Source organism: Pseudorca crassidens, chromosome 4 (genome assembly GCF_039906515.1).
Source record: "Pseudorca crassidens isolate mPseCra1 chromosome 4, mPseCra1.hap1, whole genome shotgun sequence".
NCBI classification, from domain to species: Eukaryota; Metazoa; Chordata; class Mammalia; order Artiodactyla; family Delphinidae; genus Pseudorca; species Pseudorca crassidens.
Window position 1 is genome coordinate 116,572,851 of NC_090299.1, and position 576,716 is coordinate 117,149,566.

The 576,716-nt window shown below is 38.1% G+C and overlaps 2 protein-coding genes, 1 long non-coding RNA gene and 1 pseudogene across 11 annotated transcripts; 2 read left to right on the top strand and 2 right to left on the bottom strand.

The window, feature by feature from the left end:
• The first annotated feature begins 89,472 nt into the window (after nucleotides 1–89,472).
• On the top strand, nucleotides 89,473–158,550 carry CDS1 (CDP-diacylglycerol synthase 1). Of its 3 annotated transcripts, XM_067736498.1 has the most exons (14): nucleotides 89,473–90,144; nucleotides 110,216–110,280; nucleotides 113,507–113,634; nucleotides 119,396–119,492; nucleotides 124,390–124,487; nucleotides 126,910–127,049; nucleotides 136,816–136,874; nucleotides 138,587–138,669; nucleotides 140,425–140,512; nucleotides 143,123–143,191; nucleotides 145,968–146,120; nucleotides 147,700–147,819; nucleotides 149,891–149,994; nucleotides 155,484–158,550. In XM_067736498.1, exons 2-14 carry the CDS (start codon nucleotides 110,248–110,250, stop codon nucleotides 155,611–155,613), a joined length of 1,302 nt encoding a protein of 433 aa, XP_067592599.1. In that variant the 5' UTR covers nucleotides 89,473–90,144; nucleotides 110,216–110,247; the 3' UTR covers nucleotides 155,614–158,550. The 3 variants fall into 3 exon arrangements, with proteins under 3 accessions (XP_067592599.1, XP_067592597.1, XP_067592600.1); XM_067736496.1 differs by lacking the exon at nucleotides 110,216–110,280; XM_067736499.1 differs by lacking the exons at nucleotides 110,216–110,280; nucleotides 145,968–146,120.
• A 13,312-nt stretch (nucleotides 158,551–171,862) lies between these two features.
• Nucleotides 171,863–435,871, bottom strand: WDFY3 (WD repeat and FYVE domain containing 3). 7 transcript variants are annotated; one of them, XM_067736490.1, is made up of 69 exons: nucleotides 435,735–435,871; nucleotides 404,433–404,526; nucleotides 354,946–355,033; nucleotides 348,778–348,988; nucleotides 337,590–337,713; nucleotides 330,255–330,308; nucleotides 326,256–326,365; nucleotides 322,286–322,447; nucleotides 318,225–318,417; nucleotides 316,724–316,910; nucleotides 314,849–315,015; nucleotides 306,282–306,749; nucleotides 305,274–305,375; nucleotides 301,550–301,743; nucleotides 297,657–298,114; nucleotides 295,728–295,811; nucleotides 291,080–291,257; nucleotides 290,057–290,271; nucleotides 287,868–287,980; nucleotides 284,888–285,119; nucleotides 283,298–283,398; nucleotides 282,929–283,147; nucleotides 278,580–278,761; nucleotides 276,495–276,726; nucleotides 274,983–275,143; nucleotides 272,963–273,074; nucleotides 270,282–270,472; nucleotides 269,005–269,157; nucleotides 264,863–264,936; nucleotides 264,618–264,779; nucleotides 263,161–263,255; nucleotides 260,057–260,177; nucleotides 259,622–259,839; nucleotides 255,195–255,430; nucleotides 253,870–254,004; nucleotides 251,247–251,426; nucleotides 249,637–249,870; nucleotides 242,579–242,678; nucleotides 240,834–240,994; nucleotides 239,593–239,822; nucleotides 238,379–238,488; nucleotides 236,588–236,770; nucleotides 235,080–235,237; nucleotides 233,906–233,983; nucleotides 231,969–232,196; nucleotides 225,831–225,884; nucleotides 223,441–223,609; nucleotides 220,893–221,056; nucleotides 218,204–218,352; nucleotides 216,373–216,493; nucleotides 215,773–215,858; nucleotides 214,181–214,261; nucleotides 206,450–206,504; nucleotides 206,072–206,191; nucleotides 204,108–204,225; nucleotides 202,946–203,052; nucleotides 201,261–201,414; nucleotides 195,731–195,822; nucleotides 195,294–195,506; nucleotides 192,518–192,665; nucleotides 190,651–190,805; nucleotides 189,563–189,721; nucleotides 187,111–187,290; nucleotides 184,138–184,320; nucleotides 182,881–182,977; nucleotides 180,292–180,615; nucleotides 179,565–179,676; nucleotides 178,917–179,114; nucleotides 171,863–175,204 (listed from the first exon to the last, which is right to left on the bottom strand). In XM_067736490.1, exons 4-69 carry the CDS (start codon nucleotides 348,955–348,957, stop codon nucleotides 175,081–175,083), a joined length of 10,638 nt encoding a protein of 3,545 aa, XP_067592591.1. In that variant the 5' UTR covers nucleotides 348,958–348,988; nucleotides 354,946–355,033; nucleotides 404,433–404,526; nucleotides 435,735–435,871; the 3' UTR covers nucleotides 171,863–175,080. The 7 variants fall into 7 exon arrangements, with proteins under 7 accessions (XP_067592591.1, XP_067592592.1, XP_067592590.1 ...); XM_067736491.1 differs by lacking the exon at nucleotides 354,946–355,033 and having other exon boundaries at nucleotides 255,240–255,430; nucleotides 435,735–435,865; XM_067736489.1 differs by lacking the exon at nucleotides 354,946–355,033 and having other exon boundaries at nucleotides 435,735–435,865.
• On the top strand, nucleotides 435,229–437,839 carry LOC137223886 (uncharacterized). The gene is made up of 2 exons (XR_010943111.1): nucleotides 435,229–435,395; nucleotides 437,177–437,839. It is a non-coding gene; the product is annotated as an uncharacterized lncRNA (long non-coding RNA).
• A 22,130-nt stretch (nucleotides 437,840–459,969) lies between these two features.
• Nucleotides 459,970–460,419, bottom strand: LOC137223233 (tumor suppressor candidate 2 pseudogene; annotated as a pseudogene).
• Between the last annotated feature and the right edge of the window lie 116,297 nt (nucleotides 460,420–576,716).

Below are 576,716 nucleotides of genomic sequence, written 5' to 3' on the forward strand. Positions count from 1 at the left end.
TTTAGCTCTTCTGCCCATTTTTGGATTGCGTTGTTTGTTTTTTTGCTATTGAGCTGCATGAGCTGCTTGTAAATTTTGCAGATGAATCCTTTGTCAGTTGCTTCATTTGCAAATATTTTCTCCCATTCTGAGGGTTGTCTTTTGGTCTTATTTATTGTTTCCTTTGCTCTGCAAAGCTTTGAAGTTTCATTAGGTCCCATTTGTTTATTTTTGTTTTTATTTCCATTATTCTAGGAGGTGGGTCACAAAGGATCTTGCTGTGATTTATGTCATAGAGTGTTCTGCCTATGTTTTCCTCTGCGACTTTGATATTGTCTGGCCTTACATTTAGGTCTTTCATCCATTTTGAGTTTATTTTTGTGTATGGTGTTCGGGAGTGTTCTAATTTCATACTTTTACATGTACCTGTCCAGTTTTCCCAGCACCAATTATTGAAGAGGATGTCCTTTCTCCACTGTATATTCTTGCCTCCTTTATCAAAGGTAAGGTGACCATATGTGTGTGGCTTTATCTCTGGGCTTTCTATCCTGTTCCATTGATCTATATTTCTGTTTTTGTGCCAGTACCATAGTGTCTTGATTACTGTGGCTTTGTAATATAGTCTGAAGTCAGGAAGCCTGATTCCTCAAGCCTCATTTTTCATTCTCAAGATTGCTTTGGCTATTTTGGGTCTTTTGTATTTCCATACAAATTGTGAAATTTTTTGTTCTAGTTCTGTGAAAAATGCCAGTGGTAGTTGAACAGGGATTGCATTGAATCTGTAGATTGCTTTGGGTAGTAGAGTCATTTTCACAATGTTGATTCTTCCAATCCACGAACATGGTATATCTCTCCATCTAACTGTATCATCTTTAACTTCTTTCATCAGTGTCTTATAATTTTCTGCATACAGGTCTTTTGTCTCCTTAGGTAGGTTTATTCCTAGATATTTTATTCTTTTTGTTGCAATGGTAAGTGAGAGTGTTTTCTTAATTTCACTTTCAGATTTCTCATCACTAGTGTATATGAATTCCAGAGATTTCTGTGCATTAATTTTGTATCCTACTACTTCACCAAATTCATTGATTAGCTTTAGTAGTTTTCTGGTAGCATCTTTAGGATCCTCTATGTATAGTATCATGTCATCTGCAAACAGTGACAGCTTTAATTCTTTTTTTCCGATTTGGATTCCTTTTATTTCTTTTCCTTCTCTGATTGCTGTGGCTAAAACTTCCAAAACTATGTTGAATAAGAGTGGTGAGAGTGAGCAACCTTGTCTTGTTCCTGATCTTAGTGGGAATGGTTTCACTTTTTCACCATTGAGGATGATGTTGCCTGTGGGTCTGTCATATATGGCCTTTATTATGTTGAGGAAAGTTCCTCTATGCCTACTTTCTGCAGGGTTTTTATCATAAATGGGTGTTGAACTTAGTCAAAAGCTTTCTCTGCATCTATTGAGATGATCATATGGTTTTTCTCCTTCAATTTGTTAATATGGTATATCATGTTGATTGATTTGCGTATATGGAAGAATCCTTGCATTCCTGGAACCCCACTTGATCATGGTGTATGATCGTTTTAATGTGCTGTTGGATTCTGTTTGCTACTATTTTGTTGAGGATGTTTGCATCTATGTTCATCAGTGATATTGGCCTGTAGTTTTTTCTTTGTGACATCTTTGTCTGCTTTTGGTATCAGGGTGATGGTGGCTTCGTAGAATGAGTTTGGGAGTGTTCCTCCCTCTGCTATATTTTGGAAGAGTTTGAGAAGGATAGGTGTTAGCTCTTCTCTAAATGTTTGATAGAATTCGCCTGTGAAGCCATCTGGTCCTGGGCTTTTGTTTCTTGGAAGATTTTTTTTTTTTGCAGTACGCAGGCCTCTCACTGCTGTGGCCTCTCTCGTTGCACAGCATAGGCTCCAGTGGCCATGGCTCACGGACCCAGCCGCTCCACGGCATGCAGGATCCTCCCGGACAGGGACAAGAACCCTTGTCCCCTGCATCGGCAGGTGGACTCTCAACCACTGCGCCACCAGGGAAGCCCTGTTGGAAGATTTTTAATCACACTTTCAATTTCAGCGTTTGTGATTGGTCTGTTCATATTTTCTATTTCTTCCTGGTTCAGTCTCAGCAGGTTGTGCATTTCTAAGAATTTGTCCATTTCTTCCAGGTTGTCCATTTTATTGGCAAAGAGTTGCTTGTAGTAATCTCTCATGATCCTTTGTATTTCTGCAGTGTCAGTTGTTACTTCTCCTTTTTCATTTCTAATTCTGTTGATTTGAGTCTTCTCCCTTTTTTTCTTGATGAGTCTGGCTAATGGTTTATCAATTTTGTTTATCTTCTCAAAGAACCAGCTTTTAGTTTTATTCATCTTTGCTATCATTTCCTTCATTTCTTTTCATTTATTTCTGATCTGATCTTTATGATTTCTTTCCTTCTGCTAACTTCGGGGTTTTTTGTTCTTCTTTCTCTAATTGCTTTAGGTGCAACGTTAGGTTGTTTATTTGAGATGCTTCCTGAACCTTCAGGTAGGATTGTACTGCTATAAACTTCCCTCTTAGAACTGCTTTTGCTGCATCCCATAGGTTTTGGGTCATTGTGTCTCCATTGTCATTTGTTTCTAGGTATTTTTTGATTTCCTCTTTGATTTCTTCAGTGATCACTTCGTTATTAAGTAGTGTATTGTTTAGCCTCCATGTGTTTGTATTTTTTACAGATCTTTTCCTGTAATTGATATCTAGTCTCATGGCATTGTGGTCGGAAAAGATACTTGATACAATTTCAATTTTCTTAAATTTACCAAGGCTAGATTTGTAACCCAAGATATGATCTATTCAGGAGAATGTTCCATCAGCACTTGAGAAAAATGTGTATTCTGTTGGTTTTGGATGGAATGTCCTATAAATTTCAATTAAGTCCATCTTGTTTAATGTATCATTTAACCCTTGTATTTCCTTATTTATTTCATTTTGGATGATCTGTCCATTGGTGAAAGTGGGGTGTTAAAGTCCCCTACTATGATTGTGTTACTGTTGATCTCCTCTTTTATGGCTGTTAGTATTTGCCTTATGTATTGAGGTGCTCCTATGTTGGGTGCATAAATATTTACAATTGTTGTATCTTCTACCTGGATTGATCCCTTGATCATTATGTAGTGTCCTTCTTTTCTCTTGTAATAGTTTTTATTTTAAAGTCTATTCTGTCTGATATGAGAATTGCTACACTAACTTTCTTCTGATTTCAATTTGCATGGAATATCTTTTTCTATCCCCTCACTTTCAGTCTGTATGTGTCGCTAGGTCTGAAATGGGTCTTTTGTAGGCAGGATATATACGGGTCTTGTTTTTGTATACATTCAGCCAGTCTGTGTCTTTTGGTGGGAGCATTTAATCCATTTAAGGTAATTATCGATATGTATGTTCCTATTCCCATTTTCTTAATTGTTTTGGGTTTGTTATTGTAGGTCTTTCCCTTCTCTTGTGTTTCTTGCCTAGAGAAGTTCCTTTAGCATTTGTTGTAAAGCAGGTTTAGTGGTGCTGAACTCTCTCAGCTTTTTTTTTTTTGTCGCTGCTTGCTTCTAGGGGCTCCGCTGAACCACCTCCCCCTGAGGTAGGTAACTGAGAATGAAAGGAAGAGCGCTTAACATGCCAAAGGGAAGTAGCTTCCTTTCTGAAGCAGAGAGCCTACCTGCAGTGCCAGGGGAAGGGCCTTGTGCTCCAGGGGCGTGAAAAATGGTGATGTTGCAGAAGGAAAAACTTGCACTTTGCGTGGAAGCCTGGCAGTGCTCAGGGGAGTGTTTACGAGGGCAGCTCTCAGGGCGAACGTTGACCGTTTACTGGAAGCGTTTGGAAGGCGGAGGCTTTAGTGTTACCTGTTTAGACCGGTTCCTCTTCCATGAGGAGTAGCGCTTGCTTCCTGGGTACTGCAGGCAGAGTCTAGTGGCAGAGCCCTTTCCTTAAGGTGGAGGATCAAGTGGAAGTCAAGTGCGTGGTGAGCCCTGTTAAAGCGAACGCCGTGCAAATTAAGAAGAGGCATGCCCTTGAAACATGCCCTCGTGTCAGCGCACATGGTGGATTCATCTAGAGTGAAGGCTGTGTGAAACATGTGTCGCCCTAGCTTCTCTCTGTAGACCATGGGTGAGTCCCATGTGTGCCAGACCTCAGAAATGTCACCCATTGTATCGATTCGGCTTTTCAAACTCCTTGGTCTCTTTTGGAATAAGACTACAGTCCCTCTGGAAGGCCTACGCCGCAACAGTTTCCGCACGTTAATTTACAGCTGCCTTCAGGTAAGGGAGCCAACGGTGAGTTGCCTAGAAAGCGTTGCCACTGCCTAAACTGATCCGTATTCCGGCCAGAAACACTTTCGTCTTGTCAAACTGAGGCAAAAGGAATTCCGCCTATGTTGTACTCTCTGGCCAAGAGTACACACCAGAGAGCGCAGTGTGTTAGAATGGTTGCAGAGCTCTGCCTTAATCCTCTTCCTCTTCAGCCGAATGATGAGAAGCGCTCAGCTTAGTATCCTAGTGTGACTAGAGTCGATTGCCTTTAAGTTTGTTTGAGAGGCTGGTGTCCTACTGCTACAACATACATGCGTTTTCCCAGGCTGGTGTCCTACTGCTACAACATACATGCGTTTTCCCAGGCACAAGGAGGCTGGTTTAGAGGACATCGACCTCCGTGGAGATGGACGTTCGCACTTGGATCACGCGAGGAGTGTTTTCAGCATAGGGCTTTGGTCGCTGCTGCTTCTAGGGCCTGAAGTGAACACCCTCCGCCTCGTGGTATTGAACTGAGAAAAATGAGGAAATAGCCTTCAACCTGCCCAAAGGGAAGCAGCTTAGTTTTTGCAGCAGATAGCCTTTCTTCGATGACATGTGAAGGGCTTTCTGTACCTGCCAGCTGAGAAAAAGGTATTATTATTACAGAAGGAGAAATTCGCACTCTTCCTGGATCCCTGGGGTTGCTCAGAGTAGTTTTGCCAAGGGCAGCTTTAATTGCAAACGTGGACCGCTGAGTATAAGAGTATGGAAGCAAGAGACTTTAGTGTTACCTGCTGATACCCGTCTGTCCTACCCGACACTACGGCTTGCATATACTCTATTGCAGAGAAGGTCTAGGGAGCAGCACTCTATCCTTTGGGGGATGACCATGTGGAAGTCAAGTACCGGGGGCGCTCTGTTAACTCGACAGTCCAAGCAAGATGTGAAGAGCCACTTGAAAACTGCACTCATCTCCGTGTACCAGGTAGAAGCAACCGCTCTGTGAAATTTGTATCCTGCGAGCTGCTCTCCTTAGGTCATGGGTGATTCGGAGGCGTGCTCGCTTTTAGAAATTTCACACACTGTATTGATTCGGCATGTGAGACTCCTCAGTCACAACAACACAGGCTACTATTCGCCCGGCAAGCCGGCACTACGACGGTCTCCTCTCATTAGTTTATAGCTGCCTTCAGGTAGGAGGTGCAAGCCTGAGTTTGCTAGACAGTGTTTCCTCTATGTAAAAAGGCCCGTTTCTGGAGCAGTAAACATTGTTGTCCTGTCACGTGGAGACGAACAGGATTTCGCTCACGGTGTACTGTCTCTGTCATGGAGTCCCCACCAGAGGAAGCTGGGTGGGTGGGTGAAAAGTTGCAGAGCTCTGAAATACACTTCGCCTTCAGCCGAAAGACGAGAAGCGCTCAGTTTACTTTCCTAGGGTGAGTAGAGGCGAATTCCTTTAGTTTGCATGAAAGGCTGGTATCCAACTGGTAAAATATATGTGAGATTTCCTAGCCAGAAGGAGGACGGTTGAGAAGACCACGGCCTCAGTGGAGAGGGACTTTGTGCTTGGCCTCAAGCAAGGAGAGCTTCAAGTATAGGGCTTTGGTAGCTGCTGGTTTTATAGCTTAAGCTGAACACCCTCCTCCCTGTGGAAGTTAACTGAGAAGGACAGGAAAAAGCATTCCAGCTGCCAAGGAGAAGGAATTTTCTTCCTGAGGCAGAAAGCCTGTTTGCAATGCCATGGGAGGGGCCTTGCTTCCTGGTGGGTGAGAAGAAGGTAATGTTACAGAAGGAGAAATTGCCACTCTCTGTGGAGCCCTGGCGTTGCTCAGAGTTTTGCTGAGGGCAGCTTTCATTGGGAACGGTGACCACTGGTGGAATCATTTGAAAGGCCGAGTCTTTAGTGTTACCTGGAGAGACCTGTCTCTCTTACACAGAGAGTAGGGCTTGCTTCCTGGGGACTGCAGGGAATTCTACGTGCCGAGCCCTCTCCTTAGGTGGATGATCTAATGGAAGTCAAGTGCGCCGGGCGCCCTTAAGGGCACAACCAAGCATATTAACAAGAGGCACTTGAAACCTGCACTCACCTCAGTGAGCACAGTTAGCATGGCCGACAGTGAAGGATGTGTAAAATGTGTATCCTACGAGCTGCTCTCTGAAGGCCATGGGGGAGTCTGACGCATGCTACGTCTCAGAATCTTCACACATTGGGTTGAATCGGCTTTGGAATCTCTTCATTCACTTTGAATAAGGCTAAAATTCCACTGGCAATGCTACATTACAACGGTTTCCTCACGTTACTTTATACCTGCCTTCAAGAAGGTGAGGCAAAGGTGAGTGGGCTAGTTTGGACCCATGGAATGGGTAGCACGCATATTGCTTTAAAGGGTCTGCATTTGCTCATCCATCCTCACCAATCCCCTCAGCCCCAAGTGTCCAGCTTTATGTCTCATCCAGCTGTGGGTGTAGATGTGGTCAATCCAGGGTGCATCACAGCCCCTGAATGAATGTTGTAAGAATTTCTCTCTCTTTCACTCTGTTTGTGTTTTGTTTTTGAAATTTATTTTTATAATGGGGTTTAGCTGATTTTCACTTCTGTGTTTATGCTGCTCTACACACACTTGATTCACTTACAATGAGATATCAATCCATAGCCTTCAAGATTCTTTGTAGTCAGTTATATTCTTCTGCGGTGAAGAGGGGGTGTTGAGTCCAGTTAATTGAGCAGGGCGTACGTCTTGTCTATCAAGTATTTGGTTTATGGAACGGTATTCGTGCTAATTTCAAACTCTGGTTTTATGCATCACCCCACCTCACCTTTCCCCTTAAGCAGGCATAAGTGTGTTTTCTAAATGTGTGACTCTCTTCTGCTTTGTAATTTAGTTCATGTGTAGCCATGTTTACATTCCCTCTATAAGTGATATGATATGTTTCCTTTTCTGTGTGACTTATTTCACTTAGAATCATCGTACCAAAATCCACTCATTATGCTGCTACTAGCCTTATGACTGATTTCATGTGTGAGTGATATTCCATTGTACATATGTACCATAACCTCTTTATTCATTTTTCTCTTTCCTGGGATATTTAAGGTGTACCGAAGTCGGGGTTCTTGTAAACAGAGCAGCCCTAAACTTTAGGGTGGCTTTGTCTTGTTGATTTTTACTTTTCCCAGGATATACACCCATGAGTGGAAGGGCCTTATGCTCTAGCTGTATTATTTAGATATTTTAGGAAATACCATACACTTCTCCAGAGTGGCTGTTGGCAATTTACATCCCGTGCATCAGCGTAACAAGACTCCCTGTTCTCTGTGGCCTGTCCTGCCTTTCTGGTTTTTACACTTTTTTCGGACGGCCCTTTTCACCAAGGGAAGTGAGACTTCTTTGTAGTGCGGATTTGTGTTGCCAGCTTGCTTGGTTGGCCAAAAAGGGCCTATGCTTTAGGATAAAACGCATACGCCCTTTTTGGCCAACTGCATCATTGTCGAAGTTCTGCCGCTTTTCATGTGCTTTAAAGGCGACTCCAATCTACCTCTTGAAATCTGTTTTCTGCAATTCTGCCTTGCTTTCAAATCCTCTTTGTTGCCTTACCTCAATATATTTTTGGAAGATTGTTGTTCTTTATAACTCTGCAGGTTTGTGAATTGCAGTGCCCCTGAGCTCCATTTTTCATCTCTTTTTTGTGAGCTGGCCGCAAACCCGCAGGATTGCTTCAGGCCCTATTGTGGTTCCGGGGTTGGGGGTAGGCTGAGATTTTGGTTAATTCTTCTTCTTGATGGGAAATTAGAGTGACATGTTCCTGTCCAAACACCTACAGATAGTCTCTCATTGGTTACCCCTCTTCCCTTTCATCCTCCGCACAAATTGCAAACTGTGCGAAACAAGAGGTTAAAGGCTCTGACTCTCTAAGTGGGGAGATTGTTAGTAAAGCAGCTGGAATTCCGAACCCGAGCACCAGGAGATGAAAAATGAGGTGTGCTTTAGAAACCTTTCCCGATCACACGATGTCCCATCCTTTGGGTTTCCCATGCATGTTTTAGCTGTAGGAAGATTTCCTTAAACCTGGAGAGTTGGGACCCATGGAATGGGTAGCATGCAGTATTGCTTCAAAAGGTCTGCATTTGCTCACCCAACCTCACCAATCCTCTCAGCCCCAGTGTCCGACCGTATGTCTCATCCAGCTGTGGGTGTACATGTGGTCAATCCAGGTTGCCTCACAGCCCCTGAACGAATTTTGTAAGAATTTCTCTCTCTTTCACTGTCTTTGTGTTTTGTTTTTGAAATTTATTTTTATAATGGGATTCAGCTGACTTTCACTGCTGTGTTTATGCTGCTTTACACACACTTGATTCACTTACAGAGACATATCAATACATGTTTTATGCATCACCCCACCTCACCTTTCCCCTTAAGCAGGCATAAGTATGTTTTCTATATGTGTGACTCTGTTCTATTTTGTAATTCAGTTCATGTGTAGCTATGTTTACATGCCACAACTACTGAAGCCACAATTACTGAGCCTGCGTGCGGTAACTGCTGAAGCCCACGTGCCTAGAGCCCGTGTTCCGCAACAAGAGAAGCCACCACAAGGAGAAGCCCGCGCACTGCAACGAAGAGTAACCCCCACTCGTCTCAACTAGAGAAAGCCCACATGCAGCAGTGAAGAACCCCCTCAAAAAAATAAATAAATAAAAATAATAAAAAGAGTATATATATGTATATGTATAACTGATTCACTTTGCTGTACACCTGAAACTAATACAATATTGTAAATTAATTATACTCCAATAAAAATTAATTTAAAAAAAGACATTTCAATTTCAATCTGGTGTCGCATTACCCAACCACAGTCTTTATAGGATCTACATTAATATTTTAAATACATCTCATAATTATCCTATGAATAGTAACAATGCATATGTTAAAAGTACTTAATTGTTAAACAGACCAGAATTTTTGTTATCCTATCTATCCTATCCTAATTTATGTATCCTTTAATATACCAGGAACTTCAAAAAAATTGAAGTAGCTTGGGTTACTCTGCACCTTTGAGAGACTCTGATTCTTGGAAATGGCATGGGCAGTGGCAGCTGCTAAGAAGAGAAGCAAGTAAACTAATTTCTGGGGCCTGCCATAATGGAAAAAGGTAACAAAGGACTTCCATGGTCTGAGAAGGGACCCTGGGACTCGTCAGTAAAAAAATCCTTATGAAGGTCCCTGGTATTATTTAAACACTACATGACAAATGTACTTCTGCTTGAATTATCATAATATTTAAAAAAATTTTTTTCCTTGATATGTCCAGATAATCAGAACATCAATTCTCCCTTGACATTAGGACATAGAATATAGTCTTGATCTCAGATCAGCTGGGTGCTGAGAGGTATAACAAAAAGTACTAAGTCCCTCTTATAGGAGCCTACCTATAACTTGGTTCTTACATGTAAAAATACTGGCAATACAAAGCAGAGACTAACTGATAAGTACCACATGTCACCTGGTCAGCAAGAACTGAGGGCTGGAGTTCATGGAGAAGAGAGCCTCTGGTCAGAAAGAAAGCTGCAGATGAGGCAGAATCTAATCTAAGCTGGACCTTTTCACTTTTGAGTGTGTGTTTGTTCTTCCCTGGACCAGATATTCTTGTGCATTTTTGGAAAAAGCCAAAAGGAAGAATTGCAATGGAAAAGACTGAAGAGTCTAAAGAAGGAGGGGATAATTGAATAAGAATTGTCCAAGAGGCTGAAAATAGGTAGAAATATAAGCCTTTCTTTGAGGTTGAAGGAGGCGAGACTAGATATAAAGAAACATAGATGTTTAGGGTAGGAGAGTAGAGTGGATAAGGAAACCTCTATCAGGTAAGCAGGAAATGTCCCCTTGATGGAAAGATTCAGGGAAGAGTAGGCAATGTGAGAAGAAAGAAAATTCATGCAAGTTTCCAAGATAAATGCGTGAATGGATCAAGAAGAGGTGAATAAAGGACTACTTAGTCATAGGGTGGAGCTACCCAATGAGCTGCGTGAACTTTTCAGTTTGGATGGCTCTGCTCCATCAGCTCCTCCAGCATCACTCATCCCCCACTAGAACCTGGGCAGTGAGTGATTTGTAGATGGTGAGCAATGCCACTGACGCTGTGAGAGAAAGAGGCTGGCCTTCAAATTATTTTCCTTTGCCTTCACTACTTGGTTCTTATATTTTTAGGGTGGAGACATGGGCTTGCGAGAGGGCTTGCCTTCTCTGTGCCAGCCTGGCCATATCTAGGCTTTGCAGAACCTAGAGAGGGCTCAGTAAGTGTGATCATTTTTATCTGCACTTATTTTATAAGAGATATTTTGTAAGTAGCTTATGGCTATGATCATCTCTTCCACCAGGTAAAATACAATTCGTCTTTCTCACTTCCATTATGTCAGTATGGTTTAAAAAGTAAAACTGTGCCCTAAATTCAGAACTGCTGACAAAGGAGTTACATTTAAATCTATTACTCAGGGAAAATACCTATTGGTTCCTCGTAGAGAGCGTATTATAGTGCTGAATTAAGATAGAAATCCCTAATATTCTCTCTGACTCTTAATCAAGATTCAATTAACAGGAAAAAAGTTGAAACGTAAAGCAACAGCACTATAGCGGACACGCATTGCCTTCCCCTCCAGACTTAATTGACACGTCACATAATTTACCCTTATTTACCCTTTAAGATGGCCCTTAATAATTCACCTGCAGGAGAGCGCCCCTGGTGCTATGTTTATGCACTGCATGATCTAGATGCACAGAATTTTTTAGCAGAAGAGAAACAGATTTATCCGTTCTCTGTGACTCAGGCAACCTACTCTGAGTTGTCCGTTTACATCTCAGACTTTTGCGTCCTGACCTTTGCATCTGAGGCCTGACTACCAAAGTAGCCCCCACCAATGGGCATTCCTTTCTGCAGTTAGAAGAATCTGCAATTATATAAAAAGACATATTTTCCTGTCAATTGACTCAAATGCATAAAAAATACAGTCACCCAGATGACTACAGATGCCAAGTCACAAATCTGATTACATTCTGAGTGAAGTGGAGCATTATTTAGGCATAAAATCCAAACAACCAAGACCAGTCCTATCTCTTCCGTCAATAAGTAGAGAACCGTCGCTGGAAATTTCACCTGGAGCACTTGCTAGCATCCTCGAGCAAAGAGTGATGTGATTTATATGTTCAGTCCTAACTAATGCCACAATTACTTGAAATATGGTATGCTTCCACACAGCTATATGTTTATAACTAGTATTTTCCCTTAACAAAGATATATCGTTCATCCTACGTAACTCAGTTGAAAGTTAGGCTTAGAATAAATTCGTTCTACAAATGGAATTTTAAGTAAGAGTAAAAGCATTGTGAAACAAAAACGAAGCACAAGGAGATTCCTGTACCAATGGAATAAAATTTAATAAAGGCAAGTGTGCACAACACACAGGAAAAGAAAAGCAGACAGTAAAAACACAGACCAGAATGGCTCGGCAAGGCCCGCACAGAGCCTACACAGACCTGCAGACGTGAACTGCTCAGATAACTCTGGGACCCACCTTATGCACACAGAGCGATGGCCCTTGAGTAGCAGAGAGCAAGGCAGAGTTGCTCAGATTCATTTCTCCCACTTCTGAGGAGGTAGGGGAAGGGAAACTGCTCTAAAATCCTCCTTTGAACTTTCCCTCAATCTAAAGTCCAAATTCTCAGCTTTAGAAACTTTAACTGTGATATTTTACATGACAACCCAGGACACATGCACATACACGTAGAGATGATGTCTTCTATTCTATTCTATGCTATTTCATTCTTTCTAAATTTTGATGAAGAGACCTGTTATGGGTTTAATTGTGTCCCCTTGACAACCCAATTTCATGTGTTGAAGTTCTAAACACTATACCTCAGAGGGTGACCATATTTGGAGATGGTGTCTTTACAGAGGTAACCAAGTTAAAATAAGGTCATTAGGATGAGCTCTAACCCAATATGACTGGTGTCCTTATAAAAATGGGAAATTTGGACACAGAGACATGCACAGAGGGAAGATGATATGAAGAGACATAGGGAGAAGATGGGCCAAGGAGAAAGGCCTGGAACAGATTCTCCCCTCACAGCCCTCAGAAGGAACCAACCCTGCCAACACCTTGATTTGGGGCTTCTAGCCTGCAGAACTGTGAAACAATTTCTGCTGCTTAAGCAGCCCAGTCTATGGTGTTTTGTTATATGATAGCCAGCAAATTAATACAACACACTAAATTGATTTCATGACCCGTTAATGGGCCTTGAAGAGCAGTTTGGGAAAAATGAATTTGGTCCTACTGCCCTCTCCAGCATCTTCTGTCCATCTTGAACACTTGCAGTGACAGAGAACTCACTACCTCCCAAGGTGGGGCTTTTTATCTCTGATTGTCTCTGGCACAGCTAAAGTATAACTCCTGTAACTTTGCCCTACAGCTCAACTGCCGTCCTTTGGAATCATATAGAGAAGTCAAATTCCTCCTCAACGTGACAGTTTTTCAACCCAACACTTGTATTCTGGGGCTATTATATTTGTCCCAACTGTCTCCTATAAACTCTCTGTTTTCTTTCAAATTATTTTCTCTCAGTCCCTTGAATAGATATAGCCTTTTTGCTGACATGTCCTGCAAAGTGGGATTGTCTGCCCTTCCTCTGTAGATGACTAAACCCAGCTTGTGCTAAAGGCCCAGATCATCCTCACTTATACAAACCATTTTCTGATCCAAACAATGCAGAGCAATCTCTTCCTTCTCAAAACATGTAACACATTGTGCTAAATAGTAATTAAGACTGGCCCATAATTATTAGTGCTTAGGAAAACTTTTCATGTAATATAGAAAGCTTGATGAAGTGGCTGCTTCAAGTATCAGATCCTGGTTGACAAGCCTGAATCAGCATCTTGGCAACTACCTTCTAACCTCTTTCCTTTGTTCAAACCAGTTTTTCCAAGGGTCTCTTCTAGCCAGCCTCCTCTTGAGGTAAGCAGAAGTTCTGAATCAACAGGCTAGGAAAGAATCCAGAGATTCGGGGGAATTCCCTGGCGGTCCAGTGGTAAGGACTCGGAGCTTTCACTGTGGGCCTGGGTTCAATCCCTTGTCAGAGGAAATAAGATCCTGCAAGCCACGCAGCCACAACCAAACAAACAGGCAAAAATAACAAATAAATAAAGAATCCACAGATTCTTGTAAATTGGAAAGTAGGCTGCTGACTATTTTGTAGTTCCTCAAAAACTTCTCATCTCTTATCCCCTCTCTGTCTTTATTCCACATACTACCTCGTATGATCTCTGCCACTTTTGTGGTTTAAACACCCGGAGACTCTGGTGATTCTCTCATAGACTTCTCTAGCTCAGATCTCTTATTTGAGCTGTAATTCACCTGTCCAATAACTGATCTCACAGATTCCTCAAACCCCATGGTCCAAAGCAGAACCCATCACCTTCCTTCTCTTTCCAATATTTCCCACCTCAAGGAATGCTCTCATCCATTTGCCCACGCTAGAAACATGGATATCACTATAACTCCTCCCCCACAGCCCATCAGGCACAACTATTGGGGATTCCACCTTCTTAACATTTCTCAGATTAACCCTTTTTCATTTGAAACTCTGGCCACTGCCTACATTCAACCTCTCAGCCTGTCACCAAGGTTACTGTATCAACCTCAGTTGGTCTCCCTGCTTCCACCTCCCTCTGTGCAATTCATTCTTCCCCTGCAGTTTGAGTGATATTTTCCAAATGTCAGTTAATTACATCATTTTTCTACCAGTCAGGGACCAGCCAGGAAACCAGCTACCCTGAAAAGCAGATGTAATTTCATACGGAAAACTGATTACACAGGTGACGAAATAGCTTAGAAATCAAAGAAATGATGGAGAGGCAATCCAGAGTAGTAACGGCAGAAGAAAGATCCACTGCCACCAAAAGTAGGGAGGGACAAAGGGAAATAGTGTTTTACTGGACCCCAGAGTCTGGGGTCACCCAGCGGAAGTGGGAACTACATCCACCCTGTGCAAAGAGAGAAGAGGCCACGGGGCAGATAGAGTTGCAGCCGGAAATGCTGCCTGAGGTGGAAAGAGTCGGGGAGAAACACCCTAATTTCTGCCTTCCCACCACCATCCAGTTTCCTAACAGTACCGCCCTTTCACTAAACCCAGCCAGAAGCCAGCAGATACTGGGGTCTGGGAAATGCAGCCTGCAGAGACCAGACAGGGCAGTGCGAGGGAAGGGCCATGTGAGGATCTGGGGCACTCAGGACCAGCCCTGGATGACCTCCCTTCTAGAAACGTAACAGTTCCTCCCTAAATCCTCAGCACAAAGTGCAACTCCTTGCTGTGGAAGGCAAGGTCGTGTACTCTTGCTCTGGCTCCAGCTTATCTCTCTAAGGCTGCCTTTTACCAGGTGCCTACATGCCTGCCTGTTTTACCAACCCTGCCTTACACTCACACTCAACTCAGTGCTCCCAGCTGTCTACCCGCAGCTTTCTGAATGTGCTAAACCCACTCACCACCAAGCCTTTACACATGCTACTCCCTAGAACAAGAACCCACTCCTTCCTTACCTTCTCAGGCCCAGCTCCTGTTCCAACACCTGGAAGCCTCCCAGAGCCTCCCATCTCACACTCTCTCTGTCTGGCTGGTGCCCTTTCTTTGTTTCTGTGGCACCCTGGGCTCAGCTCGCACAGCATTGTCCTTTGGTTACTGAAAGTGTCAGCTTTCTGGGCTTCTTAATTAGAATGTAACTTCCTTAAAGGTAGAGAAAATACCTCCCTCTCTTCCTTCTCAATGCAAAGCATAGTGCCTAGTATATTTAGTAAATACTTGGTGAGTAAATAAATAAATTTGGTCTTAAGAGATGTTATACTTCACTTAGGATAGGAGGGCCAGTTCTACTCAAAAGTTATGATTTCATTTTTCAACCACAAGGTTTATTTTTAAAATTCACTCCAGGTATTTTTGATGCTGGGAAAGATTTCCTTTCTGGAGACCAGGGACTCCCTCCAGAAATTTTTGAAATATGACTTTAAAACGGAAAAATCACCTGAAAATAGGAGAGACGAAAGCTAAAATGTAAGCAGCATTTCAATGTCTTCCAAACTATTTAAGGGTATCTTTTTTCAACAAATAATACTTTATGTAACAAATAATAGTTTTGTTACAAAGTGTAGTAGAGCAGTAGTTCTCAAAGAAAACAATTTTTACTTGAAAGAACAGTTGATAAACAAACAGACGGGTATTTGGCAGGCATTTCCTCAAATATAAATAAGGTAAGCTGCTCACTACAAGGAAAATGTTGGATAGTACTTGTCGCCAATGATAAAATGTAAGGTTTCAAGCAAAACTTTTGAAAACTAGTATTTGCCACTAGGAGCTTGACCACTTCCCATTTAAAAACTTTTCTGATGACATTCATGGTCAGAAAAATGATTTCAGAACAAATTACCACAAACTTAGTGGCTTAAAACAACACAATTTTTTTTATCTTACTATAGTCACGTTGGCTAGAAATTTGATACAATTCTCTCTAGGCTAAAGTCAATGTGTCAGCAGGGCTGTCTGAAGGCTCTAGGGGAAAATCAGTTTCCTTGCTTTTTCTAGCTTCTAGAGACTGCCCATTTTCCTTGGTTCTTGGCCTATTTCTCCATTTTCAACACCAGCAACATAGCATCTCTCTGACCTCTGCTTCTGTCATCACATCTTTTTCCTGTGACCCTCTCAGCTTCTCACTTTTAAAGACCCTTACGATTACATTGCATCCGCCTGGATTATCCCAGTTGATTCCCTATGTTAAGCTCCACCAATATGCAAACTTCATTTCTTCTGCCACCTTAATTCCCCTTTGCCATGTAACCTATCATATTCAGCCGCTCTGGGGATTAGGATGTGGACATCTTTGTGGGACCATTAAACTGCCTGCAACAGGTGGTGATATTAACAAATGTGATTTTTAAAAATATCTTTTTAAGTGATTGTGTCAACATTTGGAAGATATGCATAATTTGGTGAACCTACATTTTCAAAATGACAAGTGTTTAATGTTCAAAATCATGCATGGGCAGAAGAGCCATTCAAAGTTTATGATGAATGGATTTAATGTTACATACTGCAACAATTTCAGATTCCAGATTGCAACTAACCTTTTAGAAACTACTATTTGTTGAATTTTGAAGTACTATCAAGGAAGAATACACAATTATCTGAAAAAGCTATTAAAATACTCCTCCTTTCCAATCATGTATCCATGTAAACCCATACTTTCTTCATATAATTCAACCAAACAACAATGTATTGCAACAGATTGAATGCAGAAGCACATAAGAGAATCTAGCTGTCTTTTTTTTTTTTCAATTTTTGGCAGCGTTGGGTCTTCATTGCTGCGTGCAGGCTTTCTCTAGTTGCAGCAAGTGGAGTCTCCTTCTCACTGCAGTGGCTTCTCTTGTTGTGGAGCATGGGCTCTAGGTGCACAGGCTTCAGCAGTTGTGGCACATGGGCTCAGTAGTTGTGGCTCGCAGGCTCAGTAATTGTGGCACACAGGCTTAGTTGCTCCACAGCATGGGGGATATTCCTGAACCAGGAATCGAACCCATGTCCCCTGCACTGGCTGGTGGATTCTTAACCACTGTGCCACCAGGGAAGTCCCCAGAATCTAGCTGTTTACAAAGCCAAACTTCAAAGCAGTTTACAAGGCAGCCAAAAATAAAAATAAATCAATGAAAGCAGTTTACAAAAATGTAGAAGAGTGACATTCTTCTCACTAATTTTTTAGTTTTTTTCATGAAAATATGCTATCCATGTTAACAGGTAATAGGTGTATTACTGTTACTTTTGAATGGATTAATAAGTTTAAATGTTTTTCAGTTTAATATCTTAGATGATTTATTTTGATAGACATAACTCACATAAACAAAAGCTTTTTGAGGTTCTCAAAATTTTTAAGAATGGAGAGGAGTTCTGAGAGGAAAATGTCTGAGGACTGATGCACTAGAGTAACAATTCTTCCAATGAGACAGATGTGATTTTAAATGTGATCTTTAAATGTGTACTGTTTATTGGAGAGTTTGCCCATCCCTCAGCCTGGGCATATATCTGGAAAAAACTGTAATTTGAAAAGATACATACACTCCAATGTTCATAGCAGCACTATTTACAAGACATGGAAGTGACGAAAGACATGGAAGTGACCAAAATGTCCATCAAAAAATGAATGAATAAAGAAGATGTGGTATATATATACACAATGGAATACTACTCAGCCATAAAAAAAGAATGAAATAATGCCATTTGCAGCAACTGGATGGACTTGGAAGATGTTATGTTAAGTGAAATAAGTCAGAAAAAGACAAGTACCATATTATATCACTTATATGTGGAATCTAAAATATGACACAAATGAACTTATCTATGGAACAGAAACAGACTCACAGACATAGAGAACAGATTTGTGGTTGCCAAGGTGGAAGAGAGATGGATTGGGAGTTTAGGGTTAGCAGATACAAACTATTATATATAAGATGGATAAACAACAAGGTCCTACTGTATTGCACAGGGAACTGTATTTAATATCCTGTGATAAACCATAATGGAAAAAACATGAAAAAGAATATTTATATGTATAACTGAATCACTTTGCTGTACAGCAGAAATTGACACAACATTGTAAATCAACTATACTTCGATAAAATAAAAATTTTTTAAAGAAGTCCCACTTTTAAATGGTGATCATGTATGCAAGTGACACACTCATCAACCACAGCTTCATATATACTTTTTATTGAGTGCCAATCTTGTGCCAGGGAATCTGATAGGTACTTTATATTTCTCATCTGTTAAGTAGAAGATCAACCACAGAGAGCATTATTAAACACCAAAACAGGTCACCAAGGAAGAATTTGTGGAATTTCCTCTCATTCTGGAGGCCTCCAAATATAGACTAGTTTCCCATTCTTCTCTGATGGCCCAGTGTGCTTTTACGATGAGGATGCTTAGTAATCTTAGTTGTTACTGTTTTTTTTGCAGATCTGTCAGAAAAAAAAATGTCCAGGGTAAACTAAACGATGACTCAAGTGCCCCTGCAACAATATGATTGAAAACTCTACGGCTGTCTCCACATCATAATAACATAATGGATCAGTACAGTGAAACTATCAAGATGTAGTACAGACAATATTTTAGCAGGATTTTTCATTTTCAATAGGTTTCTTAATATCAGATATGTAAACCCTAAGTGACTTTACCAAGACCCTATGGTATTTTAGTAATACATTTGCACAGATAAGGAGGTAGAACTCAATTCCTTGTCCTCCATAGCAAACACTGGGCTCCTCTCTTATTGTCTATGTCACCAAGTAGCTACACAGTCTTGGGACAGTTCCTTAACCTCTCACAGCCCCAGATTTGTGTGACTTCTGAGGAGCTCTGCTGGAAAGGGAAACAGAAACATAGAGGAAGAAGGAGAATATGGGGTTGGGAAGTTTTGCTTTCTGAGGCTGTTTTGCTTTTCTTATGGAGATGTTTATAAGATATTTATAGACACTCACTGTGATGCTATCTATTTACAGGCAAATATACAAAGAGCCAAGGCAGGACATGGGTGTGTTTTACTCTTGATTTCTCTTTTTGAGAGCATGATGAGCTACTGTACAATAAAAGGAAAAAGACCAAGTCTTACAAAGAAACTGATGCCCTGTCCCCAGTACACAGCCAAGAAGCAGATCTTAATTGGCGTCAGACTTTGTGCACAAATGAACCCAAATGGATTCAACTTTACCGAACTATGTATCGTTTATTTTGTTACTGAAATAAGTGTATCAGGCAACTGGAAATCCATGAATTGATTTAAATATTATGCAAAAGATGGAGCTATTACTATGGGCACATTTTTATGATTTGAAAATCACATTTCAGCATTTTCCTTATGTCAGGGGCTATGACAGGGCAGTGTTGATGAACACATTCAGACCCAATCATCGAGAAAAAGACTTGGAACTGCAAATTTCTCTTGTAAAAGATGTATTCTTAGGTCCACACTAAGTTCAAAGTTATTAAATAATGGCAGTTGGGTTTGGGAGTTTTTTGGCCTACGATTTGTTTTTAACGTTTTACTATGAAAAATTTCATAATATGCAAAAGTAGAATAGATAATGACCCTCCCCACCATATACTCAGGACCCAGCTTCAAAATTACTAATGGCTAAGCTTATTTCATCTATATCCTAACTCACCTTTCTCTCCTCAAGCACTGGACTGTTTTGAAGCAAATCCCAGACATCATATTACATCTATAATTACTTCAGTGTGAGTGTCTAAAAGAGGAGAAGGACTCTTTAAAAAAAACCCCATATAACTATATTATCATTTTCACACCTAAAACTTAGTTTCTTAACTCCCATCAAATATTATTCAGCGTTCATATTTCCTCAAATGTACCATAAATGTCTTTTTACGTGTAGATTGTTTGAATCAAGATCCCAACAAGGTCTACAAATGGACACATCATTTTTGAAAGGGACCAATACACAGTTTTGCAAATTACCAGAAGCTCTTTAGTGTTATGGTATACAGTATAAAATCACTATTGAATGAAATGGGAACAGTGTATTTTTAAATATAATTCTATAAGGTGTAAGGAATCTTTCCAAATACTGAAAGGCATTTTCTCAAGCAAAATTAGAACTAGAACTATTATTTGGGTCTGCCAATTACAAATACATTCACAATTGATATGAAGTTTTCCATTGAAAATACAAAATCTTATTTAAATAAATATATACTTCTGTTGGTTGATTTGGCTTTGTGCAGTGAACTATAGCCCATCTATTCTTCCAACCGTACTAACATAGCCAGTTTAAACATTCTTCAGCTCAGTCCAGTCCTCAGAAACTAGTATTCTCTTACCCTCCAAAAAGAACCAAAACAAAGCAAAAACAATAGTAGTAATTACATGTTAGACATTTTTACATATATAAATTATGACTGATTCTGGTGTTGGGGGAATTTGGCTGGAGTAAAATATGGACCATGTGACTACAACACATAAAATATTAAAAGTTAAGCAAATAACTACCTTGAACAAAATTACACTAACTTTCTGCTTTTAATGTCACCATCATAGAGTGTGAGAACCAAAAGGAACCTTGGAGCTCCAGCCCTCTTCCGTTAGAGGTGAGGCAACTGAGGCTGAATGACTCGCCTGGGGTCCAACAGCAGGAAAGTTAGGTCACTCGACTACCAGACCGATCCTTTGCCCTGCTGCTGTGTCACACTACGTCCCAAATTGCCAGATTATTTCTGATTCAGAGCTACTTCTTTTCTGTTAAAAGTCTGCCCTCACTCCTTGTTGGAGCAAGACTCAGGAGAACTGCTTTGAAATTGTCATTTGTGTTTATTTTCCTTTCCACAGTCATTTCAGAGAATGTTGGCAACTGTTTTAATGGTTTGATTTTGTTTCACTATTTAATGTGAACTTTATTTAACTATATAATCCCATTCATTATTTAGCTCTTACAATTTTTATGAGATCCTTCTGTCCAAGATGGAATAGGATCCTAGTGTAGTTTTCAAAGCTTGGTAAATATTTATTCTCTAAAAATTACATTAATGTTTATCTTTTAAAACAGTCAGCTGTCATATTTATAGTCTGCACAAAGGTACAGCATAATACTTATAATTTTCACTTCACGGCAAAGATTCATTACCAACAAAGTACAAAAAATATTTTGAAAAGGAACACCACATAACCTGTTATAATAGCTCCCCCTAGCGAACGTTCCCACGATTATTTTCTGAACACCCTTGAGGGCTATTTTAACACTTGTTACATAGTTTCTTAGAAATTTTCTTTCTATCATACGTAAAACAAAAGTTTTTTCAAATGATTTTTTCATTTCCACATACACTCAAAAGAATTAACCCTATTAGCAGATGGCTTTCAACTAGAAAAGAGTAGTGTTATTTTTTCATTCAACTTGAAACAGGAAAAATGAAAAAGAAGAATGCACAGAATATAATTGATGATAACAACTGTGATTTACTGATGATTCACTATGTGCTATGGATTTTGCTCATCACTTACATGAGTTATTTAATGCAGTCTTTGTATTACTTTATGCTGTGAATAGTATTACTACTCTCATTTTACAGATGAAGAAACTTAAGTCTTTGGCCAAAGAACATAGAGCCAGCACATGAGAGCTGAAATTGGAATTCAAGTAGACTAACATCATGGTCCATGGGCCAAGCAACTACTCTATTCTGCTGACACAGTCACAGAGTAATTTATGTGTCAAATGTGGTCTTTCTCACAATAGCAAACGTGTTCACCAGATTACTTCATTATTTATCCATTCTACTTTGCTTATATCACAGAAGGCTCAAAGTCTTCCTGCCCCAGGGTTGTAATTCCCCTCTAGATGTTATGCATCGGAGTCTACAACTGCCACCTAGATAAGAAGTAGTATTAATTAATTCCAGGGCTGGGGCAGAAAAGATACAAGATGATCCCAAAACAGCTTGTTATGTCAGAAAGTAAGGAAGTCCTCCAAATAAAAACAAAAAGGATAGGATAGGACAGGAGCATGTCACAAGGACCCAGGTGCTACCTTGAGACTTCTTGCCAAACCTGGGACAATTTGAGCACCAAAATGATTCATTTTAAACCATTGAAAAATTAAGAATTCATGAGTTCATACTAAGAGACAGGTAAATAGATAGGCAGGCAGATAGAAAAAGGAAGGGCTCTGGTTGACAGGGGAATGTGAGGGCAGACTGGTACATGTGGAGGGAGTGCAGGAGTTTAAAATGATCATTTTGCCATCATGGTAGTAAGATTAAATAAGGCAAGAAACATCAATAGATTCCAAATCTAAGGAGAAATTTTGATGAGGAACATGATACTTGCATGATTTTAAAGTATCTTCTCACTTATCTTTATTAGTTGCAAGGAAGGAAAATTAAAATAGTAATTATACAATGGAAAAATAAGATAACGCCATGATCTGGTGATCAAATGTACAGCACTAATGGACGAAAGTTTCACATATTGAGGTACGGGGAAGTCATTCTGGCTTATACATGATTTAACTTGAATTTTATCCTAACTAAAACCTCCTGTTTGTAGCCTATCAAACATATATTGTACATCTGCTTTAATCATTAAAGAAAAGTGTGCACTGACCAGAAGTAAAGGATGTCCATGCTAAAAATAAAGATTAAATGCCTCCCTTCGCAGGATGCCAATGCTAGTACTCCTTCAATGATGACACTCCCTTCCCAGGTACCAAAGCCACACTAACTTGCTGTGTACATGCTGATCTGTTTTTATTTGTTTGTTTGTTTTTTGTTGTTTGAAACTTGAAGGAATGTATCCCTGAGCTGTTTAATGTTCTTTGTTCTGACAAGATGTAAAACAGAGCAGAAAACCATATTTCTCTGGAGCAGTTCCTCAGAGAGGCTGTTTCCCAGGCTATAGTCCTCGGTTTGGCTCAAATAATACTCTTTTCTATTCCTATTATAGATTGTTTATTGATTATTTTCATTGACATCGCAGTGGGGAACAGCTGGGCATCATGTGCCTCCAGATAGGAGACCCTCAGAAGAACATATCAAGTGTGTAGGATTCCAGTCAGGAATGCATAACCTGAGTTCAACCACAGGGAAGAAAAAGACAAAATGATGAATGTTCTGCTCTTGTAAATGGGGAGAGTATATTCTTTCAAACAGTCAAAATCACAAAAGACAAAGAAAGGCTGTGGAAACAACTGGATTAAAGAGGCTTGAGAGACATGACAACTAAATGCAATACCTGTTTCTAGACTTCATTCTGGGGGGGGGCAGGGCACGAATGCTGTACAGCAGTGGTCCCCAACTTTTTGGGCACCAGGGACCCATTTCATGGAAGACAATTTTTCCACTGACCAGGGGATGGACTGCACTAATGCAACCAATAGGGAGCAGCAGATGAAGCTTTGCTTGCTGGGCTACTGCTGGTCTCCTGCTGTGCAGCCTGGTTTCTAACAGGCCCCAGGCCGCTACCGGTCTGCAGCCAGGGGGATGGGGACCCCTGCTCTAAAGGGCATGAAAGGGTCAATACCAAAAATGGAAAATGGAGTTATGCCCAGAGGAAGAGGAATGGGCAACAAGTTAGAAGAAAATATTATAAATACTTTGACCATCCAGGAGAGGGCAGACAGCAGAAGCAAGAAGAACTACAATCCTGCAGCTTGTGGAACAAAAACCACATTCACAGAAAGATAGACAAGATGAAAAGGCAGAGGACTATGTGCCAGATGAAGGAACAAGATAAAGCCCCAGAAAAACAACTAAATGAAGTGGAGATAGGCAACCTTCCAGAAAAAGAATTCGGAATAATGATAGTGAAGATGATCCAGGACCTTGGAAAAAGGATGGAGGCAAAGATCGAGAAGATGCAGGAAATATTTAACAGACCTAGAAGAATTAAAGAACAAACAGAGATGAACAATACAATAACTGAAATGAAAACTACACTAGAAGGAATCAATAGCAGACTAACTGAGGCAGAAGAACGGATAAGTGACCTGGAAGACAGAATGGTGGAATTCACTGCTGCAGAAAAGAAGAAAAAAGAATGAAAAGAAATGGAGACAACCTAAGATACCTCTGGTACAACATTAAACGCAACAACATTTGCATTATAGGGGTCCCAGAAGGAGAAGAGAGAGAGAAAGGGCCAGAGAAAATATTTGCAGAGATTACAGTCAAAAACTTCCATAACATGGGAAAGGAAATAGCCACCCAAGTCCAGGAAGCTCAGTGAGTCCCACACAGGAAAAGCCCAAGGAGAAACACACCAAGGCACATAGTAATCAAATTGGCAAAAATTAAAGACAGAGAAAAATTATTGAAAGCAGTAAGGGAAAAATGAAAAATAACACACAAGGGAACTCCCATAAGGTTAACAGCTGATTTCTCAGCAGAAACTCTAGAAGCCAGAAGCGGGGTGGAATGATATACTTAAAGTGATGAAAGGGAAGAGCCTACAACCAAGATTAGCTGGCAAGGATCTCATTCAGATTCGATGGAGAAATCAAAAGCTTTACAGACAAGCAAAAGCTAAGAGAATTCAGCACCGCCAAACCAGGTCTACAACAAATGCTAAAGGAACTTCTCTAAGTGGGAAACACAAGAGAAGAAAAGGACCTACAAAAACAAACCCAAAACACTTAAGAAAATGGTCAAAGGAACATACATATCGATAATTACCTTAAACGTGAATGGATTAAATGCTCCAACCAAAAGACACAGGCTTGTTGAATGGATAAAAAAAACAAGACCCATCTATATGCTGTCTACAAGAGACCCACTTCAGACCTAGGGACACATACAGACTGAAAGTGAGGGGATGGAAAAAGATATTCCATGCAAATGGAAAACAAAAGAAAGCTGGAGTAGCTATACTCATATCAGATAAAATAGACTTTAAAATAAGGAATGTTACAAGAGACGAGGAAGGACACTACATAATGATCAAAGGATCAATCCAAGAAGAAGATATAACAATTATCAATATATATGCACCCAACATAGGAGCACCGCAATATATAAGGCAACTGCTAACAGCTGTAAAAGAATAAATCGACAGTAACACAATAATAGTGGAGGACTTTAACACCCCACTTACACCAATGGACAGATCATCCAAAATTAAAATAAATAAGGAAAAAGAAGCTTTAAATGACACAATAGACCAGATAGATTTAATTGATATTTATAGGACATTCCATCCAAAAACAGCAGTTTACACTTTCTTCTCAAGTGCGCACGGAACATTCTCCAGGATAGATCAAATCTTGGGTCACAAATCAAGCCTCAGTAAATTTAAGAAAATTGAAAACATATCAAACATCTTTTCTGACCACAACTCTATGAGATTAGAAATGACTTCCCAGGAAAAAACGTAAAAAACACAAACACATGGAGGCTAAACACTACATTACTAAATAACCAAGAGATCAATTAAGAAATCAAAGGGAAATGAAAAATACCTAGAGACAAATGACAATGAAAACACAACAATCCAAAACCTATGGGATGCAGCAAAAGCAGTTCTAAGAGGGAAGTTTATAGCAATACAATCCTACCTCAAGAAACAATAAAAATCTCAAATAAACAATCTAAACTTACACCTAAAGGAACAAGAGAAAGAAGAACAAACAAAACCTAAAGTTAGCAGAAGGAAAGAAATCATAAAGATCAGACCAGAAATAAATGAAATAGAAACAAAGAAAACAATAACAAAAATCAATAAAGCTAAAAGCTGGTTTTTTGAGAAGATAAAGAAAATTGATAAACCATTAGCAAGACTCATCAAGAAAAAGAGGGAGAGGACTCAAATCAATAAAATTAGAAATGAAAAAGGAGAAGTTACAACAGACACTGCAGAAATACAAAGCATCTTAAGAGACTACTACCAGCAACTCTACGCCAATAAAATGGACAACCTGGAAGAAATGGACTAATTCTTAGAAAGGTATAATGTTCCAAGACTGAACCAGGAGGAAATAGAAAATATGAACAGATCAATCACAGGTAATGAAATTGAAACTGTGATTTAAAATCTTCCAACAAACAAAAGTCCAGGACCAGATGGCTTCACAGGTGAATTCTATCAAACATTTAGAGAAGAGATAACATCCATCCTTCTCAAACTCTTCCAAAAAATTGCAGAGAAAGAAACACTCCCAAACTCATTCTATGAGGCCACCATCACCCTGATACCAAAACCAGACAAAGATACTACAAAAAAAGAAAATTACAGACTAATATCACTGATGAATATAGATGCAAAAATCCTCAACAAAATACTAGCAAACAGAATCTGACAACACATTAAAAGGATCATACACCATGATCAATTGGGATTTATCCCAGGGATGCAAGGATTCTTCAGTATACACAAATCAATCAATGTGATACACCATATTAACAAATTTAAGAATAAAAACCATATGATCATCTCAATAGATGCAGAAAAAGCTTTTGACAAAATTTAACACCCATTTATGATAAAACCTCTCCAGAAAGTGGGCATAGAGGGAACCTACCTCAATGTAACAAAGGCCATATACGACAAACCCACAGCAAACATCATTCTCAATGGTGAAAAACTGAAAGCATTTCCTCTAAGATCAGGAACAAGACAAGGATGTCCACTCTCACCACTATTATTCAACATGGTTTTGGAAGTCCTAGCCATGGCAATCAGAGAAGAAAAAGAAAAGGAATATAAATTGGAAAAGAAGAAGTAAAGCTGTCACTTTTTGCAGATGACATGATACTATACATAAAGAATCCTAAAGATACCACAAGAAAGCTACTAGAGCTAATCAATGAATTTGGTAAAGTTGCAGGATACAAAATTAATGCACAGAAATCTCTCATTCCTATACATTAATGATGAAAAATCTGAAAGAGAAATTAAGAAACACTCCCATTTACCATTGCAACAAAAAGAATAAAATACCTAGGAATGGGGCTTCCCTGGTGGCACAGTGGTTGAGAGTCTGCCTGCTGATGCAGGGGAAACAGATTTGTGTCCCGGTCCGGGAAGATCCCACATGCCGCGGAGTGGCTGGGCCCGTGAGCCATGGCCGCTGAGCCTGCACATCCGGAGCCTGTGCTCCACAACGGGAGAGGCCACAACAGTGAGAGGCCCACGTACTGCAAAAAAAATAAAAAATAAAAATAACCTAGGAATAAACCTTCCTAGGGAGACAAAAGACCTGTATGCAGAAAACTATAAGACACTGATGAAAGAAATTGAAGATGATACCAACAGATGGAGAGATATACCATGTTCTTGGATTGGAAGAGTCAATATTGTGAAGATGACTGTACTACCCAAAGCAATCTACAGATTCAATGCAATCCCTATCAAATTACCAATGGCACTTTTTATGGAACTAGAACAAAAAAATCTTAATATTTGTATGGAGACACAAAAGACCCCGAATAGCCAAAGCAGTCTTTATGGCAAGAAACAGAGCTGGAGGAATCCAACTCCCTGACTTCAGACTATACTACAAAGCTACAGTAATCAAGACAATATGGTACTGGCACAAAAACAGAAACATAGATCAATGGAACAAGATAGAAAGCCCAGAGGTAAACCCACGCACCTATGGTCAACTAATCTATGACAAAGGAGGCAAGGATATACAATGAAGAAAAGACAGTCTCTTCAATAAGTGGTGCTGGGAAAACTGGACAGCTACATGTAAAAGAATGAAATTAGAACACTCCCTAACACCATACACAAAAATAAAAAAATGGATTAGAGACCTAAATGTAAGACCGGACACTATAAAACTCTTAGAGGAAAACATAGGAAGAACTCTTAGACATAAATCACAGAACGATCTTTTTTGATCCACCTCCTAGAGTAATGGAAATAAAAACAAAATAAACAAATGGGACCTAATGAAACTTCAAAGCTTTTGCACAGCAAAGGAAACCATAAACAAGACAAAAAGACAATCCTCAGAATGGGAGAAAATATTTGCAAACGAATTAACAGACAAAGAATTAATCTCCAAAATATATAAACAGCTCATGCAGCTCAATATTTAAAAAGACAAACAACCCAATCCAAAAATGGGCAGAAGACCTAAATAGACATTTCTCCAAAGAAGACATACAGATGGCCAAGAAGCACATGAAAAGCTGCTCAACATCACTAATTATTAGAGAAATGCAAATCAAAACTACAATGAGGTATCACCTCACACCAGTTACAATGGGCTTCATCAGAAAAATCTACAAAAAATAGATGCCAGAGAGGGTGTGGAGAAAAGGGAACCCTCTTGCACTGTTGGTGGGAATGTAAACTGATACAGCCACTATGGAGAACAGTATGGAGGTTCCTTAAGAAACTAAAAATAGAAGTACAATAGGATCCAGCAATCCCACTACTGGGTATATACCCAGAGAAAACCACGATTCAAAAAGACACATGCACCCCAATGTTCATTGAAGCACTATTTACAATAGCCAGGTCATGGAAGCAACCTAAATGCCCATCAACAGACGAATGGATAAAGAAAATGTGGTACATATATACAATGGAATATTACTCAGCCATAAAAAGGAATGAAATTGGGTCATTTGTTGAGATGTGGATAGATCTAGAGACTGTCATATAGAGTGAAGTAAGTCAGAAAGAGAAAAACAAATATCGTATATTAACGCATATATGTGGAACCTAGAAAAATGGTACAGATGAACTGGTTTGCAGGGCAGAAATTGAGACACAGATGTAAAGAATAAACATATGGGCACCAAGTGGGGAAAGCCGTGGGGGTGGGGGGGGATGGTGTGATGAATTGGGCTATTGGGATTGACATGTATACACTGATGTGTATAAAATTGATGACTAATAAGAACCTGCTGTATAAAAAAATTAATAAAATATAAAAAAAAAAGAACTTTTCCCACTACTGGGCATATATCCTGAGAAAACCATAATTCAAAAAGAGTCATGTACCAAAATGTTCATTGCAGCTCTATTTACAATAGCCCAGAGATGGAAACAACCTAAGTGCCCATCATCAGATGAATGGATAAAGAAGATGTGGCACATATATACAATGGAATATTACTCAGCCATAAAAAGAAACGAAATTGAGCTATTTGTAATGAGGTGGTTGGACCTAGAGTCTGTCATACAGAGTGAAGTAAGTCAGAAAGAGAAAGACAAATACCATATGCTAACACATATATATGGAATTTAAGAAAAAAAATGTCATGAAGAACCTAGGGGTAAGACAGGAATAAAGACACAGACCTACTAGAGAATGGACTTTAGGATATGGGGAGGGGGAAGGGTAAGCTGTGACAAAGTGAGAGAGTGGCATGGACATATATACACTACCAAACGTAAAATAGATAGCTAGTGGGAAGCAGCTGCATAGCACAGGGAGATCAGCTCGGTGCTTTGTGACCACCTAGAGGGGTGGGATAGGGAGGGTGGGAGGGAGGGAGACGCAAGAGGGAAGAGATATGGGAACATATGTATATGTATAACTGATTCACTTTGTTATAAAGCAGAAACTAACACACCATTGTAAAGCAATTATACTCCAATAAAGATGTGAAAATAATAATAATAATAAAATAAAAAAAACCTTTGACCAGAAAATGGTGTATGTTCACAGACGTATGTCAGATTGGAAGGAAATATCCTATACATGTACAGGACCAACTGTGATCTCTTGTGCCTAGTACTTACCAGTGAGCTCAAAGATAGGTGCCCTGATTTGAAGTAATGCTTGGAGAAGGCCTATTTTGGCAGGTGCTATTTTACATGAGAAAGTGAAACATGAATAATGAGTCAAATCCATTTCACCTTCCTTCACAAATCAAGGTTTTTTTAAACTTGTATGTCCTCCAAGCGTCATGTAGCCTAAACAATAAGATGTTTTCCTGAGTTGTTGTCCAGGAAATTGAAGTCAGCTAAGTCTAGTTCAAGCTGACCTGGCTAAGACTGAGTAGGACCACTGATCCTACACTGGGCATGCACCAGTGTCCACTTGGTGACTTTTTGACATCAGAGGGTTGAAAACTCCACCCTTAGATTGTGCTAAGCACCTCCATTTTGAACATGCTGAGGCCTGTAGCTTATCTACAGCTGTGCAAAACTACGATTACCACACCTTTTTCCAATCACCTTACCCCATGCTTCCCATGCTCCCCACACCTCAGACCACCCTGCTTCTTTATTATTCATACTATAAATACCCCGAGCCCCTTGCCTAAGGGAGATAGATCTCACACTAGTTCTATCATCTCCTCTCATGGCTGCCTTGTAAATAAACCCTCTCTTTGCTGCAAATCTCAGTGTCTCAGAGTTTTGGTTTGTTGCGTGCCAGGTAAAACGAACCCGGTAACAAGGATTTACTCAACGGTCACGGCTGTGTTAGACATTGTCAGTTTCCAGATAGCATCTACTCTCCAGGAGCTGATTGTCTAGGCGGGAGAGAAAGACACAAAGATATACCCTAAAGTAATTTTTGACAGTGGTGTGTCCCAAGACAGAAATGGGATGAGGCCCTCTACTCTGCAGAGTTGTACAGTTAGGCCACATGGAGGTGAAGCCTCTGTATTGAGATGAGTATTGAAGGATGAATGAAGACTTCACCGCCCAGGAACAGAGGAGTATGATCAACTCAGCCTTCTGCACCCGAGATTCATAAAGGTAAGAATATATATATATTCTTGGGGTTGTCATGTGGGAAGCTGGTGGCAGATGTGAAGGGTATGACAAGCAGAGGGAAAAGTTCATTCTATGTAGCAGTTTGAAGCAGCAGGGCACCATGCTTCTCAAAGGAGTGTCTGGGAGTATACCAAGAGGTCTGAGAAGCCCCTGATAAAATGGCATATCTTCAAGGACACTTTAATACATTTTTATATTCAAACAAATATATGTAATAGGTTAGCAAGTACATAAGGAGTTTTTAAGATAAACCACAGAAATATTTAAAAATCTCACTACTTTAGGTACTTCAAAGTTGGTCTGCCACCATCCCTGGTAGATGGCATTTCTTTCCTTTGCCCTTACAGGCAAGTCCCTGATCATTAGCAAAGCCAGGGGAGATATGTCATTAGGTGGGCGTGGTTGGTACTTGGGTAATTTGTGCCCGTCTTTTTTTTAAATATCAACACAGCATTTTAATATTATGTTGCATATATTTCTATTGCATTTCTTCCATTTCTTTTATGCTTATAAGGCCTTTCATGCAGCTATCAGAGATGTAGCTGCTACCAACCCTCCCAAATCAGTCCCCAGCAAGATTTTTCCTGCCCAGTGTCATTCAAACCAATAGAACGAGACTGAGTTTGCTTCAGAAGCAAAGGAAAGCTTTACGCTTTGATCAGAGAATGGAGAGGTACGAGCTCTGGCTCTAGAGCACTGGCTCTCCCAGACAGGCTGTGGGCGGGGTTGCTTTATAGGATCTCATCTGCAGGGAGACGGCAGAGTTCTCATGGGGCTGGCCCAGCTGCACAGCTCACACTCCAGATCATGCAGTGCTGGGGACAGCATCTCTGCACACAACCTACTGCCACCATCTTGAACTGAGGGTAGCGCACAGTGAGCTTCTGCTTGGGACCCACCAAGAGCACCTGTTTCACACGAGGAACTCTCATCTGAAGTGCTGGGTGCAAGCCTTCTGCATGTGGCCCCCTGTGAGCCAGGGAAACTAGACTAAGCACACACACAAAAAGGTCCGACTTTATTACCCAGATTCTATTCTTATTTCTTGGGAATTGTCAGTGGGCTTTGCCGATGACAAACTCCTCCTCTGTCCTTTGTCCTGCTCCTCATTCTTGAGAGGCGCCGAGGGGTACAGATTCTGTAACTGCTTCCTGCTGACTTGGGGCGTTGTCATAACCCTGGGCGAAGAAGCAGAGCAGCTCCCCAGTTGCCTGTAGATGTGCCTCAGCCCTGACTCTTTGCATCCCCGAGCAACCACTGTTTGGAGTTTTATAAACTCTAATCTTTTCGAGACAAAGGACATCAGACAATTTAGCATGCATGGCCCAAATATTAGCAAGAGAGCAATGGTCACATGTCAAATTTTTCCTAAAAATGAAGATATCTAGGTCTTTTGCCTGTAAGCACAAGTGTGCCCTAATGTTGAGGTTCATTGCCGGGCCCTGAGTATCCCTGGTCACACTTCTGTTGTTTTTCAGTAGAGAAGCTTCAGGCTAGAGAGAGGTTCAGAGTAGTAGAGTAGTCAGGGGTGTCCGTTGACCCAGGTTGTCTCTCCGGAGGTTGAGGCTCAGGAGCCCTCTTCATTCGAGTGTGTTGTCCCCACAGAGTGATCCCTGCAACTTCAGGGAGGAATGGGTGGTTAAGCTCACTGAGTTGCATTCCCCACCTGGTCTCTTGGCCAGAAGAGGTGAAGGGCCAGGTGCGAGAAGCTCCTGGTCACCGTATTTCCTGAGAGCTTTTATGGTTTCTCCAACTGGAGAGCACACTTGAGTTGTTCCATTTCAAGGGGATATGAGATCCTTCTTTCAGGCCTGGGGAATGGGTTTACATACAAAAGGTCAAATGCACCTAACTTTAACTTATCCCTTGGGGCTAATTGCATGCGGGAGCAAGGGAATCAGAAGCAGCTTAATCCAATTTTCTTGCGAGTTTCCTGACAAACTTTAAAGGCCTGGTTGGATTTCTCTACTTTTCCTGATGATTGGGGTCTCCAGGCTGAGTGCAAGATCCGTTTTAATTCTCAACAGTAAGCTACCTCTTTCCTTCCAAATAGCCCCTGTGCCTGTAGGCTGGCATATGCCTACCGGGATTAGGCTTCGTGCCTCTATGACTTGGGTCTGGGAGGTCACTGCATATCTCACTAGCCTTTTTCCTTCTCTCATTAAACTGTTCCCGTCCTTGAACCCTTCCTCGTCTGCATTTGAGACTTCCTAGGTAGGGGTGATTGGTCTAGATCGTGTCTATGGTTTCTATACAATCACACTCTGGGGGCCCCATTTCAGCAGGTAGCAGGGTGGACAGATTTAGCGTGTGACAGTTTTTTATTGTAGCCAGTGGGTTGTCTAAAAGCATAGCCTGAACTTTAATCAACCTTCTGGGGGATAGCCACTCTGTTTCCTTAGAACTTACTAAAGCCTGAACCTGGTGTGGAGTCCATATAGTGATTGGCTGACCAAACGTTAACTTTACAGCCTCCTTTAGCAGGGTTGTAGTAGATATTTCTGCCATAGGCAGGGAGGCCATCCCTTAGTAGTTTGATCTAATTGTTTAGAGAAACAAGCAACCACCTGAGTAAAGGGTCCCAGTTTTTGAGTTAATACCCTAAGGATGAGTCCCCTTCCTTCGTGAATATAAAAGTTAAAGGGTTTAGCTAAATTTAGGAGGTCCAGAGCAGGGGACTGAAATAATTGCTCTTTCAATTCTTGAAAGGCCCCTCCGCATTCTGAATTCCATTCAAAACAATCATCATCCTTTCCTTTCAACTTTTCATATAGAGGCCTTGTTATTAAACCATAGTTCAGGATCTAGACATAGCGAAACCCAGCCATCCCCAGGAAACTCCTAAGCTGGCTTCTAGTTTTAGGAGGGACAAGCCCCAAAATGACTTCTTTCCTTTCCTGGGGTAGGTTTCTCTGACCTTCTGTGAGAATGAAACCTAGGTAGGTCACCCTAGTTTGTGATATTTGAGCCTTTTTCTTGGACACCGTATATTCTTTATCAGCTAGGTGGTTCAGAGTGGTTACAGTGTTTTTTCAGAGGACTCCTTAGTAGGGCTGGTGATCAGAATGTTGTCTACATACTGGAGGAGGGTTTTCTCCTCCAGATGTAGATCTTTCAGATCCTTAGCTAAAGTTTCCCTGAAGATGGTGGGGGAATTTTTGAACTCTTAGGGCAGGACTGTCCAGCAGTATTGTTTTTTTTTGTTTGTTTGGGTCCTGCCACTCAAAAGCAAAATTTTTTGTGACTCTGGGGCTAATAGAATACAGAAGAAGACAGCTTTTAAATCTGATACAGAATACCAAGTCCTGGTAGATGGTAGAGTGGCCAGAACAGTATAGGGATTAGGGACCGCTGGATGAATATCCTCAATGGCTTCATTGACTGCCCTCAGGTCCTGTACCATCCAGTATTCCCCATTGGGTTTCTTTACAGGAAGAATGGGGGGATACAGTAAGTCCCCTATATACGAACCTTCAAGTTGCGAACTTTCAAAGATGCGAACTTGCCCCTGTATGCCAGCTGCTGTACTGTACTACTGTACTTTTCAAGGTACTTTACTGTAAGATTAAAAATATTTCTTTACTTTTTTGTGTTTGTTTTTATGTATTATTTGTGTGAAAAGTATTATAAACCTATTACTGTACAGTACTATATAGCCAATTATTTTAGTTGTGTACGTAGGCTAAACTTCGTTGGACTTACGAACAAATTGGACTTACGAATGCACTCTCATATGGAACTCGTTCGTTCATAGGGGACTTACTGTATTCCAGGCTAACTGGCATAGTCTAACAAGGCCCTGGTCAGTTAGGTCCTGTATAATAGGGGCAATGCCCAACAGGGCCTCCTGATGAAGAGGGTAATGTTTTCTACTGGCCAAGTATGTCTGGGTTTTAGATGGACTATCACAGGACTGGTTCCTACAGCTCGTCCCACCCGTCCCTGGGCCCAGCCCTCAGGATTTACTCCAGGGAGATCAACTTGCTCTGTCCTGGGAGGTGTGTCCTCAGACATTAACATTATCATCTTTGGTCTTTGTCTAAGGGGACTCCAATCTCCAGTTTGTCTCCCATTAAGTAGATAGTAGCCCCCAATTTATGTAAGATATCTCTTCCTAGGGGTACAGGGCATTCAGGGACATGCAAGAAGGGGTGGGTGAGTGTGTGCTTGTCGAATTTACATTCTAGTGGCTCTGTAAGTGCCCAATCTTGGGCCTTCTCTGATACCCCCATAACTTTACAACTCTTATGACCAAGGTTTGCCTGATCTGGTGTTCAGAACCAAGTAAATGACACTGGTGTTGACTAAAAATTCAATAGGCTTTCCCCCTATGTCCAATGTCATCTGAGACTCGGAGTTCAATTGAAGTGGCAGCTTAGGAGCTCCCTGGCCCCATTATTCTTCATCTATTTGGACCATCTGCCTTCAAGGATAGTGGCCAGGATCTGCCATTTCCACCCCTCTTGGGGGACAGCAAGGGCATTCTCTCTTCTAGTGTCCCTCGTGTTTATATATGGCGCACTGATTGGGTCCTAGTTTCCTTGGCTTACTATCCTATACTGTGTCACTTGACAAGTGCCCCACATAAACTGCCTGCACTCAAGCTCTGCATCTGGCAGGAGCCAGTCTGAGACTCCTTTCAACACTCGATGTTACAGAGAAGAAGACTGAGACCTGCCTGATGTTTTCATTTATTTGTGAAGAGCTACTCTTTCTGAGTACTCATAGAATTTCTTCCTCATTGTTTAAAAATTCTATCAGAATACATTCAGGTATTCTTTTTTCTAATAATTTGCCCAGGGCTTCCCTGGTGGTGCAGTGGTTGAGAGTCTGCCTGCCGATGCAGGGGCCGCGGGTTCTTGCCCTGGTCCGGGAAGATCCCACGTGCCGCGGAGCGGCTGGGCGCGTGAGCAGTGGCCGCTGAGCCTGTGCGTCCAGAGCCTGTGCTCTGCCGCAGGAGAGGCCACAGCAGTGAGAGGCCCGCGTACCGCAAAAAAAAAAAATAATAATAATAATAATTTGCCCAGTACATGGTACTTGCCCTTAATTTTCAGATTGAAATCTTTCTTTGGATCAAGAAGCTCATCTTCTATAATAACTATAAATGCAGTATAGCCTTTTTTCATCTTCTTTGATTACTGTTCTGCCATGATTCTGTCACCCCTTTCCGAAATTCTTCTTACGAACAAATTGGATCTCTTCCACTTGCGCCACATGTAGCTTTCATAATTTTCATCATTTTGCCCTTTTCTTCTGAGTTCTGGACAACCTCTCAAGTTTGCCTTCTGCTTAACTAACTAGATTTTCAGAAGTTGTTAGCCCCACAACTAACTAGCCCTTTGGGGTGACTATACTGCTCAGGTACTCTGCTCACTCCCATAAGTGGATATAGATAACATGCCATACACTTTTGTACTTAGCGACTTGCTTTGCCCAAGTGGAATTCTCTTCAGTGCCCAGGTCTTTGCTTGGTGTAGTCAAGCACCCTGTGAGCCTCTGGTCCTACCGGAAGGGTTCAAATACTACTGTTAGAAAAGAGTGAGTGGCAGGGAGATCAGCTCAGTGCTTTGTGACTGCCTGGAGGGGTGAGATAGGGAGGGTGGGAGGGAGGGAGATGCAAGAGGGAAGAGATATGGGAACATATGTATATGTATAACTGATTCACTTTGTTATAAAGCAGAAACTAACACACCATTGTAAAGCAATTATACTCCAATAAAGATGTAAAAAAAAAAAAGAAAGAAAAGAGTGAGTGGTAAGTCCAAGCTGAGCGCCTACCCCTCAAGTTCCCACGGGTGCCTCTCATTTCCAGGCCTTGGGGCTAACGGTACTTAACTCACAATATTGTGAACGTTATAAAAATAATGTACATAAAAATGCTTTCGGGGCTTCCCTGGTGGCGCAGTGGTTGGGAGTCCGCCTGCCGATGCAGGGGACGCGGGTTCGTGCCCCGGTCCGGGAGGATCCCACGTGCCGCGGAGCGGCTGGGCACCGTGAGCCATGGCCGCTGGGCCTGCGCGTCTGGAGCCTGTGCTCCGCGGCAGGAGAGGCCACAGCAGTGAGAGGCCCGCGTACCGCAAAAAAAAAAAAAAAAAAAAAAGCGTTGTAAACATGAAAATGCCCTTCAATCTAGAACCGTCCAGTGGTGAAACCATGAAGGCATTCCAGTTATGGAGCTTTATGTAAAAACATCGTCATCTCCCCTTATTGATTTGGGGAGTGGGCAGATTGATTAGCTGAGAGAACTGGGAGCATCAGCCCCTTTTCCACATATTTTTCTGAATGTCTTGCTCCTTTGTAAGGACTTGTCCTGAGGATACCTGCTGCTTTTAATCTACCCAGCACTCTTTTTCCCTTTTTACTAGTACTGGCACTCAAATGTCCCTTTCTAGATGCAGGTTCTCCTCATTATTAGTGGGCATGGTACATTACTAGTGGGGCTAATATCATAGCCATTCCAAGAGTAGGCATTTGACTCAACTGAAGCCAATAAATGTGAATCTCTTTTTGCTGGGGTTGGTGACCAGTAGAATGTTAGCCTGGAGCTATTCATGGCCAACTTTGCCACCAATGGAAGGAACCTATCAGAGAATGGGATCAAAGCAAAAAAGAGCAGAATTAAGACATATCAAGAGACAGATTTCTGTCTGAGCACCTGGATCCTGCAGCATCTGAGCATGGCCTACCCTGCACCTTTAATTCCTAAACCTCCCCTTTTTGGCTAAGCTTATTTGAGTTGATATTCTCTCATTTACAACAAAAGACCACTAAAAATAAAAGCTACATATAAATTTGGTCCTTCATTGAGATTACATTTGCAGTGTGCCATGTAAAGAAAAGAGGGACTGAAAGTTTAAGTTTCAAGCTCTTCCACTTATCAGTTGAGTTGACATTGTGCTACGGTCTGAATGTCCTTATTTCCCCCAAATTCATATGTTGAAACCTAACCCCCAAGGAGAGATATATTGCCTGTTCTTCTGTCATGAAAATTGATGTCAGTTGACTATTCTCTTATTTTTTAATTTTTATTTTATATTGGAGTATAGTTGATTAACAATGTTGTGTTTTAGGTGTACACCAGTTATACATATACATATTCTTTTTCAAATTCTTTTCCATTTAGGTTTTTACAGAATATTGAGCAGAGTTCCCTGTGCTACACAGTAAATCCTTGTTGGTTATCTATTTTAAACATAGCAGTATGTACACATCAATCCCAACTTCCCAATCTATCCCTTCCCCCACCCTTCCCCCCTGGTAACCATAAGTTCATTCTCTAAGTCTGTGAGTCTGTTTCTGTTTTGTAAGTAAGTTCGTCTGTATCAATTTTTTTAGATTCCACATATAAGTGATATCATGTGATATTTGTCTTTCTCTGACTGGCTTACTTCACTTAGTATGATAATTTCCAGGTCCATCCATGTTGCTGCAAATCGCATTATTTCATTCGTTTTATGGCTAATATTCCATTGTATATATGTACCACATCTTCTTTATCCATTCATCTGTTGATGGACATTTAGGTTGCTTACATGTTCTGGCTACTGTAAATAGTGCTGCAATGAACATTGGGTTGCATATGTCTTTTCAAATGATGGTTTTCTCTGGATATATTCCCAGGAGTGGGATTGCTGGATCATATGGCAGCTCTATTTTTAGTTTTTTAAGGAACCTCCATACTGTACTCCATCATGGCTGTGCCAATTTACATTCCCACCAACAGTGCAAGAGGGTTCCCTTCCTCCACACCCTCTTCAGCATTTATTGTTTGTAAACTTTTTTTGATGGCCACTCTGACTGCTGTGAGGTGGTATCTCATTGTAGTTTTGGTTTGCATTTCTCTAATTATTAGTGATATTGAGCATCTTTTCATGTGTTTGTTGGCCATCTGTATGTCTTCTTTGGAGAAATGTCTGTTTAGGTCTTCTGCCCATTTTTTGGTTGGGTTGTTTGTTTTTTTGATATTGAGCCCCATGAACTGTTTGTAAATTTTGGAGATTAATCCCTTGTCGGTCACATCATTTGCACATATTTTCTCCCATTTTGTGGGTTGTCTTTTTGTATAGTTTATTGTTTTGTTAGTTTTTTTTCTGTGAAAAAAATTTTTGAGTTTAATTAGGTCCCATTTGTTTATTTTTGTTTTTATTTCCATTACTGTAGGAGACAGATCGAAAAAGATATTGCAGGATTTCCTTGGTGGTGAAATGGTTAAGAATCTGTTTATCAATGCAGAGGACATGGGTTCGATCCCTGGTCCAGGAAGATCCCACATGCCATGGAGCAACTAAGCCCAGGCAAAACTACTGAGCCTGTGCTCTAGAGCCTGTGTGCTGCAACTACTGAAGCTTGTGTGTCACAACTACTGAAGCCCGTGCACCTACAGCCCATGCTCCACAACAAGAGAAGCCATCACAATGAGAAGCTCGCGCACTGCAATGAAAAGTAGCCCCCGTTTGCTTGCCGCAGCTAGAGGAAGCCATTGTGCAGCAATGAAGACCCAATGCAGCCAAAAAATTAATTAATTAATTAACAAATAAATAAATTAATAAATAAAAAGTATTTTAAAAAATAAAATAAAATAAATTTTAAACAAAAGAAAAAGATATTGCTTCAATTTATGTCAAAGAGTGCTCTTCCTACATTTTCCTCTAAGAGTTTTACAGTATCCAGTTTTACATTAAGGTCTTAAATCAATTTTGAGTTTATTTTTGTGTATGGTGTTAAAGAATGTTCTAATTTCTTTTTTTTTTTTTACATGTAGCTGTCCAGTTTTCCCAGCACCATTTATTGAGGAGACTGTCTTTTCTCCATTGTACTTGCCTCCTTTGTTGTAGATTAATTGACCATACGTGTATGGGTTTATTTCTGAGCTTTCTATCCTGTTCTATTGATCTATATTCATTTTTGTGCCAGTACCATACTGTTTTGTGCCAGTACCATACTGTTTTGTGCCAGTACCATACTGCTTTGTAGTATAGTCTGAAGCCAGGGAGCCTGATTCCTCCAGCTCTGTTTTTCTTTCTCAAGATTGCTTTGGCTATTTGGGGTCTTTTTTGTCTCCATACAAATTTTAAGATTTTTTGTTCTAGTTCTGTGAAAAATGCCATTGGTAATTTGATAGTGATTGCATTGAATCTGTAGATTGCCTTGGGTGGTATAGACATTTTGACCATATTAATTCTTCCAATCCAAGAACATGGTATATCTTTCCATCTGTTTGTGTCATCTTCAATTTCATTCATCAGCATCTTATAGTTTTTGGAGTACAGGTCTTTTGCCTCCTTAGGTAGGTTTATTACTAGATATTTTATTCTTTTTAATGTGATGGTAAATGAGATTGTTTCTTTAATTTCTCTTTCTGATCTTTCATCATTAGTGTATAGAAATGCAACAGATCTCTGTATTTATTTGCATCCTGCAACTTTACCATATTCATTGATGAGCTCTAGTATTTTTCTGGTAGCATCGTTATGATTTTCTATGTATAGTATCATGTCATCTGCAAACAGTGACAGTTTTACTTCTTCTTTTCCAGTTTATATTCCTTTTACTTCTCTGATTGCCATGGCTAGGACTTCCAAAACTATGTTGAATAATAGTGGTGAGAGTGGACATCCTTGTCTTGTTCCTGATCTTAGAGGAAATGCTTTCAGCTTTTCACCATTGAGTATGATGTTAGCTGTAGGTTTGTCATATATGGCCTTTATTATGTTGAGGTATGTTCCCTCTATGCCCACTTTCTGGAGAGTTCTTGTTATAAATGGGTTTTGAATTTTGTCAAAAGATTTTTCTGCATCTATTGAGAGGATGATATGGTTTTTATTCTTCAATTTGTTGATGTGGTATATCACACTTATTTGTGGAAATTGAAAACTCCTTGCATCCCTGGGATAAATCCCAATTGATCATGGTGTATGAGCCTTTTAATGTATTGTTGGGTTCAGTTTGCTAGTATTTTGTTGAGGAATTTTGCATCTACGTTCATCAGTGGTATTGGCCTGTAATTTTTGTTTTTGTGGTATCTTTGTCTGGTTTCGATATCAGGGTGATGTTGGTCTCACAAAATGAGTTTGGGAGTGTTCCTTCCTCTGCAATTTTTTGGAATAGTTTCAGAAGGACAGGTGTTAACTCTTCTCTAAATGTCTGATAGAATTCGCCTGTGAAGCCAACTGGTCCTAGACTTTTGTTTGTTGGGAGTTTCTTTTTTTTTTTTTTTTTGCAGTACGCGGGTCTCTCACTGTTGTGGCCTCTCCCATTGCGGAGCACAGGCTCCGCACGCGCAGGCTTGGCAGCCATAGTGCACGGGCCCAGCCACTCCGCGGCATGTGGGATCTTCCCGGACCGGGGCATGAACCCGTGTCCCCTGCATTGGCAGGCGGCCTCTCAACCACTGCGCCACCAGGGAAGCCCTGTTGGGAGTTTCTTAATCACAGTTTCAATTTCGGTACTTGTGATTGGTCTGTTCATATTTTCTATTTCTTCCTGGTTCTGTGTTGGGAGGTTGTACCTTTCTAAGAATTTATCCATTTCTTCTAGGTTGTCCATTTTATTGGCATATAGTAATTCATAGTAGTCTCTTATGATCTTTTGTATTTCTGTTGTACTGGTTGTTACTTCTCCTTTTTCATTTCTAATTTTATTGATTTGCCTTCTCGCTTTTTTTCTTGACAAGTATGGCTAAAAGTTTATCAATTTTGTTTATATTTTTGAAGAAACAGCTTTTAGTTTCATTGATCTTTTCTGTTGCTTTTTAAATCTCTATTTCATTTATTTCTGCTCTGATCATTATAATTTCTTTCCTTCTACTAACTTTGGATTTTGTTTGTTCTTCTTTATCTAGTTGCTGTAGGTGTAAAGTTAGGTTGTTTATTTGAGATTTTTCTTGTTTCCTGAGGTAATATTGTATTGCTATAAACTTCCCTCTTAGAACCACTTTTGCTGTGTCCCGTAGGTTTTGGATCATTGTGCTTTTGCTTTCATTTGTCTCTAGGTATCTTTTCTAAAATAAATTTATTTATTTATGGCAGTGTTGGGTCTTCACTGCTGCGCGTGGACTTTCTCTAGTTGCGGCGAGCGGGGACTACTCTTCATTGAGGTGCACGGGCTTCTCACTGCAGTGGCTTCTCTTGTTGAGGAGCACAGGCTCTAGGTGTGTGGGCTTCAGTAGTTGTGGCATATGGGCTCAGTAGTTGTGGCTTTTAGGGCTCTAGAGCACAGGCTTAGTTGTTGTGGTGCACAGGCTTAGTTGCTCCATGGCATGTGAGATCTTCCCAGACCAGGGATCGAACCCGTGTCCCCTGCTTTGGCAGGCAGATTCTTAACCACTGTGCCACCTGGGAAGTCTCTCTAGGTTTTTTTTAATTTCCTCTTTGACTTCTTCAGTGATCAATTGTTTGTTTAGCAGCATATTGTTTGTATGTTTTTTTCTTGTATTTGATTTCTAATCTCATAGCATTGTGGTCAGAAAAGATGCTTGATATGATTTCAATTTTCTTAAATTTACTGAAGCTCGCTTTGTGGTCCAGCATGTGATCCTGGAGAATGTTCCTTGTGTACTTTAGAAAAATGTGTATTCTGCTGCTTTTGGATGGAATACTCTATAAATATCAATTAAGTCCTTATGATCTAATGTGTCACTTAAAGCCTGTGTTTCCTTATTGATTGGATGATCTGTCCACTGATGAAATGGGGTGTTAAAGTCCCCCACTATTATTGTATTGCTGTTGATTTCCCTTTTTATGGATGTTAGCATTTGCCTTATATACTGAGGTGCCCCTATGTTGGGTGTATATATGTTTACAATTGTTATATATTCTTCTTGGGTCAGTACTTTATGTACTGTCCTTTGTCTCTTGTAACAGTCTTTATTTTAAAGTTTATTTTATCTGATATGAGTATTGCTACTCCAGCTTTCTTTTGATTTCCATTTGCATGGAATACATTTTTCTATCCCCTTACTTTCTTTTTTTTTTTTTTGTGGTACACAGGTCTCTCACTATTGTGGCCTCTCCCGTTATGGAGCAACAGGCTCCGGATGGGCAGGCTCAGTGGCTATGGCTCACGGGTGCAGCTGCACCACCGCATGTGGGATCTTTCTGGACCAGGGCACAAACCCATGTCCCCTGCATCGGCAGGCAGACTCTCAACTACTGCGTCACCAGGAAAGCCCTATCCCCTCACTTTCAGTCTTGTGTGTGTCCCTAGGTCTGAAGTGGGTTTCTTGTAGACAACATATATATGTTTTTGTATCCATTCAGCCAGTCTATGTCTTTTGGTTGGAGCAGTTAATCCATTTTTGTTTAAGTTAATTATCAATATGTATGTTCTTATTGCCATTTTGTTAATTATTTTGGATTTGTTTTTGTAGGTGTTTTTCTTCCCTTCCTCTTTTGTTCTCTTCTCTTGTGATTTGGTAACTAACTTTAGTGTTCTGTTTGGATTTCTTTTTTTGTGTGTGTATCTATTGTAGGTTTTCGGTTTTCGGTTACCATGAAGTTTTGATATAGCAGTCTATATATAAACAAGATTGTTTTAAGATGCTGGTCTTTTAATTTCAAATGCATTTCCCATATCCTACAATTGTGCTCTCCTCTTCTCACAATTTGCTGGTTTTGATATCATATTGATGATCAGATGATTTCCTACCTTTACTTTATGTTTGCTTTTACTGATGAGCTCTTCCATTTGTAATTTTTTTGTTTATAGTTGTGACCTTTTCTTTTCCCCCTAGAGAAGCTTCTCTAGCATTTGTTGCAAAGCTGGTCTGGTGGTCTTGAATTCCCTTAGCTTTTTCTTGTTTGTAAAACTTTTGATTTCTCCGAATTTGAATGAGAGCCTTGCTTATGGGAGTTCCCTGTATGTTATTTGTTGCTTTTCCCTTGTTGCTTTTAATATTTTTTCTTTGTCTTTAATTTTTGTCAATTTGATTACTACATGTCTCGGCATGTTCCTCCTTGGGTTTATTCTTCCTGGGACTATCTGCTTCCTGGACTTGGGTGGCTGTTTCCTTTCCCATATTAGGGAAGTTTTCAGCTATTATCTCTTCAAATATTTTCTCAGGTTCTTTCTCTCTTCTCCTTCTGGGACCCCTATAATGCAAATGTTGGTGCATTTAATCTTGTCCCCAGAGATCTCTTAAACTGTCCTAATTTCTTTTCATTCTTTTTTCTTCTGTTCTGTGCAGTGATTTCCACAATTCTGTCTTCCAGGTCACTTATCCATTCGTCTGCCTCATTTATTCTGCTATTGATTCCTCCTAGTATATTTTTCATTTCAGTTATTGTATTGTTCATCTCTGTTTCTTTGTTCTTTACTTCTTCTAGGTCTTTGTTAAAACATTTCTTGTATCTTCTCCACCTGTGCCTCTATTCTTTTTCTGAGATCTTCTTTACTATCATTACTCTGATTCTTTTTCAGGTAGATTGCCTATCTCCACTTCACTTAGTTGTTCTTCTGGGGTTTTATCTTGTTTCTTCATCTGGGACATATTCCTCTGCCTCATTTTTTCTAAATTCCTGTGATTGTGGTTTCCATTCCACAGGCTGCAGGATTGTAGTTCTTCTTGCTTCTGCAGTCTGCCCCCTGGTGGATTGGGCTATCTGAGAGGTTTGTGCAGGCTTCCTGGTGGGAGGGACTAGTACCTGCTCACTGGTGGGTGGAGCTGGGTCTTGTCCCTCTGGTGGACAAGGCCATGTCAGGAGGTGTTTATTGGGCAGCTGTTGACTCGGGAAGACTTTAAGCAGCCTGTCTGCTGGTGGGTGGGGCTGTTTCTTTGTTTTATACCAGCCTGAATGAACAAAGACACTCTGCATAAGTCACGTCTGAGCCTTATTCATTATCTTTAAAATAGAATAAGATCCTACTTACTTCACAGGTCTGTTTTATATATCAAATGTGAAATCTATATGCAAGTCCTCTGGGAGTTATAAAGCATTCTGGAAAAGTAAGTTATAATGTCCAATTGTGTTATTTTGGCTTATTCCAAGGAGAGATATATTGGCTATTCTTTTGTCATGATAATTGGTGTCCATTTACTGTTCTTCAAAATAATTTTATTTTACCCTTTTAGCTAAAAAAATTTAGGTAATCTTTAATTCTTCTTCATTCCCCCCCTGATGTTTCTAACTAAAATATCAGGAAAGCTTTATCAAAAAGTGTCCTGAAAAAATGGTACAATATCTGGGGAGTGGCAGGGTAGTGGGTAGGGGTATAGATGCAAGAAAATTGGCTGTGACTTGATAATTATTAAAGCTGGATAACTACATGGATGTTCATTTATTCTATTTTCTCCACCTTCATATATGCTGGAAATTTTCCATATAAAAATGGAAAAGTTCCCTGTAACTCTAAGGTAACAAACACCTGTCTGAGAAGACTTGTTAATTGCAGCTCTTTAATTCTATAATATATATTCAAATGTCAGGTCTAGTTTTAATAGATAAAATCACATGACTCAACTTACAGAAATATAATGGTGATAGATAATCCAGAAAAATACCCTAGCTAGAGCTAACAAAGAGAAAAGCAGGGCTTAACAATGGTGATGATGATGATAAGAATTTATCACAAATATAAACAGCATCATCACCATTATCACTACAGCTAAAATCCCAACAACTTAGTAGACACTGCTCTTTGAATTGCTTTATGCTCTTTACAGTGTTTAATGTACCTATGTCCTTACTGGGGAAAAAAAAAAAGAAACCTGTGGAAAATAAAAGGTGAAAAAAAGTGAAAGAACATTCTTAAAAACTATCAGGACTTCCCTGAAACCAAAAGATCATACCCCGCATTCCAAAAGGTCTACATTCGAACTCTGCCACGTGGATGACCATCTAGCCTGATTAGTAGGGTGCAAGTCACTATGTAAACTAAAGGTCATGTGAGGAAATGTGAAAGCTCTGGGATTTGGAGCTAAAAGTAATGGATTGAAATAGCTCAACTATTTACTGGCTCTTGTTTTTGGGCAATTCATCTAACCTCACTGAAACTTATTCATCTTTAAAATGGAAATGATAGTAATCTCCACCTATGGGGATGCCAAATATGGCATGTGGAGGTGAAAGAGCTTTGTAAACTGTAGCAGTCTGACTTTTTATTGACAGTTGTTGTTGCTATTATTATAAGAATATTTTCATGGTAAAATGTTTCAAAGTCATGTAATACTTATATTCAGAACGTTTTTCTTAAAACTTACACAAATTCCTCCTGTTAATATTAAAGTCCACTCTTCTTAGTGACAATAAATGTGTCCATTCAACATCACTCATAGAGCATCCTATCCAAAACCATAGATCCAGTCATGCTTATGCTGGAAGGGAACCTGCCAATCAGTCCAGCCTTCTCATTTCACACATGAGGAAACTAATGTCCATAGTGATGAATCATTGGTCGAGATGATACAGCTGGTAGGGTGAGAGCCTGAACTGAAATCTAAGTCTCTGGACTCAAGATCAAGGTCCACAACATTCTACTATCTTAAAAAGAAGAAAAAAATACTGGAATCAAGAATAATCAAGACACCCTATCTCTGTTATTGTTTATCAGAGTGCAATAATCTTGTGCATTCCTTGGAATACAAGTTCTTCAAGATGCTAATATATGTTATAAATAAAAGGGTTCCAGAGTTAAATTTATAAAATATTAGACAATTTGATATTAAGCAGGATTGTTTACAGAGACTTCTCAAAGATTTGTACCAATATACTATTAGATTATAATCTGAGAGACAGCAGAATTTCCCCAAAATATCTGATCATAGAACCCTTATTTTAGTACACAGACTCCAGAGCCAGATAGCCTTTGTTCAAACTATGTCTCTGGTAACTGTGCCACCTTCGACAAATTACTTAATCATTTTGTGCCTTAGTTTCTGAATGTGAAAATTTGAAATAATAAAGGCAGCTATTTCATGGGTTTTTTGGAAGATTCAAAGAGTTAACAAATGTGAAATATTTGGAACAGTACTTGGCTCCTAGTAAACACTAGAAAAGTGTTTGCTATTGTTATATTATTGCTGTTGTTGTATTGCTAGTGGTATTCCAATGATTATTTTAGACAACTACACATTAACATCTGATCTAGGTCAGATGCAGCAACTTGAGAAACTGCTTTAGGTCAGTGGTTACCAAACATGATGGGTCTTCAGAGGACAGATTCCCAGCCTTCCCACCTGAGATTCCAATGCAATTGATTGTGATGGGGTCAAAGAATTTGCACTAATTTTATAAGCACCTCAGATGATTCTGATGCTCAATCAGGTTTGGGGTCCACTAATCATAACAATGCTTTCTTTACACTCCTCTCTTAAGGCCTGTATTTCAAAACTCTAGGAAATGTTTTCCCCTCAGCTTGTGTGAACTTTGGAGATTTAAGGGGAGACAAAAGAGACAGACTATAAACCCAGCATGTCTAGTGGATTTGTCTGTCATGCCACTGAGCCAACCTCTCTCTTAACAAGCCACTTAGGTGTTGTAGTGGTTTAAAGCAGCTAATGCAGAAATGTGGGTGAGGCCTTCCAAAAGGGTTAGCCTCTCATGGTACAGAGCAGCAAAGAGAAGGGGAAAAAATAGATAGATGCCTTTCACTGTTTGAGGATATGAGCAATTTCCCTGCAGTGCCTGTTATGACATTTTGCAATTCCAACAGCAACAAGTGATAGTGACTGTTTCCCCAGACCTTCACCCACAGAATGAACTGTCAAACCTTTGTATTTTTGCCTATCAATGTGAAATGTGGTATGTCAGTATAGTTTTAATTTGCATGTTCTCTTCATAGGTTTAGGGACCTTTGTATTTATTTTTCTGTAAAATATACAGCTTTTCATTACAGGTATGCCCCGCTTTCCAAAAGTTGGCTTTAGGCCTCTTCAGTTTATGGAAAGGCCTACATTAATACCTGTTTTCACTAACTGAAAGAAATCTGAAGAGGATTTTCCCTTTCACACACACACACAAAGGCAGAAAGCAAAACTAATGTTCAGCATTTGATTTGCAGCCAGTGATTATAGAGGCAGAGCACACCCCTAGCAGCGAGAGCAGCACCACCATGCTCTTTCCCTGGTAACGACACTCAGCATCAGCCGCCATAGCTTTGAACTGTGTCCGAGAGTATCTGTGCTTTATCTCAATTTATTTTATGCATCTGTTAGCAAGATGTGTCCTAAGGTAATTGCTTCTTTGCTTTACATTATTTTGGTTTACTTATAAAAGATTTCATTGAAAAAAAGTTTCATAGGAATGCTCTACTTTTGGATATCGGGGTGTATTTCCTTTGTCAAGAGTGTAAGCTGTTCCACCTAAGTTCATAAACCACTGAAAGAGTTACAGAAATAAAACAAAGGGCACCCATTTCCAGGATCAGGTGTCCTTATTGTTGCTAAAGAAGCCACAAGGCACCAAGGAGACCATGTAGCCATTCCTAACTGAAGTAGACCAGGCTGTTACCTGATTCACTCTGAGAACAACAACAAGCTTCTCCTCATCAGTTACACCAAAACATCGTGTTAAATCCCCTTGTGTGGAGAACTAGGAGATTTGGTCTCCACTTTTAGGGAGTTTATGTTATCTTTCTCCATGTGTCCACAAAGCAAAATGTCTAGATGCTTCAAGAAAATTGCTTTCACACCTTTATGCTATTCTAATATAAACCAAATATGGCTATTTAACATGTTGTAAAAATTAAATTGATTGTGGTCTTTAGATACTGAATTGATTAAAATTACTCTAATTCAAAAATATTATGTATCTGCTAACCATAATATAGTTATATAAGGTTTGAAAAGAATTACTCTTTTTTAAATTCTATTTTGTCATTATTTTGCTAATTACATTGCCCCCCAAAATTAGTACTTAGTGGTTAAATGTTATGGAGGAGTATATGTCACTTAAAGCGTAACTGGAATTGAACCCGCTATGGGAGAAGACACTGGCTTCAGGTAATATGAAATTACTCTATTGTCTTTGGAGCTTACTAACTAGAAGGTACTTGAAAGTTATTATACTGATTATAATGCCATAAATAACTGTAAAATAATGGAGTTTTTCCCTGAGTAAAAGCATATTTTTTCTCTTTTATTCCTAATGCACGGGTAAGCAGAAAGGACACTTTCATCCAGCTACTCCGTGTGGGCTCTCATCCAATAAAAGGGACACAGACACTAAATAATAATCATACAAAACACTAAATATATCATTTCCCATTAGCACAGCACACATCCTATTCCTGGTAGTGGAAATTAGGCCATGCTTATGTGAGAGCTCTATAATGAGAGCATAAAAATTAATACACAGCTCTAAGATGAGTTTCAAGTTTCCAAGAATCAATCTAATTCTCTTTTTAATATGATAACTGGTAGAAAAAGCTAGACTTTTGGTAAAAGAAGAAGAAAGAATAGTGTGATGTTAATTTTATGTGTCAACTTGGCTAGTCCACGGTACCCAGATATTCTAGATGTTTCTGTGAAGGTATTTTTTAGATTACATTAACATTTAAATCAGACTTTGATTAAAGCAGATTATTCTCCTGTAATGCAGGTGGGCCTCATCCAGTTAGTTGAAGGCCTTAATGAAAAAGACTGACCTTCCCCAAATAAGGAATTCTACCAGCAAACTACTTTGGGACTTGAACTACTGCATCAATTCTTCCCCAGGGCTCCAGCCTGCTGGCCAAGCCTGCAAATTTTGAACTTGCTAACTCCCACAATTACATGAGCCAACTCTTTAGTTAATCTCTCTCTCTTTTCCTCTCTCTGTATCTGCACATCTATATCTGTCTTACTGGCTCTCTTTCTCTGGAGAACCCTGACTAATACAAATAGTAGGGGGTTGCAAGTAACATTTGGAAGTAGGAATGTGGGAGAGAGTAAAGAAGGAGCCTAAGAAGGAAGAGATGACTCACTAAGCAGCTTAAGTATCTGTAATGAGTTGGGCAACCACACAGACCAGCTGAGGCACCTCCTGGCTGTGACACATGCTTTATACTCAGAACAAACCACTCACTTACCATACAGCCAGCACACTTTAAGAGGGAGCTCAGGGTGACTCAGCCCTGTTTACAACAGAGGTTTGAACCCTCCCATATTGTTCCTGCTTTATTTCTTGCATGTATTCAATTTCAGGGGAGGAAAAATAATTTTCCCTCTACCCTTCTAGGTTCTTGGCTGAGACCTTTCTCTAGTAAAAAGATTAATAGAAGAAAAACTAATGACTATGTATGGCAGCTCCACAAAGGTATGAAATTCAAAGGAGTGACCAGGGCAGGAAGCTTTTACGCCTTTTAGACAAAGAAACAATACATTTGTGAAGAATTAACAAGACAAAGGAGTTTGAGCTGGGGTAGTAAAATGGTGAAGAGGTAACAAAATTTGTTATATAAGCCTTCTTGGCCCTGAATTTCCTATCTGTTTCACCCTCTTGGTACCTTTCATGTGGAAGATTTATTTCCTTCTTTTAGGGAGACCAAGAAGACTCAGAGGGTCCTTCCTGCACTGGCTGTTTCTCAGCACTTTTTAATTCAAAATAATCAATATATCATAGTGGCATGTTTTGGGGTGACATTCTGAACCCCTACACAAGTCAGATCTGGTTCCATCCCTGCCTGTCACTTCATCTCTCATCATCACCAACATCCTTACTACCTGATGATAGAATTGGTTTCTTCAGCTTCACCCTTGGCGATCTTCCATGGATGTGATGTGACATGTCTCCTCTAGCTTTATCCATTTGTGACATTTCTCCAAACAGGTCCCAATCTCTAGCCCCATCCCTAGGATGTTGACCATTTATTAAGGAGAGACTCATACCTGCTCACTTAATCTTAGCAGCAGAGTCTTTCTTCATTTTAGGCTGGTGAGGCCCTCTCAGTCCTGGGCTCTCATTTTTTTTTTTTTTAAATAATATGTGTAGAGGGACTTCCCTGGAGGTCCAGTGGTTAAGACTCCGTGTTTCCAATGCAGGGTGTGTGGGTTCAATCCCTGGTCAGGGAACAAAGATCCTCCCACATGCCATGCAGTGTGGCCAAAAGATAAAAATAAATAAATAAAAATATGTGTAGAGACTTTTATAAAGGAAATAAAGATATTACTTGTAGACAGCTAAACCAACAAGAGGATATTAATAAAATACAACTTACTAGATAGTTCACTAAAGTATTTATATGTGTATAAAACTAACAGTATAACAGAGATGACTATAGTTTATCCCCATTTTATGGATGATAATACTGAGGCTCAGAGTTTTCTCCAAGAGATTTGCTCACAGCTGGGTCTAATTCTGTACTGGGGATCATATTCCAGAGCTGAGATTCTTAACCACTACTGAAAACTGTTTCCTAAGACTCTATGGAAGGATAGGATACAAAAACAAACAACTCCAGTTGAGTTGAAGGGAATTTGACATTCCTATGAATCTTTATGAATGATTCATGGAAGATGTGTTTCATTGTTCAGAATGTATAAGATATTTATGAGTAACTGAGAAGACCAGAAAAGCAAAAGTGAGCACTTCCCTACGAGGAACTGTAATGGTTAAGTCTGATAAATGTGCTCAGAGTCATGTGATGGTTACATGATTCACATGATTTAGTGCAATTACTTCCCAAAGTAGGTTCTCAGGAACAGTAATCCTGAGAGATTCCCCTTTCCAACAGGATTTTCTGGCTAAATACAGTTCGAAAATGTTTAATATTCTTGGATATTCACCATGCACTTCAGCATGCAACTGATTTTAAGAAGTGATAAGGATAGATATGTCTCTGTTAGCCCAACATATCCCAAATTTATGTAATCATGGAACACTTTTATAACATTTGTTAACAACCTTTAGGATTCATGTCCTTGAAACACATTTTGGAAAATGTTATTTTATAATAATGAAGGAAACAAAAGTAACACTTATTGAGCACTGTTACGTAACATGTGCTTATTGAGCACATGTTATGTAATCCTCATAACAACCCCATGGCTGGTATTACTGGACTTTGGCCACTCATTTCTGTTTGAGATTTCATTAAACAATCCTAAAATTCTCAACTCAGGTAATACCTTCACCACTTGAGTGTTACACATAGCACTATAAATAGCTGTTTATGAAAATATTTAACTACAGTTCTGGTCATTGAATTATCAAAAGGTTTGGAGACTCAAGGCAATTCAAATAAATTTTACAATGTCTTCAAACAAAGCTAAAGAACAACAAGTGGAAGACTCAGCCTTGAGGCTGATGTTGATGACTTTTCTGGGTCATAACAAGTAGATATTTTTTCTTTATTTTATAGAGAACCTTTGGCTCTCTCATTCTAACAACCCCACATTAACATTTTCTCCCCTTGAAGCTTCTGCTCTCTCTCCTTTCCTTCAAAATCAAATTTCTGAAAAAAATAATCTCCACTCCCTGTCCTCATTTGTTATCTTTTCTTCTCAACTCACTGTAGCCTGGCTTCTGCTCTGAAACTCTAATAAATTCACCCTGATGAAAGTCACCCATAATCTCCTAAAGCAATTTTATAGACATTTTAAAACTTTTTAATGTGAGAAATTTCAAACATAAATAAAACAGACCAACTACTACAATATACTATTTGTCCCATGTACCCATCCCCCAGTTTCAACAATTATCAGTTCATGGTCAAGCATGCTTCATCTATACTACCGTTTCCTATCCTCTTATAGTATTTTGAAGCAAATCCCAGAAATTGTCATATCATCCTTTAACTATGTCAGTATCTATTTCTAAACTATTTTAAAAATACTTTCAGAAAGGCATAACCAAACATTAATGGCCCTTTTCTGTTTCTTCTCTCACTCAGCCTCACTGCATCATTTGATAATACTGACATTCGCTTTCTTCTTGAAACTTCCTCCTTTATTTTCTTTGTCAGTTCTTTCTCCTGATGTTGTTTAATTTCTCCTGATGTCCCTCCTCCCTTGCTAGCAACTCCTCCTCTGCCACTGTCACTTCTTTTTCTCTGCCCAACTTTTAACCCTCCCCCCCCTCCCATACTTACTGTCCTGGGCTATCTTATCTTTTTTTAACTCTGTACTAGGACTTCTCAAACTTAACGTGCATACAAATCACCAGGGGCTCTGTTAAAATGCATATTCTAGTCCAATAGGTCCTGTGTAGAGACTGAGATCCTGCATTTCAACAAGCTTTCAGGTTACAGCTTTGATGCTGATTGTATTAGTTATCTATTGCTGTATATAAATTATTCCAAAATGTAGGAGCTTAACACAGCAAATGTATTATTTCACATAATTTCTTAAAGGTCAGGAAACCTGGGAGCTGGATTGTTCTGGCTCAGGATCTCTTGTGAGGCTGTAGACAAAATGCTGGCAAGGGCTGTAGTCATCTGAAGTTCAAGTGGGGGATCATCTGATTCAAGTATAGCTCACCCATGTGACTGTTGGAAGGAGTTCCTAATTATTGGGTTATTTCATTGTCCTCAGGACTTGGCAGTTGACTTCCCACAGAGCCAGTGATTCAGGAGAGCAAAAGAAAACCACAGTGTCCTTTATGACCCAGCCTCAGAAGTCGCACTGTCATTTATACGACATCCTGCTAGTTATACAAGTCAGCCTTTTTCAATGTGGGAGGAGACCACAAAAGGTCATGAATACCTGGAGGTGGGGACCATCTTGGATGCTGGCTTTCACACTGGTCCATGGGCCATGCTCAGAAGAGCAAGACTTTACACAATATCCTTGGAGGATTTTGTTGTTGTTACTCCCATAGCATCAGATTTCACTTATATATGAATAAGCCCTAAATGTTTTTATCACCCTCATTTTTATTCCTGAGTTCCATACCTATATATCTAACTGCCAAATGGAACATATACTGCCATCTGAGAAGTATCTCAAAACTCAGCATGCTACAAAATGAACTAATTTCTGCTGTCACATATGCTCTTCCTTCTAAGTTCTCATCCTCTCAGAATGGGATATAGTATCAGTACCTACACAGGTGTTCAAGGAAAGAATGTGAGAATCAATGACTCCTTCTGTGTCACTTTCATATATCTAATCTGTTCCCAAGTCCTGCATTTTTGCCTTCTAAATATCACCCTTCCTCACCAACCTTATTGTTCTTGCCTTTGAAACAGACCAATTGACCTTAAAACAACTTCCCTTAATCTAATTCAACAAATATTCAAATTCTTGACATAGTCACCTAAAATTTATTTGAAGCATACCATATGTGATAGGCAAACATCAACCCCTTTTAAGTATTTTCCCATACTTTCTGTGGTCTTACTTTCTATTTCACCTACTATTTAACCTTAAGAATTTTTTAAAAATATGTTTGCCTAAGGACATTTCCAATGAATGACATTCTTCTACTATGATTTTATATCATATTAATGCATTTTATATGCAATATGATGTTAATCTCATTCTGAATATGAAACCAAGTCCCCCTAAAACTGAGTTACTCTGCAGAGTTTATGATTAACCTCTCTATCCAAAACATTATTCCCTTTCTTGTACGACACCTGTTCCCCTTAAGATTGAGATGCATCAAAGAAAAGGGGGGATTGAATCCACATACAAGCCCCTGTGTACCTGTCTTTTGAAGTAAAAGACTTTTGCTTTAGCCTCCCAGGCCTCTGAATCTCAGAAGTCTGCTGCAAGAGTTAATGATTAGGAAATGTGAAGATGGAAAAAGAAAGAATACTTGTTGGGCCAGGAAACTGGTGATAATTTAGACTATAAACCAGCCACATAGCAGAGTCACTAAACTCCCAGTTCCCTGAAATATATATATATAATATATATATATTACATATACATAAATATAATATATATAATATATATAAAGGTCTGACTCACATTCCTAAGTCATTTTTACAGGAACCAGACTACTACCAGATTAAAACTGCTGACCATAAACATGTAGACCACAGATAGTTTGAAACCAGAAGATTGGTGGTGCTTGGAACTTCACCTTGATGCCAACCAATCCAAGAATTGGTTGTGTGAGCATGAGCTGCTCACACACCCTGCAGCTCCCCTCCCTCACACTGCCAATCAGGAAATACTGGTATGATAAACAGTTCACAGTTGCTTGCTTCTTAGTTTTTGCTACGGATTAAGCTGTTTTAAGGGTTAAGAATTATAATATACATGTAATTAAAAGCTACTAGAAATAATAAGGGAAATATTTCAATGTTCAAGGAAAGCAGGATGTATGTTTTTAGAAGAATGGAAATGCATTTGTTGTGGAAAAAAAGGGTGATTTTATCCTAGAGTTGGTTGTTTCTTCATAGAAAAATAAGGGACAAACTAATATGGATATAGAAATTGATGGTAGGTTTGTGGAAAAGAAACCTTGAGAAAAGGGTTTTGCGCATGATGAAGACTGACTAAGATTAGATTGAATTTAAGTAAATTCTGTTATTAAAAGTAAACCGGGGGCTTCCCTGGTGGCGCAGTGGTTGAGAGTCCGCCTGCCGATGCAGGGGACACAGGTTCGTGCCCCGGTCCGGGAAGATCCCACATGCCGCGGAGCGGCTGGGCCCGTGAGCCATGGCCGCTGAGCCTGTGCGTCCGGAGCCTGTGCTCCGCAACGGGAGAGGCAACAACAGTGAGAGGCCCACATACCGCCAAAAAAAAAAAAAAAAAAAAAAAGTAAACCGGGACTTCCCTGGCAGTCCAATGATTAAGACTCCACCCTTCCACTGCAGGGGGTGTGGGTTCGATCCCTGGTTGGGGAACTCAGATCCTACATGCCACAGGAGGCGCGGCCAAAAAAAAAAAAAGTAAACTCCTACAAGACTGGAGTTTGGTTTTCTCTCTCTCTGCTGGGAAAACAAAGTATTCTTGGAATGCCCCTTCTGATAACAGAATATGTGAGTTCCTTTACCTTTAAGTGATCTGTATTTGCTTTTGCCATTTTTTTCTGATTGTGCCTATTTGTGCTCACAAAATGGATTTATTTCATAAATTAGCACATGCTCAATGTGCATTCCTAATTATTTCAGCCTAATATTCTGAAAGTAAGAGTAAAAAATTATTATGGATATATCCAATGCAAGTTCACTGTACTCTACTTCATTTTTCATACTATGTAAATCGTAAAGTGATAATGCTAGATTTTAAAATATTTATCAATATAAACAACATCTTTTAACCTAGCTTTTAAACAAAGATCTTTAAAAAATAAAAGTAATAGAGCTCATTTTTTAAAATAAATTTATTTATTTATTTATTTATTTTTGGCTGCGTTGGGTCTTCATTGCTGCACATGGGCTTTTTCTAATTGCAGCAAGTGGGGACCTACTCTTTGTTGCAGTGCGTGGGCTTCTCATTGCAGTGGCTTCTCTTGTTGTGGAGCACGGGCTCTAGGTGCATGGGCTTCAGTAGTTGTGGCATGCAGGCTCAGCAGTTGCAGCTTGCAGGCTCCAGAGAGCAGGCTCAGTAGTTGTGGCACACAGGCTTAGGTGCTCCATGGCATGTGGGATCTTCCCAGACCAGGGCTCGAACCCGTGTCCCCTGCATTGGCAGGCAGATTCTTAACCCCTGTGCCACTAAGGAAGTCTACAGCTCATTTTTTAATTTGAAAAATACTTATAAGTTTTTAAAAATCAGCTGTAATTAGAGCCAGATTATGAACATTAGAAGCTCTAATGTCGAAAAAATTGCTTGTCAACTCTCAGCATAATTCTTTTTTAATCACAAAACTCAAAACTTACATATATGTTGGTATTGAATAGGTTATTTCTAGATTTTTCTGAAACTCTAATTTGAAGCTGAACTTTTCTCTCTCCTTCTCTGTCTCTCTGTTTTTGTTTATGTGTTCTCTTTTGCTGCTTAGTTGCAGTTTTCATTTACGTATTGCAAAATCTATCATTTTCCTGGCCCCACTCTTTTACTTAACAAATACATATTGAGCATGTGATATGAGCCAGGTGTTGTATTAGGTGTTAAGAATACAATGGTGAGCAGAAGAAAAACAGTACCTGTGCTCCTGAAGTTTATAGTCAGGCATGGGGGTTAGTTGTTTAAAAAAATGATCTGTAAATAGAGAATTTCATACTGTGATCAGTGCCTTGAAGAGGCAAGCTAGGGTGGAGTGAGAGTTGATCTCCCTAATTTAACTGGCCAGAAGTCTGTTCTCTCGTGAGAAGGAGACATTTTTGAGCAGAGATCTTAATCCTATGAAGGAGTTAACCAGGCAAAGGGAGGAACTGAGAGCAGTGCAGCCAAAAGGAACCATATTTGGGAAAGCCCGAAGGCATGAAGGAGCTTGCTGTACTAAATGATAAGAAAGGAGGCTGGTGTGGTTGGAGAACGATGAGGAAGGAGAGCTGGAAAGGCAGGTGAGACAGGATCATGCACAGCTTTTATGTCTCCAGAAGCATCTTGGTCTTTAACTTCAATTAACCATTGAGAAACCACTGAAAGAGTTTAAGTAAGGGAATGACAATATTTGTGTTTTTAAAATATGTATGGGGCTTCAGTGTCATACATGAGTTCGACAGGAGCAAGAAAGAAGCAGAGGGACTGTTGAAGCCAAAGTCGACCAGATGAAGTTAGCACAGGCTAGGATGGTAGCCCTGAAAGGAAGGTGTGGGACACTTGCTGCATTTTCAGGAGGTATAGAAACACTGGAGGGTGACTGACTGCATATGGAGGTAATGAGGAGGAGGGAGGTGTCAAAGCATAGAGTCATAGTGTGGTCAACTGGAGAACAGAATCTGGCAAAGAGTCTATGTATGTAAATATAGCAATTATTTGAGTGTCAAATATTTGTGAAGCATTTTCTCAAATTTTTTACAACTTTGAAATGTAGGTATCTTCTCTATTTCTTAAGAGAAGAAACTAAGGCTTAGGAATTTTTGTGCTGTCTAGTATGGTAGCCACTAGCCACATGTGGCTATTTGTTTTTAAATTAAATAGGACTAAAAATCAAGTTCTTCATTCATACTAGTCCCACTGCAAGTGCTCAATAAGCATATGTGATTAGTAGCTACTCTATTTGACAGTGCCAAATTATAGAACATTTCTGTTATTGCAGAAGTGCCATTGGACAACCTAATCTAAGTTACCCTACCTGATCCCACTGCTGGTAAGTCATGGAGTGGTGTTTGAGAGCAGATTTGTTTGACTGCAAATCCTGCTCTTTCTACCAGCAGGAGAATGGACAACAAGAATCTGCTTGATTCTGAGTTAAATGTGTCCTAGACAAGGACTCACTGAGGATGGCCTGACCTGGCCAGAATCGACCCAAGAATGCAGATGGATGAGCCTTAAGGGGCCAAGCAGGTTGCTCTGGTTGAAATAGAAACTGATGTTGTAGGAGACAAGCAATGACTAATTCATTGACTTAGTCATCATATAGTTCATAGTCCACTTTTGAGTGTGAAAGGGAGCACTACTAATAATTACACCAGACAACAGGCAAAAAGCAGGATTGTGCTGAGCATACTGGGTCACCCTGCTAATCAAGCCCCATGTGTGGTATAAGTACACAAAATTCATTTTAAATTTACCTTAATGTTTTGCAGTTTTTATGTAATTATTCTTTTAGAATAAAGGCTGTAAGAAAATTGAAAACATATCAGTCCTTCATTGTTCAACAAACAATGTAACTTTATAAGTTAAAGGTATAACAAGTCTTTTTTATACCATTTTTATATCATATACCCCAAAAAAGTTCCTTCATAAAGTGACCAAGAAAATGTGCCCCTGATAAATGATGTTAAAATGAGAAGGAAACACAATTATGAACTTTACTCAGCAATACCACTTGCTGGCTGAGTGTTTTTGGATAACACACTCAACTTTTCAGTGCATCAGTTTCCTCATCTGTAAAATTAATTTCCTATTGCTGCATAACAAATTACCCTAAAACTTAGATGCAGTTTAACTGGGCAGACCTGAGGCTCAGGGTCTCTCATGAGGTTGCAGTCAAGGTGTTAGCTGCTGCAGTCATCTCAAGCTTGGCTGGGCTGGAGGATCTCCTTCAACCAGGAGCCTTCAGTTCTTCCCTCCCTGAGCCTCTCAGTACAGTTACTCCTGACATGGCAGCTGGCTTCCCCCAGAACAAATGATCCAAGAGAAAAACAGAGGGAGCCACCAAGATAGAAGCCACTGTGGCTTTTATAATCCAATCTTGGAAGTGATAAATACGACTTCTGCCATCTACCTTTGGTCACACAGACCAACTGGCACAATGTGGAAAGGAACCATATGTGTGTGAATACCAAGAGGCAAGGATGGGGGCCACCTTGGTGGATGGCTACCACAGGTGCAAATTGTTTTGTTTGGGCTTTTGTTTCACCTCAAAAGTATAACAAAAGCAGGGGAATTACCAAATAGTTGACAAGAGGATTCTAGGTAAAGATTTGCATTAAGAACAAAGAGTCCTGGGGACTTCCCTGGTGGCACAGTGGATAAGACTCCATGCTCCCAATGCAGGGGGCCTGGGTTTGATCGCTGGTCAGGGAACTAGATCCCACATGTATGCTGCAACTAAGAGTTTGCAACCGCAACTAAGGAGCAGGTGAGCCGCAGCTAAGGATCCCTGGAGCCACAAATAAGGAGCCCACGTGCTGCAACTAAGGAGCCCGCAAGCCACAACTAAGACCCGATGCAAACAAATAAATAAATAAATATTAAAAAAAGAAAAAGAGAAGAAGAACAAAGAGTCCTAATGAATTACATTGAGCTTTTGAAATCCTAGAGAAAGAAGACATTACATGAGAACAAACTGCCCATGCCACTCAATTATGAATCATACTTTGAGGAACCATTTGGGGATGCAAGAATGAAAGAAGAGGTAAAGCAATATGTACTACTTGGACACATTCCATTTAGCTGAAAAGTTGACAAAACTCAATACTCCAGAAGAGATTTATTGAAGGCTGGACATGTCTCCTTTTGAGGTGCCTCCTTTTGTGTGAACATCACACAGAGAATCACAAATCTGAACAGGATCCAGAAGATAATCTAGTGCTAGTCCAACCCCATGCCTACAGACCGAGTTTATGAGGCTATTTCAAGTTACATAACTGGTTTATAGCAGAGGCAGGAGGAGAACATCATCTCCTAATTCCCAGCCCAGAGTTTACACACCTCTTACCAACAGGGCAAACTTGATCCACTTACTTTCTGTTGCATCACTGTCTGTATCTATAAAATGGAGATAATATTAAAACCTATCTTGTTAAGGCTGTTCTGAGGATAAAAATAGTCAAGTCATATAAGTTAACATTTTAAAAAATGATACTTCTTATTATATTATCCACCATTGCAAATGCAAAAAAAGAGCAAACAAGGTCCTTCTTTAACAAGGAAGTATATGACCTGGCTTCTTTCTTTACTTTTTTTTAAAATTTTATAGTTGATTTAGAATGTTGTATTAGTTTCAGATGTACAGCAAAGCGATTCAGTTATACATATACATATGTTAATTCTTTTTCAGATTCTTTACCCATATAGGCTATTGCAGATTATTGAGTAGAGTTCCCTGTGCTATACAGTAGGTCCTTGTTGGTCATCTATTTTATATATAGTGGTGTGTGTATGTTAATCCCAAGCTCCTAATTTATTCCTCCCTGCCCAAGTTTCTCCTTTGGTAACCGTGCATTTGTTTTCGAAATCTGTGAGTTTGTTTCTGTTTTGTAAATAAGTTTATTTGTATTATCTTTTAAAATTAGATTCCACAAATGAGTGATATTATATGACATTTGTTTTTCTCTATCTGACTTCTTCCCTTAGTATGATAATCTCTAGGTCCATCCATGTTGCTGCAAATGGCATTATTTCATTCTTTTTTATGGCTGAGTGATATTCCATTGTATATGTGTACCACACCTTCTTTATCCATTCCTCTGTCAATGGACATTTAGGTTGCTTCCATGTCTTGGCTATTGTAGTAGAGCTGCAATGAATATTGGAGTTGCATGTATCTTTATGAACTATGGTTTTCTCCCAATATATGCCCAGTAGTGGGATTGCTGGGTAATATGGTAGTTCTATTTTTAGTTTTTTAAGGAACCTCCATAGTGGTTGTACCAATTTACATTCCCACCAACAGTGTAGGAGGGTTCCCTTTTCTCCACACCCTCTCCAGCATTTATTTTTTGTGGCCTGGCTTATTTCTAAGCCTGGTATTTGCTCCTCTGTAGGGACAGCTGAGCAAGGACCTTACCTGGGTCAGTCACGTCGAGTGGAGGCTTAAGAAGAGGGTTAGGTCAAGCCAGAAAAGCAAGTCCAATGCAAGTCTCCAGTTGAAAGGAGACAAAGAGAATATCAGGGGGCATCCTGGGAGATGAAGAGAAGAGAAGCAGATTCAAGTGGGCAAATACAAGATCGATTTTTATTTGTCCCTGAGGTGGGGTATTACTCTCTGGGATGGTTGTTGCATGTTCCTCATTCATGCTTTTGTGGGAAAGCCAGGTTTTAAAATTTTTTTAATGTTTATTCTATTTGAATTCTTTTTATTTTTACATAAATAAATGTTATGTGGCAAGATATTGATTTTAATTTTGAGTCATGATTTGAAAAAGTGATTTCTGATTTTGCCTATATGACTTTCTGGAAACAGCAAAAGTACAAAGATGGTAAAAGTGATTGTCAGAGGTTAGTGGAGAGAGAGGCATGAATTGTCAGAGCACAGAGGATTTTTAGAACAGTGAAATTATTCTGTATGTTATAATTGTGGGTATGTGGTGTTATACATTTGTTCAAATTTGTAGAATGTACATCAAGAGTGAACCCTAATCTAAGCTATGAACTTTGGACGATAATGATCTGTCAATGTGGGTTCATTGATTGCAACCACTCTGATGTGGGATGTTGATTGTGGGGGAGGCTGAGGGAGGGGTGGACAAGGGGTATATGAAAACTCTCTGTACTTTCTGCTCAATTTTATTGTGCTTCAAAGATGCTCTAAAAAATTAGGTTTATTTTTAAGTGATTTTTCTCCTTTTAAGGTTTTATAAATTTTTTCAAAAATACAAAAGTAGAAAGAATAGAATGAACGCATCAAGCCAGCTTCAGTAATTACCAACACACAGCCAATCTTGTTTAATCTATACACCCATTCATTTCCCTCCACTCACTCCACTGGGTTATTTTGAAACAAATCCCAGACATCAAACCATCTCATCAAGCCAGGTTAATTACAAGGAGCTGAGAAAGACTTAACCAAACATAGCAGAGACTCACTGTAACATAAAATTTCAAAAGTCCTCACCATTTTCCTCATTATGCAATAATAGCTAAAAATGGAAATTTCAGAATAACTTCATATTCAGTCATGTAAGCTAATCATGTGAATTAGTTTGACATGAATTATTTTCTTATATTTTGCCTTTTTAAAAATTAAAGTATACAGTTGATTTACAATATTATATTATTTTCAAGTATACAGCATAGTGACTCAATATTTTTATAGATTATACTCCATTATAACTTATTACAAAACAATGGCTATAATTCCCTGTGCTATACAGTGTATTCTTGTTGTTTATCTATGTTAGATAGTAATTTGTATATGTTAATCCCAAAGTCTGAATTTGTCCCTCCTTTCTTCCCTTTCTGCTTTGGTAACCACAAGTTTGTTTTCTGTATCTGTGAGTGTTCTTCTGTTTTGCATATACATTCATTTGTATTATTATTTATTATTATATTTTATTATTATTTTTTAGATTCCACATATAAGTGTTACCATACAGTATTTGACTTATTTCACTAAGCATAATATTCCTTAGGTCCATCGACATCACTGCAAACGGCAGAATTTTACTCTTTTTTTTTTTTTTACAGCTGAGTACTATTCCATTATATATATATATATACACACCACATCTTCTTTATCCATTCACCTGTTGATGGGCACTTGGGTTGCTTCCATGTCTTGGCTATTACAAAGAGTGTCACTATGAACATTGGGGTGCATGTATCTTTTTGAATTAGTGTTTTTGTTTTCTTCCAGTATATATCCAGGAGTGGAATTGCTGAATCATATGGTAGTTCTACTCTTAGTTTGAAACCTCCATACTGTTTCCACAGTGGCTGTACCAATTAACATTCCCACCAACAGTGTACAAGGGTTCCCTTTTCTCCACACCATCACCAACATTTGTTATTTTGTAGGCTTTTTGACAATAGCCATTCTGACATGTATGAGGTGATATCTCATTTTTTTGATTTGCATTTTTCTAATAATTAGTGATGTTGAACTGAGCATCATGTGCCTATTAGCCATCCATATGTCTTCTTCAGAAAAATGTCTATACAGGTCTTCTGCCCATTTTTTGATTGAGTTTGATTTTTTTGGTTTTGGTTGTTTTTTTTTATATTGAGTTGTATGAGCTATTTATAGATTTTGGATATTAATCCCTTATTGGTCATATCATTTGCAAATATTTTCTCTCATCCAGTAGGTTTTTTTTTTTTGTCAATCATTTCCTTCGCTGTGCAAAATATTTTAAGTTTAATTAAGTCCTTTTTGTTTATTTTTGCTTTATTTATTTCTTTTGCCTTAGGAGACAGATCCAAAAAAAAATATTGATACAACTTATGTCAAGGAGTGTTCTACCTATATTCTCTTCTAGGAGTTTTATGGTTTCAGGTCTTACATTTAGGTCTTTAAACCATTTTGAGTTTATTTTTGTTTATGATGTGAGGGAGTGTTCTAATTTCATTCTTTTACATGTAGCTATCCAGTTTTCCCAGCAGTACTTGTTGAAGAAACTCTTTTCTCCATTGTATATTCTTGCCTTCTTTGTCATAGATTAATTGACCGTAAGTGCGTGGGTTTACTTCTGGTCTCTCTATTATGTTTCATTTATCTACTTGACTGTTTTTCTGCCAGTGCTTTATTTATTTATTTTTTTATTTAACACCTTTACTGGAGTATAACTGCTTTACAATATTGTGTTAGTTTCTGCTGTATAACAAAGTGAATCAGCTATATGTATACATATATCCCCATATCCCCTCCCTCTTGCATCTCCCTCCAACCCTCCCTATCCCACCCCACTAGGTGGCCACAAAGCACTGAGCTGATCTCCCTGTGCTATGCAGCTGCTTCCCACTAGCTATCTGTTTTACATTTGGTAGTGTATATATGTAATGCTACTCTCTCTCACTTCGTCCCAGCTTACCCTTCCCTCTCCCTATGTCCTCAAGTCCATTCTCTATGTCTGTGTCTTTATTCCCGTCCTGCCCGTAGGTTTATCAGAACCATTTTTTTCTTTTTCTTTTTTTTTTTTTAGATTCCATATATATGTGTTAGCATATGGTATTTGTTTTTATTTGTTTTTCTCTTTCTGACTTACTTCACTCTGTATGACAGATTCTGGGTCCATCCACCTCACTACAAATAACTCAATTTCATTTCTTTTTATGGCTGAGTAATATTCCATTGTATATATGTGCCACATCTTCTTTATACATTCATCTAATGATGGACACCTAGGTTGGTTCCATGTCCTGGTTATTGTAAATAGTGCTTCAATGAACATTGTGGGACATGACTCTTTTTGAATTATGGCTTTCTCAGGGTATATGCCCAGTAGTGGAATTTCTGGGTCATATGGTAGTTCTATTTTTAGTTTTTTAAGGAATCTCCGTACTGTTCTCCATAGTGGCTGTATCAATTTACATTCCCACCAACAGTGCAAGAGGGTTCCCTTTTCTCCACACCCTCTCCAGCATTTATTGTTTATAGATTTTTTAATGATGGCCATTCTGACCGGTGTGAGGTGATACTTCATTGTAGTTTTGATTTGCATTTCTCTAATGATTAGTGATGTTGAGCATCCTTTCATGTGTTTGTTGGCAGTCTATATATCTTCTTTGGAGAAATGTGTATTTGGGTCTTCTGCCCATTTTTGGATTGGGTTGTTTATTTTTTTGATATTGAGCTGCATGAGCTGCTTGCATATTTTGGAGATTAGTCTTTGTCAGTTGTTTTGTTTGCAAGTCTTTTCTCCCATTCTGAGGGTTGTCTTTTCATCTTGTTTATGGTTTCCTTTGCTGTGCAAAAGCTTTTAAGTTTCATTAGGTATCATTTGTTTATTTTTTTTATTTCCATTTCTCTAGGAGGTGGGTCAAAAAAGGATCTTTCTGTGATTTATGTCAAAGAGTGTTCTTCCTATGTTTCCCTCTAAGAGTTTTATAGTGTTTGGCCTTACATTTAGGTCTTTAATCCATTTTGAGTTTATTTTTGTATATGATGTGAGGGAGTGTTCTAATTTCATTCTTTTACATGTAGCTATCCGGTTTTCCCAGCAGTACTTGTTGAAGAAACTCTTTTCTCCATTGTATATTCTTGCCTTCTTTGTCATAGATTAGCTGACCATAAGTGCATGGGTTTATTTCTGGGCTCTCTATTATGTTTCATTTATCTACTTGTCTGTTTTTGTTTCAGTACTTTAGATTTCTTTCTTTTATGTCTAAAATTTTTGGATAGTTCTTCCCAAATCCACAGTATCTCCATCTTTCCCAACCTCCAAATTTAATTTTTTCTATACTCTCAAAACAAAATCTCTCTGTAAAAATTGGGAAATGTCATGACCATAGTAATGACAAAGTGAATAATTTACAAAAATTCTAAAAAAGAAAAAAACTCTATAAAATAGTGTCTTCTTATGACCCTTAAATATGTTTTAAGAAGTAAGTAAAACCCATGCTTTTATTATCATATTTTCTTTGGTACCAGGATGTCTCTTTATGGGCAGGGTTCTCATTTATCACTTAAGTAAGCTATTATGAAGCACAGCTTGGCCAAAAGTCCTAGAATGCTGAAGTCAGTGACCCGAGCTTCCTGAGGGACTAGTTAAGTAACTTCATATGATATGCCTAGAAACGCTAACAACAATATTACTTGATAAATCAGGGCAGGGCTGGAGATCCTCTTTTTGATAAGTATTACTGTAGGTCATATTGCAATAAGGATCTCCATTTAAATATGGTGTATTTAATACCATGTTTATCTCTACTATCTACCAAGACTCACTAAAGCTAGAGTAAGGAAATTTAAAAGATATGAAGCCAGAAGAATAAAGAAAAATGAAGATAAGAAAAAGAAAAGAAAGAGGAAATGAGAAAAAAGCAGGTAAAATGTCAACATTTTGGAAACTAGAAAGTAGACAGATGAGTAATAACTGATGTATAAAGCTGAACTTGAATTGTTACCAGGAGAAAAGCAAATAAAAAGTAAGGTATTTCCAACTACAGTGCACCTCCTCCTCTTACTGCTGCCACTGAAAAGTTGTGGAAGCACCAGCTCCACCTGCAGGTGGATGTTAGGAGCAGGGCTAAAAACTGGAGGATTGACTGAAATTTGATATAAGGAACAAATATACTAATTATAAAGAGTTCAAGATACCCATGCACACCCTATGTAGCCAGGCTAGTTCCTCACTCTGGCAGAAGACAGTTGATTCGCTTGGGACCATGCAGTCCATGGAGCTAGAGACATTGTAACAGAGAAGAGCAAACCTGACTCCATATTGAATCTATTCCTTTAGCTCTAACCTTTGTGCTCTGTTGCCTATGCTTAGTCAGCTAGCTCTGCACCTCTGTAAAAGAGTGTTGCCTGTAGCCTGAAATGTACATAATAGCCCTTTCTCAAGGCTCTGCCTCCCATGCTTGACCCTTAAAAGTATAACACTTTAAAGCTAAAAAGTTGCAGAATAGAAAATTTGAGGTTTACAGGAACACGGTGACCAGACCTACCTGGGCAGCTGCAAGAATAAAGGATTATCACATCTGCTCTGTGCAACAACCAGCCACACCCCCTTACCTTTTAGTATAAAAGGAGGCTGAATTCTAACATGGATAAGATTGTTCTTTGGGACACTAGTCAACCATCTTCGCAGTCTACTCGCTTTTCAAATAAAGTTGCTCTTCCTTGCCCCAACATTTGTGTTTCAATTTATTGACCTGTCATGCAGCGAGCAGTATGAGCTGGGATTCAGTAACAACATTACATACAGCTGAAAGTGGTGGTACGGGACTGAATTGAAGGCAAGTATAGAAATCTACATTCTCAAAAGTGAGACTTCTAAATCTACACCTGTCCACCACTAACTTCCATACGGCTTCCAAAACATGAGTGATAAATCCATAGGCAGAAGACCGGAGAATTTCTCTCTGAGGAAACTGACTAAATCAAGAAAAAAAGAGAAAAATAATATTGATATTCAGGGGCCTCCACTTGATCATGAAGAGATGAAGACCACCAGTTGGCAAGGCCTACAATACACAGGAATTCCTAGCAGCTTTTTAGGGGTCCTGTTGCTGGCTGCAGAGCTCCAGACAATTGCTCTCTGATTGTCCCTGAGATTTCTTAAACTGCTCTCGTCTGTTTAAATCATCCAGAGGAAATTCTGGTGTGCACGACTAAGAATCATGAAAATTACCATACAATGAAAAATAGAATGCTACCCAGACATTAAAATTATGAAGTTCACTGATGTGTCCTCATATACAAAGAGTTCCAAGGTATATTGTTAAACAACAAAAAAGAAAAGATGCAGAACAATGTGCAGTATTCAAAATAAATAAATATAAGAAGGGCCCTTAGGGTCACTGAAATATATTAACTTGATAGAATGCTGAAATATCGCCATATATGGGTAGTCAGATCGTCATTGTGGAAAGAACAAAACCTTAATATAAAGCAGACCTATGTTCAAACCCTAGTTTTGGCAGTGAATGACCATTAGGTCTTTGACAAATCTCTATCCTTACCTTCTCTGAACCTCAGTTTAGAAACATGTAAAATAATGGCAATATCTGGTGCCATCATTGTAAAAATTTAAAAAGATTGTGGTAAAGCTCTGAGTATAGTGCCTGGCCACTTTCAGGCTCTTAATAAGTGGTACCCACTTACCTAGTGATGCTCCCCCCTAGCTTACCACGTGGATGGGAAACCCTAAACCCTGCTTTGGTTCACATCGTGGGGTGTCCGAGGGAAGTGGAGGAAGGCTGGAACAGACAACGGACTGGTTGTCTATCCTGCATTAAAGCAGAGTGTGGATCATTGGCAATTACACTTTGGGCTGAGGAATCTTAGCATTATGAGAAAAGAAACTTGGCTGGCATCCCTTTTCTCCCATTTCCCTCATCCCCAAGGTCTGGCTCTAGAAATGGACACCCTAACCAGTGGAGTGGGTAGGCATGTGTGACTGGGAGAATGAGGACTGAATAGCTAAGCCATCAAGGCTTGAGGTTGTGAGAGGCTAGGTGTCACTTAGGATGGCAATGTAGTGGATACGCTGGGAAACCAGCAAGGAGTAGGCACCACCAAACCCCTCCCAGCCCCGTCACAGGTGTAGCACTGCCACATCAAGCCAACTGTTTGAGGCTCTACTTCACAGAGAGGTAGAATTAGGAGGAAAAATTCCTGTGAAATCTAGGCCTTAAAAGTTGTGCTTGGGAAAATGCTTTATACTATTAAGCGAAGGGGAAAAAAAAAAAAAGACTAAAATGCAGCGTGTGGAGATGCTTGTGTGTGTGTATGTGTGTATATGGCCATCCCTCAGTATCCCTGGGGGATGGATTCCAAGACCCTCTGTGGATACCAAAGTCCACAGAAGCTCAAATTCCTTCTATAGGATGATGTAGTATTTGCGTATAACCTATGCACATCCTCCTGTATACTTTAAATCATCTCTAGATTTCTTATAATATGTAGTATGATGTAAATGCTATATAAATAGTTGTCAGGCATGCAGCAAATTCAAGTTTTGCTTTTTGGAACTTTCTGGAATTTTAAAAAATATTTTCAATCGACGGTTGTTGGAATCTGTGTATATAAAACCTGCAGATAAGGAGAACTGACTGTGTGTGTGTGTTTGTGTCTGTAACTAAAGAAGACTAGAAGGGACTATACCAAAACGTCAGCAATAATTTACAGTTTAAAGGAAGATTTCAGAGAAATCCAAATCCTGGAAAAACAATATAACCATTTTAAAGGGTAAGAGTTAATAAACAAACCAACCCAAACCTCATATAATTCACTTCAGTTTTGGCCAGAAAAAAAAAAAAATCAAAGTGATCATCCTATCAACATGAAATAAATAATCCTAGGCTGTTAGTGTTCTTTTCATCTCCTTGCTCTAGAGGCATGCTGATTTGTGGGCTTTGGTTCTTTGTTTAGATAATGATCTTTAAGATTGTTTCTGGGTGTGGCTGAAGAAGCCAGCAGGGTAGTGAAAGCTGGAACTCCACAGCCCTGCAATTCTTATTTTAGTTTCTCCTTTGCACAGAAACCTGATACTCTGGGTTCAGTCTTTTCCTTTGAGTTGCAGGGCTCAAGTAGAAGAAAACAAAGAAATCTTTTCCTGATTAACATATTGAAATACACTTGGAGAAGTTAGGCTGTCATTATCTGCTTTTAACTTCCTCCTGGAAAGAGATACTGTTTGTGCTTAAGGATATTTCAGAGCAGCAAATAATTTTCAGTGTTATAAGCAGCATGTGGAAACAGGAATAACATCTTTAAGCGGTAACATCCTACTAGCTATAATTAAAATAACACTCCTTGAGCAAAATATAAAATAAAACGACACTCTTTTTGTGGGAGTTCCCTGGTGGTCCAGTGGTTAGGACTCAGTGCTTTCACTGCTGTGGTTCCGGGTTCAATCCCTGGTAGGGGAACTAAAATCCCACAAGTTATGCTGCATGGCCAAACAAAAACAAAAACAACCTCTTTTTTCCTTGCCCAGCTGAGCCAATGGTTTTCCATAACTGGAATGCCTGAATAAAACTGCTAATTAGAATGATAACAAGTCTTAAAAACTAATGTAAGTAGAAAGTATTTCTTGTTTTATAAATTTCACGTCAACCCTATGAGGTTTATAGTATCATTTGTTCAGTTTTACAGATGAGGAAACAGGCTTATGGAGATTAAATAGCTTGCCTAAAGCTATTCACATGTCAGGAAGTAAAAGAGCCAGAATGACAAATTAGGGCAGCCTGCCTGGGAAGCCCAGGCTCTTACCCAATGGATGACATGGCCTTGCTACAGCCAACCACCCAAAACGGCTTAAAGTGTCAGGTCACCTCTCCTTCCCAACTCTCAGTCTCCCAATCCCCTCCCTCCACTGTCTCCACTACTGCCTACTACACACTGACACTGATTTGCCAGGGCAAATCTAGAACTATTGAAAAGTTTGACTCTCCTGAGGTCAGAAGGACTGAGGTCAGAAAGAATGTGTACTTTAGAACAAGATTTTAAACAAGCCAGGAAGAACTTGCTCTTTAAAGTAATACCATAAATAAATCATTTCCAAGGCAATAGTTGTGTTTGTGTGTTTTTTTGTGTGTGTGCATGCATGCATATGCATGTTTATTTGGGCAAATTTGGATTTCTTTTTTTTTAAATTAATTATTTTTCTCTGTGTTGGGTCTTCTTTGCTGCCCGTGGGCTTTGTCTAGTTGCAGTAAGTGGGGGCTACTCTTTGTTGAAGTGCGCAGGCTCTAGAGCATAGGCTCAGTAGTTGTGGCACCTGGACTTAGCTGCTCTGTGGTATGGGGGATCTTCGTGGACCAGGGATCAAACCCATGTCCCCTGCATTGGCAGGTGGATTCTTAACCACTGCGCCACCAGGGAAGTCCCAAATTTGGATTTCTTTTTTTTTTTTTTTTGTGCTGTACGCAGGCCTCTCACTGTTGTGGCCTCTCCCGTTGCGGAGCACAGGCTCCGGACGCGCAGGCTCAGCGGCCATGGCTCATGGGCCCAGCCGCTCCGTGGCATGTGGGATCCTCCCGGACCGGGGCACGAACCCGTGTCCCCTGTGGACTCTCAACCACTGCGCCACCAGGGAAACCCCAAATTTGGATTTCTTGATATTCAGTTCGGATGTGTAGGTAGAACACACTCCTACAAAATACATTTCAGAATTGAGCAGTCAGGAAACATAGAATGAAAACAAGATTAAAGAACCATATTGGATTTATTATGAAATAGAGGTCATTTTATTTAAAAAGAGTAAGTAGATACTGAGGAACCCAACTGCGTATATGGAGGGCCAACTATAAATTATGCTTGGATTTTGACTCTGTGGAGGGTGGGCGTCCCTAACTCCTGCGTTGTTCAAGGAGCAACTACATTTGCCTTTTATTAATCAGTGTTGGGGTTTGCACATATTTTATATATTAAAGGAAATAGCATCTGAGAGTATTTTCAGCTCCATCAGGGCAGACATCAATGCAGGTCTGTTTCACAGACAAAACTATAATTCAAAACATTCATTCACCCCTATGATGATGAGCATCTTTTCATGTGCCTATTGGCCATCTGTATGTCTTCTTTGGGGAAATATCTATTTAGATCATCTGCCCATTTTTTGATTGGGTTGTTTGGTTTTTTTTTCTATTGAGTTGAATGAGCTGTATTTTGGAAATTAAGTCCTGTCCGTTGCATCATTTGCAAATATTTTCTCCCAGTCTGTAGGTTGTCTTTTCATTTTGTTTATGGTTTCCTTTGCTATACAGAAGCTTGTAAGTGTGATTAGGTCCCCTTTGTTTATTTTTGCTTTTATTTGTATTTCCTTGGGAGACTGACCTAATAAAACATTCGTTCAATTTATGTCAGAGAATGTTTTGCCTATGTTCTCTTCTAGGAGCTTTATGGTGTTATGTCTTATATTTAAGTCTTTAAGCCATTTTGAGTTTATTTTTGTGTATGGTGTGAGGGTGTGCTCTAACTTCATTGGTTTACATGTGGCTGTTCAACTTTTCCAACACCACTTGTTGAAGAGACTGTCTTTTCCCTTTTTTTGAAGATTAATTGTCCATAGGTGTGTGGGTTTAATTCTGGGCTCTCTATTCTGTTCCATTGATCCATGTCTGTTTTTGTGCTGATATATGCTGTTTTGATTACTGTAGCTTTGTAGTATTATCTGAAGTCTGGGAGGGTTATTCCTCCTGCTTTCTTCCTTCTTTTTCCTAAGGATTGCTTTGGCAATTCTGAGTCTTTTATGGTTCCATATAAATTTTAGGATTATTTGTTCTAGTTCTGTGAAAAATGCCATGGGTAATTTGATAAGGATCACATTAAATCTGTAGATTGCTTTGGGTAGTATGGCCATTCTAACAATATTAATTCTTCCAATCCAAGAGCATGGGAATATATCTTTTTACATTAATGTTTTTATTTTCTTCAGATATATACCCAGGAGTGGAATTGCTGGATCTTATGGTAGTTCTATTTTTAGTTTTTTGAGGACACTCCATACTGTTTCCACAGTGCCTACACCAATTTATATTCCTACCAACAGTTACAAGGGTTCCCTCTTCTCCACATCCTTGTCAACATTTGTTATTTGAGGTCTTTTTGATGATAGCCATCTGACAGGTGTGAAGTGATATATCACTGTAGTTTTGATTTGCATTTCTGTGATAATTACTGATGTTGAGCACATTTTCATGTGTCTGCTGGCCATTTATATGTCTTCTTTGGAAAAATGTCTACTCAGGTCTTCTGCCCATTTTTTAATCAGGTTTTCTTTTATATATATTGAGCTGTATGAGCTGTTTATATATTTTGGGTATGAATCCCTTATTGGTCATAACATTTGCAAATATTTTCTCCCATTCAGTAAGTTGTCTTTTCATTTTGTCAGTGGTTTCCATTGCTGTGCAAAAGCTTTTAAGTTTAATTAGGTCCCATTTGTTTATTTTTGCTTTTGTTTCTTTTGCCTTAGGAAACAGATCGAAAAAATATCGCTATGGTTTATGGCAAAGAGTGCTCTGCCAATGTTTTCTTCTAGGATTATGATTTCCAGTCTCACATTTAGATTTTTAATCCATCTTGAGTTTATTTTTGTGTATAGTGTGAGAAAATGTTCTAACATTACATGTAGCTGTCCAGTTTTCACAGCACCACTTATTGAAGAGACTGTCTTTTCTCCATTGTATATTCTTGCCTCCTTTGTCATAGATTAATTGACCATGAGTGTATGGGTGTATTTCTGGGCTCTCTATTATGTTCCATTAATCTATGTGCCTGTTTCTGTGCTAGTACCATACTGTTTTGATGACTGTAGTGTTGTAGTATAGTCTGAAGTCTGGGAGCATTACACCTCCAGCTCTGTTCTTTTTCTCAAGGTTGTTTTGGCTATTTGGGTTTTTTTTTTTTTTCAGTTTCCATAAAAAATTTTAAATTATTTGTTCTAGTTCTGTGAAAAATGCTATTGGTATTTTAATAGGGATTGCATTGACTGTAGATTGCCTTGGATAGTATGACCACTTTAACAATATTAATCAATATTAATTCTTCCAATCAATGAACATGGTATATTTTTCCATTTGCTTATGTCATCTTCAATTTCTTTCATCAGTGCCTTATAGTTTCTCAGGTACAGGTCTTTTACCTCCTTAGGAAAGTTTATTCCTAGGTATTTTATTCTATTTGATGCAGTTGTAAATGGGATAATTTTCTTAATTTCTCTTTCTGGTAGTTCATTGCAAATGTGTAGACATGTAACGGATTCCTCTTTATTAATTTTGTATCCTGCAACTTTACCGAATTCATTGATAAGCTCAAGTAGCTTTTATTAGCATCTTCAGAATTGTCTATGTAAAATATCAGGTCATCTGCAAACAGTGACAGTTTTACTTCTGCCTTTCCAATTTGGATTCCTTTTATTTATTTATTTCTTTTCTGATGTCTATGGCTAGGACTTCCAATACTGTGTTGAATAAAAGTGGCAAGGAAGGACATCTTGTCTTATTCCTGATCTTAGATGAAATGCTTTCAGCTTTTCACTGTTGAGTATGTTGTTAGCTGCAGCTTATCATATATGGCCTGTATTGTGTTGAGATATATTCTCTCTATATTCACTTTGTGGAGAATTTTTATCATATATGGATGTTGAATGTTGTCAGAAGCTTTTTCTGCATCTATTGAGATGATCATATGATTGTTATTCTTTAATTTGTTAATGTGATGTATCACATTGATTGATTTGTGGATATTTAATCATCCTTGAATCCCTGGGATAAATCCCACTTGATCATGGTGTATGATCCTTTTAATGTATGGTTGAATTCAGTTTGCTGATACTTTATTGAGGATTTTTGCATCTATGTTCATCACTGATATTGGCCTATGATTTTCTTTTTTGTGTGATATCTTTGTCTGATTTTGGTATCCCAGTGATGCTGGCCTTGTGAAATGAGTTTGGAAGTGTTCCTTCCTCTGCAATTTTTTGGAATAGTTTGGGAAGGATAAGTGTTAATTCTTCTCCAATTGTTTGGTAGAAATCACCTGTGACACCATCTGGTCCTGGAATTTGGTTCATCAGGAGTTTTTTAAAACTACTGATTCAATTTCATTACTGGTAACTGGGCTGTTCATATTTTATATTTCTTCCTGGTTCAGTCTTGGGAGTTTGTACACTTTTAGGAATTTGTCCATTTCTAAGTTGTCCACTTTATTGGCATAGAGTAGTTCATAGTAGTCTCTTATGATCTTTTGTATTTCTGTGGTATCGGTGTAACTTCTTTTTCATGTCTGATTTTATTGACTTGGATCCTCTCTCTTTTGTTTCTTGATGAGTTTGGCTAAAGGTTTATCAATTTTGTTTATCTTTTCAAAGAACCAGCTCTTAGTTTCATTGATCTTTTCTGTTGATTTTTTAGTCTCTATTTCATTTGTTTCTGCTCTGACCTTTATGATTTCTTTCCTTCTACTAACTTTGGGCTTTGTTCTCCTTTTTCTAGTTCCTTTAGGTGTAAAGTTAGGTTGTTTATTTGAGATTTTTCTTGTTTCCTGAAGTCAGCTTGTACTGCTCTAAACTTCCCTCTTAGAATTGCTTTTTCTGTGTCACGTAGCTTTTGCATCATTGTGTTTTCAGTTTCATTTGTCTCCAGGTATTTATTTACTTCCTTTTTGATTTTTTCAGTGATCCATTGGTTGTTTAGTGGCATATTGTTTAGCTTTCATGTGTTTGTATTTTCTGAATTTTTTCTTCTAATTGATTTCTGGTCTCATAGTGTTGTGGTTGGAAAAAATGCTTGATATGATTTCAAGTTTCTTAAATTTACTGAGGTTTGTTTTGTGGCATAGCATGTATAGCATGTGATCTATCCTGGTGAATGATTCATGTGCACTTGAGAAGAATGTATATTCTGCTGCTTTTGGATGGAATGTTCTATATATATATATCTATCTATTAATCCATTTGGCCTAATGTGTCATTTAAGACCAGTGTATTCTTATTGATTTTCTGTCTGGGTGATCTGTCCATTGATGTAAGTTGGGTTATTGTTATTAACACACTACTATTATTGTGTTACTGTCAGTTTCTCCCTTTATGTCTGTTAATATTTGCTTTGTGTATTTAGGTGTTTCTATGTTGGGTGCATATGTATTTACAATTGTTATATCTTCTTCTTGGATTGATCCCTTGATTATATCATTATGTAATGTCACACTTTTTCTCTTGTAATGGTCTTAAAGTCTATTTTGTCTGATTCAAGTATTGCTACCCTGGCTTTCTTTTGATTTCCATTTGCATTGAATACCTTTTTCCATCCCTTCACTTTCAGTCTGTGTGTGTCTTTAGATTTAAAGTGAGTCTCTTATAAGCAGCATATATACAGGCCTTGTTTTTGTATCCATTCAGTCACTCTATGTCTTTTGGTTGGAACATTTAGTCTATTTACACTGAAAGTACCTATTGATACATATGTTCTTATTGCTATTTTGTTAATTGTTTGGGGGTTGTTTTTGTAGTTCGTTTTTGTTCCTTTTTCTTCTGTTCTTGTATGATTTGATGACTATCTTTAGTGTTATGCCTGGATTCTTTTCTTGTTTTTGTGTGTGTATCTATTATTGATTTTTGGCTTGTGTTTACCATGAGATTTATACACAGATATAAAAAAATCACAGATATTTATATCTATCTGTCTATCCATCTAGCTATCTATCTACATATGTATGATTGTTATAACAATCATATCTATATATAGCTCTGTGATTTTTTTAAGTTGATAAACTTTTAATTTCAAACGCATTTTATGAAAACTGTGTTTATACTCTCCTCTCCTCACAATTACTGTTTTTGACAATATATTTTACATCTAATTGTTTTGTGTATCCCTTATCTGCTTATCCTGGATATAGATGATTTTACTACTTTTGTCTGCTAACCTTCCTACTACCTTTGTATGTGGTTGATTTTCTAACTTTACTGTATATTTGCCTTTACTGATGAGCTTTTTCATTTGTAATTTTCATGTTTCTCATGGCCTTTACTTTTTGCTTAGAGAAATCCCTTTAACATTGCTCATAAACTCATTTGGTGGTGCCAAACTCTTTTAGATTTCATTTGTTTGTTGCTCTCTCCATGAAATCTGAACAAGAGACTTGCTGTGTAGAATATTCTTTGTTGTAGGTTTTTCTCTTCCATCACTTTATGTATATTGTGACACTCCTTTCTGCACTTCAGAGTTTCTGCTGAAAAGTCAGCTAATAGCCTTGTGGGAATTCCTTTTTATACAACTTACTGCTTCTCTTTGTTGTTTTTAATAGTCTCTCTTCATCTTTAATTTTTGCCATTTTAGTTGCTATGTATCTTGGCATGTTCCTCTTTGGGTTGATCCTGTATGGGACTCTGTACTTTCTGAACTTGGAAATCTGTTTCCTTTCCCAGGTTTGGGAAGTTTTCAGCCCTTATGTCTAATATGTTCTCTGCCCCTTTCTCTCTTTCTTCTGGGACTCTTATAATGTGAATGTTAGTATGCTTGATGTTGTCGCAGAGTTCTCTTAAACTGTCCTCATTTGTTTTTATTCTTTTTTCGTTTTTCTGTTCACCTTCAGTGATTTCCACTGTCTTCCAGCTTGCGGATCCATTCCTCTGTATCATTTAATCTACTGTTGATTGCTTCTAGTGTATTTTTCATTTCAATTACTGTATTCTTCATCTCTGTTTGGTTCTTCTTTATATTTTCCAACTATTTGTTTAAAACTTCTAACTTCTTGCTCTGTGTATCCTCTGGAGTTCTTTGATCATCTTTACCCTGAACTCTTTCTTGGGTAGATTGTCTATCTCCACTTCACTTAGTTCCCTTCATTTGGAATATTCCTTTGTTGACTCATTTTGCCTAACTTACTGTTATTTTCTTTTCTATATATGCAGTAGGTTGGTTACATTGTCCTGCCTTGGAGAAGTGGCCTTTTGTAGGAGATGTCCTGTGCATCTCAGCAGTGCACTGCCCTCTGGTCATCAGAGTTATATGTTATAGGTGCCCCCTCTTTGGGCTGTGTGGATCCTTCTGTTGTGGTGGACTGACAATTGTGTTTGGTTTGGTAGGCTTGGTTGGCCCCTGGTCTGGTTGGTTGCCAGGGCATGCCTCATGTGGAGCCTTCCAGCTGCTGGCTGATGTGCCAATTTGGGGTCCAGGAGATCCCAGGGCTGGTGTCTGCCCACCAGAATGTAAAATCAGACCTGCGTCTAGTGCCAGCCCACTGGCAGAGCCAGGTCCTGGGGTCTGGTTGCAGGGCCCAGGGGTCCTAGAGCTGGTGTTGGACCACTGATGGGGGGTGTCAGCTCCTGATGCAGCTGGCTGTAGGGTCCAGGGTATCCTGAAACTTGTTTTGGCCTTCTTGTAGGTGGGGTCAGGGCCCAGCCAGTCCCGGGGCAGGTGTTGGCCTGCTGACTGGTGGGCTGGGTCTGTGGGCTGTGGAGCTGTTGTTGTCCTGGAGCTGGTGTCTGCCTGCTGGTGGGTTAGGCTGGTCCCAAGGCTAGGCATGCTTCATGGTGGTTGGGGCTTGGTATTTTGGGGTTGATACCTGCCCACTGGTGGATGGAGCTGGGTCATAGGGTTTCTGGCTGCAGGGCCCTAGGGGTCCGGAGTCTAGTGCCTGCACACTAGTGTGTGGGACCAGGTCCTGGACTCTCTGGTGGGCAGGGCTGTGCCCAGGGGAAGCTGTGGGCTGAGGGAGTTTTAAGGCAGGCTCTCTTCTGGTGGATGGGGCTGTGTGCCTGCCCAGTTAGTTGCTTGGCCTGAGGTGCCCCAGTACTGGTGCCTACAGGTGGTAGGCAGGGGAGTGGGGCTGGGTCCCAAGGTCAGTACGCTAAAGGGAGAATTCCAGAATGGTGCTTGCCAGCCCCAGTGTCCATGTGGTAGAACAAACTCCCAATAATGGCTTCTACCAGTGTCTGTGTCCCCAGGTTAAGCTCCAGTTGCCTCCTGCTGCTCTTAGAGACTCACCAAGATTAGCATGTAGGTCTGACCCAGGCTGTTATCAAATTACTGCTTCTGCCCTGGGTCCCAGAGCATGAGATTTTGTGCGTGCCCTTAAGAGTGGAGTTTCTATGTCCCACAGCCCTCTGGGTCTTTCAAAAGTAAGCCCCGCTGGCCTTCAAAGCCAAGCGTTCTGAGGTTCATCTACTTGGCGCAGGACCCTTGGGCTCGGTAACCTGATGTGGAGTTAGACCCATCACTCCTTAGAAGGAACCTCTGCAGTTGTAGTCATTCTCCTGTTTGTGGGTCACCCACCTGGCAGTATGGGACTTGACTATACCTCAACTCTGCTCTGCCCATCCCACTTGTCTTGGGGTTCCTTCTTTTTTTTTTTTTTTTTTTTTTGCAGTACGCGGGCCTCTCACTGCTGTGGCCTCTCCCGTTGCGGAGCACAGGCTCCGGATGCGCAGGCTCAGCGGCCATGGCTCACGGGCCCTGCCACTCCGCGGCATGTGGGATCTTCCCGGACCGGGGCACGAACCCGTGTCCCCTGCATCGGCAGGCGGACTCTCAACCACTGCGCCACCAGGGAAGCCCTGGGGTTCCTTCTTTATATCTTTAGTTGTAGACAGTCTTTTCTGGCAGGTTCCAATCTTCTTCACTGATGATTGTTCTGTGAATAGTTGTAATTTTGCTGTGCCCATGAGAAGAGGTGCACTTAGGGTCTTTCTATGCTGCCATCTTGGCTGATCCTCTGCAATCACATTTCTTTCTGATTAGATTTTTAAAATAGTTTTATAGATAAGGAAAAGGGTCTGAAATTAGTATAGTATATAGAGAGTGAGAAAGTGGGTAACCCAGTAGACAATTAGGTTACCTCAAGACTTAAACCGGATGCTTAAAACTAAAAACGAAAGGCTCTGGAGGGACTTCAAATAGTTATTTACTTGATTTAAATAAATTCGAAAATGTCAGAAATGACCGTAATTTTCAATTAGATAGATTTAGCCAGTGAATACTCAAATTCACTATGAAACCAGACAGCTGCAAGTCACCCAGATTCAAATTACAGCACAAATAAAATTTCATTCTATGTTAGCTGCATCTCCATGCTCCTTTGCCTGGGGAATGTGGGCATCCTTGCACATAGCATCAGAGTACTCAGGAAATGTGGTTTATAAATATCTCTAGGTGAGTTCAAATGGAACAGCCTTTCAGATGCACCATTTTGCACCATTTCTCATTTTGTACCATGAATTACTGGGTTGTATTAATTTGAATTGCCAACTCCAAAAAAAATGACCTGAATTCATAGTCTGGTATAGTTGCCAGATAAAATACAGGATGCCTAGTTAAATTTCAATTTCAGATAAACAGTGAATATTTATTTTTAGTATAAGTATGTTCCAAATACTGCATGGGACATACTTATACTAAAAAAAATTATTTTTTAACTGAAATTCAAATGGGCATCCTTTATTTTTATTTGCTAAATCTGGCCACCCTACCTTCTGCTCATAATAAAAACATAAAATTTCCCTTTAACCACTGCTCCCGTATCCATTCATGGGTGAGGGGAGGAGAGAATACTAGTTTAAGAGGTGATGGAAAATATTTACTATTTGTCCTGGCTTTGAGCAGAGAGAAAAGAAATAGAGAAGGAAAAAAGTAAAGAATACCTACATGACTGACAGTTTTGCCACATTAGGACAGTCAGCTATTTTCTAATATTAACTAAAATCTGCTCAACGAAGACTATTGGGCCCTTCAGAAACTTCAACTTCCCTGCAATGGTTGAGAAGAACAAAAATGAGAAAAGGCAGCAGGAGACCATGGAATGGATAAGATGTTAGGATTTTCTGAGAGGCTGAGCCTGCAAGGTGGACACAGTGTAAGGAGACAGCTGACACAGGTTAAGACGTTGGCTTTCAAAGTTTCATCCCGTGGAATATATTGCAGAGTGAGAAAGGGCTTGATGTTTCTTAACTGCTGAAATGGAATAATGGCTTCCCCCCACCCCCTTAACCTTTTTTTATATAAACTCTGGAACAGACTGACAGAGTTCAAATCTCAGCTCCATTACTTAACCATGTAGTTTTGGGTGAGTTACATAACACTTCTCTATATTTTATTTGGGGATAGTAGACCTTCAGAGTGTGGAAAATTCAGTAAGTATATAAAAGACACGTAACAGAGCCTGGTATGCAATGAGGATTAAATAATTGCACAGAAACTCTGGATTTTCAAATGCATCCTGTAGAGTAGTGTGAAGGAACTTGGATTTTTAGGGTCCTAGTAGTCTTGATTTGACTACCAGCTCTATGACTTCAGACAAAATTATGTAAGCTTCCTAAGTCAGTTTCCTCATTAGTGAGAAGAGGTATAATAACAGTACTTCAATCATATAGTTATTGAGAATTTCAACTGAAATAATGCATGCTATTATTAAAAGCTCATAAATGTTAGCTACTGTTTTTGTTGAATGTTTTTCTTGTTTGGCTTCCATATTGCTGTAACATTCTGATTCTCTTCTTACCTCTCCGTCCTTTCTTTGCTTGTTGTTGTCTTGGATTCTTTCTCTTTGCCCTGCCTCACTCAATCAACATTTTGCATGTATTCTCTGAGGGAGTCTTTCCAGTCTCTCTGCTCCAGCCCACACCTATATGCTGTCAATTCCTAAGTCTTTTATCTTCAATCTTTTTCCCTCCACTTATACCACACTCATATACAATTTCTACTACCCTAATGTTTTACTTCAGAGTATTACTATCATCTCAAAATGTGCATGTCCAAAATAAAATTCTCAGTTCCCACCCACCACTAATTTCCATTGGGATTAGGGAGGAAGTAGCAGCTTTTTCCAATTTCCCTGTTTTTGGTGAACATGACCATTCTCTTGTCGTCCCCAATGTCAAGACCTTGTAGTCATCCTTGACACATCTATTCCTATCATCCTTCATATCCAGTCAATCACCAAAGCACTAAGCAACCTCCCAAATACCAGGAAAAGAGAAGTAAAAATCCTTGAAAAACAAAAACAAAACTAACTTACAAAGACACATCTTATAGGAAAACAAAATTAGTTATTATTTAAAATTACCCTCCTGCTCCATACACACACTTCCAACCACCCTTCCCAGGAGGATGAATATTGGTTGGTAATTGAAATATCTTTTGCTTGTCATCTTCAGGATAAATGCTTTTGCATATTTGAAATAGTAGGAGTAGGAAGGACAACTGAGACAGCTGGGACAGAGCTAAGTTGTACTGTATGAAAAGGAGGAGAGATGAGGGGGTCAAGAAGGTGATGATGGGGAGGTAGAGACGCTGCAAGGGAAGGCTAAGGAGACCACTTCAGCAGCACGTAGCTGAAGATGAACTGCAGGAGAAAACAGAAGTAGTGCTGACAAACTCTTCCATTAAGCGTGGGACCTGGTTTGGTCCCGGCTGTACCACTGTGATGGTTAATTTTATGTGTCAGCTTGACTGGGATAAGGAATGCCCAGACAGCTGGTAAAACATTATTTCTTGGTGTGTTTGTGAGGGTGTTTCCAGAAGAGATTAGCATTTGAATCTGTAGACTGAGTAAAGGTTGCCCTCACCAATGTGGGTAGCATCATTCAATCCTTTGAAGGCCTAATAGAAAGAAGTAGTGGAGGACGAGTGAATTTGTTCTCTTGCTTGAGCTAGGGCATCCATCTTCTCCTACCCTTGGACATCCACACTCCTGGTTCTTGGGCCTTCAGACTCAGATGGGGATTTACACCATTGGCTTCCCTGGTTCTCAGGCCTTTGGGTTTGTACTGGAACTACATCACCCAGCTTCCCTAAGCTTCCAGCTTGCAGACAGCAAATAGACAGTAGGACTTCTCTATCAGACAAAATTCACTTACATTGCCATGAACAAGAACCATATGCATGGTTATCAGTTTTCCACAGATTAACTTTCATCCCTACAGAGTTGTAAAATAGCCTAATTAGATCAAAGGCAATTGCTATAGACTGAATGTTTGTGTCCCCCACCACCACCCAACAAATTCAAATACTGAACCCCTACCTCCCATGTGATGGTATTAGGCAGTGGGGCCTTTGGGAGGTAATTAGGATGAGATGAGGGTGGAGTCTTTATGAATTGGATTAGTGACATTACAAGAGTCATGTGAGAGCTGGTTTTCTCTCTCTGCTCTCTATTATGTGAGAATACAAGGAGAAGTCAGCAGTCTACAACATGAAAGAGGGCCCTCACAAGAACTCAACCATGCTGGCACCCTGATCTTGGATGTCCAGCCTCCAAAACTACAAGAAGTAAACTTCTGTTTATAAGTCACCTGGTCTATGGTATTTTTGTCATGGCGGCCTGATCTAAGACAACAAAGGTGCATCCCTCTTTAGTATCAGATAATCCTCAGCAGGACTGCTAGGTAATGCCTAACGCCTACTGCAAGGACAGCCAGGGACCCTTTTGCTCATTACTGAAGCTTTGTCAATTTTTCCTGACATTGCTATATTAACAATTTTCTTGGTGTTTTGAAGCACTTATAAACCTCTTTTCTAGTATATGTCAATGATTGCATAGTTTTGAGTAATTTCTTTAATCTATATTTATGCAGAGTGATACTATTCATGCATTCTCTTGACTGGATTGCCAAATGACAAGGTTGTCTAAATTTGCTCCGCAAGTAAGCTAATTGAAAGTCTTGCCTTATAAAAAACTCAGTGTCCTTGCACTGGATTTTTAAATCAATAAAATGTTTTCATTGCACCACTAATTCCTCCTCAAACATACTGGAAATAACTTGGCAGAACCAGTTAGTAAGTCATTTTGGCATTTGTTCCCTGAACACAGCAGTACAGTATTTACCGTCTGAGTGGTATGTTGCTGAAGCCAGGTTTGTTGAGAAAAAAACACACACTGCAGTATTAGGTCCTTCTTAAGCATATTAGGTTAACAACCTCTTCTGGTCCACCCAAAGATACTCTAATCGATTTCCTGCTTTAGGCTCTTCCCAACTTCCTGGGGGGCACAGTGAAGGCCACAGCCCCTTCCCACTCCCATACATCAACCCATACCAGTTAAATGCAGAAAATGCATCAGATACTAAATGATCAAGGCACAAATTATTGTTGTTAAGAAGATGGATGAGATTGATTTATGTCCATGATAATTTAGGATATTAATATTAATTCGGGGAGCAAATCAATTAAATCTCTTAATATATGATAAATATATTTTTTCTAAATCAAACTGTGAGAAAAGAGGAGCAACAGACAATAGGCATTACTAGAAATACATCTAATTTTAAAAGCCTTTTGTAATATGCGGGAATAAAATAGATTCACTACTGAAATAATCTTTTTTTTTTTTTTTTTTTGGGGTGGGGTACGCGGGCCTCTCACTGTTGTGGCCTCTCCCGTCGCAGAGCACAGGCTCTGGACGCGCAGGCTCAGCAGCCATGGCTCACAGGCCTAGCCGCTCTGAGGCATGTGGGATCTTCCCGGACCGGGGCACGAACCTGTGTCCTCTGCATCGGCAGGCGGACTCTCAACCCCTGCGCCACCAGGGAAGCCCTGAAATAATCTTTTAAGCATGCTTGCTGACGATATTTTCCAAACCAAAAATTAGGCTTCATAAAGTCTAGCAAAATGTATCTTTTGTTTTTGTTTTTTGCTATGAGAATATAAAGACATGGGAAAGTTTTGTAGATTTTTAAAAACCATTGTCATACATGGTTATATATTTAATAAATACACTTACTGAAAAAAATACATATAATTGGGACGATCTGGAAAAATCCAAGATGTGTAATCTTCCTGACCAACAATAGTCAATCTTTAAAGTGCTGTATTTCATTGACTCAATTAAACCATCATCTAAAAATCTCACCATTATTTTATGTACTGCTAAGAAAAATAAAATGGCCAATTAAAATATAAAACAATGTTTTCTTATTACTTATTATTCTTATCAACTGTAAGACACACTATGATTTCAGAGAGGTTAAAATGTAAATTAAAAAGGGTGTCTTAGAAAAGATATGGTATTTGATATGGCTTCAACAGACATGAATCGTTTAGCTTTTATTTCTCTGATCAGTAAGGCTTTTTTCACAAAGAGATCTTATGGCTATTATTGCGTCTTATAAGGAAATGATTCCATTGTAAAAGTATAAGTATACAAGAGTTTGTAAAATAAAACATAAGTGGGAAAGGTGAGCTATGGCAACGGTGGCACCCAGTGGCTGGCGCCCTCACAGTGATGGTGCAAGCTGTGGTGGTCTGTGCCAGTGGGTCTAGCAATGTGGGCCCTAGTTGGCTGGTATGGGTATGGCTTTGAGTATGGTCCTTGCTGCTGCTGGGCATCCTTTGTTTCTGCCAGTTTTCTATGCTGGGTCCTCCAGCTTTCCAAAGAGTTCTGTGAGCTTCTTATTAACCTTTCAATAAATTCTTTGCCTAAGTCAGCCAGACTTGCATCTAAGGACCTTGACTGATACTTCTGGATTTCAGCCATTTGTTGAACAGAGATAATTGATATAATTTGAAGCAAATCAGTGATTTACTCTTCTAAGGACAGTTACCAATCTCTTCCACTTCTCTAAATGACCATCTCCAAAAAAGATATAAATCCAGCTATATTCAACATTTAAAAAATAGTTGAATCATGCAGTATCAAAAGCACACATACACCCATTCTTTTAGAATATAACTTACAAAGTCCTAAAAGGAATAGGGACTTCCCTGGTGGTGCAGTGGTTAAGAAACCACCTGCCAATGCAGGGGACACGGGTTCAAGCCCTGGTCTGGGAAGATCCCACATGCCGCAGAGCAGCTAAGCCCAACTAAGTCCACAACTACTGAGCCTGTGCTCTAGAGCCCAGAAGCCACAACTACTGAGTCTGCATGCCTAGAGACTGTGCTCTGCAACAAGAGAAGCCACCACAATGAGAAGCCCACACACCGCAACGAAGAGTAGCCCCCACTCACCGCAACTAGAGAAAGCCCGCACGCAGCAACAGAGACCCAATGCAGCCAAAAATAAATAAATAAATAAATAAGGAATATACTACCTATTTTACAAAGGAATTAAATCACCAAAATATAATTTGCTCAGATTTACTATGATTCAGTGGAGAAGCTAGAAATGGAAGGAATTCTGTAGTCATCATAAATATGCAAACTACATGGTAGTAAATTGATTCTAGTTCTTACTACTGCTGAAGGATAAAGCAAATATTAATTAATTTGATAGGCTGATGATTTCTTTGCAATTATTTGCAGAGTTTCCCTACCTCATTTCATAATTTCTATGCACTTTACCAAAGCAATGTCAGCATGTCCCTTTTTCTTCAAAGTCTTCTGGGGTGTTGCAGCTTTAGTGAGTTTAGAAGCTGAATATTGCTCTCCTTGAGACATGCAGCTTTTAATAATATATTGATAAATGGTAATAATAGGTAACACCTGTATAGTGCTTCATTAGGCCCAAGCATTGTTCTAAGTACTTTACGTATATTAACCAATTCAATCTTCATAAGAATTCTGGGAGGAAAATAGTATCTCCCTTATCCTCATTTTTTTTTTTTTTTTTTTTTTTTTTGCGGTACGCGGGCCTCCCACTGCCACGGCCCCTCCTGCCGCTCCGCGGCATGCGGGACCCTCCCGCACCGGGGCACGAACCCACATCCCTCCCCCGCATCGGCAGGCAGACCCGCAACCACTGCGCCACCAGGGAAGCCCACATTTATCCTCATTTTATGCATGAGGACACTGAGGCACAGAGGGGTTAAGTTACCTGACTGGTGACACGGGCCAGTAGGTGGCAGAGCTGGGACTTGAATTCAGGCAGGTTTGCTGATGAATTCCTGTGCTTAATTGTTATAACAAGTTGTCTTCTCTTAGAATTTACTTGTTTTTGCTACTACTTACTTGCAGTACATAGTGAACCTGACAGAATTTAAAATACAAAAAACCTGGGTTTCAATTCCAAATTTCCTTGGCAAACCTGGGTAGTTTACAGGCTGAACCTCATATTTTTTTCCATGTAAAATAAGAATAGGGCTTCCCTGGTGGCGCAGTGGTTGAGAGTCCGCCTTCCGATGCAGGGGACACGGGTTCGTGCCCCGGTCCGGGAGGATCCCACATGCCGCGGAGCGGCTGGGCCCGTGAGCCATGGCCGCTGAGCCTGTGTGTCCGGAGCCTGTGCTCTGCAATGGGAGAGGCCACAGCAGTGAGAGGCCCACGTACCGCAAAAAAAAAAAAAAAAAAAAAAAAGAATAATAATATTTGTCTTGCCTACTTCATAGGTTGTTGACTAGAATAAATAAAATCATGTGAAAATGCTTTTTAAAGTGTTACATAAAGAGTTATTACTTAAACTTTGGGCACTTCAGTTAGGATGTACCTTCAGCTGTGTGTGATCAAATGTTCTATAAATTTAATTGGGTCACACCTAGAAGATGGCGGAGCTATGACTTGAAACCAGGGTCGCCCGTATATAAAACCGTGCTTCTTACTATATCACTGTACTTGCTCCTCTGATAGTCAGATGTAATTGATGGTACACTGTTGTTTTCCTGTGCAGTTTCATTGAAAATAAGAATGTAAACATAAATTGTCCTTCAATAATTTACCACAAAATGTTTCTCTGGTTGGCCTAAATCATAAATTTCTATCTCTGACTTACAGATGGAACTGGATGGAGGGCAACAGAGGAAGATAGGTCAAGCGACAAAAACTATAATGCGGGTGTCCAAGCAACCAGAAACGCTTGGCTGAGGAAGATTTCTTCTTTCCCTGGCAGGCTGGGGACATTCCAGTTGAGCGCCTTTGAGCCTCTGATGTGGAAAGCAGCTCAAATCCCCACACAAGAGGGGAATGTTTATCACTCTGGGAACATTTTGAGGGTACTCAGGGAAGAGGGTGATAAGGGGTCTCTCCATCTCATAAGCTTACTACTTCGGGCAAGGTCCCTCCATCTTTGGGCAAAAGCGGAGGTAAAAAAAAAAATCTAATAAAAATCATATAAATAGTTAGGACTTTCTCTTTCCTCTTTAGCAAATGCCTTGCTAAGAGTTACAAATCATTTCAATATCACTAAAGTAGAAAATCTATAAATCAACCAAGAAATGTTGGCCGAGTGTCTCCTGTGATTAGCCTATGCATGTGCTTTGAGTTTACATGGTGCCCTTTAGCAGATTAAATTCTTTTTTTTTTTTTTTTATTTATTTATTTATGGCTGTGTTGGCTCTTCATTTCTGTGCGAGGCTTTCTCCAGTTGCGGCAAGTGGGGGCCACTTCTCATCGCGGTGCGCGGGCCTCTCACTATCGCGGCCTCTCTTGTTGCGGAGCACAGGCTCCAGACGCGCAGGCTCAGTAATTATGGCTCACGGGGCTAGTTGCTGCACGGTATGTGGGATCTTCCCAGACCAGGGCTCGAACCCGTGTCCCCTGCATTGGCAGGCAGATTCTCAACCACTGCGCCACCAGGGAAGCCCTAGCAGATTAAATTCTTATAAACCTAACAGGTGAGGCCTTAGAAACCATTACGTGCCAGATTTTGTGTCATCGAACATAAATGTAATAAACTTTGAGAACGTAAGCTCTCTGAATGAAGAAAAATGAAAGATAAAAATGAAAAAGAAAAGAAGACGTTAAAAAAGTTTGAGACTATAGGGCTCAGTAAGGCCAGTTCTGGTTGACTATATCATAATATACCTTAAGTAAACTGCACCAGTCATTACTGTAACCCTGTTTTAATACATCTTAAAATCAATCTTTCTCCTTTTCACATAAAGTGAAAACAAAGACACGTGAGTACCTTTCTAAGACTAATATAGACCTTTTTAGTTAAAAAAAATACAAATACTATATATCTTTCCCTGGTTATGCTATACCTCTGCCATTCATTCATTCCTTCGTTCATTTTTTCAACAAAAGTGTTGACTGTATGAGAGTGGGGACCAGCCCTGTGGCAAGGGATTGGGCTGTGAAGATGAATAAACAGTGGTTCCGTCTGTCTGGGTTCAGTGTAATCACTCAACGAGTGGCAATAACTATAATGAAGGCAGAAAGAAATGACCATTTCCACTGAAATACAGAGCTTAAAGAAGGGTGAGATAAAGTAGTAAACCACTCTAGTCTGGCAGTCTCTGCCCTGGTCCCACATTTCCTGGGTCAGGGAATACTATTTCGCGTGGCGTGCATTCCTGTCCTCTGTTGTTCCCTCCTGCCACTTTTCTCATTACCACTTTTTCTCCTGCAGCAAAGGGCGGAGAAAGTCAATGGAGCTATTGGGTTTACTAGGGGAAGGGGAAGGAGGAAATCATTCAGGTGCAATGCTAGGTCCCCTTTTCTTGAGGCATGGGAGAAAGGAAGGTCTGGGTTCTGATAGAGAGAGGCTTTAGTTGCAGAATCGTGTGTAAGCTGGAAGGGACCACAGAGGCCATCCTCCTTACTATCCACTTCATAGTTGGGGACATTGAGGCTTAATGACTTATCCAAGGCCACACCCAGTTAGTGGCATTGGTGGAACTAGGACTCAGGTGGGAAACTCCACCACTGCCTTCAGCAGTTTCTTCAACCTTATGTTCCTGACCATCAGGCAGTGTTTCATCTCTGGTCCTCCAAAGAAATGAAGAACAATTGATTAAACTAGTCACCCCATAGTCTTCTGTTCCTTAAGGAAAACCGCACCATGACTGTGACTCAAAGGACTTATTTGCATATCTTTTGTCATTTTTGTTACTCTTCCCATAAGACTGACTGATTCTTCTCTCTATCCCTTTGATAATATGGTGACCTAATCTGAGCTCAGAGCTTTAAAGATTTGTTTGATGAAGTAAAATAATGTCTTTGTGCTCTGCTTTTCAATGCCTCCTACTTTGACTTTCTGTTTTTGCTTGTTATTCAATTTTCGGAACAACCTTACTTATTTTCAGGGTGTCAGTAATGACCTGAAGAAATTTCTATTGTTGATTTATTTCTATAAGGGTGCTTTCCTGAACGTTGTCCTGTTTGTATGACGGCCTGTCTCCTCCCCCCGCCTCCCATTTGTCAGCTTGTCAGTAATGACCAGGTGGTACATACATGTCAAGAAAACTAATCACCTTCTAACAGGATTTGGAACGGAATTAATGCGGATCTTGTGCCCTTCCTGTTCCAACTTTAGCAGCCCAAGGTCTATGACTGCTTAGAGATTAGCTGGTTGGCAACTGCATCCCCTGGCACCTCAGGGTCTTGGTTCTCTCTTCAGGCCCTAGGCAGTGAATTTTGAGAGATTCAATACTCGAGTTCCTTGGAGACAGAGTTTGGGTATGTGGTTGAAACTGGCCAACCCGGGACGCCCAGTGAGGCAAAGGCATCTCCTATTTTGCAAGCGATGCCACTGGGTCACAATGCCGCGAAGTCATCGAGTTCCTCCTGCCAGACAAGTTTCTGCTTCTGGTCGCCTCTGAACCTCCGACACTCCGCGGTGTATCAAGCTGCGGCGGCCGCGGAGCCGTTCGAAGGGGTAGTGCTGAGTGCTGTCAGTATTGACCAGGCGTCTTCGAGTAGTTCTTTCAGCCCAGTTGCTCCGTGACGAGTCCACAAGTTCTCACGCCTCACTTCTAAGCAAGCTGCTCATCCCTCCTCCACCTCCCTGCTCCTCACCTTTGTTCCAGCCCGCACATTTTCTCAGCGCCGCCACCTGTGTGCTCGCAGAGACCCGGGCGGAGCCTCGGTCCGGACCCATGACGTCACCCCTCCGCGATGGAGGCGGGGCTGTGGGAACCGCAGTGCAGCGCAGAGGGGCGGGGTGGGGCGGGGCTTGCGGCGCGTGACCTGGCTGCGAGAGGCAGCAACCCAGAGAAAGGTGTAGGGGGGCCGGGACCTGCCGACTCCTGAGTCTGGGGGCGGGGCGGGAAGTGGCAGGGCCCGGGCGGCCGGAGCCCGGTGAAGCGCTAAAACGGGTCACGCTTCCTCCTTCCCTCCCCGTCCTTTCTTCTCCTCCCACCTGGGCCTCTGCGTGGGGACGCGCACCTGGCAACCAGCGGCCGCGCTCCGCCGCGCCCCCACCTTCTCCGCTCGGGCCGGGCGCCCCGAGCCTGCCCCGCACTCCGAGCTCGCCCCCGGCTCCCGCCCCTCTTCTCTCTACCGGCCCCGCGCTCGCAGGGGGCGGCCTCGAGCGCTCGCTCGTTGATGCCGTTTTGGGGGTGACCCGGCGCGGCAGGAGGCGGCGGCGGCGCCTCCACGGTGGGGGCGTGTTAGTGGCCGTGGCTTTGCGGGACGTCGGTTGTGTAGCTGCGGGGTGGCAGGGCGGCCAGCCGGCGAGTCCGCGCGTGCAGCTCGGGTTTCGGGACGCTGGAGGAGAGCGCCACGGCCGCGCGGGAGCGGGACATGTGGGAGCTCAGGCACCGGGGAGGCTGCCCCGGCCCCGTGGGAGCGGTGGCGCCGCCACCCCGCGAGGGAGAGGCGGCCGGCGGCGACCACGAAACCGAGAGCACCAGTGACAAAGTAAGTAGAGCCGCGAGAGGCGCACACCCGCGCCCCGGCTGGGTCCTGGCTGGGGCCGGGACACCTGGGAGGGAGGGTGGGGCCCCACTGAATGTCAGGTGAAGTTGCGGGCTGCGCCGCCCTCCCGGCCTGGCTTTGTTTCCTTCTCCCTCAAGTGGGACCGGGACCCTAGCGATGGTGCGTTTCCCAGTACGACCTCGACCGCTGCCAGGGTAGCTGGATGATTCAACTTGACTCTAATTTAGTTTCTGCCCGTTCCAGTCCCCCTTCCCGGGATCTGGGGCCGACGCTAGAATCGGGATGGAGCCTGCCACCCTGAGAGCTGCAGCTTTCTAGTAGCTGCCACTTCACACCTCTTCTCGGGAGAGGAGCACAGTTAGTAAGAACTAAACTTAAGTCATGCACCTTCGCTTCTAACATGTCATTGGATCCTGACGCTGGAGGCTTGGCTTCTCGCGCTCCCCCATCAGCACTTTAGTTTCCTCTATCCTTTTTCAGTATAATAGATTTTGGACGTTTGAGAGGCTCCTACACGTGACCCAGTTGTGACCCTCCACGGCCGACAGTGCAGCAGTAGATTTCATTTTACCTGACACGTTAATTCATGAGGACTTTTAAAATTCCCATTTCTGTAGATTGCCTTTGTAAGCAGATGTAATGCCACTATTCTTTTTAAAGGTAGAAGAAAGTCAAAGTGCAGCTTATTTGGTAATAAGTTTAGGAAATTGGGCCAGGCAATAGATTGTTTTATGAAATCTTCTGTTTATAAAATTCCATTTTATCTTAGAAACTCAAAGCACTTAAGCTATTCCTAGAAGCATTCTTTTTTGGAAGCAGGTATTGCAGTTTGAATTACAGAAGTGAAGTAGATTGCTCAAGGTCAAGTCGGTGGCCTTTTGGAACTAGAAACTGTTTCCTGATTCCCTTTTTTCTGGTTTGCACTGTTGCTGAGACTCACTCACTCATCAGAACTCAGAAGTTCTGATTTGGGGGAGGTTCCACCTGGAACTTGCTGTTGATGAACTTGAGGTCACCCCTTATAAAGCTCTGGCAGGAACATATCCCACAATATCATGAAATAATAAATTTAACAGTGATTTTAGGCATGAAACTTTAGAATCAATGGGAAGACAGATCCTATTTTTCCCCCTACCCTTGATAGGCAGGTGGAATACAATGAGTCTGTGATAGAACATATGTATCAAGGAATTATACAAAGTGTAACAGTTTCTAGCTTCTGAAGGTTGATGTTACAAAGCTAAAAAGAGTGGGCAAAGAATAGTTTTTGTGAAAACTGCCTTGGAAACTAGAACAAAAATAGAATTAATTAGGTTGGGGTTTGTTTTGTTTTAGCACTGATACAGTTTAGAATCAAGGAAATACCAGCTTCCCCATGTTCACTTCCTTAACTGGAACAAGCTTTTAATAAGAAAAAACATGTTCAAGGAAGCCATCCATAAAATAACTTTTGAATTAATTAGTTTCTTAACACCCTAATATATTTAAAATGGAAACTACTTCTCTGGTTTGATTTGACTCATTAGAACTGTTGTCTCTAGCTATCTGTGAGTGGGTTACCTCACTGCATATTTATTTATTTATTTATAGATGCCACACTATTGGTTTTCATTAATACATACCCAGCGGGATTTTTTTCCTGAGAGTAGGTGTTGCCATGTGTAACCTGTTCTGTTAAGATTTCTTAGACAAGGATGAGCATTTTCTAAACCATATCTAAAATATTGCATACTTTTAGAGTTTATTGCAAGGAACTTTTGACTTGGCAAGCTTTGTGTCACTGAACTCTATCCTCTGTATGTCCTTTCTTATCAGGGTGTATATTTGAATGCACCTGTATTTCCAGGTCAAGGACCATTATAAAATCAGTTTGCACATCGGAGGCTGGTTAATATTTGGTCCATTGAAATTCTTTTAAGTGCCTTCTCTATTCAAGTTGCAGTAAAGGCAAAACTCTTATGGAATTAATGAAAGAAGTGCAGGAAGTGTGTTATATTCTGCTGTTATGGTATACTCCTGTGCCATTTTGTAGTCTTTTCTTATAACGGCATTATTAACATGACCTTCTCATTGTTTAGGACCTGGAGACATATTGAGAGAAAGTTCTGTGGTCCAGAGAATTGCTTAGAGGATATTCTCACTAGTATTTAGAAATGAGGAAGGGGAAGAGAACATGGAATTTAGCAAAAGATCTTTTATATTTTTATAATACTCATTCATTTAATTTCCCTCTCAATTTCTTTCTTTATTTTTATTTATGGCTGCATTGGGTCTTCGTTGCTGTGCACAGGCTTTCTCTAGTTGCGGCAAGTGGGGGCTACTCTTCGTTGTGGTGCACGAGGTTCTCATTGCAGTGGCTTCTTTTGTTGCGGAGCACGGGCTCTAGGCGCGTGGGCTTCAGTAGTTGCAGCACACGGGCTCAGTAGTTGTGGTACACGGGCTTAGTTGCTCTGTGGCATGTGGGGTCTTCCCGGACCAGGGCTCGAACCCGTGTCCCCTGCATTGGCAGACGGATTCTTAACCACTGTGCCATCAGGGAAGTCCCAGCAAAAGATCTTAAGAGAAGCCACGTTTTAGGCCGAGGAGCGTGAGATGTAAAATATTGGTAGTAATTGTAGGAAGTGCCGGTGGAAGGGAGTACAGGATAGCAGCTAGAGAGGACTTGGAGGATCAAGTGAAAATATCCTTTTTCAAAGAAGGGAAGATAGGTATTCATATAAAGAAGTCAGTGGACTTCTGGTGGTGCAGTGGTTAAGAATCCGCCTGCCGATGCAGGGGATACGGGTTCAAGCCCTGGTCCGGGAAGAACCCACATGCCCCAGAGCATCTAAGCCCGCACGCCACAACTACTGAGCCTGCGCTCTAGAGCCTGCAAGCCACAACTACTGAAGCCTGCGTGCTGCAACTACTGAAGCCCACGTGTCTAGAGCCTGTGCCCCACAACATAGGCAAGCCACCGCAATGAGAAGCTCGTGCACCTCAACTAGATAAGGCCCGTGTGCAGCAAAGAAGACCCAACGCAGCCAAAGATAAAGAAAGAAAGAAAGAGAGAGAGGGAGGGAGGGAGAAAGAAAGAGAGGAAGGGAGGGAGAGAGGGAGGAAGAAAGGAGGAAGGAAGGAAGGAAGGAAGGAAGGAAGGAGGAAAGAAGTGGGAGTGCAGATGCTGATATGAGGGTGGGCAGTCCCTAGGAAAAAGAAAGTAGACATGGTGTGGAGAGTACAGGTGGTTGGAGTATTCAAGGAAAGGAAAGAAGGAATCGAGGTTAGATACAGAAACATTTTGAAAAGCAGAAGAGGAGAGATCAGTGTTTGATGCTTTAAATTTTCCCAGTAAAGTAGGGTCTGAGAAACACAGAGCGTCAAGAGATCTTAGAAACAATTTAGTTCAACCATACATATATACATATATATGTGTGTGAGTGTGTATATATATGTGTGTGTGTGTGTGTGTGTATTTTTAAATAATAAACTTGCCCTAGACTGCGTTTGTTATTGCCCGAAATGACCTTAAATGGGTAGCAGAGCTGGAACTAGAGCTCATCTCTGACTGGGACACCTTTGGAATGTCATTTTAGAGAGTGTGATGTAAGATGACCAAGAGGCAACTGGCAGAATTGTCAAACTCAGTGAAGCTTCAGTTGAACTAAAATAACACAAATTTGTTATGTATTGAATTAGCATGGTTCTTAACTCAGTAGCAGTAGTAGTCATAATAGTTGATGCTTGTAGAGTGATTTAGAGAAAACAGTAATATCACATCTTTCTTTTTTTGTTCCTCAGCTATATGGGTTAGGAATATTTCCCATTTAATAACTGAGAATAAGAAAGGCACTGGGAGTGATTGTGGTCGGGAATGCCAGGACAAGGATGCCAGAGAGGAGTGAGTGAGCCAGGGGGGCCAGGATTGAACACAGTTAGGGTAGGCAAGAAAGTGGACGGAAGCTCAAAGAGGGCTGTTGAAGCCCTGGATGGATTGAGAGAGATTGAGCAATTGAAGTGAAGCTAAGACCTAACTGAGTGGACCGGAAGTGGGAGAGAAGGGGGTGCACAGGGAATCCGTGGCCAGTACAGGGAGCACAGGTGGAATAGTGCACTGGTCAGACGAGGACCCCATGTACTCATATGTGGGGATGCTACTCTGATACAGATTTGGGTTTGCAAAGTTGAGGGTGAAACAGTCTGGAGGTCAATTAACTTCTGTCCTTCCTCATTTGAGATGGGTGTAGTTTCTTTCAAAAATATTCTAATATTTAAAAAATAAATTTTTAATTTTGGAACTTGTATTTCCATAAATTCTTCACTTTGGTACACTTCACTGTGAGTTGTCTTGGTGTCACTTGAAGGTGTACTAAACATTTTCTATATTTTTTCCATCTAAATATAGGCCATTAATAAAATATGAATATGTAGATCTAGATGTCCAGAATAAAATGTAAGTTGGTATTCCCCAATTGTTCATCAATTGTTAGTCACTGTTATCACCCAAATAAGTTTCCATGTTGTCATTTGCAGCATATTCATTTTATTTAACAACAGTTTTTGAATGCTGGCTCCCCAGATATCACCAACCCACCAGCTGATAAGACAAAGTTGAGTTTATTGCTTCCTGTGGTGAGGAAAAACACCACCTCAATACTAAGCTTTGGCAGAGCTTGGAGGGGGAAAGGCAAGGTTGGATTTTATTGAGAATTGGAAGTTTGGTTTAAGGCAGGTCTTTCAATGCAGGGTCTTGATCAGGACTGGGTAAGGATCACAATGTAACAGTTTGGGATTGGTGGCAATTGCCAGGCAAGGATTTTGAGGCAAGGGATCAAAGAGTTTTAGGAGGAAACTTGTTCGTTGGTGCTTCCTATTAAAGGATTGATGTTTTTCAGAAGTTCTTGTGATGAACAGTTAGCTCCAGAGCAAGCATCTGGGAATAGTAAAGCTATGGTAATGAAGATGATTGGATTCTAAAGTCATGTTCATGGAGGCAGTAAGCTTTGTGGGGTGAAGGCATGTAGTTTCTTTCTCACATCTTTAAAATACATGGAAACAATGAAGAGACTGAGAGAAAATGCTGAAATGAGTAGTATAACCTACCATTCTTTCAAGTAAGACCTGTTTAGCTTCAAGATTTTTAAAAGGCCCCCTCCTTTTAGGCACAGAGCTCTGTGTCATTTGAGGGTTTCCTTTTGCTTGTTTGCAATTTTAATGCTGTACTAGGTACAGCATGGGATCAGTGTGAACCTCAAGGGATCTATAGTGGAGAAGCTGACCCTGATTGACTCACTTTTTATGGGACCAGGTGTAAAAGGGGTGGAAATTGTGATTGATTTAGTACGTTATCCTTTGTTTCATTCTAAACTGCTGCTTACCTTCATTAGTTTAGAGACTTTGGAGCCATCATCTTGAATGGTCTGGAATCCCATGCCCTTGTTCTTCCTGCTTTCCATTCTCCAGTATTGAGAAGCACCTCAGTCCTCTTTCCTTGTCCGCTGGCTCCTGCGCACTCTTCAGGAGTCACCATAGCTACAAGTGACAAACACTAAAGTGACCATACTTACACTGTGCAGTTGGACATGTGCAACACTGATGAGTTCATCACTGCAGTAAAGATGATGAACAAACCCTGTCACCACTAAAAGTCTGCTCCTGCCCTTCTGTAATTCCCCTTCTACACCTTGATAACCACTGATCTGCTTTTTGGCACTATAGATGAGTATGTATTTTCTAGAATGTTATATAAGTGGAATTCTAAACATACGTGTATGCATATACGCATATGCATATGTATGTATACATATACGTACTATATGTACATTTTGTCTGGCTTCTTTTATTTGTTTATTTTTAATTTATTTTTTGGCTGCATTGGGTCTTCATTGCTGTGCGCAGGCTTTCTCTAGTTGCAGTGAGCAGGGGCTACTCTTCATTGCAGTGCGGGGGCTTCTCATCGCGGTGGCTTCTCTTGTTGCGGAGCACGAGCTCTAGGCACATGGGCTTCAGTAGTTGTGGCTTGTGGGCTCAGTAGTTGTGACTCGTGAGCTCTAGAGCACAGGCTCAGTAGTTGTGGTGCACGGGCTTTGCTGCTCCGTGGCATGTGGGATCTTCCCGGACCAGGGCTCGAACCTGTGTCCCCCGCATTGGCAGGCGGATTCTTAACCACTGCCCCACCAGGTAAGTCCATGTCTGGCTTCTTTTTACTGAGCATAATTTTGAAATTCATCCATATTGTTGCATACTTCAATAGTTCATTTTTGTTGCCGAGTAGTATTCCACTGTATGGATGTAGCCCAATTCGTTTTTTTCAACATTTGAGTTGTTTCTAGTTTGGAGCTATTACAAATATAGCTGTCATGAACATTGTGTACAGTCTTTGTGTGGATATATACTTTCATTTATTTGGGGCAGATACCTAGGAATGAAATGACTATGTCATAGGATGGATGTATTACTTAACTTTTTAAGAAACTGCCAAACTGCTTTCCAAAGTGGTTGTACCATTTCACACTTCCACCAGCAGTGTGTGAGAGGTCCAGTTTCAACACATCTTCTCTGAGACTTGGTATGTTCAGTTTTAAATTTTAGCTATGCTAGAAGATGTGTCATAGTATCTTACTGCGGTTTTGATTTGCATTTCCCTAGTAACTAAGATGTTGAACATTTCTTCATATGCTAATTTGCCATCTGTGTATTGCCTTTGGTGAGATGTCTGTTCAAATATTTTGCCCATGTATTTTAATTGAGTTGATTGTTTCCTTATTGAATTTTGAGAATTCTTTATGTGTTGTGGACACAAGACCTTTATTTGACATGTGATTTGCAAATATCTTTTCCCAGTCTATAGCTGTTTTTTCATTCTCTTAACACTGTCTTTTTTTTTTTTAATAATGATTTTGGAAATCTTCTAGGATTTACTATTTATTTATTTTTAAAATTTTATTTACTTATTTTTGGCTGTGTTGGGTCTTCATTGCTGCATGCGGGCTTTCTCTAGTTGCAGAGAGCGGGGGGCTACTCTTCGTTGCAGTGCACGGGCTTCTCATTGCGGTGGCTTCTCTTGTTGTGGAGCACGGGCTCTAGGCGTGCAGGCTTCAATAGTTGTGGCTCGCGGGCTCTAGAGCACAGGCTCAGTAGTTGTGGCACACGGGCCTAGTTGGTCTGCAGCATGTGGGATCTTCCCGGACCAGGGCTTGAACCCGTGTCCCCCGTGTTGGCAGGTGGATTCTTAACCACTGTGCCACCAGGGAAGCCCAACACTTTCTTTTGAAAAGCAGAAAATTTTAATTTTGAAGTACTTTTATTTATCAGTTTTTCTTATATAAATCATACTTGTTGTCATATTTAAGAAATCTTTGCCTAACCCTAGGTCCCAAAGATTTTATGGAATTTTTATATCTTTATGTAAATGTCTATGATTTGTTTTGAATTAATTTTTGTAAATGGTGTGAAGTACAGATCAAAGTTTTTTCTTCTTCCTTCCTTCCTTTCACATATGGATATTTAATTATTCCAGCATCATGTATTGAATTTACCTTTCAACTTTGTTGAAATCAGTTGGCCATAGAAATGTGGATTCATTTCTGGACTCTGTCTTCTGTTCCATTGACATTTTTTTTTCTTTTATGCCAGTACCGCAGTAACAACTTTATAATAACTTTTGAAAACAGGTAGTGTAAGTCCTTCAGTTTTAGTTCTTTTCCCCAGGTGGTTTTCGCTCTTCTAGGTCCTTTGCATTTTCATATAAATTTTAGAATCAGTCTGTACATTTCCACACACAAAAAAAGCCTAATGAGATGATTGCGGTTGCATTGAATTTGTAGATCACTTTGGAGGAAAATTGTCATTTTAATTTCCTTTCTGCATCCTGGCTACATTGCTTAGAGCTGTGTAAACTTGGGCACTTTACTTAACCTTTCTGAGCCTAAATTTTTTCAGTTACAAAAAGGATGTGATTACTTATCTGTAAGGTAATGTGAGGTATAAATAAATCAATATTTGTAAAGTACTTTTGCTCTTATTTTCTAAGTACATTTCACTGTAGGAATTAGATTTACAGGGTAATAAAGAAAATTTAGTTTTTTCAACTTTCATCCACCATTTACCAGAAATACTTTCATTATCATTTTACATTTGGAAAAGAGTAGTCTTTCATAGTCAGAAGCCCTCATTTTATGTAAGTGCTACTGAGCTCCCAAGCAAGGTGACTTGGCCAAAATTACTCACCTAGCAAGAACAGTTGAGAACTATTTTAATCTTAAATGTTAGCATGAGCTGACAGACTCAGTTCATTCAACACATATTTACATAGTGCCTAATAAATGCCAGCCACTGCGCAAGGTCGTCTGCCAGCCTCTTGTGAGTCAAAAGTGAGGCCAATAGTATTTCTTCTTCTCACAAAGCTTATGAACTACTGGGGAGGGTTGTGGCACATCACCATTATTGCCAAGTGGACTTTGAGGTGGTGTGCTGAAAGTCCAATGGCTTTATTTTTTAAGGAAACCAAGGGCTGAGTTTCTTTAGGGTTAAGTGTTTTGCCTTTTGTCATAGTGCTAGTTAGAGGTGGAATCAGTACCGTCAGCCCTCATATCCATGGGTTGCAAATCCGTGGATTCAACCAACTGTGGATCAAGATATTTGAAAAAAAAAAAAAAATCCTAGACGGTTCCAACAAGCAAAACTTGAATTTTCTGCATACTCACAACTGTTTACATTGTACTTACAACTATTTACATTGTATTGGGTTTTATAAGTAATCTAGAGATGATTTAAAGTGTATGAGAGGATTGTGTAGGTTATATTCTCTGATTTTTGTATCTGAGGGTGTCCAGGAACTATTCCCCACCCCCCTTCCCCTACTCCCACCAGGTACTGAGTGATCACTGTACTTGCAACTCCTGACTCCTAGTCTGGTGCTCTTTCTGCAACCTGGTCATGTGCCCTTATGGAGCCATTTCCATTAGTCACTGTCTCGACTACCACTCACACTAAGTCTGCAACGCTCTGGGTTACTGAAGGTGAAAAAAAAGAGAGCAAAGCAAAGAAAAAAATGTGATGTGTTCCATCATTCTAGATGTCAAAAACCTGCTGGCACATCCGACTAACAGCAGGTTCCCTGATGTTTTCAGGAGATGTCCTGTCCGGTGGTTTACTAGTCAACATCTCTCTTTGTTTAAGTTGCTGTGGGGCCAACTGACTCAGTGTCACAGTGGAAATGTGACATTTGTTTCATTTGTCATTTTTGGTATAATGTCACATTTAATTTTATAATTGTTTAGTAAGAAAGTTGTAGTTAGTAAACAAAAGTTTATTATTGCTTTATGAAAACTGATAATACAGCCTCAAGGCTAACATTTTATTTGTTAAGCCACTTAATGAGGAATTGGATTCGATAGTAATAATAGCTTACTATTTCATTGACTTAACTGAGTCCTTGGCATTATATTAAATGTTTCCATTTTATGGATAAAGGATCAGTTAGAAGGGGTGATGAAATTTGCCAAAACCTTGGTGCTAATAAAGCCTGAGTTTGGTTTGAGATTCCTAAACGTTTTGAATCCCTAGGCGCTTTCATTCCTAGTATCACTTCTGGCCCAAGATTCTGCTCAATGCTCCTTCTGCCTGTATTCACCTCCTGTGAATATTCTCTTCCCTCTGACCCAGTTCAGTCCCCTTCCCCCAATTCCCCCCTCAGTAAACCACTCTCCCAAAGCATTTGTGTGTGTAGCACTCTTTAATGAAGGTTGCTGCTAGGGGTGGGTATAGGAGACGGGAGGACATAGGAGTGGAGGCTGTTCCTTACAGCAGAATGAACAACTTCAAAACTGAGCATGAGGCAACTCTTTTCTTAAAATTCCTTAGCCACTCTATCCCTGGAGGTTCTACAGTGACCATCTGTGTGTAACGGCCCCAGCATACACACATAGTTCTTGTCCATGTACTCTTAGAAGTCAGTTTGGGTTTTAAATAACTTTATAAAAAATCACACCACCAGAGCAAATGCTTTTGATCATAGTTTACCTATAAGTAAAACAGCAATGATAGTGTCTGTTTGACCTGTTTCATTAGGATTGTCTCCTTTTTTGAAAAAACATATTTTTTTTTCTGTACCTTATATCCTTGTAGTTATTTACTTTATACACAGTAATTGGTACCTTTTATCCCCTACCCCTATCACGCCTGTCTCCCCTTCCCTCTCCCCCCTGGTAACCAGTAGTCTGTTCTCTATATCTGTGAGTCTGTTTCTGTTTTGTTAGCTTCGTGTTTTTTGTTTTGTTTTTGTTTGTTTGTTTTAGAGTCCGCAGGTAATTGATAAGATGCACTGTTTGTCTTTCTCTGTTTGACTTATTTCACTAAGCATAATACACTCCAGGTCCATCCACGTTGTTACAAATGGCAAAATTTATTCTTTTTATGGTTGAGTAGCATTCCATTGTATATATATATATATACACCACATCTTCTTTATCCATTCATTGGTTGATGACACCTAGCTTGCTTCCATATGTTGGCTATTGTAAATAATGCTGCTTTGAACATTGGGGTGCATGTATCTTTTTTAATTAGTGTTTTTGATTTTTTCAGATATATACCCAGAAGTGGAATTGCTGGATCATATGGTAGTTCTGTTTTTAGTTCTTTCAGAAACCTCTGTACTGTTTCCACAGTGCCTACACCGATTTACAATCCCACCAACAGTGCACAGAGTTCCTTTTTCTCCATATCCTTGACAACATTTGTTATTTGTGGTCTTTTTGACGATAGTCATTCTGACAGGTGTGAGATGATATATCATTGTGGTTTTGATTTGCATTTCTATGATAATTAGTAATGTTGAGCACCTTTTCATGTGCCTTTTGGCCATTCCTATCTCTTCTTTGGAAAAATGTCTATACAGGTCTTCTGCCTATTTTTTGATTGAGTTGTTTAGATTTTTTGATATTGAGTTGTATGAGCTGTTTATATATTTTGGATATTAATCCCTTATCAGTCACAACATTTGCATATATTTTCTCTCATTCAGTAGGTTGTCTTTTTGTTTTGTTGATGGTTTTCACTGCTGTGCAAAAGTCTTTAAGTTTAATTAGGTCTCATTTATTTATTTTTGCTTTTATTTCCTTGCTTTAGGAAACTGATCCAAAAAAATACTGCTACAATTTATGTCAAAGAGTGTTCTGCCAGTGTTTTCTTATAGGATTTTTATGATTTCCAGTCTTACATTTAGGTCTTTAATCCATTTTGAGTTTATTTTTGTATATGGTATGAGAAAACGTTATAATTGCACTCTTTCACATGTAGCTGCCCAGTTTCCAGCACCAGTTATTGAAGAGACTGTTTTTTCTCCATTGTATATTCTTGCCTCCTTTGTCATAGATTAATTGACCATAAGTGCCTGGGTTTACTTCTAGGCTCTCTATTCTGTTCCATTGATCTATGTGTCTGTTCTTGTGCCAGTACTATACTGTTTTGATGACTGTGGCTTTGTAGTATAGTATGAAGTCAGGGAATGTGATGCTTCCAGCTCCATTCTTCTTTCTCAAGATTGTTTTGACTATTTGGGGTCTTTTGTGATTCCATACAAATTTTAAAATTATTTGTTGTACTTTTGTGAAAAATGCCATTGGTATTTTGTTAGGGATTGCATTGAATCTGTAGATTGCCTTGGGTAGTATGGTCATTTTAACAATATTAGTCTTCCAAATTCATGAACATGGTATATCTTTCCATCTGTTTGTGTCGTCTTCAATTTCTTTCATCAGTGTCTTATGGTTTCCTGAGTACAGGTCTTTTATTTCCTTAGGAAAGTTTATTCCTAGGTATTTTATTCTTTTTGATGTGATTGTAAATGGGATAGTTTCCTCAATTTCTCTTTCTGGTAGTTCACTGTTAGTGTACAGAAATGCAATAGGTTTTTGTATATTAATTTTGTATTCTCCAACTTTATCATCATTGATGAGCCCTAGTAGTTTTTTAGTGGCATCCTTAGGGTTTTCTGTGTATAATATGTCAACTGCAAACAGTAACAGTTTTACTTCTTCCTTTCCAGTTTGGATTCCTTTTATTTCTTTTTCTTGTTTGATTGCTATGGCTAGGACTTTCAATACTGTGTTGAATAAAAGTGGCAAGAGTGGGCATCCTCACCCTGTTCCTGATCTTAGAGGAAACGCTTTCAGCTTTTCACTGTTAGGTATGATGTTAGCTGTGGGCTTATCATATATGGCCTGTATTATGTTGAGGTATGCTCCCTGTATACTTACTTTGTTGACAGTTTTTGTCATAAATGGGTGTTTTACATAAAAATTTTTGTCAAAAACTTTCTCTGCATCTATTGAGACAATCATATGATTTTTATTATTCAGTCTATTAATTTGTTGTTGTATCATGTTGATTGATTTGTGGATATTGAAAAATCCTTGCATCTGAGACAGATCCCACTTGATCATGGTGTATGATCTTTTAAATATATTGTTGGATTCAGTTTGCTAATATTTTGTTGAGGATTTCTGCATCTATGTTTATCAGTGATATTGACCTGTAATTTTCATTTTTTGTGATATCTTTCTCTGGATTTGGTATCAGGGTGATGCTGGTACCATAGAACGAGTTTGGAAGCATTCCTTCCTCTGCAAATTTTTGGAATAGTTTGAGAAAAATAGATGGTAACTCTTCCCTAAATGTTTGGTTAGAATTCACTTGTGAAGCCATCTGGTCCTGGACATTTTTGTTGGAGTTTTTTTCAAATAAATTTATTTATTTATTTATTTATTTTTGGCTGCATTGATTTCTTCAGTGAGCCATTGGTTGTTTAGTAGCATATTGTTTAGCCTTTTGTGTTTAGCCACGTGTTTGTGGTTTTTTGCATTTTTTTCTTGTAATTGAAATAGTGGTGTAGTCAGAAATGATGCTTGATATGATTTCAGTTTCCTTAAATTTATCAAGGCTTGTTTTGTGCCCTAACACGTGCAGCTTGTGATCTATCCTGGAGAATGTATTCTACGTGCACTTGAAAAGAATGTGTATTCTGCTGCTTTTGGATGGTATGTTCTATATATATCTATTAAATTCATTTGGCTTAATGTGTCATTTAAGGCCAGTGTTTCCTTATTGACTTTCTGTCTGAATGATCTGTCCATTAATATAAGTGGGGTGTTAAGGTCCCCTACTATTTTTGTGTTACTGTCAATTTCTCCCTTTATGTCTGGTAATATTTGCCTTATTTATTTAGGTGTTCCTATGTTGGGTGCATATGTATTTGCAATTGTTATATCTTCTTGAATTGATCACTTGATAATATCATTATGTAATATTCTTTGTCTCTTATAACAGTCTTTGTCTTAAAGTCTATTTTTGTCTGATATAATTATTACTTCCCTGGCTTTCTTTTGATTTCCATTTGCATGGAATACCTTTTTCCATCTCCTCACTTTTAGTCTTGTGTGTGTCTTTAGATCTGAAGTGAGTCTCTTATAGGCAGCATATATACAGGCCTTGTTTTTATATGCATTCTGTCACTTTGTGACTTTTGATTGGAGCATTTGGTCCATTTACATTGAAAGTAGTTATTGATATGTATGTTCTTGGTGCCATTTTTTAAATTGTTTTTGCAGTTCTTTTTTGTTCCTTTCTTCTTTTGTTGTCTCTTATGATTTGATGATTATCTTTAGTGTTATGTTTGGATTATTTCCTCTTTTTTTTGTGTGTGTCTATTTTTGATTTTTGGTTTCTAGTTATCATCAGGTTTATACATAGCAATCTGTATACATACATGATTGTCTTAAGTTGCGGATTTCTTAATTTCAAATACATTTTAACAACAGTGCATTTGTTCTCACCAACCCTTACAATGACTGTTTTCAACATTATATTTTACATCTTTTTGTTTTGTGTATTCCTTGACTCCTTATTACAGACATAGATGATTTTACTAGTTTTGTCTTTTAGCCTTCCTACTAGCTTTGTATGTAGTTGATTTACTACCTTTACTATATATTTGCCTTTACCAGTGAGCTTTTTCCTTTGTAGTTTTCATGTTTCTAGTTGTGGCCTTTTCTTTTTCTCTTAGAGAAGTCCTTGTGACTTTTCTTGTAAAGATGATTTGGTGGTGTTGAACTCTTCTAGCTTTTGCTTGTCTGCAAAACTTTTCATCTCTTCATCAAATCTGAATGAAAGCCTTCCCAGGTAGAGTATTCCTGGTGCTAGGTTTTCCCCTTTCAACACTTTAAGTATATCGTGCCACTCCCTTCTGGCCTGCAGAGTTTGTGCTGAAAAGTCAGTTGATGAACTTATGGGAGTTCCTTTTTATATAACTTGTTGATTTTTACCTTGCTGCTTTTAATATTCTCTCTTTATCTTTAATTTTTGCCATTTTAATTATGATGTGTCTTGGTGTGTTCCTCTTTGGGTTGATCCTGTATGGGATGCCCTGTGCTTCCTGGACCTATATGTTTGCTTCCTATTCCAGGTTAGGGAACTTTTCAGCTATTATGTCTGCCAATATGTTCTCTGCCCCTTTCTATTTCTCTTCTCCTTCTGGGACCTCTGTGATGCAAATATTAGTATGCCTGATGTTGAAGTGGAGCTCTCTTAAACTATTCTCATTTCTTTTTGTTTGTTTTTCTTTTTTCTGTTCAGCTTCAGTGGTATCCACTATTCTGTCTTCCAGTTCACTGATCTGTTCCCTTGTATCATTTAATCTCCTGTTGATTCCTTCTAGTGTATTTTTCATTACAGTTATTGTGTTCTTCATCTCTTTTTGGTTCTCCTTTGTATCTTCTAACTCTTTGTTATGAACTTCTAACTTCTCACTCATCCATTCTTCTTCCAAGTTCTTTGATAGTCTTATGATCATTACCCTGAACTCTTTCTTGGGTAGATTGCCTATCTCCACTTCACTTAGCCTTCTTCCAGGGTTTTATCTTGTTTCTTCATTTGGAACATGTTCCTCTGTTGCCTCATTTTGCCTAATTTGCTGTTATTATTTCTATGTATCTGGTAGACTGGTTACATTTGACCTTGGAGAAGTGGCTCTTTGTAGGAGATGTCCTATCAGCACATTCCCCTCTGATCATCAGAGCTATATACTATAAGCATGCCCCCTATGTGGACTGCATGGCACCTTCTCTCATGGAGGGCTGTCTAATGGGGGTGGTCTGGTTGGCATGGCTGGCCCCTCGTCCAGTTGGTTGCTGGACCCTGCCATGTGCACAGGCTGCCAGCTGCTGTTTGGCAGGGCTGGGTCACAAGGTCACTGGGTGCAGAACCCCAGGGGGTCCCAGGGCTAGTGCTGGCTCGCTGATGAGCAGAGTGAGATTCTGGGGTGGGAGGTTGTGGGCCTAGGCATCAGAACTGGTGTCAGACTGCTATTGGGTGGGACTGGTTCCTGACATAGCTGGTGTGGAACCCAGGGTGTCCAGAAGCTTGTGTCAGCCCCCTGGTTAGTGGGGCCAGATCCAGGAGTGACTGGCTGAGGGGTGTCTCAGAGCTGGTGTTGTCCTGCTGGTGGGTGTGGCTGGCTTGTCCTGAGGCTAGAGGTGGCTCACTGGTGGGCAGGGCCTAAACCCATAGCATTTGGGGGCCAGTGCCTGCTCACTGGTGTGTGGAGCTGGGTTCCAGGGTCTCTGGCTGTAGGGCCATGGGGGTTCTGAGTCTAGTGCCTGGGCACCGGTGTATGGCGCCAGGTCCTGGGCCCTCTGGTGGACAGGGATGTGTCCAGGGGTGGCTGTGGGCTCAGAGGGGCTGCAAGTAACATGCTCAGCTACTTACTAGGCTTGACGTATCCCAGTACTGGTGCCTGTAGCCTGGTGGGTGGGGGTGGGGTGGGGTGGCAGACGGGGTCCCAAGGCTAGTAAGCTAGAAGGAGAATTCCAGATGGACATTTGCCAGCATCCAGCATCACTCGACAGCATCAGAATTCTAGATGGACACTTCTACATGGTAGAAGGAGCTCCCCAAGATGGCTGCCACCAGTGTCTGCTTCCCTGGGGCAAACTCCAGTTGTCTCCTGCCTCTACTTGAGACTTGCCAACATTAGCAGATGGATCTGATCCAGGCTCCCTTCAAATTACTGCCTCTGTCCTGGGTCCCAGAGTGTGAGAAGTTTTCTGTGCACTCTTTAAGAATGGAGTTTCTATTTCCCACAGCCTCTGGGTCTCCCAAAAGTAAGTCCACCGGCCTTCAAAGCCAAGTGTTCTGAGGGCTCGTTTTCCCCGTGTAAAACCCCCAGGCTGGGGAGCCTAATGTGTGGGGCTCAGACCCTTCACTCCTAGGGGAGAACCTCTGCAATTGTAATTATTCTTCTGTTTGTGGGTTGCCCACCTAGTGGTATGGCTCTTGACTATACCACAACACTGCCCCTCCTACCCATCTCCTGTGGTTCCTTCTTTGGATCTTTAGTTGTAGAAGATCTTTTCTGGTAGATTCTATCACTCTCATCAGTAGTTGTTCTGTTAATAGTTGTAAAGTTGGTGTGCCCATGAAAGGAGGTGAGCTCAAGGTTTTTGTACTCCACCGTCTTGGCCGTGATTGTCTCTTGAGGGTCTAATAAAATGATGGAAGTTTAAACACTTAAAAAAACTATATATGTGTGTGTGTGTATATATATATATATATATATATTCATACATATATATATATGTGTGTATATCTATATATCTACATATCTATACCTATCTATCGATTGATACAGAGCAGGGCCCTGTGGGGCTCTTGGGCACAAAGACTTTCTGAGTCCCCCATTTCTTTGATTACAGGAAATAGCCTTCATTCAGCCTCCATGACTTTCCCTGAGTTCCAGTGAGCAGATTCAAGCAGTTGTTAATTAGGGAAGGGAAGGGATGTGAGACAAGAGAGAAACAGTCAAGAGACACAATAGTGCAGGCTTGGGGCAAGGTCCTGGTTCCCCATCAACGGATACACACAACCATACCTTTGAGCTGTTTTGCAGATACTGAAATCCCCTCCAGGTGGGAAGTGCTAACAAGTAATGATGGTATGCTTCCCACAAGCATGTAGACCCCAGACCAGTTGGAACCTGAAGGTTGATGATGCTGACTCCTACTTAGCTCACTGCCAACCAACCAATCAGAAGAATGTCCACAAGCTGATCACACCCCATTACTGTAAAACTTCTCACTACCCTCTCCAAGTTGGGACACACGGTTTTGAGGGCATTAGCCTGCTGTGGCCCCCTTTGCCTGGCAAAGCAATAAAGCTATTCTTTTCTACTTCACCCAAAACTCTGTCTCCAAGATTTAACTCGGTGTCGGGGTACAGAGGGCGGATTTGGCTTCAATTTTGGTGTGCAGCGTGGGACTGACTTAGGGACAGTCCCAGGTCGGAGTGGGGGGTCCCTTGGCTTGATTGGACGCTCCGAGGTTTTCTCCATGCCAGCCTCTTTCAAGAGAGCAGAAGGTTGGAGAATTCCTTTAGAGGCCAGATCGCCTGGGACTCTTGCCTGGAAAGGCCAAGCCCCAGTTTATCCTGTCCGCCATCCTGGCAGCTGGAACTCCAAGGCGGGAGTAGGGCAGAAGAGGGACCACCCTAGCAGCTGCCAAGGCCATCTCTGCCTTGAGGACATTCCTCTCTTCCTCCCCCCTCACTGCCCTGGACTTCCTACTCCAAGGAATTGTTTTGGGGAAGCAGAAAAGTAGCGTTTGGGATGTTACGACACCTCTGCCAGTGTTTTGGTAAGCCCCCTCAGCTTGCATTGCTGAGGCCACTTGGTTTGGTCTGTTTGGCGAACCTCTGGTTCCCATTTGGGGATTTTTCCATTAGGAAGATCCAAGGCCACCGGGTTAGTGGGAGTTGGAAGCCAGTTTGAGCCTTGGGCTGTTTGTTTCTTTTTGTGTGTGTGTGGCTTCTGTTTGGCGGCGAGGATTCTGGTTTTGCTTTCCATTTTGTGTGCGAGGCTGTTTAATTTGACTCAACATGGGAAGCGCTTCTTCTTGTATTCCATCTGATAGCCCCCCGGGAAAATGTTGGCAGATTGGTCGACCTATAACTATGAATCTATGACTAAAAAGAATAAGGTTCTATTGTAATTCTGTTTGGCCAAAGTATATTCTTAAAAGTGAGGAGAGGTGGCCTTTGCATGGTGGCCTAAATTATTATACTATTCTTCAGGTAGAATTGTTTTGTCACAGGAATGGAAAGGCTGGGAATTCTCTCCACTCCATCTGGGCTAGCCACTCTGGGCTCCCTGAGAGCCACCTCCGGGTTTGTTCTCTTTCAAGAACTGACCCAATCTATTTGCAAGCCTTTCTCTGGGAATGGAAGTGGAATTTTTAAACTATACCTCCTCTGATATTCTGTCTGTGTGGCCGTAGTTTATCTGTTGTTTGTGTTTTTGTGGATATTGTTTTGGGGTAAGCCACTCAGGCTTGCACAGGATGGGAAAATTCTACCCAATCATTGCAAGCCATTTTGAGTTCTCAGTCTGGGAGTGGAAATGGAATCTTTGGGCTACACCTTGTCTGATCTTTTGTTTGTGGGACCGTGTTTGTTGTTTGTATGTATGTGTGTCAGTACTTATATTGACTGGTCGAGATGTCTTTGCTAAATAACAGGGCTCACATGAGACAATACCAGGGAATCCTTCCCTGTAGTGTCAGGCTTTGCCTGTGGCAGAATGCTGGTTGGGATTTTCCCTTTGGGACAAGCCTTGTTATGGGTAACCAGAGTTCTGTTCCATCTTGTAACCGCCCCCCGCCCCCCAGGGTATTGTTACAAAACTTCGAGAGACCACTGTGCCCAGACCCTCAGGAATACTTATCTTATCTAGACTATCTGTAGAAAAAAAAAAAAAAAAGATGGGGGGCAGAGGGGGGAAGCCTTTTTAAAATCAAGTGGAAAAACTGAGATTCTGGTTGTCTTTATGTAAAAGTTAACTTGTAAATGAGCTCTATTTAATTCACTTAAAATTGAGCACTTACAAATTAAATCTAAATGTGTAGAAAATGGCCAAGATAAATTTTGGGACCACATGATCTGGGGATTATTCAGTACTGAACTGATATTTGCTATTGAAGGTGGCTTAAGCTTGTTGGTTTGATTAATATAGACATTTCTTTAGAGTTATCAATGTTAAGTAATGCAAGTGAGATAAGAGCTTTTGGGTAAAACTCTTTAGGAATAATTGTTTTAGGAATGTGTACTTAAGAATAATCTTTTCAGCTGCTTGGTAGCTTAATAATTTAGAGTTAAGTTAAATGATGGAAGTTTATTGAATAGGTAGATCATTTCCAAATAAAATATTAAGATACTGAAACATTAATTAGTGAATGTTGGCTTCCCTTGGCAGAGAGGAGACTAAAGGTATTTAGGAATCTAAAGGTATTTGGTGCCACCCTGGGATATTCTCCATAAGAAAGCACATGTTTTGAGAATTGTGCGCGGTCAGGATTTTCTAAGATTGGATTATTAAATCTAGTTAGGTAGATGGATTTTGTTGGGAGTGGGCTAGAGCAAGACCAGATTCAGATTCGGTTTCTCCCTTCAAAGTTTTCTTAGAATACTGCTTTTGACGACAGCTCGTGAGTTTCTTTGCCTTTAAGCGATCTATATTTGCTTTTGAAGTCTCTTCACTTTGGTTAAATGAAATAAGTATTGTGTGACAGATTCTAAAAGTTCTTTCAACCTCCAACTAACGTTAAGATGCTTTAGAAGGCCGAGGCATCTCAGAGAGAAATATTTAATTAGTATGTTAAATTACATGGCATTCCTAAAAATCTAGTATGTCCTTGTAAAATGTTATCAGTCGTAATTCTAGTTATTTAAAAATGTTGCACGTTACAGCAATAACTAAGTTTCTTTTTGTCAATCCCATTGTGATCAAATGTTTAACCATGACTTTTTAAGTCTATGATTTGTAGACAGTTATTATTTTGTATTTTGATAAATCTCAGGTTGTACTGGGAAACTGGGTAAGAAATTAAAAAAAAAAATCCTAAGGGAAAGCTTGATGGTTTCATAAAAAGTTAACAAGAGGATTGGTTACTAAATGAACTGGTGAATATGGTTATAATTTTTATGGGTTTTGTCTGAAATGTTACTGGCTTTGATCTGTGTTTTCCAGATATAGGAAAAAAACTTCCCCTCAAGTTGGTTATGATTTGCAACAATTTGGTAAATTACACCTCTGTGAGTAAAATTGAGATATTTTTCTTTTCCCTCTGCCTGTTCCCTTCAAAAATTGGAGACTCTTGGGTTCTGAGCAGCCTTATCAGGCGAATGAGAAAAACTGTCTCCTGGCATGTGCAGAAATCTTGATATTTTGGGGACCTCTAAAAGAGAGAAATCAACCTAGGCAAAATCTGATGGCAGGCCTTTGATATGGCTTTCTTGGCCTTGAGAGGCCTTTTGGAAATTCAGTCTGAGACTTCTTCTGAGGAATTACACCAGAGTCAATGTGGAAGAACCTATGTGGTCAATGGACCAATCTTATTTTAGAAACAAATTAGTCTTGGCTATACTTGATGAACATGGGGGCAATTTTAGAAAAAAATTATGTTTCACTGAATATTAAATTCTAGTTTTGTTAATTAATGTCTGTGCTTACCAAGACTTACTTCCCAGATAGTTCCTTGTGGTTATGTTATATTGTTCCAAAATTTAATTAAATTGTCAGAAGAACACTCTAAGTTTGTTTCTGAAGCCTAACTTTGTAATCAATCTTTGGATAAAGATCAGATGCTCCATGATCTAGGAGATTAACACCAGGAGATTAACACCAGGTTATGTTCATTCAAATTTAAAGGGTCACTTATGTTGGGGACAATTAAACCCATACTAGGGATAACCAGACTAGTAACACTAGGAAACTGGGCTGGGTGCCTTATGGATAATGCCAATATATAATTTCCCTTAAAGATGAGGATTGGTACAGAACAGACTAAGTCAGAAGACCTGGGATATACTGGGCTGCACCTAATGGAAGTTCTTAACTTATATTCTGAATTATGACCTTACTAATCTGCTAGCTATATTGTTTTTTATATTGCCTGTTTTGCAAAATTGTTGTTTCTTGCATTACCAAATGTGTGATGAGCCTCTGATAAAATGATGATGTATAGTTCCATATGAGATCAATGATTGTAATAGTGTAACTAGATATGGGAAGAAGCAACAAGAGGGAATAGTTTCCTGGACCATAAGAGACTAGTAAGACAGGTGGCCCAGAGACTTTTGGTTACTAGTAAGGCCTAGTCCAGTAAGTAAGAGCACATTGAGTGGCCTATCAGCAAAATCTTTGCCAGACCTGGGAATGAGCATTCCTAGCACTGTGGGACAAAATGGTCATGAAATGCCCCCCAAACCATGGTCAAGTTTATGATCCTGAAGGGGCTCTGCCAACTGCAAATTGCCATCTGCCTCTGCAAGGATTAGGCCAATGGCCACTGTGGCCACTGACCTTCAACACCCCCTGAAAGGAATTCAGGGTGGAGATCAGGAATGAGTCACTCTGCTCTGAGAAAAACTGGCAGAACAGGGCTTTAGATAGTTAGATATTTTCAGAAGATTTTATGAGCCCAAATTCTTGCATCTTCTCATATCTAGAAAAGCACTGAAATCATTAACGGTGACATCTGCTTTGGCCATTAAGAAGAGAAATGCAATTGGAAGTCAAAATGGAGGAGCTGTTGGTTCAGACATATGGATGTGATTTCAGACATGTTCCTGTATTGCTGAGAGCTTGAATTTTCTGAGCTGTGTCAGACCTAGGGGATGGCACCAGCCAATCTCAAAACAGTGTCCACTGGTAACTGCAACCTTATGGTTTCAAGGTATCCCCTTGTAACTATTAAACTTTTTAGACAATAAAATTGCTTTAGATCAGATATTAACAACAAAAGAGGAGACATATTTAATGGCCAATGGCTCCTGTTATATATATCTGAATACCATATCAGAAGTTAAAACCTAGTTAGATAAAATTAGACAACTGGCTACCTGGCTACAAGTCTCCCTTAAAGAGCCAGGTCCAGACTGGGTTTCAGGCTTAAATTCCCAGGGGATTGAGACCTTAATCATACTAAACTCAGATCCAGGACTTGGAACTCAGTAATATTTCCAACTCGGTGTCCCAAATTGAGGCAGGACTATGCCCCATTTCAGCTGGAAGTAGTCAGAGCGGTTGTCACCCTATTCCCTAAAAGATTCAGGGAAAGTTAAAAAAGGGAGATTAAAACCAAGTCCCCTGAAACCAAGTTCCTCTGCTGAGTTTATGATTGATGTCTCTATCCAAAACAGTTATTCCCTTCCTTGTCCAACATCTGTTCTCAAGATTGAGGAATATCAAAGAAAAGGGGGGATTGATACTGAGCAGGGCCCTGTGGGGCTCTTGGGCACAAAGACTTTCTGTGTCCCCCCATTTCTCTGATTGCAGAAAATAGCCTTCATTCAGCCTCCATGACCTTCTCTGAGTTCCAATGGGCAGATTCAAGCAGTTGTTAATTAGGGAATGGAGGGGATGTGAGACAAGGGAGAAACAGTCAAGAGAAACAATAGTGCAGCCTTGGGGCAGGGTCCTGGTTCCCCATCAATGGATACACACAACAGTATCTTGAGCTGTTTTGCAGATACTGAAACCCCCTCCAGGTGGGAAGAGTTAACAATTAATGATGGTATGCTTCCCACAAGCACGTAGACCCCAGACCAGTTGGAACCTTAAGGTTGATGATGCTGACTTCTACTTACCACATCAACCAACCAATCAGAAGAATGTCCACAAGCTGATCACACCCCATTACTGTAAAACTTCTCACTACCCTCTCCACGTTGGGACACATGGGTTTTGAGGGCATTAGCCCACTGTGGCCCCCTTTGCCTGGCAAAGCAATAAAGCTATTCTTTTCTACTTCACCCAGAACTGTCTGAGGTTTAACTCAGGGTCGGGGTACAGAGGCTGGATTCGGCTTCTCTATCTATCTATCTATCTAAAATGCTATGCCAGTGTAAGACATTTCTCTTGTTGTTGATGCTTTGATTGTAATCAAATAAAAAAAGAGACTATGTACAGTTGATCAGAATCTATGTGGCATTAACACCATATTCTTTGTTAAGTAGAAAAACAATGAATGTTTGATTCTGTGGAAAATTTCTGATTTAGATAATATAAGAGTTTCTTTTTGTGTCTTTTGTTTAAATTAATCCTTTATATTGATAGACTTTAGCAAAGATAATCAAACTTTCCTAACTAGGATGTACAACAGTGCTTGGATATTCAAGGTAAGTTAATAGTTATTTTTTTGTTTTAAGTTATGTAAATGAGAGTTGGCACACTGAGCAATAAATAAATGCATTGGCAAGCATGTGCTTTTTCTTCCTTTTATTTTGCAAAGTGATTTTCTTTTTTCTTTAATTTCAGGAAACAGATATTGATGACAGATATGGAGATTTGGATTCCAGAACAGATTCTGATATTCCAGAAATTCCACCATCCTCAGATAGAACCCCTGAGATCCTCAAGAAAGCTCTATCTGGTTTGTCTTCAAGGTATGGTTGGTTGAAGATGAATCTAATGGGTACACAAGATAAACTGTGAGGTTATCCTGGACCATGTCCAATGTAATAAATTTCACTTTTGGTGAGTTTTAGAGCTATGAGAGGAGGCTTTACACTTTTTCACCATATATGAGCACAGTATTAGAGGCTTGATGTACATCCTTTCGTTCATCCTTAAAATCTTGTTAAGTGTGAGAAAACCAAGTCTGAGAGGTTAACTGGTGAAGGTTACAGAGCTAGCAAGTTGTGGACCTGGCATTTCTGCCCTTGTCTGACAGGTTTCTGAAGCCAGTGACCCATTTACCAAATCAGGTTGCCTTTTCTGGTATTGGAACATCTAAAAAAGAAAATTCTATATTCTCTGTTCCCTGTTTTTCAAATGCCAGATGGAAATAGGTATTTTTTTTCCTTTTAACAGAGTTTAAAATCATTGTCCAAAACTCTACAACCCTTTACCACTTTATATTTGTGCTATACTTTTAAATGTTTAATAACCACCCAATTTCAGCTAATTTTATATTGCCCTTCATTGTAGTCTTTGTAATATGAATTATAAAATTTATAAAAGCAAAATAAATACAATATCCAGATTAACATATGAAACCTGAAATATTGGTACAGAACACTCTTTTTTCAAGTTTTTAATACTGTTACACACGGTAAGAGGTCCATTTTACACCATGCCCCAAGAGACACACAAATATATATTTTAACTGCTGTAAAAATGTTATAAAGCAATTCTTGCCATTGCTATGTGTGATGCTCTCTGATTTCTTTTATTTTTGATAGCTGTTCTATGTTATTGAACAAAAATACGCTGGATTACTAAATTGATTTTACTACCCATGGGTCATAAATTGGAGTTTGAAAAATACTGATTTAGTCATATCTAGTGAATATAATGTGAGCTTTTCTGATTTTTAATTTCCTAGAGGATGATCATAGTAGAATAAATTGGTTCAAAACAAAGTTTTCATATTTTTTAGCCAATAGATATATAGTTTTTTGCTGTGCATTATTAAAAGCATGGTTATCATTTTAGTAGTTCTTGTTCCCAGTTGTTTTCATGACCTAGTTCACAGATGTACCTTTTTTTAAAAATCTCACCTGGTCTTTCTCAGATCTGGATTTTTTTTCATATTGATGTTATATAAGAATAATGCTGGATTCCTTTGTGTCACTCATAACAAGATTTTCCTTAATAATTTTTTTTTCCTGGCATAAAGCAACAATGGCAAGTAGTAGTAGCTGGTATTTATTGAGCATGTATATTTGCTAGGTGCTGCTCCAAGCACTTTATATGTGTTGACTAATTTATTCTCACAACAACCCTGTAACTGTATAAATGGAGAAACTGAAGCACAGAAATGTTTTATATCAAGGGTCGTGTAGCTAGCAAGTGATAGAGCCACATTCTGAACCTAGGCATTGTGCTTTATTTATGAAAGAATTGGTTTTAACAGCAGATAATATATGACTAGTTTCAATCTTTTCGAGAAACTTCTCTGTAAAGATTAAATAAATGTTTTAAAATCTACATTTTACACATTTTAGCCTCTTTTTAATACCCCAAATAGTCTGCCTTACAAAGATTTAGAAATTGTAGATGCATAGGATTAAAAATACTAATTATATAAGGAATGTACATGGTTTGTCGAAGAAAACCCTATAATCCTCCTACCAAGACATTAATATTTAAAATACTGTGATGTTTATCTTTGAAACTTTTTTGTTTTTTACATTGTGTGCATGTGTGTGCCTGTGTGTGTAATGTAAAAATAGCACTGTACTGTTTTCTGCCTTGTTATTTTCATTTTCATTCCATGGTATTAGGAACAACATCCTGAAATATGTGTAAATATTTTAATGACTGTATGATATATTTCTTTGTAGAGCTATAGTTCAACTTACTTAACTTAAACAGCAACTGCTAGACATTTAGCCAATTTCTAAATTTTCACAAAACCAACTCTGCTTTAAATATATTTCTTTATAGCTAACTTTTATTTAGAATCAATAATTATTTTCTTAGTATAAAACTTTAAAAGTGAAATTCCTTGGTCAAAATTTATGTTCATTTTTTAAGGCTCTAATATATAATGCCAGAAAGAGCATAAGCCATTGAAATTGGAAAGAGCGTGAAAGGTCTTCAGTCACTTGGCAGTTGTCCCAGTCTGTTTCTTGACCCGTGTATGGGTCTGTGGAAATGAATATTCATTAGCTAGTGAAGTCTGGCTGTCTCCTTTAGTAAAGAGCTTCTTCAGCAATGAGTCTAACTTAGTAGTTCTCTCTGGAAGGGGCAATGCCTTGGATTTTGTACCTTCCCCCAACCAGTGAACATTTGGCAGTGTCTGGAGACATTTTAGGTTGTCACAATAAGAGATGGTGCTGCTGGGGCTTCCCTGGTAGCGCAGTGGTTGAGAGTCCGCCTGCCGATGCAGGGGACACGGGTTCGTGCCCCAGTCCGGGAAGATCCCACATGCCGTGGAGCGGCTGGGCCCATGAGCCATGGCCGCTGAGCCTGTGCGTCCGGAGCCTGTGCTCCACAACGGGAGAGGCCACAGCAGTGAGAGGCCCGCATACTGCAAAAAAAAAAAAAAAAAAAGAGATGGTGCTGCTGGCACTTAGTAGGTAGAGGCCAGGGAAGATCCTACAGTACACAGAACAACTCTTCACAACAAAGAATGATCTGGCTCAAATGTTACTATTGAAGGTTGAGAAACCGTGGAAATACCCAGGCATAGTCTTGCTGGTGCTCTTGTACTCTATAATGCCATCTTCTTTGTCCCTGGGAACCTGCACACATCCCGTTAACTTCCTTCTAAGGCTGGTAGATAGACTTTCTCAAAACCCCTGCTCTTTGCTAGATGGCCCACCAAGTTCTTGTTTGTTCTTGAAGAGTGCTTCTGTGCCCTAATTCTTGGCTCAGGTGAACTGCCTTGCCAACCTAGGTCTTTCTCATTATGCTTGTACCACTAGGAAAATTTTTTAAAAAATTTTATTACTTTTGGGACTTCCCCAGCGGTCCAGTGGTTAAAACTCCGCATTTCCACTGCAAGGAGCATGGGTTCGATCCCTGGTCGAGGAACTAGGATCCCACATGCTGTGTGGCATGGCCAAAAAAAAAAAGCCAATAAATTTTTATTACTTTTTTTGTTTTTGCGGTACGCAGGCCTCTCACTGTTGTGGCCTCTCCTGTCGCGGAGCACAGGCTCCGGAGGCGCAGGCTCAGCGGCCAGGGCTCACGGGCCCAGCCGCTCCGCGGCATGTGGGATCTTCCCGGACCAGGGCACGAACCCGTGTCCCCTGCATCGGCAGGCGGACTATCAACCACTGCGCCACCAGGGAAGCCCAAATTTTTATTACTTTTGAAATAAAAACCCCTTAAGAGTTGTAGTAACAGTAAGACATTGTGCATCACATAACTGATTTGAGCAATAAATGTGTAACCACTTTAGATAATCACTTTAAAGGACGCTGCTTAATTATATACTTTTTAGAAATTTCATTTCTAGCTCATATAGGTCCTGGAAACATGAGACTTGAATGGATTTCTCTACTGATTCTGAGTTCCTTTACCTAAAACAATCTGTGAGGTGATGACTTGGACTCAAAATTAAGGCTTACTCTAATGTGATCATGGTGGCATGGTAAAGGAAATCAAGAATTTTGAATTCGGAACCAGACTTTCCTCTGGATTTTAGTTACAATGGTACATATTCTTTTACATATCAGTGCTCTGTTTTGAACTCAGTGCTTCTCCCCTGAGAGATAACTTTGGGTTTCTGTATCAATGGATATATATATTAAGTTTAAGTGTGTGCTTTTATGTGCTTAACTTTGTGTTAGGTATTCTTGGGAGATTTGGGGAGTCATTTAAATTAAAATAAGGCAATTAAGTCTTGTTGGGGAGGGGAATTTTTCTGCCTGGAGTAACATCTGTATAATAAAAGAGAGTAGGTCTTTGTTTAAATCTCTGGTTCTCAGAAGCTACCGTTCTCTGCTGGTCAGAGCCACCCCTTTAACATTAGAGGTACACTTGGCCCTTTCAACTCCCACCAGAGTCTGATTTCTGACACTTGGGTAGTGTCCTCTTCTCTAGAAGAGGTTCTCAGTAATTCTGAGTCTGAGAATCAGTTATGAAGGAGGGCTAAGTACATTTCTGAGGTTCGTGCAAGGAAGACAGGATTATTATCAGGAGACTGGCTTATGGTCTTTTATTTACCTCTGACTAGCTGTGCGACCTAGCCCAGTTTCCTAATCCATTCATTCATCCTCAAAGAGTTCGTTCTATTAAGTCAAATAGAACCTTTCAGCTGTAGCATTTTTGATTCTGCATTCATTTCAGTTCAGCCCCAAAGCTTACAGTCTCATGAAAAATGTATGAGTCTACATACTTATAACAGTAGAGGGAAATAAAGTTGGGTAAGTACAATTTGACCACCATGTGAAAAACCTTGGAAACTATATAAAAGAGTTTGGACTTACTGTTGGCATTTTAGGTCTTGTGTGGACATGATCAAAGGGATATTTGAGGAAGAGTAGTTAGGGGTATCTAGGCTATATAGGAGAGTGATTGAAAGCAGGGAGTGTAATCAGTATTCGATAAATGGATGAAATCAGCTAATATTTCTGTTACAGAGAGGAGAACGAGGGCTTGTGCTTAGAATACAGTGCATATATGCTACTATACGTTGGGTCAAAATCTCTTGTGATATAATTTAAATGTTAGCATTTGAATTAGTAGAAATCAGAAAATTATTTAAAAACTTTACTGTGAGTATAATGTAAAATGAGTGTAGAATGAATAAACTCAGAGGGCAGCAGTTTTAGATTCAGAAAGCATCATGCTTCTATAGGTGTTGTTAGAACGATCTGAGGTGTTTCATACAGTGGCTGCTGACATTTCTTATGACGTAGCCACATAAAGAGTGAAAATATTTGTAAGGTACACTGGGGGTGAAGTGTGAGGCTCCTGCGGTGATGGAGGGCAGGCAGATGGGCTCCCCAGGCTCTTACTGACAGCAGAGGGTCGAGGAGGTCAATTCTCAGTCTACCGGGGACCAGCCAGGTGTGCCTCAGGGAAGCTGTGCTCTAAGCACCAGCAGAGGCCCAAGGAGAAGAGAATACTTTTCTGCGAAAGGCTCTGTCCTTGCAGGAAAGCAGGCAGCACACGCTGAGCAACAGAAAGAACTGACCTTCAGTCTGGCCTTACCCTCAATGACGGACCTCCCCACACCTTCCTCATTTCCTTGAAATCATGGTGCTTTCCAGTTTCAGTTCCGCATTTTCCTTTCTTTACTTTTTCTCACTGCAAGGCCGTGCTCTCTGTTCTACACCACCTTAAAATCCGTACTCTTTTTATCCACCACACAGAAGGACAGACACCCTTTGGGAGGGCTGTGCACCTGGCCCCTCCTTCCCACCTGAGTGGCCCCGGGCGGACACGTGCGCACACCTGCGTTGGCCACCTCACCTCCCAGCCTCGCGATTCATCCTGTTCACATGGAGCAAAAACTAGTTCTTTTCTTCGGCTAACAGGATTTTTACATTTCCTTTAGCTCTCAGTGAGTGAGCGAATGCTATTGGTTTGTTTGGTTGGTTTGCGTTGTTGTTATTGTATAAGGTAAAGTATAGGGGATTCCTAAAATATAGTTAAGGGAAACCTGTAAGTCTGGCAACTCATTACTGTAACAACACACAGAAATTTAAGAACACGTTAATGCTAACTCTACAAATATTTCCTTTTTAGGTGGAAAAACTGGTGGATTCGTGGAATCCTTACTCTAACTATGATTTCATTGTTTTTCCTGATCATCTATATGGGATCCTTTATGCTGATGCTTCTTGTAAGTGTTTGCCCAAGTGTCTCTTGCTTTGTTTTTCAGCACTGATATTGAAGTAAATTTGAGCATGTCATGAAAAAGAAGGTGGTTCAAGACTTGACAGCAACAAATTTAGTTCCTTTAAGCATCTTCTGGTTCATGAAATGACCTGGACTAATCTTTTCCATTTGCAAATTGGCCATTCAGTGTGTATCAAGTATACGTGATATTCAGTAGATACACAACTTTGTGTCAGACATTGCACCAAGCATTAGGTAGAACAGAAACACACGACTTCAACGTATATGACTGTTAGCTAGATCCCTGACTTCAGGGGACTCATTCTAATGGCAGAGACATGTAAGTAACCATATGAATAAATGGTGTAGTAAATGAGTGGAATAAACCCCATGATAGATCTTGTTGGAAGAGCACAGCAAAAAAATGACCTCATCCAGTGTGAGAGAGAGATGAGGGAAGACTTCCAGAGGAGGTGATGTGAAAGCTGAGTCATAAAGAAGCACTGGATGGGGGAGGGCATTCCAAGTTGGGGATATCAGGGGCAGGGGTGTAGTAAGGAGAGATTGTGGTCCGTTGGGGGGTTTGTGAGTTATACATGTGGAGAGTGTCTAGGGATGAGACTAGAGAGGCAAGCAAAAGCCATTCTGGGAGTTGGATTTTGTTGTATATGGGAAGCCCAACAAGTTATGAAGTCAGACACATTTTTTCAGCTTTGTAATTCATTCATTTAACACATGCTTCAGGATGCCTGCTACATGCCAGGCAGTTCTGGGGAATGATGCAGTCATGCTGAGAAAAATGCACCTGTGTCTGCCCTCATGGAGCTTACTGTCTACATATTAAAGAACTGATCAGATATGTAATCATAAACTGCAGTAAGCATTTGAAAACAAGAATTGGATGCTATGAGAGCAAAGGGGGGGAGCCAGGAGACTTTCCAGACTTTATCCAGTGCCCAGCATCTGCACTGCGGTCTTGAAAGTTGAGTAGGATTCACTGGGGTGAAGGGAGACCTTGGAGGAAGGATTTTGCTTTTTGCGGTACGCGGGCCTCTCACTGTTGTGGCCTCTCCCGTTGCGGAGCACAGGCTCCGGATGCGCAGGCTCAGCGGCCATGGCTCATGGGCCCAGCCACTCCGCGGCATGTGGGATCTTCCCGGACCGGGGCACGAACCCATGTCCCCTGCATTGGCAGGCGGACTCTCAACCACTGCGCCACCAGGGAAGCCCCTGGAGGAAGGATTTTCACAGCAAACGATTCCCTGTGTATAAAAGCCTTTATATCTAAAGAAGTATGAAACACTTGAAACCCAAAGTGATAGAAGTAAGAAGGAGAAATACATTCATGACAAACATCACGCATTTCCTGGGTGCTGAACATGGTTTAGCAGTGAACAGCGAGGGCCTGCTCTCGGGGATATGTACAGTGTCCCTCCTTTTTATTATTTGTCTTCATCCATCGCAATTGTATTTATGATGTTTATGTTAAGGGAACATGAATGGATATACACACACTTGGTGCTCAATTGATACTACCTTTATGTGTTTTAAGGTATTATTTACATTCACAACCCTGACTAGGTCATTTATATTTTGAGAAGTACATTTTGTACCTAGCTTGCATTTGCCTTATAATATCAGCACTCAAAAATGACGAATTCAAGAGAGTTTTATTAAAAACTTACTTCTAGCAAATGATAGTTACTATTTTAAGATGGAACTCATACTCATATTCCTTAAAATAAAAGGAGTTTTTTCCCTCCAACCTTCTATTTATAGTGCTTTAATTGTTGCAGTCACAGCTTGGAATCACGCTTTCTAAGTGATGGAGTTGCTAAAGCGTATTTTGATTTAAAGGTAGATGTGAACATATAAAAGATATGAGGTTCCCCCACCCCTTCCTGGAACTCCTATAATAACTGTTTTAATTCACATTATTTAACTTATTTTTAAATAGTGCATTAGTTTTTTTCCCATTATGAGAGTTATAAAAGTATATTGAAATTACTTTGGAAAAGAGATAATTAAAAAAAAAATCACCCCAACCCTATCATCAACCACCACAACTCAATTAATACTGCCATTTGATGTATTTCCTTTCATCTTTTTTTTCTTTTAAAAACCATGATTGTAATTATAGTGTGACTAAAATTTTGTATCCTTTTTAAACTAAATATTGAATGTTTTGTGTTGCTCCACGGTCTTTATAGCCATCAACTTTAATACCTTCATCTACTCAATGAAATGTAGTACATCATAAGTTATTTAGAGCAGCGTGTTATTTTTAGACATTCAGGTTATAGTCTGGTTTTTATTTATTGTGAATAACATTATCCTAAACATATTAGAATATAAAGCTTTTTCATATGCAGGATTATTTTCTTCAAATAGATTCCTAGAGTGAAAATAGGCACTTTTATTTGGATAACACATAGTTCCAGCTCAACATATCTAAATCTGAACTTCTGTTCTATCGCCAGCCATTCTGCATAACTCTGTCTACTTTTCCAAGCCTTCCCTGGTGTTGTCCTGCGTTTCCCTCTCTCCCTTAGCTCCCCAGTTTCCTCAAGCACCAAATCCAGTCAGTTCTACCTCCTTGATGTCTCTCATTCCTTATACTCCACCCTCTTCTGGCACTTATCCATACTCATCTGGATGGTGGTATCTTGCCTGCCTTACTGTCTCTTCTCTTGCTGCTTCTCCAGTCAGTTCTTTCTACCTCTGTTATCCCCAGAAATTCACGTCTGATCACGTCCTTTCATGATCGGCACCAACTCCTTTGTGCAGCCTTTCATGCTGTTTCCTGTGGTGCTGTGACCAGACTCATCTCTCTCTACTTCTCACCCCAGCTTTGTGTTCCAGCAGCTCTGGACTACTTGTAGTTCCCTTAACATCCTCCTCCTCTCCTATGTACATGACTCTGTACATCCTTCTCCTTCACCCCAACTGAGCCCATCCCCACCCTTACCGCAGGTTTTTTGTCTGCCTGTGCTTATATCCATGTGGCTGTTTCCATGTAGCTGGTAAGCTATAAGTGACAACCATATACATGGATGTGTGTGATATTAAAAATTCTTTTTTTCTTCTTTCAGTGAAACACCATATATAGTGCTAATGGTTGCTCTTGAACAAATGTATTCATAGAAGTAGCATCAGTTCATTTGATATTCTAAAAGCCCTTGGTTCTATAAATAACATGACTTTGCCATTTTATCTTAACATCTAGCATTGTCCCCATTCTCGGATTATTATTGTTAAAAAAATGACTTGATGTTACACACAAAGGCTATTTGAAGGACAGTATTTAAATTTCCTCTTGTGTTTATAATATAACACATTTATGAGTTTTTCTTAAAAGAACTATTTGTAATAGTTAGGCATAATATTTTCTTACTGTATGGCTGAGGGGACACAACTACTTCTTTTAAGTATGTCATTGGACATGTACTAGGTATAGTGGGAAAAAATAGCTTAAGAATATCCTGGGTAGTAGGATTGGGAAAGCTGGTTTGTGGCGATCTCAAAAAGAAATCCCAAAGTATATTCTTTGGCAGACTTTGGTTAGCTCTTTCTGTAAAGGACCAGATTGTTGTATTTTAGGCTTTAAGGAGCCACATATGTGTCTGTCATATAATCTTTGTTTTTTATTTTTAACTCTTTAAAAATACAAAATCCAGGGTCTTCCCTGGTGGCGCAGTGGTTGAGAGTCCGCCTGCCGATGCAGGGGACACGGGTTCGTGCCCCGGTCCGGGAAGATCCCACATGCCGCAGAGTGGCTGGGCCCATGAGCCATGGCCGTTGAGCCTGTGCGTCCGGAGCCTGTGCTCCGCAACGGAAGAGGTCACAACAGTGAGAGGCCCGCGTACCGCAAAAAAAAAAAAAAAAAAAAAAAAAAAAAATATATATATATATATATATATATATAAAATCCATTCTTAACTCCAGGGTTGTACAAAAACAAGCCCTTGGGTATATTCTCTAGAGGTTGAAAAAGTCTGCTATATTCACAAAGCTGTTAGTTTACGGTGATGAGTGTTCAGCTTGCCATTTGCTCTTTGAGTCTTGGAATTGTCTTAAGCCAAACACTGGATATGATGCTACAGTCTCAGAAATTACCTTTACCCAGATTGGTGGATTTAGCAGTTTGAAGGACAGCTACATAGACCATCAAAAAGGGATTCTTGAATATAAACCCATTTACTAGGCATGTGTATTGGACACTATTCAGAGAGAACCGCATGGACTCACTTGACTGGCCAGTGGGGCTGCAGATGTAGAAGGCTGCTTATAATTTGTCAAGGAAGCACTGCTTGGGTTGATCAGAGATGTGTGTAGCTGGCTATGGGAGAGTTGGCATGGAGGGAAGAATGAAAAGCTCATGCCCAAACCCCTGGGTGACTGGGTAAAGATATTTTAGCCATTTGTCCTGATAGTATCTTTATCCTTGGCAAGAATACCAGGTTGAACGGTTAAAAATATATACAAGCAAACTTTCACTTATGATCATTTTCCTAGGATAACTCAAGAAACAAATGGACAGAAAGACCATCCATCTTGAGATGGACAACCACAAGAAATGAAGCAATAATTAGGGATAAAGCCTAGTCAGCTGTGATCCCAATCAGACTACACCCCTCAAACTCTAAACTACAATGCCACCTCCTACCCCGGGAAGGATCTCTCAAACTTTTTGAATAAAACATTGTTTTGCTTGCCTCTTTGGGATATCACTTGATTATAGAGAAGTTGAATATTGAATTTTTGCTGCTGATATTTAGACTAACTAAAAGTGGGTAGGCTGAAGATTTTTAAAATACATGTGACAACAAGCTACTTATTAAATAACTAACCATAAATGTAAATATTGAGAAATGTATGTTAATGTTTTCTCTTGGTTTCAGGTTCTAGGCATCCAAGTGAAATGCTTCCATGAAATTATCACTATAGGTTACAGAGTCTATCGTTCTTATGACCTACCTTGGTTTAGAACACTAAGCTGGTAAGTGACTTAAAACTGTTTCAGATATGAAAATCTGATTCTTTTCTGAAGTTTGTAAGGAAGCATCCTGATCAATCAGTATCTACATGGTTGACCTTATAGATTGATTTTAAATAAATATAAAAAAGAATGAAATTGAATTTTGAAAGAAGGAAATTACCTTTAACTCTCCCATTTCAACACAACTATTTTCATATCTCATCTTTCACTCTTTGTAGAGATACCTGATTTAAATTGAATATAAACATTATTCTTGTGCCCTTTTTAAAAACCTCAGCATTATATTCGACACATTTTTATATCCTTTATAATTACAATTTTAACAGAAAGTTTCATTTTGTAAAATGTTATGAATATGTGTAATCTTTTGCCTTATTTCCCCTCAGTTGATATGAGACCACACACAAAATTTGATATTTCTACAAAGACTTGAAGATGAGATATGAAAATAGTTTGGGGTTTTTTTGTTTTGTTTTGTCTTTTTTTTTTTTTTTTTTGAGTGATCAGTGGTTTATTCAGAACGGGAAAGCCCAAGCTGAATGTCTGTCTCCCTCCTCCCCTCCCATCCACCCCTGCAGGCTGGCCCACCTTCTCCAAAGCCCCCATAGGCCCCAGGATGCCGTTGGGGGGTGGGGGGCAGGGCAGTGAGAGGAGGGATGACCTCACCTTTGCTGCTTCTGGTTTGGTCTCCTCCAGGCCCTGGGCCCTGTGACATGCAACAAGGAGGGTAGTCAGAGGGATGAGGAAGACTCTGGGGTCAGTGCGTAAGGCACCCTGCTAAATATTTCAGGGCAGTTACCAGCCTCTGAAATATTGTATATGTACAGATGCATGTAAAATTAGTAAATAAAAATCACCAAATAATTTTAATATTTAAAGCTTTATATATTTTTAAAACTTTCTAGGTTTCTTAGTTATCAGGACCTTGACCATGAAACATGATAATATGATAGTTCATAATTAACCTAACAGGCCATGTCTTTGAATATAGTTGTTTGATTAGTATCAGCCAGAGGGGCCAGTGTCTTATTATAACAAACGTATCACTTTTTGGGTTTACAGTAGTCAAAAACAGTTTCTTGGTTTTGTTAACACTTAATTTTTCCTTCTGGAAAGTTTCTTCATGAGTGGCAGTGTGTACAGGGAGTGTTAGGTAGATTAAGTAGTCGGAGAGTAATTAAAAGCTAAACTGTGCAGGATTGATTTTAAGTGTAGGGGGAAGAAAAAGGTAGGTCAAGATGGGCTCCAGTGATTGTAGAGGCTTCTTGGAGAAGGTGAGAGAGAAACTGTTACTTGAAATAAAGACAGGCTTTGGCTAGAGAAGAGTGTTCTGGGTTGGGGAAGCAGCATCCATCAGGTTTCAGATGCGGGACAGAGGAGGCATGTGCCACAGATGGTGAGATCTTCCTGGCCCTCCTGAGCAGAAGGTGTATATTTATTAGGAAGTAGTGGCCAAAAAGTTGGATTGGTGGCTGGAGTAGGCTTTGACAGCCTTACAGAGGCGACACAGACAGTTTCCATTGTAGGAGAGAGAAAAATGGTAATACAGCTGATAAAAATTAAAATACTTCCCTTTGGGAACAGTAGGGTCTAATTCCATTCATGAGAACCAGAGGGAAACCACCCCTTTCGTCTTCTACTGCCCTCCTGGCTGCCTAGGACTCTGCCCTTCTAAGGAGGATTCCGGGAGGAACCCTAAGGCAGTGTTTCTCAGCCTTTTTTTCTGGCTCACACATGCTCCCATCAGCAAAATCTCATGGGTTCAACTTCTCCCTGGGGACAAAGATATACCAGAACTGGGAGAAGGGATAGGCCATTTATCAAGTTTTTAAAGTTTTTCCAGAGATTTTTACCTGCTGCTAGCTCCGTTCCCCACAGCTACCCTTTTTGAGTCACTGCTCAACTAGAGTGCATCTGGAGCATTGAGAAGAGGGGGCAAGACCCCAGTATGTGCAGGGCAGGAGGGTGAGGTTAGAGGTCAAATTACCTCTACCTTCTTTTCCTGTTGATCTTCCCTAGGGCAGGTGGGAATTTGGCTTAGGATCTTTACAAAGCATTAGACCTGTGAGTAGCTGGGAGTGAATTTTCATTATAAACTTAATGCTGTGTGTGTGTGTGTCTGAGAGTGTATGAGAGTGAGTGTATGTCTAGTATTTTCTACAATGTTTCCTAATTATCTGTTTCTGGCATTTAGATATTGAGCTAAATAAAGGCATGAACTATTCAGTAAGTTTTTATTGACTGATAAGTTTGAAATTAAGTTTAAAACAGGAAAAAAAGCATTTGGTGGAATATATCATGAACTGGTCTTCTCGACTTGGTTCTGAACTTTTTGTCATCATCAAACTGTAGAAAATAGTTTTGTTGAGTTTGAGGAGGAAAAAATTCAAATCTAAAGAAGCTAATTGTTTTAAAATTATAGGTACTTTCTACTGTGTGTAAACTACTTTTTCTATGGAGAGACTGTAGCTGATTATTTTGCTACATTTGTTCAAAGAGAAGAGCAACTTCAGTTCCTCATTCGCTACCACAGATTTATATCATTTGCCCTCTATCTGGCAGGTAAGTTAAGGAAAAGTCTTTATTGATATGTAGCCAATATATGTTACATGCTTATTTTTATTTAAATTTATAACATCCTTTATTTGTTACATTTTAATCCAGCTTCTCTTTGTAAAAAGTCTCATATATAAAGCTATTTCTTTCATCACAGTCTTAAGCAGTAGTCACTCCCTAATGGTGGTTTAAAAAAAAGTACTTGCTTAATAGTCACTCCATATATTTGAAAATTTTCTTCACAAATTATAGTAAAGGCACTTTTAAATATATGGGTTATTTACCAAGTATAATTTACAAAGAAACTTTCACATATGTATTGCTTTATTTGTTCCTAGGAAATAGAGTTTTCATATAGAATTATTCGGGGTACTTAGTTTTCCTGACATGGTTTATTATATGTTCATTTATATATATATATATATATAAAATATACATATTTGTTTATAGTAGGCTATGCCACATGTTTTTATGATTTTAGATTAAGAATCAGATAGTTAGGATAACATTAGAATTAATAGATTTGTTTTCCATTAAAGTTTACCAATCATAAAAGAAATTTCTAAGAAATTGATTTAGATATGTACCGTTTAAAAATCAGATTGCCAGTATGAATCCTGGTTCCACCCTTTACTAGCTGAATAAACCTTGGGAAATTTAATTAATTTACCTGTGCCTCAGTTTCTTTGTCAAGCACTTAGAACAGTACCTGGTACTATTTAAGTATTTATCATTATCATTATTTCCACTTTTAAAGGAGGAAATGAAATTTATTTGTGAGTTTTCACTTTAGCTTTTAATAGTTACTGTTTTAGCTCTTAGGAGTTTCTCATAAATAAATTCTTCTCCAGTTAATACAATTCTGGAAACTGAATACAATATGGATGACTTCCATTTCTCATTAAACAAAAAATATACAGAATATGTGGGGAAGAATGTCCAGTCCTTTAAAAGTATGTCATTTATATTCAGTAATTATGATCTTTTTCATGGTGTTCAATTTTAATAAACATCCCTGCAGATCTTGGTCTCTATTTTATTTCTGATTCTAGGAAGCCAGAGAATGAAATACAATCTGAAATGATAATGGTAATTTTCAGAGAATCATTTTTGGGGCAGGGGAACCTACATTTTCCAAAGAAATTGCCTGTTTTACATTCAGGTTTTTTGTTAAGTCCAGTTTTCTCAGTCCATTACTTAATTTTTTAAAATTATAAATGATATGTCTAACATACATTCTTGGAAATAGATATTGAATGTAGGTATCTTCATTCTTGGAAATAGATATTGAAAAGTATTTTTGTTCTTTCAAGGGCAAAAGAAGTTATTCATTCTAAGGTAGCTATTTCATTTTAAATTCTAATCAGTTTAGAAGAATCATGATTATTAGAGAGATTAATTATGACTGCTAACAGCTAAAATTTTGGAGAATAATATGCTTGACTCTGATTTTACGTTCATTAAACATCATCTGTGACATTTTTTTTCATGGTAGAAAGAAATTTTGCATAGTTTCTCTTATCAAACAAACACGTTTGATTCATTTTGTTAAATGTAAGGTAAATTCTGGGATGGATTCTTTACTATTACAGGAGAGAAGCATACTGTACCTTCTTAGTCTATATTTTTACAGGCAAGACTTCTTATTAGCAAGAAAAGTGTCTGTAATAACAATAACTTTATTTCATATATAATTCTTATAATTACTTAATAGTAAAATTGTGATTAATTAAAATATAAATCATTAACATATGTGCATTAGTTAAAAAATCTGATATGTCAAAAGAATCTGATAATGTTATTGTTAATGTAAACAATAACCCTGCACCCCAACACTTGCAGATTGTTTTCATTTTTCTAAGTAATACGCCTATTTCTTAATTTATTTAGGCATTATCTATTGACTTCCTGTAATAACCTCTGTCTCTTCTCCATACTCAGTTTTTTATTGTCATTATTTATATTATTAAATAGGTACCTAAAATATCACTTTCTATAGAGCCAGATAGTATCTTTGATTACATTTCCATTCTTTTACGATTTTTTGCTTTTCCTGCCCTTAATAGCTGCTCTTTACCTTTTCTTTTCCACCTTCATAAATTTCTGTGTAGGAATCCTTAATTTTCCTTTTGAGTCTGTCCCACGTCTGTTGGTCATTTTTTCAGATGTTCACAGAAATCAGAGAGTTCATTAGTTCCCGTTTTTCCTGGTGACCTTTATCCCAGGGACGTCTGGGCTCCTGTTCCTGTTTGGACTGGCTGCTTGTAGGCCTGCTGTCAGCTGTCCCCTCATGATTTGGCTTTTCCTGTGTCTTCCAATTTCTAGGATAACACCCTCATTCTGCTGCAGCATAGCCTCTAATAGTTTCCTATGAAATGTGCTTAGAAGGTAAATATTTTATGTTCATACATTTCTAATAATATCTTTGTTCTGTTCTCACAATTGACTGCTTTGGCTAGGGTTCCACTTACTAGTAGTAGACTTGTACTTAGTCCTCTAGTTTAGAAGCCCAAGCCTTAACCTTGCCTTCCAGTGAGCCTTTCCTGTTCAGTTTTCTCTAGAAAATACTTCTACTTGTCCCTGATTTCTCAGATCTGCTGAAAGTCATCCAGTCGGTTTTCCAGCTTCCAAACTTTGTAGCCATTTTTCTTCTTTTTTCCTTGACATTTCTTCAATTCTCTTTGCTCTGTAGGTTTTTGCCTTAATTTCTTTTAACATGATTTAGTGGGCTACCAGGATGGAAGAGAAAGAAATGTAATACATGAACAATCAACCATTTAAAAACAGAAATCCTTGATTAGTATTTTATTTTTCCCTTGGCTTGAAACAACAACTAATTTTTTTCTCCTGGTCCTGTGGATTGACTGGGCTTCACTGGGCAGTTCTAACTTAAGACCTCCCCTACAGTTGCAGTCAGATGGCGGTAGTGCTGGTCATGTGTGTCCTAAGTGGGCTAGACGTCCAAGGTGGCTCACTCTCACGGGCACGGTTAGTTCTGGCTGGTGACCCGTAGTGCTGGCTAGTGGCCCGTAGTGCTGGCTGGTGACCCGGGCACCCGAGTGTGGGCTCTCCATGGGGCTTGGCTCTCTCAGCACCACGCCTGAGTTCTGAATAGGGAGGGCACCAAAAGCCAAGCATCTCAAGAGTCCTTACCTAGGATGTTTTGTTTTGTTTTGTTTTGTTTTTGCGGTACACGGGCCTCTCACTGTTGTGGCCTCTCCCATTGCGGAGCACAGGCTCCGGACGCGCAGGCTCAGCGGCCATGGCTTATGGGCCCAGCCGCTCCACGGTATGTGGGATCTTCCCGGACCGGGGCACGAATCCGTGTCCCCTGCATCGGCAGGTGGACTCTCAACCACTGCGCCACCAGGGAAGCCCCCTAGGATGGTTTTTTAAAACTAGTTTTTAAAAATGAAAACATAATACGTTCCCACAGTAAAAATTCGGGCTGAAAAGGAGTATTCCATGATATCTCCCTCCCCGCTCAGAGCCTTACTTACTCTTTCCAGGGGCTTCCTACCACTATTCAGACATTATCTGAGTATTCAAGCTTATATGTTTATATCCTCCTTCCCTCATTTTTGTACACAAATGAGAGCAGACCATCCTGTACCTGTTTTTTCCCACTTAATGTAGCTTATTTGTGGTTTTATATTGGCACATCTAAACTTATCTCACTTTTTCCGTATCTGCAGTTACATCTGATGTGCATACAGCAAAATTTGATGGGTAGCATGTCAGAAAATAAGGCAACTACTATTTCCTTGCTTTGCATTTGCTCTAACTTATACTTGAAAATAACTTCTCAATTGAGAGGGTAAAGACAATATAATTTATTTTCTTTCTTGTTTCTTTTTATAACATTGTATACATGATAGCCTCCCAACCAACCCTTTTCAGTCATTGTTTCTTCATTCCCTAAAATTTCTGACTCTACTTTTATAAAACAAAATCAGTATTTCTTCTTTTTTCTAACTGATTTCCACCATGGACATAGCTTACCACTTGCTCTTTTATAGAATCATGGAAGCTTATTGAAAATCATCAGTGTTGTTCCTTCAACAAACATTTGAGTGCCTTCCAAGTGCCAGTACTGTACATGGTGTTGAGGATACCAAGGGGAATAGGCTGGTAGCGTGCCTTCCAGGGTATTGCAACTGCTGAGACACATGTCCCCTAGTTCATTGCTGGAATGTGAACAAGGACCTCTAAGAGCATAAAGAAGGGGAAGGAGGGCCTTGCTTTGCGGGGGTGGGAAGGCCATAGAACACCTTGAAGAAGAGATGACAGGTGTCGTGAGAAGCAAAGAACAATCAGGTGTTTGCCAGGTGGACAGAAGGAAAGGGCATTCCAGGAGGAGGGAACAGCTGTACAGTCTTGAGAACGAGAGAGGGTGGCGTGTTCAGGACCAGTGAGAGGCAGTGCAGGTTGCAGAGGTAAGCAGGAGCCCCGTCTTGAGAAGCTTTGTGTATTCTGGGAAGAGTTTGGGCTTTATCCCAGGAAAACTACTGGAGGATTTTAAGCTAAGAGATGATATAACCAGATCTGTAATTAAATGAAGGATGAGTTGGATAACGTTAATAGAGTGACAAGATAGGAACCTGTTGCTCTAATTCATACTAAATATAATGTAGGCTTGGCCTGAGGTTTATATTTAATAGTAAGAGGGTTATAAATTTTAAAAAATTATGGGACTTCCCTGGCGGTCCAGTGGTTAAGACTCCGAGCTCCCACTGCAGGGCGCGGGTGTTCATTCCCTGGTTGGGGAACTAAGATCCCACATGCTGCGTGGCACAGCCAAAAAATTAAAAAAAAAAAAAACCTAAAATACTGTGGGCTGATCTTAGAAACCAACTGCTATTTATGATAGTCTATGAAAAATTGCTTTTGTATCCCAAATTATTGGCTTGAAATGTACTTTTTGTTGAGATAATTATGTATTTCCATGTAGTTTTAAGAAATAATAGAGAGTCATTTATGCACTTTGCCTAGTTTCCACTAATGGTAATATTTTGAAAAATTACAGTGTAAGATAACACCAGGATATTGACATTATTACAGTCTTACAGAAGTATTTTTAAAGCAAAACTTTTTTTTGTTTTAAAGTGTAGTTGATTTACAATGTTGTGTTAGTTTCTGGTGTACATCAAAGTGATTCATATATAAATTCTTTTTCATGTTCTTTTCCATTTTGGTTTGTTATAGGGTATTGAATATAGTTCCCTGTGTTATACAGTTGGCCCTTGTTGTTTATCTATTTTATATATATTTTATAGATTGCATCTGCTAACCCCCAAATCCTAATTTATCCCTTCCCCACCCCTTTTCCTCTTTGGTAACTGTAAGTTTGTTTTTTATGTCTGTGAGTCTGTTTCTGTAAAACACAACTTTGTAGTAAGCTAGGAGCTACTGGGATAAGAGATGAAACTTCCAATATAAATTATTCATAGTATTCTATATCTGTTATCATTTTACACGTGTCCTAAATATGGTCCTATTAAATGACCATAAGCACTCACTTTATGTTTCTCTTGTTTTTTTAATTTCCAGTGCCTAGCACAGGGTCTGGCATTTAGGTTCCCAATACACATTTACTAGATGAATGATCAGAGGCTGAGAACATGCACATCCACACACAGTGCTTTTTAGAGAGATTTTTTTTCAGCATCAGTGTTTTGGTTGCTGGGTCTTGAGGCCTTACTGGTGATTCTTGAAGTGATTAGCAACATTCATGAGCTTAGTCTAGCAAATGAAGGTAGACTTTAAAACAGGAGTAAGGAAATAGAAAGTGTGCTCTGTTGAGAGATTTGTACCTTTCTCTCAAATTATGCTGATAAAAATCTCTGGAATTCTTCTCGTTAAACAGCATTCCAAGGGTCCTGCCCAAATTTTAGTTCTGCAGTGGTCAAATGACTTTTATAGGTCTTAGCAGATTTAAAAACCAGAGACAACACAAGCTCTTTCATTGACGTTGAATTTTATTAAAATAAAATGTATGTATATCCAGGTCTGACCCACTCACCAAGGCCCACCACATTAAATGACATGTTTAATATTATACCAGATGACTCACTGACTAGGACCTGGAAATCATCCTGACACTTAGATAATTTTGTTGTAAAATGAATTTGAGTGATAGCAAAAAGAAAATTATAGGAACAACATTTTCTCTAGAGTCTGGATATATTTTAAAAAGATCTTGGGGCCTTGGATTTGGGGCTCTTTAGAAACCAGAGCAACTGTGTGATTACATGTCTAGTAATGATGGGTGAATAAGCTTAAGATGTTGGACCCTTAATATCATCACCTTAAGATATCTTTATCCAACCAGTGATAGGCATATTAAAGGCGTATTAAGTTTAGTGGTTTGCTTGTTTTGTTTTGTTTTGTTTTTGCTTGTATTTGTGCATGGCTAACTGTTTTGACTTCTTTTTAAAAACCCTTAAGGGTAAGTTATAACTTGAATATAATACTTTGAATTCAAGAAAAATCAATGGACTTATAAGATTAAATTATAGCTAAAATTAATGCATGATTAAGAATGTTTTTCCAAATATCCTGAATATGTTTTATCTCAAAGGATGGTGATGAAATCTTTGAAAGATGTCACAAACAACTGTTCATAAAGGACTGTATCTTCAAAACCACTTACAGTTTTTAAATTCAGATGATTAGAATCTATACACATATCAGTCTTGTTCTATACCTTAAACTCACTGTGCAGATTAAGAGAAAACTTTTCTCTATCTTAGCCAATATAATGGTTGGTTTGTGTGAATTTCTACAGTGCACGTTCAAACTTTTTTAAAACAACTCAGTTGTATTCTAGTGGCTGAATATGGGCACACATAATGCAGTGTGCTTCTGAATTTGTTGAACATGATGTTTGAAATGTTTTGGAGTTAGATTAGTTAGGGAAGTGTAATGAAAAATACAGCCATGTGAAAGTAAAGGATGAGTCAGTAAGCTCCAGTATTTAATCCTGGGTCCATCTTTGTTTTTTGAGTTAAGGACTGCATGTGTTTACTGAATTGGTTAATCACCAATAAGAAATTTTAAAAATAACTTGATTATTTCTTTATATTTTCCTGTCTCTTCAACTAGATTATGAGCTCCTTGAGTGGAATGACTATCTTATCCATTTTTTTGTATCTTGTGTCTAGTGCGCCATAAATATTTTTTGATTGTCCATTTTTTCGGAAATTTCCTCTATCCCATCTTTTGGACTTTTCAGTGTCTTTTTTTTTCCCTTCACTTCTCCTGACTGCTTTAGAAATCTCATTCTTTTTTGTTCTTTTTGAATATAATTGTCTGTAATCTGTTGGGTAACTGGCTCTCCCTAACCACCTGGGAACTCCTTGATACTGGGCAACAGGATATACACATCTTTGCATGGACAGCACAGTGCTGTTTATATAAATGGTGATCAGTAAGTGTAACTAAACATAATTATATATCAAGAACTGTATGTTAGGAAACTTTTTCAATGAATACTTTTGTTTACAATACTGTAACAAATCCTATGATTTTAATTGGAAATATAACCGTACAAATGTTCTTTGTTAATTGGGGAAAAAGTAAAACTATGGATCTAAATGTATAAAGTTATGCTTTCCATAGATTTATTGAAATATAGCATGTATGTATTTTTACACGGTTAAACATAAAATATACACATAGCTAGATGGTTGTGAATGAAAAAGTAAACTTATGTTTCTTTTTTGGATTCTTTTTCTTTGAAAATAATATTTAACCTTAGATATGCTAGGAAAACACTTTACATCCTCCTCTTCCACATTAAGAGAACTGTATTATTTTAATGTATCTAGGAGTCAGATAATTATATCCTTTATTAGAGCACCCTAAACAGCTGCATTGCTACTGGTTGATTTAACAGTGAAATTGGATCAGGTAAAAGTGAGTTGCCAAGACTGTCCTGGATAAAAATCATCATTAGGAAAGTACTGAATAAGTCTGCTGGTAATTTTATTTGAAGAAGTGCTTAAGGGTGAATGGTATTATATAATTTCAAGAAAGAGACCAACCAAACGTGTTGTACTAGTATTTGTGAAGAGGTAATTCATAGTTAATGATGTTGAGAGGTTCCCGAGGCTGTGCAGGGAGAGCCAGAGAGGTCCGTTTGGACAGAAGGGGAGGGTCCAGAGGCATCTGTCTTGCCTCTGCTTTGCTTTTACCCTATTAGCCTCTGAACCAAGTCCAATCTACCTTTAACCATGGACCAATGGCATAAAGCAGCATAGAAATTTCATTATTCCTTAAGCAAAAAAATAAATCTACCTGCTATTGAAGAGAAATTTAAAAGCAATGATTTTTAAAGAGGTCTTTTATGCTACTGGTGATTTCAGTGCCATGAATTCCATGTTTTAATCTCCCCCTGCCCCACCTTGCTTTCTTTTTCTCAAGAAAGTGACATATGGCTGTCAGTTTGCCTCTACTCAGAGAATGTTTCCATATTTCTTTTGCAGTTCAATCAGTTAGATTCTATAGGTGACAAATAGGAGGTGAGGTAGGATCTGGGAGCCAGTGTGCATTCTCTTCCTTTATCATTATCCTTTACACTGACATTACAAATCGGTCATCAAAAAATAGCTGCCGGCAGCTGCTGTTTGATTCTTTGCTCTGGTCAGAGTAGTATCAACCTTGCTTACTCCAGTGGGTAGAATTGCCTTGGTAAGTATAACTTAGATATACAAAGTCTAGTACTTTATTTCATATGGGATAGATTAGGTGACAGTTCGTTTTCTATCTTAGAGAACTCTCTAAAGATATTGCAGAATAGAATGCATGAGTAGCTGTTTAGCTGAAATTAAACTTGGCTTATGCATTTCCAGTATCTACTTCTGTAAAAAAAAAATTATCTTTAAAACTTCACAGATATATTGGGCAAAAAGTGCTTCATATTGCCTCCCATTACTTAGTATATAACTATTAGATTTCATTTCATTAGGTAGAATTTTTATTTAGTAAAATTTTATGGTAATAAATTTGTAAGATATAAACAGAAACACAAATACTGTTTGTACATCATGAAATTATTAAGAGTATTATGTTTTACTGTAATTATTATAACATGGGTCTGAGAAATTTCAAGTCACTCTTAACCTGAATCTTGCTGATGATAGTTTATGGAACCACAAGACTCTTGAGAGTCATTAGGATCTAAGGGTTTAACTCTTTTCTAGCGCTGTGATCCCCAGTAAATTAATGAAGTCCTTTGTGTATTTTTCTTCATCTGTAAATTGGAGATGATAATGGGTACTTACATCATAGGAAGGTTGGAAGGGTTAAATGAGTTAATGCTTCTCAAATGCTTATACAAGAGCCTGGAACATAGTAAGTGTTCAGTAGATGTCAGCTGCCATAATAATTATTATTAATTTTTATATTATATAGAGATTGAACATTCTACACAGACATTTGATGGATTGACTAGCAAATAAATTTTAGTGAACTGAAATTCAGGATCTGTTTTTCCATGTCCACACATTAGCAAGGGACTAATTCACTTAATTAATGTAGAAGATGTTTATTGAATTTATGCCATGGACTATATTAGGCATTTTGAAGAATACAGGGTCATTTCCCTCTAGAAGCTTTTACTTAAAATGCTTAATAGAAGAGCAGGAGAGCGTATGAGTGAGTAGCTAAAGCATAGCTAGATGTGGTATAGAAATTTGGCTTATATGAGCTCAGTGAATCTTAAACTTTGTAACAAATTATACAATAAGCCATGTTTTTTGTTCTTGAACAGGTTTCTGCATGTTTGTGCTGAGCTTGGTGAAGAAACATTATCGTCTGCAGTTTTATATGGTGTGTATTAACCATTATTCTGTAGTCACTGTATGTAATAAAAACCTTTACCTTTATTTTTTTCTGTGGTGAGAAGATATAATCTAATCTTCTAGTTGCCTAAATGTGAGGGATATTTGAATTTTGGATTACTATTATATATAAAAAGTTGAAGTTGAAAATTTTTTGAGGATTTAAAAATTTTAACTGTTTCCAAAGTTTTCCTAAAAACTTTTTCTTTGAATATTTTCAAAGGCTATAAAATTAAATTCAAGTATTTGGGTTCCCTAAATTTGTAGAAATTTGAGGTGTTTCCACAGTCTCCTGGACAGTTAGTAAGTCTTGGAAACATCTACCATCTTTTTGTATGGAAAGTAGCTATGTTTACTTGCCCTTAGCCTGGGCATAAGGGGAACAGAGCTTACATTTTCTTGGCAGCTATAGTTAGTTATACAGTCACATGATTCTTCGTGGCCAAAGATACTTCATTCAGTGTATCATTGAACAGTGTTCAGTGTTTTATGAAGTTTATCATTGTACATGATGACCTTCTCTTATTTCCTTAAAAGGTAGCTAATTATAAGACTGTAAAACGCAAAATGTAGTATTTAGATCTGTGAATTCATGTATTAGTAAGGCTTGTTTTGGATTTGGGGTATATTTCCTATTTTTCATGCTGTGCTTTTTCCCATTAAGACATCCTGCTGAGCACCATAGCTGGGAAATTGTAGTATTTCTTACATTTCTAATTTCTGGGGGTCTTGAGAGGAAAGAGTAGAATTCTCAGTGAAAATCTAGAAACCATCAAGACAATTAGAAATACTAGAATCTGCTATGAAAATATAAATGGTTCCTACTGGAAAAAATCATTTATGCATTTGGAAGCAATCAGGGTAGAAGAGAATTGGATTGTATAAGCAGATGAAAATTAAAAAAAAAACCCAACCAATATAATATATTTTTTGCTGAAATGGAAAATAGGTTTATTTTGAATAAATCAAAATCCTAAGAATTTTGAAAAGTCATAACTTCCAATAAAAATTATGAGACTAGTACATAGAAATGTTAGCGCTTTTTGTTCACAATTTGCTTATACTAATGATGCTAAAAGTGGTTAAAGTGGCCATCTCTCAGGCTAGATGGAATTGATGAAACACAGAGGACTTTGAAATTTGAAATGGAGTACTGTCATTGCACAGAGCTGTGAAGATCAGCTTTCAAGTATGAAAAGATTGAGTTTAAGGGCAATTGATCCCTGCTGGTTTGAATCATTTGAAGTTAGAAATAACTCTTTATTGGAAAATGGTACCATAGTGAACTCAGAGAAAAATCGTTTTTAGCAATTCTAATAACTAGAGAATGCAGCCAGAGTAGAGTTTTAGCTCCTATCTAAATGCCATAGCAACAGCATAAACTTCTCATTATCATTTTAATCTCATGATTCAAGATTATGTTTTTTTTAATATGTCTTTTTTAAACTTAGTAGTGTATCTCAGTATTATTAGCATTCGATTTGTGTATAAATTAAGGTTACTTTGTTAAATGTGTTCATGGTTTTCAGATCTCAGTAGGCACTAAAATTAATATAATTTACTAACGGCATTTATTTTGTATGACCTTATCTTATGAAATGTGACCAACAGTCATGCTAGAAATTTGTGATTCAGAATTGCTTCGTGGGCTGCACTGATCCGTTGTGTTCACTAATTGTTGTATTGTTGTGCTATTAACAGTTCGCATGGACTCATGTCACTTTACTGATAACAGTTACTCAGTCACATCTTGTCATCCAAAATCTGTTTGAAGGCATGATATGGTAAGGGGACAGTATTATGCTGCTTTATATTTAAGTCATAGCACTTTTAAAGCTCTTTTACATTCGACAATGTCTTACAGATTTCTACTAAAATGTACTATTTGTTGTTGCTCTATTCCATTAAAATAGCTTACTGAGTTTTGCTTACTGTTTGACAACTGAAGACAAATGCTTTGTTAACAACTGGAAAGCTTCCTTATTCAGGTTTCAAATAAAATGCAGGAAGTCCTCATAAAAGCACCAAACAATTAATTACATTTTCAGGTGTTACTACACCTTAATATGACTTTTTTTAAAAAAACAAAGAATTGTGTTTAAAAAGAGTGTATTGTTTATGTGGGATGCAAAAAAGAAAAAAGGGAAAGTTTGCTTTTCGGCAAACAATGTGAAAGTTGGGTAAGTTCTACTCTGCCTTTATAATAGGAGTTGGTGTCCAGATTTCGGGTATTTGGAGTTACTTGCTATATAAGCAGTGGGTTGCAGATTCAGAAAGCATTTTTATCAGTTAAAAATTAACTTAAATTATAACAATTATTATAAATTAAAAATAAGAGTGGAGAAAAACTTAAGATTTTAAGAAATCTGACTATATTTTCTCCACATTCTTTTAAAATACAGTAATTAAAATCTTCTATAATTGATGGGTTTATTCAAGATAAATTTGTTCCCTTGACAGGTTTGTGTTTTTTTAACCAAGATATGTATGTGTGTGTAAACAATTGGAATCATTTTAAGATTGTCTTCCATATACAAACTTTTAGTTGATGGGAGGCAGTTACTGAAATTAGTAGGGTCTGTACAGTTAGTAGGGTTTTAATGCAACTACAGGCTAAGATAGTATTAAAATAATTTTTCCTGAAGGAGTTTGTATTAAGAGCTTGGTGTAAGTTTATCAGATTATACTGTCTGAACAATTGACTCATTTCTCTTTTGAAAGGCTGTTTTTAAAAAATTATACCATTGTAACTTGTTCCTGTCAGCTGAAAAAAATGCACAACGTGAACGTTGTGAGTTAAGTTTTATTTGGAGCCAAATGAGGACTATAGCCTGGGAGAACAGCCTCTCAGATAGCTCTGAGGACCTGCTGCGAAGAGGTCGGAGGGGAGGTCAGTAATACTTGGTTTTAGTGAAGGGGGCACGTGCCAGCAAGCACACATTTTGGCAGAAGGTTGCTGCTGGTCATGGGGAGCAGATGCCTCCGTTAATGATTTTAGTGCTTTTCTAGATATGAGAAGATGTAAGAAATGGGGCTCATAAAATCTTCTCCTAAAAAATATCTAACTCTCTGAAGGACTGTTCTGCCAGTGTTTCCCAGAGCACACAAGTGCCTCATTCCTGATCTCAGTGCTGAACTCCTTTCAGGGTGTGTTGGAGGTCAGCGACTGCAGTGGCTAGTGACCTAATCCTTGTAGAGCCAGATGGCGAGTGACAGTTTTTAGTTGGCATTCCTCATAAAACTGAAATTTGAAAGTCCATAGCTATAGAAATTGATTGTTTAATTTTAAAGTTAAGTTGATTATTTAATATTTTCATTAGCAATATTCTTCTCGTATGTTTATAGATTTTGCTCTGCTTAATTGCTAAATGGGCAAATTTGGTTGGTATTTATTGTGTCTGTTAATTAATCTTTTAGTACGTGCTGTGTTCTGGGCTAGGCTGCAATGTAATCCAAAGGATTATTGCATTGGTTCATTATGAGTCATAAGCTGTAGAAATAGTTGCCACTTAATCATACGGACTTTTTTTTTTTTTAAGGTTCCTTGTTCCAATATCAAGTGTTATTTGCAATGACATAACTGCTTACCTTTTTGGATTTTTTTTTGGAAGAACTCCATTAATTAAGGTAATGGAAAAATACCACAAGCAAACCCTGACCATAACTTAAAAGATTAGCCACTGGAGAAATTCCCAGCCATTTGGTGCTGTTGCACATTTTTGATTTCTGAGGTGCTTTGATTTTCCTTAGTTGCCCTCAGCAGCCACAGTGCAGAGGCAGTGATCTGTATTTCCCAATGATTCCGTCTGGTTCTTCATCAGATACTCTCTTGGCTCCTTGGTCATTTCCCCTCTCGCGTGAAGACTCATGTCATCTTTTTGCTGGTTTCTTTCCCTTGGCTGTTGTGCGGTTCTTTATTCTGCTTCCCAACAACCCTCTAAACAGGCCTGTCCTTGACTCTGCTTTCCTCTCAAGCCATCTCGTTTGTCTCCTCCTTCACCAGATTGTTTGAAAGTGTATATTATACCATTGTCACATACTCATGTCCATTTGAAAGACTTTTATACCCAAATTTGTTTTAAGAAAAAATTTGAGGTCCTACAATAAAACACTGATGAATGATGCAAGTGATAAGGAAAAGTGAAGATAAGGGACAGGAAAGTACACATGAGGAGACCATGTAGTTTTGCCTTAGATTTGGTTCTGTTTACAGTCAGTGGAGGCAAAGAAGAAAATGAAGTAATTTATACAGTTCCCATCTTGGGAAAGAAAGAAAGAAACCAACTCCTCATGGAAAAACAGACCTTTTTCTAGAACTGATTTCTTTTAAAAATAAAAATAAAAAAGCTTTTCACGCTGGGGCTACATAGAGGATTCACTCAGTTCAGATATTGGGCAAAGTCTTTTATAACATTCTGACAAATGCATTAATTGGCTATTTTGATGTAATCACATGAAGGCATTTATGGAGGGACTGAGACAATTGTTGAGATAGAAAACCTGTTTTGTTCAGAGTGATGTAAGGATAGTTTATCATTCCTAGAGGAGTGCGTGGACGGCCTGTCCTTCAAAAACACCTTCCTTAAATTCTTCCCCACATAGGAGTCCAGCACACAGCATTAAGCTGAGCTGTGGGGATACTGGCCAGTAAGCTATATACATTTTTAAAGTCTCTAAAGCTTATTTCAGCACAAGAGCAAGTGGTGAAGTAGTCAAGGATTTTATACCAGCTGAGAAGTTGTTGGCTTAGGAGCCCTCAGAGGCTGTAGAAGAATCTCACTGTCTGATTTTGAACATCAATTTCTAGTGAATTACCAGGCTGGATTAGTTGTATAATATACGCAGATGTAATTAAGCAAGTTAACCCCTAAATCAGTATGATATGGGGGGCTTCCCTGGTGGCGCAGTGGTTGAGAGTCCGCCTGCCGATGCAGGGGACACGGGTTCGTGCCCTGGTCCGGGAAGATCCCACATGCCGCGGAGTGGCTAGGCCCATGAGCCATGGCCGCTGAGCCTGTGCATCCAGAGCCTGTGCTCCGCAACGGGAGAGGCCACAACAGTGAGAGGCCCACGTACCACAAAAAGAAAAAAATTAAAATAAAAAAAATATATATATATGATATGGGTCAATTTAATTCGATGAGCTATCTTTAAAATAATCAGCAGGCACTTCTGAATTTGAGTCAACTCCTACTTCATGACAATAATATTGAATTATCCTAGGAGACATTGTATATCAGTCACTTCTCTATGGCGGAATTGTTGTCAGATTGGTCAAGAAAGCCTTGGTACTTTATAAACTTCAGGACAAGCGCTCATGTAGTTTAGCATATCACCCATTTCTATCTCAGAAACTTCCCTCCGATATTTATTTGGCTTCTGTTCCCATTGATCCACTGAAAGGAACATCACAGAGGCCGTCAGTGATCTCCTGACGATCATAGCCCTGTACTGAGTCCTTATCTTACAGAGCACCTCAGCCAGTTAGCACTGTCTACTCCTAAATCTTTTTCTCCTGCCCCTGCTTCACCAAGTTCTAGACTTTCCTCCAGATTTCTCTCCCTGAATGCTCCATGGACTAATAAACAATAGCCGGAATTTGAAACAAACAGTATTCTCAGAAGCCCAATATGTTTCTTCATGGAGAAAGACATATATAGTGACTAAAGGAGGGAGGATATGTGCATACTTGTGAGGCAAATACTGTACCTAGGGCTGTGGAGCTTTTTGCCATTTCAGAAAGAGGACTGTTGTAAGCTTGGCATTTGGGAATATATGAAAATCTGGGGTGCTGCAGAATCCATGTTTTGTTATACTCATTCTATTTTTGATCAGTAGTAGGTCAACACAGACCGTGTATACTTAGAATGAATGAATATGTCTCATCCTTATTACATTATTCTGGGGGTTTATATAAGCATGAACATTATGGGACAATTATTTCAGCATAGAGTTTATAGTCCTTTGAGTGAAAAAAGCAAATTGAGGCTATTTACAGAAACAAACATATTCACAGTATGTAGGATGTCTGAAGGCCTAATATGTGTTCGACTCTACTAGAGAGATTTGCACAAATAAATCACCATCATGGACTGAAGGAAAAAGGGTTGCAAAGCCTTTCCAATATGAAAAAAAGAAGGAGAGAGGTACAAGGTATTATGGGAATTTATTGAACATATGTATCTGTGTGTTTTGTGAGTGCAGTAACTCTTTCTAATTCTATTTGGCCTTTTTCAGTTGTCTCCTAAAAAGACTTGGGAAGGATTCATTGGCGGTTTCTTTTCCACAGTCATCTTTGGATTCATTGTGAGTTTCACTAGGATTTTTATTTTATTTATATTTTGAAAAGTGGTAGCAAGTTTATTAGTCTAGTCTGAACCTAAAAGAATTAAATCAGAAAATGCTAATAATGTATTAACTGAAGCCCACTAGACGGAATCCACAGGCATACCTCAGAGATATTGCAGCTTCAGTTCCAGGCCACCACAATAAAGCGAGTATTGCTATAACGCAAGTCACGTGAATGTTTTGGTTTCCCAATGCATATAAAAGTTACAGTTACATTATACTGTAGTCTATTAAGTGTGTACTAGATTAAGTCTAAAAAAAACAGTGTATATGCCTTAATTTTAAATACTTTATGGCTAAAAAATGCTAAGCATCATCTGTGCCTTCGTTGAGTCATAATCTTTTTGCTGGCGGGGGGTCTTGCCCGGATGTTGATGCTGCTGACTGATCAGGGTGGTGGTTGCTGAAGGTGGGTGGCTGAGGCAGTCTCTTGAATAAGACAGCAAGGAGGTCTGCCACATCGATCGTCTCTTCTTTCATGAAGGATTTCTCTGTAGCATGCAAGGCTGTTTGATAGCACTTTACCCTGCTCAGTAGAACTTCTTTCAGAATTGGAGTCAACCCTCTCAAACTCTGCAACTGCTTTACCAACTACGTTTATGTAATATTCTAAATCCTTTGTTGTCATTTCAACAGTCTTCACAGCATCTTCACCAGGAATAGAGTTCATCTCAAGAAACCACTTTGTTTACTCATTCATAAGTAATTCCTCATCCGTGAACGTTTTATAATGAGATTGCAGCAATTCATTCCCCTCTTCAGGCTCCACTTCTAATTCTCTTGCTATTTTACCACATCTGTAGTTACTTCCTCCACTGAAGTCTTGCAGTTGGAAGAATGGTGCCATTAGACTTGTTTGAGGCAGGGTTGCCATAGACCTTCAATTTGTGAAAAACACAGTACCTGTGAAGCACAATAAAGTGAGTGCAATAAAATGAGGTATGCCTGCATTGTATAGCCCAGTAACTCTCATCCTGGCCTCATAACAGAACCACCTGGGGAGCTTACACAACACCTATGTCCCAGCCCTCTTCCAGGTCAATTAACTCCCTCAGCTGATTCTCATATAAAGCTAGGTTTGAGACCTGCCGTTGTGTTTTGGTAGTTTCTAACAGCTGTTCTGCCTTGTGGGTGCACAGGTGCTGGGACGGGTGGTGGCTTTGAATAAAAGCAGAGAATGCAAATGATATTGAAGAGTTCTGTCTCTTTAACACGTGCCAGCTGCTTGGCCTAGTGGGTGCTTACTGCTGTGAGTCCAGTTTACAGAAAAAGCTTGTTAAAAATAATTGATGTTTACTTTTAGCTATGAATAATGGATATTGTTAATGTTTTAAAAATTAGTGTACAGTTATGGAATTTATGTTTTTATTCAAAGGTGTCTTGTGAGAAATCAAAAAAGGTACAGAAAAATGGCTGGATATAAGATAAATATACCAAAAAAAATTACTGTCAGGAAGTTTAATTTTTTAAGAGTCTTGTCCCTAACAGTTCTAGAATATATTCTATAGCCAAATATAGAGTGACTAATAAAAACATGGAGCTTTGAGAGGGAGGAAATATACGAATAAATGGAAATGGGCCAGGCTGGAGGGGAAAACCACCATAATTCCTGTTTATCAGTGTAGTTCATTCTCAGTGAAAATTGCGATAGAATTAAAAAAATTATTCCAGTGTTTATTTGTTAGAATATCAATGAGGTAATAACTGATGAACAGAATAATGAAAAGGGATCTGGTCCTGTCCAATGATTATACATTACGAAGAAGGGATTATTAAGTTAAATACTACTACAAGAATCTAGTATCATTAAAGACAATTTAGAAATACTACAGGAACAGCCATATCATTGGAAGAAAATAAAGAGCTATCCTATAAGAATGTAATGCATGATGAAATAAGGAGGAGGGAGCTTATATATTTTTTAATAAGTAATTTTGAGGAAACTGGTTGTTTGGAAGCAAAATCAACTTATATCCATTTCTAGTGTCATATTTGCACTTCTATCAACCATTTTTGAGCAGTATAATGGTGTGAATGTCTGTAAAAGAAAGAAAATGAACTATTGTATAGCAATTTAAATTTGTAATAAGATATTTTGTTTTTATGTATCTTCTTCCATGGCTGAGGACAGATAGTTTTAAAAATTGCAGTGATGTGTCCAGGGAAAGAATAATTTAGTCAACATTGTCTAGGTTGGTTAAGAACAATGGTGTTTTTCACCTGTGCTATTTTCTTAGTAATTTTGAATCACTGTTTATTTTTTTAATTGATGAAATTAATATAACCTTTATGCAAGAAACTTTAGTCCTGTACTCTCCCATACCTTTATAATTGTTAGCTTCTGCTGACATTAAATGTGTTCTTAAAAAAAGTAAAACCTTGCTGTAATTCTTGTCTAAATGTTCAAATTGGCTTCTTTTTCTAACTTTCCCCTTCCCTCTTTCCCTATACTGAGATTATAATCATACGGATTTCCAAAAAGTTTTGTTTTCTAATGGCTTTTTAAAGTTTTTTATTCCATCAGTTATGGTCAGTTAACTTTGAAAATACATGGCAGGATGTGAATGCGAGGAAAATTTGGCATTCTGTTTCTGGCCTTTCTGACACATAACATATATACGTTTAAAAAATTTTATATATATACACACACGCACACACACACACACACACACACACACATACACATACATATATTTTCATGCAATGTTTTACAAACGCTTGCTTTGTTATTTAGGCCGCTTACGTGTTATCCAAATACCAGTACTTTGTCTGCCCAGTGGAATACCGAAGTGATGTAAACTCCTTCGTTACAGAATGTGAACCCTCAGAACTTTTCCAGCTTCAGAGTTATTCACTTCCTCCCTTTTTGAAGGCATTGTTGAGACGGGTAAGATAAACATGGTGGGGATCCTCCCTCCCAAAAATTAAGCTTCATTTATTGCAAGAGATCGATTTCTGCAGAATTTTTAACTCTGTAATACAGATCATTGTCTGCTTGACATCAATCATATATTCTATCCCCTTGTGATTTCCCTTTTTTGTATATAAAGTGAATATTACTGTCACAAACCAGTTGTCTGTTAGAAACTTACTTGCCTAATGGTTTGAATACTGGTGGTAATTTATCCTGAAAACATTTTTAAATGTCTCTTAGATTTCTACAAATCAAATGAGTTATAATGAGTTTCACGTGTAACTGGTATAAATTGACTCAATTTAAAACTTAATTAAAATTCACCAGCTCAAAAATTACTTGATTTTTAGGGGACTTTTACTAGTACAGAAAGCTGCTGTTTCTAAAAATCACTTTCCCTTCCAAAAACACTGCTGCCATTTAAAGGTAACCTTGAAGGATGTTGACATGCTGTCCAGTAGATCCCTGCTGATCTATGCTACCAGGACTAGTGGGTGGTTGGTTAAAGTGGGGAATCAAATAATTGTGTGTGTGTACACATGAATGCATCTGAAACATTTATTATTTATTTATTTATTTGGCCGTGCTACACAGCTTGCGGGATCTTAGTTCCCTGACCAGGAATTGAACCCTGGGCTCTGGCAGTGAAAGCACCAAGTCCTAATCACTGGACCTCCAGGGAATTCCCTGAAATATTTAACTTTTAACTAAAGTTACTTTTTAAGAAGAAGGTTAACCAACAAATTATTTCTCTACTTGAGGGCTCAATACATTGATTCCAAGAATTTTTTCAGTGTCCAAGCCATCTATTATCTGCTGTAAAACTCTTTGATACTGCTCATCTTTGATTGGGGCAAGGCCGTTCCTTTGCGAACAGGTCCAAAGATTGGAGTTCTTAGTGATCTTTCTTAAACCACACCCATTATGCACTCTCTACAATTTGTAGTTTCAGTTTATTTAAAGTGGAATAAGAACTAAGAATTTACAAAATAATTTGGCTGCAGAATTCTTCTCAACTTTTCATAATTGTCTTGCTGATGTTAATTTTGGTAGAAAATAAAGCATTTTATTTTCAGGTGTTTCCACAGCATTTAACTTAATTTTAAGAGAAAGACCAACTTTCCCATCATTTGTCATATAAAATTAAAGTGAAATAAAATACAAGTACAAAATACATTATATAATTACAAAAACAAAGTGCTACTGGTAAAAAACAATGTCAGAAATTAACTGATTCTTGGTAAGCCTATGACCCAAGTGTTGTAGAAGTTTCTAGACAAATTAGAAAAGTAGCCTATCAGATTTTAGCACACCAGGCGCTTTCAGTACGCTTACACAGGGAATAGGGAGTGCTGGCTGAATAAGCAGAGTGGTAACGAGAGCTTACACATTTATTTTTTCCTATGATCTTGAAAGTTTGTGAAATTAACAAAAATATGGCATGTGCTTTGACTTAGTGTTTATATATAATGGCTCTGAGTTTAGGTGGCGTGCTCGAATACATTTTTCATGCAGTTAGCCCCAACCCCTCTCCTTTTTCTTCCCTCTTTAGGAAACAATAAGCTTGTATCCTTTCCAGATACACAGCATTGCTCTTTCCACATTTGCATCTTTGATTGGCCCATTCGGAGGATTCTTTGCCAGCGGATTCAAAAGAGCTTTCAAAATCAAGGTGTGTGTTTTAGATTCTTTGTTACAGTGTTACAGAATATAATTAGAGAATGTAATATAGTTGGAATTTGGTTCTCTTTTGGTCTCCCGCATTAAGCCGCTGGGCAAAAACTTTTCCACCCTATTTGTGTCAGCCTCACAGAGTATATATTCTTTCTTGTTAGGTTTTGGTCATGCCGTGTTAATACATTTTAAAGTGGTATATCACCCTTTTTTCTAGAAATGGCATGTGTCACTTGATGCTGGGACAGACACAGAATCTTGGTCCTTCAAGTGTTCATCCAAGAATCCAGCTATGAATTGTCTAAGTTTAGTGTCCTGTCACAGTCTCAAGTGAAGGGAAGTGCAAGAGTGCCTTTGGATATGTAACTCTCCATTCTGCTGGACCAGGGGTCAGCAAACTCTTTCTGTAAAGGGCCAAATCATACGCTAATAGCAACAATATCGCAAACTACTCAGTTCTGAAGTCTTCCACCATAGTGTGAGAGCCCCGTGGACAATACATCAATGAGTGAGTGTGGCTGGGTTCTAATAAAACTTTACTTACAAGAAACAGGCAGCGGGCTGGAATTGGTCTGTGGGACATAGTTTGCTGATCCCTGTTCCAGATACTTAAAATTAGCCCTATGTTTTGTTTACCTTAAATTCTCGTAAAGTGAGATATATTTGGCCTATTATCTCAACTCTCCTCACATGGCTTCACTAAGTTAAGACTGAATGTGTGCCATTGGGAGTTAGAGAGTGTCTACTGAAGGTGGGGTGCTCAGGGCAAGCTTCTCTGAGGAGGTGGCGTTTAAGCAGGGATACCAGGAAAGGAAGAGAATGAGTCCTGCAGAGAAATTGAAGGAAGGGAGTTCCAGCAAGTGCAAAGGAGTAGAGGAGATCAGCTGCTGGAAGGGGAAGAGGAACACTGTGGCCATGGTAGGGAGTAGGTGGTCAGACTACAGAGAGTGGTGGCCAGATCCCAGAGGCCAGGGAAATAAATACGCGAACTCAGCGAGCACTTGCAATGGGGAAGATACTACCTTAGGTGGAATGCAATATGCAAAAGTGTACAAGATGTTGTCCCTGTTCTCATGATGCTCACCACCGACTAGGGGAGATAATACACATCCACAAAGAATCGTAGCAATAGCTATGCAAGACGAGAAGCCTGTAAAGGCTGCAAACAGCAAAGTGGGATGGAGTTACCACGGCTCTATTGTGCTTGGGTTAGTAGGGAAGAGAAGGAAGGAAATGTGTTGGCAAAAATTAACCAAAGAGTTTTTCAATAGTTGTTTTAAACAGAGAAATGTTATGTTTAGAATGGTCTTTAATGGTCTCCAATCCAAGGTTTCTTGGTGAATGGTGAGGTTTCTTTTCATGTCTGAAATGAAGGTAGAATCGCTGTTGCATTTTAGAGGTTTTTAGGCTGCTTGAGTAAACGAGAAGGACAATTAGTCATTTACATTTCCTGGGCCCTGACACGTGTAGATGGATCTATACAGGGTCAATCTGCAGAGGCTTACTAACCATTCCCTTAATCTGGCCATTTAATGGACTAACATGTCCCAAATGAACTATCTATTTTGATTTCCTTTTTACCCCAACACATAAAAAAAAAGAAATATTTATCACAGTAGTAAAATATTTATTTCAGAGTAAGAACCATTAGGATAAACATGAGCTAGAACCAGTTGTATATCTGTCAACAACACTAAAATAGCTCCCCAAATAGTTTCTGATTAAACAGAAGAGCCAGCTATAAGATTAGATTAGTAATAGCTGATAGCATTTTTGATTTAGAAAAAGTTTTATTAACTAAAAAAAGTTAGTGCTAGATTTAATTAATATTTAATTAGTGTTATTTGAAAGCTGTGTGTCAATTCAATAGTCATTCTAACATAGGCACATATTCCAACATGCAGTTTTAATCTGTTGGACATGTTCTAATAAGTTTGTATTTAGTGGGAAAATCCAATAGTAAAGTATTTTCCTTCAAGTCCATGATGTCAAGGAGACATTTACAGGTAGGAATTTTAGAGCAGGTGATTTTTTTGAAAAGTTACTAATATGTTTGTTTTTTTCTGAAGGATTTTGCAAACACCATTCCTGGACATGGAGGGATAATGGACAGATTTGATTGCCAGTATTTGATGGCAACTTTTGTGCATGTGTACATCACAAGTTTTATAAGGTACTTCTAGATTTTTAAAAAATGTTTTATTAGATGATTTCTTGGAGTTCTCATTTCGATAGGCATTAGTTTGAATTCGTTACTTTTTTTGTCATTGGTAATCTATAATAGCGAAGGGAACGGTGGCTCCTGGAACCGTGTCATACTGTAGCCTTGGGCAGTATGATTAAATTATAATTATTTCCCTTACATTTGAACAAGTTAAAAAAATAGTATATGTCATAGTCTAATAGGGCTGAGTTAAGATTCAGTTAGAGTGGGTGAATGGTACTAGATTTGGAACAGCAGGAGATTTAATTTCTCAACTGTGGACATTGTGGTGACAGTGAACCCTAAGAGTTACTTAAAAAGGAGGAGGACATAATGATTCATCCAGTCCACCAGTTATTGCTTGAGTGCCTGTTATGTGTTGGGGCATGTTCTGGGCATGGATATAGCAGAGAACAAAACAAACCAAGTTCCTGTCCTCAGGGCTTATTTTCTTCCTGGGGAGTTGGAGGGAGAAGGGGCAGAAGTGGAGAACAAACAAATGTAGCTTGTCTGGTGGTTATAAGAGCCATGGAGAAAAACAGAGCAGTCCGCAGGATTATGGGTGTGTATGTGGTGGGGGTGGGGGGTGGAGAGGCGGGGAGGGGTAGGTGGAGGGTGTTGCTGTTTTATATGGGGTGCTTTATTCTCATTACTAAACTTTAATGTTTTGGATCTGCCCTGAAATGCCAGTTTGAGGTGTGAAAGCTAACCACATCAACCACATGTTTACTTTATATGCCATGGCCTCTACTGGTGTCTGAGCCTAGAAAACCTGTATTTCCTTTAGAGTTATGTGGATTGAAACTCATATTTATAGGTCTCTAAATATGCATTTTAAATATATACCCATAGTAGTGTGAGCATTTTTGTATTAACTTTTATTTTCCTTGAGCCGTCTTGTTAGGAGTTTATCTATTTCATTAATCTTTTCAAAGAATCAAATTCTGACTTCACCTTTCTCTGTTGTGTATTTGTTTTCTATTTCATTGATGTCTACTCTCATCTTTCATTCCTTTATCTTTTTTAAAAACTGTATTGCCGTATAGCTGATTTACAATGCTGTGCTAGTTTCAGGTGTAGAGCAAAGTGATTCAGTTTTACAAATATTCATTCTTTTTCAGACTATTTACCCATATAGGTTATTATAGAATATTGAGTAGAGTTCCCTGTGCTATACAGTAGGTCCTTGTTGGTTATCTATTTTATATATAGTAGTGTGTGTATGTTAATCACAAGCTCCTAATTTATCGGCCCCCCCGCCATGTTTCGCCTTTGGTAACCATAAGTTTGTTTTCGAAATCTGTGAGTCTGTTTCTGTTTTGTAAATAAGTTCATTTGTAAAAATTAGATTCCATATATGAGTGATATCATATGGTATTTGTCCTTGTCTGACTTACTTCACTTACTTTACTTAGTATGATAATCTCTAGGTCCATCCGTGTTGCTGCAAATGGCATTATTTTGTTCTTTTTTATGGCTGAGTAATATTCCATTGTATATATGTACATCTTCTTTATCTACTCCTCTGTCAATGAACATGTAGGTTACTTCCATGTCTTGGCTATTGTACCATAGTGCTGCAGTGAATATTGGGGTTGCATGTATCTTTTTGAATTATGGTTTTCTCTGAATATATGCCCAGGAGTTGGATTGCTGGATCATATGGTAGTTCTATTTTTAATTTTTTAAGGAACCTCTGTAGTGTTCTCCACAGTGGGTTTACCAATTTACATTCCCACCAACAGTGTAGGAGGGTTCCCTTTTCTCCACACCCTCTTTAGCATTTATTGTTTGTGGACTTCTTGATGATGGGCATTCTGACTGGTGTGAGGTGATACTTCATTGTAGTTTTTTAATTTTTTAATTTTATTTTTTTATACAGGAGGTTCTTATTAGTTATCCATTTTATACATATTAGTGTATACATGTCAATCCCAATCTCTCCATTCATCGCACCACCACCACCACCACCCCACCAGTTTCCCCCCTTGGTGTCCATACGTTTGTTCTCTACATCTGTGTCTCTGTTTCTGCCCTGCAAACCGGTTCATCTGTACCATTTTTCTAGGTTCCACATATATGCATTAATATACGGTATTTGCTTTTCTCTTTCTGACTTACTTCACTCTGTATGACAGTCTCTAGATCCATCCACGTCTCTACAAATGACCCAGTTTTGTTCCTTTTTCTGGCTGTACCTCACTGTAGTTTTGATTTGCATTTCTCTGATAATTAATGATGTTGAGCATCTTTCCATGTGCTTCTTGGCCATCTGTATGTCTTCTTTGGAGAAATGTCTATTTAGATCTTCTGCCCATTTTTTGACTGGGTTGTGTTTTTTTGACATAGAGCTGCATGAGTTGTTTGTATATTTTGGAGATTAATCCCTTGTTAGTCTCTTCATTTGCAAATATTTTCTCCCATTCTGTGGGATGTCTTTTCGTTTTGTTTGTGGTTTCCTTTTTCTGTGGAAAAGCTTTTAAGTTTAATTAGGTCTCATTTGTTTATTTATTTTTGTTTTTATTTTCATTACTCTAGGAGGTGGATCCCAAAAGATATTGCTGCAATTTATGTCAAAGAGTGTTCTCCCTATGTTTTCCGCTCAGAGTTTTATAGTGTTCGGCCTTATATTTAGGTCTTTGATCCATTTTGAGTTTATTTTTGTGTATGTATAGTGTTAGAGAATGTTCTAATTTCATTCTTTTACATGTAGCTGTCCAGTTTTCCCAGCACCACTTATTGAAGAGACTGTCTTTTCTCCATTGTATATTCTTGCCTCCTTTGTCACAGATTAATTGACCATAGGTGTGTGGGTTTACTTCTGGGCTTTCTATCCTGTTCCATTGATCTATATTTCTGGTTTTGCATCCTTTATCTTTCTTTAGGTTCAATTTTCTGTTCCTTCTCAAGCTTCTTGAGCTAAAGCTTAGATTACTGATTTTCAGCTTTCTTGTGTAATATATTTATCTAACATTATATATTTCCTCTTAACTACTGCTTTTTGAGTGCTTTTTTTAAGTACTTTCAAGTATTCTCATCCCACATGTTATATGTGTAGTTTCATTTTTCAGATACAAATATTTTCTGATTTCCAGTTCTATATCTTCTTTGACATGGGATTATTTAGAAGTATATTAGAAGTATATTGATTTGCTTCCAAAGAAATGGAGATTTTCTCATTCTCCTTCCTTTTTTGATTTTTGCTTTAATTCCACTGTGGTCAGAAAACATACTCTTTATTACTTCAGTATTAATATTTGTCATGACTTCCTTTGTGCCCAGGCACATTGTCTACTCAGATATACATTGTATGTACACATGAATCAAATATGCATTGTGCAGTTTCAGGATTAGTGTTGTAAGTCAACTGGGTGAAGTTTAGCTAAATCTTCTGTACTGAATTTTTTGGTTTGTTTTTCCATCTGCTTGTTCTGTATCAGTTACGAAGAGAGCTTTGTCAGAATCTCCCAGTTTTTGCTTTATATACGTTGAGGTTGTATTAGGTGTCCACACATTTAGAACTCGTGTCTCACTGTTGAATCACTCTTAGTATCATTCTATAATGCCCATCTTTATATACTACTTGTTTAAAGCTTATTTTGTTGAATATAAGTATAGCTACATCAGCCTTCTTCTTAATTGTGTTTGCATAATATTTCTTTGTCTATCCTTTTATTTTTTGTGTGCCTTTTTCCTTATATTTAAAGTGTGTTTCACTCTTTTCTTCTCACAAGGATTTTCTTTTTTTTATAACCCAGCTGACAATCTTTGTCTTTTTAATTGGAGTATTTAATCCATTTGCATATGATTTATTTACTGATATATTTGAGTATTAGTAATAAGTGGCTTTAAATCCTTAGAACTCTTTATCTGCAGAAGATGGCAGCTTTTAGAGCATTAACTCATACTTTTTTTTTTTTTTTGATCTGCTGTTCTCTCAGTAGGGAAAAGTTGTGCTGAGCCATGTTGTCCTCCATTTGAAAGTACACATTTAGATGATTAGAAATACAGTGCTAGAGCCAGTGTGCAACTAGCTGGAAGCCCCTGCTGACAATTTTGCATTTAGCTGAAGTTGCTAGAATAGCATTCCTTTTCTCTGTGGGCCCTACTCTGGGTTTATGTTAGGAAGTTGCTGAATCTTTTGAAGAAACGTAAGGCAAGTTGTGTCCTGACTTGAGTAGACTGTAGCTGCGAGAGACATATGGCTTCAGTTTCTGGCAAATGAGTTGAGCCACGTGTACAAAGGTGACCCATGGGACAGCTAATCCATGCTATTGTGCAATAAGTCATAAATTTAATTACCCATGTAGATGTCTTTCTCAGAATTCTGTGCCATTCTCCATCTTGCTTTTTCTCATTGGATTTCCCTAATCCCTCTCCACAAAAAGTAAGCCCACTCTGCTTTTCCTATTCAAGTGGATTGTAGAAATTGCAAAGAACAATACATCTACATCACAGTCTGAATTAGGTTCATTCTGAATTTAACAAAATAGCACTTTAGCAGTGTAAGTGCAGAAACACAAGTGATCTCCAGCTTATAAATGGGTTGAGTTCTAGTGTGCAAAGGTAGGAAATTGCAATCCCCTTACTGTCATGGTGTCTCTGGAGGGTGGGAATCCTGGTTGGGGTCTTTTCTGACCCAGAGTGCACCATCAGAAGGTGCAGAGAGAAGGGCTGGCATGGGGATGTTGGAGGAGCTTCCCCAGAAGGAGCCGCCCAGGGAGAGGCCCCTGCACAGGCTGGTATGATACCTGTTGGAGAGCAGTGTCACTGCCCAGTGGATACTTTACTTAACACTGCCTGGGCTTATTTCCTCCCCAGTGGGGATGCTGGGCAAGACGGGCAGGGCTCTCCACCTGCTAAAGGAGATCCGCTTTTATTTTGTTTCCTATATTGGGGTTTACCTAAGACCTTCTTTGAAAAAAGGCTGTTGTTCCCATTGTAGATCCCAGGTGGGGGCTTCAGGGCTGGGCTCGGGAAGTGTTCCCCGATGGTATTTCTTCAACAGGGTACCTTCCCTGTCTGACGTTTCTTTGAAGCTAAAGACTTAAATTATGTCTTCATGTTCTCTTTTGGTTTATCCTCATCAGGAATGGTCCTTTTTTTTACAGAATGGTTTCCGTGTCTTGTCCAATCTCAGGATTTGCCTTTTTGCAGATTTTTGTGAAACTTAGATCTGCACTCCCTAAATTGCCTCGTGTTCCTGTCTTCTGTGTTTGCACATTCTTCCCACATCTAGACTGTATGCCTCTCAATGCAGATAGTTCTAGGGTTTTTTTTTTCTCCCTTTGACACTAACGTTGGGCATTAAAGTGGGCTCTGATCAAGAGCTGTTCCGATTCTGTAAAGATTGATCCTCTGCACTTAAATGCATGGTTTATTTTAAATTACAAGTATATGCTTCCTTTAGCTCTCTTAAAATAATAGTGTGAACTTTGTCTTTTCTGCTCTGTTATCAGGGGTCCAAATCCCAGCAAAGTGCTACAGCAGTTGTTGGTGCTTCAACCAGAACAGCAGTTAAATATATACAAAACGCTGAAGACTCATCTCATTGAGAAGGGAATCCTACAGCCCACCTTGAAGGTATAACTGGATCTGGAGAGGGAAGGACTGACAGTAAAGAATTCTACAGGAAAGCACCGACAGATGACATTTTGTAATTGTACAGAAAAGTGTCGAAAATGCAATAGATTGAAGTTTTACAGACATGAATGTTTCTTCTCTGAAATTACTGTGAATATTTAACACTTACTTGATCTAAGTTATGAAATAAGTAGCAAATGCCAGGCAAAATATCCTGTACTTTTTCTAAGTGTATTTTCTGATGTTAACTTCCTTCCCATTACTTGCTAGGTTTCATCACTTAAAAGACTTGTGTTTTAAAAAGTCACAACACTATGAGTAAATTGAGGATGTCTTGAGATTGCACCTGGCAAAGTGCCCTTTGCACAAATATTTACTTTTGTAGTCGGAGTGGCTCTTCATTTCAGCAAAATGTTTTATGTAAGGCACGATAGGAAGTTAGTTCTCCTCTACTTCCTCCTCTTTCAGTCTGAAGTATTTTCTGAAGGGCTGAGTTGGATCCAAAAAAGAAAGACTGTCCACTTTTCAAAGAAGTAAGTAATCATTTGCCAGCGAAAAACATTCCACTTTTAGGTGAGTTTGAAATTCAAGAGAGAGGCTGAAATTTCTACCATTATTGGTTTGCCAGAAAGAGCAGACATCAGACTCTACTTTGATCGAATTGTCTGGAAAAACATAACCTTCTCAAAAACTTTCAAGAGAAACACAGGAGAATTCTGCTATGAAGAACATATGTTCCCATCCTCCACCCATGATCACAACAGACAGTAGCTCGGGAGGCAGCACTGGATGATGACACATGCATAGCCCACCTCTTGGTTGAGTTCTCCACTTTTGTTTCCCTGTGAACTGGTTTCCATAAGTTCTGTAGCCACGAGCATCAGTACATAGGGTAGTGAGTAGGGGTGGTGAATGAGGCAGAGAAGGGGGTGCTCAGCTGAGCCAGAGTGACCCGTCCCTGGATGCAGCTCAGCACACCTGGGTCCTAGGCACCTACCTCTTGGTTCCCGTGAAGCCCACTGGACCCTCACCTGGGAAGAAGCGAGATCTGCCTGGAAACCCATTCCCAGACTAACTCCATGGTAGCAGCTAATTTTTATCACATTCTTCTTTCACATCATGTCAGAAAATCTGAGGCTGTCAGCTGATTTTTTTTTTTCTTTCAACAATGAAAATCAAGCAGAAGTGATTCCCACCAAGAACAAAAAGCACACGAATGCCAAACCTTTCCTTTGGGGGACTGGACACTGTAACCAGATGAGAATAAATTTCTTCTCAGTGGATGTAAATAAGCTATTGTTGCTGTGTGCTCTCTACAGCTGTATTTATTGTATTGTACAGTCAGCACTGAAACCTTCAAAAATTGCCTAGTGCTCCTTGGCTAAATGTTCAGAGGAAAAATAGATATATTTTAAAGAATGTTTTGCTAATGAAAAGAGTAAATATTTTTGTTTAAATCAGAAACAAATTTTAATTCTTTTATATTTCTGTTCTATTACTCAAAAAAAAAAATTGCAGATATGCCTGGGTTCCACAGATGTCATCTTTAACTAGCAGCCTCATCATGTGTACTACAGGATTATGGTGGATATAGTTAAAGTCAGTCCCAAGAGTCTCATTTCTTGGCGTGGCATGCACTCAGTCAATTCATCGCCACTGGATGTGTGCAGTCAGCATTATTTCACACTATTCCATAAAAATTTAGAATTGGCATTGGAGGTATTATTACAGAAGGAAGTGATTATTTTTAAAATCAGGCTACCTTTAAGTTAATTTTCAACATTGCTCATTTTTACTTGCTGCATTAAAAGCTCCAAATGTAGATCATAAAAGAATTTACTTACCAAAATTTAAAAAATAAAATTAAAATTTTGTAATAGGAACTTATATTGAAAACATGGTGAATTGCACCGTAAGAACTTGGAGATATGCAGTTCCCTCTGCATTTTTCTTTAAAGTGATGAGTGAGGCACTGCAAAACAGAATTATGAGCACATTACTGAATACGTATTATAAAATCAATATTACGGTAAACAAAATATGAAGCTAGAAATATTTGGGGTCACAGTAATAGCTATCCTCAAATACATTTAGAGTTGGATGTATATTATTCTATATGTAAAAAAGTAAATTCTTAATTTTAACAACACTCTAAAGGTTGACGTTTTTAGTGTACTTTTATAGCATGTATATTAAAATAGAATATATTTTATCAAGAATATACTTTAGGGCTTCCCTGGTGGCGCAGTGGTTGAGAGTCCGCCTGCCGATGCAGGGGACACGGGTTCGTGCCCCGGTCCGGGAAGATCCCACATGCCGCGGAGCGGCTGGGCCCGTGAGCCATGGCCGCTGAGCCTGCGCGTCTGGAGCCTGTGCTCCGCAACGGAAGAGGCCACAACAGTGAGAGGCCCGTGTACCGCAAAAAAAAAAAAAGAAAAAAAGGAAATAAAAAAATATACTTTAGCTAAGATTGCCATAAAACCCTGACTTTGATCATTTTTATATTTGCACTCTGAAGAGGGTTTATATTCCAGTGTAGCAATGTGATGGCAGAAAAATGAAAGACTAGGAACTTCCTTTACAGTAATGGCTAATTGTTCCAAATTTGCTGTTTGGAGAGGTACTCTAATGGTACTAACTGCTTAGTACAAATGTTTCCTCAGTGCTTTTCCCCTTGTGGTGGTGGGTATACATTTTACTGTCTGAGAATAAAAAGACCACACCCACACACACGCACACACCACCGTTTTATTCTCTTTTATAGTATCTCTTCATTTGTAATTTGGTTTGAACAAAGATAGTACCACCTTGTTCAGGGGAAAAGAAAAAGTGGAAACAGTGTATACTGTATATGGGTGGGAGATAGCTTTTGATATGTGTCAATCAGTTCGCTGAACCTTTTACTGAAACTGAGATAGGAAAATAAAACTGAAACAAATCACATTTTGACTCTGTTGTGCCATTTTCTCTTTGGAGAGGAAACATTCATTCAACTAGTGTTTACAAAATGACAAATACAGAAATACTGTATGCTGTGTATATTTCATCACCGATACCTACAGTGACATCTTCAGGGCTGGGAATAAATAAGTAAGTTCTGGTGATCACTGAACATGTGTGTTTGTCTAGAGGTGATGTCCTCTTAATTGAAAGAGCACCGAATTTCTAGGGTACTTTTTAGTTTATAATTACGTATTTATTTTTGTGAATCTTTGATCCAGTCACCACTAGAGCTTTAAGCTACTTGGACAGTGAGAGGCGTCTGTTTTGATGGCCACTGTGTTCTGGCTCAATGCTGGCAACTCCCTAGGCCCTCAAGCTTCTGAACAAATGAAAGGTTTGGGGTCTGAAGACCCAACTGTGTACATTCCCATTTGTGTCTCTTGGACAGGCCCTCCACACTCATCCCAGTTTTCAATTTTGTGTGGTTCTAAGACAGGCTTCATTATTCTTAGTTCCTAGGGTTGTTTTAAGGGTTAAGTGAAAACTCATATGAATGTGCCTTTGTGTTCAACATAGAGGAGTTGATCCTGAGTTCCTTCCTTCTTCCTATCTGCTCCTTTCCTGTTGTCCGTCTCCACTGGGAAGAGACAGTTTGATAGGACCGAACAGAAAGGTAAGCACGTCTCTGGTCACATCTGATTTAGGTAGTGTTAATGTAAGTGTTCCTTGAATGGACACCATCATTCTGACCTCCATGGAGGAGCTGTCTGTCCTGCAGAAAGTCCACAGCCAGATCTTGCCACTGGCTCCTGAAACTTAAGAGCTTACAATTCACTCCTTGGGCGGAGGGGGGCTCTATTTGGGAATCTGCATGTAGTGGCTGCAAATAAAAGCAGATCTAGACAATTTAACCAAAATCAAAAGCCTGTCCTACCTTAATTCCATTGTCTTCCTGCACAGAAGGGGAGAAGGTTTTAGAATCATCAGATAACAAGGAGAGTCATTTAGTAAGGGCCGATAAACGGAATGTTATCTGTTGATGGCAAATTGAGTTTCCAAAATGAGCTGAGAGAATACAGTCTGGTCCTCTAATGTGTACAACGGACATGGGCGGTAAAGCAGCCTTGTTTCCCAGAGAGAGAAAATCATTGAGGGACAGCCTGCCCAAAGATGTCCTCTTGGGGAGAGAATGAAATGTCAAACTGCTCTGTCAAACTTATAGGACGACAGGTTATGGATTGGGGGTTTAAGCTCTTAGACTCTCCTTTTCCACTGTGTGTCCAGCTTGAGTTTAATGGATCCAGGTGGTTTTCAAGAAGGTTCATTGTCAAACTTCAGACAGGACCTAGAAAAGTGATAAGTTTGGAGAACATTCTTGAGTAATAAGTATATTTTTGATCAGTTTTAATAAATCTCAAAACTTTGTGAAGGAACCAGAAGCTTCAGCTAGTACAGGTAAGATAGACACATTTGAATCATTAGCAATTCTGTTTTTTTTCAATAGCTTTATTGAGATATAGTTTATGTACCATAACACTGTGCAACTATTACCACCTCTGATTTGAGAATATTTCCATCACTCCAAAAAATTCCCTGATGCCCATTTGCAGTTAATCGTCACTCCAACCCCCAGCTTTAGGCAACCACTGATTTGCTTTCTGTCTCTATAAATTTGCCTTTTCTGGACATTGCGTGTAAATAGAATCATACACTATGTAGTGTTCTGTGTCTGGCATAATATTTTTGCATGTATCAGTACTTTGTTCTTTTTTATTAATACCGTATTTTGATGACCCATTTTCCTGTTGATTATTTGGGTTATTTCCAATTTTTGGTTCTTATGAGAAATGCTGCTGTAAATACTTGTGGACATGTCGTGTGGGCATGTCTGCATTTCTGTCAGATTTCTAGGGTGGAATTCCTGGGTCGTATAGTAAGTTTATGTTTAACTTTTAAAGAAATGGCCAAACTGTCCAAAGTGGCTATACAATCTTACATTCCTACTGCAGTGTACAAGGTTCCAGTTTCCTTACATCCTCACCAAAACTCAGCTTTGTCTTTTTAAAGATAGCCTTTCTAGCTGGTGTCCAAGGTGGTTTTAGTTTGCATTTCCCCAATGGCTATTGGTATTGAGCATCTTTTCATGTGCCACTTGTATACCTTCTTTGATAAAATGTTCATATCTTTGCACATTTTTACATTTGATGTTTTTTCTTAAGTTGTAAGACATTGTTATATATCCTGGATATAAATCCCTTATCAGATATATGACAACAAATATTTTCTCCAAGGCTGTGGCTTTTTTCTTTTTTCCTTCATTCTTAAGACAATTTAGAACAGTTTAAGGTTCATGGGGAAACTGGGGGGAAGGTACAGAGATTGCCCATATACCCTCTGCTCTGCCCCACCCTCCAGCCCTGCCTACCACATGCAGAGCCTCTCCCACTGTCAGTATCCCCAACCAGAATGGTACGTTTGTTACAACTGATAAACCTACAGTGACACATCAAAGTCACCCAAAGTGCATAGTTCACATTATGGCTCATTCTTGGTAGTGTACATTCTTTGGATTTGGAGAAATGTATGACATGTACCCATCACTATCGTTCCATACAGAGGATTTTCACTGCCCTAAAAATCCTCTGTGCTTCCCCTATTCATTCCTCCTACACATCCCCAACCCCTGATCTTTTTACCGTCTCCATTGTTTTGCCTTTTCCAGAATGTCATACAGTTAGAACCATACAGTATGCAGCCTTTTCAGATTGGCTTCTTTCACTTAGTAATATGCATTTAAGATTCTTCCATGTCTTTTCATGGCTTTAACTCATTTCTTTTTAGTGCTAAATGATACTCCATTGTCTGGATGTACCATAGTTATTTACCCATTCACCTACTGAAGGAATCTTGCTTGCTTCCAAGTTTTGGCAAAAATGAATAACGCTGCTGTCAACATCAGTGTGCAGGTTTTATTTATTTATTTATTTATTTTTGCGGTACGCGTGTTTCTCACTGTTTTGGCCTCTCCCGTTGCGGAGCACAGGCTCCGGACGCGCAGGCTCAGCGGCCATGGCTCACGGCCCAGCCGCTCCGCGGCATGTGGGATCTTCCCGGACCAGGGCACGAACCCGTGTCCCCTGCATCGGCAGGCAGACTCTTGACCACTGCGCCACCAGGGAAGATCAGTGTGCAGGTTTTTTGACGGACACAATTTTTCAACTCCTTTGGGTAAATACCAAGAATTGTGGTTGCTTGATCACATGGTAAGAATATGTTCAGTTTTGTCAGAAACCACCAAACTGTCTTCCAAAGTGGCTGTACCATTTTGCATTCTCACCATCAATGAATGAGGGTTCCTATTGTTCCACACCCTTGTCAGCATTTGGTTCTGTCAGTGTTCTGGATTTTGGTCATTTTATACATAATGTACTATTTTAACTTGCATTTCCCTGATGACATATGGTGTGGAGCATCTTTTCATATGCTTATTTGCTATCCGTATATCTTCTTTGGTGAGGTGTCTGTTAATGTCTTCAGCCCATTTTAAAATCAGGTTATTTTCTTACTGTTGAGTTTTAAGTGTTCATGGTATATTTTAGATAATAGTCCTTCATCACATTTGTCTTTTGCAAATATTTTCTACTAATCTGTGGCTTGTCTTCTCCTTCTCTTGACAGTATGTTTTGCAGGACAAAAGTTTTTACTTTTAATGAAGTCTGCTTTACCAATTCTTTCTTTCATGGATTGTGCCTTTGATGTTGTAACCATGATGTACCAACAATTTTAATGTTGTAAATCACTGCCATACCCAAGGTTATCTAGGTTTTCTGTTAAATTCTAGTTTTATAATTTTGCATTTTACATTTAGGTTTATGAACCATCTTGAGTTAATTTTTCTAAAAGGTGTAAGGTCTGTGACTAGATTCATTTTTTTGCATGTGGATGACCAGTTGTTCCAGTACCATTTGTTAAAAGACTATCTTTGCTCCATTGTGTAGGCTTTGTTCCTTTGTCAAAGATCTGTTGACTGTATTTATGTGCTTCCATTTCTGGGCTCTGTATTCTGTTCCATCGATCTATTTCTCTGTTCTTTCACCAATACCACACTGTCTTGATGATTGTAGCTTTATGGTAAGTCTTGAGGTCAGGTAGTGTCGGTCCTCTAAGTTAGTTTTCCTACAGTATTGTCCTGGTATTCTAGGTCTTTTGCCTCTCCATATGAACTTTAGAATCAGTTCACTGATAGCCACAAAATAACTTGGGATTTTGATTGGGATTGCATTGAATCTACAGATCAAGTAGGGAAGAAGTGATAACTTGACAATATTGAGTTTTCCTATCCATGAACATGGAATATCTCTCTCCATTTATTTATTCTTTGATTTCATATACAGACACACCTCATTTTATTGCACTTTGCAGATTTTGTGTTTTTTTTTTTTTTTTTACAGATTGAGGTTTAGTGACAGCCCTGCATTGAGCAAGGGTTGGAGCTATTGGAGCTATTTTTCCAACAGCATTTGTTCACTTGGAGTCTCTGTATCACAAATTGGTAATTCTCGTGATATTTTAAACTTTTTCATTATTATATTTGTTATAAATATCAAACTAATGGATGAGGAGTTGCTTCTTATGGATGAGAAGTGGTTCCTTGAGATAGAATCTACTCCCGGTGAAGATGTGAAGACACAAAGGATTTAGAATGTTACATAAAGCGATTCATAAAGCAGCAGCAGGGTTTGAGAGGACTGACTCTAATTTTGAAAGAAATTCTACTAAGGGTAAAGTGCTATCAAACAGCATTGCATGCTACAGAGAAATCGATTATGAAAGGAAAAGTCAATCAATGGGGCAAAATCATCATTATTTTAAGAAATTGCCTCAGCCACCCCAACCTCAGCAACCACCACCCTGATCAGTCAGCAGCATCAACACTGAGGCAAGATCCTCCAGCAGCAAAAAGATTGCAGCTCACTGAAGGCTCAGGTGATGGTTAGCATTTTTAGCAATAAACTAGTTTTCTTTTGGCTGCACAGCATGCAGGATCTTAGTTCCCCAAACAGGGATCAAACCCCCTGTGGTGGAAGTGCAGTCTTAAGCACTGGACTGCCAGAGAAGTCCCTATACCTAAGTATTTTATTTTGGGGGTTGCTAATGTAAATGGAATTGTGTTTTTAATTTCAAATTTCACTTGTTCATTGCTGGTATATAGGAAAGTGATTGACTGTTTTATACTACCCTTATAATCTGCAAACTTCCTATAATTGCTTATTAGTTCTAGGAGTTTTTGATCAATTTTTTGGGGGGTTTTCTACATACGATCCTGTCATCTGCCAACAAAAACAGTCATGTTCCCTGCTGTATACTTATTTCTTTTTTGTGTCTTATTGCATTAGGTAGAACTTCCAGTATGATGTTGAGGAGCAGTGAAAGGAGACATCCTTGCTTTGTAGCTGATTTTAGTGATAAAGCTTTGAGTTTCTCACCATTGAGTACAATGTTAGCTGTAGTATTTTTAAAGACAGCCTTTATCAAGTTGAGGTGGTTCTCCTTCTATTCCTATTTTACTGAGTTTTTTTTATCATGAATGAGTTGGATTTTGTCAAATGCTTTTTTATTTTTGCATATGATATGATCATGTGATTTTTCTTTTTCAGCTAAATGATGTGATGGATTACATTAATTGATTTTCAAATGGTGAACCAGTCTTGAACACTTGAAATAAATCTCACTTGGTTATGGTACATAATTCTTTTTATACATTGTTGGATTTGATTTGCTAATATTTTGTTGAGGATTTTGCACCTATGTTCATGAGAGATTGGTCTGTAGTTTTCTTATAATGTCTTTGTCTGGTTTTGGTACTAGGGTAATGCTAGCCTCATAGAATGAGTTAGGAAGTATTCCCTCTGCTTCTGTCCTCTGAATAAGATTGTAGAGAATTGGTGTAATTTCTCCTTGTTTGGTAGAATTCACCAGTGAACCCACCTGGGCCTGTTGTTTTCTGTTTTAGAAGGTTATTATTTCTTTGATAGATATACGCCTATTCAGACAATTTCTTCTTGTGTGAGCTTTGGCAATTTGTGCCTTTCAAGGAATTGGTCCATTTCATCTAGGTTATCAAATTTGTGGGCATAGAGTTGTTCACAGTGTTGCTTTATTATCTTTTTAATTCACAGGATCTGCAGTGATGGCCTCTATTTCTTTTCTAATATCAGTAATTGGTGTCTTCCCTCCTTCTTCCTTTCTCCTTTTTTTCTTTTAAGGTAGACTGGCTAGAGGCTTATTGATTTTTATTGGTATTTTCAAAGAGCCAGATTTTGGTTTCACTGATTTTTTGGTATTGATTTCCTATTTTCAATTTCACTAATTTCTGATCTAATTCATATCATTTCTCTTCTTCTGCTTACTTTGGATTTAATTTGCTCTTCTTTTCCTGGTTTCCTAAGGTGAAACCTTAGGTTATTGATTTTTTGTCTTTTCTAATACATGCATTCAATGGTATAAATCTCCCTCTATGCACTACTTTCACTTACAAGTTTTGGTAAGTTGCGTTTTCATTTAGCTCAAAATATTTTAAAATTTCTTTTGAGATTTCTTCTTTGGCTGATGTGTTATTTAGAAGTGTGGTGTTTAATCTCCATATATTTGGGGATTTCTAGTTTAATTCCTTTGTGGTCTGAGAGCGGACATTATATGATTTCATTCCTTTTAAATTAAGATGTATTTTATGGCCCAGAATGTGGTCTATTTTGGTGAATTGCATGGGAGCTTGAGAAGAATGTGTATTCTGCTGTTGTTGGGTGTATATGGGTGTCAATTTTATCCAGTTGATTGACGGTGCTGTTGAGTTCAACTATGTCTGTACTGAATTTCTGTCTGCTGCCTCTGTCCATTTCTGATAGTGAGGTGTTGAGGTCTCCAACTATGATAGTGTATCCATCTGTTTCTCCTTGAAGTTCTATCTCATCATTCCCAGGGTGCTAGTGCAGGCTGTTGCTGTCAGCTACTTTCTTAACAGATACCTTCTTGAGAGTATATTCAAAAGTGGCCTGTCTCTAAATCAAAGAAACATTTTAAAGAGGGCTTGTAGGTGACCGAGAAAGGAGTGAGGGTTGGTTGGTGCTGTTCCCTGAGAATAAAAACCAGTTGGACGCATTGCTGGAGTGAATGTAAAACAGTTTGATGGTTCCTCAACATGCTAAAGATTTACCACATGATCCAGCAATTCCAGTCTTTGGTATATACCCAAGAGAAATGAAAATGCCCATCCACACAAAAACCTGTACATGAATGTTTACAACAGCATTACCTACAATAGTAAGAAAGTAGAAGCAAACTAAATGTCCATCAAGTGGGAAATGGATAAATAAAATGTGGTATATCCACACAACGGACTAAAGTACTTGGCAATACAAAGGAAGGAAGTTCTGATACATGCTACAATATGAATGAATCTCCAAAATACTATGTTCACTGAAATGAGATAGTTCCTAAAGACCACATATTACACAATTCCATTATACAAAATGTCCAGAATAGGCAAATCTATAGACAGAGGGTAGATTAGTGGCTGCCAGGGGGTGGGGAAAGAGAGAATGGGGAGTGACGGCAAAAGGTGTGAGGTTTCCTTTGGTGTGATGAAAATGTTCTGAAATTAGACGATGGTGATAGTTGCACAACTGTAAAGATACTAAACCCATTAAGTTGCATACTTTGATGAATTTTACAGTATGTTAACTATATCTCAATATAGTTGTTTAAAAATCTGACTAGAGAATCTGTAATGGTAGGATCTACAGAGGAAGGTGTTTCGGGTCTGGGGAGGGGTGGGAAAGGGATGCCAGTTGACTCTGCCACTGGGGACCCCACAGCTTGTTCAGTCTCCCATCCTTGCTATCTGATGGGCAGCGCTGAGGGATGGGTGGCTCAATACTGCAGGGTGGTCAGGGAAGGCTTCCCTTAGAAGGTGACCATTGAGACATGACTGAAACGGGTGAGGGGTTGGGGGAGCAGAGCACAGCTGGGTTAGGAGCCACAAGGCAGAGGTTACGGTGGGGCGGGGGGGGGGGGGGGGGCGGGTGCGGGCGCAGGCGTGGCAAGTATTCGAGCAGACTAGCAGAGTGAAAGAGGGGAGGAGGTGAGGAGACCTGCAGGGTTTTAAGCAGGGACTGACAGGATCAGGTATCTTAGTGGGCTTGCCTGGCTGCTGAGTTGAGAATGGACCATAGCGGCAAAGGCAGAGGTAGAAAAATATTCACTTTGCTGTACAGCAGAAACTAACACAACATTGTCAATCAACTATACTCCAATAAAGACTAATAAAAAAAAGAAGCCCACAGCCAGCCCCAAACTAAGGATGAATTCACTCACACTTTATGTCAGCAAATGCAAAGTCTGGGTTGGAGTATCCACATTTAAAAGGAGGAAGATGCAAATTAATGCTATGACACCAACACAAAACAAAGGCAGGCAGGTAAGAAGGCAGGAAAGTATTCACACATGACCAAGAACCCAGTCTGGAGGGAAAACAACCCTAAAAGAAGAGAATTTTCTGGAAAGCCTTTGTATTATGTAACTTACTGAAAACATATATGAATTCAATAAAGGATCAAAGATGAGATGATATAAAAATACAATGATATGAAAATGAAGATCACAGAGCTAAGAAAACCAGTTGTGATGACAGTGTCCTTCTTACTGAATTAGACACGGTGAGAAATGTAATAGACTTGCTGAAAATTCAGTTACAGATACTATACCTACATGAAGGCAAGCCCCTGGTTTATAGGCTAGACAGTTCTTGAACAGGGTAGTTATGTCATTTTTATATTATCCTCAAGGCTCAGTGTAATATGTATCATCAAGGACATGTAAATTGCTACCTTAAGAGAAGGGAAAATAAATCTACGTGGGTGGATCCAAACTTGAGCCACAAGCATACTCGATAACATTGCTGGAGTATGTCTGTGTTCCTTCCTCTTAGCAGAATCAGCCCGCAGGGCCAGACTGTAATGATCCTTAAGTTTACAGCCAGGCTCCTTAGGTTGACCTTTGCTCCCTGGTTTATTTCTGTCTAAATCAGTTTGCAAAGGAGTGTCTGGCTTTTATGAACAGAAAGTGTTTTTAGGATATAACTTTTGTTTGAAATGGACAGCAGTGCTTCAGAGCAAGATCAAGAAGGATTTGTTTTCCTTTAATGGTCCTCTGTTCTGGAATGCAGCTTGCAACTTTCCTTTGTCTTTGTTGAGCAGGAAGTGTAATACTGCAGTTGAAGGCCAAGGTTGAAGTTCCAACCCTTTATCTTCATGATAAAGCAGGGCAGGATGGTAGGGAAATGATATCCTAAGTACATTTTCATTGTAGTCCCCACTCCTACAAAAAAAAAAAAAAAAGACCTGGAAGCTGTTTCTAAAGATCATTGGCCTGAGAGTCGGAAGTTTAGGGGTAGAGCAGGGAGTTAAACTTAACAAGCAACAGGGCTTTGGGAATGTCAAAACATCTGAGTCCCTTTCCTCTTGTGCTAAATGAAGGTTTGGGCGGCATGATTTCCCAGGGCTCTTTCCAGGCTAACATTCTGCCTGCTGTGTACCTGACTGAAGACAAACTCCCCATCAGTGGATTTAAATATTTAGGCTTTAGGAAATGTTCTAGTGCACCACTTCATGTTCATATTTCTAAATTAATGCTACAATATATTGAGAACATCTGGTCAAGCACTACATGTCCTACATATATTACCTGATTTAATCTTTGTAACAATTGTCTGGAGGCAGGTATCATAATACAAAATTTACTTATGAGGAAGTTCAGATGTGGAGAAGTGGCCTAATATCACACAGTAAGTGGTAGAACGAGAACTTAAAACCCAGACTGACTCTTGGTCATCAATCTCCTGATCAGTGCACCATATTAGGTAGAACAGTATCCAATATCAAAGGATTACAGTTTTTTTTTTTTACATTATCAAAAATTTGGAGTCTTGACTAGAAGAATGTTACTATAAAAAGACCTTCTTAGAAACTCCAGCACTTCAGAGATGCACTCTTGGTCCCTGTGTGCTTTGGGCTGGGGAGGCAGTATTCCAGCAGATGGCCATGGCCCCAGTGGCGAGCCCAGTGAGGCAGGGCCTGGTCTTGCACTTGGCAGGTTTCAACAGGAGCCCCGCTGAAAGCCCTGGGTCTATGATTAGGAACACTGTTCCCAGATGAGATTCAGACCTGCCGCTTTACAATTTAGGGATCACCTCACGTATCTTCTCCTTGGACCACTGCTTCTCAAAGTCTGGGAGTCCCAGACCCCTGGGAGTCCTGAAGACCCTTTCATGGGGTCTACAAGATGAAGACTATTTTCATAATAATATTGAAATGTTGTTTGCCTTTTTCACTGCATTGATATTTGTACAGAACTCAGGTGCAACAGCAACAGTGAGTAAAACTGCTGGAATCCAAGCATGAAATCAGGCAGTGGCACCAAACTACTACTAGTCATCATCAAGCACTCCCAGTAGAAAGAAGGCTCTGTTTCGCTTAAGCATGTCCTTGGAGAAGCAGTAAAATTACTACTTTTATTAAACCTTGAACCTTAAGTTATGTGACACAAAATGAGAGGTACCCACAAGGCGTCTGCATCCTTAAGTACAATGTTTGTCTCGAAGTACTTGTGCAATTGAGTTGCGGCTGGCCTGCTGCTTTTCTCACAGCACATCTTTTCGCCCTGAAAGAACAGCTGACAAACCACGGTTCTTTGACAGAAATATTCTTGAAATTAACAGAGTGAGACTATTGCTTCAAAGAAAACAGCAAACAGTGACTGGTGCCAATGAAAAAATGTTAGGTTTTAAGCAAAAATTCTAATTTTGAAAAACCTGTGATATCCACAACTGTTTGACTTAGAATTTTCTGAGACTGCTGGAGATATTCTGATATTATGTATGATGTGATTTTTTTGATGTATTACAGAATAAAACGTCTTGGAAGATGTACACACACTGTAGTAGTAGTAATGATGTAGTGCTAAATGGCCAATGGGTGCTATAAAATTACATATTGGTGGGGCTTCCCTGGTGGCGCAGTGGTTGAGAGTCCGCCTGCCGATGCAGGGGACGCGGGTTCGTGCCCCGGTCCGGGAAGATCCCACATGCCGCGGAGCGGCTGGGCCCGTGAGCCATGGCCGCTGAGCCTGCGCGTCCGGAGCCTGTGCTCCGCAACGGGAGAGGCCACAACAGTGAGAGGCCCGCGTACCGCAAAAAAAAAAAAAAAAAATTACATATTGGTAAAAGATAGATTCAATGTACCAGACAGACTAATGGAGTTTAAAGTAGTAGAGTATAAAAAGTTCACTGATGTAGTTTCAAATGCCACATAGTGATCAATCTTTAAGAAACTGAAAGCTATTCAGAAACAATGACCTGCATAAGGTATTAAAATATCCTTCTCCCCGCCCCCTTTTAACCACATACCTGTGTGAGACTGGATTTTCCTCATATGCTTCAACCAAAACGAAGAATCACAAGAGACTGAATGTAGGAGCAGATATGAGAATCCACCTGTGTTCAATTAAGCCAGACATAAAAGAGATTTGCAAAATCGTAAAACCATTCCACTCTCTTCACTAATATTTTTTGTTTATTTGGAAAAGTTTTTTTTCATATAAACACGTAATTGATGTTATTGCATAATAGTTTCATCATTGCTACTTCTAAGTAAATTATTTTTAAGATCTCAGTTTTGATCTCTAATACAATGACTACTTATAGATGCAGCCCCTATAAACAAAAATGGTTGGAGGCCTCAAGTTTTTAAGGATCAAAAGGTCTTAAGACCAGAAAGTTGAAAAAGCATTACTTTAGTCTCATCCCATTCTCAGGGTCAGTGTTGACACAGGAAACCTGGTGCACCAAGAGGGATCACATGAGGGGCTTCGGAAGTCCACAAGCTGGGGAGAGCTGCAGGCTCCATCTCTGAATTACTGTGCCAGGGCTCTCCCAACACCATGCTATCTCTGAGTGTGGTAGCTTGGTTTGGTGCCATTTCTAGCAAAAGTCAACAGGAACAATAAATAAATAAAAAGGAGCTTTGCAATGGGTGGGAGAAAATGAGAATATTGATAAGACAAAAAAGACTAAGCTAGTGCTAAGCCAATTCCATTGGACTGCTTCTTCAACACTCCAAAAGGGCCAAAATGAGGGCTGAAGAGGAAATTTTATTAAAGATGAGAAGCAAATGGCAGAAAAGGGACTCACTGAAGATCATTTGCACATTTAAACCCTGAAAAGAATTTTTGCAAGCCCGTATTTGATAGCAACTCTTCTTGAGGTCATTAGAATTATGAGTAGTATTGCATTAAAACAATGAGAACTGCCCTAGGTTTTCTCTCTTACCACTGAGTTATTTTTGAAGAAATATCTACTGTCATAGAAGTTGTTAGCATTCTCTATCTTCTGCCTCTAAAGTGGAGTTGCACTGGGGTGGAATTTGTAATAAGCACAATATCCTCAAATGTGGAACTCTGCTGATCATACTAAAAATGAACTGGGAATTTTGTTAGTATCTTTAGAAAGAAGAAAAATCACTAAAGCACCCTAAATAAACTTAAAAATTGTTTTCTACATTCTCCTGTTCTGGGAAGTCAATTTTCAAACCAAATAAGTGAGTAACTATAAAAACGGATGTAAGTTGCTAACACTCTCAAAGACTGAAATGGCAAATTATCTAGCTAATGACAGTGGGGCACTGTGCTTCCAGAAAGGGGGGGCAGGACACCAGAGTATTCCTGATGTGAATATGGCAGGGGCGGGAAATAGACAGTTAGATGTATAATTTATTACTGCTTACTTTCCACAATATGATGGGTAGAGAATAGGCTCAGGGAAAAGGAGCCCAAACCATGCGATGCAGTCCTTTTCCACAGGTCCATTCAAGTCTGAGGGTCGTGTCTCCCAGAAGCCACTTGCCTCTCCCTGCGGCTGTGCACACAGCCCCAGGAGTCCAGCACAACTGGGAAGCTCAGGATGCAGAAAGCCTGGTTTTTAAAGATGGATCGCACTAGAACTGGAACCAGACCCTAGCAGCCAACAACTCTGCAAGCAGAGACTTTAAGCAGGCACTTCTGAAAGATATATTCACAACTAGAAAAGAACTACACAAAGTTTTATTAGACCTCAGTTTTGTTTTGTTTGTTTTTCCTCCCCTGAAGAGCTGGCTTAAAAACTTTCCTTTTTCTTTTCTTTTTTTTTTGGGAGGGGGGTGAGAAGGGGTGGTGGTAGATAGTAGGTATTTATTTGAAATGAAAAAAAAAAGTATCTGGACTATTGCATTTAATCATGTATTGTAATTGTGTTACTCTACCTTTTTGCATCAGAGACAGATATACAATGAACATTCAGTTATCACAGATTGCACACTAGATAGTAATTCTTCAGGCCTTTTACATAACCACCAAAGAACAGATATTGGATTCTGCAATATAGTACAAAAGTCCACAATCAATCCAGTCTTAGCCAGTATCTTCAATTTACTTCTGTTGCTGTACAAATAATTGGCCATTACTAGGGCTTACAAGTTAATAACAGGACAAAAAAATATACATTGCACTGACACAAAAAGTCAGCTGTGTTAATAGTCATGCAACAAGTAACCAAACTTGCTGAAATTAAAAATACTTTCTAAAAACAGTTTTAATGGCATAAATATTTTATACACAGTTCATTTACCAAAACAAAATGTATTTAAATGATACAAAGGAAAAATAAGTTTCTACCAACTTTATACATAAGAAAGTGCAAAATAACTTATCTAGAGTGTTTTGCTATCATTCAGATGGATGGCTGCTAGGGGCAGCTATTCTTCTCTTCAAAAGCATGACATTACAGTTGCACAATACACACGAATGTTAGAGGACATGGATGGATGGATGGATGGACAAACTACAAAGATCAGGCAGAAGCCCTGTGAGGTACTCTCAGAGAAAGAATATGGACCACACAAAGGTGGATGTACATGCTGAGAATATATGTTGGTAAACAAATTTACATGGAACAAAGAAGGACATTCAGAGGAACGATTAGTTTACGTGAGTGTACTTGTATGTGTGAGTGATTTGTGATTTCTACATTAAAAGCAAAAAGAAAAGAAACCCACTGAACAAATCAGTTGCCCACAGCACCAGCTGCCAGAGGAAATACTATCATGAGGGTTTTGGTTTCCACCTTCTAGTTATGGAAGTTGTGTTGGAAAGTTTAAAAGTGTTCATCCCATATAACTTCATATCACATAGAGGAATAACCTTTAAATAGCTACATACAGACATTCATATATTCAAGTCTTTAAAGAACATCTCTGCCATTGGGTTTGGGGTAAACATGGTTTGTGGACACAAGGAGGACGCCTCTTTTAAAAAGTGTAGAATAACACTGCTACAACTCATCTCTAGGGCCGGACAGGGGCAAAGCCCATGATTATGTGAGAGCACAAGTCCTGCAACTGTTGAACATCCAGCATTATTTATTAGAATTGAAGAAAGAAGGTGAGGGGGGAAGAGGAAGGTGGGGAGGAGTGAGACACAGAAAGGAAAACAGAACACAACTTTTCTTCAAGTTAAAGTATTAATGCCAATAATCCTTTTATTAACAAGTATATTTGAACTTTTAGAAATGGAAGTGTTTTAATCAATTTTGATATGTAATCATAAATAGACTGTAGGCTCAAACCTAGGTAAATAAAGGTTTAAATTTAGTAAGCATAAGGCACTAAAGCAGCCTTTATATTTTCTCTTGGAGACCTAGTTATCAGGAAGAACAAATTTGTTCTTAAGCTGGTTTCAGCCCATTAGGTACAAGATTACTATTGTACCAATGCCTATTTTTGAATGCATGTGCATATATGTGCATTTTAGTGCATAAGTGTGCCTGTCACCAGGGCCTAAAGATGAAAAATCGGGAAAGCCAAAGCCGCTGTCCTTCATATGATAACTCCATGAGGTGTGAAGGCCTCTCCTTCCTTTCTTGGGCCATAAATGCTTCTACATTTTCCAAATCACAGGGCTTTTAGAATTGTTCATAATATTATCACTAAATACCTGAAAATGTTAAAATCTAGATTAATTGTTTCATTTGTTTTATATATATATATTTATATATGTACATAACACACATTTAAAAAAATCCCACCACCAAAGCTTTTTTTCTGTAAACTAATCTCTTAGCCCCCACCAGCTTTAGTCTCCCTGGATTTGTGTGTTCTGTATCCAACTAGAACAAATTAAATAACTAAATATTAAAATACTGTAATTATATTCATAGCAAAAACAAAAAAATAGACATTGATACAGTATAAATCTCACTGTTTTCAGGTAGATGGCATTAAATGGTAAAGGTTAATTATAAGCAGTTCTGACATGATTCAGTTTTACAACAAGGTTTATATGTTAATTCTGTACACTTCTTTTTTTAACCCTTTTTTGAAAATAAGCTATAGTAGAACATTAGTGTCACCAAAGACACATACCTCTTATCTTCTATGCAGGAGAAGTTAAAGTGGGTTACATGCAAATATGTTTCCATTAGCTGAGGCAGGGCTGTTTCCTGCACTGCGTCGATTGCCCGACCACCGCTATGTAGTGTTAAGAGGGGACGCTATGACCAAAGGGCAGTCCAAAGAGAAGTTTACAAGGGGCCTTATGACATTAGAACAACACTGAGGTGGTGCGTAGCCACGTGTGAGATGTAGCCACGTATGACATGCCCAAAGATTTCCAGGGTATCTCATGACCAGACTCTTATTCTCCCACACTGTTTCCTAAAGAAGGTCCACATGACACTGTTTTGGTTACTAGCTTAGGTTAAGTGGAGATACTGCGGGCAACTTGAAAGAAATGACATCAGGCACATGGGCTGGGTTTGAAAGGGGGGGGGGCGGAAAGACCACAGATAACGTCTTTGAGGATTAAAAAATAAAACATATTTATAATTAATTGGTAAGCAATGTCAGACAAACCATACGTATTTCATTGAGTTAGTGGTTTAGTTTGAAGTCTCATGTTACAGGCAGTTAAGTCCTCATTTAGAAAAAAGGCCTTTGTACCTATTTACAATATACACAGTTACTTGCAAAGAAGTCAGATTTACAACTATTTTCTAAAAGCCTTTTTTTTTTTTTTTTTTTTGTAGTCGTTGGTTTTTCCAAATAAGGATGAGGAGCTCTACAAAAATGAGACGCAAGAAAAGGGCAGTTAATACATGAGGATTTTCTCTTGGAGACAGCTATTGTTAAGGGAGAATCGGATATTGAAATGTTGCTCCTAGGAACCACCTTGTATTCTTCTTGTGCTGTTCACCTGAATAGTGTCTGCCCCATGACTGTACTCTACACCCGTTTATTCAATGTTCCCTTTGAATCCCACACTTCAAACACGTGGTATGAAGAGATGTGTAAACGGAGACTGTTTTGATGCCTTCCGAGCTGCGAGTTGTGACAGGGGAATAGGGAAGGGGGTCTACAGACCGTGGTCTCCAATCGGCTTGTTGAATCTTCAGCAATTTCGAGGCCCATCTTCTGAACCTCTCTCATGCTGTAAATTGTAATAACAGTTCTGACAAACACGTACCGGGGATGAGATTTTCAAGCGTTTGATTTCTGACTGAAATCGGCTGCACCTAAAGGAAAGGCAAAATGAGGTAGTTATGGGTCTTCTCCATGTTTGATCACTGGGCTCAGAAACACGAATTTAAAATCTGAATGGACAGCTTGCGGTATAACACCCAAGACTGTACGGGGCCAGAAGAATACCCAGAGCCATACTGGTTTGGGTCATGTGGTTTGACCAAGGACCAAAATGAGTGCTGTATTATTTGTGTCATTCTATGAAAAAAAGTAACATTAAACCAAGGCAAGCCATTTATTTGACTGCAGAGAATTTAAAAAAAAAAAAAAAGATTTTTCTACAGGATGAAGCCAAGGAAGTGAACATCTATGAGGCTACTCTTCCTGTGCAGGATGGAAATGCATTCTTCCTCATGCCCTATAAACTTGGGCAGTATGCCAATGTCTTTACTTGGAGCCTTTTTTCTCTTGGCAAGAGAGGACTTACCACCCATTTCAAAAGACACTTTGGTCACTATCAACTTCCTTTGGGCTTTTAAACACTTTGGTTCACTCCTCAGTCATTTCTTAAACAGGTAGTTTGGCTTTTCTGTCTGGCCCAAATTTTCTCATTTTCTGTTTATCTTGACAGAATTCCCTGAAGTGGACTATACTTAGCGATGTCAGAGTCCTTCATAGAAAGCACTCCTATTCCCAGCCTAAGGCAGGGTATGACCTTGGGTGTGGCACTTCATCACTTTGACCTTGGCTCTTCATAAGACTGAAACAGTTTTATTTCTTCCATTAGACCAGTAAAAGTAGCCAGAGAATACATGAAGTGCAAGCAGCCTAGGGGGTTTAAAGAACTGGACTTTGAGGAGACCCTCAAGAATGAAGGCTGGCAAGCTCCCTCAGCAACAGAAGGGCACAAAGATCACGGTAGAGCTACGCCCTCCCGGACAGCATTCCTTCTGTGCCTGCTCTGTCATAATCAATCACTTGTTTGGTTTGTTTTTCAAATAAAGCCTCCCTCCCACATTTGAGAGCAATAGCTAATTTAAAGAATTACCTACATTTAAACAGTACTTTACAAATTAAACTCTATAAAGAACAGATGTGTGCCAGCATGCAAATGGAGGTGCTGACTATCAGAAATTATTAGATTGGGGACTTCCCTGGTGGCACAGTGGTTAAGACTCTGTGCTCCCGAAGCAGGGGGCCCTGGTTCAATCCCTGGTCAGGGAACTAGATCCCATATGCATGCTGCAACTAGGAGCTTGCATGCCACAACTAAGGAGGTGGTGAGCTGCAACTAAGGAGCCCACGTGCTGCAACTAAGGAGCCTGCCTGCCACAATTAAGACCCGGTGCAATCAAATAACTAACTAACTAAATAAACATTAAAAAAAAAAAGAAATTATCAGATCACTAGGCTTTACAGAGTGGGTGTCTCAAAGCACAGGACCGCAAGACAGATTCCTCTGCCAGCCTCATAGAAATTCCTATAAGAAACGGCTGGCAGCAACATTCTGCTGCTTCATCTTGAATAAGACTTCCCAGGAGAAAAGGAAGACATTAGTCTGAAAAAAATTAATAATTATAATAACACTTCTTACTGAACACCTATATCACCAGACTTTGCACCTGGTGCTTTACAAAACTCATACACGATTTCATTTAATTCTCTCAACACCTCTGTTGGGCAGGTGTAATTATCCACATTTTACAGATGAAGAAACTGAAGCTCAGAGAGGTTAGTAATGTGCCTGAGATGGCACAATGGACAGCAGCCCAGGGAGCATTTGTCAGTGTAAACCCAAGGCCACCCCCTTTCCAATAAGCCAATGCCCCTCAATAACTAACTCAGAAGCAATGATATAATTTGCGTTTTCTGTGAAAGCATCTCTCTAGTAAGGCAATATAAGCATTAGAGGGTACTGCCCATGGGATCTTTTCTGTTGTCTGCCATGGAAAGGACTGTACATGCATATGTGGGACCCCAGGGTATAACAGAGAAGGTATCCAAATCAATGGTGATGGGACAGCTAACTCTTCATACTGGGGAAATATAAGTGATCCCCACCCCATGTCATACTCTCAAATAAATTCCAAATGGATTTGGACCTAAAGACCTCAACATGAAAAACAAAACTTTGAGGACTTCCCTGGTGGCGCAGTGGTTAAGGATCTGCCTGCCAATGCGGGGGACATGGGTTCGAGCCCTGGTCCGGGAAGATCCCACATGCTGTAGGGCAACTAAGCCAGTGTGCGCCACAACTACTGAGCCTGTGCTCTAGCGCCCGAGAGCCACAACTACTGAGCAGCCCGAGTGGCACAACTACTGAACCCTGCGTGCCTCGAGCCGGTGCTCTGCAACAAAAGAAGCCACCGCAATTAGAAGCCCGCGAACCGCAACAAAGAGTAGCCCCAGCTTGCCACAACTACAGAAAGCCCGTGCATAGCAACGAAGACCCAATGCAGCCAAGAATAAATTAAAAAAATAAGAATAAAAAAATAAAAATAAATACCAGGTGCTTTGCACATATTAGCCAAAAAAAAAGAAAAAAGAAAAACAAAACTTTGAAACTTTTAAAAGAAAATAAATAAGGCTATCTTTATGACCACAGGACAGGGAAAGATTTTTTAAGACCAAAAAACAGCAAAAGTCATAAAAAGCAATACATGCTACTACATCAAAATTAAAAACTTGTGTGACAGAAAAAACATACATAAAGTTAAAACACAAGCCACAGACTGGCAGAAGGTATCTGCAAGACATGTGAAAGACAAAGGATTAGAGCCCAGAATACATAAAACAACTCCTCAAGTAGGGGGAAAAAAATCGAAGAGCAAACGCAAAAGGAAACTGGGCCAAGTTACCCAAGAGGAAACTCAAACTGGCAATAAGCATATGAAAAGATGTTCAACCTCAGAAGCACTGCAAGTTAAAACAACAAAGCACTACTGGCTATCAGATTGGCAAAAGTGGAAAAGTTTGGCAATACCAGGTGTGAATAAGAACAGGGAGAATTTGCATATCCTGCTGGCGGTGGAGTAAACTAGCACTACTGTTCTGGAGAGTATTTTGAATAACTAGTTAAGCTCACGAGTATGTCTACCATCTTCAAGTCCGTTCTGTGGTATCTCCTCTAGGGAAACTCTGGCTTGTGTATTAAGAGGGCATTTATACGGGTGTGCATTGCAGCATTGTTTGTAGTACTGATAAAATGAAAGAAAATCCTTTAACAGTCCATCAAAAGGGAAGGAGATAAATACTGATATATTCATACAAAAAAATATGACAGCAGTTAAGATGAAATTATTAGAATAATAGTTATTTATGTGAATGAATTTCAAAAACAATGTTGAGTAAAAAAAAAAAATAAGTTACGGAGGGGTACAGACAGTATGCTACATTTATGTAAAACTGAAAACACAATAAACAATAATATAGTGTTATCTATGAACACAACGTATGCACTCAAAGTAAAAACACATGGAGAAGAGGGTGTGATGGGTGAGGGTGAAGAGAGGACCTAAAATGAATCTGTACTGTTTTATATGCAAATGTGATCAAATGTTAGCACCTTCCCAGCCTGAGTCACGGGTGGCCATGTGTTTGTGATGATTACCTCTGTATTTTCCAATGTGACAAATATTTCACAATGGCAGTAAAAAAGAACAAGGAGGAAGTGAAGGCTGGTTTAGACAGACACAGCGTATGGGCATAACGCACATCCTCAGAGCTTAACCCACAGACACTCAGGAAGCTTGTATCTCATCTTACTTCTGGCAGAAGAGCTGACCGCAGTTCCTGCAATGGTGCCGTCTTTCCGTGAGAGAAAACCGCACGGAGCAGCCCGAACAGCTGTCCCCTCCTTCGTCCTTCACCCAGTGGTCAGCGGCGGAACGGCCCGGCTGGTCACTCACAGACCAGCTGAAAACCCGGCCTCGACTATCGCCCACGAGGATCCTACTGTGGTCCCTGCAGGAGACACGACGCAGAGTCACCGCATGGAAGGCCCCGGCCCCCGGCCCCGCCATGCGGCCGGAGAGCTTCCGGTGACGCCAGTTCCCAGGGGGCGTGTGCGCTGGGGAGGGGGTCGTGCGTGCAAAGGGACAAAAATGGGACTGAGCCCGAATGTACGCTTCCGTTTCAGCTCCCCTGGAATCGAACCGTGCCGTACCTTTGAAGAACACAGAAGGTGAAGTTTTCGTTTTTGTTTTATTTTTTTTTGAAGGCAAAGCTTTTTGGTTTTTGACATTCGGAAGTGAAATCCACACACCGGCAGGTTTCTTCTTCTGATTCGTCTGTTGGAGCCACACATGATGATGCAGATGAAACCTGTGCTCCCAGAGACTGCCTGAGTGTGTGCGCCCAGGCTGAGCAAATGGCCCCGTGGGGAAGAGTGGCCGAAAGAGCTTGGACACTTACTTGGAGACGCCCAGGGCAGTGATCTCGGCCGGGTGTGCGTTGTCCTTCCGGTCAAAGGCCGTGTGCATAGTCAGCTTACTCCTGAACACCAGCTGCCGTTCCCACCGGTACCCTGGGGTGGAAAAGTGCGACGTGTGACTGACAAAGTGAGGGGAGCCAGCGTTTGTTAGGTGCACCCTAACCCGCTGCCCTCAAACGTCAGGGTGCTGCAACACACAGCTCCGGCAGCCTCTCTGTTCTTGGCAGCTGCTGCCTCAGTTAGAGGCACAGAAGTCTGGCTTGACACTGACCATGGACCAGTTCAGGCCTTCACAAAGACACACACGGAGAAGGGGAAATCCTCAGTGCAAGAAGACACAATTTCTCCGGTTGAGGACCCTGCCCCAACTCTATCATAGGCAAAGTTACCCGTGAATACAATTTTATCTATTTATCTATAATCAACAGCTTGCCCATTTTCAAAGGCTTTCATAATCTGTGAATGAACTAAGTTTTGGTCTGAGGTGTTATTCTTTAAAAAATGCCCAACGTATTGCAAACACCATGGTAGGAGAGAATGCCCAAGGGCCTTTAAGTCTGCCTTACACAAGAAGAAACTTGAGGCCCTCTTTGTGGGGGGTCTTTGTCACAGGAATGGGGCAAGGGAGAGCTACAGCTCACTGCCTCCGTCCACCAACCCTCACGCCACCCACAAGAGGTGAGAAACAGACACCAGGCTTCAAGTTACCGGGCTTCAATCTGCTGAAATTCCGCGCTTCAGCGGGATTGGGGTGGGGGTGATTAAGGGGAGCCTGCAGGTGAGGTCTGGTCTGGCCCTCTGAATAGTTCACAAATACGAAGCCGTCTTTCTCATCGAGGCTGAGCTGGTCGGACCAGCGCCTGGAGTCATCGGAGCCACTGTCATTACACCAGGTGGCTGTGGCTCGGCAGGAGGCCGCCCGGGGCCTGTGGCTGGTGCTGCTGGGCTGGCTGGGAGTGTCCCCGGGGTCCTGGATGACGCTCTGCTCATCTGCTTCGGAGTCGCTGCTGTCCTCTTCCTGGGCTTCTGGCCCTGGGTATTGCGGTGGGAGAATTAGAGAACACACACACATTAGAGTTAGACCCAGCGTTGTCCCGTTGGTATTTTTCCTCTACTAGTTAAGACACAAGAGACATACTATTTTAAGCTCAATATTACAGTAAGAGAAAATAAATTGCCAGAATTTCCAGCTAGGTACAGATATCAAAACGGTAGAATTCCGGAGTTCACAGAATGCTTCTGGCCAAAATCCTTAGCTTGGCATTCATTCTTTCACAATCTGGCCCAAACCTGCCTTTGTGGATTCTCACTACCTGCCTCACATTTCTACCACAGTTCAGCTGGATGGTGCCAACTCTGCTCTCCACGCAGCCTGGCTGCTCCTCTGTAGAGCTAATTTTGCACACTCGGGTTGGCCCTACCTAGACTCACCTTCCCAATCTCTGTGTTCCGATGTTACCTATCTTTGAAAGCACAGCTTAAATACTTCTTTCTCTAAAATCTTACCTGGTTCCTGCAACAGAAAGTAACTCTCTCTTCTGGACTCCTTTAACAGCTGTATGGCTCTCACATATTTAAAATTTTCACCCCAAACTATTACTTTCCGTCATTCTTTCTACAACACAGTGGTCAGTTGGAGAGAAGGGGTCCCAAGCACAGTGCCTTCCATACAGCAGTCAATATAAATGACAACATAGATGAACGAACTGTGGATGTAAGCTTTAATTTAGAGTTTTGTTCTTCCTCCTCTTTCCATTGTTACTGTGCATTTCTTCATCTCAATTCCCTTGCAGTAAAGTCTACTGCAGGGAAAATTTATGGGAAATAAATATATGTAACTGGAAAAAAGGAGAGCAAGAACAAGTGAGCAAGCACCAGCCCACTACAAATATTTTTTAGCAAGACAAATACTTAATTTGGCTTATGATCATGAAAGTCTTCAAACAGCAGTCTTTGAAGCAGCTTTGATTTCCAGAGAACCATTAGCTTATCTTCCCTTTCACCCAGGCCACTGTCCTCAAGTCCCACCACTTCGACACCGTCCCAAGTCATTCCTTCCTGTGGGCTGCTCTCCCCTCTGCCGCTTCTGCCAAACTTCGTCCACAGTGTGAAACATAAGGAAGACGAAGACATACAAATGTCTCTCCTCCCCAAATCCAACCCTTTCTTCTATCTCTCTTATTCATCTTTCGCTGTTATCTACTTAACACGCTTTGTTAAAAGGAAGGGAAGGGACCCACTTCTCACTGGACCACACAATCCAATGTCTGACACACAATAGCTATTAACCCCCAAATACTAACTGAATTGAACTGAATTTTTAGGTCCCCAAATGCCCAGATGACTTTCTCAGTGGAGCTACATTTGACTATGGAAATTTACATGCATTAAAGTAATACAAGCTTTAAAATGTTCTGTCCACCGGTTCTGGCAAAGAAAGTAAAGACTACTTTCAGCTTACAAGGGCAGGGGATTTGTGTCTCTCTGATAATGAGCCTTTTTCCTTAACAACTCCCTCACATCGTCAAATTCACGCTGAATTCCCAGTGTACAAAAATTAACCATGGAGAGACAATTTAGAGGTTGAACTTAAAAAAAAAAAACCCTGTTCCTTTCTATGAAGTGTCTTACACCAACTGTTCTAAATTGATGAGGGGTAACTTCTCTGGAATTCAGTAACCCAAAGCACATCTTAGCCTGATTCTCTGGCATTGTTTCCAAACATTCTGCATAAATATAATCTATCTTTATATTTCACGGGAAAATTTTAAAGTGCTTCACAAATAACAGATAGCAGAATACAGATCACCAAGCTTCTGTTTGATGAATGTTCTTCTTGAGCAGGTCCAGGGCGTGGACCCTGGTCTGCCTCTGTGAATAGTTTACAAACACGATACTGCCCTGTCACTCATAGGGAGCTGTTCAAGTGAAGGGTGAGACAGATGTGGGACTGAGGTGTGGCCCTCTGACTCATCCAACACTGTGCCCTCTGGATCTGCTTTGTATTTTTCAGAACTGAAAGCCCAAGCCTCTGGTATTCCAGGAAGCTTGTAACTGTATTTATTATGGGATGTGGAAGCCGACCACAAAGACACTACCACAAGGGTTGCTGCCTGGTGAACCACACAGAACTTTGCATGCCTGCTCAGCTGGCTTACTAGGCAGTGATCCTGCTTCTGACAGCAACGCCCAGCCTCAGGCTCTTGCTTATCTTGGTTGATGTAAGTTTACGCATAATGACTTAAAAAAAAAGAAACATGAAAACTATTGAAAAACTTTTTAGAAAGTATTAAATACCTATTTGTGCTTCTGGACAGTCTTCCTGCATTTCTAGGACTTCAACAGTCTCAGGAGCTGGTGTTTCAGGAACTTGCAAAAATTCCATTCTCCAAAACTGAATTTAAGTAAGTATGGAAATGAAAAACAGTTGAACTGATTACAGAAACAATTTACCAGTTACTGGATGAAGATTGGTTCGCAGGGTTAAACAGATAACTTAATTCCTATTATTGTGTATAGTTAATTTCCCTGTATCTTGAAAAATGTGGCAGGGACTGCTTACAAATAAACAGTTCTCCCCAAACCGTGTTCCATGAGATAAGAGTGGGTGTTTCATGGTCGACAGAAAAGGACTGGGGTCAAAGAGATTTCAAAAACATAGTTCAACTAAGTACACGTCTTTGGTTCTGACAAAGAACCTTGCATATACTAACATATACTCTAGATCTCCAAGAAGGCGTACAGGAAGCAGGATCCCCAGACATATTTGGCTACGGAGCTCTTCACGATGCCCCACAGATGGGGTAATGTGGAATGCTGCTCTGCAGACTTTAGGGTGTGCCTGCTGTCTGAGGTGCAGGGTGTGGCGTGGGATTGGCCGATGGCCTCATCGTTGCTCAGCATGTGACTGTGATTACAAGGGCAGCAGCCAGCTGCTCTCTGCTTTTATAGAGTGCAATTAATGAAGAAAGACACAAAGAAAAATCTCCCGAGAGAAAAACCCAAATATTAGAACAGGCTACAAAGGTAAATACTCTGTGGATTTCATTTTCGGTAGAGGCCCAAGGCATGAAAACTAAGAAAAGGATAAAGTATCTAGGATTCAGGTGAAATCATACAGGATCCTAGACAGGGAATGAATGGATGACCTGAGGCCCCTGGAAGCATTTTCTAGCTCAGTGATTCTCTGTAGAGGAGACACAGTCCCCGTTTTCCCTAAGAAGCCGTTTGACAAGCTAAACAGCCAATACTTATGCAAGTGACATTTTTAGCAATCCCGAGGTGACATGGAAATCGTGTTTAAGTGATCTGCTTGTGTCAAGCTGTCAAGTGGTTAGCGGCACTAATAGATCTACTTAATGGGAAGAAAAGAAGCTGAGTCACTGATGTTCTCTGCGTCTGATAACCCAATGGACAATGTTTCTTTGCATCTGAGTGAGAGTTTGCTGAGCAATACGACAACCTCCAGGTGTCCTTCAACTGTGGACAGCTTCAGAAGTTTCAGGTGAACCACGGCAGCAAATACTCTAATGCGTTTCCTCACGGCCGACTTACCCGGACCACACCGTCTGAGTGTCCTGTGACTATGACATTCTGTGTGTCCCACTCGTTCATCTCCGACACGCAGCAGCAGATGATCTGCTGGCTCCTGCCTGTGAATGTGTTCACACTCACGACAGGGTTCCCATTGATGCTCCACACATGGATGTACGTGCCAGCGCAGGACACAATGTCCCCCTGAGAAGGTGAAGAGAAACTTCACTCACTCCAGATTACATTCTAATTTCAGAAGCAAACTGAATCCTTGGCTTTGCTCTTTGGAACCCTCTCAGTCCTCTGACTAGTGACTGGGGAATTTCTGAGGTAGACAGGAATCCAGTGCTTGCTGACTTAAAAAACAGAGGCCTCTTTAAGAATCTAAGGTTGCATGGAGGCTGCGGCTGAGGTGATCTCGCGTGGAGATGGGGCAGGAGCCCTTCCACGCTCCCAGCCTATGCCCCGACGCAGTGCTGAGCCCCGCTTCATTCCAAGTCAAAGCTACCTGTAATCTGAGGGTTGATGAACTGCTCTTTTTCCTCCCAGTATTTACAAAATCTATTTATACCTTCCACTGAGAGGTAGGAATCCACTTAGTTTTATCAAGTGAGCCAAATCACCAAAACCATAGGGTAGAAGAGAAATCTGTCAGTCCATGTACAGCTGTAACTCTCTCCAATAAGTGCAAAGATGAAATCCTGGTAACACCGTAACACCCTATTAAAAAATTTGTTATTCACAATAAGAGTGGGGGAATGAGGAAAAAAAAGAAGAAAACTAGTATATAGGTCATTTCTTGGCAAACTGAATAAACCCTAAGAACTCTCTCAGCTGATAGCTCAGGTTTTCATGAGTTCTAAAGACGGGAAAAAAACTAACCTTTTCCTTCAAATTCTACCAGGTTGGGGGGAATACAACCTGGTGAGAATACTATCCACTACTGTTAAAGGAAATAAGACACTTCCTGAAGCATCTACTCTGTGTCAGTTAGTGTGGTGGACCCTTTAGACATCCCAAAACTTATTCACCATCTCATGCGGCCTCCCTTACCCCTGAGACAGCCTGACTGGCCTGATGCTAGGTAGTGACTTCAGAAATGATTCGGTGAGTTTCAGTACATGTAGTAGGCACATGAGAACCTACAGAAATTGGCAGATGGTCATCAAAAGCAGAGGGAAGTTAGACACTGAACAGCAGTGCTAACACAAGAAAGAAGGTAAAGGGGAGGCAGGGGTGGCATGATAAGGCGGCCTGGGGCTTTTCCAAACCACTGTCTGTGCTGGTCTTGCTACTGTTTTCTCCCCCCGCCCCCACCCCACCCCCCTCCTCCCTCTGCCCTTAGTCTACCAAGGTGGCAAGAAGCAAACCAAAACCCAAACAAAAATAATACTTAGCAAAGCACTGCTGTGTCTACCTCTGTATCAGCCCTGAACCACCTCTGACAATGCGTGTCAGCAGCTGAATTTTAATCAATGGCCTCAGTCTCTGCAGGAGACAGGAGAGAGCCACTCCACGGTGCACTATGCAAGACCTTCTGCAATTACTCCAGGGTGCCTCCATTAGAGCAAACCCTGTGCTTATGAGGGCTGAGAGTAAGAAGAAGAATCAAGGGCAGCTGCAATATAGCTTACGCCCAAAGTGCAGAATGAAGTAAAGTAGGCTTGACAATGGCTGAAAAAACATAACAAACAGAAATCTTTTCATGAGTTATGAAGAGATTACAAAAGCATCTTAAAAGGGAAAAATCAAACACATCCATAGTGTCCGCAGCAACTACTGCAATCCAATGGGTGTATGCTGGCTCAAATAACAACTTACGATAAATAAAATTGTCAGCATTTGAGTTAAGAACAACCCCAAAACAGAGTGCTTGAAATAGTACAATTAAGCATTTGACTCAGAGCAACACAGCGGGGATCAGAGTGGTTCCGTTGCACTGACATTTCCATAAACCTCTTACGTGCACTCGTAGGACCAACCCAAGGTGCTGTTCTAAAGACATTTTAAGCCTTTCAAATATACCAGAAGCAAATTTGACTCTTTTTCCCCACATGCTCCCACTCATTCCCAACTCTGATTACTCTTATTATTATGAGACATTCCAAGTGCCATTAACTAGAACTGAGTTAACTTCCCTTTTCCTTTGAATGACTACAAGGTATCTGACTAAAAGCATAGTACTTAGCATCTTCTGGTAGAAATTAAAGATGTAGCCTCCCTCAAAAGGAAACTTGCCTGTGGGTGATGATACGACATGGCTAGAACTACTCTGCGTCATGTAGGATGATCCCAGGCAGGGCTAAGGGGAAGAGTTGGAATGGATATTTAGAGCTAAGAAGTGATGAGGCTGTGGGGGAGCTGGTTGATTTGCAAGACTGATCTGCCTATGTGATCATCTGTCCCTTGGACACAGAGACCTCAGTCTCTCAAAACCTATCATTAGCATCCCCTGTTTACCAATACGACTTGCAATGACTATCCTCCCCTCCCTGCTCAGTCTGCATGGGGGGTTTCTACACCAGTGCATTTATTTTCTTCTGATTCACTGTATTTTTGAAAAAAGATAATTTCTTTGATAACTTTGGAATCTGTTTAGAAAACAGTTTTACAAGAATTTTTCTCTTGTTTGGGTACCCAAATGTTACACTTTTCACTTTATATAATAATTACTTTGAGTATACTTCATAAAACTTCAACAATTTTGACAAATCCCACAAATTCCTCACCTTAAAAAAAAGCGTATTCTAGAATGTTTAATTTTGTAATAAATCTTGCTCTTTAAAGTATGTTGCAGTGACTGGATTTGAAGACAAAATTGCTCTCTGGGGTACAAACTTTAATATCCATTCGCTTTTGCAAACAACATCTAAAACAAGTGGCTTTTATAAAATGCATGCCTATCAACTTAGAATACAGAGTCATTTTTTATTTATGTAGGCCAGAGCTATTTGTCTTCCTACATATAAACCAAGTGGCCAATTTACTACTTACTGTTAATTCATTGATACAGAGAGCAGAAACGGGAGCCCGATGGCCTCGGAGCTGGGTTAGGAACGACAGTTTGTTCAGATCCCAAATGATGCAGGTTCGGTCACGGGACCCGCTGACGATGATGTGATAGGCTAATGATGCGGTGGCACAGGTGACAGTATCAGTGTGGCCAAGTAAGGCCTAAAAGGAGAACAGACAAAACCAGGCTGACCACAGTGGCAGTGCTCCTCACGGGACTCCAGGAGAGCCGGACGCACTGGGAGCTGACAGGTGCACGTACTGGGAGGGGGTGCCTTGCATAGCAGTATCTGGAAGGTCTTCATTCTCTTCTTGCCACTGTCCCTGCCTCATCCCACCAGGGGGAAGGGAGAAGTCTGGAGGACTCTGGAGGCTCTAATCTCCATTTTTATATTACTTCTCTCCTGGACTCGGGCCAGTACCTTAGAAGGAAAGGAGAATGGCAACTGCAACCCAGCTGGGGTTTCTTCATACCTTTTACACATGGAGATGTATCGATTATGGCCCCCAAATTCAGAATTTAAACTCAGAATCTATTCTTTTGTGCCATCAACTCCTCTAAGTCCATTCTAAGGAACTACAATTGGATGGATTTTTAAAAATCCTAGTGCATGGGTGTAGTACGTGGTCCCAGAAAGATACAGGAAAATGCAGTCCTGATGTGTCTGCTGAGCGTCTGTTACTGAACTGGAGACACCTGGACATCTCCTGTGCCTGAGAGGGACCCCTTCTTCAAACTAGAATAAAAGCTTCTCTTTTGCTGGAATATGAAGAGAAACAGGATCCAGGGAAATGGCAACGTGGGAAAATAAACATTTTGAAGGAAAAGATTCAGATTACTGTTACGAATTCCTGAGTATTTACTATTTACTTAATGAGCTGGCTTAAAATTTTGGTGATGCAGACACCCTTACTGTATACTTAGCAAACGCCAGAAGGCTGTTTTAAGTAAGAAGTACTTTCTACTGAGGGGTTACAGGCACACTAGCTTTGAAGTCCACTTTCTAAACTGAAAACACTGGAAGCAGGAGCGTTTGGATCAGCAAACTGCACTGTCAGCCTTTTACCTGTTCACGTCGAGACCGTGTCTCTTATGGGCTTCCCTTTTTTTTTTTTTAAATCTTTTTTGTCTTTTTTTGCGGTACGCGGGCCTCTCACTGTTGTGGCCTCTCCCGCTGCGGAGCACAGGCTCCAGATGCACAGGCCCACGTACCGCAAAAAAAAAAAAAGAAAGCTTGGGGCTTCCCTGGTGGCAGAGTGGTTGGGAATCCGCCTGTCAATGCAGGGCACACGGGTTCGGGCCCTGGCCTGGGAAGATCCCACATGCCGCAGAGCTGCTAAGCCCGTGTGCCACAACTACTGAGCCTGCGCTCTAGAGCCCACGTGCCACAACTACTGAGCCCACGTGCCACAACTACTGAGCCCTCGCACCACAACTACTGAGGCCCGCGCACCACAACTACTGAGGCCCGCGCACCTAGGGCCCGTGCTACACAACAAGAGAGGCCACCGCAGTGAAAGGCCCACACACCGCAACAAAGAGTAGCCCCCGCTCAATGCAACTAGAGAAAGCCTGAGTGCAGTGGCAAAGACCCAATGCAGCCATACATACATACATACATACGTACATACATACATAAGTAGAAACCTTTATGGTAAATTCACATATCAAATATTAAAAGATGATGGCTTAATTATAAAAGGATTCTTGCTTTGATTAAAAATTTATAATAGTACATAACAAGTGATCAAAAATATTTGTTAATAATATCATCAGTGTTTCTTCTGAATACATTCATGAGTTTGTCAGGTTCTTAAGCATTACGATAAATGAAGAAACAGAAAAACAAAAGAATCAAAGATTGAATGGTCTAGATGAATGAAAATCATCCAAAAGAAGTTATTATGAATCAATAGCAAATATAACTTGGTTTGCAAAAATTTAACCTACATATAACTTCTGAGAAACATTTATATTACTTAAATATATTAAAAAAATATCACCTAAAGACAACTTACTTCAGATTTTTAAAAAGGACAGCTTGGATCATTTTCAGAAATAGTATCTTCTGATTTCATTTCCTTTTAAAATTATTTATTTATTTATGCAGTATGCGGGCCTCTCACCATTGTGGCCTCTCCCGTTGCGGAGCACAGGCTCCGGACGCGCAGGCTCAGTGGCCATGGCTCACGGGCCCAGCCTCTCCGCGGCATGCGGGATCCTCCCGGACCGGGGCACGAACCCGCGTCCCCTGCATCGGCAGGCAGACTCAACTACTGCACCACTAGGGAAGCCCCATTTCCTTTTTTTAAGACCCACTTCTAGCAAAAGAACATACAGTGTTTGCTTTTGTCCATTTATGTCTAAATCACCTTGGAATTAACGACAGTTTTCAGTTTCTCTAGAGTGTGGGCAGCTGGGATGGACTGTTACCTGTTTGAGAGTGAGGGTCTTAGCCTTTTCTTTTGAGGCACCCATCTCCCACACACACACGACCGTGCTTGTTCCACCTGTGATGACCAGCTTGGGGTTGGGGCAGATTGCACAGAGAATCTGGGCCCACTCTGACAAACATTCATAAACTGTCACTACCTGTGAAATAGAACAGATGTGAGACACGCATGCCATTAAGCACTACAAACTCCTGGGACAGAACGAGCATACCAAGCAAAGGAGAACCTCTATGTAGGTCCCCCCCAGGCAAATAGCTGCGCATGTGCTGGGCTGGCTTCAGCTTAGCAACACTTTACTGAAACTCTACTCTGAACTCCTCCCTACAGCCTCCCAACTATAGTTGCTGTTAAAAACCATAATAAGAATTTTGCTCATAATGGGGGTCTCCAGTTTCTCCAGTCTGGGAAAATGACGTTCAGATTGTGTGATGCTCTGTGAGATGCAGGGGGTGATCTGGTGAAAGGATGCGTCTGCTGGAGCCAGGTAGAATGTAAAAGGAAAGCATGAGTGCTGCTGTTCATGAGAGCGTGACTAAATAGAACTGTTACTGACTTGCACAGACTATGCCCCTCGTGCGTTCAGGAGAGGACTGTCAAGGGCAAACAGAGGGCACCAAAGAATCACTACGTGCTGCCTCTCCAAGAGATGCTTATGGGACTCAAAACAGTAGCTGCTGCTTCTTGGGGGAAGGGGGGCAGGTATTCTGCCAGCCATTTAAGAGTAGTGAAATGATTAGAGGGCCGGATGGTGACTCAAAAGGAAGCTCTTCTGGTTGGCAGAAATATTAAATACCTGGTTGGCTAGGACCTCCTGGAGGAATTCTTTGAGTGGGGGGAAATTGCTAGCCCCTAGTACACAACCTTCCAAGAGAGGCTTTTCTGCAGGAAACATGACTTGTCCACTAGCTCCTTTATCCTGATCTGATGCAGTGAAGCTCTCCTTTCCTCTGGGCTGTGGAGAAACAGCTGAGAAGCCCTTGGCCTGAGCTCTCCCCATCCCCATTTAAGCAGGATATCCAGACCACGGAAGAGCAACATTAAATGAGCGAGCCAAGAAACAATGCAAACCTTGTCTGACTCATAGGTTCCTAGCCTGCAGCTGAGGTCTGCGTAGCCCCATGCAAAAGTTTTGTTCCAGGTTGGTGGGATGAGAACCTTATTCTGTTCTACTGCAAGAATGCCTTTGTCTGTGCAGACGATTTGTCCCACAGGCTCTTTGAGTTCTATAAAAAACAATCAACACATTAGAACAAGGACAGGGAAAACTAACTTCATTATCCCATAGGGGATGGTAAAGGGATCTCAAATATTCATACAAATGAAGCATCTTGACACCTACATTAATAAAAAATGACCTTAGAAGTAAGTAGGGCTTGCGTTTTGAGTCTTCTGCAGACCTGCTGGGCGGACATCGACCCTGACTGGTGTCTCCAGTCTGCCTGTTTCTGGACACTTGCTTGGGTTTGGTTCCCAGCCATCAGGCCCGCCTTCTTGATCTTCAGGACTGCCAGAGTGATGTGGGATGCTCCCCAGAATGCTGTACAGACCGTCAATCAACCTAGGCCTTCAGGACCTCCCAGCCTGAAGCTTCTTGAAGGAAGGCTGTGACGTTCCCCAAGAAGCCCAACTCTGCCAGAGGACTCTGCCGACTGACCACACCAGTGTTCCACAACCATCTCTGGGCAGTGGCTGGAGCTGGCATGGGGCAGAGTCTCTGGAATGAGACAAATGGCAGAGAGCTTGTAGCCAATCCAATTAACCAGACTTTGATGCTCCAAGTTTTGGATTTAAGTGACAACTTCAAGACTCTGTAAACCAGTTTTTCATTCTAAGTGAAACGGAGAAGAACCCTGTGGTCCTTGCCCCCCATGTCCTCTGCCTGCCTTTTGTCTGTGGAAAAACTTTAGCCAAAGAATAAGTTTAATCAGAGAAGTGAGAAAATACAGAAGCAAAGGAAAACAGTCAAAGGAAACCAAATAATAATAGTCTAGTCATTAAGCATAGTCAAGGACCTTTAGTTCCTCCTCAAGGGCTCTAGATAATGTTCTGAGCCGTGTCCTGTGAGCTGTCTTGTAGATACTGAAACCCACACCCAGTGGAAGAAGTTAACTACACGATGACCAGACTGTAGCCATGACGTAAGCTGCCAAAATTCTGAGAACTGGACCCAAGGAAACGGGAACAAACCAACCTTGGAACTGAACTCATTAACTGTACTTAAAACAATCAAGATGATGCTGGTCAGACCACTGCACAAGCAATTTCAAGATGACTGTCAGAGCTGACTGTGCTATTTCTGCATGTAGTCCCCTCCCTCCATCTACAAAAGCTCTTGCCCACTGGTTGTCAGTGCCGGGGTTGGGGGGTTGCCTTTGGACAGGAGTCCCCCCCGGGTCCCCACAGTTGCTGGCATCCAAAATAAAGTAAACTTCCCTTTCCACCAACCTTGCCTCTTTATTGGCTTTTGAGAGGCGAGCAGCTGGACCCCACTTTCGGTTACACAAGGGAAAAAAAATCTACTTGGAAAAGTAATTTAAGATAACTTAAGATAACGTTAGATAAAAGACAGAGGCTTTTAGTTGGCATATTAAAAGCGTAGTCTTCTTACTGCTCTAAATTGGTGGAACGTGTGTAAATGAAGATGACAGAAGTTTTTCTACATGTAGAATATAAAGTTGAACTATAAGGTTTGGTATATTAGAGTTTTTACTATCCTACCAGAGAGGAGAAACTTGTTGGGTTCTTTTTGATGCAAAATCCAATAGGCCCAAAGAAGAAAACAGAAAAGGAAAAAGAGAATCTAACAAGTATTTGGTGATTTACCACTTATTACAAATTATGCTATTGTTGAGAAGCAAATTTATTATTCCTAAACTAGGATTATTAAATATTCCCACAGAATCATGAATCAAAAGCTTATTTCCTGCCATTTTACCTTTTACAGGTGTTAGAGAAGGCCTCAAGTTGTCTAGATGATGAAAAAAGATCTTGTCACTGGTAGATCCTGGTGGGACCAAGATCCCTGCATTGTCTCCGTTGAGTCGACTCCTGACTCGCTTCGGTGGATGAGGTTTTTTAAATAACTGGTATGAGAGATAATGACACATTTTATACCGAAGCTAACATTTATTAAGCCCTTTTATATGCCAAGTATTTTGTTGTTATTTCACTTAAGCTTCACAACAATCATTAGGTATCACATTATCGCATTTGACACTGGAGGAAAGAAATTTAAAAAGGCTCAGAAGGTTGCCAGAGACCTCATGCCGCAGTCAGTGGGGACAGGACTCCTACACAAAACCTTGGGTTACCAGCATGCTCTATGCTACACTGAGCTCATAAGAATTTTTCAAAAGGAAATTAATCTCCTCAAATGATAGTAGGTTGACAACTATTTTCCAGTGATGTTTAAAAATTAACCAATTTCTTAGAACGCGATACCATTCTGTGCCACTGAGGGCAGGCAGCCATTCTCTCTAACCGGGTTACTTCTGGCTCCAACATGGGCTTTCTGTATGTGACATCATTTCTGTATCGTTTAGGTGCTACTAATTTGCTGACAGTGTGAGCATTGTTGTCTTCTTTTTACTTTGCAATGTTGTAAAGGAAAAAAAGAAAAGAAGATCTTTGGCATTTCTGTTCAGTATTTCTAAAGAACTGAAAAGTCTTAATATACATTTAAGATAACTGTTCTTAAAATACCATAGATCGGGCTTCCCTGGTGGCGCAGTGGTTGAGAGTCCGCCTGCCGATGCAGGGGACAGGGGTTCGTGCCCCGGTCTGGGAAGATCCCACACGCCGCGGAGCGGCTAGGCCCATGAGCCATGGCCTGCTGGGCCTGCGTGCCTGGAGCCTGTGCTCTGCAATGGGAGAGGCCGCAGCAGTGAGAGGCCCGCGTACCGCAAAAAAAAAAAAAAGAAAAAAAAATACCATAGATCATCAAAATAGGCAGACTCTTTTTTGATGGACAACTGATATTTGAAGAAGTTATCTGTAAAACCTTAGATGAAATGAGATTTAAGATGACTACAACACCATCACACTCTGTGAATTTGACATTCTGGATTTCCAGGAGAAGTAATAGAAAAAAATGCTTTGTATAGAGAAAGATATACATTTTAGGCTCCCAAAACTTTAAACACATAACTCCCATTTTATCTACATACAGGGCTTAGGATCAGGGTTCTGCTATTTCTCATAAATGATAATAATGAGATAAGACTCTGAAGTTCTATAAAAAGACTCACATACTTTAAAGCATGTTCATGAAAGAACATTTACCGAAGAACTTTACAAGGACCTGAGGACAGAGCAGGCCAGGCTAGCGTATATAAGGATATATCAATATGGTGATCACAAAGCTTAGCTGTTTCTAGGATGGTTACACTTGGAAGTACTCTCTATTAGTTCCTGTAATGTCCTACAAATATGTTAGTATCCTAACTCTTCTATCTCCCAGACTATTTGTCTCTTAAACTCAAAAGTGGAACAAAAATCCTGCAACAGTGCATGTGTCTAGATTTTTTTGTTCAGAGTATTTGTTTCCCAGAAGGTATGAAACACGGTTCCCGCAGTTGTAACCCTCAAAAAATGGCTAAGGTTCTTCTGCTATGATTAGAGTTTATCAACAAGCATTTCACTTTAAAAGTAAACATGGTTCCTGCATTGGGGAATCAGATTACACTGTAAGTGGTGCAGTTACAGGGTGTCCCGCTGTCTATCATGGCTTTTCCACGAACAAAGACTTGCCATTGTTCTGTGTTTCCAACTGTCAACCCCGGAAACCTCAAAGTTGGTTAACCTAAGAAAAGGGATTCCAGGAGAGATGTCTGAAGCAGGAACAAAGAAGGGTAGCCAGGGCCAAAATGCAGAGGCCAGGGCACTAGGGAAAAGGTGGTGGTCTAAACGGGCGGCAGAGCTAGCCTTCGCCACTGTGCTGCAGTTTCTTCTGGTGCACCCTGCCCTCCTGGTGTGCCTGAGACAATGAGGATGGAGGAAGGGACGAACTCCCTTAACAGAGGTTCGCTCGTTGCCCAAGGTGAGAGATCTACAGCATCTGGGTGCTGAGAGGGTCTGGGTCTTCCTCGCCAGGTTCCAGATAGTGGTTGGAGCAGCTGGTGCAGGGCCGGGCCTAGGCGTTACCATGGTGTGCACTCTCACACCCCAGCACCTGTCAGACCTACACCAATAATCAAATCCAAACCACTCCTATCTGTCTGTTCCCTGAACCACTGTGAGAGCTTCCTGCTCCTCATTTGGCTCCCCTACAGCATGTGCATGTGTAAGATTGTGACCAGAGGGATCTCTAAAGTCTAAATATGACTTTATATGACAATGCTTAAAGTCAGTATTGGTTTTTTACTGGCCGTGGGATGAAACCCCATCTCTGTGTATCCTGTGGCCTCCAAGGCCACATCTGCTTCCCTGACCATGCTCTTCCCGTCTTCCTGCCAGGAATTGTGTGGGTAAGCACTAGCCTGTGAGGAAAACTGCTCTTTGACCAGCAAAGCTTCTGTTTATCTAGACTGTAAAAGGGAGGAGAAAGTAATAATCTAGGGACCTACTGAACCTATTGGGTGATATTTATGGTTCTTAATTAAAAACTCTGTCTAAACTTAATTATTATATGGTCATCTACCATCTATAGAAATATTACAGAGCTTAAAAAAATGTAACAGAAAATATCAGTGATAAGGAAAAAACATCCATACCTGTTTAGGGATCTGACCAAAGTTATTAATGAACCCTATGGTGGCTGTCTCCTTTAGTGGGTCATTTATGTTGTAGATATCCACTTGACCCTCGTAAAAAAGATGATGGAAGACATTTACAGCTTCTACTGCAGCAGGACCTTGCTGTTTATAGCCGAAGATTAAGTCAATCCACTCATGCAGATGGGCACTCACATAGTCACATTCCAAAGCCTGTAATTTCAAAACACAGGTTCAGTCGCTGGCTGGCTTTTATTACTTCCTTAGAAAATAAAAGAATTCATCAGTGGTCTATAGGAACCAGAATAACTAAAATTCATACGAACAACATTAGTAACTTAAACACATGGGGGATACATTGCTCAAGGTCTTCTCTTTGTACTGTGGTCAGTGACCCAGTGAGATCTCAGTTCAACTGTAGAGCGTACTGCCATTACCTCACGGTGTACTCGGATGAATTCTCGTGGGTCCCCTTTTGCCCAGGGTGGAAGGATAACATCTCCAAGCTTGGTGCCATTTTGTTTACAACCTGTGTAATTGGATATATTAAACAGAAAATAAAAGAATGAGAAAAATAGTAAAGTAACAGAGAAATAGTGGGTTAGTTTCATTACCAGGACTATAAAATTTTACCACAGAAAGGACCCTCAGAGATATCTACTCTGGTATTTCCCCAAGACGACTCCTCCGAGCACTCCCTCAGAGAAATTAACTGAGTGTCAGCAAAACTGAGGGGCTCCCGCTGTCAAATGACTTCAGGGAATGCTGAGCTATGCAAGCTTAAACATGTTTCTTTCCTGCAAGACTCCTTGGAGGCACTGCTCTTCTCTAGGAAGGACATTAGATACAACATTTCTGAAACTTAATTGAGGACAGGAATGAAACATTTTATGGGTCTACTGTTTTGAGTTTGGAAAAACTGCTCAAATCAATTTTTAAGCCCCTTAAGACCACTCATTTGTAAGACCATTAGCAATTTCTCAAAAACTGTTCATTTAGGCTTTTCCAGAATGCTTTAAGCTTGGTGAGTCAATAGCAGTTACCTAGTACTGAATTTCTTGTCTGGTCTGCCATTCACATGGAAGAGGTTATTGAAAGGATATCTAACTCCTCAGCCATTTTCAGTCTGAATGCTCTCTTGGCTTAAGGGAAAATAAAAGTACCACAGTCTCCTAGAAATATTTGCAATACATGTGTTCACTCATATTTCTGATTCTTAAATTCTTGAGAGAGCTCTGTAGAACCCACATGTATTTTGCTGTAAGGATCCTCATTAATAAAATAAAATAAAATCTGAAACAATATAACTTTTGGCTGTTATATCATTTAACAGAAAAAAAATTGGGGGAAGACTATGTGGCTACGGGGGGAGTTTTAATAATTTATAACAAAGTAATATTTATTCCACGTAAACTGTTATTTTAAGTCATAGCCAGATAATCTCTAAAATATTAAAGAAACCGTTTGCTATGAAATCTATTGACAACAAAACACATTAAATGGGACTGGCATCTGAGGAAATAGGTTTTTTTCTTCTTTTCGAAATAACATCAAAAAGTTAATTTTAGCTTACAGAGTTTTCCTAGGCACAAATCAGACGGTCACTGTAAAAAAATGACTATAAATAATGTTGACTCATTAGCTTAATGGCAGATGGTTAGATAAAAAGCTGAATTATAAATTTTCATAGGGAAGTATAATTGTTCACATTTTAGAACACAAAAGGCAGTTTCCAAGTAAGGGCCAGTAAAAATATTTCCTTTAGAAATAATCTTGTTTTCATCATTGCAATTTGATGGCTTCTTTACAATGTGATATAAGTGAGAGATACAAAAATCAGTTTATTGTTTAAAGGAATGTCTTGACTTAGTTGGAAAAATTACCATATAACTTAAAAAAAAATAAAACAATCAAGTTATTACAGCCCCTCCCCTCTCTCTCAGGCCCTTACCCCACCTTCCTTGAAATGCCCTCTAGGCCTACAAGAATAAGAAGCAAGTAATAATTTTTTTTGATAAAAAGAAGCAAGTAATAATCCCCAGGCTACCTGAGATATAATCTACTTTTCAAAATTTTGCTCATAATCCCTAAATACTGTGTGATATAAGTTTATTTTACCAGCACTATCTATAATTTAAAAATGTCATTTAAAGGGAACAGTCTGTAGAAAAGTCTTGGTCTGATTCTGCTACTCTGCAGTTCCCCTCCATGTATATCCAAGGGTACAAAGATAAGAAGACCAGACAAAAAAACCTAATTGCTCCAGAGCCAGGGGAAAAAACCTAAGTGCTTTCTTTTATATCATTTACCATCTTTTCTGGGTGGAGAGATCAACAGTGTTTTGTTTGATTTTCTTTATATTGAGGTAAAGTTCACATAACATAAAATCAACCTTTTTTTTTTTTTTTCCTGTATGCGGGCCTCTCACTGTTGTGGCCTCTCCCGTTGTGGAGCACAGGCTCCGGATGCGCAAGCTCAGCGGCCATGGCTCACGGCCCCAGCCGCTCTGCGGCATGTGGGATCTTCCCGGAACGGGGCACGAACCTGTGTCGCCTGCATCGGCAGGCGGACTCTCAACCACTGCGCCACCAGGGAAGCCCCAAATCAACCATTTTAAAGTGAACAATTCAGTGGCATTTCGTACGTTCACAATATTGTGCAACTACCATTTCTATCTAGTCCTAAAACATTTTCATCACATCAAAAAGAAATCTTAGGGCTTCCCTGGTGGCGCAGTGGTTGAGGGTCCGCCTGCCGATGCAGGCGACAGGGGCTTGTGCCCCGGTCCGGGAAGATCCCACATGCCGCGGAGCAGCTGGGCCCGTGAGCCATGGCCGCTGGGCCTGTGCGTCCGGAGCCTGTGCTCCGCAATGGGAGAGGCCGCAACAGTGAGAGGCCCGCGTACCACACACACACAAAAAAAGAAATCTTAAAAGAATCAAACAGTTGTTCCCCATTCCTCCCCACCCCTGCTCCCATTCCCTGGTAACCACCAATCTGTGTTCTGTCTCTCTAGATTTACCTATTCTGGACATTCCATGTAAGTGGAAATCATACATTATGTGACCTTTTGTGTCTGGCTTCTTTTACTTGGTGCAATGTTTTTGAGGTTCATCCATGTTGTAGCATTTATCATTATTTCATACCATTTTATGGCTGAATAATATTCCATTATATGTATATTCCACAATTTGTTTATCCATTGATAGGTATGTGGGCTGTTTCTGCCATCTGGCTATTGTGAATAATGCTGCAATGAATGTGCATGTACAGGTCTTTGTTTAAGTCCCTGTTTTCAGTTCTTCTGGACAGTTCTTGGAGTGGATTTGCTTGGTCATATGGCAATTCAACATTTCCTACCAAACTGCTTCCCACAGTGCCAAACCATTTTACATTCTGACAAGAAACATACAAAGGTTCTACTTTCTCCATATCCTCACTAGCCCTTGTCATCTTCTGTTTGTGTGCTTTTTTTTCATCACAGCCACCCTAGTGAATGTGAAGTGGTACCTCACTGTGGTTTTGACATGCATTTCCTTAATGACTAATGATCTTTTCGTATGCTTATTGGCCATTTGTATAACTTCTTTGGAGAAATGGCTATTCAGGTCTTTTGCCCTTTTGCTTAACCTATTGCTGTTAAGTTGTAAGAGTTCTTTATATTCTGAATATTAGACCCTTATAAGATACATCATTTGCAAATATTTTCTCGCATTCTGTAGGTTTTCTTCATAATGCCCTTGGATGCAGAAGTTTTAAATTTTGATAAAGTCCAATTTATCTTTTTTTGTTGCTTTTGCTTATGCTGTTGATCCAAATCCAAGATCATGAGGATTTACCCCTATGTTTTCTTTTGAGTTTTATAGCTTTAGCTCTTACATGCAAATAGTGTTTTTTAACGTGTGTGATTTCAAGGAGGGAAGATGAAGGTGAGCATGACAAACATACATGACCTTTCTTTTATTTACTTATTTAAAAATAGATGATTTGGTTGGGTTTGTAAGTAGTCTGGCTAGAACATTTCTGCGACATAGATTATTATAACGGACTGTTTCTGGAATATTGAGGGTATCTCTTTCTTTCTGCACCTCTCCGTTATCTGTCTCTTTGAAAGTGATGTCCTTAGGGAAGAAAGTAGCATTCTCCAAAGGTGAATTATAAGTGAACATAATAAAACACTAACGTGCATTCATATTCAAATGCTGTGCACACATTTGTTGTTTTTCCCTGTTCACCATCTACTCTATTTCTTTGAGGAACTGCCACTCCCTTCGACTCTAAGTGTTAGAACTTGATGTCTTTAGCTGCTCAAGGGTGAGCTCCAGGCCCAATCAGAGGTAATGAGACTCAGTTTCAGGCCTTTTGCTGGGGTTATTGAGAGTCTTACTGCCTTTCCTATTGCATCTAGACCTACAATTTCACAAGGTTCAAGCTGCTGATGAACAATTAAATAAATAAAAATTATATTACAAAGAAAAAACACTCAAATATATTGGATATGAATATTCCTTGAATTTTCCATTAATGAATTTTATGAGGTAGTATAGTAATGGTTTATATGTTGAACTCTTAAATACAGTATGATACAGAGCATGAAAAAAGTATGAAAACAGAACAATATCTGGCACTAATATTCTAAAGTGAAACAACGGAATTTTGATATGTCGTAAAAATAAATATTCAGAAACATAGATCAGCAAACTGTCTTCCAAGAAACTGTAGCCAAGGTCAAATCTACTTCCTGAAACTGCTGGACAATATAAAGAGAGAAGAGTACCGAGGAAATTTCTCTCCTTTTTATAAGTGTTGATTTGGTTCTGTTTTTCTAGAAAATAGTACCCTAACAGGATGAAGAAAGGGATTTACCTAAAGTTATTCTGAAATTCTAACTTTAAATTTTATTAGCATGTAAGCTGAGAATGCTTCAGGCAATACAAAAGATTTAAACAATACATGAAAAATATGGATATGCCACTCTTGGCTGTGAGTTTCAATCATATTAATTTTCAAACAAAATTTCACCTCACCTTTGTTTTCACTGAAATAAATAATGATATTCTGACCATTAGATGTAATTTGTTAATTCTTAATTTTTCCCCAAACTATAGGTTTGAAACAGCTTATTTGGGGGCATAAATCTATTTTCCTTTGTTATATTTACTCTCATACACCCAGTTGTAATTAGCAGCAGCTAAACTCACAAGGAAATAGAAACCAAGCAGGAACCTGCAAGGCCTTCCCAAGAACAATACTCCCTTGCCCCCCAACATGTCCCCTGCCTCTTGTTTGCAGAAAAGCTTTAGCCTCCTAGGCCTACCCCAAGTTCCAAAGAGTAAATTTAATCAGAGAAGTAAGAAAATGCAGAAACAAAGGAAAACACTCAAGCAAGACAAAATAATATTAGTTTAGCCATAGAGCAAAGTCAAGGATCTTTAGTTCCTCCTCAAGGACTACAGACAATATCCTGAGCCATGTCCTTGAGCTGTTTTGCAGATACTAAAACCCCTACCAGGTGGACAAAGTTAACTACACCAGCACACAGACCCCAGACCAGTTGGAACCAGAAGGTTGATGACTGATATTCCCGAAACATCACCCTGTTACCCTCACTGTCAACCAATCGTAGACTTGTGCACAAGCTGAATGCATATCATGTGACCCTCTCCCTCACACTTTTTAAAAACCCTCCTCTGAAAGCCATCACTGGGAAGTTCAGGCCTTTTCAGCATGAGCTGCCCATTCTCCTTGCTTGGCCCTGCAATAAGTGCTGTCCTTTCCCTTCACCATGACCAACCCAGTGTCAGTAGATTGGCTTTGCTGCATGTTGGGTGAGTGGATCCAAGTTTGGTCTGGAAACAAAATCTTTTCTTGTCAGTGTGTACTACAGACAATCGTCAGAAAACTGACTTATTTCTGTTGGTCTTTTCCTGGCTAACGATCCTAAGATAGTGCCATAGTGCTACATACCTAGATCAAAGTTGTTGGAATTGAACAGGAATTCTGGTAAGTAAAAAAATTCTGGGATAAGTTCCTTTACATCTGCCATGTTGTGCTTTGATGCTGAATACCAGGCCTCGCGTACACTGTGAAACATCCGGTCAGCCAGGTCAAAATGGCCTCCCTGTGGGCAGAACGAGAAGGCACCTTTCTGTTAGAGAACCACTCCCACCTCACAGCTTCCAAGTTCAAGGGCTTGAAACCCAAGTAAATATGTTTGATGACAACTCAATTTCCCATCATCCTATGTTAAATACACAAAATTTTAAATAATCACAGAAAGAAAATTAATCTAATTCTTTTCGGGGTACTCCTTACCAAGGGTGCTCTTGCTCTGTATCAAAGTGAAATCCAAGTACAAAGACTTTAAAAAGTCATTAAAAAAAAAGATCAGTTTTTAGAGAGGGCAAGACTATAAGGAAATTGAGGAGTTCCTCCATTGTTTGATAATGCTCTCCTAAAAAAAAAAGATTCTAATGTAGCCATCTACAGTTGGAAATATTCAGTTTATATATGAATTTGACTAATTTTATAAATTAACATGACATTCAGGTTCTCACACCAATGAGAATTAAGTGGAGAACTCGGAAGGTGATCAAAAAGTTATAGATTGATAAAACAAATTTAAATAGAAAAGGGATTTCTTTTGCTTACACAGCCTCACAGATAACACCACTCCCTTCCTCAGTCCAACTCCCTATGCTGCGTTTGAGTGAATACAGTGTGTTTGTCTTTACAATGACGTTCACTGTGTAAAAATGCTGAAGTCCATACAATGGCCACCAAGGCCTACCACCATCTGGCCCCTGCTACCTCTCTGACCTCATCCCCTATTGCTTTCCCCTGCAGTCACTCTGCTCCAGACATACTGGCTTCCTTGCTGTTCCTCAAGCATCTCAGGGATATGCCTGACTCAGGGCCCCTCATAGGCCGTTCTCTCTGCCTGGAACATACTTTCTCCAGATATCTGCACCAGTAACTCCCTCACCTCCTTCAAGTTTCTGTTCAGATATCACCTTTTCAAGGAGACCTACTCTGACCATCATGTCCTCCTCCACCTCCCATTCCTGTACTTCCCATTCCGTTTCCCTGACCTACATTTTTCTGATAGCACTTATCACATTCTGAAACATTTTACAATATACTTATTTTGTTTGTCTGTCTCCCTCAACTAAAATATATAAATTCCATAAGGCAGGACTTTTGTCTTTATTCACTGATATCTCTAAGCACCTGGACCAGTGCCTGGAATACAGTAAGTATTCAACAAATATTTGCTGAATAAATGAAAGAGAATGTGGAGAAAGGCAATTATAATACAGAAGACAGCAAATGAGCTAGACAGTATTACTCTTTTTTAAATGTTTGTTGAATTCAACCAGTTAAGGCTGAATTCCATATACCTGGCTGGAAAGCATATGTTACTTGCTTATTTGACTAAAGGACCCTGGCACTTGTTTAGTGTAAACAAATTCTAGTTTATTTATCAATTTTGGTCCAGTGAAATTCCACTTTCACTATGTTTTGACTACTTTTGTGACTAAAAACTTCACAGGGCTTCTTGTCAGGCAAGGTAACAACATTAAAGAAAAAAGCAACAATCTTAAATAAAAGGCTTGAATAAAATGCAAAAATTCTAAACTTAAGAGTTTTACCTGTAGCCTTAGGAATATCTGTGTGAAGGGCTCCATCCTTACTAGGTACGAAGCCACAATCATTGCAGATGAATAGTGTGTCCCATAGTGGTAGGCTGGAGTTTCTCCTTGCCAAGAAAATTAAAGCATAATTGAAAATGAAAGAGTAATATGAAAAATAAAATTTGCATTCATCAATAGACTTGAAAATGCTAACGTATGTGATAACTGTGACACTAAGTGCAATTAGCACTGGCATTTGCAGCATGAAAACTTTATGATGACACTGCAACCTCTCACTTATATGTTTGGCAGTTATCCAGTTTAGTATAATTCTGTGCCTTTCCCCCAAACTGAGCACATCTAGCAATTCATGTTTTGAGGCTAACTGTAACAGGTAATCCTTAATAGCAAACCATCTTTGACTAAAGCAAGATAATGAGCAACTTTTTATTAGGTTCTAGCTTTGCAACAGTATAAATTTCTCTAAATTGTTGTCTTCGAATATTATGCAATTTTTATTACATAGTCTCCTTGCAGGAAAAAGAAAGGATTCCACACAGGGAATATAGTTAGGCTTAGTTTTTTTCTCTTTTGTTTGTTTTGCCTGTTTGAAGGGGATACATGATAAACATTAAACATAAAAAAACGTAAGTAGGTAAACTGTAGTATATTAGAAGGTAATCAACTATAATTTTTTAATGCAAAAGGTTTCTAAAAAGTGCCTCAATAAAATTAAAAGAACCTATAATGGAAAACAATCTGAAAAACTGAATGACTGAATCACTTTGCTGTACACCTGAAACACTGTAAATCAACTATACTTCAATAAAAAAAATTAAAAGAGTCAATAAAGGAAAGTTTAGTTTCTGGCCTAAATACGATTAGAGATAATGGCATATTATGATGGGAAATTTCTACCCTAGACAAAGCAGACATACTTTGCTTTCTGCCAGTACCTGACAAGCTACCTAAAAAATGCCTTCTAAGCATGGCCATCAGTTGGCATGCAAAACCTCATTCTTCTACTCTGATAGTTGTGTATTAAGTGTGCATATGCAACATATATAGATATAATGATATATAAGCAATCTGGGGAAAGATGGAAGGGCATCAGACCGCTAAATAATGGCTTACTTTTGAAACTTGGGTACAAAGTCCCATGACAGGAAAAGTTACTTACCATTAGGATCTTCCCAGTCTTTATATCGCTTCTTATACTGAGCTAATCGTTCATCTGTCTGTGCTCCCATTGGCTTAGCCAGGTTTCTAAATGTCTTGGGATTAGTAAGATCTACCTCCTAAAATACAAAACGAAACCCAATTCCAAATTACTATACATCCTCTATTCTCACCAATGTAGACACAGTGGCTATAGCAATGATGATCTGTAAATGTGCTAGTATCTATGGGGTCACACCAGCAGAACTGGACTCCAAGACAATGCCATGCACCTACTGGTTATCCATATTTTATGGACAGGCACATGGCAGTTTGTTAATTGGTTTGGCTTGAAGACAACTGTTTTGGAAATTAAGTGTTCACAGAGGAAGGCACTCAGGATCCAGGTTTGGAGATGAGGAATAAGAGGGAAAACTGTTCCCAGTCTTGGCAAGGGCACAGCAGGAGACTGTGGACACAAAAGCTCCAATTCATCTTTATCCTCTGTCACCCACATAACTGGAGGATCAAATCTCCTTTTTGTTCTCTTCCCCTCTCCCCCATTTCACTCCAACTTCACTTCTGAGCATTTTCTTCCTAGAGGTGAAAGGGAAGTGAAATAAACTAGAGCACTCAGTAATTTGTTCACCTCCAAAAGACAACATCATACCAGATCAAGTGACTCCAAATGAGATGGTTTCTTTCAGTCTACCAGAGATTATTTTAAAAGCTCATTTCTAGCTGACCTAATTCATGTATTTAAAAGGAAACCAAAATTTACCTCCTGAGGGCTTTAAGAGTAGAAATTTGAAGTACATACCCATGGGATACGTAATTTGTGTCATTTCTATAGGGCATCATGGCCCACCAATTTTGCCAGCTTATATTTTAAAAGTCTTGAACAGGAGAAACTGATCCACATTACCAATATAAGTCAAGTTAGTATTTGTCCTCTGAAAATCTACATGTAAAATACCTCATTCATACTTTTTTTGGTTATTTCAACAAAGATTAAAAGTATTTACTAAGAACCGGGCATTGCTCTAGAGCAGCGGTCCCCAACCTTTTTGGCACCAGGGACCGTTTTCATGGAAGACAATTTTTCCAAGGCCCGGTCGGGGGGAGGATGGTTTTGGGATGATTCAAGCGCATTACATTTATTGTGCACTTTACTTCTATTATTATTACATCAGCTCCACCTCAGATCATCAGGCATCAGATCCTGGGGGCTGGGGACCCCTTCTCTAGAGGTTGGAACTTAAGAGCTACATAAGATAGTCTTTGTTTTTAAGGACCTCATAGTTGAGTACGGTCAGACAAAAATCATGACTACAACATGCTGTAAAAGAAAGCAGCATGATACAGCTACAAGGCAGTGTGGGAACAGAGGAAGAAGGAAGAGGACAGAAGGCTCCCCGGAGGTATACTGGAGTGTGTCCTGCAGGATGAAATACAGCTAGCCAGAGGAACCTGTCAGCGGGAGAGAAGATGGGCATGGGCATGGGGAGAAGTGCAGGCAGGGAGAGCAGCACAGGCAGAGCTGCTGAGAGAGAACGGGGTAGCCCAGGACAGCGGTTCTCGAAGCACAGGAGGGAGATCTACGTATCAGCTACTTTGTGAAGGGTGCTATACCGACGTTTTAAAATTCTCTCCAAATTGTGATGATGATTTATGCAATAATTTAAAACTGAGGAATGACTCAATTAGATTTGTTCCTGCTGGCTGCAGTGTAGAGGACAGTGACATCCTCCAGTGGATACAAATTTATTAGCACTTTAGGAAATTCAATAGATATCATGAATCCAAGAAGTTCATCAAGTATCCAAACTTTGTACAAGTCTAAGCTAAAGCTCTTCTCATCTTCTTGGGAGTAAGTCCCCTTTGAGAACTTAAACTATAAAGCATATAAATCATTTCAGCCACTGCATTATCTTTTAATTACTTTCGAGAATGTGTTCCACTTTCACAAAATGATTTGAAATTTACCTCTGAGTCGTAATCTGCAAGGATCCAGGGGAAGACAGGATACTGCATGAGGTCATTATATGATCTGCCAGCCAAAGTGTTCAAGTGCATCAAATACTGAAAGTTGCTGATTTCACCTCTCTTGGGAAAGATAAATAGATTCATTTTAAAGCAATCAAATATTTCTGCTACATTCAATTTTAAAAATTTATATGCAAAATGAGGTAAAGGATAATTTCTTGCAGATTTCAGAATAAAGCATTTTTTTCCCTTAAAAACAAAAACAAAACTTTTTTTCTATGGTATATATTTTATAAATTATTAAAGTACTTTTAACTGTATGACTTATACTTTCTAGCTACAAATTACGAAGGAAGCTTACATTTTCATTGAACTTACCTCCCATCTCTGAGTCACAGACTTCTCTCCAACCAGAGTGCTAAGCAACCCAGATCTAAAAATGATAAATAATAAATTGTAGGCAACATAACTTTAAAAATATGTGTAATTACAAAGCTGAAAATTTTAAGTCAATGGTCCACGAATTTTTCAAACTATGGAGGACAACCTATTAGTGGGTCATGAAATCAGTTTAGGGGGTTGTGAACAGCATTTTGAATTATGAAATAACAGAATCAAATTGAAGAAAATAGAAAACATTGGAAGGCACTACATGCAGGAAGGAAAAATCTCTTCTGTGAATTTTATTGTACTATTTGTAACTAAGTTTGTGTGAGTTGGGATGCAATGTAGTATTTTTTTTTTTTTTTTTTTGCGTTACGCGGGCCTCTCACTGTTGTGGCCCCTCCCATCGCAGAGCACAGGCTCCAGACGCGCAGGCCCAGTGGCCATGGCCCACGGGCCCAGCCGCTCCGTGGCACGTGGGATCCTCCCGGACCGGGGCACGAACCCATGTCCCCTGCATTGGCAGGCGGATTCTCAACCACTGCACCACCAGGGAAGCCCACAATGTAGTATTTTTTACCGTGGGTTACAGAAAATGAGTTTGAAAAACATTGATCTAGTTCAACTTTCTAACCTTTACAATAGTTTCTATATAAACTGATCTAAAGACATTAAATTGGAATAACTGATAAGAGTATACAATATTTTGTACATAGTAGGTGCACAGTACATTTCCTAAAAGAGGTGTTGAAAAAGTGAATGAAAATATAAATATTTTATGACAGGAAAGTCACTGCTGTTTAGAAAATTATAGAACATTTTCTATAGCAGATTTTCTAGAATGCTATAAAACCTTAAGGTTATAATATTGATAATTATTAATCTGAAGATTGTGAGTTGACCACTGAACAAGTAGGAAAGCACTTAACTATATATTTTATTGTCTGAAAGGAAATTAAGAGATTTGTAAACCTTAGTTCATAAACATATCTAGGTCAAAGGTACAGATACCACTTTTCACTTCCAGATAAATTCTTCCCTTCAGGCAAATTGAATGCATAGGGTACTCTCCCTGGAAAAAGAGCTATGATCATTCCTCAACATTGTAGGAAAGGGAACAATTGAAAAGAAGATTAAAGTTGGGAATGAATTTCTGCTTCTTGTCTTTGAGTTTTCAATAGTTCTTCAAGAACTGCCAACTCAGCACAGACAGTAGTAAGAACAATGAAATAGCAAGCTGAAGATTATCTAGGCAAGCAAAAGTACTAGCAATTTGCTTACAACTAGAAAAAAGGCTTAGTATGCTTTAAGGGAGCCTTTCACTTCCTATATTTATCTTAACAGCAACACAAACGATTAGGAATAGAACAGGTTTCTAAGGTTAACAAAAGCATATAAGCAGCATTTGTAAATCTCAGCTAAAGAAAAATAAAAACAGTAAGTTAAAGAGAAATACACAAATTAATATATTTAGACACATATAGATTGAAATAAAATTTTATTTACAAATTACAGAATCCCCAGAAGTTTTAAGTTATTTTCTTGCATGTTGTAATAATTAATTTGTAGCCCCAAAGCACTGCTTCTTTTTCTTTTGAATTTTATTTATTTTTTTATACAGCAGGTTCTTATTAGTTATCTATTTTATACATATTAGAGTATATATGTCCATCCCAATCTCCCAATTCATCCCACCCACCCCGGCTCTGCCCTCTTGGTGTCCATACATTTGTTCTCTACATCTGTGTCTCTATTTCTGCTTTGCAAACTGGTTCATCTGTACCATTTTTCTAGATTCTACATATATGCGTTAATATACAATATTTGTTTTTCACTTTAGTTTGCTTCCATGTCTTGGCTATTGAAAACAGTGTGGCAATGAACACTGGGTGCATGTGTCTTTTTGAATTAAGGTTTCCTCTAGGTATATGCCCAGTAGTGGGACTGCTGGGTCATATGGTAGTTCTATTTTCAGGAACCTCCATAGTGGCTGTATCAATTTACATTCCCACCAACAGTGCAAGAGGGTTCCCTTTTCTCCACACCCTCTGCAGTTTTTCTTGTTTGTAGATTTTCTGATGATGCCCATTCTAACTGGTGTGAGGTGATATCTCACTGTAGTTTTCATTTGCATTTCTTTAATAATTAGTGATGTTGAGCAGCTTTTCATTTGTCTGTTAGCCATCTGTATGTCTTCTTTGGAGAAATGTCTATTTAGGTCTTCTGCCCAATTTTTTGATTAGGTTGTTTGTTTTTTTAATATTGAGCTGCATGAGCGGCTTATATATTTTGGAGATTAATCTTTTGTCTGCTGATTTGTTTGCAAATATTTTCTCCCATTCTAAGCGTTGTCTTTTCATCTTGTTTACAGTTTCCGTTACAAGCTTTCTGTACAAAAGCTTTTAAGTTTCACTAGGTCCCATTTGTTTATTTTTATTTCCATTACTCTAGGAGGTGGGTCAAAAAAGATCTTGCTGTGTTTTATGTCAAAGAGTGTTGTTATTCCTATGCTTTCCTCTATGAGTTTAATAGTGTCTGGTCTTACATTTAGGTCTTTAATCCACTTTGAGTTTATTTTTGTGTATGGTGATAGGGACTGTTCTAATTTCATTCTTTTACATGTAGTCCAGTTTCCCCAGCACCACTTATTGAAGAGGCTGTCTTTTCTCCATTATATATTCTTGCCTCTTTTATCAAAGATAAGGTGACTGTATGTGCATGGTTTTATCTCTGGGCTTTCTATCCTGTTCCATTGATCTATATTTCTGTTTTTGTGCCAGTACCGTACTGTCTTGATTACTGTGGCTTTGTAGTATCCTCTGAGGTCAGGGAGCCTGATTCCTCCAGCTCCATTTTGCTTTCTCAAGATTGCTTTGGCTATTCGGGGCCTTTGTGTTTCCATACAACTTGTGAATTTTTTTGTTCTAGTTCTGTGAAAAATGCCATTGGTAGCTTGATAGGGATTGCATTGAATTTGCACATTGCTTTGGGTAGTATAGTTATTTTCACAATGTTGATTCTTCCAATCCAAGAACATGGTATATCTCTACATCTGTTGGTGTCATCTTTGATTTCTTTCATCAGTGTCTTACAGTTTTCTGAGTACAGGTCTTTTACCTCCTTAGGTAGGTTTATTCCTAGGTATTTTATTCTTTTTGTTGCAGTGGTGAATGGGATTGTTTCCTTAATTTCCCCTTCTGATCTTTTGTTGTTAAGTGTATAGGAATGCAAGAGATTTCTGTGTATTAATTTTGTATCCTGCAACTTTTACCAAATTCATTGATTAGCTCTAGCAATTTTCTGGTGGCATCTTTAGGATTCTCTATGTATAGTATCATGTCATCTGCAAACAGTGACAGTTTTACTTCTTCTTTTCCAATTTGTATTCCTCTAATTTCTTTTTCTTCTCTTATTGCCATGGCTAGGACTTCCAAAACAATGTTGAATAACAGTGGTGAGAGTGGACATCCTTGTCTTGTTCCTGATCTTAGAGGAAATGCTTTCAGTTTTTCACCATTGAGAATGATGTTTGCTGTGGGTTTGTCGTATATGGCCTTTGTTACGTTGAGGTAGGTTCCCTCTATGCCCACTTTCTGGAGAGGTTTTATCATAAATGAGTGTTGAATTTTGTCAAAAGCTTTTTCTATGTCTATTGAGATGATTATATGGTTTTTATTCTTCAATTTGTTAATACAGTGTATCAAATTGATTGATTCGCATATATTGAAGAATTCTCGCATCCCTGGGATAAATCCCACTTGATCATGGTGTATGATCCTTTTAATGTGCTGATGGATTCTGTTTGCTAGAATTCTGTTAAGGATTTTTGCATCTATATTCATCAGGGATATTGGTCTATAATTTTTTTTTTTTTTGTAGTATCTTTGTCTGGTTTTGGTATCAGGGTGATGGTGGCCTTGTAGAATGAGTTTGGGAGTGTTCCTTCCTCTGCAATTTTTTTGAAGAGTTTAAGAAGGATGAGTGTTAGCTCTTCTCTAAATATTTGACAGAATTCACCTGTGAAGCCATCTGGTCCTGGACTTTTGTTTGTTGGAAGATTTTAAATCACAGTTTCAATTTCATTACTTGTGATTGGTCTGTTCATATTTTCTATTTCTTCCTGGTTCAGTCTCGGAAGGTATACCTTTCTAAGAATTTGTCCATTTCTTCCAGGTTGTCCATTTTATTGGCATAGAGCTGCTTGCAGTAGTCTCTTATGATTCTTTGTATTTCTGTGGTGTCCATTGTAACTTTTCCTTTTTCATTTCTAAGTTTATTGATTTGAGTCCTCTCCCTCTTTTTCCTGATGAGTCTGGCTAAAGGTTTATCAATTTTGTTTATCTTCACCAAGGACCAGCTTTTAGTTTTATTGATCTTTGCTACTGTTTTCTTTGTTTCTACTTCATTTATTTCTGCTCTGATCTTTATGATTTCTTTCCTTCTCCTAACTTTGGGTTTAATTTGTTCTTCTTTCTCTAGTTGCTTCAGGTGTAAGGTTAGATTGTTTATTTGAGATATTTCTTGTTTCTTGAGGTAGGACTGTATTGCTATAAACTTCTGTCTTAGAACTGATTTTGCTGCATCCCATAGCTTTTGGATCATCGTGTTTTTGTTGTCAGTGGACTCCAGGTATTTTTTGATTTCCTCTTTGATTTCTTCAGTGATCTCTTGGTTATTTAGTAATGTATTGTTTAGCCTCCATGTGTCTGTGTTATGTTTTTTCCCTGTAATTTATTTCTAATCTCATAGCATTGTGGTCGGAAAAAATGCTTGATATGATTTCAATTTTCTTAAATTTACCAAGGCTTGATTTGTGACCCAAGATTTGATCTATCCTGGAGAATGTTCCATGTGCACTTGAGAAGAAAGTGTAATCTGCTGTTTTTGGATGGAATGTCCTATAAATATCAATTAAATCCATCTGGTCTCTTGTGTCTTTTAAAGCTTGTGTTTCCTTATTAATCTTCTGTCTGGATGATCTGTCCATTGGTGTAGTTGAGGTGTTAAAGTCCCCCACTATTATTGTGTTACTGTCAATTTCCTCTTTTATAGCTTTTAGCATTTGCCTTATGTATTGAGGTACTCCTATGCTGGGTGCATATATATTTATAATTGTTACATCTTCTTCATGGATTTATCCCTTGATCATTATGTAGTATCCTTCCTTGTCTCTTGTAACATTATTTTAAAGTGTATTTTATCTGATATGAGTATTGCTACTCCAGCTTTCTTTTGATTTCCATTTGCATGGAATATCTTTTTCCATTCCCTCACTTTCAGTCTGTATGTGTCCCTAGGTCTGAAGTGGGTCTCTTGTAGACAGCATATATATGGGTCTTGCTTTTGTATCCATTCAGCGAGCCTGTGTCTTTTGGTTGGAGCATTTAATCCATTCACATTTAAGGTTATTATCAATATGTATGTTCCTATTATCATTTTCTTAATTGTTTTGGGTTTGTTTGTAGGTCCTTTTCTTCTCTTGTTTTTCCCACTTAGAGAAGTCCCTTTAGCATTTGTTGTAGAGCTGGTTTGGTGGTGCTGAATTCTCTTAGCTTTGCTTGTCTGTAAAGCTTTTGATTTCTCCATTGAATCAGAATGAGTTCCTTGCTGGGTAGAGTAATCTTGGTTGTAGGTTCTTCCCTTTCATCACTTTAAATATATTGTGCCACTCCCTTGTGGCTTGTAGAGTTTCTGCTGAGAAATCAGCTGTTAACCTTATGGGAGTTCCCTTGTATGTTACTTGTCATTTTTCCCTTGTTGCTTTTAATAATTTTTGTCTTTAATTTTTGTCAATTTGATTACTATGTGTCTTGGTGTTCTCCTTGGGTTTATCCTGCCTGGGACTCTCTGTGCTTCCTAGATTTGCTATTTTCTTGCCCAAGTTTGGGAAGTTTTTGACTATAACCTCTTCAAATATTTTCTTGGTTCCTTTCTCTCTCTCTTCTTCTGGGACACCTATAATGCAAATGTTGATGCATTTAATGTTGTCCCAGAGGTCTCTTAGGCTGTCTTTATTTCTTTTCATTCTTTTCCCTTTATTCTGTTCCCCGGCAGTGAATTCCACCATTCTGTCTTCCAGGTCACTTACCCATTCTTCTGCCTCAGTTATTCTGCTATTGATTCCTTCTAGTATATTTTTCATTTCAGTTATTGTATTGTTCATCTCTGTTTGTCTGTTCTTTAATTCTTTTAGGTGTTTGTTCTTCAATTCTTCTAGGTCTTTGTTAAACATTTCTTGCGTCTTCTCGATCTTTGCTGCCATTCTTTTTCCGAGGTCCTGGATCATCTTCACTATCATTATTCTGAATTCTTTTCCTGGAAGGTTGCCTAGGTCCACTTCATTTAGTTGTTTTTCTGGGGTTTTGTCTTGTTCCTTCATGTGGCACATAGTCCTTTGCCTTTTCATTTTGTCTGTCTTTCTGTGAATGTGGCTTTCTTTCCACAGGCTGCAGGATTGTAGTTCTTCTTGCTTCTGCTGTCTACTGCTTCTTTTCTAATGGATTATAAAGGGCTACCAGTTCCTGAGTACCCGAAAATGAAGCTAGGTATACAGATTCTTGAAATGGCTTTATCATCCAAAAGACTTCCTAAGATTAAAAGCAGCTGAAAAGAGCACAAAGGAACCACTGATAGGTTTGAACACACAAAAACAGAAGTTTATTTTTAAATGTAAGAAAAAAAAATTAAGAGAAAATTTGGCAATTTGTAACAAATATGACAAGCAAAGGGATAATATGCTATTACCAAAAAAATCTCATGCACATTGATAATAAGGATTCAGAGGAAATGTTAACTAGACTTACTGAGGTGGTCATTTCACAATATATACAAAATTGAATTATTATATTGTTCACCTAAAACTAATGTAATGTCAATTATATCTGGAAAAAAAAAAAAAACTACAAAAAAACCCAAACTGCCACCACCACCAATAAAGAACTCAGTGGAAAAAAATGGGCAAAAGTTACAGATAACTCATAAATGATAATTTTAAATGGCTAACAAATATATACAGAGCTCAAGATTTCTAATATGAAAAGAAATGCACATTTAAAAACAAAGCATCTTTAAACATCGGTAAAAGTGAAAAAGTAAATATAAAAAGCTGGTATCTATTGAGATAAGCTAACTTATCCACTATTGGTGGAATATAGATATGTATAATTTTTATAGAAATCTAGTTGGTTTTGCATATTAAGAGTCTTAAAATTCATACTATTTTACTACGGGAATTTTATCCTAAAAAAATAATGAGGTATCACATTTCCATTATTAAACAGGGAAACCTGATAAAGATGAAATATCCAAGAACAAGAGAATGCTTTATACATATGATGAAGGGCTAGTAAATAAAGGCAAAGTTTCTAAAGAATTTTTTTAAAACCAGGAGGCAATATTTACATATAAGACTGAATAAAAGACACAGAATAAAAATCTGTGTTTTTAGTATGGACTCAATTGTGCACATAGGAATATATGCATGCTTAAAAGATTAAAGGGAATTGATCAAAATGTGATCAATTTGACACTGATCTGACATGAGCCATCATGCATACATTTTCTTTTTTTTTTTTTCTAGTTTTCAGTAGTTAAAATTTTTTGCAAACCCCTGGGGGTTGGGGTGGGGTGGCAGAACACTCATTAAAAATATTAAATAGTACTGTCCAGATAGAAATGATCCAACTGCAGTATTAAACTATAATGTGCAAGAAGCAAGCAACCTACCCCTGCTCCACGCTTGTGTTTGGTCGTTGCCCAGACACAGACTCTGAACTGTCAGTTAGAGATGGCACTACAGCCAAAAACCTGGAAAATTTAAAAACAGTATAAAATTGGAAATGATGTTTCAGTCAGGATCTAATGGGAACTTACAAAAGCATGATTCATTTAGATCTTAATTGCTGCATTTACCCCACCACTACTCAGTAAATGGCAGGCAAAGGGAATATACAATAATTAGAACATTCTTTAACAAAAAAGGGTAGGATGATGGCTTCCAAAGCCAAATATAAAGATCCATAGCAAAATCTGTCATTTTGGATTTTTACATATGCTGCCACATTACTTGAAGAAAAGCCCTGACACACTGAATCACAGGAATTAACTCAACTTAATGATGTCCTAAAGAGTGATTAAAAGCTAAATATTCACATGACAGTCAGTAGTGCTAACAGCTAAACAAATGATAGGACAGAGACATCTCTAACAAATGAAAATATATACATGATAAGAACCTTTATGTGACACTACTATAATTATTTTCAGAGTTGCTCATAATGTCAACATACATTTTTTAAGAGCAAAAAAGAATTGTGGGAAAATTCTTGGAATGAATGTGGACCTTGAACTTGGCATATACACAGACATTTCTCATATAAAGACAATCTCATCTCCTTGCCACAGGTTCTAGTTGGGAAGAGCAGATAATTTATTAACACCGAAAGCAATATCACCTTTAGAAATTCATAAGATAGGTAACTAAAATTTCAGTCATTTACTTAGCTCTTCCCAATCAACATCCACAGGCACTTTATTTGAAGAAACTCCCTCATTTCCCTCGTGCTCACAGGTAGTATTACTGTACTGCAATGATAAGCAATGTTGCTTGGTATTAGTTATTCCTCACTTGAAATACAAAACTTCTCTAATAGAGGGATTGCCAGGATCTACACCACTCTTCAAAGAATAAGAGGGCTCTCCTATTATATTATAAGTTCATAAAAGCCTTACTATTCACATGCCAACGGAAGTATTTTGAAGCACACGGAAATATACTATTTTTCTAAGATAAAATTTAAACACAGTTTACCAAAAATGAAATATGGTTAGATTACATCATCTGCTTTACTTGGCTATGCTACTTTTTCAAGGATGAAGGTATCCAACTTCTCTTCCAAAGTCAGAAAAGTTTCATATGAATACAAATTCTAAGGAAACTCAGGCTCTGCATTCAATAGCAAGGTATGACACTGTCTTCATTTTGGTAAATATGAAAGAAGCCTATTTTGAATCTGAAGTATTATTTTTTTAAGCTCCAGTTTCATCATCCTTTTACACTGAGAGACATGGGACTTTATCACTAAGGTGGCTTTTGATGATATCTACTACAAGTTACCAGAAAGAAAAATGTGATTTCAAAATAGAATAGCATCAGAAGAATCACATTTCAAGAGGCTGGCAAAAATGAAACAAACATTTTCTTCAAAGAAGTTAATTCATGGATTTAACAGATTTTTAAAAAACTAGCTGAACTGGCAATGCTTTACCTCCCATTTCTTCCCATGACAGCATTATGAAGTATTTCTAATAAACAATACCTTTGATAGACTTTGTTTCTAATTCCTTTTTGAAAAGCAAGGAGGTAATTCCGTCCATCTCCAGAGAAAACTTCCACAGCAATAGGCTGAAATGATCAGAGAGAAAAACATTAAGAAAAAACACAAATAGGGTTATATATTAACTTTTCCACTATGAATTTCTATAATGCTGAAGAAATTAACTTGTTGACTGAAGAACATTTTTAGAGTCATGAATTCCCAGCAAATTAAATTACACAATAAACAGTGCCAATTTATTCTGCTCAATTTGTTTCTAAAAACGTTAACAGAATAATGGTAAAATAATTATAAAATTTTGTAAATTTATAGTGAGAATGCAATTTTTATATACAAAGAAAATTATAATATAAATTTGGATAGCTATAGGGAAAGATGGATAACAACATATCACTCAAAGTTTTAGGTTTTTTTTTTTATTAAGAAGGGGGATGTATTGTAAAGTTATGCACCCATGTGACATGAGCTTGTCTATCATACAACCAAATCTAATACTCTAAGGAATAATGTGGATCCTATCATGTATACATCCTCTAAGTAAAGGAACCTGACAAAACATTTATTACTACTAAATCAACCCACCTGTAGGAGATACCTCCTTTTATGAACTTCCTTGATATCTTCATAGGCAAAAATGCTGCATGTTCTCTTGAGTTGACTGGGGCCTTGCCTGGCTCCTCTAGGGATAATTGGCTCATGCATACTATAGGCAGCCCAGAGAAAGGAGATAATAAAAACACAGCAAGAGATAAATTCACTGTTCAATAAAGAGTGTGTTATTTTCAACATGTGAAGAGAAGCAGGAATCGATATATCTGAATATTTAGTTCAAAAAAGACATACCTTTAAGAGAATAATTTGGTAGCTATTCAGTATACCAGAAACCCCCTTTGATGAATATAACTTTAAAAAAATACTATTCATGCTGTCAGGGCTTATTTTTCAGGCACAGCTGGCAAGTGCCAAGGCCTGTATTCTTTTAGGCGGGCCAAGAAAATGTTTTAATTTCTTTTAAAATCAAGAGAAAAAACAACTTTTTGTTGTTGTTGTTGTGGTACGCGGGCCTCTCACTGCTGTGGCCTCTCCCGCTGCGGAGCAACAGGCTCCGGACGTGCAGGCTCAGCGGCCATGGCTCACGGGCGCAGCTGCTCCGCGGCACATGGGATCCTCCCGGACCGGGGCACGAACCCACATCCCCTGAATCGGCAGGCGGACTCTCAACCACTGCGCCACCAGGGAAGCCCAAAAAACTGAATTTTTAGGTAGAAGAAAATGTTTAAATATATAATATGAATATATTCATCTTTAAACCAACACAGTCAGAAAAACATCATTTTAGGTATCTTTATATGTAGGAAGAGGACCGTAAAAGTCATAATGTGGCCCTGACTGCTACTGAAAGTAATTATTTGAAATATCTCCTAGCAATGAAGATGACCATGTCCACATTCACAGTGCATGTTAGGTGTTCAAAATGTTAAAGGAAGAGAAGAGCATGTTGATTTTCTAAGCTTTAAGCTTTTTCATCTTCCTTTGGGCTTTGTCTGTCTCTGGGTTTTCCATTACCCACTATCACGTCCATCATAGGGCTGGCAGAAGAAAAGGAAGATGGATAAACTCAGTTAATTCCTGCCTGTGCTTCAGTCACACTGCTTCTAGGGTACTCAGAGGACATGGATACTTTTACATTTGTTAGAGTATTATATAACTGCCTGTATGTTCTCTACAACTGTGTTCGCACTGAAATTTGAAAAAAAGAACAATTTACAAATTCATAATAACTTTATAAATATATAGATTATAATACAAGGAACTTGTATTATATCTAGTGCTATTAATGCATAGCAATAAATTTTATTTAGTTTTCGTTTTGATAAATAAGGTAAATTTGTCTCTTATAGCCTTGAAATAACTATTACTCTGGTGAATATTTAATGATGGATGCACAAAAACTGAGAGATAACATTACTTGAAACACAATTTTTGCATTAAAAAAAACTATGTAGGACTTTCCTCGTGGCACAGTGGTTAAGAATCCGTGTGCCAAGCAGGGGACGCAGTTTTGAGCCCTGGTCTGGGAAGATCCCACATGCTGCAGAGCAACTAAGCCCGTGTGCTACAACTACTGAGCCTGCGCTCTAGAGCCTGTGAGCCACAACTACTGAGCCTGCGTGCCACAACTACTGAAGCCTGTGCACCTAGAGCCCATGCTCCGCAACAAGAGAAGCCACTGCAGTGAGAAGCCTGCGCACCACAACGAAGAGTAGCCCCCGCTCGCCGCAACTAGAGAAAGCCTGCGCGCAGCAATGAAGACCCAATGCAGCCAAAAAAAAAAAGAAAAAAAGCAAACAAACCCATGTAGATGTATTGCTTTCTAAAGATAGCTGTACTTTGTATCTCTTCATTCACTTACTTTGGAGGTAAGGTTTCAATATCTCTTATTTCCCTGGTTGCTGTCATTGTAAATCCGTCAATCACATAAAAATGCTCTTTACCAAAAAGAAGTAGCCCTTCACTGGTATCTAGGCCCTGGACTCGAGCACAGCGGTACATGTGTTGGATCTAAAAAGAAAACCATAAACATTCATTAATATAGTTTTTAAAAATCAGGTAATTTCTGTTTTTGATATAAATGAAGCAAAATGTCTTTAAACATGGATTTAATGGGCAAACAAGATTTTATGAAGATGTCACTCTGTGATGGCATCCCCTGAGCTAAGCATATTAACCAGAGTTTAAGCACATTAAAAAGAATAGCTAAGATTGCAGTCTGAGTTGCAGCTGACTTTAGTAAAAGGAAACAACCATTACTCATATCCATTCACCCAATCCACTTATCCTAATATTCACTGAGTACTAACTCCGTGCTAGGCACATGTGTACTAGGCTCTACAGTCAATGAACAAGTTAGAAAAGGAAGGAGACAGACACAAACTTTGCAGGAAAGAGAATTGAGGCATACATGCGAGGAGATTAGGATTGTGCCCTGGGCCAGGCAGGATGATACAGAGTGAAAAAGGTATGCAGAGCCTGACAATCCTGAGTGAATTCCCAGTTCTGTTGTTTAACTATAGATTTGGTCAAATTTCTTAATGTTTCTGGGCTTCTGTGTCTTCATATAAGTTTCAAATATACTTCATTGGTTTGTCATGAGAGTTAGTGAGACAATGTACATAATCATGTTAGGAATTGTTGGCTGTCTTCTCTTCCACATAGCTTACTTTCCTCTTTTTCCATAACAACCCCTGGAACTGGAGTTGTGGAATTTGTCTCTATTTGCTCTCCACTGGAGTCTGCCTGCCTGGCAGCCTGTTGTGCCATTGTAAAAAGCCAAACTTGGCAGAAGTTGCATTTTCCTCATAGAAGGAAGGACTTGCTAAATCTCTCAACGTTAGCAGTGTTTTCTTTCCAACTGGCAGGATCTAGTCCTTAGTAAAAATTCTTTCTTGCACTCAGTTCAACACGAATCAAGGAAAAAAAATCAGCAATTAAATCAGAGTCAAACAAATGTCAAATAAATGTCAGTCTAAATACACCTCCTTCACTATTCAAACTTAAAGCAATTAGAGCAAAAACTGTACTCATGAGTTTAAAAAGTTAAAAAAATGACAGCATCAGAAAATAGATTTTCTAAAATATGCAAATATAAGTTAATTTTCATCACCACATCTGAACTACTTCAATAATAAAAACTTAGAATGTTACAGGAGAAAAACTGACATACTTTTAAAATAACTCTATTGTAATAATACACACAGAAAAAAGTGTTTATTTCATAAGTGCATAGCTTGATGAATTTTCAAATGCTTAAAATATGATGCAACCAGCATCCAGATCAAGAAACAGAACATTCCCAAGACCCTAGAAGCCTCTCTTGTACTTCCTTCAGATCTAATGGACTTTTATAGTTACATACTTTTTTCTTTTTATGTTTTCATTTAAGATTAATCAGGCAATATATTTGAACAGAATTTAAAAAATTAAACCCTAATTTCTAGTTACTATTTCTTAGTGGATAAGATTTCAAGTGTTATACCAAGATCTAATATAATAGGCAAAACAACCTTTAAAAAGGTGATACTCACTATACATTCAATTCATTCATTCCTTTACTCATTTATCCCTTTATTTATTCAACCAATCACTCCTTCATTCAAGGTTTACTGAGTTTCTATCAGGTGAGTGAAACTGTGTAAAGCACTGGGACAGAAATAAGAAACAGTGCCTGCCTCAAAAGAGCTCACTATCTAGGTGAAGAGACAGACACAGGAACAAATAATAATAACATGATAAAATGAGTGATATATATAAGGTGCTATAAAAGCATAGAGGAGGGTGTCTAACTAAGCCTGAGCTGGCAAGACAGTGAAGGAAAGCTTCCTCTGTGTGAGCATTAAAGACATCCAGATAAATGATGTTGCATCAAATGGGAGTTACTAGGACAGAGGTTATGCAAGTGATGGAAAGAGGGGCATTTAGGCAGAGAACACAATGAGTAAAGCGCAGAGTAAAGAAATATCATGGATGTACCGAACTGCAAGGACAAAATGCAAGGGACAAAATGCAGGGGGCTCAGGCTACATGGCAGAGTCAGTAAAGTGAGCCTGGAGGAGTCGCAGGGTATAAGAGGCTGAGAGAAACAGGGAGGCAAAGCAGTCTTTTGTGAATGAAGCAAAGCAGGGGTTAAGTACAAGGCTGGGGATGATGGGCTAGTTGAAGTTGCTTGTGTGGTTACTGGAATTACAGAGGTATAGGAAAAAATACAGGGCCAAATTACCGAATGGGTTGTGTACATGGGTTTGAAACGAGAATTATGGCAAGAGTTGCAGCCTAATGAAGGGTTTAGAGGAAGACAGTGAACTAGGTGTCAACTGTTAATACTATATCTGATGCAACTTCTTGCTGTTCAGCGTGTTCAGAGAGGTCAGAAAACCCTACAGATGAAAGACGCAGAGTGTTGAACCCAAAAGGGCACCTAATACTGATTTCACTGCAGAGGCTAAAATACTTACCTTTGGCTGCCAGATAAATACCCTTCAACTAGTCTTGTAAAATGGAAACTAACCACTTAATACAATCCCTCCTTTTCAGAAGTAAGGTACCTTTTCTCCCTCTTCTAATAGGCGCAGCAGGGTGGCGTTGTCCGTCTTCTCCTCCTCTTCTATAGAGCTACCCTCAGCAATCTGGTCTTGTAGCTGCTCCTGGGTCTCCTCATCTCCTCCATCAGGTGCAGATCGAGACCGTTTTAGAGGCGGCTTGACCAGTCCTGCAGGGTAAGAGCCAAGAGGGTCATGTGGTCTTGCTGGGGTCATTTGAGAGCCGTTTAGTCTCATGTAGTCCCTCCTCTACATTTCCAATTTGAGATAGTTCTGAAAGGCATGGGGAGGCAGCACAGTTCAGTGGTCAACAGCACAGGCTCTGGAGTTAAACAGCTGCATGACCCTGGAGTATTATTTGTCCCCTCTGAACCTCAGTTTCTCATCTATAAAACCGGGACAAGAATACTATCTATCATGGATACCAGGAGGATTGTTGGAGAACTAAATGAGGTAATTCATGTCAAGTGTTTAGTATCATGCATAATAAATAGTAAATTCTCAGTAAGTGTCAGATGATGATGATAAACAGAGGTCTTATCATAATTAATGGTAAAAGTGGTGGTGCTAATGGGCAGGTGTCATTGAGGGGATATCCTCAATAAATGATCAGTCATTATCAGAAACAAAAATTAGGACAGCAAGTTATAAACATGATTATAAGAGATTCCACCTACTTGGAGGGCCCATGAGGACTACTTCAAGACTCATATTACAAGTGGCAGTATGGTCATTCATACATGAATGAATTTGATTAAATCATCAGGTCATAAAGAATAAGAAAACAATTCTTTTAAAAATATAGGGCCAGACAATTTAATGTGCCATATAAGTTATTTTACTGCCTACATTTTGATAATTTTATTGATAATCACAGATGAAATTAAAATCAGCTGATGAAAGTAACCACTGATAACCCAGAGTATGGGAAGCACTCAAAATAAACTCTAAATCTCACATTTAATTTCATATTCTTTAGTTCTGTACCAAAAAAAGTAATGTTGTATCTACCAACGATAGTTACACTAAGAATTCTGGATAAACGTAAATCAGCCTGTTAGAATCCTAGCCTTTGAACACAAGTTATCAGAGGTTCTGCTCTGCCTTGGGAAGAACCTCATTTTCACATGTGAAAGAGTATAATAAATAAACAATAAAGATCAAGTCTTGCTGAGAATATCCACAAGGCGAAAAGCTTCCAGCTGCTTTATTTTTAGTTTGACGAATCAAAACCTCCAACTCTATGTCTAGCATAGCATCTTGCATATCATAGTAGTGACACCAAAATTTGTGGTTTTAGCTCAATTAGACATTAGGAAAATGAGGCCAAGAGAAGTTAAATGCCAATGACCCAAACACAAGACATCACAAACTTTGTGAATTATACACCTTGGTTATAGCCAGGAAATACAACTTTGGACCCATCTCAATAACTTTGCTGATGCAGTGTCAAGAAATGATAAGGCTGAAAACTTTGTTCAACTAATAAAAGTTTCAGTGATTCTATGAAAATGTTAGATGGATTATGAAATCTTTAGTAATTCATAGTTATCACAGGAGAGAACAGGTATAATGTAATAGGAGAAACCGATCACAACAGCAGATAAATTTTTTTGTTGACATGGTCATATACTGTTAGTTTTTTATCAATGAGATCTGAAAATAATTTTTAATTTAGAGTTCTTAATTTATATTCTAGGGTTTTATCTATAGACTACGCCAAGACTTTTGAATTTATGATAAATCAGAGGCTTAAAAAATTAAAACAATGTACTGATTTACTTATTGAATATTGACTGAATTCCCATTTTGTGCCAGGCATGTGCCAAAATCTATAGAGTAAGAGGAGAAATAATCTCTGCCTCTGAGAAACTTATAATTTAGGAAAACATAAATCAGTGAAAGAAATCACTGAAACTGCTATAAAAGATATGAGCAAAGTGCTACCGGAGGACAGCGGAGTTGGAAAAGCCTTCAGAGGAGGACAGTTTGACCAGTATCTTCAAGACTGGGTAGGTCCAGATCACAAAGAAGCTGTAGCAAGAGGGCAGGGGGCACACATATGCAGAAGTACAAATCAAAAAGTCCATGGCCATTTTAGTCCAATTCATCACCATATGCATGTCTTTCTAGGCTCATAAAGTATAGCTTTGGAATAATCTGTCTTAGCTCATTAGAAGAAAGACCATTATTTCTTACTGTTAGCCAACATGCACTAATGACACATTTAGTGGTTGTTTTAGTTTTATATATATTTATTTAGTTTTCAGGGCCTTAACTTAAATATCAGGCACCACTGAGAATTCTGCCAGATACAGTGAAAAAAAATTATCAAGCCAACAGGCACATTACATTCATCTGTAGGCAATAAAGAAGAGACAGTCTCTTTAGTTCTGATATAGAAATCAATCTTTAAGAAGGATGTGATAGTAAAATATGTACGGATACTTTTAGGTTGACCCTACTGTTTATAGTTGCTAATATTTTCATATAGATTCAAGTAAAAGGAATGCTCCCAAATGGTTTTTAATTAAAATCAGAGAGGAAGGCTGACCTTTGACTTTAGCAATAGTGTCTTCACCATGCTCTGGTTCTTGTTGAGTAGCTTCACCTTCCGAACTCTCTACGATGGCATCTTGGACAATGGCTGGGTTGCCAGAGGCTAGTCGCTTGTAGTATTCTTTACTGTCATAACTTACAGCTCTTCTGTATCGAGCAGGTTTCTAAGAAACAACAAAAGGAAAGGACTCAGATAATTTATCTTCAAGAATTAATAGACTGTATTTATACAGGGTAAATCCACAGTCTTTTGGGTTAAGTTTCTCTATTTTTAAATTGCACTGATTTAAAAAAATATATATAAAACAACAATATTAGAAGTTTTGTTCCTCCCGAAAAAAGAAACACATCATCTTTAGCCAAATGTTTCCATGTTAGTATAGTACAGCCTTACTGATGCATCAGTACAGTAGAGAGAATGCCCAGTGTCGGAGAGTATCAAGTTGCAAGGGGATGTCTAGTTTCTGAGGAGCCTGAAACCTTGCTTCCACCCCAAGTAAATAGGCCTAAAGGGCCATCCATTCAGTTGGAATTACCTGTGTGAGTGTTTACTTCAGATATTTGGAGGTAGGGACCCAGAACTGCCCTGTTCTCATATTCCCATGTCTCTCTGGAACTCTGGAAATGGCCCAAACCTTCAGAGAGTCCTGACCCAATATGGAATCGACCGACTTCAGGCCAGATGACACTGTTTGGTTGGCCTGCCACTCCGAGCTGGTATGTCTAATTTGCTAAAACATCCTGTTGTTTGTGTGTAAAAGAATGTGATCCATAAACTTACTAACTAAATGAGTATATCAAGAACATATAAGTCCATTTTGAAGAAGAAATTAATTATGTAAAAACATTAGAAAAGATTTACCTTTTTGGTGTATGATACAAGAGCATTTCCTTTTCAGAATAATTTTTATCCTAAAAACAGGTTCTCCAATTGACCCAAAGTTTTTTTTTTCTTAAAACAATAGTTAATGAAAAATTAAGGTCTAAAATTTCCTACAAAAATGTAAAACCATAGGGAAAAATTTATATGTATACACGTTGATCATAATGAGACCCAGACTTTAAATTAACAATTAAGAAAACGATAGGGTTTGAAACATGCTTAAAGACCTTCCCTTTCTAAACATTATCTTACCTTTCTTTTCCTATGAATGTCTAATTGAAAGTATTCTATCAGCCTAACTCTTCGACTCAGGTAGTTATATGTATTGTCTACAATAATGCTTATTTTAAGCAAGACCTTTTTAAAAAAATGATTTTCAACTAAAGTAGAAAACAAGTGTCCAACAGGAATATTTAGACTAAAATACTGAACCAATTTTGAGATGAAAAGATGCCTAACTCAAGCCACCATTACCCTTCTTTTAACTTCAGGTATAAAGTTAGAGAATGAAGAGAGCTGCAAGCTACCTTGATGAATGATATGCAGCAAATGGAAACTGAAATACATAACACAGGAAAGTACTGAAATGCTATTTAAAAAAATTACAGTTATGGAAGGAAGGATCTGATGAACCAACTAATAATACTGCAATATTTTTGAAATGAAAGCAGGGTAGTAAATTTTGTACTATAACAATTCTCTACATGAGATCTAACAATTATCTTCAACTCATAACTGTTCATTTTTAAAAAGATGAAAGCATAGTTAGTGATGGGCAAGACAATGAATTAACAGATGTGGGACAACATCTTGGTTACTGACTTCATACCTGACTTAAACTTGGAACTATAAGCATTTTCCCTTAAATATTTTGAGGTATATTTCTGTGACATTTCTGAACTGCATTTTTTTTTTTTTTTTACTTTATTATGTACTGAATCCTTCTGGAAAAAGAAAACAATTATATAAATTTAAATTAATTAAAATAAATTAAAATTGTATTTTAAAAAGTGGTCATATATGCTTAGTTTCCATTTAGTTCCTTCTGATTGAAAAAGTAATTTTAAAAGAGAATACACCTGCATTCTCAAAATATATACTGTTTAATATCTAGAAGAATAAATTGAGTAATTGAAAAAAAAAGTTGGTAGTGTCAGGCTGCCCATTACTAACATGCCTTGGGACTTGTTAGTTTAAGTGTGAAGCAGTACACATTTCATGGTGAGAGCAGTGAATACTCAGCCTGTTAGTGAGCAACATACAGACCCTACAAAGCTAATCAGAACAAAGCAAGAGAGACGAGGACATCTCTCAGCATGAATGAAATTCACTTTTCAACTCTAAGGAACTTATAGAAACAACAAATCGAAAGTCAACCCTTTAGGTTAGTCTAGTCTACCATGCACTAAAATAAAACAAAATAAAACAAAACAAAATAACACAAAGGAAAAAAAACAAAACTGCAAGTATTTTGCATTCTTTTATGGTATTTTGTGTTTTACCTTTTGAGGAATGATATCATCGGGTGTCTCAGGCTGTTTACTTGGGATCTCAGACTGAAAACAGGGTATTAAGTATAGACACATCAGAAAAAAATAACAAAGAACAACACAAAAATAAAATATTCTTGAGGACTGTATGGAATATGGAAGATACACTCACACAAAATTAATATGATATCCTAAGCTGCTTGAAATAATCACTTAGCATCTTGTGATTATTTTCTCACTTATCCAAAGTAGTTTTAAAGTAAAAGAAACTACACTAAAATTCTCAAGGCTACTGAACAGGACAAACTTAAAAATCACAGAGACAAAACTTCACCACAGGCTGCCAGTGTCATGGATGATTTACAGGCAACTCTTTATATGGCTTCAAAGGAAAAAACAGAAAACCAGATAATAGAACCTAGTGCTAGCTATCACCTTCCACCTACCTTTTACTGTGTTTATCCCTAGATCTGTTTTGTAACAGAAGCAACTGGTTTAAACTATTATCTGCAATATCCCATACCACAGAAATCACTAAGTGCTTGTTAGTGAAAAAACACCTTCCCCTAAAAGCCCAAGGACCTATTTCCTTTGCTACCTTCACAGCTATGACCTCAGAAAGGCTGAAAGCAGAAGGAAGCCTGGATCATCACCTTCCAAACCAAAAGTTTTTGTAAAAATTACTTTCTAAAGAATTAGGTAGTTACTCTATATTTTATTCTCAATAAAATCTCGACTAACAAGAAGGCAGTATCTGTTGAGCTGGAGTGTGTGACTTGTGCGTGTAAACACACAGACAGCTACAGACAGACAGTAACACATCCAAGAATCATTCCAATTTTTCTTCCTTTTCACAGTTTGTACCTGGAGATGACTTCTAGTACCTTTCCCTAGAGTAAATATGAGCAAGCAAAATGCTTTTACAGATGTTTGCTTCCCCTGGCAAAACAAACATTGAACTACTGGGCATACTTTCAAATACTTAATATGGTTTTAATAAACCTCTCTCCTTAAAAGCAAACTTTTAAAAGCATACCTTATGTTGAAGGATAATCTTGAAAATATACATCTATGTTCTCAATCTTGGTAAAGATTTGGGTTACATGAGTATTACTACACATTTGTTAAAACTCACTGAACGGTACACTTAGAATTTATATATTTCAATATATTAAAATTTATGTCAATAAAAAAGAATTATGAACAAATGTTGAACTCTATTGATATGCATGGGGAAGTATTTAGGGGTGAAGGGTACTGACTCTGCAACTCATTTTGAAATTAATAAAAAAACAAGGTGGATCACTGGATAGATATGTGATAAACCAATATAGCAAAATGACCAATTACTATTGTCAAACCCAATTCTGATGTCCACTATATATCCCCAACCAGAATGTGGGCAGGGTCTGACATGTACACAATTGTATTTTCCCTGCAGCACAGGGCACAGTGCTAGTTTAATACATATTTGCTCACTGAACCACTTACTGACTGAGGATCTTATTTTACTAAAAGGTACAACATTCATTAGCGAAGATATATGTTATACTAATAATTTTAGTATTATCATAGTGCTCTTTAAACTTTTATAACTGAATTATTATTATAATTATGTTTATATAGAAACCTAAATTTTTCAAAGTCAGAATTTGTAGAAAATAATTTTATATTCCCTTTACTTCCAATTTTTCTATATTGCTGGCAATGGAATTTCTTGAATGAGTTGCTTAGTTCCTATGAGTCCTGTGATATCTATATATTATATAAAAATATATGTGGAGGCACCCACATGAGACTCCCTTAATTAGAAAAGGAACTTCAGGTAAGTCATTTACCCTTCTGCCCCAAGCAGTCCAACCCAACATTAACAGGAAACGGTGAGGTCTTTGCCCCAATGATATTTGCAAAGAATAGTCAATTTGTTTGAGATTATTATTCTGTGATTATTATTCTGTGAAAATAAGGGGATTACAGAACTAAAACCTGGTTTTAGTACTTAAATATAACTTCTTAAATGGCAAGATATGGAATTTTAGTCTCATTCCTTAGGATTCAGAGTAATTAGACAACTGCTTAAAAACAACCATATTTTGTATTTTCATCATATCCCAGGCTCACATCTTAATATTTATAACTAATACTACCACTTAAAATACAGAATTACAGTGCAATTCAGTATAGCTATTTTAGTTTTGAAAATGGTCCCCTAAGGAAAGTCCCTGTGCAAAGGGGATAAATTATTTTTTTGTGAGATAGGAGAATTTTCCACATGTACATAACTTTTCTCAGGACAAAAAAAATATTGTTGTTCTCATTAAAACAATTTTAGTTGATAAACTTTCAAGGCTTTTAAGTCGGTGGCAAATGAAACACTCACATATGTTCTACATTCTATAAATAAACAACTAATTTAAAAATAAAATTCAAAACTAATAATAAAGGGTAAGCTATTTTTTAATACAGTATGTAGCATTATCCAGGTTTAAGAAATAAAACTTTAATAACTAAAGAAATAATCACTTGATTCTAACACATCAAAGATTTTAAAACAAGAAATAACTTTTAAATCATCACTCTATTTCTTAGTTCAATTAAGAGGCCTAAAGATTTAAATTTTACTTAAAACAATAATTGTTCTTCATAAATAAAGCAAAGATCAAATCATTTGTCCTTACTCCTGGCAAAGCCTGTTTTACCTATCAAAAGGCCTTAAAAGCAATTTTCAGTTTGTACCTGTTATACCTGAAATACCTGTAACGTCGCAAAAAGTACTGCCTATATATTTTATAAACATGGGTGCAAGGAGGGCAACACGTTTATGGGAGCTGAAAGGGAAGACGTGACTGATCTCTAACTCTGGGAGGCAATATTTAATACAGCTCAGACCACAGGAGGATTTATGGTGAAATTAATGAAGCATATACCTCAACAGCCGTCACTTCCCATGGGCTCCTTTCAAAGTCCTGGAAGTGGGGCCCTAGTAATTTTGTATTCATAATTTTGTACTCTTTTTCTTATAGTGCCTCCCCAAGTTATATAAACTTCACACCCCATAAAATTTGACTCTAGCCCTTTTTAGTGGAAAAATAATTAGGAAAATTCTATAAGCATGCTGAATGGGAAGCAATGGATAAACTCTAACTTAGGAAGAAAGAGTGCTGGTAAGTCCATTCACTCAACATTAAGTTCTAGATATTCTTTAGCATTAGAGAGACAAAACCTAGTATTGGGTTGGCCAAAAAGTTCGTGTAGGTTTTTCCGTAAGACATTACGGAAAAACCCACACGAGCTTTTTGGCCAACCCAATATGTGGTTCTGTCTGGAAGAAATTCACTGTCCACTGACAACTTCTCAAAACCACCAAAGATTGGAATCCTTTTTCAAGAGTGAGGAACGTCTGAGGAACTGTCAATCTATAGTCATTATATCTTGCTCCAGTACTTAGCATGACCTAGAAGGTGTTCCTTAATTTTCTAGGCTTCTATTTATCATCTGTGGAATTGGGATAATAATATAATTATACTTCAGAGGGCTGTCATGAGACATACAGGAAACTGCAAGTGACCGCTCTGCAGACTATCAAGGCTCACTGTGCTTCGTTAAATATCTGCTCTCCTTTTTTGATTTCACAACAGAAGTTAGTGGGATAGCAGCTGCTCTACTTTTTGGAATTTTCTTTGCTGTTGATATTGCCAGACTGCATATTCCATAAGAAAAAAACTGGACATTTAATGGGGTTTCAAATTTACAAAAGAGTTTGAACGAGCAACACCAAAATCATTATTCATTCAGAAAACTTCATCATAGCAGATTAACCTTGACTTGTTCATGAACTTAAGCAGCAGCATGAATTCTACAATCTGTAATCATCTCCCCTTCCCACCTGCTTTTTCCTTTTTTGTAAACGTATCTCTAACATTTCTTGACTGCCTTGTATTTCCCAATATGTAACCCATCTGGTTTAAAAAAAAAAAAAGTTCCGTATGGTTCATACTTATTTCTGAGACTGTCTGTTTAGATTTCACAGACTGATGAACTCCTTGGCTTAGGTAAAATGCTAATGATATTAAGGTTGTAAGTGTGGACTCTGAATAGGTTATTTTGTTTTTATCTGATACAGAACTTCAAATATACTTTTGTAAAACAAATGACACTGTTATAAAGAAGGAAAGGTGTAGACACAATAAAAAAAAATACTATGGTTATGTAACTCAAAAAGTATATGCCTCAGTTATATAGAAATAGTGAATGGTCACGTATTTAGGAGAGCACATCTTCTATTTTCCTATCCCTGAATGGATTCAATTTGAATGAGTGTTGACTCAGTAAGAAATATTTTATCAAATTGCTACAGGCTTAAACTCTTATTCAATTATTTATTTGGGAAAAATGGATGAAGAATAGAGATTATATTGCTAGTCTGATCTGACAAATGTAGGTGCTATTAAAAGGCTGCAAAAATATGGGTGGATTTTTTTTTCTACATAGTGTGCTAGTATTAGAAATTACAGTGCTTTAAATTAAAATTTATCAAGTATGGCATTCTTTTTTTATTTTATTTTTATCATTTTTTAATAGTCTTTATTGAATTTGTTCTTCTGTTTTAAAATTTTACTTTATTTTTTATTTATTTATTTTTGGTTGCATTGGGTGTTTGTTGCTGCACATGGGCTTTCTCTAGTTGTGGCGAGCGGGGGCTACTCTTCGTTGTGGTGCATGGGCTTCTCATTGCGGTGGCTTCTCTTGCTGAGGAGCACGGGCTCTAGGCACACAGGCTTCAGTAGTTGTGGCTCGCAAGCTCTAGGGCCCAGGCTCAGTAGTTGTGGCACACGGGCTTAGCTGCTCTGCGGCATGTGGGATCTTTCCGGACCAAGGATTGAACACATGTCCCCTGCATTGGCAGGCAGGTTCTTAACCACTGTGCCATCAGGGAAGTCCCGATATGTTTTGGGTTTTTGGCCACAAGGCATGTGTGATCTTAGCTCTTTGACCAGGGAGCCAACCCACGCCCCCTGCATTGGAAAGCGAAGTCTTAACCAGGGAAGTCCCCCAAGTACGGCATTCTTGACAGAACGGAATAATTTTGAGAAAAGTAAACTTCAGGGAGCTATCTTAAAAAAAAAAAAACTTAAATAACTATATATTAGCAGGTCTAAGGCCTATATTCTAAGTAGCATCAGGACAAATGTATAGTCAATTAGCACAAGATAAATGGAGCCAGGGTTTTGGTTGGGAAAAAAAGAGACACTGGAACAATGCAAGTTGTCTCATGTTATATGATCTGAACTACTTACTAGAAGACACATGTGTCAAGTCTTCTTTATAAATCTTAGTTTCTTCAATTGTTGAGAGAATCATATTAAAGTCAAGTATGTGAAAGTACTTAAACCATGAAGGGTTTCTCTTCCAAATTTGCAGTGACTTTATTGGGGAAGACTGTATTTTCCCGAACACAAAAACATGATTCCTAGATCATGATTATTTCAGACAAAATTTTTATGGTCAGTGCAAAAATCTGAATGAAGGCTTTAGGAAGGGCAACCTGTCTGAATAAAAAGGAACTTGAGGGGCAAATGTTGTTCGTTTTATACCCGTGGAGCCAGTGATGAAGCTTCTCAATATAAATGGGAAGATCTATACACTCAGGCTATCATTATTCTTTAACTGTGCTCTGTATTTCTTCAAAGAATATTGCTTAGTGGCAATGTTTATTTTATTAACACTCACTTATATAGTGCTTATTCTGTGCCAGACACTATTCTAAGTACTTTATTAATTTTAATTAATTTAATCCTCCCAATAGCTTCTAAGATGGAACTGTTATTTTCTCCATTTTAGGCATAAAGAAAGCAGAAGCTGAAGAGGTTAACGTGGCCAGTACAAGGTCACCAGCTAGTGAAGGGGCAGAGGCAGGTTTCAAACCTGGCAGCTGGCTCCAGGGTCTAAGATCCAAACCACTGCACTGTGAAGGCTCCCTGCTGCACCTTTTCATTCCACCGCCAGCACCCTGGCATTATCAACTTATTATAGTTCATCAAATCTTCTAAATTAGGTGTTTTTCGTAATTAACCAAATAAGGGAAAACGCTTACAAAAAAGAAGAAAGACATGGAAGCGTCACTACAAACGCTGAATTCTGCGCACTCACCGCCACATTTGTCTCTTGTTCCGTTTCCGGCACGTAAGGGTAATGGGTGTAAAACATATCATTCCGCACCATTTTCTTCCTCATTCTGCAGGGCCCTTCCGTCATCTCCAACATCCATTTGTCGAGATGGGAACCAATAGGGGGGCCCCAGAGCCCCCGCTCCCGCAGCAGCTCGTACTCGATTTGGCACCACTCCTCCGTCACGTACTTCAGGGCATTCTGCTGACGCTAACAAGAGGGAGTCCAGGTTGGTTTTCAAGCAAAAGCACAAGCAACAATGAACAGTCTACAAGTACCTTGAAACCAAGTTATTCTTTGGAAACAAAAACCAATCCAGGTAATTTCAGGCAATATTATAAAAGTAAAGTTACATTTATTTATGGTTAAAGTAAGCTGCCGATCTTGTGAGAAGGTGGGGTTTTAGTGATGGCCCGATTATTTTAGCACCAAGTATACAATACATGGAAGATCCCTACAGGGTAGCGTGTGCAGTACACCTGACCAGAGTGCTGAAGGAACTTGTAGCTCAGGGACAGGGACGATGGTAATATTACTTATGAAAATACATGGAAATGGTTTGTCCAGTGTGAGTTAATAAAGACAGTAATTTAAGGATGAAACCCCTTCCCCACCCCCAATTGTAAAACAGTTACTAGAACATGAATAAAAGAAAATCTAGAAAGCCACATCAAGAAATATTGCCAACACACTAGATTCCTGGTAATCACCGTAACATTTCCAATAATTTTAGGTAAAGAATATACACATGCATCTCTGATAGGGAACTTAACATTCATATAAAAATTAAAGGAAAACCATTGTTACTTGGCCCTGGTATAGATCCAAACCACCTTACTTAAATGGAAATTTATGACTTGGAATAACTTCTTTCTATTTGTCAAATGTCAAAATGTGTAACATTTCAACAGTAGATGCTTAAAACTAAGCACCTAATGATTAGATGCTTATCTAATAATTCATGGAATATAAGTATACAATTTAAGAATAAAGATCCCTTTATACTGTACAACTAACACTAATGATTATTGAAGGAGTAATCTTGATATTATAATGATACCATCATAGTACTTATGTGTTCCTGGCAGGAGGAAATCCCCTGTAACAACTAAGTATCTAGTATCATGCCCATAAAATATTAGCAGCTTATCATTCAGAAATCTTTAATAAGATATAACTCAGCTGCCATGGAAATAAAATATTTCGAATAAGTTGTTGAGTAACTATGAATTCATCAAGAGGATTTCACTGAAAATATTTCTTACTGACAAAATCACCAAGCACTTGTAATAAAAAATACCTTTATCTTTTAATTTTTTAGAATTTTAGAGACTTCTTAGAGATTTTGATGCACATTTTCATGGTCTCCTTGTTAAGTATGAAAGAAAGGGATCTTTCCAATATTTTAATTTTTATTAAGAACAGACACATGCAATATGTTGGTAGTGAATGTCATTAGGATTCAGCTGTGCTGATCTCCAGTCTGTCACTTTTTAATGCAGTTTGCCTGTAGGAAGTTCCAGTCTTTCTATGTTAAAACCAATGGCCAAAGTAGCTGCTGGCAGGGATAATCAAAAACATTATCTGGGCTTCCCTGTGGCGCAGTGGTTGAGAGTCCGCCTGCCGATGCAGGGGACACGGGTTCGTGCCCCAGTCCGGGAAGATCCCACATGCTGCGGAGTGGCTACACCCGTGAGCCATGGCCATTGAGCCTGCGCGTCCGGAGCCTGTGCTCCGCAACGGGAGAGGCCATAACATGAGAGGCATGCGTACCGCAAAAAAAACAAAACAAAACATTATCTCATGATAAATTCAGTTCAGCAACTTATTCTTAAAAGCAGGAGGAAGATACCAAGGGAAACAATCTTTTCTCACTCAAAGAATGCAAAACAAACCATTATTATGATTATGATTCTTACCTCCTGATATTCCTTATATTGTGTGTCTACTAAGTCACGAACAACCGCGATGTGTGTAAACATCCACTGAGAAATCTCCTAACAATGAGTGGAAAAAGTCTTAATATTTCATGATTTCCTGAAAAAAAATGTTAACTAGCCTTGAAATAATGCCCCCAAGTTAGTTAAAATTCTATTAAAGGCATCACAACAACACCCAAAAAACCCCACAGAAAACTCTGAAAGATTAATTATATAATGAATCTGATAGAGGCTTATGTGATGGACACAGATCCATATACCCCCCATCCCCCAGTGCCCCTTTCAAGGAAGGGCTCACTGCCACAACTTCTGGGAGCGCTGTCAGTATTTCAGGGATCTCCTCAGCTGCAGAGAGCTGTGGGCACCCCACAATCACTGGCTGATTTGGAGGCAAGCAGGCTCAGCCATTTCAGCTCAGTAAAGGTCAACTCTGACAGGTCATTTTGGTACCAAAGCTCCACCTGGGTCACAGCTGGGTCTGTCGCCAGACCTGCATTGTAGCCTGACATTTCCCTGTGACCAATCCTGCTTCCTTCTTCTCCCATCCACAAATATCAAGGGCACCCCTAATAAACATCCTGCACACTAAACTCCCTCTCAGAGTGTGCTTCCTGGGGAACCCAACCTGACACATGGAATGACTCATACACATGGTTTCTCCCAGGCCCTTTTCACAGCTGCCACTAATATTCTGCGATGGCAAAGACAGTATGATGAGGAAGAAATTAATGCTGGAGGTAGATGAGTTAAAAAAAAAAATCAATCTCAGGCATGTACAACAAAATTATAAAAAATAAAAAGCTATTTTGTCTGCTGTTGCTTTAAAATTTATATAACTATTAATAAAATGGAAGGTTTGGGAGAGCTGAGAAAAAATTATCCATAGTCTATCATATATCAATATCTGAATCTCATTTTATGTCCAGTTATGCAATGGATGTAAATACACAACACTCATAGTGCAATTTTATAATAAAATGGGAGAAGGCTCCACAACCTGAGTTATTTCTCTCTTCTGTCTAAAGCAAAAATGCAGAAAAGTTCCATTTCAAATCATATGCTTGCATGTATTAAGTGTATTATATAAAACACTACAACTAAACCTTGAATTACAAATTTCTAATCATATCATTAATAAAACGAAACAATGTACCTGGGTGGAAAGACTGTGTTTATGAAGCCCACTTTCCTTTCGATTCCTTCTCGATCCCGTTAACTTGGAAAGACCAAAACCACTGCTGACACGGGACAATTTGGATTGTGTGGTGGGCACTAAAGCTTCTCCTCGACTTATGCATTTCTTTTCATGGGCTACAAAATTAAAATTAGAGTATTTTACAGTTTCTCCATGTATTTATTAGCCTTACTTTTAATACTTTGGCATAATAGTTACAAACCACAATTCTGTAGTTATCAAAAGCAGCTTATGTTACAGATGCAGACACTCTCAGATATTATATTTACTTATCTTGTATAAGGATAGCTGCATGACATTTATTGTACTAGTTGAACTCACATTTGCTTGAAACCTCATAGCTCTGCAGTAATATGCAAATTTATTTTAACTGTAATCAGTTTCTATGTTAATAACAATTCCCAGTCCCCTACCTAAAATCTTTGGTGTTGTGTATACTTTGGAATTTAGAATTTTAAGAAAGTGATACACTGGCTTCCCTGGTGGCGCAGTGGTTGATAGTCTGCCTGCCGATGCAGGGGACATGGGTTCGTGCCCCGGTCCGGGAAGATCCCACATGCTGCGGAGCGGCTGGGCCCGTGAGCCATGGCCACTGAGCCTGCACGTCCGGAGCCTGTGCTCCGCAACGGGAGAGGCCACAACGGTGAGAGGCCCACATACCGCAAAATAAAAAAAAAAAAAAAAAAAAAAAAAGGTGATACAGTACATGTACTGTATCACCCTAGACCACCAGAAGGTCTAAGGTAACAAACAATAATTAATAATATAATAATTAATATTTCTGCAGCAAAATGTATTAATATTAATGCCTAGTAGGATAAACAAAGATAGGTTAGGTTTTGCTACCAAGTGAGTTTTGGCATCAAATTAATAATAACACCTTGGGTTTTCAGGGCTTTTTGAATTTCAGAATTATAGATAAGGGATGTAGACTCATAACCAAGATGGTGACCATACTAAAGTTGTGAGCAATGTATTATTTACCAAGCTCATAGATGCCTGATGTATAACACATATAAAAAAAAAAATTTTTTTTTTAAATTAAAAGAGGGCTTCCCTGGTGGCGCAGTGGTTGAGCCTGCTGATGCGGGGGACATGAGTTCGTGCCCCGGTCTGGGAAGATCCCACATACTGCGGAGTGGCTGGGCCCATGAGCCATGGCTGCTGAGCATGCGCGTCCAGAGCCTGTGCTCCACAACGGGAGAGGCCACAACAGTGAGAGGCCCGTGTACCGCAAAAAAAAAAAAAAAACAAACAAAAACAAAATAAAATTAAAAGAAAAATCTAAGAAGAAAAGCCTAATCTCAGCATAATCATTCTAGAATGGGCTATACTGTATTGATTTTCATTTCTATTGTCATCATAATATCTTTCGGGGAAAGTTTTAATTTCATATCCAAAGTGCACCCATATATGATAGTTGTATGTAAGTCCCTTTGTCACATGATATCTGTAAACTGTCTTACCTAGATGATTCTGCCAACATTTCAAACCGGCTTCTTCAATGAGCGGCTTTGCTATAGCTATGTCCACATGGCCTCTTTCATTCACTGGTAGAGTGACTTTGAAAAGCTCCTCCAAGGTTTGTTTCTTACTATGAATCAATTCAGTCCAAACTCTGTTGACAGCTTTTATGAGAAGCTGACGCCCTAGGAAATAAAAAACAGCAACTGATCAAAAAGAATATAAAGGTAGTTAGTATTTTTTTTCTTTTTTATTGAAGAATTTCAACTTAGATGTATAGTACTTAATTGTCCAAAAAATGCTTCATATCATAGCCAGTTCAGTAAAAAAGGATTATTCAGGGCTTCCCTGGTGGCGCAGTGGTTGAGAGTCCGCCTGCCGATGCAGGGGACATGGGTTCGTGCCCCGGTCCGGGAAGATCCCACATGCCGCGGAGCGGCTGGGCCCGTGAGCCATGGCTGCTGAGCCTGCGCGTCCGGAGCCTGTGCTTCGCAACGTGAGAGGCCCGCGTACCGCAAAAACAAACAAACAAACCAAAAAAAAAAAACAAAACAACAAAAAAAGGATTATTCAGATAACCAAAAATGCGATTGGCTACTTGGAAAACTTAAAAAAAAAACCAAAAAACTTTATATCAAGCAAAAAGACTACATATTTATAAAACTGGAAATTACATATATATTTCATTGTCTAGCTTCTTCTATAAAAGAAAAGAACTTATTCTCCACTTAAAAGTAAATTTTAGATCTAAATATTTAAGGTATATTCACAAATAAGTTAATTGTTCTTGATGATTTTGCAAAAGGAAAGAAATAGTAAACAAATATTTTTAGAGCTTTTACTATTAAATTCCATCTTGCTTTGGACTCCTTGCTAATTTGTCCGACTCCTGCTCTAGGCCAGTCCATCTTTAGCAAGCATCAAAATCACCTGGGAGGTTGTTCAAACAGATTGCTGGTCTTCATCCCCCAGAGTATCTGAGTACTGAGTACTCAGTAGATCTGAATGGGGCCAGAGAATCTGCTTTTCTAACTAGTTCCCAAATGATGTCAATGTTACTAGTCTGAGCACCTCACTTTGAGAACCAGTGTTCTAGACTGTTAGTTCCTTGGGGGGTGAAAACAATCACTGTGTCCTTAGTGTCTGGGGTTTAAGAAATTTTAGTGAAAGAACAGAGAACAAATTAATGCTTAAATGAATGAAAGAATGAGTGCTGGACCTACAAAGGATAAAATCATATGCAAAACTACCACACTAAATATTGCTGGAGAGACAAACACTTCTGTAATTATCTAATCTTTTCAACTGAACAACGTTGGAAATTAGAAATCAATCCACCCAAAGACTCTCATATGCACGATAATTACAAAATCAGTGGGAAAACTAGATTTAAAAAAGGGAGAAAGAATAAAAATGGTAGTACTGACAATCTGTCTCAAGCAATATTTGCCTCTACTGTGATTGGCCTAATACTATCAATAGCCAGCTCTCTTAATAGTAAGCGCCAAGTTAGTATCATATTTGCACTACTGCTTGTGCAAATGTAAGTATCACCAAGTTTCCTGGTGTTACTATAAAATGTGGAGGGCGAGCAATATCAGGGGTTTACTCATCCTGGCATAAGGAGATGTACAGCTAGCACGTTGGTATATGCTGGCGGGCATATTGGTATATGTTCAGGTATGCCCTATGGAGAGATTGGTTGTCAATGTTGGCGGTTTCTGAAGTCCGATTTTTTGGTTATATCTTAGAAATGAGTGGAGAGAAAAGGGGGAAAAAATTGAGATAACTACCTTCACTAATATCTTGGCTGTAACCACCATCTGGTTCAATGTCCGAGGGGATCATAATGTGCCATGTAGTCATGCGGGCTTCTGCTTCCAGTCCAAACCCATCCACATTGCTGAAAAATTCCAGTCAGTTTAAACTATATGAAGGAAATTACTGCAGCTGTAAACTGTGATGCCTAAGTACTACTCTGCAGACACAAGTAAACGCTGGCTCTGTCACAGAGCTCCATAAGTGGCAGACATTTGGCAGATGCACAGAACAGAACTTATAGTTTATCATGAAAATGCCATTTTTAAGCAATGATGTCACAGATCCACTCGACTGAATGTAATTAAACTAAATTACAGCATTAAGAGGAGAATCGTACTATTTAAGACACTTTTTTATCACTATTAACATTTTTACCTAAAAATTACGAAAAGTTCATTTAAGAACATTCTCCTCCTATGACTGTGCCCCCTTTCCCATATCTTATCTCACCACTCTTTGCTCCAGCAGCAGTGAAATACCTGCAGTTTCCTACATGTGCCATATTCTTTTTGCCCTCTGGGCAATCGCATAGATGACTCTTTCTTCCCACATCACTCTTCCCCATTCTCGTTGGAGGATTAACTTCATCCTCAACCAGGTTCAAGCTGTAACTCAGCAGGTGTCTCTCCCAGGCTAGGGGCACCTGTTATGTGTTCCCAAAGCACCGTGCTTGTAGCAAGAGCACATTGCTTAGTTATGGATCCTCCCTCGTAGACTGCATGCTCCAAGACCTGCCACAGGGTCTGTCTCATTCACATTTCATCCCAGTCCCTAATCCAATGCCTGGCCCCCAGCAGACACCAAAGAAATACCTTGCAAAGCAATCAGTGGCAAAATACTAATTTTACCCATTTAACATATATTGCATTTATTTATTGCATTCTTATCTTTTTACCCCTCTTAACCTCCAATAGTGTGTATCTAATTTACTTGAAAAGCAAACTCTTATTTAAAAATTATATATGTGACATGTGATTAACAAAAAATTTAAAGATACAGAAAATTAAAGCAAAAATATACTCATTATTTCACTGCAGAAATTCAACCCTTGTCTTTTACCTTCTCATGAAGTTTTAAGTAAAACCGAGATTAAAGAAAAAAGAAATGTTATAATCAGAAAAGTAGAACAAAGAGTTCTGGTAGAAAAATATCAAAGACAAATTCAAACTGAACCTAAAAGAGTTACCTTCCAACATGCAGGTTAATGAGGCAGTGAGCCAGACAGCTAATGAATTCTTGGTCATGGTTCCCAGGGCCCAGGATCAAGTTCCTGTTTACAGTCAGGACCCTGAGTGAATCAAGGAGAGCTACTTGCTGCGGGACTGTTTTGTGTGCCCGGGAGAACTGGTACAATATGGTCCTATTGAGGCAGTGATAAACCGCATCCAGTGACAATCCCTGGGATCTTCTTTTTGACTAAAGATATGAGAGATACTTTAATAAAATGGACAAAAAAAGTCTGCTTATCATTTACACATGAACATTTATTAGGTTTATTATGTATCAGACACCATGCTAAGTACTGGGGTGCTAAGATAAAAAATACAAAGCTCTTGCTATTATGAGGTTCAGAACCCACGAGACACATAAATGTAATGAGATGAGTGCTGTGTGTATATATATCTGTGTTCAGAGCAGCCTCCCTCAGAACACGGGCAAGTGCCATCTGGGTAGAGACTCCTACCCCACAAGTTTTGTAAGGGTGATCAATCGCTACTCAAAATTACTAAAAATAAAAAAATTACCTAAAATGTTAGTAAAGAACTTCTGACGTTGTTTCATCTCACGTGAGAACTTTTCTCTTTGGCTTAAATACAAATTTATTCTTAAAAAATTCTTGGGTGACATGTGTGTGTCTAATAACATGACAACAGTATTTCCTACTTTCTACATCGTGTGTTGAATAAGATTTATCACTTGTGCCAAACCGGAAAAGGTACCACAAACACACACTAATATGACATCTTCAAAGGAACAAGGACTACAGTGAACTTTGTAAAGATTCAATTACAAGAAGAGAATACTCCTCTAATATCAACTCTTCATGCTCCGTTAAATCTTGACACACTGATGCATCATACTATGAAAATCTATCAAATCGTATTAACTTAAGGTCTTTAAACCAACAGGAAGCTGTCCAGCTATGTGGTTAGCAATGAGCAATGCCAGTGGGGAAGGCAGTGGGAGCCCACAGCCTGAGAGAATGAGGAAGCTTTACATACTGGACACACTGGCACCGGGCCACGGGTAAGGGGGGGAATGGTTACAGACCTACGTTTTATTCACTTCTAATAAGCTGAACTTTACATTAAAATGTCAACATTCATTATCTTACTAGTTACACTTATTTCCAACAATTTTGACACCCGAGGCAAAGTTTTTCAATAGGAAAACATGTACTCTACAACTAATGTGACAATGGATTACCTGTGCAATTAGTTGAATTATAAAATCTATAAGAAGTTTAGATTCTTTGTTGAACATGCCTTGCCAAAGCTTGTCCACCACACGTTGTGTGAAATAAAACACATTGTTCACCAATACTTGGTAGCTCCCTCCACTGGTAATAGGCAGAGATGCATCTTCCCCTAAATTCCAGCAGGAAAAAAATGTCTTAAGAAAATTGATGTCCACCAGCCTAAGACCAGACCCTCCAACAAATCAGGCTAAGGCAAGATGAGTACATCTACTACCGTTAGAAATAAGACCATTAGCTCTTATGTACTACTTTAAGCAAAATGATGTTCATGGCCAGAAGTCATGATAAATGTTGGAAGAAATAATTTCTGCAGGATAAAAGTGTTATGGATGGAGACTGAAGTTTCTTACTGACTTAAGACAGTCTGTGATAAGCAAACAGTTCGTCAACTGTCAGTGACACATAGCCTCCCTTTGAGAGAAAAATTAAGTCAGTTTATTAGTTGTAAATTGATTCTGTCTAACTACTAAAGGGCAAAACAAATCATCAAACAAAACTTTAAGCACAATGAAGTAATGGAGGCAAAAGAGAGGTCCAAAAGAACTGTAAAACACAGAGTACCATCAGTGGTGGTGGTGCCATGGGGTACCTCTCACCCCTTCCATGATTCCCATCAGCACTGTTTCTCTTCTACAAGCTGCCCCGGTGGCTTCAGTGTGCTCACTGTGTACATACTGCCTCAACACTAATCCTCCTGGCTCCTCCTCCAACAGAATGCCCCCTTTAAGCCCCTCCCTCCTTTCTAGAAATTAGGAGCCTTAACTGACTGTAATTATTATTCCCACCTAACTCTAAATCACTACACAATGCAAAACTCTTCGTTTTGTGTCTTTATGTAGTAAGACTGATGTTACTTAAGATTCTCAAGCGATAAGAACAAATACAAAAGTCTGACTTGACACCACAGTTTGAGAGTTGCATGTTATGACAACACTAAAGATTTTCTTGGCAAACTTACTTTGTTAAAAAAAAATGATAATGTAACAGCATGGAGGTTCTATGATTTATATAATTACCAGAAATTCAAGTAGCAAATATGCTAAATCATTACTTTTCCTTCTTTAAATTTTGTCATTGTTTTACATATAAATGTTAGCTCCACTGTAAATGTATCAAGTTTTGTAGTTTTATTGTAACTAGAGACATACAGGAAAAACATTTTAATGTGCTTTGAATTTACATCCTGAAAGCCATTCTAAAGAATAACATAGATACCTATAACTGAATAATTCCACTAATAGGTATAGTTTCTGAGGGTGCTGGTAATGCATTTCTGAGTGCTCTTATACAGGCATGTTGCCTGGGTGGTAATTCAGAGTGCTACATTTGTAACTTATTTGTAAGTATATCACAGTAATTTTTAAAAGTATTAGATAATTCATAAAAATATACTGTTCACATAATATGGTTTTAAAAACATTTTTTCTCTTTCCTTGTCCTCTTCCTGCCACCTCTGAGCATATGAACGTGGACAAGCAGCTTAAGTACTCCCTGTTGTTGATCCTTTATCCCAGGTTCAAAGGAAGGAGATAGATGGGCCTTTTCCTCATTATAGGAAAATACCAATAAGGGGAAAATGCACAGAAAAGAAGGAAAAAGATGAAGTTAAAAAAGTGGTATACTTGGGGTTTAGATAGAGAAGGGAAGTGATTATAGGTACTTTTAACAGAGTGAAAATAAAACATGATATTACCCAATAAAACATCAGCTGCAAGCAAATGGTCCATCACACTATCCAAAATATAAGTCTGAAATTCTTTTTGCTGAGTTCTTGTCGATCTTTCAGGGGAAGCCTAATCAATAAAATTTAGAATTAGAAACAGAACCCAGTAAACAAAGGTAAGGCTCATCAACCATAGTTATATTAAAAAAAACTACTGGTAAGTAGTAGAATATGTCACAAGAGATGGTATATATGCTTATACTCTCTTATTTTTCTGACCATAGATTAAAAAACAAATAGAAGCAAAGGTGAAACAATACCTTCTTTTGAATCCTTTCCTCCAAAAGCAGTATTCTAAACATTTTAAGTATTTAATAAATATTTGATATCTATTATCCATCTACCTCACTTCCAAAAGAGATCTGGCAGTTTCTAATGAGATACAGATAAAATAAATCATAAAGCCATTTAAACGAACACAAAAGCTCAGGAGTCTAGTAACCAAGAAGGTAAAGTCAATGGGGAGGCAAGTATTTATATCAAAAAAATCAATTAAGCACACAATTTTGCTTTGAGCTTCCTAGGGTCAAGAAGGAGAAAAAATAATAATATGACTTACAAAGCCTTTAATTATCTATAAAAAAGGAAGCATACTATATAGTCAGCAAAGATGTTTTCCTAAGATTGTTCTGAGAAGAATGTTCCCTGTGGGTTTTTATAAAGAGGACAATGAACAGCCCTGTAGGTTGTACCTTTGATAATGGTTTTATACAGTACAAAGATGATTTTTAAAATTATCTTGAATAAAAGTTTAGGGCACAAAGTTAAACTATAGTTCTCTGATCGCAGTTCTTTTGGTAATTAGGGTGGTATGATCCAGGTGCATAACTTTCAAGTCTCTAGCCTGAGAGGTGGTAAAGCACTGGGAACACAGGGATGAAAGGTAGGAAAGATCTTTTTGTCATTCTTCTCAAATGCCAGTCATGTTAGCTGGCTTTGGATAGGAGCTGGATATTGAACGATTCAATAAACTGACATAAATTTGTTTCTTAAAAAGAGATCTGGATGTTGTAGTTACAAGCAGAGTACTGATGCTTTGCAAGTGAAGTTAAAGAATCTATTTCTTCTCGCACAGACAGGTCCAGGACTATGTTTATGACCATGCCGCAAAAGTGGGCTATAGAACACTGTTCTGCTTTATGCATTTAAAGTTAAAATCTGTTCCACTGGGGAAAAACCCACTTCTTTCTATTCTGATTTTCAAAGTGGTGCTGGTGAAGATTTTAAAAAAGCAGTTAAAATTGGAATCCTATATTCAGATCAAAGATATTATTCTAAGGATTCAAAAACCAACCAAAGTTGTAATGAACGTTTCTGTTTTTCTGATAAAACATATTTTGTTTTAAAATGAAAAACATGGGCCTAGCAACAGTTAAAAGAATATTAGTTCTTAGGAGTTTGGTTTGGCATTAGAATAATTTGGGAAAAAGTGAAGGTCATGACATGTTGTTTATAATCTTTTTTTAGAAAATTTATTTATTCATTTATTTTTGACTGCGTTGGGTCTTCATTGCTGCGCGTGGGCTTTCTCTAGTTATGGTGTGCGGGCTTCTAATTGCAGTGGCTTCTCTTGTTGCAGAGCACGGGCTCTAGGTGTGCACGCTTCAGTAGTTGTGGCACACAGACTCAGTAGTTATGGCACACAGGCTCAGTAGTTGTGGCTTGTGGGCTCTAGAGAGCAGGCTCAGTAGTTGTGGCACACAGGCTCAGTAGTTGTGGCTCGTGGGCCCTAGAGCACAGGCTCAGTAGTTGTGGCTAGCAGGCTCTAGAGCGCAGGCTCAGTAGTTGTGGTGCACAGGCTTAGCTGCTCCGCGGCATGTGGGATCTTCCCGGACCAGGGCTCGAACCCGTGTCCCCTGCATTGGCAGACGGATTCTTAATGACTGAGACACCAAGGAAGTCCCTGTTTATAATCTTAATACATTTTCCTGTGTAGAACAGACTAATACAATGGTCAGCAGAAGAGTTGGGGCCAAGGCCTGCCTATTCCTCATGCTGACAGTACATCAAGACCCCACCCCTGTTAACGGAAGGAAAGCGAGGACCTTCAAGTGGTTAAGTGACAAGACAGATTGATAGGTCTGAGGACTACCCTGCAATCAGATAAGAGACCATTTTCAAACAGCTTGAGTGATCAAAATTTACGAAGGAGTAAGGCTCTCCACTCACAGGAGGATTTAAATACCCCTGAGGATGGCAATACTCATTCAGGATTATAATCAACTCAATGTGGCTAATGGGATAAGTAATAATGAGTAGGGTTTACAAAATCTTAATTAGACAAAGTTTTGGAGTATGTAAAACAGGGAACATAGAACATAGAGAAGTAGTTTGATCTGTCAACAATAGTTATTTTTACTTAATTAGAAAGTATTCTTTTGTATTCTATAAGGATTTAAGGCTGGCTCAGTCACCAACAGGCGTATTTAATCCTCTGATTCCTTCACTGAAACTGTTTCATGAATGATCATGACCCAGAATTAACTCTGTTATTGGCTCTAACTGCCAAGTTCAAATGTTCTTGCTGATACTCATAGTAGCCTAACTTTTAACGGACTTAAGACTTTATGAGTGCATGCATAGTTTTCTTGGGTGTTTTTTTCTTTTTTTAAAACAATTCACTGGACTACAATTATGTAACTACACAGTGCTTAGTTTTATGTACCTTATCTCATTGTGCACAATATCCTTTTGAAGTAGATACTATCATCTCCACTTTAGAGATAAGGTAATTGAGGCTTTGAGAGGTCAAGTCACTTGGTCAAGTCACAACTAGGTTTCAAACGTCAGTTTCTTTGACGCCAAAGTTCAGCACTTCACCTGCCATTCCATACTCTTCCAGCCCTACTAAAAATCTCCATACTGAAGTTAACAAATGCACAACAAGAGCAATTCAGCCACAAGCTCTCCATTTTTTTAGATAAACCTGGTTGGCCCACCAGACAACCAGGATGAATTCAGGGCAGAAGGAAGAGAGGGTGAGCCCTATGCTCTGCTCTGCCTGTGAGATCTGTCTTCCCAGAGAAGACAGTGAAGCCAGTCAACAACACGAGTCTTCAAAGACTCAAAGCGTCCTTTTTGAGGCCTGGGAACACCATGCAGAGTCGTCGTGGGCATGTGTGCTGCCCGTGGCTGAGAGCCCTCTGGCTCTGCGGGGGAGGCCTTTAGTGCTCCATAACAGGAAAAGCCTTCAAGGAAGAGGGGTTTGCGCTCTGTCCTTCTGACTGCAGAAGCCTGACTGGCTTCTCTTCTCTCAGTTATTTCATAGCACTCTCTTTGCCCACTTTTGCCACTTCTTTTGGTTTGTTTATTGCTCTGCAGGGGGCGCTGCACTCTGATGGGAATGGGGAGGTCTTTTAGAAGATGGCGGGAGCAGAAAGCAGCGAACTCCTCAGACAGGCACACACTCCAAATCAGCCTCCTTTGTTTCATCATATTTCTTTCCTTCAGGTATATACAAGTACTTTTTGATCTGTTCTCAGGTACTTTCCTTCCGTGGCCACATGCAGCAAATTCATTTGGCCTTTCATTAGATGCCTGGTGGTGACAGCAGAGGACGCTGGTGATTGTATAAGCCACCACAGGCCATTTGATTTTTGAGCAGGTCTTACGTGCCAGGCACTGTGTTATGAATCTTATACCTTACTTAATGCTCACAACAGTCCTCAGAGACAGGTTCTATTTTTATGCTATCTTAAAGATGGGCAAACTGTAAGGGGTGAAGAGAACTAAGCTGGGCCAAGGTTACACAGCTATAAGCAGCACATGTTTAATTTCTCAAAATAGTTTTGCTGGGTGATTTATATATATTTAACTGTCACAAAAATCATGCAGGGGAGATAGTATATAACATCATTCTCTAGAGGATGAATTTAGCTCAGTGAGAATAAAATGTTTACATAATAAACCACAGGGCCAGAATTCAAACCAGGTCCTTCTATGACACCACACTGCTTCCCTTGTATTTGGCCTGACTCACACTCAAGCCAGTCTACATGAATGGGAAGCTTTTATTTTTATAGACTGCTAATAAAGATAACTTCACACATTCTTTTATAGATACAATCAAGTAAGTAGACACTCTTACGATGACATCCCAACAATCATTAAGACTGAAAATGGCCTGGCTTGAGCATATCAGCCCAAAAATCAGTTGGTTCAAACACCTTCCTTCACGTAGGTAAATGGTAAATATATAGGATAGTTCTTCTGTTGACTTTCTTCAGAGATAGACTTCATAATTGTAACATTCAGAATCATATGCTTGTAATTTATTATTTTACACCATGGGAAGACATGGAATGCAACAGCATTTCCACTAAATATTTTTTGTATGTGTATTCTGTGTTTGTGTATTAGATTTGAAGTTCCTCAAAGCACTGATTTTTAAAAGCAAATTTATCTCTTTCTTATTAGATGGTATCATATCTTCCTGTTTGGGAACTGCCAGGGATATAGTTATAGTTAAATAATTCAAAAAAACTTAAAGAACACACCAAGGCACTGAGCTAACTTTGTGAGAGACAAAAGGACACATGAAAGTTGGTCCCTAACTTTAAAGAGTTGATAATCTATTTGGGAAATTCAATCTTGACACTCCCTGGTTCTTCCTAAAATACTACCACCCCTGACTCCCTAATGCAATCAGATACAATTCCACTTCAGGGCAAGTTAGTGTCCACAATAATGAGAATGTTATCTCAAGGTTAATACATGTCATATCAAACTTTCCTTACTGAAAAATACAGAAAACCAAAATAAAAGACAATTATACAATTTACCCGTTGCTAGTTAATTAGCTATTAGGATTCCTACAAGACTGTTATTACTGAATACATACACTTACCCCATTTCCTCTACATATGTGTATTTTATTTTTTGGCTCAGTTATGCTTTCTTACACACACCTATTCTTAACTTTATCCTGTTATTTTCTGAAAACCATTTTATTTTGCACAGAATGCTTCAAATTCTTACCCCATGCACTAAAACACTAGCCATCTCTCTTCTTAAAGTTTCCAAAGAGGACAAGCTCCACCAGGCAGGCTTTTAAATTCTACCAGATGAATTCTTGATGAAATCAATTATTTTTCTGCCAATATTGAACACTGTGGTCCCGGTTAACACGCTTTGCATAGGACTTCCCTGGTGGCGCAGTGGTTAAGAATCTGCCTGCCGATGCAGGGGACACGGGTTTGAGCCCTGGTCCAGGAAGATCCCACATGCCGCAGAGCAGGTAAGCCTGTGCGCCACAACTACTGAGCCTGCGCTCTATCTAGAGCCCGTGAGCCACAACTACTGAGCCCGAGTGCTGCAACTACTGAAGCCCACGTGCCTAGAGCCCGTGCTCTGCAGCAAGAGAAGCCACTGCAATGAGAAGCCCGCTCACCACAACGAAGAGTAGCCCCCGCTCGCCACAACTAGAGAAAGCCCGCACGCAGCAACGAAGACCCAAAGCGGCCAAAGATATATAAATAAATAATAAATAAATTAAAAAATGCTTTAGAGTGCTTAGCGTGACTGGTACCTAAATTACACTGATTTCTTTTAATTGATCAAACAGGTATTTTCACATGAATAAGATAAAACATTTGCTGGGATTTTAAGGTTTCAAATAAAAAGTTAACTGATTTCGCCACTAGAGGGAGCAGAGAAAGTGCAGGTTCAGTTGTCAAACTGCTGAGGGCGGCATGTGGAAAGCTCCTCACAGAGAGAAGCAGTTAGTCTTTTACACTGATTGAATCTTTCATAAAACATTATTTTCAGAGCTCTGGCATGTACTGCTTGACCCTATTTATATGAATTGGCCAAAAGAATGAATGTATAGGCAACTAATTATATATTAGATCCCCTTCAATGATCTTCTATTTTTTCTTGAGATTTTTCTAGGTGAACATTTGGTTTTCAGGGATGGTCAATTTCTAGAGCCAGCAGTGTGACCACTTTAGGGTTTGTTTTCTGATGCATCAGCTAGTTCTTATCACTTATCAGGAGAATTAGCAAGTGCAATGGACTAAATGTTTGTGTCCCCCCGCAAAATTCATAAATTAAGCCCTAACCCTCAATGTGATGATATTAGAGAGGTGGAGCTTTCTGGAGGTAATTCGGTTTAGATGAGGTCATGGGGAGTCCACATGAGGGGATTCATGCCCTTATAAGAAGAGGAATAACCACATGAGGTCTTTCTCTGCCATGTGAGAGCAAGGCAGCCATCTGCAAGCCAGGAAGAGGGCCCTCACCACAACCTGACCAAGCTGGCATCCTGACGTCAGACTTCTCAGTCTCCAGAACTGTGAGAAATGACTGTCTGCTACTGAAGCCACCCAGTCTATGGTATTTTGTTATAGGAGCCTGAGCTCAGATACCAAACAACCTACAAGTTTGCTGCCTTGGGGAAAATTCAGTAAGTGCATATTGAGCACCTATTATGTGCAATGCACCACACCTTAAGCCCCACAGGACACTAAAAGCAATAATACTGGAAGTGATAAATAAGAGGGACTGAAGTAGGAAGTTATAAGCTAAGGAGACAATGCTGCTGTAAATGACTAGGGAAGGAGCTGTAACACTAAGGTCCATGGGCCAAATTCAGCCTATAGTTGTTACTGTACATAAAGTTGTACTGGAACACGGCCACGCTCACTCATTTATGTATTGTCTGTGGCTGCTTTCTCATTAATGGCAGAGTGAAGTAGTTGTGAGAGACTGTACAGCCCACAAAGCTGAAAATATTTACTATTTGGCCCTTTACAGAAAACGTTTGTCAATTCCTGGTCTATCCAGGGTAAGGGTGATAAAGGACTAAATTAAGGACATACCAAGAGGAATAGAAAGAAGAGAAACAAATTGATAGGGTGTATATTAGCACATTTGTGATAAAAAATTCCCATAGCTCATGATATGTTCTGCCTTTACAACCCAAAAGAATTAGAAATCTGAAAGGTATTGGCATAAAACTTGCTTGGTTATTAACGCTCTCATTATAAAAACAAATTGAAAGAGATGTAAATGCATTTCTTTGTCTTTACCTCCAACAACAGATCAATTAGTGGAGTCTGCTTGCTGGCAGGGGTAAGACAGAGGTTGTCTATTATTAAGACCCGCATGAAGTCAAAAACGAACTTTTTAGCAGGGTGATTGGTCAGGTATGTCTTGACACCCACGTTGCAGTACTCTGATTGGCTTCTGTTCATCCCTGTGTCTGCTGCAAAGGCTTTAAACTCTTCTGCTGGAGATCCAACTTCATCATCAAGATCAGTCACCTAGTAAAATCAAGTGGAAATATATCCTAGTCACATTCGATTTCATTTGATATTTTTACTTCCACCAAATTGTAGCAGCAACAGTATTTTTGTTCAGTGTTTCCCTCCTATTAAGCTATTCAGTGCATTACATCGTTCACTTTGCTTTACTTGTTTTCTCTTTTCAGGGTGGTAATCGGGCACCATATGTCACGATTACTCAACACATGCTCTTTCTAATATTAAACTACTCACTGGCCACTAACCATATAACTGCTTTATGTTGAATTTTATCTCTATTGTGGATAACTGAACTTGAAATAAATGAAATAATAAAATGAGAATGACTATATTTGCTTATTTAAAACATACCTACTGAGAAGTCAAGTGTTATAGACTTTCAGATAAAGATCTGGCATAATGATTGCACCCAAGGGCTGACCCATTTTTGTAGGTTAAAAAAAAAAAAAAAACCCAAATAAGTAAGCAATACAAAACTAGTACCAAGTTTGAGCCAACAGAAAAAGAAAGAAGGATTAGAAGACAGATTACAAGATGCCGACAAGGAAAATACATCGAAATATTACTAAAATCTTTTTTTACCAAAAATGTGGATTCTAAAATTATAAACAAGCCATGGTGTTAAGGTTATGTGCTATACTTGCTTTTTTCCTAAAAATCGCCATAATTTTAGAACGAGTATTTCACCATTATACATGAAGAAAAATTAGTATGAAGAAGATACCTTATTCCAGCCTCTTGAGTAAGTGGTAGAAGTAAGACAAAACATCATGAAATTCTGAAGTTCTATGGAAGAACAACTGTCTTTTGGGTTCGTTTTAAAGGACAAAAGAAGTATTTATACTACGTATGATTACAGTCTAATAACTTTCTCTTTAGTGCAAAATATGAAAAATAACCGTTGAACAAAATAGAAAAAGTTGAACAGAAGGGACAAACATACATGTCATTTCTTATAAAGACAATCAATCCTGTAATTAATTTGCAAAGACTAAATGCAGGAGATGCCTAATTCCTGAGATAAATGAAGTGGAAATAAATTTGGTCTGACTAGAGTTCTGTAACCTGATTTCACAACTATACAGCTATCATTAAATATAAGAAGAAATGGATCAACAACTGCATGAAGATGGAATTCACTAATGAGGGACTTACAAGAATATGGTAAATGAAAACAGGAAGTAGAATTCACTGTTATTTCAAGGGAAAGCAGAAGGAGCGTGTGGGGAGCCAGATACCAGATAGTGATGTAAGAGATGAAGCAGAAAGTTATGAAACTGTAACTTGGTGAGAAGCTTAAAAGATTGGCCAAAAAAATCTGCTAACCATTGGAGCAGACTAATTCCAGTTTTGATATTTTCCTCCCCCTTTCCTACCATCTCTGAGTAAGGGCGAATGTTGAAGGGGAAGACCGTGGCTGCTAATGCACACAGGAAGTCGGGGCTCATCCACATGGAGGCCAGGTCTGGGACATTGTGATACAAGTATCTAAAGAACTGCATCAGGGTCACAGGATATTCCCGGAGCCAAGATCCCTCTTCTTCTGACTGCCAAGGCTGTCATGGGGACAAGAGAGGAAACAACATGTTAGAAAAACTGACACTACTAAAAGTTACTCACTACTCTTCTAAAACCGGATAAACTGATGGTCCAGAACTCTTGTAAACCACACACAGGAGCAAACACACAGGCCAACAAATCTAGAAATAAGCTAAAACAAAGGTGATACCCCTAGAAACTGACAGGATATTTTTCTATTCATTTCAGTACTCACAGCTCAGTAACTAGAGTCAATGGTTTTGATTATTCATCGTTATCAACATGAGTATGGTTGGAGCCAGTAGTGGCTCTATTCCCATCAAAGTTGCCCCATCCTCCATCACGCCAGAGAGTTAGGATTAAGATAAAAATGGGGAAGTTGGGCTTCCCTGGTGGCGCAGTGGTTGAGAGTCCGCCTGCCGATGCAGGGGACACGGGTTCGTGCCCCGGTCCGGGAAGATCCCACATGCCGCGGAGCAGCTGGGCCTGTGAGCCATGGCCGCTGAGCCTGCGCGTCCGGAGCCTGTGCTCCGCAACGGGAGAGGCCACAACAGTGAGAGGCCCACGTACCGAAAAAAAAAAAAAAAAAAAAATGAGGAAGTTACTTGACCTTTCTGAGCCTCCTACTGTCATATAAAAAATGAGAACAGTGCTCTTAACCATTATGCAACTGTGATATTGTGATTCATAATAAGAAATATATATTTAGTCTTTGTTCCATTTCAGGCACAGAGATCCTAAAACCCTTGGCATTTCCTAAGTGATAAAAGAGCCATAAATGTGTCTTTTTGTTAATCATAACAAGCTGCTTTCCACCACACTTGAGTTTATGTTGATGGGCTGTCTTGCCAGGGGAACCAACCATGGCACTAGAAGGCTGGAAGTTAACTGAACCTGTTCCCCACAGCCCCCAGGGACGAAGAGGGGCTGGAGACCAGGCTCAGTCACCAGTGACCAATGATTAATTAATCATGCCTGTGTAATCAAGGTGCCATAAAAATAAAAAAACATGGGGTTCAGAAAGCTTCTGGACTGATGAACACGTGGAGGTGCTGGGAGAGTAGCAGGATGGAGAGGGCATGGAGGCTCCGTGTCCCTTCCCACCTTGCCCTATGCACCTCTTCCAGCTGGTTGTTCCTGAGATACGTCCTTTTATAATAAACTGGTAATCTAGGAGGTAAAATGTTTTCCTCAGTCACGGGAACCTGAAATTTATAACTGGTGAGTCAGAAACACAGGTAACAACCTGGACTTGTGACTGGCATTTGAAGTGGGGCAGGGTTGGTGGGGGGGAGGGGTATCTTGTGAGACTGAGCCCTTAACCTGTGGTACCCGATGCTACCTCCCAGTAGATAGTGTCAGAACTGAATTGAACTGTTGAACACCCAGCTGGTGTGGTGAAACCTTCCACATACTTGGTGACCAGAAGTGTCAGAAGTAAAGTAGCGTTGTAGTAGAATATTGAATAAAGTAGACACATAGGAGTTGTTTTTCCTTAAAAGCCTTACAACAATAACAGTGATGATGATGATAAAAGAGTAACAAAAAAAGAATATATTTCAACAATGCTTATCTTCTGATACTTCCCCAGAGAGTGGCTTCTTTTTCAGCTTAGATTTTTATAATTGTTTATGAATAAAAACCAAAACAAGAATCCCAAAGCATTCTAAATTAACACATTTAATAGTAACGTTCTTTTCTTAGATGGCATAAGAATAGTTTTGACTAAAATCAGATTTATCAGGTACTTGTAATCCAAAGAGTCTGGTTAATAATTCCTCTTACAATGTGATCCTAAATCGTGTAAACAAATTAAATCATTATTCACGGTATTCCTGTAAGAAAGGTAGGAACATACATTTTGTCATTTACTCTTTCAATTTTTCATATCTAAGTTAGAAATAATTAGAATAGAAAACATAAAAACAAATACAAAATAAAACTTGCACTGATAACATTTTAAATCTCTAAATGAGAGTGATTTTAAAAGTTCAAACAACATATTGCAATGACATTCAGTACAATATATATTCGTTATATACACTTATACATTGAAATATGTATTTTATAGCGCTAACAGCATCAGTTAACACTTATGAAGTGCTTACTCTACACCAGGCACTCTTGTAAGTGCTTTGTGTATATACTAACTCATACATCCTCACAAGAGTCCTAAGAGATAAATTCTATTATTACCAGCATTTTATACATAAGGAAACTGACGCACATGAGGTTAGTATGTCTGAAGTACCAGAGTAGGGATTCTGAACCTAGCTCCCGAGCTCAGGATCTTAACAACTGCATGGTCTTTCCTTACACTAAAGATAACAAAACACAGAGGCTGAGGTTCCAGAGACCACATAGTAAATAAAGAGTTATGCCAGCAAAGGATTCTTCTATTTTAAAAAATATCACAGGCAGGAAGAACTACCGACAGGTATCAGTATCTCAGGAACTTACTGAATTCAGCATGCTGCGGAGCATCCCCAATAATAAAAAAGCAGCTTCTGTGCATACGTTATGGATAGAAGAGACCACAGTTCCACTGGAGGCAGGCACTCCAAAGATAAATGTCCAAATGGAATCTAAATCAAACTGCAGAGGTGAAAGTGAATAAAGATTAGCCGTTGCCAATTTTTTTCAGTAGAGACCCTCAAAAGTTCTAATATTCTAAAATTTCTTTGAAATTAATTAGTTTTTTCCAAAGTGAGCAATGACAAAGAGATAGAGACCTAGCACTCCTCCCTCCTATATTTTAAAACTCATTTTTACATTTACAAGGCAAAGTGAATATTATGTATCATCCCGTCTTAGATCTATGTTAAAAACATCATTTTCTTTTTTTTCCCTAAGGAAAACAAACAAAAATAAAATACTTGCTAATTAGCTAGGCGATGAAATTAAAGAACTGATGGTCTTAAGCAGGATCTTTTTAAAAAGCACATTGAACTTACTCTTTCCCCCACTCTCAGCAATGTTCTAATTCACTTTTAGGTTACATACAGATGAAGATTTGATGAAATAAAAATCAGTTTGAGGAGATTTATTCATAGTAGTTTTATATAACACTTTATGACTATGGTGTCATGCTTATTTTGAAAATTACATAACCAACCAAACTCTCCTAAGCATGAATCTGTACTGTGACTTAATGTATGGGTACAGACTCAGCGTTTTCATTTAAAAGGTTTTGTCAATGACTAGAGTTGATTTGAATAGCATTTTGGCATTATTATGGAAGTACAACTGAGTTTAAAACTAAATTCCTATGTCTTTGCAGTGCCACAAACATGAACTATATAGAAATATCCATGACAGTCTCAGATTAGAAATCAGGTAAAGCCTTACTGTTTTCCTAACGTGGACATTATCTATCATTGAGAATTTAAAAACATTTTTCTAATCAGACTTGTACTAAGAATCCTTTCATACCCACCCAATTTATGGTATGTACACTACTCCATTTTTAATTCTACAGAAATTATATTTCTAGATAAAATCATGTTACTCAAAAGAATTCTTTTGATCACCATTAAAATATCATCCAAAGTCTTCACGCATATATAATCATATAGAGTAACCATAAAGAGAAAAAGACCAAATAGGTACAAAGGACTTCTTTTTGGGAAAATTGTCTATGGTACTTTCCGATTTTTATGTTCCAAATCAAATCCCAAACGTGAGAAAGGGATGGAACCAGTTGATTTTAGTGTGATTAACCCATCACCCTGCGGTGACTTTCTAACAAATGTAATTACACTTACACCCTACTAGATAATTCCTACCTGGCAACCCTGCTTACATCGGCTGCTGATGACAGGCACACTGACCTGCAGGTTCTCAGGCAGCTCACTAACTGGCTGCTGCAGAAACAATGCCATGAGGAGAAAATAGAGGGCAGGGACATTAGTGTGTTTAGGAAGGAACGACTGAAGAACTGGAAAACCAGGAAAATGACAAGCATCCCGGTTAATCTCCCTGACAGTCGATCTCCCACCAGCACTCCTGCCCACGTTGAATCCTAAGAGAAGAGGAAACAACGATAAGGACAAAATTAATAATCGATTACCATGCTACATTAACAAAGAAAGGAGTAATTCAGCATATGTGACATTTCCATCCAGAACATTCACATTAATATAAGTAATTAACTATTCAACTGTTGAATTAATCTTTCAGTCAAAAGTTTTACTTTACTATCTCTTTGACTTTGGCAAGCCTGTCTATTAGGATACATGTCTCAAAACACAGCTGAGGCAGTCAGATACAAGAGGTAGTATAAATTCTACTCATTAAAAGAATGACCTCCAAAGAGCTCTAACATTTCCCTAAGAAGAAAGTAATATTCAAAACAGCCAGAATTTAAGATGCTACCAAAAAATGTAACTTAAAAATATAGTTAATATATTTCATTTGTCCTGAAAATCATGATAAACTAATTACCTTAAATGATCTATGAATCAAGAGACAAGACAAAATGAATATGCAAAATAATCTTTCCTCACAACATGACCTGTAACTCTGCTGGAAAGCTGTCTGGCAGTGGGATAGCAAGTCTGAACCCACTGTCACTGTGGTTATCTGAACATCCAAAATCTGTTCTAGAACCACAGCTCTACCAGGAGATGATCACTGCTTATTAATGTGGCTTACAGCACCAGCCTTTCTATCAATCCTGTTTCCTCCTTTATATAACTAACTAACTAACTTTGGGAAACAACTCAAACATCTAGTTGTTTTTTTTTTTTTTTGCGGTACGCAGGCCTCTCCCATTGCTGAGCACAGGCTCCGGACGCGCAGGCTTAGAGGCCATGGCTCACAGGCCCAGCTGCTCTGCGGCATGTGGGATCTTCCTGGACCGGGGCACGAACCTGTGTCCCCTGCATCGGCAGGCGGACTCTCAACCGGTGCGCCACCAGGGAAGCCCTCAAACATCTAGTTCTTTTGCCACCCCAAACCTAGTACAGTGCTCAGTACAGAAGAAATGTTGGCTAGAGATTCAATGGAAAACTTCTGCAAACAGCAAGATGAAAGATTGACTTTTACTCTGAAACAATTTTTATTTCAAATGAATATTCACATTTTTTTCCAAGTTCTTTTTTCTATGATGAAGTAAGCACATACTTGTTACTACTTAAAATAATGAAAGAGAAATTTGTATCTAGGTGGCTTTTTAAACAGTTCATCCAAATCAATTGCTCAGTGTGATATGAATTAATCTTCTAAAGCATGCTCTTCTAATTAACAAAAAATTGGACAGCAAATTACCAACCTCTTTCATGTATCATCTCATTTCTTAGACAATGGGCATGTAAGAAACTGCTATTATCCTTTTTATAATGTAGAAAATATGCGATTTGTTCTAAGTCATAAAGTTAATGAGTGGTGGCACCAGGACTTGAAGCCTGTAAAGCTAAACTGTCTCCGTTGGCCTTCTCAATGACATTGTCACATTTCTGAAAAACTGGCTGCATTAGGATGCTGGGTGATTTTTGTTTGTAGTAAATTCTAAATGAAATCATGAATATAAAAAAGTCTGAGCCTTAAGAAATCAAAAAACATAAAGTGGTATTTTATACATTAAGTAGGAAAAGAAATTTTGATCAAATTATATGTCCTAAATGAAAACCAATACTAGCATTAATTTTCCTTTCCAAAATTTCACACTCTATTTCCACCCCATAATTGATATTAAAGAATATCTAATATGTTATTAGCAATTAAGCATTCATTTAGATTCAAGTTACAGCTACATGGAAGGTATTTTTATAAAGAAAAATCTGACAAAAAACTAAGAAATATGAATAAAATATTCAAAAACTTTAGGTTGTTCATCATATCAAAGAGAAACAGAATCAAATGAGATGATATATCTATATATATGTAGATATAGATATACATCCGTATATATACACAAGTATGTATGTATCAGATATTCGGGGAAAGTTATATTAAATTTAATCAAATTTAAATTAAACTTAAATACCTAGATTTCTCTTTTAGAACCAAAGCAGCATATGCAATATACAAGCAGGTATCAATGAAGCACAAATAAATTCTAAGACATGAAGTCAGGTAGGTCAGATAAGTTAAAAGCACCTTTTCCTGATATTACTGAAGTGATGTAGGACAGAAAAAAGGACAGAACTGACTGTCAGAAGACAGATACTCAGACATATTACTGTCTGACACAGGAAGCTTATGTATTTAACAGTATTATTTTCCTAATTAGAGAGAAATTAATTCTTAATGTATACTCATTAGGTTTATTTCCTATAATATATAACTTATATACCATAAAGTACATACACCCGTATCTGGAATCCTGAAGGCAAGTGAGATGACATATGTTAAATAATTTTGCAAACTGCAAAGTCCTAGGTGAAACTTAGGTATTATTTTGGCCTTCAGTGAGAAGCAGTGCTGTCAATTAGCATTTAAAACTCTTACATTCTCTGAACTCACACTGAATTGTGCCTTTCACTGTTTATTCTCTTAGTAGCTACTAGCTACTATTAAGGTCAAAAAGCTAAATTTCTTGCTACGAAACTGTTTATGACACTTGTTGGCTATATCTTTCTCCCAGAGTCAATGCAAAACAGCAATCTATTTTTCAGATCATAAAGTCTCTATAATGATAATAATTTAAAATGCATTTTTTTTTTTTTTTTTTTTTGCGGTACGCGGGCCTCTCACTGTTGTGGCCTCTCCCGTTGCAGAGCACAGGCTCCGGATGCGCAGGCTCAGCGGCCATGGCTCACAGGTCCAGCCGCTCCGCGGCATGTGGGATCTTCCCGGACCGGGGCACGAACTCGTGTCCCCTGCATTGGCAGGCAGACAGACTCTCAACCACTGTGCCACCAGGGAAGCCCTAAAACGCATATTTTAAAGCAGACAATTTTCTTGAGAAATCATTTCACAGTGAATTTCTTTCTTCATCACAAAGTTCCTTGAGACGTTTTTCACATGTGAAATAACAATAAAATAATCCTATGGTGTAAGCTCTATCTTCCTACCATTTGCTTTAACATTTGACAAAGTAGTGCAGGTTGCACCTAGGTATTGATACTTGAACATTTTTTTTTTATCAGATAAATTACATATTAAATTCTGATACTTAATTTTTCCACCTGACAGGGTAAATAGTTATTCTTAATGCTTATTGCAGAATACAATTATATATGATTTTAAACTGTAATGTTATAAAGACAAATATATTTTTTAAATACTTTAAGAACTGAATGACTATAATTTTCAATAAAAACATTATCTTAAATATATATTTTCCAAAATAAGATCATTAATATGAACAGAAATATATACCAGTTCAAATAAATCTAACACAGGAAACTGTAATTTTCTAATATTGTTTAAATGCTCAGTTCCGTGTTGAAAACAGCATAGAACCAGTAAGCAGAGAATAAGGAGCTTTGGCTGAAACTTCAATGAGCTTAAATATTTGTGTGGCAATATAACATAACTATTAAAAGCATGGGTTTTGGATTGAGCGACCTGGATTCAGATTTTTTTTTTTTTTTTTTTTTTGAGGTACACGGGCCTCTCACTGTTGTGGCCTCTCCTGTTGCGGAGCACAGGCTCCGGACGCGCAGGCTCAGCGGCCATGGCTCATGGGCCCAGCCGCTCCGGAGCATGTGGGATCTTCCCGGACCGGGGAACGAACCCGTGTCCCCTGCATCGGCAGGCGGACTCTCAACCACTGCGCCACCAGGGAAGCCCTGGATTCAGATTTTGACACTTCTTACCTGACAAGTGACTTCACCCCTATGCCTTGACTTTCTCATCTGTAAAATGGGTATTTATATATCATAGTGTTACTGTAAAAATGAAATAAGTTATTGTGAAACTGAAAAGTGTTTGTAACTGGTACAGGATAGATGCTCAAAATATTATTATTAGTTCAGTTCTGATAATTTGCAAATTATTTATAGATCAGAAAGAGGACTATACAACAAAAAGAAATCATAAGAAATTTACTTGAGTTTTCACATCTTAATATCCTGTCTCTGACTTCAGTTTGATTTGCAATTAAAAAAGCCAAATTTGAAACTTTTTATTCTTTTTACTCTATCATTAATCAAAATTCATGACTCAATGGTTGTTAGACAAACTGAAGAGTATAAGCTTATATAAGATTTAAAAACAAAACACAAAACCGCTTATTTCAAAGCAGCCGACTGTAAAAGTCCCATACCTAATACAGTCCCGATCTTATTGGTTAAGACGGAATCTGTCTGTTCCAGCCACCCTCCACCACTGAGTCCTTCCTTGAACTTGATGAGAATAGACTGATTACTCAGTAGGACGACAAGAATCCTCATGGCTGCCGTAACTGTGGTGGAATGCAAGTGTTCTTCCATAAACATCATAATCCAGTCAAAACCCAGCGTCCTGACCAGCTCTTCGCAAGCTCTATTCAAAGATAGATGGATTAAACAAAACAAACATTAATTTAAAGGATTATGATTTCAAATTAAGAAAAATAAGACTAGTTTCATTCTTGAGATACAATAAATTTCAGGGTTTAAAAAAAATCTATTAATAGTCAGTGGCAAATCTTTCTTTTGTCTACCATGAATTAACTAGTAGTAGCAACTATTACCATCAATGCTCAAAAGATTTTACTTACTGCAAATTAATGCTTGTCTTTTCTTTAGATGTGTAAACCAGTTTTAGTAAGATATCTAGAAGTCTGTTCCTCAAAAGTATAAGATTGGCAGATACAAGACCTCCAAACTCTTCTTCAGTTCCTACAATGAAAATAAATACATTAAATTGCCCTAGCTGATAAACTAGGATAAAATATCCAACACTGTTCTAGGAAATCTCACTGAAACACACCTTTCAGAAAACATTTTCTCTAGGAGTACTTTCCACTCAAGTGAACAAGAAAAAGGGTCCAACATTTCTCTTTAGAATCCTGAAAACTGTTCATTTACTTATGAAATTATCTAAACAAGTGATAATAAAGACTGTGAACCCTTTTTTATATTAATATTCCCTTCTCCTACCAACAGGGGTAAAGTAATCAAACGAGGATCACACGAACAAAAATAACAATGCAAACCCTTAATTTCTAGTCTTTTTGAAGGACTTAAATGGTTAAAATTTCCAGATTTAAAAATGAAAAGAGGAAGCATAAATTATTCAATAATTATAATACATAAAGTAAAGTGAGAATTAAATAGCACAGACAAGAGGGAAAGGCACACAAATGCACAGGAGAACTTGGGGAAGAAAGGAAGGAAGACATAAAGCTTACGGTTCTCAATGGATAGTACTGGAAGCACAAGGGACTGGGATCAATGGCCTAGTGTTGCAGGCCCAGCTCTGCCACTAAGAGCTCGGGGTTAGTAAGTCACAATCCACATGCTTTCTTTCCTTTATTCTATAATTGAAGCTCAGGCTAAAGTTTAATGACCATGGTTATATGCTTTTACTTGTTTGGGCAAGGGACTATTTTTACTTTTAAATAGTATCTTTTAAAATGCTAACTTAGTGCCTTAATCATTGAGAAGGGTGCTTTAAGCTTACCAAGGGGAACTCAAGATTCCCTCCCAGGCTAACAGGCATAGGACTGGTAATTTACAAATTGCCTTGTGACAAATGGAATGGACAACCTAAATTGACAAATGAATTACTTCCTTTCAATAAAATGACAATCCACATAGAAATTAAGAATTCTCCTTAGTTTTTATGCCTATTTTTTTCACTGTCAGTTATGTCCCGCTAATTTTCAAATACAGTTTAAAACAATTAACTCTGAAAGAAATTTCCAGGTTAACTTCTTTCCATTCGAACTGATGCTTTACTCCACATTGCACTGTGCTTTCATGCAATTTATTTTATTTTGCATTAATTATTATATCACCGTTCACCATTATTCAAGCCATTTTTTTGGCAGGTGTATCCTGAATACTATGTAAGCTACATGAAAGAAAAAATTATGGTTTTAATTTTTTGGAACATCCTGTTATACTTAAGACGGTCCAGTCCACACAATTAAACAATCAAGGTCATATACTAACAAGACCAGCAATATGCTCCTGACTTTCTCTATTCTTTCAAATGGCAATAAATTGATGAGGAGACTAGTCTAATCAACTTGGCAGATCAAGAGAAAATTTTCCTAATTTATACATCCCTGCTACTGTGCTCTTGTCAAAAAAAGTTTACAGCACTAGTTGTAGTTATTGAATTCAATGGCCAGCAAGAAATATGGAGACTAGAGAAATATTTTTCCCATATCTTTTTTTTTATACTTGAAATAAACATGTTATACAGTTCCAAAGATTTTAAAAGGACTTTCCTTTTTTTTTTTGGCCGCATGGCACAGCATGTAGGATCTTAGTTCCCTGACCAGGGATCGAACCCGATCCCCCTGCAGTGGAAGTGTGGAGTGTTAACCACTGGACTGCTAGGAAAGTCCCAGGACTTCCCTTTTTAATTCCTATTTACTTGGCTTATACTAATTCAGAACTTAGAAATAATCTTTGTATAAGGTAGAATAGTGCAGTGGTTTAGAATGTTAGTATTCAGGATGGCTTAGAATGTTGGACTACCTGAGTTCAAATGCAGTAGTATGATCTCAGGTAAGTTTCTCTTAAACCTTCTGGGCCTCAGTGTCCTCACTTTTTGTAAAACTGTGATAACAACAGGACCAATTTCATAGGACTATTATAAGATTATATAGAGCACTTAACAGTGCCTGGCAAATATTAAGCACTAAATAAGTGTTATCCATTGATTTGATCTATATGCTTCTCACCCACTGCTAATTTGCTTCACCAAAGAAATATCAACATTCTTCCAAATGGTAGGAAGAAGTGGTTACTGGCCTTATATTCTGCTCTATGATTAGTAGAAGTCAGCCTCTCAAATCTCTGTTTCACCTTTGAAAAACATAATTACACCACTTTCTCGTCTTATTCATGAAGCACCAGAGAGGCTGTGCACTGATTGATATAGCCAACGTGGAAGAGAACTCCCAGATGGATAGGGTCATAAGAGTTTTAAAGGAAATCATTTATGTGACATAATTTGGGAATAATGTAACAGGATAATAATGTAAATAATGCTGAACAAATATAAAATATTGTGAATTTAATTACAGGTTAATCTAAAGGTCCTTTTGATGTTTTCCAAGCAAATCTCCTGCTCTAGAATACACAACTGGAAAAATACATTCTAACAAGAGAAAAATATGCTTCAAGGGAGGAAAGTTTTTTTTTCAAAAAAAAAAGTGGTTGTCATGGGCCCAGGAACTACAACTTAAGAAAATTTTATTCTACACTTACATAAAGTGAGTCTAGTAAAATGTTCTTTCCCTCAATGACTATTAAATATTTAACAGGGAAATAAAAATAACCGCAATATAGATACAATTCACTTTAGCAAAAATCGATGTTTCTGAAGAGTTTTACATAAATTAAAAAAAAATGTTCAAAAATTAACTGGAAGAGTTTATTATTTAAAGGAACATTGCTATAAATCCTGTAAAAATAAGAAAGATTTTATTTTTAAAGTAAATTCACACCCTATTCAATTTGTAGGTAATTCTGTACTTCTGCATATTGTAGAGCCTTGGTCTAAGACAAATACATCTGTGAAAGACCAAAAAAAGTAATGTAAGGAGAAAAGTAATATAACAGTGTCACATATAATTCAGGTCTAACTTGTGTCAGAAGAAAACAGGGTATAGTAATTAGGTTCCAAGCTCCAGAACTGACTCACCAGTGTCAGGCTTCTCTTCATGGTTTATTTCCATAACTACAAATTTCTCACAAACTGCGAAGGTTGGTAAAGTAGAAGAAATAAACTGGCCAAACCTTTAAATACAAGAAAGAAGAGGTTATAGATTTTATTTTTTCTCTCTCCGAAACAAACAATACTAAGAAACAAAAAGCAAAGAAATGGAAACCAAAATAGTACTTCTTATTTTAACTAATCTTTTACAGACCTCACATGATTGTATTTCATTTGCTTCCCCTCGAACTGTTGCAATTAACATTATATGTTATAATGTTTTAAAATACGTATAGGGAAAAATACACTTCATCAGAAATATGAGTCCTTTAATGCACTAATCTAAATTTAAAAAACCAAATGGTATGATCCAAATTAAAATGTCCTAACATTATCTATATGGATCTACTGTAGCCTAGTAGTCAAGTACTTGGGTTTTGGAAACACAGGTAAGATCAAAATCCTAGCTCTATCAGTTTTTAATCGTGTTACTTGGGGCAAGTAGCTTAACCTCTCTGGGCTTTAATTTCTTAATTTGTAATGCAGAGAAAAATAAAAGCCTTGATAGGTTTCAGTGATAATTTCAGCAAAGTGATCATCATAACACCAGGATAAGACCTAAATAAATATTGTTAATAATAATGACAAGCTCCAAAATAATTTTTAAACTCCAGTTTTAAATCTGTCACCAAGTTAAAAAAAAATGCTTTCAAGATAACTGTATATAAAATGAGTGATTTATGTGCTACATCAATTAGAGATTAGTTTACTGGGAATACTCTAGCAATAATGTGTGATTTCACCTGTAATACCTGAGCAATTACATGACAAGCAGTGATTAAGTCTAATTTAAGCAGTTATCTACTTGGAAAATATCTTAGGTAGTTTTTTTCCTTCCATTTTCAGTCAAGATGAGAATTATCATGTGCCTATTAGAACAGTTCTACATACACTCCATAAATATGTCTTAAGCCATATTTCACACTGGCAGCAAAATAATACTCATATAAAAGGTCTGAATATACAACAATAAAATACCACCATCAGTTTGGGTGATAGAGAACAAATACAAAAGACATGGCATGTCCACTTTGGGTGTACGTGCATGTGTATATGTGCTTCTGCACGTGCATTTGAGAAGTAGCAAGGCTTGGGGAAGAGGGCTGTGGACCAAGAATTCCTACACTGAACGTTTTTATGTCCAGGACAATCAGCCTCACTGGGCTAATTTTAACAACTTTTCTCACCAGAATTCTATTATTCGCTAGTGACAACAACTGGCTTTGCAAGATACATTCATGTTTTCCACGCCTTACAAATATCTTGAATAGTATTACTTTTACACGTGTTACCTAGGCATAGGAACCAATTATGTTCATCTCAATCATCTTAACCTCGTTGGTACTTTTAGTTAACAAACAAACAAATACAGAAGTTTTCACTACCTGAGCAGATCATTGCTGTTGGGAAAACCTTGCAGTAAGAAGCTCAGCACATTACTAATAGCAGCAATTGTAGGCTGGGATAAAGACATATCTCGAAGAGTCAGTAGTAGCTTTGGGATTAGCTGGAATTCCCTCATTAACTTGGCATTCTTTGAAGCTTCACTATAAGAGAAGGAAGATTTTATACACTGTACTAGTATCTCTTCTATAACTGAACAGCTAACAATTTAGGTATCAACTAATACCTGGACTCTGTGAGCAATTCAATGAAGTGTTCAAATAAGGAAAGATGAAGTTCATACGGTGCATGGAGCCAGACCTATAATAAAATAAAGACCAGTGGTATATTTAGGGTTAAAAATACCCCAAGTTCCAATCCAATAAGCGCAAATGCAGCACATATAACTTATTTCACTTAATTAATTGAATATAACCACTTCATTAGTTTTTATTTATTGTAGCCCTTTAAAACTGCCTGTATATAGGACTTCTGGTTCTGTTCATAAAGAGATAATTGCTGTGGAAATTACCCTCCTAGAGTAAACAACTAGAAAGGCAAGATCTATAGAAAATTTCTCTGGAATCAATGACTGAATACTATTAGTGAATACTGAATACAATATACTGAATAGAATGAATACGGAATACAAAAACTGAATGACAGGAATCTTGTGTGGGTCCAAAACTGGAAATAACCACTGCAAACTGGCACAGCAAACAATTCCTAAAACTCACAAAGGGCTGAAACTACTTTGCACTCCCACCAACCAGTATAGAGACTTCAAAATACATGGGAAGGTTGGGTAGAGGTCTCAGAAGTGTAATACCTTAGTAGGGGGGCTAAATTACCACTAAAGATTAATCAAAGTCCACCCTAACAAAGCTTAAAAGCATGCCTCAAAAGAATCAAGATAACTGCAATACTAGAGCAAAGTTTAATACTCTTTAAAATAATAAAACAAAATTTAGCATTCAACAATGTAAAATTCAGCATCCAATCAAGTTCCCAAGAATGCAAAAAAAAAGGGAAAATATGAGCCATAAGTAGGAGAAAAAACCCAATCATTATAAATAGGCCCAGAAATGACAGAGATGATAGAATTATTGAGATCTTTAAAAAGCTATTAAATATGCTCCATAAGCTAAAGAATGTAACAAAAAATATGAAAATGATGAGGAGAGATATAGAAGATAACCAAGATCCAAAATGAACTTCTACAGATGAGAAATAAAATATTCAAAATGAAAAACAGGGGCTTCCCTGGTGGCGCAGTGGTTGAGAGTCCGCCTGCTGATGCAGGGGACACGGGTTCGTGACCCGGTCCGGGAAGATCCCACATGCCGCGGAGCGGCTAGGCCCATGAGCCATGGCCGCTGAGCCTGCGCGTCTGGAGCCTGTGGTCCGCAACAGGAGAGGCCACAACAGTGAGAGGCCCGCGTACCGTAAAAAAACAAACAAACAAACAAAAGAAAAACATACTGGATGGGACTAACAGAGGATTAGACACTGCAGGAAAAATGTTCGGTAAACTTAAAGACATAACAACAGAAACTATTCAAAATGAAGCATGAGAAAAAAATACTGAAAATAAATGACTAGACAGAGTATTAGTGACTTGTGGGACAACAGCCAGGAACCTAAGATACATGTTAACTGCAGTCCAAAAAAGGTGTGTGTGAGTGGTGGCGCTGGAGGGGTGCGGGTGTCGATCAGGGAAAACAGCTGAAGAAATGATGGCTAAAAAGTTTCCCATTTGATAAAAATGAGAAACTCACCAACTTAAAAAAGTCAACAAAGCCCAGGCAGAAGAAACATAAAGACAAGGGAATAACTGACAATTTTAAAGTATGAAAAGAATAAAAATCATCAACTAGAATTCTATTCTATGCAAAAATATCCTTCAAAAAAGAAGGAAAAATACTTATTCAGATGGGACAATTTATCACCAGTAAACATGCACTACAAGAAATGTTACAGCAAGTTTTTCAGGCAGACATATCATTCCATTACAAGATGGAAGTCTGGATCTACACAAAGGAATAAAAAATGCCATAAATACTGTTTGCTGCATATACTATGTGGGCAACTATAAAAATTTTTTAATGCCTTTAAAAGATAATCGACTATTTAAAGCAAAAATAATACAAATATTCTGGGGATTATAAACATATAGAAGTAAAATGTATGACAACAATGGCACAAAGGACAGGAAGGGAGAAATGGAAGCGTACCATCGCAAGGTTTTTACACTATAGGTGAAGTGGTATAATGTACTTTGAAGACAGACTGAATTGTTACACATGTATATTGCAAATTCTAGAACAACCATTAAAAAAGAAAATGCTTGGATGCTATTACAATTATTTTACTTATATTGTCAAAGAGCTGTTCTAAAAATAGGGTAAATTAAGTATTTATTGACCACTACAGTTTGGGGTTATTAGGAATGCCATATGAAGCCACAAAGGGAGCAGAGTACTATAAAATGAAGCCAAAATTTGTCAAGCAACTAAATTTCTGATGTTTATATACTGAATTTCAGTCAGAAATCTGAAACTAAAGATAATGTGTCAATTACCACATGTATACAAAGCTAGGCTTATTAAGTAGGTCCCTTAGTACTCTCATAATCCTCTCTGCATACCTTTACCTTTGTGCTTTCACAAAATTTTTATTGTCTATTTGCTTTTCTCTTCTAATGCACTAAATGCCTTGAGGCATGGACTCTACCTTTTATTTTCACATCCTTAGCACCTAATACAGTGCTTGGCTCAAACATATTCAATAATTATTTTCTAACAGAATGAGAGGTCTGTGTATCAGAACTTTGCATATCAGGCTGAGAAATGTGTATTTTATTGTGTAGGAAAGAAAAAGCACTGCAAGTTTTTTAATAAGTTATATGATTATATCTCAGAAAGAATGAGGTTAAAAAAATATAAGGTAGATTGAGGAAAGGGAGAAAGAACTGATCATTATTTTAGTAAGAATAGAATTGATTAGGGCTTGGATTAGGATGTAGCAGGAGAAAGAGAAAACACAGACTACATGAAATGTGGAAGCAGAATCTATATGACTTAATATGGGCTGTTTATAAACAGTGAGGAAGGAGGAAGCTGATTTTTCAACTTCAAGCCTCAGTGAATGGGGGAATGGTGGTGCTATTAATAGAAACAGAAGTTAAAAGGAAGCTCTAACTTGGGGAAGGATGTTAAGTTCGGCGTAGGTGTTGCTGGGATATAAAAATGGAAATGTTGAGGAAGAAGTTAGAAATAAGCCTGGAGTTCAGATATCAAGCTAAAGATTTAGGTTTGTGAGTCACCTCTGTAGAAATGAGGCTGTGGGACTGGGTGAGAATCTAAAGGAAAGAAAACAACAAATAAAGGAAAGGATAAAGCAGCAAAGGTGGACACTTTTATACAAAGTAATGAAAAGTCTATAACCAGAAAATTATGGGGAAAGTAGTGAGCAAGATATATGAACCAGGAGAGTGATGCCTAAAAGCTAGTGAAAGAACTAGGAGATGCAAGAAGAGGGAAATGGACTGCATCAGATGCTGCTGAGAGCTAGGGGTACTGAGAACTGAGTAGATGCCATGGATTTTTATTTAGAAGAGGGCTGCTAATAAGCTTTCAAATAAAGTTTCAGAAAAGCAATTCGGGCACATAGTCTGTTTATTGGAGATTTAAAATAACTGACAAGATCGAGCTTATAAGAGTTACAAAGAAGAAGAGTGAGGGCCAGACATCACAGCAAACACCAAGTGCTAGGCACCATTCTGGGTGGTAGGGATACAAAGATGAAGATAGACATGATCTCTGCATTCATTAAGCCTTCAGCCTCACAGGGGGAGATTTTATACAGTGATGAGTATGCAAAGTGCTGTGAACAAGAAATGAAATGGAGAAAGGATATGCAAGATTAAGTGATGCCTTGAGAGGACAGAGTGGAAGCTGTTATGGTAATAAGACAGTAGAAATAAAAATTTTGCTATTTTGGCGAAAAGAATATTTTCCTATACAGCTACTAGTAACCAAAATTTCAGATCTAGCTCCTATTTATTGAGGAAAAGTTACTATCAAAATTTTTTGGTGAAAATATGTTTGCCTCTACTGTAATGCCAGTGGCAACAGCAAACTGGCTATAGTTAGGCATATGCATTGCACCATTTCACTTCTATACTACTTGTAAAATGGAATATCTTTGGGAAGAAAGAACCCAATCACTACCTTACTTTGTATATTTTACATTAACATGAGCATCATAAAATTTTAGAACATAAACACATCTTAGAGACAAAACTGTTCAATAGTTAACTCTATCAATATACAGAATAAGAAATCAGTTCCTTGATTATATATTACCAGTTAGTGTTTATATACATACTTCAAAATCACAAAGTAGATCCTGGAAAGCAGTTGAATTTGGAATAATGGAGGTCTCGTGTCCACTGTCAACAGTTCCCACCAAGGAAAAAGTTAGATGGAGAATGTGGCTGTTAAGAAGGGAACGTTTCTTCTTAAGCAGCATTGCCAGCAACTAAAAGAAAGCAACACCAAATGCCTGTCGGTCAATCATCATATACACATATACGCACACACACATACACACACACAAACACACATTGGAGAACACTAAGTAAAGCAATTCCTGAGACTTCTATGCTGGTTTCTAAATTTTTACTATGACAACGCAACATCAGAGAAAATCTGAAAAGCAGGGTAATCCCATCATCCTCTTATTAAAATATCCACTTTTACATAAACTATTCACACAGAAATATTTAAATTGTTGCCAACATGTGTATACAATTTTTTACTCTTGTTCTCTGCATAACATTTTATCCAAAGGATTTTTTTTCTTTTGCAACCTAGTTTCCATAATTATAATTTTGAAAGGTTGAATGATATGTGAGATGGTTATAGTATTATTAGTCATTCTCATACTACTGGAACGTTTAGATTATTCCTATTTTTTCATGATAAACAATGCTGCAATTATCATTTTGAAAGTTTTGCAAAACAAAACATCAAATTAAAAAAAAAAAAACATCAAATTAGGTAATTAAATCTACAGAAAACACTACAGTAAACAGCTTATCTACTACCAGTGAACTACTGGCTAAAGTTAAGAGAAGAAGGCATTTGTACTTCATCTACACTAGAGGAATTTAATCTTGCTCCAAATACTTGTTCCTCTTCTTATAAGTAACTTTCTGCCTAAACCTAGTAGAGATTGTAAATACATGAACACAACATATTTTTTAATCCCACATGCGTTTTCAGGATTAGTAATGGCACACAGTGGCTCTCACATGCCCTAGGTAAGTAAGGGGGCGGGGCGAGTAAAAGATGACTGGGTGTGGAGGGGAGAGACGAGGGTAACGAGGAGAACTCTGGATCTATTAACAACTTGGCAGTCTCTAGAGCAGGTGGTTATACGACCCTATTTAATTTAATTCCTGTTTCCACAGAAAAAAATAACTCCAAACTAACAACTTATATTCTCACTCGAAATATGTTAGTTTTAATAAAAACTACCAACTTCTAAAGTTTACTTGGACAATACTATTCTTCCAGAGTTTGAAACTACATGAACTACAATGAAAATTAGAAGATTTTTAATGCAAAGTAAAGTGAAGACCAAGCTTTATGGTTACAAACCTGGTAGCCCTTGATTCTTTCCATCTCTTTGCTGGCTAGTGGGTTACTCTTGACCACACAAACCAGGGCTTTGACTGCTGCATATAGCCCTTCCACATCAGAAGCCATGGCCACCAGGCCCAAGATGGCTGCAGCTCCACCAATGTACTGCAAAGTAGTGGCAACAGGCTTAGGAACAAATGTTCTTACTCCTGATTAAAAGACAGTGAAAAATAATTAAAATAAATTCCCAACTGTAAACAAGAACTGAATAAATCATCTTAAGAAATATTTAATTTATTATAAATTATACCTAAAACCAAAATACCCTTCTATCCTAAAATAAAAATTCTAGGGCTTCCCTGGTGGTGCAGTGGTTGAGAGTTTGCCTGCTAATGCAGGGGATATGGGTTCGAGCCCTGGTCTGGGAGGATCCCACATGCCGTGGAGCAACTAGGCCCGTGAGCCACAACTACTGAGCCTGCGCGTCTGGAGCCTGTGCTCCGCAACAAGAGAGGCCGCGATAGTGAGAGGCCTGCGCACCGTGATGAAGAGTGGCCCCCGCTTGCTGCAACTAGAGAAAGCCCTCGCACAGATACGACCCAACACAGCCAAATAAATAAATTAATTAATAAACACCTACACCCAACATCAAAAGAAAAAAATTCTAAAAAAAAAAAATTCAGGGCTTCCCTGGTGGCGCAGTGGTTGAGAGTCTGCCTGCCGATGCAGGAGACACGGGTTCGTGCCCCGGTCCGGGAAGATCCCACATGCCGCAGAACGACTGGGCCCGTGAGCCATGGCCGCTGAGCCTGCGCGTCCGGAGCCTGTGCTCCGCAACAGGAGAGGCCACAACAGTGAGAGGCCCGCGTACCACAAAAAAAAAAAAAAAAAAAAAAAAAATTCAAGGTAGAATTTGGGAGAAGGCAATAAATGCTGATATATATACTTTCAGAGAAGAGTTGGGAGTAAAGGAGCGAATAGAGAAGAGCGGGTTTGAGAGCAAGCACAAGTGTTTCTACTCTATAGCTTTGGGCATGTAAAGACTCAGAAGTACAGAGGCCTTGGGAATATATTTCTGAAGTAAGGGAGAATGCCTTACTAGGTACTGCTGGAGAATAAACTTGGGGAGAGCAAAAGCACTTCATCTCTGTGAATTGGGGAATGGGATGGAGAAGCCACCCTGGCAAGGATGAAGTATTCCCTATAGAAAAGCCAAACAGAGCGCATTCCTGACCACTGCTCAAAGCTTCTCTTAGTTATGTAATCTGAGTAACAGTACATCAGTGACTCTGAAGAGCATAAATATGTGGAAACACAGTACTGGAACTAACTTTGTCAATTAAAAAAAAAATTCACATCTACATTCCTAACCTTGTTTTTTTTTTTTTTGCGGTACGCAGACCTCTCACTGCTGTTGCCTCTCTCATTGCGGAGCACAGGCTCCGGACGCGCAGGCTCAGCGGCCATGGCTCACGGGCCTAGCCGCTCCGCGGCATGTGGGATCTTCCCAGACCGGGTCACGAACCCACGTCCCCTGCATCGGCAGGCGGACTCTCAACCGCTGCGCCACCAGGGAAGCCCCCTAACCTTGTTTTTTAAAAAAGACATTGAATGTCATTTGACTACCAATCAAGATTGAGTTTTTAAAAAATAAAGCTAATATGCATTTTATATTTCTGTGTGCTCTCTAGTATCCACAGTACTTTCATATATTATGGCACTGGATTTTGAAAGCTATCTTCTAAGGTAATTAGGGCCAGTATTACTAGTTTGTAGATAAGAAAATTGACATCCATGGAGCTCAATGTCTGGCTTAAATCCACACAGTGACAGAACAGGGGTTAGAACCTAAATCTCTGAACTCTTCATTCACTGCTCTTTCTACTATACCACAGTGCTGCTGTATTTTTGCAAAGGACATAGAGCAGTGCTCATTAAATATTTGCTGAATCGTAAAAAGAAAAACTACCATGTGCCTTAGCATAAAGGAAACTTTTATCAATGCAACATAGCCAAAAAAGAAAAACAAAGTTAAGAGATGTGCACATTGCTGGGACAATAATAATCACCTGATAAACATGTAGGATGCTGACCAGCACAACACTTTTTATTTTAAAAGGAACCAATATTCTGTACTGATTCGTACATTAAAATACATAATTGCTAGCTCTGAATTTTAGATGGCATTATTGGGTTATGCCTCAAAATTCTACCTAACCAAAACAATCAATTCTTTCTATGCAGACATTGGGTAAGAGGCTCTGCAGCTCTGACTTTTATTATAGTTGGATCCACAGTGCTCATATTCTGAAGCTATTTCTAGCTCATTTCCAAATAAAAAGCACCATGAGTGTCACCACTGCAGCACCAAACCATGTAACAATAGCAATCATCAGTTATTTCCAAGTCTTTACATCTGTCCCTAAGTGTAGTGTGATCTTTACCTTGAAATTATGTAGACGTATACAGTCAGTGCTCATCAGTGTTGACAAAAGAGGGGAAAAGTTAATGGAATTTTATAAAAGATTATAATTTTTAAAGTTGACTAGAGTTTGGGATTGACATTAATCTCTAAATATTGTAAGAACATTACAGGTCAGCACTATCGAATATGAACTTAAAACACCACACTCAAGTGAAGAAAGTGAACGCAGATTTGAAGGCAAATAAGTCTGAAAGACAAAGGCAATCTGACTCACCCAAGTATCCAATCAGAGTAGCCCCAACTGTCCGTGCTGGTCCATTAAGATGCCCTGCTGAGTTGTGTATCAACTTCACAGGAGTGGCATTCTCATGGGAGGAAATGCCTAACTGAAGAATAGGAAAGGGAAAAATGTAACTATACAGGAACAGTCTGAACATTTTGACTGGGAAAGAAAAAAGAACATGATGGGGAACATATCTTTTCTCTCTCTCCATAACAGAATATTAAAAACATGAGTATTCATTTTTTAAAAAATGTGCAAATACTTCCAAAGGTGTGGAAACTCAGAGGTACCTGAGTAGACTCAGTTAAATACAGTCTACTGAGAGAAAGATGGTGAGGGGGTCTTGGAAAACAGCCTCAGGGGTCCTTCTGAATGAGACTGTTGTGGTTTAAAGGTTCTTATCACTCGCTGCCTCACAGTATTTCTGATTAGTGAATATAATACTTGCCTTACTCCATAGCCAAGTAAATGTCACATAGATTATCCAAAAGTTTATGGATAAAACATGCCCTGTACACAAAATAAATGTTAAATTTTGCACATACATACACAGTGTGCTTTTAAAGCAAATATAAGGCATAGACTTAATTCTGTTGTTACCGGTAGAATAAATTTATGTAGTTAATATTCCTTAGAAGATTTTATATATATATATATATATATATATATATATATATATATATTTTCACAGGCAAACCTCTGCAAAAGAGCTTGTCAATACTTACTATTCCCAAATCCTTTCCCTTCCAGCCTCTTGATTTCCTTCCCCTTAGCTTTGCCTCCTCTAATCAGCCAAAACGTCTTGTCAAGCTCACTGATGACTTCCACCTTCCTAAACCCGATGGCCAGCCTTCATCTTTCTGACTGCTCTAACACATCTGCCACAGTGAATAAGACTTCTACACCACCAGATTCTCCTAGTTTTTCTCCATTCTTGCCGGCTCCATAGTCTTTTCTGCTGGTTCTTCATCATCTTCCCAACGCTGTCACACTGGAATATCCCAGGTCTCCATCTGTAAACCTTTCCTCATCTCCATCTCCATCTCCTCTTTGGTAAGTGTACCTAGTCTTGTGGCCTTACCACCACCTAATGAACACCCGTGGCATTCAAACCTCTCCCCTGAACTCAGATTCATATTTCCAATGATGTCCCCCGCTAAGATGTCTAATATGTTTCTCAAACTTTTGCAAAACTTAATTCTCAGTACCTCCTCCACCCCCCAACTACTCTTCCTATTGTTTTCTCCATATCAGAAAAAGTGACTCTACTTTTGCCTCACCTACCCCGCAGGCCTTCTCTTGTTTTGTTTAGCCACACCTGCCTCTGTGGCAGGCATGCACTTTCCTCAGGGCCTTAGCACTTGTATTTCTGGAATGCAAACCCCACCTGCCCATACATGCATCTTATTCTCCATATTCTCATGCTTTGCTGCCTCATCTGTTTCAAAGGTTGCTCCAATTTCACCTTCTCAGTGAGGCTTCCTCTGACCATCCTACTTAAAACTGTAAGCTTCTTTCTCTCACCTTTCCTGCTTTATTTTTCCACATAGCACTCTTCATCTTCTAACATACTCTATGATCAGGTTATTTCTTTAGCTATTATTGTATGCCTCTTCCACTAGAATGTAAGAACCTTAATAAAGGCAGGGATTTTCTCTTTATCTACTGCTATGTCATGAACAAAATGGTGCCCGGCATTTAGTAGGTTATCCAGAAAAAAATTACAGCCTTAAAAATAGCAATTGTTGCCTTTAGTTTCCTAAAGTTCGATTTCTTAATTGCCAATAAAAATATAAGAATATAAACTATGCACTTGAATTCTCACTCTTCCAAATTAAACTATATATCTAAATATGTTTTGGCTTAAATTCAAAGGCAAATAAACCAAAACAATGTATGAAAGGCATTGTTTTTAGCAAGCACTCATACTTGTGTGGTGCCCAGAAGGAAGCTCTGGAACATCTTTCCAGTGAGAATCAGCAGCAGCCCACTGGGGAATCAATCTGCTTACCTGTTTAGCGATGGCTTTGCTGTCCAACTTGTTGTACACTTTCCGGATTCTTGCCACTGTTAGGGCGGACACAGACAGTGCATAAAGGCCAAATGACACCTTTTCCTCTGGCACTAACGACACAGGAGACGGGACCACACCTTCGGATTTTGCATCTTTACCTTCAAAAGAAGAATAATCCTTTTCAAAATCATCAGTTTTTCTCCTGATCCTAACACAACTTTTTAATTCTTGTTATCATTTTTAAATTTGAAAATCTTTTAAAGTGGAACAAGGGAGCTAAATTTAAAAACTGTTTTATTTAATTTCCAGCTTTTCATTTATTTCTTTAATTAGAAAATAAGGAAAAGCATCCAGTCATAAAGCTTTACATCCTAAGTTTTACTCTTCAAATATACTTAATATACAGCATAATGTAAAGGAAGAGGAAGAGTTTTAACTGTTACCAAACAAATCACAAAACACTTCCCCTTGGTTCCAAGGAACAAGGGAATGAAAATGAGTGGAATGTCTATGAGCTTTGTAGCACTAGGTCTCCTTCCCAATGAGAGCCCTCATATATGCCTCTCTTTATTCTTCCAGACAACATGGCAAAGTAGTTTTAAAGCGAGATGGTTTAAGTTTGAACCTCTGCTTTATCACTTAAAAGCTGTGTGACCTGTACATCGCTGCACCTCAGTTTCCTCATCTGTAAAATGGGGATGCAAACAACAGCCCCTAAGTCCCAGTGTTTTGAGGTGATGAATAAATACTTGTGAAGGGCTCAGAGTAGCTATGTCCTTCATGCATATTAACTTATTCAGCATACATTAAGTGCTCAGTCAGTGTTAGCTATTATCAGACACTCTGAATCAAGAACCTGAGTGAAAGAGAAATTACTTAGCCATAAGATTATTACCATTTACAACATATTTGTCCCAACTCTTCTGAGAACTTTGGCAGAATGAGAACAAGGGAATGGAAGACATCATTTGGAAAGAGTACTACAAAGGAACTGTAGCTTAACATCAACTCTCTGATTCTAAATTCCTTTTGGGAGAATGGATAACACGAGTGGACTGCAGGAATAAAGACACGAGGAAAATTGATGTTAACTGGTCTAACCTAAAGAATACACGTGTGTATTTTCTAGACCCATCTTTCTTTCCTTTAACCAGAGTAGATATACTTTAAACTGCTTCATGTAATAGGAGAAATGACAGAGAGAAGAAGGCTGGGGTTAGACTGTTAGAAAGTATATACCCACATCTTGAAGCCAACAAGAGAAACTGGAAAACTAGTGACTAGGCATGAAGACAAGAAACAAGAAAGCATAGGATGACCAGTGGAGGAGAGCATTTTGAATAGGAGTGAGTGGTCAATAGTATCATGCTGAAGAAAAGTGGAGGAGAAGGCCCTTTTTTTTGATAAATGTAATGTATAACCTAATCTACACATATGCACTTATTCATGCATCTATACCACAGGAGGTAAGTTTTATACAACTATATGAACAAAGAATATGTTACTCACATGGCATACATACGGCCTGAAAGCTTCCAACATAATTTGGTCCTAGTTCATAAATGGTAGTAACATTTGAAGGAGGTAAAACTTCTTCTAGAAAGTGCGTGGGTCCCAAGCGCCAAACCAACGAAGCGATTTGGCGTTGGGCGGGTGGAGTACCAATGTATGCATAGACTGTGCTAACCACCGGTGGATTGGCAGAGCCTGAGCCCCCGGGAGTACTGTGAACATAATGCAGCTGTAAAGAAAATGAAAGCAAATGTGTGAAATTCAACCCCAAAACACTTTCACCAGGAAAATAACCACTTTTTGTGTATATTTTCATTATCCCAAGGCCATGCAACTTTATGAATGTACAAAAGCTGTTGAGCAGAGAAACGTAAGGGCAGGCCAAGATTCTAGAACCCGAACAGCAAGTTGGAAATTTGTAATCCAACTCTGTAATACAGATTAATACAGATAAACTATCTAACGCTAGAAAGGGCAACAGTCAAATATAGGGATTCTGTTACTATCTGGTTGGTTTGCATACCAAATTAACGATGCTGCTATGAAATTTTCAGGTTGATATAAAAACAGCTTTCCAACTATGATATTCAGGCAGTCTTGAAATTAGTTATGATACCTTCAGTATGAGTCTGTTAAATAAAATTATTCATGCAAAGTGTTTTATAATGCATGAAGGGTTATAAAAGTATTAGAAAAATAGTCTATGTTATAATTTATACACACACGGTTTAATCTCAGTGAAAAATATATTCTCAGATTTGAAATTACACTGACAAGATGCTTAAATTATCATTCAATTCATTACAATAAATAGATAATTAGAGCGTAAGAGGTTAGGAAATCAAGTTGCTTCTTGCGGTACAGGCAGCCTTCATCGCTTGACAGAATGAGTAACATTCCCATAGATTGTTTTGTCATAACACTGTCCTAGCTTCAGATCATATTTATTATTCCATATATCAAAGAACAACTCCTTGTGATGTTAATAGTATGAGTATGAAGACCAACGTTTGACGTAAAGTTGGTTTCACAGGACTGTGACTTCTCACAGGCACAGTAATGATGATGATGTAAATATATTAATAATAAATCTCCTACGTCTCAATTCTAGAAGTTGAGGACATTTTTATTTTCAATGATACTAAAAATAATGAAGGAGCAACCTACTAAAGAATCTACAAGCCCATTTCAAACACAATCCTGTATACAAAGAAAATAAATGACTATTCCCAGAGTTCATTTTAGGGTTTATCATACTGAAACACAATGTCACAATAAAATATCATTAAGGAAGGAAATGTATTCAAAAAGGCTGCCCATTTCACTGCTTTTAAAACTTCAATTCACACAAAAGGTAGACCTTTGCTGCTTCTTTTAAGTGATATCACTATAAAAATGGATACCATCTTTTAGAAGTTAAAGAATTTTAAGAGCTTGCTAGCTCAATTCGGTAGAAAGTAACTAGTAGCATTCATCCTGATTCACAAAAAGAACTTCTGATTCTTTACTGGTTGCTTTAATTCTGTTGCCTCTCCTCTGAATACTGTAGTATAGCTAACTAGAGTAATATTTATACATTCATTTATTCAACAAACAATAAGGGAACACCTTATTACTATTATTATCAGGGACTAATCTGGGTGATCTGAAAACAAGGATGAATAAAAACAGTTCCAGCTCTAAAGGAGCACAGAATCTACTGGACTGCATACAGTAATAACAATGAAGTGACAAAATACTGTGTTCATCATTTATTTAATTTAGGCATCCATCTGGTTTCCAACCATCCAACTGGTTTCTCTCTGGTGAAAAAGCACTTAACAATCTGGCTCAAGCACTGACATATTCGCTAACATCTTTAGTACCCTGTAACCCCTCCTTTCGAGTCTTTTCTAATCAAGTGACTTGAATTAACCAGCCACATGACTCTCACATATTGTTTAAATGGGTACTGAAGGTCAACTTAAAATTAAGACAGCAATTTAAAACAATACCCCTGCAAACACACATACAGGCAAACACACCCACCCCTAAACTGTCTTATAAAAGCAGGTTGAGATTTATAAGCACAAGTACTCTCACCTTCACGGTGCTAACAAGCTGTCCATCAATGTAGAGGGCTGCAGTGCTGTTCTTCAGCATCCCTCTGCTCATCACCAGAACCAGATGATGCCACTGTCCCTCAATGATCAGTTCTCCACAGCGGAAGCGAGCGCAGCATGGCAGAATCTCATAAAAAGAGGATTCTTCACTAAAATCATCAACTAAAATGAAGAGGGGAAAGAAATTAAAAACTTAACATCATCCTCATTCTAACAATTATTCACATCTAGACTTTGACTCTATGTTAAAATAATATGATGATGATGTAAAGGAAAATACCCTATTCATTCAATAACTACCTAAAACCTGGGATATATTGTGCTTTGTTCTGTTCAAGATACATATAGTTATAATCAAATAAAGTTATAATAACTAATGAAATAAAAAATAATAGACAGTAAAATAAAGTTATAATAGACAACAACAAAAAGAGATTAGTTGATTATTACCTGTCATGGTCTGTTATAAAAGGTCTTTTAAAATCCTAGTTTGAGATGAATTTGATTATAGCACTGGTTAGACAAACAACAAAGAAAATCAAAAATTTTATTCTTACTTTATGCTCTCAATGATACAAGGGGGCAACTATCTGCTTTTAGTTTGTGGTTGTACCGCCCTGACCCTTGTCTAACAATAGCTGGTAGTAAGGAGGTGATTTATGGAGTGGAAAGGTATTTTTTTGGTCCAAGTTTCCTGTTTTACCTGACAACTCTGGTGATTTGCTAACATTTGCAATCACTATTGACTCTAATCTGGCTTGTCTCTGCTACCCTGTATGTTGTCAAATCATGCCAGGAAATAATGGGTTAAGTATTAACTTAATGTTAAGATAGTTAAAAATTAATTTATCTTTAATAAGAATTCAAGAGAAGGTGGGACAGCAGCAGAAATCCAGATGTTAAAAATTAATTCCTTCCCCCACCCCAAGAAAAATTTTTTAAAAAGAGCTAATCTTAACCATGTATCTTAAAGCAGACCCACCAGTTTTCAGTACAAGCACATATAATATACTGAAAGTTAAAAGTTTAAATTATTTGAAGAAAGAATCACAAAAATATTCTACTTCTGGAATCTTAAAATATTTGCATATACTGAAATGTCAAGATTATTATTATTTTTAAATTAATTAATTAATTTTTGGCTGCATTGGGTCTTCGTTGCTGTGCTCGGGCTTCCTCTAGTAGTGGTGAGCGGGGGCTACTCTTCGTTGCGGTGTGTGGGCTTCTCATTGCAGTGGCTTCTCTTGTTGCAAAGCACGGGCTCTAGGCACATGGGCTTCAGTAGTTGTGGCACACGGGCTCAGCAGTTGTGGCTCATGGGTTCTAGAGCACAGGCTCAGTAGTTGTGGTGCATGGGCTTAGTTGCTCCGTGGCATGTGGGATCTTCCTGGATCAGGGATCGAACCCATGTCCCCTGAACTGGCAGGTGGATTCTTAACCACTGTGCCACCAGGGAAGTCTCCCAAGATTATATTTTTAAATGACAATTCAGAAGATACATCTACTGATGAGTTAAGACCACTACAAAGACAGCATCTTATCCATAGGTGACCTAATTAGGAAGAGACTTGAATAAACTAGGCAAAAAGCAGGGTCAAATAGCTTTGAAAGGTCTAGTGTTATGGACCAAGGGATGTGAATGAAAAGATAAAAGGTTATGGGTGAAACCAAGAACTGTTCCCTCTCCCTTCCCCAGTTATTAGACTTAATCTTCTTGAGAACTATAGAAGATATTACTTATGAAAATTTTCTGAGGGCTTCACATTCTGACTCAGGCTTAAACTAAGATATATCCAGCATTCAGTGGTGTGTCAGGATATTTGGTAAGCCAACTGGTTTCTGACAGCTTTTAGTTACCTAGGCATCTTAATGGACTATAGCTGTTCAGAGGACAGATGCTTGTAATAGTAGCATCGTTTGTATTACTAAGGTATATGTTACTATAATTTCTAGTTATATATAGACTATCGTAGTCTTGAAAATTACATTTAGTGAAAATGATATAGTTAGAAAACATTTTTTATTGAAATATCCCTAGATCTAATCCTAACTTTTCCATTAAATTCTATCTTCTTTCCAAATTCTCCATTATTATTCACTTTTCTCATTATTTCCCTTTCAAGTCATCTGTGTTTTTCTTCCTTTATTTTTCCTTCTTCTCATTCATTCATTTATACTTTTATATAATATTTGTGGGCCTAATATATGCTAGGCACTATTTTCGGTGGCAGGGCCTAGATTACAAAGATAGTAACATTGTGTGTGGGAACTTAAGAGTTCTAGTAAGGTAGACAGACAAAAACAAAACAAAGAATTAAAATCTATGAAATCCAGATAGGTGATAAAGAATATTAAACAAAGGCTATGACAGTGGACACAGGGAGGAAAGGAAGATTCAAGAAATGTTAAGGAGGCATAATGAAGTAAGACTTAGTAGAAGGGGTGGTATTTTCAAGGATGACTTGAGGTTTCTAGATGGGATAACAGCTAGTGAGGGTGTCATTTACCAAGACAGGAAAATAGAAGGAGATACAGATTTTATGAACAAATATTACAGTTTGAAGTTTTTCAGGAGGACTATTCATATTAAGATATTTAATATGCAGTTGAAAATATGAGGACAAAGCCTGGGACACAGACATACTAAAATTTTTTAACTTCAGAGTCCCTGAGGGTAAAAAGACCTAATGCTATAAGAAATTGATGTTTTCTCATGAAGAACAGGTTGAGTACAAAGACTAAACATAAGAGTTTGAAGAATACTAATTTTAAGGGGAAGATGGAAGAGAAAGCTGTTGAAAGAAATTGCAAGAGAGGTCAGAGAAATAGTGAAAGAACAAGGAATGGGTATCTCAAATTGAAGACTGCAGATAGTTTTAATTAGGAAGAAAACATCAATAGGATCAAATGCCACAGAAGGGGCAAATAAAGTATCCACTAGGATTTTAAAGCACTTACTGTATTGATGCCTAACTCTGTGCTGATTGTGATGAAGAATCCTAAGTAAGACAAAAAGCCTTACAATCAAACTGAGGAGCTAACATTCATATTCAATTAATATGTGAATACCAACCACAGGGGAAGCAATATGTGCTATTATTTTATTTAGTCAGTTAAAAGACAAAAATCAGATGATAAAAAAGAGGTACATATATATATATATATATATATATACACACATACACAAATGCTTATATTCGGAGCAAAGAAAATTCAGTGAACTGAGATTTCTATTTTATGTTACTCATATCATTTAGGAAGGTATTCATGAATGCCTTGAGTTTGAAGTTCTATTGCATAGTAACATTAACATTATGGCACATTGGAGGGAATTAGTGAATTAGGATTATTAAATGGACTGTATTAAGTCTTGAAGGTAAGTGATGAATAAAGTAATTAAAATGTTATTGTGTCTAGCACAGAGTGGCACATATGGTAGGCAGGTGCTCAATGAATATTCATTAGTTAAGCAGAATTCACAGCCAATGAAAATCCCTACTAAAATATATTAAACAAGCATCCTGCATTCCTAGCAAAAGCTGTGATTTCCTGGCAAGTACAGATGAATCCTTATTTTAGGAACTCTCTCCACTGTTTTCTATCTAAGTCTCTTTTGAAAGTGAAGGTGCCTTAAAATTTCACTGGTAAACAATATTCAAGATTTTATACAACCTGTTCTTTTCTGTAATAATTTAAATTAGAAAAGAATTACCAGCTGGACCTTAAAACCAACCATTAAAATGAAGTTTGCTCAGCCATAAAAAGAAACGAAATTAAGCTCTTTGTAATGAGGTGGATAGAACTAGAGTCTGTCATACAGAGTGAAGTAAGTCAGAAAGAGAAAGACAAATACCGTATGCTAACACATATATATGGAATTTAAGAAAAAAAAAGTCATGAAGAACCTAGGGGTAAGACAGGAATAAAGACACAGACCTACTAGAGAATGGACTTGAGGATATGGGGAGGGGGAAGGGTAAGCTGTGACAAAGCGAAAGAGAGGCATGGACATATATACACTACCAAACGTAAGGTAGATAGCTAGTGGGAAGCAACCGCATAGCACAGGGAGATCAGCTCGGTGCTTTGTGACCGCCTGGAGGGGTGGGATAGGGAGGGTGGGAGGGAGGGAGATGCAAGAGGGAAGAGATATGGGAACATATGTATATGTATAACTGATTCACTTCGTTATAAAGCAGAAACTAACACACCATTGTAAAGCAATTATACTCCAATAAAGATGTATAAAACAAAATTAAAAAAAAAATAAAATGAAGTTTGCTACTTTTAATAGTCACAAGAAGCAAAAAGAAAAAGACAGATACTGACCATAGTTTTGGAGTAGTTCCTCTTTGGTGGAGACAATCAGCGATCGGTCTTTTGCTGATAGAACTACGGCAAGGCACACATAATGCTGCTCGGAAGAATTCGCTCGGCGAACAATAGTAAGAAGTCTGACAGGGTGGTTATTTGGAGGAGAACTGAAATGTTCAATGCAAAACCAGCTGGAGTAGCTTAAGCCAGATGGAGGAGGGAAGAATCTTTCACCTAAAGTGAAAATAGAAAAGTAACAATGAAAGAGTTTGTGTTGACTCATATTTATATTTTAAAAAGATGCCAAGAAAAGCAAAATCTCTAAATAAAATATAATCTACTGGGGGAAAGAAAAATCTCATAAGCAGATAAAGTAATATTTACCGGAACCAATGCCACTGACCACGGCCCCATCAGTAAGACCTGTTGTGACGGCATTGTTTGTAGGGGCATTATGAGGGGCCAAACTGGGCAGAAACAGGCAGCTGTTAAAGAAAAGAAAATGCACATATTAGAGAGCAACTGTTTTCTTCTCTTATTACTATGTACTTACCACAGTGGAATAAACTACCATTATTTAAGGGTAACCAGAGATAAGAGATCATGGAATAAGTCTGGATGCCTAACAAAGTCTTTCCTTTCTTTCAATTGTGAGTACCAAAAGATATATTTAAAAAATCTCCATTTTAAAAAATTTAAATTAAAAAAGATCATAGTATAATTTGCACATGGTAAAATGCACCAAAGTATAACCTTGTTCAAGACATTGGAAATTTTTCATCACCGCAGAAAAATTCCCCTGTGCCCCTTTCTAGTGAGTCACTCTCCTCTGTTACACTGTCCTGATTAGTTTTGCCCAGTCCCAAATATGTTTTAATTCATTGTTCGATACTAACCCATGACAATGTTCTTAAAATACAATTTATAGTTTTAGATCAATGTAGAAGAATCCCACAAACAACCAGTATAGACATAGGTCTTCTCTCTTAGCGTTTATGTCCATTTTGAGGATGACAGACTTTATAAATATACTCTTCTAGATTCGCTATAGATTTTTTTAAATGATTAATATACTTTATTATAGACAGACTTTATAAATATACTCTTCTAGATTCGCTATAGATTCTTTTTTTTAAATGGTTAATATACTCTATTATAGAGCTTTTTTTAACTTATTTTTTATAAGCAGAGGAGAATCTCTCTCTCCTTCTGTTTTTCGCCATGCGGCTTATGGGATCTCAGTTCCCCAACCACAGGTTGAACCCGGGCGAAGGCAGTGAAAGCCCAGAATCTTAACCACTAGGCCACCAGGGAACTCCCTAGATTCTTTGTTACTTCTGCTGTTTAAGTTTTTCTGTCACTTCAAAGTATTTATTCATTTAATGTGATAGTAACTGAATACTTATAATGTATAAAATACTAATATTTATAATGTATAAGATACTAAGTTAGGTAATTTGAGAGAAAAAAGGACAAAACCTAGCCAAAGAGCTTTTAATCTAATTTTAATTTGCATATTATCTGTAACTTTATTGTACTAAATCAGAAGTTGACAAACATTTTCTAGAGTGGGCCAGAGTATAAATATTTTATGCTTTCCAGACCAGATAGCCTCCATCATGACTTTGCAGTCTAGCATGAAAGCAGCCATAGATAACACATATACATAAATGAATGTGGCTGTGTTACCATGAAACTTTACAAAAAGAGAAAAAAAGAGAATTTACAAAAACAGATTTGGACTGTGCACCTTAGATTGCTGACTCTTATACCATATCAATTTATTTAGTATAATAAATAATTAAAAACAATTAAATCCAAAAATCTTAACATGCTCAAGGAACTCAATCATTTGAAAATATATAGCATATACTAAATTTTAATCAAGTAGATTTAAAACCAAAGATCTATTTCTCAAAGGCAAGACTGAGGCATGAAATATAATATAGCTTGGCTACCTGGCAAATTTCTTACCCAAACCCTTCAAGGGATGTGTCAAATTCAACAAAAGTCGGAGTAACTGATGACCCATGAAGTCTGATGTCATGTGGGGTTGTCATGGAGACCAAGCACTTCACCCTGGTCAGGGGTACAGTACTTCCTTCTGCAGATTTCACTAGGCTCTTGCTTATGCGGTAATGGTTATCTTCATGTAAGCTGAAGACACTATCAGAACCCAGACCTTCCATAGATGTGATCATACTACCTGTAAGTCAAAGAAAATCTCTTGAGAAAAATATCATATAGATTTCTAAAATAGTGACTTTAACAAGGCTGATTAATTTTAAATACACTCTTCAGTTTCAATATATACAATAATTTTATTTTTAAACTCCAAAGCTATTATACAGTTGTTTGTTTTTTTTTTTTTTTTTTTTTTTTTTTTGCGTACACGGGCCTCTCACTGTTGTGGCCTCTCCCATTGCGGAGCACAGGCTCCGGATGCGCAGGGTCAGTGGCCATGGCTCACGGGCCCAGCCGCTCCACGGCATGTGGGATCCTCCCGGACCGGGGCACGAACCCAAGTCCCCTGCATCGGCAGGCGGACTCTCAACCACTGCGCCACCAGGGAAGCCCCTATTATCCAGTTTTAATGTAATTTATGTTCACTTAAAAACTTAAATAGCATATGTTTTTACTTATATTTACTACTAAAGTAATAAACACATTGCAGAAATGTTGGAAACTAGAGTACAAGATCAGATAGAAAAAGAATAAAAATCACCAATGACCACTATCCAAGCCACTGCTACAGTAAAATTTAATTATAAGCTACACTTAATGATGTTTATAAAAACCAGATCATACTTTTATTTCACAAAGTAATTTATTATTTCTCTTTTAGAAGAAAACAAAATATTTGAGAAGTATTATAATGGAAAGAAACAGGTCATCTTTCTTATTTAAAAAAATCGGAGATAAATAGCAGAAACTTGCTTCTCCCATTCCCCCCCCCTTTTTTTTTTTTTTTTTGCAGTACGCGGGCCTCTCACTGTTGTGGCCTCTCCCATTGTGGAGCACAGGCTCCGGACGCACAGCCTCAGTGGCCATGGCTCACGGGCCCAGCCGCTCCGCAGCATGTGGGATCCTCCCGGACCAGGGCACGAACCCGTGTCGCCTGCATCGGCAGGCGGACTCTCAACCACTGTGCCACCAGGGATGCCCTCTCCCCATTTTTAATTCTTTCCATATAGCTATTAAAATTAGACACGTGATCACAAAAATACTTGAATTTTAAATTTCCTATATGCATGCAAATGGTAACACTTTTAAGAACAAAAAAATAAAATTTAAACAAGCTATTCTATTCTTTCAGGAATACATTATAAATGTAATGGAGAAAATATTCCCTCTCAAGATAAACCACATGAATTTAATTATTTCCCTCTTAAGTGTGCTAAGCAGTCAGGCAACCATAAAAATATTTCAATATTCTTAGAGAAAGGAACTATTTTTTGTCAATTCTAAGGAACTGCGTAAAGTACAAAAACAACAACAACAAAAATATATACATGCAGGGGATGTATATTAATTGATAAGAAAAATTGAAATACTGTTTTCCAATAAAACTGTGTTGGAACTCAAAAGGTCTTAGTGTTTCCAAAACACAGTATTCACTTATCACTGACAATAAATTGTAGGAGGAAATATTGAGGTTGAAATAATGGTTGAAGGTTGTTTAATCTCTTTGATTCTCACCTGAAAAAAAAAAAAGCTTGAACTAAATGATTACTATGTGCTTGAACAACAGGCATTCTACTCTTCTAGGTTCCATTCTTTCCTGCTTCACTAGTAACGGTTATTTCAATCCATTAACACAAATGCCTTAACTATGGCTAACAACAAGACAAAACAAATTGTAAAGTTAAAACCCACCAAACTATAGAATTAACACTGGGAGGAAATCCAGGGCATCTGAGCTCTCTATTGAGAGTACTCTTTCCCCACAGCTCTTGAGTGGATGGAATCTGACGCTCCTCCATGGTCTATGCCGGATGGGTAGGCAGTGCCTACTTTCTAACACACCCCTCTCCATCATCCTTGCATCAGCCTAATGCAAAAACTTCTCTTCCTTGGAGGTTCTGCATCAGCAATCCTATCACACACCTCTCAATGAAACTGCCACCTACTAATGCTGGCATTTCATTCTCACCTCTTCCTTGTACTAATTCTTACCAGTGCACTGGGGGATCTCAAGGTCCACATGAACAACCTATCTAACACCTCCCTTCTATGATCACCTTTCCTCCAATAAGCTTTACGTCTACTTTACTCCAGAGCCAAATTTTGGGCACAGTCCTTTTCTTTGCTTTTTCTCACCGCTCCAATTTTGATCGCCATTACCCTACCTCATTCCTCCAGTTTACCCATTCTTTTTCTCTCACTACATTTGCTTTTTAGCCTAGCCATTCTTCTCCAGCCCAGTGATCTATCCCTTTTCTCCCAGCCTATCACTAGCTGCTTGACTTTACTTCTTCCCCTATCTATCCTATACTCCTTGGTGTTTCTCTTTGACTACTTTTATTAGTATTTTAAATTTCCTGTCCTCCATGTCCTCCTGCACCAACTGTCCTGCAAAGCCACAGCCTGTGAATAGTCCAGTCAACCACTCTAGTTCAGGCAGCAAAGGCTAACTGAGAAAGGTAAAGAAATTACAGATCTTCTGAGAAAGAGGTATTCCCCCTTCCAAGCCAAGGGTTATTCTGCACATAGTTCTCACCTCCTCTGGATCTTGCTTGTATCACTGATTCCTTTGCCACCCCCATCTGCCCGCTTCTCCAGTCAAACAATGAGATCTTACGTTTTTCTATTTAAATAACAACAAATGAAAAACAACAACAAACCCTTCCTTTCTTTTTTTTTTACAGTCGAACTTCTTGAAATAATTTTCTTCCCTTACATGATTTTCATTTATAAGATAAACCAAAAAAGGGAACTTCAAAGGTCAACTTACTTCTCATCTCTGGCTCATAACTCAGTGAACTTGGTTTGTGGACCCTATATTGTTTTAGCAGTTTTTTGTCCCAGGCACCACAATTTAATGGACTTGCCAAACGTAAAAACTCCCTGAAGAAGAGACAAAGCAAAGTTATTCCTTGATTGGGAACATTATATAATTCATAAACTAAACACACAAAAAATGTGACTTAATGAATTATAACACACTAATTAAAAATACTAAAGCAATCTGAACAGTTACTATAATATACAATGCTAATTTTATGTTTTAATTCATCAAGCAGTGAAAAGAGCACCAAGTATTGTGAAAAGTTACAAAGGAAACCTGAGGAGCATGTTCTCCTGGAATGTGATGGGCAGAAATATAGTGAATTGTCAAGGGGTTACAAAAATAGAAGCCCTTTATATCCAGTCATTTACAGCATCATGTAAAAGTAAAAAAATTAAAAAAAGAATACTTCTCTGAATTTTCAATTACCTACAGCAGAAAAAACAAATATTTAAAGGTCAGGTACCCTTTGCCAGTTTTTCACATAGAGTGTGATATACAATTAGCTCATAATCTATGGCTTGCCAGCAGCTAGGTGCCTATACCATCATGTGACCTTTGCATTCATCTAATTCATTCACTGTGAAAACTGAGCATGTCCAAATGGTTGGTTTCCATTGCTTCCTCTGTTTACCTAAGTAGCCGGTACAAGTTATTTAGTAAAATACAAGCATTAGGTATGAGATAGTCTCTTTTTCTCATTCAGTCTCTCTACTTTTAAAGTAGCAGATCATCAAAAAGGATCATGCGAAAATCTCCATGCTGTTTTCAAAACTTTAGGTCTCTGAATACATTCATAATGTGACAAAGTGAGCAGAGACTGTGTCATTCATCTTCGTATTACTAAGGCCTGGCACACTGCCCTGTACAATACTGTTTAACAAATGTTAACCACAGAGGTTTTTCTTAGCTTGGAGTCAGTTAAAAAATATAAATTACAAATAGAGTCCAACCATTCTTAAGAAAGTTCCAAAAGTTTTATGAAAAAGGAGTACTTTAACAGCAGAAAAAAATTATTTTATTTATTTAAAAATATATTTATTTATTTATTTATTTACACTGGGCCTTAGTTGCAGTAGGCGGGCTCCTCAGTTGCAGCTGAAAGTAACAAGATATATGAGAGTATTTTTTTAAGGAAGGACAAGATGATTTAAACAGTAAATCTGTTTGGCTAGGTAATTTCAAGGAAAGTTTTTTTTTTTAATGTTGTTTTATCCCTAAAACACAGAGCACTGTTTCTCTTATATTAAAAAAGGTTATTCAAATATACCTATTTCTCGAATGGCTAAACTGTGCAAGGTATATCCACACCATGGACTACAACTCAGCAATAGAAAGAAACAAACTCTTGATACATAACAATCTAGATGCATCTCAAAGGCACTATAACGAGTGAAAAAAGCTAATCACAAAAGGTCATATACTGTATGATTCAATTTACATAACATTTTCAAAGTGACAAAATTACCGAGATGGAGAACAGAGTTGTTTCTAGGGGTTAGAGATGGCGGGGGTTAGGGAAGTGGCTATGATAATAAAGAGGGAGCACTGGGGAGATCTTTGTGACATCTTAATTGCGTGATGGCACATCAATCTGACACAAGTGATAAGTAACAGGGGAACTGTAGCATACGTGGATACATTGTACCAATGTCCGTTTCTTGGCTTTGATACTGTCCTGTAGTTACATAAGATGTAACCACTGGGGGAAACTGGATGCTGGGGACACAGAATCTCTCTGATCTACCTTTACAACTTCCTCTGAATCTCTAATTATTTTAAAATTTAAAAAGTGTTTCTTAAAAGAGTTCGTCCACATAAAATGTTCTTATCTATAAAGTAGATGCAAGTCATACAAATATAACATGACTCCATTTTTAAAGGGAAGTGAGAGTTTGCTGGATTCAAGCAGAAGAAATGACCAATGGACAAAAACATCCTGTTTACTAATAACTAGATTGATCTGTTTCTAAGTGCGATATTTTGGGCATTTTGCCCATTTTCGTGGTGTTTTGGTTTTGCCCACAGATAACTGAATATATGTTTATTAAAGCAAGACTCTTGACTATAAAGACTCTAGAAACGGCCATTACTAATGGTGGCTTATTTGAATGTGAAGAAGAGAACATACTGACCTCAGCACCATGGGCTCCAGAGCCTGAGAGGCTAATCGTTCAAACATTCGCTGGAGGGGCGGGTGCAGTGAGTGGTCCTCATCAGCCAGCGCAGCACTGCACCGCTGCAGCAGTCGCGCATGGAGACCAGCTTCACACATGACTTGCTGGTTTCTTTCTGTGTGCACCAGTGATTGTAAAATATTTGCCACGGCAAGTTGAAGGTCCAAAGCATGCTGGAGTTAACAAAGAAATTCATGCCACCAGGGCATTCTTAATAAGATAGGTGATAGTTCTCTCCTTTTAAGAGTTGAAGCACACCTTTAATTTTAATATGAGGTCTCTACATGCTTCAAATTACATTCAGATGAATTAAGTAGCTGACTTAGAGGGACACAGCAACTCCAGAACAGGGCCAGGGAAATATTTCTGGTCTTCATTCTGTTAGAAGCATACCTAGCTCAACTCCATTTTCTTCCAAGTCTTTCATATTACATGACTATATGTAACTAATAATATTTTTATTTTTATAGAAATAGTGGGTATAAAGTAAATATTTTTCATGGTAAGTAAATAACCAGTTTAAAGAATGACCTATTGTTAACATTTGTTACACTTTAGGCCTTCGAAACCATACAACATTTTAAACAAAACTAGTCACCCAAACTCCAGTTCACCCAAACTCCTGAGTGTTACAAATGAAAATACATAAATAGCCTCAAAATGGTACCTTCAGTCATTTTTCTTCCTGTATTATTTATTAACAACTTCCACTGCTGAGCAGGATTTACAAGGAGAAAGGGAATTATTTTAGTACCAGAAGTAACTGCATTTTAACAAATGAGTTGTATTCTAAAACATACGTATCTACTACTCATTAGGAAAGTTAAGACTCAAACACGAAAATCCTGTTTTTTTCCTTTACCTACTTCAGTATGTGACACAGAAAGGTTCCATGTTACCTTCTTGGTCCCACTCCCTTGCTCATGCAGTCACACCTTCCACTCATTAAAGACGGGAAGGAACCAATCTATCCAAGCTTACTTCTGGTTGTGTCACTGACCCAACAGAGGCCAGGAGGTCCAGCATAGAAAGCATGGCTCCAGGATGGATGATGACAGCATCAGAACTCTGGAGAGATGAAGTTGCCGCATGTAGTTTCAGGTCAGCAACATTTTTAGGAGGGTAGACAGGGGGAGTTGAAACAGAATGATATGCATGCCTATGAAAAGAAAGAAGGGTAACTGGGTATTTAATTCAATCACATTCTCTGTTCATTTTCTTCATCTTCTACTACCTTTCTCCACTGAGTAAAAAAAAGCCTTATAATTAGGGGTTGGGTAGCAAAACACCTTAACGTTGGGAAATTAAAAAACAATATATTATCAATTCTTGAGTCACATATAGACAACTTATCAAGTCTTTTAGGCTCTTATATGTTTTTATCACTTACTATTTGGAGTGTTTCATTAAAGAATGGCACATGATGACTAGTTAATATTACTCTATGGTGTATTTGAAAGTTGCTAAAAGAGTAGATCCTAGAAGTTCTCATCACAAGGAAGAAACCATTTTTTCCTTGAATCTATGTAAGGTGATGGATGTTCACTAAACCTACTGTAGTAATCATTTTGCAACACATGTAAGCCAAGTCATTATGATGTACACCTTAAACGTTATACAGTGCAGTATATCAATTATATCTCAGTAAAACTGAAAAAAAGAAAAACAAAAAGAATAACATACATGACAGCAGATATAAAGAATAGGTGAAATTACAGTGAGTCAAAGCTCTAAGAAAGATGATATTTCTGATAATTTGTGATGAGAGTACAAGTTATATTAAGTGCCTCAGTGAGAGTGTTTTCTTTGAAATTTCCTATGTGTTTTTAACCTTTCCTTAAACCATGGGTAATATAATCAAGAACAAACAAGATCAAAGCGGCCTACTCTATAACTGGTTCAACTGAGTCAGAGTTGGCTCAGAATGCTGGCCACATGTCAATAAATGTATTAAGAATCAAGGGAGTTCTCCTTTAGCTTATTTGGAACTACATTCATGCTCTTTTGCATTATCCTCCCTACCACTGAGAATATTCACAATTTTTAAAAACTTGGGATATTTTACGTAACAAGCTTCCATGAGTTAGAAAGCCTAGCCATGCCCTTGAATGCACAACATTTCTTCTCATCAATGATCTCCACCGTCTATTTCATACTCTTCTTCTGCAATTCATGAGTTTTGCACATTTTGTATCTTGGCACAAGGAAACAGATGCTTGTGGGTTCAGCCTATGGGAGCTCTTTGTTCCAATGAATTGGTTTCAGCATAATTTGTCTAATGTTGAGCTCTGTCACTGACAGCAGCGCAGTTTCAGCTCTCTGGCACAAGAGCAGCTTGGGAAACAGATGCTTTAAGTCACTGATTTAGTAGCAAAGAACTGGCACTGCCTTTTTTTTTTTTTTTTTTTTTTGAGTACCATTCTCTTTTTAACAGAGATTCTAGGAAAGTATTCAGCTTCACTTAAAAAAAAAAAAAAAAAAAACACATGTGCGCTACTGTTTAAAGTCAGCATATCCTCCACCTACTCTTTTCCACTCCCTGTTTTTTTTTTCTGTTTTTGTTCAGAAAGATTTAATTTCTAAACTTACTACAATAGTTTTCTAAATGTTTATTAACAACAGGTATCCTCCTCCCATGTTTCTCCCTTTATTCTTTAAAATATTTTGACCTAACTAGAAAAAAAAAAAGATTCCTAATTCCTCTATTGTGTAATAGGAACTTCAAACCATTAAGAAATTTCATAAAAATTGTTTTCATTACACATAAAAACTAATGCAATTTTGAGAAAAAACATCAATTCTAATTGTATATTCTAGTTACAGGCCTTCCGAAATTATTTCTTAGTTGCCTGATTTAATATACATTTGAACTTAAATTACTGATATGTATAGCTAGGAAGAAGTCCTTTATGTCTTTGGAAACTGAACTCTACTAATATGTAACTATTAAAGTAGTAAACTTTTAAATCTTATATAGAAAAATATTCTAATGTAGGAATTATATTATTCTTCTCAAACTAGTAAAATACTGCAAACATTGTAGAAATCTAAAGTATGGTATTTATTAAGTAAAATTAGGTCTATTTTAACAGCCATTATATAACATTAATTCTTACTAAGTCACTTAGGTATTACCACTTTTTACATTTAGAGACTGTGGTAAGCTTATTAAATTGGTAACTACCAACCAAGACCTAACCATTTGCAAAGACAGGATAAAATGACATTGCAAAATTTAGTTAATTTTTATGTTGCAGTTACTTTTAAAGCTTAAAGAAATCGCTACTTAATATTTCAATCTAAATTCTCATATATACTTAAGACTTATCTACCTCTTTTGGGAATATATACTGAAATATTTAAATTCTGAATTTGCTTTGCCTTAATTATCAAGCGTGTATAGGCACTAAGTAATGGACACCATGTTCGAAAGATAACTAGTACTCGCCACCTATTTTGCAATTGCAGATATGTTCTGAGAGTCTTGATTACTATTTTGTATTTTGTTTTCACCTCCTCTGACTGTGATTGAATATTGTTCAGCATAATTCTGTTCCATTATTCCTTCTGAATAATGAAAAAAATTTTGAATTTTAGTTTTCCAAAATAAGGTTTCCTAGTTCTTCTTCCTCCGAGTCTTCAAATAGAGAAGAATCTCCAAGATTTTACTTGCCAGACAAGTATCACAAGTTGAAATTTCCTTAGTACCTTAATCTCCACAAGCCATAAAACTAACATAATGTTGGTTTTTCCTTTTGCAAACAAAACAAGACAAAACATGTTTTGCCACAAGAAAAAAGATGCCCATAAGCTGATGTAATTTGAGATGTTCTTGAGATATTCTAACTTCAAAAATTACTATACTGTGAAGTAAAAAAAGTTTTTATTAGCTTATGATTCTTATCACTGAGCAAAATGTATGTAACCTGACTAGAATGGCAAGCTACACTGATCTTATTATTAGCATGAACAGCACTGGGAGCTTCCTTGGGGTAACATCAACTTGTAAGCCTGATTAGAATTCCCATGGATAAGATACACTCAACTACAACTGCTGATTCAGTGACAGTTTCCCCTTAGGTCAAAGACAGGACATCCTTATATGTAGCTATGTTGCAAAAGATGAAAAAATGTTTTTGATCGAAGGCCTTAAATAACTACCATATAGAATAAAATGCTGTTTTCCCTTTGTCAAACTACTATTTAAATAAATAATAGGTTCTAATAGATTTTTAAATATTTGTCCCCTTAATCTGTGAATCCCTATTGAAAGTATTGTAATTTTTGGTTAATACTTAATGAATTTAAACACAGCAATTTTTAAGCCTTTACCATGTATGATAGAATCATAAATATGATTTTTTTAATGATTAAAACTATTTAGTAATTGAAACTATTTTTCTAACATCCAGTAGTTTTCTGGGATAGTAAGCACACATGAATCTTGCAACACAAAGTATACCTTTTACCTTATTCATTTTAGCAACAGAAAAATATACTAGGTCAACTCAAATTGATTTCATAATATCTTGAATCAAGAACTGCTCTTACAAAAACAAAAAAGAAACAGTAGTTTTTAAATACAAATACATTGAACAATACTAAATTCATTTAACTATGCCATGATTTACTAGAAGAAAATGAGCTGTAAGCCCCAGTGTAAATTTAAAAGAAAAGGAAAATATAAGCCCATATACCTAATGAATATAACTCTTAAAATATATTGAAATACCAAATTTATAACAAATACTTCAAATTTAGTACTAAATTAACCACAACTGTGTTCAAGTTTCAAAATCTGAACAACAGAAATAAAATTAAACAACAACATAGCAGAACCTCAGGATTCATTTTTAAAAAGCCATAGTGGGAGAGAATTAATACAAGACTTAAGGACTTGCACTTGCTTATGAGGAAAACAGGGGCAGGAAGAGTATTTGGTGCCAAGTGCACAGACTACGATCATTTTAAGTACAGGTCGCAAATGGAATCTCAAATGGATCTTAATTGTACTCTTGTCAATCAACTGCTGGTTCTTTATAGTCATAAGCATTATATATGAGGTAGACTACATCAGTTTAGAAAGAGATTTACACACAACTGATGAAAACAGGAGCTAGGGGAGATTTTTTTTATTCACTTTTTCAAAGGTTAGCCTGCATCACATTTCAACTGGTTGAACCCGATTGAGAAAATACACATTTCCTCAGCCAGTGCTGGGATGTTCATTTTGAAGTAATACTAAAAGCCAAAGAATGATCCCAAGCACATTTAAAGTGAAAAGAAAAGGGAGAAAAGTATTCTAGTTAAAGAGTAGAGGCATTACATCCTCATTTCTAAATTAATTTTAATAAAATACATGCTGGTTCTAAAATGCATATTTTAGTCCAAATAATAGAGTTGGATGACAAAATGCTACATGTCCTTCATATCTTCATAGCATCAACACATTTTACTCTCATAAATACACTCAGCAGAAGCTGACAGTTTTAAAAAACAAAAACAAAGATATCAAATAGAAAGAAAATAATTAAAGTTACAAAGCACAAAATCCACATTAATATATAACTGAACACAGAAGAAAAAAACCCACACAAGTAAAGATTGACTTCTGTTATTAGATCAGTACCTTTTCCTGGACAAAGCTGGTGTACCCCAAGGAGAGGGGAGAGAAGACTCACTTGTCAGGCAAGGAGGGATCTGTTCTGCACGACTACAGACAACAAAACAGGGTGGTTTAGAAAGGTTAGAACAGGACACAGTTGATTGGCAGTTGGTTAGTTTCACAAGAAATACCAGTAAAAGTTTAATAGGGAACATCCTCCATACTCAGCGGGAACAAGGAACAAGACTACAACACATGCACTGAGGGAAACAGAAAAGCATGCTTAAGGCAGATGCTTATTCATTAATGTTAACATGTAACATATTTGAAAACAGAGTACTATAGGCCTTGTTTCTTGAGGAAGCAAACTAAAAATAAGGTATACTAACTAGGATAAGTTAGAAAACAAGGGAAAAGAGGTTGAATCTAAATACACAAAATTTAATTTTAAAAAACACCTTATTCCCTCAACACTACACTCTCCCATGGTTTCTGTAAGTTAACAATATATATCCATTTTTATTTTCAAGGCAGGGAAAATCTGAAAACCTTTTTTACATTACCTGTGTTTTCTATCTGAATACTAAGGCCAAAGAAATAATAAGAAACAAGAAACATCTCAGTAGGTATTTCAAAGTAGATAATTTTATAGTTAAGGATATAAAAGCTTTTAGCTCTACCCAATAGAGTTACTTGCTTTATTTATGGGGCCATTATAGAAACGATTCACTTGTTTTATGAAGTAAAACTATGGTAATGGTTAAAAGTGATAATGCTTGGGGCAAATTAGCAGCATGATCAGCATGATCACTCTCACATTATTTTCAAAGTGAGAGCTTAATTGAAAACACACTTTAAGAACTGAAAATAAGTGATTTAGGTAAAGCAGACTTATGATCTTAGAAACCTGGATTTTCCACATCATAGATTTTATCACAATATGTTATTGTTTATTCATGTGTTTGTATTTAAGGTAAAGGATGGATATAACCAAAGTAGCCTTGTGCTGAGTTGCACCCTCAATGCCTAGCATGATGGCATGCGATAGGTGTTTGTTAAGTACTTATTTAATGAAGGAATGAGTAAATTAATCTGATGGACTCTTGAACTATCAATGTCTCCCAGGGAGATGTATCATTTTTTGAGGATTATAAAATGTTAGGAATGATTATGAATGTTGAGACTATATCATCTGTCTGAAAATACATGTAATCATAACTATGTTCTATTGATAACTAATATCAGTAAGTCTGGATGTACCTAACGTTCTTGAGAATAAAGAGGAAAAAGAAAACATAGGAAACACCACCATGAAAAGTAAACTTCAGGGACTTCCCTGGTGGCGCAGTGGTTAAGAATCTGCCTGCCAACGCAGGGGATATGGGTTTGATCCCTGGTCTGGGAAGATCCCATATGCTGTGGAACAACTAAGCCCATATGCCACAACTAGTGGGCCTGTGCTCTAGAGTCCACGCACCACAACTACGAAGCCTGCGCACCCTAGAGCCCGTGCGCTGCAACTACTGAGCCTGCGTGCTGCAACTACTGAAGCCCGTGTGCCTAGAGCCGGTGCTTCACAAGAAGAGAAGCCACCACAATGAGAAGCCCACGCACCACAACGAAGAGTAGCCCCCGCTCGCCGCAAATAGAGAAAGCCCCCGCGTAGCAACTGAGACCCAACATGGGGGGGAAAAAAAGTCAACTTCATTGAAACTGCTCCGTTAACTGCATAGAGAGCTTAACTCTAACCTGGTTTTACAAATAATACACAGATGTCCATGCTGAAAAGCTTAAGATCAGAGCAATAGTAATATTCACAAATACAGTGATAAGTAAATGAGAGAGAAGATTCATTTGTTTTCATTTTCTTTCAGATTAAATTATAATTTAAGCCTTAATGTTGAAGTCATACATAGTATACCCTTTAATTCAGAGCACAGAGCAGAGCCATACCTGTCAAAAGAATCTGTGGCTACTTTGTAGAGATAAATAAAGAGTTTACTGCAGTGCCGTAGAGTGGGTGACACTGAATCCATCAAGATTACGTCTTCCTCTAAAAGTCTCTGAAATGGCTGTGTATTTGAGGGGAAGACATTCATGGGGCTTATTTTTCTTAGGTCTGAGAAACAGCCAAGAAATCGAACGGCATCTGCCAACTTCTCATACTGAATCTCTGTTTTGAAGAAATGAGAGTTGGCCGGCTCATAGCGCATTGCTGCAGTCAATGTGCAGAACACAGTGTGGAGAAGTTCAAACACTTGATTCTGGTTCACTTTCTCCCAGCCATTCTTGGGTGGTGAGCTCAAAGATCTTTCCATAGCAACAAGCAAGGACGTAATGTACACAAATCCTCCAACTTTCCTAAAAACTGTTCTTGAACGATGGCTTTCTCGAAGGACTGACAGGAGGGCCTACAGGGGACAAAGAAACAACACAAACAAACACAAATTTATAATTCAAATTAAAGAAAAATAACTGTACATGAATGTCAAAGGGGAATGCCATTCTGTGAACATCTGATATGAGTATTTTTGTCATTTACCGAATAAGCAGTCTTATGAAGCATGCCAAATATTTTGCTAATTAAAAAGTGCCATATTAAAAGCAGAAGATCGTTTTAGAAAACACTATCGCATATTGCTTTTGACAGAATAATGGATATATCCAAATCCTGGCCGAAAAACTTTTCCTATATAGTTGATGAATAATGACATCAATGAATTCAGTGATTTTTACAAAGTAATTTTATTAAATAAGTAAAATACATATTCAAGTATAATTTTACACAATCATGAAAACTTACGACTGTGTGTATACAAAATGATTTATTCTAGAAAGGATCAGAGAGATGATCAGGGAAGCCAAGAGCTGAAGTATTCCGATTCATATAAAATGACCATATCCCGATGCTTTGGAAAGAGCAGTCACTTCAGAGGAGTTATTAGACATTCTCTCTTGCAAAGTGAACTGCGGCCTGAGGGCTGAAAGCATGCTCTTTCCCAGAATAGCTGTTAAGGCCAAACAGGTAAAACAATCTTTTATAACTATAAGTTATTTTCTGAAGTGTCATACTTTTAACATAGTTTATTATTAAAAATAACACATTATAAAATTACTTAACATTTTATGGGGCACTTACTATGTATTAGGTATTTCTTTAAGTGCTTTAATACATTAGCTTATTTAATTCTCTCAATAATCCTATGCATTGGAACTATTATTATCCGCACTTTAGAGATGAAAAATTGAGGCCCCACGTGGTTAAATAATTTGCCAAAGGCTTATACAATGGCAAAGATAGGATTTAAATCCAGGCAGTCTGATTCCCCTACTCATGCACTTAACCATGAAGCTATACTGCCCAAACAGCAATTCGAAATCTGTTTGCAGATACACAGGCTCCTTTTCCCTGTTTCAGCAACTGAAACACCATGAGAACTTAATTTTGCTTAAGATACAATTTACAATCTTCCCAGTCATTACATTTGAAAAGGCCATTTTATTAAAATATCTCATACATTTCTAATAGTATTTGCAAAAGGGAAAAGCTAAATATTCATATATATAATTACCTTTTTCAAATATACTATTGATACTTTAGAAATTATGAGATTCCACTGTACATACCTATACCTTATTATTTTAAAAGACAGAAAATGTACAATCTGTATATGTAAATAAAATTTAGAAATACAGTGTATTTCTTCCATTATTCTGCAGTTAGTTTCATTTCCGTATCTTCTCAAATTTAATAAACTGTACTCATAATATCAACTCCTATTTACAACAAGACTTCATAACTTTTTGTTATTTTTAAGCATCTTATAACCTAGCCTGAAGGTTAAATGCAAGGGCTAGAGTTAGAACGCTTGGGTGGAAATTTTGACCCCAACATTAAAAATCATTTCACTGTGGTCAGTTGCTTAACCTTTCTGTGCCAGAGTTTCCTCTTATGTAAAATCTAGACAATAATAAGAACTTACTTTACAGGAAATACATGTAAAACCCTTAGCAAAGTGCCTGGCATAAAAACCCATAACCATCATCATCTTCAAAAACACACTGGGGAAAAACTGGACATGTATTATTTTATATATGAGGAAGCACGAGTTAGGAGTCAAAGTAATATGTACAAAATTGTATCGCTGGTCAGAATTATGATAGGGGTCAGAAAAACAGTGCTTATTAATCCTTAGTCCAAAAGTACTCTATGTTGTGTGTTTCTGGATAAGTTCACCTCCTACTGCCTCAAAACTGGTTACTCTGTTGGCACTGTGACATTATCACAGCATAATCTCAGTATCTGAACATTTCAGATACCATGAATAACTTAATATCCTGCTTAAATCAATAATTAATGATAATGTAGCAAATGCCAAAGTTACAAGGAGATATAGATGCAAGGTGGTTAATTAGGCAAAATCATCAGCTACATATTCACTCCATTTGCATAAATCTAATGCTTACAATTCAAATTTGTACATTGGCAGAATTATAAAATACTACATATTACAAATTAAACTACATAGGTCTGTGGTTGTCTCAACTGAATGGAGACAGTGAAAAGCAATTCTGAATGAAGCAAAAATGGAAACTGAAACTGGAATCCCAAATCCTCCTCGCTGCTTTCCAACACTACTTCATGCCCTCAAAGCAGTGGAATGCTGGAGCCAGCTCATACTGGTCTGGAGAGCCAACAGTTTTATTTTTGGAATTCTGCATACCAGTTGTTAAAAACATAACCATAATTAAAAATTAAGTTCTATAAATTTAAAACTAAATTAATTATTGCAAAAACAAAAGTGGTAAACACTCAAAACTGTATTTCTTATTTTCTATATTTTATTATTATTTGTGCCCTTGAGATATTATACAATGGGGTGCTACTGTATACCTCTTCCCAAGCCACATTCAGTAACACATTAGCTGCCTGAAACAGGTCACAGTGGGAGTATTGACACCATGGAAATCAGTAAATGCAGCAATATCAGGACCCCCTCCTGTCTTCCTCCTGTCTCAGAGTCAGTTACCACCATTTACCAGAACAACACTGTTTCAAAATTACAGGTCAGTTAATTGCCTCTTGTTGGCTTTATCTACCAATATTTTACAAATCCAATTACAAAGGTACCAAGAAAGGAGGAAAATGTATGTTTAAAAAGCTGGCAACCTTAATGACTTTTGAAGGCACTTGTTTTTACCCCACAATCCCCTCAAATATACAAATGTTCCTCAATATTGATATGCATGTGGATGTCTTCCTTGTCTAAGAGATAAATTGTGGTCAGATTATTCTTGCTTTTAAGTTAAAATGCACACTCAAAATTGTCATTATGGGAATTCCCTCGTGGTCCAGTGGTTAGGACTCCTGGCTTTCACTGTCAGGGCCTGGGTTGAATCCCTGGTCGGGGAACTAAGATCCCACAAGCTATGCAGCCAGGCCAGAAAAAAAAAAATTGTCATTATGCTCAAAACAGGGTGAAACATACAACAGCATAAAGAAAAACACACAAATTTCTCATTATTGATGAGAAATTAACTGAATAAAGCAAAAGTTTAATAAAAGAAATACATGATTCTAGAAGGGAGCTATACTTCCTGTCATGTGTGTGCCAGGAACAGGGTGAGGGTCCCAGGAGAGGAAGTCAGAGGGAAAAGAGATAGCTGTCATCCCCAGGGCCCTTGGAGGTCAGGTTAGAGACACTGGCTTTTCTTCAATTATTATTTTGACATAATTTTAGACTTGACGAAAAATTGCAAGAATAGTTCATAATAGTTTTAAGTCATTTAAAAACAGCCACAGATTTTAGTAGTAAAAATCATACCAACACACTTATCAAACTTACTCTTAGGATGTCAGTCTTCAGCTGCAGTTCTGTTGGTGGGGCTGAGTGCATCAACCCCAGGAGCGTGCCCATGTCATCATCCCCATTTGGAGAAAGCACCAACTGCTGGATCATCATCAGGGCATGCTGCCGACATTGTGGGTACCTTACTATATTATGTGCACATCTTGCACCTCCAAATTCTCGAAAAATTCCTTGGAGGAAGGAGAAAAAAGAACAATATGGGCTAACTTAAAACATCCTAAGCCAAATGAATTAAAACCTGATCTTTTTGTAGAAAGAATAACTCTGAAGAATGCACATAAAATCCACCCAGCTATTTCACTTTTCAAATTACAATAGAAAAATCTCCTTTTAAATTTACAATTACAATACAATACAAAACTGTGGGTTGTCAGCAAAGGCATATACAAATTTTCGTAGATTTCCTTTATGCAAGAATACCCTGGGGCTTCCCTCGTAGCGCAGTGGTTAAGAATCTGCAACTAAGCCCACGCGCCACAGCTACTGAAGCCCATGTGCCTAGAGCCTGTGCTCTGCAACAAGAGAAGCCCACACACCTCAATGAAGAGTAGCCCCCGCTCACTGAAACCAGAGAAAAGCCAGAGCGCAGCAACGAAGACCCAATGCAGTCAAAAATAAAATAAATAAATTTGAAAATAAAAGAAAAGGAGAGAGAGGGAGCAACTGTAAAAAAAGGAAAAAAAGAAAAAAAGCATGTCCTGGTATGATCAACATGTCCAACTTCTCCAAATCTAGACTATTCGGAAATTTCATAGGTAGATACCAAAGAGGCCAATATTTTTATGTAGAGGCTTTACTGAACAATACTTGAAATAAGTTTAGTAAAAGGCTTTTAGGGGCTTCCCTGGTGGTGCAGTGGTTGAGAGTCCGCCTGCCGGTGCAGGGGACATGAGTTCGTGCCCCGGTCTGGGAGGCTCCCGCATGCTGTGGAGCGGCTGGGCCCGTGAGCCATGGCCGCTGAGCCTCCGCGCTGCAACGGGAGAGGCCACAACAGTGAGAGGCCCGCGTACCGCAAAGGTAAAAAAAAAAAAAAAGGCTTTTAGATGAACAATATTCCAAATAAATGAGGTTTAAACTGAACAAGGCTTCTAAAACAGTAGCAAGAAAACAATGGAATAAATTATTCTGCAATGAGAAAAATTACAAGGAACCAAACTTTATTAGTTAGTAGAGCACACAAACAAAAAGAAGACAAACGCTATAAACAGAAAGCATTAGGCACTGCTCTGTCCCAAAGGCTTTACGTAGATTGATTTATTTAATCCTCACCCCCTACTACACAGATGAACATATGAGACACACAGAAGTTGAGTAACTTCTCAAGAAGTTGAGTGGCCAAGGTCAGCCATACAGCTAGCAAAAAGCCAGCAGGATTTATGCCTATATAGGCGCGTTCTATAGCCTGTGCTTTTGACCATGAATGATACTATTCTTATGTCAAATACCATCTTTTGAGTATATAAAAAAAATGGACCAAGTGATCTAAATCATCAATTAGTATTTCCTCCAAAGTAACTGTTCTATCCTTTATACGTTCAGAGTACCTTGTATATGCCACTATTGTAATAGTTTGTATCAAACCGTCTTAATATTATTTGCTTATATATTTGGTCCCCCGTTAATTTGATTTCTTTTTTTTTTTTTTTTACGTCTTTATTGGAGTATAATTGCTTTACAATGGTATGTTAGTTTCTGCTTTATTTCCTTCTGGTCTGTGTTTCAAAAAGTGTTTCCTGAAGGAATAAATGTCAAGTATATTTTGTGGAAGTGGCCACTGTTCTCTCTATTTAGTGACTTTCTATTTGCTAACTTCATAAGAATTCTATAACCTTGAAGTGAGTGTAAGTCATGTGCCTGAGATTTAGCACATGGAAGGCCAGGTTTATTTACTTCCTGGTGGTCAAGTAGTGCCCATTAGACAATCATAATAGCTAATAATTTTTGAATACTTACTATGAGTGAAATACTATTTTAAGTGCTTGAGATCACACAGCTAATAACATCTTTCTTAAGAAGGAAAAGACAGTCAATAAGAAAAGAACTTTGTGAAAATGTCTGGCATGCTGGGAGATGGATTAAGCGACATTTGGTCTTATAGGGTCAACTCTTCAGTGGAATTGTTCAGTCTCTTCCTATGTAACTCTAGATCATGTCATAAAAAGCTAATTTGCAAAATAAATTGTTAGTACATCCTCATTACATTTCTATTTCAGCTAACTAAATTTAGTTAGTGGAAATAAGGAGATTATGATACCACAGACAAAATGTTAGTATCATACCCATTAAATTTTATCACACTTATTGTTTGTATTACCTTCTAAATTCATTCAACTCTGTACTGGCATTTACCAAAACTGTACTTAAATAATTACTTATACAATTATGTGTTTACATCTTTCTTTATCAGGTTGTAATTCCTTTGGGGCAAGAATTATCCTTTTTTGTGGGGCTGCCTTGGGTCTTCGTTGCTGCGCGCGGGCCTTCTCTAGTTGCGGTGAGTGGGGGCTATTCTTCGTTGTGGTGCGCGGGCTTCTCATTGAGGTGGCTTCTCTTGTTGTGGAGCATGGGCTCTAGGCGCGTGGGCTTCAGTAGTTGCCGCACGTGGGCTCAGTAGTTGCAGAACTAGGCCCTAGAGCGCACAGGCTTCAGTAGTTGTGGTGTGTGGGCTCAGTAGTTGCAGTGCGCGGGCTCTAGAACACAGGCTCAGTGGTTGTGGCGCGCGGGCTTAGTTGCTCCGTGGCATGTGGGATCTTCCCAGACCAGGGATCGAACCCGTGTCCCCTGCATTGGATTCTTAACCACTGTACCACCAGGGAAGTCCAAGAATTATCTCTGCATTTTGAACGCCTAGCATGGTGTCTAGGACACATAATATATTTTATATGTTGCATGTTGGGCTCCTCCGCATTCAGGCAAATAGGCATGCATTTGTGTGTTTGCTAGTTCATTTATTTGTTCATTAACTCATTCATTTCTAGCTTGCCATAACACTTAAAATACAATTCAAGTTCCTCAGCATGGCCTAAAAAAGCTCTATATGATCTGGGCTCAGCCTACTCATCTGAACTCACCTCCTCATCACTTATTCCTTTCAAGTTGTATTGACATTGGTGCCTGGGAGGTTTCTGACATTGGCTGAAATTTTAAGTAAACTTTTTCAAAAGCAAGTGTGATATTTTATAAATACAGTTGGACCGTTTATTAATGACAGGTAGAAAAAGAATGAAGAAAAGTTGAGATTAAAGATAAACAAAAGATTTACTGAATCCATTTTTACCTGGGAGAGGCAAGTTTTATTCTTTTCAGTATTTCCCTAAGGTTGTAACATTATAATACTCTGACTTGAATTACTAAATAATTAAGAGAATCACCATGTTTTGGAAAATATTTAAATAAGCAAAGTTATTTGATGAAGAGTCTGTACTATATAAGTAAAAAAACAGAAAAAGAATACTTCAAACACAAGGCATACAATAAAATATAAGAATATATTTTGAAGTAATAATAATGTTATATATTTTGCCATTCATAAACTTAGGAAGGTCAAAAGTACTGCATTTCTAGAGATATGATAGTGCCATCACTGAATCAGTAGTTTTTCCTCTAAGAGACAGGAGCATTTCAGAAGCAAGAATCATTACAGAAGACAGACCAGAGGTAATATCCTCCCAAAGCATTTGCTAGAAAATTTTCTAATTACCTGCATTTGTGTTTGATCCTTGAAGAAGCACTGTCAAGGTCTCCATGACCAACAAAGCCAGGTGTTTTTGGTCTTCAAATGAACTATTATTTCTTGAGTCCCCTAGGAAAAAAGAATTAAAGGTCCAAATCACAGAAGTTATAAGCTTACTTTTTTCTGGATTTAGCATTTTTTAAATAATTTTAAAAATAATTCCTATCACTTTTACCATCAACACAACTTACATAATACAGCCTTTAAAAACGATACACATGTCTACCAACTACCAAAAGTGAAGTCAAAATCAATGTTCATAGATTTCATTTTGGTGTGGCTAGAAAGCTAGAGCTACCTAACAAATATTAAAAAGGAAAATGCCAATCAAAGTAAAATGTATCCTTCTCACAGGTGCTTTCCTAATCAAGGAGGTCAACAGAAGAATGCTAGATTTTAATGCACCAAAGAGAATGAAGAGTTTATGAATAGTGCTGTCTATTCAACTTGCATTAATTCATTCAACATGTTTAATACTAAGTGCCAGATACTACTATGCTTTAAACAGATTTATCAGGAAGGACGAAAAACATCAAATTTAAGGTACCTAATGATAATACATATGTGTATATATAATATCACTAAAAAGATATATTTATTTGCTCTCTATAATTAATAAAAACATTTCAAGGCACCTAAACATCCCAACTGTTTCTAGAAGCTTTTTTTATTCCCTCTTAGAAACAAAGTAGTAGACATTGGTCACGTGGATCATAAATGTTTTCCTCAGTTTTTACCTTAAATTCTCTTCCACCACGACATACTTCTGTACCCCCCAACCCCCTGCCTTTCCCCAATTCCCTAACGGAGGTTGAATGAACAAGTTAACCTGTGGGAAACATTCACAAGGATCTCATAATAAAGCACATTATTAAGTAATTCAAATCAATAACAAAATGACAGGCAAAACATGAACAAAACACCCTGCTCAAACCCCTTTGTCAAATAAAAATAAAATTATGGAAAGTGCTTTACCTTGTTCATGTAGTGCCTGAGTTGGATCCTTCAAGAGGGCAGCATATTTGTGCAAAAGGTTTACCATGACCTCCAGAAGGCCCACCTCCCTGAACACATCTTTAAATATGTAGTCATGTCGTGTAAACTTAAGAAGTGTTTTCATTGCAATAATGCTACAGTGGTAAGAAGAGCTAGATTTTAAGAGGATGCTAACACTAATAAGTTCTTTACAAGGGATATAATTTAAGCTAAAAACGACAAACTCCAGCATCTCGAAGTATTTGTTTTGTACTTCTGGGAGTTTAGAAATCTTTTCTGCAAACTGTGACAGTGTGTGCTGTGACTCTAGGATGAAATAATTGGCATTGTCAGCCATGTAAATATTTGTGATGGCATCAAGAATGATGTGGGCAAGGAAGTTGGTTTTTGCTTTTAAAAATGCATTCTGAAGAACTGCAAAGGCCTGGACGTTTCTCACACTGTGACCTAAAATAGAAAACAAGAACACAAAAGTCAGTGCTATGTGATATTTTCAACATGGCAAACAAGTCTATTTATTTATTTTTAAAATATGGAATTTAATAAATTTATTTATTTTTGGCTGCATTGGGTCTTTGTTGCTACACGCAGGCTTTCTCCAGCTGCGGCGAGTGGGGGCTACTCTTCGTTGTGATGTGCTGCCTTCTCATTGCGGTGACTTCTCTTGTTGTGGAGCACGGGCTCTAGGCGCGCGGGCTTCAGTAGCTGTGGCACACGGGCTCAGCAGTTGTGGCTCGCGGGCTCTAGAGCACAAGCTCAGTAGTTGTGGCGCATGGGCTCAGTTGCTCTGAGGCATGTGGGATCTTCCTGGACCAGGGCTTGAACCCCTGTCCAATGCATTGGCAGGCAGATTCTTTTTTTCTTTTTTTGGTAAGCAAAATAATATCTTTATTAATTTAATTTTTAACACCTTTATTGGAGTATAATAGCTTTACAATTGTGTGTTAGTTTCTGCTTTATAACAACGTGAATCAGTTATACATATACATATGTCCCCATATCTCTTCCCTCTTGCATCTCCCTCCCTCCTACCCTCCCTATCCCACTGCTCTAGGTGGTCACAAAGTACCAAGCTGATCTCCCTGGCAGGCAGATTCTTAACCACTGTGCCACCAGGGAAGTCCCAAAAGAAGTCTATTTAAACAGATTATGAATTGTAACGTCTATCAACTATTTACTAAGAATACATCCTGTTTTCACAAAAGGTCTTCTTTGTCTTCAACAGGTTCAGTCATTTAATTAAAAATAAATAACACTAATTAAGCTTTTAATGCAGCATTATGAATATTCTGATTCCAGAATAGTATATATTGAAACATCAGACTGTTTTAGAAAAAATAAAGCAAATTATACAGGTCTAGGCTTCAGAGTTTGGAAATGTGCAGGAGTGTTACTTTTTATTAGCTGTAAGATTGACCTTGACTATAAGAACAGTTACCTCTCAATGTGAAAAGACTTTCAGGCTGAAGAGGTAACAGGCATGAGAACAGCAAAAATGGCAGTAGGAAAACAGGAGGGGAAAAAAATTCTCTAAGTTCCAGTTTTACATTTTTAATTATAACATTAGAACTTTCATGAAATTTTAATTCGGAAATTTATTTTGTTTTCAAGCTGGAAGTGCAATTTGTTTACATACACATTTGTTAAAGCAATTTATGGCCAGCTACTAGCTATATTTATAAATATCTGATTTTCAAACACACCAACTAGAAAAAACAAAAATCTGTATATAATAGCTCCTGTGAGGCAAATTAGTGACAATCATTATAAAGAAATTAACATAGGAAATATGTGAGGCAAATGAAAACAAGCGTTTGTCTATAAAAACTGTCCCCAGGTTCACAACCATTAGGAATATAAAGCATTTGCAAGAGTGACCAAACAGTTAACACAGAGCCTTACAGAATCAGCTGCATTTTAGAAATAGGATAAACACAGAACGAGGAAAAATATAAAATGGGTTAGAAAGACTGCTCAGAAATTCTGGTTTGGACATTATCTGAAAAATGCAAAGATTTAAAAAAATCTTCAGTCTATACGTGACTTTAAATTTGTTTGTTTATAACATACAAACTTATTCCATGTGTGCCAAATATCAAATCCTTACTTCCAGTTCCTTATTAATGTGATGCTTGCTCTTTTTGAGTACATCTTTACTTTTTATTACCTGCAGGTAGTCAAAAACCAAGCTTTGATAGACTGATGAACATACAAATGTACAAGTCTGACTACGTGTGATTAATAAGGTTAAAGAATAACTCTAATCAATATTTTGCATCTTTGGGCTATATGACAATATCATTTCTCACCATAAAGAAAGGAGTTAGAAAGAGCTGAACTTAGGGTAATGTGGGAAAATTTAGATTTTTCCGAGTTTAATTTTCGTGATCTGGTTTTAAGTGATGTCACTGACAAAACATAAGGCATGGGGCTTCCCTGGTGGCGCAGTGGTTGAGAGTCCACCTGCCGATGCAGGGGACACAGGTTCGTGCCCCAGTCCGGGAAGATCCCACATGCCACGGAGCGGCTGGGCCCGTGAGCCATGGCCGCTGAGCCTGCGCGTCCGGAGCCTGTGCTCCGCAACGGGAAAGGCCACAACATTGAGAGGTCCGCGTACCGCCAAAAAAAAAAAAAAATGGATAAGGCATATTAACCACCAACCCCAAAGAGCTGAACTGAACACAATATGTAAAAATACACACAATTAAAAGTCAAATGTAAAATGTGGTAATCCTCGCATATAAAGATAACAGTAGAAATGCAGTGGTCAGAGGAATTTTGGCTCTTTGTAATTTCTTTTTACTTACAGTAAGTAAGTAATGAATCTGCTCTGATTCATTACTTACTCCTTAATCCCCCTTTTTATCCAATTCATCTAGGGGCCATTAGCAAGTAGTTAAAGTAGGTTGATCAGAGTAAATGACCAAGGAACATCAAGACTAACTGGTCTCCAAGACCAGCTTCAAGAGCAGAGCATTTTAACCAATGCAATCAGTCTTATAGTAACATGTAAAATTCAATCATTCCTGTGACTAATCCAGAAAAAGATTCTGTAATATTATTTCCAAATTTAGTACACCTTATATACAATGAAACTAAACAGAATCTAATAATTTGGCTTTCTATCAGGAAAAACGATCTAAAGGAATGTCAGAACTCTAATTCCAAAATTAGTGGCATACACATTTGAAGTGTTGATGGTATCAGGAGTAATTATTCAGGACTGTCATAGCCATTAAATTCCTACAATATTTAATTGGGAAGGGAGCATAATTAAATCTAAAAGATAATTAAAAGATTGCTCTATATGAGACAGGAATATCCCCTAAATATTGACACATAAATACTCTAATATTTTAACTAAACAGATATATCCTGTATAAGTTTCAAAATTTGCATTAACTGACTAAAATCTGTTTAGCACACAAATAACTAAAATAAGAGTAAAGTAAGGAAATCATTCTAACAGATGACAATCACCATCTCATTACTCTCAAGTCTATATAAGCAGAAACAAAAGAAACTAATTATTCTAAGGTTTAGAAGAACAAGTGTATATACAACAAAGAATAGAGCTTTCCTATTTTCAGAATCTAATGTAAAAGTGAACGCTTGAAAAAAGAGCTTATATGACACAAGCATAAGCAAAATGTAAAATGAAGTAAGAATAAAGGTCTGAATAAAGAAATGCAAGCATTCATTCAGTAAACACACACTGAATATTATTTTTCAGATTCCAAGTCACCAGAGTTAGATTCCATGCAACACTGCAGAGGACGGCTCTGAGGAGTAGAGATGAATAGAAAGGTGAACAGTTACAAAGACACCTATGGTAATCCAGGTGAGTGATCTGTACAGCCTCAACTAAGGTAGTGGCAGTAGGGCTGTTACCAGAAGGGAGGAAATTAATAAACGTTTAGGAAGTATAAGACAGAAAGTAACGAATGAATTACACATGTGAGTGACCAATCAGAATGACAGCTGGCTATAGACAATCCTCAGGGTTATACTCCCGCAAGCCAGCTGAACATCAGCCCTGGCCACATTGGCATCCAATATAAAGTGAACCAGAATAGATAAAAAGCTCTCAAAAGTAAACCCATGGGGCTTCCCTGGTGGCGCAGTGGTTGAGAGTCCGCCTGCCGATACGGGGACATGGGTTCGTTCCCCGGTCCGGGAAGATCCCACATGCCGCGGAGCGGTTAGGCCCGTGAGCCATGGCCGCTGAGCCTGCGCGTCTGGAGCCTGCGCTCCGCAACGGGAGAGGCCACAACCATGAGAGGCCCGCGTACCGCAAAAAAATAAAAAAAGTAAACCCATGATGAACAATGCAAGGCACTTTGGTTACTAGCGTGAACAAAAATACGAGAAAGGAAAAAATACATTATCCTTTTATATTGGTTAATGTGTTATGAGAATTAATATGTTACAAGACAATGTTTGTAAAGGTGAAGCCACAGAAAAGTTCTGAAAAAGACAGGTATGGTCTTTTTTTATGAAGAGATATATTCTCTATTAAACATGTATTAAAAGAACTCGCTGTGTTTAGGGAACAAATTTGGAAGCTATGAATTACAGAGTACAACCTTGCAAAGATGTTTCTAGCATAGTTAAGGTAAAAAACCACCATGGCGTTGTTATTAAACAGAAGGACTGCTACATTTTTCTTTAATTTCCTTCTTTAGAAAAATCTATCTGCTGGTGAGGATACAAAGTTTTATAAAAAGCATTTTCTATATAATATAGAAACGGGAGTCATTTTCAAGCTTTAACATACACACACAGATACATTTACCAGCTTCACTAATAACTCAGTCTACTTTTTCTTTTAAATTTTATATTTCTATACTGTTTCACTTGACCTAAAATCAGCAGTAAAAATAAGGTAGGTAAACTGTATCTATGTATAGAGCAATATAAGGCAGATATATTCATGTTTTCTCTTTTAAATGTAATTATCAATGAATGGGTAAAAATTCCTTGGTAACAGGAATTTTCTTTTCATAGATAATGAAAGGGAAACCAGTGACGTCAAAGAAAATATTCCCCAAAGTACCGCTAAGAAATAACTGACAAAAAGTATGATAGTGTCAAATATATCAGAATATACACAGCTCCAACTTATAAATAATCCAGACCAAAGAGTTAAAATCTGTAAAGGACTATCACTGCTTCATTCTATCAATGTTTAATAAACATGGCCTCATCACAGCTGGATTTCCTCATCTCCATTCCTGTGCAATAGTCCATTATCTCTTCTATAAACTACAACAAGCAATCCAAAATGAAATTACAAAAACAATTTTATTCACAACAGTATCAAAAAGAATAAAATATTTAAGAATAAATTTAACAAAAGAATTGAAAGTTCTATACAATGGACACTATAAAACATTGCTGAGAGAAAATACTAGGACCCAAATAAGGGATAGTTGTATGCTCATGAATTGAAGGACTCAATACTGTTAAGCTGTCAAGTCTCTCCAAACTGATCTATAGATTCAATGTACTCCCAACGAATATCTCTACAGGCTGTTTTTTTTTCGTTTTCAATAATTGACAAATTATTAAATTCATATGGAAGTTCAAAGGACCTAGAATAGCCAAAATAATTTTGAAAAGGAAGAACAAAATTGGACAACTTAAATGACTCTATTTCAAGACTTTAAAGATATAGCAATCAAGACCATATAGTATTGGCTTAAGGACAGACACATTAATGGAGCAGAACTGAGACAGAGTTCCAAATGTATCGTTAAATAATCTTTTTCAATAAACAGTCCTAGCACGTGTGCATATCCGTATCGGGAAAACAAACAAACAAACCTTACTTCCTACCATATACAAAAATTAACTTGAAAGGTATCATAGACCTTAGTGTAAGAGTTAAAATATGAAACTCCTAGAAGAAATCAGGAGATCTCAGTGAATTTGGGTTAGGATTTCTTCAGTATGAGGCAAAACCCACAAAATATTTTAAAAGTGATAAATTGGACTTCATCAAAATTAAAAACTTGTGATCTTCAAAGATATTACCAAGAAAAGGCACAACAAGACTAAGAGAACATACTTACAAAATGTATGTATCTTATAAAGGACTTATCCAGAATATCTGAAGAACTCTTAAAATTCCAGTAAAACAAACAATCCTATCAAAAATTAGACACAGAGATCTGAACCAAAGTAGAGACACAGACAGCAAATAAGAACATAAAAAGATGCTTGAAATATTTTAGAAAAAGGCAAATTATATTTTAAAAAAGATACTATTACATACTTGAATATCTAAAATTAAGACTAATAACACCAAGTGTTTCTGAGGATGTAAAGCAAACTTTCATACATAGCTGATGTGAATGCAAAATGGGACAGCCACTTTAGAAAACAGTTTGGCAGTTTCTCATAAAGTTAAACATACATCTACCATATGAATCAGTAATTCCACTGCTTGGTATCACCCCAAAGAAATGAAAACATATGTCCACACAAAGACTTGTTTTATACGAAAGTTTCTGGTACATTTATTCATGACAGTTAAATAAACACCATCAACTGCTGAATGGATAAACAAATTGCAGGATATCTAAACAATGAAATACTATCCAGAATTAAAAAGGAACTTCGGATATATGCAATAACATGAATAAATGTTGAAAATGAACAAAGCCAGATACAAGAAACTACATAATTTATGAGTCTAGTTTATGAAATTCTAGAAAGGGCAAAACCAAAGCAGATCCGTGGTTACCAGGGCAAGGGGATAATGAGGGGGGGGCACTGAATACAAAAAGGAACAAGGCAACGTTTAGAAGGATGGTAATATTCCATATCATGATTATGGTGGTGACAGCACAACCACATATATTTACCTAAACTCATCAAACTCAACACTTAAAATGTATACATTTTAATATATACAAATTATACCTCAATACTGCTGACAAAAAATAAAATATATTCCACATTCCCTTTATGTGGAATAGAACTATCTACTTTAGCCTGTATAATAACTGTACAAAGTAGGTCATGGGAAAGAGATAATTTTAAGTTATAAATGAAACTTAAAATGATCTAGCTTGACCCATTCATTTTATAGAATATTACATCAATGTTTCTGAAGAAGAAATTGATATCTAGAAAGGTTACGTCACTCATGATTACCTGAATTCTGACTCTTAGGGCAACGTCCTTTCTAGCTAACCTTGTTTTCATAAACATGTCACTGAATTCTCAAAATAACCCCCAGAGGTGCTAGGTTATGTATGTATCATCCTTGTTATGGATCAGGCAGACATATGAAGAAGGTTAATTTAGATGCATTAATTATCTCATTATAGTAGTGTAATTTCAAAATTATACTCTGTAACTAAATATTATGTCAGTGTTACAAGCAGATTGAGTAACCAAATGAAACAATGAAATCTAAAATAGGATATATATTGCTGAGCTATTTTTAGTTTGAACTCATAGAAAGAGTTAATTGTAGAATACTCAAGCTAGAGTCTACGAATTAGAAGAGTTAATTTAATATTGTTCCTTAATATTAAATAAAATGAAGCCTTGAACTGCTCAGTAAGATATTCCTAGATTTTGCTTATTTAAAAAGTTCTGTATAACCTATACACTGACAGTACATCTTATGGAAGTTTGACAACTTCAATCTAAGTTGTGACTTTTCAATATAATTTTCTCCAGTAAATTAAATTTAGGATTTTCTAGTATATCTATTTATTCTGACTTAAAAATTTATAACTGCTAGCTTCTATGTCATAAAATACATAGATAATGTACTGTGAAATTTAAATAACCAGACATACTGATATTTTTTGACTAGTTAAATTTTACATGCAAATATCATAATTGTATTGAATACTTAGTATGTAACAATAATGTGAAAGGAACTATTAGAGGCCTGTGGGCTCAGATTCTTTCAGAATGGTTATTATGCATTTAAAAAGTGAAAATAAACAATAAAACTAGCTTGCACTCTTACATAATTAAATGTTATTAATTATACAATAAATTTTCTTAGTAAAAGATCACTAGATGAAGAACCAAAGTTAGGAAATCTGAACTATAAAAATTATTCTCTGACCCGAAAATATGTAATGTAACTTCTCTGTACCTAGGTTTGCTTAAATAAAATATAAGCATGTACACCTGTGTTTTCTATATACCTCTTACATAAAGACAGGTATAGAGATCAGAGTGTGAATCAAGTTCCATCCACATAAATTGGAAATGTGTGAGTGTCAACATTAGACAGAGGCATGTTTGGATTATTAAATCGTTTGAACATTAAAATGAAATACTAAAATATAAATCTTACTGCTTTAAAAAATATTTTCATATTATATTCAAGTATTTGATCTGCTAAAGACTGTCACTCAAGAAATTATACCACAGAAAGCACCAACTTTAATGAAAAACAGCATATTACTTTTCTATAAATAACATAAATGAAGAGCAATCAAAATCTGGCTAATTCATTCTTTCTCTATTTCTTTGAGTGGCTCAGAATGGGGGGGAAAAAAAAAAAGACTCACCTTTGCCTGCAGGCTGAGGTACTGCAAATCCAGGCAATAAAAAGGGTGCCCCTGTGGTAATACCAGCTGGTTTTAGTTCACTGACACCATATGTTGTTAGGGAAGTTATCAGATTAACCAGATCTTTCAAGGCATCTTTGGATTCTGCCTCTTTTGCTTGTTCCAATCTAGGAAAAGTATGATTTAGCAAATATATTTTCTCTTGTGTTGTATTTTCAAATTTAATAAAGAAAATTTCAATTTTATATGCAATACATAAACGTATAGAGTACTACAAGAAGTTTCTTCTTACATTTTTTCCTATATGAAAACATACTATTTTTATAAATCCACAAATTTTATTATAAGATATGATGGTGCATTTGAAAGAAATTATACCAATAGTCGGGACACCTGATAAATGCTGATTTTGCCACTAACAGTATTATTTTAGGTAAATCACTAATCTTTGGTATAGAAAGTCTCTATAATATAAAAGGATTAGATTAAATATCTCTTAAGTTCCTTAAGGCTCTAAGGTTATAAAAGTTTCACTGTTTATAACCAAAAACCTTATCTACCATTTCTTTCCTAAGAAATTTTCTCTGTTAATTTTTTTTTTAACATCTTTACTGGAGTATAATTGCTTTCCTCTGTTAATTTTAAAAAGTGAATTCCTTGGCAAGATTTGTAAGACTTTACCTGTATTTCATTAATTAATTCAAATACTCGCATTAGAATACATTTAAATAAACTTCTGAGAGTCTCTAACAATTTTTGAAAAGTCTTAATTCCTTTAAGGTTGTCTCTTTTTAATGTGAAAAGTTTTAATAACATTTTCATACCATACACAGAATGTTGTAACCTGTTTCTTTCATTAACTAGTGTTATGCACATGCCTCTCCGTGTTAGTATAAACTCGCAATAGATATGTTTTTAATGGCTATAGAGAGCCAACCGTAGATTTGGGGAGTGGAGGGTGGGACAGCTAGTAGATACCAGAATTCAGGAGCACTAACATGCATAAAACTTTGTGTGCCTTAGAATTATATCTTTAGGATCAATAAACATAAGTGAAATTATTTTGTAAATGAGTGTAAGGCTCTTGAATTCTCAAAGGACTGCATCAATTAGTAATGTGAATTAGTTATTTCATAAACTTTCATATGTCCTCGTTTGGAAATTAGGATATATATGCAAGATTATATTCTTGGGGGTTGCCTAGTATTAAGTAATGGCAATGAGGTCAAACTGGTGTTAGAAATAAAGTTTACAAAATAGTGCTGGTTTACAGTAAATCAAATGATTTAAAAATAATTAATGGCCCAGGAACAACTATCAAGACAAGAGTATCTTCTTCCTAATAAACTTGTAACCAGCCATTTTCCCAGTATATACATGGAACATTTGGGATGAAAAAGAAGGCTAGTGAAACATTTTTAGACTGACATTTGTTTTATATATATATTTGTAATGTCTCATTCAATCTACAAAATTACTCTTGTTATTAACTACATTAATAGTAACACTGGAGTTACTGGTAAGGAAAATCAAAAATATAATTAAGCAAGAAGAGTTTACACTTCAGGAAGATGTTAATTAGTTCATTCAAACTCTTCTCCCTCAGCTACTAAAGAAGAGCAGATTTCTTCTTCACATCTAACTATTGACTCCACGTTTGCAGCCTACATTTTCCAAATTAACTCTAAATTCGTACTTTGAACTCTCTTGACAGAACAGGAATAAAAAGAAGTGATTAAAGCTAAGAGGATAAAGTATACATTAAATAAGTGATTGGTTGATTTCTTCTTCCCTATAAGCCCAAACTACATTGTTTCCTTTGATGAAAAGACTAAGTAGAAATTTAAAATATATTCTTAAATTATGGGGTTTTACCTAAGCAAGAGATCACAAAGGAAACTGTATCCTTGCCATATCCGAAAATCATCCAAAAGAGTTTGGGAAACATCACTGGAATCTTTGAGGAAACAAGAAAGTCCAGCAAACATTTCAACAATTTCTAGGGGAGACAGGTCATCTGATTGCTGCATATTCTGAACACACGTAGATAAACATTCTTTTTCTGTAAAAATAAAGAACTGAATAAGTATATATATGTATAATTTGTCAACTGCTTAAGAAAATTTCCTTCATTCTTAACTGGTGTTTAATAAAACATTAAATTTTAGTGTATCTATAAAATATTGTAAGATAAATGTTACACATTCTAAAAGCCAATATAAGATTCAAATTGACTGAGAAAGCTCTACCTCTAAGTAGTAAACAAAGAGTAATACAGGAAGTGTTAAAAATTAGTTGACATTTATTACAGTTTTTACATCATATTTAGATGTTTTACTATTCAACAAAATGACTGCCTGCTGACATGACATTTTTGATTTTTATGAATATAGTAAAAAGTGGAAAAAATAAAAAAACTATCTTCTAAGTTTAAGAAGAAAAATCTACTAATTAGTTAAAAGTTATAATTAGAGTGAATATAGACTACTGACATACAAAAATACTTAAGGAAATAAAATTTTAAAAATTATGTTTGTACTATATATTTACTACTTTAAAACACAGTTATACCCCATAATAACTTTTGGGATTGGAGGTGTTTCAAAGAAGACATTCCTCTCTTACCTTTAATGAAATTTATTTGTCTTAAGAAACCCAGTGTCACGTAACAAAAGCTAACAAGATTTAACATAACAACGGAGGCAAGAAACAATGAATGACTCACTGACCTCAGGTAAGTGAATAGTTGTACTAAAAATTATTTTGAAAGATTTTTCAGTTTATGTGTATCTATATCTGTATCTATATATAGAGAGAGATATATATACACATCTATATATATATACGTAAATGGACTATTTGAGATGCTACAACTGTCTCCTATTTCTCCTAATTAGACATTTTAAGGGATAGTTGACACATTTATATATGAGTTAAACAGAATGGACAATTTCTCCTCAGTGCTGATAAAGAATCTACCTAATTTTATTTATGCTGCATTGGACAGGTTGTCTACTTATGAAATATCTTCAGAAAGACTTTAACTATAGTTTCTCAAAAGAACTTTTTATTCAGCAAAAAAGGAGGGAAGAATAGGCTATGACATAGAACTTACATTATATTACAATTGATCATTTACATAACAAAGCAGTTATTTTAACTCTTGTAGATATCCATCATTTGGAACATGAGATTTTCTTATACCTGAAATGCCTCACAAATAAAAAATAAATTTTTTTCTCCTGGTAAATATACTTTTAATTTAAAATAGAATCTTTGGAGAATTGAGAGATAAAAACAAATTTCCCATCATATGAGGAGAGAAAAGTGGAGGAAATTCAGAGCACCTAAAATGAATACATTACGAGATATTCACCGTGAATATACTTCACCACATTGACACTGAGACCATGTCGGGATATGGTCATAAGGACTTCTCCGGCACTCTTCCTCCAAGGCAGGTTATAGGGAGGGCACCAAGAGGTTATTGCACTGAATAAAAGCTGGAGATCGTCTTTTTGAGCCAGCTCCTCGGCTGGAGAAACAAAACTGCAGAGTTTCACTAAGATCTAAAGAACAAACAAAATAAGTACATAAATAAATGAATGGTTGGGGAAAGGGAGGAGCTAGAAAAGGACTAGATCTGATTATTAAAAACTCTGAAAGTTCAGGGTTAGTACTGAGCGATATCATTAAAGCCATAATGATGAGTGCTCTAACTTAGGCAACATTAAAAAAGACACCTACAATTTAGAAGTGTGTTATGGTAAAACAGTTAATCACCTCTACTTTTATCAGCTTATTTTTTAAAAAAAAATGTTCTATGTTTACCATCCTCTCTTTACCATGGTATTTTTTTTTTTTTTGCATTGCTTCACCCTACCATGAAACGGAATAAATCAAAGGTTAACTTTCAAGATCAGCACTCTAGTTTTCTATCGATAATTTGGTTCCTTAACTCTTAGTTTGTCATAAGTGAAATGTAATTTTCTTCTCTAAAAGGAACAGCTTTAGGGAGACAAGAAAGTAGAAATAGGTTTTTTAAAAGTAAAAGTATTCTCAAATTGTTCCAACTTCTATACAAGTAGAAGGGGATATCAGAACTAAAAAATCATCTTAATTCAGAAGTATCAGTTATGTCTAGTAGCCAAAAATCTTCTAAAGCATGATTCAACACTTCTTAAACCCTGGAATGAGAACTTATTCCTTACCTATGGTTTGCAAAATACACACTGCACAAGTGTTTACAGCCCTAAGGGCCTGCTACTTGGGGAATGCAGCTATGGTTTCTGCCCTCGATGGACCTTTTTCTTCTAATCTCGATTTGGTGTCAGAAAAAGTTAATTTTTCTTCTCTGTGCTAAATTTTCTCATCTAAATATTTTTTAAACTTTATAAAATAAATAAAATAAAATTGGAGTATTTTAATATTTGTGCGGAAACTACTAAACAGAAAAAAGTATTTAAAGTATCATGTTTTGTCCGAGAAAGCTAGGTCTTCCTTTTCCTATTTCCTTCAATGCAAAATTTTACTTAAATACAAGAATTTCTAACTCATAGCCACCAAATACCAGGGAAAAAAATTAAGAATTCAGAGAAACAACAAAATATTTATAAAATCTGTAAGTGCAGGCAATCCCCCCCACCAAAAAAATGTCTGGAGACACTGTTGGATACCAAATTTCCATTCATACGTGTAACATGTGTATCTTTTTCCATATGTGTTAAATGCAATAAAAAAGATATATGAAAAAAAGATAATCAATTGCAGCAAAAAAAAAAAAAGCTCAGAAGAGTGTATTGTTGATTATACTTTTTGTTGGTTTTCACACTACCCTTATGTGATTAGAGGGACAGATGTCATTTCTCTAATCTGTAACATAAAAACAAACCTGAAAATAAAATACTTTTTTCCAAATCAAATCTTTGTCCTCAAAAATAAGCTAGATATAATTCCTTGATGTTGACTCTTAAGATAACTAGTTCTTAATCTTCAAAGGCAAAAGTCTTCTTAAAATAATCTAGTATAATCCTTTCATTTTACAGAAGAGAAAACTGAAGAGTCTACTCATTCCTCTTCGGCCCCTACACTAACCACTTCTATTTGTAGGGACTCTGTTATAAAGTCCAGCCAACTGTGGCAGAGCAGTAATTGGCCACATCAATGCAAATGCAAAGCAAAAAAAAAAAAAAAAAAAGCCTACATGAAGCAGTACCAACTGCTAAGGTCCCAGGAAACCATCTGTCACAAAATATAAACATAGGGATTTCATCTATCATAAAAACTATGTGTTCTGAAAACATTTAATAAGTTGTGCCCATTGTTTTTCTAGACAAAATGATGAAAACAATGTCCAGCCTGCAATGAGGAACTAAAAAAGGTAAGTGAGACACTAAAGGAGTACTGGACTAGGTGGTGGGAGAGCTGGGCTCTAATCACTGCCACGCACCTGCTGTGGATCGGTTTCCATAACTGTAAATGAAGCGTTTCATTTAAATTTTCTTTTGAGTTCCTTTTGGCCTTTAACATTCAATGATTCCAATATGCTAAAGTGAATCTCACATTTAGTTCAAAGTCAGCACCCAGTGTTTTCAGATATAGAAAAAATTAAGTTTTAGGAAAAAAATCTCTGCTACTTATTTAGTGTTAAATATATAAAATTCAGCTTCCTCACTTTGTGTCTAAGTGAGATGATGGATGTTCACTGAACACTGTGGTCCTCATTTCATGATGTATGTAAGTCTAATCACCATGCTGCACACCTTAAACTTCAACAGTGCTGTAAGTCAATTATAGCTCAATAAAAGTGGAAGAAAAAAAATTCAGCTTCCATTTATTGCCTAAGGTATTAATTAGTTCTACAGAAGGGATTTATTGAAACAGGGCTCTAGTCTGATTACCAAAGACTAACCCACTCCATTCATCAATGTCTTAAAATAGCTTTAATTCCTATGTGATTTACTCTTTTATTTATTCCCACTGCTCTTCTCATCCAATCTAATTGAGGGGTTAGATAAACCTCAAGTCTAATCCCATTTCTGCCATCCACTCACATCATCATTTTTGAGGAAAACAGAAGCTCTGAAGTCATGGATTGTCTTGTAAATTAACACGAGATAAGGGATGCTAAACACCAGCACAAAAGTATCTAATAAATCAAGTGTTGAATAAATATTTTTTGAATTAGTATTTTATTGATAATCTTGTCTTTTCCTTTCTAAACCATCTTGGTCTCCCTCTTCCCGATCTTCATTGCTAGACCTCAACAAAGCCTGGAGCATTCCTGGAGCAACAACCCCAGTTACACCAGGTGTCATCAACATGGGTCCCCAACTCTACCACACCTACTGCAGATCCACTGTCGTCTCTGTTCTCTCTTCCTACTCTCACAGATTATGGCGCTGGTGGTGGCAACAGCAGGAATCACATTTATTTATTAAAAAATAAATATTTTTATTTCATGTCTACTATGTCTGAAGCAGAGAACCATAGCTTTGGTTATTATTCATTTAATCTTTCCCAAAATCCTTGGCATCTTATTTCAGAAAACGGGACTCAAACAGGTGTTGGTTTTTTAAATTGAGGCATAAAAACACATAACAAAATTTAACCATCTTAAATCATACGCAAATATAGAGCACAGTAGTGTTAACTACATGCACATTATTGTGCAACACATCTCTAGAACATTTTCCTCTTGCAAAACTGAATCTCTGTAACACGGAACAACAACTTTCTTTTCCCCACCTCCCAGCCCCTGGCAACCAACACTCTACTTTTAAAAGTTTGACCACTTTACTTATAAATGGAACCATGCAGTATTTATCGTCTTGTGTCAAACATGTATTTTTACATGGACAGATTATATTCTAAATGTTTGTAGTTTGTTTGTTTTGAAAATTTTCTCCCAAGAAAGGATATCAAAATGATGATAATATCTCCAGGCTAGCTAACAAAGGTATACTTAATCTGCTAATGCTATTAAAAGAAGAGTGGCAACAGTGGGAAAGAAGGGCTTTATAGGCAGGGAGCAGAGGAGGTGGCAGCAGCCACTAAAATAAACTGTCTTTTCTAAGCTAAATATTTATAGGCTAAGGACTTCCTATATATAGACAGCAACAAAACAGAATTTCTTGACATTAGAAGAAATATTATGCAAAACTTAATTATATTGTCAATAAAAGTTTTCCTTGCTTAGTTCATTTTAGAGATGTTTTTGCTATATCAAAGGTAACCTCTGTTCAGAGAAACAAATTTGTTAATCCCTCATCTAAATATTCTTCAAAAGAAATGTGACAGATGAGATAAAGTGAACTTATAATAAACAGCATGAAATACTATAGAAAATGGAATAGGCAGGACATCTATTTAAGGAGTGTACCTGTTACACTTTAAATAGAGTGGTATAGATGGCCAGGCAAATAGCACCTTCCATACCTGTACAAAAACTTTCTGGAGTAGTCCACGACGTTCTGCTAGAGGTAGCTCATTCTGTGCACCTCCAACTGCCTCAGGCACATGTGGAAGGTCAAAAAACAGATATAAACATTTAACCAGGGTGGAAGGCACTGACATCGTTGTCATGCAGTCCACGGTTTTCTGGAAAACAAACCGATAAATAAGTGAATAGACAGATAGACAGATAGACATAACTGTACTTGGTGTAGCTAAGTAAGCTCAAATTTTAAGCCAGAAAATTATATATCAAAATAACTTTTTAAATGCCTGAAAAAAAATTAAAATGACTCCATGCTGACAAATACGTATTTCCTATTTGGACAAATTTGCTGTAACCAAATATTGAGAAGTTTGTTATTTAGTAAGGTATTTATTAGGTTGACTATTAAGAGGCAGCATGTTACAAAGAACATAAACTTAAGGATTTAGAAAAGATTTTAACCATGAACTTATTAGGCAAACTAATTTTGTTAGACCTCACCTTTCTCTCCTATAAAATGGATATAATAGTACATATCGCTTAGGGTTAATATGAGCGTTATATAACAAATGCAAAGATACACTGAGTACTAAACTATATATTAGTAGTTGCTTTACTATCACTTTTATTTTTATTGTAGATTCTTAGGGTTAGAAGGGCACTTGAAGGATATAGCCATCACTGACACAAAAAAATTTCTACATTATTTTCAAAGATTACTAAAGGAAGAAATTTTAGACATTCTTATGGTGAACATTTCAGCACTGTTAAGAAATATGCTATAATAATTATAAAAATCTTTCCATGGTACAGTTTGGAACAGAAAGTTCTTCCATGCTGGAGATCAACAGGTTAGCATCATCTGTTGATCTGTTTATTAATTTTGACATTAAACATTTCCTGAATGCCTAGGGTATGTCAGTCAGTGTGTTGGGAGCTCGGCATGCAATGATGAAGGATCCCTGCCCTTCAGAAGACTGTAGTCTAGAGCAGAAGCAGGTTTGTTAATAACTATGATTTAATCTCTTATGTATAACAATGGTAGTACATTCAGGCTAATATAAAAGGGAATGATCACCACTGGCAGGAGTAGAATGGAAAAGTGTCGGAATTAAAACAAGAGGGGAAAGATCACCTGGAAGATACACAGGAGTTTAGGCCACATGGTACAGAATGTTTCAGGAACCTGAGTCCAAAACTGCTGACTCCTGAAAAGCCACAATAATAATGTCTAATCTTTAATGAGTGTTTATTATATAACAGGCATAAAGCTAAGCACTTTAAATACATGCTCTCACCTATTTCTCAAGTCATCCCTACAAGGTAGATTTTATTACTATATGCTCCTTACTTTACAAAGGGAGCAACTGAGGCTCATCACTTATATACCCTGTCTGGGGTTAGAGAGCGGGTTAAGTGGCCCATGGTTTATACATGCTCAATGACCTATGCGTGTGGTCTCCCATTTTACTTTTACTTTTATTTTGCTGGGATTGGAGACCCAATGAAGTGTTACAAAGGAGTTATAGAATCAGATTTTAGACAATTAGCTGGTGATAGTATAGACCATAGATTAAAGAGCAGGAAGGCGAGAGCAATTAGGAAACTAGTACCGAAAACTGTAAGAACGGCCGTGCTTGAACTAATGCAGTAGCCGGGTGACGGGGAGGAGAGAGCGCCTAAGGAACAATCCTTTCCAAGATCTGGCCCCTTTCTACATATCCACTATCATTTCCCTCTTCTAAAACTCAAAAGCTCTCTGCAGTTCTCATCTACCATTTATTGTTTCTAGACACCCCATGTCTCCATCTGACTCTCAATTTAAACGTCTGTTCATGCCTGAAACTTTCTTTAATTCCTCATCTTTCTTCCTACCCTCACCTACAAAATTTACAACTCCATTTCTATTTTCATAGTACTACATATAGCCCATTATTGCATTTTATGGTATTATCTTCATCCACTTCATCTCTGTCATCTACATGTTGATTCAGGACCATGTTTTTGTCATCTCTATCTCACTGCTGCCAACAGAAGATAGAATGCAAACAAGAAAGTCAGCTCAAGACATAACACTGGGGCTTCCCTGGTGGTGCAGTGGTTGAGAGTCCACCTGCCGATGCAGGGGACACAGGTTTGTGCCCTGGTCCAGGAAGATCCCACATGCCGCGGAGCGGCTGGGCCCGTAAGCCATGGCCGCTGAGTCTGCACGTCCGGGGCCTGTGCTCCGCAACGGGAGAAGCCACAACAGTGAGAGGCCCGCGTACAGCAAAAAAAAACCACAAAAAAACATAACACTGAATTTTCTTTTTAAAATGTCTTTTTCCAGTTAGACTATTACTAGCTATCCCTTCATATTAAGCAAAATGATATGATTTTTCATTTTCATCTTATAACGGATAGATTAAAAGTACAACTGGGTATCCAAACCGGTAATCGGCAACATTTGTAATTTTTTTAAGTGATTCTTTTCTCCTGATTCTTTTCTTATGCTTTTAAATTGGTCTATCCATTTGTGCACATTTAAGTTAATACACATTTACTGATTTTCTACCATGTTCTAGGTGTTATGGTATGACACAGTCTATGCTCACAAGAGAGAAAGAAAAATAGTGCATCTACAGAAAACATGAATAAAACTTAGAAATATTCCAATTAAACACTATTATTTTATGTATTATTCTAAGCCAAACCAAACTTTGGTACAGTAACGTAGAGGCATTTATAGTTACCATCGATAGCAAGTAGAATTGGTATTTTGATAGTCACTTGATATGGCCATAGATACATGAAAACAATGGTCTACTTTAGGACTACCTGAAGGTTACTTAGTACTTAGGGTGAATAAACATCTCCATTTGCCCAGGACTGAGGGGTTTCCTGGGATGTGGGCCTTCTATGCCAAAACTCAGATAGTCCCAGGTAAATCAGTACAAGTTGGTCTTATTCGTTTTCTGATTTAAAAAACAAAACGTAACACAATATTGTAAATCAACTATACTCCAATATAAAATAAAAATTTAAAATATAATAAAATAAATAAAAAACAAAACGAAACAAAAACCCAGCAAATTAAAAAGGAAACAGGCCATTCCAAAGAAAAAATATTCTAGTGCTGCTTACTTTAGGCTAGTAACTGGTTTCAGGATATGGTTACTAAGAAATGTGCACTGTTTCTCCTGTGGCCTGTCACGGTAGTATGATTGGTGTCACATTTACTTTTGTAAATTCCATGAGGTATTTGAAAGCCCATAGTAATTTAGACAATAGTCATTCTCAAGATTCGTGTGGACTTTGAAGGTAATTATACTCTGGATTTTAGAAGGCTGAATAAACTTCCTTCATCCCCAAGACATCACAGGTCACAAATCGGGTATTCAAACAGCACATAAATGACTACATGCCATGTGTATCATGACAGATGCTTCAACCTGATTTAAAGGGAAAAAAAGCAATCTCCAGAAAAAATCAAGTAGGAAGGAAATATGTATTATCCTGAAAATGACAATATTTCCTTATTTTGCATAAAAGTTAGAAAAATTTTAAAGTATTTTCCATGTCACTTATTCCTTATTAGCTAAGTGACCTTAGATGAATCTTAGATGACTCTTCCAAGTCAAAGTTTCCCTAACATGGGTTACAGAAATGCAGTTCCTGGGCTACTTCCCTTCAGCCACAGGTAGCCCATCTTTTTGTCCAGTGTGCTGTACAAATGGTACCATGCTCTATGTGTGCTATGATGTGACAAAGATGGAAAACACTGTTCTAATTTAAGCATTTCCTCATGTGTAAAATGGAAACATTAACCTCCTTATAGAGATGTTGTGAGAAGCATGAAATAATGTGTAAGAAGAATTAGAAGAATACACAGGTTATCATAAAATCTTATTTGGATATGATGATAAATTTAATTTCACAAAATCCCAAGAGGATAAAAAGACGCTTCAAACATGAAAGCCAAGAACTTACCTGACCAGAGGATGCTAACAAATTAATTGTTGTCAGAAGCATCCAACCTCTACTGGCTTCTTCACTCTGATTGATTTCCAAGAATTGGACTATGGCCCGACTTGCAGCCTCTATAAAACCAAAGGAAAGTCATTAGGTGGAGAGAAATCACGTACAAAATATGTTAAAGAGAGCAATGTTTTAATGGTATATGTAGATGTCATCATATCAATACAGAAATGTAAAAGTCAACCTATATATTTTAGGAAAAGGTACGTCACAAACTAGTCAAAAAGAGTCATGGAACAGGGGAAATTTGAGTTAAACCTGCCTGTAAAACAAGTCTCTCTAGAAACTGGGAGGGAGGGATGGAAACAGAGAGATTAGGCACACTGTATTAAAACAAAAGTGTGGCTAGAGGAATGATCAAGAGGAACAACTGTAATAACATAGGGTTCACATTCTAGAAGAGCATATGCTGAGAATTAGAGTCTAATATCAATAGTAGTGACAGAAAATGCCTACTTACGAAGGAAGGTAAGCTAAGGGCTGTCTGTATTTGACTCTTTGGGCAAGAGGGAGCAAATGTAGTTTCTTGAGCAAAGTAGATGTTGAAAGGATTATTTTAAGACTATTAATTTAGAGTGATGTGTATGACAAACTTTAAGGGCAAAGAGATTGATGGGGGAAACAAATTAGGAGGTTGGCTCAGTGATACACACAAGGGGTGACCTGAACAGCTGACATTAGGAAGAGATAAACAGTGAGGGAGTCATTCATAGAACTGTAGTGTTGGAAGAATCTTTGAAAGTCAACTTAGTTGATTATGTTTTTAAGGATAAGGGAAAATGGATAAATCCTTAACCATGCATTTAATTTTATCAGCACAGAGTTCATCAATTTTTACATTGTAATAGTAGATGAATTAAAGTCAGAAAATAAGTCCAATGTGTTCACTGTAAACCAACATGTTAAGTTACTAAATGTATACTTAACACACGTCATAAAGACACAGGATGTAGAATAGAATTTAGGTTACTTTAGAGGTATTCTTTCCTTTAAGACATTTAAGACAATCAAGATAAAAGTGTTTTATTCAATAATAGAATGATACAAAACTTACACATGATACTGTGCTGGACATATTTCATCTTTATATACTTCCATTTGAAAGAACATGTTAAAGGAAAATTTTTTAAGATACCTTATTTTTACTGAGTCTTAACTGTACAACAAGCACTGTTTTTTTTTTTTTTGCGGTACGTGGGCCTCTCACTGTTGTGGCGTCTCCCGTTGCGGAGCACAGGCTCCGGACGCGCAGGCTCAGCGGCCATGGCTCACGGGCCTAGCTGCTCCACGGCATGTGGGATCTTCCCGGACCGGGGCACGATCCCACGTCCCCTGCATCGGCAGGTGGACTCTCAACCCACTGCGCCACCAGGGAAGCCCAACAAACACTGTTTTAAGTGCTTGCAGATTCAACTCATTTCATCTTTATGTAGAACCCTGTAAGTTATTTTCTATTCTTAGACCCCTTATTATAATATAAATTGAGAAATGCAGAGGATAAGTAATTTGCCTAGAATCAGGGACAGAACTTATATTCAAATCCAGCCTGCTTAGCCTGTAAAAGATAGTGATAAAAAATTTTTACTGGAAAAGAGAAGTCAACAGAACCCTGGCTTACTTCGGGTATTCAGTATCTGGTAAATGTTGAAATTACTGTATTCATGCTCACTGATTTTACAGTCTCTTGCCCCTCTCTAGAAAACAAACACCGTGGGAGCAGACTTTGTCAGCCTTGTTCAGAGCTGATCCCCAGTATGGAGCACATCACTGGCAATAAGTGGGCACTCAATAAACATCTGTTAAATGAGTGAATAAATCAACCCAGGGAGATCAAAGAAGGACACATTGAATTCAACTTCTCAAGAACATCAGGAGGTTTGCATTTATTATGGGTAACAGAGATTCCTGAAAGTTTTGAAAGGGGAGTAATACAAAGAAAGCAATGTTCAAGGCTGATTAAATAGAGAAAGAAGAAAACAAAGAATGCCATTGAGAAACCATCTTTAGCAACCATGGTTTAAGATCATTGGCAAAAACTAACCTGCAAATTTTTCCTGCAAGCCTACAATGGACCCCAGCCATTTGCTATATAACACGAGCAGTCTTTCCTTGATAGTAATTAAACGCTCATGTAAGGAAAACAGCTCCTTACCAGTTGGCTAAAATTCTTAATCAAAGGCTGACATGCTATGTTTTCATTTCCTAGGCTTCTTCGTAACCAGGCGACTTTGGTTTGAAATTGTGCATTTCCAATTTCGTAACTCAACATCTTAAAAAAAAACACCTGCAGTCTTCAAATTGCTTTATTTTACAATTACACAAATGTAATGAAATTCTATTTCATTAAAAAAAGAAACATTGATTGGTAAATCAACTGATCAATACCACCTATGTCTCTCACAGAGGGAAAAAAATATTTTGAAGAACTAAGCCTACTTTAAAAGATAAACAAATTTATCTCCCTGGTAGAGAATCTAGAAACCTACAGATAAGACACATTTTGAGTGACTCCAGATTCCACCCATAGTACTTAACACTATTAACATTAAAAGAAGTTTGGACAAATATGTTTTTTCACTGCTATTCAACAAGTTGCCAATTATGAACAATGAATGCCAATGGTTATTTTGAGAACCAAAACACCAAAAATGTACTCTTGGTTTGAAACAGTTCCATATATCTATCTGATCAATGGCATTTACAAAAGTGTGTGGTTTCTTTCGTTTTGGTTGACAATGAACATTAAGATATTCCTCAAGATAAGAAAAGACAATGTATTTTCAAAAATGTCCTATTTGTTATTAAACATTACAACAGTTCAGTAGATTGCTGAGCTGATGAAATGAGATAATACGTATGAAAATAAACCTTGAAAAGGATCAAGACAGTATAATTATTAATGGTGTCCCTTTAACAATTTTACCAACTTAATAATAACAACTGCTCTTTTTGAGAAGAAGATAGAGACTTCAGTTACATCAGCAATAATGTATAATTATGTTATCTGGCTTTGAATTACAGGTGCACACAAAGAAGTCTTGACAATAGTTGTGGCTGAATAATACAGGAGAGATTGGAAACTCTCATTGATCAAATAGACTATCTTTACATATCACACATATTCAGAAGAACTATTTTACTTTCACCTACTAATTTCAGTAAGTTGCCATACAAAACAACTTGATGGGATCTCCGAGTTTTCATTTTAAATAAATCAAGAAGCTCATTGTAAAAGTATGTAACATTTAGTGCTATCTTTAAAAAGTTATGTAGACAACATATTAAACCTCCATAAACCACAGAATTTCTTAAAACTTTGAAAAACGCTCCTAGTCAAAAAATAGAGCATTATGATCTTTTATTTTCACCAATTTTTAACAAATACAAACTTAAAGACTGATTTAACTTAAGATTATAATAAAAAGAACATATTAATATCAGCCCATCTTGAGAGTTGCCAATCATTTTGATTTAAGCTTTAGCTTTCATGCTGCATTACAGTACACATAGTTAGGCCAAAAAATGCAGAAATGAAGTTAGTAGAGCTCATTATTAGATTAAATAAGAATATGTAGACGGTTTTAAAGGAAATGTTAAGTTCCCAGTCTACACTGAGAGAGTGTAAGTAAATTCAATTAGACTGCATTCAGAACAACCAGAACACAAAACGTGTTAATAATAAGTGTAATACAATATTTTTTCCTTTTGCAAAGTCCATTTAAAGCATAGTCATTTTCAAACTTATGCTTCAGGATGATAATGTGAGACACATCAATAGTACTATTACACTTTTTTCATTAACGAAGAAACCAAGCCCTAAACGTCCATTCCCACCCCTCCCTTCCAAAAAAAACCACTTCCACGTTAGTGAGAAAAATAGTATTAGGACTCATAGCTTCCATGCTTCTTTCAATTTGATAATACATCATCACACCTTGGGAATGAAATTACCTGAAGGTGTTGTGGCTTTGAAATCCTTGGAGGACAGCGGGGCACACTGTTTTTCTGTTTAAAAAGAAAGGCTGGGTTGTCTAACTGGGGATTCACTACATTATACTAATCCCACCACAAGATGCTGCACCAGGTGCCAACTGTGGTCAGCATCATTTGGCTTCTCTATCACTGGGCCACTGCCCAGTGGGCATTACAGCACTGGGCTTAACAGTGGTACCTAGCATGCAGCAAAGTCATTAACAATAAACTGAAGATACTATTTTTACACAGGTGGGAATTTTCTCTTTCAATGACGTAAAATCGACCATGTGACTGACCTTAGAATTAAACAGACTGCATGGCTGAACTTAACAAATAACTAGAAGAGATAGGGAAAAGTCTTAAGCCATGTCCTGTACACAATATGGCTACAAAATTATATATTTTTTCAAATTAGTTGAAAGTCACTATAGATTTTTAACAAAACCACAGGGAGGCTATAACCAAGAGAATTAAGAGAGACAGAGAGAAGAGGACTACTGTATTACAAATCAGCCCATGTACCCACTTTGCACATTGACCTACCTAAAATTTTCCATTTTTACTAACTTCTGATGGATAGATTTAAACAATATAATTGCCAATAAGCATGGTTCCTACTGAGATATCTACAATGAATGTTAGAAGTGATCTGGTAAAAAGACTTGATATGTGAATGGTGATTAGGTAACAAACAAAGTAAGTATTTCACACCGAATTCAGAGGAGCTCTGGAAAAATAATCTTTCTCTGATGCACAACAGATAGAGCCAATTTTCAAAAGAATAATAGAGGACTCATTCCACCTGCTTCTTTTTGGAGAAAAATTATGTTCATGTAAATCATAACAAAAATTACTTTCAATGAAAACTTCCTATAAAATAAAAGGTTATGTGAGGTATTGAAAGCAGCCAAACTCATAGAAGCAGAAAGTGGAACGGTGGTTGCCAAAGGCTGAGAGGAGGAAGAAATGGAAAGTTGCTGATAAATGTGTATAAAGTTACAGTTGTGTAATATGAAAAAGTTCTAGAGATCTACTGTACAACATTGTACTTACAATTTACTGTACTGTACATGTAAAAGTTTGTTAAGAGGGCAGATCTAATGTTAGTGTTTTTACCACAATAGAAATCAATTGATCAATCGGAAAACTAGAATGGGATATGCAAGAAGAAAGATGATTCAGGATGTACCTAGATCCTCAACATCTAGAATTTTTTACTAGAAAAATCAAAATATCAAAAAATCTCCATGAAAGTACTTTTGATAACATCACTGATCAAAAGAAACTTCCAATGTTCAAAACTAAAAATGAAAGAAGAGAACAAGGATTCCAAAGGCCAGAGTTCTTCAAGGCTGACAGAGGAGACACTCCAAAACTATGCTTTTCTCTCTTAAACATCAGTAAGCTGGCTTTTCTAACACTCTTCTAACTCTTAAAGCATAATGGGGTAGGGGGGAGCACAGAGAAATCCTATGTCAAAATCAGTAAAAAATTTTTTGAGCACCTAATCTGTGACAAGCATTCTTTTACAGGGGTGAACACAAGAGACAATAACATTAAATAAGTAAATAAACAAGGTACTTTCAGATGACTCCAAACCTCTAAAGGAAGTATTTAAGGTGACTGAATAAATACTGGTGTGGAGATACAGGATAAAAGATCTATATTTGAGATAGGGTGATTTGGAAAGGTTTCTCTTGTGGAGGTAAAACTTACACAAAATTGAATTGAATCTCACTGGATTCTGAAGTTAACGAATTTCAAAAGTTTAAAACTAAAACTTACATGGAATCACATGATATGAAAAAATGTATCTTAAAATACCTGGCAAACAGTATGTCACCAATGGAAGAAGGAAGGGCACAAGGGGCTCTCTCTATGTTTGCAACTTCCTGTGAGTCCATAAATATTTCAAAATAGAAAGTTTAAAAAAAAAAAACTTATGTAACTATTATTGTAATTAACAATGAGACATCTCCTCCATTTAAGATACTCTTCATTATTTCCCTATGGATATAAAACTGTAAAGAGATTTAGGAAAACAAATCTCCAATGTAGAAAAATGTTTTTCTACAAACATGCAGATTAGGTATTCATAAAGACAGCAACAGTGAACAGAGTATAAATAAGCTTTGGAATTTTTTTTTCTAATCTAGGGCTGTCACTCAAAAAAGAAAATGCAATGACAGGAGTCAACATGTGACAAAGAAATTTCCCTTCATACTACCTATTTAAAATAGCTAAAAAGGCATAAAACACAGAAATCTTATATTTAAGACAAACTTTTCACTTGTATAGGAACAACTGAAATCAATAAAGATAAAAAAAGGATGCAATCCCATTCTGGTGGAGAAGGGAAAAGACAGGAAGTTTACCTTAAACTATCTTGACCATCTCTCACCAGACTTGCTTCAAGGACTACAAATATAATTAAAACTGCCTCATTTTAAAATCCATACATCAATTCATATAATGTACAGCTTCTGATTAAGAGATTTTGTCCTCAATCTAAAAATACTTTAATGGCTGTTGCTCCAAAGACTCCATAATGGGTCCCCCGTTAAAGATGGAAGGTTGAGCACATGCATTTATCTCTTCTCTGTCCTGAAACCTCACTGCTATAAACTGAATTGTGCCCCCCCCAGAATTCATATTTGAAGCCTTAGTTCCTAATGTGATGGTATTTGGAGATGGAGCCTTTGGGAGGTAATTGGGTTTAGATGAGGTCATGAGGGTGTGCCCCTCATAATGGGATTAATGCCCTTATAAGAAGAGACACCAGAGAGCTCTCTCTCCTGGAGGTGAGGCCACATTGAGAAGGTGCCATCTGCAAGCCAGGAAGAGAGATCTCACCAGAAACCAATCATGCTGGCACCATGCTCTTAGAATTTCAGCCTCTAGAATTGTGAAAAAAAATTCCTGTTTTATACTGGTCTATGATATTTTTGTTATGGAAGTCCAAGCAGACTAATACACCCACTAAAATTGTTGTTTAAGGATTTTTTTTAAAAAATCATAAACCCATAAGTACAAAGAAAATAGGAAAGGTGAAAACAACAACGTTTTGGATACTAAAACAGCAGAGAAATTAGTGGGAACTGATTTAGCAGACTCTAGAATCTTAAAACAAGTACAAGGAAAACACAAAAAAGCAGCTAACTACAACACAACCTCCAAGAGGCTCAGGAATTGGTGGCACTAAGTACCTTTAGAAGCAGAAGTAAATGTGGGACTGTACACAGAAGGACTGGTGAAGTCTGTGTAAGAGCAGCTAGACCCCCAGATCCCCACTACTGTGTGGGTAGTAGACTAGAGATTTATTCACTAAAAAGAAAAACAGAGGATGTTTGGATTGGGGTGGAGGGGGGACAATGACATTAAACCAGGCACAGTTGTGGGCTCATCATGAAGATAAAATAGAAGCTTATGTATTGATACTAAATGTTGAGGGTCCTCAGACACTGGCTTCTAAAATGTTCAGAGTCAGACATATACTGTCTAAGTAAACACTGGACATTCCTCTCTGGGGACTCTGTCTAGCTCAAGGGAAAGATGGTCAACAGAATGGCTCAGCAAAATGACCCTAGGCTGACGCCCAGGCAAGCTCCAGCCACAATTACAAAGCTACCCAGCAACTTTCCAAGATTCCATTCTTATACAGCAGTAGAGGGCCAAGGATGAGACACGGGAGGACATTCTCCAATATAAAAGAGACAAAAATAAAGTAACAAAAAAGACTACCTGAAAGAAACAGACTGTGGAGGAAGATAAAAATCTGAAAAGAAATTTTTAAAAAAGAAAAGAAAAAGAAACCTCAGAGAGTTAAGAGAAGCCATGAAAGGAAAGCAAAAGACATCAATAAAAAAGAAAAAAAAATCTCTTAGAAATTAAAAGTATCGTGTCACAAATGGGGGAAAAAAAAAAAAAACCCATGGAAGGAATATATGGTAAAACCAAAAAGCTCTCCTAGCAAAGAGAGTAAAAAAGTAAAGACAGAAAATAAGAGAGGAAAGATAAGAAAATGAGAGGGACAGTCTTAGGGGTACACGTGATAAGAAAGAGAAAACAGAGGGGAGGATATTATTATATAAACAATTCACAAACCTTTCTCAAAATTAAAGGATATGAATTTCCAGACTAAACAGGTCCAGTGAGTACTCAGCATAATGAATAAAAATAGGTCCACTCCAAGGCATGTTATCATGAAATTTTAGAAGAGGAGGGCCAACGAGAGGATTCTAAATGCTTTTATAAAACACACACACAAACACACACAATACAGGCCACAGAGAAAGAATGGAGAATTTAGGTAGCTTCAGACTTCTTACTAGGAGTATAGGAATCTAAAATATGATGGAGAAATTATTTTTAAATTCTGAAATAAAATGATTTCCAATCTAGGACCTTATATCCACTGAAAGGAGGATAAATGTAATGCGAGCTGAGAGATTTTCCAAAATAACCTTGGGAGTTCAACCTAGGCTGCCTGGAGAAGGACCCACTGACCATGTTCCCAGAGGTGCTGCACCCAAGCTTAATTTTCTATGACACGCGTAGCTTCCATTCCTTGTGGGAGGGCCTGTAGCTTCCCCTGAGCCCCCAAGTCTCCTGGAACTAAACAGTTAGCATTCTCAAACAACTCCTAGAAACATCCAATGAGAACTCAGATTCAGTACTCAAACAGCTTAGATCACAAACGGTGTTTCTTCACCATTATGATTGCATTCATGCTCTGGGTGGGGAATATCCCAAGCACACTTCTGTGAGATAACGAGGGTGATGGATCTGTGCCTTCTTTTCTCTTGTTGAAGCCTGGTTCTACAAGTTCCCCTTTCTGCAATAAAGCCATCCTGTATGATGTGATAAAGTTTGTTCTAAGCCCCGTACCTGAAAGCTTGTCACCTTCCATGGTTAAGGGGAAGGAACTCATTTTATATAGCAAGAGTCAAAGGAATTTTCACTCACAGATTTCTAATGTTTTTTTTTTTTTGGTGATACGCGGGCCTCTCACTGTTGTGGCCTCTCCCGTTGCGGAGCACAGGCTCCAGACGCGCAGGCTCAGTGGCCATGGCTCACAGACCCAGCCACTCCGCGGCATGTGGGATCTTCCCGGACCGGGGCACGAACCCATGTCCCCTGCATCGGCAGGTGGACTCTCAACCACTGCGCCACCAGGGAAGCCCTCACTCACAGATTTCTAAAAACAAATACAAAATCCAAAAACCAAAATAATAACTGCCCTGCATCCTTTTTCAGGAGGCTGCTGGAAAAAATATTTTACCAAAAATGAGGAAGTTAATTTGAGAAAAAAGATGACATGAGATTTTGGAAACAGAGACTCTATCCCAAAGAAGTGGAAAAACATCCCAGGATGAACTGAGTGAAGATGAAAAAGTGACAGTTGTCCAGCTGGCCTAGAGAGCAACTACTACAGATTAAAGCAGAACAGAAGGTTCTGGAAGAGCTATTTGCAAGAAGATGAAACTGACAGAATATCTGATGTCTTCAATGATATTGGGGGAAATTCAGAAAAACAGAGAAGTAGGGGAAGAATGCATAATGAAAATGTAGAAAACTAGTTTTTTTAAAAAAAGGCAATTATTAACTCTGATTGATAAAGGGGGAGAAGTTTTCAAGAAAGAAAGAGTAATCAGAGTATATCATATGGCTCATCTTTGTATAATGTTTTCAGTCACAATAATATAATGAATACTGATCTAATCAAATTATGATAGAATGATATGGGGATATAGAAGTGAGAATCTGTGGGATAGTGGTGAGCTTAAAAGTCTCACTTCTCTTGTGGTAAGCCTGGAGATGGTATCTAAATATGAAAAATCAAGGGCACACAGTATAAGCACATTAGTTAGAGACACAGAGGTAAATATCAAAAAAAGTTAAGAGACGTAAAAAGTCAGTGTATCTTAGGAGTGCAAAATGAGGATGAACCAGGATGATGGAAGGGAGATACTGTTTTTAATAAACCTATAAACTATTTGACCCTTAAAACCATGCACCTATATACTTTTAAAACTAAAAGTAAAAACTAAATTAAAAAATGGGATTATAGGGCTTCCCTGGTGGCGCAGGGGTTGAGAGTCTGCCTGCTGATGCAGGGGACACGGGTTCGTGCCTGGGTCCGGGAAAATCCCACATGCCGCGGAGCGGCTGGGCCCGTGAGCCATGGCCGCTGAGCCTGCGCGTCCGGAGCCTGTGCTCCGCAACGGGAGAGGCCACAACAGTGAGAGGCCCACGTACCGCAAAAAAAAAAAAAGTATTATATAACAAAGGCATTACCGTTACAATTGGAAAGATAATAATTCAATGGGTGGAAACGATAAGTGATTTTTCAAAGAGACACTAGAAACAAAACTTAAAATTATTGATTTCTTGGTCTAATGCTTCAGTAGGAAAGCGATCACTCAACCACTAAAAACCAAAGCAACAAGATAAAAATTAAGATAAAATCCTTCAAACATATTGCTAATTTAGAAAATGAGTAATGGTAATTAAAATCAAAAAATTTTATTTTAATCTTGATTAAATGGGATGATACTTTATGAAGTTTAAAATTACCTAATTATGAATAAGAATAGTTATTCAGGCAGCATTTATAAAAGGCCTACTGTGTAAAGCACTGTGGTAAATAAAGACTGTAGGTTATACAAAGACTCATAAATAGTTTATGGTCTAATAGAAAGATAAAGATACATATATAAACACCACTCGTGAAGCTGAGTAGTTAAGGATAGAAAACTTTTCCTTTGATTAAGGAAATCAAGAAACATTCTATCTAGGAAGTGTGACTTAATCCAAGCTGAGAAGATTTAGATGTACTAAGACGCGGGGAGATGCTCCTTCCTGAATGAAGCATCACAAGGATAGAAAAAAGAGCATAGAAATGTCTGGGACTATAAGTAACTCATGATTTGGTTGAAATATAGAAAAAGGAAACAAGAAATTAAAAAGGGTATGCAAAAATGGTGGGTATATATATATGTATTTCCAGGTCCTGAGTTTGTGTTGAATGTCATGCTAGGAATTTGGATTTTGTTCAGAAGGAAACAGAGTGCTGTTAAAAGGGTTAGGTCAGGGGTGGTAGTGGTCCAAGGAAAGTAGCCTTGGGTAGAACTACTCCACTTGAGAGTAAAAGGTGCTGACAGTAAGAATATGACAGTAAGAATGGGAATGGGGACTGGTACTGAAATCCATGTGCTTAAAATCAGGTCAATTTTTTGTTAGATTTCGACACCACTTTTACCAAACTGTCCATTCAAATAAATTAGTTTTTGCTGGTTTCTGTAAAAATACCTGTGGATTTGTTTGATGCTCTCCTTCGAATTTCTGTCACCATCAGTCGTGAGACTTGTGTTGTGAACTGCAGAAGATCAGAAAATTTTTCTGTCATTGTACTTGGCGGAGCATTTCCAAAAACCTGTGATGAGAAAAACAATTTTAATACAGCATTGTCAACTTTTTTCTTTCATTATGTGCTTTTCAAAGTGTGGTATGACTTGAAAATCAAATAAAAGAAAGTATCCTTGCATAGTTACTTCGATCTGAATAAGTTTAAAACATATCTCTTTCAATAAATGCCATCTAACCACATTTTCTTATACATGTAAAATAATTTGTTGAATGAATAATTAAATAAACAAAATCTAAAAGCCAAAGACCAGTTATCTATAAAATTTAAATCAAACTTACTAATAAACTTTAGAAAATATAATGTAAATATATTTTCTAAAGTTTATATTTAGAAAATAAATATAAACTTCTAAAGTTTATAAATAAATATAAACTTTATATAAACTTTATATTTATAAATAAATATAAAGTTATAAAAAATATAAACTTCTAAAGTTTATATTTAGAAAATATAATGGTAAAAGCAGGGACTTATCTAATGCTAAGTCCTGGGCTGAATACAGAATTTACTAAACTCATCTTATACCTCAGAATTTCTGAATTCTAACCATAATAATTCCCAAAACAAGACTTAACGAAAAGACTAGAATAAAAATGAATGAAAGGGTCATGAAATACACTTGTCTTTACAAAAATCTACACTAGATGAACTTTAGAATAAATCATTCTTAAACTGGCATAGGTTCAAGCAAAGAGAATGAAAAAACTAAAACCTGGACAGACTGTCATAGGAAAAGAAATAGTATTATAATAGCTATATAACTGGATGCATCCTGGAATATTGTTTTAAAAAATGTTTTTTATAGTGGGACATCCCTGGTGGCACAGTGGATAAGACTCCATGCTCCCAATGCAGGTGGCCTGGGCTCGATCCCTGGTCAAGGAACTAGATCCCACATACATGCCGCAACTAAGAGTTCACATGGGGCAACTAAGGAGCCAGCAAGCCGCACTTAAGAAGTCTGCCTGCCACAACTAAGGAGCCGGTGAGCCGCAACTAAGGAGCCCAACTGCTGCAACTAAGACCCAGCGCAACCAAATAAATATTTTTTTTAAAAAATGTTCTTTATAGCTAAAAGAGAATTCTGTGTCTCCTAAAACTATTATGATAGCCCTCTACTGTAATATTAACTAAACAATATTTTATATTCTTGTTATCTGTTCAAATGTCACTGCAAAGGGAGGAAACGTATCTTACCCGTCATTGTGTTCCTTGCCAAGCTAGCACCCTGCCTTTTACAGGGATGTTCCCTGAATATGGCTGTTTGTTTGTATGCTGCCTGCCCCCACAACCAAATTCTAGAAAATGTTTAGGTAGCATGCAAGGACACAAATTATAATATGAGAATATAAACAAAAAGTAAGAACAAAACCAATCAAATAATAAAACCAAGGCTAGGGAGGTAGACTGGGGAAAAAAAGTCTATATTTGCCATATTTAGTCATGAATTTTGGCTCAAACATACAGGAGAGAAAACCTCATGAACTACATGGTTCTCAATGTCCTTAGGTAAGGAAAACATATATTTAACGAAGTACCTCTATTCTTCATACCATAATGTAAAGATTTTCTTCCAAGGATCCTATTAAAAGGATACAACTTATAATATCCTTGTAATAGGAATGTTTCTTACATTCTTACAATAGACAACATGTTTCTTACAATCACCCTCAAATTGAGCTGAAAGTATCAAACAAATGATAAATCAGTTCTACAGGTTATACTTTTAGCCAGGTAGTCTGTTCTTTAACTTGACACACAATTTTAAATTATCTCAAAGAACAAACAAACTGTTCTTTTCAGGAACTCCTCAATAATTGTTTTTCTGCTGAGATTTTGATAAATGTTATGTGCTTACAGTTAACCTATGTCGCCTGCTAAATAGCCATAGTCTTTAATAAACAAATTGGAGATAGATTAGAAATTGAGAAGCCTCAATTTTAAATTTGAGCATACTTTCAAGGAGAAGAGATTTTACCCGTCACTCTCTCTTGAAGTTTTTATTAAATAATTTGTGTCTTAGAAAAATAAAAAGAATGGCCAATTTATTGACCAAATTTATCTCACAGACTTAAAAAGTATGCCCAGTAAGCACAGCCCTGTAAGACTACATTAATATCAAACCAAAGCAATTTGGTTACTAAAATCAACCTTGCTTGAAGTTCACAGTTGATTATGACAAAGTTTATTCATTCCTTTCTTTCCTCCTTTTTTAAGTTTTTGGTCCATATAAAAATAACATATTGCAACTCAAAGTGCATCTTTTAAAATAAACCATCAACTATCTTTATCAAATAAAATATCTACACCATTTGGTTTCTAGTGAGGAAGGACACATGCTTGAATAGCCATTCTACTTCCACCCAGAGATGAGTATGTAACTGCCTAATGAAGGTGTTTACAAAGCAATTGTATATTTTGCTCAGGCAATTATTAAGCCTTTTGACAAACTGATTTAAAGTAGATAAGTATTCCTATTATTCAGAATATACTGATGTGTATTTTGCTCCTAAGAATTATTAAGCACTATGTTATCCTAAGAGTAAGACAACTTCATAAAATAAATAGCTCTTTTCTTAGCATAAACATATGGTTATTCAAGCAGTCTTCACGCTGGGTGGATAATACACTGTTAAAAATGCAACTAACTTTTCATACAAATCCTGATATTTACAGCTTTATTTTCATAAGGAAATTTTTTTCAAAAGCTGTGTTGCTTGAATTGACCAAGCCAAATGTTACAGAAAAAGGACCATGTCCTACTTGCTAATCTGAAATGAACTACTGCTTCTTTAACGTAAACAATCTTTAATCTAGTGATCCAACACTACTGATTGATTCACTCTTTCATTTATTCACTCATAAATATTTACTGGTCTACTATATATGCCAGGCAATATTTGGAACCTTGAATACAAAAGTAAATAAAGAACTGTGAATACAAAGGCAAATAAAGCAAATATGATTCCAGTTTTCACGGAATGTACATTTTAGCACAGGAGACAAAAGTTAAGCTATTTTAAAAATGGAAATTATGTTGGATAGTGATGCATTATAAAGGAAGTAAACAGGGTAACTGAAAGGGAATGCCTGGAGTGAGAAAAGGTTATCAGAAACGCTCTCTGAGATGACACTGACCCAGAAGGATGATACTGAATAATGAAAAAAGGTCACAATTCAAACAGCCAAGGAACGAGGGTTCCGGGCAGTGAGAAGAACTGTGCTAAGACCGTGGGCAAGAGATTGGGAGCTTGAGAGATCAAAAGGCGTGGGTGAAGCTGGAGTGTTTCCAATGAGAGGGGAAATGCAGCAAGAAAAGGCTGGAGAAGTACAGGGACTAAAACATGTATCTGGCATTTTAGATAATACTGAATGTGTAAGGCAGTAAAGAAAAGAGATTTTTTGGTGACTGACTTCAACAATTAAATCTAAAAATATTAGGTATGTATTCACCACCTTCCACAAATAGTGGGAAATACAGGATGGAGCACAGAGCTGGGATTCACCTTCCCACCCACAGGGACTCTGGTCAAAATTTTCTGGTTCTTAGTTCCCTCATCTGTTAAAGGGGAGAGTTGAGCAAGAGAACTGGTCGGTAATACACTCAACTCAGAGGGATGATTCTATAATAGACATGTGACATTCATTACCCAGATGAAAAAAACAGTGCTGAGGAACAAAAAGCCTTTTAGCAAACTTAATAAAAATAACAACAATTATCATATAATGAGGCTTTACAGTGTGCCTAGCACTATTCAAATACTTGACATAATGTCATTCGAATCTCATGAAATCCTACACATTACTCCCATTTTTCAGAAAAAGAAATTAAGGGTTAGAGAAGGTAGATGCCAGGAGGTGGTGGAGACAGAATTCAAAACTAGGTCTGATTCCAAGCTGTGCTCTTAGTCACCCAGTAATATACTGCCTGAATTAAACTTTGCAGGAACCCTATCACTATACCTTTGCACAGTGTTCACCTTGCGAGGGAATTAGCACAGCTCAACTTGTTTTTAGAAGGGTCATTTTAAATATCCACCTAAATAAATTTCAGAAAATTTCCTGGCTGCTCCTCAACTAAAATATTTTTGGTATACTCAGGGGGAACAAATGAATGGTGTTGTATAATGGCATGCAGGAAGCAGCAGCTCAATATATATTTGTTACCAAATGAAGCTATTCAGTAAAATTTTATTAAATATTAGTAAAAGAGAGGTAGGAATTTTTACAAAGTTTTCTAAAATGGTGTCTTTTTCCCCCTAAATATACGTAATATCTAAAATTAAGTTACAGAGTATATGAATAATTTGATATAGCTAACAGATTTTGAAAATTGACAGTGAAGATGTAATTGCATTTACCAATTAATATAAATCATTACATTAACACTTACAGTCTTCTTGTTCTAAGGACCACGAACTTGCAGGAGAAGAAAATGAGAAGGTGTATCTCAGTCCCTCTCTCTCCTTCTAGGGTACGCCCGCCTCAAGAGAACATGTACTCTCATCTGCTCTGAGTGTGGCTTGCCCACTTTTGCCAATGACTGGGTAAGTAAGCTTAACCATATCAAGGGTGAAACTAGGAAGTCCTTTGTTGCACAGACCTAAGCTCCATTCTCCAATACTGGTACTATGCAATAAGTAACAAAGCTGTATATTTGTAAACATAAGCCTCATATATGTAAATAGTTCATTTGTCTGACCCTTGATCTATCTCGCATTTGGTTCTGAACTTGAGTATCCTTCCTCTAAAGCCAACAATTTAAAAAGTAAAGGTTACTTGTGAGGGATAAAAAAAGAGACATTGGGGGCTTCCCTGGTGACGCAGTGGTTGAGAGTCCGCCTGCCGATGCAGGGGACACATGCCGCGGAGCTGTTGGGCCCATGAGCCATGGCCGCTGAGCCTGCGCGTCCGGAGCCTGTGCTCCGCAACGGGAGAGGCCACAACAGTGAGAGGCCTGCGTACCGCAAAAAAAAAAAAAAAAAAAAAAAAAAAGAGACATTGGATTCAACTTAGATGTTTCTTGAATATAAATCAGAAGCAAATTCAAAAACAAGAGGAGTCTCTAAAAGAAGGTCCAGTTAGTAAAGATTATATTTTAACATACACAATTTAGTATGATAACATACACCAAGGTAATTAACAATGGCAGTTAACTTTTAGATGACTAAAATGCTATTCATTTTTTAATACGTTTAAATGAAGTATTTTTTTTCTGTAAGCTTTTGTTCTTGGGACTAAAGGTTAATTATTTTTAAGAATGCTGATTAAATATTATCCAGCTATTCTCAGACCTCACCATAATCTTTCAGTTTGAGAGAACTGGTGAGAAGGAGGATACCAGCAGTGCCCTTGCAGGACTGTGATGAAGAGCACAGGAGGCAGCTGAAGAACCCAGCATGAGTCCTGGCCCAGAAAAAGGGGCTTAACACATGCCATTTCTCAACCTCGTGTCTCTTAAAGGCCAAAATCACACACTGAAATAACAGTATGGTGCACACTTTAAAAACGATTCTGTAGATGGATATCCATGTCTAACTGTAATATGGTTTATTTGCCATTTGGCATGAATCAAACAAAGTCTCAAAAATCAACAGTACAGTTCATTTTTGGCAATCGTGGCAGGATGTCTGGAGCCATACTGAGCTATTCATTCATCTAAGCTATTTCTTACTAGTGTAGAACGTTCAAGTATAAATTGTCAAACCATTAAATAAATATGGTTATCTATATCAAAATTTAATGGATGTGATGTCTTATCTAAGGATAATTTTAGTTTGTTAATGATAGGCCAATGAATATAATTTATATATTTTTTAAATTGGTCACAATAGTACAGAAATAACTTTCTTTTCATTAGTTAAAAGTTGATAAAGGAAAAGAACCTGAAAAAGAATAAATATATGTATATATGTATAAAAATATATATATATAACTGAATCACTTTGCTGTACACCTGAAACTAACACAACATTGTAAATGAACTATACTTCAATAAAAAAATTAATTAATTAAAAAAAAACGCTAACCATCATCTGACAATGCAGGGTTGCCACAAACCTTTAATTTGTAAAAACTGCAATAAAGCGAAGCACAATAAAACAGAAAAAAAAAGTTGAATGAAACTTTATGATATTTAAATCACTCATTGTATTAGAGGTTTAGGCAATGCATATGTATATGCTTTTAATCAGCCAACTAAAAACTTCTGACTTGAAAGAATAGAGACTCATGGCAACACAGAACACAACAGAACTAAGACAGTCTAAGCAATAGAGAATAATCACTAAAGCAACTTAAATCTTCTTAAAAAAAAAAACCCCAAAAACCTCAAGTATTTGTTTGAGTCTTCTAGTCTAAGACTCACTTGAATTGACTGTGGAAGCTTAACTGATGAAATACATGGGACACATATGCAGGATATTAGTTATTAATCTATATTAATAGCTGAGAATAACAATTGTCCTAACTACTCTTAACATTATCATCACCTTTTCAGTGTTTATGAATCTGAGAGAAGGAAATTATCTCAAACTACTTAATAGCTAATAGTACATTGTGACATTGAAGTAAAACAAAAACATTAAAATAAAAAACAACCAACTTCCCAGGACTGGTTGCAATAAAAATTAATGACTGTTACCTCAACAGGGCTTGAAAAAATAGCTTGTCCATAATCAGTTCTCTCCCAATTTCAAAACAGCTGTCTTAAACCTTTCCCTACCTCTCCTCATATTCCTACCCTATCATCCCCTCCCCTCCCTCACTCTCAGCCTTTTTATCTCATAGATTAAAAAATGAACATCCTCTGCTCTGTTCCTATGGTATCCCACCCAATTCCACGAGTGATATGTGAATTAGTCTCTCTAACTATGCTCTGTCCCTCTACTCCTGCCCTTCTTGCTTTACCAGCCCAGCAAAACCTCAGTCCCAATATAACGCATCTATCCGTCTTTTCTACTTCTACACACACGCTGCTTTGTAACTGAATGAGAAAAATCACACACGCCTGCATGGATAAGATCCAGTACAAATTTACTATCTCCAACCTTCACTGAGCCCTCAAAACTCTTTAAGCCCTTTATTGTCCCTTTCAACTATCCTTCTTGATTCCCTTTCATTAATATTCCAAACCATCACCATTCCCTAAAGTCTCCTACTCGACCTGCTTACTCCAGACTCTTAACAGACCACATCTTCTGTTGATAACTATAAGAAACTGAGGTCATCAAGCAAGATCTTATTCAACTTTCCACTACCTTCACTACAAATCTGTGCTCACACCCAACAAGACATGCTCTCCTGCAGCATGCGGTGTCTCTTGTTCAAGGCTCACTCACCCACCTGTAATTTGACTCTATGCTCAATTTCACTGTCTTAAAAATTTCCAATTTCCCCCTCTGCTGGTTTCTTTCCTTCTCTTCATGAGCATGCCTGGATCTCTCCCATTTTTAAAAACAAAGTAAAACACCAGAAATATATAAACACAAACCCCCTATTGCCAAATTCACCTCCATCAATCTCTTTTGTCCCCTCTTCTTTCATATTTCTACAAGCTGAGTCCATACTGTCTCTTCTCATCTCCCATTCACTGCTCAACTCACTGCTTTCTCGTGCTTCCATTCTAGTAACTTTCAAACTGGCAAATCTCATGTACATTTTTCAGTCTCCATCTTACTGGGTCTCTCTAATGTACAGGATGGTGTTGACTGCTCTCCTCCTTCTTGCAACTTTTATCTCTTGAGTTCCATAACCAGCCTCTCCTGATTCTTTTTGTACTGCTACTGACCCATTCCTGTTCTGTATCCTTTATGGGTTCCCCTTCTTTCACTAAACATTCATATTCTCCATGGTTCATCCTTAGCATACTACTCATGGGGCAGTAGGAGGCACGAGTAATGTCTTATCCCCTTCCAGGGTTCCAACTACCACATATCTGCAGTAGTCCCCACAGTCCCTCACCTGAGCTTTCTAATTGCCTACTGAATACCTCCACTTGGGAAGTTCACAAATATCAACAGTTTGGACTCAATGCCCCAGACTGAATCTGTCCCCTATATCTCTCCTTCTCAGCTACTAGGAAAAATATCCACCCAGTTTCCCAAATGAGAAACCTAAGAGACAGCCTTGCTTTGGTCCCTTCTCCTTTCTTATTCTATTGCTTAGAATACTTCATTGGCTCTGCACACCTCGGAGAAAAAGTATTAGCACTTAATATGATATAAAACCTGTCATGATGTGCCTATTAAACTTAACAGTACCCTTCCTCGACATAATGTCAACTTCTTGGACCACTTATAGATGCTAGCACACATCAAAATGTTTGTAGCCTTTACCTTGATTCATGCTTTAACTTCTTACTCTAATTACCTTCTTGGTTAATTTAGCCCAGTTAGTTCCAAGCTGGCTAATGCATATCTTTTAAGGACTCAAGAATCACATCCCATTCTCATGGGAGACGCCCCTTCCCTGATCCCCACAGACTTTCCGATAACTTTCTTCTCAGGGGTGCCATAATACTCTGCTGTGTCTCTAATACTACATTTCTTTGTTATTCCATTATCTGTTTATGTGTTTATCTCTTCTCCAACAGAAATACATGTTTATCTTCCTCATGACACTTCTGATTTATAAAACTGGACTATCTTATCTCAGAACTCCAATGTATAGCACAATGTCTATTTGTTTGACACATATTTACTGAATCAGTAATGCACAATAACAGAATAAGTGAAGAGATAAGCAAACAAATAAACATAGAATATGTAGAGTCTATCCCTCCTCTCTGTTGTCTAATTAGCCTTTGGCTTGGTGTGAGTAACACATAAACTAGATGTATTTCAGCATATATTCAATATGAAATTATTTCAGCATAAATAGTTTATAATCTTTGCTTCACCTTGTAATGTCTTTATTTTTAATGCCATAACAACAGTAACAATAATAGACACAAGTTCCCTAGGACAAGCATTTGTTAAGTGCTTTAAGTACATTATCTTATTTAATCTTCATACCAACCCCACAAGGTAGATATTCTTATTTAACAGCCCAGAAACTGAAGGTGACTGCTCCTCCCAAGTGCAGTACACACCTGGAGGTCTAACCCTTAGAGAGGAACAACCAAGAACACTGATAGGTGCAAACTGGAGATTAAGTGAAAGTCAATCTACTGAATATGAAACATAGAAAACACTAGCAAGTATATATGCTCCAGGCAGGAGACTGGAAAACATCCCTTCCTGGAATATCAACATATCCTAGGTTAACGAATCTCTGCATTTTATCCAGCCAGATCATCTTACCACTGGAAAAGTCTAACCCCTGCACACGTACTTTCCAATTAGTGTTTCAATACCTCATTCCTAAATATCAGTGTATAGACAATTATCACCAGACATCTGGAGACTACTCTAATATGAAAGAAAATAATATAAACAAAGAAAAAACAGTAATCTGAAGCAAATAACAATGAAAGAAGCATAAGAAAACTTGAAAAAGCTTTAATATTTTCAGAGGGATGAGGAGATATTACAGAATTTTAAATTAATAAAGAAGAATTCAAGGACGTTAAAAATATGACAGCATAAGGTTAATCCAAAAGAGTTAATATTTGATTGACAGAGCTGCAGAAAAGGGGAAGAATATTAACAAAGAAATATTTCAAAATATTTTCCCAGAATTGAAAAGTACAAGTTTGCAGATTAAAAAGGTTCATCATGAAGCCTCAATAAAATTTCAAAATATTGAGAAGAAGAACCTAGAAAATTTCAGACAGAAAGACTAACAGACACAGAGAACAAACAATAAAGAGATCAAGTGAGACTTTGGGAGGGAGACAATGAGTCACAGATGCAGGGGAAAGAGAAAGACATGGGAGGGGAGAAACAAGGAAAGAGAACTGGGGGGTCGGGGGGGAGAGACAGAGACCAAGAGAGGGGAACAGAGAGAGGAGAGAGAGATGGGGAAGAGAGACACAGGAAAAGACAGGCAGAGATGGGGAGAAAGACAGAAACAGGAAGGGAAGGAGAGAAAGATAGGGGAAGGACAGAGATAGGTCTAAGGAGAGAAAAAGAGAGATGGGGGAGAAAAAGAAAGAGACATGAGGAAAGACAGAAATTGAGACAGTTATGTTACAAAGTCTGAGGAAAACAAGTTCTATAAGAGTGGCAAAATAGTGGTGGTTTGCTATAAGGTTCATCTATGAATAATATTTACAGCAGGGTCAGTAGACTGTAAGCACTGAATCTTATTTAAACAAATGGGATTATTGTATGGGAAGGACAAGAGGAGGGTAGCATGTATGAGTGAATGTATGTGTGTGCATGCTTTGGAGGCATGGGGAGTTTAAAAAAAAAGCTAATTCTCCTATTTCTCAGTAAGAAGTCAATTAAAACTGAACAATCACGACAGCAGTATAAGTATTGTTTGTTATGTAAAAGCTGAAATAGCTAAAAGTGGCAGCAACAATTAGCAGTGGAGAGCAGCAGGGCCCTATAAGCCTGCGGAAGTACTTGATTTTTTAAACTATGTACATATACATCTTTGATAAAAATTTTTAAAATCCCCATTAAGATTGCTACATGTGATCAACTTGACAAAATACATTAAAACATTAGCTCTATTTTGACTCTCTAGAGCCTATAACTATCCTCTTACAAGTTCTTTTACAGAAAATCCACCAAACAACAAAATAAACTGAGATGATTCTTCAAAGTGTAAAGAGGACTTGGGCGACTGCACCATTTGATGCCATAAATCATCACTTCAAAAGGTAATGGAAATAACATAAGTGGTAATTTACAACCTATCCCTCTTCCAAGTATCAACCATTAGAGGAACATTTTACAAAATGCTCGCAATCTTCCTTTTATCTGCTAGAACTAAGAGGAGTTCATTCTGACCAGATCTCACATCAAATCACCTTATAGCAAATTGAAAGGAAGGAATCAGCTTCTTAAAAATTCATTCATTCTATCATTTTTTTTTTCCCATCTGTGACTTATTATAACCTCAAGACTCCTGCAGTACCACCCCATCACAAAAGGCATGTGCTTGGCAACCTGGACTCACCCTGTTAAACACTGGCAGCATCATGTACAGTTTCTCTTCTTGTTCCTTCTGAGTCATGTGCCGGGGAGGATGGCACAACTCCGTGAAGAGTCGGCGGAGGTGCATCAGTCCTAAGGCGTTGTCTTGCGGGCTGCACTCCTCCTGCCTCGGCCGCCCCATGATCCTCTTCACCATATTCATCTTGGCTGGTTGGTGATAAACACTTCTAATTCTGTAAGAAGATGTTCATACAGTCAAAATGTCATTGTCTTGACCAGGTCAAGCATGCACGGAGCTCATTAAAAGCCAGAAAAACAAAAAAATTCTGCCTAAAATATTTTTTCTACTTTTTTGAACAGAAAAGGTAGAGAGGCAAAGCTAATTTTGATAAATCTCCCTAAATGACAAGTTACAAATTATGCCACTCAGTGTTCCTTACCGGCTTTGCCACAATTTGTATAAAATGTAAAACATTAAATGTAAAACATTAAATGTAAAAAATTAATTGTTGCTGGACGAGCAACAAACATTTCCAAGTTAGTCATAACAAAGTTCAACAAATAAAGGGATCATAAATCTTATAATTAATATGTTGCTTAATAGTTGACTATATGGAAAAAGAATAAAAGCACAGAAAATTCACCCTCACTTCAAAACATCCAAACAAGTGAAAAAAACAAAAATCCCCACAAAGTTTTCTGTTTTCAATTATTTAACTTTTTTTGTAGATGAAGGATTACACTTGGGATAGTCCTCACTGAAGACTTGTAGTTTGAAAAATGCAAATTAAATGAAATGATACCCTCAAATATATTATAAATCATAAGAAAAAAGTGAAAATTGTCATATAACTTAAGACTGTTTTTTCAAACTACAGTTTGAAACCCTTTGGCAGGTCATGTTAATTCATTTAATAGATCATGACAAGCAATTAAAAAAAAGAAGTAAAATATAATATTGTAAATCAACTATATACCTCAATAAAAATATTTTTAATGAAATAGAAGATATTGGAATACATGTAGTAAGGGTAATTATTATTTCATGAAACTTATTTTAGATAAGGGTGTATTCATGTGTATTGAATCACAATGTAAAATGTATGTATCCCTGGCTAGAACTGCAGTTAAGAAATAAGTAAACCAATCACTGGGTTAGAACATACACCAGAATCAATAACGCTAAGCTTTCAGAAAGCATCATCAGCCCTTTTCAACCACCATGAACTGTGCCTGCCAGCAATTAGCTAATTTCAGACACAAAAACAGGATATCTTACAAAAAGAATCAGGAAGGCTGGGAGGACACTATGGGATATACTGAACTTGAGTAAAAGGCAATTTTGCTTTCTAACCTGTAGAAAAGCAGGAGTAATCTGAAGATTAATTTTTAATTTTGCCACATAAGCCAGCATGGCATTTCTTAAGAAATGAGAGACCACTGCAGAGCTAGACGTTTATTTACTAAACATCTATTGATTTTTTTAAACCATTAAGAAGAACTAGCATCTTAAATATGCTTGCCCTTGAGAATTTTGAGTGGATTCCGTGTTTGCCTGCGGGCGCATGTTTATGCATTCTAGCTTGACTGCAACAGGAGGCCACCTGCGACTCATCACAGGTGAGAAGCAGGAAAACACCCTGCCAAAGGCTGGTCTGCACCAAGGGACCTCTGTGCAAAGAGCACTCAATACTGCTAAGGTGTCCAGTAGTGGGGAAGAGTGCTCAGACCACAGGCACAGGGCCGAGGAGACCCTCTGAACTACAAAATGACAAGTGAAAGTCAGTCCGGTTCAAACTTGTTCAACATATTTCATTCTCGGAAAAACGTGTTAAGTTCCCCAAGTATACATTATAAAGATTTCAACAAATACATTCAAAGAGCCTACTATATGCTGGTATTTTTCGTCCTGGAAACCCCCAGGACAAATATAAAATTTGAAGTTAACTATAAAACTTGCATAAATTAGCTAACACTTCAGATTATACATAGATCTGCTCTTTTTCCTTAACCCATAGCTTCAGTTCATAATCTAAAGCTTGTGGATAGGATTTACAGGATTCATGATCCCCTAACACTTCAAAAAACATTTTAAATAGATCTCCAGCTTTCAAAGGGGTCTAGGTCATTAAAAAGCCAAGCATCAATCCTTATTTATAGAGAGTCAAAGCACTTTCAGACCATTCCCTTTGGTCCTCATTCCAACTTAAGCAAGGGGACTGAGGAGGGGATTAATTCTACCTTTTTGTGAGGCCTCAAGACAAGAACAATTTGCTCAAAATCTCACAATGAAAAAGAACTGAATGAGAATCCAGGACTCCCACCTACTGGTTCAGCCCTTCCTGCTTACTTATATTCATGTGCCTATTTTAAATTACAAAATTTTTGGCAACTGTGACTCTAGAATATTTATTTAGCTAGCATCAAGTTGCAGTTAGAATGCAAAAGAAATGTTTGACTTTTCTGAAGATACACTAATCAATTATCAGTAAACACACACACATAATCACACAAAGACATTCGCTAGATGTAAATCAAGCTATCGTACCACCATTATTTTATATTTGTCGGATACAAAGGGATATATTGGGTTCGCCAAAAAGTTTGTTTGGGTTTTTCCGTAAGACGGTATGGAAAAACCTGAACGAACTTTTTGGCCAACCCAATATATCAATCAGCTAAATGGATTTACTGGTATTTCTCGATTACTCAGATAATCTCAGTAATGGGGAAAAAATTCAGATTCCTCCTTTTCTCCTAATTTACCAAGAAACACTTAAGCATATCAGATTGCTGACTCATTGCTTTGTCTGCACTTCAATGTCTGTAACTTAAAGTATAATTCAGACCAAGAACTATCATGTTTAAAGTACCCTTCAGCAGTGAAAGAGCAGAAAAGAATGGGTACTTCTTGGTGAACTCTGTACCAACACGTCCATATAAGATAGGTAACTTCAGGTGAAAGTCTCTTAATTCCCTTGAATCTTGGGTTTTTCTCACCCGTAAAATCTTTCCTCATAGGCTTTTTGTAATGCATACATAAAATAACATCATTTATATAAAGTGCCAAACACATTAATTATGTTCAACAGTTTTTATACTTCTTCCTTCAGCTTGATCATGAAACATTTAATTTCTTTTCGTTTACATTTTTCGTTATTTAAGCAAGTAAGGCAAAGGAAAGAGTGTGGGCTCTTACAGTACTATGTTTTAGAGACTTACAAAGTGATAAATAAAAAATTAAGGGAAAATTTATTTCTTAGATACTCAATAAGAGGTTTCTAAAGCAATACAGAAGAGATAGGCAAAATTTAATAATACTGAGGACAAATCATAGAAGGATTATTTTGGGGGGTAATGTTATCAGGGATTTTCAAAATATTTACAAAGATTATTGTGCATAAGAACTAGTTTTCTAATGCAAACTCTATTTTGTTTCACAAGAGAAAAGTGTTTGTACTGCCAACAGGGGGTTATTTAAATAGCAATGAGATAATTATTGCAATGAGCCCAGACAGTAGTTCTTATTCTAATCTCTTGTGTTAAAGCTTAAAAATCCTCTGGAAATGCCTGAAAAACTGTTTAAGTCCTTTAAACAGTCTGCCATTATTTAAATTATAGAACAAGTAAATAGCCTAAATTTGTAAACATATATTTGCCAAGTAACTAATGGCCTTTGAGTAGCTCAGCTAAAAACTTAAAATAGCTTTTCTAAGTAACTCCTTAATTCCACGAGAAGAAATAAATAGCTCACAGGACTCAGGGAAAATCTTATAGTTTCATCAAATAATTATATATAATTCCTCAGGTTTTTAATTTTTTCTTAAACTTTCTGGGGGAAAAGATCCTATTTATTTTCTTACATTGTGAAGAGCAAAGGCAAAACTTCTTACACTTTTTTTTTTTTTTTTTGCGGTACACGGGCCTCTCACTGTTGTGGCCTCTCCCGTTGCGGAGCACAGGCTGCGGACGCGCAGGCTCAGTGGCCATGGCTCACGGGCCCAGCCGCTCCACGGCATGTGGGATCTTCCCAGACCGGGGCACTCCCGGACCGGGGCACGAACCCGTGTCCCCTGCATCGGCAGGCGTACTCTCAACCACTGCGCCACCAGGGAAGCCCTTCTTACACTTTTGAAGAATGAAAGCAGAACTCTGAGAGGCTCCCAAAAAACTGTGTATATAACCCAGCAATCTAACCCATACATTGAAAAAGAACTACTAATACAGTCCTGAATTAGAATTTAAAATTTCTACCTGCTGAAACATTGTTTTTGCCTTTCAAGAACAGTCATATCAGATTTTAGCCCCACCTATGAGACATGACAAGATCAGCCATCTCATTTCTATGGCAAAATACAATTACTTAAGACCTATTCCCAACATCCTTCACCCTTCTGACCCCATCGGTGAACTCATCATCCTACACATATACTGAACTGGACAATTTCTCAAAACATCTTTTCCATTGTGCTTAATTTTCTCTTCTCACAGATGAAAGGATATTGCTTCCATTTAAGGACACTTCATTTAGATATGATTTCCAATCATGGGTAGCCACTACTGACATCTCTCTGACACCTTTCTCAAACCCCTCCTTCTAGGGCCCTTGCTGCTGTTCTGGGAGCCCCAAAGGCACATTTACCCCAATAGTTACATGACAGTTATTTGATATGATTAAAATAGTACAATTAAATTATATTATGGGATAAACTTTTGTAGGCTGACCAGAAATTCTCCAGCATTCTCTGAAAGTGTATCTTTATAAGAAAATGTGTTCAAAATTTTGTATGAAAGACCTGTAAAAGAATTTTTGTAGCATGATGCTTCTGTTAAGTTGTGACTGCTTTCTACTGACACATTTTGCATTATACCTGTATCTCCACTAACCTCTAGCTCAAGTCATTCAGCTCTGTGAATGTATCAGTATCCTCAGTGGATGGATGGCACACAGCAGGGAGACTAACCTCAGGAGTGAAGTGCATATAAGTAGGCCTAGAACTTTCAGGCTAGACCTTACAGCACTAGGAATTTCTCTATTTCTGAAATTTCAAGTTTTGAAATCTTACTGTGAGATCTTAACTTTCAATCCACCTGCCTTTCCCACTTCCTAAATCTGTGGTCTTCACTGGAATCGCTTATTCCTCTTAACTTTTCCCAGTTCTACTCCTCAGATGATGTTCAGTCTCTTCAATACATTAACAACTGTACCTTCAGTTCTCCTGTACTCCTGCCTATACATATTTCCAACTAGTACCCATGCCTGGATGAATTCAACCACACAATTTCTCCACGTCTAATTTTGGGTTGCTGGATACTGTGGAGAAAATTCTACAATTCTGCAGACCTCTTACAACATAAAGTTTGATTTTTCTAAAATTATTATTTTCATAAATAAAAATAATTCCAAATGGATTAAAGATCTAAATGTAAACAAACAGTAAAACACTGGAAGCAAATATAAAAGGAAACACTTATAATTTAGGGTAAATTCTTCTTAAAAGGAAAAAAAGACAGATTTATAGCTAAAAATACCACAAAGTTAAAAGACAAGCAAAAAAAACACAAAAATAATAGCAACCTTATAACAAAGCATTAATAACGAGATTATCCATGGAACTCTTAAAATCAACAACACGATAACAAAATAAAAATTTAATAGAAATAGACTATCCCCCGTAAAAATACTATACACATGAAATGCAACACAATGCACATATAAAAAGGCACTTAAAAATCTCTAATAATCAGAGAAATACAAATAAAAACAAGTACAACTATTTGCTCAATTTGGCAAAAAACTGATGGGACTTACAAAATATATACATAGTAAGAATAGAAAAAATTGAAATGTACACACCTTGTTGAATTAGCAGCCTTTTTAAGGGCAATCTCATAGTATCAACATACCTACTCTTTCATCTAGTGATACCTCTTCCAGGAAGCTGTCCTAGAGCAATACTCACAGTACAAGACAGTTTACTGCATTATATGTTATTATAATTGTTTACAATAACAAAAAATCAGAAATAGCCTAGTCCTTTAATAGATGAATAGGCAACTCATGGTACACCTGTATTATGGAATAGTACAATTCTTAAAAGTTAGGAGGAAAAAAGAAGTTAAATTTTTAAAAATCAGGATTTCAGCACCAAAATGTAAGGAGATTAGAAGTCATCATTCCTGTACTTACACAAGAAACAGCTGAATAAACTGGAAACCAAGGATTTTTCTGGAACCCTCAGGGAACTGAGGTTGCAGGGCAAACTAATCCCTGAAATCTGGAGAGACAAGCAAATCCAGAAATTCACAGATGAAATATGTTTATCTATTAACAGTAGGCTAGCATGAGAGGGAGAAACTCCTGGGGGCCACAGCCTTCAGGCTCTCACCACAACTTTCCTGGGTTGCACTTCTAGGAACCCCACCAGATTCTTTCTCACAGAGATGTGGGAAAGATCCCCTCCTCCTGGCTCTGGCAAGAGGGAAGGGAAGCACAATCACTTTGAAATGTTCCCAGAGGATACTCTATAACAAAGGCTGACTTTCCAGAGTAAAAGACTATCTTAGCCTTGTCTCACCTGAGGGAAGGGCATCTCTCCCACCCCACCTCTTCCTCCCCCCCTCCCCACCAACCTTCCAGTCTCACCTACGGGGGCTGAGGGAGGAAACAGCCCTGGAGAAATACTTGTGAAGGTCACAGCCCAAGAGTTACAGGCCCACTAAAACAATGAGATTTAATCACAGGATTATAAAACAGTTCCCCTCTTCCACACTTTACAACCACCAACTGTGCTCTAAGAAAGAATCAAAAGGAAATGCAAGAAATCAAAAGCACTGTAACAATTATGAAGAATGCTTTGATGAGCTCAGTAGTAGACGATATGGCCAAGGAAAGAATCAGTGAGCCTGAAGATAAATCAGCTTCCAGAAGAAGAGAAAAGGGAGGAGTGGCATATTTGAAGTAATAATGTCTAAGTACTTTGCAAAATTAATGACAGACACCAAACCACCGATACAGAAAGCTCAGAAAATATCAAGATTAAATACCTAAAAGAGTACATTTAAGCATATCATATTCAAACTATAGAAGGTCAAAGATAAGGAGAGACTCTTGAAAGGGACTGGGGTGAGGGGGTGGGAAGAGGAGGAAAACCTTACCTATAAAAGGACAAGGACGAATATTATAGTGGACTTCTCATCCAAAACGTTCAAGCAAGAAAAGAATGAAAGGAAATATTGAATATTTAAAATGTTGGAAGAAAAATCCGCCAGCCTAGAATTCTATATCCAATGAAATTATCAGGGACCTCCCTGGTGGTCCAGTGGTAAAAAAAATCTGCCTTACAATGCAGGGGACGCGGGTTCGATCCCTTGTCGGGGAACTGGGATCCCACGTGCCACGGGGCAACCTCAGCCCACACGCCACAACTATTGAGCTCACGCACCTCAACTAGTGAGCCCACGCACCTCAATTAGTGAGCCCACATGCCCTGGAGCCTGCGTGCCACAACTAGAGAGAAGGCTGTGTGCCCCAACGAAAGATCCCGCATGCCTCAACAAAGATCTCACGTGCCACAACTAAGACTTGATGCAGCCTAAAATAAATAAATAAATAATACATAAATCTTAAAAAAAAAAAAAAAGGTGAAGAAAGAATAAAGAATTTCTCAGACACTCAAAAAATGTGAAAGTATTGTGAGGTGACATGCCATACCAGAAATATTAATAGCTGTTTGGGGAGAAAAAAATGATATAGGTCAGAAAATTGTACAGGCATACTGTGTTTTATTACGCTTCACAAATTGAGGTTTGTTTTTTCTTTGTTTTGTTTTGTTTTGTTTTTACCAATTGAAGGTTTGTGGCAACCCTGTGTTGTTAGATGATGGTCTTTTAGGAGTAAAAGATTATTTTACTCTTTTAGGAGTAAAAGTAAATTAAGGTATGTATACTTTTTTAGACAGAATGTTATTGCACACTCAATATACTACAGTATAGTGTAAACATAAATATTATATGCATTGGGGAACCAAAAAATTGGTGGGACTTGCTTTATTGAGGTGGTCTGGAATATCTCCAGGGTATGTCTCTATCTACATAATAAAGAGAAGGGTGTCAGAGAAGGAATAAATGAAGGTAAAATAAAATTGTTTTATTATCCTTAACTGATCTAAAAGATTGTTTTTAAAGTAATAATAGTGATAATGCATTGGGTGCTTAAAGTTTCTGAATTAGTAAGATGAATAACAGCAATGTCATAAGGAACTGGGAATACTTTTATAAGATACCCATACCATACCTCAGTAATAAAGTGTTATTTGAAGGTAGATGAATATTAGTAAAAAAAAATGTTCACTCTAGGGCAACCACTAAATTTTTTTTAAAAAAGTTTAATTGATACACAGAGAGAGGAGATAAAAGGAAAACATGTAAAATGCTCAGTTAAAACCAGAGAAGACAGAAGGGGAGTAGGAAGAACCAAATAAAAAATGCAACAAATACGAAAGTTTTAAACAAGACAGATATTAATCCAACTATATCAAAACTCACTTTAAATGTGACTGGACTAAATGCACCAATTAAAAGACAGAAGGTCAGAGTGAATTAAAAAACACATCTCAACTATATAGTGTCTATAAGAAAGCCGCTTTAATCAGATAGACTGAAAGTAAAGAGATGGAGAAAGGTAAACCATGCTAACTCCAGTCAAAAGAAAGCTGGAGTAACTATATTAATTTTAGACAACAGTCTTTACAACAAGGAAAACTATCGGGGATAGTTAGAGGTATTACATACTGACAAAAGGGTCAATTCTCTAAGAAGACTTAACAATCCTTAACATGTATAAGCCTAACATGAAAATCCCACATGTGGCAAGCACTGATAGAACTGAAGGAAGAAAAAAACAAATCCACTTTGGAGTTGGGGACTTCAACAGCCCTCATACAATAACTGATAGATCAAGTGTGCAGGAAATCAATACAGTTTACTGAACAGTACTATCAACCAACCAGAACTATAGTTGATATTTTCAGAACACTCCATCCAACAACAGCAGAACTCACATTCTTCTCAAACTCACATGGAACATTCACCAAGACAGATCACAGGGACTTCCCTGGTGGCATGGTGGTTAAGATTCTGCCTGCCAATGCAGGGTACACGGGTTCCACCCCTGGTCCGGGAAGATCCCACATGCAGTGGAGCAACTAAGCCCGTGTGCCACAACTACGGAGCCTGCGCTCTAGAGCCCATGAGCCACAACTACTGAAGCCCGCATGCCTTAAGCCCGTGCTCCGCGACAAGAGATGCCACCCACCGCAATGAGAAGCCCACGCACCGCAATGAAGAGTAACCCCCACTCGCCGCAACTAGAGAAAGCCTGAGCACAGCAATGAAGACCCAACGCAGCCAAAAAAAAATTTAAAAAAAGACAGATCACATACTGAGCTGTAAACACACCTTAACAAATTCAAAAGAATAGAAATCATACCAAATATGCTATCAGATTACAGTGGAATTGAACAGAAAATCAGTAACAAAAGACAGCTGGAAACCCCCCAAATATTTGGAAATTAAACAACATGCATCTAAATAACATGAGACAAAGAAGTGTCAAAAGAAATTTTTAAACATTTTAAACTGCATAAAAATATAACTTATCAAAATGCATAAAATGCAGTGAAAGCTGTTCTTAGAGGAAAATTTGTAGCACTAAAAACATATACTACAAAAGATATAAAAAATAGCCTAACCTTCCACCTTAGGAAACTAGAAAAATATGAGCGATTTAAGCTTAAAGGAAGCAAAAGAAAAGAAATAAATGAGGGCAACAAATCAATTAAATTGAAAACGAGCAAAACAGAGAAAATCAAAAAAACCAAAGCCTGGTTCTTTGAAACGATGGATAAAATTAGTCTCAGTCTCACTACCATATGACCGGTGCCCCTGTCTTGAGTGCATCTTCCCTACAGCTCCTCAGTTTTCTTCTGAAAAACAAAGCAGATATACCATTTCTCTGATTGAAAACCTCTGCTGATTCTCTATTGCCTAAGAATAAACTGAAGCATCTTAATCTAATATCTAAATTCTTAGACATTCTGGCCCCATTTATATTTCTAGCCCCTCTCTCACTAAGCCACCTTCTTTGCTCTAAATTCTGCTCCACTGAAAGTATCTCCCAGCCTTGTTGGTTTCTTTAGCCCTCTGTGTGTTTGTGTATGGTGTTCTCTCTGCCAAGGAAGGCCCCTCTTCCACTTTTCCTAGCAGCTAAGCTCTCAGTCCGCCTTCTCAGAGAAGTCTTTCCCAAACCTCCAGGCAGAATTTGTTGTTTTATCCTACCATGGTACTTTAATAGTCTGGCATAAAATATTCATTAAGAGAGACAGTATAGTATAGTGGTTACAGAGGCTTTGCAACTAATTGCCTGGATTCAAATCCTAGCTGCACCATTTACCAGCTGCGTAACTTCAGCAGGTCAGTCACCATCCTTGTGTATCAGATTCCTCAAGTGTAAGAAGAGAGTAACTATCAGAACCTAGGCCAGAGTGGCGGTGTAGTGTAATTCACCAAATGCGGTACTACACAGAAAACGCTTTAGGGTAATGTCTGGCACTGGTGCTCAGTAAGCGACAGCTATTCTTACTGCTATTCTACTGTAACAAACATATACCAATTAGTGGTTATTTACTCCCACTAATTTATCATGTCTTCAGTGGTGGGAATCAAATCTTATTTAACTTTGTATCCCTAGTTCATAGTAGGTGGTGGGTAAATAAATGTTAAAAGGCTTACATATGGTCATACACCTACTATATGGTAGCATCATATTTTATGTACACACATTCTGAATTCCGGATGTGCTACTTTTACTATTCCTCACAAAAAATTACATATTACACATAAAAATTTTAAAAAGTTATGTCCTAGTTTTCGTCGTATAGAAAGTCTTCACAGTTCATAAACGTCGAAGTTCTTAAACATCTCCAGGAAAAAAGTACATTGACAACCATTTGTTCTTAGTTGAAAAGTTACCAAGTTGCTTAAATAAAGATCATTTCTTTCTGCTTAATTATCAGTATCTCTCATTAAATTACGAATTCCCTAAAAGCAGGCTATGCTCTCCAAATGCTTAACAACTAGCTGAGGATTTAGTACAGAGTAGAAATGAACAAATGAATGTAGCAACAATTCCCATAGCTTTAAGGGAAAGTACAACTTTCAAGGCTCTTCATTACCTGGCCCCTGGATCTAACCCTCCTCTTTATTCCACCCACGCTTTGTCTCCTGCACGTCTCCCTGATGTGCCTTCACAGTTCTGTGCCTTCATATACCCTTCCTGGGGTGGGAGTGGTAGGCCTTCCCCCTGCAATTCTACATTTAGCTAATTACTAATCATCCTGCAAATCTCAGCTCAACTGTCCCCTCTTCTAGAAAGCATTCCCTAATCTCTCAGTTTAATAAAGTTGCTCCCTTCTTTTCCCATACAATCCTGGGCATATTTTTATTATAGCATTTCTCACCTTGTTATGTAACTGTTATTTTGTTTATCTTTTTCCAACACTAGACAAATAAGATTATGGAAGGCAAAGATCATGTCCTATGCAACTTCTTCCCTCAGTGTCTAACACAGTGCCTGGCAAAAAAGATACAAGCAATACATGATTAACAAATGAGTAAAAAGTGATCAATAAAAGTTTAGACAATGAATGAATTAGAGGCAGCTCAAGCCAAAAATAAGTTAAGGTTAATTTAAAACAGGCCAAAGAGAAAGAATTTTCTCTAAATTCCTTATCTGTTTATTTTAAAACAAAGAAGGCTTAGATGACTACTTCTTTATGGTTTGTTTAAATTCAGTCTTATTACTTGAAAAAGTAATAAACCATTACCATATGACTATTTTTATTGGGAGGTGTTAAGTACTCCATAGGAATAAAAGTATTCAGGGAAAACTGGTATAAATTTGGAAAGTAAGAACTATGAATGTGAATGCAGGGGCAGAAGCAGAAAAAAAAAATCACTATTAATAGTTAGGGTTGGTTGGTAAGCAGAGGATGACAAAACAAAAGGCAATAAGTGGAATCCTCCACAGGGAATTGGTGCATCAACAACAAAGGAATATCAAAAAGAAGAGGTCAGCTCCCCAGTATTGATAACAAATCATCACGGAATGAGCTGGAATATATGCTGCGGTCTGAAAGCAATGAAAGGAAAATGACAAATGCAAAAGATTATGCAGAATTATATTAGTAAAACCTCACAAATGAAAGAAAAAAGTAATAAAATAATGATATCAACAAAAATAATAATGGTAATGAGGGTTTAAAACTGTGAGTTCCTATACTTTTATTTTTATAAAAACATCAACATTTATACATTCAGATAAATTTTGCCCCACCCATTAGTTAACCTATATCTAGGTTATATTCACAAAATGATGCTGACATGGTTCAAAATACTTTTAAAAATTCCTCTTTAAAGATTGCTTTCAAGGCATTTTATAAGCTATATCTAAAACTTAGTGTCATCATGTATCATGTTTTACCAAAAGTGGAATTACCCAGCTTGCTCATTTGCCTTAGTTTCCAAACTTCCCCCAAGTAACTTCTGCAGATTACTAAATATCAAATCCTTTCAAAAAGACTGAAAATTCACCACTAATATTCAAAAGAATGCATTGCAGACTCTGAAGCTGATTATGGGGAAAAAATTCTAAATAGTTTCTGAGCAATGCCATTGTTGAAATTTCTTAAGTGTCTGCTTACTATATGCAAGTTGCTGTGGGAGTACCAACTCCAGTTTTTAACCACCTCCATGGAGTGGCTGTACTTTTTCTAAAATTCCAAACAGATCAGTATATAACTTTCCTTAAAAATGACACAATCGGGGGCTTCCCTGGTGGCGCAGTCATTAAGAATCCGCCTGCCAATGCAGGGGACACGGGTTTGAGCCCTGGTCCGGGAAGATTCCACATGCCACGGAGCAACTAAGCCCGTGCTCCACAACTACTGAGCCTGCGCTCTAGAGCCCGCGAGCCGCAAGTACTATGCCCGTGCGCCACAACTACTGAAGCCCGCATGCCTAGAGCCCATGCTCCGCAGCAAGAGAAGCCACCACGGTGAGAAGCCCGCGCACCACAAGGAAGAGTAGCCTCCGCTCGCCGCAACTAGAGAAAGCCCGCGCACAGCAACGAAGACCCAACGCAGCCAAAAATAAATAAATAAATTTATTAAAAAAGAAAAAAGACACAATCGCCTACAATGAGGTAGAGTCAAAACCCTTTGCAAGGTATAAAAGGCTCCTCAAAATCTGTTGTCCATCTAATTTTGAAGCTCCATCTTCTGCAATATCCCTCCTCTCAGCTTCGGCTCACACCACATCACCTAAGTTCTGTTCCCTGAACAGGCCATGCAATTTCAAACCCTTGTTGCTTTTCCCACATGGTCTTTCCTCTTCTGGAAATGGCCTACTCAGATTTTTTTACTGCCTGGCAATCTATCATGAATAGTTCAGGACCTTATTTAATTCCAAAACAATTTAAACCTAACTCTGCAGTAGCAACTTGATCACTGATTCAAAGAAATATTTATCAAGGCACTCCCCATCCCACCTGAATCTCTCTCTGCTCCAGCCACGTAGCTCTGCTTTCAGTAGCTTATATTCACCATGTCCTTGCCACCAAAGCAATTAAGACATTAATTTGAAAAGCAAAACTTTTAAAATATTTAGAAGAAAATGTTGGAAAATATCTTTATAATCTCAGGGTGAGGAAGAATGTCTTAAAAAAAAGAACCACACACACACAACCTTATCAAAACTAAAAACTTCTGTACATGAAAAATTAACAGAAAACACAAGCCACAAATTGGGAATGAAATATTTGCAACACCTATAAATAACAAAAAAGCATTAGATCCAAAATATGTAAAGAACAGCTACAAATCAATGAGAGAAAGGCAAACCATCCAATACAATAATGGACAAAAGACAAGCATTTCACAAAAAAAGGAAAATGAATGACCACAAATATACCAAAGGCTGCATAACCTCATCAGTAAATAAAGGAAATGGAAATCAATACACAATTTTCTGTCTGCTCTTTGTTCCTTGTTGTACGGATGTTTGTTCATTTACCCTGTATGTCTGATGCACCCCAAATCCACAAATACTCATTCTCATCCCCTAGAAAAACATGCACTTAATATCCACATCAAGCCTCTCCACAAGGGTTATGCTAACAGTCAACAGCCAATAACCTAGTCTGACCCCGTATAAGGGTATTTCTCAACCTACCCCAGGTACAGTAAAAACATCCTAGGATTTATGGAGGGTATTTCCAGTGAACAGAAAGCTTTTCCATCATTCCTTGAAAATGAACCTAGTGTGAGGTCAGTGATGTGTGTTTTTTATAATCAACTTTTTGGTATTTGCCACAGTACCTGAAACACTTTAGATAATTAATAAATGTATTATGGATGGCTGGGTGAATAGTTGGATGGATGGAGTGAGGCAGGAAATCTTCCTACTGACACCTTATTTGTTAACTTTTCCAGAAACTCCTCTATCATAATTATTTTAAATACTCTTTATTCACTTAATAGAGGTATATGAATGAAAACAATTAGGAAACTTATGGAATCTTTAAAGAACATACTTTAAAATATCAAAGGTGGTACTGATATAAATCTTAAGGACAAAAAAATTATGTGTTACCAGATATAACCCTTTGCTAATCAGTGTTATTGCTTCCTTATAATTTTGGCATTAGATCTTCTACAAATGAAACACAAAAATGTCTCATGGCTAAGGGGTACAGGTGCATTCTCACTAAAGGGGTTGAAGGATGGGGGTTGAAGACTGAAGAGGCTGAAAAGAAAGGAGGGGAGAAAAGAATAAGAAAGCTATGTTTCTCTATTCTTCCACCGGAGCAAAACATAAGAATGATTACCACAAATAGCCATGTCCCAATTATATCATTTCACTGTTGTTCACATGTAGCCTATTTTAAAAAATGCCTTTGGGGAAGAATGAGAGGAAAAATGCTATTCTTATCAGTTTGTTATTTAATAGATTTTATAAATCCATCTGAAATATTAACAATAATATTTAAAATATACTGTCTGTTATTCTTGGGAAGTAAGTTATTAAAGTGAATAATCCTGCATAGTACAACCCAGTTTACCATATTTTTCTTATAGTAGTCTCTCTTCCTCTTAGAAGGAATGCCATGTAATAAAATACATAAAATACTACCTTGAATGAACTGACCCCCTGACACTGGGGAGATGGCTATTTCCTAGGTTTGTTTATTTATTTTAAACATTCTATAATAAAGCCAAACTCTCATTATTTGGGGGAACAATTTAAAAAAGCCCTGATTTTTCTTTCAGGACTGAAGGATCAAGCACATTAGCTATTCTTCTCATTCTGCTCCTTTTATATTTCACAATTAACATCTCAACTAGAGCTGAGGGACAAGGGTAAAGACCTTACAACTAAAATCTCCTAGTTTTGATATCTGCTAGCAGGTTTAGCACCGGAGGTTAAAATTAAATACATCACCTAGTTATCTTATCTCAAATGTCTGGGCTTTTGAATCCAAAAGCCTAAACAGAAGAGTTGCTTAAACAGAAAATATAAGCTATAAGAAATAAAATTTTCAATAAATAAAGGGTACAGAGTTTCATGTTTCTAACCGCCTTCCACCTACAAAGCACATACAACATTCTAAAAATTACAATTGGTTTTAAGCAAAATTTACTAGGTAGGGAACAGCAGCAGGCAAAGACTTGAGATTCAAGAAAAGATAGATTATTTTTCATATTTATTTTTCTTTTTGAAATTACATTCAGGAAAGTTATCCTGTGGTCAAAAGTGAGTCATCCCAAGACATTTTCGTTTATGCATACATTTATGTTCCTAGTAGAACATATATTAATTCATTCAAAAGTACTGAGAGCTACACCAACTTTGATTACTTGAAATATTTGGACCTGTTTTTCAAAGTAACTATTCCTACAATGAAACTTGCTATTATATATCCAGGTTTTAAAAAAATTTCACTTATTTTTAATTTTTGAATGATTAAAAATTTTTTATACCATTTAATATACTCTTGAACTTCAGATAACAACTCATTTAATTTCAAATCGATTGTTCCTAAAAAGCAAAATTTAACACTTTAAACAAAATGAGAAAAAAAGAGACCCATGAAACAATTATATTTAATTATATTTTTTAAGTGGATTTTGAATTGGAATACAATAATATTTAAAGAAATTGATCAAGAATTTCCAATACATATGTTTCAAGGATCATAACAGTTACTAGTTAGATTGTTAAACATAACATAAATGTCTTTAAGGAAGATAAGAGGTAACAGTGAAACTTGCTGAAACTTCATGAAGCTTGAAAATTAAATCATATAATTTTAAATTTCAAAGAGTCCTCTACCAAACCATGGTAATAAAACCAGTGGCTGACTGACATAAGAACAAACAAACCAAAGTACAGATGAGAGAGCTCAGAAACAGATCCTCATATGTATTGGGAACCTAATACATGATAAAGGTCACAGGAAAAGGGTGTGATTGTTATGTAGATGGTATTGGGAAAGTGACAAACTCTTAGAATAAAATATATTAGACTCACACCTACAGCCACACACAAAGGTGGGTAAAACTACAAAGTTAAGAGAAGAAAATATATAAGGATATCTTTATGAATCACGCAAAAATTTCTTAAGCATAAGTTCAGAGCTGCATGTCATAAGCAAAAATAAAATGAATGTGATTACATCAAAATTAAATACTTTGGCTCAGTAAAGAACATTGTGAACCAAGCAAAAAGAGAGAGAACACAATGGGAGAAGATATTTGAAATGTCTAAAACTGAAGGGATTATAACTTAGAATTTACAAGGAATTCCCAAATCAACAAGAAAAATATAGCAATCCCAATTTAAAAGGATATGAACAAGCAAAATGGAAGGCTATCAAACGTAACAAGAGATATTTTAATTTACTTGGTAATCAAAGAAATGCAGACTAAAATAAGGAAAGGCCGCTTTATACCTACTAGATTAGCAACAAGCAGAAAGCTGGAAAATGCCCTGTGTTCTTGGAGATGTGGACAGGACCCACATATATGACTGACGGAAAACAGACAGAGGATCTAAAGGGCAGTGTGTATTACTCAGTATTGCATTCTGCTCCTCAGCATATATCCCAAAGAAATTCTTAAGGGTGAGAACTTGTAAATGTATGTATACTGAACTGTTATTTGTGGTGACTGGGGACTTGTAGGCTATTTGGAGGTCCATATCACTGCCCATCACTAACAAACTGAGTAAGTAAAACCAGGTTGATGTACAATCATTCATATTCATTTAAAAGTATATATTTCACATGAATGCATCTTAAAAACATAATGATGAGTGAAAGGAACTAAGAAATAGGATGAAATATATATTACATACCAATTCTTGAATATTAGATATACATACACACAAAACAAGTATTTTTCAAGAACACATATGAATGAAAGACAATACCAAATGCTTCAGAAGGGTTGTGCCTGTCCCTCACTAAATGTGCGGCTCTTTAAAGGAAATAATTAATTACTTTCCAGTACTTTTGAATTTAGTTAAACTAAGCCCAACAAATCACTGTTTTATATAAGAACTATGTATTTATATTAGACAACTAAAATTACTTAAATAACAACTTTTTCATTTCTTGAATGACTCTCAATGAAACCATATTTAAATCAGATACAAGTAGGGTTTTTTTCTAAAGCCATTTCCTCAATATAGCCTTTTTATTCCTCTGACATTAAAAAATTTCCTTTGGGCTTCCCTGGCGGCGCAGTGGTTGAGAGCCCGCCTGCCGATGCAGGGGACACGGGTTCGTGCCCCGGTCCGGGAGGATCCCACATGCCGCGGAGCGGCTGGGCCCGTGAGCCGTGGCCGCTGGGCCTGCGCATCCGGAGCCTGTGCTCCGCGACGGGAGAGGCCACAACAGAGAGAGGCCAGCGTAGCGCAAAAAAAAAAAAAAAAAAAATCCTTAAAGGAAATTTTATCTGCTCCATAAGCAACAAGAAAAAAACTGGTATCTGTAGGAACATTTGGCTAAAAGTTTCCTGGTTTTTGTTTGTTTTGTTTTGTTTTGTTTTAACATTCGTGACTGTTAGAATGGTATAAACAAAATAAAGTCTGGATCGACTCGTCCATCCTCTTGGGGAGGAGGGAATAACTCTCTTGGTTGGCCAGTGATGATAACTTGCCACCTATCATAAGCTATAAGGAAACAGGACCTGACTCAGAGAGGGAAGAGCCAAATCAGTCAACTTCCCTCAGATCCAGAAAGATTTCCACTATCGGAGAAAAAAAGGGGAAATAAAACTGGGTTCTTTATTATGTCAAAATAAATTGTGCAGTTTTTAAAAACAAAATAAATCTGAGCTTCTTCCAATCCTCAGAGAAGCCTACCCATGGTTTTCGTCAACAGGAAATCACATTGGGAATACCAAGATGGTACTGTAGTATTCAGTAACTTAGATATGGCTTTAATAAAAGAAAGCAATATTCAATTAGTATTTTGGAGTCATTACAACTTTGGCATAATCTGCCATTCTTTCTATGGAATTATGGTTGAGGATGATGACTTCTGCACTATAATATTCTGAATCAAGAGTAAAGCGTAAAATGTCAGCCACTGTTGCTCTAGGTGGATCCTTGGGATACAGTGGTGAATACCAACAACTAGCAAATGTAACATTTACCATTGGTTATGAAATGACAACTCTTTTAGGATATCTGATTTCATGGAGCTTAGAGTCCATGGTGTGATATAGGTGTTGCATGTTATACCATGGAAGTATAAGACACTAGGAGAAAGAAAGCACAGCAGGGAAACCTAATCTATCTGCAGAGTAGCCGGGCTGTGGGGAGGAAGAGTATCAGGGAAGATTAAGCACATTTTTTGAAGATTTTTAACAGCAGAAGAAAACAAATAGACTTCACTGCCCATCCACAGGCTATTCTAGACAATCAGGTTTTTGCAGCTTTGTTTTCTGTATGTTAACGCTTCACGCACAAACTTTTCTATACATGATTTGTAATCAGTTTTTCAAGTGGAAAACACCAGCCGTTCCGCCCTTGAATCATTTTAAGAGTCTACAGGGACAGCATCAGCAATTAGCAGCCAGGGCTGGAGTTAATTCCTAAGGAACTCTTGTTTCCTGCTTCTGTGTCAGTTTTTGTCTAGGAAATACAGAGTTAAGATCCATACCCAAGTACAATGCTAGTTATTTTTACAGAAATGTATTCATTTATACCCTACCACAAGTGGTACAATGCCGACTTTATTAGATTAAGAAACTGAAGTTCAGAGAGGTGAAAGCAACTTGCCAAAAAATCCAATAACTAGCATTACGTGAAATTTGAATTCAAGACAGGTAACCTGAAGACCAGTGCTCTTCCTATTAACTGGAAGCTGTCTCTCTGTCTTTATGAAATAATTTTATTTAGGAAAGCAACTGTGATTTTATTTTCTAACTATTCCTAGCAATGATAGTACTATTTGTTCTTCTCTAAAGACATTTGGACAAAATTAACCCAAGTATTTCTGTCCCCAAGAAGTTAACAAAAAAAACACACAAAACCCATGTTTACTCTGTGTATCTCCCACCAAGGGTGTAACCAGACTAGCAACAGGAAATATGATTCATGAGTAATATCTTGGCTGAGAGTTCTTAGTATCTCGACACACATCTGACAGATCAAGGGAATATTATATACACCTAACTATATTTTCTTTTCCTTTGAATTTTCTGTTCTCTCTCTTTTTTTAAATATTTATTTTACTTATTTATTTATTTATTTTTTGGCTGCGTCGCGTCTTCGTTCCGGCATACAGAATCTCTGTTGCGGAGCGTGGGTTTCTCTCTAGTTGTGCCGCACAGGTTCCAGGTCGCATGGGCTCTGTAGTTGTGGCGTCTGGGCTCCACAGCGTGTGGGCTCTGTAGTTTGCAGCATGCGGGCTCTCTAGTGGAGGCGCGCGGGCTCAGCAGTTGTGGTAAACAGGCTTAGTCGCCCTGTGGCATGTGGGATCTTAGTTCCCCAACCAGGGATGGAACCCACATCCCATACATCGCGGAAGGATTCTTTACCACTTGGACCACTAGCAAAGTCCCCCCTGTTCTCTTTGGTTCAAGTCTTTCCCAATCCTCACACCATGCACTCAAACACATAGCCCTAAATATAGAACAACAGTCAGAAACAGTAAGGAAATAATTTCTTGGCAGAATTCATTGAAGTAAAATTACAAATAAAAATATATTACCAGCCATTAAATATAACAATGTATTATGTATGTACTTTAACATGTTCTGAGCAATTTTTTCCATTAAAGAAAAATAATATGAGATAATAACCTTAGAAAAAATTTACTCCAACATCGACAGAAACTATTCATCTTATTCTTCTATGAATAAAATAATATACTTTTATATTATCCTTATAAAATGATTGCTTTTGATGTAAAGAGAAATTCAGGTTTCATGGAATATTTTCCCTGCATATTCACTATAAATGTAAATGTCAATTATTTCAGCCTCTACTGTTCCTTACCTTGGTCTTAGGCAAAGCTAAGTGGTGTGGTGGATCCAGCTCATACTAGCTCGTGAAAGCTGATGGCCAAATTTTCAGAAATTGTAGAGAGCCAGTTGTCAAACCTTAATAGCCTGAAACTAGCCATGGGGATAACATTTATATCAAAGAAATCAACAAACACTAAAAATGGGGGTTCCTTGGGGTCTTTTCCTGAATAGCCGGTTGTTAAACATTTATCAGCACACTACTGTGCTTAGGCCTCACTAGCACTTTAAAAGCTTATATTTTATTTACTTCATTATGTCTCTTCTTTTTCTCTTTAAGCTCTGACTCTGCCTTTCTATTTAATTTTTTCCCAAAGCCTACCGTTGAAAATATTTAGACTTAACCTCAGAGAGTTACAAGATTATGACTAAGGATCTAAATTAAAAATATTATTTCACCAAAATACTCTCATAGGAAATGTTTCCCTGAATCCTTATCTGATTGACCTGATTTAGCATACTCTGCTACTTTAAAGGCAAAGTCTATTCCTTGTGAGGTTGCTAAGACTAAATTTTTATTCTGATATAAATATTATGCTTGAAGCTTATGCATATGTTCCTCATAAAACATAAATGTATATAATATCAATACTAAAATTTCTACAGTTTTTTGTCCAAGAAAGTAATAAATTATACAGTGTTGAACATCACAGGCCTTTTGCATTAAGTATGAATCCATATTAAACCAAAAAGAAGAGGATAAAGTCTATTAGTCTTTTACTGAAGAAATGAAGCAAGAGGTTATAACTTCTGTAAAGGCATTGAGAACTGAATTAGGCAGAATGTTTACATTATAGAAGCTGTAAAGCAAAGAGCAGGGTTTCCACAGACTCATGTGCAAATAGGTTCTTGCTGCCACTTAGGTTCAGCCAATCAAACCCACTTGCCCAAATTCTGAAAGGCAGAAGTGAAGGACTCTGGATGACATTTACATTTTTAAGCTACAGAGATTTCAGTAGTAATTACCCTCCTGTTTGCTTGAGAGGCAGGGTGTGACACATACATTTGGCTGCCCACAATAATGTGTGTATTCTAGAGCAGGGGTTAGCAAACTTTTTTTCTTAAGGGCTAGATAATAAATATTTTGCCATGTGTTTTCTGTTGCCATCGTAGTGTGAAAGCAACCATAGACAACAGGTAAATTAAAAACTATGGCTGTGTTCTAATAAAACTTTATGTATGGATACTGAAATTTGAATTTCATAAAATTTTTAGGTGCCACAAAACATTCAACCCTTGTGTACTGTTGGTGGGAATGTAAGTTGGTATAGCCACTATGGAAACAGTATGGAGGTTCCTCAAAAAATTTAAAATAAAGCTACCATATGATCCAGCAATTCCATTCCTGGGTATTTATCTGAAGAAAATTAAAACACTAACTAAACGCTAACACTAACTAAACACTAACACCAGCTAACACTAACTAAAGATATATGTACCCCCATGTTCACTGCAGCATTATATACAACAACCAAGATATGGAAACAACCAAAATGTCCACTGACAAATGAAGGATGAAGAAAATGTGTATATATACACAATAAAATATTATTCAGCCATTAAAAAAAAAGAAGGAAATCTTGCCATTTGTGACAACATGGGTGGGCCTTAAGGGCATATGCTAAGTGAAATAAGTCAGACAGAGAAAGACAAATGCCATATGATCTCACTTATATGTGGAATCTAAAAAAAAAAAAAACCAAGCTCATGGGTACAGAGAACAGATTGGTGGCTGCCAGAGGTGGGCCGGTGGGGGAGGGAATGGGCAAATGGGTAAACGGAGTCAAAAGATACAAACTTCCAGTTATAAAATGATTAAGTCATGAGGATGTAATGTACAACATGGCAACTATAGTTAATAATACTGTATTATGTATTTGAAAGTTGCTAAGAATGTAAATCTTTAAAGTTCTCATCATAAGAAAAAAAATAAAACTATGCATGGTGATAGATGTTAACTAGACTTTTTGTAATGGTAATATATACAAATACTTAATCATTCTGTAACCTAAAACTAATAAAATGTTGGATGTCAATTATACCTCAATAATAATTTTTTTTAAACCCTATTATTCTTCTTTTGATTTTTTCAACCATTTAAAAATGCAAAGTCATTCTTAACTGGAGGGACACACATATATTGTTGAAGCCAGATTTTGCCTGTTGGCCATAGTTTGCTAACCCTTGCAACTGTATCCTGATCCATAGAGAAAGTAGCAGCTCCCCTGAAGGCCCAGCTCTGTGGTATAGCACTAGGAGATGTTTATAAAAGGTCAATCATGAGCCTAAAATCTGTTTCTTCAGCCCTTTCTATCCCTTCATAAACCACGAATACCCTGTAATAAGTATCTTTCTGCTTAAACAGGCTAGAATGGATTCTGTTCTCTGCAACTAAATCCTGACTGATTCATACTGCTACTATATATTCTTTAATATCAAGTATCCAGTGTTTCAATGTTCAATTACTTTATAAATGTCATTTTTTATAGTTATTTTATATGAATCAGGATCAAAATAGGGACCAATTATTGCTATTGGGTGATGATGTCCTTTAAGCCTCTCAGTGTGGGATTCCCCAGTTTGTACAGGGTACATACTGCTGCCTACTGGAAGACCTGTGTGTTCATTTATTAAGCAACCACCATGTTCCAGGCAGTGTTCTAGGTCCTCAGAATACAGAGGGGGAATATAGGCATAGTAATAAGTATGTGTCCCTTGGGAGCTCAGATTCTAGTGAAGGAGGGAAAAAAATAAACCAATATATGTCTAATGGTAATGGCTATGAAGAAAAACTAAGTAAGCTTTGAAAACAGAACATTCCCAGGTTGCTTGTTTGAGTCTGCACAGTCAAGGAATGCTTTTCTAAGGAGTTAACACCAGAACAGAAACTTGAATGAATGAGAGAGTAATCCATAAGGATTTCTAGGGGAAGAATCTTCCAGGCTGAGGGACAAGCAAAATCAAAGGCTGGATGGAAGAACGTGCTTAGCATGGTTGGATAACTGTAATGAAGCCAGTAAGGCTAAAGCAGAGAGAAAGGGGGAAAGTGTTAAGCTGTTGATTGTCTGCACTGTGATTCAGTGTTTACTTCTCTTCAGCCACTTTGAATCAACTGATACCAAGGCAACAGCTCTGTACACTGTCTCCTCCACTCTGCTCTGTCTTCCCACTGTTTTCTGCATAAAAAGTACATGTGTCTTTTCTTGCAGCCTCACCAAGCATGCCACTCTATAGCCCCTATGCCACCTACTTTGGGAGAGCTCTGTGCCACGTTTAAGATGTTTGCACACTTCCTCAATTTGCTCTAAAGTTTACAGGTCTTCTTGCAGTCTGAGGATTGGGATTGTGGCTTTCTACTCATTTCACTAAAGTTAAAAGATTTCTTCCCTAGTCTTCATCCTTTTAGTTATGGGCAGAACTTAAATTTCTCAGTTCCTACATTTTCTACTTCAGTCAACAGATTTTCCTATTTGAAAATCTGAGAAATTATAAACCACTGAGATCTATAAACTGATAACTCTTGTTCAAAAAAAATTAGCACAAAATTAATTTTAAATATATACTAAAGTATCTAAATGGAATATAAAATTGTGAACTATAGTAAATTTCTACTATGATACTTATATTCAAGCTAAGAAATGATAAAAGGCAAATAAATGGGTATCAATATCCAAATGAATATGCAGTGAAAAGAGAATAAGTAAACGCTGAAACAACAGAATATAAGTTAAGTAAATATAGCATTATTACTTTCAAGAACATAAGCTCCGGTTATGTTAATAAAAGCTTACTTTGGTTTCTGATTTAAATAATCATCAAAATGTCTTGTACTTACCATAAATCGATTTGCATAAAAAGTATTCTTCTGAATCATCTAAAGGTACTTTAAAAATGTCAGCTCTTTTAAACGGGTAAACATCTTCCTCAATCTCAGTTATTCGACTTAATAGACAAATCCTTTCTTCATAAATGCAAAGTTTAGGTTAGCTCTTACTAAGTTATTAAAAACATTGAATTAGTGAGTTCAAGTGATTATAAACAGTACAAAATTTTGTATGTGTTAACTTTTATTTCCTTGTTCATTTCTAACACTTTTTACATCCAGGTACTCTGCTAAGTGTTAGTAACAGAAAGATAAACAGACCATGTTCTACCCTCTAGGGTCTCACAGTTAAGTTAAAGATACAGAAGTAATGTGATAACTACTATAACAAACAATAAGTAAACAAGATGCTATGAGAACACAAAGGAACAAGCATTTGACGATCAACAGAGAAAATGACATTTGAACTTTGTTTTGGAAACTGAATAGGCGTTCATTCAGCTGACAAATAGGCCCGACCTTATTTCTGGCAAACAGACCATATGTATACTGAAGAGAAGGCACAAGACATGCTGCTGTGTCTTTCTAGTAGGTTAGCAGAGCTGGAACACAGGGTGAACATGGCGAAAAGCTGGAGATAAGGTTTGCATACAATAGGTAGACATGGGCAGATCAAAAAAGGCCTTTCATACTAGGATAACAATAAATGCCCATTAAGCAGGAGAGCAATATATTTCTAAGCATAGTGTGAAGTGTGAGATGAATATTTTAATTATCCCTCAGTGATAAAATCAGTGGCAGTGGAGGTAGGGGTGAGGAGCAATGGTATGGGAAAATGTCACCAATACAGGATTAACAATCTGGGAATGAGATGTCTTTCGGGATCAAACAGAACAGACAAAGAAGAATAAGATTTCTAGCCTGAGGTACTGGAAGAATGGTAGTGTCATCGACTAAGTAAGGAAACAGAGTAAAGGAATAAGAACTAATAGGAGGGCTTCCCTGGTGGCGCAGTGGTTGAGAGTCCGCCTGCCGATGCAGGGTACACGGGTTCGTGATCCGGTCCGAGAAGATCCCACATGCCGCGGAGCGGCTTGGGCCCGTGAGCCAGGGCCGCTGGGCCTGCGCTCCACAACAGGAGAGGCCACAACAGTGAGAGGCCCGCGTACACCCCCCCCCCCAAAAAAAAAAAAGAACTAATAGGACAGATAAAAATAGAGACAAATTTAGCTATGGTGAAATAAAAGAGCCATGAGAAAATGTAAAGCAAAATAAAAACCCAGGATGTGGACTCAGGAGAGAAAAAAGCAGATATATACCTAAATAACACATCTAAAACAAGAGGTAATATACCAAATAATAAGCAGAGATCTTCAATTTAAATGACTGTAATGTTATTTTCTATTTTACAAATAGAAAAAACTATAAGCATATTTGTAAAACTTTTTTTTAAAAAAGCATTTCTATCTATTGAAAAAGATTTTCTGAAACTTAATATATATCTGGGGTTAAAATAAATACTGCAAAGAAGAAGATACAGTAAAAGTAAGTATCCCACCACTGGGCCCTAGTTGGCCTTCCCAGAATCGATTACTGTTTTCATTTCTTGAATATCTTTGCAAAGCTATGTTACATGTGTATAAGCATAAAGATAGATAGATATTATATGTATGCTTATTTAAATAGCCTATTAAAAATAAACAATATGTGAAGATACATTTGTATTTCCTAAACATGGTATTATATCAAGCAAATTTATAATGACAGCACTAAAAATCTAGTCAATTAAAAAAGACATTTCTACTCACAAGTAATGTGCAATCTTAATTTGCTAATAAACTTAATGGTAGTAAAGATTAAAAACAAAATCCCACTAAATTCTCTTCCCATACACTGATCTTTAGGGGGTTCCTTGGATAACAGGTTCTGAATGTGTGAGCACAATAAGGCCCATTTCCCTGACGGTATTTTTAACTCAAGACTTGAAATCTGGGCTCCAACTGGAAAGAGGGGCGGGGAAAGATTATGAATTAGTCTCTAATTCAGAATATTTTACTCGACATGGCTAGCCCAGGTCCACTAATTATGTTATACATGAGGGATTTTCAACCTGGCTGGACCTTATACATGAGGGATTTTCAACCTGGTTGAAAATCTGATTCAAATCTGATTCAACCTGATTCAATCAGAATCAAGTAAGGGCCCTGAAAAAAGACTCTGATGCCCAGGACCCACCCCATTCAAATCAAAATCTCTGGGGCTGGAGCCCAGGCATTGCTTTCACAGCTTCCCCAGTTGATTCTAACATGCACCCAGGGTTGAGAACAGAAACGTAAGATCAGATTTTATGGAAGGCACCCTTAACCTTTTTATCTTGTTACTAAATAATGTTCTAGTGTGGGAAATGTACTTTTAAAACTCTTGGGCAGGGCTTCCCTGGTGGCACAGTGGTTAAGAATCTGCCTGTCAATGCAGGGGACACGAGTTCAAGCCCTGGTCCGGGAAGATCCCACATGCCGCGGAGCAACTAAGCCCGTGTACCACAACTACTGAGCCTGTGCTCTAGAGCCCGCGAGCCACAACTACTGAAGCCCACGTGCCACAACTACTGAAGCCCGCGCACCTAGAGCCCGTGCTCCACAGCAAGAGAAGCCACCGCGATGAGAAGCCCACGCACCACAATGAAGAGTAGCCCCCGCTCGCCGCAACTAGAGAAAGCCCGCGCGCAGCAACAGAGACCCAACTCAACCAATAAATAAATAATAAAAATGTAAAAAATTAGAAAAAAAAAACTCTTGGGCAAAGGTGGTTCTAAATCATCAGTGTTCCTCATATTGGACAAAGTGACATGGGAAATCTCACAGTGCAGCACTCAGTAGAGCATCACCTCACATTCTCTGGACAAGCCCAACAGCCCAGTACAAACCTGCTCCGAGTAACTGCATTATGGAAGAAACAGGATCAAATGGTGGAAATGCTTTTAAATCTCCCTGATTTACAAAGAAGTTTCACACTTAGAGACAACCAAACTTATATTAAAATTTAACAACCAAACAGCCAGAGACAATTACTACTGCTTGACTGCAAAAATTCAAAAGTGAAGTGAACAAATTAGACCCCCAAGAAGTTGCATACTCAACATCTCTTTTATAGGGATTCTAACCTAGGGGACACGGAAGAGCTTAAGCCTGTGATGTCCAATATGGCGGTCACTAGCCATACTTTGTAACAGGTACCTCCTATAAAAAAAGCATATATAAACAGTAGCACTTCCCACCCACGGACATAACCTTTCAATCATCACATCAAAACAAGTAGGACTATGATTAGTACCAAATGTTCTCCTACCTCTTTGATGTTGTCATGGTCCTGGGGCTTCACTGCTTTTTCAGAAGAGCATAACTAATCGTAAACCATAACCAGAAAGATACACCTCCTTTGCTTTATTCACCATCTCCAATTTCATTAGCTGGTGGTACATCCAAGATTCTTTGCCTTCCCTTTAACCCCACACCCCTGCTTTGTGGCAATGGGAATCACAACAAAATACTACTAATGGAAAGCTAATTCTGCATCCCACAGAAAAAACAAACAGAAACAACAACTTTCCAATAGCAACTGTAGAATGCTGTTCCTTAGAAGAACTCCAAGGCATGAGCATAAACCCAAGATTTAATGCCTAATTTGTCATCAGGAACTTCACAAAATAAAGACAATGATCTCCCAGATGGACTCCCATTATGGATAAACAATCTGGGTTTGAAACTGAAAAAATGAACAAACACACATAAAGAGACTGTATGCCATGGTGTGATGGCGGTCTATTCAGTCACACTCAATTTATAGGAAAAAAGTCAACTGTTTGATTTTTAAATCTAGCAGCTCTCACTCTGATTCTCTGTTCTTAATACATCCCTGAAAAAAACAACCTCCCTGCAATATCTCATCATATCTTAAGTAAGTCAAATAAAAATTACTGAAATTTGGGTATGTACTTTATCTGGGAAGACAAGATTCCTCTAAGCAAAAGACCTCACATAGGGCTTCCCTGGTGGCGCAGTGATTGAGAATCCGTCTGCCGATGCAGGGGACACGGGTTCGTGCCCGGGTCTGGGAAGATCCCACATGCCGCGGAGCGGCTGCGCCCGTGAGCCATGGCCGCTGAACCTGCGCGTCCGGAGCCTGTGCTCTGCAATGGGAGAGGCCACAACAGTGAGAGGCCCGCGTACCGCAAAAAAAAAAAAAAAAGACCTCACATGAACATGAATATAAGTAGAAGGCAAAAAAGAGTCACAGTGTAAGACAAGACCAAAATCTGTCTTACCATAAATTATATAGGCCTGATGTGTGAACTATAAGGTCTGCGTTCATTAAAATTCCATAATTCAAATATTATTAAACTAAGTATTTAAAAAAATCAATAAACCAGCAGGTTCTTATCAAGTTAAATATATTGATCATGTAGCTGGCAATCCTGTTCTTAGACATTTACCATAGAACAGGGGTTGGAAAATTATGGCCATGTGCCATACCTGTTTTGTAAATCAAGTATTATTGGAACACAGCCACATCCATTCTTGTTTGTATTGTGTATGGCGGTTTTCATCCTACAAGAGCATAGCAGCTGCAACAGAGATCATATGGCCTAAAATAGAGCCTATCTAGTCCTTTACAGAAAAAGTTTGCTGATCTGTATAACTTATGATCATATAAAACTTATACACAAAAGTTTACAGCAGCTCTATTCATTATGGCCAGAAAAATGGAAACAACCCAAATGTCCTTCAACCAGTTAATGGATATACAAACTGTGGCACACACGTAACTCAACAGTAAAAGTGAATAAACTTGATACACACAATAACTTGAATGATTCTCAAAGGCATTATGCTGACTGAAAGAAAGCAGTCTCAAAAGGTTACACACTGCATGATTCCATTTATATGGTATTTTTAAAAAGAGAAAACTTTATTGATGAAGACATATTAGTGGTTGCCAGGGGCTAGAGGTGGAGAGAAAGTGTATAAACAGATAGGACAAGGAAGTTTTAGGGGTGGTAAAAGTGTTCTATGTCTGTATTGTGGTAGAGGTTACACTAATCTGTGTATCAAAGTTCATAGAGCTGTACTCCAAAGAAAGATAAATTTCACTGTGTAATAATTAGAAAAATAAAAATTTTATAAAACAGTATGTTAGGTTAAAGAAAAACAATAAACTAATAAGGAAACAGACTCCAAAAATTCAGGCCAAAGAATGAGAGTTTACCAAGAAAGATCAGATCAGCAAGTGTGGTCTAGGTCGCTATACTCTTGGGTTTTATTCCTGGTTTTTATCATTGAATCACTATAAAGCATTACATCACAGAGAAATACTCTCTGTGATTTTTGTGCACACAGTTTGACAGGTGATATCTGAGGGTGAACATAAAACCCTCAATGCAATACTTCCCCTGTCAAATATGACATATCACATGAAGAAATACTGCAATCCAAGTTATCTCAGAATACCCCCACTGTGCTCTCCAGATTAGCCATAAATGTACAGGTATGTTTTATATCATAGTTGTCAGCCCTTTTTCCACACTCATCATCTCCAAGCTGTCTAGAAAATCTGACATCTTATTCCATACACACATCGAAAGATTCTACCATATATGTTTTAGTTCTGTACAAGGTCTCTAACTTTCTTTTCGGCAGCCAGACCTGCAGACTGCCCATGAGCAGTGTGTAAACTAACTGCCAACCACATTTAATCAAAAGATAAATGTGGCAAATACAAAATAATTTTCAGAGAAAACAGAGGTATGGGAATTAGTTCTTTCACAGACTCAATAATAAAAACAACTTTTAAATTAGTTATATATTTTGTAAATCCAATAAAATAGATTAAAAAAAATCAAACATGAAAAACTAGAAGATTAAGATCCTTGTACCAGTAAGAACATTCAAATTGATTGCTTCCATTGTGTATAATTAACAGACCATGTCTCAAGTTAAAATCTGGAAGACAAAGGACTCAGGAATGACCACTAATTGTAAATCATTTACATCGACATCAAAGAGAAGAAAAATTTTTCATCTTGACAGAAAACACATCCAAAAGTCTCTAGCTTTTTGCGGTGACTTTAAAATGTCAACAAATTCTTAGATACCTTCAAAAAGAGGAGCCTATCTCCCTTCCTCCTGAATGGGGACTCCTAACAAACAGGATGCTGGGAGTTAACACTATGCAACTTCCAAGACTAGGTCATTAGAATGAATTCAAATCCTAGCTCTGCCATTTACATTAATTCCTCTTTCAGGTCTATTGTCAGGATCAGAGATAATGTGCGTTAAGCTGTTTACGTGATGCCAGAACATTAAAAGCTTAACATATAGCTTCTAACAACCATTTACATATAGTTCTCAAAGGCTCCTGGAAGGTGTGTATTATCAAAAGTTAAAGATGAAAAATGTTTATTATGTTGTTAAATGAATGAAAGTCACAAATTGCTGAAATGAAATGAAACTACAAACAGCATAAGACTTTAGGAAAAAAATCTTGCTTTCTATTAGGTTGGGTTATGTAAAATGCGATTTTTGTTAGGTCAGAAACAGTAGACTACCAGCAATTTTATATGGTTAAACCTAATGGTAGTTACACAAAGAAAATACAGGTAGGCATAGAAATATTATGGAAGAGGCATTTTCTTATTACCAAAAACTGAAATAAATTTGTATCTCACAAGTTATGGCATAAAAAAAACTGAAGCCAAGATTGCTATATAATGAACTAGTCAGTCTTTTTTTCACAGCCATTTTAATGTCAGTTGTTAATCCAGCCTATTCTGAGATCAAACAAAAGTTAACTATATTTGTATATAGTTATAGCAGTCTCTATCAGAAATATCACTAGGAGGCATTGAAAGTGAGGGAAATAATGGCTTACAGAAATGCATTAAGAACAATTAATTCAAAGATTTTTAGATTATAGTGAAATATAAAACATGTTTTTCAACAAGCAAGAGACTACTCTCTCCAAATCAGACAAAAGATGGGTCTTATAAAAGTTCGGAAAATAATTGGAAAAACAGCACCTTGAAACAAAAACACAAATTCCCATTCATTTAATTAACATTCACTGAAAGCCAGATGCTGGATGTTGCCATGGAGGTAAACACAGAGAAAACACTGATAGTTAAAATACGTTCATGGAAAAAAGGAGAAAATACTGCTCATTATGAGCTCCTTTTAATTTATCATTTTAAATTGCAAATATTCTGACAATTAAATTCAATAGTAATGGAATTATTTCTAAAGATCATATATCTTATGCTTAAAATCCAATTTATTTATGACAGTTACGTTCTTGGCACTCATTTAATATTCAAAACAACCCTGTAAGTACTGTTATTATTCTCATTTTAAAGAAGAGGAAACTGAGGCATAGAGAGGTTAAGTAAGCAGCCCAAGGTCACAAGACCAGTAAATGGTAGAGCCTAGATTTAATCAGGCTGTCTGGCTCCAGAGTTAGTACTCTTAATGACTTTATTATGCTACCTCTCATATTCAACTTCATTAGGTTACCGCTCAGATTCAACTTTATTAGCATGGATCCAAAGGCAGCTGACTTTCTGATACCAACTCTGACAAGCAAGGCAGAGGAATGAATTAAAATAAACTATTATTCTCAGGCACAGTATTTAAAAATCTCTGACTCATTAATCTGTTAATAGCTTTTCACTGCACAAACTGGCAAATTATTTGTCAGAGTGGGTAACAAATCTGAACCAAAGATCACTCACATGGACAAAGACAAATATCTATCTACTGGTTCATGAACCTAAGTATGATGACCCTGATTTAGACACATACAGATGGAATAGATCAAACAACCAAAAGAAACAAAAAGAAAATTTTAGGTATAGAATACAGGCACAAAGGCTCAAAGATGATCCAGAAGTCACATTTTGGGGAGTGAACGTTCGAGAAGTTGTTTGATCATTACAATGTTCTGCTATGGACTGGCAAACTACAGCTCATGGGCCAAATTTGGCCCACAGCCTGTTTTTGTAAATAAAGTTTTATTGCAACAGAACTATTTTCAGATGTATTGTCTAAAGCTGCTTTTGTTGGAACAGCAGAGTTGAACAGCTGCAACAGGGACTGTATGGCCCACAAAGCCTAATATATTTACATTGTGGCCTTTTACAGAAAAAGTTTGCTGACCTCTTGTGTTATACTCAACAAATCAAGTAGAAAACAAATGTAAAAAACATGATCAGTTCTTAAAAAACTGATTCTTACTTTACATAAGCATTAATTAATATCAAATGCATTCTATGGCTAGAGACTTGCAGTTGAAGGGCTACCAAATTTCATCAAATCCAAGTTACCATCAATTATAAGACTACTGTTATTTTACGTACCACCAAGAAAAAACACTGCCAATCTTAAAAAAAACATAACTTCCTATTATATCTACTGTAAGATGATTCTAGTTTCAAAATTCTGCAAATGAGATAAAAGTGCATCTTAGAATTGATGAAATACAGTACATCATTCTACAATGATTTAAATTCGTAAACGAAAGGTGATAAGGTTGTAATAAATCTACTAAACGGGATTTCTTATCACAGGGTACTTGAAGGCACAAGGAGTTTCTCTGTAATACTGTGCCAACACCTATAAGTACCGAGAAATATTAATAAAAAACAAAGGACTAAGGTTTTGCAGGCTGTCCCACATGTAGGGCACTAGATAAGGAGGTCTACTGTAAGCCCCACTGTACAATGCATGCTGGTCTTTCCAAAACATTGGTAGCTGTATTGGGTACATTTAGGTGACAGAAGACTGAAATAACACATAAGGAATACATGTTTTCCTTTTGATATTAAACACATGATCACTTATTTCAAAGCAAAGGGACACCTCTAGAGAATTTTCCATAGCAGAGCATACATGAAGAGAGTTTGAGTCACTGCTTTTACTTGGAAGGAGGGAGGGAGAAAGGGAAGAGACAAAGAGAGCAGGAAGGAGGGAGGGAGGAAAAGGAAGAATTAGAAGCAGACCTCATAGATTCAAATTTAACACTTTATTTTTGCCTTCAAAGTATTAGATTATCCAATTTTATATCTGACAACGAACAATTTAATATGCAATTGAGAACTCTATGTTAATAATTACAAAGTTTTAATACATAAGAGTGAAAATTTTTATAATACTGTTTTAATTCATTCTCATACTCATTAGATTTCATATTTCAAAACAAACCTTTAGGGCTTCCCTGGTGATGCAGTGGTTGAGAGTCCGCCTGCCGATGCAGGGGACATGGGTTAGTGCCCCGGTCTGGGAAGATCCCACATGCCGCAGAGCGGCTGGGCCCGTGAGCCAAGGCCGCTGAGCCTGTGCGTCCAGAGACTGTGCTCCGCAACGGGAGAGGCCACAACAGTGAGAGGCCCGCGTACCGCAAAAAAAAAAAAAACACCTTTATCTTAGTATCTCATTATTTAAGAGATAATCTTCTTTGAAGGCAGCAGAGTTATGACAGTCTAAGAAAAGCAGGACAAAAACAGTGTATGAACATTTAGCAAAGAACTGTTTTCAGCTATTTAAGAAACTATGCTACACACCCATATATTTATGTGTTACATGTCTATATCTACCTTTCTCTCTAACACTGCATGAGAACAGGGGGAATGGCATTAAATATAACACCTGTTTCAGAGTGGCTCACCTGCTCACAGACACACATATAAACAAATTAAAAGCAAGGAAAGGGAAAATAAAGAATATTGAGTATTTACTATATACCAGACACTGTCCTAGGCGCTTTGGATAAATTAATTCATTTAATCTTCAAAATAACTCTCCTCTTACTTCCTTTAGCAGATAAGGAAACAGAGGCTCAGAGAGGTAAAATTCCAAAGTCATACAGCTAGTAAGTGGCTTAGTTATTCATTCAACAAGTGGCTGGGTGGAGCTTTAAACTTTTTTCTCATATACTACACTACTGTCAAATTGAAGGAAAGAAAGCATATGTATCTTCAATATATATTAGATAGAAATAAACCAAATTTTCTGTGCTGTAGTTTTGTCTTTTGTTGTTTCACAAAATAAAGCAAGAATGTTGCCCACACATGCAAATTCTAAAAGCTGGAGTTCCTAGGGCATTTCCTCCCTAGAAAGGATCTCAACCATTCCACAACTTTAAATACCATCTGTATATCTCCTCTTAAACCTCTGAGCTCCAGGACTGCATAACTGTCTGCCACCTGACATGTCCACCAAATGACTTGCAGACATCACAAAATTAACATTGTCAAAAAAATAAACCCAATTTTCCTTCTCACTGAGCTCCAATCTCATTTAAGGATATTACCATTCACTGGTCTGCTGAAGCCAAAAACCTGAGTATTGTCCATACTTTCCTTCTCCCTCACACTCCATGTTAAGTCCCACTGGTTCTACCTACAAACTAGACCTCAAACCCATCCTCTTCTCTCCCATCACTCTAGAACAAACCTCCATCATTGTTCATGTGGACTACTATCAATATAATGACCTCCTTACCATTTTCCCACTTCCCCTCTCTTCTCTTTTTTTGCAGGCAAAAAATCTTTCTTTGGGGGGCGAGGGGGTTAGCATAAATCATAACTTCAAAATCCTTCAATGGTTTTCAATATGCTGAATAAAATCCATATTGCTTATCATGGACTCTTAAACTAGATAATATGATCCCTTTCTACCCCTCAAACTTCATTCCACTTTCCCCCCAGTGGACATCTCCAGGCATCCTTTCAACTCCTCATATACCAACTGTTCACACTGCAGGGCGTTAAAGCTCCTGGCAAGGATAACTCCTTCAGTTTTCAGCTTCAAGGTCACTTCCCCTGACAATCTTTTTCTAACAATGTGGAAGTATCTGTCTTCCCACAGTCCTCTGTCACTTTGCTTTATTTCCTCCATAGATATCTATTTATCTATTATCTGCTCTCCAACAGACGAACTCCAAGTGGAAAAAATATGTCTATTCTATTCACCAGTACATACCCAGCACCTAATAAAATGCCTGGCACATATTAGGGACTCCAATTTTTCTTGAATGAGCAAGTTATATATATTAGTCTAAAAAGACTAATTTTTGTACAATTAACTTAAACTGTTTTAAGCCACAAGTTCAAAAGATTATCATTTTCTCTTAAAAGTATGTAAATATGGCTCACAGATAGAGATGTTTGATTTTTTGAAGACCTACAATAAGCCTTAAAGCAGTGAATACTGTGTCACATTCATTTTACAGACAATACAAAACTTAGATGACTTTCTTATTTTATTTCCAGAATCTAAGTGAAAAAGCTACAATAAAAATATGAATATTTAGAAAATTAGCTCATTTAAATAACTGTATTTATGTGCAATCTAGTTATCATCACAAATAAGTAAAATATTAAATGGGAAAAGAATTTGAAAAAGAATAGATACATGTATATGTATAACTGAATCACTCTGCTGTACACCTGAAACTAACACAACATTTTTAATCAACTATACTCCAACATAAAATAAAAAGTTTAAAAAAATAAAATATTTTAAAGGCATACATTTAAAATTTATTTCCATTTGAACAAATGCATTTCAAAAGGAGGGAACATGACCTATTTTGGTCACGTCCAAGGGAGAATCATAAATTACTGTTCCACTCTGTGGTGGTTAGTTGTAAAATATAGCCACAAATTCTTTGATACTCCTCCTTTCAAAGGTTGAGTCTCAAAAAAAAAAAAAAAAAGGTTGAGTCTCTTCTTAATTGTGAGTTAAATTTAGTGACAGAACAGAATGTAATGGCAGTGACTGTGTGATCATGTTATAAAAGGCACTGTGGCTTCCTCCTTGTTATCTCTCTTGGATCACCTGCGTTGTAGGAAGCTGACTTCCGTGTCATGAGGATACCCAAGCAGCCCTATGGAGAGGGCCTGACCAACATCTTGATGACTACAGCCTCATGAGAGATTCCAACCCAGAACGACCCACCTAAACCAATCCTGAATGGCTGACCTACAGAAACTATAAGATAATGAATGCTTGTTTATTTTTTTTAAGCTTTAGGGTAACATATCATAGCAACAGGTAACATTCATTCATTCATTCATTTATTCAATAAATATCATTCTGTGCCTATTATGTCCCAGTCACCAGGCCCCAAAGATACAGAGAACAAATAAGACACTATATGTATCACAGAGGGGATGAAATTAAAAAGGCTGGTAATAAGGTAAAAGTGCTTTTAATTAAAAGGTAACTAACAAGACTCTACTAGTATACCCAGCACATAATACCAGATTTCAAAAGAAGAGAGAGGAAGATGAGAAGTTGTTGCAGGAGGCAAGAATGGTTATGGGTATAAATATCTACACGTAAGGGGTGAGGAAAGCACAAGAGACAACACCTGAAGGCACTGGACATAAAAGCTCCAACTGGGTAAAGAAATGTGTGATATACCATACTCTGGGCTTTATCTAAAGGCAGTAGGGAGGCATTGAGAATTTCCAAAAGGAGAGTAAGAAAATTAGATTTGCATTCTACAAAGAGGACTCGGGCTGCAGTATGGAAAAGGGCTCCAAAGGAGCGCTTTCTAGTGAAGACAGTTAAGAGGAAATTGCAGGGACTTCCCTGGTGGTCCCGTGGCTGAGACTCCACGCTCCCAATGAAAGGGGCCCGGGCTCAATCCCTGGTCAGGGAACTAGATCCCACGTGCATGTCGCAACTAAAGATCCCGTGTGCCGCAGCTAAGACCCGGCGCAGCCAAATAAATAAATAAATATTTTTAAAATTATTTAAAAAAGAGGAGATTGCAGCCATTCAGTTTAGGCAGGATGATGGCACTGAAAAATGTTAGCAACAAGAAAAAGTAGTAGGTGAAATCAATAGACATTAAAAAGGTACAAAAACAGAACTTTGGGATTATATTTGAAAGTAAATGTCATCAACATCTCAAAGCTCTAAAAAAGGAAAATTACAGTACTATAAAAAATATTTTGAACAAAGAAAAATCTTAATTGGTATATATTGTATACCTTCTAAATTAATAAAAATCACCAGTACATTCTAAAAATGGAAATGAATTTTAAAATTATGACTGTCCAAAAAAAAGGAGGTATAAAGTCAATATGATGAAAGTGTAAGTGGTTCTGCATCATTCTAATTCACGTAACCTAAAATTTTAAGTCATTTATAACTGATAAGCCCAACTCTATATATTTCTAACATTTTTTTATTGCTGATATCAAGTACAGTTTTATTTTTTCCCCTTTTAAGATACAAGGACTAAAAGGATATGGCATTACCTCTCCTTGAGTATGTGAGTCAGGTATGTCAGAATACAGCTCACTGTTCTTATTTGGCTCAAGAGTTCTATTTAGTTTTTCTAAGGCTGGACTCAAATTCTTCAGGACTTCAGTGCCCACAAATTTTCAACTTAGGAACTGGCTCAAAGCTATAAAGTAAGCTCCTCTAGGACAGAGATGATGACTTCAAAATTTTTCTATCCCCCACTGCATCTGGACCATAGTAGAAATTCAAAAATTATTTAGTGAATGGATTTGCCCTAAACTGTATACTAGCAGTCTGTTTGTACACACATACACACACACACACACACACATGCACACAACTACTAAAATATTTACTGATGAAATGATGTTTGGGATTTCTTTCAAAATAATTCAGGGGTAGAATAAGTGTATGAGGATACAGATAGAACAAGACTGGCCATTATACAACTTCTAAAAAATTGTGAGACCTATTAGAAAAAAGTGAAAGTAATCAATTGAGGAGGGGTATCTTTTTAATGTATGGGACAGAATTAATTACTTTATAACAAACTTTAAAGAGGTTAAATTTACTTTCTTAGAGGCTTTTGCTTTTAATTTATTGCCCAGTATTCTTGTTACAAAATATTTTTACTTCATGGTTCTAAATCCCAAATAATTTATTTAAGAACTATAGTTAAAATATTGGGGGGAATATTCTTTTAAGGGAAGGGGATACAAACCTACTCTGAAAAAAACTGATGAAAATAAAATTTGTATATCAACAGAGAAGGAAAATAACAGCTGATGTTCAAGTTTTCTAATCTTTGTTGCAGTCTGAAAGGACCAAAATTAAGTTGGATATTTGTAACATAAAAAAAAAAAAAGTCTAGGGCTTCCCTGGTGGCGCAGTGGTTGAGAGTCCGCCTGCCGATGCAGGGGACACGGGTTCGTGCCCCGGTCCGGGAAGATCCCACATGCCGCGGAGCGGCTATGCCCGTGAGCCATGGCCGCTGAGCCAGCACGTCCGGAGCCTGTGCTCCGCAACGGGAGAGACCACAACAGAGAGAGGCCCGCGTGCCGGGGAAAAAAAAAAGCCTAATAAACAGTTATTTGGTTCTGGCTTAATAATTAAGAGTCATTACGAGTTCCTTATTGAAAATGTCCCTTACAAAATGCCAATATTTTCTTTTATGAAATTCCTAAAGAGTTTCATTAAGTAGATTACTTCCAGAACTAAAATAAAAGTGACATTTAACATGAAATTAAAGGATAACTTAATAGATTATGTGAATAATTGGTCTTTCCCATTCTTTTTATTCTTTCTGTGAGCAAATACAATTAACGTTTCATTTTTTGTCTTTATGCTTTTCCTTCTAATTTCCAAAGAAAGTGCAATATCAGTTAAATAACCCCAAATTTGCTTGCTTTAATATTAATTTTCCTGGTAACCTAAATCCAGCAGAACTCATTATAAAGTTGATATTTACAGTTCTTTTTGGAGTACTATCAATTAAATGAAACTATTAAGTGCAAAATTTAAAGATATATTAGAAACCTTTTAAAAGGCACACAAGAATGATAAGTCAGTTAAAAATAAAACATTTGATATAGTAATCAAAACAACATTGTTCTGGCATAAGTATGGACATATAGACCAATGGAATAGAACAGAGAGCCCCAAAATAAACTCTCACATATATGCCCATTTGATTTTCAACAAGGGGGCCAAGACCATTCAACAGGGAAAGGACTTAAAAAAAAAAAAAAAAAGTGATGGGAAAACTGGTAATCCACATGCAAAAAAAATTAAGTTGGACTCTTACCTTACACCACATACAAAAATAAACTTAAAATGGACCACAGACCTAATCTGAAAACTAAAACTATAAAATTCTTACAAGAAAACATAAGAGCACTTTTTCATGACCTTGGATTTAGCAATTGTTTCTTAAATGACACCAAAACCACAGGCATCAAAAGGAAAAACAAATAAATTTGACTTCATCAAAGTTAAAAACTTTGTGCATCAAATGGCACTATCTAAAGAGTGAAAAGACAATCCACAGAAAGGAGAAATATCTGCAACTCACATCTCTGACTAGGGTTTAATATCCAGAATATATAAAGAACATCAAAAAGACAACCTAATTCGGGCTCCGCAACGGGAGAGACCACAACAGAGAGAGGCCCGCGTGCCGGAAAAAAAAAAAAAAAGACAACCCAATTAAAAAATAGGACTTAAACAGGCATTTTACCAAAGAAGGTATACAGTAAATAAGCACATGAAAAAATGCTCAAAATCATTAGTTAGCAAGAAAATGCCCATCAAAACCACAATGAGATACTACTTCACATCCACTAGGATGGCTATTGTAAAAAAATAACAAGTTTTGGCAAAGATGTGGAGAAATTAGAATCCTTGTGTAGTGCTGGTGATAATGTAAAATGGTGCAGCCACCATGGAAAACAGTATGGCAGTTCCTCAAAAAATTAACCACAGAGTTACCACATGACCCAACAATCCCACTCCTGGGGTGTGTGTGTGTGTGTGTGTGTGTGTGTGTGTGTGTGTGTGTGTGTGTGTGTGTGTGTGTGTGTGTGTGTGTGTGTGTGTGTAGAAGAACTGAAAGCAGAGACTCTAACAGGTACTTGTGAGCCAACGTTCATAGCAGCAGATTTCACAATAGCAAAAGGTGGGAATAACCAAAGTGCTGTCAATAGATTAATGAATAAACAAAATGTGGTATATACATACAGTGGAAGATTACTGAGTCATAAAAAGGAATAAGGTTCTGATATATGCTACAACATGGATTGAACCTTGAAAACATACTAAGTGAAATAAGTCAGACACAAAAAGAAGGACAAATTTTGTATGATCACACTTACATAAAATATCTAGAATATGGACATTCATAGAGACAGAAATAGAGGTTACCAGGGGCCAAGAGAAAGGAGAATGGGGAATTATTGCCTAATAGATACAGAGTTTCTGTTTGGGATGATGAAAAAGCTCTGGAAATAGATAGTGGTGATGGTTAGACAACATTTGGAATATACATAATATCACTAAATTGTACACTTAAAAGTGGTTAAAATGGTAAATTTTAGGTTATGTATTTTACCAGAATTTTTTTAAATTAAAGCATTTAAGATTCAATATTATTCGTGAAACACAAAATTTAATTACACCTAAGCCTATTACAACAAAAATTTCAGATCAAGAAAAACTGATGCAGTACTACCTTCAAGATATATAGCCAACATTAATATCAAGCATCCAACTCCACTGGCCATACTAAAAAAGAAGCTTATAAATTAACCCAAAGAAACACATTCTTGTTTTTATAGAAAGAACTTGGCATTCAAGACAAGCTAAACTCAGAAATACTGCATGGAAATAAAAGCTAAGTTCATTGCAGGCTTGAAGTCTTTAGTTGTCTATTTTCACTTTGTTTCTATTTACACATGGACAACTCTCTCTTTAAACTTGGTTAAAAATGGGACTCCCAAGAAAAAATATGTGCATGTAAATTTTTAATAATCAAAACTATATAATTTCTTGGTAGTAGAAACTTTTTTTTTTTAAGATTTAATTTTACTTATTTTTGGCTGCGTTGGGTCTTTGTTGCTCCATGTGAGCTTTCTCTAGTTGTGGTGAGGGGGGGCTACTCTGCATTGCGGTGCGCAGGCTTCTCATTGTGGTGGCTTCTCTTATTGCAGAGCACAGGCTCCAGGTGTGCAGGCTTCAGTAGTTGTGGCACGCAGGCTCAGCAGTTGTGGCGCACGGACTTAGATGCTCCGCGGCATGTGGGATCTTCCCAGACCAGGGCTTGGACCCATGTCCCCTGCACTGGCAGGCAGATTCTTAACCACTGCACCACCAGGGAAGTCCAGTAGTAGAAACTTTAAGTGTGCAAACCTCAATTAACAGAAACTAGGAGAAAAGGTCTTACATGCTTTTGGCAAGCAGCACAAAAGCAATCACTTAACATGCTATTTTCTAATAAGGAATGCTACTATTTTCCAAAAACTAATAAAGAATTTGTTTCATAATAAAGTATATCTTGAAATTCCATTTGATGTTCCTAATTCACAAAAGTAGAGCCTGTCATATATTTAGGGGTAGATATTAATCATAAAAATGTTTTAATATCATGTTGGATAGGATAAAAAGACCACCTTTTTGTGGACAAGCTGTAATTTTAGAAGAGGGATGAAAAACATCACAAACTAATGCAAAACAGAAAGACAAAAAGGACAAGTCAAGAAATGCAAAATACAAGCAAAAGATAACGTTTAGTCCATAGAGGCAAGTTCACAGAAATGGGCAGAGGAAAAACAGTGAATACAGACATATGCAGCAACATTCCCCTGTGATTATTATCAGTCCTCTTCATCCACTTCTTGCCAGAAAGCCTTCTGTCTTGCCATGCTCACTACCATTGTTATCCTCAGTGAAAAAAAGAAACCAAATGTGGACTTTACTTATGCAAATTATTTACAGTCATTAGATGAAGAATTTACTGATTTTCCTTCCTGCCTCTGTTAAAGTATTTTTAAAAGAACAGTGATATTCTCAGAATATGATTACTTGCAAGTGACTATTTGGCTTCTATCTGAGAAGATAAAGCTATTCTAAAACTCTAAAGCTGTAATTCAACTGGGTTTTGATGTATCAAGAATGTTGTGCCAAATAGGATACAGGCCCTTAAACTAAAATGAAATGAAGAATCCCAGAGCTTTTGTGATCTCCAGGCATTCTCTGACACTAATCATTGCCTCTCGATAAACTGAAAATGAATATACTGAATTAATAAAACAATTTCCATGGAGGCTATCAAATGAAAACAATATAATTTCAGTTTAAAATAACTGCAGTACAAAGAAAATTCCATTAAGCAAGTTAGAATTTTTGAGTGTTTTCTGTGTTATGTTTAGATTCTAGTAGCAAATTTCTGTAGGTTATCTTCTTAGATGCACTGATAAAAGATATTTGCTCACCTAAAAAAAAAAAAAAAAAAAAAAAAGATATTTGCTGGTTCTACTCTAATAACATTGAACCACGAAAAACATAAATACACTATATATGTAAATATATATGTACACAGTAAACAGTGTTTACTTTGACCTGAAATAAGAGATATAACTTTAAATGCATCGATCAAGCGGACCTCTCTTGAGTTACTCCACTGATCCATGGCAACATTACTACTCTCTGACTTATTATCTTTCTCAACTTTTTTCTATACAATTCAGATCTGTGGAGATGGTGGAGGTACAGAAGCCTGAAAGAGGTCAGGTCTGGTGTCAAGATCATTGAAAAGAGGCCAGAGAGCTTGGGAGGCCAGTTGGCCAAAGCCTACTAAGCTAGTCCAAACTTTCCTCTTTACAAAGATAATTCACAATAACTGAAAACCTATAAATCTAGATCATTTGGCCCAGTAGCTTTAAAAGCTATACTGAAGCTATATGATAGGTATATATAAGTGTTCATTATATGGATGTTTAAAATCTTCTGTAATAAAAAGTTAAAAGTAAAATAAATATATTGGCATATTCTATGTATGAAATACCAGATTATTATTATTATGGTTCGGGCTTTAAAATGTAAAATTGTGAGTCAGTGAGAAACAGGGCACAGAGAATTATCTCTGTTTCTCTGGTATAGATTACTACCTCATTCCTTCACTGTGAAATACACCAAATTCATTATGTTTTCTAACTAAAACTCAAAAATGCCAGGGCAATAGAAGAAATCAATTATAAATTTGACTATATAAAATTTGTTTTTAATCTTTGAATGGCAAAAACACACCATAAGCAAAGTCGAAAGACAAATGAAAACACCGGGAGATATATTTCCAAATATACATTACAGGTAAAGAACTAATATCCCTAATATACGAAGACCTTAATAACTGAAGGAAAAAAAGACCAAAAATCTTAGCAAAAAATGGAAAAAGACATGTATAAATGTCCCCATATATCTATATATGGCTCTTATAGATCTGAAAGATATAAACTCAACTCACAGGAAAAATACACATTAAAACTACACTGAGATACTATTTCTTTGCCCTTCAGATTGGCAAAACTCAAAGGCTTGACAATATACTCTCTTGGTAAGGCTGTGGAAAAATAGGCAGTCTCATATACATTGCTGGTGGGAATGCAAAACAGTACAACAGCAGTGAAAGGGAATTTTGTGACATCTAGTAAAACTACATACATATCCATTTTACCCTTTGACCCAATAAACCCGCTCCTATATTAATCCTGAAGATACACCTCCAACAACAGAAAAAGACATATGCACAAGGTTATTCACTGCAGCACTCTAAAGTTGCAAAATATTACCTGGATAGCCAAACACAGAAGACAGGATGAATAAACTGGCAAACATACACAGAAGAATGATGGCAATCTCTATGAATTGATATGGAGTGATTTCCAGGGTATATTTTTCAGTGAAAATCACTACGTGCCCAAGTACTTATATAGACAGTATGCTACCTTTTGTGTTAGAAAAAAGTGAAATAAGAAAACATAGAGCTTCCCTGGTGGTGCAGTGGTTAAGAATCTGCCTGCCAATGCAGGGGACACGGGTTCGAGCCCTGGTCCGGGAAGATCCCACATGCTGTGGAGCAACAAAGCCCGTGTGCCACAACTACTGAGCCTGCATGCCTAGAGCCCGTGCTCCACAACGAAGAGTAGCCCCCACTCGCCGCAACTAGAGAAAGCCCGCGTGCAGCAACAAAGTCCCAATGCAGCCAAAAATAAATAAGTAAAATAAATTTATTTAAAAAAAAACCATATCTGCTCATCATTACCAAAAGAAAAATCAGAAGGATAAACAAGAAACCAATGAATGTTTTACCTACAAAAATGGAGTGTTGCTTTTGTTTTGTTTTTGTAGTGGTATAGATGAAACAATTCTGAAATTATTTTAGGTGATACTCATTTAGAGCAAATGCGTAAGAATGTTGGTACTGTTAGGAGCCCATGTTCTCACTACAGAACAAGGGAGAATTGGAGAAATCAGTGTGAATTCATATTCTAAAATATACATCCAGGTTCAAACATACATCCATGAGCATATGCATGCAAATGTGTATATACATACGTACGTGTGTACGTATAAAGACATATTTTCTAGCTCTGTCCCCTCACAGGGCTCAGAAGTAAATACATCAAGTAGCAATGTACATACTGTGTGTCCAGATCTTGGTTCCTACTGTCATTCCCCATTCCCCACTCAAAGGGGCCAGGGCTTCTAGGAGAAATGTCTGACTCTAGGCTAGGCAGAGAAGATAAACAATGAGTTGTCTTATAAATGATGAAAATAATGAAGTGATTAAGAAAAAGTGATGGGGGCATGAAAAACGAAAGGAGGCAGCATGAAAAGAAGAGGGTCCCACTGGTGAGATCTGAGAAAATTTGAAGGCCAAAATATTTAAGGACAGTAATGAATTATTAATCATCAGGGAAAAAATAGGAATCCATGAGTTTAATAACTAATAATATATATAGAAAAATAAAAGGGCTCTTATTACAGTAGGATGCTGAGTAATGACTGGTAAAAGTAGGAGTTCTGGAGGTAGAAAAAACCATCATTTTAGAACCATGGTTCAAGCAAGCTATCATCAATGGATCCTACATATAGTGGATGACATTTTGATGAAGAGTGGGTTTAATTGTCTTAAAGTATCTCCTCACGGATTGCTTATTAGTTGTAAGGGAGGAGAGTAACACAGTGGAGAAATCAGACAATGAAACAGGTGGTCAAATTTTATATCACAAATAAACAGCAGATGGACATTGAAAGAATACACACATATGCATATGTATTTATAAATATATACACAGAAACATTCATTTACAAAGTGAATAATAAAGCATTTGAGGACAAATGGTTAGCAATAGGTGAATCTGGAGTGAGGGTACATCGATGTTCTTTATATTATTTTTGTAACTTTTCTGTAAGTTTGAAATTATTTCCCCCTAAAATCATTATGTTCAAAATCTAACATATTATTTTTCTCCCTAAATTCTATTTTTTTAAATTAAACTTTATTTATTTATTTTTGGCTGAGTTGGGTCTTTGTTGCTGGGCGCCGTCTTTCTCTAGTTGCCGCGAGCGGGGGCTACTCTTGTTGCGGTGCACAGGCTTCTCATTGTGGTGGCTTCTCTTGTTGCAGAGCACAGGCTCTAGGCGCATGGGTTTCAGCAGTTGTGGCACGTGGGCTCTAGAGCACAGGCTCAGTAGTTGTGGCGCACGGGCTTAGCTGCTCGGCGTTACGTGGGATCTTCCCAGACCAGGGATCGAACCTGTGTCCCCTGAATTGGCAGGCCAGTTCTCAACCACTGCGCCACCAGGGAAGTCCACTAAATTCTATTTTTTCTTCTATAATTTCTACATAGTGGAACAGGACCACTGTCAACCAGTCATCCAGCTAGAAACTTGGCAGTTAACCTAGATTACCCAAGGGTTTCAATTCATTTCCTTCCTTTCTTTCAACTCCCAAACCCAAAGGGACATATCCTAAGGGACTATCTTGTATATCTGTCCTGTTTTCTCCAATCATACCAAACTGGTTCAGGTCCTAATCATTTAGCATTTCTCCTCTGATTTACTGTTACAATCTACTAATGATCACCCTTTCTCCAGCCTTGGCTCTAAATCTCTCTAACCACCGCTACAGAGTGCCCTTTCCCACATGAAACCTGATCATGTCAGTCTCTATATTTCTCAACTGGTACTGAACATCGGCAGGAAAGAATGCACTGGGTCAACTTAAAAATCCCAATATTGATAAAATACACTGCTTTGGATCTTGAGATCCAAATAAGCAAAAATGATTGCCCAGAGCCTTAAGAGCTAGTCTAACATAATTGTAAACTTAGTCATGAAACAACTGCAAGAGCCATCTTGGACCCAATCCTAAAGCAATTGCTATTGAGCAATATATTCAGTGCCCGTTTTACACAAATAACATGAGATGGGACCTCTGGAAAAAGAGGTCATTAAAAGGAAAGAATGGAAAGAAAAGGTAGGGAATAGAAGGGAGGAAGGGTCAAGTATTGAAAAGTGAGCAGGGAAAAATAGAGAAGGTAACAGAAAGAAAGGGAAAAGAAAAAAAAATCTATTCTCTAGGATTTCAGGATAAAACATAGATCTGTCTCATGGTAAGATGTCAACCTTTTGAGAATTAACTAGCCCTCTTAATTGTTACTAATGGAACAATTTCTTTATGAAATTCTACGTTCTTTATGAACAGTTGACATTTTATCAGAAGTTACTTGAGAGCAATATTATTCATAATCAAAGTATATTCTACAAGCACTGAAAAGTATAAGCAGTTCAAGGAATCAATATAGACCCATATACTATATAAAACTATATACATATATAATATATATGCATATATTATATACAAAAGCTATGAAATATATATTTGTATCTCAATTCTAGGATCCCACTTTTATACCCATATTGTAGATTTTAGATATCAGTAATAGATTCAAATAATTTTCATGTGGCACTTTAAGCCTCACAATAAAGATAAATAAAACATTTTATTTTATAAATATAAAATTTCTTTATATTTTGTACTAAGAATATAAAAAAAAGATAGCAAATATATATTAAAGAGTTCATTAAACAATTTAGTTCCTCAGGGCAAAAATCTTACTTCTTATAGCTTTTTTCCAGTTTATAGAAATTATCATCCTCTTTTCCTAGAACTGGAACGTTTTTATGAAACTGTACTTTTAGGCAGTGAAAACAAAATCAAAAGGAAGAAAACTAAATATAAGTACTGAAGATTAAATAAGTTGGCATAGTCTGCTCTCCCCACAAAAATTTTGTTTTCATCACCATATTTACTCTTTCAGTAACAAGTAACATTTGTCCTTCAAACTTTAATTTAAAAATCTTGGGACTTCCCTGGAGATCCAGTGGTTGAGAATCCGCGCTTCCGGACTTCCTTGGTGGCGCAGTGGTTGCGCGTCCGCCTGCCGATGCAGGGGACACGGGTTCGTGTCCCGGACCGGGAAGATCCCACATGCCGCGGAGCGGCTGGGCCCGTGAGCCATGGCCGCTGAGCCTGCACGTCCGGAGCCTGTGCTCCGCAACGGGAGAGGCCACAACAGAGAGGACCGCGTACTGGAAAAAAAAAAAAGAATCCGAGCTTTCGATGCAGAGGGTGTGGGTTCGATCCCTGGTTGGGGAACTATGATCCCACAGGCCGTGCGGTGCGGTGAAAAAAATAATAATAAAAAAATTTTTTAATAAAAATCTTAACTGTTTGTGCATGCGTGTGGAGGGGGTGGGATGGTGGGGGGAGAGAGAGACAGACAGAGAAGTAATACCGAAGGTCAATTCAGTTGACAGATGGTCTCTTTTGCTTGGATTTCTATAGGTCTAAGCATGTAAATATACTGTCCAATAGTTCAGTAAAAACTTTTATATGCCACAAAGTTGTTTAATTTACTCTCCATACATATTGCTTAAAGAATTAAATGACAGTTGGGGCTTCCCTGGTGGCGCAGTGGTTGAGAGTCCACCTGCCAATGCTGGGGACACAGGTTCGTGCCCTGGTCCGGGAAGATCCCACATGCCGCGGAGCGGCTGGGCCCGTGAGCCATGGCCGCTGAGCCTGCGCATCCAGAGCCTGTGCTCTGCAACGGGAGAGGCCACAACAGTGAGAGGCCCGCGTACCGCAAAAAAAAAAAAAAAAAAAAAAGCTTTCCTTCAACCAACTCTGGCCGAAAAAGGAAGCCCTTTTTCCAGAACGCCCACTTAGATACAGCAAAGCACAGGATAATCTACTGATGTCAGAGGAAGGTAAAAAATCTTTAAAAGATTTTTTTTAATTATAAAAGATTTAAAAAATAAAACAAATAGTAACTGCTCTCATAAAGTATGAATTCTGATTGGTTCAGAGGTAACTACAAAAATTCACGCATCTGGGGTTTTTTGGACTAGGCAATGATACAGTTAAGAAAGAGCTAGGGATACCATAAGGAGAAAAACAGCTTCCTACAAAACATGTGGTTAAGACCAAATATAAAAGAACCAACTGAAAGGTCAAAAAGTATGTGGAAGGAAACAAGGAAAGGAAGGGAAGGAAGATGGAAGGAAGAGAGAATAGACTATGACAAATAATTTCAGCTATCTGGAAGAGGAAAGAACCAAAATATCCTAATCTGTATTTAGACCCAAAATGATTATGTAAAAAATTAAAAAGCAAACAATTAAATCAACTTAAATTAAAAGGACCTGTACTTCCTTCCCTATACATTTTGAAATCAAATAATTCTTTAACTCACCTTCTGCTTCAGCATATAGACATATTCATGACAATCCTTCATTCAGTCAAGAGATACTGAATCTTTACTTTCAAAATATGATTCTGGGTTAGGCTTTTTAAAGCTCCTCCCCGACTACACACAAAGAAGATAATAAAACAGCTTTAGAGCTTATATTTCAGAATTCCCCTCCCCCATTCCCTTTCCTTCTATATCATGTATGTTGTATAACACTTTCCATTTACAAGCTCTTAGGAGAGCAGCGGTCTTCTTTGTTTTCATTTATACAAAGCACACACACAACAAAAATGTCCTCGGGCGAAGATAGAGCTGATGTTTGACCAAATTAGGAGCAAATGCACCTGAGCCAGAAACTTCCTCCTAAATTCCCTATTTCCCCCAACTTAGGCATAGATCCTATTTCTAAACGGAGGAGTTTAGCTTTCTTAGGATGCTACGAAGCAGCCACAGTCATCTCACAACCAGATTAATATACTTAAAGATACCTTTTAGTAGAGGTCTTCATAAAACTGAGGTGCAAGGGACATTCCTACCACTGGGAACACAAGACCCAAAGGATATATCCTTTGTAAGACTAGGAAAAAAACAGGCACACCTTCTCCCACTCTTTTTCCCCAGGTCAAAACAAAACAAAACAAAACAAAAACCAGAACAGAGTGGCTAACAGTTAAAGTTTAAAAAGAAAATGAAAATGAAAAGCTGACATCCTAGTGTTTCCAATTTTTTTAAAAAACTGTTGTTAGTGACTACAAAATCTCTCCTCAGACCTACAGCAAAAACGGCACACTTACCTGCTCCATTCCCTTTTTCTCCCCCCTTTTAAGTCAATAATTTTGGTGATGGCTCTAAACTCATAACCTTTTATGTAAACTCTATTCTACTTTTCAAAAATAAAGTCTATATGCTAATAAAATATGTAATCAATCAACTGAATACTAAGGGTTATATATTATCATTAACATGACATCATTTTGCTTATATTCTATCCTTCAAAAACATAAGTAAAAATGACTTAAGGCCGATGCTTGTAACAAGAAATGGCAGCTAACATGAATTTAGCTTTTACTTACTATGTGCCAGACACAATATTAAGCACTTTACAAGCATTATCTCATTTAACTCTTATGAACGTCCATTAAATACTATCAATAAACCCATCTAACAGATGAGGACATAAGAAATTAAGAAATTTATACTAGGGCAAACAGCTGTACGCAATGACACCAAGATTTAAACCAGGAAGTATGACTAAGTTTGGAAACTGAACCTTAATACATATTACACACTGCAGTTATCCCCTCTTATATCTACTTTTAATATTTTATACAGTTTTTTAACATATTGTCAATAAAGACTGATGCATAATTTGACCTCAAAACAAGAGCCAAATAAGTGATATTCAGGATCAAAATCAACTCAATGATATAGTCATAGAAACGGTAAGCTCTAGACAATAAACCAAAAGTCTAAGGAAAAAAAAAAGAAAAAAGTTTCACAACATGGGTTAAAGTATGATTAAAATGATTCATATTTTTAAGTCGCAAACTTTAAGTATTATTTCTTAAAATAAAGAAAAATTGCATTAAATTTTTAAATCTCAATTCTCCAATTTGTAGTGCTACTTTACTTTTCAACTTATTTTTTCTGATTATAAAAACCTTTTAAATCTTGTAATTTAAGCTTCACATTAAGTACATCTGCACTTTTTATACTGCACTGAGTTCCCTTCTTTGAACTTTTTAAACTCTCTTAATATATGTTTCTAGAAAGAATACATTCTACAGACTTTCATTTGTGGGTAATAGTTTTCTAAATGACAAAAAATGCTATACTATTTTTCTCATATATAGTCTAAAGCCCAAAATCTAGTCATAAATCTATTCCCAGAAGTTTTCAAACAAGGGAGTAAATTATAAACAAAACTCTTAGCTCAATATCCTCGTAATGCAAAATACTAAGAGTTTAAGTTTAAAACTTCCTCTTTGCCATATCAATGCAACATTGCTTTTTTTCTACGAAAAACCATTACCATTTGTTCAACTATAAGAATGAATTCCCCAGTCCACTCTATGTGTGTCAAAAGGAAGTTTTAAATCAAAAATTTTGTATGGTTTCTATTAAACTACATTCCCCTAACAAGTATAAAGGGATATCACATAGAAATTCTATTGAATTCATACTCATTTAATTTCTGTACAGTATGAGAGAACTTTGAGTTCCAAACCTACTGAGATTTAAAAATAAATCTCATCATTTCTAATAATAACTAAACTAAAATGTATGATATATATTTATAGTAATTCACAAATAATTATAATTTTAAAACTCCTTATAAAATTCAGTCATGTAATCAGATGCTTTAGAAGTACATGCTCAATCTACCCTAAAGGAGTTAAGACAATCTTTTCTCAATGAATTTGAGATTTTCTTAGACTAAATTTACTAAAATACTGTTATTCCATGTGCTAAACACACACACACACACACACACACACACACACACACACACACACACCCATTAGATTAACTTATATAGATAATGCCAACTAGGTCAAATCTTGCTTCCAGAAACACAACTATACCACCTTCCAAAACAAAGATTACAAAAATGAATCCATAACACTTTCCAATTATCTTTCCATCAATACAAATATTGAGAACTACTAGCTGGTAAATGAAGTATACATGATTGTGCCACTATATTCTGTAAAAGTAACTGTAATTGGGCATTTCCCTTAGCCAATTTGGTATACTAAATATCTTCACAAATGTCTGATAATTTCTCACACTTTATAACTTAGTTGTAGAAAGTGACCACAGAAAAGCTGATAAAATTAAAGTACTCAATAACCTACGACCCTTGCTCTTAACTATTTTAGGGAAACGAGGGTAGGCCTTTGGATATTTTATGAGAAATACCAGGTTTTACTCAGCAAAGTGAAAATTCAGGTACCACTTGAAGAATTCTACATAGGATTAAAAAAATAACAAATTTGATGAAATGGAACAAAATTAACTCCTCTTTGCTTTAAAAAAAAAGGAAATGATAAGAGAGTTTTCCTTTTTTTAAGGGTGAGGGGGTACTTTCTGATTACAAAGCTATATGGCACAAAAGTGATAAACTTCTGCTTAGAGTTTAAGACTAAAGCTTCCTGAATATTAAATAATTTATATATTTTTCCACTTCGCATATTTTCTTCTTTCTTCATTCTTATAGTCTACGTAGGGAGCTTCAAAATGGCTTCCAATAACCTCCCCTCCTGGGATACACATCCCTGTGTAAGTGTGTACTGGACCTCTCCTTAAGTGTGGACTGGACCTAATGACTCACTCCTAGTGAATGGAATAGGGAAAAAGTGATGGGTTGCCACTTCCAAGACTACACTACAAAAACCAAAGGCTCACACAGCAAGGACTAGTAGGTTGCTGGCAAACAGCCAACATGAGGAACTGGGGCCTTCGGCCCCGACAACCAGTGAGGAACTAAGTACTGCCAACAAGCATGTGAGTGAACTGCAGGCAGATCCCCCTCTAGGATTTTCAGATGAGACCAGCCCTGGCGGACGTGTCAAAGGTAGCTTTGCAAGAGACCCTGAGCCAGAGGACCCAGCAAACGGCACCCAGATTCTTGACCACAAGAACTGTGAGATAATGTTTGTTGTTTTAAGTCACTAACTTTTGGGGTAATCTGTTATGTAGTGCTATGGCTTGAACTGTGTCCTGCTCAAAATTCATATGTTGAAGTCCTAACCCCCAGCACCTCAGAATGTGACCTTATTTGGAGACATGACCTTTACAGGGGTAATCAAGTTAAACTGAGCTCATTAGGGTGGGCCCTAATCCAATATGACTGGTATCCTTATAAAAAGGAGAAATTTGAACAAAGAGACAGACACACATAAAGGGAAGACAATGCGAAGAGCTATGGAGAAAACGTGGCCATCTATAGGTCAAGGAAAGAGGCCTGGAACAGATCCTTCCCTCATAGATCTCAGAAGCAACCAATCCTGCTGACACTTTGATTTCAGACTTCTAGCCTCCAGACTGTGAGACAATAAATTTCTGCTGTTTAAGCCATTCAGTTTGTGGTAATTTGTTGTGACAACCTTAACAAATTAATACATGTAGCAAAAAGAACTAATACATACACTGAATTCAAAATGACTTTTATTGGCAATACCAAAATTAGCCTCAATGCAGGACTCAAGTAGATGGACAAAGCTTCTAAGTCTTTATTCTGAAAAAAGACATAAGGTTGTATCAGAAAATCTTAGACCACAGATTTTTTTTTTTAAGTTAGCTGGGACTCCTGCAATCATATAATGTAATTGACTCATTTCAAAAATTGACGCTGCTGCTGCTGATGCGCCAGGAATTGTTTTGAACACTTAACATATATTAATTCCTCACAAGAACCCTCTGGGGCACCACTATCATCAATTCCATTTTTAAGATGAAGAAACTGGTGTCCAGGAGTTAAGGACACAGCTGATAAGGAGCCAGGATTTAGTAAACCGAGCTACACAGAGAATAAGTGATTTATCCAAAATCATAGTTAGTAGTTGAGGTGGGACTAAGTCTAATGGTCCTTTCTTCTACCTTCAAATCTTTTCTCGAAAAAGGCAAATAGAAAGGCTTTTCTTTTACTTGCTGTATTCAATCTTTGTAACACTGCTACCTTAGAAGTATATATTTGACTATCTACCTGCCCTCCTCCTCTACCTACATAGTTACTCATTTTCTTCCACTCCCTGAAACCTAAAACACTACCTTTCAATTCCTAATACTTTTCTTGCATCTAGGTTAATCATTTTTATATACTACAACACAAGATTTCACTTCCACACAGTTTGGAAAAACAGCTTTAGCTTAACATTTAGAAAAACACCTTTAGCTTAACAAATACACCTGGTAGGAGTAATACTATATTATTGGTCATCTGCATTTTACTAGGAGTAAGTCAGATCCTTTTCAGAGAACAGGTCTTGAAACAAAGATGGCAAGACAGCCACTGCAAACTTGTGCAGGGAATCAGAGTTTTTTTCTGGAATATTTGGGATTAGGTACTTAAGAGTAAGCCTTTCTCTGGGAGTCTGAATTAGAAGATATAAATCATGGGCAGTGGTGGCGACCACGCTTCCCATGACAAAGAATGGAAACATGGAGAAAGCCAAAGAGAGTGAGACATGCACAGGAGAGGCATGCCACTGAGAGCTTGAGAGAGACCTGACTACATTTGATTCCTGGGTTCTCCTTGCACAGCCCAGCTGCATTTCTGCCCTGGATCCTTTGGTGTGCCCAAAAGGCTGATAACTTCCCCTTTCTGCTTAAGCTAATTTGAACTGAGTCACATGCAATCAATAGAGAACTAACATGGTCAAAAAGATACCCTCTCTACAGCTCAAGAACATTATCGAATGACTAGTAATTCAAAAAAAAAAGAGGAGAACAGAGCACTCCATGTAGTACCATGGCTACAAACAAAAGAACTGATTAACAGAAGCCAAGGTTTAAACAGCTATTTGGAAGACTTTCCAGACATTGGTGGAACAGGAAAAAGAAGTTGCAATTACAAAAGACTATACCCTCTATCTTCCATTTGGGATTTTTTAGTTCTTCTAGTTAAAAAAATCCCATCATCTATATACTTGCTAAGGGTGTGTAAATTATTACAACCACTTTAGAGATCAATTTGGAAATATCTAGAAAAGTTGAAAGTGCAGATTTCATACAACCCAGCAATCTTACTACTAGGTGGCTACTATGGACTGAACTGTGTTCCCCCAAAATTCATATGTTGAAGCCTTAACCCTCAACATGACTGTATCTGGAGATAGGGTCTTTAGTAGGCTATTAAGGTTAAATGAGGTCATAGGAGTGGGGCCCTAAACTGATATGATAAGAAGAGGTAAAGGGAGATCTCCCTCTCTTTCTCCTTTTCTTTGCCTTGTGAGGACAAAGCTAGACGGTGACCATCTACATGTCAGAAGAGAGCTTGCACCAGAATCCAACCACACTGACACCCTGATCTTGGACTTCCAGCCTCTAGAATTGTTGAGAAAATAAATTTCTGTTGTTTAAAAATAAATAAACTTTTCAGTAACAATAGAGCAAAGTAAAATACTAAAACTCAGGCAACTAAGTAGCCATAGTACTCTCAAGTGCCTCACAACATAGTTCATTATTCAAACTAGTCACTCAAAGTTACTATAATACAATAAAGAGTTCCAAAGCCTGTGCTTACAACTAGATTTTTCCAGGAAAAAAAGGAAAAACTTTAATAACATGATTTTATTCTATGTAGGTGTCTACAATAAAAGTATGATGCTTTAAAGCCAGAACTGAAACTGAAATATATTCCAATATATCTTTTTTTTTTTTTTTTTTTTTTTTGGTGCAAAAAACTAAAAGCCATCCAGGAAAGGAAGTTTGTCTAGTTTACCCAGTCATCAGTGGTAAAGAAGGATTAAAACCCAGCCTTTCTGAGTCACAGTTCAGTTACAATGCAACGAGGCAGCAAAGATTATCATGATTCTGTTTCTGGCTTCTTGTTCAACAGACAAAACAATCCTAAAACTGACCTGATTCTATGTTCTGGGCTGGCATGAACCTGCGTAGAAACAATAGGAGTGGCAGGCACTTTCTTCCTGAAGCAGACGTGGAGAAGTATTATACCTGTGATGAAAGAAAAAAAAAAGAAAGCCCAGTTTATTTTCAGAATGTTTTTTATGAGTTGTTCATTTCCTACTAATTCTCTCTTTACCTCCTTATTTCTTGCCAATGGCTTCATACTGGAACACAAGACAACACTTTATTTAAGATAGATAAAATCTGCTATTCAAACTTCAAAGGAGAATATAGAGTCATTCAAAACTGATCTCTACAGACCATCTGGTTCAGCTTTTTTATTTTACTGGTGAGGAAGCCGAGACCAGGAATAGTTATGCAAAGAATCAACAACAACACAGTTATTTAGTGGCAGAGCCAGGTTCAGAACCTAATTCTTCCCACTCTAGTCCAGTATTCATCTGTACATCGTAGATCACAATGTCTCTTTTTGGAGAACCAAATATGAGCAAAAAAGAAAAAAAAATCATGTTATTTCTCTAGGAGTAGTTGAAGATAAATGTGGTATAGAGCTGAATCGATATGTTCTAAGTTAAAATAAAAAATAGGGCTCCCCTGGTGGCGCAGTGGCTGGGAGTCCGCCTGCCGATGCAGGAGACGCGGGTTCGTGCCCCGGTCTGGGAGGATCCCGCATGCTGTGGAGCGGCTGGGCCTGTGGGCCATGGCCGCTGGGCCTGCGCGTCCGGAGCCTGTGCTCTGCAACGGGAGAGGCTGCAGCAGTGAGAGGCCGCATACCGGAAGAAAAAAAAAAAAAAAAACAGTGCTTCCTCACTCAATGGTTATAATCCAACCTCGAGTTATTTAGCATGTCTCATATAGGATATTTAACTATTTCTTTTATTTACCATTCAATATTCCAAAATGAAAACACCAGCACACGAATGATGAGATATAGGTTCTGGTCTTTCTTAACTTTGCTCTTAACAAGTTCTATGCCCTTAATCAATTACTTCTTTGGTTCCAAAGCTCCTTTATTCAAAAATGAGGAGCTTGGGGACTTCCCTGGTGGCACAGTGGTTAAGAATCCGCCTGCCAATGCAGGGGCCATGAGTTCGATCTCTAGTCCAGGAAGATCCCACATGCCATGGAGCAACTAAGCCTGTGCGCCACAACTACTGAGCCTGTGCTCTAGAGCCCACAAGCCACAACTACTGAAGCCCATGCACCTAGAGCCTGTGCTCCGCAGCAAGAGAAGCCACCTTAATGAGAAGCCCACGCACTGCAACCAAGAGTAGCCCCCACTTGCTGCAACTAGAGAAAGCCCGTGTGCAGCAATGAAGACCCAATGCAGCCAAAAATTAATAAATAATTTTTTTTAAAAAAATGAGGAGCTTGGATTAATCCCCATGGGCTTTCTAAGTCTAAAAAGTTATGCCTAAGAATAGATTCATCTTTTAACGATATTCTGCTTTTCTGATCAACTATTTGTTTTTGTCATATGTTTGTTAATCTCTGTAATCATGTTAGTACAATAGTTCAAACATCAATATTTGTTTTTGTCATGTTTGTTAATCTGATCAACTGATCAACTATTTGTTCTTGTCATATGTTTGTTAATCTCTGTGATATTAGTACAATAGTTCGAACATCAATAATATTGCCCTCAAATATACAGTTAGTTCTTATTCAAAAACCTAGTTTTGCAATAAACTAGTTTTGCTGTCTATCTCACTACTTATGAAAAAGTATTTTTAAAAATCTACCTCTGGTGGTCTTCCCTGGTGGCGCAGTGGTTAAGAGTCCGCCTGCCGATGCAGAGGACACGGGTTCGTGCCCCGGTCAGGTAAGATCCCACATGCCGCGGAGCGGCTGGGCCCATGAGCCATGGCCGCTGAGCCTGCCCGTCCGGAACCTGTGCTCCGCAACGGTAGAGACCACAACAGTGAGAGGCCCGCGTACCGAAAAAAAAAAAAAAAAAAAAAAAGACTAGCTGATCATGGTTTGTGCCCCGGTCCGGGAAGATCCCACATGCCGTGGAGCGGCTGGGCCCGTGAGCCATGGCCACTGAGCCTGCGCGTCCGGAGCCTGTGCTCCGCAACGGGAGAGACCACAACAGTGAGAGGCCCGCATATCTCAAAAAAAAAAAAAAAATTAGTTACAAATGATTACTGTTTTGGCCTTTCTCACCTTCTGAGATGACCCACACTCTGTCTGTGGAGTGTGTTTCTCTCTAAATAAATCCACTTCTTAAAAAAAAAAAAAATCTACCTCTGGGACTTTCCTGGTGGTGCAGTGGTTAAGAATCCGCCTGCCAATGCAGGGGACACAGGTTCGAGCCCTGGTCCGGGAAGATCCCACATGCCACAGGGCAACTAAGGCTGTGCGCCACAGCTACTGAGCCTGCGCTCTAGAGCCCACAAGCCACAACAACTGAGTCCACGTGCCACAACTACTGAAGCCCGTGCACCTAGAGCCCGTGCTCTGCAACAAGAGAAGCCACTGCAATGAAAAGCCTGCGTGCTGCAACGAAGAGTAGTCTTAGCTCGCCACAACTAGAGAAAGCCCATGCACAGCAACGAAGATCAAATGCAGCCAAAACGATAAATAAATAAGTTTATTTAAAAAAGAAATCTACCTCTTAGGTGGTTTCTAAGAAAAATTCTGAACTATTTTCCCAAATCATTCATTCAGTTATTCAGCCAAGTTGTTATTGAGTGGCTTGTCAGATGGCAGACACATGCTTAATGAGATATAAGATTTTAAAACAAGATCCCTCTAGTGAAATTCTGAGTGATGTTTGGGATTCAACTGGCAGTGAGAAAGTAGGCAGAAATGATGACATGTCTCCTAAATCGTAACATCAGAATATACCTGCACTGTTTTTTTAATATATTAACTACCAACTTACGTAAAACATATTGGTTGTCACCCAACACGAGAACCTAAATATAAGTTGCTCATGTTTTACTGATTTGCTCTTCCCTGTCCTATACGCCACCTCTCTCATCTTCAGTCCTCTGTAATTGCTATCCTATGTTTTGTGTTTATCATTCCTCTGATTTTTAGAAAGCATATCACATATGTACATATCCTTCAACAACACTTTCATTGTTTTTCATTCAATATTATGTTTTCAAGATGTATTCATGATACATATGCAACTAAATGTTGCATATAGTTGTAGTCCATTCATTTCAGGGCAGAATAACTCTACATTGTGTAAATACACCATGACTGAATTATTCATTCTCTTTATGATAGCACCTTATTTTCTCCCCAGGTTTTGTTTCGTTTTGCTATTATGAACATTACTGTTATGAAAGTTCTCATACACATCTGTTCCACATGTGCCAACGTTTCTCTTAAGTACTTGCCTAGGAGTTGAGGAATATATGTGTTTTCAATTTTTTCGTGAGGTCGCCAATTTTTCTTTTTCCCAAAGTGTGTTTAGCAATGTATAATCTCATCAGCACCAGGTAGTTCATATTGATCTACATGCTCTCCAACATTTAGTAATGCCAACTTCTTAATTTGGGGGTGTAAAACCATCTAACTGTAGTCTTAATTTGCATTTTTCTGTTGATTAATGATACTGAGCATTTCTTCAGGTTTAGTGGCTAACTCATGTTTCCTCTTTTATGAAATGCCTCTTTATTTCTATTGGCCACTTCCTCCTTAGTTTTTTGCCCTTTACTTATTATTTCATAGAAATTATATATGTATTTTGGATGCTGATTATTTGGTTTTATCCATTTTGAATTACCAGGTACAGCCAAGTATTGAGATAAAGAAGCAGAAAGAGCAGAAAGCCAGACAGAACTGGAAACAGCAAGCTAGAATACCAATGCTTTTCTCAACCCATTTTTGTATTTTATTACAATCTACAGATGACTTAAAGTACCAGAAATTTAAAATGGTGTATTACTGATCCTGTTTTGTAATCTTTTAATATAAATTTAGCCAAGGGCAAATGCTTTGATATGATTTCAGTGCATTCTAATTACAATATGCAATATAATATAATTTCAGGTATCCATTTTATACAAATCAAAATTTAAATCACATTTTAGACAGAGTTACATTTTGACTCTGACATTTTAAGTGTTTTTATTTCATGCTTTGGTTTGCTCCAATTTAGAATAAGTTAGCTTTATTGTCAAAACGTTGAGTATGAATGTATATGTACATAGGTATAAAAACTGAATTTCAAAACTAAATTATATAAACAAGAACAAGAGACCTGTATTCCAGGCTTGGCTAGACAATTAGCTGTACCTCCTTGGCCTAACTATGTCTTTAAGTTGGTTTTCTTATACCTAACATGAAAATTGTGCTGGTAAATTCTAAGGACCTTTGAATCATACACTTTGAAGATCAATGAGAAAAAAATTTTTTTCCAGATATCCCCAAAAGAGTTTTAGGAATCTCTTCTTTCTAACCCATCAGCAAATACTACTGGCTCTATATACAAAATATATCCAGAATCTGACTACTTCTCATCATCTACGTAGAAACTGTAGTAGTAACTATCATCTCTCACTAGGATTTTTTTCCATAGTTTAGTAACTGGCCTCCCAACTTCTACCCTTGCCCTATTTCAGCCCTTTTTCATCAAAGCAGCCACAGTGATCCTGATAATCTTACATAAATCATATAATGTAACATCTGTGCCCAAAATCTCCCAATGGCTTCTCATCTCATAAACGCCAAAATCTTTAAAACGGCAAAATAGAACCTACATAATTTAGCCCCCATTACCTCTGACCTCATTTCCTACTGACCTCCTTGCTATTCCTTATACAGGCTAGGCATACTTCTGCCTCAGAGCCTTTACACTTACTGTTCTCTCTGCCTCAAAGCTATTCTGAGATGATTATCTCCACCTGCCTCACTCCCTTGCTATCTTCAGATCTTTGCTCAAATGTCTGAGTTAACTCTTTCCTATTCGGTCTATTTTAAACTGTAACTATTCTGCTCCAAGCATCCCTAACACACTTCCCTGATTTATTTATCTCCAATGTTACTAATATTCGTTTATTTCACTTCTACTCCTGTTTGTGTATTTCCTCCCCCAAACACATAAAATCCACAAGGGCAAGAGCTTTGTTTTGTTTCCTGCTACATCTTCAATGCTTAGGAAGGGGTCCAGCACATAGTAGGCATTCAATAAACATTTTTTGAATGAAGAAATGAATAGTTACACTCTTAGGGCTAAATATGACAATCTTTCTGAGTTTACAAAAGAAAATAATCAGGAGACAATAGCTAGATTCTTGATGTAAAAGAATCATTCTAATATTTCTTCAATAGTTAAGTGATAACAACAATAACTCAAAGACTTCAGTAGATGTTGTAGCCAATACTTCCATAAACTTTAAGTAACCACTATAATAAATGGTTCCCCGCCCCCCAACCCCCGCCAGATTAGGTTTTAGTCTCTGGCTGTCCACAGGGTGACATTTATTTCCCATCTGTTATCATATTCAACAATGGTTAGTTTGCAGAGCCGCAACACACATAGGAAAATATTATTAAAATGTTCATTCCAAACTTGTTCCAGATAAATAACTGAGCTCTTTATAAATAAAGAAAGTCTAAAAATAAAGGACAGATATTTTTAAGTGTTTTAACTATTTTGTTTGGAAATAGTTTCAAACTTACAGAAAAGTTGCAAATATAAGAATACAAGAATCACCCTTATACTCAAAGTCACCAATGGTTAACGTTACCTTCTTTATTTTGTCATTTGTGCTCATAAACTTTCTTTCCCTTCACACAGACACACTTGAGCTGTCTTTTTTTTCCCTAAAGCAACTGAGGATAAATTATGTATATCATGGTTCTTTGAGCCTTTGCTTCAATGTGTATTTCCTTAGAGATATTCTCTTTCATAACCACAGTACAGTTATTGTCAGTAATTTGAACATTGCTACAATATTTGTATTTAAGATCAGTACTCCAACTGAAATTTCAATTAATCCAATGATAATCATTTTATAGTATTTTTCTCCCCACCCAGTATAGGATCCAGTCCAGGGTCAGGTATTGCAGTTCATTCAATACCTAGGCTTATCTTTCTTAAGCCTCCCATAATTTGAAACACTTCCACAGCCTTTATCTTTTATGACATTGTTTTCTGTTTTGTTTTGTTTTAAGAGTACAGCCTCTCCCCTTTTTATTAAGTAGAATGTTCCTCATGTGGGGTTTGTCTATTGTTTCCTCCAGATTCAGGTTATGTAGTCTTGGCCAGAATACTACACAGATGACGATATATCCCCTCAGGGCATCATATGTAGATTCACGTAGTACCCATGTTGTTGTTGGATTTCACCAATGCATAATCCCTATTTTATACCTTGCAAATAATACACAGGTGGTGGGGAGACACTTTAACTCTATGGAAATACCCTGCTCCTCATCAATATTTCCCCCCTAGATTCTGTTATGATTCTTGCCCTGCCTAATAAGAGCTGCAAAATGATGATTTTTCCAACTCTAGAATTCAGAATTCTACTGTAAGCATGAGAGCTCTCTTCTTTATTTGTCCATTTATTTACTAGTTTATTATCTTATGGGTAATGGATTCCTATTTTTAATGGTTCATAGTTCATTACTAATCTGATGACTAGACCAGTAGGACCTCCAACAGGCTTGTGACATGCTCCCATATTTTTCAAAAACATTTTATTTTCTAGCATTAAAAAAAAGGTACAGATTCACCTGGTATATACCCTTGCAATCAGCCATTCCTCTGAGGAACTCCAGTTCCTTTGTGTTGGGAATACTATTAGAGATCGAGATTGGGGGGTTGGTGTGCCCACTGCTCTTTGCCTTTTACTTGGACAGAACTACTAGGAAATACATGCATGCATATACACATATGCATATAAATATATATGTGTGTTCATACATACATATGCATGTGCATATGCGCATACATACTGGTTTCAAAAATAATAAATTTAAGCTGATACCTTCAATTCCAATCCATCCCCACAGGATTCATTTTTCCCTTCTCCCAATGCATATTTGTATGTCCCTCCTTCCTCAGGTCCTAGCTTCAACAACCTGAAAACATTTACTCAATCCATAATACACCTAAAAATGACCCAGAGTTGCTTTGTCCATATCACTACAAAAAATAAACTCTAGAGGAAACAGTTCAGGATTTGTTTGCAATCCCTCTCTCTTACCGCTACCCAGGATGAGGGTACACAGTCAAATATTATGTTAAAAAATTACTTAGAGTCACTCTTTCTTCCCCTTCAATGTAAGTATAGTACTAATTTATGGTACAATCAGGTTCATTTGTTCTGGTGGTTTAGGACTTTCCCCATTCCCATCTTTATTTTCAATATGGAAGATAATATGCTTTGAAAACTCAAAACTATATAAAAAGGTATATAGCCTTAAGAAGTGTCATTCTCTCCCATAAATCTTTGTTCCCTACTGCCCCTTCTTTTTGTAAAGTTAAGCAGATATGAGTGCATTTTACCACCCCACCCCCGCCATTTTTTCACGAAAGATAGCAAACTAATATGTGTGTTTACACTAACCAGCTCAATCGAGACTGGAGGAAGCTCTTCCCAAATTAATTTATAAGACTAGCAACACCTTAATACCAAAACCAGACAGAAACATTAAGAGAAGACTAGAAATCCAATATCCTTTCTGAACACAGATGCAAAAAATTTTAACAGAATATTAGCAATATATAAAAGGGATATTATTACATCATGACCAACTGAAATTCACCCTGGAAATATAAGGCTGGTTCAACATTCAAAAATTAATCAATATAATTCACCATATCAACAGAATAAAGAAAAGCCCATACGATGATTTCAATAGATGCAAAAATAGCATTTGACAAAATTCAACATTCATTCATGATTTAAAAAACTCTTAGTAAACAAGGAATACAACGGAACTTAAGCTGATAAATGGCATCTTTAAAACAAATACAGGGACTTCCCTGGTGGCACACTGGTTAAGAATCTGCCTGCCAATACAGGGGACACAGTTTTGAGCCCTGGTCCGGGAAGATCCCACATGCCACAGCGTAACTAAGCCCGTGCGACACAACTACTGAGCCTGCACTCTAGGGCCTGCATGTCACAACTACTGAACCCGCACGCTCCAACTACTGAAGCCCACGCACCTAGAGCCTGTGCTCCACAACAAGAGAAGCCACTGCAATGAGGAGCCCATGCCCCGCCACAAAGAGTAGCCCCCACTCACCCCAACTAGAGAAAGCCACGTGCAGCAAAGACCCAACACAGCCAAAAATAAAAATAAATAAATAAATAAAACAAATACAGCTAACATCATACATAATGGCGAAGGACTGAATGTTTTCTGTCTTTAACATTATACTGGAAATACTAGCCAGTGCTATATGGTATGAAAAAGAAATAAAAGGTATACATTACTATGGAAGAAATAAGACTGTCGTTATTCCAGGCAACATGACTGTCTATATAGACAGAAAATCCCAAAGAATCTACAAAAAACAACAACAAAAAGCCTACTAGATATAATAAGGGAATTTAACAAGGTTGTAGTATACAAAGTCCAATATATAAAGATCAATCATGTTTCCACATATCAACAATGAAACACTTGGAAATTACATATTTATATTGGGTTGGCCAAAAAGTTTGTTTGGGTTTCTCCATTAAGATGTTATGGAAGAACCTGAATGAACTTTTTGGCCAATCCACTACATTGCCATTTATAATACCACCACCAAACCATGAAATTCTTAAGGATAAATCTAACAAACTATATGCAAGATTTGTATTTTGAAAACCATAAAACACTGATGAGATAAATCAAAGATGATGTGAGTAAATGAAGAGATATCCCATATTCACGGACTGGGAGACTCAACATAGTTAAATTATCACTCCTCTCCAAAATTTATCTACAGATTCAATGCAACCCCAATCAAAACTCAGGTAGATTTTTTTTTGGAAACCATCAGAATGATTCTAAAATTTACATAGAAAAGCCAGGAAACTAGAATAGCCAAAACAATTTCAAAACAAAACAAAACTGGAGTACTCATATTACATGATACCAAGATTTATTATTATAAAGCCACAGTAATCAAGACAGTGCAGTACTGGTGAAAGGACAGAAACCTAAATCAATGGAAAAGAATGATTTCAGAAACAGAGATAGACATACATGGTCAAATGACTTTTGACAAAGATGTCAAGCAACTGAATGGAGAACAGAAAAGCTTTTCACCAGTGCTAGAACAATTGGACATCCACGTACAAAAATCCAAAACAAAACAAAAAAAACTCAATCAACCCATACATCACATTACATCCAACCTTTAACTCAAAATGGATCACAGACCTAAATGTAAAACCTTAAACTTATCAAACTTCTAGAATAAAACGGTGCTAGGGCTTCCCTGGTGGCGCAGTGGTTGAGAGCCCGCCTGCTGATGCAGGGGACACGGGTTCGTGCCCCCGTCCAGGGGGATCCCACATGCCGCGGAGCGGCTGGGCCCGTGAGCCGTGGCCACTGGGCCTGCACGTCCGGAGCCTGTGCTCCACAGGAGGAGAGGCCACAGCAGTGAGAGGCCCACATACCACAAAAAAAAAAAAAAAAAACGGTGCTAAATCAGTGACTTTGGGTTAGGCAAAAAGTTCTATGGGATATAAAGCACAAACCGTAAAAGATAAAACTGAGAAACTGGATTTCAACAAAATTAACTTCTGCTGGGGCTTCCCTGGTGGCGCAGTGGTTGAGAGTCTGCCTGCTGATGCAGGGAACACGGGTTCGTGCCCCGGTCCAGGAAGATCCCACATGCCGCAGAGCGGCTGGGCCCATGAGCCATGGCTGCTGAGCCTGCACGTCCGGAGCCTGTGCTCCGCAACGGGAGAGGCCACAACAGTGAGAGGCCCGTGTACCGCAAAAAAAAAAATTAACTTCTGCTCTTCAAAAGACACTGTTTTAAAAATGAAGCCACTATTTTAAAAATGGGAGAAAGTATTTGTAAAACAAATACCAGCTAAAAGACCGGTATTTCCAAAATATATAAAGAACTCTTATAACTCAATAATAATAAAATAAGCAGCCTAATTTTATTTATTTTTTGGCCGCATCTTGTGGCTTGTGGGATCTTAGTTCCCCAACCATGGATTGAACCCACGCCCTCGGCAGTGAAAGTGCGGAGTCCTAACCACTGGACCACCAGGGAATTCCCAAGAAGCCTAATTTTCAAAAGAGCAAAAGATGTCAATACTTCTAAAATAAACCAGATGTAGATGGTAAACAAGCAGATGAAAGGATGTAAATATCCTTACTCATGAAAAGCAAATTAAAACCATTTTTAATAATGCTGCTATGAAAATCAGCTTTTTTGCAGACATATCCTTTCAGTTCTCTTGGATATATACCTAGGGATGGAATTTACAGCTCATAAGGAATAAGTTTAACTGTGTAAGAAGCTAACCAACTATTTGCTAAAGTGGCTATACCATTTTACCAGCAATGTATGAGAGGAAACTTCTAGTTGCTCCACATCCTCATCAATCTTAACACTGTGAGACTTGATTCTTGGACATGCTAGTGGGTGTATAGTAGTATCTTCATGTTTGTTTGTTGTTTTTAATATATCTTCATTGGAGTATAATTGTTTTACAATACTGCGTTAGTTTCTGTTGTACAACAAACTGAATCAGCCATATGCTTACATATATCCCCATATCCCCTCCCTCTTGAGCTTCCCTCCCACCCTCCCAATCCCACCCCTCTAGGTTGTCACAGATCACCAAGCTGATCTCCCTGTGCTATAATGCTGCTTCACACTAGCTATCTATTTTACATTTGGTAGTGTATATATGTCGATGTTACTCTCACTTCAACCCAGCTTTCCCCTCCCCTCACCATGTCCTCAAGTCCATTCTCTACATCTACGTCTTATTCCTGCCCTGCCACTAGGTTCATCAGTACCATTTTTTTTTAGATTCCGTATATATGTGTTAGCATACAGTATTTGTTTTTCTCTTTATGACTTACTTCACTCTGTATGACAGTCTCTATGTCCATCCACCTCACTACAAATAACTCAATTTCGTTTCTTTTTATGGCGAGTAATATTCCATTGTGTATATGTGCCACATCTTCTTTATCCATTCATCTGTCGATGGACATTTAGGTTGCTTCCATGTCCCGGCTATTGTAAATAGGGCTGCAATGAACACTGTGGTACATGACTCTTTTTGAATTATGTTTTGCTCAGGGTATATGCCCAGTAGTGGGATTGCTGGGTCATATGGTAGCCCTATTTTTAGTTTTTTAAGGAACCTCCATACTGTTCTTCATAGTGGTTGTATCAATTTACATTCCCACCAACAATGCAGGATTCCCTTTTCACCACACCCTATCCAGCATTAATTGTTTCTAGATTTTTTGATAATGGCCATTCTGACCAGTGTGAGGTGATACCTCCTTGTAGTTTTGATTTGCATTTCTCTAATTAGTGATGTTGAGCAGCTTTTCATGTGCCACTTGGCCATCTGTATGTCTTCTTTGGTGAAATGTCTATTTAGGTCTTCTACCCATTTTTTGATTGGGTTGTTTTTTTGATATTGAGCTCCATGAGCTGTTTGTATATTTTGGACATTAATCCTTTGTCCGTTGTTTCATTTACAAATATTTTCTCCCATTCTGAGGGCTGTCTTTTCTTCTTGTTTATGGTTTCCTTTGCTGTGCAAAAGCTTTTACGTTTAATTAGGTCCCATTTGTTTATTTTTGTTTTTATTTTCATTACCCTAGGAAGTAGGTCAAAAAAGATCTTGCTGTGGTTTATGTCAAAGAGTGTTTTCCTCCAAGAGTTTTATACTGTATGGTCTTACATTTAGGTCTTTAATCCATTTTATTTTTGTGTATGGTGTTAGGGAGTGTTGTAGTTTCATTCTTTTACATGTAGCTGTCCAGTTTTCCCAGCACCACTTATTGAAGAGGCTTTCTTTTCTCCATTGTACGTTCTTGCCTCCTTTGTTGTAAATTAGGTGACTATATGTGTGTGGGTTATCTCCGGGCTTTCTATCCTGTATCATTGATCTATATTTCTCTTTTTTATGCCAGTATCATACTGTCGTGATTACTGTAGCTTTGTAGTATAGTTTGAAGTCAGGGAGCCCGATTCCTCCAGCTCCGTTTTTCTTTCTCAAGATTGCTTTGGCTATTCGGGGTCTTTTGTGTGTCCATGTGAACTGTAAATTTTTTTATTCTAATTCTGTGAAGAATGCCATTACTAGTTTGATAGGGATTGCACTGAATCTGTAGATTGCTTTGGGTAGTATAGTCATTTTCACAATACTGATTCTTCCAATCCAAGAACATGGTATACTTCTCCATCTGTTTATGTCATCCTTGATTCCTTTCATCAGTGTTTCATAGTTTTCTGAGTACAAGTCTTTTGCCTCCTTAGGCAGGTTTATTCCTAGGTATTTTATTCTTTTTGCTGCAATGGTAAATAGGATTGTTTCCTTAATTTCTCTTTCCGATTTTTCGTTGTTAGTGTATAGGAATGCCAGAGATTTCTGTACATTAATTTTGTACCCTGCAACCCTACCAAATTCACTGATTAGTTCTAGTAGTTTTCTGGTGGCATCCTTAGGATTTTCTATGTATATTATCATGACAATTGCAAACACTGACAGTTTTACTTCTTTTCCACTTTTTATTCCTTTTATTTCTTTTTTTTCTCTGATTGCCGTGGCTAGGTCTTCCAAAACTGTGTTGAATAAGAGTGGCAAGAATGGACGTTCTTGTCTTGTTCCTGATCTTAGCGGAAATGCTTTCAGTTTTTTACCACTGAGTATGATGTCTGCTGTGTGTTTGTCAAATATGGCCTTTATTATGTTGAGGTAGGTTCCCTCTATGCCCATTTTCTGGAGAGTTTTTATCATAAATGGGTGTTGAATTTTGTCAAAAGCTTTTTCTGCATCTATTGAGATGATCATATAGTTTTTATTCCTTAATTTGTTAATATGGTGTATCACACTGATTGATTTGCATATATTGAAGAATCCTTGCAACCCTGGGATAAATCCCACTTGATCATGATGTATGATCCTTTTAATATGTTGTTGGATTCTGTTTGCTAGTATTTTGTTCAGGATTTTTGCATCTATGTTTATCAGTGATGCTGGTCTACAATTTTCTTTTTTTGTGATATCTTTTTCTGGTTTTGATATCAGGGTGATGGTGGCTTTGAGGATGAATTTGGGAGTGTTCCTCCCTCTGTAATTTTTTGGAAGAGTTTGAGAAGGATGGGTGTTAGCTCTTCTCTAGATGTTTGATAGAATTCACCTGTGAAGCCACCTGGTCCTGGACTTTTGTTTGTTGAAGGGTTTTTATTTACAGTTTCAATTTCATTACTTGTGATATGTCTGTTTATATTTTCTAATTCTTCCTGGTTCAGTCTTAGAAAATTGTACCTTTCCAAGAATTTGCCCATTTCTTCGTGGTTGTCCGTTTTATTGGCATATAGTTGTTTGTAGTAGTTTCCTATAATCCTTTGTATTTCTGCAGTGTCAGTTGTGATTTCTCCTTTTTCATTTCTAATTTTATTGATTTGCATCCTCTCCCTTCTTTTCTTGATGAGGCTGGCTAAGGGTTTATCAATTTTGCTTACCTTCTCAAAGAACCAGCTTTTAGTTTTATTGATCTTTGCTATTGTTTTCTTTGTTTCTATTTCACTTATTTTTGTTCTGATCTTTATGATTTCCTTCCTTCTACTCACTTTGGGTTTTCTTTATTCTTTCTCTAGTTGCTTTAGGTGTAGGGTTAGATTATTTATTTGAGATTTTTCTTGTTTCTTGAGGTGAAATTGAATTGCTATAAACTTCCCTCTTAGAACTACTTTTGCTTCATCCCATAGGCTTTGGGTCCTCGTGTTTTCGTTGTCATTTGTTTCTATGTATTTTTTTAATTTCTTCTTTGATTTCTTTAGTGATCTCTTGGTTATTTAGTAGTGCACTGATTAGCCTCCATGTGTTTGTGTTTTTTACTGTTTTTTTCCTGATATTGGCTTCCGATCTCATAGCGTTGTGGTCAGAAAAGATGCTTAATGTGATTTCAATTTTCTCAAATTTTCTGAGGCTTGATTTGTGACCCAAGATGTGATCTATCCTGGAGAATGTTCCATGTGCACTTGAGAAGAAAGTGTATTCTGCTACTTTCGGGTGGAATGTTCTATAAATATCCATTGAATCTATCTGATCTATCGTATCATTTTAAGTTTGTGTTTCCTTATTTGTTTTCTGTTTGGATGATCTGTTCATTGGTGTAAGTGAAGTGTTAAAGTCCTCTACTATTATTGCGTCACTGTTGATTTCTCCTTTCATGACTGTTAGCATCTGCCTTATTTATTTAGATGCTCCTATGTTGGGTGCATAAACATTTATAATTGTTATATCTTCTTCTTGGATTGATCCCTTGATTGTTACATAGTGTCCTTCCTTATCTCTTGTTACAGTCTTTATTTTAAAGTCTATTTTATCTGATATGAGTATTGTTACTACAGCTTTCTTTTTTTTTTTTTTTTTTTGGCTGTACGCAGGCCTCTCACCGTTGTGGCCTCTCCCATTGCGGAGCACAAGCTCCGGACGTGCAGGCTCAGCGGCCATGGCTCATGGGCCCAGCCGCTCCGCGGCATGTGGGATCTTCCCAGACCTGGGCACGAACCTGTGTCCCCTGCATTGGCAGGCGGACTCTCAACCACTGCGCCACCAGGGAAGCCCCCAGCTTTCTTTTGATTTCCATTTGCATGGAATATCTTTTTCCATCCCCTCACTTTCAGTCTGTATGTGTCCCTAGGTCTGAAGTGGGTCTCTTGTAGACAGCATATATACGGGTCTTGTTTTTGCATCCATTCAGCCAGTCTGTGTCTTTTGGTTGGAGCATTTACTCCATTTATATTTAAGGTAATTATTGATATGTATGTTCCTATTACCATTTTCTTAATTGTTTTGGGTTTGTTTTTGTGGGTCTTTTTCTTCTCTTGTGTTTCCCGCCCAGAGAAGTTTCTTTAGCATTTATTGTAAAGCTGGTTTGGTGGTGCTGAATTCTCTTAACTTTTACTTGTCTGAAAAGTTCGATTTCTCCATCAAATCTGAATGAGATCCTTGCTGGGTAGAGTAATCTTGGTTGTAGCTTTTTCTCTTTCATCACTTTAAGTATATCCTGCCACTCCCTTCTAGCCTGCAGAGTTTCCGCTGAAAAATCAGCTGATAACCTTTTGGGAATTCCTTTGTATGTTATTTGTTGTTTTTCGCTTGCTACTTTTAGTATTTTTTCTTCGAATTTAATTTTTGTTAGTTTGATTAATATGTGTCTTGGTGTGTTTCTCCTAGGGTTTATCCTGTATGGGACTCTCTGTGCTTCCTGGACTTGGGTGACTATTTCCTTTCCCATGTTAGGGAAGTTTTCCATTTCCTTGATGATTAGTGATGTTGAGCATCCTTCTATGTACTTATATCTTTCTATGGGGTACGTATTGGCCATTCATATACCCACAGTGAAATGTCTGTTGAAATCCTTGGCCCATTTTTTGACACAGTTCTTTGTCTTATTATTAAATTATGAGAGTTCTTAAGATATTGCGGTTCAAATGCTTTGCTGGATATATGTTTTGCAAATATTTTTCCCAGTCTTTGGCTAACCTTTTCATTTTTTTAATGGTACAGAATGTTCATTTAGAAAAAATTCATTGAGCTGTACACCTACAGTTTCTTCATTTTTATTTATGTATATACTCAAAGGAATAGGTTTATTTAAAAAGAGAAAGAGGGAGCTAGATAATGGATGGTTCTTTGAAAGGTGACAAAATCATCAACTAGTAGTCTGAAGATGATACAAAATGGTCTGCAAATACTAAAACCTAGAAAATATATCCATATACTTTAAGAGCCCTTCATAGCATAGGTCCGGGTCCTATCAGATGCCCAGGCATGAAAACTAAAATTAGCAAAGGAAAATAATGTGTTGAAGGCCTCTCTTCTGCAATTCCTTATTGCAATTTGACCTCTGAATTCTAGGCATTTCAGATTAGGATATATTATACTTTTTGTCAATTACAGTTTGTTTTGTTTTGTTTTTGTGGTACGTGCGCCTCTCACTGCTGTGGCCTCTCCCGTTGCAGAGCACAGGCTCCAGACGCGCAGGCTCAGCGGCCATGGCTCACGGGCCCAGCCGCTCCACAGCATGTGGAATCCTCCCGGACCAGGGCACGAATCCGTGTCCCCTGCATCGGCAGGCAGACTCTCAACCACTGCGCCACCAGGGAAGCCCTCAATTACAGTTTTAAGTGGAAACTTTATGTTGATGAGAAAAGCAAAGAGATTCAACTTTAGTGTAATTACATAAAAAACTAATTCATGCAATGCCTTTCAAAAAGCATCTGATTGTCAAATACCTATGCTAAAAAAAATTTAAAACATTACATATATACTTAAAATAGATAAGCAACAAAGATTTACTGTATAGCACAGGGAACTATATTCAGTATCTTATAATAACAAATAATTGAAAATAACCTGAAATATGTATATATATATATATATATATATATATATACACACACACAGGTGAGTCTCTTTGCTGTACACCTGAAACTAACACAATATTGTAAATCAACTGTACTTCAATTTAAACAAAAATTTCATATGCTTTTGTTGGCAGCACAGATAGCTTTATGTGTAAGTACTATTTTTTAGTCCTTAATCATCCCAAAATTATCTCTCCTAACATTATAGGAAACAAAAATCATATGTTGGCATTTTTCATATTAATAAAAATACATGCTTAGTAGAATATGAAATGTCAAGTAGAACACATTTTTTGAAGCGAAACAATAATACTGCTCTCCACCACAACACCAACTCTTCTTTTTCCCTAACCCATGCCCCAAATATAGTCTTTAACAGTCTTTAGACATTTTCTCTGCTCAAATGAGTATATATAGGTACACACACACGCCATCACAAATACAGGATATATGACATTTTAAAATTCTATTAACCAAAATTTTTTAAATGAGGCTTTTATGACTGAGGAACTGTAAAACATGAAATCAAAAGGGGAAAAGATTTGAGTCAAGTAAGACAAAAATAGGTTAAAATTTAACACAGCCATTGGATGTGACTTGAAATCTTGCTTAAGTTTTGGGAACTTACAGAATATATTATTATTTCTGTTGTAGACACTTCTTAAGAGTAGCTAGAGTGCCTACAATCCTTCCCTTTTCTGTGCCATGATCAATGGCCTTAAAGAAAAAGATCAGAGATAAAACTAATAGGGAGATTTAGGGAATGGCTATTTGAATGAACCTCTCACAACAGAACCACAGTAAAAAGATTCCTCACCAGAACCCTGCCATTGCCAATCAATGCAAACAAATCAAAATATAAAGCCTGTTAATAATTGGGTGGACAAGATGACTGTCATCATAGATCAAGTCATACTTCCTCTCTAGCCAGCCTAGTCCTTGCTCAGTGGTTTCATGAAAATAACCACAAGCAGCTGGCAGGAGAAGCAGTTATGCAAGGGATCAATTACATTGACTCACTAAGACTGACCTCACTGCCTCTACTATTGAGAAGCCAATTGCCTGAGTCCCCCACAGGCACTACCTCTTAGCAGGCATCAAGTCCCTTGGATTACAGAAATGGTGACGGCGATCCTTGCTGTAAGAGTCACCAATTCTGAATTTGCCTCTGCCAGCACCACTATGCAGGATTAACTGAATGCTTCTTATAAATCACATGGCGTCTGATCCAGGAATTCACTTCAAATGGCAAAGGGTAGATGCACATGCCCTGATTAATCTTACCAAATACTCTTATTCAGACACAGGTGTCCCCACAGTAGGAAGCAATGATTATAGAAGCTTGATGTAAGAATTACTGCCAGAGCTAAAAACTTCTGAATTTTGGGTGCTGTCCTGCAGGATACAAAATGGGCTCGGAACCATCTACCAAAATATGCTGTCTCCCATCTCCAGAATATACTGGATGTGGGAACCAAACAGTAATAGTGGAGTGGTGTCTTTTCTGCTCTCAAAGTTTTGCTTTTTATCTTATGAACTCTGGAATCTGCTGACCTAGAAGTTTTAGTACCAAAAAAAAAAAAAAAAATACTTCTACCAGGAGACAGAATAACTGTTTTACTCCACTGAAAGCTGAGCTTATCATGTTCAGTTTGATTTCTTCATGACAGTAGAAAAACAAGCAAAAATGAAGGCTACAGGATGGGTTAAGAATGACTGTCCATGACTATCAAGGGGAAGAGAGGTTGCTACTCTACCTTTGGGGGCTAGGAAGACCATGAGAAGAAGTTCTGGTAGTACTATGCAGTGTTAAGGTTAGTGGAAGCCTATCACAACACCATACAGTCAGAGCTACAAGGAGCTCAAACGCTTTCAGGAATGAAGGACTGGGTCAGGTTGTGAGAAAAAGAACCCTGATAAGCCGAGATGCTAGCAGAAGGTATGAAATCTGAAGTGAAACAGGTCAGGGTGTGTGCACTAATACAATATTAAGGATTGTAGCCACGATTAGTTTCCATACTAGTCACTGGTAGATGGTAAGTACCCCCGTCTTTCCCTTTAAATACATTTTCTTTTTATTTCCTTTCTCCCAATCATGAAGATGGCAAGTTAGCAGGAATTAAATTTACGTTGTAAAATATCAAGATAGAATCACAGTGGAACCAGGGGCAGCATGATATCATCCCGAATCAGTAGCCCTATGGTACTGCCTCTGAATATGGCACTTCAGCTTGCATTTAGATTTTCTCCCACTGGAAAAGTTGCCTCCATGGATGGCATATAGCAGGGTTATCTCAACATTTATACAAGTGGGGAGGGAAGTGAGTGGAAAGAAGAGAAGGGAAGGAAAAGGGGTAGTTAAACTACTAATGGGTGAGATCTTCTAAACGTCCCCTAGGAGGGCTGCCTGGCTTTCCATTTCTCTTTCTGTGGGGATGGTCCCCACCACACAGGGGCAGACTCCTGGGGTTATGACTGCACATCATAACCGTGGGTCCTCTGGCTCTAGGAGACAGATCCCTGAGCTGAAAAGGGCTAATCTAATAATTTCTTGTTGGAATATAAAAATTGAAAAGGCAAGGCAGAGAATAAATCTTTACAGTGAAGTCACATTAATGGCAGGGGTCTGGAAAGAAGGTATAAAAACTCCTGCTGATGAGCTCCCAAGAGCTGCTCTGGTTTCTTCTATTCAAGCCCCACTCATTCCATTCATCAATTTCCAGTATGGGTTCCAAAAATGCCTTTTGGTCCCCCTTAAGCTGGTGAGTATCAGCTGACTGAAACCCCAAAATGCTACTGACTTCTTCTAGGAAGTAAAAAGGTATGCAAGGTTCTCATTTTAACGTCAAATTATCACAGTCATACATTTTCCTTGCTTCCTCTTAGCCCGCTCAAAAACTAAACTAACAGTGTACTTTTGCCTTCAGAATTGTGACATTAGAACTCTCATGCCTAACGTGCTTTTTCATATCCTCCTATTTTGCAAGAAAGCACATTCACCCCAAAGCTTCAGTCTGTTCATTTTAGCACCAGTTCCGTGTTAAGACATTACTCTGAAATGTCAGCAGTTCTCTGCATCTCGTGATCCCATACTAGTGCCAACAAAGCAAAGTGAATGATTACTGATTAACAATGGAAATGAATTCTGTCCTTAAAAGACAATAGTATATTAAAAAAATTTCAAGTCTAGTCTGTTTGTGCTCTCCATGTGCCTTGCTTCTCCGGTCACTTATAACCTAGATATAGACTTCTGACAAGGGATGCTTAAGCAGTTTCAGCCCTAATCTTCAATTCTGGATCAAGTCACTATTAACATTAATTCACCCAGCCTTTACATCCCAGATTAGATTACTAGGGTTCCTAGCTTGTTCTGATACCCACTGCGTTCTACTCTTACCCTCTCTGCTGTTCTAGCCCTGTTTATACCTCAGTTATTGTAATTAGGCCTCTGTTCTAACACTTCTGGAGATTCCTAGTCTGGTCCCTGCCTGGTGTCTTCCTAGTACTGGGACGCCTACTTTCGATTATCAGTCCCAATCCCAAGGACTGGTATCAGGCCATTATCTAGAGTCCAGTACCCAGACAGAATTCTCTGGCAGCCAATCATATAAATATATGTATAAATTTATGAACTCACTCATTAATTTCTCTCTCTCTCTCTCAACTCTATGTGCTTCTTCACCTTGAATTCCCATTAGCAATAGATTGTGCAGATTGTTCTCTGCCTGTTCTATCCCTGACATGGGCTACCAAAGAGAACTTTTTCTCAAACACCTGTAGTTTAGGTGAGATTGGCTCTAACATGCAGCAAACTTTCAAATGTGGACTCATTCTAGTCTGTCCTGTATAACAGTAAGCTCGGCCCTACTCTAAAACTTGGCCATGCTCTGTCATATCACAAATACAATAAAACTCTATCAAATCTTGAGATATGGTAAAAGTATACAAACGTAACATAATTTAGAAACAAAACAAACAAATGAGAAATTTTTCCTAAATGGTATGAATTGGAAACTTTGTAGTACAGTGATATTAAAATAACATCATATGAATCCTGGACATTTACATGCCAAAATTTTTTTTTAAATCATCAGATTATAATTTCTAAAACTAGAGAAAAAAAAATCACATTTTATAACTATATTCTATTATAGCATACAGAAATGACCATTTCATTCCCAAGAGTTCAAGCAGAAATTTCTTGACACAAAATAAGGTACATCAAAACAATAAAGTATATACATCTAATCATATAAATTAGTATCTCTTTTGATCAATGCTGAATTCTTCTTTATGAAACATGATTAAATTTCTAATTCCATCCATTGCCAAAAAATGGGATTCCCATTATTTTCTCCAAAGTCTAGCTTTGTTATTAATAGTATATCCTCATTAAAGGTGTTTCCCCTCCTGGCTTTCTCTACCTTGATTCTTAACTAAAGATCAAGTTACAAATGGGATCATTATGTACATAACAAAAAACTGCAAAATAGCCCAAGATTCAAGGAAAAAGGTGTGTGTATTTACCTCAGGCCTCTTACAAGCCAAGAGGGCTGCAGTAAGAACAAGTACAATGGATAATAAGGAACTCCAAATACTGTGGCTAGAAAGGAAAGCCAATAAAACCTCAAAGCAGATGTCGTTACCACATTATTTAATAATTATCTGTTCATAAACTAAACTAGTTTACTAGCTCTTTGAATGGAGAAATAGTATCTTATCATCTTATTATTTTCAGAACCCAAAGTAGACAGTTAATATTCTCTTGTTGAATGAAAAAAAAACAAAAAAAATCAAGGATTCAGATGGCTAGTAAAACAGTGTCAAATGTACTCATCTTACAGTGTAATAAAGCCACTGTGGAATGACAACTGCCAGGCAGGACCTTACTCGAAGAAAACCAAGTATAATGTGAGTCCTAAGTCCCATTTCCCCAAAACACTCCGTACTAGTCGATAAACACAAGGCAAAATGCAGCTCACGTGATGGATTAATTTCATCTGCTTTTAACTATTCACCAGGTAATTATTTCCCTCTATTCTAACTTAATATTACTATAACACTTTCCTCAAACACTATGTTTAATATTTATCTTTTAAAAATTCACCTTACTACTTGTTTACATTGGTAGGACTTCTCTATTTCAGTCATCTGGCCAATTTATCTTCTAAATTGCTGTTCATAGACATTTTCTAGTGATTTGAAGTCCCAAGAGGAAAATAATAATGAAATTTAGTTTTAACTGTAACTCCAATAAGCTATAGCATTTTTTACTAGTCACTCTGCCATCTTTAAACTTTTTTAAAATAAAAACAGGACTTTCTTATTGATCTCTTAATGATAATTGATGACAAAATGCAAGTCTAACTCAAAACCTGTGCATAGTACTTAACTCTGCTACTTAGAAAAATGAGATAAAAAAATTTAATACAAATCAGTGTCACCATTACGTTAATCATGTAAGAGCATTTCTAAACTTTAACAAAACACAAGAAAGCACATCCAGGTGTGATTACTATCTATAATGTATGCTTGCTTAATGTTAAATAACAGGACCAAATTAACAATTAGGTCCTGAAATGCAACCAGTCTTCTTCCATTAAAATAGCACTCACTGGCTTCCCTGGGGGCGCAGTGGTTGAGAGTCCGCCTGCCGATGCAGGAGACACGGGTTCGTGCCCCGGTCTGGGAAGATCCCACATGCCGCAGAGCGGCTGGGCCCGTGAGCCATGGCCGCTGAGCCTGCGCGTCCGGAGCCTGTGCTCCGCAACGGGAGAGGCCACAACAGTGAGAGGCCCACGTACCGCGAAAACAAAAAAAAAATAGCACTCACTGAACAGAACTTCACTGGACTGGAATGACGCTTTGTTGGATGACATTAGGATATGCAAAGCAACTATTAAATTCTGCACTAAAGTGGGCGTCAACAAGCAGAGTAGCAAGAAGAAAGGTTAGAATATGGGGATCCTTTTAAAGATCTCTTAATGCCGGCAAACAGCAGTCAAAAAATGGCTCATTTCTGATGAATGCATTAGGCTGAGAAAAATCAGAGTTCATGAAAATCCATAAAGAGAAAAAAGAATAAGCTTTCTAAGAAAGACACAATACCCCTAGCTACGAATAGACATCACTAGTATTATCATCTCAGAAAGGCTATTCAGCACATTTTCCCCCTGCCCTCTCCCAACTACACAAGTGCATGTTGGTGCAATGGTGGCCTTAATGCCTTTTCCACAGCTGCCATGTCGTGTCAGGATTCCCCATATCCTCCTTAAAGTATAAACACCTATGCCAACGCATGTGGTGGTTATGTAACCTAACTCAAGCGGGGAATCACTGAACTTATTTACTCTGGTGATTCAGATTTAAATCTAGGTCTCTGTGGAAAAGGAGGCAAAGAATACAAATGCATGTTATGACACCATTTTTCATTAATATTTATTGTATAACTGAAGCAAACTCAACATTTTCTGCTCTTTTATAAGTTTGACAAAGAAACGAGCTTTCGGAAATGCTCCAGGTTTGACTAGGTATAGGTCAGCATCTGCTAGACTGAATGACCTGGGCAGAACAAGTCCCTTTTACAGGGAACTCTTTATTTTCTCTCTCTCTCCCTGTTCCCCCCTCATGGTGTTTCCACTCACCCACACTGTCCTTTCCCTTCCTTCTCCAGCCTTTGCTTTAAGCCCACCACCAATAGCTACCTCTTAGCAATGCTGAAGTTCACAATGTCAAGATAATTTTTTCAATGCTACTTCACTCCGAGATAATAAAAATACTTTAAACAGTGGTCAGACTTCAGAAATAATAAAACAGCAACAAATCAGTTTTCATCTTGACCAAAGAGGTAACTCATCTAATTTATTTCTGGACTTAGCAAATGAAATGAAATACATAAAGCATGTCTGTCATCAATCCAACAGATCAAGTTATCTTTAAAAAGAATACATGCTAGGGAAGTCATATTTAGTACAATTTTCATGGTGACCTAGTTGTAAAATGCTTCAGGAGCAAAGCTAAGGTTTTCATGTTAAAAATATGTTTTCTTCTAAATGTTTTACTTTATCCTTATTCCTTTTCTTCATTACTTAAATAATAAATTCAGACTAATTTTTTCCCAAGAGACCTCATCTGATTCATTGATGGTGAAATCGATTGATTTTATAATTTTCTGTAATTCTGATATAAGTAAATCTCACAGTTTTCACCAAGGAATTTCTACCAATCCACCTGATATTCAGATCAAACCTCATCTTAGGGTTACCCTAAGCATTTCAACTAAAAGTAATCTTTCTACTCTCTAAGTATCCATAGAACTTCTGTACCCCTCAGACAGACTAATCACATACTGTTCAATTATTTATGCATCCATCTTATCTCCATTATATTATAAAGTTATTGAGAGCAGGACTATCCATGTCTTAAAACATCCATGTATCTACCAGAGTACTCAGGACAGCACACAATAAAACATTTAATAAATAATTAGGAAAAGAGTATAGAATTATTAATATACATTATAGCATCATTTGAGAATCTACTTACAGTGTATTATCATTTTGGGAAATAAGAAGTAGGCTCCCAGAGCAAGTTGAATATAATAAAATTATTAGGCAATCAATCGACAATGATATTTCTAAAAATAACTGAGTTTATTTTTATTTCATACTTGTTTACTTAACTGTGGCATTTATCATCTAAATCACTGTGTTTTAATGAGCAGTGTGCCACAGGAAAAGAACTTGGGCTTTAGAGTCAGAGAAACCCAGGCTTTAATCAAGAAGAACTGATTATGAATTTACTGAGGGATTTCTAGGACAAAGAGAATAAGGAAACATAAAAAAACATATTATCATTCTTTCACTTGATAATGAAGTCTTAGAATTCCTAGGAGTGACAGTAAACATTTATTTTCTTAAGACTTACAGCCATTTGCGTAGTTACCTGTTGCCCTTTTCACAGAAAATTAAGGGAAGGAACAGACCCTTGGTCTGCTGGCCCATGGAAACAAAGTATAGAATCTAACCTCTTCACTCTCTGGGGAGAACAAAAATATCAACTTTCTTGTATTTGTCAACATTTTTCAAGGCTAGCAAGATCACTGTGCTTTTAGTAATAAAGTATGTAAATCAGTATTGTACTATAGTCATGTAAGATATTACCACTGGTCAAGAGTGATAGGTGAAGGGTACATGGGACTCTACTATTTTCGCAACTTACTGTGAGTTTATAATTTCTTCAAAATTTAAAAAATATATCAGTAAGGTAATGCAGTTTGAACAAATGTTAGGGAAATTAAAACAAGTAAGCTGCTTTTCTAAACTCAAACACTCAAAATGTACTAAGAAATCTGGATATTTTGAGAAGATACTTGTGGGATTCTTTTAAAAGTGTTGAGTCCTATATATTTACAATAATTAATCACCTCCTAAGTTATATAATTTATAAGCAAAATTTTACTTACATGCTTTTTTTTAGTGGATGCTTTACTTAGGGGAAGGCAATAAACCTAAAAGATTCTGTGCAGATAAACTAATTGTCCCCCCTAAAGAAAAAATACAAAATAATTTTGGTATGACTTTCTAATATTAGATAATGACTGTGTACCAGATTCCTACTTTTCTTAGGCTAATATTAAATTAATTGGCCTCCGTGAAGTCCATACTGGCTGGAGAACAGAGGGACACAACTAGGAAGAAACATTATACAGGAAGAGGAAGCTGGGCCTGGCAGATTCATCACGTGTTGAAGATATACCTATCAAAGGTATGTCAAAGGGCTTCCCTGGTGGCGCAGTGGTTGAGAGTCCGCCTGCCGATGCAGGGGATGCGGGTTCGTGCCCCGGTCCGGGAAGATCCCACATGCCGCGGAGCGGCTGGGCCCGTGAGCCACGGCCGCTGAGCCTGCGCATCCGGAGCCTGTGCTCCGCAACGGGAGAGGTCTCAGCAGTGAGAGGCCCGCGTACCGCAAAAAAAAAAATGGAGGGAAAATGACTCATATCACTAAAAAACATTACTTTAAATATTCTTCCTCAAGTCTTTACAGCTTCTGCAGATGCAATACTTAGCATCTCCCAATGTCCTTCTCCTGCAGGTTCAAACACATGCAGGTACTGGGGAATCAGACTGAACGAGGAAGGCTGAGATGTAAGGACAGAGGGATTCGCAGTTACCGTTAACAATTCTAGGCTTAAGATGATAAACTAGATGTTCCAGTGTTGAGCGTGTCTGTGCTGGAGCCTGACATTTCTACAAACTCAGTGGTGAGCACAAAACCCCAAAACTCTGCATCCATACAGTCGAATAATACAGCAGCTATGACTGCCTGTTCAACCAAATGAAACACTACAAAATATCGGCTTTATTGCTATACTAGACTTTTCTCACTCTGCAGCGCTTCTGCTTCAGTTGTTTATAGAAGTGATATTCTAGACCTTGTGTCTTGTTTATTAAATAATCAGTGTCATGTTTATTAAAGATTCAGGGGCCCAGTAATAAAGTAACCTCAAAAATTCCCACTAAAGAAAGGAAAACAGAAGTGTGAATGAACAAAAACATTGTGCAATGAATCCTATTTAGCTTGGAGAGAAATTATCTACATTTCTTTATTATTACATTTGTTTAGAATGAATGAATGAGTGAATTTCCTAAGTTTTTGGCATTTCTTGAGCATGCAGTTAAAGGAAGGCCATAGGGAAACATGTTAAGGGATTTGCCCATGGTAAACATGTTAAGGGATTTGCCCAAGGGAAGCAGAGGAAAGAGTGAGCAGAGGCTGGCACATGGATGTCCACTCAGTCATTCATCAAGTATTTATTGAGCACCTATTATGCACAGCTCATTGCCCCAGCACTAAATGTACAGCGGTCAGCAAAACAGACAGAATCCACGTCCACATGAGCAATACTCTTGGGAATCTCATACCCAGTTTTTAATGATTAACACCATTTTCAGCAACATAATTCCACAAGCATTCATCCAATGAAACAGGAATTCAGAGGTTTAAAAGAAAAATCTAGGACCTCCATCTAGGGGGAGGAGACAGATAAATAAAGCAGCTATTAAGTAAAGGTATGACAAAAGGTGCTAAGGGAACACATAGGGGAGGGACAACCAAGTACTACTTCTGCTAAAAGGACCAGCTTCCAGGAAGGAGAGGGTAGCACACTTCAGAAACTTCAAGCAGGAAACAGAACACTTCTCTGTCCATGCAGAGGACACGCTCTAGGCTCAAACTGAGATCAGAAGTCCTTACACTGCCTACAGGGTCCGTGGGCCTCCACTACCCTGACCTCAGCTCTCACCTCCCTCCAGCCAACCCCCTACTGTTCTCTAAACACTTCAACACCCTCCTGCTTCAGGGCCTCAGCACCTGCTTTTCTCCCAGATCTAAAACTCTCTCACTCCCTTAAATGCGTTAAACCTCTGCTCAAAAGTCACCTTAACAGAGGGGAACACACATTGTAATATTACATGAAAATCAGCTTTCTAAATATTGAAAAGTAATGCTGCAATTATTCATGGATTAATGCTCCTTACAAGATCTGGGATGACTTCAAAGACTACTTGACTGAATTATTTCAGTCTATTGTTTTCCCTTTAAGTCCAAGTAAAAATCGAAGAAATGCTTTATCATTTGAGAATTTTTTAATTCTAAATTTTTCTTAAAGAAACAAAACTTTACCTAGTTTTTTCTAAAACCACATTAAAAAATGTTAACAGCTAAGTATCAGAATTCTCTAATGATGCTTTCTTTTATAAAAGCAATTTTAATAAATGAAAGCCAACTGTACAATAAGAAACTCAAAGAAACATCCTTTAAGTGCTATTGCCTTCATATTGAGATCATGACCAATGACCAGGCCAAAAATTATTTAGCAATGTCTGTCATAAACTTCCTACGCTGGTTCAAATACTATTGAAAGTAAGAATTAATAAGTCAAAAACATTAAAGGAGACCACTAGACATATAACAAACAGCTAAAGTTTTAATAACTGACAATACTAAGTGTCAACAAGGGTGTAGAGCAACTGAAATTTTCTTACGTTGCTTCAGATAAGAATGCAAAACAGTAGTCATTTTGGAAAACAGTTTGGCAGTTCAATACCAATATTGATAAATATACACTTTTCATAGGACCCAGTAACCCCACTCCTAGGTACAACTCAAGAAAACTGAAAACATTTGTCGTACACACAGACCTGTACATAACTGTTTACAGCAGCTTTATTTATAATCGTCCAAAACGGAGAACTCAAATGTCCAACTCATGAACGGATGAACAAATCGTGGTACCTCAATATAATGGAATGCTACTCAACAATACAAAGGAACAAATTTAGTGGCGTGCTAGGGCTGACTGGTACAGCTTATGAAAGCCCACTGTTAATTTTCAGGAGTTTTGCAAGCTGATTTAGGTAGCTTAACACGGGCCATGATGAGAGTATACACACTGCAATAATTAGCAGATGCTATCAATCAGGGATTGTTTTTTCTTTTCTGGAGAGCAGGCTGTTACAATGTTTATCAGCACACCATTTAAAAAACTACTGATACATGCAACAACTTAATGAATATCAAAAGTATTATGATATATATATGGAATCTAAAAGAAAAAATGGTTCTGAAGAAACTAGGGGCCAGACAGGAATAAAGACACAGACGTGGAGAGTGGACTTGAGGATATGGGGAGGGGGAAGGGTAAGCTGGGATGAAGTGAGAGAGTGGCATGGACATATATACACTACCAAATATAAAATAGATAGCTACTGGGAAGCAGCCACATAGCACAGGGAGATTAGCTCGGTGCTTTGTGACCACCTAGAGGGGTGGGAGAGGGAGGGTGAGAGGGAGACGCAAGAGGGACGGGATATGGGGATATGTGTATATGTACGGCTGATTCACTTTGTTATATATAGCAGAAGCTAACACACAATTGTAGAGCAATTATACTCCCATAAAGATGTTGAAAAAAAAAAAAGGATTACGATAAATGAAAGAAGACACCAAAGACTACATACTGTACGATTTCATTTATGTGATATTATAAAAGACAACAGGGACATTAATTTGATTAACAGTTGCCAAGGCCTGGAGGTAGAAGGAACAGATTCGCTACAGAGGGGCATGAGAGAACTTTTTGGAGTGATAGAAATGTTTCATATGTTGATTGTGGTGGTGATCAGCCAATTGTATACATCTGCCAAAACTTTTACCACATGTAAATTATACCCAGTAAACCTGACTACAAAAAAATTATAGAGTAGAAGTCATTTATCTCTTAATTCTTTTATGGATGACAAATGCATCACACATACAAAGAGGGAACTGGAACTTAGTGGAAATAGATAACTCACATAAAGAGAAAATGGTAGAAAAAAAAAAGTGAACTTGTAATCACAGGAAGTAAAAAAACAGGGTCGGGATAATCCTGCCAAGAATAATGTAGAAATGGCCCTACTTTGAGTGTCATTCCAGACTAGTATCATTAAGAGAGGTTAGTGTCACTAAGGTCTCTTCCTACTCAGAGTCAGTGGCTCAAAAATCCCGTGATATTTTGTGTTATGACAATGTCAGATCCACTTTTCAACTACAACGAAACATCAATTACTCATTTTAACATCAAGCAAATGCTGTCATTGACTTAGAGCCAAGTGCAGCCTTGTTGTTAGGAGTGCTGGCTCTGACTTTAGACAGTCTGTGCTCAAATGCTGGCCCGCCAGTGGCTATGACTTTGAACAAGCTTCTCTCGATATCTATTTCCCCATCTGTAAAATGGGATTAACATTTTCCTGAGGTTTCAATAAGAATGCATGAAAAATGACTTCTATGTGCTAAACTGTCAATAACAAACATTTCTTATGTATAATTGGAAGTGAAAGATATAAATTATCAAATCTAATCCTAAGAATTTTAATTTTCCTAACATAGGAGATTTATTCTTTAATTATATATCCAGTGGTTCATAATTCTTTGCATACATAGCCAGATCTTTTTGAGAATGTGTTGACTCCATGGACCCTTTCCCCAGAAGAAAATGCAAATATATGCTACATTCATATGATTCCCAAGGATTCAAGGACCCTCTGAAGCTCATGCATGAAATTAAAAATGCCTGATGTAAACTCTTAAAATTACAAAGTTGAGCAGTGGATTTTAAGAATTGTCAAAGTAGAGAATCCAATTAATATTGAAACAGCACACTGTCATTTACTTTTTTAAAAAAACTTTTCTTTTCCAAGTAAAACCAGAACATCATGTTTCTAATTCATATCTCCTTTCTACATAAATTTTAAATTAGAAGCATAACATTTTTTACATGAATCAATTTCAACTCACAAAAAGACACTAGTAGTAGAAACCTATATTTCTACCAGCCAGAGAATGAATGGTTCATAGTGTAACATGCACCACTGATGCTCAAATATCATAGGAAGGGTTCCCAAGTCAGTCTAATGCAGTATGTATTTTTAAATATCAAAAAAAACTGATTCCTATGCTTAGCGTCCCATGTTAAAGTTTTATTTTTCTTTTCAAGCGAGATTTATATTTTCCTAGACGTACGCACTACTAGCACATCTAGTTTATTTATTTTTTTAATCAAACATATTTTTGGTTGTTTTATGTTGTTTATTTGTTACCCCGTCTGATGGTGGAAACTGTTCCAAACCTGCTATCAAATAATTCCAACCTGGAAATATGCTGCTATCTCAAAGCAAAAGGTTTTGTTTTTCTTTAATTGTTTCGTTTTCATACTACAATAACCACTTGGCACTGACCAACTCATGCCCATCACTGAACAAAAAATAGTTTTTCGCATGCAGTAGCACCATTTTCCCACAGGAAACAACGATTTTTAAGGCACTGGAAGTCGAGGCAAGGGTTCACATACATAGTAAACATCCTTTCAATCGGTTTTATCTGATTATTTCAGTGAAAGGAAAACCTAACACCGTAGATCTCGGAATTCAATGGTAAAAATCAATGAAACGCTGCACCTGAGGATCACACACTGGCCAGGTCTGCCGAATGGCTTTTGGTCGGAAAGGTCACATCTGCTGTTTAAATCCCACAGTAACCGTGAATGTTCGCGATGCCACCACATCCCCCGTACAAGAGAAAAAAAGGGCAAACACACTCCGCGAGAGCATCTCTGGTTGCTTCCACAAACGAAGGTTTCCAGCACAGGGCGTGGGGGTGGGGGGAAGAGCAGGGCTCGGGAATAAGCCAGGAGAGGCCCGCAGTCAGCGGAGACAGCGCCCGAGGGATGGAGGCCTCGCTCGACGGCGCCCGGGGGCGGGGGGCTCCGGAAGCCGAGACCCCGCGGGGTCTGGCTGAGGGACCCGGACCGGACCCCGGTTCCTGTATCGCCAAGTTACGCCCCTACTGCTTACAGGAGGTAGCGTCCAGCCCCCTCCTCCCCCACCCCCCGAACTACCCCAGCATCGCTCCCCACCGACCGCAGCCCTTGACCCCAACTCCGACCCGTCCGCTACGGCGCCCTCTCCAGGCCGCGGTGGAGGACACAGGCCAGGCCGCCAGCCCTGGAGACGGCGGCGGTGGCTCTGGGGCAGCGCTGTCCCGGGGGAGGACGGCAGCTGGGCCGCGGCCTGTCCCCAGGGGCAGCAGGCGCAGGGCCGCGAGTGGGCAGCGCCTTCGCCCCTTACGAACAAAGCGGCCGCGGCGCGCCGGGCGCAGGGCTGGGGGTGGGAGGCGGCGGGCAGGGGGCACTACTCACCGGAGGGCGGGTGGGCGCAGGCTGGCCTGACCCGGAGCGGGACCGAGGCGGGCCGGGCTCCGCGCCGCAGGCGCGCTGGCGACGGGGAGGGGGCGGCGGGCGCGGCGTCCACGGTGGGGCCCGGGAGCCCCGCTGAGGGGGACGAGGCTTCGGGCCGGGATCGATGCTGCGGCCGTGGGGTGCGGGAGCCGGTCGGCCGAGGCGTGCAGCGGCGCTAGGCGGCCAGGGTAGCGACGCCGCCGCCTCTCCCTTCTCCTGCCCCTCTCCCTGCTCCCCTGCGTCCTCCTCCTCGCTGGGTCCCCGCCGCCGCCGCCGCCTCAGCCTCGGCGCTTCTCGGGCTTCTCTTCTCCATCAAGGCCGGGCCGCCCCGCAGGGACCATCCCGGAAAGTGAGGGGCTGTTGCCGTTTCCCGCAGCTGTTGGTGGCCATCTTTAATCCTCCTCCTCCTCCTCCTCCTCCTCCTCCGGCTTTCTCCACCTCCCGCTGGCTGCCTGACTGACTGACTCTGGATCCTCCTCTTTCCCTTCCTGCCCCTCCTACTGAGCCGGCCGCAGAAATTGCAGACGCTCTTCCTCTTAACCCTTCTGTCTTTCCTTCCTCTTTCCTTACTTCCCTTCCCTCTGCTTCCCGCTTTTACCCTTCTCTTACTAGCTGGCTTCGCCCGCTCTTGCAGGCAGCGGGCTCCGATTCTCTTAGCCTGAGTTTGGCCCCCCTTTTCACTCTTGTCCCTCTCTCCCTTCCCTTCCAAGAGGTACACACCCCAGCTTCCTTCCTTTCCCCCGTCCTGCTCTCAGCTGCTCCCGTTTCCCTCTCCCAATCCCAGCCCCTCTCCCGCGGTTCTCACCCTCCTCTGTCCCAATTAGTCCAAAGACTCAGCTAAGAAAGGACAGCTGGGTTCTGCTCTCCTTAACCCTACACCCATTTGCTGGATGCTGTCAGGCAGCGATGGAAGAACGGGAGGCTGGGTTAATTTTACACAAGCTGGAGTACAAAAGGACTGCCCACGCTAGCTGTTCTACTACGCAGCTTTGAAACTCCTGGATGGTGTCGTGTTTGGCTCCGGCCCAATAAAGGACCGAGGCATTGAAAAGCCCAGTCTCGGTTGCCTTCCCTCGGTGACCTTGAGCTGGTCACCTTAAGATTTTAGGGTTTTTTTTTTCCCCTTTCCTGTAAAGGGCATTACTTATACCTTTGCAGTCCTAACAAACAAGTGTTTAGACCCAATTAGCACGCTTTGGTAAAGCTAGAGATGCTAGTGATCATCAGTTTGCCCCTCTGTTGTTTGTTGCTAATCAACCCAGTGGACAGTTTGGGGCATACTGTAGTTCTGGCAATGGAGGCAAGCTGAGCCAGCAATTGTGAGTGGACTCCCTTAAGCAGGCTTAGAGTGGGGAAGTGGTAATATCATCGTTCTAATGACAAACTTGTTTTTCCTAACACAGCAATCTACAGAAGCTTGTGAATTTCCTCTACTGAAGATGAAGCAAGCTGGACTTGCTGTTTGCTTCTTTTCAGCCACTTGGCCTTTGGCAAGTTGGACCCATTTGTAAGGATTCACTCACAGATTACTTCAAGATCCAGCATTGCTGACAAATACAGGGGATATTATATGTGAGCACTTTGGGAAGGGTCAGAGTGGCTATCAAAAAAAAGCACCTTGCCCTTGAAGAATAAGATGAGTAGACGTGTTCAAAGGTTATTCCCTTCCATAGGCCAATTATAGAGAGAAATGTTTTTAAATGTAGTTTTATATTCTACTTCAAAGTGAGTAATTTTTTTAAGTTCAAATGTAAAATTTTGTTATAAATATGTGTTTCAAGCTGTTTGAAAAGGATATGTCAAAACAAACCTAAAAATATGTTTTAATAAAAAACATTGGTATACTGTGGGAGGCAGGGAGGTGGGGTTCTAATCTTTTTCTTTGATCCTCACAAAGTAACCTGTACCTAGTTCGGTTCCAGATTTCAGTTGCCATCTTTCAATACCAGTAATTCTTCTATTTGAAATCAACAACCTGTATCAACATCTAAAACTCTTTTAAACCCAAATAAAGTCTTTGAGATGGCTTTGTATAATACATTTTAGAATAAATTATTAAAAACAAAGCACCTGGGCTTCTCTGGTGGCGCAGTGGTTGGGGGTCCGCCTTCCGATGCGGGGGGCGCGGGTTCGTGGCCCGGTCTGGGGGGATCCCGCGTGCCGCGGAGCGGCTGGGTCTGCGTCGGGGGTGGGGGGGGCGCAGCGGTGAGAGGCCCGCGTGCCGCAAAAAAATTAAAAAAATAAAGTAAAAACAAAGCACCTACATGGTGTAAGGCTGTGTGTGTGTGTGTGTGTGTGTGTGTGTGTGTGTGTCCACATGTGTGTTTTCTTTCTGGCCTTTAGGTGTTTATTCTTTATTTAGATTTTGTGTTTCTCCAGTTTATTACTAGACAAAATTACCACAAAATTCTTGATTCTTAAGTATTTCCTTATAAAAGTGAATATTTTCAGAGAAAATAAAATGGATAACATGAACACAGAGTAAGAAAATGAGTTGACTTAAACACTGTGGGCAGCATGGGTTTTAAAAGGATTTTCAGTTAAATATGAGGTTTCAGGAAACTTATTATGATTTTATTTACACCGAAGAAAGAAGAGTTCTACATTTTTAAAGTCATTAACACTTTAATTAGAAACGTTTTTCTTTTGAAGAAAATACACTGCAATGAAGTGCATGGATAGATCAGTATGCAAATACAGCCCTTTCTTGTTAATGTCTTACAAACTAAAAATCTCACATAGTTTCTTCAGTGATATAAATATTGACAGGGGTGTGATAGGGAGGGTATTGGGGATATATGTATGCATATAGCTGATTCACTTTGTTGTACAGCAGAAAGTAACAACATTGTAAAGCAATTATACTCCAATAAAGATGTGTAAAAATAAACTAAATATTGACAAAAAGATAAAATATTAAAAAAGTGATAAAAATGTAGCAAGCTTTTTCTGTTTTTACTGAAGCCATGTAAACATAAGCACTGTAATAATGGACAGTACCCAGAAAAATCAGACCCTGCATATTCACTTTTTTGCAGCTCTGCTTCAGATCTGTCATCATTACAGCCCTTACCTTCTTTAGTCTTTGTTGCTGGCTAAGTGTAGTTTCTCTGTCATCTTAGGGTTCGGGGATAAAAATAAAGGTCAGATCAGGTTCTCCAGCAACATGGTTATTGTTTCATATGTATTCACTCTCAGATAAACTCAAGGTCCTCTATAAAACAAAGAATTGTGTTAAACTCGGGTAAACCCTTTGTGCAGAGGCCAGATGGAAAAGGATCGAGACATGTGCAACAAACTCCTCTGGGAATAGAGGAGCAAACACGAAGGGCTATTTCTAAGCAGAGTCTGGTCCCGAAATTACAATTCATGAATAAAATGACTGTGGAGAATAACGATCAAGAGAATATCTGTGACAATAAACAAAACCCATATTTGTTTTTAACATGATTGAGAATTCTATGAACATGAATAAGCGAAGCATAACTTTGGCTCATGAAGAATATTGAAATGTAAGTGGAAGAAAATAAAAAATAGTAGAAAATAACAAATTTGGAAAATTGTTAGGATAAATAATATGTATTGACAATTTGTTATTTAAACAATTATTTTCTTTACATTTACATTTAACACTAAGAATTTAAAGTTAAACAGGTAGAATTATCTCACAGATAAACATAAGTAAGTTATAGAATTTTTAAGATATTTATCACCAGGATACAGAATGCTAAATTATGCTGGAACACAAAGATTAAAAGGAATTGAAACTTCAATCAACATATTTTTAAATTACATAACTATTATTTTTGAAATATGTGTCCATTTTCCCAAGCTATTAGGTACAACAATAGAAATGCCATATTGTTTTCCCTTGCTTGACAGAGCCAAATGGAAAATAAACAGGGCAAGCAAATGAAAGTCTCTGGGAATCATGGGAATTGAATGACTATAAAAAACATACTCCAGACAAGAATATAGTCTTGGATAAATATTCAGTTTTATTCTCATAATCTCTGTTCTTTTAGAAAAGACAGTTAATAATATTTCTGCTCCACCTCTTCCTCTTTAGATGGACTGTCTAAAATATCAAGTGAATAATGACAAGCCATATTTATCTGCACTGGTTGAAATTTAGTATCATTCTTCACTCCTCAATTTAGAGAACTCCATATAATTAACTGATGAGCTGTCCTCCAGACAGTGCCATTTAGAGTCATTACTGCACTCTAATTGGGGAGAAATGCTTTTAGAAAGTTCTAATTAGAGACTTTTTTTGTTCTTCTTATACATACATTCAAAAGAGGTACTGTTTTGTGGGGGTTTTGTCGGGGTGGGGGTGGGGGGAGGTTAGGTTGTAGCTTGGTGTATTGTTTTTGTATTTTTACTTAAGTAAGTGATACAAGGTAAAGCTTCTTCAGGTTTTGAAGAGTAAATGACCACATGAGGAAACTGAATACTAACAATTTTGCTTTTGCTCATCATAATGATCATGATTATAATAGAAACGGATTTTTGAACAATTCATTATTAATGATTTGTATTTCTACTTAAAGTTTGAAGGTTCTCTTAACTTTCAATTCCTTATATCAATATTTCTTTATAGAGAGTTCAGACTTTTAAAACAGTACCTTGACAATGTTTTTACAAGTTAAATATAGTAGTATGCAGACTAGATTTATTAAACTCATTTTAAAAATTTGGCAAAAAATTCAAATGGCTTATTATAGGTCACTTAGTGTATATTTGGGGGTACTCTGAATAAAACCAAGATCTCCCGACTCACTCTCAAGTTCAAAAACTTCAGAGTTGAAAGGATTAATCCTACAGGTGAGAAACTGAAGCCCAATGAAACTTTTAACTATGCCACATTAAATATAATTTAAACTTTATTTCCAGAAGTACTGTTCAACATTGACCTTTCTCAGAAATAAAGCCAAGGAACAAAGTAAAATAAACTGGGTTTTCCTGTTGTTTACAAAAATGAGAACAATTTTTAAAAAATAAAAAGAATTTAAGAAAGTTCAAGTTGACTAAAAAAAAAAAGTGTGAATTATTTTTTAATCTGGACCAGCCCCATTCTATAATATTTATTTTTAGATCAAAAAGTGTAAAGTTGACTCTCAAAAATACTGTGTAATTTAATAGGTTGAGTCTAAATTGTAAGAGTCTAAAGGACTCAGGAGAGAGAAAGAAAACAACAAAAACACCTCTATTACCTAAATAAAGTAAAACAGTGCCATCTGCTGACCAGAATGAAAAAAGTAGTTGGTCTTTGACTCATCTATGAGAAAATAAAGGAGTTCAAGCAATAGATATTAATTTATTCTACGTCTTTTCTTTTTTCTTAATTTTTTTTTTTTGGCTGCATTGGGTCTTTGTTGCTGCCTGCGGGATTTCTCTAGTTGCAGTGGGAAGGGGCTACCCTTCCTTGCAGTGTGCGGGCTTCTCTTTGAGGAGCATGGGTTCCAGGCTCACAGGCTTCAGTAGTTACAGCAGGTGGGCTCAGTAGTTGCGGCACGTGGGCCCTAGAACGTGCGGGTTTCAGTAGTTGCGGAGCATGGGCTCTAGGGCTCCTGGGCTTCAGTAGTTGTGGCGTGTGGGCTTAGTTGCTCCGCGGCATGTGGGATCTTCCCGGACCAGGGATCAAACCCATGTCCCCTGCACTGGCAGGCAGATTCTTAACCACTGCACCACCAGGGAAGTCCCTCCACACGTCTTTGAATCATGCTAAAAAGTACTATGCTGGTGATGTAAAATTAATCAGCCTCCTATACGGAAATTTCAGATTATATTCTGTACTAGCTTGTGATTGTTAGTATTATTCAAAATCCAGCCAACAGTTAAATCTGATCATATCAGTAAATGTGGCCATTTGGCTAAAACCACATTCAGTTTTATGGATAAAATGCAAATGAGTACATGAAGTTATTAACCTGTAATTTTGAATTTGATAAATTTTATATAAAGATTTTTGTTTCTAAATGTATAATCACTCTAAAAATAATTTGGAAAATAGAAAAATTTAAAGTTTGATTCTTGACCTAAGTATTTCACTTTGCAAATATGTGAGGGACTGCTAGGCCATAAACTTGATTGCCTGCAGGAGATATAAATAAGATCTAGTATATGCCCTCATTTAGTTCACCATCTAGTGAAGGAGACAGAGGTAAACCTGAAATTATAATGTCTTAAGAACTATAGCAGAGCATATACAGGATGGTACAGAAATACCTCATTCTACGCTAGTGAGACACACAAATCATTATCAACAATTCATATAAACTGAAATATAATAAGCATTTGTTCTTGTCGTCAACTGCTATGACTAATCCTCTGACTTGTGCAAGAACTTTATTTTAAAACTTTCTCCCCGCATGGTGTTTTTGTTCTATTGCTTTACTCCGAAACCTCAAAAGGCTAACACATCCTTAACACTTCAATTTCTCTCGTTTCTTGCATCAAGTCTACTGCCAGATACAATTTTACTCCCTAAGTATCTCTTAAACATTAACCTTCTTTCTATTTTCTCTGGCACTATCCTAGGCTCACTATCACAACTTCAATAACCTCTTATCTGATCTACCCACATTCACTTGGATCCCTTCCAATCCATTGTTCCCACTTAAAAATTTCAGTGCCTCTCAGGACCTGGCACGGTTGGTTCACCAACCACCTCTCTAGCATCAGCTCACACCATGATTTCTTGCAATTTCTCTGCTGCTGTCACCCTGGCCTGCTTTCAGTTCCTATGTCTTGGCATGCTCCCTCTGCCACAGCTATTCCCTATCACTCTGCTCTTTACTACCTTAAATAAGCCTTCACTGAACTACCTAAGTCACAAAATTCCACCATTAAACATTTTCATAGAACCACTCAGCTTCCTTCATACCACTCATCACAGATGCAGCTTTGTAGTTTTATATGTTATTAAGTGACTTATGTCTGTAAATTCAATGAGGACAATGACTGTGTCTGTTTTGGCTCTTTATTGTTCCAAACTTATCAACATCATTTTTCATTACAAAAATTTTCCAATTCATATAGAAAAGTTTTGAATCAAGCAATTAAGAACTATCATAACTCAATAAAGTATACTAATAAAAAGGATGAATAAAATAAGCTGGATTATTGATGATTCCAAATGTACACTATTTTCTTTTATTGAAACACTAATTTAGTTTATTATTTTCTCCTGCTTCTTTCCTATATGTCACAATAAGACTAGAAAACATATTTGTTTTCTTTAAGATTTGCCTACTGAGTCTAGTTATCTTAATCAGAATGCTTGCTAATTTGGGGGTGCACTATCTTCAAGACATTATTATATTGGGGGAGGATCTACAAATAAAGTTAAACATGGACCTAATATTTTCTAGATCTTCTCCATCATTGAAATGTTTTGTGCTTCCTCTTTTGTTCTTTCTTATCTCCTGACACTTCTACTATCATTATGTGCCTTTAAAAATCAAGTTCCTTTTTTACTGTACTTTTGAAATTTCCAGCAAGTGGGATGGGAATAGAGGGACACAACAACAAACAAATCAACCAAAACACAACCTACAGCTTCTTTGTTTTATTTTTAAAATTTTCTCAGTAGCTTGGGTTTTCAGATAGAACCAATCACTAATAAATAGATTTCTATTTTCTTACCTTGTCAAGAAATTAAATCATTCTGAATTTAAATTGAGGTTATATAAAATCAGTTGAGGTTTTATGGCATCAATTGATGCAATAACAAATACTAGTTTTTCTTTAAATAAACCAAATTTAATTTAATAATATACTGATGGCTAATTTTATGTATCAACTTGACTGAACCATGAGGTACCCAGATATTTGGGTAAACATGTTTGATGTGTCTGTGAGAGTGTTTCTGGATGAGGTTAACATCTGAATTGGTAGACTGAGTAAAGCAGATTGCCCTCACCGATGTAGGTGGGCCTCATCCAATCTGTAGAAGACCTTAATAAAATAAAAAGGCAGAGTAAGGGAGAATTTGCTCTCTGTGTGACTGTCTTCAAACTGGGACATTGGTCTTCTCCTCCTTTGGACTGGAACTTATACCATTGACTCTCCTGGATCTCCAGCTTGCTGACTAAAGCTCTTGGGACTTCTGAGCCTCCATAACTGTGTGAATCAATCCCTTATATTGGATCTCTTCATTTTATCTATCTATATAATATTATATATATTATATTATATATTATATTATTATATATATTATATTATATATAATATATATATTATATATTATATATTTATATATTATATTATATATAATATATATATTATATATATATCTCCTACTGGTTTTGTTTGTATTGGTCTGGAGGACGCAGACTAATCATGTACCATGACATTAAAGAACGACTATAGGTACCTGGATTTTACACTATTTAAACATAGTTATGTTGATTGATTTTGGTTTTAAATTCCATTCAATTTCATCTTGCATATCCATCAGTTTATAAAATAAGATTGAATACACACACACACACACACACACACACACACACACACACACACACACAATCCTTGGTCCTTTAATTCCAAGTCTCTTCATTGTTCAAATGTGGGGGAATATCTCCCAACCTCTTTTCTTTTCCCTCCAAATTTTGCAAAGCGGTGGCCTATTTATACTCAATTTCTCCACTCAAATCCCTAATAGTCATCAATTGCCTGACTTTAACACTCTGTTGAAACTACTCTCACCAAAATCACTAATGATCTCCTAGTGCAACATCAAATGATTTCCATTTTAAACTATAGGTTCTCTATCCTTATTTTGGAAATGCTGATATTGGTTTGGCCAAAAAGTGCCTTCGATTTTTAAGTAAAAATAAAAGACACACTTTTCATTTTTACCAAGAGCTTTATTGAACAACGTATTCACCATTTTGTTCCACTACCTTCTACCATTTTTCAGGCAACTTCATAATTCCATCTTCCCAAAACTTTTTATCTTTTGAGCAAAGAACTGTTCCAGGTGCCTTTTACAGTCTTCCAGGGAATTGAAATTTTTTCCATTAAGAGAATTTTGTAAAGACCTAAATAAATGGAAATCCGAAGGTGCAATATCTGGTGAATATGGTGGTTGAATCAGAACTTCCCAGCCAAGCTGTAACAGTTTTTATCTGGTCATCAAAGAAACATGTGGTCTTGCGTTAACCTGATGGAAGATTATGCATTTTCTGTTGACTAATTCTGGATGCTTTTTGTCAAGTGCTGCTTTCAGTTGGGCTAACTGGGAGCAGTACCTGTTGGAATTAATCATTTGGTTTTCTGGAAGGAGCTCATAATAGAGGACTCCCTTCCAATCCCACCATATACATGACATCAGCTTCTTTGGATGAAGACCGGCCTTTCGTGTGGTTGGTGGTGGTTCATTTCACTTGCCCCACAATCTCTTCCATTCCACATAATTGTACAGTATCCACTTTTCATCACCCATCACAATTTGTTATAAAAACAGAATGTTTTCATTATGTTTAAGTATAGAATCACATGAGGAAATATGGTCAAGAAGGTTTTTCTTGCTTAACTATGTGGAACCCAAACATCAAAGCGATTAACATAACCAAGCTGGTGCAAATGATTTTCAATGCTTGATTTGGCTATTTTGAGTATGTTGGCTGTCTCCCGAGTGGTATAACGTTGATTGTTCTCAATTAATGTCTCGATTTGATCGCTATCAGCTTCAACTGGTGTACCCGACTGTGGAGCATTGTCCAGTGAGAAATCTCCAACACGAAATTTTGCAAACCACTTTTGACACATTCGATCAGTCACAGCACCTTCTCCATACACCGTACAAATCTTTTTTCGCGTTTCAGTTGCGTTTTTACCTTTCTTGAAATAAAGCATAATATGCCGAAAATGTTGCTTTTTTCTTCCATCTTCAATGTTAAAATGGTTACACAAAAATTCACGAATTTTGATAAGTCTCTTTTTAAATGCCACCTGTTATGGCAGCTGTCACGTACAATCTAACAAAATTGTCTCAAGTGAAGTTAAAGACAACTAGATGCTATTAGAGCCATCTTATGGAAAAAAAAATCAAATGAACCCTTTGACCAACCCAATACTTTCTCTCCCTGATAGTTTCTTTAGTTTATGTGACACTGCTTCTGGATTCCTCTCAAATTCTCTACCCATTCTTTCTGTTTCCTTTACCAAATCTATTTCTTCTGCCTGATCCTTACAGTTATTGCTTTCCAAGTTGACACTGTCATTCCACTTGTCCTGTCAGTAATTCTTCTGAATTCATTTCTATACACTGATTACATAACTTGATATCCCCAACCTAGACCATTCCCCATACTTTTAGTCTCATATCCAATTACTTGTTAGATACTCTGTATTCAATCTCTAAAACTGAAATTATTATCTTCCCCTAAACCTGTTTCTATTCCTATTTCCTATATTTCAGTTGTAGTAGTCTTCATTTGTTTGTTTGTTTTGTTTTTTGCGGTACACGGGCCTCTCACTGTTGTGGCCTCTCCTATTGTGGAGCACAGGCTCCGGATGCACAGGCCCAGCGGCCATGGCTCACGGGCCCAGCTGCTCCGCGGCATGCAGGATCTTCCCGGACCGGGGCACGAACCCGTGTCCCCTGCTTTGGCAGGCGGACTCTCAATCACTGCACCACCAGGGAAGCCCAGTAGTCTTCATTTGACCTTTTTTTTTTTTGAATGAATGAAAATGCCAGCATAGTGGGGCAATCTCTGTGACATATGGAGGGTGTAGTAAATTGCATTATTGTTTACTCTTTTGCTGTTGATCCCTGATGGACATTTGTACTTTCCTGCCTTAATGACAGCAGATTTGACCATGAGACTTGCTCTGGCTAGTAAAATGCAAGCATAATGACTGTGTCACTTCCCAGCAGATACTTAAGAGCCAGAACACACTTTGCCATGCTCTTTTTGCCCTATACCAGGACAATCAACAATATTCTAGATGCTTCATCAGCTCAGGTGCTGGCATGAAGGTGACGCCATAGTCGCATGACTGAAAATAAAACCTGAAGATTACAGTCACTGAAATTTGGGGGTCATTTGTTAACATAATAAATCCTAGCCTATACTGACTGATCTAGGACTGGAGAAGTTTTACCCAAATAATTTTACAGTTATCCATGTAATTAATAATGTACAAAGGCAACAGAAAGATGTTCTCAGATATGCAAGTCCTATCAGACATCTTTATATGATTTTTAAGAATGAATACCTTAAATATTTCTCCAACAACTGAAATATGAGAGCCAATGAGAATGAGGGTTTGAAATGACTGTCTGAAACCAATGAAACTAGGTAAAAGAGTGATATCTGAAAAAAAGGGTTGCAAATCTGCTTACAAACTGAATGCAAATATCATAAATAATTCTTAAAAAGGAGATATAAAATATTCATATAGTAACACTTTGGATCTAAATTCCATATTGTATTAGCAAAACTGATAAGGAAAAGAGAAAAATTTACAAAATTCACTGTATCAAATAGAATTAGAAATATATCATTTTACTCTGAACTTTGAATATTAAGTAAGGTTAAATAATTATGTTAAAATTCTTAAAGATAGTTTAGTAGAAACTTGTAGTTAAGATGGAAAAATAAAGATATTTTTATTTCATACCCCTCCTTGATACCTACTAATTGTTAAAAAATAAATTTAAAAAAAATGCAGAAGGGGAAAAAAAAATCTCTCATTTTCAATGAAATAAGGAAATGATACAACCCTAAATTACAAAACAGGAAGCAGGTTTACCAAGCAATGAAGTGAAATGCGGGAAGAGGCTGAGTGCTGAGAATCAAAGCATGCCTTCTCTAGCCTTGAGCAGGACACAGATTTCTCACCAAGAAAGAGGAACAATCCTGAAAAACTGTGATCTGAATAGCAAGATCTGGGCCTGGAGGAGCCTCGGGAAAAGTGGAATGTCTAGTTTGATGGGGAAATGGAACTAGAGAAGACACCAGGCTGGCATGCCATCTTTACAGCCTCCAGCCTGTTGGCGATTGCTAGAGCTAAAGCAGAATGAGGAAAGGAAGAAAGGAGCCAGAAATTTCATATCACTCCCCACCCCTAAACAGATTTTTGCCAATAACTCATTGATGAGTACTCTGTGTCATGGCAGCCACTAGCTCTAAGGAAGGCAGGGAAAACACACAACTATTACAGTTTCTGTGGTACAGACAGGCAATGGAGAAGGTAAGTGAGTCTGCAATTTTTGCCACTACAAAAAAAAAAAAAAAAAATCAGGATGGCAACTAGAAAAAAAAAAAAGAAACAAAAAGAGAAAGAGAAGATAAATGAACTATGAGAGAGAGAGAATACAGTGTAAGATAAATTACCTAATAAATAGACTGAAAGTTAAAATATGCATTTCCTCATAGTCTCTGTAGTGGGCTGAAGATTGTCACCCCCAAATTCATGTCTACACAGAACTTCAGAATGTGATCTTATTAGGGAATAAGTCTCTGCAGATGTAATTAGTTAAGACAAGGTCATGCTGGATTAGAGTGGGCCCTAAATCAAATGGCTGATATCCTTATAATAAGGGAAGAGGACAAGCAGAGACACACATAGGAAAGAAGGTCATGTATTAGTGGAGGCAGAGACTGGAGTGATTATCTACAAGCCAAAGAATACCAAGAATTTCAGGGAGCCACCAGAAGGTAGGAGGAGGCTAGGAAGGATCCTTTTCTAGATCCTTCAGAAAGAGCATAGCCCTGCTGCCACCTTGTTTTCAGCTTTTTAGCCTCTGAACTATGAATCAATAAATTCCTGTTTTTTCAAGCCATCCAGTTTGTGACTTTGTTATGGAAGCCCCAGGAAACTAATACAGTCTCCAAGAAATTACATACAGCATGAGTGTGGTAGACAGACTCTAGGGTGGCCTTCATGATTTCTGCCTCTTGGTGTTTATACCCTTGTGTTAGTTCCTCTCACTGAGTGAAGGTAGGACCTATGATGCTTCTAACCAATTGAATTCAGTAAATGGATAGGATGTATATGATTATTATATGTGATTACATTACATCACATTGTAATCCAACCTGTTAGGAGACTCTGTCTTGCTGGCTTTGAAGAAGTAAGCTACCATGCTGTGAGCTCCATGCCATATGGAGAGAGCCACAAAGCAAGGAGGTAAGGTTACAACAGCAAGAAAATGGGACTCTCAGTCTGGCAGCCTGCAAGGAACTAAATTCTGTAAACAACCAAATTGAGTTGGAAAGCAGATCCATCTCCAGTCAAGCCTCAGATGAGACAGCAGCCCCGACTGACAAAATGATTGCAGCCTTGTGAGACTTTCAAGCACAGGACCCAACTAAGCTGTGCTCAGACACCTGATGCACAGAAACTGTGAGATAACAAGTATGTGATGCTTTAAGCCACTAAGTTTTTGGTAATATTGTTATGCAGCAATAGATAACTAGTACAACACTCTGTAGAACTTGGAGAATCAATAGTTCAAAATAATAATTTAACGCATGAGAGGAGGAAATATTGAGATGGAATATCTCAGAAAATAAACTAAATAGGTAAAAACTACATTAGACAAATACAGACCAGAGGGCAGACAGCAGAAGCAAGAAGAACTATAATCCTGCAGCCTGTGGAATGAAAACCACATTCACAGAAAGATAGAAAAAATGAAAAGGCAGAGGGCTATGTACCAGATGAAGGAACAAGATAAAACCCCAGAAAAACAATGAAATGGAGATAGGCAACCTTCCAGAAAAAGAATTCAGAATAATGATAGTGAAGATGATCCAAGACCTTGGAAAAAAGATGGAGGCAAAGATCAAGAAGATGCAAGAAATGGTTAACAAAGACTTAGAAGAATTAAAGAACAAACAAACATAGATGAAAACAATACAATAACTGAAATGAAAACTACACTAGAAGGAATCAATAGCAGAATAACCGAGGCAGAAGAACGGATAAGTGACCTGGAAGACAGAATGGTGGAATTCACTGCCGGGGAACAGAATAAAGAGAAAAGAACAAAAAGAAATGAAGACAGCCTAAGAGACCTCTGGGACAACACTAAACACACCAACATTTGCATTATAAGGGTCCCAGAAGGCAAAGAGACAAAGGACCCAAGAAAATATTTGAAGAGAATATAGTTGAAAACTTCCCTAACATGGGAAAAGAAATAGCCACGCAAGTCTAGGAAGCACAGAGTCCCAGGCAGGATAAACCCAAGGAGAAACACACCAAGACACATAGTAATCAAATTGACAAAAACTAAAGACAAAGAAAAATTATTAAAAGCAACAAGGGAAAAATGACAAATAACAAACAAGGGAACTCCCATAAGGTTAACAGCTGATTTCTCAGCAGAAGCTCTACAAGCCAGAAGGGAGTGACACGATATATTTAAAGTGATAAAAGGGAAGAAACTACAACCAAGATTACTCTACCTGGCAAGGATCTCATTCAGATATGACAGAGAAATAAAAAGCTTAACAGACAAGCAAAAGCTAAGAGAATTCAGCACCACCAAACCAGTTTTACAACAAATGCTAATGGAACTTCTCTAAGTGGGAAAAACAAGAGAAGAAAAGGACCTACAAAAACAAACCCCAAAAAATTAAGAAAATGGTCATAGGAACATACATATCGATAATTACCTTAAATGTGAATGGATTAAATGCTTCAACCAAAAGACACAGTCTTGCTGAATAGATACAAAAACAAGACCTATATATGCTGTCTACAAGATACCCACTTCAGACCTAGGGACACATACAGACTGAAAATGAGGGGATGGAAAAAGATATTCCATGCAAATGGAAATCAAAAGAAAGCTGGAGTAGCAATACTCATATCAGATAAAATAGACTTTAAAATAAAGAATGTTACAAGAGACAAGGAAGGACACTACATAATGATCAAGGGATCAATCCAAGAAGGAGATATAACAACTATAAATATATATGCACCCAACATAGGAGCATCTCAATACATAAGACAACTGCTAACAGCTTATAAAAGAGGAAATCGACAGTAACACACTAATAGTGGGGGACTTTAACACCTCACTTACACCAATGGACAGATCATCCAGACAGAAAATTAATAAGGAAACACAAGCTTTAAATGACAAAATAGACCAGATAGATTTAATTGATATTTATAGGACATTCCATCCAAAAACCGCAGATTACACTTTCTTGTCAAGTGCACACAGAACATTCTCCAGGATAGATCACATCTTGGGTCACAAATCAAGCGTCAGTAAATTTAAGAAATTTGAAATCATATCAAGCATCTTTTCTGACCACAATGCTATGAGATTACAAATAAATTACGGGGAAAAAAACCCATAAAAAACACAAACACATGGAGGCTAAACAATACGTTACTAAACAACCAAAAGATCACTGAAGAAATCAAAGAAGACATCAAAAAATACCTAGAGACAAATGACGACAAAAACATGATGATCCAAAACCTATGGGAGGGACTTCCCTGGTGGTGCAGTGGTTAAGAATCTGCCTGCCAATGCAGGGGACACGGGTTCGAGCCCTGGTCTGGGAAGATTCCACATGCTGCGGAGCAGCTAAGCCCATGTGCCACAACTACTGAGCCCATGTGCCACAACTACTGAAGCCTGCACGCCTAGAGCCTGTGCTCGAAACAAGAGAAGCCACCGTAATGAGAAGCCTGTGCACCACAGCAAAGAGTAGCCCCTGCTTGCTGCAACTAGAGAAGGACCACGCAGCAATGAAGACCCAACACAGTCAAAAGAAAAGAATAAATAAATAAGCAAATTTTTTTTAAAAAAAATACCAAAAAATCTCTGAAACCTATGGGATGCAGCAAAAGCAGTTCTAAGAGGGAAGTTTATAGCAATACAATCCTACCTCAAGAAACAAGAAAAATCTCAAATAAACAATCTAACCTTACACCTAAAAGAACTAGAGAAAGATGAACAAACAAAACCCAAAGTTAGTAGAAGGAAAGAAATCATAAAGTTCAGAGCAGAAATGAATGAAATAGAAGCAAAGAAAACAATAGCAAAGATCAATAAAACTAAAAGCTGGTTCTTTGAGAAGATAAACAAAATTGATAAACCTTTAGCCAGACTCATCAAGAAAAAGACGGAGAGAACACAAATCAGTAAAATTAGAAATGAAAAAGGAGACATTACAATGGACACTGCAGAAATACAAAGCATCATAAGAGACTACTAAAAAGTGACACTATGCCAATAAAATGGACAACCTGGAAGAAACTGGCAAATTCTCAGAAAGGTATAACCTTCCAAGACTGAACCAAGAAGAAATAGAATATATGAACAGACCAGTCACAAGTAATGAAATTGAAACTGTGATTAAAAATCTTCCAACAAACAAAAGCCCAGGACCAGATGGCTTCACAGACGAATTCTATCAAACATTTAGAGCAGAGCTAACACCCATCCTTCTCAAACTCTTCCAAAAAATTGCAGAGGAAGGAACACTCCCAAACTCATTCTACGAGGCCACCATCACCCTGATACCAAAACCAGACAAAGATACTACAAAAAAAGAAAATTACAGACCAATATCCCTGATGAATATAGATGCAAAAATCCTCAACAAAATACTAGCAAACAGAATCCGACAACACATTAAAAGGATCATACACCATGATCAAGTGGGATTTATCCCAGGGATGCAAGGATTCTTCAATATATGCAAATAAATCAATGTGATATACCATAGTAACAAACTGAAGAATAAAAACCATATGATCATCTCAATAGAGGCAGAAAAAGCTTTTGACAAAATTCAACACCCATTTATGATAAAAACTCTACAGAAAGTCTTCCCTGGTGGCGCAGTGGTTGAGAGTCTGCCTGCTGATGCAGGGGACACGGGTTCGTGCCCCGGTCTGGGAAGATCCCACATGCTGCGGAGCAGCTGGGCCCGTGAGCCATGACCACTGAGCCTGCGCGTCCAGAGTCCGTGCTCCACAATGGGAGAGGCCACAACAGTGAGAAGCCCATGTACCGAGAAAAAACAAACAAACAAAAAACTCTCCAGAAAGTGGGCATAGAGGGAACCTACCTCAACATAACAAAGGACATATATGACAAACCCATAGCAAACATCATTCTCAATGGCGAAAAACTGAAAGCATTTCCTCTAAGATCAGGAACAAGACAAGGATGTCCATTCTCACCACTCTTATTCAACATAGTTTTGGAAGTCCTAGCCATGGCAATCAGAGAAGAAAAAGAAATAAAAAGAATACAAATTGGAAAAGAAGTAAAACTGTCACTGTTTGCAGATGACATGATCCTATACATAGAGGCTCCTAAAGATGCCACCAGAAAACTACTAGAGCTAATCAATGAATCTGGTAAAGTTGCAGGCTACAAAATTAATGTACAGAAATCTCTTGCATTCCTATACACTAACAATGAAAGATCAGAAAGAGAAATTAAGGAAGAAATCTCATTCACCATTGCAACAAAAAGAAGAACATACCTAATAATAAACCTACTTAAGGAGGTAAAAAAAAGAAAAGAAAAGAAAAATACAGTAAAGAAAAGAATAAAACTTGACTGAATATACAATCTCAAGAAATCACATAATGCAAAATGAAAAAGTATAGCAATATAATAACAATTAGATTTGGTATGAAGAAAAGAAAATACCATATAGGCATAAAGAAGAAAATAGATTTGAGGAAGAAATTTGAGGAAGAAATAGAAGTTGAGAAAGAAAATAGAACAAATGAAGTTAAATAAATAAGAAAAAAAGAATTAGATGATATTTACAAGGATTTAATAGTTCCTCTTTCTTTCTTTTTTTGTTACTTTTTATTTGTCTAGATTTATTGCACTATGATCAGAGAATACGGTCCTCTGTCTTTCAGAAATTTTTATAAATTTTTTTTCGCTTAATGTACAGTCCAATTTTATAGATGTTCTTCAGCACTGAAAAATGACAATATATGTTTGTAGGGTACAAATCAATCTTCTAATATTTTGTATATTTTAAATTCTTTTTTTGTCTACTCTAAATTAAATCTTCTCATTTATATTTCTGCCAATTTCTTCTTTTATTCAAATAGCTTTTACCTAAAATACTATAATACACATGTAAATAATATTTTGTAAAGAATCATGGGTTAAAAGAGGAAATGAAACTTGCAATTATATACTAGTTAGATAGTAACAACAACACTACCCATATCAAAATATGGGTTGAACCCAAAGCTGTTCTCAGAGAAAAATGCATAGTGTTTGATGTATTTACTCTTAAACAAGAAAAGAAATAAAGGAAGGAAGAAAGATAATAAGGAAAGAGGGAAGGAGTGAAGAAAGGAAGAAAGGAAAGAAAGAAAAAAAGGAAAGAAGGAAGAAAATGAAATATATCTAAGAACAAATAAAAGTAACAATAGACAACTATATAGGGAAATGGAATGAATAAAGATAATCAGAAATTAGTAAGTTAGAAAATAGTAAGACTATTAGAAATAATTAGGTTTAGGAAACAGAAACCATTCTACTTTCAATAGAAATTTAATACAGTAAATTTGGTACTTACAACATAATTGGTACGTCAGGAGAATCAGTCTTTTGTCTGGGTATTCAGGGATTAATGAAGAAAGATTGCTGAACTGCACTGCCAGTGTCAACTTTGCATCTCAAGAAGATGGAGGTTTAGGAGGCTACAACTGCAGTGATTGAATTCAAGAAGACAATAGCAGACTTTATACAGGAATCAGGAATCTCGGTTCATAAGCTACCCCTGCTACCATTGCTGTTTCTTCTTTGCTCTTCACCACTGGGCTTTGTTCTTGAAGAAAAACTCAATGTCTCTATGATTGGGACAGGCTGCAGCTGCAGCTAGATTAGATGGGACCTAATTTTTACCCAGAACCCTGACTCAAATAGATCTAGAAAATGTGGTTTTCAGATGCTACAGTGTAGAATGCAACGTTTGGAACAGGCTGGAGTGGATGCTGCATACCAGTTACATATAACTACCACAGTAGCTAATATTTCCTGAGCAGCAACATCAGGCACTGTTTTAGGCATTGTACATGTCTTAATTGATATGATCTACACAATATCCCTATAAGTTTGGTACAACTATTAACCTCTAGTTTACAGGCAAGAACAATGCATATAGAGATCAAGTAACTTACTCCAAGTCTTATGGTAAAGGGCTGAGTCAGGATACAAATACAGTTAATCTCTGACTCTAGAAGTTGTACTCTGAACTGTGACATACAACACTTGTTTTCTGTTCTTTCTTTTATAAAGATGAATAAAAATTTAGAACTTTCATCAAAGTTAATAGAGAAAAAAAACTAGGAAACTGAATGCATACCATTAGCAATTAGTGATTCTACCACTGAGCAAAGGAGATGACAAATGCTCCATCATAGTACCAATGGTACGTACCTTGATGGTATTAAATTTGTCAATCTTAATGAAATAGATATTTCTGAGAAACTATAATAGTCCAAAACGGATGCAAAAATGAATTTGGAAACCTGATTGTATCAATAGCCATGGTGAAAAGCAGCCACTCCCCAAAAAAGTATAAGACTGAGTTTAATAAACCACTACTGTAAAATCCTCAAGGAACAGAGAATTCTATATCATGCCTTTTATAAAATTTCTGAGCTACATTATCAGGTATAATGAAAATGTCACATTGTTTACCTGTAGTTTAACTTAACCACAATGAAAATAAGCACATTATTTCAGGGCCGCTATTACAGAGGAAAAATCACCATTGTCAGGTAAACATAATTCCCTTCGTTCTTTTCCCCCTTCCCCTCCCCTCCTTGGCACAGCATTTACCTTCAAAGGGCTTAAGCATAGTCATAATACGGTGGTGTGAGCGGCCTCCAGCTCTTGGCTTGGCCTCTGCCGGGTGGTTCAATTCCCAGTTATAGCAGTCTCTCATTGTCATCTGCTGGGTCCTGGTTGGCCTTATCTGGTTTCCTGTCACGTAATTCTAGTACTGTCTTCGGCTTAATTCCCTCTCTCATCCGTGAGACCTCTCCAGTCTTCACAGCATTCAAACTACCAAGGAAGAAAAACATTTGGCTGCTCTCTCATTCCTTCTTAGGATGTAAAGGGCTCTCTTAGGATGTAAAGGGCATCTTCTTAGGATGTTAAGTGAGTCTGTCTCACTTCGGGCCTCCTAGACATTGGGGAGAGGTCTTACCTAGCTATCTCATACTATGTAGGGCTGAAGAACTCTTTTGTGCTTAGTGTCTTTCAGGTGCAACCAGACCTGAAGCTTTGTTTGTTCTTTTTCATATTCCTTTAAATGCATATGTAATTGTTTATTTTAGAATTTTCTTATTTCTTGAGGTAGGCCTCTATTGTTATGAATTTCCTTCTTAGAGCTACTTTTGCTGCCTCCCACAGATTTTGGACAGTTGTGTTTCCATTTTCATTAGTCTCAAGGTATTTTAAAATTTACTCTTTGATATCTTCATCAACCCAATAACAATACATTGATTGATTAGTAGCATGTTGCTTAGTCTCCACGTGTCTGTGTTTTTTCCAGTTTTCTTCTTGTAGTTGATTTCTGGTTAATACCATTGTGGTTGGAAAAGATGCTTGATATGATTTCAGTCTTTTTAAATTTATTGAGACTAGTTTTGTAGTCTAACATGTAATCTGTCCTAGAGAATGTTCCATGTGCACTTGAGAAGAATGTGTATTCTGCTGTTTTTAGGTGGAGAGTTCTGTATATATCTATTAAATCTATCCAACTCTAATGTGTTGTTTAAAGCCAGTGTTTCCATATTGATTTTCTGTCTGGGTAATCTATCCATTGATGTAAATGGGGTATTAAAATCCCCTACTATTGGGACTTACCTGGTGGTGCAGTGGATAGGACTCTGCCTCCCAATGCAGGGGGCCTGGGTTTGATCCCTGGTCAGGGAACTAGATTCCACATGCATGCCGCAACTGAGTTCAGATGCCATAACTAAGGAGACTGTCTCCTGCAACCAAAGAGCTCACATGTTGCAACTAAGAGCCAGCGCAACCAAAATAAATACATAAATAAATATTTTAAAAAAGGAACCAATATATACGAAGTTTTAAATATTGAAAAAAAATCCCCTACCATTATTGTGTTGCAGTCCCCTATTTCTGTTACTATTTGCTTTGCACAGTTGGGTGTTCCTATGTTGGGTGCATAAATGTTTACAATTGTTATATCCTTTTGTTGGATTGACCCCTTTATCATTATGTAATGTCCTTCTTTGTCTTTTGTTACAGTCCTTGTTTTAAGGTCTATTTTGTGTGATCTGCATGTTGCTACTCAGCTTTCTTTTCTTTTCCATGTACATGGAATATATTTTTCCATCCTTTCACTTTCAGTCTATGTGTGTCTTTAGATCTGAGGTGAGTCTCTTGTATGCGACGTATAGATGGGTCTTATTTTTTTTTTAATCCATTCAATTATCCTATGTCTTTTTTTTGTGTGTGTGGTACACGGGTCTCTCACTGCTGTGGCCTCTCCCGTTGCGGAGTACAGGCTCCGGACGCGCAGGCCCAGCGGCCATGGCCCATGGGCCCAGCTGCTCCACCGCACATAGGATCCTCCCGGACCGGGGCACGAACCGCATCCCCTGCGTCGGCAGGCGGACTCTCAACCACTACGCCACCAGGAAAGCCCTATCCTATGTCTTCTGATTGAAGCATTCAGTCCATTTATTGATACATTTAAAGTAATTATTGATAGGTATGTACTATTGCCATTTTGTTTTTTTTTAAATTTTATTTATTAAAATTTTTATTGGCATATAGTTGATTTTGTTAATTGTTTTCTGATTCTTTTTGTACTTCTCTGTTTCTGTCTTCTTCTCTTGTTTTTTTCTCTTGTGTTCTGATGTGTTCCTTTAGTGTTTTGTTTAGATTCTTTTTATTTTTTGTGTGTCCATTGGAGTTTTTTGGTTATCATGAGGTTCATATATACCAACCTGCAAATATAGCCATCTATTTTAAGCTGATAGTCATGTAATTTCAAATACATTCTAAAAGCACTACATTTTCAGTCCTTCTACCCAATTTTATGTTTTTGTGGTCATATTTTACATATTTTCATTTTGTGTATACCTTAAATACTTATTGTAGTTATAATTGATTGTTGTACTGCTTTCGTCTTTTAACTTTCATACTAGCTTTCTAAGTGATTGATTCACTGTCTGCCCTTATATTTGTCTTTGCCAGTGAGATTCTTTTGTTTCATATGTTTTTTTATTCCTAGTTGTGGCCTTTCCTTTTCTGCTTAAAGAAGACTCTCTAAGAAGCCGCCTGCCAATGCAGGGGACATGGGTTTGAGCCCTGGTCTTGGAATATCCCACATGCCGCAGAGCAACTAAGCCTGTGTGCCACAACTACTGAGCCTGCGTTCTAGAGCCCACGAGCCGCAACTACTGAGCCCACGTGCCACAGCTACTGAAGCCCGTACACATAGAGCCCGTGCTCTGCAATAAGAGAAGCCACTGCAATGAGAAGCCTGCACACTGCCACAAAGAGTAGCCCCTGATCACTGCAACTAGAGAAAGCCCGCATGCAGCAATGAAGACCCAAGGCAGCCAAAAAAAAAAAAAAAAAAAAAATACTCTAACATTTCTTGTAAGGCTCGTTTAGTGGTGATTAACTCCTTTAGTCTTTGCTTATCTGGGAAACTCTTTATCTCTCCTTCAATTCTGAATGGTAACCTTGCTAGATGGAGTATTATAGGTTGTAAGTTTTTTCCTTTCAGCACATTAAATATATCATGCCACTCCATTCTGGCCTGTAAAGTTTCTGCTGAGATATCAGCTGATAGTCTTATGGGGTTTCCCTTGTATACAATTAGTTGTTTTTGTCTTGCTGCCTCTAAGAGTCTCTCTTTATCTTTAACTTTTGCCATTGTAATTATAATATGTCTTGGTGTGGATATCTTTGGGTCCATCTTGTTTGGTACTCTCTGCACTTCCTAGACCTGGATGTCTGGTTATTTTTTCCTCCAAATGAGGGAAGGTATCATTTCTTCATATAAGTTCTGTGACTTTTTCTCTTCCTCTTCTCCTACTGGAACCCTTACAATATGAATGTTAGTATACTTGATGTCATCTCAGAGGTCCCTTAAGCTCTCCTCACTTACAAAAATTCTTTCTTTTTGCTATTCTGATTGGGTGATTTCCACTATTCTATCTTCCAGATTGCTTGTCCATTCTTCTGTATGATCTAAAATGCTGTTGATTCTCTGTAGTGTATTTTTTAATTAAGTCACAGTATTTTTCAATGCTGGTTGGTTCTCTCTTACATTTTCTAAGTCTTTGTTGACATTCTCACTGAGTTCCTCTATTCTTCTCCTGAGTTTGTTAAACATCCTTATGACCCTTTCTTTGGATTTAGTTTCCATGAATTAGGTGAAAAAATTACTTCTACTGGTCTTGAAAAAGTGGCCTTGCGTGGGAGACTGCTTTGTAGAGACTATGTAGACTGCTTTGGCAGATTGATTGGAGCTAGAAGTGTGGTTTTGGGGCAGTCCCTGGGGAGTGCCACACTGAGGCAACATTGGCAGGATGGCTGGTGCTGGCATGGGCCTGGAACAGTCCTGGTGGGAAGTCAAACAATGGTGCTCACTGGCACCTTTTACCCTGGAGAGAGCTTCAGCAGTTCCCTGCCCATTTGGCAGAAAACTTAGGGTTAGTAAATGCATTTCCTTCCTGCATTTCTAGGTGCCCTTTTAACTGCTCGGTTTTTTTTTTTTTTTTTTTTTTTGCTGTGTCCCAGGTTGGCAAGTCTGCTCCCAGCTTCTGTCCAACACAGGGGGAATCAAGGTGGCAAACGGCTGAAATGCTCCAACGAGAGGGTAAAGGAAGTGAGGGAAAGGAAGTTCCCAACTGTGCACAGCTCCTACACCCTGGGGCTGGAAGAAGGCAGACCTTGGTTGTAAAGTGCTGTAGCCACCAGCAGGGCTGGGCCCTGGGCAAGCTTGCAAGAATGCAGGCCAGGCAAGGGCACAGGAGCTAGGCATTCCTGACCAGCACATGCCCTGCCATGCTCCTCGGAGGGATAGCTGGGAAAGGGGGACTGGTAACTCCGCCATCAGCCACCGGTCACCTCTTGTCCACATACAAAGCAACACCCAACCAGCACTGCGGGACGGCCCTGCTCACAGCTGAAGGTTCCGGGCCACGGGAGTTTATTGATGTTATGGCCTCAGCCTAGGTTCCTCAATGGAAGCCACACCTGGAGCCTGGGGGTTTCTTGCTGGGGCAGGGGGTGTTTATGCCTGCCACCCCCCAGGCTCACACCTCAAAGAGGATCACAGGGAAATCCACGTGGATGCGGGGTGGGGTGGGGGGCGGGTGGTGGATCCAGCTTCACGATGCCCTGAGGAATCAGGTTCTCATGCACTTGCCTCTGCTTGGCCTGCTTCTGCCCGTTCTTGGTGATGACTGTCTCCTCATAGAGCTCGTGAGCCAGATCCCCATCCTCCTCCTAGAACATGGAGCCACAGCACTCCATGATAGAATACGAAGGGGGGCATGACTCAGCCTTGCGGTCACACCAAAGCTTGCTCAGCAACAGAGCCTCCAGGCCGCTGCCCTCCGCCGCCAAGGCGAAGGGCCGCAGGCCCCGAGCTTTGGAGCCGTGGGTGCCCATGTCAGGGCCGCCGGCGCACGGCGGGCCCCGCGGCAGCTTCGCTCTCACAGGGCCTATGCTCGTAGGTGCCGCCGCCTCCGCCACCTTCCACAGGCTCCCAAAAAGTTTTTTTAACAATCGAAAATAATATTTAAAATAGAGATTTACATCCACTGTCATTATTCATGAATATCACATGAAGTGTATATTTTCCCTTGATACACTGGTTAATGATCAGCAAGCCATTTTAACACTAAGTATCTAGAACATGAAGACAAATTCTATAACTCTTCATCAATGTTTGAAGTTATACTCAATCCAGAACTTTATAAAACTTTGCTAAAAATTAATAAAAACATTGAGAGCCTCCTTTAACATTTCTTATTTAATTGCAAAGGCAACAAGCAGTTGTTCACGCTGTTACAGTAAAATGCCTGAAAGAATTCACCAAACCAACAGGCACTCCTTTTACATAAAGAATTATCAGGAGATGCAGAGTGAACATTGCTGAAGATAGGAAAAAAGTTACAACAAATTACACAGTAAAGGAGGACATGATATATAGTAAAATACCAATATTTCTCCAAAGTTTAAGCTTGTGGCATTTGCTAGGTTCTATTTCAATAATTAAATCTACAAAAAAGTTCTACTTTTTGTGTAAGCCACCAGGTAACTTTATCCATAAATCCTTTAATATGTACCACCAAAAAATAAGGATTTGTTTCTGACATAAAGACACTGTTAACGTCATATTAAGTTCAATTAACATATTTTCTTCATATCATTTAATATGTAGTCCACATTTAAGTTTCTCCAATTGCATAAAAAATGTCTTTTTTTCATGGATGATTTATTTGATTCAGGAAGCACATGAGGTTCACAGTTATTATCATACTTATTATATTATTTGCTCTATTTTAATCTAGAACAGTCTCACCTCCATTTTTCCCCTTGCCATTGATTTATTGGAGAAACTGGGTCATTTGTCTCAGGTCTTGAGGAATGATTAATATTCTGCATTTGTCTGCTTATTTCCTGTGGTATTGCTTCCTTATGGTATTGTTTAACTTGTCTCTATCTCCTATATTTCTTAAATTAGAAGTTCGTTTGAAAGCTTTGATTAGATTTAGACTGAATTTGTTGACAAGACTACTTATGCTGTTTACTCCATATTGCATCATACTTAAAGGCTCATAGTAAGTGGCTGACCAACTTTTAGTGATGCTTAAGTTGGATCATTGGTTTTGGTGGTGGCAAGTTGATCCTCCCATTGTTAAGGTCTGTCAGAAAAAACTGATAGTTTTTTCTCTTAATGTTTTTTTCCCATTCTACCATTTCTTTTACATTTACTTTCTGCAATTTTTCTCTAAGTAACTTTCCTTCATCAACTAGGTCTATTTTAAATAAATTGCACAGGACTAATGAGATAAAAGCTTATTTCTTTCTCTATAATTGTCATTTTCAAAATAAAAAGTCAGTGCTCTAACTACCTCTAATGATTTCTGATGAGTTCTTGTTAATTTTTGTTTTTGCTCTCTCGTTCTCTTTTGGAATATCATTATGACTCATACATTTTTATACAATTATTTTCAGTGAATTGAAATGATTATTTTTTTTTTAATTTATTTTTATTTATTTATTTTTGGCTGCATTGGGTCTTCATTGCTGTGTGCGGGCTTTCTCTAGTTATGGCTAGCGGGGGTCGCTCAGCAGTTGTGGCGCAGGGGCTCAGCTGCTCTGCAGCATGTGGAATCCTCCCGGGCCAGGGCTCGAACCCGTGTCCCCCACACCGGCAGGCAGACTCCCAACCGCTGCGCCACCAGGGAGGTCCCGAAATGATTATTTTTATGTTCAGATTATTCCATCTTTGGCCAAGCTGGCTCTTATGTCCTTTTGACATAACCCTATTATAGTTTGGTGGTTTCTTTGATTTTTGGCACAAGATATCTAAGGCTCATCTTATAAATTTCCTGAACTGAACCTGAATCTGGCCATTTCTGTAAGGACCCCTAGTTTTTTTTTTATTGGTGAATGATATTTAGAGCTCACAACCTGACACTAGGTGTGGTCACTGATTTTAGACCTTTTCAGTAGACAGAGCTAACTTCTTATCATAGAAATATTTAAACATAGCTAAAAGTCGAGAGAGTAGCATAAGAAATCCCTCTTGTGCCATCATCCAACTTCAGCAGATATCAATATTTTGCTCACTTGGTTTTACCTATTTCCAACACTTTCTATAAAAAGCCCTTGAACATCTATGATAGAAAAATGAGCAAGGGACAAGAAGTAGAACTCCATAACTGAGGAACCACAAATGGAAATCAAAAATAAACAAATAGGACTACATCAAACTAAAAAGCTTTTGCACAGTGAAGGAAACCATCAACAAAATGAAAAGGCAACCTACTGAATGCGAGAAGATATTGGCAAATGGTATAGATAATAAAGGATTAATATCCAAATTATATGAATAACTCATACAACTCAATATCAAAAACCCCAAACAATCTGGTTAAAAAATGGGCCAAGATTCTGAATAGATATTTCTCCAAAGAAGACATTCAAATGCCCTGCAGACACATGAAAAGATGTTCAGCATCACTAATCATCAGGGAAATGCAACTCAAAACCACAATGAGATATTGCTGCATACCTGTCAGAATGGCTATCATCAAAGAGACAACAAATAACAAGTGTTGGTGAGAATGTGGAGAAAAGGCAACCCTCATGCACTGTTGGTGGGAATGTAAATTGGAGCAGCCCCTATGGAAAATTGTGGGAGGGTCCTCAAAAATTTAAAAATAGAACTACCATATGATCTAGCAATTCCAGTTCTGCGTAGTTACCCAAAGAAAACAAGAATACTAGTTTGAAAAGATATATTCACCTTTATATTCAGTGCAGCACTGCTTACAATAGCCAAGATATGGGAGTAACCTAAGTGTCCATCAACAGATATGGTATATGTATGTACACACAATGGAATATTACTCAACTGTAAAAAAGAATGAAATCTTGCCATTTGGGACAACATGGATGGACCTAGAAGGTATTATGCTAAGTGAAATAAGTCAGACAGAGAAAGACAAATACCATATGGTTTCACTTATATATGGAATCTAAACAATAAAGCAAATGAACAAACAAAACAAAACAGAAACAGAGTTACAGATACAGAGAGCAAACTGGTGGTTGCCAGAGGGGAGGGGGGGTGCAGGTTTGGGTGAAAGGGATTAAGAGGTACAAACTTACAGTTGTAAAATAAATAAGTCACAGGGATGCAATACATAGTATAAGGAATATAGTCAATAATACTGTAATAATTTTGTATGATGACAGATGGTTATTAGACATTATGGTGATCACTTTGCAATGTATTTAAATGTTGAATCACTATGTTGTATACCTGAAAGTAACATAATATTGTACATCAACTATACTTCAAAAAAAGAAATGAAGATAAATTACCATATGGAAAATTATAGGCTCTGTATTTTATGGATTTATTGAAAACATTAACATATTTACCATTTATACATTTTAATCTAATTTGCTTTTGTAATTCTTAATGTGAGATTAAGGGATAAGGAGATTTGGAGGAAGACGTGATTGGTATTGAAATCAGATATCCATGTAGCAGGACTTTCCTGGTGGTCCAGTGGTAAAGAGTCCACCTTACAATGCAGCGGACAGAGGTTCGATCCCTGGTCAGGGAACTAAGATCCCACATGCTGTGGGGCAATTAAGCCTGCACGCCACAACTACTGAGCTCGCGTGCCTCAACTAGAGAGCTTGAGTGCTGCAAACTACAGAGTCCATGTGCTCTGGAACCCGCTCACCACAACTACAGAGCCCACGCACCCTGGAGCCTGTGCGCCACAACCAGAGAGAGAAAACCTGCACACCACAATAAGAGAGAAGCTCGTGCCTCAATGAAAAGCCCATGTGCCACAACGAAAGATCCTGCATGCCTCAACAAAGATCTGGCGTGCCACAACTAAGGCCTGATGCAGCCAAAAATAAATAAAATAAATAAATAAATAAATAATAAATCTTTAAAAACATATTTAGCATTAAAAAGAAAAGATATCAGTGTGGCATTTGTGCTTTGATTTTTCTAACATACAGAGGGGAAAATTCTCAAGGAATGAGACTTGTCATGAGAAGGCTTCAAACTTGATTACCATATGCACAAAACAACCACATTGTTTTGCCTAATCTGCATGAAACCTCCCACAGTGGTAATAATATGAGCCTCTTAACTGAAATAGCATGTTATATTTTTGGCAAGGAAACAGCAAGACAAAAAAAAAAACAAACAAAGCAATTAGAATACGAATTAAGATATAGAAAAGTCATTTGAAAAAATAGCTGTTAACACTTCTCAATTTCAGTAGCAATTCTGCCTCTGAGGCAATATAAATCATGTATTAGACTTTCAGCCTCCTCAATAAATTCTTTATCGGCACCACAAATTTAGAACATATAAAAATATCAGCACCATTATCCCGTGTTAACCAGCATACCTTGGTTCAGCTCTCACAACTGTAGTTCTGTAAAAGCAGATTTAGAGAATCACCAGAACAAATTAGCAATGTTGTTTAATAGAAGACATTATTAAGGTATAAAATATATTTTGTTAGGGAATAGTTACTTATAATTGACAAACAATAATTTGTTTGCAGGCTTTCAATTTTGGATAGTCCAATTTGTCTAAAATCATCTTTCTTTAGTATTTCCTTTTGTCAATTTTATTTTCCTTATTCTATTATTTAGTCTTAACATAGCATTATCTCTGATTTGTTCCAGTGTTATTAAATGTCTACAATTTGCTAGGTGCTGGATAGGAAAAGGAAGGGATAAGAAGATAAGCTATTTTTCTACATTTGTAACATAAATACAGACAAATTGCTAAAATGTAAGTAGTACTTTTAGAAATAATGTAAGTGACTAATAATTTAGAAATAATCCATCAACATTTTTCTAGTTTATTAGATCTGTAATTTTAATGTAAATGTTTAGAATTTATTCTCATCATAATGTAAAAGCATGTTCTTTTATCTATAGAAAAAGTATCACAAATTATTTATTATATTTTAAGACAAAGTGTGTGACAGTTGAATAAAAAAAAGTTTATTAACTTTTTTAATTAAATCAAAATTATAATTCAAATGAACTTTGGAAAACACTAACTCGTTTGATTGGTTATTTTAATCGAGCCTCTACAATAACCATTGCACTTTAATGTTCAAAATTGATAGTCATTCTCTCATGTCACACAGTAGTATAAGTACAGAGACTATTCCTCAATACCTTCTGCAGAAACTATGACCCTACTAATGCGAAAGGGCAAGGCTGTTGATGACCAGACAGCAGGTAGCAGGGAGTCAGGCTGCCCTCTTTTTGAATGCTACCTCTCTTCTAACTATTGTATTGTGTTCCATGGTGTGGGAGGAGGTCAGCGGGAGGACGTAACTGCCGGTTGACCTGTGAACTGGACCTGGGCAGTGGAAGGCTCCTCGCCCCCTCCCCGTCCTTGGGATGAACTTCTGCCTACCGTTCCCACAGTGGGAGCCGTTTTCAAGGATGCAGCCTTGAGAGAGCAATGTGTTGCCAAGATCTTCTGGACAGAATATGTGACTGAACCCCGTTAAGGCCTCTATAAAAACTCAAGATTCTGGCGGGCAGGTGCGAAGATGTACTGGTCTAGCAGCCGCCCAAGATAAGCCTCGTATGTAATTCCCTAGCTTATTAAGCTCGCCACCTACCTGGCACGGCTGCGGCTTTCTTCGGTTTCTCCCCTACCTCCGTGAACAGGGGCCAGTTTCAGATTTCACCTGGGAAGCTCCTGAGGGTGCCAACCAACAACGGAAGGGTCTGTTTCATTCTTTTTTGTTGTTGTTGTTGGGGGTAGGAGTTTATTAATTAATTTATTTTTTGCTGTGTTGGGTCTTCGTTTCTGTGTGAGGGCTTTCTCTAGTTGCGGTGAGCGGGGGCCACTCTTCATCGTGGTGCACGGGCCTCTTACTGTCGCGGCCTCTCTTGTTGAGGAGCACAGGCTCCAGATTCGCAGGCTCAGTAGTTGTGGCTCACGGGCCCAGTTGCTCCGCGTTATGTGTGATCTTCCCAGACCAGGGCTCGAACCCGTGTCCCCTGCATTGGCAGGCAGATTCTCAACCACTGTGCCACCAGGGAAGCCCTGTCTCATTCTTCTGTCTCTCCTTGCCCTATGTGTTTTGGGCCAGTTTCGAATTTCATCTGGGAGAAGTCCTGAGCTTGTGAACCAACATATGGTAAGACAGTTTTGTTCTATTTTGTTTCATTTTTTAAGCTGAAATGTTTACCCTAGAGTATAAAATTGGAAGGTGGGAGTTTTAACTTTAAATGTTTGTTCTCCTATGGTCCATGGAAGAGTGATGAAACCTTTTTCTGACCCATTCTCATCTTCATTCCCAATTTGCTCTCCTCTCACTGTCCCCTGCCCTCAGTCCCCTCATCAAGTACTCCCTGGGGAGACTCCAACTCTCTCCATGTGCCAGGAGAATCTTAAGGGGGTCTTGGCCCCAGAGCTTTTCACGCCTCTTATCAGTTCCCCTGTAGCAGATTTCAGCTGCCAAGGGCCTTACTTCTGCTTTGAGACTCCTGGTCTGAAGGGGTAGGAGGGAGGCTGCTCTGCAGAGCTGCAGTGAGTTGGGGGATGTCTGACTTTGTTTCAGGCTCTCCACCAACAATAACTGAGGCTCTTTTCTTCCAGAATTTATCTAAGTACAAATATACTTTACATACCTTAGTTTTCTCCCAAAAACCAATCTATTCCTAATGTGAAGAATATTAATACAACACTCCTGTTAAGCTTCATAAAGTTGTAGTGTTCAAGTAATTAACAAGGAAGCCATTAGACCAAGGTGTCTCTAATGCCTGGGCTGCCTATGTAAACAAACCAAAACCTAAGCCAGAGTCAATTTCTGCAGATGCCTCAAGGTCAAGAAATGGAAACCTGAGAACAACCAATCACAAAGAGCCAACTAGGCTTTCCCAGATAAGGCAGGGTTTAAGCTACAGCCAATCAAATAATTTCCTTGCATTGTTTCTTAATCTGCTCTCTAAAAGCCTTTTCCTGGCTCCTGTTGGGGAGGGCACCTAATCATTTTCAGTTTGGTGCTGCCTGATTTGAATCACTGTATGCTCAAAGAAACTTTTCAAGAGTTTAATTTACCTTAGTTTATCTTTTAACTATAGTATGTTATTATTTTTAATAGTGTGCAATTATTATTGTGTTAAAGGAACACAGAGGTGATGGATTATTTATGTTGGTATTTAATAGTGTTGGATTGGGTCAGCAATAATACCAATGCTTTAAACCTGGGTGCAGTTTTCCTCCTAGTAGCGTGTGATGAATTTCAGTTCACCTCCCAAGACAGAAACCTGGGAGTCAAGGCTCTTTTCTTGTCCAGTCTAATTTGCCATCATGCCCAGTTAATCCCACTTCACTGTTATCTCTTGACTCTGTTTTCTTTTCCCCAGCCCCTTTCTTATACTATAGGACTGCAGGATAAATTATAAACTTTGAATACAAGGCACTTTATCATCTGACCCTTGCCTACCTACTTTGTGGCCTCATTTGTAGCTACTACTCATTTGTGGTCATAAAAATACAGCACTCATGTTTCCTTCCGCAGGAAGCATAATTGACTGATGGCCCCAGCTGCTGTCCTTCTGGATTCACTCTTGTGTTCATGTAAAGGCCATGTTTCCCAAAGCCTTCTCTCAGCCAAAGTCTGAGTAGCACGGGGATTTGTTCTAATGTGTACCCATTCTTATAGTTACAGGAGTCCTTGAATAGGTGACTTTGGCCAGAGGACTCCCCTGAGTTCTGCCTGGTGGAGACTTAGAACTGTGCCACATCTGAGACCCTGCCTATACAATCCTTCTCCATCCTCTCTCTCACAGGGCAGATGTGCATCATGATTTGAAGGCTTTTCCTACCTCCACAAGCTCCTTCTCCTTCACAGGATTTTCCCCCAATAAATCTTTTGTACATCTAATCCCATCTTGGCATTTTCTTTTTGGAGAACCCAAACTAACAAAAGTGGTGCCAGGAATGATTTGAAGAAAACTACAGGGACAAGAGGGGCTTTATAGCCAAGGAGCAAGGTGGGGGTCAGTGTATGGAAAATTACTAAGAAGAAACATCAGGAGTAAGGAAGGATTCTGGTTAAACTGACTTGACAGGATTCTTGCTGAGGACAGGCTAGGGTGATTAGATATCACCTGGAGGATGGTGAGAAATGAGGAATTTGATCAGATACGGAGGGTGGAGGATTCTGTCTAAACTGACTTAATGGATTCTTGCTGAACTGGGTGTGCAGGCCCAGCCAGGATGGACACTGAAGCCCAAGGTCAAAGCCTAATTGAGAAGGGGGCTTAGAAGAGCCTGACTAAAGTTTGGCCAAATAGAGAGTTTTTGTCCAACAGGAAGTGATCACATATGTACTGCTACCTTTTTACTGCTAACCTGAATAGGAAATATTAATCTTGTGTAGAATGCAGGGTCCAGAGAAAATCACACTATGATTTTATTCAGAGACATTAGCATTAAGTGGATCTTAAAGGCAATCTTAAGGGGAAAAGAAAATGTTATAGGAAATCCACATGCATTTTTTTTGAAGGAGGTATAAGAAGGAGAAACAATAAACCAGTTATATCTTCAATACCTTAATCACCGAGGAAGCAGTGGATAAGTATTTTCAGAACCAGTAAAGGCTCCACTTTATTCTAGGAAAATGAATTATGGTGCTTGCTGCATTCACAACCCTTGCACAACTCTACCCATCTCCCTCACCCCCATACTCACAGCATATACGAAAAAGATAAGCCAAAACAGTCATGTAATATAAAATAGCACCCTTGGCTACAGGTATTGGATTAGGAGCACTTGATCTAATGGCAGCCAGTGCATAGATATGTCTGTAATCTATGACATGCATGACTTAGCATGAAATGATGATCTGGGCCAATCATATTCTTACTCCCACATATATGACTGAGAAAAGAGAGAATCAGACAGTTAATAGTGAGTTTGAAGCCAAAGATGCATAGAGAGAAGCTCTTGAGATAGATTTGGGGCTATATATGAGGGATTAGATTTAGGTCTATGAAAAGTCAGGGCAATCTGAGTTATAAGCAGAAGCTTCAGGTGGAGAAAAGTTCCAGAATAAAGAGAGAAAAGAACTGGGCTAGTTGGTATAGTAGAATAAGATGGTTGCAGATTCTTTGACACTTTGTCAAAGGTGAGGCAGACTTTTTTTTTTTTTTTTTTTTGAACACTTGACCACTGCTTAAAATACAGTGGGAGTGATCCTGTGCCACTTTGGAATCTCAAGAGATTGTTAGCTTCCAATTCCCATTTCTTCGAATACTTACTCTGGGAAATAAGCAACATGCTATGCCACCAAAAGGCTCATGGAGAGGCCTATGTAGAGAACTAAGGTCCCTGATCAATAGCCTGGGGTGAGCTCCCAGCCAACAGCAGCACCAGTTTGCCAGGCATGTGAGTAAGCCATGATGGAAGTGGATCCTCCAGGTGTAGTTGAGCTGCCCCTACTGATACCATGTGGACCAGGAGAGAGCTATCCACGACCAGCTCTGCCCAGATTGTGGGTTCATGAGCAGAATAAATGACTGATGTTGGTATTTTTACTTATTATTTTTAATTGTGGTGAAATACACATAACATGAAAGTTATCATCTTAACCATTTTTAAGTATACAGTTCAACGTTATTACATGTATTCATGTTGTTGTGCAGCCATAATCACCATTCATCTCCAGAACTCTTTTCATTGTACAAAACTGAAACTCTATACCCAGTGAACAACAACTCCCCATTCTTCTTTTCCCTCAGCGCTGACAACCACCATTCTACTTTCTGTCTCGATTAATTTGACTCTTCTAGGAACCTCATATAAGTGCAATAACACAGTATTTGTCTTTTTGTGACTGGCTTATTTCACTTAGCATAATGTCCTCAAGGTTCATCCATGTTGTAGCATGTGTCAGAATTTCGTTTGTTTTCAAGGCTGTATTAAATTCCATTATATATGTATATCACATGTTGTTTATTCATTCTTCTGTTGATAGACACTTGGGTTGCTTTCACCTTTTGGTTATCGTGAATAATGCTGCTATGAACATGAATGTATTAATATCTGTTTGAGCCTCTGTTTTCAGTTACTTTGGATATATATTCAGAAGTGGAATTGCTCACTGCCATTTGTTTCTGAAAAGTGAAAATAAATTAAACTAAGGAGTACCATTCTACTTGTTATGAGTGAACCAAACTGGTCAAAAGAAAGAAATTCCTTTAGTATACGATACATAGCAAACAAATCATTAAACATACAAATATAAATTTTCTAGATAAAAAATTTGACAAGGTATGGCAAATTAAATGTTTTTACAGGATATTATGGTGCCTTGTTCTACAAATTAAAGTTCTTAGTCAACAGGTATGGTCAAAACAAGACAACTTTTTCCAAAGCCATTCAAAAGTTTATGAATTCCTATAAGTACAGATGTTCCAGAGCTTTATAATATTATAAATATATTTTCACAAATGAGTTTATTTTTAGATAATTTTTCACTTAAAAAGACACACTTTATTTTGTCTCTGACTTGTATTAGTCTTTGGATTTTTTTGTGATTGTCCTAAGATTCACAGGTTAACAGAGCCATTGATTTTAACCATTAGCTTCAAGCTCCTATTTTATCTAACGTCTCATCAATAGTAAAATCTCTACCTCCCATGTGCCTATATTACTACCTTCATAAACTCTCTGAAAGGGGAAATTAAGAGCATTGAAATAACTCGAAGATAGCAAGGATCTCAACCATTAAGACAGAAAATTGTCATAGCTAACCATTTCCTGAATATTTGAGTTAGAAGTGTGAATGATCATGAAGAGTGTTGATATGTGAAGGGGTTTAATGTGTGTGTATGTTACATGTGTTTTTGTGCATCACTTGGACTGTCGGAGCTCAGAGAAATCTTGACCCCAGCTGCCAAATATTAGCATCACCTGGGGAGCTTTTATTTTTTTTTTTGGTTAATTCATTAATTTATTTTTGGCAGCATTGAGTCTTCATTGCTGCGCACGGGCTTTCTCTAGTTGCAGTGAGCGGGGGCTACTCTTTGTTGTGGTGCGCGGGCTTCTCATTGTGGTGGCTTCTCTTGTTGTGGAGCACGGGCTCTAGGCACGCGGGCTTCAGTAGTTGTGGCTCGCGGGCTCTAGAGCGCAGACTCAGTAGCTGTGGTGCATAGGCTTAGTTGCTCTGTGGCATGTGGAATCTTCCCGGACAAGGGCTTGAACCCGTGTGCAGGAGGTGGAAGATTTTCTGAGCCCGCTGCTGGGGAAAACACCTATCACCCAGGTCAATGAGGTGACAGGTACCCTTCGGGTCAAGGGCTACTTTGACCAGCAGCTCAAAGCCTGGCTCCTGGAGAAGGGCTCCTGAAGCCCAGCTGAGCAGCCTGCATGCCCAGCATCCCCCTGAGACTGGAGTCCCGGGGATCTCAGGAGGAAGGAAGTAGCTGTTGGAGCAGCTAGGAGAAAGGGGTACAGAGACCGGGGCTGAGGGCCTTGGAGCAGGCCTTGTTTGCATAAAGGAGGAAATGGGACTCTGTATAGGTGCCAGCACTGGGGGAGGGCTGTCTAATATTGGAGACCTACCGGGAATAGCCAAGCTAGGGGGGAGCATTAGTCACCCCCCCCAACTTTGGCGTGTTCCTGCTTTCCCTTCATTGGAGCTCCTTGGACTCAGGTATTCAAACTGTAGAGGTTGTTGACTGCCCCTCTGTTGGAAACAATAGCCCAGCCTAGTTTACAGGAGGGTAACACAGGGCAGACCCATTGGGCACATTCCTTCCTTGGCCTGCAGACCCCCACTGCTGCAAAACATCACTGCGCCCTTGCTCTATGTCAGACCCGACTTGGTAGAGGCTACAGAGAACACAACATGACTCAGACGTGGGTCCTGGAAATCTTCAGTTCCAAATGTAGTGCACGTCAGCCCCTCGGCTCATTCCTTTTACCCATGGAGAGGTAAAAAGGCCAGTCACCTCTATTCCATTCCATATTAGAGTTGGGCCTGACTGGGTTTCCAGCTCCAGGGAATTAAATGGTTAGCTTTAGCTGTTCTGCCCACAAGGGGCTCCTTGAGAGCTCCTAGCAGCCCAGCACAGAGCCATCCTTCCCAGGTTGCTGACCTAGTATCAAGGCTGGACAGGGGTTTTGCAGGCAGGAAGATGCTGACCTTTTGTCCCTGCCATCCTATCCCACCCCAGCTAAGGAACCTTCACACTTGCCCCATCCTTGGGAGTCACAAGGGCCAAAGGCCTGAGTTCGCACCCCACTCAGCAACAAGCTGGCTTAAGACAGGGTTCAGAGCCTGGCTCCCCTACTTGCTCTGACCTAAGGCAGGGTATGTAACCTTTCTGGGGTTCAGTTTCTTCATATGTAAAATGAGTATACCTTCCTAATACCTTAATATTCAATACTGTGACCAAGAACAGTGCTGGCTTGTATAAGTAAACCCTCACTCCTGGAGATTCCAGGCCACTCTTGAGTCTACGGCCTGAATTAAGAAAAAGGAGTGTGGCACACTGATCATATCACACCAGTTCCACAAGTCATTAATGCAAGTGTTTACTTGGCTGTATATACAATTTAAGCTATTAAAATTTGTGCAATATTTACAAATTAAATAATCATCTGAAACTGTCAAAAAAAAAAGTTCTCCAGATGATTCTAATGAGCACCCAGAGTAGAGAACAACTGGACAATAGGAAAGAAACTATGTTTGTACATTTTGTACATTTTGCCCAAGGCCAAATACACTTTGAGTGCTTATTAAACATTAAGGGTTTCTCTATAGGGCTAGGTCATTTAGTAAACAGATGAGGCTTCAATTAGATAGCCAGTCATTCTATTTTATAGGGCTTTCAGTTTTCGAGTTCACATAGATAAGATGAACAGTATCCATGACAATGGCAGATGTGATTCATCCATTCCTTAGCTTTCTGTTTCCTTTAGGATATTCTGTTCCCTCAGATGACATTTGGGGCAGCTCATACACTCTAACAGCCTTCTGGCATAGCTGGTGATTTGAGTTTTTCTTCATCTATGTCTTTTTAACTTTATAATCCTAAGGCTCTGCCTAATGTATATCAGTTCACATATGCTTTAAAAAATGACACTATATTTTCATGTTATGCTAAAATATACTGATTGATTAATTTATTCTTGAAGAATTTACTGAATATGTGTTTCATGGTCAATACTTAAAGGTTGATCCTTGCCCTCAAAAATCTTATATTCCAAGTGATGTTAGTACCCTATTTTATACCATCAAATCTATTTTATGATTTAGGTTCTCAAACTTGTATATGTTGCTGTATTAACCAAGGTTCTCCAAGGAAACAGAACAAACAGGATGTGTATATATAGAGAAAGAGACTTATTGTAAGGAATTTGTGCACAGGATTACGGAAACTGGCAAGTCCAAATCTACAGCGTGGACCAGCAGGCAGAGACCCAGGAGAACTGAAGTTCCAGTTCCAGTCCAAAGGCTGGCAGGATGGAGACCCAGGAGAGCTGTTAGTGCAGATGAAGTCCAAAGGCAATCATCTGGAGAATTCCCTGTTGCCTGGGGAGGCAGGCCTTCAGCTGATTGGATGTAGTCTAATTGGAGGGCAATCTGTTTAAAGTTCACTGATTTGAATGCTAGTACCATCCAAAAACACCCTCCTAGGTAACACATAAAATTATCCATCACAGGTGCTTAGAGCCAGTGATGATGATGATGATGACGATGCGTACACTATATTGTGTCCTTAGCATGTGCCAGACACTGTGCTACTCAGTGTACACCTTTTAATCCTCACATCAACCCTACGAGGGAATTACTGCTACTATTATCATTGTATAGACAAGGAAATTGAGACTTGTTAACAGTTAAATAACTTGTCCAAGCCACAGTTTGTAAGCCTTGGTTCTACAATTTAAACCCAGGTCTGCCTGGCTCATAGCCCTTGCCCTTAACTACCACAAAGCTCCACAAAGATGTTTTTGGAAGTTTCCTTTCTGCTCTCCTCTGAAGTATACTCTTAAGGGGAAAAGACATTTTGTTGACCTTACAGAGGAGAATTTTTCATTATTTGCAATGTTTTATTTAATACTAACATGAAATACTGTAGGCAACAGCATTCTAATGTGTTAAATTCAGAGTGAAGACCTATCACTTTCCACTGGAAAATTTTTATTAAAATTAAGTATGCCTCCGCTTCTTCCTATTAAAATGGAGAGGAGATACTTATCACTAAGGGTTTATAAAGTGCCTTGAGATCCTCAAGTGAGAAATACTTCAAGGGGACGTGTTGCCATGCTGAGTTAAATAATTGAGTCAATTAACTTCATTTCCTCTGATCAATGTAAAATATCAATATTGCTTCTTGGCTCTTCTGACTGAATTGCATAGGTCATATTATGAGCATAAAAGTAATGTTGTTAGTAGAGCTGTGCTGAAAATCTGTTAGAATGGGAAGCATAGTTTTACCCTTCATAAGAATGGAGAAAATTGGCTGAGTCACACAAATTATCTTTCAGTACAATATCTTTCATGTCCCTGGTTCACTTTGCATTAATTTTAACTAATTATTTAGTTAACTGACAATTATTCCTTCAAAAAACTTTTATTAAGTGTTTCTCATGTGACTGGTGGCTAACACCTATTTAGAACTTTATAAAGCATCTTTACACACAGCTCATTATTCTTGCCCCTGTTCTAAGGTGGAGAGTATTAGTTCTTTTCCCTAGGCACTTATTATTTTTGTCATGTTCCCACTCCTTTTCAAAAGTTAATTTTGTTTTAATACAATTTTACTGATGAAGCTGAAGATCCAGTCTCCCTTCAGAGACAAGTTTATAACTGCTGATGTCCAAAGTGTATGGCTTTCACTGACATCTTCCTGCTTGATCCTCCCATTTCAGTCAGTGAGATTAGTTTTTACCATCTGTAAGCCTTTAGTTGAACGAATCAAAGTATATTGGTTCCTGTCATTTCCTTCAAAACGTATCAACGATCAGAGTATCAGATTTTTGGAACATTATTTTTGAGAAAATGTTATAGGATGAGAAGAAAAACCTTATTATGTTTTATATTTGTATTTAAATGAAGGGTTGGACATGAGAGGATCATATTGTAAAGGCACATGATAGTATTTGGAAAAGGAATTCAAATATGATCAGCCAATGCTTGCCAAGCCTAGGCCCTTTATGTCGCAAAAATAACAGTAGCTAGAAATGTCAACGACAGGTATAAGGCCCCTTTCTGAACTGGATTTCCCTCTCCTCTTTAACGATAAATATTGTATTCACCATTTCTCACTAATCATACTATGCTTTGCTTTGGAAAAGGCTGTCAATTAACTGCCGAATCATTTCCAATATGCTGGACTATGGATTGTACGTTAACAAGTCATGAGATCATTATGACTGTGGACATAGCAAGGTTTCAGTTAGTTCTTTAATCTAGTAGGTTGACTTCATTTTTATTGATACTTAACATCAGTGTTCCTGGAGCCCTGAGCGTCACTATCTATTTTAGGATTATGTAGAGATATCTATCTTTCCATATTTTTCTGCAAATGCAGTGATCATAAACACATTAAAATTAATTCATATGAGCTGAAGGCTTGTAGATCCTCATAGTTTTATTTTATTAAACACTTTAAAGTTAATGAGAAAACCTCTTGCTGACCTTTTGGGGAATATTTTCTATATCCCCCAGCTGAATGGGATTCATCAAGGCATTATCCAGGCCACATTTTTAGAGTGAAGTTTAATCAGGAGGGTATGAATAAGACAGCACGCTCTTGTCCTCCCTTCTCAGCTTTCTGTATAAAATTGACAAAATAAGATCTGAGACTTGGACTTGATTTTGGAGTGGAAATAAATGAAGCAGACCTTCTGATTCAGGGCTCCTTAGGCCTATCTAGTGAAGAAAAGGGGTTTGTACTTGGTCTAATCTAGAAAATTGGGGTTTAACATTGGAGCCTATGACAGGACCCAGGCAGTAATAAAGTGACTTTGTTTTGATTCATCATATGCTCATATACCTCCTTTACAACATTGTGGGGAGAGGTAGGTTAAGGAAGGTTTGGGTATTTGTGTGTGTTAGCAAAGACCACCATAATGGATCTTAATTTTATCTTAATGGCATCCAATCAATTAATACTTTAATCTAGCATTTTAATGGACTATCATACCTGGTATAATAACAGAGCCTCAAATTAAGCTCACATGGTCCATTTCCACCCCCAAACTCAAACCAGAGTCTTGAATCTCACTGTTTCAATTCAATGAAAAGTCATACTTGCCTTCTTCAGACAAAAAAGAGGGAATGGGGAAGCATTATGTATTTAGTAGAAGCTTAGAGTAATGGACCAAGCAGTAAACCCGGACTCTAATCTCTGGGGATAGATAAGGGTAGAGGTGATAAGGATATATAACAATTAAATTTAAATACACTCAGAGAAGATATAGAAACAAAATATTTGATAACATTTATTGAGTACTTTCTATGTTCTATTTATTCTATTACATCCTTGTTTAACTTTCATCACCACTATGTGACTAGCTAAACTTTACAGATTAGGAAAGTGGGGCTTTGAGATGTTAATATTTCAGAGGTCAAACAAGTAGTTAAGTGATAGCCCCTGATTCTTTCTCTGTTCTGTGTACTCAAGAGCCAGTCTTCCTATTTGCTATGTTATTCTATCTCTATTATATACATCTATCAGTATAGCTTAATTTTTCTAGTTTAAATATTTGGTTCTGTTATGAAACTATTGCTATGCTGGGCCAATGTCCTCCGAAATATTGGCATTCCAATTATACGCTATTCACTAGTACTCTTTGTAAGTGTGGTACTATTTGGATGCTAAACTATTGTGAAAAATAATTAAAATTCTTTTTTCCCCCTACTGAGAAGAAATCTCTACAGTTTTCCTGCTTAAATGTCTGTACAAAACAATTATTCTGTGATTTTTCTGTATTTTTTTTCTGGAGTACGTGATAGTTCTTAGATATTAACATTTCATTTAATTTGAATCAGAAATAGAGCCGATCTTGAATATAAGGTCCTGTATCTTAAGAGCTTGATTACAAGATCTAAAGCTTAAAGTCTTTCATGTACTCAATTTGGAAAATAGTTCTATATGGCTGGAATAGAGAGTCCATGAGTGTGTAGAGAAATAAAGATGTGGTCAAAAAGGCAGACTGGGGCCCAGTTGTAATATGGCCCACATGCAAGCGTTGTTGGAATAGTGTTGCTTTTAGCTGTTGGACTACCCCACTCTTTGGAATTAGTCTGCACTAGGCACAGTACCTGGCATATAGTAGGTGCTCATTAACCCTTGAAGGAAAACCAACTCTGGCAATAAAACAAAATTTTAATAGAACATCATTAAGAATCACAGCTGGATTAACGTTTAATATTCTTATTTTTAGTAGCAAAACTAGTTTTGGGAAGAAAACATAAAGGAATATTAGAGAAGGATTAACTTTAAATTAGATAATACGATGAGGAAGAACAAGGTTTCTGGAATAACATTGAATGCAACGCCTACTGCACAGGGAGAGGCTCAAGAAATGTTGAATAAATTAATGAAGAATGATTTAAAAGTGTACAGTGTGTGTTGTGTGTGTGCACATGCTCACAGATCATACCAGTAAATGGTAACTGGACTTTAAAAATGAAAGTTTAGTGTATTCAAATATATTCACATAAAACTCAAATTTCAACTTTGGAAAAACCTAATGGGAGCACACATTTAACAAAGCTTATTTTTTAATCTTTATCCACTGCTGTTAAGCCTTTTTACAGCTTCCTTAAAATCTCAAGTTCCCCAATGCAATACTATTAGAAAAGAAAATCTGAAAGATGGTGTTGAAGAGTAATTAGCATTTAACTGGCTGTGAATACAATCATGAAACAATGTCCCAGGGGTAGCAGATAGGAAAAAGACTTGAAGAAGAAGAAAGTAATGATTATCAAAACAACAAAAGAAAATGCTTTTTAGACTTCAGGTTGTAACATCTTTGACATACCATTGAAGGTTTCAGTAACAGAGAGTGGCTTGTGGGACATCTGAACACTCCTGCTTTATTTGTTTGGTTTTGGGAAACTTAAAAGTAATCTTGGGCCTACAGAGCAAGTGTGGCTTTGTAAAACAATAATTTTAAACCATACCATCCTTTTCCTGCTTCCTCCATGTTTATATGATCTCATTCCATATGAATTCCCTCCTATGTGAGTGCCTCAAGCCAGTCAACTTTAGAGGCTGAGTCTAAAGTTAAACCTCAAGTGGGTAGAATTTTGTAGAATCATTAGGAGTATGTTAGAGTTTGCTTTTGTTAGAAATATCAAACACAAAGAGGGCAACATTTTAATTTTGCCAAGTTATTAATTCAGTTTTAAAATAACACCATCTTTGGTGAGGAGGATACTGAAATTCTTTATCTCCAGCTTTGATCTTTTGTGAATATTCCAGTGCCACTTCTTTTGCATCTCTATAGGACTTTTCTTCTTTTTCTTTTAACTAATTTATTTATTTTTGGCTGCATTGGGTCTTCGTTGCTGTGTGCTGACTTTTCCCTAGTCATGGCGAGCAGGGGCTACTCTTTGTTGCGGTGCGCGGGCTTCTCATTGCGGTGGCTTCTCCTGTTTTGGAGCAACGGCTCTAGGTGTGTGAGCTCAGTAGTTGTGGCTCGCGGGCCCTAGAGTGCAGGCTCAGTAGTTGTGTCGCACGGGCTTAGTTGCTCCGTGGCATCTTCCCGGACCAGGGCTCGAACCCCTGTTCCCTGCACTGGCAGGCGGATTCTTAACCGCTGCGCCACCAGGGAAGTCTGTACTTTTCTATTTAGGTGTTCTGCTAAAACTTTATACTTTTCCTCCAACCAATTTTGAACTGTCCCAATCAACACCCTGTTAGTGAATTTTGGAATAATTTTTCCTTATCTTTCCTTGTCTGTTCACAATTTATTACCTTGTCTAATTTTCTCTTTGAAAAATTAAATATTTAAAAATTAAAATTTGATATTTAAATACATCTACTCTTATTGCTATAGACTGAATTATCCTCACTAATTAATTGCTTGTCCAAAATATTCTTCAGGAAAATGAAGGTAACAACAGGGCTGTTGTAAGTTTTAAATGAAATAATGTATGCAAGAGTATGTAGCATAGAGTAGATTCTTAGAAACGATATTTAATAATACGTTTTCCTGTTAAAAACTTTTCATTATTTTGTTGCCTCCAGGATAAAATCTAGAAATTCAGACTGATAGTCAAGATCATAAAAGTTTGGCTCTAACTACCTATATCAAATTATTTCCCACTAATATCTAATTGTTATTTAATTGCACAAATCTCTTTATGCCACAAACAGGCCATATTCATTTCAACATCTATGCCAACATTCCTGTTCTTTGTTTGTGGGGAATACTAATTCCTCTATTTAATCATATGCTCCTAGTATCAACTCCAGTTTTGCCATATCTATGGAACTTCCTTTAATTGTTCTAGGTGTAAGGGATACAGCAATGAACAAAGTAGAAAATGTCTCTGTTCTCAGGAAGCTTACAGACTAGCAGGGGAACAGATAGCCAGATTGACCGAGAAATTAACAAAATGTGGCCCATACATACAATGAAATATCATTCAGCCTTAACAAGTAAAGAAATTCTGCAATATGTTACAATGTGGATGAAACTTGATATTATGTTAATCACAAAAAGATAAATACTGTCTGATTCCACTTAATATGAGCTATGTGGAGGAGTCAAATTCATAGAAACAAAAAGTAGAATGGTGGTTTCCAGGGGCAGGGGGTGGGGAAAAAGGAAGTTGTTGTTCAGTGGATTTAGAGTCTCAGTTTTGCAAGGTGGAAATGTCGATGTCTTGTACAATATTCGTGTAGTTAACACAACTGTACTGAGTACTTAAAAATGGTTAAGATGGTAAATTTTATGCTTTGTATTTCTTAACACAATAAAAAAGAGAAATAATTGAGATAATCTCAGCTAATTATAAGTACTATTAAGACAATAAAGCAGGATAAGAGGAGAGCTCCTGAGAGGAAATGCTACTTTAGAAAGCCCCTATGAGAGAGTGACTTTGAGCTGAGGCCTGAATGATGGCATGTGTCAGCCATGAGCATCAGAAGGAATGGTAAATGCAAAGATCATGAGGCCGAAACAGATTTGGCCTATTCAAGGAAAAGGAGGAAGGCAGCGTACAGAGTACATGCAGTGAATTTGTTGAGGAAGGCAGACCCTAGATTCTGTAGGGACTGGTGGGCTGCAGAAAGGAGAGTGAATTGCATTTAAGTGCAATAGAAATTCATTGAAGAGTTTTAAGCAGTGGATGATATGGTCTGATTTACAGGTTTTAAAAACTCAGCTAGCTGTAATGTGGAAACAGACCCATAGAGGTAAATATAGAAGCTGAAACACCAGTTAGAATGCATTTACATCTACATATAGGTGATGGTGACTTGGACTAGAGCTGAGAAGGAGTGAGGATGTCAGAATTGGGACATATTTTGAGGCAATGACAATTGGATTTGTGGATGGATTGGATGTGGGAATGTATAAAGAAGAATCAAGGATGACTTCTATGCTATTGGCCTGGACACCTAGGGGAAAACTGGGAGAGAACCAGCTTTGGGTTTGAGGGAGTAAGCAGTTAAGGGTTCAGTTTTAACCTCGTTAAGGTCTTTTTTTAAAATATCTGTATTGAGATATAATTCACATACCATATAATTCACACATTTGAAGAAATTCAAGGACTTTTCAGTGTATTCACAGAGTCATGGAATCATCATCACTATCTAAGTTTAGAATATTTTATCACTTCAAAAAAAAAACCCTTTACTTATTCCCCTGCCCCTAGGCAACCATTAACCTACTTTCTGTCTCTATAAATTTCTCCAATTTTGGCATTTCATATTAAGAAATGCTACAATATGTGAGCCTTTAGTAACTGGATTCTTTCATTTAACTTAATGTTTTCAAGGCTCATCCATGTTGTAGCATGTATCAATCAATCAGTACTTTAATCCTTTTTATTGCTGAATAATATTCTATCATAGAGATATACTACCTGTTATTTATCCATTCAACTGTTGGACATTTGTGTTGTTTCTACTTTTGGGCTGCTATGAATAATGCTGCTATGAATGTTTGTGTACAAGTTTTTGTTTGGATATATGTTTTCATTTCTCTTCAGTAAATAATCAAGAGTGGAATTGCTAGGTTATGTAGTAACTCTGATTAATATTTTGGGAAACTGCCAAACTATTTTCTAAAGTGGCTGCACCATTTTTTATGCCCCTCAACAATGAATAAGCGTTTTAATTCCTCCGAATTCTTGCCAACACTTGTCATTGTCTGTATTTTTTTATTGTAACCACCCTAGTGGGTGTGAAGTGGTATGTCATGGTGATTTTGATTTGCATTTCCCTAATTACTAATGATGTTGAGCACGTTTGCATGTGTGTATTGGCCATCTGTATATCTTCTTTGGAGAAATATGTATTGAAATCCTTTGTGCATTTTAAAATTGGGTTTTTTTTTTTTGTTGAGTTGTACAAATTCATTATATATTCTGGATACCAGCCCCTTGTCAGACATATGATTTGCAAATACTTTCTCCCCTTCTTTGGGTTGGATTTTCAACTTTATGATGGTATTGTTTGCAGCACAAAAGTTTTAAATTTTAATGGAGTCCAATTTATATTTTTTCTTTTGTCATTTTTGCTCTCAGTGTCATATCTAAGAAATGGCTACGTTAAATTTTAGTAACATATTAGACACCAAATGGAGATAGGCAGTTGAAAGTGAGTCTGGACTTTAGAGGAGAGGTCAGTTGGATAGAAATTGGGGAGCAATCAGTGTACAGATAGTATTGGGTTGGCCAAAAAGTTCATTTAGGTTTTTCTGTAACACCAAAAATGAACTTTTTAACCAACCCAATATTTAAAACCCTGGGACTTTATGAAATCACTTAGAGAGAAAGAGAGAGCAGAAGTAGACAAGTCTTGAAAGATACAATTTCCATTATACATAGCAAGGGGTTCAGTGTGTGCCTGGAGTTCTGGGGTAAGCTACCAATAAAGAGAAGCTAAGTTACTGAGTAAACACTAAGACTGCCCAGTTAAGGGTAAGCAGATATCCCCCTGGAAGAGTTTGTGAAATAGTTTCCACTCTGTGGCTGCTATAGTCAAATTGAGTTTTCTAAATAAACTGGATTAGAATTTTCTTCACATGTTCTTAACCTCCTAAGAAGCTGTTCAAATCCCTGTATAGGATGTCCATACTGGTCAAAGAAGCAAATGGAATCCATTCCAGCTTGTTTAAGCTAACAAAGAATTTAGTAGAGAACATCAGGTAGCTCACAGAATCCTCAGCAGGGCTGAAGAAGTAGGCACTAGGTCAAATACCAGCAACCACATCCAGAACCAACGACATACTGGCCGGATAAGCATATTGTTGCAGCTGCCTCTGGCCCCAGAAGCACGGTGCAGAGCTTGCCTAGTGTGGGAACTGTCACTGTCATTGCTACCACAACCCATACTTTAGATGCCAGGAACTCAACTTCCCTCAAATTGCTATACATATCTCTAAAATTGCTTTAGATGCCAGGTAGTCAACTTTACTGCAGGTTCTACTTTACCCTTTAAAGAAGCTACTCAACTGCCACTGGCATTAGGAAAGTAGATGTCCAACATTTAGCTTGTTATCCTCTTGTTATGAACTGAAACCTCATGTGGGTGACCCTGATTGGTGGAACCAAGGTCATCTATTTGCATCCTAGATGCCTAGGATGGTGGGAAAATAGATTTTCCGAGTTTTATCTTGGGAGGGCAAAACTCACAATGAAGAAACATAAAATATAGAGGATATTATTGAAAAGATGATGGGAGGCCATGTGTGAGAAGTCTTCACTATAATGGGCCATGCACACTTACCAATTACAGCATTTCACTAAATACCTGTGAGAGTTTCTTATCCAGATATCATATAATTGATAAAGATTACTGTAGGGCTTCCCTGGTGGCACAGTGGTTAAGAACCTGCCTGCCAACGCAGGGGACACAGGTTCGAGCCCCGGTCTGGGAAGATCGCACATGCCGCGGAGCAGATAAGCCCGTGCGCCGCAACTACTGAAGCCCGCGCACGTAGAGCCCGTGCTCCGCCACAAGAGAAGCCACCACAATGAGAAGCCCGTGCACTGCAACCAAGAGTAGCCCCTGCTCACCGCAACTAGAGAAAGCCCGTACGCAGCAACAAAGACCCAATGCAGCCAAAAATAAATAAATTTATTAAAAAATCATAAAATAAAGGTTACTGTTAAATGTCCTCCATTTAGAAGTGACAATTTCTTCACCTAAATATAACATATTTAGATGAACTATATTTGTGAATTCACAGGTTTATCAGCTATTTGCTTTTCTTTTAGAGCAGGCCTCAGAACTGGATGGTAAGTTGTTATACACATGGAATATTATACACATTTTAATATACACATTTTAATATACATGAGCAACTCAGTGACCTTACATTATTGAACATTAATAATTTCTCTTCATAGAGAAAGACATTTTATTATGTTATTCATTTAATGAGATCTATGTGCATTATTTTTGTTTGTGACATAACTGGCAAAGAAAAGTCACCATAAGATATAGAACTTATCATTAATTTATTATAAATATTCAAAACAATTTAATGGGGCTTGAACAAAATAAGAATTTTGCATTGCTTAGCTACTGACTTATTTTTACTCAATTTCACTGAGGTATAATTTACATAAAATTAAATAAACCCTCTTTCAAGTGTGATAAATTTTGACAAATATATCCACCCAAATAATCATCAGCCACAATCAAGATATAAAACATTTCTATAACCCCCCAAAACTCCTTTATGATGCTTTATATCATCCTCACTTCCCCAGCCCTATGAAAACAGCAATCTACTTTCTGTCACTACAGATATTGATTTTTGCAAATTACTGAGGCATAATTTACATACAAGATAATGCATTCATTTTAAGTGTGCAGTTTGCTATAGCTATTGATTTTCAGAAAGTAAAATTACTCTCTCTATATGTTTTTCTCTTGAATTTTCAGCTGTAGTTATTAATTAAAAAAACAAACTTACCAATCATTTGGTTATATAGGAACGCATTAAATAAAGTTCTCTTTGTTTTCTATACACACAGACTCACACAGAGTACCTCCATACTTTCTGCACACAAACTGTGTGATATCACAGTATTCTTGATCCAAAAACTATTCTTGAAAAATTGCTGATACAAAGGCCAGTGAAAGCAGACATAAAACTAAGCTACTGATTTAGAACCAAGCTGTTATTAGCTACTGCAACACACATATGCATCATAAGGTCCCTGAAATATCGACATTAATGGTATTCCTAGCTAATCACTCCTATAAAATTATGTTAAGGAAGGTAGAGTATAAATCTTAAGTAAACAAATGAATAAATAAATATACATAGTTGGTGATTTAATGCTTGTGTGTGGGAGAGGATGGATAGAGAATATGTTATCCAGCGACTTCCACTAATTGATGCTATTAGCATGTTTTATGAGTTATTGATTTCTAAATGTCTTCTTCCCAGTTTAGCAAGAGAATCAGATCTTAGAGGACCATGCCAGCTAATCTTTTTTTTTATCAGGTAGGATGGATAATGGTTTGAATGTAATCCAGCTTCCTGAAAGTGAATGAATAGAATGACTTCCCACAGTGTGGTATCCCAATTTGCATGTGAGTTACAGTAACAATTTCTGGGAGCAAATTCTTGTAATTTAGAAATTTGGAGCTCCTGAGAAAATTTTGAAGGAAGGGGCACCTGAACCATTTTAAAATTCACAAAATAAACAAGAATAGCCATCATATAATCAATCAATAGCCATTGTACAATTAATTTATCACTTCATTTTGACAAACGTGTCATGAATGTATTGTATATGAAATACCACTTAAGGCCATGGCGATACACAAACAAAGGAGGGCTTCTGCTCTCGAGTTCCCACTTTAAACAGGCAGGAGAAAGAGAACATTAAATTAACAATTATAACATAGAGTGCTAAGTACACTTAGAAATGTGTCCAGAGTGCCATGGTAGCAGGGATAAAGAACACTGGATTTAGGTCAAGAGAATCAGAGAAAAACTTTCTAAAGGTGATGATATTTTTGTTACCTCAAGGAGGAGCAGAAATTAGGCAAATTAGAGGAAGTAGAATTTGGCTGCATTCCTAAGAAACCTCTTGTTATTAAAAGTCACATTATAACTTCTTCAATGAAAAAAGGTAAGATGCTAGAGAACTTCGAAATTGTAATAGTAAGGTTTTTTCTCCTGCAGAAATTTCAGTAATAAAGATATCTCTACTGTTATAAGGGTATTTTTATATTATAAACAGCAAAAACAAAAAAATCAAAATGGGCAAAATCAAAACTAAACAGTTTCTCATTTACTCTTTGGTCCATGCAGCCTCAGTTCCTTTTTTGCTGAGTCCTGACCTCACAATTGTGCTTGCTAGGCTTATCGCAGCTGCCAAAGGTAAAGAAAACAGCCCAAGAACAGAAATCCATGGAAAGATGTTGGCAGAGCATCTGGCCATGCAGTCAAAGCAGTCATGTGTTTCCATGCACTGTCTGCATGAATTTCCCCCCTCTACTAGTGAGCTATTAATTCCTAATAGAGACTGACTTATAATCAATAGTAGTTTACACAATGCAAAGTAGGTTTCATAATTAGTTGATTGCATTATATCTAATTCCCATTATAAAAGCTTGTTCTGTTGGAGATATGCCTGAAGTTTGGTGTGACTGGAGCACAAAATGTAACTGGGGGTAGTTTCCTTCAAAAGTGAGCCTGGAGAAGTACCTAGATCCTGGAGGCCTTTGTGTGCCATGCTAAGGAATTTGGATTTTATTCTGAAAGCAATACGGGAGATTGATTAATGAATTACAGGGAGGGTTGAGAGAGAGCCTAAGATTTGAATTTAGAAAAAGCTCCCTGGCAGCAGTGTAAAAAATAGATTGTGTGTTGGATGTTGGTGAGAGAGACTATTTATTAGGATAATGAGGACCTAAAGTAAGGCAGTAGGAAAGAAAAGGAGGGACTAATTTAGACAGATAAGAAACACTGAATGATTTTACTTAGTGACAAACTTGATGTAGAGGTGTGTATACATGTGTGTGTGGTGTGTGTGTGGTGTGTGTGTGTGTGTGTGTGTGTGTGTGTGTGTGTGTGTGTGTGTGGCAATACTTGCAACTGTGTAGAGGGAGTTTAATGGCTATCTTTATGTCTTAGGGCTACCAGGTGAGATAAGAAAGACAGTAGGAGAATCAGGAACAGGATTTCTGGAGGGGAGCGATGGAGGAGGATGGCTCATTCATAAATTTAATTTATGTATGAAATATAAGAGGAAATACTCAATAGGTAGGCCTGAAAATCTGGGAATTACATTACAGATAAACAGGATTTTAGAAAATAAAATTCTACTTAAAATTTTATCAAAGTAAAACATACATGTGGTTAAAAGCATCAATTTATCAGTAATGGCTTAGAAAGAAAAACCATGATTAATTACAGTGTGGCAGTTATGGATTGGAGCCTCTCGGCTCCAAATCCATCTGCCATTGTCAGCTCTGGACCCTCGAAGCATTTCCCTTTTGCAACAAGCACAGTGTTACGCTTTTACAGCAGAGGGCACTGGAAGGACACTGGAAAAGGAAGGGATTTCTCTTACTGATTCCTGATGTTGCTTCAGTCGGCTCCTGCAGCATGGGTGGCTTCTGCAGGATCCAGCACCAAAAGCCTGAGAGGCCTTCTGCAGATCTAGGCCTGGCAGCGTGCACAGCTTCTCCAGCACACAGTGGTCAGCAGCTTTCTCAGACACCTCCTCTGGCAGCTTTGTGGCAAGTTCCTAGGTGTAACACCTCCCTGTAAAGGGCTTACCTATGAATGCCCTCCTCTGGCACCTCGGAGGGTGGATTTCCAGCCAGCTCCAGGTGACAGATTTCCAGAAAATTCTGCTGGCATGGCACCATGGCAACTCCTCTGTCATCCAGTGAGCCACAGCTGTGCCCTCTCCTGGAAGGTCTGGATATCAGCTCTGAGGAAGAGACTTTCCTTAAGCACTCTAGCTCAGACCTAGGCGGAGGGGCTGCTCTTTTTTTTATACGTTATTCCTATATTCTTCAGAGTCCTCTTCAGTTCTTACTAGTCAATCGTTTGTTACTTCAATTCTGTTTTAGTTAGTAGCATTTTGTATTTAACTTTGCATCTTCAGATTACTGGGATGTTTCTCTCTTCTGATTGAACCCTGACTGATACATCTTTTCTACTTCTCACAAAACTAATGCCACCCTCCAGAGGCAGTAACTTTTTACTATTTTTTTTTTTTTTTTTTACTATTTCTCATTTTAGCTTTCCTGATGGTTTTATGGGCTATTCTAAGATAATGATGATTTAGTGTATTTCCATATCACCCCCCACCTCTGTCACTTCCATCACTTTCTCCCTTTCTCCCATGTCCCTTCCTCTTCCCCTGGATACGAATATCACCTTTCTCAGTTCCTCCACTGGTCACTCTGCAAAATGTCAAACTATGTACCTAATTCTCATTTCTTATTCTATTACCTAAGTAAAGTATATGTTTTTTCCTACTAATCTTGTAATGTGAGAACATTGTCATTCTTTCCCTTTGCTCCACCTTTGTCTCTCTTTCACCTCCATATATGTATCAGCCCTGCTTTTATTTTCTTAAAATTAAAAAAAATATGGACAAAATTTAATTTGGAAAAATTAAAAACGAAAGACATCATATTATAGGTAAATTCTTAACATTGAAGGCCAACACACAACATTCAGAGTCTTTCAGCTGTTAAAAAAAATATTGCTCTGTGAGGCAAGTAATGCACTCTGATGATACTTCCTTCTCTAAGTTTACAAAGTCAGGATCCAGTGTTACGTACCAGAGAATAAAACTAATATCAAGTTCAAAAGATTTCTTTTTATCATTTCTTCAAACTTACGTTGTGTTTTAGTTTCCTTTAAACTTAAGCTGCCTTTCTTTTATAGCTTTTTTTTCTTCCTGTTTGCTGATTTATCTCTCATTCTTTATTTACTTGCACTATGTGCATAAATGCACATAGTCTTGTGCTTTTTCAAGCTCTCGTCCATACTATCAATTATGTTGAATTCTCCCCCATCCCTTTTTCCCTTAAAGATCTCCTGGTACAGTTTTCCACTCTTCTTTTCCAGCTTAAGTTCTTTATTTTCTATGCCTGCTGAACAACTTGAAAATTCTCTTAACTGTTGTTTTTTCCCAATGGTTCAATTTCTTCTTTTGTCATGGTTTATTTTCCTGTTTTGTTGGACCATATCCTCAGACAACTTCCTAAAAAAAGTTTAGTGTGTATAAATTTTGAGTTCTCACATGTTTGAAAATGCCCATATTTTGTCTCCACATTTTATTTGGCTAGGTTGAGTACACCAGGTTAAAATATTTTTTTTCTTGAGAACTTTGAAGACATTGCACCATTATGTTCTGACACCCAGCACTGCTCATGAGAAGCCTACTTCTATAAACTTTTAGGATTTTCCTTTTATTCTTGGTCTCATGAACATTCATAATGATGTATTTCTGATGAAGCAGGGGGGAGGTGATATAACTGTGTGTGGGTACTTTTTCACTCATTCTTCTTGAAACTCAATTGGCCCTTTTATTCCTCACTACTTCATCAGTCACTACCCCTCATCTATTTTCTGTCTCCTATAACTTTGTTGAACTCTATCATGTGTTGGCCCCTGTGCTAGATAGTCTCCATTTGTCTCTGCAGATTCACTTTCCACTCTTCTTCTTCCTGCTGCATGCCCCAGGAGGGTGGTTTTTACAGATGGCAGCACAAGCTTCCTGGCTTCCGAAGTTGGGTTTGAACAATGGGCGGCATCAGCAGGTTATTGGAATGTGGAAGAAGGTACAGTTGATGTATTTATTCCTATGGAAACCTCCCTGCTGAGCCATGTAAGGGCAGTGGTTGAATTTCTTTACAGAGTGTCATAGCTCTTGCGAGGCTTAACAAGTATTAACAAGGCATAACAAGTAGGTTCTTGGAACTGCTCATTCTTCTTGCCTCTTCAGACAGAGGGATAGTAGTTGCCTCTCACTTTTGCTAGACTCATTAGTCTGTACTGGATTCCCCTTATCACTGACCACACTTTTGTAAGTTAGGTATGTATTAAGCTCTCTTCAGTATCCATTTTGGGGGTGCTATTTGATGTTTATGAAGAATCTGACTGATACAGATCCCCAAGTTGTTTTCTTGGTAGGTGAATATATGCATTGAGAAGAGATCATACTTCTGCTTAATCTCCTGTTATTTGGGAATATAAGTGAATCAGAATCAGAACATAGGTAATAGTTGAGGCTTGGATAAGGTTACCCAAGATTATGCTTTGTAGCACATGTTGCATTTTCACCTATCTTGTCAGTGCCTATATTAGTAATTAACTTTAAAAAGTTAATCAACTGAATGTCAGCACATTTAGTTTAGCTCAAACTGAGTATTATAGGAAATATTTTTTTAGTAACTTATTAGGCTTGTTTAAAATTAGATAAAATCAGTCGTTCCTTGGTGTCTGCAGTTGCTGATGTCTCATATATAAAATGGTGTAGTACAGTTGGTCCTCCGTATCTACAGATGCAGAACCTGTGGATATGGACGGTCGACTGTAATTCATTAATTTAGAAGACTTTTCATTCATAAGTAGGTGAATTCTATTTTTGGAGATTTTAGGTTATTTCCTATCAGCTTTTTGTACCTTCAGTGTTTGTTGTTACAATGCATAAAGTAGAAAATAATTTCGCTTACACTGAAAATTTTAACTGGAAGTTTTTATTATTGCTTCTGCTGTAATTAACAATATACATATGTTCTAAAGGGCTAGATACATTTCAGAATTGCATTCCTATGGTTATTTTAGGAAGAGATTAGGAAGCATGGAATTTATATGTATGGAGAAAAATGCAAGAGATCCCAGAGACTTCATAGAGCAGGATAAGTCAGGGTTCATCCTACTAGAAATTTAAGAGCACAGTCACAATAGATTGAGGGGTACACAAGGCAACTCTCTTTGATCTAAACTTTTATCCTTGCTTGTCTGCCATGACATCATTTTCCATTCTAATTTTCTCAAAATTCTTTTTATCTGAGTCATTACTTTGGTGAGCTAATGAAGTTAGGGAGGGGAAAATGGAGAACAAGCATAGCTTGGTGTGGTAACTGGCTACTCCAAAAACCCTTAAGTCCATCCATAGGGGTCAAGATGATGATATAGGCTTAAAATAAAATTGCCCTTTCCCCAACAGAGGCTAAGAGAGAAATGGTACATTAGATTGTGATCATTTTACCTCTAGCCTTCTATTCTCATTGTTAGGAAGACCTAGAAATCCATCTTTCCCTACCCACCAATACTCATAACCTGTCAGCATCCGCATCATGGCTACTGGGAGTACTCTAATATTCCATTTATGTCAGCCACCAAAGGAGTCGCTAGACATCCAGGTTACCTCTTCTCTCCCACACTCTAATCCCCATTGAATTCCATATACTTCCATTCTGGTCTCTTTCCCTACCCTAAAATTCTTCCATGATGCCCTCAGGAATCCCAGTTCCATTAGAATTAAAATCTCCTGTATCCTCAACCTATTCTCTGAATAGTCCTTTCACTTTCTTGCTGTAAAAGAAACCTGGGGGCTTCCCTGATGGCTCAGTGGTTAAGAATCTGCCTGCAGGAGACATAGGTTCGAGCCCTGGTCCAGGAAGATCCCACATGCCACGGAGTGACTAAGCCTGTGCGCCACAACTGCTGAGCCTGTGCTCTAGAGCCTGCGAGCCACAACTACTGAGCCTGTGTGCCACAACTACTGAAGCCCACACACTTAGAGCCTGTGCTCCACAACAAGAGAAGCTACCGCAATGAGAAGCCCGCACACCACAATGAAGAGTAGCCCCCCCGCCGCAACTAGAGAAAGCCCATGCGCAGCAACAAAGACCCAATGCAGCTAATAAATAAATAAATTAAAAAATAAGAAAAAGAAAAAGAAACCTGGAATTCTTCTGAAGTTTCTGCTTCCCTGAGAGCTGTCTCAAGTGATGGGTGTTTTTCTTATTCATCTCTCCCACCTCTGGACCTGAGAGTGGAGAAGTTCTCCTTGTACCTCATTGCTGCTTCACACCATTCTCTCTTTTTCCTCCCTAAAACTTTTAAACATTGAATCTCATGCCATCATATTATATCATTCATTACCCCTTATTGTTGCCATTATCTACTGATTCTCTAGCCTTTTCCTCTTACCTTCTACAGTTTTTCTCCTGGCTCATTCTTGCTATCTCTAATACACTCACAATTCTTGCTAATTTAATGTGGACTAAAGGAATCATTGCAAAAATCTGATCTGTTATTTCCTCGGACTCTTCTTCAAAGAACTTGTCTCCAGCTTAGTGCAGCCCCTCGCTCTCTTGGTTATATCCTAGACCTTGAGATTACCATAAATGCAAACCCTACATAATCTCAATATATATATTTTTTAACATCTTTATTGGCGTATAATTGCTTTACAATGGTGTGTTAGTTTCTGCTTTATAACAAAGTGAATCAGTTATACATATACATATGTCCCCGATATCTCTTCCGTCTTCCGTCTCCCTCCCTCCCACCCTTCCTATCCCACCCCTCTAGGTGGTCACAAAGCACCGAGCTGATCTCCCTGTGCTGTGTGGCTGCTTCCCACTAGCTATCTATTTTATGTTTGGTAGTGTGTATATGTCCAATCTCAATATTCTCATACCCCACTCTCTAACCAGTACCTCTCCCAGCTCACATCCAGCCATACTTGACCTCCACTGGGACCTACAGTTCATTAACCTAAATTGTCCCTCTCCTTGTGACATCTTCATTACCCTCTTACCTGGATTCATCTGTAGGCAATCATAATAATCTCCTTCACACTTGCTCTTGTCTTCCTTGTCCCATTTCTCCCTTCTTTGTACTGCTTCATGAAACTACATTTGGGTTAAATCCTTCCTTGTCTGGGCCATGCAGCTGAGTATTGCTGGAGAAAAACTTGCAACTATAATCATAGTGTCACTTTAAATGAAATATACAAACCATAATGCTACCAGGCAATTGTTCTGGCCCATTCAGTCTCTCATTTTCGTAGACAACTACTTCACATTTTTTTCAGAAGCAAAGGAACGCTTTATTCTTATTCTTTGATCAGAGAATGGAGAGGTGCAGGCTCCCGGTCTAGAGCACTCACTCCCCACCACAGGCCATGGGTGGGGCTGCTTTATAGGGATCTTGTGAGGGTGGGGCAGTGGGGGGTGTTCTCACAGGATTGGAGCAGAGTCTCTGCACACGATCTGCTGCTGCCATCTTGAATTGATATGTCACGCTCAGCACTTCTGCACTCAGCCAGCAGATTTGGTATGTCACAGCAGCAGTTCTGCATTGGGAACTCTAATCCAATGTGTTAGGTGCAAGGCTTCTGCACACGGGCTCCCTATAGGCAAGTGAAACCAGACTAAGCACAAAAGGAGAGCTTAGACTTTATCTTATTTTTCCTAGATATTATCTTATTTTTCCTGGGGAGCCCTGTGGGCTTTGCTGGTGACATTTATAGGTCATGAAATGGACTTTGCATTTCATTCTAAGTGTTATGGGGAGCCATTTAAGGGTTTTAAGTAAACGAGTGAGATGATCTGATTCACATTTTCAAAAGCCTCCCCTGGTGGCTTCGTGGAGAAAAACATGTAAGGGGGATGAGGGGCAAGCCTGGAAGCAAGGACACATGGGCTTGGCAACTGTGCTCCACGCTCCTAATGTTTTCATGTTACCCGAAGCTCTCACTTGAGAATCTGAAAGGATTATGAATCAAGGGCAAAGGGAAAGGAGCTAACAGATGTGGTGAGGGCCAGGAGAAGCAGGAAACGTTGAGGCAGAAACCACAGAAAATTTCAGAGGGTTCCAGCAGGATTAAGTTTAATGGCTGTTACCATCTTTTGTCTCTAATAAATGTAAATGTTCACCACAAATAAAGCTTTCACAAGTGGCAATTTCCCCTGAAATTCTGGGAATAGGGAGAAGGTCCAGAACACTGGAGCTGAACAACAGAGTGTACAAAAATCTAGTCAGAGACTCCCAAATGAACAAAGAATGCTGAAAGGAAGGTGAAAAGGGTCAGCAACATAGGGTCTTGAGATGAACACAATTTTGCCATCTGAATCTGCATTTGCTGCCCAACCTGCTAAGCTTTGCTACTGTCAGCCACTGAGCACAGGTGAGTATACTGGAAGATAGTAACCCCAATTTCATGTTTATTACTGATTCTCCTCCAACGTGGCAAGGATAAACGATGGAAATCAGTGTTCTCATCCTTGACTCCTCTCTATCAAGCTTCCCCATGTTCAGTTTTCTGTGAAAATGCAAAGAGCTCAGGTGTTTTTTGTGTCAATGAAAAGAGCTGATGGCATCTTTTCATATCTAAAGTTGTGAGAGCACTATTTCAATGCATATTTCATCTTGACGCTCTTCTGCCCCATGGCTGCACTTCATGGGAAAGGACTACTGCTTTAGTCATGATTAATCAGTAACTGACTTACTCTGTAACTGGAAATGCAGCACAAGCCTGAGAATGATAATGCAGCTTCAAAGTCCTTTGTTTATGAAGTGTTTTTATCATAATTTAAAAATTCTACTTGTTTTCACGTAAAGCTATGAGGTAGGTTATCGTCACTGCCATTCTAAAGATGAGAATGTGGAGCTTGGATGACTCCTACAAGGTCATAAGAGAAGTTATTTGCTTAGTCAGGATGGAACTCACAGGCCTGTTTCACCAGATTATTGTCCTTTGAGTCACATAATTACAGTGACAAATGGAGTGACCAGAGATAAAATGTTAAGTGAGACAAGCATAGAAGTCCATTGATGCAAAAAGCTGGAAGGCAAAATGTGCCATTTTTCATGCAAGAAACATAGTCTGTGCCATGCTTTTAAGCCACTAAGGAGAAGTAAAATAAAGTTATATATTTGCTTTTTCTTCATTGTTGTTGCTATTTGTGCTGTCTCTATTCTGTGAATACTGTCCTTGCTTTTAGGTTTGTCGAATGACTCTACTGTGGCTCTTGTCACTGGTAGAAACCATAGAAGAGAGCTTGATGTTTCCATGAAGTTTGATGTTTCCATGTTTCCTACTCAAAGGGCAAATGGTGAGTGCAATATAAAATAAGATCGAAATCTAGTAGAGGTTTTGACAATCTCATTCTGCCTTTCCTTTTTAGAATCTTATGAGATATATTGCTCTGCTGAGAGAGAAGGATGTTGAGGGTGAGAACAAAAGAGAACGGTCTATCGTTGCACTCAATTTCTTTTTTTTTTTTTTTTTGGTACGCGGCCCTCTCACTGTTGTGGCCTCTCCCGTTGTGGAGCACAGGCTCCAGACACGCAGGCTCAGCAGCCATGGCTCACGGGCCCAGCCGCTCCGTGGCATGTGGGATCTTCCCGGACCGGGGCACGAACCTGTGTCTCCTGCATCGGCAGGCGGACTCTCAACCACTGCGCCACCAGGGAAGCCCTCAATTTCTTGATGTAGTGATTAACAAAAGGAAGTCTTTACATATTAAGTATGTTAATCATAGACGAAGCCTGAGGTGGGGTCAAAAGAAAAGGTCCAGCTTTATGAGCTGGAGAAGGGAATTATTTTATTCAGATCTGATGCTGAAGATTTAAAAGGAATGTCCTTATCATTCCATATCAATTGCCATCCCATCCAGGAGTGATAGGCATAAGCAAGGGCAAGTTGAGTGGTGACAGCTCTAAACAAAATAGACTTAAGGGTGGCTTCTAAGTGTGGAGAGTAACACAGCTTGTAGACAGACATGGGCAGGACCAACCTATAACAGAGTAACAGCATAGGGAACCATTTCTCACCTCTGCACATCAAGAGGAAAAATACTTATCAGTAGGAGAAAGAGTGAATGCAGTGAACATGTGGAAAAAGCCTTGGGAATCCCACGTCAAGCCAAGAGGTGCAAGGGAAAATTGTCCAGCCTGCTTTCCTTTCCTTGGGAGAAAAATCATCTATGAGATACTCATGTATATCAGTTGACTATTGTGGAATTTTTCCTGCACTTCAGGACAATTAGTAACTGAATATTTTGGAGGAGGGAGAGAAAACTGGCCAGGGTAAGCCCCTTCCATTGTTTCCCCAAGGTAACTGCGCTTACAATATTGTGATTGTCTATTTTCTCATTTCTATCTCTGCACAGCTGAAGGCTCTCCGAGGGCAGGGGTCTTGTCTGGCTTGTTCAGTGTGGTATCTCCAGTGCCTAGCACATTGTACTTGGCACTTAATACATTTGATGGTTGTTGGTTGTCCAAAGGAGTGAATGGTGGATCAAGTAAAGGCAGCGTACAGACAGGAGAACAAGTAAACTTTTGTTTTCTGAATCTAATCCTACTGGTAATCTTTAAGGAGATATATAGCATATAATTAAGAACCAGGCTGCCTAGTTTCCAAATCCAGTTTTGTCATCTCCAAGCTGTGTCATTACAGGATGTTTCTTAACCTTACCTGTGAATGGGGACAAAGATACCCACTTATATCAGTGGTTATGTCAGGATATCAGAGTTTGGCTGCATGTACAGAAAACCCAAATAAGAGTAGTTCAAATAGGATAATGGTTTATCTTTTATTACCTAATAATGTCAGTTGGAAGAAAGGTAGTCCAGGGCTGCATGGCAGGTCTACTATGAAATCAGGACCCAAGCTCTTTCTACCTTTTCTTTTAGCCAGCCTTGGTGTGTGCCTTTTACAATGGTCATGTGGTGGTTGCTGGAGCTCCAGCTATTGTATCTGCTTTCTAGGCAGGAAAAAGGAGATGAACAAAAGCAAACTCCACATGACACTGAGTCTCCGCCCTTTAAAGAGATTCTGAGAAGACTCAACCAAAAACTTTCATTTATAACTCATTGGCCAGAACTGTGTCACACGTTTGCCCATCTGGGAAGGAGTCTGGGAAATGTATTTTTTGTCTTTTAGCTGGGCATATTGCTAGTCTTAAAATAAAAAGGGTCATGTTGGTAAGGAAAAAGTGGAGATTGGATATTGGATAGGCAACTAACCGTATTGGAACAGGTAAAGACTCACACAGTAGGCACTCAGGAAATGTGTTGTGCTCACGTTTAAATTAGACTTGTGATTGTAATTGAAAATGTATTAAAATATATAGAAATGATGGATATGTAGACTTGAACATTGAATTTATAGGACGTATCTTTTGGGTAGCTTCCCAGCTCATGGGTAATGATTAGCGCTGACACGGTATTTACTGTGAACCTGGATCCTGATATATAATCACTCATTTAATCCTTAACCACAACTCTGAGAAGTAGCTACGGATAACATTTTCACTTTGTGGATGAGAAAAACTGAGAGTTAAGTAGGATGCTACCACAATCATCAAATGGTAGAACTAGGTAACATTTAAACTTAGACAATCTGCTTTCATGGTCTGTGCTCTTAATCACCAGTGTAAGTGAGAGAATGTCTTCCAATAAAAGTGTATTTAAAAGACCTCATTTCCGGGACTTCCCTGGTGGCGCAGTGGTTAAGAACCCGCCTGCCAATGCAGGGGGCACGGGTTTGAGCCCTGGTCCTGGATGATCCCACATGCCGCAGAGCAACTAAGCCCGTGTGCCACAACTACTGAGACTGTGCTCTGAGAAGCCTACGCACCGCAACGAAGGGTAGTACCCGCTCTCCGCAACTAGAGAAAGCCCATATGCAGCACTGAAGACCCAACACAGCCAATAAGTAAATCAATAAATAATTTAAAAAATAAAAAAATAAAACACTTGGAGTTTTTTAAAAAAATAAAATAAAACACCTCATTTCCTTCCTCTAAAAATTTTCCAGTTCCCTGGCTGGAATAAGCTAACTATGAAACCTTACAAATATATTTAAATTTATTGTGTCTCTTTGATGCCATGTTCGAAATAAGGAGAATAAATAGCAGATGGTGATATCTGTTAGAATATAAACCAAATAGGGAAAAGACTGCCATTTTTTTCTGGCTGCAGGAAGTGCCTAATTTAGTGTCTCAAATATTATGAAAGTACTTGGCAAATCACATTTTTTAGTGAAGCTCGCACTTTGACTTTCCCAGCTACTGAGGCTCACCACATAAAGATGCTGCAATTTAAGAGCTTCCTTTACAGATGGTCTCCCTGTGCTATGCGGCTGCTTTGCACTAGCTATCTATTTGTGACCACCTAGAGGGGTGGGATAGGGAGGGTGGGAGGGAGACGCAAGAGGGAGGGGATATGGGGATATATGTATATGTATAGCATAGCTGATTCACTTTGTTTTACAGCAGAAACTAACACAACAATGTAAAGCAATTTTACTCCAATAAAGATGTTTTTTTAAAAAAAAGAGTGCTTCCTTTACAGATGGAACTAAAATTCTCATCTTTAGTCAACATGAAAATATGCTGTTTATAAAAACATTTAAAGCCGAATGATCAGCAACCAAACAGTTCATAAAGAAAGGCACAAGGGCTTCCCTGGTGGCGCAGTGGTTGAGAGTCCGCCTGCCGATGCAGGGTACACGGGTTCGTGCCCTGGTCCGGGAAGATCCCACATGCCGCGGAGTGGCTAGGCCCGTGAGCCGTGACCGCTGAGCCTGCGCGTCCGGAGCCTGTGCTCCGCAACGGGAGAGGCCACAACAGTGAGAGGCCCGCGTACCGCAAAAAAAAAAAAAAAAAAAAAAAAAAAAAAAAAAAAAGAAAGGCACATATAATCAATTTGCATGCATATATGTATACACACATATGCATATGTACATATTTTGCATGTATATATTATAAATGCTCATGCTTATAAAAGAAAACACTACCCTGATTATTTTTAGAACATCTGTTGGGAGAAAAGGATATTACCCAGGCACCCTTCAAGGATGACACGGATGGTAGGTAGTGACTGATTATGAAGAAGTGCATGTCATCTATACAAGGTCAGGCAAAACAAAGCTTTGAGCCATTTCGGTGTTACCATGAAGGCAATTGCAATGCAATTTGCTAGTGACCAAATGATTATCAGTATTAACCCTGTCTGCAAAGGCAGGAGAGGGGGTGGCACTTAGCTCCTGTTCACTTTCTATTGTCAACCTACAAGGCATCAGTGGTGGGATGGGTGGCACCTACAACTGCATCTGATTGGCTGCTTTCACATCCTATGAAAGGAGAAGGAAGGGGCATCAGCAGGTGGGTTTACAGGAACAGTTTCATAAGCTGGAGACTGGATGCTATTTCTACTGCAGTAAACCTCAGGGGGCTGCTTTTTCCCTTTCTTCCCTTCTTTGGATTTTGCTAGTTAATACCCAAAAGGTTGACCCTTCACTCTGCCCTCAAAGAAGCCCTTCTGCCAGGGCTGGTGGCTATAGCTTTCAGCCACATGCACTCAGAAATCAGTAAGTATTTCTCAGACTATTGTATTTCTTTTCCTGTGGGCTTCATTGTTTTGGTGGTTGTTCTTTCCTTCATGTTTCAACATCTACTGTCATAAAAGTGACTCTGAGGGCCAAAGGAAGGCTGACAATTCTACTCGAGCCCTCTGTGGTACTTGTTGCCTGTTTCAAAAAGTGCCATTGTTTTCGGGTGGTCGGGGGATCATTTGCTGCTCTTGGGGTAGGGGAACCCTATAATGAAACAAATCTCCATAAAGAATATCACCTCTTGTAACATAATATTAATGTTGTTACTTTTGAAATTATTAGAGCAACAATCTTAGCTAGAAAATATCATTGAAGTATAGGAAATCAACTGCCTTTTGATTTCAGTAAAGGAGAAAAGGTTTTTTATCTTGTTATCTTGTCATTGCTTTGTAGTTTTTGAAAATGTGTGTAATTTCCAAGAAAGTGCATATTTCCTTAAGGCTAGCAGGAGATGAATGAGTAACAAGAGGACAATGATACCTACTTCTTTTAATAGAAGTTTTACTTGGTATGCTTTTTTAAAACTTTGTAAAAGATATACACTGATGTTTGGAATTTTAAAAACATCTACTTTTTAAACTGTTTATAAAAATTAGTTACATGGATTAGGGTTTTTGTGCGAGACTATTCAAATGTATTTACATGGTAACAGGATAAAAAATGTGGAATAGATTAGTTAAATCTGATTATTAAAAGAAAACAGCTACTTATGTATTTTGTGGCACCCCAGTTCTTAGTATCTCTTTTCCCCTTAGAAACACTCATACCTCATTAATTTGGATGACATTCACTAGCAATTTGTCATAGTTTAGGCTGGATGAAATTTTTCTAGCCAGGTCTTAAATCAACGGTAGAGTAAATAAGTTGAGAAAAGAAGATCATAGAAGTCATGTTTCAACACTGTTTTTTATCTATTCACTCATTCTCTACCCAGAAATAATTTGGAAGCATATTTGCATTCAAACAACCCAGTGGTTATAGGCTTTCTACTTTACCTACAAATGAGTGATACTTCCATTCACCAACTACGTACTGAAAATCTATCTTGTCCCAGGAACTGTGCTAAGCACTTGAGATATCAGAACGAATCAGAGAGGTCGCCACCTTTGGAGAGCTCAAAGACTAGTGACGTGGTAGACGGGAAGTAAATAAACCACAGTGAGAGTCGTCAGTGCTCTTGTATGTGTATGAACAAATTGTGTGTGGATACAACAAGGTGTTAATGTCAGTGGAGCAGCAAGAGACAAGGCTGGAAAGGTAGGTTGGGCCCCTCTCTCTACCTCTGCCCTCTGAGGCACTGTGGAGGTTAAGAAACAGCAGGCCAATGGAAAAAGCACTGAACTTCATCATTGCTGAAGCTTTCTGAGCTAGTTTATGTAAAATGGTGTAATAATACCTGCCTCTCAGACTAATGGGAAAACAAAATTAGGAAAAACATGAAAAGTGCCTAAAAACCTACTTGGTTCATAGTTAGCTTGGGTACTTTCCTTTCCCCCTTAAAATGCTATTTCTAGGAATCCTCCAAGAACTGTTTTTGTAAGTGAACAAACCCCCTAACTGAATCTTTTTGTTTCTTTGTCTGTTTTGTAAATATGACCTATGGCTTGTATTGTCTGTAAATTTTAATAACCTTCCAAATTTCTTTGATTATAGAAACATGAGTACAGAATCTGGAAATTAGAGGATTTGGATCTTTAGGCTGAGTTAGATCTATCATTCAGATGCCAACCGGATTTAAACTCACTTAAAGTTTTGGCAAAATTTCTTTCTCCTAGCCTTTTTGTCAAGAAGTAGAAATAATATATTTCTGAGCTAGTTCCTATGGAAATCTTTAAAGGATACATTTAATAATGTATGCAAAAGTGATTTGAAGAGATCCATACAAAGTAATAATAACAATACCTTACAAAATCTTTCATTAGGTAAATGTGGGTTATTTTAATTCTTTTATTTTATTTTATTTTTTTTTAGTATCTCTCCTGAACATTATTTCCTTTTCATTCGTTCTATAGTTTATCTGCATCTTCTCTTTTTTCAGATTAGTCTTACCAAAGATTTTTTTCTCATTATTTTTAATATTTTTTTTTACATCTTTATTGGCGTATAATTGCTTTACAATGGTATGTTAGTTTCTGCTTTTTATAACAAAGTGAATCAGTTATACATATACATATGTTCCCATATCTCTTCCCTCTTGCGTCTCCCTCCCTCCCACCCTCCCTATCCCACCCCTCCAGGCGGTCACAAAGCACCGAGCTGATCTCCCTGTGCTATGCGGCTGCTTCCCACTATCTATCTACCTTACTTTGGTAGTGTATATATGTCCATGCCTTTCTCTCGCTTTGTCACAGCTTACCCTTCCCCCTCCCCATATCCTCAAGCCCATTCTCTAGTAGGTCTGTGTCTTTATTCCTGTCTTACCCCTAGGTTCTTCATGACATTTTTTTCCCCTTAAATTCCATATATATGTGTTAGCATACGGTATTTGTCTTTCTCTTTCTGACTTACTTCATTCTGTATGACAGACTCTAGGTCTATCCATCTCATTACAAATAGCTCAATTTCGTTTGTTTTTATGGCTACTATTCCACTGTATATATGTGCCACATCTTCATCCATTCATCTGATGATGGACACTTAGGTTGTTTCCATCTCTGGGCTATTGTAAATAGAGCTGCAATGAACATTTTGGTACATGACTCTTTTTGAATTATGGTTTTCTCAGGGTATATACCCAGTAGTGGGATTGCTGGGTCATATGGTAGTTCTATTTGTAGTTTTTTAAGGAAACTCCATACTGTTCTCCACAGTGGTTGTATCAATTTACATTCCCACCAGCAGTGCAAGAGCGTTCTCTTTTCTCCACACCCTCTCCAGCATTATTGTTTCTAGATTTTTTGATGATGGCCATTCTGAGTGGTGTGAGATGATATCTCGTTGTAGTTTTGATTTGCATTTCTCTAATGATTAATGATGTTGAGCCTTCTTTCATGTGTTTATTGGCAGTCTGTATATCTTCTTTGGAGAAATGTCTATTTAGGTCTACTGCCCATTTTTGGATTGGGTTGTTTGGTTTTTTGTTATTGAGCTGCATGAGCTGCTTATAAATTTTGGAGATTAATCCTTTGTCAGTTGCTTCATTTGCAAATATTTTCTCCCATTCTGAGGGTTGTCTTTTGGTCTTGTTTATGGTTTCCTTTGCTGTGCAAAAGCTTTGAAATTTCATTAGGTCCCATTTGTTTATTTTTGTTTTTATTTCCATTTCTCTAGGAGGTGGGTCAAAAAGGATCTTGCTGTGATTTATGTCATAGAGTGTTCTGCCAATGTTTTCCTCTAAGAGTTTGATAGTTTCTGGCCTTACATTTAGGTTTTTAATCCATTTTGAGCTTATTTTTGTGTATGGTGTTAGGGAGTGATCTAATCTCATACTTTTACATGTACCTGTCCAGTTTTCCCAGCACCACTTATTGAAGAGGATGTCCTTTCTCCACTGTACATTCCTGCCTCCTTTATCAAAGATAAGGTGACCATATGTGCGTGGGTTTATCTCTGGGCTTTCTATCCTGTTACATCGATCTATCTTTCTGTTTTTGTGCCAGTACCATACTGTCTTGATTACTGTAGCTTTGTAGTATAGTCTGAAGTCAGGGAGCCTGATTCCTCCAGCTCCGTTTTTCATTCTCAAGATTGCTTTGGCTATTCGGGGTCTTTTGTGTTTCCATACAAATTGTGAAAGTTTTTGTTCTAGTTCTGTGAAAAATGCCAGTGGCAGTTTGTTAGGGATTGCATTGAATCTGTAGATTGCTTTGGGTAGTAGAGTCATTTTCACAATGTTGATTCTTCCAATCCAAGAACATGGTATATCTCTCCATCTATTTGTATCATCTTTAATTTCTTTGATCAGTGTCTTATAATTTTCTGCATACAGGTCTTTTGTCTCCTTAGGTAGGTTTATTCCTAGATATTTTATTCTTTTTGTTGCAATGGTAAATGGGAGGGTTTTCTTGATTTCACTTTCAGATTTTTCATCATTAGTGTACAGGAATGCCAGAGATTTCTGTGCATTAATTTTGTATCCTGCTACTTTACCAAATTCATTGATTAGCTCTAGTAGTTTTCTGGTAGCATCTTTAAGATTCTCTACTTATAGTATCATGTCATCTGCAAACAGTGACAGCTTAACTTTTTCTTTTCCGATTTGGATTCCTTTTATTTCCTTTTCTTCTCTGATTGCTGTGACTAAAACTTTGAAAACTATGTTGAATAATAGTGGTGAGAGTGGGCAACCTTGTCTTGTTCCTGATCTTAGTGGAAATGCTTTCAGTTTTTCACCATTGAGGATGATGTTGGCTGTGGGTTTGTCATATATGGCGTTTATTATGTTGAGGAAAGTTCCCTCTGTGCCTACTTTCTGCAGGGTTTTTATCATAAATGGGTGTTGAATTTTGTTGAAAGCTTTCTCTGCATCTATTGATATGATCATATGGTTTTTCTCATTCATTTTGTTAATATGGTGTATCACGTTGATTCATTTGCGTATATTGAAGAATCCTTGCATTCCTGGAATAAACCCCACTTGATCATGGTGTATGACCCGTTTAATGTGCTGTTGGATTCTGTTTGCTAGTATTTTGTTGAGGATTTTTGCATCTATGTTCGTCAGTGATATTGGCCTGTAGTTTTCTTTCTTTGTGACATCCTTGTCTGGTTTTGGTATCAGGGTGATCGTGGCCTCATAGAATAAGTTTGGGGAGTGTTCCTCCCTCTGCTATATTTTGGAAGAGTTTGAGAAGGATAGGTGTTAGCTCTTCTCTTAATGTTTGAGAGAATTCACCTGTGAAGCCATCTGGTCCTGGGGTTTTGTTTGTTGGAAGATTTTTAATCACAGTTTCAATTTCAGGGCTTGTGATTGGTCTGTTCACATTTTCTATTTCTTCCTGATTCAGTCTTGGAAGGTTGTGCATTTCTAAGAATTTGTCCATTTCTTCCAGGTTGTCCATCTTATTGGCATAGAGTTGCTTGTAGTAATCTCTCATGATCTTTTGTATTTCTGCAGTGTCAGTTGTTACTTCTCCCTTTTCATTTCTAATTCTATTGATTTGAGTCTTCTCCCTTTTTTTCTTGATGAGTCTGGCTAATGTTTTATCAATTTTGTTTATCTTCTCAAAGAACCAGCTTTTAGTTTTATTGATCTTTGTTATCGTTTCCTTCATTTCTTTTTCATTTATTTCTGATCTGATTTTTATGATTTCTTTCCTTCTGCTAACTTTGGGGGTTTTTTGTTCTTCTTTCTCTAATTGCTTTAGGTGCAAGGTTAGTTTGTTTATTCGAGATGTTTCCTGTTTCTTACGGTAGGATTGTATTGCTATAAACTTCCCTCTTAGAACTGCTTTTGTTGCATCCCATAGATTTTGGGTCATCGTGTCTCCATTGTCATTTGTTTCTAGGTATTTTTTGATTTCCTCTTTGATTTCTTCAGTGATCACTTCGTTAGTAAGTAGTGTATTGTTTAGCCTCCATGTGTTTGTATTTTTTTACAAATCTTTTCCTGTAATTGATATTTAGTCTCATAGCATTGTGGTTGGAAAAGATACTTGATACAATTTCAATTTTCTTAAATTTACCAAGGCTTGATTTGTGACCCAAGATATGATCTATCCTGGAGAATGTTCCATGAGCACTTGAGAAAAATGTGTATTCTGTTGTTTTTGGATGGAATGTCCTATAAATATCAATTAAGTCCAACTTGTTTAATGTTTAATTTAAAGCTTGTGTTTCCTTATTTATTTTCATTTTGGATGATCTGTCCATTGGTGAAAGTGGGGTGTTAAAGTCCCCTACTATGAATGTGTTACTGTTGATTTCCCCTTTTATAGCTGTTAGTATTTGCCTTATGTATTGAGGTGCTCCTATGTTGGGTGCATAAATATTTACAATTGTTATATCTTCTTCTTGCATCGATCCGTTGATCATTATATAGTGTCCTTCTTTGTCTCTTGTAATAGTCTTTATTTTAAAGTCTATTTTGTCTGATATGAGAATTGCTACTCCAGGTTTCTTTTGGTTTCCATTTGCATGGAATATCTTTTTCCATCCCCTCACTTTCAGTCTGTATGTGTCTCTAGGTCTGAAGTGGGTCTCTTGTAGACAGCATATATATGGGTCTTGTTTTTTTATCTATTCAGCCAATCTGTGTCTTTTGGTGGGAGCATTTAGTCCATTTACATTTAAGGTAATTATTGATATGTATGTTCCTATTCCCATTTTCTTAATTGTTTTGGGTTCGTTATTGTAGTTCTTTTCCTTCTCTTGTGTTTCTTGCCTAGAGAAGTTCCATTAGCATTTGTTGTAAAGCTGGTTTGGTGGTGCTGAACTCTCTCAGCTTTTGCTTGTCTGTAAAGGTTTTAATTTCTCTATCAAATCTGAATGAGATCCTTGCTGGGTAGAGTAATCTTGGTTGCAGGTTTTTCTCCTTCATCACTTTAAATACGTCCTGCCAGTCCCTTCTGACTTGCAGAGCTTCTGCTGAAAGATCAGCTGTTAATCTTATGGGGATTCCCTTGTGTGTTATTTGTTGTTTTTCCCTTGCTGCTTTTAATATGTTTTCTTTGTATTTAATTTTTGACAGTTTGATTAATATGTGTCTTGGCATATTTCTCCTTGGATTTATCCTGTATGGGACTCTCTGTGCTTCCTGGACTTGACTGACTATTTCCTTTCCCATATTAGGGAAGTTTTCAACTATAATCTCTTCAAATATTTTCTCAGTCCCTTTCTTTTTCTCTTCTTCTTCTGGAACGCCTATAATTTGAATGTTGGTGCCTTTAATGTTGTCCCAGAGGTCTCTGAGACTGTCCTCAGTTCTTTTCATTCTTTTTTCTTTATTCTGCTCTGCAGTAGTTATTTCCACTCTTTTATCTTCCAGGTCACTTATCCGTTCTTCTGCCTCAGTTATTCTGCTATTTATCCCATGTAGGGTATTTTTAATTTCATTTATTGTGTTGTTCATTGTTGTTTGTTTCATCTTTAGTTCTTCTAGGTCCTTGTTAAATGTTTCTTGCATTTTGTCTATTCTATTTCCAAGATTTTGGATCATGTTTACTATCATTATTCTGAATTCTTTTTCAGGTAGGCTGCCTATTTCCTCTTCATTTATTAGGTCTGGTGGGTTTTTATCTTGCTCCTTCATCTGCTGTGTGTTTTTCTGTCTTCCCATTTTGCTTATCTTACTGTGTTTAGGGTCTCCTTTTTGCAGGCTGCAGCTTCGTAGTTCCCGTTGTTTTTGTTGTCTGTCCCCAGTGGCTAAGGTTGGTTCAGTGGGTTGTGTAGGCTTCCTGGTGGAGGGGACTAGTGCCTGTGTTCTGGTGGATGAGGCTGGATCTTGTCTTTCTGTTGGGCAGGTCCACGTCTGGTGGTGTGTTTTGGGGTGTCTGTGGACTTATTATGATTTTAGGCAGCCTCTCTGCTAATGGGTGGGGTTGTGTTCCTGTCTTGCTAGTTGTTTGGCATAGGATGTCCAGCACTGTAGCTTGCTGGTCGTTGAGTGAAGCTGGGTGCTGGTGTTGAGATGGAGATCTCTGGGAGATTTTCACCATTTGATATTATGTGGAGCTGGGAGGTCTTTTGTGGACCAGTGTCCTGAAGTTGGCTCTCCCACCTCAGAGGCACAGCACTGACTCCTTGCTGCAGCACCAAGAGCCTTTCATCCACACAGCTCAGAATAAAAGGGAGAAAAAGTAGAAAGAAAGAATTAGTAGAAGTAGAAAGAGAGAAAGAAAGAAAGAAGGAAAGAGAGGAGGGAGGGAGGGAGGGAGGGAGGAAGGAAGGAAGGAGGGAAGGAAGGAAAAAAAGAAAAGAGATAAAGTAAAATAAAGTAAGATAAAATGTAATAAAGTTATTAAAATAAAAAAATAATTATTAAGAGATAAAAAAAGAAAAAAAATTAAAAAACCAAAAATAAAACTGACAGATAGAACCCTAGGACAAATGGTGGAAGCAATGCTATACAGACAAAATCTCACACAGAAGCATACACCTACACACTCACAAAAAGAGGAAAAGGGGAAAAAATAACAAATCTTGCTCTCAAAGTCCACCTCCTTGATTTGGGATGATTTGTTGTCTGTTCATATATTCCACAGATGCAGGCTACATCAAGTTGATTGTGGAGCTTTAATCCGCTGCTCCTGAGGCTGCTGCGAGAGATTTCCCTTTCTCTTCTTTGTTCTCACAGCTCCCAGGGGCTCAGCTTTGGATTTTGCCCCACCTCTGCGTGTACGTCCCCGGAGGGCGTCTGTTCTTCGCTCAGACAGGACGGGGTTAAAGGAGCCGCTGATTCGGGGGCTCTGGCTCACTCAGGCCGGGGGGGAGGGAGGAGCACTGCGTGCGGGGCGGGCCTGCGGCGGCAGAGGCCAGCGTGACGTTGCACCAGCCTGAGGCGCGCCTTGCGTTCTCCTGGAGGAGTTGACCCTGGATTCCGGGACCCTGGCAGTGGCGGGCTGCACAGGCTCCCCAGAAGGGGGGTTTGGATAGTGACCTGTGCTCGCACACAGGCTTCTTGGTGGCGGCAGCAGCAGCTTTAGCGTCTCATGTCCGTCTCTGGGGTCCGCGCTTTTAGCCGCGGCTCGCGCCCGTCTCTGGAGCTCCTTTAAGCAGCGCGCTTAATCCCCTCTCCTCACGCACCAGGAAACAAAGAGGCAAGAAAAAGTCTCTTGTCTCTTCGGCAGGTCCAGACTTTTCCCCGGACTCCCTCCCGGCTAGCCGTGGTGCACTAACCCCCTGCAGGCTGTGTTCACGCCACCAACCCCAGTCCTCTCTCTGCCCTCCGCCGAAGCCCGAGCCTCAGCTCCCAGCCCCGCCCGCTCTGGCGGGTGAGCAGACAAGCCTCTCGGGCTGGTGAGTGCCGGTCGGCCCCGACTCTCTGTGCGGGAATCTCGCCGCTTTGCCCCCCGCACCCCTGTTGCTGTGCTCTCCTTCGCGGCTCCGAAGCTTTCCCTCTCCGCCACCCGCAGTCTCCGCCCACGAAGGGACTTCCTAGTGTGTGGAAACATTTCCTCCTTCACAGCTCCCTCCCACTGGTGCAGGTCCCGTCCCTATTCTTTTGTCTCTGTTTATTCTTTTTTCTTTTGCCCTACCCAGGTACGTGGGAGGTTTCTTGCCTTTTGGGAGGTCTGAGGTCTTCTGCCAGCGTCCAGTAGGTGTTCTGTAGGAGTTGTTCCATGTGTAGATGTATTTCTGGTGTATCTGTGGGGAAGAAGGTGATCTCCGCGTCTTACTCTTCCGCCATCTTCCCGGAAGCCCTCCTATTTTAATTCTTAATAACTTAACACGTCAATAATCTCTTGGGATAGAAATTTCTGGATAAAAATGCAGGTGTCTAAAAGTTTTGAGTATTTCCTTAAAGATGATAAGTACTCAATTCCATACCTAGTTTAGAGATTATTCTTTTTCATTTGGTATAGTTATGCTATGTGGTAGAACTAGAACAGTGCTTTTCTTTCTTTCCTTTTTTTTTTTTTTGCGGTACGCGGGCCTCTCACTGTCATTGCCTCTCCCGTTGCGGAGCACAGGCTCCGGACGCGCAGGCTCGGCGGCCATGGCTCACGGGCCCAGCCGCTCCTAGGCATACGGTATCCTCCCGGACCAGGGCACGAACCTGTGTCCCCTGCATCAGCAGGCGGACTCTCAACCACTGTGCCACCAGGGAAGCCCAAGAACAGTGCTTTTCATATTTATTTTATTGAATCTCAGGACTCTTAGTATGTTGGCCAAGATTCATTGGTCAGTTCTATAGTCGTTAGTATTGAATACATCTTGTAACAGCTATTTTCAAGATAGTCCTAAATTCTCAGAGAATTATGTTAATTGTTTATCATCATACATAAGGGTTAATTTCTGATTTGTAATCTTAACGTAATAATGAAGGTTGGTAAAGTCCACAGTTACTGAGATGGAGCTTTTCCTTATGTTACATGTTTACCTGGGTCCTTACCAGTTACTGTATCTCATTTGATTTCATGAGTAGCTGATGTTTTCTTTCTGGTTGTGATTTTAGTGGGTTTTTTTTTGTTTTTGTTTTATGTGCGTTTTTTTTGGCCATGCTGTGCAGCATGTGGGATCTTAATTCCCCGACTAGGGATTGAACCCTCACCCCCTGCAGTGGAAGCATGGAGTTTTAACCACTGGACTGCCAGGAAAGTCCTGATTTTAGTGTTCTTGATTGCTGCCATACATATGTCTGTTAGCCTCATGCAATTGCTTGTGTTACTGTCAGGCTATAACCAGTGCATTTTAGGATGTAAACTGTACTTATGTCCAATGATCAGTTTATAGAGGTAGTAATCACCCAGGTTTATACTTGACAGCCATATGAATGGCTCATGTGAACAATTCTTTTTTTACTTTATTATGTGATATGCAGAGTATTTTAGTTGTTAGGTTTAGATGTTGCAGAAGAAATATTGCCATTTTTACACGGCCTCAGTACCTTTTAGAATTTGCTTGAAACTTTTAGAATGTAGTAAAATAGTAACATGGTTTATGTATTCCTTTAACTTCATTGCTTTAACTGAGAGGTTTTAATGTTATCTCCACAGGAAAACAAAATGTTTTTCAAGAAAATGATAATAATATTAGTAGCATTAGTATCAACAGTCATCATTGTTTTTGTAAAAGTTTAGTGGCCAACCCTAGCCATCTAATTTAGCACATTTTGTTGTAACATAAAAGAGAAACTATAAGGAAAAAAAATCTCAATAATTTATATGCAATAGATTTGTTTTACTATTCACCTCTGAGGTCTCTTGTAATTTGACCTCTGTGGTAACTATAAAATATTAGAGTAAAATAAGATCATACTAAGAATATTAACCTAAGGCAACACATAATTTTAGAATCAGTTTTAATGTATACATTATAATAATAAAATAAGAAAAATCTCCTTGTTATGGTGATGACTTCAAATGCTAATTACAAACATTAATTATTGTTAGCTGCCAATTAATTCTAGGATTTAACCTAAATTTTTCCACTTCATGTTCTTAAATGAAAACAACTGTCACTTTAAGGGATTCTATTCTGTCTCCATATGATTGTGATAGAATTTCCTAAAAGCAAAGCAAAAATTTTCTGAAAGGAAATTGATTGCTAAAATATACATTCAATAACATTGAATACTTATTTTCCCGGTCCTTGACAAATCATGAGGGAATGAATAATAACTGAATGTCTTCTCTGGGTCCAACCCTGCTCTAGGCATGGAGGCTGTAGTAGTAAACGAAGCAAAGTGGCTGCTTTTATGAGCTTCTGTTCTATAGCTAAATGGTTTACTGTCTAACACTTGCCAAAACTCCAACTGATGGAAGTGTTGTTTAAACTACTCTAATGAGCAGCTGTTTTCCCAAGGGGAAACTCTGACCAATGGCTGATTTCAAATTGCTGCATTTTTAATGACATGAAAGTTGCATTTGGAATTAGATCGCAACCCTGTGGTCATGATGGAGAGTCTCCATGGATCCCTATGGAATGAGTTTCTCATCAGAGCTCTAGATGGTCTACATCAGTGGTTCTTAAACTTTAGAATACATATGAAACAACTTTGGAACTTGTCAAATTCAGACCTCACCTGGAGAAATTCAGTTTCTTTAGATTTAGAGAGGTGCTTAAGAATCTGCATTTTTAACAAGCAGCAGGTGGTTGTGATGATGGTGGTACCACGATCATATTTTGAGAAACACTTGTATTTAGATTTTATATATGTGGCATTTACTAATATTATAAACTTAATCTAATTTTACTAATTACTACTAACATTACAAACTTATAGACAACCTTAGCTGTTCATTGGTGTAGATGAGATATATGACCCATGTGAGAAATTAATTTTCGCATGAGATGTAGGAAATGTTTATTTTCCCTGGAGAATTATTTTATCATAGTGGAGAATTATTTTATCATAGTGGATAATGTTAAATGTGTAACTTACCATGCTTCCTTTTCCATTTTGACATTCAGGTAGCTTTGTATTAAATTGATAACTGAAAAATAGTCATAAATTTGATCATCATAGGTATTCTGATTTCTCCACATCACCCTCCCTTAATGCCACCAGTTTCTAATTGTCTCTTCCAACTCTTCTCAGTGGTTCTGATGATAAATGTTTATTCATATTTAGCAATTACACTCCATAAGGAGCTGCAAATACTCTGTGATAAATGAGATATATTATAAGCAAGACACTTTGTAATTCAGACTTTTATTAATACAGACAAGTATTTCTTCCAATTTAGTTTAATTTATGTATCACTCTGCTAAAGAGAAAAGCTTGTTTATTCATTTTGCAGTAATCATATTTTTGAAATTTGTATTCATTTAGGAAATACTGAGAATGTGGATAATAAATATTAGCACTTTTAATAACAATCGTGCCTGGGAATACTTGATTATGCAAAAGTGATATGAAACAGGCAGTACGCTGAAGTGGAGTCCTGGACCAAGAGTCAGGAGCATGGGATTTAGTCCTAGCTCTATTTATTTTAATGACATGAAAGCTGCATTTGGAATTAGATCACAACCATGTGGCCATTCTGATTATATAGTCATAATAATCACCTTATGACTCTGGAGAAATTGCAACCTCTTTGAACCTCTGTTTTTCCCTCCATGAAATCACATGGCTTTGAGTAAATAATCTCTGGGCTCTTTTAAGGCTTATTTGCAGATTATTATAATTTCCTTAAGATTTATATGATATAAATTCTCTTTAAGTATGGCTTTAAAAGAACAGATAAATGCAAATATCTAAATGGGATATTTTTTAAAGTTGGAAAATCCATCCTCAAGAATTGATTCTGACATTAAGAAATGGGCCAGACTCAATTTTGTGTAAGATGTTTCTTACACATGAGACTGAAAGTGCAGATAAACTGTTGGTGATACCCCCTCCTCCTTTCTTTTTCACAGTAGCTATACAAAGGAGGATATAGGTATGTGTACATATGCTATCAAGAAAATTAAATTATATTCAGACAAATGTAAAGTTTTCATCTCCAGATTTGTCTCAGTACCTTTCTGCCCACTTCCCCTATATCCTGTCTACCTTTCACGCACTTTATTCTCCTCACTCACTTGATTCTTCAGGATAGACCTGAGGTGGAGATGACAAACTACCGACATGGTGATTTTCTAATGCTAACTTCTGTAAAACTAAAATCAGGCTGGAGAATGTTTATCTCTCATAATTGCTCACTTAAAAGATTAGACTTTTAAAAACATTTTTAGATGACTAAAAAATACACTTCCATTTTGCAGTGTTATAGCCTTGATGAGAACCTCAAAGTATTGTAAAATTCAAGGCCTCCTCATAGAATTTGCTGAACACACGATGCAATCTTGTTGTCTAGAGAAGGAGAGAAAAGACATTTTCAGCACTTATAATGGCTGGAGCATCCTTTTGTTTGTTTCTTCTATGATAAACCTGCAGCAAGTTGAAGCTGTCAGAATATGTCCAGAAGCAGCACAGTTTTTAGACGTCTGGTGAGTAAGAATATCTCTAATCATGAACACACAAACCAGAACCAGCACTAATTAGTCTTTTTTTTCATTGCACTGGGACAACAGGAATTATCATCAACAAGAATGGCCATCAGATATTGTATTAACATGTGCATGTTCTTTGTCAAGCTTATAATTTTTAAGAAATGTTTGTCTTAATGTAGTCCTAGGGACCACATTAGAGGAGTACAAATAATAGTGGCTGAAATTTATGGCCCATTTTTTTCCATTTCATAAAAGATATTCATCAATGATTAGATAGCAGACTTTTCCTTAAAAACTGTCAGGAGTTGGCTTTTAGCGGACCAGCAGGGACAAACACAACTTTTATTCAAAAATTATTTTGAGCCTATGTATCCCCTATTGCACTGTGTACAAAGATTTGTAACACATGGTCTCAGCCCTTAGGGAACTGGGAAGACAAGGTATCAGTTCATAAAAGTGTGACTAGTTTGTTAAAAAGAAAACTACAAAGGATATCTTCAACAAAGATAGTGTAGGAAGTGCTAAAAGAATGGTTTAGACAATAAATCCTGAATGTACAGGATGGACAAATTACTGTGGGTAGGAGAAATCAGGAAGGCATTATTGAGGAAGGTGAACTTCAGCTGCTTGTGATTTTATGGCCATTGAGGAAGGAGTGCGACATTTCATACAAACAAATAGTTTGTGTAATATTAAAGTGAGGGCAAGTAGAACTCTAGGAAATAGATTAGACCCACTTATAGAATAGGGTTTGGTTACTGTAGACGGTTTCTGGCAGACAACATTGGAAAGATAGATTGATGTCAGAGAATGATATCTTCTTTAAAAGCTGGCTCAGTAGTTGGAACTCTGTAATATAGGTGATGGAGAACAATCAACAAGCAATCATTTAGGAAAACCTAATTGCAAGATACAGGAAGACTAAAGGAACAGTTTTCAAAGTATGGTCCACAGACCCCTGGACATCCCTCAGATTTTTTTAGGGATCTGTGAAGTGAAATCTAATGTTCATGATAATACTAAAATCTTGTTTACCTCTTTCACTATGTTGACATTTGCACTGATATTACAAAGCAGTGATGGGTAAGACAGTGGTGGGTGGCATCTTTGCATGAATCAAAGCAGTGACACCAAATAGTGCTAATAGTCAGTAGATTCTTTGTCACCACACACTTGCAGTGTGAATTTTGCTTAAGAATGTCCCTGACAAAGCTGTAAAAATGATTAATTTTATTGTCTCACTCTTGAGTACACATCTTTATGTTCTTTGTGACAAAATGGAAAGTATGCATAAAGCACTGCTGCATACTGAAATATGATGGTATTCTTAAGAAAAAGCACTTGCTTTGAGGTAAGCTGACCTAGCCACTTAAAAAAAAAATAAAACATCATTTTCATTTGAGATAAAGGCAACCTATGGTCATTCAGAGGAGGTACTTGGTAGACATGTTCTCAGAGACAAAATGGATGGGTAGGTTAGTTAGCTTGATTGGCAGAATCATTTCACAATGTACATGTACTTCAAAACATCATGTTACATATCACGTTTGTTTGTAAATCATACCTCAGTAAAGCTGGAAAAAATAAAGTAAAATTGGTTAATCAAAACAAACAGACAAACAGAGTGAGCCTGTCATCTCAAAGAAGACAACTGACAACATTTGTTGCCAATTACAGAATTTGACCTTTCAGGTGAAAATTAGACTTTGGAAAACTTTTGTCTGCCACACTGAGATCGACAGCTTCCCAATACTTGGACACATTTCTGTTGAGATCAGTATCGATATTAACTAGTGTGATTTATATTATGTAGAATGAAAATTGTCAATATTTGGAAGACCTTTATAACTCACTGAAGTAATACTTTCAGTGGCTAGTGCATGTTGTTACAAAATAATGCATGGGTAAAAACAATCCATTTAAAGTTCAAGACAAACCAATGAAGTTTAGTGTATTCAAGTTAAAAAAATTGATATGATTTCAGATTCCACATTGCAACTAACCTTCAGGAAACTACCACTTTTTGAGTTTTGCTGGTAGTATTAAGGTAGTATCCACAATTGCCTCCTTTTTTCAACTGCTTATCTGTGTGAGGATGGATTTTCTTCATATATTCAACCACAACAACATATTGCAGCAGATTGAATGCAGAAGCAGACAGAAGTGTACAACTCTCTTTTGCTAAGTCATTCGCTATAGAGATTGGCAAAAATATAAAACAATAGCACTTAAGACATTTTTTTTGCTTGGAAAAAGTAATTATTTTCATAAAAGTATAATTTGTGTTTATATATAATAGATCTATTATTTTTTAAATGAATTAAATTTTTTTAAATGAAAATTTTATACAATTCTCAGTTTTAATTTCCTATATAATAAATATCAATAACTATCACCTAAATAGTAGGACGTACCCCAAAGAGTTATTGTAAGGGTTAAATGATTTAATATATGTAAAACCTTAAGAAAATGATGGTGCAGAGTAAAGACTTCATAAATGTCTTAAATTATTATTATGTCTCTTTTTACTACTTGATCAGCTCCTTAAGAAATGGGTAATTTGCAGACAAACTCTAAGGGATTCATGTCTTTCAATGGTCATGTATCTGCCCACATAAATAATAGAGTGAAACAGTTGCTTCTGTTTTTCTTTTGCCTTCTAAATCTCATGAGAGCATCTCTCCCTGGTGTATTATAACCCAGAACCATGCCAGCAAGGGATTCTGCGAAATATTGTTCCCTGGCCTTCAGACCCTGTTGTGTAGGAGAGTGGGGAATGGTGCTGAGTTGCTAACAGATAATATGAAGCACAAGGGTTAACAAAATTAAACACAATTAAAATAATTAATTTGGGATTTCTTAAAGTCTTAACTATGCTAATAGGCACTGTAAAACTCCAAAGGAGATTAGCTTAGGTTTTCCAAACATATTTGACACAGAGCTTTTTTCTCCAGATTACTTATTTTCCATGGAGCACCTGGGCCAGGAAGAGTCTATTGTTTTCTCTGAACATACTGGGCTCAATAAAGCATTATGACACATCTTGGCATTGATGAACTAGTCATTAAGGGCCAAATGTCATAGAATCAGTGCTTTAATTCTTGTGATGCTATCAGTTTCCTAGGAACATAGGACATTTCAACACTTGGAACCACTGGGAAACTGCCAGAGTTTGTAAATAACCTCCCATCCCCTGAAGTTTCTCAACTCCAAACTACCCTGTTCATCTTTGGTATGTCATGTGCAAATTTTAGAACAGTCAATAATAATATAGAAATAAATGAGAGTCAACTGATATAACCTTCATAAAATATGTTACTACAACTGTGAATTTTGAATAGTCAGAGGTGCTTTATCTAATTAGTGAGTTATCAGTATGAATCAATTATCAGTGTCTTCATCCTTTCAATCCTCAATTGATGTAATGCATACATACATGTTTGTATGTATGTATGTGTGTATATAGAGAGATAGAGTCCAGGTATGGTGCTAGACATGGAAACATCACATTAGTAATGAAAACTTATCTTTCTCTCAAGGACTGTACAGTAAAGTTTAGTGGATTTACTTTTCTTTTTCTTTTTTAATTAAAAATTTTTAAAATTTAAGTATAGTTAATTTACAATGTCGTAATAGTGTCTGGTGTACAGCAAAGTGATTCAGTTATACATACACATATATATATTCTTTTTCATATTCTTTTACATTCTGGTTTATTACAGAATATTGAATATAGTTCCCTGTGCTATACAGTAGAACCTTGTTGTTTGTACCTGCTAATCCCAAACCCCTAATTTACCCCTCCCCCACCCCATTTCCCCTTTGGAAACCATAAGTTTGTTTTCTATATCTTTGTTTCTGTTTTGTAAAAAAGTTCATTTGTATTATATTTTAGATTCCACATATAAGTGAGATCATGTGGTATTTGTCTTTTTCTTTCTGACTTACTTCACTTAGTATGATAATTTCTAGGTCCATCCATGTTGCTGCAAATGGCATTATTTTATCCTTTTTTATTGCTGAGTAATATTCCACTGTATATATATACCACATCTTCTTTATCCATTCATCGGTCAATGGACATTTAGGTTGCTTCCATGTCTTGGCTATTGTAAATTATGCTGCTATGAACATTGAGGTGCATGTATCTTTTCGAATTACAGTTTTCTCTGGATATATGTTCAGGAGTGGGATTGCTGGATCATATGGCAACTCTATTTTTAGGTTTTTAAGGAACCTCCGTACTGTTTTTCACAGTGGCTGCACCGATTTACATTCCTACCAACAATGCAGGAGGGTTCCCTTTTCTTCATACCCTCTCCAGCATTTATTATTTGTAGACTTTGTAATGATGGCCATTCTGACCAGTGTGAGGTGACACCTCATTGTAGTTTTGATTTGCATTTCTCTAATAATTAACGATTTTGAGCATCTTCTCGTGTGCCTGTTGGCCATCTGTATGTCTTTAGAGAAATGTCTATTTAGGTCTTCTGCCCATTTTTTGATTGGGTTGTTTGTTTGTTTGATATTAAGCTGTATGAGATGTTTGTGTATTTTGAAAATTAAGCCCTTGTCAGTCTTATCATTTGTAAATATTTTCTCCCACTCTCTAGGTTTTCTTTCCATTTTGTTTATGGTTTCCTTTGCTGTGCAAAAGCTTATACGTTTGATTAGGTTCCATTTGTTTATTTTTCCTTTTATTTCTATTGCCTTGGGAGACTGACCTAAGAAAACACTGCTATGATTTATGTTAGAGAATGTTTTGCCTATGTTCTAGGAGATTTATGGTGTCGTGTCTGTGTCATGTCATTTCTTTTTTCTTTAAACACTGTTGATTTTGTTGTTTATTGAAAGTTTAGTGGGTGGACCAGAGGACTCTCAAAGTGTGACTAAAGTAAGATTCCTTATAACTTTTTTTTTTATACGTGGAAAGATTAGCCATTTTCATTAAAGCAATATAGAAATCCATAGGGGAGACAATACAAAATTATTGAATGAAATAATTTTTTTGCTCCTTTATTATGTTACTTATCTGTGCTTTTCTTGTCTCCTGTTGCAACTGATCTGAACTTCATTTTTTTAAAGAGTCAAACAGGTGCATTTTCTACTTTTTATTACATTAAAATTACTGTCATGAGTTAGTGCGTCTATGATAGCATGATAAATTCTGTTGGTGTTTGTACCAGTAAACTTAAAACTCAAGCAGTATGAATTATATTCCTTCTACAACTATATATCTACAACTATATGGGTGCACATCTGTAAGAAAATTTTATCAATGGGGCTGCTATGGACTGACTCGTGTCCTCGCAAAGTTCTTATGTTGCAACCTTAATCTCCAGTGAGACTGTATTTGGAATAAGGAAGCAATTAAAGTTCAATGAGGTTATGGGGTGGGGACTGGATCCAACAGAATTAGTGTCTTTGTAAGAAGAGACACCAGAGAGCTTGCTTTTTCTCTCTCTGCCATTGCCATGTGAGGACACAGTGAGAAGATGGCTGTTTGTAAACCAGGAGGAGAGATCTCACCAGAAATTAAATCTGCTAACATCTTGATCTTGCACTTACTAACCTCTAGCACTGTGAGAATAAATTTCTGTTGTTTAAGCCATTCAGTCTATTGTATTATGTTATGGCAGCCCTAGCTGGCTAATACAGATTTTGATAGTGAGAAGTGGAGGTGCTGCTGTAACAAATACCAGGGATGTGGAAGCAGCTTTGGAACAGGGTAATGGGTAGAGTTTGGAGAAGTTTTGAGGTGCATGCTAGAAAAAAAAACTGGATTGCTGTGAAGGGACTGCTGGTAGGAATATGGATGTGAAAGGCATTCTGGTGAGGGTGCAGAAAGAAGAGAACTTCAGAGAAAGCCTCCATCTTTTTAGAGAATATGTAAATAATCATGAACAGAATGTTGGTAGCAATATGCATGGTAAAGATCATTCTGGTGAAATATCAGATGGAAATGAGGAACATATTGGAAACTGGAGGAAAGGTGATTCTTATATAGTGGCAAAGAACTTGGCTGAACTCTGCTGTAGTGTTTTGTGGAAGGTAGAACCTGCAACTGATGAAAGTGGATATTTAGCTGAGTAGATTTCTAAGAAAAGTGTTGAAAGAGGGGCTTGATTCCTCCTGCCTGCTTGTAGTAAAATGTGAGAGGAGAGAGGTGAATTGAAGAAACATGTGCTAACAAAAGGGAGCAGAAGTTAACGATTTGGAAAATTCTCAGCCTGTCTGTATTACAAAAAATGAGAAAGTATGTTCTAAAGAACAACAAGGTTGTAGCTGGATTATCCTAATGAAGAGCTCATAGGATTATGCAAACAGAAACACTGCCAGTTTGAGAAGGAGACAGAGAGGGGTACAGTGAAGGAAGGCTGTCAAACTTCTTGAATTATACAGGACAAGATTATAGAGCTATTTGGGTGTGAATGTGCACTATTCTTCAAAAAAAGGGAAAAATGATTCTGAAGACAATTTGGAAGTCATCAGGGCTACCACTCCCATCACAGGCCCAGGGGAGGCTTTCCTCTTCAGTTTCAGAAGACAAGGCCCTGGCAAAGCTGTATAGGTGGGGGGGCCCTTCCGAGTCAAAGGGGTGGGGCCACCCCAGTAAGCTGTAGAGGTGATGCTGTCACCCGGCAGGACTGGAAGGCAGGGCTTTGAGCCAAATAGGATTATTCTCAAGCCTTAAGATTTAACTGAATGTGATGTTCTAGGTTTTGAACTTACTTGGGACCTGTCATCCCTTCTTTCTCTATTTTTCTCTTTTAGTTTGGAGATGTCTATCCTATGCCTGTCCCACCATGGTATTTGGAAGCACGTAACTTGTCTGATTTCACAAGTTCATAGCTGGAGATGAATTTTGCCTCAGGATGAATAGTATCTCAAGTCTCTTTCATACCTGATTTAGATGATATTTGATAAGACTTTGGACTTTAGACTTCATAGAGTTAATGCAGGAATGAGTTAAGCCCTTTAGGGTTGTTGGGATAAAATGAACGTATTTTGCATTTGACAGGGACATGGATTTTTGAGGGCCAGGGCTGAATGCTATGGACTGAATTTTGTCCTCCCAGATTCATATGTTGAAGTCCTAACCTCTAATGTGATTGTATTTGGAATTAAGAAGTAATTAAGGTGAAATGAGGTTTTAAAGGTGGGGCCCTGATTCAATTGGATTAGTGTCCTTATATGAGGAGACATGAGAGAGATCACTCTTTCTCTTTTGACACGTGAGGACACAGTAAGAAGGCGCTTTGCAAACCAGCACCAGGAAGAGAGCTCTCACTGGTAACCAAATCCCCAGCTACCTTGATCTCTGACTTCCTAGCCTCCAGAATTGTGAGAAATAAAATTTGCTGTTTAAGTCACCCAGTTTGTGGTGTTTGATTATAGCAGCCCTATCTGACTAATACAGGGGCCAAATAGATAAAATATTTACCTGTGAAGGTTGAAAACAAGGAAATCTATAATCTTGTTTATTCTAAGAGCCAATGCCAGTTTAAAAGGGATTATTATTATTTTTATTGCGGTAAAAAACACATAGTATTAAAATTACCAACTTAACCTTTTTTTTTTTTGTGGTACGCGGGCCTCTCACTGTTGTGGCCTCTCCCATTGCGGAGCACAGGCTCCGGAGGCGCAGGCTCAGCGGCCATGGCTCACGGGCCCAGCCTCTCTGTAGCATGTGGGATCTTCCTGGACCGGGGCACGAACCCATGTCCCCTGCATCGGCAGGCGGACTCTCAACCACTGCACCACCAGGGAAGCCCAACTTAACCATTTTTAAGTGTACAGTTTAGCAGTGTTAAGTATGTTCACACTGCTGTGCAAAAAATCTCTATAATTTTTTCATATTGCAAAACTGAAACTCTATACCTATTAAACACTAATTTTTCCTCCCCCCCAAGCCCTTGAAAACCATCTTTCTATTTTCTGTTCCTATGATTTTGACTACTTTAGGTATTTCATAAGAGTGGAATCATACATTTGTCCTTTTGTGACTGTCTTATTTTTTTTAACATAATGTCCTCAAGATTTATCCACATTGTAGTATGTGACAGGATTTCTTTATCTTTAAAGGCTGCATAATATTCCATTACATGTGTACACCACATTTTCTTTATCCATTCATCTCTCAAAGGACATTTGGGTTGCTTCCACCTTTTGGCTATTGTGAATAATGCTGAATGCAAAGGGGATTATTTATCTCTTTATTCCATGAGATGATTTTGGAGAGTATGCTATTTCTAAGGGCAGTAGATTATTTTACGTTTTCATGTCAGTGATAATGATGTATAATAAATGCCTGTCAATACTATGATGACTAAATAATTGGAGGTGTGAAAGAGGACTTTAAAAACAAATATAGAGAAGAAACTGCAAAGATTGTATTTATTGGCATAATTGACATAAATCAATTATACATCAGTTCTTGTCATATAATTCATTTGAACTTTTGTAACTGTTGTCATAGACAAGCTCCCAATGTTTTTCTGTCAATGATAATATGATTACTATAATGTATAAAGTCATTTATACATTATAGTAATCATAGTTCTTTTCTGCTAGTTTTCTTTGGAGACATTAATTGGAAATGAAAGACTCAGTTATTTGCATTCTTTTGCTTCTCTCTCTGTCTCTCTCTCATCTTTGTTTTATCCTGTATTATACTCAAGTACATTTTTCTTATAGGGGTCCTTTTGACATGATGGAATACTCCAGACCCAGTCTTTTTTTTTTTTTTTTCATCTTTATTGGAGTATAATTGCTTTACAATGTTGTGTTAGTTTCTGCTGCATAACAAAGTGAATCAGCTATATGTATACATATATCCCCATATCCCCTCCCTCTTGCGTCTCTCTCCTACCCTCCCTATCCCACCCCTCTAGCTGGTCACAAAGCACCGAGCAGATCTCTCTGTGCTATGTGGCTGCTTCCGACTAGCTATGTATACAGACCCAGTCTTTGCACCTCTTTTCCATCTTCACTTTCTCATCCAGTCCCATGGTTTTAAATATCATACATATGGTAATAACTTATATATCCTATTCCTGCCTCTCCCTTGAACTGATACCCCTGTATTAAATCTCTACCTCAGTTTCTGTAGCAACCTCCTAACTGGTGTCCTTGCTCCAAACTGTTGCCAGTTCAATCCTTTTTTAGTTTTTTTTTAAATAGACTTTATTTATTAAAGAAGTTTTAGGATCATAGCAAAATCGAGCGGAAGGTACAGAGATTTTCCATATATTTATTTTCCTGTTTGGAATCCCCCATATCATATATAGATTAAAAGCCACACTTCTCACCTACAAGGCTCTTCATGACCTGAACCCTGGCTACCTTTTCAACTTCCTTTCCTGTCATTTTTCCTTACTCTCGAGCTACTCCAGCCACATGACTAGCTATTTCTCAAACACACTAAGTCCATGCCTGTTCCTGGACTTTTTATTTGCTGTTTGTTTCGTGTGGACTGCTCATTTGCCAGAATTGTACATGGCCCCCTACCTCACTTATTCAGGTATCAGCTCATTTGTCACGTTGCTCATTTGTCATTCCTTGGCAATCTTCTCTAAAAGAGCAACCCCTGTCACTTTCTATCCTCTTCCCCTCACTACCTGACATTATATTATATGTTACTTTGTGTTTATCTGACTCCCCCAGTAGAATGTAAGCTACATGAGAGCAGAGACGTTTCCAGTTTGTTTTCAACTGAATCCTCAGTTGCCGAAAACAGTGCTTAGCACGTAGAAGGTTCTTTATACCAACTGGTTGAATGAATGAATATGGATAAATTTTGTGCTGTTGTTTGAATGTTGATTAGTTCCATGTTTTTATGCTCAACTGTTCTGTCTTCTGCTCTCCCTTTTTATTCTTATAACAAGTAGTTAGATTTTGCAGCAATGGGTTTTGGTTCATTGGAATATTTCTTTGTAATTTAACGGCATGCAATTTTGATATTCTTATAGTTATCTCTAATGACTTGCTATTTCATTCCCTCTTTCACTACCCATGATCAACACTTCCTACCTTTATATTTGTGGATTCCTTAACCCATCCAACACACTTCTTAGAATATTTTCTCACGTATCCAATGAGAATATAGGTGCTCTTATGTATGAATTCCCTCATGTTCTTTGTTCTTTTAAACCTCAAATTGTATTTACTCCTTATTTAAACTTTCTTCTTTTCCTCTTACAGCAGAGAAAGAGGGCTCCAAGCCTTTTTCGAAGTTTAAGCTTTCTTATTCCTTCTTTTAACTCTCTTTCTTGCCATCTCATCTCCACTGCTCTTTCCCTTGAGCTCAAATATGTTTACCAAACTTCTTTGTATCAACTCTTGTCTGTTTTCTTTTAAGCCACTGCCGTAGCTTACCTTCCTCATACCCATATTATTTTATCATAGGATATTGAATATAATTCCCTGTGCTGTACAGTAGGACCTTTTCGTTTATCCATTCTATATATACCAGTTTGCATCCGCTAATCCAAACTCTCAATCCAATCCTCTCCCACCTGCCTCCCCCTTGGCAACCACCAGTCTGTTCTTATGTCCCTGATTCTGTTTCTGTTTCATAGATAGGTTCATTTGTGTCATATTTTAGATTCCACATATAAGTGATATCATATGGTATTTGTCTTTCTCTTTCTGACTTACTTCACTTAGTGTGACATTTATACTGTTTTTTTATATCCACAACTTTTATCTCAAAATCAACTGTTATCTTCTAATTATCAACTTTAATCATTTCTTCTTCATCTTCATGTCATATGACCTTTCTTTGACATTTGACTTTTTTGATCCATCCTATATCTCACAATCCCATCTCATTTCATAACTTTCTTTAGCTTCATTGTTTCTCTTCACACATATTTGGCTATCATATGTAATTTATTTCACTGGTTCTTATTTTTCATATTCAACAAAAAAATGGGTGCTACCTGAGGTTATATACTCAGATATTAGTGATAAAAACCCAACTCAGACCAGTCTAAGCAATAACAGATTGTGTAGATGTGGGCCTGACTACGGGCTCTAATATTGTCGTTAGAATCTCTCTATTCTGTATTCCTCCATTCTGTGGGCTCCACGTGGTGGCAAAGTTGACCACTGACAGCTCTAGCTTACAGTATTCTTATAGTTAACAATTATGGTGTAAAGAGAATGTCCCTTTTCTGATAACTTTTTATATATCTAAGATATGATACTTACTGGCCCAGCACGGATTCTGGGATTATCCCTGAATCAATCGCTACAGTCAAGGAAAGGAAGGACTGGAATTACTAGGCCTAGATCACAAACGCCTGTAAATTGGGATTTTTGTCATATGCCTGCCTGAAGCACATGGCGAGAATGGGAGAGAGAAATACTGAACATCTTCTCTTCCTATTCTTTACATTGTGTCCCTGTGCTATCATGTCCGCTGTTACAAATTCTGCTATCTTTATGCTGATACCTTGCAAATCTCATAATACAAATAAGCCTTTCCTGTAAAGCCATTGGAAAATTAAATGAAGCTGGAGTTACTGCTCAAAATGCAATGGCTGGTCCTGATGAAGAAAACTAAAGGCACAGCGTCCAAAGTGAATGCCACGTTCATGCCTGGTTTGTAAAGTATTGCTACCCGGATCTGGCAAATGAATTAAATAACTGAGTAGGTAGGTATTACTCAAATCTAGGTAGACTTGGAGGACTTCTTTCCAGTCTCATCAGGAAGCCCACCCAAGGCAGGTATGAAGCAGGATCTGACCCTGCAGCTGAGGGAAGACTGGCAGTAACCAGATGGGGCTTCAGGGCCCTACTCAAGCAGGTTGGTTTTCAGTATTACACCCTAGTGCTGAGGCAGACTAGCAAAGTATATAGATTCACTGGGAAGAGCATAGGATGGTGGCAAGCAGGAGTCTAATATGGATGGGACCCGTACAAGGCGGGGAGGGGAATTGGGAAAGCAGTGGCTTGGCATCTACACCCAGGTCTTATTCTTGTATAACAAGTACCAGGTGTGGTTGGAAATAAAACTTTGCTTTAAACCCAAAATATTGTGAATGCTCAAAGATAGGTTGTTTTTTTTTATTTGTTTGTTTGTTTGTTTTTGCGGTACGCGGGCCTCTCACTGCTGTGGCCTCTCCCGTTGCGGAGCACAGGCTCCGGACGCGCAGGCTCAGCGGCCATGGCCCTCGGGCCCAGCCGCTCCGCGGTATGTGGGATCCTCCTGGACCAGGGCACGAACCCGCGTCCCCTGCATCGGCCGGTGGACTTCCAACCACTGCGCCACCAGGGAAGCCCAAAGATAGGTTTTTGAGTACTTCTGTTCCTACCATTTGCATTTGTATTTTCCTCTTTGTAAATAATGAATTACAAATGAAACAACTAGGTTGAATGAACTAATCTCTATCTTCCCAACTATACAAGTATTGATATCTTCCCAACTATACAAGTCTATTATTCTAGGAGTATTCAAGAATATAATTAATAATTTAAGTAAAGGCAGAGATTTTGTCTGTTTTTTCCCCATTAATTCATTAACCTAGAACAGTACCTTGCAAAAAATGATAAATATTTATTGAATTTGAAAGAATGTTGTACATGGAAAAATAAAATGTAGTCTACTTCTTTCACTCTGTATCTTGGAATTGAAGAATATTAAAAAAATTTTTTTTTTGCAGTATGTGATGTGAAAGGGAGATGCTAACAATTTGACTGGAAACATGGAGAATTCATCACTATTATAAGAAAACTGTGGGGCTTCCCTGGTGGCGCAGTGGTTGAGAGTCCGCCTGCCGATGCAGGGGACTCTGCAGGGGACCGATGCAGGGGACTCTTCCCCGGTCTGGGAAGATCCCACATGCCGCGGAGCGGCTGGGCCGTGAGCCATGGCCGCTGAGCCTGCACGTCCGGAGCCTGTGCTCCGCAACAGAAGAGGCTACAATAGTGAGAGGTCCATGTACAGCTTAAAAAAAAAAAAAAGAAAAAAAAAGAAAACTGTGATAGAGACAGGTCAATTCTTAATGTTGATTTTCAGACAGGTTTGCTTTCAATTTATTTGAATAGCTCTTGGACTTACCTTAAGGGAAGAAAGGAGGTAGGTAGATTCATAAAACAAAATGTTTTTGTTTTAATATTTATTTTCAATTAGCTTTAATTCTAAAAAATAAGACCTTTATCCAGTACCATTCTGTGGAAGACTTTTACCATATGATGGCATAAAGTGAGAAATTTCCTCAGAATCATTAATTTAGGTAGGAAACTAAGAATTTCAAGTTGTCTTTTTCAGAGCTGAAATCATTATTCTTGGTATTGTCAAGCTGTAAGACCAAATTATATCACTAGGTGGCATGAGTTGCAAATTGAAAAGCTGTAGTGTTACCAGATATGAAGTATAATAGCTGATATTTACCTGCACCCTAGCTTATCTTTGTGTGTAGGTATATTAATCTTGGAAACTCTCACCAGGGAGAATATACATTTTGTTTGGATCTTCACTTACGAGCTACATATAATAAAATAGAAAACAGGCATTAAGCTCTTAGTTTAAGAACAATTAAAGAATACAAGAGCTATAGTTTTTATTAATCAAAGTCATTCACTACTGAGTTAAAAAATGAGGGGGCACTATAGGGTAAGTAAAGTTATCCCCAGGCAAAACTGCAGAGTGGTGGATTAATCCCTCTCTCTGTATCCTGTAGGACCAAAATAGATAGTTCTCTTTTTTCCCCATTCGCTTTTGGAAAGTCCCTTCTCCCAGCTGCTGCTCTTCTTGCTGTCCCAGCTGCTCTATGTTCACCACTGTGGGCACTCAGCAAACTCATTTTACTCGTACATTTATCAAAACATGCCTATTCTATGTCTCATCCTCTTAGAGTCAGAACTTTGAGTTCTTTCCATATATTTGCTAATCAAGAAACAAACCCATGCCCATGTATGAACGGGAATTAGGTTTTAATGGGAGAACTGGCTCAGCTTTGTTTCATTCTCCTCTCTTAGATAAAGTGTATTTTCATAGAGGTTCTAGTGGTCAAGATTTGAACGGGAAACAGAAGGCATACTCAAATGGGGTAAGTGGAGAGAACATCAAGTAGTGGTAGGGACCCACTCTGGGACTACTGACAGTGATAAAACTATTACTATTCCCTTTGCCATGGACTAGGGGCATCCCACAAGGAGCTGTGGACATAAATAAGACAGTCGCTATAAACTCGAGGCTCCAGGCTGCTGCTGCTGGTGTGTGTAGGGGGAGGGCCAGGATTAAATATTCGGGTTTTTCTTTCCTTTCATAGTCTAGTTTCCTGATGTTGCTTCCCACTGGGGAGATCTTAACCAGAAGCCAGAAGTCAAGGGAGCCTGTGAATGTGGTACATAGAGGTCAACATCTCAGGTCGCAGAATGGGGCAGAGAAATTGGAAAGTGATTGTGGAGTGGCAAATGAAAGCATCCAGCACAGGGGACTTCTGAAAACAGTACTTCTTTTTCTAGACAGGGTCTCCAGGTTGGGAATTTCAACTAATCAGCTTGTTGGCAAATGGGGCCTTAATGTATTACTCAAGTTCCACAAATATACCTTTTTTTAGTCGTGAACTATACTTGCTAAATGTCACATAGCTGATATCTATTTATTCATGATTGTCTTTGTACATCAACAAACAACTAGATAATTTATCAGGATATTTGATTCCCCAAAGAGATATTTTTGGAAGTGCTTTCTTCCACCTTCATTAGTGTTTCTTAGTATATCAAAGAACATAGTGCCATATACTCCCATCTTCTAAAAAATAGTCTTGAGAATACTAATACAAGCATGTATTTTGTACCACAAAGATTTTACAGTTCCAGTTTTTATACAATATGCCCCCAACTTTTTCTAAAGTAAGAAACCTTTAGGCCAGAATATGTTTTATTTATATATGTATATATATATCAATACAGGCAATTCCTACTGTGCTAACTCAAGCTTGCTCAGGTGGCTGAGTTGTAGTTTGAGCCCCCTAATAGGTTAATTCTTTTTTCTCCCCATGCAAAATAGTCCTGGCACTTTTACAGTGAGGAAATAACATGGCCATGAGAGGGACTGAAGCAGGGAGGAATTTGCCTGGGACATCACCCAGGATTGATTTGGAAGATTCCATAAAGGATTGAGCCCAAACACAGTTCAATATTCTGCATACAACAGGCAGTTCTGCTCTGCTGGGTCTTAAATAAAGATAATTAAAACACAAAGTGAATTTTCTTGTTCTTTTTTCCCTCGCCCAGATTGCTTTTCTATGAGAAAAGATTAGAATGCCCCCAGAGAATCTGGTAGCAAAGATTTAGAAATGCTGTACCACCTCAGACTGCTAGTTTACTGAGGAGAAATTGTACAAATGATTAGGATTTTGGTCACCCTCTGACTTAGATCCTTAGATTCTCCTGGTACTTCGCTCCAGGTTGCTAAGCATCTGAGGTAAAACTAGGTCATCCTTGGCACTCTTATTCTTTTACTTTAAACATTCTCCAGGCAAATTTATGTGAGCCCATTGCCCCAGCTACCAAATATACACAGATGATCCTTAGCTAAAACATTCTCCTCAGATTCAAACACAACTGCTTTATAACCTACTTTCTAATCTCCTTTTCAGATAATGCCACTACAATCTACCTGTGAGTAATCCTGCATGCCACCTCCTTCCTTGCTTCTCAGTAAGTCACTAATTTCCCTTGACTTCTTCAGTACTGCTGGAACAGTCTTTCCTCTCTCTACTCTTTGCCACTGCCCGTAGGTCAGATCATCATTTCCCCACATGGGTCCTGTGCTCTGGTCATTCTGAATTACTTGCTGTTCTCCAGACTAGCCACTAATAGTCTCTCATGCCTTTGTGTTGGCCTCTCAATCTTATTTTATCTGCTTTCATTAATTAGCTCAATTCTTCTGTGATAAGTGTCAGTTCCTCTGTGATATGAGGCCATGACTGAATTAGTTTCTTTCTCTTGGTTCTTATAGTGCTCTGTACATATTTCCAATATGTTATAGCAACTACTATTGCACTATACTTGCTTATTTCTATATATGTCTTCTCAAAATCCTGACACTCTTTGAGAGTTAGGACTTTGTCTTAATATCTAAGTATCTCTAATCATAATCAGCATTCAATAAATGTGAATTACTAAATAAATGATTATATGTGGTATAGAACCATCCCCTTGTCATGGAAATGAAACACTATATTCTATTGGTGAGATCTAGTCAAATGGCCTCACTTAACATAGGGGAGGGCTAGAAAATATAGTCCGACTGTAGTCCAACATTTGGTGAATAGCTGGCCTGTCTGCCATAGGAACAGTGTTATTGGGAGGATACATATTTGGAAATATTGGATGCTCCTTTATAATAAAAAAACTTATTATGTAGTGAATCTTGATTGTTCTTTTTACCTTAAGATCTCTCTTTGTCTGATATTAATATAGCCTTACTAGATTTCCTTTGAGTGATTTTTATCTGTAACATGTTATTATTAAAAAAGCTATATCTTTATGTTGATCATATATATATGTCTTGTAAACAACATCTAGCTGAACAATTTTTGTAAACCTAACATGACAATCTTTGTTGGTAAACTTAAATATTTATATATGAATTTTATACTTAATGTAATTTATGACATATTTGGATTTAATTCTTCCATGTTATTTTATAGTTTTTTTTTTTTTGCGGTATGCGGGCCTCTCACTGTTGTGGCCTCTCCCGTTGCGGAGCACAGGCTCCGGACGTGCAGGCCCAGCGGCCACAGCTCATGGGCCCAGCCGCTCCACGGCATGTGGGATCTTCCCGGACCGGGGCATGAACCTGCGTCCCCTGCATCGGCAGGTGGACTCTCAACCACTGCACCACCCGGGAAGCCCTATTTTATAGTTTTTATTTGTCCCTTTTATATGATTCTTTTCTCTTTTCCTACCTTCTTTTGAATAGATCAAGATTTAAAAAATTCCACTTTCCTTTCAACCAGAGTATGTGCATCATTACTTTCCTAGCTGATGCCAAACTGTTTTCCAAAATGACTTTACCAATTATATTCCCACCAGCAGCACATGAGAATTTTCTTTGCTTCCATTCTCACCAGCACTTGATATTGTTCGGCTTCCTTTATTTTTGGTAATCTGGGAGGTATGCAATGGTATTTCAAGGTGCTTTAATTTGCATTTATCTGATGCTAGTGAGGCAGATTATCTTTTCATATATTTAGTGACCATTAAGATCCTTCTTTTCTAAAATGCTTAATCTTTAGCCCATTTTTTCTATTAGGTAGTTTGTTTCTTTCACATAGATTAGTAGCAGTTCTTTATGTCTTCTTTAAACTAGTCCTTTGTCAATTATATGTGTTGCAAATGTCGTTTTCCACTTTTTTGCTCATCTCCTCTTTCTGTGGTGTCTTTTAATGAAGAGTTTTTAGTGTTAATGTCATTAAATATATCATTCTTTTTTTTATAGTTAGTAATTTTTGTATCTTTAGATGTCTTTCCGTCTCCTGAAATCTTGAGGATATTTTCCTATATTATCTTCTGAAAGCTTTCTAGTTTGTTTTCCTCATAGGTCTCTAACTTACTGTGAGGTGACATTAGTCTGTGGCAGGAGGCAGAGCTTTTTTAAATGAAGGTACCCAGTTACCAGTACCCAGACCCTTTATTTATAATTTGTAAAACACCTCTGTCATATGACCCATTTCCCTCAATTGGTAATAACCTCTCCCTCAATTTGTAATAATGCCTCTGTCATTTATATATGTGTGTAATTTTTGGATACTCTTTTCTGTTCTATTGATAATCTATTTATCTATACCTGCAGCATTACTAAACAGTCATATTTATCTAGCTATATAATAAAAGTTGTTGTCTTGTGGCAAATTTCTTTCTAATCCATCCAATGTAGCCTTAACACGTAAGGCTCTAGGTTCCAGGGGTCAGCACGTATCCTCAGGACCGAAATCATTTGAGTACTAGTTTATCACACTGTATTTCTGCTTACTTTTTGGATTTTTAGCTATGTATTTAAAAGAATCTTTAGTGCAAGTCATCTCGCATTGATGTTTCGTCTGGAAGGATTTCTCAGGATATCTTGTTCTCCATATTGCCAGAGGCCAAAGCCTCCTTCATTTGGCAAGGAGAAACAAAACCTGCTTTAAAGAGCATTTCCAGATTTTAAGAGGAAATATTGCTCAAAAATTTTTGTGTGAATATGAACAGGGAGAGGAGGATGGAAAAGAGAAGTTTAATTTTATGACTTATCCCCATCATCATGCAATCAGTTATTTTTAGGTCTCTATAGGCTCTATAAATTAAAATATTACATCTAGCATTAAATATTTTCATAGAAATATTTAGTAGCCTTAGTAGCCTACCATGACTTTTTTTTTCTATAACAAATACTTAGTAAATTCTTCTTGGTTGACTGATGGTAGTATCTCAGAAAACAACTTAAAAAAAACATTTATATAATCCTTAGCATGTGCCAGACACTATTTTAAATGGTTTATAAATATTAGCTCATTTAATACTCATACAACTTGGTGAAGTAGGTAGTGTTATAACAAACGAATTAACTAAGATATGGAGTAATTAGTTAGGTTGCCTCACATCAACAGCTGGCAAGTGGTGGAGCAGGGATTTGAATCCAGACAGTCTGGCTCCAGAGTCAGCACTTTTAACCACAATACTATGCAAAATTCAGCTCATGTTTCTATGGGGTTTGTTGTCTCTCACAGGTGATAGAAGTTTTAATGATAAAACATGATAGTAAACTCTGAAGAGAGAAATAAAAAATCATCTAAAGTTATTTCACTACCTATATTTGACATGATTTACAATAATTTGGCAGTGAGATGTCAAATGCAAGCATGATTTGGAAGTGGACCATAGCATATTTTATTTTTTAAATAAATGTATTTATTTATTTATTTATTTATTGGCTGCGTTGGGTCTTTGTTGCTGTGCGCGGGCTTTCTCTAGTTGCGGCGAGCGGGGGCTACTCTTCGTTGTGATGAGCGGGCTTCTCATTCCTGTGGCTTCTCTTGTTGCAGAGCATGGACTCTAGGTGTGTGGGCTTCAGTAGTTGTGGCACATGGGCTCAGTAGTTATGGCTCACGGGCTCTAGAGCACAGGCTCAGTAGTTGTGGCACGGGCTTAGTTGCTCCGTGGCATGTGGGATCTTCCCGGACCAGGGCTTGAACCCGTGTCCCCTGCATTGGTAGGTGGATTCTTAACCACTGGCATCAGGGAAGCCCCACATTATATTTTACTCATCAACATTTTTGAGTACCAATTATGTGGCAAGCATTTTGCTACATCCTGGGGTTAAAAATATGAATAAGATATGCCCTTCCTCTTTCAATTCTCACTTCTAGAATCTAGCAGCAATTTCTCCAGAATGGCAGAAATGGGTTTCAGTGAACAGAAGTACATCTCTGTAGGAACTTTCTTAGATAAGTACAGTTTGGGGTGGGAAGTGTAAAAGAAAAAGGTAAATATATATAAAAGAAACAAATAAATAAAAAGAAGCAAGCAAGAAGATGGATTGATGCCCACTGACGGACTTGTTCCTATTTTACCTATACTAGTGGCCTATTTCTAGGTTTCTGAGACAGTACCCAAGGATTTTTTTCCTCTGCTTTGAACATTACAGATAAGATATGGATGTGCTAGGTAATTTTGAGCATGTTAGTTTCCTTCCATCTTAGTGAGGAAGGAAAAAGATGACACATCTCAGAGTTCACTAATTGTCATTTTTCCTGGAATGTGAAACAGGGAAAGCAAAATTGCAAAGTGTTATAAGGTACTAAGGCAAAAGATTATCTGCAATGTGATTGTGGCTGCTAAGACTTCTCATTCCAGTTGAGTAATCAACTTGTATGTGACCTTGAACAATTTGTGCTTGGGGATTTTTCACTACCTAATTCTCAGAACTGTAAAATAAAAGCAACACCAAAATGGAATTCAATCAAAGTATCAAAAACCAAAGTTGATAATTAAGTACAGTTTCTCTGAGTTTTTAAGTTATTGTTTAGTTGCAAATTTTGTATTTTTATACTGCTTTGTGAACACTTTCAAGTCATGTAAATACTTGCAGAAAAATCCACACAATATATTCTTTATATAGAGCTAGCTCTACTAGTCCATGATTGGTAATATAGTTTCTTGGGTTCCTCTTCAAGCAGGGGATAGTTCTATATTACTCTTTCCATTGTTTCCTTTCTCCTGGCTCCCTTCCCCTTTGTGACAAATACCATGTAGAAGACCATTTACGTGGTATTCTGGTGAGATAAAGCATTTATGTAAATTGATTTAATTAGAACATAATTACTTTATTGATTTTTGTACTAAAGAAAATGTTTTTATCATTGAGTTTGTTACATGTCATATTAGAAACCATGTAGAAAACTTCTAGAAAAATGAAGAATTAGGCCAAGGCTTTCAAAGAAATATATATTAAAACAGCAATTCTTTAGGGGATATTAGTAAGAAGATTTATAGGTGAGATGAAACAAAAAGAGATCAGTAGCATCTTAATAATCAGGACAGTGAATGGAACTCAGGTACACATCATTATAAAAGCCTTTTAAAGGGCTGGGAAGCTATCCCACTTGGAGCTTTGTGCTTGATTCCGAACCTTATATGATAGGTATGGTAACGAAACATCAATAAAGACCGCCATGATGATAAAGGATCTTTAGGTCATATGTCCTTGTGGAGACCAAAAAAATGAGATGAGTGTTCATTTTTGAGAAGGAAATGAAAGGTGAACATGACTAATGCAGATAAAGTTTCATGTGTAGGGCTTCCCTGGTGGCGCAGTGGTTGAGAGTCCACCTGCCGATGCAGGGGATACGGGTTCGTGCCCCGGTCTGGGAAGATCCCACATGCCGCGGAGTGGCTAGGCCTGTGAGCCATGGCCACTGAGCCTGCGCATCCGGAGCCTGTGCTCCGCAACTGGAGAGGCCACAACAGTGAGAGGCCCGTGTACCGCAAAAAAAAAAAGTTTCGTGTATAAAAAAGGTATATAAAAGGAAACTCTTCAAGGATATAATAGTTCAAAAGCAAGAGGGCATGAAATAGAGTACAAGGGACTGATGTTTGAAGAATGTTATTAAGACAGTGCAGTTCATATGTGGAAATAATGGCCAAAGGACCATGGAGTTTACCATTTAGGGAGAAGGAACTTATTAGATAGGTAATATCATGAAACAAATTGGAGGGTGTTGCAAGTATGACCTGGATGTTCTTTCATGAAGAATTTTTATTTTTTTAACCTCTTTACTGGAGTATAATTGTTTTACAATGGTGTATTGGTTTCTGCTTTATAACAAAGGGAATCAGCTATACATATACATATATCCCCATATCTCCTCCCTCTTGTGTCTCCCTCCCACACTCCCTATCCCACCCCTCTAAGTGGTCACAAAGCACCGAGCTGATCTCCCTGTACTATGCAGCTGTTTCCCACTAGCTATCTATTTTATATTTGTTAGTATATTTAAGTCCATGCCACTCTCTCACTTCGTCCCAGCTTACCCTTTCTTCTCCCCGTGTCCTCAAGTCCATTCTCTATGTCTGCATCTTTATTCCTGTTCTGCCCTTCGGTTCTTCAGAACCATTTTTTTTTTTAGATTCCATATATATGTGTTACCATATGGTATTTGTTTTTCTCTTTCTGACTTACTTCACTCCATATGACAGACTCTAGGTCCATCCACCTCACTACAAATAACTCAATTTCATTTCCTTTTATGGCTGAGTAATATTCCATTGTATACATGTGCCACATCTTCTTTATCCATTCACCTGTTGATGGACACTTAGGTTGCTTCCATGTCCTGGGTATTGTAAATAGAGCTTCAGTGAACATTGTGGTACATGACTCTTTTTGAATTATGGTTTTCTCAGGGTGTATGCCCAGTAGTGGGATTGTTGGGTCATATGGTAGTTCTATTTGTAGTTTTTTAAGGAACCTCCATACTGTTCTCCATAGTGGCTGTATCAATTTACATTCCCACCAACAGTGCAAGAGGGTACCCTTTTCTCCACACCCTCTCCAGCATTTATTGTTTGTAGATGTTTTGATGATGGCCATTCTGACTGGTGTGAGGTGATACCTCGTAGTTTTGATTTGCATTTCTCTAATGATTAGTGATGTTGAGCATCCTTTCATGTGTTTGTTGGCAATCTGTATTTCTTCTTTGGAGCAATGTCTATTTAGGTCTTCTGCCCATTTTTGGATTGGGTTGTTTGATTTTTTGATATTGAGCTGCATGTAAATTTTGGAGATTAATCCTTTGTCGGTTGCTTCATTTGCAACTATTTTCTCCCATTCTGAGGCTTGTCTTTTCATTTTGCTTATGGCTTCCTTTGCTGTGCAAAAGCTTTTAAGTTTCATTAGGTCCCATTTGTTTATTTTTGTTTTTATTTCCATTTCTCTAGGAAGTGGGTCAAAAAGGATCTTGCTGTGATTTATGTCATAGAGTGTTCTGCCTATGTTTTCCTCTAAGAGCTTGATAGTGTCTGGCCTTCCATTTAGGTCTTTAATCCATTTTGAGTTTATTTTTGTGTATAGTGTTAGGGAGTGTTCTAATTTCATTCTTTTCCATGTAGCTGTCCAGTTTTCCCAGCACCACTTATTGAAGAGGCTGTCTTTTGTCCATTGTATATTCTTGCCTCCTTTATCAAAACTAAGGTGACCATATGTGCGTGGGTTTAACTCTGGGCTTTCTATCCTGTTCCATTGATCTATATTTCTCTTTATGTGACAGTGTCAGACTGTCTTGATTACTGTAGCTTTGTAGTATAGTCTGAAGTCTGGGAGCCTGATTCCTCCAGCTCTGTTTTTCTTTCTCAAGATTGCATTGGCTACTCGGGGTCTTTTGTGTTTCCATACAAGTTGTGAAATTTTTTGTTCTAGTTCTGTGAAAAATGCCATTGGTAGTATGATAGGGATTGCATTGAATCTGTAGATTGCTTTCAGTAGTGTAGTCATTTTCACAGTGTTGATTCTACCAATCCAAGAACATGGTATATCTCTCCATCTGTTTGTATCATCTTTAATTTCTTTCATCAATGTCATAGTTTTCTGCATACAGGTCTTTTGTCTCCTTAGGTAGGTTTATTCCTAGGTATTTTATTCTTTTTGTTGCAATGGTAAATGCGAGTGTTTCCTTAATTTCACTTTCAGATTTTTCATCATTAGTGTATAGGAATGTAAGAGATTTCTGTGCGTTCATTTTGTATCCTGCAACTTTACCAAATTCATTGATTAGCTCTAGTAGTTTTCTGGTGGCATCTTTAGGATTCTCTAAGTAGAGTATCATGTCATCTGCAAACAGTGACAGCTTTACTTCTTCTTTTCCGATTTGGATTCCTTTTATTTCTTTCTCTTCTATGATTGCTGTGGCTAAGACTTCCAAACTATGTTGAATAATAATGGTGAGAGTGGGCAATCTTGTCTTGTTCCTCATCTTAGTGGAAATGCTTTCAGTTTTTCACCCTTGAGAACGATGTTGGCTGTGGGTTTGTCATATATGGACTTTATTATGTTGAGGTAAGTTCCCTCTATGCCTACTTTCTGGAGGGTTTTTATCATAAATGGGTGTTGAATTTTGTCGAAAGCTTTTTCTGCATCTATTGAGATGATCATATGGTTTTTATCCTTCAATTTTTTAATATGGTGTATCACATTGATTGATTTACATATATTGAAGAATCCTTGCATTCTTGGGATAAACCCCACTTGATCATGTGTATGATCCTTTTTTTTGTTTTTTTTTTTGCGGTACGCGGGCCTTTGACTGTTGTGGCCTCTCCCGTTGCGGAGCACAGGCTCTGGACGCGCAGGCTCAGCGGCCATGGCTCACGGGTCCAGCCGCTCCACGGCATGTGGGATCTTCCCGGACCGGGGCACGAACCTGCGTCCCCCCTGCATCGGCAGGCAGACTCTCAACCACTGCGCCACCAGGGAAGCCGTATGATCCTTTTAATGTGCTGTTGGATTCTGTTTGCTAGTATCTTGTTGAGGATTTTTGCATCTATGTTCATCAGTGATATTGCCCTGTAGTTTTCTTTCTTTGTGACATCTTTGTCTGGTTTTGATATCAGGGTGATGGTGGCCTTGTAGAATGAGTTTGGGAGTGTTCCTCCCTCTGCTGTATTTTGGAAGAGTTTGAGAAGGATAGGTGGTAGCTCTTCTCTAAATGTTTGGTAGAATTCACCTGTGAAGCCAACTGGTCCTGGGGTTTTGTTTGTTGGAAGATTTTTAATCACAGTCTCAATTTCAGTGCTTGTGATTGGTCTGTTTATATTTTCTATTTCTTCCTGCTTCAGTCTCGGAAGGTTGTGCTTGTCTAAGAATTTGTCCATTTCTTCCAGGTTGTCCATTTTATTGGCATATAGTTGTTTGTAGTAATCTGTCTTGATACTTTGTATTTCTGCAGTGTCAGTTGTTACTTCTCCCTTTTCATTACTAATTATATTGATTTGAGTCTTCTCCCTTTTTTTCGTGATGAGTCTGGCTAATGGTTTATCAATTTTGTTTATCTTCTCAAAGAACCAGCTTTTAGTTTTATTGATCTTTGCTATTGTTTCCTTCATTTCTTTTTCATTTATTTCTGAACTGATTTTTACGGTTTGTTTCCTTCTGGCTAACTTTAGGGGTTTTTTTGTTCTTCTTTCTCTAATTGCTTTAGGTATAAGGTTAGGTTGTTTATTTGAGATATTTCTTGTTTCTTGAGGTAGGATTGTATTGCTATAAACTTCCCTCTTAGACTGCTTTTGCTGAATCCCATAGGTTTTGGGTCGTCGTGTTTTCATTGTCATTTCTTTGTAGGTATTTTTTGATTTTCTCTTTGATTTCTTCAGTGATCTTTTGGTTACTAAGTAGTTTATTGTTTACCCTCCATGTGTTTGTATCTTTTACAGATTTTTTCCTGTAGTTGATATCCAGTCTCATAGCATTGTGGTCGGAAGAGATACATGATACGATTTCAGTTTTCTTAAATTTACCAAGACTTGATTTGTGACCCAAGATATGATCTGTCCTGGAGAATGTTCCATGAGCACTTGAGAAGAAAGTGTATTCTGTTGTTTTCACGTAGAATGTCCTATAAATATCAGTTAAGTACATCTTGTTTAATGTATCTTTTAAAGGTTGTGTTTCCTTATTTACTTTCATTTTGGATGATATGTTCATTGATGAAAGTGGGGTGTTAACGTCCCCTACTGTGATTGTGTTACTGTTGATTTCCCCTTTTATGGCTGTTAGCATTTGCCTTATGTTTTGAGGTGCTCCTATGTTGGTTGCATAAATATTTACAATTGTTATATCTTCTTCTGGATTGATCCTTTGATCATTATATAGTGTCCTCCTTTGTCTCTTGTAGTAGTCTTTATTTTAAAGTCTATTTTGTCTGATATGAGAATTGCTACTCCAGCTTTCTTTTGATTTCCATTTGCATGGAATATCTTTTTCCATCCCCTCACTTTCAGTCTGTATGTGTTCCTAGGTCTGAAGCTCGTCTCTTGTAGATAGCATATACAGGTCTTGTTTTTATATCCATTCAGCCAGTCTATGTCTTTTGGTGGGAGCATTAAATCCATTTACACTTAAGGTAATTATCAATATGTATGTTCCTATTACCATTTTCTTAATTGTTTTGGGTTTGTTATTGTAGGTCTTTTCCTCCTCTTGTGTTTCCTGAATAGAGAAGTTCCTTTAGCATTTGTTGTAAAGCTGGTGTGGTGGTGCTGAATTCTCTTAGCTTTTGCTTGTCTGTAAAGATTTTAATTTCTCCATCGAATCTGAATGAGATCCTTGCGAGGTAGAGTAATCTTCATTGTAGGTTTTTCCCTTTCATCACTTTAAATATGTCCTGCTACTCCCTTCTGGCTCTCAGAGTTTCTCCTGAAAGATCAGCTGTTAACCTTATGGAGATTCCCTTGTATGTTATTTGTTGTTTTTCCCTTGCTGCTTTTAATATTTTTTCTTTGAATTTAATTTTTGCTAGTTTGATTAATATGTGTCTTGATGTGTTTCTCCTTGGATTTATCCTGTATGGAATCTCTGTGCTTCCTGGACTTCATTGACTATTTCCTTTCCCATATTAGGGAAGTTTTCAACTATAATCTCTTCAAATATTTTTTCAGTCCCTTTCTTTTTCTCTTCTTCTTCTGGAACGCCTATAATTTGAATGTTGGTGCCTTTAATGTTGTCCCAGAGATCTCTAAGACAGTACTCAATTCTTTTCATTCTTTTTTCTTTATTCTGCTCTGCAGTAGTTATTTCCACTATTTTATCTTCCAGCTCACTTATCTGTTCTTCTGCCTTAGTTATTCTGCTATTGATTCTTGCTAGAGAATTTTTAATTTCATTTATTGTGTTTTTCATCATTGTTTGTTTGCTCTTTAGTTCTTCTAGGTCCTTGTTAAATGTTTCTTATAGTTTCTCCATTCTATTTCCATGATTTTGGATCATCTTTACTATCATTACTCTGAATTCTTTTTCAGGTAGATTGCCTATTTCCTCTTCATTTGTTTGGTCTGGTGGGTTTTTACCTTGCTCCTTCATCTTCTGTGTGTTTCTCTGTCTTCTCATTTTGCTTAACTTACTGTGCTTGAGGTCTCCTTTTCGTAGGATGCAGGTTCGTAGCTCCCGTTGGTTTTGGTGTTTGCCCCCAGTGGCTAAGGTTGATTCAGTGTGTTGTGTAGGCTTCCTGGTGGAGGGGACTAGTGCCTTTGTTCTGGTGGATGAGGCTGGATCTTGCCTTTGTGGTGGGCTGGACCATGTCCAGTGGTGTGTTTTGTGGTGTCTGTGACCTTATTATGATTTTAGGCAGCCTCTCTGCTAATGGGTGGGGTTGTGTTCCAGTGTTGCTAGTTGTTTGGCATAGGGTGTCCAGCACTGTAGCTTCCTGGTTGTTGAGTAGAGCTGGGTCTTAGTGTTGAGATGGAGATCTCTGGGAGAGCTTTCGCCATTTGGTATTACTTGGTGCCGCGAGGTCTCTGGTGGACCAATGTCCTGAACTTGACTCTCTCACCTCAGAGGCACAGGCCTGACACCCCACTGGAGCACCAAGACCCTGTCCAGGTACTGGGGAGTTTCTTGCCTTTTGGGAAATCTGAGGTCTTTGGCCAGCATTCAGTAGGTGTTTTGTAGGAGTTGTTCCACATGTAGATGTATTTCTGATGTATTTGTGGGGAGGAAGGTGATCTCCACGTCTTACTCCTCCGCCATCTTGAAGGTCTCTCAGAATTTTTATTTTATATTTTGGAGTATAGCTTATAGTTTGCTCAGAGGTAAAAGATCATGTCTATTGGGCAGCAGGTAGTATGTTACGTGCTGCATTTAATTCAATGCAATCAATTATTGTAATGTGAAATTACATTTTAAAGTTTTTATTTACAAGCACATTTATATGCTGGTATAAAAAGAAACCTGTCAGTGGAGAAAGCTTTAGCTTACTAACAATATAATTATAGGAAGACATACATAAGGGCTACTCAGGTAGATATGGGAGGAGACCGAGGTCAGTTTTTCCAATTCAGTAATACTGGATGTACATGAATCTTATCTTTTCCTGAGTTAATCCAGCTTAAGGGTATAAGTGTACTTATGTTCATTACAGTAAATTGTGCTTTTTTTCTGGATATTTTACTATTTAGTATTCCATTGTTTACATAACCCCTCATATCTCTTCTATACATATCGAGGGTATATAGGTACATCAACAGGGGGTGTCTCCTGTGACCTCACAATTATTTCAATTATTTGTTTTAAGCAGTGCTACTTATGTAAGGTATTTAGCTAGTTGTTTCTGGTGCCCATGGCCTCCTACTCGGCACTGCCACTGGGCACCACCACCAGGTGCCACTGCTGCCCTGGGATGTCCTAAGGCAGCACCGTGCTATGTGAGACCTCAGTGAAATATAGGGCCCTCATCCACACTCAGCTTCCCCCTGCCAAAGTAAGAGGGTGTCTCTTTTCCATGTTGGGTTTGTTTCGTCATGTGGATGTCAAACTGGTGCTGCCTTGGTCTAGGTGCCTTACAAGTTTTAGTGAAAAGATTACACATTAATGTAAACATAACTGGGACTGAGTCAATGGGTCAGGGCAGATGACTTATGGTATACACTTTGCTTTCTCTTTGTTGGTGACTAAGGTTTTCTTATTGGACCAAATCATTTATGTTTTTTGAACATATTCCTACCTCAGGTGCTTGCTTCTCAGTCCTGAATGTAAATGGATTTCTATATTTCTCTCCTTCACCCATTTCCCCGTCTGTCAGAACCTTTAGTAATGCCTGCAGCCTAGAAATGAACCATTTAGGTAAGAGCTGGGAGATGGGGTTGAATGAGGAATCTTCAAAACAAAAAACAAACACACAGAAACAATAAGGAGGAGAAGAGGTAGAGAAGTAGATGGAGAAGGAGAAAAGGGTAAAAAAGAAAAAAAATAAGAAGGTGAAGATACTCCATTTTTCCATACTTGGTCTTTCATTAATACTCTGACTCTGATGTTCCTTAGTTTAATATTCAACATTTCCCTTCTATTGATATTAAAATCTGATATTTCTTGTCAGATAGGATAAGTTAGATCCCACCAAAATCTTTACATTTTACACTTTAGAGAGTAGATGCAATTTCATGGTTCAAACGAAATTCAGTTTTAAGCATTGGCTACCTTACCAGCATCTAGCTTGATTCTCTTTTTATTTCTGAGAGAATGCCAGAAGTGTACCCCTTTGGTTACTGAAGAGAAATTCTCTTTACAGCTCTTTCCAATTCTCATTACCCCCTGCTTTATGCCAGAATATTTTCGTTGGTGGCTGGCTGCATCTTTTTAATTTTCCATGGCATAAAATATTTTTTCCTTGGACTGTAAGTCACCGTTTCAACCCAGTCAGACAGATCCTTTTCACAGATGTTTCAGTGACATCAATAAAGCTGTGAGCCATGGAACACTGGCAGGGCATGCCATGTGGACTTTGATTCTTTTGATCTCTGGAAGGTAGGGCTGCACAACCTTGCAGGCAAGGTGACGCAAGCCTCCAATACTGGGACACAGGCAATTTCTAAGGCCAGAATAGCTTTCTGTTCTCAAAGAGTAGAAGCATGTCCCGTTCATTTGCTGATGACTTTAGCTGCAGAGTCAACATTGACTGTAAACAGCAAAATTAAGAGGGTGATGGCAGGTTTCTATGGCGTTAGTAAAACCTGTTGGAGAATTTAAGGTAGTCCGGTTTTAAAATTGAGATAATTATAATTCACATGCAGTTGTAGTAAATAATACAGAGTGATCTCTTGCACATTTTGCCTATTTTCCCCCAGTGGAAAACTATAGTGGAATAACAACCAGGACATTGACATGGATACAATTTGACAATCTTAGATTTCCCCAGTTTTACTTATACTTGCACACAGCATGCTCTTGAATGAATGCGTGCATATTAAGTCCTATGTAGTTTTATCATCTGGTATCCACCACCACAGTCAAGACACTGAACAGTTCCAGCACCATAAACATCCCTCGTGTTGTCCTTTTATTACCACATCCACCTCCCTCCTGCCCCCATGTCCCCCTTAACCACTAATCTCTTCCTTATTTCTATATTTTGTCATTTAAATAATGTTATACAAATGGAATCATACACTAGGTAGCCTTTAAAAGAAATAGACTTTATTTTTTAGAACAGTTTTAGGTTCACAGCAAAATGGAGCAGAAAACACAGAGAGCTTCCATATACCCCCTGCTCCCCCACATGCACAGCCTCCCGCATTACCAACATCCCTCACCAGAGTGACACATATATTACAGTGGATGAACCTACACTGACATATTATCACCCAAAGTCCGTGGTTTATATATAAGTCCATAGTTTTTATATTTTACATAGCATTCACTTTTGGTAGTGTATATTCTATGGATTTGGACAAATGTATACTGACATATGTCTATTATTATAGTATCACACAAAATAGTTTCACTGTCCTAAAAATCCTCTGTGCTCTGCCTATTCATCCCTTCCTTTCCCCAGTTCCTGCAACCATGGATCTTTTTACTGTCTCTATAGTTCTGCCTTTTCCAGAATGTTATATAGTTGGAATCATAATATCATAGTTGGATTTTGTAGTTGGCTTTTTTTTCACACAGTGAAAGAGAGTCATCCAGGTTGTTGCATGTATGCATAGTTTCTGTTTTTTTTTTTTTTTTTTTTTTTCGGTATGCGGGCCTCTTACTGATGTGGCCTCTCCCGTTGTGGAGCACAGACTCCGGACGCGCAGGCTCAGCGACCATGGCTCACGGGCCTAGCCGCTCCGCGGCATGTGGGATCTTCCTGGACTGGGGCACGAACCTGTGTCCCCTGCATCGGCAGGCGGACTCTCAACCACTGATCCACCAGGGAAGCCCTCTTTTTTTTTTAATTGCTGGTAGTATCCCACAATTTATTTGACCATTCATCCGCTGAAGGACATCTGGGCTGATGCCGTTTTTTGGCTGTTATGAATAAGGCAGCTAGGTATGTTCGTGTACAGGTTTTTATGTGACTGTGTTTTCCTTTCTCTGGGATAAAAGCCTAGGAGCACAATTATTGGATTGTATGATAGTTTAGTGTTTAGTTTTACAAGAAACTGCCAAATTGTTTACCAAAATGTATGATTGTAATACCACCAGCTATGTATGAATGATCCAGTTTCTGAAAACAGCTTTGCTAGCCTTTGGTGTTGTCACTTTTTTATTTTAGCCATTGTGTCAGATGTGTAGTGAAATTACATTGTAGTTTTGTTTTGTTTTGTGTTTTTGGATGCTTCTGTTTTTTAAATTGAAGAATAGTTGATTTACAATGTTGTGTTAGTTTCAGGTGTACAGCAAAAGTGATTGCAAAAAGAATCTGAAAAAGAACATATATATTCTTTAACCATTATAGGTCATTGGTTATTACAAGATATTGAATATAGTTTCTTGTGCTATATAATAGGTCCTTGTTATTTATCTATTTTATATATAGTAGTGTGTATCTGTTAACCCCAAACTCCTAATTTAAATTTGTATTTTCCTAATAGCTGATGATGTTGAACAACTTTTCATGTGCCTATTGCTGTCTGCTTATTCTCTTCTCATGGGCTTTCATAGAGAAAAATTTTAAATTTTGATGAGGTCCTATTTATCAGTTTTTCTTTTTAGGGATTGTGCTTTTGGCACCAATTCTAAGCCTACCTCTAGATTCCAAAGGATTTCTGTATATTTTTTCGTAAATGTTTTACAGTTTCAGGTATTATATTTAAGTCTATGATCTACTTTGAGTTAATTTTTGTATACTGTGATCTCCTTTGAGTTAATTTTTGTATAAGGTATAAATTTAAATCAAGGTTTATTTTTCTTTGCCTGTGGATGTCCAATTGCTGCATAATCATTTGTTGAAAAGGCAATCCACTGAATTGCTTTTGTAGCTTTGTCAAAAATCAGTTAAGCTTATTTATGTGGGAGCATTTTTGGGTCCTCCATTTTGTTTCATTGATCTATGTGTTTATTACCAAAGTAGTCTATTTTTGTCATCTAATTTAGAGATGAGTGCATGCACTTTAAATGAATTCACTCAGGTCATTCCAGGTTTTTCATGTTTTTAAAAACTAAACTGGTGAATCCAAAAGCTGAGAAAATGAAAATGACTAAAATTTACTGGGAGTGTATTATTTGCCAGGAACTACTCTAAGTAAATTTTTTCTTTTTTGTATTATTTAAGTTGCACAACAATGCTAAGCTGTAGGTACTATCTTTATTTTATAGATGAAGAAACTGAAGCAGAGAGGAGATAAAGGTTATACTGCTCTTAAGTCAGAATATGCCCTATGATTCTGGAGATAAGACGGTTATTCACAGTGTTTGACAAGTTCTTACAGAGGGTACGTATTTATACCTTGTAGGATCGCAGATGATATTTCTCATGAAAACTAGCTTTTAATGCCATTATGAAAATTCGCACCTATATTTTGCTAACAAGCTGACCTACCATAAGAATGAGGATGTAGTTTAAAAACAAAATGTGACTACCTGAATAATTTTCTGAAAGCCACCTTTGAATGACGTTTTAAAAACTTTGTTTACTTTCCCTTGCTATTTGATGACCTTTACTTTGATAATATCCACCCATAGTTATACTAATTATAATCAAAAGACATGAAGAAAAAGGTTATCATCTCTGGGACTCTAGGCAGTGTATTGCCCTACTGTGATTACTCCATGGCTTTATTTAAATTACGCCTTGTATACGTAGAAATTGTTACATTAATCTTTTTGTAAGTGAGGTTAGATTTTTTTTTTTTCTGTGGTACGCAGGCCTCTCACTGTTGTGGCTTCTCCCGTTGCGGAGCACAGGCTCCGGACGCGCAGGCTCAGCGGCCATGGCTCACGGGCCTAGCCGCTCCGCGGCATGTGGGATCTTCCTGGACCGGGCCACGAACCCGTGTCCCCTGCATCGGCAGGCGGACTCTCAACCACTGCGCCACCAGGGAAGCCCAGATTTTTTTTTTAATAGTGAAAAGAAAAGTGACTTTTCATGGAGCCCTTCCCACTTGGGTGTTTAAAGAAAAATTTATGAAACTCTTTAAATGTAGTCAAAGAATTGTATTGTCAATATTATGAAAATATTGTTATTTTCTTAAAAAATAACTCTTTTAATGACTGTTTTTGTTACCTTTTTATTGTGACTATAGTAGTTTCTTTCACTTTCATGGTGGTATTGACATATGGCATTTTTCTGTTATTATATACTAGGGGCTGTGGTAGGCCAAATAATTCCCGACCAAAGATATCCATGTCCTAATCCCTGGACCCTGTGACTGTCACCCTGTATGGCAAAAGGGCCTCTGTAGATGTGATTAAGTCAAGGATCTCCAGATGCGAAGATTATTCTGGGTTATGTGGGTAGGCCCTAAATGTAATCACAAGAGACCTCATAAAAAGAAGGTGGAGAGGGTTTTGTGAAGAAGTAAATGCAATGATGGAAGCAAGAGATTGAAGTGATTCAAGGGACAAGTCATGAGCCAAGGAATGTAGATGGCCTCTAGGAGCTAGGAAAAAACAAGAAAATGAATTCTCCCCAGGGCCTCCAGAAGGAATCAGCCCTGCCAACACCTTGACTTTAGCCATGTGAAACTGATTTCAGACTTCTGGTCTCCAACACTGTCAGAGAATAAATTTATGTTGTTTTAAGTTATCAAGTTTATGGTTACAGTAACCATAGAAAACTATAATCATCTTACACACAGGTAGAGTGATGGAATATTGCAAGCATAGTCTGATTTGAAACACGTCGAAGCCAGAAATTCCTGAAATTTAGCTTAAGGTGGTTGGTTGATTGCACTCGTATTTCCCTTTTGATACAGATATCTTTAAAAAGGTGGTCTGCTCCACCTTTGAGTCCAGGAAAACCAGTGAGAGGAGAGCCTATGGGATGCTATCCAAGGGAAAAGTTGGCATGGCAGGGATCAGGACAAGCCAAGAAGGAACTTTCAAGATGCAGTTCAGGTGAAGAGTTCTTTATGACAAGTCAAAGTCTTAAGGAGGAAGAAACCTAAAGGACAAGGTGAAGATGGAAGAGAAACACAAAAAAAGACTAACAGGATCAGTGGAGGGAAAAGCTGAGCTAGGCAAGGTTATGAAAGTTGGTGTTAGTTAAAGACCCACCAGAACCATGAAGGAAATGGCTCAAGGTTACTTTCACTTTGATTGCCTAGATGAACTATGTAAATTATGTCCACCAGAAAAGTACACAAATGAATGTATGCAATCACCTGATGCCTCCCTTGTTACTTAAGGATCTGCCACCTAGATCCTGTGATCAGTGCTGCCTATGGGGAATTTAAAAGCCACCAGTTTAGAGGAGATGAGAAACCTCAGGCCTTTCTCTGACTTTTAAACACTTAGTCTGGGTGTGGGGACACGAAACATAAGTGGTCCACTTACTGCTGCTAAAGACATTCCTACCTGTACCTCAGTCACATATGTCTGTGTTTTATTTTTTGTTGTGTTTTGGGCCTCTAGCAGACCTGGACATGACCTGCCACATAAGATTTCCAAGTGTTAAAGAATAATATTTAATCAAATTTCCATTTCACAGTCTCATTTATTTTTTAGTAATTGAGTCTATGTTGTAACTTTCCTCCTTTATTTACCGATAAGGGAAAGAGGATCTGTTCACTTTTGAACTTGTCTGCAGTTCCTGTCAGATAAAAAAGGAAAGTTGAAAACCCTCTGTTATGGGTTGAGAGGGAGAGGAAGAGAGAGCAAGGGGTAAAACAAGAGTGTCTTGTTTCTTCCTTTTCAGGGTGTATATTAGGAAACTCTCAAGCCCCTTCTCGCATTCTGCGTGGTACCAAAATGACATGGCACTGTCATAATGGGAGATTAGAGCTGGTTGAGGACGGTGTTGGGGGCTAAGGATGGAACATACTCAGAGAGAAGTCTGATGTTATCAGGCTTCATATGGGGGATAAGGAAGTCAGCTGTAGCCTAGAAGAGCCCTGTGGTTGAGGCAAAGAGGATGCAGTGTGGAGCCTAGAGATGCTATAGAAAAAGTCATATTTTATCAGATACCAGTGCAGCAGATGTAGCATATCATGTGAAATGAAGGACATTTTTCGAGGAGGTGAGGAAGATCTGAAAAGCAGAGACAAGAGTATATCAGACATCCCTGTACTGGTGCCACAATAATAAGTAAGGTCCCAAGATTTAGATCAAGCAGAAAAGGGAGGACCTAAACAAGTGATCCCTGAGATGACACCCCTGAAGACTAATCTGAAAGAGGCTGAATTATTCTAAAGACTGAGATAACTTAAGTGGTCAAATGAAAGTTTTTGTTTTGTTTTGTTTGGCTACTGTATAGGAATGGGGGATCAAAACAGAATAAAGTTAGTTATAAAAATAAATTTACATTAAATTTTTTCGTGCAATTGAGTGGGAGGGTGCAAATTTTGACCCTTATCACCCAAGGTTAATCCTTTAATTTGTATTCTTAAATCCACTTTCTCTATCTGCTCCAGGACTGTATGCTTTACCTCTCTGCCTTCTTCCCCACAAACTCTAAGTACTTCTTAGTTATCTCAAGATTAGTCATCATTGACTTCATACTTGCCAAACCTAATGTTCTCTCTATAGTCCTTTTCTATATAATTCCTGTGCTGGTCCAGGGACTATCTGTCCTCAGATTCCTTCTCGTTCATACCTGGTCTGTGTTGTAAGCTGGGGTCTGAACCCTATAGGCTGTTTTCTAGTCTCCCATAGGACTCATTTATGGCTGGGTTGAGACAAGGGGAGGTGATGGCTGAAGACTATAAGGGAACATTTCTGCTAATTCCAGTATCTGAATCATCCCTGGATCTGCTCTGATTGTGTTTTTTATTCTCTTGGTTTTCAGACACATTTTATTTTTTTTCCAAAGATCTATAAATTTTTATTGTTGCATTATGTTACAATGGACTATTCACTGTCTTCTCTATCCCCAACCTAAAAAGTATGTTTCTTAATGATTGCACAGCACTTCACTTATAGAGAACAGACTTTAAATGTTGATTGGCTGAGACATGGAAGCAACCTAAATGTCCATTGATAGATGAATAGGTAAAGCAGATGTGGTACATATATACAATGGAATACTACTCAGCCATAAAAAGGAATGAAATAATGCTATTTGCAACAACATGGTTGGACCTAGAGATTATCATACTAAGTGAAGTAAATCAGAAAGAGAAAGACAAATACCACATGATTTCACTTATATGTGGAATCTAAAATATGACACAAATGAACTTACTTACGAAACAGAAACAGACTCACAGACATAGAAAACAAACTATGGTTACCAAAAGAGAAAGGGGATGGCGGAGGGATAAATCAGGAGTTTGGGATTAGCAGAACACACTACTATATATAAAATAGATAAACAACAAGGTCCTACTGTACAGCACAAAAAACTATATTCAATATCCTATAGTAAACCATAATGGAAAAGAATATGTATATATATGTATAAGTGAATCACTTTGCTATACACCAGAAATTAATACATTGTAAATCAATTATACTTCAATTAAAAAATACATGTTGATTGGCTAAATGAATAGGTAGAAGAATGGAATGAGATAATAGAGACACTCCCTCCCCCCTCCTGAGGGAATGATCAGTCAGCTATTTGCCAAGATTCTGACATCCTGCTGAGAATCACTCTCTATAAGTGTTACTTATGGAAGAGTGTCTTATCCCCAGGTGTATTCATGCAGAAAAAAGGTAAGAACCATTGCCCTATGGAAATGAGAGCTTCCTATATAGATCTGTTTCTTGACTCATTGGAAAGTAGTAGGACTGGACTGAAAATTAAATTCATCCCCCAATAGTACAAGTATGGAGATAGTACTTCTCAAAGTTTTCCTCCTAAGCATCCATCAGGGTAGAGGAAGGTAAATATATACATCTGGCACTTCTCTGGTGGCGCAGTGGTTGAGAGTCCGCCTGCCGATGCAGGGGACGCGGGTTTGTGCCCCGGTCCGGGAAGATCCCACATGCCGCGGAGTGGCTGGGCCCTTGAGCCATGGCCGCTGAGCCTGCGCGTCCGGAGCCTGCGCTCCGCAACGGGAGAAGCCACAACAGTGAGAGGCCCGCGTACCACAAAAAAAAAAAAAAAAAAAAAAAAAAAAAATATATATATATATATATATATATGCATCTGGACCTGACCTGGAGGTGGTATGGATCAGGAAGCCAATCTGCCCTGAACTGAGAGTTTATCTCTAGAATTAATTTTAAAGTAGATACTCTGCTTTTGCGTTTATTTTAATAGCAAAGTCTTCTACTTTGAATCAAGTTGACTTTCTCAATGCATGGCATGAGTTTTACTCTGAGAGTTTCTCTACCCATAGCTACATTGTTCCCCAGCAGCTGCTCCATGTTCTTTGTTGAAAAGTACAGATAGACAACTTGCTGGTAGCAGATCTCTTTCTAAGAGAACATTTTGATAGAGAAAGAGAGCTGGAGGCCATTAGGTGCTTGTAATGAGGGGCAGGAGAGAAGAGTTTGTCATGGGGGTGGGAGAGGTCATTGAAAGGTTAGGGTGGATTCCCTTTGGGTTTTTTCTTAACCTAGTCCCGATGTCTTAGAATTGGGATATTGATTTTGATTAATACTAGTCACAACTTTTCCCTTCAGTAGTTCTAAATGCTCCATCATCCTGTTGAAGATACTGCCAGTAAGAGAAAATCTTGCTAGATAACCTGTGTGTCCTGCCCCAAACAGCAACTGTGAATCTAACTGCAGCTTCACCATCTGCTTAAACACTGTTACTGTGATCCCAGAGGATGACAGAAAGTCACATATATGTTCCTTTTATTAAGGCTGACATTCCTTGCTGTGCACTTTACCTTTGCTCTTACCAGATATGTACAATCTCATTTAGGAGAGAAGTGCTGAGATGGGGGAAATAGAAGCTTTGAATACACTGTAAAATCTGATATGAAAATTTTATCACAGTTGCACTATTTACTAAAGTTCATTTTGAGGCACTCTGAGATGTGCCTGAAATTTTAAGGGGAAAACAGGATGTTGTCTACTGAATTTAGAGGCCCTGCAGAATAAATGAACCTGCTTGTTTTCTTATTACCAAGGGAATTTTAAATATAAAATGGAAGCATAACAGTTAGAGAAGAACATTGTAGTATATTATTTGTACTGGGGCATAAACTATACTTGGAGATGAGCTACAGGGTAAATGGGTCTATTGCAGCATAGGTCAAGCTAATAAAATAAAAAGATGTTAAGTTCTGTCTATTTGTACTCTTCTGTACAAGAGTGCCTTGTACTTCTTGGAGAAAAGATTATCTTATTTCTTTCTATCTACCTACCTATGTATCTATCATCTATCTATCTATCTATCTATCTATCTATCTATCTATCTATCTATCTATCTTTTCAAACTCTTTGAGATTTCCCCAGCCATAATTTACTACTTCCTTATCAAAACTCATATTCCATAAATCTGCAACAATTATTTGGCAATTGGTCTTATGTTATTTTAAAATTGATATTTAGATTATGTATTGATATTGTTGCACAGCTAGTATATTTTCTTCCTAACTGGATCATAAGCCTTCAGAGAGCAGGGACTATGATTTCCTTTTTGTATTACCCAAAGGTGCTAATGTAGTGCTCAGTGAATATTTTATTGAGTTTCAGTTATAGGCATACCTCATTTTATTGTGCTTTGCTTTATTGTACTTCACAGATACTGCGTGCTTTACAAATAGAAGGTTTGTGCCAACAAACCTTGCATTGAGCAAGTCTATCGGTGCCATTTTTCCAACAGCATCTGCTCACTTCATGTCTCTGTGTCACATATTGGTAATTCTTGCAATATTTCAAACCCTCCACCAGGAAAACGATTATGACTTGCTGAAGGCTCAGATGATGATTAACATTTGTTAGCAATAAAGTATGTTTAAATTAAGGTACCTATATATATTTTTTAGACATGATACTATTTGCACACTTAATAAACTACATTATAGTGTAACATATATGCAGTCGGAAACCGAAGCATTTATGTGACTCATTTTATCGCGACATTTGTTTTATTACAGTAATCTAGAACTGAACCTGCAATAGCTAAGAGGTATGTATTGATATATGGCACATTTTTTAAACCAATAAAACAAAACAGAGTTTCTAAATATTTTGCAATTACTTAGTAGCCAGGTGTATGAAGTCAGATTATTTTCCTGTTCATGGATAACTACCCATGCCAATTCATTTCATGAATATTGCTGAGAATTTAGCTTTTAAGCACAGTTATGCATAGTGGCAGGTAGCATGGGTAATTTTTTTTTTTAGTTCATGAAATTATTTTATATTTACACTGGGCATACAGGAAGACATATTTCCCTTTATTTTCTTGACTCTAGGGACTGTGTCACCGAGCTCTTCCAATGGAGGGTGAGTGGAAATGATGTGCCACTTCCAGGCCTGGACATAAAAAGTCCCTATGCGATCTGCCTTGATTTTCCCCCCAACCATATAGTAGGAAAAGGAGACTTTTGAGATGGTGGAACACACAATAGAAATATCCTGAATCCTGAGTTGACTGCTTAAAGAAGCCGCCCAGGAGATCTCCTGGCCAGGAACTTCAGCTCTGGATTTTATAAGAGCAAAAATATTGTATTGTTGTATAAAGCTGCTGAGACACTGGGGTTAATGTTGAATAATACAGTAGAAAAATCAGTGATAGAGATTGAAAGGTTAAGGGCTGAAATTAAGGACTTCCCTGGCAGTCCAGTGGTTAAGACTCCATGCTTCCAATGCAGGGTGCCAGGGTTTGATCCCTGGTCAGGGAACTAAGATCCCACATGCCGTGCAGTGTGGCCAAAAGATTAAAACAAAAAAAGAGCTGGAATTAGAGGAAAGCAAATGAGAGGAGAGAGGGAGGGAGAATGGAACCAAATAAGGTGGTCTTCAGTTGGGCTCCATGGAAGGGATGATCAGAAATAAGACATTGCAGGGACTTCCCTGGTGGTCCAGTGGTTGAGACTCTGCACTCCCAGTGCAGGGGGCCCAGGTTCGATCCCTGATCAAGGAGCTAGATCCGGCATGCATGCTGCAACTAAAAGATCCTGCAATCGGCAACGTAGATCCCATGTGCTGCAACTAAGACCTGGCACAGCCAAATAAATAAATTAATTTTTTTAAAAAAAGAAATAATATATTGTTGGAGGTGTTAATGTCTGTAGGAACTTTAAGAATGGAGGTGCCAAATATTTAGTTAAAACGTTTTTAGAAAGTAATACTTGATACATATAAAAGAATATACATACAGTGATATATAGTTTAATTTTTGAAGGATAATAATAAAAGGAACACTTGTGGACCTATCACCCCCTGCCTAAGAATCAGAACATTATCATTATTGTTGAAGCGGCAACTGTATGGATACATTTTAGAAACATGAACTAAAAAAGCAAGTCTCAGAAGATTATATACTAGATAGTAACATTTTTTATAAAGCTCAAAAAGTATAACAAAATAATGAGATATTCAGGGATACATACATGTTTAGTTTTTAAGTTGCTATGCTGTGGTATTTTGCCCTAAACCTTCAGCAAAACCTTTTTTGAATTTTGTTGGTACATTGGGAGGATAAATTGTGAAATTTAATGAGGGAAGAGAGATACATAAACAACTGATTATGGTTTTATTTCTCAAAGTATGTTCTGTGGACCTGCAGCCTTGGCATAACTTTGGATCCATTAGAAATGGAGAATCTCAGCACCAATGAGACCTACTGAAACAATCTGCATTTTAACCAGGTCCTAGGTGATTTGTGTGCACATTATATTTGAGAAGCTCTGGACTACAGCACACTCTCCAGAGTCATCATTGTTTCCCTTCTTCTGAATTGGCTCCATATATGATGTTCATCAGATAGTTCCACAGGGCACAAAAGAATGGGGCAGGAGGAACTAATGTCTATTGAGTACTGATCTAGAAATACAGATATATCTAGGGTTATCCTTCTTTTCTCTTCCCCCACAGGCTGATTCTCTATTATAATCAGGCTTATGGTAGCAGGAGTCACTGACTCAAGTAAACCCCAAATCACTATAATTGCTGTTTAGCCATATGTCTGTGGCATGCCTCCTTCCAGGGAAATAGCAGTTGGAGTACCTGTTATTGGTTATACTCCCACCGAATGACATACTCCTGAAGAGGATCATGTGTTACAACTTGGGTTAGGGTGCAGGAGTGATTGGGATGAAGCAGTAGTGTGTTCCCTTCTCAAGTGGCACCTCTGTCTATTTGAAATGCTTCGTGTATTTCAAACACTAGTGAATGACATTGCTGGCTGCTAATGAATGCCAGAAAGCATGAATTTGATCCAGTTTTTACCACGTGCTGATGGATCCTGTCAGGAATAGGGCTAAAAGATGAGATTAGACATTTCTTTAACTAGATTTTAAAAAAGGACACTCTCTTTAATTCTGTAAAATGAGTTGACATGTGACATTAAATTCATGGCTGTTATCTGTCATTGGGTTTTCTGAGAAGAATAATGAATGCTAAACTTTATTAGAAATATAGCTCAATCTTAATATCACAAATGTGTTGGTAGACCAGAAGGAATGTAATTGTTTTATCAGAGTAACTTTGGTTTGTGGAAGTATAATTAATGGAAGGGATAGTTTATACCATCAGAATTTCCCATTTAGGTTTTAAAAATCTAACAAAAACCTAACAATGAAATATGCCAAAAATAAATCATACTTCAGAATATAAAAGAGATTGAAGAATAAATGAGGTAACTTATCATTAAGCATGTTAGATAGCATATATGCATTCACTACCACCTCCACTGAAAACTTTGTAGAGATTAAAAAAAAAAAAGTTGTAATCCTAAGGACAAAAAGACTAAGAGAAGGGACAAGTACAACATAGTTTGGAAGCGAGAAGCAGATGGTTCTGGTTATCTATGTCTGCAAAATTAACTATCTCAAAAGTTAATGGATTAAAACAAAAACTATCTTGTACTTCACAATTTTCTATGGTCAAAAACTTGGGCAGAGTTAAGTTGGGTGATTCTTCCATTTCATACAGCATGACTATGAGACCTCAGGGCTATTTATCTGGCAGCAGGGCTGATCTGGACTATCCAAGATACTTTACTCATGCACCTTAGCAGAGGCAGCTGGGAGGCTGGGCTCAGCTGGATCTCTTTCCCTCTCCGTGAAGTCTCAGTCAGGGCCTTGCACGTTGCCCCTCCTGCAGGGTGGTTGGATTGTTCAGCTGGCAGCTCAGGGCACCTACAATAAGTTTCCAAGAGATAGGATATGGAGGTGTCACACTGTTAAGGCCTGTGTTTGACAAGTGGCACAGCTCCACTTCTGCCATATTTTGTTAGTCGAAGTAGTAGTCTCAATAGAACAATGATGCAAAACTTCATGACCATCTTTAATCTATTACCTAGATATATGAATAATAACAGACTTAGGAGACAAGAGGAATCTGAAACCCAAGGTAGCAGTGATGGAAACACAGGGTCAGCTGAGTCTGCCACAGAGCCCTAGAAAGGTTTAGGTATTTCAGGTACTTCTGAAAAGAGGAAAGGGGTACAAATAGGGTTGAAAATATAAGGATTGGTTGAAAGTCCATATAAAAACAGTTGGATCCCCTGATCCCCTCTCACAGTTTGCTGAGCCCCTTCTCCATGCTGATAGAAGACTAGAGGTTTAATTTCCAGAGAGGTTGGACCAGACTCTTGACTTGGGCACAACTTAAAGCAGAGGAAGCATACAGAAAACAAATACATTGAATTAAAATCTACATATTGTGCCATGACATTCCCTTCCTCTCATTTCCTAAATCAGCTCTGATAATACTGCCAGACTCTTAGGTGAACTAGAAGTTCCTCTCTGCTGAAATTTACCAGTCCAAGAGAAAATGTCTACAGATGTTGACGGTTGGAGGCCCAGTGAAATGGCACCATGAGATCCACATCAATGAAGCAGTCAACAAGTCCCATCTACACACAGAGTGTCTATCAGCTTTTAGTGCCTCACTCTTAAAATGAGCAGGCAATCAAGGATTGATAGACATTTGAGGCAGCTCTTAACATGCAGAGCCCAAACCAAATAAGCAGAAATAAAGAACATAGGGTAAATAAAAAATGTAAAGAAGAAAGATAAGAAAACTGTAATTAATATCCCAAAATAGGGATCTTCCCTAGTAGTCCAGTGGCTGAGACTCTGTGCTCCCAATGCAGGGAGCCCGGGTTTGATCCCTGGTCAGGGAACTAGATCCCACATGCCTCAACTAAGACCCAACACTGCCAAATAAATAAAAAAATTCTTTAAATACATGACAAAATATATTCTATACATGAAACAAAAAGGGACATTGAGTAGACAAACTAGAATTCTTAGAAATAAAAACTATGGAATTAGAAATTAAAAATTCAATAGAGGGCTTCCCTGGTGGCACAGTGGTTGGGGGTTCGCCTGCTGATGCAGGGTACACGGGTTCGTACCCCGGTCTGGGAGGATCCCACATGCCGCGGAGCAGCTGGGCCCGTGAGCCATGGCCGCTGAGCCTGCGCGTCCGGAGCCTGTGCTCCGCAACGGGAGAGGCCGCAACAGTGAGAGGCACGCGTACCGGAAAAAAAAAAAAAATTCAATAGAATGATTGAAAGATATATTTGAGGAAATTTTATGAGTAAAACAAAGAGGTGAGAAATAGTTGAGAAAGTATAAAAAAATTAAATAATAAGTCCAAGGGGTTCCCTATCTAGATAATAGAAAAAACAGAACAGAGAAGACAGAGGGGAATAAACAATTGGGGAAATATATCAGGAAAATATATCTGAAGGATATGAATTGCCAGATTGAGAGGGACCACCAAGAGACCACAGAACAAAGGTTGAGGCAAAGATCCACATTATGGTACATCATCATGAAATTTCAGAAAACCAGGAATAAAGAGAAACTCCCAAAAGCTTACATGGAGGAAAAAAAATTGACCAGGATTCAAAATTGCACACTTCTCATGAGCAACACTTAGATGCTAAGAGGTAATGGAGTGGCATTCAAAATTCTGACTGAAATGATTTCCAATTTGGAATTCTATGTTCAGCTAAGCTATGAATCAAGTGGATAGAAAAAAGGCATAGTGCTTTTAGCTGGTTAAAATGTGATAGAATGTGTTCAGGATCCCTGAAAGTTGAGAGTAATCATTTCTCTTTAGTATGCATTCCCAGCCTCAATTAGACTCTACGGTTCCCAAGGCATAGAATTTTAATTTTTAATTTGCCCTGCATAACGTCTGTGTAAGGTAGGCATTTATGAATGGTGTTTATGAATACATGGACTCTGCTCTACTTTAAGTCATATTTTTTTGAAGTGCTGAATAAACAGCATTGCTTTGAAATGTATGAAAGTAACTTATTTCCTTAGTTGCCATTTTTGATATCATATCTATTATTTTTTCTCAGATTTTTTTATCTCTGTTTAGGAAAAAAAAGATCTTTTGTTTTTTTATTCTCTCATTTGGTCCAATAGCTTAAAGGATTTTTTTGCTTGACTCTTCAGGAGGAGGAGTAGAATATGATGCTCATATTTGTTATAATGAAATACTTTCAGAGCCTTTTATTATGATCTTGACCTGAGAACAGCTAGTACCAATAAACTAAGGACAAAATATGAATTTTTCCCATTGTAATTACTATCCAGACCAGGAAAATCAGGTGTTTAATTACTCCCAGCATTATTGTTGTTATATATTGGTATATATACCAATAGGAATATATATAACCAATAAGAATAGGAGCTGGTAATGAATAAGGGAATAAACTGATTGGTTTATATAGTAGAGACAGATGGTTCTGGACCCTGAGAAATGGCTCAGAGAGAACGTGGGAATCTGTATGAGGACCTGGAAATCAAAAAAAAAACATTAGCTAGAGTTGTCCAAGAGGGATAAGGAAAGGGAAAGTCAACCTGGATCAGATGTAGAAATATTTTGGGTTTTGAGAGACTGTGGACTTCAGAATGATAGGAAGTGAAACTGACCTCAGGTGGCTGAGCAGAATCAAAGAATATAGGAAATCACTCATTAACCAACACACACCCATTTGTTTTTATTCTGCATACAGGTAACTGTGTATGATTCTTTCTTTTTGTAGTAAAGTTATTTATTTTCCCTTGTGTGCTTTTAGGAAGCCTGACTTATGAATGTGGGATATTTGCTTCCCATTGAGATAATTATAGAGGATGTGGCAAGAATTTTACCAAGAGTCCAAAAGAGAGTCTTCTGTGACCTCACTTATTACTTACAATTCCAAGGCCATGCCAAGGCTGATTGTTAGCACTGTGTGTTCACCCCTGAGTTAATCATTGGCACATGCTTGGTGTGCTGAGACCTGTCCAAGTGCAAAGACTGGAACATGTGGGACATGAAGAATGAATGCCTTTATGGTGGAGATGCCAATCATCCTTTCCCTACACACACCCCTTCCTTAGGGAATCTGGCTTCCTTTAATCCCTGGAAAGGGTAGCCTTCTGTACCACATGAGTTAATTCTCTATGCTGTGGCTGATTGGACCGTAGATGGACCTCTGACCCAGACTGAGCCTGGAATTTGGAGTTGAGCAACAGAGCTTGATTCAAATAGACAGTGGTAGGCACTGGACCCAGGAGATCATGTAAACTTGGGACTTGTTGCCTTGTTGGCCACATGTAGTCATGGAGAGGGAGGGAGCAGAAGAAAGAAGGAAAGACTAAGCTAATGCTTGTGTGACTGCTGCCTGATGGAGTGTGTGATAGTGACTGGCTTTTCAAGTCCAGTTCTTATTCATAGGAATCCTGACCTACTTAGATACTTTGAGGATGTAAACTTAAAATACCCTCCAATCCCCATAGCTTGAGTGGGATCTGTCCTTTCAACAGTCAATTCACATTCATTATTCCATTCAATTTTTCTATCCCAAAAATAAGGCTGACTCACCTGCAGACCGGTTAATATATGTTTAGAGAATGCCCAGTTAATTGCAATCACACAATTTCATAATTACTTGGGTTTTATGTCTCATTTGGATGATTGTGAAGTTCTTGAATTGCTTCATATAATAGGGGGTAATTGCTTTTTGAAATTGGGCATTGATGAACTGTAGTAAACTTAGCTTATGAGAACATGCTTTCTCATAAGGGAACAATATTCCTAGCACTAACTATTGGCATGTTTTCAATAAATCCCCTTTAAAGTTTTATTTATAGGAAAAACTAAGGGTGTGTGTGTGTGTTGTGTGTGTTACAATGTGAACATCCTCTGACCCAAACTATTGACTGTATTAAGGATATCAGGTCCTTTGTGACTCAAGGAGGAATCAGTTCTGAGGTCATCAGCCTGCCTTTCAACAGCAGGAGTGAGGAGGTGAGCCTGGCAGTGTATAGCCAGAAGCCTTTGGTCATTATGGTTCCCAAAGAGCCGTTCTGATTCCAGATGGTGTGTATGGCAGATGGTGGGCTTCTCCAGCTTAAAGAACATTTGGGTAAGTATGTATCACTGTAGATATAATTATTTGGCAATTGTTGAGTAAAATCATATTTAGAAAATAAACTGTCTTTAGAGCTAGTTTTCGCATTTCCAAATTAAAAAAAATAGCCTAGACAGTAACACAAGTGTAATATCATTTAATTAGGCTGCCTATTGACTTTCCCAGGAGACTTTTTTCTGGCTTTTCCTGTAATACGTTATAACATTATCATAATGGGACTTTATTATTTATTTTCCACATACATTGCTCTTATAAGTGGAAAAAGTCAGAAAATTCAGCTATTGAAATAAGTGACCTTTACATTTGGAAAAGTAATTTGTTCGACATAAATATAGGAACTCTCATCATGCCACTTAAAATACATAGAATTAATGGTCAGTTTAATTTTTTTTTTGGTTTGTAATTACTAAATTTTAATCAATCAATTCCCCTGAGTATTCTGAGACTACTGTTAAAATACTTTTTGAATTTTATTTTATTATTTTATACAACAGGCTATTATTAGTTATCCATTTTATACACATCAGTGTATACATGTCAATCCCAATCTCCCAACTCATCACACCACCCCCCCGCCACCGCCTTCCCCCGTTGATGTCCATACGTTTGTTCTCTACATCTGTGCCTCAATTTCTGCCCTGCAGACTGGTTCATCTGTACCATTTTTCTAGGTTCCACATATATGCGTTAATATACGATATTTGTTTTTCTCTTTCTGACTTACTTCACCTTGTATGACAGTCTCTAGTCTCTTATAAAAGGAAATTGTTTACTTAGTCAAAATATGCATAACATATCTTTCTCTGTTTTCTTTCAGTCACTCATTCTATTTTTTTGTCTCCTCCTTCCCAAGTTTAATATGTTTTTGATATTTATTTTTGCATTTGAGATTTTAAAGATTCCAGATATAAGCAGTAATAATGTCCAGGAAATTAGCAGCAAATGGGTTATAATGGGTATAGGTTGAAGAGAGAACATGATTTATTCACCTTCTAACCCAAGTTCCTCCCAGACTTACTATCAAGAAGCACAGTCTTGGGCTTTAGGAGGTCTTGTTCTTTTCTTCTTCTTTTTTCTTTAAATTGCAAATTACATCAATTTGTACATTTAGAAAGCAATAGTGTCCTAGAACTGGTTCCTTAGTATTTCCTTACTTCTATTTTAGCCTCTCAGGCCCTAGGTTATTGCCTTGTTTAGTTTTCAGCCTAGTCCTTGGCTATTTTGATGAGGGGAAGATAGCATTTATCTATAAAAGGACAGCCAGACCTGAAGGCATTACTTCGACCTCTCCAGCTGTGGGCGGGAACCACTGAGAGCTCCTGGAAGCCAACGTCTCTTCCCATGGGCCTGAGCTGAAGGCTCCAGGAGTGCCAGGACTAGTTCCAACAAGCATTCCTGCTTACCTTCAGCTTTACCATTAAAAGATGAGGCCTCCCAGATTATCCATCATTTCAAAACAATTCTCCTCTTCTTCCTCAGGACATACCCTGGTTTGATGCCATCTCCTGCCTTTCCCTGTCCATCCAAACACTCCCACTCTTCCCTCAGGAACCCAGGGTCTATCATCTGGAAACTGCTCAACATCCTCCAGCCCTTGTCTGATTGTTCCTATCACATTCTTGTTCAAGTGACAACAGCTTGTACTTCCTCTGCAATCACTTCAGGGGCAACTGTGTTTTCTCTCATACTCAGTGTGAACTTTAGGGTCTGACAGTGAGTAGATGGCCTCTTATTCTTCATCACTGCCTGCAAACCTTCCTCTCTTTCTCATTTCCTTTTTAGCTCATGGCTTCAGATTTTACCATAGCCCTCCTTGCAGCTGCTTCCTCTCACTCCTGGATGAACATAACCATGGCTTACTCCTTTATGTCTTCCACTTCCCTTGTGGCTATGCTCAGTTGCTTTTGACTTTCTTAGCTCCAGGAATCTCTCCTTCCTCTCCAACTTCCTGACTCATGCATACAGTTATATGCACACCGGGTATCACTACTGACTTTATCACCTCCAACATCCCATTTTCCCCTCCGACTTTGCCTCCCAGCCTACTAACTCCCAACTCCTGTACTTCCACTTTGGTAATTCTACCCCTTAAAGATTTCTTATCAACTGACCCTCCACATTTTTGTTATTCATAACCCCTTAATGTCCTCCTTCCCCTTTTTACCCAACTTAGATTCCATATTTTGACACCATAACCATTCTGCTAAAATCTTTAATTCTCCTGACTTCCCTAATCCTTCCATTGTATGCACCTGACCAAACTTCAGCCCTCCTTAAGCCTGTTATCTGTGCATCCTGGCCCTATACTGGAGCAGCTGAACAGTGCTGGCTAACAATCACACTACAATGCTGGTTGGCCTCGCTGCAAATTTATGACCCCAGATCTCAAAACACTGAACACTGTCAGAAAATCCTGTTTTCCTTTTCTAGTAAATTCACCTTCATCCTCCTTAGGTGACTATTTGACACCTTCTCTTCTCCCCTCCAACCTCAAAATGTTGCTTATTCTTTCTTACTCTCAATTGATGACTTGGTCTTATCTTTCCTAGAGAAAATAGATGCGATCAACAAGAATTACCTATTTTTTCTACTACCTGCCTGTCTTTATATCCACATACTCTGCCTTCCTCCTCTATTACTCTTGGCTTGTATTCTTGATCAGTTTGCTTTCTCAAATTGTTCTTAGGTTTGTCATCTCCATTTCTTTAGCACATCTCTAAATGTTAGAGTGCCCCAGAGTTTATTATTTTTTTTTATTTTTTGCGGTACACGGGCCTCTCACTGCTGTGGCCTCATCCATTGTGGAGCACAGGCTCCGGACGTGCAGGCTCAGCGGCCATGGCTCACGGGCCCAGCCGCTCCGCGGCATGTGGGATCTTCCCGGACCAGGGCACGAACCCGTGTACCCTGCATTGGCAGGCGGACTCTCAACCACTGTGCCACCAGGGAAGCCCCCATGCACAACTTTGATGATACTTGACACCCACTGTTTCCAGTTATTATATCTCTTAGCCCAATGCTGTATGAACATACGTGTAATTTGGAATCTTATCTATCTGTATTTGTATAATTTTCTTTCAAGTTTTTTTTTTTCTTTTAGTTTGTGGTACTTTTTTCTCAGGCTGACCCTCATTTTGTATCACTTGATTGTACTCAATCATTGATTCTAGTAATCTCTTTAGCTCTCTTGAAATAAAGATCTTATCACTGTTGCTGCAGTGACTACAGTCCTAGATTTAACTAATTCTAGCCATGCTTATTCTCTGGTAACTGTGAAATTTAAGTGACAGTATCCTGCTGAAGTCTGACAATGTCTGTGATAACATCACCAGGATTGGGGAACACAGACAAAGATCCTGATCATCAATGTTCTGGTCTGACTTTTGCAATATAGTTGACACAAGAAGATTTCTCATGTTTGGGATTTCAGTTCACGTTTTCTCCTTGACTTCCAGTAAAAACTTTTGAGGAGGTGAGAGTGGCTTAGCAATTATATTTTTAGTTATTATCCAAGAGTTAGCAACTGTGCCACCTGACCCGTATAAAAAGAGTACATTTCCCCCAGTTTTGCTCCAAGTACCAGTAAGGTCAATGCATTTTAATGCATGTATGCTATTTATTACATGGATCACTCATATGTCAGAAATAAGCTGATATTTTTCAGAGGCAGTACCATACAGTAGAAAAGGCCCAGGCATTCAACTCACTTATTGTTAGTACGGTTTTTAACAATTACCTTGTACTTCAGTTTTTACGTATTTAAGATGGGAAAATGTTCTCCTCACAAGCTTTTTGTGTTAAACGGGATACTAAATGTAAAGTTCCTAGTGTAGTGCTTGGGACAGAGTAGTATTTTTACTAAATTGTATTACTACTGGCTTGATGATGTCTACTATCATCATCATGCATCCTTATCACCACCACCACAACCACTACTCCTGCCTGGGAAAGCACTGTTCATCTTTACCATTCTTCCCCAAGGAAGAACCTAACACCATAGCAAAACCCCAAGTGGTTTATAACAGATCCCCCAAAAAGCTTTAGGCTCAGCTTTTGGGTACTCTTGTAACATGGACTGAGAAGGTTAATAGAAGTAGATATCTTTACTAGAATTGTCTCTCATTTTATTTATCTCAAGGACCTTCCTATCTAAAAGCTAGTAGAAGGTATTCACCACACACACACACGCACACACACACACACACCCCTACAATCTTTTTGTTCTGTCATTTCAAGTTGAACTTGTGCCCCTGAGAAGCTCTCCTGCTACAGACAATGTTTAGAAACTGTCCTGAATAATTGGCTCCAATCCTGGAGAAAAAAACCTTATAGTTCAGAAAAGATGGTCTAAATCATACATCTGTGTGTCCTAAATTATAAACTGATCTGTTTGTTGAATGTTCATGCAAACCTTTGAGCAGATTTATCATTATTGAGCTAATTTTGTTCTCTTTGAAAATTGAAACTTTTCCAAACTACTTTACACAGGAAGATTAGATTGGGGTGATGGGTATTTTGGAGGAAGACCACAGAGGTGATGTGCCATTTTCATCACATAATATCAGGAGTACCTACTATCAGCACGACTTATTACTGTTGACATCGGCCTTGACTACATGTCTAAGGTAGTATTTGTCAGGTTTCTACCCTGTAAAGTTGCTCTTTCTTCATCCCCCTTTCCATATGGTACTCTTTGAAGAAAGTCATTATGTCCATCCCACACTTGAGGAATGGACAGTTAGCCTCCATTGCCTCGAGGGCAGAGTATCTATGTACATTATTTGGAGTTTTTCTGCGTGGGAGATGTATCTAATTTCCCCCATTCATTTATTTATTCAATCGTTTCAGTTGTATTCATACTGGTACTCATGCATATTATATTGAATTTTTACATTATTGTGAAATAGAAGACCCAGGGTAAAGCAGGAAAGATGAAATTAAGAAATACCTAGTAGTCTCACTGCAAGTTTATTCTCACTTTAAGTACTAATGAGCAAAAGTTCAGAAATATTCTCTTTTTTCTCTACCAGTCAGGCAGATGTGTGTAGGTAATTTTCACTTTACAAAACTTAAAGTATATGTAGGGAGCTAGGATTTGTGTTTTAAAATAAAATACTTCTGAGGACTCATCTCCTTAGACATTCACTGTCAGAAAATATTGGGAGCATAAGACAACAGAATATAACAACTGTAATTTGTATCAGAATCTTTGATGTTATCTTAACAAAGACAGTAAGAAGTTTTGTATATCACCAGGTACAGTAGACATTTCCAAGCAAGGGCAATTTGCTTCACTACTCCTGAAACAAAAATCTAGTAATTGCTTCATAATTTCCCTTTCAAGTTAATTCTCAAAGGGGAGACTTATAGTTCTGATTTCATATTTTTTTTCACACATGCACACTGTATTTTATTTTTACAAGAGATAAATAAACTGACACCAAGCATTGTAAATGGATGGCCACAACAAAAGCAACGATTGCAATTACCAAACACGAAACACACTCATACTATATCATAATATTGACATTCAGTCCAGTAATCCTCCACTGTAACAGCTCCTTTACTTTGCAGTGAAAATTGATTTGTATATTTTTTGCCTCTGAGTCCTTGTGGGAGTTTTTTTTATTCAAACAGAAAGTCACAAAAATTATAATCATCCTCATCAGTTCACTCAGTCCCATGTAATTAATTTTTTTTATCTTGATCTTTTGTTAGCACTTTTGTGAATTCATCAGTTTCCCATTAGAGTTCTGAAAATGCTTATTCATTCAGTTCAGCAGTATAGTCAGTTACCAGAAACCTGTACTTGTCAGAGTCTTTTCCATGAATTCCTTGAAGCTGAAACCCTTTTATAGGAACATTTTTACAAAAGCATCAGAGTACACCCAGAACTGTCTGTAAATGACAAAAGACTTAAAAATGACCACGGTTAAAGATTTGATGAAAGTTCATAATAATGCAATTGACAAGGAAATTTAGTTATTTCTGAGATATACATTTTAAAGTAATAACTAGAATTATGACTTATAACATTATACCAGAACATATAAGATTTTTAGAAATTTCATGTAATGTCTGAAACATTTATATTAACATATTTCCATACAAATAACCCAAAGAAAGTTTAGTATTAGTTGCTTTTTTGTTTGTTTGTTTATATTGCAGGTTCTTATTAGTCATCAATTTTATACACATCAGTGGATACATGTCAATCCCAATCGCCCAATTCAGCACACTACCATCCCCACCCCACCGCGGTTTTCCTCCCTTGGTGTCCATACATTTGTTCTCTACATCTGTGTCTCAATTTCTGCCCTGCAAACCGGTTCATCTGTACCATTTTTCTAGGTTCCACATACATGCGTTAATATATGATATTTGTTTTTCTCTTTCTGACTTACTTCACTCATACGATAATCTCTAGATCCATCCACATCTCAACAAATGACTCAATTTCGTTCCTTTTTATGGCTGAGTAATATTCCATTGTATATATGTACCAAATCTTCTTTATCCATTCGTCTGTTGATGGGCATTTAGGTTGCTTCCATGACCTGGCTATTGTAAATAGTGCTGCAACGAACATTGGGGTGCATGTGTCTTTTTGAATTATGGTATTCTCTGGGTATATGCCCAGTAGTGGGATTGCTGGACCATATGGTAATTCTAGTTTTAGTTTCTTAAGGAACCTGCATACTGTTCTCCATAGTGGCTGTATCAATTTACATTCCCACCAACAGTGCAAGAGGGTTCCCTTTCCTCCACACCCTCTCCAGCATTTGTTGTTTGGAGATTTTCTGATGATGCCCATTCTAACTGGTGTGAGGTGATACCTCATTGTAGTTTTGACTTGCATTACTCTAATAATTAGTGATGTTGAGCAGCTTTTCATGTGCTTCCTGGCCATCAGTATGTCTTCTTTGGAGAAATGTCTATTTAGGTCTTCTGCCCATTTTTGGATTGGGTTGTTTGTTTGTTTAATATTGAGCTGAATGAACTGTTTATATATTTTGGAGATTAATCCTTTGTCCATTGATTCGTTTGTAAATATTTTCTCCCATTCTGAGGGTTGTCTTTTTGTCTTTTTTATGGTTTCCTTTGCTGTGCAAAAGCATTGAAGTTTCATTAGGATCCATTTGTTTATTTTTGTTTTTATTTCCATTACTGTAGGAGGTGGATCAAAAAAGATCTTGCTGTGATTTATGTCAAAGAGTGATCTTCCTATGTTTTCCTCTAAGAGTTTTATACTGTCCGGTCTTACATTTAGATCTTGAATACATTTTGAGTTTATTTTTGTGTATGGTGTTAGGGAGTGTTTTAATTTCATTCTTTTACATGGAGCTGTCCAGTTTTCCCAGCACCACTTATTGAAGAGACTGTCTTTTCTCCATTGTATATCTTTGCCTCCTTTGTCATAGATTAGTTGATCATAAGTGCATGGGTTTATCTCTGGGATTTCTATCTTGTTCCTTTGATCTATGTTTCTGTTCTTGTGCCAGTACCATATTGTCTTGATTACTGTAGCTTTGTAGTATAGTCTGAAGTCAGGGAGTCTGATTCCTCCAGCTCCGTTTTTTCCCCTCAAGATTGCATTGGCTATTCGGGGTCTTTTGTGTCTTCATACAAATTTTAAGATGATTTGTTCTAGTTCCATAAAATATGCCATTGGTAATTTGAGAGCAATTGCATTGAATCTGTAGATTGCTTTGGGTAGTATAGTCATTTTCACAATGTTGATTCTTCCAATACAAGAACATGATATCTCTCTATCTGTTGGTATCATCTTTAATTTCTTTCATCAGTGTCTTATAGTTTTCTGCATACAGGTCTTTTGTCTCCCTAGGTAGGTTTATTCCTAGGTATTTTATTCTATTTGTCGCAATGGTAAATGCGAGTGTTTCCATAATTTCTCTTTCAGATTTTTCATCATTAGTGTATAGGAATGCAAGAGATTTCTGTGCATTAATTTTGTATCCTGCTACTTTACCAAATTCATTGATTAGCTCTAGTAGTTTTCTGGTGGCATTTTTAGGATTCTCTATGTATAGTATCATGTCATCTGCAAACAGTGACAGTTTTACTTCTTTTCCAATTTATATTCCTTTTATTTCTTTTTCTTTTCTGATTGCTGTGGCTAGGACTTCCAAAACTATGTTGAATAATAGTGGTGAGAGTGGACATCGTTGTCTCATTCCTGATCTTAGAGGAAATGCTTTCAGTTTTTCACCATTGAGAATGATGTTTGCTGTGGGTTTGTCGTATATGGCCTTTATTATGTAGAGGTAGGTTCCCTCTATGCCCACTTTCTGGAGAGTTTTTATCATAAATGGGTGTTGAATTTTGTCAGAAGCTTTTTCTGCATCTATTGAGATGATCGTATGGTTTTTATTCTTTAATTTGTTAATATGGTGTATCACATTGATTGATTTGCGTATATTGAAGAATCCTTGCCTCTGTGGGACAAATCCCACTTGATCGTTGTGTATGATCCTTTTAATGTGTTGTTGGATTCTGTTTGCTAGTATTTTGTTGAGGATTTTTGCATTTATATTCATCAGTGATATTGGTCTATAATTTTCTTTTTTTTTAGTATCTTTGTCTGGTTTTGGTATCAGGGTGATGGTGGCCTCATAGAATGAGTTTGGGAGTGTTCCTTCCTCTGCAATTTTTTGGAAGAGTTTGAAAAGGATGGGTGTTAGCACTTCTCTAAATGTTTGATAGAATTCACCTGTGAAGCCATCTGGTCCTGGACTTTTGTTTGTTGGAAGATTTTTAATCACAGTGTCAATTTCATTACTTGTGATAGGTCTGTTCATATTTTCTGTTTCTTTCTGGTTCAATCTTGGAAGGTTATACCTTTCTAAGAATTTGTCCATTTCCTCCAGGTTGTCCATTTTATTGCCATAGAGTTGCTTGTAGCAGTCTCTTAAGATGCTTTGTATTTCTGCAGTGTCTGTTGTAACTTCTCCTTTTTCATTTCTAATTTTATTGACTTGAGTCCTGTCCCTCCTTTTCTTGATGAGTCTGGCTAAAGGTTTATCCATTTTGTTTATCTTCTCAAAGAACCAGCTTTTAGTTTTATTGATCTTTGCTCTTGTTTTCTTTGTTTCTATTTCATTTATTTCTGCTCTGATCTTTATGCTTTCTTTCCTTTTGGTAACTTTGGGTTTTGTTTGTTCTTCTTTCTCTAGTTCCTTTAGGTGTAAGGTTAGATTGTTTACTTGAGATTTTTCTTGTTTGTTGAGGTAGGCTTGTATTGCTATAAACTTCCCTCTTAGAACTGCTTTTGCTGCATCCCATAGGTTTTGGATCGTTGTGTTTTCATTGTCATTTGTCTCTAGGTATTTTTTGATTTCCTCTTTTATTTCTTCAGTGATCACTTGGTTATTTAGTAATGTATTGTTTAGCCTCCAGGTGTTTGTGTTTTTTACGTTTTTTCCCCTGTAATTCATTTCTAATCTCATAACATTGTGGTCAGAAAAGATGCTTGATATGATTTCAATTTTCTTAAATTTACTGAGGCTTGATTTGTGACCCAAGGTGTGATCTATCTTGGAGAATGTTCCATGTGCACTTGAGAAGAAAGTGTAATCTGCTGTTTTTGGATGAAGTGTCCTGTAAATATCAATTAAATCTATCTGGTCTATTTTGTCATTTAAAGCTACTGTTTCCTTATTTATTTTCATTTCAGATGATCTGTCCATTGGTGTAAGTGAGGTGTTAAAGTCCCCCACTATTATTGTGTTACTGTCGATTTCCTCTTTTATAGCTGTTAGCAGTTGCCTTATGTATTGAGGTGCCCCTGTGTTGGGTGCATATATATTTATAATGGTTATATCTTTTTCTTGGATTGATCCCTTGATCTTTATGTAGTGTCCTTCCATGTTTCTTATAACATTATTTTAAAGTCTGTTTTATCTGATATGAGTATAGCTACTCCAGCTTTCTTTTGATTTCCATTTGCATGGAATATCTTTTTCCATCCCCTCAGTTTCAGTCTGTCTGTGTCCCTAGGTCTGAAGTGGGTCTCTTGTAGACAGCATATAGTTGGGTCTTGTTTTTGTATCCATTCAGCCAGCCTGTGTCTTTTGGTTGGAGCATTTAATCCATTCACGTTTAAGGTAATTATCGATATGTATGTTCCTATGACCATTTTCTTAATTTTTTTGGGTTTGTTTTTGTAGGTCCTTTTCTTCTCTTGTTTTTCCCACTTAGAGAAGTTCCTTTAGCATTTGTTGTAGAGCTGGTTTGGTGGTGCTGAGTTCTCTTAGCTTTTGGTTTTCTGTAAAGCTTTTGATTTCTCCATCGAATCTGAATGAGATCCTTGCCAGGTAGAGTAATCTTGGTTGTAGGTTCTTCCCTTTCGTCACTTTAAGTATATCATGCCACTTCCTTCTGGCTTGTATAGCTTCTGCTGAGAAATCAGGGGTTAACCTTATGGGAGTTCCTTTGTATGTTATTTGTCTTTTTTCCCTTGCTGCTTTCAATAATTTTTCTTTGTCTTTAATTTTTGCCAATTTGATTACTATGTTTCTCGGTGTGTTTCTCCTTGGATTTATCCTGTATGGGACTTGCTGCACTTCCTGGACTTGGGTGGCTCTTTCCTTTCCCATGTTAGGGAAGTTTTCGACTATAATCTCTTCAAATATTTTCTCTGGTCCTGTCTCTCTCTCTTCTCCTTCTGGGACCCCTATAATGTGAATGTTGTTGTGTTTAGTGTTGTCCCAGAGGTCTCTTAGACTGTCTTCATTTCTTTTCATTCTTTTTTCTTTATTCTGTTCCACAGCAGTGAATTCCATCATTCTGTCTTCCAGGTCACTTATCCGTTCTTCTGCCTCAGTTATTCTGCATTGATTCCTTCTAGTGTAGTTTCCATTTCAGTTATTGTATTATTCATCTCTGTTTGTTTGTTTTTTAATTCTTCTAGGTCTTAAACATTTCTTGCATATTCTCGATCATTGCCTCCATTCTTTTTCTGAGGTCCTGGATCATCTTCACTATCATTATTCTGAATTCTTTTTCTGGAAGGTTGCCTATCTCCACTTCATTTAGTTGTTTTTCTGGGGTTTTATCTTGTTCCTTCATCTGGTACATAGCCCTCGGCCTTTTCATCTTGTCTATCTTTCTGTGAATGTGGTTTTTGTTCCACAGGCTGCAGGATTGTAGTTCTTGCTTCTGCTCTCTACCCTCTGGTGGATGAGGCTATCTAAGGGGCTTGATGGGAGGGACTGGTGGTGGGTAGAGCTGACTGTTGCTCTGGTGGGCAGAGCTCAGTGAAACTTTAATCCACTTGACTGTTGATGGGTGGGGCTGGGTTCCCTCCCTGTTGGTTGTTTGGCCTGAGGCAACCCAACACTGGAGCCTACCTGGGCTCTTTGGTGGGGCTAATGACAGACTCTGAGAGGGCTCACACCAAGGAGTACTTCCCAGAACTTCTGCTGCCAGTGTCCTTGTCCCCCCGGTGAAACAGAGCCACCCCCCTTCTCTGTAGGAGACCTTCCAACACTAGCAAGTAGGTCTGGTTCAGTCTCCCCTGGGGTCACTGCTCCTTCCCCTGGGTCCCAATGCACACACTACTTTGTGTGTGCCCTCCAAGAGTGGAGTCTCTTTTTCCCCCAGTCCTGTCAAAGTCCTGCAATCAATTCCCACTAGGCCTCAAAATCTGATTCTCTAGGAATTCCTCCTCCTGTTGCTGGACCACCAGGTTGGGAAGCCTGACGTGGGGCTCAGAAACTTCACTCCAGTGGGTGGACTTCTGTGATATAAGTGTTCTCCAGTCTGTGAGTCAGCTACCCAGCAGTTATGGGATTTGATTTTTACTGTGATTGCACCCCTCCCACCATCTCATTGTGGCTTCTCCTTTGTCTTTGGCTGTGGGGTATCTTTTTTGGTGAGTTCCAGTGTCTTCCTGTCGATGATTGTCCAGCAGCTAGTTGTGATTCTGGTGTTCTCGCAAGAGTGAGTGAGAGCACATCCTTCTTCTCTGCCATCTTGGTTCCTCTCCTGATTTCATATTTTCTATCTCAATTAGGTGGCTTATGCTACTGTGATTCCATGATGATGACCAAGAGTAATTGTATCTGTTCCCAAATCTGTTTATGCTGGTTAAACTTGTGCTTTTAAATTCTATACTTTAATTAAATATTATAAAAATCTATCTGAGTGTATTGAAACAGTAGTTGTTCTTATGAAAACTAAACTTAATACCGTGGAAAGACTTGTTAAATGTAATTTGCTGAATTAGGTAAAAGATTAAGCTGCATAAAAGACTGAGAAGAAAACTGTCAAATGAATTTATAATTCATGAATTGTGAAAAAATTATGAATTCAGATTACTTAGCAAGTATTTAACTTTTTACTCTGTTTAAAAAACCCTCAAATTGAAAATCACAGACATCATATTATAGATAGGATGACTACACATCCTGTCTTGTCTGGAACCGTTTGTTTTATGGTTGGTGATCCAGCATCCTATTTAATTCAGCATTTTTACTGAAACTAAGTATTATCATTAATATTTGCATTGAAGTAAGCCAGGGTGGGTCAGACCTCTGTTTTGTATTGGAAGCTTCTGCCATGGCCTTTTTACTGGTGTGTGAGATGCATGTGCAGTAAACAGAGATGACTTGTTTAACAAGTTTTGTCTTATATAAATACTTACTGAAGAAAGGCACCCTGAACGTAGGTAAAAAAGCAATATTCTGAAAATATTGTGTTGAAATATTTACAGATTTCTAAGTGAAAAATTACTGTGTGTAGGGAGTAAATATTTTTTAATTTAAAAAACATTATGCCTTCACAGAAAAGTTCATTGAAAGTGTCAATATTTTAAAGTTTATTGGCTATAAAATGCAATCTTGAAGATGATTGTAGGCAATTTTGTGGGAAAAAAAACAAGAAAACAAATCATTAAAAGCATATTAGAAAAATTACATCAGAAAAATACCAGTGACCTAGTATTAGACAGATATGGCTAAGAAACTGATTAAAGCTTGTGAATGCATATCAAGACTACTTAATTATTCTGCTTATTGTATTTTAAAATATTCAGATAATTAATATGAAGATTTTTAAACATTTGTTTTAATACTTGTATACATACATTATTTTTTAGCAAGAAATAAAATTTTTTAAAAAGCTGTTTGTCAATAAGTAAATATTTCAAAAAATTATACAACTTTAATTACTTTAGTGACCTCTTTCACTCTCAAGAGTCCTAATTTGGATGATAAATAATATGGTCACACACAATATTGATTTGAACGCCAGTAAGTGATTTCATAATCAAGGAAAAGTCCTTTGGTCCTCATTTCACAGATTGGTGAAAAATTGTACAATTCTATTTCTAAACAAGTATACAATGTTTAATATATCTCTGCATCCTTTTTTTTTGCTTGTAATTATCTGTTTCATTGATTAATGGACTCAGTTGGGATTAGTTTTAATTGCATAGAACAAAACCAGTTAGAAGAAACTAGCTAGAAGTTTATTTGAATCTCAGTATAAAAAGTAGTACATGGTAAAGATAGGATTTGATTCAAAATCTGTGCTCTTGTCCATTGCATGGTGTATAGCAGTTACAATGTGTTCAACTGTAAGTAAGCCATGTTACCACACATGCAAAATGAGTCTTCTATGGGAATATATACAGTTGTGTTTGAGCTTCTTTTCAAAATAGTCTCAATTCTCTTGTATAAGTTAGATACATGCTCTACTTCCATAGTGTTAATTTAAGTAAGTATTAATGCATACCTAATATATGAAAAGTAATCCATGAATTATAGTGGGATATAGAATGAATAAAGTATGATTTCTGTCTTTAAGTATCTTAGATTATAATAAGCTTAAAGATAATTATCATCATTTAAGCCTGTGACATAATTTTATTTTGTAAGTAGAATAAGTTTCAAGAAGCACCTAGATCTATCAGCCAGTAATTCTCCTAGGGAGAGAAACACCAATTACATGAAAATTTAAAAATTTCCAATAGTGTATGTCCTTTTTTACAGTTAAAATAAAATCCCAGTCCAAGTTTATTTAATAAAGATGCTGTCCTAATTGGCAATCTGTGTGGAAGAAAACGAAGTTAGATCCCTTCCTCACAACGTGTATCAAATTCCAGATGGACCAAAATTTTTTAAAAAGGAAATATTAAAGAAAACAGGAAACCTGGCAGAAAACAAGATAGGAAACTTAAGCGCATAAAGGGAAAGGCAAATGTAATTCATCATAGAAAAATAAATATAAGTTAATATGACAAAAGACAACAGAAATGAAGTCAAAAACACAAACGGTAGTGTGAAAAAACAATAATGGAAATCACAGATCAAGGGTTATATCCCCAATATAAAAAGATTCCTATAAATTGTTACATGTGCAAGTGCTCTTATGCACTATACAACCAACATGTACGGATGCTTAGAAAGTTTTCAAGTCCTTGTTTAATTAGCTCAGTTTGGGGAGGAGGTGTCTATCTCTGTACATACAGAGCAGGTTAGCTTCCTGTCTAGGCAAAACACCAGGCATGCTGGTACATTTTTCACAACATAACGAATAGTTTACCAACTTTATCTCTGATATCTAAAGCACATATTTTGAACCTCAGCTGACATTACAGTCTAGATACAATACAAATGCAGTTAGAGAAAGCAACTTATACTGACCAGAAAGCTGCTTTGCATAAAGTTCCCTTAAGACATCTGATGTTTGAGAAAGAGTTCATTCCATTCTTTGGTGAAATCATCAAGCAGCAGCATTTCTAGGCCACAGTATCTCATCCTAGTATCCTTTTAAGTTTTGCTATGTCTTTATTGAGAGGGTTTATAATTGAAACCTGCATGTGAGTGTCATTTCTATGCCATTTATAAAGCTGTAATTGATTAAATGACACATTTTTACAATGTTAGCCAGACTATTATAGTACAGAGATGAATTAGTTCCTATTTATTTCCAGGAATAAGTTTGTTTTTGCTGATGAATTCTTTTTTCTTTCAAAATAAACATTATCACCATGAAACTTTTTATCAAATACAGTATCCCAATCTAGCAATTAGTTTCTTTCAGAAATCCTGTAACAGCTAATCCCATTTATCTTTTTAGATGGTCAACCTTTGACTTTGACTTTTTTTAAACTAGAATTCTCAAGTTTTACAATATTTTAAATTTATAAAGTCATGCAAATCATTTCAGAAGCAGAAAGCACAAATCCCTCATCTTATAGCAACAAAACTGAGGTTCAGAAATGCTAATTGGCTGGTCTATTCTACTGTTAATTTACAGTTGAACAAGGGCTAGAGACCCAGTCCCTTGACTATCAGTATAGAACTCATCTCAGGTTGCTTTCTAATTTTCTGGCCAAGCTTTCATGAGATATTATTCTTCCAGAATCAAGCCAATTGGAGATTCTAAGGTTTAACAGCAAATCTCAATTTCTAAGTGGGTCTTAGAAGACATTTTTAATTTTTAAAAAGCAGTTCCTAATGTGGTTTAATATCTTTTTAAAGGTATATAATAAGAGCAAGTAGAAATATATTTAGATTTCTAATTGTATTTTTATGATTTTGACTTTGAAAAACCTAAATGTAATATGTGCTTATAATTGTAATATATAGAATGTCACATAACATTTCTCCTAAAATAACTAGTGAATCCTATTTTGTAAGTGTTCCTACCCAGAAAAAACACCACTCGATATATAACCATTGGAATATGTTTTAGGTTTTTTCTTTGTAACCTCTTCAGCTTCATCTCCATTTGATTCTCAGACTAAGAATTCTTAAAAGTGGCAGATGTTCTCCAGATTTTCATAATGCTCTATTCAAAACAAACAATTTTCTATAATTTCCTTTTTAATGGTACTGCATACCATATGACCTAACCTCTGATATCTGGGTTACTAGTCTCCCAAAGGCTGTTGGAGCTACATACAGCATCCAAGTATTTGCCAAGTAAAAAAAGTGTTTCCGTCTGAGGATTGCACAAAAGGAAGCCCTGCTTAGCCATAGCTGCCAAACTGTCTGACCATTTCTCCCTGATACTTTCTACTGCAGATGAAGAATGTGCATGGTTGCCTTTCCCCAAAGAAAAAAAAAAAAGACTTTTCAACTAAAGTACATCGCTGGTTACACTAAAATAAACATTCTTGAAAAAACAAAAGCCAAATTATCGGGGAGTATCTTTTTCTTTGTATTGAGCCCCTCGAAGTCACTGGAAACTATGTGCAGAAGAATTGAACAAGGGTGGGCAGTGGTGAAACGCTGCCAAGTTTGTAGTGAGTTATCATAACCACCACCAACACATGTTTCCTAGAGCTTTCCACAAGTCTGGATGGCACCAGGGTGGTTGCTATGGGAATTATGTTTTAGTTTCATACTGTTATGCAGGGTTATGGGTGACAGCAGGTCACGGGTTTGTGGCAGGAAGAGTGACTGCCTCTCCACTCCCAACCTCAGCACAAGTACCAGATTTTCAGCTGTGAGGCAAGTGAGAAAGGTGATCATAAAGTCTTGCCTTTTTATTTGCTTTTTGTTCTAAAAGGTAGAAGCTGTCTGTGGTTATACTCAATATTTCAAAAAGGTCATTTAAGTGAGAGAATGTGTAGTTAATAGACCTGAGAAAAAAGGTGACCACTAAAAATCATTAGGGATAAAGATTAGCAGGCAAGATTACAGAGTTAGGCAAATAACAGGAGGAAGAAAAAAAAAACTGTAAGCAATCCTGATTCTAGGTAGGCAGGTTAAATTTGGAGGGTCTCCATGATAAGCAATATTTAGGCAGGTTAGGTAGGTCTAGACAATGATTATCCAAATGTGGCAATGTGACCTGAGGCACAGATTCTGTGACATAGATATTCCAAATATTCTTGCCAAAAGGGAGACCAGTATGATAGCCAAGATATAGAAGTATATGAAAGGTGGAGGACAAAGTGAGACTTAACAAATTAAAGTGAAGAAGATTTTCATGTGAACAGAATCAGCCAGTGTATCAGAGACAAGAGGAACTTTAATAGTGTTATAAAACATTACCCCAGAAAGAACTCTGTTTTGCTCTTCCAGCCATATCATGCATGAGCCTATCTAGATTTCTAGAGATGGGGACGCAACTGGTTACTGCACTCCTCACAAGGCCTAGAAAATTCATTTTATGTTACAGAGATATCATTTTCTATAAACTTTATTAGGTAATCTGCTTTATCATTCATTGTGGAAAATTTACAATAAAAGCAGAAGAGAGAATATAAAGAACTATCAACAAGCTTCAACAATTGCCAACATATGGCCAACTTTATTTCAACTATAATCTTTATATTCTCCAACTTGCTGCCCTCTCCCCATGGATATGTTGAAGCAGACCTCAGCTAGCCTATTATTTTACCTGCTAAAATTCAGTACGTATTGTAAAAAACTAAGGACTGTTTATAACATCATCACACCCATCATAATTAACAGGCATTTCTTTTTTTAAAAAATAAATTTATTTATTTATTTTTGGCTACATTGGTCTTTGTTGCTGTGTGCGGGCTTGCTGCACGTGGGCTTTCTCTATTTGCAGCGAGTGGGGGCTACTCTTCATTGTGGTGCACGGGCTTCTCATTCTGTGGCTTCTCTTGTGGAGCACAGGCTCTAGGCGCGTGGCATTCAGTAGTTGCAGCACACTGGCTCAGTAGTTGCAGCCTGTGGGCTCTAGAGCGCAGGCTCAGTAGTTGTGGCACATGGGCTTAGCTGCTCCGCGGCATCTTCCCGGACCAGGGCTTGAACCTGTGTCCCCTGCATTGGCAGGCAGATTCTTAACTACTGAGCCACCAGGGAAGCCCAACATTTCTTAATGTCACTAAATATTTCTTAATGTCACTAAATATTCATTCAGTATCCAAATTTCCCTGATTATCTCATAAATTTCTGTTTATGGTTGGTATTATTTGAATTGAGTCCCAAACAAGGTCCACATTAAGAGCACATATAAAGCATATAAAGTGCAAATTAAG

Bases quoted from the DNA above. Each gene is read 5' to 3' on its own strand.
- CDS1 (XM_067736496.1), top strand. From the start codon at position 90,028: ATGTGGGAGCTCAGGCACCGGGGAGGCTGCCCCGGCCCCGTGGGAGCG. The intron at 127,050-136,815 runs GTAAGTTAAGGA...GTTCTTGAACAG, and splicing joins ATTTGCCCTCTATCTGGCAG to GTTTCTGCATGTTTGTGCTG. The intron at 143,192-145,967 runs GTGAGTTTCACT...TTTGTTATTTAG, and splicing joins CAGTCATCTTTGGATTCATT to GCCGCTTACGTGTTATCCAA.
- WDFY3 (XM_067736490.1), bottom strand. From the start codon at position 348,957: ATGAATATGGTGAAGAGGATCATGGGGCGGCCGAGGCAGGAGGAGTGC. The intron at 290,272-291,079 runs GTAAGCTTGGAT...TGTTAACTCCAG, and splicing joins GGTCAGTGACACAACCAGAA to CATGCTTTGGACCTTCAACT. The intron at 287,981-290,056 runs GTCAGTATGTTC...TCTCTTCTTCAG, and splicing joins CTGGAGCCCATGGTGCTGAG to GGAGTTTTTACGTTTGGCAA.